General features: G+C 39.5%; 29 protein-coding genes, 5 long non-coding RNA genes and 6 pseudogenes across 57 annotated transcripts; 28 read left to right on the top strand and 12 right to left on the bottom strand.

Annotated features, from left to right (window-relative positions):
- The first annotated feature begins 18,278 nt into the window (after positions 1 to 18,278).
- Positions 18,279 to 27,130, top strand: LOC129378804 (OX-2 membrane glycoprotein-like). The gene is made up of 6 exons (XM_055059351.1): positions 18,279 to 18,376; positions 21,319 to 21,657; positions 26,298 to 26,600; positions 26,688 to 26,726; positions 26,807 to 26,885; positions 26,977 to 27,130. The coding sequence occupies exons 1-6, from the start codon at positions 18,319 to 18,321 to the stop codon at positions 27,017 to 27,019; spliced, it is 861 nt and encodes a 286-aa protein (XP_054915326.1). The 5' UTR covers positions 18,279 to 18,318; the 3' UTR covers positions 27,020 to 27,130.
- A 2,208-nt stretch (positions 27,131 to 29,338) lies between these two features.
- LOC129378665 (OX-2 membrane glycoprotein-like) lies at positions 29,339 to 32,208 on the top strand. Its single transcript, XM_055059056.1, has 4 exons — positions 29,339 to 29,458; positions 31,277 to 31,615; positions 31,689 to 31,991; positions 32,078 to 32,208. Exons 1-4 carry the CDS (start codon positions 29,401 to 29,403, stop codon positions 32,206 to 32,208), a joined length of 831 nt encoding a protein of 276 aa, XP_054915031.1. The 5' UTR covers positions 29,339 to 29,400.
- Positions 32,209 to 35,328: 3,120 nt separating this feature from the next.
- Positions 35,329 to 46,087, top strand: LOC129378801 (OX-2 membrane glycoprotein-like; annotated as a pseudogene).
- On the top strand, positions 41,764 to 44,360 carry LOC129378802 (OX-2 membrane glycoprotein-like). 2 transcript variants are annotated; one of them, XR_008608103.1, is made up of 7 exons: positions 41,764 to 41,924; positions 42,501 to 42,839; positions 42,913 to 42,961; positions 43,029 to 43,215; positions 43,297 to 43,335; positions 43,427 to 43,502; positions 43,585 to 43,630. XR_008608103.1 is itself a non-coding variant. In XM_055059350.1 (7 exons), the coding sequence occupies exons 1-7, from the start codon at positions 41,867 to 41,869 to the stop codon at positions 43,824 to 43,826; spliced, it is 951 nt and encodes a 316-aa protein (XP_054915325.1). In that variant the 5' UTR covers positions 41,764 to 41,866; the 3' UTR covers positions 43,827 to 44,360. The 2 variants fall into 2 exon arrangements, 1 of the variants encoding a protein (XP_054915325.1); XM_055059350.1 differs by adding an exon at positions 43,736 to 44,360 and having other exon boundaries at positions 42,913 to 43,215; positions 43,585 to 43,629.
- A 1,526-nt stretch (positions 46,088 to 47,613) lies between the features above and the next one.
- On the top strand, positions 47,614 to 53,280 carry LOC129378805 (OX-2 membrane glycoprotein-like). The gene is made up of 7 exons (XM_055059352.1): positions 47,614 to 47,850; positions 48,404 to 48,742; positions 51,767 to 52,069; positions 52,157 to 52,189; positions 52,270 to 52,351; positions 52,444 to 52,482; positions 52,633 to 53,280. Exons 1-7 carry the CDS (start codon positions 47,793 to 47,795, stop codon positions 52,634 to 52,636), a joined length of 858 nt encoding a protein of 285 aa, XP_054915327.1. The 5' UTR covers positions 47,614 to 47,792; the 3' UTR covers positions 52,637 to 53,280.
- Positions 53,281 to 54,311: 1,031 nt separating this feature from the next.
- LOC129378803 (OX-2 membrane glycoprotein-like) lies at positions 54,312 to 56,499 on the top strand (annotated as a pseudogene).
- Positions 56,500 to 57,621: 1,122 nt separating this feature from the next.
- LOC129378800 (OX-2 membrane glycoprotein-like) lies at positions 57,622 to 59,764 on the top strand. 2 transcript variants are annotated; one of them, XM_055059348.1, is made up of 7 exons: positions 57,622 to 57,720; positions 57,959 to 58,297; positions 58,378 to 58,680; positions 58,757 to 58,807; positions 58,891 to 58,987; positions 59,059 to 59,106; positions 59,470 to 59,764. In XM_055059348.1, exons 1-7 carry the CDS (start codon positions 57,642 to 57,644, stop codon positions 59,588 to 59,590), a joined length of 1,038 nt encoding a protein of 345 aa, XP_054915323.1. In that variant the 5' UTR covers positions 57,622 to 57,641; the 3' UTR covers positions 59,591 to 59,764. The 2 variants fall into 2 exon arrangements, with proteins under 2 accessions (XP_054915323.1, XP_054915322.1); XM_055059347.1 differs by having other exon boundaries at positions 58,757 to 58,813.
- A 337-nt stretch (positions 59,765 to 60,101) lies between these two features.
- LOC129378757 (OX-2 membrane glycoprotein-like) lies at positions 60,102 to 62,937 on the top strand. The gene is made up of 9 exons (XM_055059246.1): positions 60,102 to 60,179; positions 60,658 to 60,996; positions 61,077 to 61,379; positions 61,449 to 61,487; positions 61,569 to 61,653; positions 61,743 to 61,772; positions 62,108 to 62,182; positions 62,263 to 62,295; positions 62,593 to 62,937. The coding sequence occupies exons 1-9, from the start codon at positions 60,125 to 60,127 to the stop codon at positions 62,759 to 62,761; spliced, it is 1,128 nt and encodes a 375-aa protein (XP_054915221.1). The 5' UTR covers positions 60,102 to 60,124; the 3' UTR covers positions 62,762 to 62,937.
- Positions 62,938 to 67,569: 4,632 nt separating this feature from the next.
- LOC129378664 (OX-2 membrane glycoprotein-like) lies at positions 67,570 to 73,091 on the top strand. The gene is made up of 10 exons (XM_055059055.1): positions 67,570 to 67,664; positions 68,793 to 69,131; positions 69,212 to 69,511; positions 69,702 to 69,740; positions 69,828 to 69,924; positions 70,002 to 70,042; positions 70,171 to 70,179; positions 72,376 to 72,387; positions 72,491 to 72,572; positions 72,783 to 73,091. Exons 1-10 carry the CDS (start codon positions 67,610 to 67,612, stop codon positions 72,901 to 72,903), a joined length of 1,095 nt encoding a protein of 364 aa, XP_054915030.1. The 5' UTR covers positions 67,570 to 67,609; the 3' UTR covers positions 72,904 to 73,091.
- Positions 71,682 to 72,573, top strand: LOC129378659 (uncharacterized). Its single transcript, XR_008608069.1, has 2 exons — positions 71,682 to 71,762; positions 72,491 to 72,573. It is a non-coding gene; the product is annotated as an uncharacterized LOC129378659 (long non-coding RNA).
- Positions 73,092 to 73,406: 315 nt separating the features above from the next.
- LOC129378655 (OX-2 membrane glycoprotein-like) lies at positions 73,407 to 76,263 on the top strand (annotated as a pseudogene).
- A 1,124-nt stretch (positions 76,264 to 77,387) lies between these two features.
- Positions 77,388 to 81,311, top strand: LOC129378653 (OX-2 membrane glycoprotein-like; annotated as a pseudogene).
- Positions 81,312 to 83,465: 2,154 nt separating this feature from the next.
- On the top strand, positions 83,466 to 97,705 carry LOC129378652 (OX-2 membrane glycoprotein-like). 5 transcript variants are annotated; one of them, XM_055059044.1, is made up of 8 exons: positions 83,466 to 83,496; positions 86,133 to 86,208; positions 86,568 to 86,660; positions 87,681 to 88,007; positions 88,310 to 88,639; positions 90,309 to 90,584; positions 91,517 to 91,643; positions 96,318 to 97,705. In XM_055059044.1, exons 3-7 carry the CDS (start codon positions 86,603 to 86,605, stop codon positions 91,639 to 91,641), a joined length of 1,116 nt encoding a protein of 371 aa, XP_054915019.1. In that variant the 5' UTR covers positions 83,466 to 83,496; positions 86,133 to 86,208; positions 86,568 to 86,602; the 3' UTR covers positions 91,642 to 91,643; positions 96,318 to 97,705. The 5 variants fall into 5 exon arrangements, with proteins under 5 accessions (XP_054915019.1, XP_054915015.1, XP_054915014.1 ...); XM_055059040.1 differs by lacking the exon at positions 83,466 to 83,496 and adding an exon at positions 84,448 to 84,517; XM_055059039.1 differs by lacking the exon at positions 83,466 to 83,496 and adding an exon at positions 84,819 to 84,949.
- Positions 97,706 to 102,866: 5,161 nt separating this feature from the next.
- On the bottom strand, positions 102,867 to 107,064 carry LOC129378658 (B- and T-lymphocyte attenuator-like). The gene is made up of 5 exons (XM_055059049.1): positions 105,001 to 107,064; positions 103,819 to 104,136; positions 103,659 to 103,706; positions 103,331 to 103,453; positions 102,867 to 103,244 (listed from the first exon to the last, which is right to left on the bottom strand). Exons 1-5 carry the CDS (start codon positions 105,071 to 105,073, stop codon positions 103,126 to 103,128), a joined length of 681 nt encoding a protein of 226 aa, XP_054915024.1. The 5' UTR covers positions 105,074 to 107,064; the 3' UTR covers positions 102,867 to 103,125.
- Positions 103,148 to 124,693, top strand: LOC129378656 (splicing factor U2AF 35 kDa subunit). Of its 3 annotated transcripts, XM_055059046.1 has the most exons (11): positions 103,148 to 103,211; positions 117,182 to 117,248; positions 117,952 to 118,116; positions 118,756 to 118,866; positions 119,786 to 119,873; positions 120,048 to 120,114; positions 122,382 to 122,431; positions 122,698 to 122,796; positions 122,959 to 123,092; positions 124,238 to 124,330; positions 124,415 to 124,693. In XM_055059046.1, the coding sequence occupies exons 4-11, from the start codon at positions 118,823 to 118,825 to the stop codon at positions 124,524 to 124,526; spliced, it is 687 nt and encodes a 228-aa protein (XP_054915021.1). In that variant the 5' UTR covers positions 103,148 to 103,211; positions 117,182 to 117,248; positions 117,952 to 118,116; positions 118,756 to 118,822; the 3' UTR covers positions 124,527 to 124,693. The 3 variants fall into 3 exon arrangements, with proteins under 3 accessions (XP_054915021.1, XP_054915023.1, XP_054915022.1); XM_055059048.1 differs by lacking the exons at positions 103,148 to 103,211; positions 117,182 to 117,248; positions 117,952 to 118,116 and having other exon boundaries at positions 118,830 to 118,850; XM_055059047.1 differs by lacking the exons at positions 103,148 to 103,211; positions 117,182 to 117,248; positions 117,952 to 118,116; positions 118,756 to 118,866 and adding an exon at positions 121,725 to 121,792 and having other exon boundaries at positions 119,848 to 119,873.
- On the bottom strand, positions 112,866 to 118,021 carry LOC129378654 (B- and T-lymphocyte attenuator-like). The gene is made up of 6 exons (XM_055059045.1): positions 117,651 to 118,021; positions 115,870 to 116,187; positions 115,705 to 115,749; positions 115,239 to 115,361; positions 115,103 to 115,137; positions 112,866 to 115,007 (listed from the first exon to the last, which is right to left on the bottom strand). Exons 1-6 carry the CDS (start codon positions 117,724 to 117,726, stop codon positions 114,681 to 114,683), a joined length of 924 nt encoding a protein of 307 aa, XP_054915020.1. The 5' UTR covers positions 117,727 to 118,021; the 3' UTR covers positions 112,866 to 114,680.
- Positions 124,694 to 125,851: 1,158 nt separating the features above from the next.
- On the top strand, positions 125,852 to 135,031 carry LOC129378644 (cystathionine beta-synthase-like). The gene is made up of 15 exons (XM_055059015.1): positions 125,852 to 125,995; positions 129,739 to 130,012; positions 130,186 to 130,292; positions 130,456 to 130,590; positions 130,671 to 130,750; positions 131,026 to 131,230; positions 131,318 to 131,409; positions 131,739 to 131,864; positions 131,972 to 132,056; positions 132,291 to 132,396; positions 132,468 to 132,545; positions 132,618 to 132,752; positions 132,832 to 132,940; positions 133,775 to 133,859; positions 134,178 to 135,031. Exons 2-15 carry the CDS (start codon positions 129,747 to 129,749, stop codon positions 134,306 to 134,308), a joined length of 1,740 nt encoding a protein of 579 aa, XP_054914990.1. The 5' UTR covers positions 125,852 to 125,995; positions 129,739 to 129,746; the 3' UTR covers positions 134,309 to 135,031.
- Positions 135,032 to 135,141: 110 nt separating this feature from the next.
- On the top strand, positions 135,142 to 145,403 carry LOC129378643 (uncharacterized). Its single transcript, XM_055059014.1, has 10 exons — positions 135,142 to 135,503; positions 136,650 to 136,795; positions 137,292 to 137,373; positions 137,600 to 137,735; positions 137,814 to 138,016; positions 138,097 to 138,233; positions 138,306 to 138,447; positions 138,520 to 138,801; positions 139,031 to 143,852; positions 144,224 to 145,403. The coding sequence occupies exons 1-10, from the start codon at positions 135,378 to 135,380 to the stop codon at positions 144,232 to 144,234; spliced, it is 6,087 nt and encodes a 2,028-aa protein (XP_054914989.1). The 5' UTR covers positions 135,142 to 135,377; the 3' UTR covers positions 144,235 to 145,403.
- Positions 145,404 to 146,949: 1,546 nt separating this feature from the next.
- vegfc (vascular endothelial growth factor c) lies at positions 146,950 to 160,674 on the bottom strand. The gene is made up of 8 exons (XM_055059016.1): positions 159,833 to 160,674; positions 154,334 to 154,592; positions 154,069 to 154,259; positions 152,808 to 152,938; positions 152,561 to 152,664; positions 151,332 to 151,466; positions 150,551 to 150,752; positions 146,950 to 147,940 (listed from the first exon to the last, which is right to left on the bottom strand). The coding sequence occupies exons 1-8, from the start codon at positions 159,932 to 159,934 to the stop codon at positions 147,820 to 147,822; spliced, it is 1,245 nt and encodes a 414-aa protein (XP_054914991.1). The 5' UTR covers positions 159,935 to 160,674; the 3' UTR covers positions 146,950 to 147,819.
- On the top strand, positions 150,685 to 151,409 carry LOC129378646 (uncharacterized). Its single transcript, XR_008608068.1, has 3 exons — positions 150,685 to 150,764; positions 151,182 to 151,245; positions 151,334 to 151,409. It is a non-coding gene; the product is annotated as an uncharacterized LOC129378646 (long non-coding RNA).
- Positions 160,675 to 182,603: 21,929 nt separating the features above from the next.
- Positions 182,604 to 184,174, top strand: LOC129378769 (uncharacterized). Its single transcript, XM_055059261.1, has 5 exons — positions 182,604 to 182,754; positions 182,909 to 183,220; positions 183,301 to 183,442; positions 183,585 to 183,621; positions 183,710 to 184,174. The coding sequence occupies exons 1-5, from the start codon at positions 182,688 to 182,690 to the stop codon at positions 183,797 to 183,799; spliced, it is 648 nt and encodes a 215-aa protein (XP_054915236.1). The 5' UTR covers positions 182,604 to 182,687; the 3' UTR covers positions 183,800 to 184,174.
- Positions 184,175 to 184,425: 251 nt separating this feature from the next.
- Positions 184,426 to 192,502, top strand: LOC129378735 (uncharacterized). Of its 7 annotated transcripts, none has more exons than XR_008608091.1 (11): positions 184,426 to 185,277; positions 185,433 to 185,742; positions 186,178 to 186,211; positions 186,487 to 187,403; positions 187,519 to 187,830; positions 187,910 to 188,042; positions 188,236 to 188,281; positions 189,562 to 191,185; positions 191,266 to 191,410; positions 191,634 to 191,670; positions 191,762 to 192,502. XR_008608091.1 is itself a non-coding variant. In XM_055059192.1 (11 exons), exons 3-8 carry the CDS (start codon positions 186,051 to 186,053, stop codon positions 189,697 to 189,699), a joined length of 939 nt encoding a protein of 312 aa, XP_054915167.1. In that variant the 5' UTR covers positions 184,428 to 185,277; positions 185,433 to 185,742; positions 185,823 to 186,050; the 3' UTR covers positions 189,700 to 191,185; positions 191,266 to 191,410; positions 191,634 to 191,670; positions 191,762 to 192,502. The 7 variants fall into 7 exon arrangements, 4 of the variants coding, with proteins under 4 accessions (XP_054915167.1, XP_054915169.1, XP_054915168.1 ...); XR_008608090.1 differs by having other exon boundaries at positions 184,427 to 185,277; positions 185,433 to 186,211; positions 187,519 to 187,665; positions 187,750 to 187,830; XM_055059192.1 differs by having other exon boundaries at positions 184,428 to 185,277; positions 185,823 to 186,211; positions 186,487 to 186,635.
- A 1,840-nt stretch (positions 192,503 to 194,342) lies between these two features.
- On the top strand, positions 194,343 to 199,333 carry LOC129378663 (uncharacterized). Its single transcript, XM_055059054.1, has 4 exons — positions 194,343 to 194,604; positions 195,123 to 195,374; positions 198,095 to 198,163; positions 198,887 to 199,333. The coding sequence occupies exons 1-4, from the start codon at positions 194,343 to 194,345 to the stop codon at positions 198,940 to 198,942; spliced, it is 639 nt and encodes a 212-aa protein (XP_054915029.1). The 3' UTR covers positions 198,943 to 199,333.
- Positions 199,334 to 200,834: 1,501 nt separating this feature from the next.
- On the bottom strand, positions 200,835 to 218,810 carry LOC129378733 (uncharacterized). The gene is made up of 5 exons (XR_008608087.1): positions 218,211 to 218,810; positions 217,931 to 217,988; positions 216,257 to 217,648; positions 201,264 to 201,345; positions 200,835 to 201,189 (listed from the first exon to the last, which is right to left on the bottom strand). It is a non-coding gene; the product is annotated as an uncharacterized LOC129378733 (long non-coding RNA).
- On the top strand, positions 201,999 to 205,177 carry LOC129378732 (OX-2 membrane glycoprotein-like; annotated as a pseudogene).
- A 3,905-nt stretch (positions 218,811 to 222,715) lies between the features above and the next one.
- LOC129378734 (uncharacterized) lies at positions 222,716 to 224,702 on the bottom strand. Its single transcript, XR_008608088.1, has 3 exons — positions 224,171 to 224,702; positions 223,888 to 223,945; positions 222,716 to 223,301 (listed from the first exon to the last, which is right to left on the bottom strand). It is a non-coding gene; the product is annotated as an uncharacterized LOC129378734 (long non-coding RNA).
- A 13,076-nt stretch (positions 224,703 to 237,778) lies between these two features.
- On the bottom strand, positions 237,779 to 263,308 carry abcc4 (ATP-binding cassette, sub-family C (CFTR/MRP), member 4). 2 transcript variants are annotated; one of them, XM_055059060.1, is made up of 31 exons: positions 263,241 to 263,308; positions 252,994 to 253,104; positions 251,451 to 251,571; positions 250,769 to 250,993; positions 250,562 to 250,651; positions 249,120 to 249,283; positions 248,445 to 248,570; positions 247,489 to 247,738; positions 246,703 to 246,810; positions 246,486 to 246,575; positions 246,149 to 246,340; positions 245,147 to 245,241; positions 244,979 to 245,065; positions 244,460 to 244,556; positions 243,413 to 243,613; positions 242,760 to 242,897; positions 242,649 to 242,686; positions 242,474 to 242,577; positions 242,240 to 242,386; positions 242,079 to 242,158; positions 241,442 to 241,592; positions 241,241 to 241,360; positions 241,057 to 241,167; positions 240,871 to 240,971; positions 240,165 to 240,356; positions 239,946 to 240,101; positions 239,407 to 239,496; positions 239,068 to 239,240; positions 238,815 to 238,920; positions 238,332 to 238,466; positions 237,779 to 238,265 (listed from the first exon to the last, which is right to left on the bottom strand). In XM_055059060.1, exons 2-31 carry the CDS (start codon positions 253,047 to 253,049, stop codon positions 238,176 to 238,178), a joined length of 3,834 nt encoding a protein of 1,277 aa, XP_054915035.1. In that variant the 5' UTR covers positions 253,050 to 253,104; positions 263,241 to 263,308; the 3' UTR covers positions 237,779 to 238,175. The 2 variants fall into 2 exon arrangements, with proteins under 2 accessions (XP_054915035.1, XP_054915033.1); XM_055059058.1 differs by lacking the exon at positions 263,241 to 263,308 and adding an exon at positions 254,206 to 254,430.
- Positions 260,160 to 261,696, top strand: cldn10a (claudin 10a). Its single transcript, XM_055059062.1, has 5 exons — positions 260,160 to 260,379; positions 260,991 to 261,152; positions 261,232 to 261,313; positions 261,397 to 261,499; positions 261,577 to 261,696. The coding sequence occupies exons 1-5, from the start codon at positions 260,160 to 260,162 to the stop codon at positions 261,694 to 261,696; spliced, it is 687 nt and encodes a 228-aa protein (XP_054915037.1).
- Positions 263,140 to 265,813, top strand: cldn10e (claudin 10e). The gene is made up of 5 exons (XM_055059061.1): positions 263,140 to 263,488; positions 263,576 to 263,737; positions 263,989 to 264,070; positions 264,214 to 264,327; positions 264,616 to 265,813. Exons 1-5 carry the CDS (start codon positions 263,257 to 263,259, stop codon positions 265,025 to 265,027), a joined length of 1,002 nt encoding a protein of 333 aa, XP_054915036.1. The 5' UTR covers positions 263,140 to 263,256; the 3' UTR covers positions 265,028 to 265,813.
- A 224-nt stretch (positions 265,814 to 266,037) lies between these two features.
- Positions 266,038 to 279,590, bottom strand: dzip1 (DAZ interacting zinc finger protein 1). 7 transcript variants are annotated; one of them, XR_008608072.1, is made up of 25 exons: positions 279,450 to 279,590; positions 279,080 to 279,201; positions 278,807 to 278,907; positions 278,106 to 278,666; positions 275,667 to 275,751; positions 275,467 to 275,582; positions 275,218 to 275,376; positions 274,988 to 275,119; positions 274,121 to 274,183; positions 273,809 to 274,033; positions 273,045 to 273,093; positions 272,858 to 272,908; positions 272,658 to 272,717; positions 272,161 to 272,333; positions 271,865 to 272,057; positions 271,607 to 271,781; positions 271,207 to 271,520; positions 271,001 to 271,119; positions 270,754 to 270,919; positions 270,549 to 270,662; positions 267,971 to 268,100; positions 267,518 to 267,881; positions 266,457 to 266,597; positions 266,282 to 266,342; positions 266,038 to 266,218 (listed from the first exon to the last, which is right to left on the bottom strand). XR_008608072.1 is itself a non-coding variant. In XM_055059057.1 (20 exons), exons 3-20 carry the CDS (start codon positions 278,807 to 278,809, stop codon positions 270,571 to 270,573), a joined length of 2,736 nt encoding a protein of 911 aa, XP_054915032.1. In that variant the 5' UTR covers positions 278,810 to 278,907; positions 279,080 to 279,201; positions 279,450 to 279,590; the 3' UTR covers positions 269,932 to 270,570. The 7 variants fall into 7 exon arrangements, 1 of the variants encoding a protein (XP_054915032.1); XR_008608073.1 differs by lacking the exons at positions 267,518 to 267,881; positions 267,971 to 268,100 and having other exon boundaries at positions 278,807 to 278,960; XR_008608071.1 differs by lacking the exons at positions 267,518 to 267,881; positions 267,971 to 268,100 and having other exon boundaries at positions 278,807 to 278,916.
- On the top strand, positions 267,404 to 269,766 carry LOC129378668 (claudin-10-like; annotated as a pseudogene).
- A 15,754-nt stretch (positions 279,591 to 295,344) lies between the features above and the next one.
- On the top strand, positions 295,345 to 313,591 carry LOC129378619 (heparan-sulfate 6-O-sulfotransferase 3-B-like). The gene is made up of 2 exons (XM_055058973.1): positions 295,345 to 296,464; positions 312,193 to 313,591. The coding sequence occupies exons 1-2, from the start codon at positions 295,923 to 295,925 to the stop codon at positions 312,950 to 312,952; spliced, it is 1,302 nt and encodes a 433-aa protein (XP_054914948.1). The 5' UTR covers positions 295,345 to 295,922; the 3' UTR covers positions 312,953 to 313,591.
- A 2,218-nt stretch (positions 313,592 to 315,809) lies between these two features.
- On the bottom strand, positions 315,810 to 319,346 carry LOC129378674 (2-oxoglutarate receptor 1-like). Of its 2 annotated transcripts, none has more exons than XM_055059065.1 (2): positions 317,892 to 319,346; positions 315,810 to 317,799 (listed from the first exon to the last, which is right to left on the bottom strand). In XM_055059065.1, exons 1-2 carry the CDS (start codon positions 317,940 to 317,942, stop codon positions 316,801 to 316,803), a joined length of 1,050 nt encoding a protein of 349 aa, XP_054915040.1. In that variant the 5' UTR covers positions 317,943 to 319,346; the 3' UTR covers positions 315,810 to 316,800. The 2 variants fall into 2 exon arrangements, with proteins under 2 accessions (XP_054915040.1, XP_054915041.1); XM_055059066.1 differs by having other exon boundaries at positions 318,461 to 319,346.
- An 82-nt stretch (positions 319,347 to 319,428) lies between these two features.
- LOC129378673 (kelch-like protein 41b) lies at positions 319,429 to 325,030 on the bottom strand. Its single transcript, XM_055059064.1, has 6 exons — positions 323,362 to 325,030; positions 322,550 to 322,707; positions 322,078 to 322,185; positions 320,926 to 321,111; positions 320,212 to 320,358; positions 319,429 to 319,858 (listed from the first exon to the last, which is right to left on the bottom strand). The coding sequence occupies exons 1-6, from the start codon at positions 324,469 to 324,471 to the stop codon at positions 319,747 to 319,749; spliced, it is 1,821 nt and encodes a 606-aa protein (XP_054915039.1). The 5' UTR covers positions 324,472 to 325,030; the 3' UTR covers positions 319,429 to 319,746.
- A 417-nt stretch (positions 325,031 to 325,447) lies between these two features.
- Positions 325,448 to 378,144, bottom strand: LOC129378672 (collagen alpha-1(XXVIII) chain-like). Its single transcript, XM_055059063.1, has 36 exons — positions 377,860 to 378,144; positions 377,580 to 377,743; positions 375,809 to 376,383; positions 349,777 to 349,797; positions 349,624 to 349,686; positions 347,946 to 347,999; positions 347,822 to 347,866; positions 347,672 to 347,698; positions 347,260 to 347,304; positions 347,003 to 347,047; positions 346,434 to 346,487; positions 344,253 to 344,321; positions 344,069 to 344,137; positions 343,262 to 343,330; positions 340,526 to 340,594; positions 339,858 to 339,926; positions 339,283 to 339,351; positions 338,902 to 338,970; positions 338,274 to 338,345; positions 338,126 to 338,194; positions 337,589 to 337,660; positions 337,419 to 337,487; positions 336,121 to 336,189; positions 335,845 to 335,913; positions 335,422 to 335,490; positions 334,793 to 334,861; positions 333,061 to 333,129; positions 332,886 to 332,954; positions 332,713 to 332,793; positions 332,516 to 332,551; positions 332,392 to 332,428; positions 331,673 to 332,230; positions 329,041 to 329,267; positions 328,754 to 328,952; positions 327,615 to 327,809; positions 325,448 to 327,520 (listed from the first exon to the last, which is right to left on the bottom strand). The coding sequence occupies exons 2-36, from the start codon at positions 377,725 to 377,727 to the stop codon at positions 327,513 to 327,515; spliced, it is 3,597 nt and encodes a 1,198-aa protein (XP_054915038.1). The 5' UTR covers positions 377,728 to 377,743; positions 377,860 to 378,144; the 3' UTR covers positions 325,448 to 327,512.
- Positions 378,145 to 384,073: 5,929 nt separating this feature from the next.
- atp5f1b (ATP synthase F1 subunit beta) lies at positions 384,074 to 387,576 on the top strand. The gene is made up of 10 exons (XM_055059008.1): positions 384,074 to 384,225; positions 384,907 to 385,083; positions 385,159 to 385,333; positions 385,421 to 385,542; positions 385,793 to 385,977; positions 386,068 to 386,226; positions 386,306 to 386,428; positions 386,571 to 386,783; positions 386,865 to 387,066; positions 387,141 to 387,576. Exons 1-10 carry the CDS (start codon positions 384,123 to 384,125, stop codon positions 387,236 to 387,238), a joined length of 1,557 nt encoding a protein of 518 aa, XP_054914983.1. The 5' UTR covers positions 384,074 to 384,122; the 3' UTR covers positions 387,239 to 387,576.
- A 539-nt stretch (positions 387,577 to 388,115) lies between these two features.
- LOC129378638 (retinol dehydrogenase 7-like) lies at positions 388,116 to 392,089 on the bottom strand. Its single transcript, XM_055059009.1, has 5 exons — positions 391,912 to 392,089; positions 389,435 to 389,749; positions 389,088 to 389,346; positions 388,838 to 389,001; positions 388,116 to 388,768 (listed from the first exon to the last, which is right to left on the bottom strand). The coding sequence occupies exons 1-5, from the start codon at positions 392,072 to 392,074 to the stop codon at positions 388,545 to 388,547; spliced, it is 1,125 nt and encodes a 374-aa protein (XP_054914984.1). The 5' UTR covers positions 392,075 to 392,089; the 3' UTR covers positions 388,116 to 388,544.
- Positions 392,090 to 396,760: 4,671 nt separating this feature from the next.
- Positions 396,761 to 410,446, top strand: abcb11b (ATP-binding cassette, sub-family B (MDR/TAP), member 11b). The gene is made up of 28 exons (XM_055059007.1): positions 396,761 to 397,092; positions 397,227 to 397,245; positions 397,974 to 398,006; positions 398,094 to 398,145; positions 398,244 to 398,545; positions 398,676 to 398,763; positions 399,101 to 399,234; positions 399,320 to 399,491; positions 400,250 to 400,374; positions 400,465 to 400,639; positions 400,751 to 400,864; positions 400,962 to 401,072; positions 401,413 to 401,538; positions 401,973 to 402,176; positions 402,304 to 402,474; positions 402,559 to 402,760; positions 403,096 to 403,168; positions 403,547 to 403,667; positions 403,742 to 403,912; positions 404,671 to 404,775; positions 405,021 to 405,182; positions 405,592 to 405,795; positions 406,491 to 406,732; positions 407,216 to 407,372; positions 407,590 to 407,787; positions 408,404 to 408,610; positions 409,127 to 409,273; positions 409,730 to 410,446. The coding sequence occupies exons 1-28, from the start codon at positions 397,014 to 397,016 to the stop codon at positions 409,928 to 409,930; spliced, it is 4,095 nt and encodes a 1,364-aa protein (XP_054914982.1). The 5' UTR covers positions 396,761 to 397,013; the 3' UTR covers positions 409,931 to 410,446.
- Positions 410,447 to 414,302: 3,856 nt separating this feature from the next.
- Positions 414,303 to 431,516, top strand: LOC129378640 (uncharacterized). Its single transcript, XR_008608067.1, has 3 exons — positions 414,303 to 414,401; positions 429,263 to 429,374; positions 431,252 to 431,516. It is a non-coding gene; the product is annotated as an uncharacterized LOC129378640 (long non-coding RNA).
- Positions 424,142 to 517,999, bottom strand: LOC129378639 (beta-1,3-galactosyltransferase 1-like). 2 transcript variants are annotated; one of them, XM_055059012.1, is made up of 3 exons: positions 517,837 to 517,999; positions 442,838 to 442,931; positions 424,142 to 426,147 (listed from the first exon to the last, which is right to left on the bottom strand). In XM_055059012.1, exon 3 carries the CDS (start codon positions 425,901 to 425,903, stop codon positions 424,896 to 424,898), a length of 1,008 nt encoding a protein of 335 aa, XP_054914987.1. In that variant the 5' UTR covers positions 425,904 to 426,147; positions 442,838 to 442,931; positions 517,837 to 517,999; the 3' UTR covers positions 424,142 to 424,895. The 2 variants fall into 2 exon arrangements, with proteins under 2 accessions (XP_054914987.1, XP_054914985.1); XM_055059010.1 differs by having other exon boundaries at positions 517,880 to 517,999.
- Positions 518,000 to 522,356: the final 4,357 nt, after the last annotated feature.

Below are 522,356 nucleotides of genomic sequence, written 5' to 3'. Positions count from 1 at the left end.
TTTATATGGTTGATATGGTTGGTATGGTTTATATGGTTGATATGCTTGGTATGGTTGGTATGGTTGATATGGTTGATATGGTTTATATGGTTTATATGGTTTATATGGTTGATATGGTTGATATGGTTTATATGGTTGATATGGTTTATATGGTTTATATGGTTGATATGGTTGATATGGTTTATATGGTTGATATGGTTTATATGGTTGATATGGTTGGTATGGTTGGTATGGTTTATATGGTTGATATGGTTGGTATGGTTGGTATGGTTGATATGGTTTATATGGTTGATATGGTTGGTATGGTTGGTATGGTTTATATGGTTGATATGGTTGGTATGGTTGGTATGGTTGATATAGTTGATATGGTTGGTATGGTTGATATGGTTGATATGGTTGGTATGGTTTATATGGTTGATATGGTTGGTATGGTTGGTATGGTTTATATGGTTGATATGGTTTATATGGTTGATATGGTTTATATGGTTGATATGGTTTATATGGTTTATATGGTTGATATGGTTGGTATGGTTGGTATGGTTGATATGGTTGATATGGTTGGTATGGTTTATATGGTTGATATGGTTGGTATGGTTTATATGGTTGATATGGTTGGTATGGTTGGTATGGTTTATATGGTTGATATGCTTGGTATGGTTGGTATGGTTGATATGGTTGATATGGTTTATATGGTTGATATGGTTTATATGGTTGATATGGTTTATATGGTTGATATGGTTGGTATGGTTTATATGGTTGATATGGTTGGTATGGTTGATATGGTTTATATGGTTTATATGGTTGATATGGTTGATATGGTTTATATGGTTGATATGGTTTATATGGTTGATATGGTTGATATGGTTGATATGGTTGGTATGGTTTATATGGTTGATATGGTTGGTATGGTTGGTATGGTTTATATGGTTGATATGGTTGGTATGGTTGGTATGGTTTATATGGTTGATATGGTTGGTATGGTTGGTATGGTTGGTATGGTTGATATGGTTGATATGGTTGGTATGGTTGATATGGTTGATATGGTTGGTATGGTTTATATGGTTGATATGGTTGGTATGGTTTATATGGTTGATATGGTTGGTATGGTTGGTATGGTTTATAGGGTTGATATGGTTGGTATGGTTGATATGGTTGATATGGTTGGTATGGTTGATATGGTTGATATGGTTGGTATGGTTTATATGGTTGATATGGTTTATATGGTTTATATGGTTGATATGGTTGATATGGTTGGTATGGTTGATATGGTTGGTATGGTTGATATGGTTGGTATGGTTGGTATGGTTTATATGGTTGGTATGGTTGATATGGTTGATATGGTTGGTATGGTTGATATGGTTGATATGGTTGGTATGGTTTATATGGTTGATATGGTTGATATGGTTTATATGGTTGATATGGTTGGTATGGTTGATATGGTTGGTATGGTTTATATGGTTGGTATGGTTGGTATGGTTGATATGGTTGGTATGGTTTATATGGTTGATATGGTTGGTATGGTTTATATGGTTTATATGGTTGGTATGGTTGGTATGGTTTATATGGTTGATATGGTTGGTATGGTTGGTATGGTTGATATGGTTGATATGGTTGGTATGGTTTATATGGTTGATACGGTTGGTATGGTTGATATGGTTGGTATGGTTTATATGGTTGGTATGGTTGGTATGGTTGATATGGTTGGTATGGTTTATATGGTTGATATGCTTGGTATGGTTGGTATGGTTGATATGGTTGATATGGTTTATATGGTTGATATGGTTTATATGGTTGATATGGTTTATATGGTTGATATGGTTGATATGGTTGGTATGGTTTATATGGTTGATATGGTTGGTATGGTTGATATGGTTGATATGGTTTATGTGGTTTATATGGTTGATATGGTTGATATGGTTTATATGGTTGATATGGTTTATATGGTTTATATGGTTGATATGGTTGATATGGTTGATATGGTTGGTATGGTTTATATGGTTGGTATGGTTGGTATGGTTTATATGGTTGATATGGTTGGTATGGTTGGTATGGTTTATATGGTTGATATGGTTGGTATGGTTTATATGGTTGATATGGTTGGTATGGTTGGTATGGTTGATATAGTTGATATGGTTGGTATGGTTTATATGGTTGATATGGTTGGTATGGTTTATATGGTTGATATGGTTGGTATGGTTGGTATGGTTTATATGGTTGATATGCTTGGTATGGTTGGTATGGTTGATATGGTTTATATGGTTTATATGGTTGATATGGTTTATATGGTTGATATGGTTTATATGGTTTATATGGTTGATATGGTTATATGGTTTATATGGTTGATATGGTTTATATGGTTGGTATGGTTGGTATGGTTGATATGGTTTATATGGTTTATATGGTTGTTATGCTTGGTATGGTTTATATGGTTGATATGGTTGGTATGGTTGGTATGGTTGATATGGTTGATATGGTTGGTATGGTTTATATGGTTGATATGGTTGGTATGGTTTATATGGTTGGTATGGTTGGTGTGGTTTATATGGTTGATATGCTTGGTATGGTTGGTATGGTTGATATGGTTGATATGGTTTATATGGTTGATATGGTTTATATGGTTGATATGGTTTATATGGTTGATATGGTTGATATGGTTTATATGGTTGATATGGTTGGTATGGTTGATATGGTTGATATGGTTTATATGGTTGATATGGTTGATATGGTTTATATGGTTTATATGGTTGATATGGTTGATATGGTTGATATGGTTGGTATGGTTTATATGGTTGATATGGTTGGTATGGTTGGTATGGTTTATATGGTTGATATGGTTGGTATGGTTTATATGGTTGATATGGTTGGTATGGTTGGTATGGTTGGTATGGTTGATATGGTTGATATGGTTGGTATGGTTGATATGGTTGATATGGTTGGTATGGTTTATATGGTTGATATGGTTGGTATGGTTTATATGGTTGATATGGTTGGTATGGTTGGTATGGTTTATATGGTTGATATGGTTGGTATGGTTTATATGGTTGATATGGTTGGTATGGTTTGTATGGTTGATATGGTTGATATGGTTGGTATGGTTTATATGGTTGATATGGTTGGTATGGTTTATATGGTTGATATGGTTGGTATGGTTTATATGGTTGGTATGGTTGATATGGTTGATATGGTTTATATGGTTGATATGGTTTATATGGTTTATATGGTTTATATGGTTGATATGGTTGATATGGTTGGTATGGTTGATATGGTTGGTATGGTTGGTATGGTTGATATGGTTGGTATGGTTGGTATGGTTTATATGGTTGGTATGGTTGATATGGTTGATATGGTTGGTATGGTTGATATGGTTGGTATGGTTTATATGGTTGATATGGTTGGTATGGTTTATATGTTTGATATGGTTGGTATGGTTGGTATGGTTTATATGGTTGATATGGTTGGTATGGTTGGTATGGTTGGTATGGTTGATATGGTTGATATGGTTGGTATGGTTTATATGGTTGATACGGTTGGTATGGTTTATATGGTTGATATGGTTGGTATGGTTGGTATGGTTTATATGGTTGATATGCTTGGTATGGTTGGTATGGTTGATATGGTTTATATGGTTTGTATGGTTTATATGGTTTATATGGTTGATATGGTTGGTATGGTTGGTATGGTTTATATGGTTGATATGGTTGGTATGGTTGATATGGTTGGTATGGTTTATACGGTTGATATGGTTGGTATGGTTGGTATGGTTTATATGGTTGATATGGTTGGTATGGTTGGTATGGTTTATATGGTTGATATGGTTGGTATGGTTTATATGGTTGATATGGTTGGTATGGTTGGTATGGTTGATATGGTTGATATGGTTGGTATGGTTTATATGGTTGATATGGTTGGTATGGTTTATATGGTTGGTATGGTTTATATGGTTGATATGCTTGGTATGGTTGGTATGGTTGGTATGGTTGATATGGTTTATATGGTTTATATGGTTGATATGGTTTATATGGTTGATATGGTTGATATGGTTTATATGGTTGATATGGTTTATATGGTTTATATGGTTGATATGGTTTATATGGTTGGTATGGTTGGTATGGTTGATATGGTTGATATGGTTGATATGGTTTATATGGTTGATATGGTTTATATGGTTTATATGGTTGATATGGTTTATATGGTTTATATGGTTGATATGGTTGGTATGGTTGGTATGGTTGATATGGTTTATATGGTTTATATGGTTGATATGGTTTATATGGTTTATATGGTTGATATGGTTGATATGGTTTATATGGTTTATATGGTTGATATGGTTGGTATGGTTGATATGGTTGGTATGGTTGATATGGTTGATATGGTTTATATGGTTGATATGGTTTATATGGTTGATATGGTTGATATGGTTGGTATGGTTTATATGGTTGATATGGTTGGTATGGTTGGTATGGTTTATATGGTTGATATGGTTGGTATGGTTGGTATGGTTTATATGGTTGTATGGTTGGTATGGTTGGTATGGTTGGTATGGTTGATATGGTTTATATGGTTGATATGGTTGGTATGGTTGGTATGGTTGATATGGTTTATATGGTTTATATGGTTGGTATGGTTGGTATGGTTTATATGGTTGATATGGTTGGTATGGTTGATATGGTTGGTATGGTTTATATGGTTGATATGGTTGGTTGGTGGTGGTATGGTTTATATGGTTGATATGGTTGGTATGGTTTATATGGTTGATATGGTTGGTATGGTTTATATGGTTGATATGGTTGGTATGGTTGATATAGTTGATATGGTTGGTATGGTTTATATGGTTGATATGGTTGGTATGGTTTATATGGTTGATATGGTTGGTATGGTTGGTATGGTTGATATGGTTTATATGGTTGATATGGTTGATATGGTTTATATGGTTGATATGGTTTATATGGTTGATATGGTTGGTATGGTTTATATGGTTTATATGGTTTATATGGTTGATATGGTTGGTATGGTTGGTATGGTTTATATGGTTGATATGGTTGGTATGTTGATATGGTTGATATGGTTTGTATGGTTTATATGGTTGATATGGTTTATATGGTTTATATGGTTGATATGGTTGGTATGGTTGGTATGGTTTATATGGTTGATATGGTTGGTATGGTTTATATGGTTGGTATGGTTGGTATGGTTTATATGGTTGGTATGGTTGGTATGGTTTATATGGTTGATATGGTTGGTATGGTTGATATGGTTGATATGGTTTGTATGGTTATATGGTTGATATGGTTTATATGGTTTATATGGTTGATATGGTTGGTATGGTTGGTATGGTTTATATGGTTGATATGGTTGGTATGGTTTATATGGTTGATATGGTTGGTATGGTTTATATGGTTGGTATGGTTGGTATGGTTGATATGGTTGGTATGGTTGGTATGGTTTATATGGTTGATATGGTTGGTATGGTTGATATGGTTGATATGGTTTGTATGGTTTATATGGTTGATATGGTTTATATGGTTTATATGGTTGATATGGTTGGTATGGTTTATATGGTTGGTATGGTTGGTATGGTTTATATGGTTGGTATGGTTGGTATGGTTTATATGGTTGATATGGTTGGTATGGTTGGTATGGTTTATATGGTTGATATGGTTGGTATGGTTTATATGGTTTATATGGTTGATATGGTTGATATGGTTTATATGGTTGATATGGTTTATATGGTTTATATGGTTGATATGGTTGATATGGTTTATATGGTTGATATGGTTTATATGGTTGATATGGTTGGTATGGTTGGTATGGTTTATATGGTTGATATGGTTGGTATGGTTGGTATGGTTGATATGGTTGATATGGTTGGTATGGTTTATATGGTTGATATGGTTGGTATGGTTTATATGGTTGATATGGTTGGTATGGTTGGTATGGTTTATATGGTTGATATGCTTGGTATGGTTGGTATGGTTGATATGGTTGATATGGTTTATATGGTTGATATGGTTTATATGGTTGATATGGTTGGTATGGTTTATATGGTTGATATGGTTGGTATGGTTGATATGGTTTATATGGTTTATATGGTTGATATGGTTGATATGGTTTATATGGTTGATATGGTTTATATGGTTGATATGGTTGATATGGTTGATATGGTTGGTATGGTTTATATGGTTGATATGGTTGGTATGGTTGGTATGGTTTATATGGTTGATATGGTTGGTATGGTTGGTATGGTTTATATGGTTGATATGGTTGGTATGGTTGGTATGGTTGGTATGGTTGATATGGTTGATATGGTTGGTATGGTTGATATGGTTGATATGGTTGGTATGGTTTATATGGTTGATATGGTTGGTATGGTTTATATGGTTGATATGGTTGGTATGGTTGGTATGGTTTATAGGGTTGATATGGTTGGTATGGTTGATATGGTTGATATGGTTGGTATGGTTGATATGGTTGATATGGTTGGTATGGTTTATATGGTTGATATGGTTTATATGGTTTATATGGTTGATATGGTTGATATGGTTGGTATGGTTGATATGGTTGGTATGGTTGATATGGTTGTATGGTTGGTATGGTTTATATGGTTGGTATGGTTGATATGGTTGATATGGTTGGTATGGTTGATATGGTTGATATGGTTGGTATGGTTTATATGGTTGATATGGTTGATATGGTTTATATGGTTGATATGGTTGGTATGGTTGATATGGTTGGTATGGTTTATATGGTTGGTATGGTTGGTATGGTTGATATGGTTGGTATGGTTTATATGGTTGATATGGTTGGTATGGTTTATATGGTTTATATGGTTGGTATGGTTGGTATGGTTTATATGGTTGATATGCTTGGTATGGTTGGTATGGTTGATATGGTTGATATGGTTTATATGGTTGATATGGTTTATATGGTTGATATGGTTTATATGGTTGATATGGTTGATATGGTTGGTATGGTTTATATGGTTGATATGGTTGGTATGGTTGATATGGTTGATATGGTTTATGTGGTTTATATGGTTGATATGGTTGATATGGTTTATATGGTTGATATGGTTTATATGGTTTATATGGTTGATATGGTTGATATGGTTGATATGGTTGGTATGGTTTATATGGTTGGTATGGTTGGTATGGTTTATATGGTTGATATGGTTGGTATGGTTGGTATGGTTTATATGGTTGATATGGTTGGTATGGTTTATATGGTTGATATGGTTGGTATGGTTGGTATGGTTGATATAGTTGATATGGTTGGTATGGTTTATATGGTTGATATGGTTGGTATGGTTTATATGGTTGATATGGTTGGTATGGTTGGTATGGTTTATATGGTTGATATGCTTGGTATGGTTGGTATGGTTGATATGGTTTATATGGTTTATATGGTTGATATGGTTTATATGGTTGATATGGTTTATATGGTTTATATGGTTGGTATGGTTGGTATGGTTTATATGGTTTATATGGTTGATATGGTTTATATGGTTGGTATGGTTGGTATGGTTGATATGGTTTATATGGTTTATATGGTTGTTATGCTTGGTATGGTTTATATGGTTGATATGGTTGGTATGGTTGGTATGGTTGATATGGTTGATATGGTTGGTATGGTTTATATGGTTGATATGGTTGGTATGGTTTATATGGTTGGTATGGTTGGTGTGGTTTATATGGTTGATATGCTTGGTATGGTTGGTATGGTTGGTATGGTTGATATGGTTTATATGGTTTATATGGTTGTTATGCTTGGTATGGTTTATATGGTTGATATGGTTGGTATGGTTGGTATGGTTGATATGGTTGATATGGTTGGTATGGTTGATATGGTTGATATGGTTTATATGGTTGATATGGTTGGTATGGTTGATATGGTTGATATGGTTTATATGGTTGATATGGTTGATATGGTTTATATGGTTGATATGGTTGATATGGTTGATATGGTTGGTATGGTTTATATGGTTGATATGGTTGGTATGGTTGGTATGGTTTATATGGTTGATATGGTTGGTATGGTTTATATGGTTGATATGGTTGGTATGGTTGGTATGGTTGGTATGGTTGATATGGTTGATATGGTTGGTATGGTTGATATGGTTGATATGGTTGGTATGGTTTATATGGTTGATATGGTTGGTATGGTTTATATGGTTGATATGGTTGGTATGGTTGGTATGGTTTATATGGTTGATATGGTTGGTATGGTTTATATGGTTGATATGGTTGGTATGGTTTGTATGGTTGATATGGTTGATATGGTTGGTATGGTTTATATGGTTGATATGGTTGGTATGGTTTATATGGTTGATATGGTTGGTATGGTTTATATGGTTGGTATGGTTGATATGGTTGATATGGTTTATATGGTTTATATGGTTGATATGGTTTATATGGTTTATATGGTTTATATGGTTGATATGGTTGATATGGTTGGTATGGTTGATATGGTTGGTATGGTTGGTATGGTTGATATGGTTGGTATGGTTGATATGGTTTATATGGTTGGTATGGTTGATATGGTTGATATGGTTGGTATGGTTGATATGGTTGGTATGGTTTATATGGTTGATATGGTTGGTATGGTTTATATGTTTGATATGGTTGGTATGGTTGGTATGGTTTATATGGTTGATATGGTTGGTATGGTTGGTATGGTTGGTATGGTTGATATGGTTGATATGGTTGGTATGGTTTATATGGTTGATACGGTTGGTATGGTTTATATGGTTGATATGGTTGGTATGGTTGGTATGGTTTATATGGTTGATATGCTTGGTATGGTTGGTATGGTTGATATGGTTTATATGGTTTGTATGGTTTATATGGTTTATATGGTTGATATGGTTGGTATGGTTGGTATGGTTTATATGGTTGATATGGTTGGTATGGTTGATATGGTTGGTATGGTTTATATGGTTGATATGGTTGGTACGGTTGGTATGGTTTATATGGTTGATATGGTTGGTATGGTTGGTATGGTTTATATGGTTGATATGGTTGGTATGGTTTATATGGTTGATATGGTTGGTATGGTTGGTATGGTTGATATAGTTGATATGGTTGGTATGGTTTATATGGTTGATATGGTTGGTATGGTTTATATGGTTGGTATGGTTGGTATGGTTTATATGGTTGATATGCTTGGTATGGTTGGTATGGTTGGTATGGTTGATATGGTTTATATGGTTTATATGGTTGATATGGTTTATATGGTTGATATGGTTGATATGGTTTATATGGTTGATATGGTTTATATGGTTTATATGGTTGATATGGTTTATATGGTTGGTATGGTTGGTATGGTTGATATGGTTGATATGGTTGATATGGTTTATATGGTTGATATGGTTTATATGGTTTATATGGTTGATATGGTTTATATGGTTTATATGGTTGATATGGTTGGTATGGTTGGTATGGTTGATATGGTTTATATGGTTTATATGGTTGATATGGTTTATATGGTTTATATGGTTGATATGGTTGATATGGTTTATATGGTTTATATGGTTGATATGGTTGGTATGGTTGATATGGTTGGTATGGTTGATATGGTTGATATGGTTTATATGGTTGATATGGTTTATATGGTTGATATGGTTGATATGGTTGGTATGGTTTATATGGTTGATATGGTTGGTATGGTTGGTATGGTTTATATGGTTGATATGGTTGGTATGGTTGGTATGGTTTATATGGTTGATATGGTTGGTATGGTTGGTATGGTTGGTATGGTTGATATGGTTTATATGGTTGATATGGTTGGTATGGTTGGTATGGTTGATATGGTTTATATGGTTTATATGGTTGGTATGGTTGGTATGGTTTATATGGTTGATATGGTTGGTATGGTTGATATGGTTGGTATGGTTTATATGGTTGATATGGTTGGTATGGTTGGTATGGTTTATATGGTTGATATGGTTGGTATGGTTTATATGGTTGATATGGTTGGTATGGTTTATATGGTTGATATGGTTGGTATGGTTGATATAGTTGATATGGTTGGTATGGTTTATATGGTTGATATGGTTGGTATGGTTTATATGGTTGATATGGTTGGTATGGTTGGTATGGTTGATATGGTTTATATGGTTGATATGGTTGATATGGTTTATATGGTTGATATGGTTTATATGGTTGATATGGTTGGTATGGTTTATATGGTTTATATGGTTTATATGGTTGATATGGTTGGTATGGTTGGTATGGTTTATATGGTTGATATGGTTGGTATGGTTGATATGGTTGATATGGTTTGTATGGTTTATATGGTTGATATGGTTTATATGGTTTATATGGTTGATATGGTTGGTATGGTTGGTATGGTTTATATGGTTGATATGGTTGGTATGGTTTATATGGTTGGTATGGTTGGTATGGTTTATATGGTTGATATGCTTGGTATGGTTGGTATGGTTGATATGGTTTATATGGTTGATATGGTTTATATGGTTGATATGGTTGATATGGTTGGTATGGTTTATATGGTTGATATGGTTGGTATGGTTGATATGGTTGATATGGTTTATATGGTTTATATGGTTGATATGGTTGATATGGTTTATATGGTTGATATGGTTTATATGGTTTATATGGTTGATATGGTTGATATGGTTGGTATGGTTTATATGGTTGGTATGGTTGGTATGGTTTATATGGTTGATATGGTTGGTATGGTTGGTATGGTTTATATGGTTGATATGGTTGGTATGGTTTATATGGTTGATATGGTTGGTATGGTTGGTATGGTTTATATGGTTGATATGGTTGGTATGGTTTATATGGTTGATATGGTTGGTATGGTTGGTATGGTTTATATGGTTGATATGCTTGTATGGTTGGTATGGTTGATATGGTTTATATGGTTTATATGGTTGATATGGTTTATATGGTTGATATGGTTTATATGGTTGATATGGTTTATATGGTTTATATGGTTGATATGGTTTATATGGTTGATATGGTTTATATGGTTGGTATGGTTGGTATGGTTGGTATGGTTGATATGGTTTATATGGTTTATATGGTTGTTATGCTTGGTATGGTTTATATGGTTGATATGGTTGGTATGGTTGGTATGGTTGATATGGTTGATATGGTTGGTATGGTTTATATGGTTGATATGGTTGGTATGGTTTATATGGTTGGTATGGTTGGTATGGTTTATATGGTTGATATGCTTGGTATGGTTGGTATGGTTGATATGGTTGATATGGTTTATATGGTTGATATGGTTTATATAGTTGATATGGTTTATATGGTTGATATGGTTGATATGGTTTATATGGTTGATATGGTTGGTATGGTTGATATGGTTTATATGGTTGATATGGTTGATATGGTTGATATGGTTGATATGGTTTATATGGTTTATATGGTTGATATGGTTGATATGGTTGGTATGGTTTATATGGTTGATATGGTTGGTATGGTTGGTATGGTTTATATGGTTGATATGGTTGGTATGGTTGGTATGGTTTATATGGTTGATATGGTTGGTATGGTTGGTATGGTTGGTATGGTTGATATGGTTGATATGGTTGGTATGGTTGATATGGTTGATATGGTTGGTATGGTTTATATGGTTGATATGGTTGGTATGGTTTATATGGTTGATATGGTTGGTATGGTTGGTATGGTTTATATGTTGATATGGTTGGTATGGTTTATATGGTTGATATGGTTGGTATGGTTGGTATGGTTGATATGGTTGATATGGTTGGTATGGTTTATATGGTTGATATGGTTGGTATGGTTTATATGGTTGATATGGTTGGTATGGTTTATATGGTTGGTATGGTTGATATGGTTTATATGGTTTATATGGTTGATATGGTTTATATGGTTTATATGGTTTATATGGTTTATATGGTTGATATGGTTGATATGGTTGGTATGGTTGATATGGTTGGTATGGTTGGTATGGTTGATATGGTTGGTATGGTTGGTATGGTTTATATGGTTGGTATGGTTGATATGGTTGATATGGTTGGTATGGTTGATATGGTTGATATGGTTGGTATGGTTTATATGGTTGATATGGTTGGTATGGTTTATATGTTTGATATGGTTGGTATGGTTGGTATGGTTTATATGGTTGATATGGTTGGTATGGTTGGTATGGTTGGTATGGTTGATATGGTGATATGGTTGGTATGGTTTATATGGTTGGTATGGTTTATATGGTTGATATGGTTGGTATGGTTTATATGGTTGATATGCTTGGTATGGTTGGTATGGTTGATATGGTTTATATGGTTGATATGGTTTATATGGTTGATATGGTTGATATGGTTTATATGGTTGATATGGTTGATATGGTTTATATGGTTTATATGGTTGATATGCTTGGTATGGTTGGTATGGTTGGTATGGTTGATATGGTTGATATGGTTTATATGGTTTATATGGTTGATATGGTTTATATGGTTTATATGGTTGATATGGTTTATATGGTTTATATGGTTGATATGGTTGGTATGGTTGGTATGGTTGATATGGTTGATATGGTTTATATGGTTTATATGGTTGATATGGTTTATATGGTTTATATGGTTTATATGGTTGATATGGTTGATATGGTTTATATGGTTGATATGGTTTATATGGTTTATATGGTTGATATGGTTGGTATGGTTGATATGGTTGATATGGTTTATATGGTTTATATGGTTGATATTGTTTATATGGTTTATATGGTTGATATGGTTGATATGGTTTATATGGTTGATATGGTTTATATGGTTGATATGGTTGGTATGGTTTATATGGTTGGTATGGTTGGTATGGTTTATATGGTTGATATGGTTTATATGGTTGATATGGTTGATATGGTTGGTATGGTTGATATGGTTTATATGGTTGGTATGGTTGATATGGTTTATATGGTTTATATGGTTTATATGGTTGGTATGGTTGGTATGGTTGGTATGGTTGATATGGTTGGTATGGTTTATATGGTTGATATGGTTGGTATGGTTGGTATGGTTGATATGGTTGATATGGTTTATATGGTTGATATGGTTGGTATGGTTTATATGGTTGATATGGTTGATATGGTTTATATGGTTTATATGGTTGATATGGTTGGTATGGTTGATATGGTTGATATGGTTTGTATGGTTTATATGGTTTATATGGTTGATATGGTTGGTATGGTTGGTATGGTTTATATGGTTGATATGGTTGGTAGGTTGATATGGTTGGTATGGTTTATATGGTTGATATGGTTGGTATGGTTGGTATGGTTTATATGGTTGATATGGTTGGTATGGTTGGTATGGTTTATATGGTTGATATGGTTGGTATGGTTTATATGGTTGGTATGGTTGGTATGGTTGATATAGTTGATATGGTTGGTATGGTTTATATGGTTGATATGCTTGGTATGGTTGATATGGTTTATATGGTTTATATGGTTTATATGGTTTATATGGTTGATATGGTTGATATGGTTTATATGGTTGATATGGTTTATATGGTTTATATGGTTGATATGGTTGATATGGTTTATATGGTTTATATGGTTGATATGCTTGGTATGGTTGGTATGGTTGGTATGGTTGATATGGTTTATATGGTTTATATGGTTTATATGGTTTATATGGTTTATATGGTTGATATGGTTGGTATGGTTGGTATGGTTGATATGGTTGATATGGTTTATATGGTTGATATGGTTGATATGGTTTATATGGTTTATATGGTTTATATGGTTTATATGGTTGATATGGTTGGTATGGTTGATATGGTTGATATGGTTGGTATGGTTGATATGGTTGATATGGTTTATATGGTTGATATGGTTTATATGGTTGATATGGTTGATATGGTTGGTATGGTTTATATGGTTGATATGGTTGGTATGGTTGGTATGGTTTATATGGTTGATATGTTGGTATGGTTGGTATGGTTTATATGGTTGATATGGTTGGTATGGTTGGTATGGTTGATATGGTTGGTATGGTTTATATGGTTGGTATGGTTGGTATGGTTGATATGGTTTATATGGTTTATATGGTTGGTATGGTTGATATGGTTGGTATGGTTGATATGGTTGGTATGGTTTATATGGTTGATATGGTTGGTATGGTTGGTATGGTTGATATGGTTTATATGGTTGATATGGTTGATATGGTTGGTATGGTTTATATGGTTGATATGGTTTATATGGTTGATATGGTTGGTATGGTTTATATGGTTGATATGGTTGATATGGTTTATATGGTTTATATTGTTTATATGGTTGGTATGGTTGGTATGGTTTATATGGTTGATATGGTTGGTATGGTTGATATGGTTGATATGGTTTGTATGGTTGATATGGTTTATATGGTTTATATGGTTGATATGGTTGGTATGGTTGGTATGGTTTATATGGTTGATATGGTTGGTATGGTTGATATGGTTGGTATGGTTTATATGGTTGATATGGTTGGTATGGTTGGTATGGTTTATATGGTTGATATGGTTGGTATGGTTGGTATGGTTTATATGGTTGATATGGTTGGTATGGTTTATATGGTTGGTATGGTTGGTATGGTTTGGTATGGTTTATATGGTTTATATGGTTTATATGGTTGATATGGTTTATATGGTTGATATGGTTTATATGGTTGATATGGTTTATATGGTTTATATGGTTGATATGGTTGATATGGTTGATATGGTTTATATGGTTTATATGGTTGATATGGTTTATATGGTTGGTATGGTTGGTATGGTTGGTATGGTTGATATGGTTTATATGGTTTATATGGTTGTTATGCTTGGTATGGTTTATATGGTTGATATGGTTGGTATGGTTTATATGGTTGATATGGTTTATATGGTTGGTATGGTTGGTATGGTTTATATGGTTGATATGGTTGATATGGTTGATATGCTTGGTATGGTTTATATGGTTGGCCGTCATGACAAATGATCAAAAGGAAATTAGTAGTAGCAAAATTGCTTCCAACCAGCAAAACAATCAAAACCAGGGAGAGATTTTTTTAAAAATAAAATCTTTCTATCAGAAATGGAGGAACAAAGTTTTTTAAAAAGTAAAAAAAAATGGAAATGAAGTCACAGAGCTACTCCAACATGCTAGCATGTAGCAAGAGGATTACAAGGTTTATTTCTATAACTTGATGTTGACCATGATCACTGTTCTCTCCACAGAGCTGCATGGACCCTTCATTAATGTCAGCAGATCAGACTCTCCTCCAGGGTCGGTGGTGACCTGTTCAGCCACAGGTCAACCTGTTCCCATGGTAACACTGACTGTTCTCCATCAGAACCTCAGTTTCTCTGACAGCAACACCTGCAGAGAGACCAACACTAACGGTACCGTCACCGTCACCACTACAGCTCTGCTCTCAGCTCTCAGCAACACACAGGTTGGATGTTCAGTATCACTGGACTCTGCTGCTGTCAGAGATCTGCTGGTCATCGTTCCTGGACTCACTGAGACGTCTGATGATGGTGAGGAACTTTCTAAGACTCCTTTGTTTTTCATTTAGTAACTAATGATGTATATGTGATTGTAAATGTTTGAATCTCTTTTACCAGGTCTGAATAACCAATCAGAGTCTTATCTCAGAGGTTTCAGTAAGTTCATGTTCAGATTCTCACATCTTCATTTTTGGCTTTGTTCTGTTGTTGAAACACATTCATCTTCCTAAAGGATGGCCTCTGATTGTTGTTGTCCTGGGGATCCTGACCCTGTTGGTGTTTTACTATTCAAAAATATCTGAGATGAGGTACTTTAATTAAAAAGTGTTTTTTGTTGTTGAGTTTCACATCATTAATGTCTCAGATTTGATTTGATTTACTGACTAAAATTATTCCCAGGTACAATGAACCTTCAACAAACACCACAGCCAATCAGAAGTAAGGATTTTATTTATTCATTCCTGTTACGCAGATGGAGATTTATCTCATCTTTTACATCCCTTCTAATGTGATGCATACTCTCTATTTTCTGAACGCTATAAGGCAGATTTATTTCTCACCAACATGTTCATTTTATTTTTAAGTTCAGATAACTCACCAGTGTCGAGCTCAGACATCAGACTACGAACACCTGAGAGCCAGAGACAAAACAGCGATTCCCGTCCATCACCATGAAGATTTATCTAATCTTTTACATTCCTTAAATAATGGAATATATATTCTATATTTCCTTAGCATTATAAGGCAGATTAATTTTTTATCAACATGTTAATTTTATTTTTAAGGTCTGGCATGTCACATCAAACTACGAACATCTCAGAGGCTGAGGCAAAACAGCTGTTTTTTTTACCTTGAGGGAAAACAGATGTTTGTTTTGCGTTTATATCTGTTAGCAGATTTTAATTCTTGCATTAACAAGATGTTGAGTTTTTGTTGCTGCTGGAAGGAGAGCACGAATGTGAGGAAATATTTATTTGTCTGTCTTTATCAATTTTATGTTTTTAAAATATAAAAACATGATTGTGTTTAGATTTTTAGTACTGATTGTGTTTAGATTTTTATTATTTTGTGGGTTGATGTTTTCTCCCTCAATCAGAAGGTTGTGGGTTTGATTTCGGTTTCCAACTTGCCTTTTAATCTGTGTTTGTGAAAGTGAGCATTGGTGAGTGCCATTGAGCAAGTTTACCGATGTTTACCCATAGGAGTAATGGAGAAAGTTAGTTTTAACAAGCAAAAGGTCTCTGTGAAAATTTTTTGTGAGGATATAACCAGAAATGGAAAAATTCACATAACAGTAGATGAAACAAAACCAAACTGGAGCAAAAGACAGTTTAATATTCAGGGAAAAGAGGCATTTTTATTTATTTTTAGTTTTTTATGATGGCGACATAAATGTGTTGCTATTGACTCTTACAAAAAATACAGCTAAGATAATCACTTCTTTATGTGAAGCCAGACAATAGATGTTAGAATATACATGACAAAAAACAATAAACAATAATCTGAATCTATGCGATGTTATGTATAGATTCTTCTGGATTTAAAATATGCACACGTTCATCTATATGTGGAGGTTCAAATATTAATGTAGAAAACGCACTTTAATTTCAGAATGTTATGAAGGATGGATGTTACCTTTTACAAATCTGACAAACATTTCCAATATTATAAGCAGAAATGAAGGAAAACAGCAAGTTACAGCTAAAGTAATGAATGTCATGTTATTATTTATATGGGGGAAGAACATGAGTGAGACACAAAGAAGGAAATATGATGGATGACTTAAAATAATGAAGATTCTATGTACAAATTAAATAATGTTTTTTTTTGTTATTATCATTATTAAACATTTTTTGCATACTGTCTTCATTCAGTTACTCTATGGAGAAAAAACTAAAAAGTTTGGATTTACTTTCAGTCTCTAATTTACATTTTCATCAGTTGAAACTACTGATGTCCCCTGTCTGTAAGCTTCAGTGACTATTACTCGTGAAGATGGAGCATTAAAATATTTTTAAAGTGTTCATTTTATTGTGTTTTTTTTCCAGTTTCTTCTGCATATTCATCTCCAGATCTTTCCAGTCTTTTTCTCTGTAGTTCTTAGTTCTTGTTTTAGTTTGGAAACTTGTATTTTCTGTTTAGTTGTTTTTCTTACATGTTTTTTGTTCTCCAGTCACATTTTAGTTTAATTGTAATTATTTCTCATATCTCTTGTTTGCTTTAATGTCTATCAGTCATTTTCTTCATCTCAACTTCAGCTCCTTGTATTGAGTCACAGCTGCAACCACTTTCTAACCAGCCACTTGCTTCTTGTGTAAGAATCAACTCTCCATCTTAAACATCTGTTTATTACCAAAGGTTAGCAGATTCCCTGGAGTCTCTGGGTGCAGCATGCTCTCCTCCTGGATCAACATGGAGCCACTTTGGAGCAATCCTAACAATATCATTATGATGTCATTATTCACTCACTTTAAAATGTGGAAGGTGGAAATAAATGGATAAAATGTAAAAAAACAAACAAAAAAAACAATAGAAGCAAGTTAGTTTTTTCAAACTAAAATCACCTCCAAAAAACATTAATAGACAAGACAGTTAAGGATGATAAAACATCTTCTACATAATGAGCATCTGGTTTGTGATGTTTTAAGTTATTATAGTGTTAAAAGGCCTTAAAGATTAAGAAACGTGATGACGTTACGAATATATTAAACGTTTCCTCTTCGGTCAGTATGCGAGAGTTTAGAGCGATGCGCGCTCCAGCCACAGGGGGGCGCTATTGTCGTCACCTCACACCACACAATGTGGGTTGTGAAGCGTCTCATTTCTCCGCTTTCAACTCTCCATCACCAGGTTGCGATGCCTCATGGACGGAATGTGTTTAATTTTGTGTCTTTTTACCCTCGGAGGATCATTTCAGAAAGGTGAGAGAAACAAACACTGCTCAAGCTTTTTATGCTCAAAGTGGCTTTTGGTTGTTTTGAGTGTTTTCTCATTTGTTCATAAATAAATGCGATCCGATCTGAATGAACGTTCTTAGTTTCAGTTGTAACAATGATGGCAATGAGCCAAGCCTCCTTCAAGCTGCTTTTTTACTACACTCATTAAACCGAGGGGAAAAATACAAACAAAAAACTTTTACCTACAATGGCATTAATTTATTGAATAAATGTACTTCCACTAGTTTTACTGCTGCAGACTTTTTACCTGTTGAACAATATTTGATGTAAAGTCTGGCTTCAATTCCCATCTGCTGAACTGTTGTAGTTTATCTATAAAGTTGATCTTTATAGATAAAGTTGATCTATAAAGATGAACAGTATTTAGTTACTGTAAATATTACAGTAACTAATTGTGGGTCTTAGTTTCAAATATTTAATATTTACATTAAAAAACAACCCACTTTTATTAGGAAATTTGTTCATTGTACATTAGTTAGGTTTTTCTCTACTTCTGTTTATTACTATTGAATAATAATGTTGCTTGGTTTAGTTTATCTTCGGTAGATAGAAGTTAGGTTTAGAAGATGTTGAGAAAAACAATGTTTTAATCACATTTACAGCAGAGAAATACACAATAGAGAACGCCACATGTTCACTGTTCAGTTATAGATTTACTGGTTAGGTGTGTCTGTATTTTACTATCTTATAGAGGTGAAGAGATCATCAACTGCCAAACCAGACAGGAGGAACTGGGATGTCGACACAAACAATAGATCCAGAAATACATGTTTTAATCACAACAGAGCTTCCAATGGAAATATATGAAGCTGCATTTTGACTTGAATCACACAAAATAAAAGACTCAGACTTGACTTTGACTCTGGTTTTAGGACTCAGATCTTGAGAACATTTATGTCTTCAATCAAATCAATCAATCAATCAAATTTTATTTGTATAGCACATTTCAGCAGCAAGGCATTTCAAAGTGCTTTACATCATAAACACAAGAACACAAAGTCATGAAACATATAATAGACAATACATTGTTACATATTACATTTCAAATACAATTCTAAGCAGGTGTGTTTTTAGTTGCGATTTAAAAGAAGTCAGGGTTTCCGCTGTTTTACTGTTTTCTGGAAGTTTGTCCCAAATTTTTGGTGCATAGAGGCTGAAAGCTGCTTCTCTTCTCTTGGTTCTGGTTCTGGGGATGCAGAGCAGACCAGAACCAGAAGACCTGAGAGGTCTGGAAGGTTGATACAACAACAGCAGATCTTTGATGTATTGTGGTGCTAAACTGTTCAGTGATTTGTAAACTAACAACAGTATTTTAAAATCTATTCTTTGAGCTACAGGGAGCCAGTGGAGGGACTTTAAAACTGGTGTTATGTCTCTATTTTTCTGGTTCTAGTGAGAACGCGAGCAGCAGCGTTCTGGATCAACTGCAGCTGTTTGATTGATTTGTTGGACAGACCTGTGAAGAAGCTGTTACAATAATCAATGCGACTAAAGATAAACGCATGAATGAGTTTCTCTAGATCTGGCTGAGACATTATTCCTCTAATCCTGGAGATGTTCTTCAGGTGATAGAAGGCCGACTTTGTAATTGTCTTTATGTGGCTCTGAAGGTTCAGGTCAGAGTCCATCACTACCCCCAGGTTTCGGGCCTGATCGCTAGTTTTTAGTTGTAATTGAAGCTGTGCATTGACTTTAGATCGTTTCTCTTTAGGTCCAAAAATAATGACTTCAGTTTTGTTTCTGTTCAGCTGGAGAAAGTTTTGGCACATCCACACATTTAACATTTCTTGCAGCAAGCCTCTGAAAAGATCATGCATTAATTTTGTATGTGTTTCACATCTTAGGGATGATGTTGCCTTAAGTTTTTGGACAGTCACTAGAGTTGTTGAGCAATAAAATTGCTTCATAAGGAACAGACAAAGGAGCTTATCGGTCAAACGTTACTTCACTTTATCAAGATTAACTGTGAGAAAACAAGACAGCTTTGAGTTGTGACATAATTAACACTGATCACATTGTGCAGGTGTCTGTAGAGCCTGTGTCTCTTCAGGTTACATTTTGCAACTGTTGCCAAAAAGACCTGAATTGGCTTTTATGCATTATTGAGAACAAAATGTATTTCAATCAAATGTCATCTGCAGGAAAATACAACAGATTTCTCACTATAATGCATTAAAGAAATGAGTAAAAATATATTTTACAGCTTCTAGAAGGACATTAAGCTGCAGTAACTCAGTTCTTCTTGTTGGTTATATGATAGTTGGTGAGGGATGTTGTTCTTATTAACAAGGCTTTAGTCCATTGACTTTCCCAGACTTGTTCAGGCAGATTTCTCTTTTAGTTTCCACCATAGTATTGTGACCAGGTGTTGGTCTAGTGGTTGTTGATGCAGACAAAAATGTTCCAAATTCTTGTTTTTATAAAAATGCTCTCTCAAAATGATAATCATTTTATCAACAATAACTTCACTGCTAAAAATCCAATGGAAGCAGCAATAGTTAATATCCATGGTTAATAAATGACATTGGGGAAATTTGGTCTGACTTTGTACATTAGAGAACCTGATAGAGACCAGATCATTTTATTAAGTCCTAATAACAAGAATATGTAAATAGATTATTACAAATCTGTTTGCGGGCAGCCCTTCAATAAAATTTCCACGTCTGTATTTTGAGAAACTAATTTCCACATCGTAACGTTTTACTTGGGGCCACCAGAGAAAAAAAAGAAGTGAACCTGATTTGGTTTCCTTGTTGATATTAAGTTGCATCACACTTGGTTGTTTCTCAGTCCTTGTGATTTTCCATCCTAAGAACATACAGAGAATAAATCAAAGCTCTCTTATGGAATGATACATGATATAAATAAAGATATCCTGATCCATTTCCTTTGATTATGTCCTGCAGGTCTAGCAGTTCTGATCCAAACCCAGCAGACGGTGTTGGCAGCAGTAGGAGAAGATGCTCCTCTCAGCTGTCATCTGATGATAACTAAAGACGTCCAGCAGGTCACCTGGCAGAAGGTCTTGAAGAAAACAGAGAGGAATATTGGTTCCTACAGCGAGTATTATGGTGTAACTGTGAATGACAGATTTAAAGATAAAGTTCAGTTTACAGAAGCTGGACTGCAGAAGAACTCGATAGTTATCAGGAACGTTACGGAGCAGGATGCAGGATGTTACCTGTGTCTGTTTAATGCATATCCTGATGGAGCTCTGACAGCTGCAACATGTCTGAAGGTTTATGGTGAGAACCTGAAAGTATAAATTCAAGAATATTTTAATTAGGCTAAAGGGTAATCAAATATAACTCATATTATTCAGGCTTCTGTAAAGAGAAGCTCATGAAAGAGTCATATGTGACAGTCAGCAGTTCTAGAAAACCCTCTGACTGGAGACACTGTTTCATTGTGCAACACTGAATTGAGTCACTGTGAGTAACACAATCATCCCCAGAACAGAACCAGCCGTCTTCATCTGACAGTTGAGCCTTTTGGGTGCTGGACTCTCATAGACGACATGAGATATGATCCTTCTGCAATCACTGAAGGATCTGAGCTTCCTTAAGAAGTGAAGTCCACTCTGTCCCTTCTTGTAGCTTTATTTTTCCAACTTCAGTCCAAGTTGTTGTCCCACCGAACACTGAGGTATTTATAATCCCCAACCACCTCCACATCTTGAAGGACAGAAAAACTGTCAAACGAAAGGAAGGTAGGACGTCTGTTTGGCTTGGGACAGAAGATGATGATGATGATGATGATGATGATGATGATGATGATGATGATGATGAAGATGATGAGCTGGTTCCTGAACTGATTCTTTTGAAGAATGAGTTCAGGTCATTTGCTCTATTCAGACTTTCATCTGTCAAATTCTCCTTTGGCTTGAAACTTGTGATTGTCTTCATGCCTGACCTCACATCTCTAATATTTTTGGATTTGTCAAGAGAGGGTCTTGCTTCAAAGACGTGTGCATCTCTGACATTTACATAAATAAATTTAAAAAGCCAACGCCTTGTTGCTGTCAACTTGCAGCTGACAGAGCAGCTGCAAGTTGTTTAAATGTATATTGAGGCGTGACTCAAGTTCACAAATTTTTGCCTTTGCGGTGTCAAATCTGTTGCTTTGTAACAACTGCACTGATGAAACTATGCATCATCAGTAACAGCTGAGGTTGGAATGTGAGCAGTTCTGAAAATAACACTGGTGAACTCTTTAGATAAATAATATGGATGGAAACTAAACTTACTTCAAACATGGAAACGACACTTCACAGCAACATGTACTGGATGACACCATATATTATTCATAAGCACTGCTGCAGCGGTATTTTAGATCTTTGTCTCGTAGTCTGAAAGTCCAGTAGAGAGATGGTGAAGTCAGATTATCTGGAAGCCATGAGTCTAAAAAATGCAGGAGATATAAATAACAGTTACATCTGTTGTAATCTGTCTGCTTGGTATGGTTGGTATGGTTGGTATGGTTGATATGGTTGATATGGTTGATATGGTTTATATGGTTGATATGGTTTATATGGTTTATATGGTTGATATGGTTGGTATGGTTTATATGGTTGATATGGTTGGTATGGTTGGTATGGTTGGTATGGTTGGTATGGTTTATATGGTTGATATGGTTTATATGGTTTATATGGTTTATATGGTTTATATGGTTGATATGGTTGGTATGGTTGGTATGGTTGGTATGGTTGATATGGTTTATATGGTTTATATGGTTTATATGGTTTATATGGTTTATATGGTTGATATGCTTGGTATGGTTGGTATGGTTGGTATGGTTGATATGGTTTATATGGTTTATATGGTTTATATGGTTTATATGGTTTATATGGTTTATATGGTTGATATGGTTGGTATGGTTTATATGGTTGATATGGTTGATATGGTTGGTATGGTTTATATGGTTGATATGGTTTATATGGTTGATATGGTTGGTATGGTTGGTATGGTTGATATGGTTGGTATGGTTGGTATGGTTGGTATGGTTGATATGGTTTATATGGTTTATATGGTTGATATGGTTTATATGGTTTATATGGTTTATATGGTTGATATGGTTTATATGGTTGATATGGTTGATATGGTTGGTATGGTTGGTATGGTTGATATGGTTGATATGGTTGGTATGGTTGATATGGTTGATATGGTTGGTATGGTTGATATGGTTGGTATGGTTGATATGGTTGATATGGTTTATATGGTTGATATGGTTTATATGGTTGATATGGTTTATATGGTTGATATGGTTGATATGGTTGGTATGGTTGGTATGGTTGATATGGTTGGTATGGTTTATATGGTTGATATGCTTGGTATGGTTGGTATGGTTGGTATGGTTTATATGGTTGATATGGTTGGTATGGTTTATATGGTTGGTATGGTTGGTATGGTTGATATGGTTGGTATGGTTGGTATGGTTGATATGGTTGGTATGGTTTATATGGTTGATATGGTTTATATGGTTGATATGCTTGGTATGGTTGGTATGGTTGGTATGGTTTATATGGTTGGTATGGTTGGTATGGTTGATATGGTTGGTATGGTTTATATGGTTGTTATGCTTGGTATGGTTGGTATGGTTGGTATGGTTGATATGGTTGGTATGGTTGGTATGGTTTATATGGTTGATATGGTTGGTATGGTTTATATGGTTGGTATGGTTGGTATGGTTGATATGGTTGGTATGGTTGGTATGGTTGATATGGTTGGTATGGTTTATATGGTTGATATGGTTTATATGGTTGATATGCTTGGTATGGTTGGTATGGTTGGTATGGTTTATATGGTTGGTATGGTTGGTATGGTTGATATGGTTGGTATGGTTTATATGGTTGTTATGCTTGGTATGGTTGGTATGGTTGGTATGGTTTATATGGTTGGTATGGTTGGTATGCTTGGTATGGTTGGTATGGTTGGTATGGTTGATATGGTTGGTATGGTTGGTATGGTTTATATGGTTTATATGGTTTATATGGTTGATATGCTTGGTATGGTTGGTATGGTTTATATGGTTGATATGGTTGGTATGGTTTATATGTTTTATATGGTTTATATGGTTGATATGGTTTATATGGTTTATATGGTTGATATGGTTTATATGGTTTATATGGTTGATATGGTTTATATGGTTTATATGGTTGATATGGTTTATATGGTTTATATGGTTGTTATGCTTGGTATGGTTGGTATGGTTGGTATGGTTGGTATGGTTTATATGGTTGATATGGTTGGTATGGTTGGTATGGTTTATATGGTTTATATGGTTTATATGGTTGTTATGCTTGGTATGGTTGGTATGGTTGGTATGGTTTATATGGTTGATATGGTTGGTATGGTTTATATGGTTTATATGGTTGATATGGTTTATATGGTTTATATGGTTGATATGGTTTATATGGTTTATATGGTTTATATGGTTGTTATGCTTGGTATGGTTGGTATGGTTGGTATGGTTTATATGGTTGATATGGTTGGTATGGTTGGTATGGTTGGTATGGTTTATATGGTTGGTATGGTTGGTATGGTTGGTATGGTTTATATGGTTTATATGGTTTATATGGTTGTTATGCTTGGTATGGTTGTATGGTTTATATGGTTGATATGGTTGGTATGGTTTATATGTTTTATATGGTTTATATGGTTGATATGGTTTATATGGTTTATATGGTTGATATGGTTTATATGGTTTATATGGTTGATATGGTTTATATGGTTTATATGGTTGATATGGTTTATATGGTTTATATGGTTGTTATGCTTGGTATGGTTGGTATGGTTGGTATGGTTGGTATGGTTTATATGGTTGATATGGTTGGTATGGTTGGTATGGTTTATATGGTTTATATGGTTTATATGGTTGTTATGCTTGGTATGGTTGGTATGGTTGGTATGGTTTATATGGTTGATATGGTTGGTATGGTTTATGGTTTATATGGTTGATATGGTTTATATGGTTTATATGGTTGATATGGTTTATATGGTTTATATGGTTTATATGGTTGATATGCTTGGTATGGTTGGTATGGTTGGTATGGTTGGTATGGTTTATATGGTTGGTATGGTTGGTATGGTTGGTATGGTTTATATGGTTTATATGGTTGATATGGTTTATATGGTTTATATGGTTGATATGGTTTATATGGTTTATATGGTTGGTATGGTTGATATGGTTGGTATGGTTTATATGGTTTATATGGTTTATATGGTTGATATGCTTGGTATGGTTGGTATGGTTGGTATGGTTTATATGGTTGATATGGTTGGTATGGTTGGTATGGTTGGTATGGTTTATATGGTTGGTATGGTTGGTATGGTTGGTATGGTTGGTATGGTTTATATGGTTGGTATGGTTGGTATGGTTGGTATGGTTTATATGGTTTATATGGTTGATATGGTTTATATGGTTTATATGGTTGATATGGTTTATATGGTTTATATGGTTGATATGGTTGGTATGGTTTATATGGTTTATATGGTTTATATGGTTGTTATGCTTGGTATGGTTGGTATGGTTGGTATGGTTTATATGGTTGATATGGTTGGTATGGTTGGTATGGTTGGTATGGTTTATATGGTTGGTATGGTTGGTATGGTTGGTATGGTTTATATGGTTGGCCGTCATGACAAATGATCAAAAGGAAATTAGTAGTAGCAAAATTGCTTCCAACCAGCAAAACAATCAAAACCAGGGAGAGATTATTTTTTAAATAAAAATTTTCTATCAGAAATGGAGGAACAAAAGTTTTTTAAAAAGTAAAAAAAAAATGGAAATGAAGTCAGAGCTACTCCAACATGCTAGCATGTAGCTGGAGGATTACAGGGTTCATTTCTATAACTTGATGTCACCAAGATCACTGTTCTCTCCACAGAGCTGCATGGACCCTTCATTAATGTCAGCAGATCAGACTCTCCTCTAGGGTCAGAGGTCACCTGTTCAGCCACAGGTCAACCTGTTCCCATGGTAACACTGACTGTTCTCCATCAGAACCTCAGCTTCTCCGACAGCAACACCTGCAGAGAGACCAACACTAACGGTACCGTCACCGTCACCACTACAGCTCTGCTCTCAGCTCTCAGCAACACACAGGTTGGATGTTCAGTATCACTGGACTCTGCTGCTGTCAGAGATCTGCTGGTCATCGTTCCTGGACTCATTGATACGTCTGATGATGGTGAGGAACTTTCTAAGACTCCTTTGTTTTTTATTTAGTAACTAATGATGTATTTATGATCGTAAATGTTTGAATCTCTTTTACCAGGTCTGAATAACCAATCAGAGTCTTATCTCAGAGGTTTCAGTAAGTTCATGTTCAGATTCTCACATCTTCATTTTTGGCTTTGTTCTGTTGTTGAAACACATTTCATCTTCTTCCTAAAGGATGGCCTCTGATTGTTGTTGTCCTGGGGATCCTGATCCCTGTTGGTGTTTTACTATTCACAAAAATATCTGAGATGAGGTACTTTAATTAAAAAGTGTTTTTTGTTGTTGAGTTTCACATCATTAATGTCTCAGATTTGATTTGATTTACTGACTAAAATTATTCCCAGGTACAATGAACCTTCAACAAACACCACAGCCAATCAGAAATAAGGATTTATTTATTCATTCCTGTTACGCAGATGGAGATTTATCTCATATTTTATATTCCTTCTAATGTGATGCATACTCTCTATTTTCTAAATGCTATAAGGCAGATTTATTTCTCACATGTTCATTTTGTTTTTCAGTGCAGATAACTCACCAGTGTCGAGCTCAGAGATCAGACTACGAACATCTGAGAGCCAGAGACAAAACAGCGAGTCCCGTCCATCACCATGAAGATTTATCTAATCTTTTACATCCCTTAAATAATGGTATATACTCTATATTTCCTAAGCATTATAAGGCAGATTAATTTCTTATCAACATGTTAATTTTATTTTTAAGGTCTGGCATCTCATATCAAACTACGAACATCTCAGAGGCTGAGGCAAAACAGCTGTTTTTTTTACCTTGAGGGAAAACAGATGTTTGTTTTGCATTATATCTGTTAGCAGATTTTAATTCTTGCATTAACAAGATGTTGAGTTTTTGTTGCTGCTGGAAGGAGAGCACGAATGTGAGGAAATATTTATTTGTCTGTCTTTATCAATTTTATGTTTTTAAAATATAAAAACATGATTGTGTTTAGATTTTATTATTTGTGGGTTGATGTTTTCTCCCTCAATCAGAAGGTTGTGGGTTTGATTTCGGTTTCCAACTTGCCTTTTAATCTGTGTTTGTGAAAGTGAGCATTGGTGAGTGCCATTGAGCAAGTTTACCGATGTTTACCCATAGGAGTAATGGAGAAAGTTAGTTTTAACAAGCAAAAAGCCTCTGTGAAAATTTTTTGTGAGGATATAACCAGAAATGGAAAAATTCACATAACAGTAGATGAAACAAAACCAAACTGGAGCAAAAGACAGTTTAATATTCAGGGAAAAGAGGCATTTTTATTTATTTTTTGTTTTTTATGATGGCGACATAAATGTGTTGCTATTTGACTCTTACAAAAAATACAGCTAAGATAATCACTTCTTTATGTGAAGCCAGACAATAGATGTTAGAATATACATGACAAAAAACAATAAACAATAATCTGAATCTATGCAATGTTATGTATAGATTCTTCTGGATTTAAAATATGCACACGTTCATCTATATGTGGAGGTTCAAATATTAATGTAGAAAACGCACTTTAATTTCAGAATGTTATGAAGGATGGATTTTACCTTTTCCGAATCTGACAAACATTTCCAGTATTATAAGCAGAAATGAAGGAAAACAGCAAGTTACAGCTAAAGTAATGAATGTCATTGTTATTATTTATATGGGGGAAGAACATGAGTGAGACAAAAGAAGGAAATATGATGGATGACTTAAAATAATGAAGATTCTATGTACAAATTAAATAATGTTTTTTGTTATTATCATTATTAAACATTTTTTTGCATACTGTCTTCATTCAGTTACTCTATGGAGAAAAAACTGAAAAGTTTGAATTTACTTTCAGTCTCTAATTTACATTTTTCATCAGTTGAAACTACTGATGTCCCCTGTCTGTAAGCTTCAGTGACTATTACTCGTGAAGATGGAGCATTAAAAATATTTTTAAAATGTTCATTTTATTGTGTTTTTTTTTCCAGTTTCTTCTGCATATTCATCTCCAGATCTTTCCAGTCTTTTTCTCTGTAGTTCTTAGTTCTTGTTTTAGTTTGGAAACTTGTATTTTCTGTTTAGTTGTTTTTCTTACATGTTTTTTGTTCTCCAGTCACCATTTTAGTTCTAATCGTAATTATTTCTCATATCTCTTGTTTGCTTTAATGTATATCAGTCATTTTTTTCATCTCAACTTCAGCTCCTTGTATTGAGTCACAGCTGCAACCACTTTCTAACCAACCACTTGCTTCTTGCGTAAGAATCAACTCTCCATCTTAAACATCTGTTCATTACCAAAGGTTACCAGATTCACTGGAGTCTCTGGGTGCAGCATGCTCTCCTCCTGGATCAACATGGAGCCACTTTGGAGCAATCCTAACAATATCATTATGATGTCATTATTCACTCACTTTAAAATGTGGAAGGTGGAAATAAATGGATAAAATGTAAAAAAACAAACAAAAAAAAACAATAGAAAGCAAGTTAGTTTTTTCAAACTAAAATCACCCCCAAAAAACATTAATAGTCAAGACAGTTAAGGATGATAAAACATGTTCTACATAATGAGCATCTGGTTTGTGATGTTTAAGTTATTATAGTGTTAAAAGGCCTTAAAGATTAAGAAACGTGATGATGTTACGAATATATTTAAACGTTTCCTCTTCGGTCAGTATGCGAGAGTTTAGAGCGATGCGCGCTCCAGCCACATGGTGGCGCTTCACACCCCACAATGTGGGTTGTGAAGCGTCTCATTTCTCCCCTTTCAATTCTCCATCTCCACGTTGCGATGCCTCATGGACGGAATGTGTTTAATTTTGTGTCTTTTTACCCTCGGAGGATCATTTCAGAAAGGTGAGACAAACAAACACTGCTCAAGCTTTTTGTGCACAAAGTGGCTTTTGCTTGTTCTGATTGTTTTCTCATTTGTTCATAAATAAATGCGATCCGATCTGAATGAACGTTCTTAGTTTCAGTTGTAACAATGATGGCAATGAGCCAAGCCTCCTTCAAGCTGCTTTTTTCCTACACTCATTAAACGAGGGGGAAAAAAATCATCTTTTACCTACAATGGCATTAATTTTTTAAATAAATGTACTTCCACTAGTTTTACTGCTGCAGACTTTTTACCTGTTGAATAATATTTGATGTAAAGTCTGGCTTCAATTCCCATGTGCTGATGTTGTAGTTTATCTATAAAGTTTATCTTTATAGATAAAGCTGATCTTTATCTATAAAGATGAACAGTATTTAGTTACTGTAAATATTACAGTAACTAATTGTGGGTCTTAGTTTCAAATGTTTAATATTTACAAAAACAAAAACATCTTTGATTAGGGAATTTGTTTCTTGTACATTAGTTTGGTTTTTCTCTACTTCTGTTTATTACTATTGAATAATAATGATGCTTGGTTTAGTTTATCTTCTGTAGATAGTAGTTAGGTTTAGAAGATGTTGAGAAAAACAATGTTTTAATCACATTTACAGCAGAGAAATACACAACAGAGAACACCACATGTTCACTGTTAGGTTAAAGATTTACTGGTTAGGTGTGTCTGTATTTTACTAACTTATAGAGGTGAAGAGATCATCAGCTGCCAAACCAGACAGGAGGAACTGGGATGCAACACTAATAATAGATCCAGAAATACATGTTTTAATCACAACAGAGGTTCCAATGGAAACAAATAAAGCTGCATTTTGACTTGAATCACACAAAATAAAAGACTCAGACTTGACTTAGACTTTGGTTTTAGGACTCAGATCTTGAGAACATTTATGTCTCGTATAATTTCTTGCAGTAAGCCTCTGAAAAGATCATGCATTAATTTTGTATTTGGTTCACATCTTAGGGATGATGTTGCCTTAAGTTTTTGGACAGTCACTAGAGTTGTTGAGTAACTAATTAACACTGATCACATTGTGCAGGTGTCTGTAGAGACTGTGTCTCCTCAGGTTACATTTTGCAACTGTTACCAAAAAGACCTGAATTGGCTTTTAATGTCTGGTCTTATGCATTATTGAGAACAAAATGTATTTCAATCAAATTTCAACAAGGCTTTAGTCCGTTGACTTTCCCCAGACGTGTTCAGGCAGATTTCTCTTTTAGTTTCCACCATAGTATTGTGACCAGGTGTTGGTCTAGATGTTGTTGCTGCAGACAAAAATATTCCAAGTTTGTTTTTATAAAAATGCTCTCTCAAAATTATAATCATTTTATCAACAGCGATTTCACTGCTAAAAATCCAATGGAAGCAGCAATAGTTAATATCCATGGTTAATAAATGACATTGGGGAAATTTGGTCTGACTTTGTACATTAGAGAACCTGATAGAGACCAGATCATTTTATTAAGTCCTAATAACAAGGATATGTAAATAGATTATTACAAATCTGTTTGCGGGCAGCCCTTCAATAAAATTTCCACGTCTCTATTTTGAGAAACTAATTTCCACATCGTAAAGTTTTACTTGGGGCCACCAGAGAAAAAAAAGAAGTGAACTTGATTTGGTTTCCTTGTTGATATTAAGTTGCATCACACTTGGTTGTTTCTCAGTCCTTGTAATTTTCCATCCTAAGAACATACAGAGAATAAATCACAGCTCTCTTATGGAATGATACATGATATAAATAAAGATATCCTGATCCATTTCCTTTGATTATGTCCTGCAGGTCTAGCAGTTCTGATCCAAACCCAGCAGACGGTGTTGGCAGCAGTAGGAGAAGATGCTCCTCTCAGCTGTCATCTGCTGCAAACTAAAGACGTCCAGCAGGTCACCTGGCAGAAGGTCTTGGAGAAAACAGAGAGGAATATTGGATCCTACAGCGAGTATTTTGGTGAAACAGTGAATGACGGATTTAAAGATAAAGTTCAGTTTACAGAAGCTGGACTGCAGAAGAACTCGATAGTTATCAGGAATGTTACGGAGCAGGATGCAGGATGTTACCTGTGTCTGTTTAATGGATATCCTGATGGAGCTCTGACAGCTGGAACATGTCTGAAGGTTTATGGTGAGAACCTGAAAGTATCATAGATTTAACTTCTACAACTAGATATTAATCCTGATCTCTGTTCTCTCCACAGAGCTGCATGGACCCTTCATTAATGTCAGCAGATCAGAATCTCCTCCAGGGTCAGAGGTCACCTGTTCAGCCACAGGTCAACCTGTTCCCATGTTAACACTGACTGTTCTCCATCAGAACCTCAGCTTCTCCGACAGCAACACCTGCAGAGAGACCAACACTAACGGTACCGTCACCGTCACCACTACAGCTCTGCTCTCAGCTCTCAGCAACACACAGGTTGGATGTTCAGTATCACTGGACTCTGCTGCTGTCAGAGATCTGCTGGTCACCGTTCCTGGATTCACTGAGACGTCTGATGATGGTGAGGAACTTTCTAAGACTCCTTGTTTTTTATTTAGTAACTAATGATGTATTTATGATCGTAAATGTTTGAATCTCTTTTACCAGGTCTGAATAACCAATCAGAGTCTTATCTCAGAGGTTTCAGTAAGTTCATGTTCAGATTCTCACATCTTCATTTTTGGCTTTGTTCTGTTGTTGAAACACATTTCATCTTCTTCCTAAAGGATGGCCTCTGATTGTTGTTTTCCTGGTGATCCTGATCCCTATTGGTGTTTAGTATTCAGAAGAATATCTGAGATGAGGTACTTTAATTAAAAAGTGTTTTTGTTGTTGTTGAGTTTCACATCATTAATGTCTCAGGTTTGATTTGATTTACTGACTAAAATTATTCCCAGGTACATGGAACCTTCAGAAAACGCCACAGCCAATCAGAAGTAAGGATTTTATTTATTCATTCCTGTTACACAGATGGAGATTTATCTCATCTTTTACATCCCTTCTAATGTGATGCATAATCTCTAGTTCCTGAACACTATGAGGCAGATTTATTTCTCACATGTTCATTTTGTTTTTCAGTGCAGATAACTCACCAGTGTCGAGCTCAGACATCAGACTACGAACATCTGAGAGCCAGAGACAAAAGAGCGAGTCCCGTCCATTACCATGAAGATTTATCTAATCTTTTACATCCCTTAAATAATGGTATATACTCTATATTTCCTAAGCATTATAAGGCAGATTAATTTCTTATCAACATGTTCATTTTATTTTTAAAATTACATCACATCAAACTACAAACATCTGAGAGCCAGAGACAAAAGAGCGAGTCCCGTCCATTACCATGACCACAGAATGACCTCATTTGGATGTCTGATTAAGAGGACTTTCATCCAAAGATGTATAAGAAACATTATACATATTTCATGCACATAGTATCATTTCAAAGCTGATCAATAATCTTTAGTTTTTACAAATGTATTGTTCTTATCAGAAATGATCTATAACTTACTGGTTGCCACTGGAGACTCCAGAATTTGTCAGACATGCATCAATGTGTCAATGCAAGGCTGCAGGTGTGATTTTTAAAGATGGAACCACATTACAACATGATATAGAGCTCAAATTAGTAGATTTTACAATTCTGATCAAATCGGATAAAATTAAAATGTCAAACTAGATATTGATACTAAGAAAATACTCATTATTATGTTTGATAATGACACAACTCTTTTAAAGTGACAGAGATCTTTTTAGTTAAGAAAGACAAATGAAATGTATTCAGCAGCAACTGTATTATTAGATTGTAGCATTAGCACATTAGCGCTTTAGTGTTCAGCATAAGTTTTTCACTTTCTCCTTTTATCAAACAGCTGTTGTTTTTTTTACCTTGAGGGAAAACAGATATTTGTTTTGCGTTTATATCTGTTAGCAGATTTTAATTCTTGCATTAACAAGATGTTGAGTTTTTGTTGCTTCTGGAAGAAGAGCACGAATGTGAGGAAATATTTATTTGTCTGTCTTTATCAATTTTATGTTTGAATAATTCCTTTTTCTAGTACTGATTGTGTTTGGATTTTAGTACTGATTGTGTTTAGATTTTTATTATTTTGTGGGTTGATGTTTTCTCCCTCAATCAGATCGTTGTGGGTTTGATTTCGGTTTCCAACTTGCCTTTTAATCTGTGTTTGTGAAAGTGAGCATTAGTGAGTGCCATTGAGCAAGTTTACCAATGTTTACCCAAAGGAGTAATGGAGAAAGTTAGTTTCAACAAGCAAAAGGTCTGTGAAAATTTTTGTGAGGATATAACCAGAAATGGAACAAGTAACTTACATAACAGTAGATGAAACAAAACCAAACTGGAGCAAAAGACAGTTTAATATTCAGGGAAAAGAGGCATTTTTATTTATTTTTTGTTTTTTATGATGGCGACATAAATGTGTTGCTATTTGACTCTTACAAAAAATACAGCTAAGATAATCACTTCTTTATGTGAAGCCAGACAATAGATGTTAGAATATACATGCAAAAAACAATAAACAATAATCTCAATCTATGCGATGTTATGTATAGATTCTTCTGGATTTAAAATATGCACATGTTCATCTATATGTGGAGGTTCAAATATTAATGTAGAAAACACACTTTGATTTCAGAATGTTATGAAGGATGGATGTTACCTTTTACAAATCTGACAAACATTTCCAATATTATAAGCAGAAATGAAGGAAAACAGCAAGTTACAGCTAAAGTAATGAATGTCATTGTTATTATTTATATGGGGGAAGAACATGAGTGAGACAAAAGAAGGAAATATGATGGATGACTTAAAATAATGAAGATTCTATGTACAAATTAAATAATGTTTTTTTTTGTTATTATCATTATTAAACATTTTTTTGCATACTGTCTTCATTCAGTTACTCTATGGAGAAAAAACTGAAAAGTTTGAATTTACTTTCAGTCTCTAATTTACATTTTTCATCAGTTGAAACTACTGATGTCCCCTGTCTGTAAGCTTCAGTGACTATTACTCGTGAAGATGGAGCATTAAAAATATTTTTAAAATGTTCATTTTATTGTGTTTTTTTTCCAGTTTCTTCTGCATATTCATCTCCAGATCTTTCCAGTCTTTTTCTCTGTAGTTCTTAGTTCTTGTTTTAGTTTGGAAACTTGTATTTTCTGTTTAGTTGTTTTTCTTACACATTTTTTGTTCTCTAGTCACCATTTTAGTTCTAATCGTAATTATTTCTCATATCTCTTGTTTGCTTTAATGTATATCAGTCATTTTTTTCATCTCAACTTCAGCTCCTTGTATTGAGTCACAGCTGCAACCACTTTCTAACCAGCCAATTGCTTCTTGTGTAAGAATCAACTCTCCATCTTAAACATCTGTTTATTACCAAAGGTTACCAGATTCCCTGGAGTCTCTGGGTGCAGCATGCTCTCCTCCTGGATCAACATGGAGCCACTTTGGAGCAATCCTAACAATATCATTATGATGTCATTATTCACTCACTTTAAAATGTGGAAGGTGGAAATAAATGGATAAAATGTAAAAAAACAAACAAAAAAAAACAATAGAAAGCAAGTTAGTTTTTTCAAACTAAAATCACCCCCAAAAAACATTAATAGTCAAGACAGTTAAGGATGATAAAACATGTTCTACATAATGAGCATCTGGTTTGTGATGATTTAAGTTATTATAGTGTTAAAAGGCCTTAAAGATTAAGAAACGTGATGATGTTACGAATATATTTAAACGTTTCCTCTTCGGTCAGTATGCGAGAGTTTAGAGCGATGCACGCTCCAGCCACAGGGGGGCGCTATTGTCGTCACCTCACACCCCACAGTGTGGGTTGTGAAGCGTCTCATTTCTCCCCTTTCAATTCTCCATCACCAGGTTGCGATGCCTCATGGACGGAATGTGTTTTATTTTGTGTCTTTTTACTCTCGGAGGATCATTTCAGAAAGGTGAGAGAAACAAACACTGCTCAAGCTTTTTGTGCACGAAGTGACTTTTGCTTGTTCTGATTGTTTTCTCATTTGTTCATAAATAAATGCGATCCGATCTGAATGAACGTTCTTAGTTTCAGTTGTAACAATGATGGCACTGAGCCAAGCCTCCTTCAAGCTGCTTTTTTACTACACTCATTAAACCGGGGGGAAAAAAACAAAAAACTTTTACCTACAATGGCATTAATTTTTTAAATAAATGTACTTCCACTAGTTTTACTGCTGCAGACTTTTTACCTGTTGAATAATATTTGATGTAAAGTCTGGCTTCAATTCCCATGTGCTGAGATGTAGTTTATCTATAAAGTTTATCTTTATAGATAAAGCTGATCTTTATCTATAAAGATGAACAGTATTTAGTTACTGTAAAATATTACAGTAACTAATGGTGGGTCTTAGTTTCCAATGTTTAATATTTACAAAAACAAAAACATCTTGATTAGGGAATTTGTTTCTTGTACCTTAGTTTGGTTTTTCTCTACTTCTGTTTATTACTATTGAATAATAATGTTGCTTGGTTTAGTTTGTCTTCGGTGGATAGAAGTTAGGTTTAGAAGATGTTGAGAAAAACAATGTTTTAATCACATTTACAGCAGAGAAATACACAATAGAGAACGCCACATGTTCACTGTTCAGTTATAGATTTACTGGTTAGGTGTGTCTGTATTTTACTAACGTATAGAGGTGAAGAGAACATCAACTGCCAAACCACACAGGAGGAACTGGGATGTCGACACTAACAATAGATCCAGAAATACATGTTTTAATCATAACAGAGGTTCCAACGGAAACAAATGAAGCTGCATTTTAACTTGAATCACACAAAATAAAAGACTCAGAAGTGACTTAGACTTTGGTTTTAGGACTCAGATCTTGAGAACATTTATGTCTTCAATCAAATCAATCAATCAATCAATCAGATTTTATTTGTATAGCACCAGAAGACCTGAGAGGTCTGGAAGGTTGATACAACAACAGCAGATCTTTGATGTATTGTGGTGCTAAACCGTTCAGTGATTTATAAACTAACAACAGTATTTTAAAATCTATTCTTTGAGCTACAGGGAGCCAGTGGAGGGACTTTAAAACTGGTGTTATGTCTCTATCTTCCTGGTTCTAGTGAGAATGCGAGCAGCAGCTTCTGGATCAACTGCAGCTGTTTGATTGATTTGTTGGACAGACCTGTGAAGATGCTGTTACAATAATCAATGCGACTAAAGATAAACGCATGAATGAGTTTCTCTAGATCTGGCTGAGACATTATTCCTCTAATCCTGGAGATGTTCTTCAGGTGATAGAAGGCCGACTTTGTAATTGTCTTTATGTGGCTCTGAAGGTTCAGGTCAGAGTCCATCACTACCCCCAGGTTTCGGGCCTGATCGCTAGTTTTTAGTTGTAATTGAAGCTGTGCATTGACTTTAGATCGTTTCTCTTTAGGTCCAAAAATAATGACTTCAGTTTTGTTTCTGTTCAGCTGGAGAAAGTTTTGGCACATCCACACATTTAACATTTCTTGCAGTAAGCCTCTGAAAAGATCATGCATTAATTTTGTATGTGTTTCACATCTTAGGGATGATGTTGCCTTAAGTTTTTGGACAGTCACTAGAGTTGTTGAACAATAAAATTGCTTAATAAGGAACAGACAAAGAAGGTCATAGATCAGATGTTGCTTAACTTCATCAAGATTAACTGTGAGAAAACAAGACAGCTTTGAGTTGTGACATAATTAACACTGATCACATTGTGCAGGTGTCTGTAGAGACTGTGTCTCCTCAGGTTACATTTTGCAACTGTTACCAAAAAGACCTGAATTGGCTTTTATGCATTATTGAGAACAAAATGTATTGCAATCAAATGTCATCTGCAGGAAAATACAACAGATTTCTCACTATAATGCATTAAAGAAATGAGTAAAAATATATTTTACACCTTCTAGAAGCACATTAAGCTGCAGTAACTCAGTTCTTCTTCTTTGTTATATGATAGTTGGTGAGGAATGTTGTTTTTAATAACAAGGCTTTAGTTCATTGACTTTCCCAGACGTGTTCAGGCAGATTTCTCTTTTAGTTTCCACCATAGTATTGTGACCAGGTGTTGGTCTAGATGTTGTTGCTGCAGACAAAAATGTTCCAAGTTCTTGTTTTTATAAAAATGCTCTCTCAAAATTATAATCATTTTATCAACAGTGACTTCACTGCTAAAAATCCAATGGAAGTAGCAATAGTTAATATCCATGGTTAATAAATGACATTGGGGAAATTTGGTCTGACTTTGTACATTAGAGAACCTGATAGAGACCAGATCATTTTATTAAGTCCTAATAACAAGTATATGTAAATAGATTACTACAAATCTGTTTGCGGGCAGCCCTTCAATAAAATTTCCATGTCTGTATTTTGAGAAACTAATTTCCACATCGTAACGTTTTACTTGGGGCCACCAGAGAAAAAAAAGAAGTGAAACTGATTTGGTTTCCTTGTTGATATTAAGTTGCATCACACTTGGTTGTTTCTCAGTCCTTGTAATTTTCCATCCTAAGAACATACAGAGAATAAATCAAAGCTCTCTTATGGAATGATACATGATATAAATAAAGATATCCTGATCCATTTCCTTTGATTATGTCCTGCAGGTCTAGCAGTTCTGATCCAAACCCAGCAGACGGTGTTGGCAGCAGTAGGAGAAGATGCTCCTCTCAGCTGTCATCTGATGATAACTAAAGACGTCCAGCAGGTCACCTGGCAGAAGGTCTTGAAGAAACAGAGAGGAATATTGGTTCCTACAGCGAGTATTTTGGTGTAACAGTGAATGACGGATTTAAAGATAAAGTTCATTTTGCAGAAGCTGGACTGCAGAAGAACTCGATAGTTATCAGGAATGTTACGGAGCAGGATGCAGGATGTTACCTGTGTCTGTTTAATGCATATCCTGATGGAGCTCTGACAGCTGCAACATGTCTGAAGGTTTATGGTGAGAACCTGAAAGTATAAATTCAAGAATACATTATTTAGGCCAAAGGGGAATCAAATATAACTCATATTATTCAGGCTTCTATAAAGAGAAGCTCATGAAAGAGTCATATGTGACAGTCAGCAGTTCTAGAAAACCTTCTGACTAGAGACACTGTTTCATTGTGCAACACTGAATTGAGTCACTGTGAGTAACACAATCATCCCCAGAACAGAACCAGCCGTCTTCATCAGACTGTTGAGCCTTTTGGGTGCTGGACTCTCATAGACGATATGCAGCATCTCTGCAATCACTGAAGGATCTGAGCTTCCTTAAGAAGTGAAGTCCACTCTGTCCCTTCTTGTAGTTTTATTTTTCCAACTCCAGTCCAAGTTGTTGTCCCACCGAACACTGAGGTATTTATAATCCCCAACCACCTCCACATCTTGAAGGACAGAAAAACTGTCAAACGAAAGGAAGGTAGGACGTCTGTTTGGCTTGGGACAGGAGAATTCAGACTTTCATCTGTCAAATTCTGCTTTGGCTTGAAACTTGTGATCGTCTTCATGCCTGACCTCACATCTCTAATATTTTTGGATTTGTCAAGAGAGGGTCTTGCTTCAAAGACGTGTGCATCTCTGACATTTACATAAAAATTTTTTTAAAAAGCCAACGCCTTGACAGCTGTCCATTTGCAGCTGACAGAGCAGCTGCAAGTTGTTTAAATGTATATTGAGGCGTGACTCAAGTTCACAAATTTTGCCTTTGCGGTGTCACATCTGTTGCTTTGTAACAACTGCACTGATGAAACTGCGCATCGTCAATAGCAGCTGAGGTTGGAATGTGAGCAGTTCTGAAAATAACACTGGTGAACTCTTTAGATAAATAATAATGGAAACTAAACTTACTTCAAACATGGAAACGACACTTCACAGCAACATGTACTGGATGACACCATATATTGTTCATAAGCACTGCTGATCCACCTCCTTTGCTTTTGCAGTGGTATTTTAGATCTTTGTCGTGTAGTCAGAAAGTCCAGTAGAGAGATGGTGAAGTCAGATTATCTGGAAGCCATGTGTCTAAAAAATGCAGGAGATATAAATAACAGTCACACCTGTTGTAAGCCGATTGCTTGGTATGTTGGGCAGTAATGACAAATGGTCAAAAGGAAATCAGTAGTAGAAAAACTGCTTCCAACCAGCAAAACAATCAAAAACAGGGTGAGATTATTTTTGAAAAATGAAATTTTTCTATCAGAAATTGAGGAACAAAAGTTTTTTTAAAAAGTGACAAATAATGGTACGGAAGTCACAGAGCTACTCCAACATGCTAGCATGTAGCTGGAGGATTATAAGGTTCATTTCTATAACTTGATGTCACCAAGATCTCTGTTCTCTCCACAGAGCTGCATGGACCCTTCATTAATGTCAGCAGATCAGACTCTCCTCCAGGGTCAGAGGTCACCTGTTCAGCCACAGGTCAACCTGTTCCCATGTTAACACTGACTGTTCTCCATCAGAACTTCAGTTTCTCTGACAGCAACACCTGCAGAGAGACCAACACTAACGGTACCGTCACCGTCACCACTACAGCTCTGCTCTCAGCTCTCAGCAACACACAGGTTGGATGTTCAGTATCACTGGACTCTGCTGCTGTCAGAGATCTGCTGGTCACCGTTCCTGGATTCACTGAGACGTCTGATGATGGTGAGGAACTTTCTAAGACTCCTTTGTTTTTTATTTAGTCACTAATGATGTATTTTTGATTGTAAATGTTTGAATCTCTTTTACCAGGTCTGAATAACCAATCAGAGTCTTATCTCAGAGGTTTCAGTAAGTTCATGTTCAGATTCTCACATCTTCATTTTTGGCTTTGTTCTGTTGTTGAAACACATTTCATCTTCTTCCTAAAGGATGGCCTCTGATTGTTGTTGTTGTCCTGGTGATCCTGATCTGTATTGGTGTTTTAGTATTCAGAAGAATATCTCTAACCAGGTACTTTAATTAAAGTTTTTGTTTTGTTGTTGAGTTTCACATCATTAATGTCTCAGGTTTGATTTTTGATTTACTGACTAAAATTATTCCCAGGAATATGGAACCTTCAGAAAATGCCACAGCCAATCAGAAGTAAGGATTTTATTTATTCATTCCTGTTACACAGATGGAGATTTATCTCATCTTTATATTCCTTCTAATGTGATGCATACTCTCTATTTCCTGAACGCTATAAAGCAGATTTATTTCTCACATGTTCATTTTGTTTTTAAGTGCAAATAATTCACCAGTGTCGAGCTCAGAGGACAAACCACGAACACCTGAGAGCCAGAGACAAATCAGCGATTCCCGTCCATCACCATGACATGTTTTTCCAAAAAATTGTTACCTTGAATAATTACAAAAATACTTTTCATGTCAGAAATAATACACAATATTCTGTTATTTCTCAAACAAGTATGAATTTGTTGAGGTACGTTTTTGATGCCAACAGTAATTAATCAATATCTGATCAAATTGATAAGGCAGCTAAACTCAAGCTAATTGAATCAAAGCCCGTTACCAATTTCTTGACCAAGTAATAAATACTGTTTACAGGGACTAATTTGATTGTTTAGATGTTAGATGTTAGATGCAATTCCCTTTTCAGGAATTGTTTGGTTTTATATTGTTTTTTTACTGTTTTTATACATCTTTTTTTACATGAATATTTTGATTCGTAAAAAAAAGCCTCATTTGATCAATTGGTAAAAATAATTTTTAATTTAGAAATTGAAAATTAAGAAGCCTTCTTGTTGTAACCGTTTTAGGTTTCTGATTGTATTTTACTCTAAACTTGAAACCAGAATGTATTTGGTTTTGTTTTACCAGGTATTGTTGTGTTAATGTGTGTTTTCTGATTTCCTGTAAGCTCATTAAAAAGCACTGTTTGATTTGGCGTCAGGGTTGTGTTATAGTCTTTATCTGCCTGTGCCTCTGTGGTTCCATATCTTTGATATTATTGCTGAATTTCAATATAATTAACTCAAACCATCAAGACGTATTTTTAACCAAGATTGATTCAGTCTGCTTTCTGTCTAGACTAGCAGATTTACAGAGAACACAAGGTCAAAGGTCTTAACCGTCATTTACAAAAAATAAATAATGAAAATAATCTAACAAAAACATTTCCTTTTCTTAGAGTCCATTGGGGAAAACTGTGTGGTGTGAACTGGGCTCGGAATTTAATATTAGGATTTTATCTATTTATGTATTTTTAAATTGACTCTGTGGTCACGTGACGTAAACGTCATAACCGGAAGTGAAAGTAAACAGTTTTTGGCGGCACAGACATTCAAATCCAGATGAACGTTTAACCGAAATAGTTCGCGCTGTTTGCTCAGTTTTTGAATCAGAATTAAATTATAATTGTGTTTAATATTCAAATGAAATTCACATGGAGATCATATCAGCTGCACCGGTTGTGTTTTTCCTGTTGGGAATCTGGAATGAAGGTGAGATCAGAGCATTTAAACTGGGGACAGTTTTGTGAATTAAAGACGTTTTTAACTTCTGTATTTTGATAATATTTTAAAATTACAGCAAACAAGTGAACAACGTTTTGGCGGGGGATAATTTCTTGTATTTGTTACAGCATGTAAAGGTTTTCGTGCTCTGCATTTTGTCCTATTTCAAACCCAAACTCAAGTTTATTTAATGCAAGAGATTCTTTTTTTTGCAAATATAAATCTGAAAAGTGTGGCGTGCATTTCTGCTGAAGCTGCTTCACTTTATTATCTCTACAGTAACATAAAGTGCAACCGACTGCATTACAAAATAAAAGTCAAACATGTGATGTCAACTCGTTTTTAGCAGTTAGTTACAACATGGCCTTTAATGACTACTGGACCTTTCTGCCCACTTTGACTATCAAAATGGCTCATTCATGCTGCAACTGTTGCATATCTACAACATTCAACTCTATATTGAAGTTTGTGGTTGAGACATGACAAAGTGAAACATCTAAATCGTTTTGCACGGTACTTTTTTCGTAAAAGCCAGATACAGAACATCTGATCTCCTTCATACAGGTCTAGCAGTTCTGATCCAAACCCAGCAGACGGTGTTGGCAGCAGTAGGAGAAGATGCTCCTCTCAGCTGTCAGCTGATGATAACTAAAGACGTCCAGCAGGTCACCTGGCAGAAGGTCTTGGAGAAAACAGAGAGGAATATTGGATCCTACAGCGAGTATTTTGGTGAAACAGTGAATGACGGATTTAAAGATAAAGTTCAGTTTACAGAAGCTGGACTGCAGAAGAACTCGATAGTTATCAGGAATGTTACGGAACAGGATGCAGGATGCTACCTGTGTCTGTTTAATGGATATCCTGATGGAGCTCTGACAGCTGCAACATGTCTGAAGGTTTATGGTGAGAACCTGAAAGTATCATAGATTTAACTTCTATAACTAGATATTAATCCTGATCTCTGTTCTCTCCACAGAGCTGCATGGACCCTTCATTGATGTCAGCAGATCAGAATCTCCTCCAGGGTTGGTGGTGACCTGTTCAGCCACAGGTCAACCTGTTCCCATGGTAACACTGACTGTTCTCCATCAGAACCTCAGTTTCTCCGACAACAACACCTGCAGAGAGACCAACACTAACGGTACCGTCACCGTCACCACTACAGCTCTGCTCTCAGCTCTCAGCAACACACAGGTTGGATGTTCAGTATCACTGGACTCTGCTGCTCCCAGAGATCTGCTGGTCATCGTTCCTGGACTCATTGATACGTCTGATGATGGTGAGGAACCGTTTGAAAGGCTCTCATTGGATTCTTTTTCAGTGACTGGTCTATTTGACATGTTTTAATCTCATTTGTCAGGGTTGGTCAAACATTGTCGATCGTATTGCCACACCCTTCGTAAGTACATGCCGAGATTCCCACATATGGAGTTTTCAGATGTTTCTGTCATTGAAATGTATCTCATCTGTTTTTTTCTTTTGCTTTAAAGATTTGCCTTTGATTGCTGCAGTCATGTCAGTCGTGGTTTGTTTCGCCATCCTGCTCGGAATAAGATTTCAGAGAAGGTACGTCCATCAGTGGTTTTGTTGCTCTGTTTTTTTCCTCACTAAAGTCACAAAAACATTTCTTTTCTGCCTGTTAAATCAGCCACAGGAATAAGAAACCTTCAGAGGACTCCACAGAAAACCAAAAGTAAGGATTTGATTGATCTATTCCTCCTTCACATGATATAAAGAACATCAGTTTCCAATGTCCAGCACTGTTAGTGTCTTACTAACATATTGTGATTTGTTTTAAGGATGAACGTCTCACCAGCGTCGAGCAACAACCTCAGACAACGATCACCTGAAAAACAAAAATTAAACGGTGGATTATATCCATCGCCATGACAACAGGAGCACGACATTTTGACCTTTTTGTTTGGGTAACTCAGCAATATCTGATCAGACCGATCAGACTGATTTGGCAGCTAATCCTGAAGTTAATTGGATGAAAACCGATAATCGAGTTTTTGTCTCTGTTCCATTGAACAACAATCAGTGTTTAGAAGAGCATCAAATGTTTTCTGATTATGTGTTGTTTTCAGTGATGCTTTTTTTGTTTGTTTTGTCCATCAAATTTGATCAAAGATGGCGACAAAACATTTCTTGTAACCATGCCGTTAAACAAAAGAAACATACTTGCACCTCTTCAAGTATTGCCTGATTGTTTTCCTGCTTTTTTTAAATAATGGTCTCCCATTTCTTTGTTTTGAAATGTTTTTTTATTTTTACAAAAAATATACAGAAGAATTTTTTTTTTTACTGAAGGTAATTAATGCATCTACATCACAAATTAGTCAAATGTCAAAGTTGCTGGTGTTGAAACTGTGAAACTATGAGGACTTTAGATATTTTGGATCTTTGTAACTCATTAATGAAAAGCCAGAAAGTAGAATGTTTTAATAAAGATATTGAAATAAAGATTTAACAAAACAGAGAAATCAATATTTTTGTATCTTTTCTTTTACGTTCATTTCAAGCTACGTAAACTTGGAATTACAGGCAAAGAAAAACAAAGTATCATCTTCAAACAGATGTAAAATAAAGTGCATTATTTTTTATGTTCTTTTTCAGCTGTTTTATTGTAAATGAATGAATGAATGTACTTTATTAATCTCGGAGTCAGTACTGACACAACCTGAGCCTTTACACATGTTGCATCACACATTAGAAATAGAGGAAAATTAATAAAAATGTATAAGGACTGATTGAAAATTTTGATTGATTTGATACAAGAATGATTTTTTTTTTCTTAGTCACTTTAGTTTGTATTATCTTAAATATGACAGAACTGCAAACAAATTTTGCATTTTCTCAACAAACAATAAAATATTCTCATATTATATTTAGCGCTTTGAAATGAAAACCAATTTTGCTCGTTTTTTTAATGTCTTTTTAATTCATTTGATGTATTTCAATGGATTGTCATTTTAAAACGGAAAAATAAAACAGAACTATTTAAGTTTGGTAAATGGCCAGCAGAGGTCGCTGTCTATTCCACTCAGGCTCTGCAGCTTTTATGTCGTCCAAGAAAAAAAAAGAGTCAATGGAGGGCGCATGCGCACGGCTGCGGCATTTGTGCGCATGACCGAATTAATTTGAAATTCTGGCGCACAAAAAATGTCACGCTGTGTGTTTCTCTTGTTGGGAATCCTTATTGAAGGTAAGATTAGAACATTTTTTGTTTTTCACAGCCTCCTGCTAAAATGCAGCAGCTGCGCACAGCTTGTTAAAGATGATTTAACTTTTGAAGTTTGCTCCTGCTGAAATGAAAGTAAAAAGCTCACACATCGTATTTGGAGCTGCTCTCATTTTTTTTTTTTTTTTTTTTGCAGTCGTGCTGCACAGACTTCTATTATATGTTATAAATATATAACGGCGTTTCACATCATTAATGTCTCAGGTTTGATTTGATTTACTGACTAAAATTATTCCCAGGAATATGGAACCTTCAGAAAACACCACAAACAATCAGAAGTAAGGATTTTATTTATTTATTCATTCCTGTTACACAGATGGAGATTTATCTCATCTTTTACATCCCTTCTAATGTGATGCATACTCTCTATTTCCTGAACGCTATAAGGCAGATTTATTTCTCACCAACATGTTCATTTTGTTTTTAAGTGCAGACAACTCACCAGTGTCGAGCTCAGAGGACAAACCACGAACACCTGAGAGCCAGAGACAATTCAGCGAGTCCCGTCCATCACCATGACATGTTTTTCCAAAGACATGATGTGATCAAAAAATTGTTACTTTGAGTTATTACAAAAATACTTTTTATGTCAGAAATAATACACAACATTTCTCAAACATGCATGAATGTGTTCAGGTATGTTTTTGATGCCAACAATAATTAATCAATATCTGATCAAATTGATAAGGCAGCTAAACTCAAGTTAATTGAATGAAAGCCCGTTACCAAGTTCTTGACCAAGTAATAAATATTGTTTTCAGGGACTAATTTGATTGTTTAGATGTTAGTCTTTTATTTATTTCCTTTTCAGGAATTGTTTGGTTTTATATTGTTTTTTTACTGTTTTTATACATCTTTTTTTACATGAATATTTTTATTCGTAAAAAAAAAAATCTCTCATTTGATCAGTTGGTAAAAATATTTTTTAATTTAGAACTTGAGAATTAAGAAGCCTTTTTATCAGTACCCATTTTAAGTTTCTCAGTGTATTTCACTTCAGTTTAGCAAGATGCTAAACTGTGTTAAGAATTAAAAAGAGCAATAACTTGATTTAGCTCGTTAATTTATTCCTCTTGTCCTGGATTTCTGTGTTTCAATATATGTGCAGGGAGAAAGAGCAATCATACGACGTCAGACTTCAGACTTCAGATATCCAGAGTTTTATCCAGAGAAAATCAGTGCAAGAAGAATGTTACAATAAGCATCTCACCTAGATCATCAAAAGTCCAAGACATGACAAAACAGAAACAATTAACCGAGTAAAAAAGGGAAAAAGAAACAAAAGATGCATCTTTTGGGAAACTCTCACTCAGCACAAAGAGATTCGGACTTCTGATGTAAAACAAACCATTTTATAAGAATGTGTATTCTCCTTATTTAAATATATGCATTAGGAGGTGTGTTTTTTCCTTTGTGTGGGCTGTCTTAATGTTAATTTTATTACCTCTGAGACCCACTGAAACACCCAGCTCTTCTCGTACCAGCCTCTGTCCAGACTGATGTATGATATTCAGCTGCAGCGTTATCTCTGCCTCAAAATGCTTCAACAAGTAACCAGTTGGTGTTTTTAACCAAGCTTGCACAAAATGTAATGCTAAATAATGACTATAAGTTTGGATCTAAGAAGTAACTAATTAAAAACATGCTTTTTAAAGCTTAAAGAAATATATTAATATGTTTGATTATATGTTGTAACAGACTTCTATAGTTTTTAATGTTTGCCTGAACTATTCAACCCTGAGTAAAGAATTTATTGCCCTGATAGCCAATACACTCCCTGTCTGAAATGCTCCTTAGGGAGTATAAGACTGCTTTCTGATTAGAAATTTATGTAAGTTCAGAGATTCACCAGTTGTCTTAGTTTGGATTTGTATCTAAGTTTATCTTAACGTAAACGTTAACTTGTGTACTATTGTGCTACTTTGAAATTCTATTTCAACAACTGGAAACCAGAATGTATTTGGTTTTGTTTTTCCAGGTATTGTTGTGTTAATGTGTTTTCTGATTGCCTGTAAGAACATTAAAAAGCACTGTTTGATTTGGCAACAGGGTTGTGTTATAGTCTTTATCTGCCTGTGCCTCTGTGGTTCCATATCTTTGATATTATTGCTGAATTTCAATATAATTAACTCAAACCATCAAGACGTATTTTTAACCAAGATTGATTCAAACTGCTTTCTGTCTAGACTAGCAGATTTACATTCAAATAAAAATGTTGCATAAAACCAAGGAAGCAGAGAACACAAGGTGGTCTTAAACGTCATTTACAAAAAATAAATAATAAAAATAATCTAACAAAAACATTTACTTTTGTTAGACTCCATTGGGAAAAACTGTGTAGTGTGAACTGGGCTTGGAATTTAATATCAGGATTTTATCTATTTATGTATTTTGAAATTGACTGCGGTCCCGTGACATAAACGTCATAACCGGAAGTGAAAGTAAACAGTCGTGTAGTGGCGCAGTGCAGTTGTTCAAATCCAGATGAACGTTTCAGGTTAAATAGTTCGCGCTGTTTGCTCAAATTTTGAATCGGAATTAAATTCTAGTTTATTTCAGTTTCGTGCTTCATTCCTTCAGCTTCTCGTTGTGTTTAATATTCAGATGAAATTCCCATGGAGATCATATCAGCTGCACCGGTTGTGTTTTTCCTGTTGGGAATCTGGAATGAAGGTGAGACCAGAACATTTTATGCTAAAATGCAGCAGCTGGGGACAGTTTTGTGAATTAAAGTCGTTTTTAGTTTCTGTATTTTGATAATGTTTTAAATTACAGCAAACAAGTGAACAATGTTTAGCAGGAGATCATTTCCTGTATTTGTTACAGCATGTAAAACAGGGTGTTAACATCCGGTCCTCGAGTGCCGGTGTTCTGCAACTTTTAGATGTGCCTCTGCTGCACCACAGCTGAATAGAATAATTAGGTCATTAGCAAGGCTCTGGAGAACTGATCTACACAAGGAGGAGGTAATTAAGCCATTTTATTCCTGTGTTTTGTATCTGTGGCACATCCAAAAACTGCAGGACAGAGGTCCTCGAGGACTGGAGTTTGACACCCCGGATGTAAAGGTTTTCGTGCTCTGCATTTTGTCCTATTTTAAACCCAAACTCAAGCATAAGTAATGCAAGAGACTTTTTTTTTCTTCTTCTTCTTTTTTTTACAAATATAAATCTGAAAAGTGTGGCATGCATTTTAGCATACAGGTCATCTGATCTCCTTCATGCAGGTCTAGCAGTTCTGATCCAAACCCAGCAGACGGTGTTGGCAGCAGTAGGAGAAGATGCTCCTCTCAGCTGTCAGCTGATGATAACTAAAGACATCCAGCAGGTCACCTGGCAGAAGGTCTTGGAGAAAAGAGAGAGGAATATTGGATCCTACAGCGAGTATTTTGGTGAAACAGTGAATGATGGACTTAAAGATAAAGTTCAGTTTACAGAAGCTGGACTGCAGAAGAACTCGATAGTTATCAGGAACGTTACGGAGCAGGATGCAGGATGCTACCGGTGTCTGTTTAATGGATATCCTGATGGAGCTCTGACAGCTGCAACATGTCTGAAGGTTTATGGTGAGAACCTGAAAGTATAAATTCAAGAATACATTATTTAGGCCAAAGGGGAATCAAATATAACTCATATTATTCAGGCTTCTGTAAAGAGAAGGTCATGACTGTGAGCAGAAAGGGTCATAATGTGACAGTCAGCAGTTCTAGAAAACCTTCTGACTAGAGACACTGTTTCATTGTGGAACACTGAATTGAGTCACTGTGAGTAACACAATCATCCCCAGAACAGAACCAGCCGTCTTCATCAGACTGTTGAGCCTTTTGGGTGCTGGACTCTCATAGACGATATGCAGCATCTCTGCAATCACTGAAGGATCTGAGCTTCCTTAAGAAGTGAAGTCCACTCTGTCCCTTCTTGTAGCTTTATTGTTCCAACTCCAGTCCAAGTTGTTGTCCAAGTGAACACCGAGGTATTTATAATTAATCAATAAAATTTTATTTGTATAGCACATTTCAGCAAGGCATTTCAAAGTGCTTTACATCATAAACACAAGAACACAAAGTCATGCAACATATAATAGACAATACATTGTTACATATTACATTTCAAATGAAACTCTAAACAGGTGTGTTTTTAGTTGCGATTTAAAAGCAGTCAGGGTTTCCGCTGTTTTACAGTTGTCTGGAAGTTTGTTCCAAAGTTTTGGTGCATAGATGCTGAAAGCTGCTTCTCCTCTCTTGGTTCTGGTTCTGGGGATGCAGAGCAGACCAGAACCAGAAGACCTGAGAGGTCGGGAAGGTTGACACAACAACAGCAGATCTTTGATGTATTGTGGTGCTAAACCATTCAGTGATTTGTAAACTAACAACAGTATATTAAAGTCTATTCTTTGAGCTACAGGGAGCCAGTGGAGGGACTTTAAAACTGGTGTTATGTGCTCTATTTTCCTGGTTCTAGTGAGAACAGGAGCAGCAGCTTCTGGATCAGTTGCAGCTGTTTGATTGATTTGTTGGACAGACCTGTGAAGACGCTGTTACAATAATCAATGCGACTAAAGACAAACGCATGAATGAGTTTCTCTAGATCTGGCTGAGACATTATTCCTCTAATCCTGGAGATGTTCTTCAGGTGATAGAAGGCCGATTTTGTTACTGTCTTTATGTGGCTCTGGAGGTTCAAGTCCGAGTCCATTACTACTCCCAGGTTTCGGGCCTGATCGCTAGTTTTTAGTTGTAATAACTGAAGCTGTGCATTAACTCTAGATCGTTCCTCTTTAGGTCCAAAAATAATGACTTCAGTTTTGTTTTTGTTCAGCTGGAGAAAGTTTTGGCACATCCACACATTTATCTGTTCTAAACATTTATTCAGTGATTGAATGGGTTCAGAGTCACTTGGTGACATCGTAATTTAGAGCTGTGTGTCATCCACATAGTTGTGGTAGCTAATATTATTTCCTGTTATGACCTGAGCTAGTGGGAGAATATAAATATTAAATAAGAGGGGTCCTAAGATTGAACCTTGGGGTACCCCACATGTGACCTTTGACCTCTTTGATGAGAAGTTTTCAATTGAAACAAAGAAATCCCTGCTCTTTATGTAAGATTCAAACCAGTCGAGCACCAAACTGGAGAGTCCGACCCAACTCTCCAGTCGATTCAGTAATATGTCATGGTCAACAGTCTCATAAGCTGCACTGAGGTCCAACAGAACCAGCATTCTGCCACAGTCCGTATTTATATGGATGTCATTGAATACTTTTACGAGGGCAGTCTCCGTGCTGTGGTGAGCACGAAAACCAGACTGGAAAGTGTCAAAGCAGTTGGTCATCATGAGGAAACTATTTAATTGTTTACACAGTTTTTTCAATAACTTTGCTGATGAATGGGAGGTTTGAGATTGGCCTGTAATTCTGCAATAGTGATTTGTCCAGGTTGTTCTTTTTTAACAGTGGTTTGATGACTGCTGTTTTCAAGGCCTGGGGAAAAACACCTGATGTAAGCGATGAGTTTACGATTTGGATCAGATCAGTAGCAATAACAGGCAGGACTTTCTTAAAGAAATGTGTGGGAAGGACATCCAGACAGCAGGAGCTTGAACTTCATTGACTTATAATTTCTTCTAGAGTTTTATAATTAAATAGTTGAAAATGGGTCATTTTTTCTGTTGATGTGCAGATTAATCCTCTGATTTTTTTGAATTTTCTCTGAAAAAACTTGTTCCAGGCAGCATTAGATTGGAGTTCAGGTGGTAACGTCACAGGAGGGTTTGTGAGCCTGTCAACTGTTGCAAATAAAGTTCGAGCATTGTTGATGTTTTTGTTTATGACATCTGCAAAGAAAGCCTCCCTTGCATGTTTTAGTGTTAAGTGATAGTTACGTAGTCTTTCTTTATAGATGTCATGATGAACGTGAAGTTGAGTTTTACGCCATTTTCGTTCTGCCCTGCGACAGAGTTGTCTTGCAGAACGAACTATTTGTGCATTTCTCCATGGAGATTTTTTCGTACCAGACACAACCTTTACTTTAATTGGAGCAATAGAATCAATGATATATGAAACTTTAGACTGAAAATCATCTACCAACTTATCTACATCATTGCAGCTTAAAGGTGAGGAAGAAGAACATGTACTGGATGACACCATATTGTTCATAAGCACTGCTGATCCACCACCTTTGCTTTTGCAGTGGTATTTTAGATCTTTGTCGTGTAGTCAGAAAGTCCAGTAGAGAGATGGTGAAGTCAGATTATCTGGAAGCCATGTGTCTAAAAAATGCAGGAGATATAAATATCAGTTACACCTGTTGTAAGCCGATTGCTTGGTATGTTGGGCAGTAATGACAAGTGGTCAAAAGGAAATTAGTAGTAGAAAAACTGCTTCCAACCAGCAAAACAATCAAAACCAGGGAGAGATTATTTTTTAAATAAAAATTTTCTATCAGAAATGGAGGAACAAAAGTTTTTTTAAAAAGTGACAAATAGTGGTACGGAAGTCACAGAGCTACTCCAACATGCTAGCATGTAGCTGGAGGATTACAGGGTTCATTTCTATAACTTGATGTTGACCATGATCTCTGTTCTCTCCACAGAGCTGCATGGACCCTTCATTGATGTCAGCAGATCAGACTCTCCTCCAGGGTCGGTGGTGACCTGTTCAGCCACAGGTCAACCTGTTCCCATGGTAACACTGACTGTTCTCCATCAGAACCTCAGTTTCTCTGACAGCAACACCTGCAGAGAGACCAACACTAACGGTACCGTCACAGTCACCACTACAGCTCTGCTCTCAGCTCTCAGCAACACACAGGTTGGATGTTCAGTATCACTGGACTCTGCTGCTCCCAGAGATCTGCTGGTCATCGTTCCTGGATTCACTGAGACGTCTGATGATGGTGAGGAACTTTCTAAGACTCCTTTGTTTTTTATTTAGTAACTAATGATGTGTTTGTGATTGTAAATGTTTGAATCTCTTTTACCAGGTCTGAATAACCAATCATATCTCAGAGGTTTCAGTAAGTTCATGTTCAGATTCTCACATCTTCATTTTTTGCTTTGTTCTGTTGTTGAAACACATTTCATCTTCTTCCTAAAGGATGGCCTCTGATTGTTGTTGTCATCCTGGTGATCCTGATCCCTATTGGTGTTTTAGTATTCAGAAGAATATCTCTGACCAGGTACTTTAATTAAAAAGTGTTTTGTTGTTGTTGAGTTTCACATCATTAATGTCTCAGGTTTGATTTGATTTACTGACTAAAATTATTCCCAGGAATATGGAACCTTCAGAAAATGCCACAGCCAATCAGAAGTAAGGATTTTATTTATTCATTCCTGTTACACAGATGGAGATTTATTTCATCTTTTACATCCCTTCTAATGTGATGCATAGTCTCTATTTCCTGAACGCTATAAGGCAGATTTATTTCTCACAACATGTTCATTTTGTTTTTAACTGCAGATAATTCACCAGTGTCGAGCTCAGAGGACAAACCACGAACACCTGAGAGCCAGAGACAAATCCGCGATTCCCGTCCATCACCATGACATGTTTTTCCAAAAAATTGTTACTTTGAGTCATTACAAAAATACTTTTTATGTCAGAAATAATACACAACATTCTGGTATTTCTCAAACAAGCATGAATTTGTTGAGGTACGTTTTTGATGCCAACAGTAATTAATCAATATCTGATCAAATTGATAAGGCAGCTAAACTCCAGTTAATTGAATCAAAGGCCGTTACCAATTTCTTGACCAAGTAATAAATACTGTTTTCAGGGACTCATTTGATAGTTTAGATGTCAGTGTTTTATTTATTTCCTTTTGAAGAATTGTTTGGTTTTATACTGTTTTTATATATTTTTTACACAAATAATTCATCCTCATTCATATACAATCTATCATTTGATCAATTGGTAAAAAATATTTTTTAATTTAGAAATTGAAAATTAAGAAGCCTTCTTGTTGTAACCGTTTTAGGTTTCTGAGTGTATTTTACTCTAAACTGGAAACCAGAATGTATTTGGTTTTGTTTTTCCAGGTATTGTTGTGTTAATGTGTGTTTTCTGATTTCCTGTAAGATCATTAAAAAGCACTGTTTGATTTGGCGTCAGGGTTGTGTTATAGTCTTTATCTGCCTGTGCCTCTGTGGTTCCATATCTTTGATATTATTGCTCAAGTTCAATATAATTTGCTAACATCTCAAGCCACTGACAGAATGAACTCAAACCATCAAGACGTATTTTTAACCAAGATTGATTTAAACTGCTTTCTGTCTAGACTAATAGCTTTACATTGAAATAAAAATGTTGCATAAAACCAAGTGAGCAGGGAACACAAGGTGTCTAAGGTCAAAGGTCTTTACCGTCATTTACAAAATAATAATAAAAAAATAATCTACCAAAAACTTGTCCTTTTCTCAGCGTCCATTGGGGAACATCGTGTAATATGACCTGGGCTTGGAATTTAATATTAGGATTTTATTTATTTATTTATTTTAAAATTCACTCTGTGGTCATGTGTGAATAGGAATATATATATCAGAGTTTAAAATTGACATTTCTAAAAGATTATATGATCAACTATCGATATTCACAGCAGAAATGGTGGCAGTTATCATCAGCTTACAGTGGGTAGAGGAGGTTCGTCCAGACAGAGGAGTAATTTGCACAAATTCCAAGTCAGTAATAGAAAGTATTGAAAGATTGAGTACTTGAAATTCAAAATAGCTTTTTTAGATTATATAGAGGTGGCATTGATATTTGGTTCTGTTGGGTGCCAGCACATGAAAGTGTAAAAGGCAATGAAAGGGCAAATAAATTAGCAAAAAAAAAGAAATAGAAAATGTAGAACATGTATTATTGAACTGTAAAAAATGTGAAATTGAGAAGAATAGTTGAAAGGGCAGATCAAGAATGGAGTTTGAAAGGAGTACTGGGAAATGATGGAAATATAATGGATATTTACATATTAAGGAAAGCATTATTTATTTATTTCCAAAATACAAAATTAAAAAATAGAATCTGATTGATGTGAAATACTGTTGCTACACACTCGTGTACAGTAGGTGGCGGTATGCATCTTAAAGTTGCTTGCGAGCCGCCATAATAGAAAAGAAGAAGAAGCAGAATGGCGGAGTTTTGGCTGGCGCGGTAATTCAAATTCCAGCGGAAACTATTTAAGCTTTTTAAACTTAAATAATTTACGCGGTTTGCTCAGATATTAAATTGGAATTTAATTCTAATTCATTTCAGTTCCGTGCTTCACTTCTTCAGCGTCTCGTTGTGTTTAATATTGATATGAAATTGTGGCTGACATGGAGATCATATCAGCTGCACCGGTTATATTTTTCCTGTTGGGAATCTGGAATGAAGGTGAGATCAGAACATTTAAGCTGGGGACAGTTTTGTGAATTAAAGACGTTTTTAACTTCTGTATTTTGATAATATTTTAAAATTACAGCAAACAAGTGAACAACGTTTTGGCGGGGGATCATTTCTTGTATTTGTTAGAGCATGTAAAGGTTTTCCTGCTCTGCATTTTGTCCTATTTCAAACCCAAACTCAAGTTTATTTAATGCAAGAGATTCTTTTTTTTTTTCAAATATAAATCTGAAATGTGTGGCGTGCATTTCTGCTGAAGCTGCTTCACTTTATTATCCCTACAGGTCAATAAAGTGCAACCGACTGCATTACAAATAAAAGTGAAACATGTGATGTCAACTCGTTTTTAGCAGTTAGTTACAACATGGCCTTTAATGACTCTGGACCTTTCTGCCCACTTTTACTATCAAAATGGCTCATTCATGCTGCAACTGTTGCATATCTACAACATTCAACTCTATATTGAAGTTTGTGGTTGAGACATGACAAAGTGAAACATCTAAATCGTTTTGCACGGTACTTTTGTCATAAAAGCCAGATACAGAACATCTGATCTCCTTCATGCAGGTCTAGCAGTTCTGATCCAAACACAGCAGACGGTGTTGGCAGCAGTAGGAGAAGATGCTCCTCTCAGCTGTCAGCTGATGGAAACTAAAGACGTCCAGCAGGTCACCTGGCAGAAGGTTTTGGAGAAAAGAGAGAGGAATATTGGTTCCTACAGCAAGTATTTTGGTGAACAGTGAATGACGGATTTAAAGATACAGTTCAGTTACAGAAGCTGACTGCAGAAGAACTCGATAGTTATCAGGAACGTTACGGAGCAGGATGCAGGATGTTACCTGTGTCTGTTTAATGCCTATCCTGATGGAGCTCTGACAGCTGCAACATGTCTGAAGGTTTATGGTGAGAACCTGAAAGTTTCATAGATTTAACTTCTACAACTAGATATTAATCCTGATCTCTGTTCTCTCCACAGAGCTGCATGGACCCTTCATTAATGTCAGCAGATCAGAATCTCCTCCAGGGTCGGTGGTGACCTGTTCAGCCACAGGTCAACCTGTTCCCATGTAACACTGACTGTTCTCCATCAGAACCTCAGCTTCTCCGACAACAACACCTGCAGAGAGACCAACACTAACGGTACCGTCACCTCACCCTACAGCTCTGCTCTCAGCTCTCAGCAACACACAGGTTGGATGTTCAGTATCACTGGACTCTGCTGCTCCCAGAGATCTGCTGGTCATCGTTCCTGACTCATTGATACGTCTGATGATGGTGAGGAACCGTTTGAAAGGCTCTCATTGGATTCTTTTTTCAGTGACTGGTCTATTTGACATGTTTTAATCTCATTTGTCAGAGTTGGTCAAACATTGTCGATCGTATTGCCACCCCCTTCGTAAGTACATACCGAGATTCCCACATATGGAGTTTTCAGATGTTTCTGTCATTGAAATGTATCTCATCTGTTTTTTTCTTTTTGCTTTAAAGATTTGCCTTTGATTGCTGCAGTCATGTCAGTCGTGGTTTGTTTCGCCATCCTGCTCGGAATAAGATTTCAGAGAAGGTACGTCCATCAGTGGTTTTGTTGCTCTGTTTTTTTCCTCACTAAAGTCACAAAAACATTTCTTTTTCTGCCTGTTAAATCAGCCACAGGAATCAGAAACCTTCAGAGGACTCCACAGAAAACCAAAAGTAAGGATTTGATTGATCTATTCCTCCTTCACATGATATAAAGAACATCAGTTTCCAATGTCCAGCACTGTTAGTGTCTTACTAACATATTGTGATTTGTTTTAAGGATGAACGTCTCACCAGCGTCGAGCAACAACCTCAGACAACGATCACCTGAAAAACAAAAACTAAACAGTGGATTATATCCATCGCCATGACAACAGGAGCACGACATTTTGACCTTTTTGTTTGGGCAACTCAGCAATATCTGATCAGACCATCACAGACTGATTGGCAGCTAATCCTGAAGTTAATTGGATGAAAACCGATAATCGAGTTTGTCTCTGTTCCATTGAACAACAATCAGTGTTTAGAAGAGCATCAATGTTTTCTGATTATGTGTTGTTTTCAGTGATGCTTTTTGTTTTGTCCATCACATTTGATGAAAGATGGCGACAAAACATTTCTTGTAACCATGCCGTTAAACAAAAGAAACATACTTGCACCTCTTCAAGTATTGCCTGATTGTTTTCCTGCTTTTTTTTAAAATAATGGGTCTCCCATTTCTTTGTTTTAAAATGTTTTTTTTTATTTTTACAAAAAATATACAGAAGAATTTTTTTTTTTACTGAAGGTAATTAATGCATCTACATCACAAATTAGTCAAATGTCAAAGTTGCTGGTGTTGAAACTGTGAAACTATGAGGACTTTAGATATTTTGGATCTTTGTAACTCCATAATGTAAAGCCAGAAAGTATAATGTTTTAAATTTGATATTGAAATAAAGATTTAACAAAACAGAGAAATCAATATTTTTGTATCTTTTCTTTTACGTTCATTTCAAGCTACGTAAACTTGGAATTACAGGCAAGAAAAAACAAAGTATCATCTTCAAACAGATGTAAAAAAAAAGGGCATTATTTTTTATGTTCTTTTTCAGCTGTTTTGTTGTAAATGAATGAATGAATGTACTTTATTAATCTCTGAGTCAGTACTGACACAACCTGAGACTTTACACATGTTGCATCACACATTAGAAATAGAGGAAAACTAATAAAAATGTATAAGGACTGATTGAAAATTTTGATTGATTTGGTACAAGAATGATTTTTTTTTTCTTAGTCACTTTAGTTTGTATTATCTTAAATATGACAGAACTGCAAACAAATTTTGCATTTTCTCAACAAACAATAAATATTCTCATATTATATTTAGCGCTTTGAAATGAAACCAATTTTGCTCGTTTTTTTAATGTCATTAATTTATTTGATATATTCAATGGATTGTCATTTTAAAACGGAAAAATAAAAAAACTATTTAAGTTTGGTAAATGGCCAGCAGAGGTCGCTGTCTATTCCACTCAGGCTCTGCAGTCAATTGAGGGCGCATGCGCACGTCTGCGGCATTTGTGCGCATGACGGAATTAATTTCAAATTCTGGCGCACAAAAAATGTCACGCTGTGTGTTTCTCTTGTTGGGAATCCTTATTGAAGGTAAGATTAGAACATTTTTGTTTTTTCACAGCCTTCTGCTAAAATGCAGCAGCTGCGCACAGCTTGTTAAAGATGATTTAACTTGTGAATTTTGCTCCTGCTGAAATGAAAGTAAACAGCTCACACATCGTATTTGGAGCTGCTCTCATTTTTTTGTTGTTCTTTTTTTTTGCAGTCATGCTGCACAAACTTCTATTATATGTTATAAATATATAACGGCGTGATCGCCTTCGTGCAGGTGTGGTGGCTGTGATCCAAACCCAGCAGACCGTGATGGCAGCGGTGGGAGACCAGGCCTCTCTGAGCTGTCAACTCTCTAAAACCAAAGATGTCCTCCAGGTCACCTGGCAGAAGGTCGTTCCTGGTGGAGAGAAGAACCTCGCCACCTACACCAAGAAGTTTGGCTCCAGAGTGAGTGCAGGTCTGGAGGAGAAGATGGATTTCCAGTATGAGTCTCTGCAGAGCTGCTCCATGGTGATCAGGAGGGTGACGGGTCAGGATGAAGGCTGCTACCGATGTTTGTTCAACTCTTATTCTGAAGGAGCACTGATAGGCTGGACCTGCTTAAAACTCTGTGGTGAGTGAAGAGCAGCAGAACGTCTGCAGATGGTTAACTCTCCTCTGGATGATGTAACATCATGTCTGTTCTCTCCACAGAGCTGCATGGACCCTTCATTGATGTCAGCAGATCAACTCTCCTCCAGGGTCGGTGGGTGACCTGTTCAGCCACAGGTCAACCTGCTCCCATTGTAACACTGACTGTTCTCCATCAGAACCTCAGCTTCTCTCACTACAACACCAGCAAAGTGATCAACACCAACGGTACCATCACTTCCACCACTACAGCTCTGCTCTCAGCTCTCAGCAACACACAGGTTGGATGTTCAGTATCACTGGACTCTGCTGCTGTCAGAGAGCTGCTGGTCATCGTTCCTGGATTCACAGAGACGTCTGAATATGGTGAGGAACTTTCTGTAACTCTCTGTTTATAGACTGATGATCAGTTTGAGGTTCTCAAGTTGGCTTTCTTTGACAGAGCTGCAGAAACAATCTAGTGTACGTGTTGACAAGACTGACGAGTCTCAAGGTCTGAGTAAGTTTTCTTGTGTAAAAGTTTGATTTCTGTTTTCTGTGTTGATCCATCAAACATTTCTATTCTTTTTCTCACAGAAATCCCCTTGATCCTTGGAGTTGTTGCTGTCATAGTTGTGACTTGTTTCGCTGTTGCATTCATCGCCTTCTGGAGACATAAAAATGTCCATTACAGGTAATTTCCTTTCATTTTTAATCAGTGCCACATAAAAACCTCTTAAATTCTGATGACTTTTCTGTTCACAGAGACGATGAGAATAACAAAACACCGTTGAGACCAGAACCATCAGACAGGTGAGAACATTTTGTAATAGAACAAACATTTGCTGTTTGAGTTTCATCTTGTTCATTTTCAACCTAATAAAGGTTTTAAGATTAAGATTTCACCTCCGTTTGGTCAGTTTATGAAGTGATTCCACAGTGGTGCTTTTTATTCATTATATAAATTGATATAATCTGAATATTTTGGTTGCATATTTTACATTTTAAAGCTTTTTCTCAATGCAGAGAACAATGAAATGATGCTTTTATAATATCATATTATGTTATGCTTCCTGCATGGGCAGGTCTCCTTTGGGAATGAAACTAACTTATGCAGGATCTTATCAGATTTATATTGATATTTACTTGTTTTAATATTCTACATTTTTTCTACAGGAACAAAACACCTTCAATGAAACTGACGAATGAGGTTAAACAGCGACATTCTGCCAAGAAAAGTCCAGAAAGCAACAATCTCACAAGATTTCCTTCAGTGGCAAAAAAACTGGATCTTTGACAAGAGCATCTAAGATCCAGTTGATCGTTCAACTGAATGGATCCCTTTTGGAAATCAATTTGTTGGATGAACTACACACTGTGCTCCTGTGTTTGTATTCCCTTTCAATTCATATAAAGAACTTTGAATTGTCTTTTTGCTGTAAATATTCTATGGAAATAAAAGTTGAATGTAGATCTGTTCTGTACCTTCTCTTTTTATTGACTTTTGTTGTCCTAAAGAAAATGAATGCATTGTGTATGCTCACTTAAAGCTTACATTCAAACATTTCCTATATTTTGTATTTTTTTATATTTATAGTCTATATATTTTGTTTGCACGCTCTAATCAGAGAATCTCTGGGTGTGTCTTTCAAAACAAAACTGCTTCTGAAAAGAAAAGGACAAAAACAAACAGAGTGATGAACCTGGAGAGTTACGTCACACATTTACATAGGCTCAGCAGTTGTCACGTGACTCTTGACACACCTGTCTGTTTCCGCCCTGCTTGAGATAAAGCAGAAAATCAAGAAGTGAAGATTTTAAGAACAGCAAAATGTTTCCTCCTGTTTTAACCTGCTGCTTTTTATTCACTGTCATCCTTCAAACTGGTGAGAACTAATTTGTTTTAAGCAGAGAAGTTGAACTTTTTCAGGTTTTCTTCAGTTTTGGTCATTTTTACAGCGGGTGGATTTGATGTTGAACACATTTATTGAGTGGCTTCAACACAGTAATTTGATGTCTATTATTCCTCGTTTACAAACTAACAAACGAGACTTACGATACTTGACTTAATGTAATTAATGAACAATTTATAATAATAATCTATTAGGGAGCATTTTGTGGTTTAATTTGAAATGGCATAGCATTTAGTCCGAGAAGTGGAAAGAATTGTATTTTATTTTTTATATTTCTTCAATTCACATGGCTTTAATTTAAATTGAAATTGCTTTGTTAATAATATAAATAATATGATCTGAAGTTCCCACATTTTTGAGGTTTAGTAATCTGATTATGACCCATTTTATTGAGAAAGTTTGAGAGGAACTATAAAGAACAGACACTTATTAAAAGCTTTATTCCTTCCAGGTCACTTTGCTGTAATAGAAACACAGGAGACTGTCTGGGCAGCAGTGGGAGACCAGGCCTCTCTGAGCTGTCGGCTCACTGAGGATAAAAATGTTCTCCAGATCACCTGGCAGAAAGTTCTTCAGAGTGGAGAGAAGAACCTCGCCACCTACACCAAGAAGTTTGGCTCCAGAGTGAGTGCAGGTCTGGAGGGGAAGATGGATTTTCAGTATGAGACTCTGCAGAAATGCTCCATGGTGATCAGGAAGGTGACGTATCAGGATGAAGGCTGCTACCGATGTTTGTTCAACACCTATCCTGATGGAGCGCTGATAGGCTGGACCTGCTTAAAACTCTGTGGTGAGTGAAGAGCAGCAGAACGTCTGCAGATGGTTAACTCTCCTCTGGATGATGTAACATCATGTCTGTTCTCTGCACAGAGCTGCATGGACCCTTCATTGATGTCAGCAGATCAGATTCTCCTCCAGGGTCGGTGGTGACCTGTTCAGCCACAGGTCGACCTGTTCCCATTGTAACACTGACTGTTCTCCATCAGAACCTCAGCTTCTCTCACTACAACACCAGCAGAGTGATCAACACCAACGGTACCATCACATCCACCACCACAGCTCTGCTGTCAGCTCTCAATACCACACAGGTTGGATGTTCAGTATCACTGGACTCTGCTGCTGTCAGAGAGCTGCTGGTCATCGTTCCTGGACTCACAGATTCATCTGATGATGGTGAGAAAGACTAACATTTATAGACTGATGATCTGTTTGTGATTCTGATCCATGAGCTTTTCTCACCAGGTTTGGATGTGGATTCTGGTTCAAGTAATATTATTGTTGGTAAGTTCAGGCTGAGGTTTCAGTTTTTACATTTATGTTGTTGAACTGATCACATCAACATGTGTTTCTGTTTCTCTAAAGGTTTGTCTTTGTTGGCTGTGTTGGTGCTTTTGGTCTGTGTTGCTGCTTTCATCTTTGTGTGGCTCAGAAAAATGGCAGACAAAAGGTACTGCTGTTCCAGATTATATCACCTCAGTAAATGTCTCCATCAGTTGATGAATGTTTGTGTGATTAAAATATATTTGTATCACACAGGAAGAATGATCATGCATTGAACATGTTGGAGTAAGACCCTTTTTAAAATCATTCCTCATTGCCATCCATATTTTTTCTGCTTTGGCGTAAACGTTGCTATGAACCATATTCATGCTGTGATAGAGCGGCGCCAAAGTAATTGCATAAAAAACATTGCTAGTCTGAATTTGTTTGTAATTTAACAGCATGTGTAAGAGATCTGATAACATTTATTTGTTTTAAGTGATAAAATATAACTCGTAGAACTTGGCAGTGGTAAACTTGAGTTTAAATGTTTTCACTCAATAGAACATTAGTGCTGTTGTGACATTTAATAAAAATTTCATGTTTTTTTCATGCTGTAATGTTTTAAAACCACTTTGCAGAGAATACCTGTTTAACTGCTATAAGAATAAAGAAGAGCAGGAGGACACGACAGGACAGAACAGGACAAACATCAGGTTGGTATCATATTAAATGGAACCAGGATTAACCACTTAATAGCCATTTAATCACAACTGAATATATTTTTATCACACAGGGAAAGTGAAGATGCATCAAATATCGACTCTCTGTAAGGCTTTTATTGTTATTCCTCATTTACAGCAGACTTTATTCTGCTTTCTCTTGTTTGCAACATTTTCAAATATTAACCTACTTTTACATTTACTACTATCTCAATTTTATTTGAATTTCAAGCATTTTAGATTTTTGTAACCTTCAATTTTAGAACATTTAATCTGTCATTATGTCTTCTTCTCATCTGATGTGTTCATCAGATTTAGCTCACTTTGGTTCAAATGCATAAAAACAAATGGCAAAAGAAACAAACAATAGCACAAAATAATATATTTTCTGTTCTTGTTTTCAGTGTTTCAGACCCTCTTGTGGTACCCACGAAAGTGGAAGACATCGTAGTGCCTCCATCATGTCGACGACGCCACCGCAACAAAGAGCAGCCGTCATCAGACGAACCAAGAGAAAAATCTGAATTTGAAAGTAAAAAACGTATTTGGACTATTTTGTGGTGGAAGCGATGAAACAGCCTCACCTGAGCTCAAAGGCTGTGGGAAAAGAAGTTCTTGTGAAGTCAGGCTGCCTGGTCAGATGTTTCCTGGACGTCCTGGAGGAACGAAGTTTCTCAGCTGGTCTGAGGATTTTGGATTCCTCAAAAGGAGCGACGCCTCCACGACATAACCCAGAACTAATGATGGATGCAATGGATGATTTAATAATTTCAACAAATGGTTGATTTTTTTATTAGTTAAATCATAAATTTCATTTTATCTCATTTAAAATAAAAACAACTTCCTTTATGGAGAACTTTTGTTCCCCTTTGTATTCTCAAACAGTTTTCATTTGTAGTTGTACTCTTTCATAGCCATAAATACAACATTTACTTTTGCTTAATTTAATATATTATAGAACTGCATATCAGTTTATTTTGATTAGTATGTAGTTATTCTGCTGAATTATGGAATTAAATATTTTGGTAGAAGGCATGAAGGAGTGATTTATTAACATTTTCTGATTGCAGGTTATGAATAAATGCTCAGTTTATTTGAAACATTTGCTGTAATATCTGGAAAATGGAAATGAAACAAACATGCTCATGTTCAAAATAGTGCAAGGCAGAAATCAACACCTGTGACAAAAACACATAACCATAAAGGTTTAAGGAACGACCCAATAGTAATTGGTCTTAACTACTTTTCCCACAAATCACATATTATAATATAACATTCTGTGTGTGTGTGATGATGTTCTCTTTAAAATGTAATAATCTCAATTTTTCTTCTTTCCAGTATTTCTAGAACTATGGGGTTTGCTGTCATTGTTGGCTACCAGACTGAAAATGATTGAAAAATCAGCCAAAGTCCAACAAGTCCCTCTAAAATATATTCTGAAAAAGCTGTTAAGACAAAATTGAACGTTTGCAATAAAGTCAAACTCACTGGTACAAACCATGAATACATCAAAGTTCATTTCAATACTGTGAGCTTGTGACTTGAGATAAATCCTGAGGAGTTCAAGTTTTTCCACAGAGTGAAAAAGAAGACTGAACCTTGTGAACGACACGGTTGGTCGAAACATTTTAATACACTTTTCATTTCTCCCATTCATTCAACCAGGTCAAAAGTACAGTTTTGTTATTTGTAGACAGGAATGTGCTTCTGATGATGTAACTTGAACTCAGAGGTTTTTTGTATTTGTCAAATATAGAACAGTAACTGAGTCAGAAATATTCTTAAAAATAATAAAATCCTTTTCAGATTAGGGGAAAAACATGTGCTTCTAAAGCTCATTACTGCCATCATTTTGTTCACAGAGAGGATGTTCAGTGTTAAGATGCATTCAGTTTGAAAGAAATGCGACTCAAAAACTGAACAAATGGTTTCCAAGACGTATTTTCAGTTAGGCTATTAAAATAAACTGTCCAAATATCTTTCTGCTTTTCTTTAAAATTAAACAAGTGGAGTCAAAACCTTCTGATTTGTTTTTAATATAAAGATTGAAAAACTTGATGCAACATTTTTTTCGTTTTTTTTTTTTTACTTAATTGAAATGCAAAGTTTGAAATAATAAGATCCAAATATTGTTTTATGTAGTCATTTTTTATTTAAAAGAATATGACAGAATTATTCAACAAATCTGTTTTTGTTACTCCAGGGTTAGCAGGCTGGCTCTTCCAGTAAACTCAGCTTGTTGCTTCAATTTGTTGACCCAATTAAGCCAAATCCATGTAAAAGCTGTTGATGTTACTTCCACCACTACAGCTCTGCTCTCAGCTCTCAGCAACACACAGGTTGGATGTTCAGTATCACTGGACTCTGCTGCTTCCAGAGATCTGCTGGTCACCATTCCTGGATTCACAGAGACGTCTGATGATGGTGAGGAACTTTCTGTAACTCTCTGTTTATAGACTGATGATCAGTTTGAGGTTCTCGAGTTGGCTTTCTTTGACAGAGCTGCAGAAACAATCTAGTGTACGTGTTGACAAGACTGACGAGTCTCAAGGTCTGAGTAAGTTTTCTTGTGTAAAAGTTTGATTTCTGTTTTCTGTGTTGATCCATCAAACATTTCTCTTCTTTTTCTCACAGAAATTCCCTTGATCCTTGTATTTATTGTTGTCATAGCTTTGACTTGTTCCGTTGTTGCATTCATCGCCTTCCGGAGACATAAAAATGTCCATTACAGGTCACCATACAGGTCTTTCATTTTTAATCGGTGCCAAGTTAAAATCTCTTAAATTCTGATGACTTTTTTGTTCACAGAGACAATGAGAATAACAAAACACAGTTGAGACCAGAACCATCAGACAGGTGAGAACATTTTGCAAGAGAACAGACATTTGCTGTTTGAGTTTCATCTTGTTCATTCTCAATCTTAAAACCTTTATTAGGTTAAGATTTCACCTCCGTTTGGTCAGTTTATGAAGTGATTCCATAGTGGTGCTTTCTATTCCTCATATACAGTGTAAATTGATATAAGCTGAATATTTTGGTTGCATATTTTACATTTTAAAGCTTTTTCTCAATGCAGAGAACAATGAAATGATGCTTTTATAATATCATATTATGTTATGCTTCCTGCATGGGCAGGTCTCCTTTGGGAATGAAACTAATCTTATCAGATTTATATTGATATTTACTTGTTTTAATATTCTACATTTTTTCTACAGGAACAAAACCATTTCAATGAAACTGACTAATGAGGTTAAACAGCGACATTCTACCAAGAAAAGTCCAGCAAGAAACAACCTCACAAGATTTCCTTCAGTGGCAAAAAAACTGTTTAAATGACAGATTGACAAGATCATTAAAGATCCAGTAGATCATTCAAAATGCCTGAAAAATGAATGGATCCCTTTTGGTTGGATAAACTAAACACTGTGCTCCTGTGTTTGTATTTTATTCTAATTCATATAAAGAAGTTTGAATTGTCCTCATGCTGTAAATATTCTATGTAAATAAAATCACCTCAAGATGTATGTAGATCTGTTCTCTACCTTTTCTTTTATTGACGTTTGTTGTCCTAAAGGAAAGGAATGCATTTTGCATGATTAGTTTAAGCTTATTTTCCAACATTTCCAATATTTTGTATTTTTTTATATGTGTAGTCTATATATCTTGTTTGTACGCTCTAATCAGAGAATCTTTGGGTGTGTCTTTAAAAACAAAACTGCTTCTGAAAAGAAATAAAACCTTGTAACCTTCAGTTTTAGAACATTTAATCCATCATTATGTCTTCTTCTCATCTGATGTGTTCATCAGATTCAACTCACTTTGGTTGAAATGGCAAAAGAAACAAACAATAGCACAAAATAATATATTCTCTGTTGTTGTTTTCAGTGTTTCAGACCCTCTTGTGGTACCCACGAAACTGGAAGACCTCGTAGAGCCTCCATTATGTCGACGACGCCACTGCAACAAAGAGCAGCCGTCATCAGACGAACCAAGAGAAAAATCTGAATTTGAAAGTAAAAAACGTATTTGGACTATTTTGTGGTGGAAGCGATGAAACAGCCTCACCTGAGCTCAAAGGCTGTGGGAAAAGAAGTTCTTGTGAAGTCAGGCTGCCTGGTCAGATGTTCGCTGGACGTCCTGGAGGAACGAAGTTTCTCAGCTGGTCTGAGGATTTTGGATTCCTCAAAAGGAGCGACGCCTCCATGACCTGACTATAGATTAATGATGGATACAATGGATGATTTAATAATTTCAACACATGGTTGATTTTTTTTTTTTTTTTTAATATTTATGTAATTTAAAGTAAAAACAAATTCCTTTGTGGAGAATTGTCTTTGTTTTAATTTCCACTTTGTATTCTCAAACAATTTTCATTTATAGTCATACTGTTTCATAGCCATAAATAAGGCATTTTATATCAATATATCATAGAATTTTATATCAGTTTATTTAAACAGGTAAGCATTTAAAATACAAAATTAAAAGTTTGCAAATAAGTCAGACTCACTGGTACAAAACATGAATACATCAAAGTTCATTTCAATACTGTGAGCTTGTGACTTGAGATAAATCCTGAGGAGTTCAAGTTTTTAAGCCATGGAGTGAAAAAGGAGACAAAGTGTGAACGACACGGTTGGTCGAAACATTTTAATACACTTTTCATTTCTCCCAATCATTCAACCAGATCAAAAGTACAGTTTTGTTATTTATAGACAGGAATGTGCTTCTGATGATGTAACTTGAACTCAGAGGTATTTGTATTTTTGTATTTGTCAAATATAGAACAGTAACCAAGTCAGAAATATTCTTAAAAATAATAAAATCCTTTTCAGATTATGGGAAAAATATGTGCTTTTGAAGCTCGTTCCTTCCATCATTTTGTTCACAAAGAATGTTCGGTGTTAAGATGCATTCAGTTTGAAAGAAATGCCACTCAAAAACTGAACAAATGGTTTCCAAGACGTATTTTTAGTTATTAAAATAAACTGTCCAAATATCTTTCTGCTTTTCTTTAAAATTGAACAAGGAGAGTCAAAACCTTCTGATTTGCTTTTTATATAAAGTTTGAAAAACTTGGTACAACATTATTTTCTTTTTTGACTTAATTGCAATGCAAAGTTTGAAATAAGATCCAAATATTGTGTCATGTAGTCCTTTTTTATTTAAAAGAATATGACAAAAGAATTATTCAACAAATCTGTTTTTGTTACTCCAGGGTTAGCAGGCTGCCTCTTCCAGTAAAATCAGCTTGTTGCTTCAATTTATTGACCCAATTAAGCCAAATCCATGTTACAGCTGTTGACGTTTTTTCTTGTCTCATTTTTAATTCAACACCTGGCGACGCAATGACGTCACGCGCACACGTATGCAATTGAGCAGCTCTGGTTCTGTAAACTTTCTGCCAGAAAGCTTCTGACAACAATGCAACGCGCTGCAGTCACCAGCTGCCTTTTAATTTGCAGCTTCCTTCAAGCAGGTGAGGAGAAATGAACAATTTGTGTTTTTCATTCGATGCAACGACTTATTTCGTCAACTTTTTTGTCGAAATGTCCCGAAATGTGTGAAATGCTTGACGTCGAAGTGAGTTACACGACGACAAAACACTAAATTATCAACAATTTATTGGTAATATTTGAAGCATTGGTGCAGGTGATGCTCAGGAAGTTTGGGGAAGAAAATAAATAAATCAAGACTTCCGTATTTTTACTAAAACAAGAATGGTGTTGAATTCGTGTTGTGACCGGAAGTAGTAACGACAACGAGCCACTTTACTACTTATAATTATTGTAAAAAAAAATTTTAATAATTATTATAATTGTAAAAGTTGAACAGAAATTGTTTTGACTAAACGTTACGCTGTTATGTCATCAGTGACGCAGGTAGAGAGCGTTTCCTGTTTACGTTTTTTACGGTGAAGCCTCACAGTGTCAGTGTTTTCTGTTGGAGTTTTTCGTTATAAAACAAACAAAGTTGTGCTTAGTTATCAAAGTAAAAGAGAAATTATTCATGACCGCAAACGAGGAAGAATGGCAGCATATGAGTTACTGTGTCATCTATTTCGGAGGGAGAATTCATTAAGCATTGTCTTATTTTCGAATTATATCAAAGTTTTGTCATTATTATTATTTTATGTTTGTTTTCTTCTTAGTAGTTCTTTTTTTCTCTGACATTTTGTACGCCCTAGATAATTTGAATATTTGGTTTCGTTTTTATTTTAATACTACAGCATAAAATAAGGAAGTAGAGGTTAAATGTTAAAATTGCAGATATATAAATATTTCTAGTCCATCAGGAAATGCAAACTCATCTTTAGGTTACTGATGTGTACAAGTGTCCATTTTATTGGCCAGAACTTTTTGCAGGGATTTGCAACTCCAGGCCTCCTGCAACGTTTATATGTGTCTCCATTTCAACACACCTGAGTCAAATACGTGGTCATAAGCAGGACTCTGGAGAACTTGACTGTACTTAGGAAGTGATTCAGTGATTTGATTCAGCTGTGTTGTTCCAGGGAGATGTCTTAGAGTCATAGGACACCGGTCCTCAAGGACCAGAATTGCCCACCCCTGATTTAGAGCCTTAATTCTGGAAACTTTTCTTTCAGGTCACTTTGCTGTAATAGAAACACAGGAGACTGTCTGGGCAGCAGTGGGAGACCAGGCCTCTCTGAGCTGTCGGCTCACTGAGGATAAAGATGTTCTCCAGATCACCTGGCAGAAGGTCGGCCCTGGTGGAGAGAAGAACCTCGCCACCTACACCAAGAAGTTTGGTTCTAGAGTGAGTTCTGATCTGGAGGGGAAAATGGATTTCCAGTATGAGTCTGTGCAGAGATGCTCCATGGTGATCAGGAAGGTGACTCATCAGGATGAAGGCTGCTACCGATGTTTGTTCAACACCTATCCTGAAGGAGCGCTGATAGGCTGGACCTGCTTAAAACTCTGTGGTGAGTGAAGAGCAGCAGAACGTCTGCAGATGGTTAACTCTCCTCTGGATGATGTAACATCATGTCTGTTCTCTCCACAGAGCTGCTTGGACCCTTCATTGATGTCAGCAGATCAGACTCTCCTCCAGGGTCGGTGGTGACCTGTTCAGCCACAGGTCGACCTGTTCCCATTGTAACACTGACTGTTCTCCATCAGAACCTCAGCTTCTCTCACTACAACACCAGCAGAGTGATCAACACCAACGGTACCATCACTTCCACCATCACAGCTCTGCTCTCAGCTCTTAATACCACACAGGTTGGATGTTCAGTATCACTAGACTCTGCTGCTCTCAGAGAGCTGCTGGTCATCGTTCCTGGACTCACAGATTTATCTGATGGTAAGAAACTTTTTTAATAACTAAGAAGTCATTAACCTCCTGTGCCTTGAATAAGTTGTCAACTCCACGAGACTGCAGCTGTGGCTACAATCGGCGAATGGAAGATTTGTAACAAAAAATAGGTTTTAGATGTTGTAATCACTGCAAAGGTCAGACTGATGGTCTCTCTGTGGTTCTGATTTTTGGACAGGTTTGGATGAAGACTTTGAGTCTGATCGTAAGGACGTAGGTAAGCTCAGAATCAGGTGTTGGAGTATTTTTATTCATTCAGAAATGTCGCTAAAATCTAATAATTGTTTGTTTTGTGTTCCACAAGGTCTGCTTGTAGCTATTGCAATGGGATCATTTGTTCTTCTCTTTTGCATTTTTGGGTGTTTATCCATGTTGTGGTTCAAAAAATCGCATCAGAACAGGTAACAATTTTCAACTTCATCGTTTTTGTCAATATTTTTGTTTTTCCTCATTCTTAAATTCTCCTTGTATCACACAGAAAGAAGAAAAACCGTACAGAACCATTTACAAATAACCAGTAAGAGTCTTACTTGTTTTTTTATATCCCTAATATCACATTTGATTCACAGAATAATGACATATTTATCTTTCTTTGTGTTCATTTGTAAAAGTTTCTGATCTCAATCTGTTTTTGGTCTCTTTTTAAGGTCTGAAGAGTATCAGATACCTGAGAAGAATGACAACAAGAAGACAGGTACCCTGATTAACAGACAAAGTAGCTCCCAGCAGTCACCAACATCACCAACACCTGATGTAGAAAGCTGTTCACTTGAGGGTTTGAAACTACATAAAAAACTAACTGCCAAGAAATCTTTGTAATATAATGATCTCTTGACTTGTGTTTTAATGTTTAATGCAAGATGTTTTCTCATTTCCTGAAAAGTTTCTCCTTTATAGATTGTTTCTGTCAGTCGGCAGCCATGTTGCCTCTTTAACCGTTGGCTTCAATGAAGCTCATCCACATTTCCTGCATGCAGTCGATTAATTATGGAGCAAAATCGGTCACCGTAGAAAAAAACCCACAATTTATTCTTTTTGCAACTTGCTACATTCTTACTGGAGCTGTGTAGTTACAATAGAGGTAAACATTGTTCACTATAGTTTTGTTTTGCTACTGTGACATAAGCAAAACAAAACTGTAGTGAACTGATATACTGATTCTACTGATATTATCTTAAATAATATCAGTAGAAGCTGAAACGGATGGTTGAAGCATTGTTATTAGTGTATGTCTGTATGTTGATACTAAAAACCATCATTACCTCATTTTCTCCCACTAGTTTGAGGTTGTCAGACCTCAACAGTTTGACAACCTCAAGCTGTGGATGTCGTCAGTTTTTATATATATATGTGTACAGAGAGAGACCATTTGTGTTAAAATAGGGTGTTTATGGTTTTCCTTAAAACTAAATGGAAAGTCATACAATTTTACAAATGTAAATTATCACACGAACATACTAAGATGCAAAGTGAGTTTGTTTTTTCTATGTTTTAATAAATCTTTGTAATACAAACAGAAACCTGTTTACTTCGTCAATTAGTGGCTCGTGTTCAATTTTACACAAGAGAAATGCATGTGCTAAATGAGCCGAGTGAGTAACATGTCAACCTTTACCTAGTTATTGCTGTAAACAAAACTGATTTTGAGTTGCTTGAACTATGAAAAAATAACACAGCAGCTGGATTAGATATGCATTTTTTATATTCTAGAGGAAGACGGTTTTCATCTGCTGCTCCAAAGCAATTAAATTAGTTTTCTGCTATTTTGTGAACTTTTTAAGAACAATAAGCAAGTGGATATTCCCAAAGCCTGTGTAAGTGCTCTGTGGTTTTGCTGCTTCATTTTCTTATGGGATTTTTGTTCTGACACAGAAGAAATGCATAAAATAAAGTAACGACTTCATTGATATTAACATCAAAAATTACACATCTGCCTCTTAATTTGAACAGTGAAAGCATAACAGAAAGTTCAGGAATTACTTTTTGCTTTTTCCGACTATTCTCTGCTTTGATGGGGTAAGTTTCATGGGGTAATTTTTTTTAAAAAAAATAGCAAAATAGAAAACACATTTTTCATCAAGCTGCATTTCTCATATTGAGACTGAGGGTGGCAGCATGTAGTTTCAGCAGTTCGCCACCAGATGGCGCATCGATCATGATGAGCTCTTCTGACGAGCCAACGACAGTCCAGCGACTTTACGGCCGTTGAACAACGAGGACCGTTTTATCTGTCAAAAAGGTAAATATAAATTATTCACTCTGTTATAGAGATGTTGATGTCGACAGCTGCATACATATTTGGGGAAAGTTGACTGTTTATCCCTGACAATTTTGTGGTTAAATGTAATTTGTGTTCGTTTCAGTAAGCTAATATTTAGAGCCAAGCTAGCATCATAGAATGAACGGTTCCGCTAACGGGATTTAAACAGGGATAGTAACTAGTTACATCTGCTCCGTTACATTTATTTGTAACTTTTTTTGGGTAAATTACTTTTAGGAGTATTTTAACTTGAATAATTTTTTAAATAATTTTACTGAAAGAAGACCAATCTTGTTTTAAACATAAAATCACTGACACACACCTGTGGTTTTGGCTAGTAGCATAATTTTACATTGAAAGGAGATTAATATTTTTTGCCTAGTTTTGTTACTCTGCAATTCTGGTATGAATTGTTTTAATTTTCATCTTAAAAATACCAGAAAGTCCACTTTAGGTTTGCATTTTGGTATATCTGATGCAATTTTTAAATATGAAATGTTTTGATCAGTTACTCTGAACTTGAGTAGATTTAACTTTTCACTTGAGCAAAAAAAGTATTTTGTGGTACATAATTGTTTGTTTTGTGTTACAGAAGTTGGGGAAGGTGAGATAAATTATTTGAGCAATGTTATTGATACTTCTTTATATAGGGCAAGTGCAATTTAGCACTGTAACAGTGGCTGAACAGATCACTGGCTGTGTTTCAGGTGTGAAACCAACCGGGTCAGAGGATGTGTGGACCGGTCCTGCCCCTGTGCCTCCTGCTGTGGATCCTACCAGCAACACAAGGCATGTTTCACCTCCAGGAGGGTTTTCATACTGTTATACTGGTTTTATGAGAACATCAGACATAAACATGATTATTTATTTAAATAATATCAAATATGTTATGCTTCCTGCCTGGGTAGGTCTCCTTTGGGAATGAAACTAACCTCTGCAGGATCTTATCAGATTTATATTGATATTTACTTGTTTTAATATTCTACATTTTTTCTACAGGAACAAAACCATTTCAATTAAACTGACTAATGAGGTTAAACAGCGACATTCTACCAAGAAAAGTCCAGCAAGAAACAACCTCACAAGATTTCCTTCAGTGGCAAAAAAACTGTTTAGATGACAGATTGACAAGATCATTAAAGATCCAGTAGATCATTCAAAATGCCTGAAAAATGAATGGGTCCCTCTTGGTTGGATAAACTAAACACTGTGCTCCTGTGTTTGTATTCCATTCTAATTCATATAAAGAAGTTTGAATTGTCCTCATGCTGTAAATATTCTATGTAAATAAAATCACCTCAAGATGTATGTAGATCTGTTCTGTGCCTTCTCTTTTTATTCATTTTTGTTGTCCTAAAGGAAAGGAATGCATTTTGCATGATTAGTTTAAGCTTATTTTCCAACATTTCCTTTATTTATTATATGTATAGTCTATATATCTTGTTTGTACGCTCTAATCAGAGAATCTTTGGGTGTGTCTTTAAAAACAAAACTGCTTCTGAAAAGAAAATAAAAGGACAAAAACAGAGTGGTGAATCTGGAGAGATACGTCACACCCTTACATAGGCTCAGAAGTTGTCACGTGACTTTTGTCTCACCTGTTTGAAATAAACCAGAAAAACAGGAAGTGAAGATTTTAAGAAAAGCAAAATGTTTCCTCCTGTTTTAACCTGCTGCTTTTCATTCACCGTCATCCTTCAAACCGGTGAGAACTGATTTGTTTTAAGCAGAGAAGTTAAACTTTCCGACGTTTTCAGGTTTTCTTCAGTTTTCGATTTGATGTTAAACACATTTATTGAATTGCGACAACATAGTAATTTGATGTCGACATTTATTTGTTCTCGTTTACAAACTAACGCGAAATTTTGCCAAACGAGACTTGCGCTACTTGACTGAATGAAATTAATGAACAATTAAAAATAATGATAATCTATAAGGGAGCATTTTACGGTTTAATTTGAAATGGCATAGCATTTAGTCCGAAAAGTGTAAAGAATTGTATTTTATTTTACTTTTTTATATTTCTTCAATTCACATGAGTTTAAATTGAAATTTTAATAATATCAATAATATGATCTGAAGTTCTCACGTTTTTTAGGTTTAATCTGATTCTGACCCATTTTATTGAGAAAGTTTGAGAGGAACTAGAAAGAACAGACAATTATTAAAAGCTTTATTCCTTCCAGGTCACTTTGCTGTAATAGAGACACAGGAGACTGTCTGGGCAGCAGTGGGAGACCAGGCCTCTCTGAGCTGTCAGCTCACTGAGGATAAAGATGTTCTCCAGATCACATGGCAGAAAGTTTTTCACAGTGGAGAGAAGAACCTCACCACCTACACCAAGAAGTTTGGTTCTAGAGTGAGTTCTGATCTGGAGGGGAAAATGGATTTCCAGTATGAGTCTGTGCAGAGATGCTCCATGGTGATCAGGAAGGTGACTCATCAGGATGAAGGCTGCTACCGATGTTTGTTCAACACCTATCCTGATGGAGCGCTGATAGGCTGGACCTGCTTAAAACTCTGTGGTGAGTGAAGAGCAGCAGAACGTCTGCAGATGGTTAACTCTCCTCTGGATGATGTAACATCATGTCTGTTCTCTCCACAGAGCTGCTTGGACCCTTCATTGATGTCAGCAGATCAGACTCTCCTCCAGGGTCGGTGGTGACCTGTTCAGCCACAGGTCAACCTGCTCCCATTGTATCACTGACTGTTCTCCATCAGAACCTCAGCTTCTCTCACTACAACACCAGCAGAGTGATCAACACCAACGGTACCATCACATCCACCAATATTAAGATTTGACAGCTCTGCTGTCAAATCTTAATACCACACAGGTTGGATGTTCAGTGTTACTGGACTGCTGCTCTCAGAGAGCTGCTGGTCATCGTTCCTGGATTCACAGGTTCATCTGATGATGGTGAGAAAGACTAACATTTATAGACTGATGATCTGTTTGTGATTCTGATCCATGAGCTTTTCTCACCAGGTTTGGATGTGGATTCTGGTTCAAGTAATATTATTGTTGGTAAGTTCAGGCTGAGGTTTCAGTTTTTACCTTTATGTTGTTGAGCTGATCACATCAACATGTGTTTCTGTTTCTCTAAAGGATTGTCTTTGTTGGTGCTTTTGGTCTGTGTTGCTGCTTTCATCTTTGTGTGGCTCAGAAAAATGGCAGACAAAAGGTACTGCTGTTCCAGATTATATCACCTCAGTAAATGTCTCCATCAGTTGATGAATGTTTGTGTGATTAAAATATATTTGTATCACACAGGAAGAATGATCATGCATTGAACATGTTGGAGTAAGACCCTTTTTAAAATCATTCCTCATTGCCATCCATATTTTTTCTGCTTTGGCTTTTTCTGCTATGAACCATATTCATGCTGTGATAGAGCGGTGCCAAAGTAATTGCATAAAAAACATTGCTAGTCTGAATTTGTTTGTAATTTAACAGCATGTGTAAGAGATCTGATAACATTTATTTGTTTTAAGTGATAAAATATAATTAGTAGAGCTTGGCAGTGGTAAACTTGAGTTTAAATGTTTTCACTCAATAGAACATTAGTGCTGTTGTGACATTTAATAAAAATGTCATGTTTTTTTCATGCTGTAATGTTTTAAATCACTTTGCAAAAACGACCTGCTTGAATTCCGCAAGAATAAAGAAGAGCAGGAGGACACGACAGGACAGAACAGGACAAACATCAGGTTGGTATAATATTAAATGGAACCAGGATTAACCACTTAATAGCCATTTAATCACAACTGAATATATTTTTTATCACACAGGGAAAGTGAAGATGCATCAAATATCGACTCTCTGTAAGGCTTTTATTGTTATTCCTCATTTACAGCAGACTTTATTCTGCTTTCTCTTGTTTGCAACATTTTCAAATATTAACCTACTTTTACATTTACTACTATCTCAATTTTATTTGAATTTCAAGCACTAAAGATTTTTGTAACCTTCAGTTTCAGAACATTTAATCTGTCATTATGTCTTCTTCTCATCTGATGTGTTCATCAGATTCAACTCACTTTGGTTGAAATGGCAAAAGAAACAAACAATAGCACAAAATAATATATTTTCTGTTCTTGTTTTCAGTGTTTCAGAACCTCTTGTGGTACCCACGAAAGTGGAAGACATCGTAGAGCCTCAACCAGGCCCAAAACTCCGCCGGAACAAAGAGCAGCAGTCATCAGACGAACCAAGAGAAAATTCTGAATTTGAAAATGTTAACCACAAAAAAACTAACTGAGCAATTAGTTTGAGGTGGAAGCGATGAAACAGCCTCACCTGAGCTCAAAGGCTGTGGGAAAAGAAGTTCTTGTGAAGTCAGGCTGCCTGGTCAGATGTTCGCTGGACGTCCTGGAGGAACGAAGTTTCTCAGCTGGTCTGAGGATTTTGGATTCCTCAAAAGGAGCAACGCCTCCACGACATAACCCAGAACTAATGATGGATGCAATGGATGATTTAATAATTTCAACACATGGTTGATTTTTTTTTTTTATATATATTTATTTCATTTAAAGTAAAAACAAATTCCTTTGTGGATAATTGTCTTTGTTTTAATTTCCACTTTGTATTCTCAAACAATTTTCATTTATAGTCATACTGTTTCATAGCCATAAATAAGGCATTTTATATCAATATATCATAGAATTTTATATCATTTTATTTAAGCAGGTAAGCATTTAAAAGACAAAACTAAAAGTTTGCAATAAAGTCAGACTCACTGGTACAAAACATGAATACATCAAAGTTCATTTCAATACTGTGAGCTTGTGACTTGAGATAAATCCTGAGGAGTTCAAGTTTTTAAGCCACAGAGTGAAAAAGAAGACTGAACCTTGTGAACGACACGGTTGGTCAAAACATTTTAATACACTTTTCATTTCTCCCATTCATTCAACCAGGTCAAAAGTACAGTTTTGTTATTTATAAACAGGAATGTGGTTCTGATGATGTAACTTGAACTCAGAGATTTTTGTATTTGTCAAATATAGAACAGTAACCGAGTCAGAAATATTCTTAAATATAATGAATTCCTTTTCAGATTAGGGGAAAAATATGTGTTTTTGAAGCTCATTACTGCCATCATTTTGTTCACAGAGAGGATGTTCAGTGTTAAGATGCATTCAGTTTGAAAGAAATGCGACTCAAAAACTGAACAAATGGTTTCCAAGACGTATTTTCAGTTATTAAAATAAACTGTCCAAATATCTTTCTGCTTTTCTTTAAAATTGAACAAGTAGAGTCAAAACCTGCTGATTTGCTTTTTATATAAAGTTTGAAAAACTTGGTGCAACATTTTTTTCTTTTTTGACTTAATTGCAATGCAAAGTTTGAAATAAGATCCAAATATTGTGTCATGTAGTCCTTTTTTATTTAAAAAAATATGACAAAAGAATTATTCAACAAATCTGTTTTTGTTACTCCAGGGTTAGCAGGCTGCCTCTTCCAGTAAAAGCTTGTTGCTTCAATTTATTGACCCAATTAAGCCAAATCCATGTTACAGCTGTTGACGTTTTTTCTTGTCTCATTTTTAATTCAACACCTGGCGACGCAATGACGTCACGCGCACACCTATGGAATTGCGAGGCTGTGGTTCTGTAAACTTTCTGACAGAAAGCTTCTGACAACAATGCAACGCGCTGCAGTCACCAGCTGCCTTTTAATTTGCAGCTTCCTTCAAGCAGGTGAGGAGAAATGAACAATTTGTGTTTTTCATTCGATGCAACGACTTATTTCGTCAACTTTTTTGTCGAAATGTCCCGAAATGTGTGAAATGCTGGACGTCGAAGTGAGTTACACGACGACAAAACACTAAATTATCAACAATTTATTGGTAATATTTGAAGCATTGGTGCAGGTGATGCTCAGGAAGTTTGGGGAAGAAAATAAATAAATCAAGACTTCCGTATTTTTACTAAAACAAGAATGGTGTTGAATTCGTGTTGTGACCGGAAGTAGTGACGACAACGAGCCACTTTACTACTTATAATTATTGTAAAAAAAGGTTAATAATTATTATAATTGTAAAAGTTGAACAGAAATTGTTTTGACTAAACGTTACGCTGTTATGTCATCAGTCATGACGCAGGTAGAGAGCGTTTCCTGTTTACGTTTTTTACGGTGAAGCCTCACCGTGTCAGTGTTTTCTGTTGGAGTTTTTCGTTATAAAACAAAACAAAGTTGTGCTTAGTTATCAAAGTAAAAGAGAAATTATTCATGACCGCAAACGAGGAAGAATGGCAGCATATGAGTTACTGTGTCATCTATTTCGGAGGGAGGATTCATTAAGCATTGTCTTATTTTCGAATTAGATATCAAAGTTTTGTCATTATTATTATTTTATGTTTGTTTTCTTCTTAGTAGTTCTTTTTTTCTCTGACATTTTGTACGCCCTAGATAATTTGAATATTTGGTTTCGTTTTTATTTTAATACTACAGCATAAAATAAGGAAGTAGAGGTTAAATGTTAAAATTGCAGATATATAAATATTTCTAGTCCATCAGGAAATGCAAACTCATCTTTAGGTTACTGATGTGTGTCCATTTTATTGGCCAGAACTTTTTGCAGGGATTTGCAACTCCAGGCCTCCTGCAACGTTTAGATGTGTCTCCATTTCAACACACCTGAGTCAAATACGTGGTCATAAGCAGGACTCTGGAGAACTTGACTGTACTTAGGAAGTGATTCAGTGATTTGATTCAGCTGTGTTGTTCCAGGGAGATGTCTTAGAGTCATAGGACACCTGTCCTTAAGGACCAGAATTGCCCACCCTTGATTTAGAGCCTTAATTCTGGAAACTTTTCTTTCAGGTCACTTTGCTGTAATAGAAACACAGGAGACTGTCTGGGCAGCAGTGGGAGACCAGGCCTCTCTGAGCTGTCGGCTCACTGAGGATAAAGATGTTCTCCAGGTCACCTGGCAGAAGGTCGGCCCTGGTGGAGAGAAGATCCTCGCTACCTACACCAAGAAGTTTGGTTCTAGAGTGAGTTCTGATCTGGAGGGGAAAATGGATTTCCAGTATGAGTCTGTGCAGAGATGCTCCATGGTGATCAGGAAGGTGACGGGTCAGGATGAAGGCTGCTACCGATGTTTGTTCAACACCTATCCTGATGGAGCACTGATAGGCTGGACCTGCTTAAAACTCTGTGGTGAGTGAAGAGCAGCAGAACGTCTGCAGATGGTTAACTCTCCTCTGGATGATGTAACATCATGTCTGTTCTCTCCACAGAGCTGCATGGACCCTTCATTGATGTCAGCAGATCAGACTCTCCTCCAGGGTCGGTGGTGACCTGTTCAGCCACAGGTCGACCTGTTCCCATTGTAACACTGACTGTTCTCCATCAGAACCTCAGCTTCTCCCAGTATAACACCAGCAGAGTGATCAACATCAACGGTACTGTTACTTTCACCACCACAGCTCTGCTGTCAAATCTTAATACCACACAGGTTGGATGTTCAGTGTTACTGGACTGCTGCTCTCAGAGAGCAACTTGTCACCGCTCCTGGACTCACAGATTCATCTGATGGTAAGAAATTTTTTTAATAACTAAGAAGTCATTAACCTCCTGTGCCTTGAATAAGTTGTCAACTCCACGAGACTGCAGCTGTGGCTACAAACGGCGAATGGAAGATTTGTAACAAAAAATAGGTTTTAGATATTGCAATCACTGCAAAGGTCAGACTGATGGTCTCTCTGTGGTTCTGATTTTTGGACAGGTTTGGATGAAGACTTTGAGTCTGATCGTAAGGACGTAGGTAAGCTCAGAATCAGGTGTTGGAGTATTTTTATTCATTCAGAAATGTCGCTAAAATCTAATAATTGTTTGTTTTGTGTTCCACAAGGTCTGCTTGTAGCTATTGCAATGGGATCATTTGTTCTTCTCTTTTGCATTTTTGGGTGTTTATCCATGTTGTGGTTCAAAAAATCGCATCAGAACAGGTAACAATTTTCAGCTTCATTGTTTTGTCAATAATATTTTTGTTTTTCCTCATTCTTAAATTCTCCTTGTATCACACAGAAAGAAGAAAAACCGTACAGAACCATTTACAAATAACCAGTAAGAGTCTTACTTGTTTTTTTTATATTCCTGATATCACATTTCATCCACAGAATAATGACATATTTATCTTTCTTTGTGTTCATTTATAAAAGTTTCTGATCTCAATCTGTTTTTGGTTTCTTTTTAAGGTCTGAAGTGCATCAGATACCTGAAAAGAACGAAGACAAGAAGACAAACACCCTGATTAACAGACAAAGTAGCTGCTCGCAATCACCAACATCTAATATGGAAAGCTGTTCACTTGAGGGGATGAAGCCACATAAAAAACTAACCCCCAAGAAATCTGTGTAATATAATGACTTCTTGACTGGTCATTATATTTTAATGTTTAATGCAAGATGTTTTCTCATTTCCTGATAAGTATATCTTTTTTTGATTGTTTCTGTCAGTCGGCAGCCATGTTGCCTCTTTAACCGTTGGCTTCAATGAAGCTCATCCACATTTCCTGCATGCAGTCGATTAATTATGGAGCAAAATCGGTCACCGTAGAAAAAAACCCACAATTTATTCTTTTTGCAATTCCATACATGCTACATTCTTACTGGAGCTGTGTAGTTACAATAGAGGTGGCTCTGAAAACTGTTGGATTTTAATAAACATTGTTCACGATAGTTTTGTTTTGCTACTGTGACATAAGCAAAACAAAACTATAGTGAACTGAAAAACTATAGTGAACTGATTTCCTGATTCTACTGATATTATCTTAAATAATATCAGTAGAAGCTAAAACAGATGGTTAAAAGCCTTTATTATTACTGTATGTCTGTACTTTTTAGTATTTTGATACTAAAATCTATCAGAACTTCAGCTTCTCCCACTAGTTTGAGGTTGTCAGACCTCAACAGTTTGACAACCTCAAGCTGTCGACGTCAGTTTTTATATGTATATATGTGTACAGAGAGAGATCATTTGTGTTAAAGTGGGGTGTTTATGGTTTTCCTTCAAACTAAATTGAAAAGCATACAATTTTAAAAATGTAAATATTTGTAGATGAACATACTAAGATACAAAGGAAGTTTGTTTTTTCTATGTTTTAATAATCTTTTGCAATACAAACGGAAACCTGCTTATATAGTCATTTGAACATGTCACTGTTAAGTGACACATGTTCAATTTTACGCAAGAAAATGCATGTGCTAAATGAGCCGAGTGAGCAACATGTCAACCTTTTCCTCATTATTGCTGTAAACAAAACTGATTTTGAGTTGCTTGGTTTATGAAGAAATAACACAATAGCTGGATTTGATATGCATTTTTTATATCATAGAGCAAGACAGTTTTTATCTGCTGCTCCAAAACAATTAAATTAGTTTTCTACTATTTGTGAACATTTTAAGAAAAATAAACAAGTGGATATTCCCAAAGCCTGTGTAAGTGCTCTGTGGTTTTGCTGCTTCATTTTCTTACGAGATTTTTGTTCTGACACAGAAGAAATTCATAAAATAAAGTAACGACTTCATTGATATTAACATCAAAACTGACAAATCTGCCTCTTAATTTGAACAGTGAAGGCAGAACAGGAAGTTCAGGAATTACTTTTTGCTTTTACCGACTATTCTGTGCTGTGATGGGGTAAATTTCATGAGGTAATTAAAAAAAAAAGCAAAATAGAAAAGATATTTTTCACCAAGCTGCATTTCTCCGATTGAGACTGAGGGTGGCAGTAAGCATGTAGTTTCAGCAGTGCTCCACCAGATGGGGCATCGATCACATTGAGCTCTTCTGACGAGCCAACGACAGTTCAAGCGTCTTTACGGCCGTTGAACAACGAGGACCGTTTTATCTGCCAAAAAGGTAAATATAAATTATTCACTCAGTTATAGCGATGTTAATGTCTACAGCTGCACACAACTTTCCATATTTGGGGAAAGTTGACTGTTTATCCCTGAAAGTTTAGTGGTTAAATGTTATTTGTGTTCGTTTCAGTAAGCTAATATGTAGAGCCAAGCTAGCAGAATGAACGGTTCCGCTAACGGGATTTAAACAGGGATAGTAACTAGTTACATCTGCTCCGTTACATTTACTCGAGTAACTTTTTGGGGGTAAATTACTTTTAGGAGTATTTTAACTTGAATAATCTAATCTTGAATAAACTTTTTAGTAATTTTACTGAATTAAGTCCAAACTTGTTCTCAACATAAAATCACTGACACACACCTGTGGTTTTGGCTAGTCGCATAAGTTTTACATTGAAAGGAGATTAATATTTTTTGCCTAGTTTTGTTACTCTGTAATTCTGGTATGAATTGCTTTACTTTTCATCTTAAAAATACCAGAAAGTCCACTTCAGTTTTGCATTTTGGTCTATCTGATAATGCAATTTTTAAATATGAAATGTTTTGATCAGTTACTCTGAACTTGAGTAGATTTAACTTTTCACTTGAGGAAAAAAAGTATGTTGTGGTACATAATTGTTTGTTTTGTGTTCCAGAAGAAGTTGGGGAAGGTGAGATAAATTATTTGAGCAATGTTATTGATACTTCTTTATATAGGGCAAGTGCAATTTAGCACTGTAACAGTGGCTGAACAGATCACTGGCTGTGTTTCAGGTGTGAAACCAACCGGGTCAGAGGATGTGTGGACCGGTCCTCCCCCTGTGCGTCCTGCTGTGGATCCTACGAGCAACACAAGGCATGTTTCACCTCCAGGAGGGTTTTCATACTGTCATACTGGTTTTATGAGAACATCAGACATAAACATGATTATTTATTTACTAATCTATCAATTATTCTGACTATTCATTGGATTAAAAAATTGGCACGCTCTGCAGATTTTTCTGCTCATTTAAAACAGACGGAACCACTTAAACTTCATTTTTTGTTTTCTTTGTGCTCGTCTCTAAAGGAGTGCTTTTTAGTTGGTGAATAATTTAGCTTTAGCTTAAAAAGTATGCCCTGGTTATATATAACTGTTTCCTACAGGTGAAGAAGCTATGGTCCAAACCCAGCTGACTGTATCAACAGAAGTGGGAAAAGATGCCACTCTCCGCTGCCACCTCAAGGAAACTAAAGTTGTCACGCAGGTCACCTGGCAAAAGCTCTCGGGGAACACAGAGAAGAATATCTGCGCTTACAACGAGAAATTAGGTCCATCGGTGTATCCAGAATATAAAGATAAAGTTAAGTTCACGGAAGCTGGACTGCAGAAGAACTCCATAGTTATAAGGAAAGTCTCGGAGGAGGATGCAGGATGTTATCTGTGTCTGTTCGCCGCCTACCCTGATGGGAATCTGATAGGGAAAACCTGTCTGAAAGTTTATGGTGAGAAGCTCGTTGTTTGACGATCATTTGATGGTCGATGTGATTTAAACGTTTGTTTCATTTTCAGAGTCGTCTGAATTTTCCTCATCGTATGACAGAGGCGTCGGTAAGTTCACGGTCAGATTCTCAAATGAGTTTGTTTTTTTTTTCCTTTTGGTGAACCACACGTCTTATTCCTCCAGCATGGCTTTCTATTGCTGCAGCAGTGGCAGCCTGGAAGTTTCTACTGTCCTGCTTGCGATAGGTACTTCCGTCAAATCGTTTTTGTTGTCGTTGTTTACCTCCTTAATGTTTCAAAAACAGTCCTTTACTAACATTTTAATTAAATTCATTCACAGGAAGAAGAAAAAAACTTTCAAAGAACGCCACAGAAAATGTAAGTATGTAATTCATTCCTCAGTTTCGCAAAGGAATGAATTACAAAGGTGCTTTTTAGCACCTTTGTGTCCTTTATGGGTTACCATATTTTAGGAATTATTATGCTGGACATCAGGAGGACCTGACCGAAGCAGCTGAAGGAGAACAGTACTTCGACCACTAGTGGAACCAGGCAGACTTTCCTTCTTGAGCGAACAGTAACTCTTTCCTAATGTCACTTTAATAAAGGAAGGCAGGAATTCCTGACACAGGCAGAGTTCAAGGATAGACTGACGTTTGTTGCCTCTAGAGCTGCGCAGTTTGTTTCAGATGTTTTGCACAACTATGCAGCTTTAATCACTAGCAACTCTGTGTGTAATTTGTCGCTTTAAGTGACCTTCGCATCTTCGCCTGGGTGTTACTTCAGGATTTATAAGAATGATGTCTTTTTAAAAAGATCCACAGAGTCTGTTCAACAAAAAAAAGAGAGAGAGACAAAATGGTGGCTTTAGCAGTATTAAACTTCATGCATCATAACTCTGCTTTCAAAATCAGGGGAACTCTGTCGTGAGAATTAAACAGTAAAGATATTAATCAAACATCTGCTAATGAAGAAAGCCTTTATAATTACAAATACTTTTTTTTAATTCAGCAAGTTGTTTCCAGTTAAAGAATCAAGCTGTCAGCTTTATGATGCCGACATGTATGTTGGTCTAATTTTTTGCTGAGGAATAAAAGAACATGCTTTTGTTTGAATTGCCTCCTTAATGTGAATCTAGCTCAATAAATAATTTTTAAAAAGTAATGATTTAAAAAAAAAAAAAAGGCTGATGCACAATCAAACGTTGAAATAGTTTGGATCTATGTAATGTAAATAAACCCAACAGCAGGTGGCGGTAGAGCTGCATGCATGATGTTAGTAAACCAGCAGTTTAAATGATTGTGCAGAGGTCAGCCTCTTCATTTGGACACTAAAGGCAGAACAGGGAGCATATCGGAGTTACTTTTTGCTTTTACGGACTATTAGCTGCTATCACTGGGTAAGTTTAATTAAAAAAAAAATTAAAAACTAAAATTGTATTCTAATTGGGCTTGGGTTTTTGGTGGGGTTTTTTTTGCTCCAGCTTTAATAGTTTTTTGACAGGAAAATAATTTTAGGGAACATAAATTATGGTAAGGTTTCTCTTCAATATGTTATGGATATGGGACAGAATAGGCGTCAGATATAATCACCTCCCCTCTGTTATCATTTATTTTATTAAAAGTGAAAACTGTTCTGATTTAACACTAATTTTTCCTCAAGCTGCAATTCTCCTGTTGAGACTCAGGGTGGCAGTAAACATGTAGTTGCAACAATTGTCCACCAGGGGGCGTATCGAACACCTTGAGCCCCTCTGGTTAGCTAACGTCAGTTCAGCGCTGTAACGGGTGTTGAACGGCGGAGGCGGCCATTGTTGTCGGCCCTGTCGCAGGTAAATATCAATTATTGACTTAATAATATAAATGGTTAAGCGTGCTAGTAGTCCATGCTAACATTGGGAAAGGAGACCGTGTAACTGACTGTACAGTAGTGGCTAAATGTTATTTATGTGTTAGTTTCTGTGAGCTGGCAGCTTATAATTAACCGTTACGGGGTTGGATAGTAATTATTTACATTTACTGGAGTAACTTTCATCAGTATTCTGATGATGAATCTCCCATGATTTTTAATTTTACTTGAGTAATCGTACTACCTAGTATCGCTACTTCCAGTGCAATTTCTGGATACTAAAATAAATTCATGTTTTTGCCAAAAATCCACACCTGTTTTTGCTAATTATATATTTTTTTTATCAGTTACTTAGTACTTGAGTAGCTTTTTGACCAAATACTATTATTTTACAAGGAGCTGTTTTCTTGAACAGCTCCTTGTTACTTGAGTAAACATATGCTAATAAGCTAATCAATTACTTGAGTAATGTTTCTAATATTTATGGAGCAAGCCGAGGGGTAAGTTAGCTCTTTCAAATGGTCCAGAAATGTCACTTAAAAGCCACTTGCATCCTTATTTTAGTGCAGCTGATTGATGAACTCTGATTGGGTTCTTGGGGATGTTTGTGGAAGGAGGTTTTTGGAGCGGAAATGTTCTTCAGCTGCTACCCAACAGGAGCTGGCTGCTTGCTCTAAACCAGATGGTTGGCCCTGTAAAAACAGCACAGGATACCTATAAAGCTGTGAGGTCTGGGCCAGCGGGGGGTGGTCCTCCTGTAATCTCACTGCAATAACATCGTTTCTGACAGGGAAGCACCTTTTAAGCTGGAACCCATCCCACTGGATTTACAAACACACCTTTTGCTTTACACTCATCCTCCATGTTGTGATTAATCCCTCACTGCCCTGTGTTTCCTCATCTGTAATTTCCTGAAGGTATTGATTTTGAAACCCGAGGCTTTGATGCCGTCTAGACTGTTGAGATGGCAGCTTGTTTGTGTAATTATGGGCAATTAAAACCCCAGGTGATAATCCTCATCACCATGGTAACTTGGAAGCTCACCAAAAACATCTAAAGCGCAAATATCTCCCTTTCCCGTAAAATCTCTCCTTCTAGTGTTGTTCTCTTTAGAAATCAGGATGGAGGCATCATCATCATCATCATTGCCTGGCTTCTCATTACAGTAGTTGGTGTTAGGAAGCGGCTCAACATGTGCTGACCAGCAGCTCACCAAGCCAGGACATTGGACATCTGACAGAGGTATGTCTACTTTGTATAATGATTAAAGGAGACATATCACACAATTCAAAGATGTACAGTTGGATAATAGGTCATCTATTTACAGTCAATTTCACCTGTGATTGTCATCGTTTAATTGGGGGGAGGAGATGTGGCCAGCAGCAGCTTGTTTGGATTTAAAGTGACAGGAGGACACAAAACAGCTCATTCTGAAAAGAACACAAAATGTGCAGAATATGTTTTTGTAGACACCATTCTCAATCTGTTCAAGGAAACATCACAGATCGCCATTGAATGTTTTCTGTGGTTACAAGCTGTCAAAGTTGAGGTCTACCACTCAGATTGAGGTTGTGGTTGTGGCTCGCTGGCTGTGTTTGCAGCTGCAGACTAGATGTGGAAGTGACTTGATCAGACGATGTGTGTACCTGCCCTCCCCCTGTGCCTGCTGCTGTGGATCTTGCAAACAACACAAGGTATGTTTGACCTCCAGGGGGGTTTTTATACAGACTACTGCTGGTTTTATGAGAACATCAGACATAAAGTTGGACTCACAGTGCAGCACACAGCAATTTTCTGTGCAAATGCTTTATATATGTTCCCTTTTTACGTTTACCTTGTACTCTTGTACTCTCCAAATTTTTCTTTGGTTGTTTTAGGGTTTCAACTAACAATTATTGTTAATTGTTTATAATCATTGACAATTTATTGAATAATAGGCTAAAAAATGGCACATTTTGCAAATTTTTCACTATTAAACATTCTTTCTGTGAACACTTGATCATTTGTAGCAAAGGCTGGATCTGCAACAAAAATATACTTTCTTGCTGCTAACATCAATATGTGAAAAGTTCAGCCGTTTTTAATGCAGTGTAGAGCTGATCTCGGGATTATTTTTGGATTGAATAAATATCAAAAGGTGCTAAAATTTGAGATCTTTTTTGCAGAATTTGAACCAAGTGAAGCTAAAATTATACCAGAGGATCTTTTAACATAGATTAACAATCTCTATGCGTCATGTTTGATTTTAAAAGAAAATGGGATGAAGAAAAGTGAGAACAAAAAGCCAAAAAAAAAGAGCATTATGTTCCATTTGGATCATATTGGAATATTTTGTGTAAAGGAATTGATATAAAGTAAAGAAAATCTCCAAATCTGATCAAAGTCAAGTTCATCCTTTGACTTTTGAAGCATATATACATCTAAATGATCAAATGTCAGTTTAAAATTAGTCAAGGTCCAGAGAAGAACTTTAAAATACCTTCAGAAATCACTGAGAGCTTATAATCACTTTGGTTACAAGAAACTCCTAGTAGTTGGATGGAAAATATAAGGAAGTACAGGAAGGGATAGGTTGTAGTTTCACTTTCTTTTTCCAAATTACTAAAATAATCACATTTCTAATTCATTGCATTCTTGTTACAGCCTCATAAACCTTAGTTTGTTGATATCCAGATATTTTGCTCACAGCTTCTGCCTCTCTGTGTGCCCGACAGCTGCTGTGGTCACCGCTCCCGCCAAAGTGAACGCAGTGGCGGGCGATCCCGCCCACCTTCGCTGCAACATCACCACGCAGCCGGAGGAGACCGTGCACCAGGTGCGCTGGCACAACCCTCACTCCAACATGATCCTGGCGTATCTGACGAAGCCGCCGATCCGCATCGTCCACCAAGACGCCAACCTGAAGGTGACGGTGGCACGCAAGGACTCCAGCTACATCACCATCAAGAAGGTGGGGCCGGACGACGAGGGCTGCTTCCACTGCTTTTTCGACGTGTACCCCTCTGGGAAGCAGCAAGGCACCACCTGCATCACCATCACCGGTGGGTGCAGGAAGATCTCCACTTCTCACACGCTTTTTATATACTTTATTTAACTCCAGTTATCTCAGGAAACATGCAGCATCTCTGCCTGACATTTCATCTCCGTTTAAAGTTTATTTATTGAAGCCATGTAACTTTTTTGATTAGAGTCACTGGGTTTGTTTTGCAGCGTACGTAAACGCATAAAAACTCCCAGCATAAATAAAAGCCTACCCACGCAGATAACCCCATGCAAATGCGTTGCTGCTAATGGGCAATTCCTAAATGGAGAACCTGCACACTGTTTATCTTCTTTGCAACAGGAGGTAGAGTCTCCCTGGAGGGGAACAGGACGGCCATACGCGGGCTGCCCGTCACCCTGTCCTGCTCGTACCCCCTCATCAAACGGGTCGCCCAGGCTCTGTGGAGGAAGACCACCGAGCAGGGCAACACCGTCACGGTCGCCTCGTACGCCAAGGTCGGCTCTTACATGGGGGAGCAGTTCAAAGGTCGGGTGTCGCTGAGCCCCACGCTGGGGGAGACCAGGCTGACCATCGAGGAGGTCCAAGTGGAGGACGAGGCGTGCTACACCTGCGAGTTCCACACCTACCCGGACGGGACCAGGAAGGCCGTCGCCTGCCTCCATGTCTATGGTGAGACTTGCATGACTTTCAGGCTTTCAGAAGCAGCTTCATTTTTTTCTGCCGAAAGTTTGGATTCACTTAGAAAGTATCAGCTTTCAGAAAGCGGCTCATAAAAAGACAGAAATGATAAAGAAACTCAGGAATTTATAGTAAATGTTTTAGATTTTCGAAAGGTAAAAACTTGAATTTAAGTGATGCAAACATTTAGTTGAGATATTGGCTTCATATTGAATTTCAACATTATTTAAACAACTTTCATAGGAAAGCTGGAGTAATTCTTTGATCTTCTAACATTTTGTGAAGTTAAAATAAAAAAATAAAAATAAACATCTGATGTCTTCGTAGGAAATGACAAGCAAACATTGAAAAAGTTTTTTTAATAATAAATTAGATCAGTCCACCTGTGTGTAATTTAGTCATACTTTAAATATGTGGAAGAAGATGCTTTGGTAAGACGCATCTGGAAAGCATTAGTTCAAGTGAATGAATGGTCTTTACTGGTAAAACATGTTAAACCGAGTAGCTCTGTCATTTTTATCCACTATTGCGCTCCTTCTGTTTATCCGTCACATAAAATCCCAGTAAAGTTTACGGCTGTAATGAGGCAAAATGTGGAAAAGTTCAAGTTCAAGTCGAACACTTTTGCAAGTTGCTGCGTCTCAGATTTTTAATGTCATGTTGGCTCAATAAAACCTGAGCCTTTTTAGTGTTATCTGCAGATCTGGCATCCATTACACTCTCTGACAGTTAAAGTAAGTATTACTAAATGAGAACATGCATCACTTTGCTCATTCAATGGGGTATAAACCCATTAAGAAATAAATCCTATTGAGAGTAATTGTGTCCCGGGAGGCAAGAGAAGCATTGTTGTGAAAGCCGATTGAGCAGTGTGCAGAAAACACAAGTCACGAATGTTTGAAAGCAGAAAATCAGCACATTGTTCCCCCCCTCATATTTCTGCAAATGATTTAATGTTTTAATAAGATGAATTCTGGCGGAAAATTCCCCCCCAACACCACAAACCTGTCGACCTGCTCCCTCCAGATCCCTTTAAAATCACGCTCTCTGTGCTATATTCAAGTTTCTCCTGTCCCCATGAAGGCCACAACTCAGGAAAAGGAAGTTCTCAGCATAAACACACCCCAGGAAACCCTGAGATGAAGGCAGCTGAGGTCGGTCATTAAACTACTGTTCTGGACTGCCTTGGAGATGGATTTCACTTTTCCAACGCAGCACTTGATCTCCTCCTCCTTTTATTTCCTGTGAGAGTGATCGAGTTCAGACATCGGTGGCGAGGAGCGTGAGGAACTGCTTGCTTTTCCCTGCAAGTTTGTTTTCACGCTGATGAGGAAGGAAGGGAGAGGAAAGTGTCACAGAGGGGGAAAGAGATGATTAATATGGAAAGCAACTCCCAGGGGTTGAGTGGCTCACTGTTCCTTTCCAAACAAAGCCTCTGTGTTGATGTGTGTTTGTCCTGCTTTGCTCGATAAACTTCCAGTAACGATCATTTTTAAATGTTTGAGACTTTGGTCATTGTTAATGTGAACAGAAAAATTCTGCTTTTGTTTTGAAAACCAATGTGCTTAAAAAAGCTGATTGACCGAAACCTCGACGTTTATTGACCAAAAACTGTGAAAAGCTGTAAAAAAATGACGTGAACTCCCATTTCTATCCCCAGTTTTACCCAAGCCGGAGGTGAGCCACTCAACGTCGCCCTCGGGAGTCACGGAGGCTAACTGCACCGCCCAGTCCAGGCCTCCGTCCACCATCCTGTGGGAGATTAGCGTCAATGGCGTCACCCTGGGTCCACCGGTGTCGTCGGTGCACAGTCCGGGCAACGGCACCACGATAGTGACGAGCACGCTGCGCTTCCGGTCCGCGCTCAGAACCGTGAAATGCGTCGTGCAGCACCCGGGTTTAGAGAAAGCCCTCACGCTGTACCTCAAAGCAGACGGTGAGCAGTTTATGAGGCGATGCATGTTTGTTCGTCCCAGACATGATTGTAGCCGCTTCCCAATCTGTGGCTCTGAGGTGCAGAGATTAGAAGTTTTCTATTTTAGGCAGGGTGTAATTATGGATACTCTGGTCATTGGATCCTGCATCCCGTAACGTCTCAAAGTTTTGTTTTTTTTTCACACCGCATGACTTTGACATGTTTAGTCTAAATGTCATCCTTGAAAAAGTATTCACTCCCCTTTGAGTTTTTCACATTCCCTCTCTTAAGAACTGCAACTTCAGGTTCATTAATGCAAGAGAGAATAAGAAACCTTGCTTTTAATTAAGGAAATAAAAGTATTTCAATCTGCTACTACAAAACTGTACACCGCTTTTAACATTTTTTTGCAAATTTATATCAGAACAATGTGGTTCATTTTGATTTTTCCCACTTAATCAATACTTTGCAAGAACCGCCATCTTGTTTCAATTGCAGCTGCATACCTTTTGGTTTTCTATTTATCAATGTTTCATTACATTGTTATTCAGTGGATCCTGGTATTCAGGAGGGTTAAGGATCACCACCGCTCACGAATAGCTCGGCTCTATGAAGCCAGTCGCATGTTGAGTAGCATTGCATTGAGGTCTTTCAGCTTTTGCAAGCTGCGGTTTCTTTTGAACATTTTAGAAATGTTCCGAGAAAAATCAGCAAACAGGTAAATTTGGAAAAAAATCTACAAAATTTAAACTGCTGATAGGCAAAAGTCCATTGTACCTTTGGCATGTCAACGTCCGAACTCCTCAGTTTGCAGCTGCATTTCAAGATCCTGGTGTGGCATTCGAGTCAAGAGGACTGAGGGGCAGAATTTCTTGCACACATTTATCAAACAATTCTAAATAAACTCGCATACATTTTCTACACATGTTAAAATATGTTTTTTATTTTTTCAGATGATGAGATTTTGCCTGTCGAAGTGAGCTCCCCCAACATCCTCCTCATCGTGGTGTGTGTGATTGCAACCGTCTTCATTCTGGGTCTGTGTGTGTTCATCTGCAAGCGCTTCATATGTATTTGACGGTAAGTATGAAGTCCGCTTCGCCACATTCTGTCAACACTTCAGAGAGGCTCTGTTTGTGGCAGCTGAAGCTCGTTTCCCAGAAAGGGAAGCCGGCAATCAAAAGTTAATTAGAAGCTCATCTCTCGGCGTACGTAAGAGGGATTTTTTTTGTCACAGTGAGCCGTTTTCAGCCTTACTGCAGCTGGGGAAAAGAAATGTGGGTCTAAAAATACTAAATTGCAGAGATTCCCTCACAGTTCGCCAGACGTTTGTTCTGGGAAACTCTCACAGGTGTTCCTGTAACTCTAGAAAATGAGTTTAAATGTGAAGTGAAGCATTTTTAAACACATTCACACATATTTTTTTAGCCACAAATATTTCTGGGTGTATGCTGTTGCGGAGGAAACGCTCAGCAGATATCCAGTGCATTGTTTGCTTTGCGGCCGGCTGTGGAGGCCAAGTTTTGAGTGGCTGTCATTGTGTGTGGCTGTGATGAAACGTTCCCATGTCTGCTGGGTGCGTAAGCAGAAATCTGTCTGGTGTTTTATGGACCTGAAGGATTACAGTAGCCCAGCCGCAGTTTGTCTCATTAGACCCGTTTATTTTAATAATGAACAACATCTTTGAGGTCGGACCGAGTTTTAGATCCTCTAGACATGGAAGCGACCTTCACCTCTGACTCTCTAGTTCAAGGCACTCCAGTCTAGTTTGGAAAAGGAAAACATGAAGTAAAATGATGTATTTTCAGACCAAATTCTGCATCCCAACCTGGTCTTTGACAGCTCATTTTCATCCGTTTAATTTTATTATCTAAAACTTGTCTTGTCTGTCTTTGTTTTGTTTTTCTACCTCCTTTCATCGAAACATTTCTTATTTTTGTTAGATCCACAAACCCTCGAATATGTATGATCCCCTCTTATGTTAGAAGAGGCAACATTTGATGTTTTAATAGTTAAAACATCAAATATACTTTAGCATGCATTAACACGCAAAGTGTATTAATGCTGTGCGTGTGCGTCAGGTTCTCCACTAATGGAGAACCTGACATCTAGTCTTATCTACAGATTCTTGTTGTTTCAGCAAAGGATCATGTTTTTTTTAAAGCTGGGCGATATGATAGTATCCAAGTTAAATTCATTAGGGGGAAAAAAAATCCAGTTTGGCAAAAATATTCTGCCATGAACCTAAAGAAACATTGAGAGTGACAGAAGGTCACTTTGCAGCTATCGCCCACCTTCATGTGTCAGCATCACGCCTTTCACTGGTGGCAACACCTTTTTCCTCTTGGTTTGTTAAACTGCATGGCGCCAGGCTAATGTCGCCCTTGAACTGCTGCCCAGTTCTCTTACCGTAAATCCTCCAGCGCACAAGGGAGGCATAAACAAATTAGGAACCAGAACGTTGAAAGAAAAATGAGGTCTTTCTGTTTAGCCTAGGTCGACTGATAAACCACGGCGTTGATCAGGTCACGGATTACATGGATGAGGAGAAAGAAGGCAGGACTGACTGAAAATTCCTGCTTTTTTAAAAAGGTGGACTGTTTATTCTTTCTGTCATAATAAATTATATCCATCTTCCTCCTCTGAGTTACAGATGAGCGTCACAATCGTATCTGAAATGCATTTCTTCGCCCATGTGTGATTTGTTCAGTTGGAACGATCGTATCATCTGAAATAAAAATATTTTTACTCAACTCTTTCCCCATTAGTTGAATTTTTCCTCTTTTCTCAGCTATGCCTGCTTGGAGCTGAATAACAAGTGGCTGCGCTGATTGTCAGAAGCTGACAGCCTGAAAAAAGGACCTCTTTCAGTCTGCCCCCTTCGGCTGACGAAGACTACAGATTCAGGGGGTTTGCATAAAGAGACCACTGACGTGCCCATAGTTGAAAGCATGCCCAGTCTGACAACAAGGCGTCCTCTCAGCTTGGACGGGAAAGATGCGTCGTCTGTGTTTCCCAGTCCTCGTCTTGGCTGGAACACGCCGGACGGGAACACGGCCTGTTACTGTGATGTGATGCAGATTGTTGTTCTGGGGAAATGACAGCTCCTCAATGTATCTGGAGTACGCTATAAACACGTGGTCACATACTTTATGACTTTCGTTTTTACATGAAGTGAGGAGTTGTGGAGATCATTTCATAATTTGTCTTTCATGGAATGAATTTATGGATGGAACTTCAGCATTGCTTTTCCTGAGAAAGGGTTTTAATGTAGTACAAAGAAAAACATTTTTTAAATTGTCGCCTTTTGTCAATACAGACCTCCTTGTGGCCTTGCTCCCACGCCACTTATCTTCTGTCCCTTCACCAATGTCTCCTACTACGCGTCCTTGCACTACTGTGTCCTTCTTGGCCTTCCTTGTCTCCTTTAGGCAGTACTTCTCCTCAGTGCATTTCTGGACCCACACTGTGCAGCTCAAGGAGCATGGGAAGAAAAACTGCACATTCAGCGAGTCTCAAATTCAGAACGTCTTAAAAACACTGACTGATTCTTCTTCTCCAGATCCCAACCCAACAAAGCTCATGTGGGACAAGACACTTGAATGAGACAAATTGCAGTAGTGATCTCTCCATAGGTACCAACCAAAGTTTGTGAAGAATGTGTCTGACACCTTGTTGAGTCCTTTGAATTAAATGAGTTGTGAAGGAAAAAGGAGGTTGAATTTGGTTTTAAAATGTGTTTTTAATCAAGTAACTAATGGCTTTTGTTATTTTGGATATTTATTCACTTCATTTTTAAGATTCTGGCCAACATGTGTTTTTAGAATATGAAGCTAAGGCAGTCATAGCTGGCTTGGTTGGTGTTCCTGGTTAGGATTTGTCTTTTTGTTTGCTACCACATGGATGAAGAAATCCACACTTCCTTGCTGTATTTGTTTAGTCCGAAACGCTTCACATGTCGCAGGAGTCTGGAGTAAAACGGGATGTTAAGACAAAGTCTCTGAAGCCCACGGTGGACCTTTTTATAGAGCTGTGATGTCTGCGGGTGAGGTCGAACCACAAACAAGCCTCAGACCGGCCTCTGATTCTGGGTATTACTTAGTCCTGAGCTTGTTCCAGTAAAAACCTGCTGGATCTATTTCTGACCAGGTTTCTCTAATTCTTGGTGAGCCCGCCACAGAAAAAGGAAGCTGACCTTGGACAAGGATGGCAGACTTCTACCCAAATAAACTTAAGCAGCAGCTTTTATGCTGCCGCTGCGGGGTGGTGCCACATCCTGCGTAGATCTGAAAAAAACACTCTGCCCTTGAATCAGGAGAGCAGCTCCTCTGTGACTCTAGAAGGGAAACATCCTGACACGCCGATGGCGACACCTGCTGGTGTGGTCGTAGAAGTGCATTGATTGGGTTTTTACGAGGTAATGGTTTTGCTCTTAATTAGCTTTAAAACTTTTCTGATCCGTTTCAGGACGTTGACTCAGAAGGGTGGCTCAGCCATTTCTTTGTGACTCATGACATGTTCAGTGTGAAATTCTAATCCATTAGATGCTTGTTGGAGTTTTATGTGTCCAAACACGTCTCTTCCTGTTGCGTTCACGAAGAGGATTCGAAGGAAAAGATTACAACCTTGTGCGTCGACCCTGTGACACATTTATGTCATGGTCTGTAATCGCCTCCGTGTTGTGCTGCATCTTTAAAATTAGATCAGAAACGCCTCATTTCAGATGATTTACTCTGACAACACTGAGTGATGAACAAAGGAGTTACACAAGCATGGCTTAAATTTAACTCCGTAATTATTGTGTCAGATTGCACAACACTGGTTCAAAGTTAAATCCACCAACAATGATTTCCTGGACGCCATAAAATTTCACAAACTGTCAAAGGAAACTGTGGTGGATGTATTTCTTCTGAGTCATAGGATTCTGTTGTGTGTGGTAAAATCTCCATACCGTTACATCTCTGTGTAAAGTATTAATTTAACATGAGTGTTTTTACTTTCATGTTATCTTTCATCTCAGATAGAGAGAAAACTGTTGGTTTATGTAGCACAGTTAAATATAGCAGTTGTGTCCCTTTTTTAATTGACCAAAGGGTTTTTACATAGACGGGTGTGAAGCAATTGGAGCATGAAAGCATTCGAACTCAATAAACACCTTGAAAATTAAAACGGCTCAAAAGAGTTGATGACCTGCTACTAAAATTAAAGGCAAGTGGGGAAAAAAAGGTTTCAAACAGGCAAAGAAAGTTTCACAGTTGATGACCACAGTTGATGACCACAAACCCAAAAAAGACTTTTAAAGTTTGACAACTTAATTTTCCCTCGATTCCCAGTCGAATATAAAGTCTTTGAGAAACCATGTTCTAAATCCACTTGTAAATCCCTTAAACCTCAACTGAAATGTGCTCCGAGGTGCATTGTGAAATAAAACTCAGAATGAGGCGCAGCCCAGTGAGTAAAGAGGAGAGAATGTTGATTAGGAAGGAACAGGAAGGGCTTTCATTTTGATCAACAAGATTCTATCTGCAATGACATGAAAGGGAGAAAATATTTGAGGTGAGATGATTTTGTTTGAAGTTCTCTTGACAGCTGTGGCTAAGGGATATAGTAGCAGCTTTACAACTGGAAGGTTGTAGGTTCGATTCCTCCTGTCAGATGTTACACAACACATCATAGGTTGAGGAGGATTTTGTTGTAGCAGAATTTTTTATTTTTTTATTTTTCAAAAAGTCTTTATTTTCTCTTTCTGTCCAGACTGATTCGGCATCTGGCATCACCGCCACTGTCGCGCTTCAGTGGATTTCTGAGCCCGACCCAGCTGCTCAGCACCGTGCAGAGGAAGCTGCTTGTTCTGCTCCTACCAACCGGAAACGTACTGCCAGAGCAGACAAAACACTCCCTACTGAAAGGATTATTTAACGCTACAAATGAGATGAAACTGCTGACAAGTCGACCCGCAGTGGCTCGAAAACCTTTTAGGATTCGGTTTCAGGTCATGTCGTTGCTCTTTGTCCTGTACCAAATGCCCTCTGCAGCCATAAAGTGCCACACATCCAAGTCAAAACTGACTCTTAAATGTGATTTTTACTTCTAATGCTCTGAAAGTTGTTGTTGTGGCTGTTTTATGTTGAGATTAAACGCTTCGTTGCACCATAAGCTAGCGACGCCACTGCCCTACTTCTGTAACAGTCCTGCTTGGTTCATCCACTGCACAGAAAAATGTTGGAAGAAAAACAAAAATATCCAACTTGGTTCTATGTTTAGCCTTGTTTCGTGTGCTGACTGGATAAATATCCCCTAGCTCTACGTCTGGCCGTTGTCCCTCATGCCTGGTGGCTTTTGGGACACCAACACCACCGACATGCATCTATTAGTGGTTCCTGGAGACGTACGCTGATTAGAGGAGGGCCAGTTCTGGACCTGCAAGTAACGGGAAACCCAAACGCATCCAAAGTTCTGAGACTGGATGTGACTTTTTTTTTTTTTTGACTCTTCGTGAGTCGTTCTGAGAGAGGAGAGGACGGCTGCTCTGTCGGTTTGTAACTCCTCCATGCGGCGCGGGTGGTCGAGATGTAATCTGGGTGTTTCTGGGCTCGGCGCCAGCCAAACGCCTCCCGAGCCGATCAACCTGTGAATCACCGTTTGTGTGTTGGAGTGCGAGGCAGACGAAGGCCGGATCCGTTTCCACGTGTGCGCTTGTTTTGGAAGGAAGTCTCTGTGTTTCTGTTTTTATGTGTTTCTGAGTCACTGAGCTGAACTGCAGGGAGCAGCTTCGACATTTCTGAAGCGTCTGTTAATCGGATTAAAGCAATAACTTTTGTCGATGTACCGAGAAAAATCAATGTACGCAAGTTTTTCATATATATATATATATATATATATATCATTTTTATGCATTGACACAGAGTACTAAACATTGTGATTGTGGATGAGCTTTAAAGAATTAACTATTGTGCAGCTATTTTATCTTTTAGTGTCTTACTTTTTTTAAGCATTGCAAATTATTGTGATTTTTTTTTTCTCTAGCCACGCCTCTGTCGATATTCCGCTAATGCAAAAAAACCCACAATTTTGCAATTCCGTTTTTTCCATTGAATAAATAAAATCGCACGTGAATACATTTGTTCACGTGGAAAGCATGATGCTCCAGCTGCTTTCTGTCTTGGGCAATTATGTGGAACAATGGAAACGTATCTTGTTACTGCATGAATCAGGAATCCTTTACAAAATCACCCATTTGTCATTTTTTACACACAAGTGTGATTTGTAACACTGAGCTGCGCACAGAAGCAGTTTTGCTGTTTAATATTTGTTTTTCAAATCCATATCAATGGCAGATATTTAGTTCTTTGAGTATTTTCCATGCTGAACCATAAATTACTGAACTTCCCAAATGCCTCACATCCAATGAAATCTTATTTCTATGTAAAACTTTGTTTCAAATTTGGGGGAAAAGCAGGGTTTCTCATCAAGAAAGATGAGCCTCTCATCTTTCTTTTTGATAGTTTAAATGTGATAGTTTAACTATCAAATGTGTTCACATGGAGATTTCTGTTTTTTTCTTATGAAAAGTAGCAAATCTGTCGACATTTCATGGAGATTGTTGGCGGTTTTCTCGACTCGGGGAAAACTGACACAGAAGGAAACTCGTTTTCACCCACAGCCCGCAGGTGTTATTAGTTAGTTTCACTTTCAAATCCTCTGAAAGTCAAAAGATCTTTATACCCTCAAATGAATTAAAATATTCCCTCTTGCAAATGTTATTTTGCTTTAAATAGATACAAAAGGGACAATTTTTGCTTTTTCTGTAGGGGTATACGTGGAAATTGAATGAGTCATGCATGAATCACGTACATTATGATGTAGATACCACACTGGAAAATTTAACCCATTGGTAATTTATTTCTGACAGGATGCAAATGTTCAATATTTTCCTTCTTATTTAATGCTGCCAATAAAATTGAGTTCTCTATTTAAATGTTAATTGTCAAAGCAAATAAATTAGACGATTAATTGTTTTTGTCACATAAATTATGAATTTCAGCAAATATTTCCTGCTGTTTACGCTTTCGGAATCATACATATTTTGACCTTTTCGTTCAAGTAATTATTTTTTAACAAGTTTTTTTTCTCCTTTCCATATGTCTCACAAAGACCAGGAAATGATGCAATTGTTCTTTCATTGTTAAACTGACATGTCATTTTCAAAGCAATAGTTTGGGGAAACTATTTGAGTTTCACTCACTTTCCTTTTTATATGAGAGACTTATTTCCTATTTATGTACTGGCCAGGCTGTTGAACGGTGGTTTATCACTAACTAAATCAATCTCTGCATTCCTTAGAAATGAAACATTGAGATAAATCTCAATTCTGTGCTAGTTGATGACTGTTTATCACAGTGTTCAGAAAAATGAGTTATTTTATTAAAAAAATATTAAATAGAGAAGCGGAAGCAGGCAAAGAAGAGCGGAACAAAAACCAGAACAAGAAAATGTGGGAAAGGAAACAGAAATGGGCTGATTGAATACATCAGAGAAACTCCAAAATGGCTGAAAAAAGAAGGCCTGTGAGAACTGCAGTGATTAGGAGACAAACTATTGGGAATGTGGATGTTTCTCATGCTATTTCCAGCCTAAATATGGATTTATTAGAATACGCCAAAAATGATGTCACGTTGCTTTACGCTGCAAGAAATTATCTTGAAATGTTTGTTTCAGACAGAAAATGAGGTTAAAAAAGCAGCATCTTGTTTCCAAACCAACAGGGTTGACATTATGAAGTGACCTGCCCCAGTTTATGACCTTTGACCCAGTGGAAAACTTGTGCTGTGCCTTCCAAAATGCTTAAAGGAAGGTTCCTTTAAGGTTCAAGAATTTTTTTCTGGTCATTTATTTATGTAATTTTCTGTAGAGTGGAAGCATTTTCTGTTATTTTTTTAACAAATCCCTTAGTGTTATGCCAACTCACCACTAGGTGGCAGCCCTGCTTGCTTTGCTGTTGAACAGGATCTCATCAGGCTTTTCTTCAATAACTTTAAGACTTGCTTCTTCCCCCCTCGGCCACCCACCTCCAGCCTTTATGTAACCGGGGAAAACAACACTGTAAAGATTTCTAGTAGCGCTTCTTCTTTTTGCCGTTTTAACAGCAGCCTGCGTCTGTGACACGGTGTTTGGTGGTTGACTGCACCCAGAGGTGGGACCTGTTGTGAAAAAAAGCAAGGCGCGTGCGACTGCAGCCGTGTGTAACGTGGCGCTCCACGTCAACTCTTCGCACTTTCAAAACCGCAGAGGTAACACGTCCCACGGCCCATCCTCCCCTCGGGTTACACACAGCCCTGCGACTGCACGTCCAACGTTTCCCATCACTCTCCTCGTTTCTTTTCAAACACCTGTTCTGACGGCACCTGCCATCGACTCCGCTCTGTGGTTTTGTCACGGCTGCAAGATGCTTCCTTTCATGCTGCCTAATGGAGTAGATAAAGATGTCTTGCTTTGCATTTGCGGCTAAGAACTCAGAGTTGCTGGCTTTGATTTATTTATGAATAAATAATGTGATTTTTATGGAAAGATTTTGTCATTCTTGTCGATAAATCAGTAAGTTATCAGTTTTATACCAAAGTCTAATTTATTCTTTCACTTTACTCTCCTGTTTACTTTTAAATAATACTTTGTTTTGGCTTTGGTCACATATTTGATATAAAATTGTTCTCTGATGTTACTTTGTGGCCGTTTCCGGTTCGGCGGTTTCAGGAGACTGCAGACGGTTTCATTCTGACCTGGAAGGTTTTGCTTCCTGGATTGAAGCTGAAAAAAAAGTACAAAGTTTTCCATTTATCGGCCGGCACCTTCTCTTTTTTTCCCCCCTCTCGATGATCACCTAAATGTCTTCTCACTTAAACCACGAAACCTGTCTGATCCACTAAGCAACTCTAAACTCGATCGATTTCAGGAAGCAGAGTGTCAAAAATGCATCGGTTGAAGCCACAAATCACTAAATGGAGTTTTTATTGTTAGATTTTCCTTTCCTGAAAAATGAAACACTATTTTCTTGAACATAAAAGTCTCCTGATTTAAAGTTACTCATTTTAATAAAGCAAGCTACATGAAAAAGAACAAAATTCATCCAAAAATGTCCATGCATTATGTGTAATAATATCAGTACAGTAGCAGTGATATTATGAGATAATCTGAAACATTTCCATAGTTTTGATCAGAAGACTGTGAACATGAATCAGCTGCTTTCCTGCTTCTTCCTGCAAAGTAGATAAAAAGTGACAATTGGCATGTTTTTGTTAGCTCTTCTGCATTAATGGAGTGTATTTTACCTTTCAGATGTTTGTAAATCAATTTTAAAAGCTCCTATCTTTCAACACTCTGTGATGTAACGCCTATAGAAATTACTATAATGACAAAAGCTCCACTTCCAACAAGACGGTAGCTCCACTTCCAACAAGACGGTATGAATAGTGAGCACGCATGTGCTGAGAGTTGTTCCCTGCGCGATAAGAGGTCATTGACATTAGCATTAGCGCCTTTCTGTTTGCAAATTTATTCATGAAGGACTTTTTTTTTGTTGTATTTTTGTGGACAATATAAGTCTGGTAAAGTTACACAACGGAAGTAGGAAGTTAAAGTTTCCAACCTGGGGTTGGACTCATCCACAGTTAAAAACTTGCTGCTGTTGTGGGCCGAGTGTCGTCTGAAAAACATGTTCATGTTTGTGATTAAAGTTAAAAACAAACAAAAAATTGTACATGTGTCACGTTTACAAAACTTTTAGTTTAGACACTAGTTATTTGCTGCGATGCGCCACGATGAAGTAAACGCCGCTGCACCGTAGAGCAACACATTCACCATGAACGGTTTCACAAGGGGTTCACAGCCCCACCGCTTCCTATGCAAGAACAACTGTAGTCACTTTGAAAAGCTAAAAGTGTGTGTAGGATCCAACACAATGAAAAATAACAATCATCAATGGAGATTTGATCAGTTGGAATTACATTTAAATTTCCTAATCAAGCTAAGGATTTTGAAAAACAAAAAAGTTTGCAAATATTTGCACACTGCTTATTCGAGACATGAAACATGATAAATTGACTGAACTCACTGCAGAATCAACTCAAAGTTCATTTACTTTGACTAGATTTCAACAAAGCCAACTTGAACTTGGGATGAATTTAATTCTGTCATTATTCTTGTACTTGAGGAATTTATTTTATTTGAATGACTAAATGAGTGCATCAGTTTACACAATTGGTTAATTGGTTGCTATCTTTCATGATGAACCTGCAGGTTCTCTTTGCAGAAAATAGGCAAAGCTGTTCAAAAACACGACTGAATGATCTGCAAGAATAACTTTGTGTCTGTTAACCACCATAAACAAATGTCCTCTGACCCAATATTAAGCAGCGCTTTCTAAAATTGCAGTTCCACATTTTCACTTTCATACAGGAAAAGAAAACAAAACAGTCCGAACATGTTACCTCTGATGTAATTGGAAATGTAACTTATGTGTAGATTAGTATTTCAAGTTTCTATCACAGCTCTACTGCGTTCTGGTATTTTTTATTGAAAAGCAGGACCAAAGTTTATGTTTTAATGCTGCAGTGTTTTTTTGCATATATTATTAACTTGAGGAAGTCTGAAAACCTACGTGATGTGAAAGACCTCTGGTCAGATAGCATCTCTCCGATACCAAAACACAAACTCTCATTATGAGTCACAGCTTAAATTATTTCAGGAACACGGCTTAAACATCTTAGTTGACTTTATGGCTTCATTTTTTTACAACAGAAATAATCCTCTTGTGTGTGTTATAAACTTTACAAATGCTAATCGTCATCACAATTAATGCTCCATTTTATTCAGCCTCATTGGATGTGTTGGAGAGTTTTAGCATAAAGCTAAACCTAAAACAACCAATAGTTGCTCTTAATAATTGATAGCCAACTGATTTTAAATACAGAGGGTTCTGTATGAATTTCAACACATTTTCTGGAGTTATGGTTTCTTTCTTAAGGCCAGGTAACATCTGTGGCTCTAAATTTGTTTTATTTAGTTAAACTTAGAGTGAAGTTGTCATTTTGATCATTTGAAGAACTTTTGATGATTTGAAATATTAGCAAATAACACTGATATCAGGAAATGAACCACAAAGCGGGTAAACGCTTATCACAGCACCACAGTACATATTGCAGTGAATATTTTTATGCTCTTCTCCTGACTGATACCTTTCTCCAATGAAGTCACTGTGATGGAACTAATACTTGGACAGACAGCAGATTTATATTAAAGATTAATCAAGTTTATTAATGAAGAAAAACAGACTACATGTAGGTTGAGAAAGACTTGAGACTGAAGTGGAAGTTCATCTTCCAGAAGGATAACAACTTTAAACAAGCAACCAGAGCAGGAACAGTTTAGATCAAAGCATATTCATTGGATAGAACGGAGCAGTCAAAGTCCAGACATAGACTTCAAGGGGAATTTGTGGAAAGAGTAGATGCTTATAGATGCTTTCAGTCATTAAACCAAACGTACAGCTGTGTCTCCTCTGTCTGTCTCAGCGGCCGAGGACCTTTCCTTCCTGACAGACCTTGTACACAACAGAAGTGAATTCCTCCGCCTTCTTTACGTCCCCCTGTGTTGGTGAGTACTGGATCTCTGTACCATCTGATTTTCCTGCAGGATAAACACTTGTAGTGACGAATATTTAACCTACTAATTAGAAATGAGTGTTAAAAGAAAGAATAATAAAAATATCTCACCTTTAGATCCTCGCATGCATATTATAGAAATAATAAACACTACGATGACAAAGGAGCCAATCCCTGCAGTAGAGTACGAAAACATCAAAAACCTGTCAGCTGGTCCAGTTTCAGATTGATCATCTAAAGAGAGACAAAATAGAATATATTAAAAATAGTGTTTATTCACCCAACTTAAAAACTCTCTTTTTCAAATATAAATACTTCTCTTTTCACTGCTGTTTCTAATCTAAGGAAATGTACATTACTCTGAAATGGTTTGGTTTCATGTACAAAATAGAAGTAGGAAAAAAATAATTAGCAAATGATAGAAATCTAAACTTTTTACTTGTGACATTAGTCGTTGCTTTCTCTGTGGTTGTGTCCTCATTAGTCCCTGTAGAATAAAACAGTCATAATCTTAGAACTACACATACATGCATATACAACTGCTTTTGTCAATGTTTTTGTAGAATTATTAGAAATTAGTTAGTTGAAAATTGACTCACCATGAATATTGATGTAGATGATGTGACTCAAACTGCCTCCACCTTTACACTGATATCCACCTGAATCACTGCTGATGATGCTTTGAAATATCAAGTAGAAAATCCCTTTTGGCGGATTTGATATTTTCCATTCTGTCTTAATGTGATTGTTATTGTTCTTATTGAGACAAATATGATCTTCCTCAACTTTAGACCAGCAGATTGTTGGTAGTAAATTGTCACAGAAAACAAGTGGACATTCAATCCTGAGTTCTTGTCCTAGAGACGCTTCATAAATCGTGTTCCGACGAACTCTTAGTTCGGTCGTGCATTCATCATCTGCATCAGGAAAGAACCAGACATTAAAATGTCATAGCTGCGTGCTTTCTTTTTTTGCTGCGTTATTAAAACTGTAAGAGTATGAAATGTGCATTTTATAGGAAGGCAGTGGGGTCGAGCAAATTTGACTTAACAAAAAGACCGAAAAAACAGCACTGGTTGATGTTTGACTTGTGCAGAAAGAAATAAACAGTCATTTACAAAGAGCGAAAGTTTGCTTATTTAAATGTTAAAAATGTGGCTATTTTGATTAAAATAGCTCAGGCTTTGGACTTTTTGTGTCCAAGATTCTAAAAAATAAAACAAATGCTAATGTTGCAATATCCACATTGCAACAGAAGCACAAAAACGTAACAAACATGCTTTAAAGATGGAGTAGGACTTAATTTTCAACTTAATTTTCTGAAGTTTCAACCCACCAAAAGCTTTCTTCAACACATCGCCAAATATGGTAAGACAGGAAACAAAGTGACAGTAGCGTTATGTAAAATACTAACACTATATATTTGTTAAAACATGTAGTAAAAATATCAATTCTTACTTTAGTTTGGCAACATAGAATTAAAGACGTCCAACTCCATGTTTGATTTTATTTATACATGTTAAGTTTTATGACTCCATTATTTAGTCTATGCGTCATTTTGTCAACTGCGGAAATGCAGGAGCATCGTGTGATGTGAAAAACCTTTGGTATGTTTTAAACCCTGTGATATTAACCTCAGCTGTGCTAAAGAAATTACATTTTATCTACTTTCTACCAATATTTATTTTGGTATTCAAGGAAAAAAAACAGATTTAGACTGAATCTTCATGACCGACATATACAATCTATTATAGCTTAGTTTAATAGTTAATGTAACTTACCATCAGCATCCAGAGGAACAATCAGTATGATAGAAAACAGAACAAAAAAAAATACTCTAAAGCTGTTAGACATCTTGTTGGTAGTCAGATGAAGCGTCCAATTCTGTTCAGCTTCTGTATGTTCTGAGTTTTATACCACAACATATGCGGTTGGTTTACTTCCTGTTTGTGATTACGGGGAGTCGACAGACCCTCCTGCAAATGCTAATAGTTTTGATGAAGTATATACAAGCAGAAACGTGTTTCCACTGTTGTTAATTGTACTACTAGAAAAAGGAAACGGAAGAAAACTAACGTTTTAAAATCGAGTTCATTCAATTTCAGCTCTGGATAGAATATTTTTTTTAAAGCTAGTTAAAGTTCAGACTTTTGTGACGTTAAGAATGAAATCATTATGTTCATAACTTTTTCTACCCTTAGTGCAACAAACAGTTTAAACCAGAATGTACAGGAAGTCAAACTAAGATGATCAAAATCCTGCTCGCTAATGATATGCATTGTAGATATTGAAGTTTTTTGTGCTCTTCCCCTGACTGACACTTTTCTACGACAAAATTATTTTAATGTAATTTATTTGCAAACACTGCAAGTCACCAAATGTCAGAGGTATTACGGATTTATATATTAAGATTCATCAAATTTATTCACAAAAACAGACAGATTATATTAATCTGAGACTAATTATTAATCATTTTTTGCAGAACACAAATACAATGATATGGCTGTCTTTTTCAAAATTTTCAGAATGTACAATCAATACTTTGGGTACAATAAAAACGGTCATGATGGGTAAAATTAGTTTCCTTTCAAAAAATACATCATGCCAAGAAGAAAAGTTTATTTAATCACAAATAAAAGAAAGGAAGGTGAGAACCATAGTCTAGACAGTCCCTTGTGAATGTAACCTTTATACAATTTGTATGAAGGTTACAGGATGTATGAAGGTTACATCCTGTATGCTTCCTGGACAGGAAACATGACTATTACCTGTCCTCTGTCGCACTATTCTTTGCACAGTAAACAAAAGCTGCCTCACAGTTTCACTTTCGCATCTTCGCTGTTTGGCTTACAGTAGTTCAAGATCACAAAAGCAAGAAGCTGTTCTATAAAAGCTCTACTCAGGTCAAACATGAGTCGATATTTATCTACACATCTATGAAGAAGCTGTTCATTATCATATGTGATGGGTACATAGGTACTTCCCGGCCCTCCTGGTCCACACACCAGCAGTAAGTGGACTCCATGTAACACTGGACCGGACTGAGAGCGCAGAGTGATCACAATCAGAAGATCTGAAATTATCTCTGCCGTTCAGCGTGAATCAGCCTGAATTCTCCATCCGGTTCGCACTGAGGCAAATACTGCTGGGGGTCCGGATTCCCGCTGTAGTGCTCGATCAAACTGGCCCTCCATCTCTCACACACGCTCTCGGCCCGATTGGTCGGCGCTGCGAAGAGCATAAAGAAACTCCTCTGTCGACGCTGTACTTATTCAACTAAATGCAGCATCTGTTTTCCAGCTCTCTGAGTTGATGTAGCAATTTGAGTTGGAGTGCTTTATTAATGGTGTGTGAATGCCCTGTGCTAAAAGAGGCACGCACACACACACACTCCAAAATGTTTACCAGCCAACAGAAATTTTAATAATTCAGATTTATGTTTCTGCTTCTGTCTGTGCAGGTAGTAAAAACACAAATTCAGTATTTTTTTTTTTCCCAGATTAATAGGTTATTGTGTGACTCATGTGGTTTAGAGGTTATATGGCATTTAACTACAAAATTCAGTAAATTTGGTGGTTAAGAGCGGCTCATGGAGGCGGTCCCAAACCGCACAGCTGAATTATTTAATGTGAAACAATAAATGAGGGGTTGTAGTTTAAAACTGTAGAGCCGGGATGTCAAAGTCAAATACACTGAGGGCCAAAAAACCAAATTTGCTGCAAGCCGAGGCCAAACAGTGTATATTATTGGATAATGAAATGAATAAAGCAATATTTTCTTATGGATCTGTCAGTAACCTCAAGGGAAAACAAATTCAACAGGCAAACAGCAAAAATTAAATTGTTTTGAAAAACTAAATATGTTTCTTAATATCAAGATAAATACATAAATTATAAACTGAAACTACATTATTGTGCTGCTCTATGATGTTTATGCTCTTGTCTTTGTGTTTCTGAGAAGCTTGTTAGAGCCGTCTTAGATTATATTCTCATTACAGCCAGACTATCTAAAAAAGTAACTTTTATCAGATTACTGATTACTCCTTGAAATAGTCATTTAGATTACTGACTACTTTATGAGGAAAGTAACTGACATTAACAGTAACTATTTACTGTTAAATAGTTATTAACTATTTAACAATAGTTTACTATTTATTTACTGTTAAATAGTTATTTAACAGTAAATAAACTATTTAACAATAAATAGTTAATAACTATTTAAGTTATTTACTCTTAAATAGTTCTTTACTGTTAAATAGATATTAACTATGTAACAGTAAATAACTATTGTTAAATAGTTAATAATTATTTATTGTTAAATAGTTAATAACTATTTATTGTTAAATAGTTAATAACTATTTATTGTTAAATAGTTCATAACTATTTATTGTTAAATAGTTCATAACTATTTATTGTTAAATAGTTCATAACTATTTAACGTTATATAGTTATTTACTATTTATTTACTGTAACTATTGTTGCGTTTTTTGTTGTTCAGCAGCTGCTAACAACAACAACAACGCAGTAAAAATCATATTGATCTTTGACAAAAGTTAATAGTTTTATCAAAGATTAAAATGATTATTTTATAATGATTACATCAACACTGTGTCTCCAGTTATAAATTTAAACTTATAAACAACATCAAGGGAAAACAGTAACAAAAAAGACTTTAGTAATTTGTGCGTCTTTTTGTGTTTCTATTGTCTGGAAAATAAAAATAGGATTTTAACACCTAAAAAAGCAACTCATAACATCAGCAAACGAATTTAAAAAAAAGAAAAAGCCCAAAATGGCTTCTAATAATCGGACATTTGGAGCAGAACTCAAAATGCACATCTCCCTCCACTGTCCATGTTTCTGCCACAAGCTGCAGAGAGGAAGACAAATTTAATTACAAAATAAAATAGAAACACAAAGTGATTTTTATAAGTCACTGTAGTCTGACTGCAGGACTCGACTTTGATATATGTGCTGTAGAAAATGTAAAACCAAAAGCAAACTGCTCGTGGGTGAAAAAGGATACACCCACGTGAAAAAGATCCGTCCATCCGCCCGTCCATCCGCCCGTCCATCCGTCAGTCCGCCTGTCCACCCGTCCGTCCTTCCACCCGTCTGTCCGTCCGTCCATTGTCTGCTGCTAATCCAGGGTCGGGTCTCGGGGAAGCAGCTTCAGAAAGGAGGTCCAGTCTTTCCTGTCTCCAGCCTCTTCTTGCAGCTCCTCTGATGGAACCCAAAGTCGTTCCCAGGCCAGCTGAGAGACATGGTCCCTCCAGCATGTCCTGGGGCTCCCTGGGACCCAGGTGAGGGACCAGGACCTTGGACTTGGAGGCACAGATTCTCATCCTGGCCGCTTCACACTCGGCTGCGAACCGCTCCAGCGAGAGCTGCTGATCACGTCCCGATGGAGCCAATAGGACCACATCATCCACAAAAAGCAGAGATGCGATCCTAAGTCCACCAGAACGGATCTCCTCAACACCTCGACTGCCCCTAGAAATTCTGTCCATGAAGTGATGAACAGAATCACTGAGGGCAGCCCTGGTGGAGTCCAACTCTCTCAGGGAACGAGTCCGACTAACTGCCATTGTTCCACGACCAGGACGAAAACCACACTGCTCTTCCACAATCCGAGGATCCACTATCAGACGGAGCCTCCTCTCCAAAACTCTTCCATCCTTCAACCCAGACCTTCTCTCTTGAAGAGATCCAACAGTGCTCCAGAGAGTTGGGCGTGTTTCTGTCTTGATGGCAGATTTACAGCACTTTTAAAAAATCCATGATGGTACCCAATATCGTAGTGTACCCTCCTGGTACATCTGAACAAAAACACGCCCAACTCTCTGAAACACCGTTGGCTTGGGCTCATCCACCATCTTTACTGCCATGTCCTCATTTGTTTTTGCAATCTGGGCATGTGCTGACCTTGACTTTACTCTGTCTAATTTAATTTTCAATGTCACCAGTTCTTTATTTAATTCATTGTTTTCATTCTCTAACCACTGGCGATTTCTATTTTTTTCCCTCAAAGCATTCTCTGCCCTCCTTCTGATCGAAATGTTATTTGACTCCAGTCTTTGGTTTTCCTTGCTTAAGTCTCTGCACTGTTGTTTCAGTGATTCAATTGTCACTCTGGTTTCCTCCAGCTCATTATTTAGCGCCTCGATTCTCCATTGTTGTTGCTCCATCCTTTCCCGTAACATTTTATTTTCGGACATCAAATCACCGATGCCACTGTTTGTCCTCCCAGTTAGCTGGTGTATTTTCTGCTCCATGCTGTCCACCGTTGTTCTTAGCATGGAGTTTTCGTCCTGTAGCTCCATGCACCGCTTCTCAATAACCTCCACCGTTGTAAAATACTCCGCCATCGCTATGTCTTTGTTGAAGTTTGTGAAACTGCAAATGAATCTCTCTGTGGAATCTTGGAATATAGAGACAGTCTCCAGTGATGTCACAGAGAGGATGAGTGACATCACAGTTTGTGATGTCACTCGAGGGGGGAGGGATGCGAGGGGAGAGTGACATCACAGTTTGTGATGTCACACCCCCCTCCCACTGTTGTGTGTGAGGGGGGAGGAACGAGGAAGATGTTTTTTTTTAACTTTATTCGCAGACACACTGTATAACGACAGAGTGAAACATTTGTTATGCCTCAAGAAAAACTAATACAGATAAACATTGTTCAAGGAAAAGCTAAGGGGGCTTCAGTTCCCAACTATACATTCAAAGCAGTACAGATTTTAATTGTTTTAATAGTTACTTTTTGTCAGAGTCTTGATATAAAACTTAACTTCATTGTAAAATGCAGCAAGGCATGGACTTTTGTCAAACTATTACTTGACAAAAGTCCATCTGCTGAAGGTTTTTTAATCAATTTAGTTGTGCAAATGTACCAAAAAAATCCCCACAATTGATAAGTGACTAGTTAAACTTAATCATGAGCTTTGGCACCTGGAGGAGCGAGCTCTCGTCCCAGTCACTCCTATGTAACCAACACTTCCAAATAATTATGAAGATCTGTGGCTTTTGCTCAATTAGTGAAAAACAAAACCAATGATGCAGGAATTATTTGCATTCCTTAGTTGTATGAGACAAGTCAGTAAATCTATTCATGCAGTTTTTCTACAATACAACTACTCGTACTTTTTTCTGCCTTAGCACTGCCTAAAGAAATGCAGGTCTTTTCACGAGACTTCAATGTTCAGAAAGCTGAAATGGAAATGAGTTTTAACACAATCTGTGCCATAATTACCTCAAGCACAAAGCTACAAGATGAAGCGGAAGAAGTTGAAGAGCAACTATTTGCTGCATGAGCAAAAAAACCTGGTTGAACTTTAGTGAAATTATTCAGAGTTGTGGCTTCGACATATGCAGCCGCAAATGCCTAAAATGGCTGTTTTTTTTGTTTCTTTCTTTCATGATGACCAAAATGCTAAAAACTGCAGCATACTAGAACATCATCATCTTCCACAACATCCTGATGATTTTCTTTTCTCTTTTGTCTGAGGTGCACGGTTGGCAAACTGTTCATTTTCCTGCTGAATTTCAACTTCAAATTAGAAAAGTTTATTTAATCATAAATAAAAGATAGGAAGGTGAGAGCCATAGTCTAGACAGTCCCTTGTGAATGTAACCTTTATACAGCATGCGCGCGGATGTGTTACCTGTACAGGAAACATGACTATTACCTGTCCTCTGTCGCACTATTCTTTGCACAGTAAACAAAAGCTGCCTCACAGTTTCACTTTCACATCTCTGCAGTTTGGCTTACAGTAGTTCAAGATCACAAAAGCAAGAAGCTGTTCTATAAAAGCTCTACTCAGGTCAAACATGAGTCGATATTTATCTACACATCTATGAAGAAGCTGTTCATTATCATATGTGATGGGAAGACGGAGAACCTTAATTTTCTCTTCTCTGGCCTTTTTCTGCAGAACAAACACAAAGTACAATAAGTTATAGCTCTCAGATCTTGATTAGATATAAAAAACAGGTGGCTGTTAGACTCCTACCTTCAGTCACAGGATGAGATTTCATGTATAGAAGTATAACGATGGTGACAAAAATCTTAATGACCAAAATCCGGAACATAAAATGTTTGAACATGTCCAGATTGGTCGGCTTCTCTGCAAAAAAAAAAGAGAAGAAAGTAAACAATCATAAGAAGGGCGGAAAACGCCGCACGTGTTCAGATGTGTTTCATTCTGAAAAGTGTGGTGTGCATTTGTGTTTAGCTCCCTGTAACCTGATACCGGAGTTAAAACTAAATGAAGTCCCATTTGCACACGATAATCCAAACAGACACTGAATTTGAAAGGAAATCTTACTCTGCACGTTGTTAATTTGGTGGGAGCAACATCAGGCTGTGGGATGTTCCTCTTAAACATAATCAGGGAAATTGATTAGGTTTGATTGGAAGGTTGATGGAGCTACATACAGATCAACCCTGGAGCAAAATGTGCTGTAGAGGCTGAAAAATAGAACTGGACAGGCTTAAATCTAAACACATCCATGACCTAGAATGGCCCAGTCAAAGTCCAGACATAAAGTCAATCGGAATTTTTTGTTAAGACTTTGTGTTTACAGAGGTTCTCCATTTAACCAGATTCTGCTCCAATTACTTTGGAAATAATATCTAGAAATGAGAATTTTTGACTTTGTCACTTTTACAAAAGTCTCCATTTATTTGTGGTGCTTTTATTTCTGTTTCGGCGTTTGCAGGAAAAGGTCGAAACACGAATGATTATACATGACTGGCTGCTTCGTCAGCCTCAGTATTAACAGCAAGGTATCTCAGACAGGTGCGATGCAGCAGCTGTGTCCACCAAATTGAGGTCAAACGCGCTGCATGAACCCACAGTGCATCCTGTGGTTTTACGTCTTTGCCACTGAAAACATGAATCAAAAAGCTTAAAATTAGCACAGCGGAATATTAAAAGTGCTGGCAGTTTTATATTAAAGTTGCTTTTGCCCTTTATTTTTAACAATACTTCTCAATTTATGCAAATTAAGAAAGAAAATGTAAACAAAAATGGAACATTTAAACTAAAACCTACTATATAGCCTGAAATACGTCTGTATGTTATACAGCCATAATAAGTATGGCGGGATGAAAATATCCCCCTGTAATATTTTAAGGTGCAAATTGCTCTTTCAGCATGTCTATTTTTCTCCAATATTTACACAGACAAGGTCAAAATGAATGATTTTGTAATATATAATAAAAAATATAACACCCATATAGATTATTGTAGTAATAATAACTTACTGTTATCATCCTGAGTGCCACCGAGTCCCACCAGGATCAAGACATGAAAAAGGACTTTATAGCTGTAAGGTTTCATGTCGGGCACCTGAGAAATGATCCACTTCAGTAAAACCTGACTGCGTTCTGAGTTTTTCAGAAAGTTGCGTGTGGTTGGCTTTACTTCCTGTTTTTGAATTCGGGGGTCTTTGAGTTGACGGTTCCTCCAGTAAATGTGAATCTATCAGCTTTTGATGTCATTACAGGAAGAGACTTTTTTCTTTTTCTCCTCACATTTCATTTAACTTCAGCTGATCTGTGTTGGGGATTTTTTTTTGTGGAAATACTCATAATTACTACAACAACAAAAAAGACAGTCAAATCCACAAGATTAAATCCAGATATTATTTTTAGATAGAGATTATTTCATTGCACGCAGTGATTAGGATTACATTCTACCTTTTCAAAGAATCACAATCAGTAATCAGAATAGCATTTTCAGTCATAGTGACAGTCAGAAACTGACTCATCTGATAGGCTACAGTACCAAAAATGACTGAAATTGTTTCAAATAGTGATTTCAAGTCATGCACATGCAACAAAATCAGTATTTACTCGAAGACGTGCAAAACATTCAAAAGAACAACAGTTTTTTTGTGTGTGTATCACACAGTATAGTTTACGAGCTCAGTTTGTAGACTGTAATTGCATTCATTATTGTCAGAGATCTGAATTACTACTTGATTGCCACACAAAAAACAAAATAACATCTTTTGTACTTGTACCTCGTAGCAGAGCAAGAAAAACATACATTGAATGAAGACGAATTAGAAGAAGAAAATACGAATTTGATGTTTCTGCAGGAAAGAATAATGTTGTGTTACTCGTGTATTTTACCAACATTTATCAGTTTAATTCTCTAAGCGTTTTCATAAATTGTAGATAAACAAGCATGTTTGTTGAATATGTTGGGCTACCAACAATTTTGAGCTTACACTGTAGTATTAGATTATTAATATAAATAATGTAATTCTGTGATTGACAAATCTTTTCAGACCTGATCAAAATGATCAAACCTGCAAAAGTGTGAATTGACCAGCACCTAATGCATTATTAACATGCTACATATTTAATTTCCCTTTGGGATCAATAAGGAATTTTTGAATTTGAATGAGAATATATCACTTTTTTATGCATTAAAAGGTTCAGATTTTTGCACATTTTTATCCTTTTTATCTAAATGCCTGATATAATTAGCCCAGTCACTATGGTTTTTTGTAGTTCTCATTCAAGCTAGCTGCTGATTATCAATTATTTCCAAAACGTGTCTTCTTGCTTGTGTGTGACTCAATGTTTCCAGTTTAAGGAAGTAAAACATGACGACTTATGGCTCTTCTCGAAACACAAATAATGTGGTAACTTTTGGTGCTTGGTGTCTTTTAGCTCTGTGTTTGCTACACGCTAACGACAGAAAATAGCGTACTTTGTTGGGTCTTAAACCACTGGTGGAAGAAGACAAAAAGATAATAAAATTGTCTTCTAGCAAATTAGACATGCTTACAAAATAAAGCTTTTGTCTCTTTTAACTCTTTCTCTTTGCTCCTTTTTGTACCAAATAGCTAGTGTGTATTTAGCTAAGTGGTTTGGGTTTGCTAGCTCCATCAACTCTATTGTGGTTGTTTAGACATTTTCTGTGGACTGAGTTGCTGAGGAAACGCTGACTGATTTCTGTATCCGTGTTGAGCCAAGTAGGTTGGTAATAACCTACTTATTCACCCCATTTCGCCATTGTGGTGTACTTCTTGCAAAGCACTAAGGGCAGGAAAAGGGTCTTTAAACAAAGTGCAGACTGAAGAAAACGAGACAAATGTTGAATTCCTTTTGGTAAACAATCATAAAGAAAAGTGACATGGTTCATTTCCTTTTGGTTTTACTGATCAAGGATGTGAAACGTGCTTTTTACGCCGTAGAAACCATCTGCAGTGATGCTGACGTTCTTGATTTCAGCTGGAACATTTTCCATCCCACAAAGAACAGTAGGAACCACACATCCAGTTTGCACTGACGATGCCATCAGCGTTATGAGATCAGTGTTTCCGAAAGTTAAAGGAAGTCATGATTTGAGTTGTTCCTTGCTGTGAGGAATCCCTCCGGTGCTCCTCGTCCAGATTCAAACTGTATTCCTCTAGTGTGATTCATTCCAGCAGACTCTCAGTCTTCAAACCAAACGTATAGCTGCGTACTCTGTCTCCTCTATCTGCCTCTGTGGCCGGGGAGCCTCCCTCTGTGGGGGTGCATGGTTGAGAGCAGCATACACGACAGAACCTGCTTCCTCCGCCTGCGCCCCATTCCTGTTTCTGTCTCGTGTCCTCTGGCCGTAAGGCGGCGGGTTGTCTCTGGATGGCGTCAGCTCTGCAGGTTGCCCTGCGGTGGTTTTTCTCCCGCTGGGCCTGCGAGGTGGCAGTGGGTTGGGGCTTCCTCTTGGTGAGTGCTGGATCCCGGTGGCGTTGGGGACGTCTCCCTCACCCAACGGCATCTCTATGTACTTTAGGAATAAAAAAGTAGAAAGAAAACTTTAAACTAAAGTGAAATTTTAAAGGCATAAACATTGAGTGAACAGGCTATACTCGGGTGACTTACCTGATTTTCTTGTTGTTTCTCTTTCCTCGACTTCCCTGCAGGATAAACAGTTTGTTAAATGCAGTGGCAATGACTGACTATTCAACGTAGTAATTACAAGCTGATGTTCATAAAATTAGTGAAAAAAAAGTCTCACCTTTGCACCCTCGCATGCATATCACAGAAATAATTATTACTATAAAGACAAAGGAACCAATCCCAGCAGCAGAGTAAATGTACATCAAAAATCTGTCAGCTGGTTCAGTGTTGGATTGGTCATCTGCAGGAAGACAAACCAGAACAAGTTAAAACAAAAAATAATGATAAATTATCCAACTTAAGTGTCTTCTTCAAATACAAATGCTTTTCTTTTCACCCCTTTTTTTTGACAATTTTGATCCCTTCTGCCATGAGACATTTTGTGCCTAACATAATCATCAGGGAGACGTTTCCTACTCACTTTAATAGCTAGGATTTAATTTATATGTATTCATAGTCTTTAAAAATGTGAATTGCTAAAAAAAATACAATGGTTTATTTGCATGTGCAAAATACAATTAAACAAGCATGAAATAGCAATTCACATGTGCAAAATCTGAATACAGATATAAACTTTTTCTTACCTGTGTCATTGGTTGTTGGTTTATGTGTGTCGTTTACAGCCATGTCTGTAGAGCCAGAGTAATAATCTTGTAAATAAGGAAGTATTCATGCACGGATACAAATGTAAAGCTGGTTAATGTTACTTGTTGTGTTGCTTTAAACTGTAAAGCTGAAAAACCACTCACCATAAACATTGATGTTGATGAGATGACTCATACTGCCTCCACCTTTACACTGATATCCACCTGAATCACTGCTGATGATGCTTTGAAATATCAAGTAGGAAGTCCCTTCTGGCGGATTTAATACTTTCCATTCTGTCTTGATGTGATTGTTATTGTTCTCATTGAGACAAATATGATCTTCCTCAACTTTAGACCAGCAGATTGTTGGCGGTGAATTGTTACAGAAAACAACTGGACATTCAACCCTGAGTTCTTGTCCTAGAGACGTGTTATAAATCGTGTTCCGACGAACTCTTAGTTCGAGTGTGCAGTCGTCATCTAAAGGAAGAGAAAACATTAGACATTAGATAACATAGATAAACTGATGCATTTTGTGTCTGCTTAGCTTTAAACTTTGAATGAACTTCACAAAATAACTCAGAAAAATCCTTTTGCTACAATGGAAGAACTGTTTGGTTTCTGTTCAGTCTAAAATCAGACGATCAGTTTAACAAGGTTACCTTTGTGCTAAAAGACTTTACATCTCAAGTGCACTCTAAAAATGCTTTTATATCTTCTCCTTTTTTCTTTTTATCATTTAACCTCATGTCAATTTTTACACACATACAGTTATATCTCTCTGTTTCTCTGAAGCGCAGTTAATATAAACTAGTTCCTTTTTTAACCAGTTGATAAGTCAGCGGTGAATGCCATTAGTTTAAACTTAAATACATTTATAAAGACCTCAGCCTTTTTGCATCACAGGAAACTTTTCTTCTGTTGATCCGCTGACTAGAAGCTATAAGTTCTTCGTTTTTATCAAACACCACGCTTATGATTTTATCCTGCACAGCTGTTTTTTTCAACTATTCATTGAAAATGAGAAAGTCAGATGTTAAAACTGAAACGTCTTTGTGCCGCTAATGAAATTGAACATTAAAGAAGACATGAAGTGACTTTTAAATAAAGAAATAAGTTACAATGTGAGCCAATAAATTATGTTTTCGCAAATAATATCACAGTTTAAAATAATAGTGCCTGGAGAAAACAGGCTTTCAGTCAAATAGCAACTTATAATTAAAAACTTTGCTTATCTAACCATTTGTTTAACACCCTGTGTATAATTGAAATACAAGTGCTAAAACCTTCTTGTAGTTTTAGTTTTGATTTTTATTGGTCAGCATTAAATTTACAGTTGTTTCTGAACCATAAAGGAACTCTAAATGGAACAATGATCAACACATTTGATGCGTATTGATTATTTTAACAATGGCAAAATATAATGTTTGTTGGTTTTCACGACTTTTATTGATGTTTTCTTTTATGTTTTCAGGATGTGAAGCACTTTGAGCTGCTGTGTTGCTGAAATGTGCCATACAAATTGATTGATTGATTGATTGGTGAGTAAAAAATGGGACATGTAAGTCATATTACCTTGTTTTCCCCTCTTTATCTCAATTTGTAAATATTTTCTGTTACTGTGAGTTTTTAAACTGTTTCACAATAACCTGATCATACGTACCGTGGAAACAAAACGAAAGAAAATTGTTTTTCAAAATCTAAAAAAAATATATCACATCTATCGGAGAAGAGAACCGACATTTCTGTAACGTATATAATTGCTGACGGTCCCTCAAAATCATCAGGAGCTTTGAGTTTATGTAATCTGACCTCCCGGTGTGACATATCTACTAGTTTCACTCACAGTCAGATTTGGCTGTGACCTCTGCCCTCTGGATTTTGTCTGCACAAAAACCATTTACTTGGTCTTTGTGGTTATGAAAGGAAACATTTTCACTTACCCTCGGCCTCAGCGTTAAGGAACTGGACGGTCCAAATGGACCAAATCAGGACAATCCAGCGGTGCTCACGCTTCATGATCTCTTCGCTCGTTACTGTCCAGTCACATCCAGCTCAACTGAGAAATCTTCCTCCGAAAACATCATTAATTTGTTAAACAAAACAGCCAGAGCTGCTTCCTCTTTAGCTGCCGCTCACATGCCCTGTAATGTACAGTACTTCTTCCCCTTGAAAGTAGACAGGATTATAGTTTTTGAGGTGAAACTCAGGCGGTGGGTGGTCTCACTTCTGCAATTTCTGCAGGTCCGACTCAGCGAGGTGTCTCTTCCCCTTCTCATCCAGCTGCAGAAATCATCTCAAACTGAGCCAAAGCCTTCACCGTTCTCACAGACCTCACTGTCGTTTCCAAGGCGTCTTTCAGACTGTGCACCTTGACGCCGCCTTCATCACTTCTTCACAGCCTCTGCGGTTTGCAATCTTCAAGCTGACTTCCTCTCCTTTCTCCTCTTCTTTAATCTCCGTCTTGTGCATCTCCTGCAGCACTGCGCGACCTCTTGCAGAGCGCCTGTGGTTTCAGTGGAGGTTGTAAGGTGCTCTGATGAGCTGACAGGGACCCCACAGCCTCTCTAATGGCTTAAATGCCCACTGATGGTTTTTTGGTGGCTTTTATTAGGTCAACACTGTTACCACATGAACACTTGCACCATGTGAATCAGCTATATTTAGATTTTGAAGAACTACATTGTGTTGGTTTGGTATTGTGAGGACAAAAGACTAGACTTTATTATTTAGTGATGTTTTTACCGTAACATTTTAGGATTATTTTCATAATTGCCAAGTCGGCTGTCGTCTTAAACAGTTTTTTTTAATGTTATTATTTCTAGAATTTTATGCATTGCATTTTTTGTTAATTTCACTTTTTTAATGTTAGGTTCTACAGTTTTCAACAAATATGCTCATTTTCTGGCTTTCCCCTCTTTCCTATATCCAAGATTAATTAAAATATTCAAATTCATAATCCACGTTTTTAAACCTCTTATCGGGGAAACAGCGCCCCAAAGCGGTCAATTAAAAGTAATGTACATGTTGTCATGGTTACCTCCACAGCGTTAGAGCGCAGGCGTCCCTCCCTTTGCGTGATGACGCATTCCACAACGTCTGAGACGGGGCGAAAATGGCGGAGTATCTGGCGTCCATCTTCGGTACAGAGAAAGACAAGTGAGTTTTATTCAATGTTGGTTAAGATTAACACATTAACTGCGACTTTTATGCAAAGCATTTTTGCTGCAGATTTATTGTTCATTACTAGCAGGTTAGTTATGTTCTTTAGCTTCGCTGGAAGTCCCGCTGAAGCTATCGTTAGCGAGAGGAAGCTAACAGAGAGCTACCGCATTGAATGAAACTCATGTTGACAGAACGTAAACCTTCTGTTTCCTGTTAGTTTATGGCAAAATATTAAGGAACTAATATATTTATATGATGTTCGCTCCTTTTATTGTTTATTTACCTACACTTACAGCCTGCAGCACTGTTAACTAAAATCCAATAACCCGTAGCCTGCTAGTTAGCCTGTCAAAGCAGATTACTTGGTTTGTATTGATTTGGAGAGTACTGGGGTACAAATATAAGCTGATTTTTTTCTTTTTGTTTTAATTAAAATCCAATTATTTCAAGTTATTAAGAAATAAATATATATAGAGACCCTTTTTAGTCACTTGAAGGTGAGGTTTAAGGCTAAGGAAGCTGCATTTTGTCTCCCAAAACGTAAATATGTCTCTTTTTAGATGCTCATTATTATTACGCTCCTGTTAACAATACAATACATACAATACATACAACTCTCACTGTGTCAGTTAGATGTGATGGTATCTTCTGTCACCTCCCACAACTTGTTGCTTCAGTTACTGTATGTATGCTTATTATTCCAGTTTGATGCTGAGTAGAGAAAGGGGGCAACACTAGAGTCTCACAGGGCTCTGCGAAGCCATATGTTGTCGCAAAACCTTTACACTGATGAGTCTGTGCATGTGATAACCTTAAGACATGAGATTTTAATTTGTCATTGTTACTTTTGTTTAACAAGTTAGCAGCGGTTCCTGAATTGGTAATAAACAAATAATGTCGACTTCCCTTCCAGGGTAAATTGTTCCTTCTATTTCAAAATTGGAGCCTGCAGACATGGAGACCGATGCTCAAGATTGCACAATAAACCAACCTTCAGCCAGGTAAGTTTCTGCCTTACAAATGATTTTATATTTCTAAAATTACCAATTGGTCAACAGCTTCCTGAACTACATCTGTCTAGCTGTACATCTGTGAGCCTCATCCAAACCAGAAGTTAACATCCACGTAAAAAGACACAAACACCTTTTTCTCTCTTTCTGATATCTGCTGTGTAGACCATCTTGATCCAGAACATCTACCGTAACCCTCAGAACAGCGCTCAGACCGCCGACGCCTCTCGCTGTAAGTCAGACATGTTTTTCTTAAAACTGAGGCTCTGCTCTTGTCCTGCTAGCTAGTTAACCCCTGAGCCATTCAGTGGCTGACAGTAGACGAGTATGTTATCTGTGAGACTTGATGTGACTCAGCGATATAAACAGATACCAACTAGGATGTAAAAGCAAAAAGCGTTTCCAGGCAGAGCTGATTAGCTTGGAATACGTAGAAACATGAGGTCTGGTTGTGTGCCGTAAACAGAAACAGACCGCCTCATACAGGTAGGTGTGTTAAATATGAATATGAAAATAAACCAGTCCTAAAATACATATTTAAATCAATCTTGAGGTGAGTAGAAATAGTAAATGTCCTTAATAATATTAATGTCTGCATTTAGGTTAAATTCTTAACCAATTACAAATATATTGTTTTTGTGTTTAAAAGATATCAAAAGAAAACTCTTGATCATTGAAGGTAGCCACCAACTAACTGAAAACTAAAGATTAAAAATAAAGTTGCCTCCCATATTAGTTTAGCTAATATGCAAACTGAGCTTTTTTTAAAATATATTTTTAAACATACAGTTACTGAGGGAAACTGTTAAACAACCAGTAAGTGTGACTTTACTGGGAGACTTGGAGTTTGTTATTGGATGCCTGTGGAGTCAGCAAGAGGAACCCGCCGCCGTTCCCAGGCCTGGAAATGTCGGTCCCCCCTCAGGCCTGAACACAAGCAGCGAAACATAAAATATGAATATCAAGTTGTTTAAGTAATATTTACATGCCAAAGTCTAAATTATTGTTTTTATCTGTGTAAAATATTTAAAAGAATGAACAAGTTTTCTTCAGATGTCTTTCTCAGCTCTTTGTGATTTTTGTTAGCTCGCTTTTTTAAGCTTTTTGAGAAAATACTGCAAGAAATATAGTAAATATTTTAATTGAACAAATATTTTTTCTGCTGAGAAAGGGGGAGTTCAGTCTTCACCCGGCGCAGTTGAACTTACATCTGTTATCTGTGCACCAGTCTGTAGCATCGCTCTAAGGAAGATGGCTCCATTCCTCACTTTAATATTTGCAATGTTTCTTGTATCATCTTAAAGCTTCTCCTATTAGATCTGGACTTTGACTAGACCAGAGCATTTTATTTCGTAACTTTAGGCCGTCTTTGCTGGAGTTTCCGGTGTGTTCACTTTAATCTTTTTTACCTTTTTACAATAATCTCAAACCAAAATCCTCTGATACATGATATATGATCGCTTTCCCAAATCATGACACTTCCACTTCCGTGCTTTATAGCTGCTGTAACGTTCTTTTCTTGGCTGTGGGTTTGAGTCAAGCATGTCCTCTATCCTTGCATCCTGTCTTTTATACCTGGTTCTGTCCCAGTCAGGCCAGTCATTCTGGTTGCTTAACTGTTTTTTCTCAATGAGACAATCTGTATGTTTAAAAAGTTGCTTCAAACATAAAGACTAAATATCAGGAAAGCACTTGCTAAAATACTCTTGTTAAATGCAGCTTCACCTCTCGACCAATCGATCGAAGCCGTTTTAGCGAAACATATCTAATAACGTTCTTTTCCCTCCCCAGCTTCGTATTTGGTTGGATTTTTATCACAGAAGCTTATGTTTTGTATTTCAGACCATTTCCCTCTTGAACATTTACCTTCATAACCTTCAAAACTGCCCAGTCCGCTGATGGTTTCCACTGTAAGTTCTATCTTTATCCACAGGACCCTCCAGCACCGACTGCACTGAATTCATTTTATTACTCCTCCCCAAACCAAACTGGCTCAGTGTAGAAGTGAGAGATGTGCCTTTAAGGCGAGATGCACGGGCCTCATGCTGTTTTGCATGTTTTCTCGGCCTGCTTGTCATGAAGAAAGTGTTATCAGTGTGTCTGTTGTAATGACACAGTTATGCCAATAGTTGAGCAACCAGAAAAGAGGTCAGAGTTTGGCTGAAGTCAGTTTAAAGCTAAACACCAAACAAGCTGAGAACTGGGAGGGAGAAACTTTGTTTTGACTGCTTCTGTGACATTTAGCTTCAAATTTGCATCAAATCCCTATTTCCAAATGTTCCTACAGCGTTTTGAGAAAGTATTTACACCCCCAGTTTGCCACATTGCAACCACAACCTTGAACATTTGGGATACTTTCGTGCGGTTGCAACGTAACCCGAAGGGTTCCTCGGGTGTGAATACTTCTTCAAAGCGCCGTGTGTTTACTTTTCTTGAAGTCTCCTGACGCTTAACGTCCGTCCAGCTCGTCCTTCACCGTCTGTCGTTGCCGTTTCGCAGGTGCCGTGAGCGATGTGGAAATGCAGGAACATTACGACGAGTTCTTTGAGGTGAGTGACCGGCTGGCCCGCCAGCGGCCCGTTGTGTCATCACCGCCTCCTTATCTGCCTCAGGAGAGCCAAAATGGGGCCTTTTTAGGCGCATTTCGGGGTTTGTTTATAGGAATTGTGCAACGCCTGAAACTTTCTTAATAGTGGAAAGTTTTGGTAACTATTTCATGTTGAAAAAACATCAAAATGAGAATCGTGATGTAGAAAAATGGCAAAATTATGGATCAAATCTTTCATTCATTTTCCCCTCTCATTTCTCAATTTAGGAGGTGTTCACAGAGATGGAGGAGAAGTATGGAGAGGTGGAGGAGATGAATGTCTGTGATAACCTCGGTGACCACCTGGTCGGCAATGTCTATGTGAAGGCGAGTCATGAACATCTGACACTCCAGGACGCCATCAAGTTAGCCAGATTCGAATATCAAGTTTAGTTTGAATTGATCTCAGACTGCGAGGAATGCTTTCGGTGTGTGCGCACGTCTGGTTTCTGCCAAAACGAATGTCTAACTCTGTGCCGCTGTGTGTAGTTTCGCCGTGAGGAGGACGCAGAGAAAGCGGTCATGGACCTGAACAACCGCTGGTTCAACGCCCAGCCCATCCACGCGGAGCTGTCCCCGGTTACCGACTTCAGAGAAGCCTGCTGCCGCCAGTATGAAATGGGGTGAGTCTCAAATGGGTTGGAAGTTTGTCCATGCTTGCTGTGGGTCACACACCTGTTGAAGACCAACTCGGCAGCTTCATGCATCCAGGAACATTTTTGCTGATGAGAAGAGCGAAATGCTTCTTGTTAAGTGTCTGTTGGCTTGTTGATCAGTGCTGGGTTCTTTTCCTTCTTCTGCTCAATCAAATCTGAGTTAAGCGTGTCCTCCACCTTTGATTTGGGTGGAGGAAACCTTTTCTACAAATATTACAGCAATACACTTGTAATCATTATGAAATGGCTTTGAGGTGTAAAAATTTAATTTCTCTTCCAGGTGTTTTCTCTCACACCACAGTCCTTTATGCAAAGGCATGAAGTAGCAGCAGCAGTACAGTATTTGTAACTGTTTGTAATGTGTAGCTGCTACCACAAGGTGGCAGAAGATCAGCTGAAAGTTTTTCATCAGCGCTTGCAGGTGTTAGATGATAATTGGTTTTTCTTAAACTATTTTTCTCTTTTTATACATTTGAGTTTTTTTTGTGATTCTTAACCATCCAATTTGAAATGTTGTCTTTTAATCACATGCACTAATATTAGCACACAGGTTTGTCCTGAACATGACTCAAACCATACATCAGTATTGAAAACAGCTATTTCAACTATTTTATTCAGGTTGCTGAGTAAATCCTGGCTGATTTAGGAGACATTTATTTACGTTTGTTGTCACTCGTTTTACCAATACTAGGACTGAAACAATTAATGTCGGATTAATTGATTTTAATCCGACCTCAAGTTATTGTTCTGTGTTGTGTGCTGCAAAGAAGGTTCTGTCTCTGTTCAGAGCGTGACAGAGCTTCACTGTTCTCCTCATCCGAGGTTGGATTACTCGCTGGCCGCAGTGTCCTGCTTTTAAATCCTGAGAGGCCTTTAAAGGTCGTTTCTGACAGAACCAAAGCAGAGTCACAAGGTTTTCCTTTTGAAAGTCTGAAGCCATCCCAGCTGCATTTGGTTTGTACAAACTAACATTTTATTCAGAACCAAGATAAGCTGTGTGCCCTTGAAGGTTTTTCCATTTGATTCTGGTTCGTTCCACATGCAGCCGATAAAAGTTTCAACTTTTTCTGCGGCGAGGCCAGAGATTTTAACCCCTCCTGACCCGTTTACAGGGAATGCACCCGAGGAGGATTCTGCAACTTTATGCATCTGAAGCCCATATCACGGGAACTCCGTAGGGAGCTCTACGGCCGCCGCAGGAAAAAGTAATTACTCCTCAGTGGAAACAGAAGTTCTCTCTCTCTCGAGTCGCTGTTCTTTTGTAAATGTAAATGTTTGTTGTCCAACAGGCACCGCTCTCGCTCCCGCTCCCGAGAACGGCGCTCCCGCTCCAAGGATCGACGGCGGGGCGATCGCGAGAGGCGGAAGTCCAGGGACCGGGAGCGGTCCGGGAGGTTCTGAAAGAGGCCGAGACTGATGCATTGAATCCCCTACTTTCTAACCCCAGCAATGTTTTTTTTTTCTTCTTCTTCTTTTTTTTCTTTTGGTGAATTGTTGAAATTTTGTTTTCATTTTTTTAAAAAGATAAGCTCGTGTTGCTTTCTCAATAAAACACATTTGTAACTGCACCGTCAGAATATCCCTCCATGAATTCTGTCCACAAGAATCAGATCGTTGATGGCTTTTTTTCTGTTTGCAAAATGGACACCAGTGGGTGTCCTGACTTTTTTCATTGTTTCTTATTTGTATTTCCACCCGTATTACTACTCTGCGTGATCTAGTTTCAAAGTCTACCCAGAGTAGCAATATCACCAATATATTCATTAATTTTATATTTTAAAATAGGTGAGAAGGATCAATAATTCAGGAAATTTTTGTTTATAAAAATGTCCCTCGGAACATTGTTAAAATGTCCCGAGGGACATTTTATACATACAAGGTTATGTATAGTAACCTTGATATAAAGTCGTTGATTTTGTTTTGTTGGTTTCGTTCATGTAAACAGTAATCAGTTAAGTTGCAGATGTTAAACTACTTATGCTATTTCAAATCCTATACCTAATGTCATTAATGGAAGGTTGAGTGGAAGGAAAACTTTTCACACATAAATTTGCACAAACCGGTTTAATTAGTAGCCAACTGTTAAGAGCTCTATGAAAAGCCATAAACATCTTAACAGATCTTTACAATCTTGAATGGGTAAATGGAAAGTTTCTTGCTAGAATTTCTTTGGTTTATTTTTCTGACTTGAATCTCAGGTTTCGTCCGAAGTCAATGCTGGGAAGTATCTCAGGTAAGTGCAGATTAAATACAACATTTAAGAGAATTGAAACGAAGTACATGTGATACGTTTGCATGTATCATGTAAAAGTGACACATGGGGAATTTTTACTTGCAATGTATTTCCTAGAGTGAATCATAATCATGTGGCAACCTGTCTCAAATGTATCCTTTTGTACAGTTATTTTAATTTTCATCCTTTAGTTTTTCACAAGTGCATAAATTATTTTAAAAGTAAAAAAAATTTTTTTTTTTTTTTTTGTCTACTCAACATGTTTGATATCAAAGCCAAAGTTCATGGGAAGTCGTCAAGATGACACATGGCACCAAAGTACGAGGGCTTTGTGTCTGGTCAGCAAAAAGGTAAACAGGTGGTGCGTACAGCTAGGCGTCCCTGTTTATCCAGACCCCGTATCGAGAGACCTCCTCTCTCATTGGTCGACGCAGTCCTAACGGACGCCCCCGTCTTGGCCAATCAAGTCGTACCTTTACTTGCGTCCTCTGTATGCTACACGTGCGCATTCTGCTCCAAACCCGCTGTACCTACCGGAAGCTCCTCATTCCGACGCTCGTGTCCTGAAGTCACCCCTCGTCTCGAAGCTCATTTTTTTCCCGTCTCCATCGGTTCCTGGCTGCATTTGAACCTCCAGGTAAGCGAACACGGACGGGTGACGAAAGGACGAGCGTTGAAGGATGTAAGAGTGATGCTGGGAGACGCGGTTTTCAGATAATGGCTCGGTGGGCGGCGAGCTGATGCAATATCTCCCCGGTATTTGCCGTTGGATGCGACCGGACATGGGATGCTGACAGTTTAACTAGCTCTGATCAATGTCTTCACTCACTGAGCTTTTATGTTTACATGTTGTCATATTACTTCCCGTTTGCGTTCAGGAAGTGTTTTTAATTCAGATCGGAGGTGAATTTGAGAGAAAGTGATCACCAATTGCTTTGGCATTAGCTTAAAACGTCCAATAAATACTTTTTTTTATACAATAGCACAAATGTTTAAAAAAACAAACTTATATTTTCTTATATTTGTGTCGCATCACAGACCTGACCTCGCTTTTTGTAATGTTATCCCATTAAAGAAATACAATGGGATAACATTGTAAAAAAAAAAAAAGTTTCTCTACAAACGCATTTTCTGGAACATGCACTCGTATTTAAGCAATAATATTTCGATTTGGTTTTCAGGATTGCAGATGTGTGTGTTGAGTTTTTTTCTTTTTTTTTTGCATTGTGTTTCTAAAGCTGGCATTCCTGCTGTGCACATTTTGTCGTGGCCGAGGGAATAAATGCTTCTCCTTTATGTGTTGAGCAGCTGATGCTGTAGCTGCTGGCTGAGCTTTTCCCTGATTCACACTTTGAAGGGAAAAGAATCTGCAGCTGAATGAAAAGCCATGGAGTTGAGCAGTGGACTCTGCTGTTCTCAGGAAAACTTGTAAAGAGATGAAATCTTTTGCAAAGGTAAACGTCAGATTGCTACTTTATTTCTGACTCTGAAGTTGTCATTAATGCAGAAGAGGATTAAAGCTTCTGCTTGGGGGGGGAAATGTCACTTTAAGCTCAATTCTGACTTTTTCATCTTTATTTTTTAAAGAAATCTAGTTAAGTTAAAAAGTCAGAATAATTTTTTCCACTGAACCTAATTTTCTTTTGAACAATAATTTTATGTGCATTTATTAATAGAAATCGGCTTATTTATGCAACAGATTGCTTCAATTTTTGGAGTTTAACTAGGCTGTGTGCATCTGCCGTGTATGTTACAAGGCATTGGTTTCTAGTTATAGTTTTAAAAAGCTACAATTTCAAATCTGCTTATAAATAAAATGTAAAAAATCACATCTCGTGTTGAATAGTTCTTTCAACAAAAGATGTGATTGAAAATGCCCAAGTGACCTCGGTTGATTCGAGCTGAATGAAACAGACCCTCTCCCAGTTTCTTGTCATGGAAAACGTGCAAAGTCATGACAGGGAAGCTAAAACGGCACCATTCATCACCCCAACTAATACTGTTTGAAAACTAAAACCAGATAAGAGCATTAATTGGCCCACAGAAACTGAATAATAAAAGTGGCACAGCTCTTTCTCAGTGTTCCTCAATAAAGATAAGCCACATCGTTTTGCACAGTAAGCACCTCGGTAAATGTGAAACTCTTATTTGTAATAATTAGCAACAACAGCAGGAATAATTTCTAAACAAGGTATTTTTTATTAAAACATTTTAAAAATCATGTTTACATTTTTTATAAATAAAATGATTTCATACAGGATGCTTTTTCTTCTTTAAACTGCTATGTAAATATAAATACATTAAATATTTAAAAAAAAACATTTTATTTAAAGTAAATTTTTGAAAATGGCACCATTTTAGTTGATTTTAACGCTTTCACTGGACTCAGCAGGAGAACATATCGAAGGGGATTAGATATTAATCTGATTAAAAGGGTCCGGCGAAGGATTTGTCACAGGATCGGGTTTAATGTTGGCGGGACGGAGCAGGTGATCTTTGGCTTTGTCGGGTGAACGGGTTTCTCTGGTTAGCCCTCGCTCCTGGTCCTCGCGGGGATCGGGTTGCCTCGCTGAACCCTGCCAAGGCCGCTGCATACCACATGGTGTTTGGCACATTTACCGCAGCGGCTGTGGCCGTCGTCACTTTAATTAGCAGCAGTGGAGCTTAAAGAGGAGCCAGTGTGTGTATAATTAGCATTTTGACACCCAGAGAAATCGGTCAGAATAACCCAAGTGAGCTTTATTCACGAGCTACTGAGTTTCCATCTCCTTGTTTGCTTTAGAAGATGGAGTCATTTAGGTGTGTGAACATCATTTGAAGCCATGTTGGAGTCAAAAAGGGGCCCCGGCCTTGACCTCTGACCTCTGATGTGCATGCTATGATTTGGTGACGGCTCATCTGATGTTGTTTTAGCTCGGATACTTTCCATTCCAAGATTCATATTTTTGGATAATGTGGTTTTTAAATCTCCGTTTTATTGATTGTATTTAGCTGTTGTTTCATTTGGGATATTTAAAATACCTTCCAGATTCAGCGCTAAGTGTTCTTTACACAATTTGAAAGACATTTTGAGAGAGTGAACATGCGTTATGATGCCATTATCATTATATGTCTTGAAAACGACAATATTAACGTTTATTACAACCAGGGCAGTTTATCGTTCAGCAAACTTTATTGTTGTTTAAAATGAGCAAACGCAGTTAAATCCCTCCTTTTATATAATTAACATGTGAAATAAATACTCCAGATATCAGCATTGAGATAGTATTCAGTAGTCAGTTATGTAACTCTGACATTTGCGGTACTATTAACCAATATGAGTCACTTCCAGGTTCAGATGAAAGAAACAAAGGTGATGGATTGGAGGGAGATCATAAACATTTCTGCAGGTTTGTGCTGATAAATCAGAAATAACTCGTGGATTACGTTTTTTTTTTTTTTTTCCACTTTTTTCTAGGAAAGCTTACAGCTCATTAACAAGATTATGAAACATTCCCGTTTGTTCTGTTAAATGTCTGGCGCAACAGTAGCTGCAGAGAGATCAGACGGCCTTTCCCCCAGTCTCACTTCTGCTTTCTCATCGGCCGCCAGTCAAACCAGAGCCGCTGCCAGTGTCGGTTGTGTTTGCTATGTGAGGGGAGCAACTGGGAGTGGAGGAGCAACATTTGTACCAAAGCGAGATGACATGACTCAGCATTGTTTAGAGGAAGTTGTGCTGTGTTTTTCTGTGTAGGCTGGCACACATTTTTCACTGAGCATTTAGAGGCTCGAAGGGGAGAAAATACTCTGTTTCCTTTCGTATTTTATAAATTTGAGCCACAGCTGCCCTGATATTTGTTTATCTGGGTTAAGCATTTGGACGCATGACGCTACAAATTTATTGCGACCAACCAGTCCATGTTCGTGATGTTGCGCGAACGCTGGGATCGGTGAACTACGTCAGAAGCTTTTTGTTAACTGGAAGAAGAAAGTCTAACTAGGGTTAAAAAAAAAGAATATTGCCATTAACCATTGGAAAGTTTTTTTTATACCCATTTAGAAATATCGTATTAAAAACAGTTGATGGAAACTCTGGATATCACTATTAGAAAATCTTGCAGTGCTTCTAATATTTGCAATGATGATCTCATGTTTTCTAATCTGCACAGATACATTTAACTGCATACCTGGTTCCAAGTTCGAAATGGAAAAATGACTGAGCTGCTGCTGTTGGTCTTTGCAATCCAATTCGTTCCTCAGAGATTTCAGAAGCTGCGTCTGTGTGTTTCACCTGAATTGTTCTTGTTGACATAACAAAGCCCTTCTTATCAGCTGCCATTTTTTATCTGTAAGATAAGGCATCCAACACTTGCGTAACCCCCGTTTCCTGTTTTCCTTTAGGCTGAGCAATGCCATCTGTTCCCTCATCCAAGGAGGCCGTGAAAGGCCCCGTGTGCCCTCTCTCTGCCAAGCTGCACGGCCACGCCAACGGAGACGCCAAGCTCCACGAGGCCTCGTTCCCCGTCAACGCCAACGAAGACTCCGGCAAAACCATTCAGATCAGCACAAAGAACCCCGCTGTGGACAGGAAGTGGATCCGGCCGGACCTCCCCAGCCGCTGCACGTGGAGCCTGGGGGCCTCCAAAGCGGACTCTCCCCACGGACATTTTTCAAAGTGAGAAGCAGTCTTTCTTCTGTCAGTTCTGTCAGTCTACACAAAGCAAGAGATTAGATAACCTCGGGGTGACTCACTCTTACTAGCACAAGCTTGACAAGTGGATACACGTTTTCTCTCACCTACAGAGGATTTAATCAGCTTCTTTATACCTCTACCTTCTGCCTCCGCAGGTCCGCCTCCCCCACCATCCTTCCAGACATCCTGCACCGGATCGGCGACACTCCCATGGTCCGGATCAACAAGATCCCCAAAGCGTTTGGAGTCAAATGCGAAATACGTGAGTCATCTGCTGCTCAAGCTGCAGCACATCCCAAAACGAGCAAGACCTGTGGCAGCACAGACCTGTAAACATGGGAGGATTACTCAGTTTTATTAATGCTACAGGACAAAAAAAAGAAAGTTGAGGGCTGATTTTATTTTTTGTTTGTGTGTTTTTTTAGTGGCCAAGTGCGAGTTCTTCAACGCTGGAGGCAGCGTGAAGGACAGGATCAGCCTTCGGATGGTTGAAGATGCAGAGAGAGCGGGCATCCTCAAGCCTGGAGATACCATTATAGAGCCCACCTCTGGAAACACTGGTACCGGAAAAGTCTTTCTATCGGCATGTGAAGTGGGTCGGAGCGGCCGGGTTGTTAATTCTCCTCCTGCCCGTCTCTAGGTATCGGACTGGCCCTGGCTGCTGCTGTTAAAGGTTACCGCTGCATCATCGTCATGCCTGAGAAGATGAGCATGGAGAAGGTGAGTTCTCTCTGTTCCCTCTGTTCCCTCTGTTCTCTCTGTTCCCTCTGTTCCTTCTATTCCCTCTGTTCTCTCTGTTCCCTCTGTTCTCTCTGTTCCCTCTGTTCCCTCTGTTCTCTCTGTTCTCTCTGTTCTCTCTGTTCCCTCTGTTCTCTGTTCTCTCTGTTCCCTCTGTTCCCTCTGTTCTCTGTTCCCTCTGTTCTCTGTTCCCTCTGTTCTCTACAGTTAACAAAGCTGATGGTTCCTTTCTCTGTTCTTCTCCTTTTCCTCCTCAGGTGGACGTGCTTAGAGCTCTCGGAGCCGAGATCGTCCGGACCCCAACCAGCGCTCGTTTCGATTCCCCCGAGTCTCACGTGGGCGTGGCCTGGCGCCTGAAGAACGAGATCCCAGACTCTCACATCCTGGACCAGTACCGTAACCCGAGCAACCCGCTGGCTCACTACGACACCACGGCCGAGGAGATCCTGCAGCAATGCGACGGTAGGCGTCCACTCAGGTGGTCTGGCTGGTTTCCTGGACCTCTGGGGTCTTTGACCCGCCTGGTGTCTGTTTGCTTGTTGTTTGCAGGTAAACTGGACATGCTGGTGGCCGGAGCAGGAACAGGAGGAACCATCACAGGCATCGCCCGCAAGCTGAAGGAGAAATGCCCCAACATCAGAGTGAGCTCAGTTCTAATGAAACATTTCTGTACTTGGTCTAAAGGTCGAGTCCTTGCTTCCTTCCTTCTGCCTTCAAGTCTTTCCTTTCTACCCTTCTTTTTATAACATTCCTTCTCTCTTTCCTAGTTCTTTATCTCCTTTGCTTTCTTCCCTGTTTTCTTGCAATTGGGGGAAAAAAAGTTGTATATTCACTGTCAGTATTTCTTTCAACTTTTTTCTTTCAACCTTTTCTTTTTCTTTTCATAGCTTGAGATTTTCCAGGTTGGAAAAGTCTTTTTTTCCAACAGGGAATCCTGACTGTTTGTCTCATCTGTGACGACTGTGTGCAGATTATTGGCGTCGACCCAGAAGGTTCCATCCTGGCAGAACCTGAAGAGATCAATAAGACCGATAAGACCCAGTACGAGGTGGAGGGAATCGGCTACGACTTCATCCCCACTGTCCTCGACAGATCAGTGAGTCCTGGCTGCTCTCTTTCTTTCCTCAAGTGTTTTTTCTGGACTGGCTTTTCACTCTGAGTTGTTTGTTTTTTTTTTTCTGTTTTTGTTTTTTTTTCCTGCAGGTTGTTGATACTTGGTACAAATCCAACGATGAAGAGTCCTTCAATATGGCCCGCCTGCTCATCAGGGATGAAGGACTGCTATGTGGTAAATATGCATCCGATTCAGAGCTAAGTAGTAACTAGTTGTATTTTACTTGAGGAAGTTTTTAGAAAGAAATTAGTATTTTTATCATGCTGTACTTTTTATTCACCGATCAAAGCTCTGAAATTATGATATTATGTTTCTATTTACAATGGCCCTAAAATGCCATCAGATTTCAGGTTGAATAAAATAAATTTTTGCTCCAATCAACCTTGTTTTTCTGGTTTTGTCCAACAGGGGGCAGCTCTGGTACTGCCATGGCTGCAGCTGTGAAGTTCGCCAAAGAGCTGAAAGAGGGCCAGCGCTGCGTCGTCATCCTGCCGGACTCCATCCGCAACTACATGTGAGGGTCATCTTGAATCAAACGTCACCTGCTTGGTTTCACTAGTCAACTTTTCATGTCCTTTCCTGCAGGTCAAAGTTCCTGAGTGATAAGTGGATGGTCCAGAAAGGCTTCCTGAGGGAGGAGGACATCATGGTGAAGAAGCCTTGGTATGTGCTTTCAGCATTTTGTAACCTAAGCCGTTGCTTCCACGTCTGGAGCTAAGCCACCTGCTTTGCTAGGTGGTGGAACCTGAAGGTGCAGAGCCTGAACCTGTCGGCGCCGCTCACCGTCCTGCCGACCGTCAGCTGCCAGCAGACCATCAAGATACTGAAGGAGAAGGGCTTCGACCAGGCGCCGGTGGTGGACGACGCGGGGTGAGTCGCTCTTCTTCTGTTGCAGGAAATGAACATACCAATGAAGTGTTGATTTTCATCACCACATCTGTTTCTGCAGGGTGATCCTGGGAATGGTGACGCTGGGAAACATGCTGTCATCGATTCTCGCCGGGAAGATCAAGCTGTCCGATCCTGTCAGCAAAGTTATCTACAAGCAGTTCAAACAGGTCCGTCTTCACGAGTCTCCATTTGCTTCTTATTTTGTTGCTTCCCTAAGCAGGGTAGCATCAGAAAGTAAAACTTCTGAAAACTAGTTCAGAGTTCCTCTAATGGCAGGATTTTAATCATGTGTATAAAATTTTGGCATCTTTCCGCAATGTTTTCACGTCAAACCCTCAAAATTCAAAACATGGTATCCACTCAGCATGATACTCCCACCACCGTGCATCTCCATGACGATGTTTCTTTTCCAATTTTTTCTCTATCAAACCTCTGAAGTTCTTAACTGAGATTAAATTTCACTCAGCCAACACAAAAGGTTGCATGCAATTTAGATGCCTGGTCTCTGGTGCCACCTTGTGGCGAGGATAATGTGTGACCTGTTTTTTTTTTTTTTTTTGGTAACCCTTTAAGACCAAATATTGAATTTAACTGCTCTGTTTGCTACGTCCGGATAAATATAGAAAATTAAATTCTTCTGTTATCATTAAACATCTAAAATTTCCAAACTGATCTGAGAAGTTTATTTTCACCATTTATATGATTTACATAATATCTTCTGTTTTCTCTGCCTCATGAACATTGGGATTTTCAAACCGTGACTCTGTTGGGAAAACAGAAAAACTAATTTATTTTTCATGTTTTTTCATACTTTGAAGTCTTAAACATGTACCATGGTCTTCTTTTTTCTCCATTTTATTCTGTACCTTTACTAGACTGAAATAAAAATCAGATCAGATAAAAATCAGAACTTATATTTTGCTTCTATACTTAAAAAATTAGCTAAAAATTAATAATCTCTTGTTTTTTCTTTCCGTTTCTCTCAACCGTTTTCTTCACAGATCCGCCTGAATGATAATTTGGGAAACTTGTCTCGCATTCTGGAAATCGACCACTTTGCCCTGGTGGTGCATGAACAGATCCAATGTAAGTTTGGAGGAGAAACGTTGATAAATGGCGGCTTTTCTTTGTTTTTTGTTTTTCTTTTCTGCGTCATTGAAGTTTGAGGCTGAAGCTGGAAAAGAGAAACATAATCAGTATTTATTGCATCATGGGTCAAACGCTATTGATCGTCGACCAAAGTTCCGTCTCGTTTCGACAACCCTTTTTTGACCTTTCGCAGTCGGCCAGAGATAAGCATGTAACTTTCTGCGTTGCTCTAAATCAAACCCGGAGCGCCGTCTGTTCTGGGTCATGTGTGCTTTTAACCGACTTTCTCTCTCCTTCCACCGGTTTCCTTACCAGACCTGACCAACGGCTCGACTGAGCTGAAGCAGATGGTTTTCGGCGTGGTCACAGCCGTCGACCTGCTTAACTTTGTCACTGGCCGGGAGCGGAGAGAGCGCTCCGTGTCGGAGTCCACCGATGAGCTGTGATCAGCTGACTGAAGCTTTCTCGCCCCCAAAAATGAAAGAATGACGATGGATGAGTTCAGGAGAGCCGGAAAAAAATGTCCTTGAAGTTTTTTGGGTTGTAGTTATTTCTTATTTTCAGATAAAAATGAATATTCTCTCTTTAGATTCTGATTTTAGGTCCATTAATTCAGCTTGGTCTGGAGTTTCAGATGTTGTTTATGTTTTTTATTACTATATGTCCTTACAGAGTAGAAAGCAAATCTTTTGTAAGTTTTTAATGTCTGGTTGGCTTATGAGTTACGCTTTAATCGTTTTGAAAGAGATTGTAAAGCTGGATTTCTGCATATGATCTTGCTGTACATAGGCAAACACGATGAGCTTACTTTTTATTTTTTCCTACTTTTGTTTCAGCGCAAAGTCTGTCATGTAACTGTAAAAAAGTCTCGACTATTTAGTCATAGATGTGTCTTGGAGGAAACATTTTGTATCGCGTTGCTTTTATTCAATGAATGTGTCTGAATGATAACGTTTAAGCAAAGTTGAGCGGTTTTTGTCGAGATGAAATCGGTACAGTGAGTGATTGTAAAATCATGTTTATTGATATCAAAGGCAACTTCTTGATAAAAGTTATAGTTACATGCTCTCTCGATTGCAATTTATTAGCATGTTTATTACCGAATTTGGTAATTACATATGTAGAGATCATTTTTAGTAACAATAAAAATGTTGATGCTGAATTCAAAAGAGTGAAACATTTGGAAAACATTGTTATATTGTTTTAACTCATCAGATTTGACATATGTTTTATATAAATATAGATTTTGAAAAGGTACAACTTTCTATCATTAATTTTTAAAGTTTCAGGGCGCTTATGTTTTGTGTCAGCCATGTGTTTAGTGGCGCATGTAAACGTCACCTGGGCGCCCGGTGTTATCGGCTGCTTGGATCCGCCTCAACTCAACCCGCCGCCGGCGTACAAAAGTGTAATAAATGAGCGCTCCCTTAAGTGACAACGGTGTCCAATCAGCGCCGGGGATGGTGGCTATGTGTGTTGTGTGGTAAACGCTACGAGCAAGGCTAGACAGTCAGTATGGCGGAGGGGAGCAGTGTGAGCGACTCAGAGGGGCTAGAAAAGCAGTTAGAGGACCTGCTGAGCCGCTACTCAGGTGACGAATCCGGAGCTGACAGCGAGCTGTTCTGCGCCGATTTCTGCAAGGTAATAGGCCCGTTATTGAACACGGTATCGGGCTTATTGTCGAAGATAAGAGTCTTAATGTTAGCCGAATCCCCTCCCCCAGAACTGCATTAGCAGCGGAGCTTTTTAGCACGTAGCTGCTACGACGTTAGGTCTTTACAAACCTTTAAAACCCGGATTAAACATGTTTTAAACTATGTGCCCAATATTAAAAACTTACACCAAGATTATACAATGAAAATATCAAAATCTGTATGGCGATCAGAAGGTGACATTAATGGCTTTCTGTTCAGCTAGCAAGGCTATTTGTTGAAGCTAACTGTTTAGCTAACTCAAAATGTACCATCAAGTTTGTTGCCCATTATTTTGAGTGATGAAACAACTGCCTTCTGTGTAGCAACTAACAGTTATGAAATACTCTTTTTTTTAAATCAAGATTACTATTATTGGACTGCTTAATTGCATTTTAATCGCACATTTAGTCATCTTGATTAGCCTCGACGTTTAGCTTCATGAATAAATAACAAGTTCATTTGCAGCAGTTTAAAACGTATTTACACGTTATTAGGGGCTGAAACATCACACTGCATTATTTACGTAAAATAAGTGAAGCAATTATTCGACAGTTGAATAATTTAATAGTATTATGACACTTTTTGTGCCTCTTACGTCGTAAATACAGCTTAACAATCTGATGGCATCTGCTGTCTCGAAGAAACCTGCTGGTTTCTTTTTAAGTTATTAGGTTTTGTGGCTAGATAAAAGTAGGCTTTTAAAAGGGAACTGGCTCTACATGGAAAATGAAACATTGTTGCTTTTTTATTTGCAAATAAAAAAAAAAGATTTTTTGCACGATGTTAGAAAATCTTGCTTGGTCTGAGACCTTTGGCATTTCGAGGAAGGTCATTCATGCCCAGTGATCATCTGTAGCAGTGAGAGGATAACCAACTGGCTAAATATTGCATTAGCATGAAAAGTGCAGATGTAAAGCTTCCAATAGCTTACCCAATAGTCATGGCATTCCAAACAATACTTTGTGTTACGAGTATTACACATGTAACGACATATTGTGCTGACATTCAACACGGATTCATGCTCCATTTCTGACACAAGCGACTAACTGTTCTTGTTGGTTTTGTTTTTGACTCGTCTCTGCTGACTCTGCAGGTGGTGGAGGAGGCTGCCTCTCAGTGGCGCGTCCCGCTGCCTCGCCTCAGGATCCTCCAAGTGGCTCTGCGGCAGTTTTCTCGAGTCTCGGCCTTCTTCCCAACAAGCTGTGATCATGTAGGCCACACCATCAGTAGTCTGGCGCTGTGAGTATATGAATCGCTCCTATACGTTGGTTTTATGTTTAAACTGATACTTTGTCGAGTAATAACTTTGACTTTTAGATTTCCAGCAGCATCCCGGACAATAACTTTCAAACAGACTACAAAGCAAATGAACAGAGGCTAATTGAACAGAGGCTTTTTTTTTATTCTTGTGTTTATAAATAAAGAAGCCAGAAGTATCCAGAATGTCAGATATGAGATTTAGCTAGAAATAAACCAAAACAGGCCTGAGGTCAATCATGTGTATGACTTCACAGGGAGAAGAATCAGTTTCTTTTTCAATTAAGAATAATGTTGGTTGATTCTCTTTGTCACAAATTTCTTGTTGAATTATATGAGAAATATATGTCGATACATTTAAAGAAGCGGTTTGTGGTTTTCTGTATTTAGTACATTTGCAAAGCGCTCAAAGCCCTTTCCTCAGGCTGCAGAAGTTGTACAGTAATTAATAAAGATTTGCTCTGATTTCTTTCCATAGGAGTGTGTTTGAGTCGCTGCTGTTTTTTGACCAGAAGGATTTCAACGAGGAGCCGTTAAAACATTTCACTGCTACATTCCAGGTAAGTTTCTGCAGTTTATTGTGGAAAATGTTTTCTTTTTCTTGTTTGACATGAGACAAAAAAAAAAAAAAAAAACATTGTCATAAATATGTTTATTTGATCTAGAAATTTCAGAGTTTTTGGTGGAAAGTTACTTCACCATATTTTTTCCCCAATCTCTTTGGTAATGTTTCCGAGGTTACTTTGAAGAAGAAATCCTCAGCATGTTGTCGTCTTTCTCTTCCAGGAGTGTAATTCAGTGTTAGCGAAGTATGAAAATGTTTTCCTGCTTCAAGTGGAGCGTTTCCTCCAGCAGGGCGGACTGTGGTCCAGCCCCGCCTTACAGGCCATCCTCAGTGAATCCAGTTTACCTCAGAATGAAGGTAAATAAGAGTCTTCCACTTTGTACAGTGTTGTTGTGAAAATGCAACTAAAAATGAATTTCCCGTCTGTCCCCTCAGTGGATCGTTACATTATCTCTGAGCCGCCGGTGTTCCTCGACCTCCGCGTTCGCTACCTTTCATCCTGCGGACGCCACAGCGACGCCGCGGCTCTGGCTAAATGCTGCACTCGGTGTTCCTCTGCAGGACAGCCGCTGTTCTTCCTCCAGGTCTACCTCTCATGGCTTCTCAGAACAACACAGCACGACCGCCTGCAGCGAGAGGTGGGTGGAGCCTAATCCTGACCTGCCTTTAAGCCATCCGGTCTGATGTCTCGTTGCTCAGCTTCCTTCATCGTTTTTAGGTGGCTGACGTTAACGGCAAAGATGCGCTACACATCATCTGCAACCTGGAGTGTGAGGAGACGGATGAGATGCTTTTAGCTCTCAGCACTGCCTTCCTGTCTCAGCAGCTCCAGAGAGGAGACATGTACTATCTATGGTGGGTAAACGGAGGTTAACATGTGAAGTTGGTCACCAGGGAGTTGTTCTGAAACTCTTTTTCTGTTTGTAGCGAGCTCGTCCTGGTGTGGACCAGCCTGCATCGACGGTTAAAGACGTCCAAGCGGACTCTGTTGGAGGCGTGTCGTCAGCTGATGCTCTCCGCCACAAACGTCAAGTCAATCTTTCCCTTCATCAGAGCCGTGCTGCAGGAGGTGAGGGAGGCTTCATTGAAGGTGATAAGAACTTCTGGCATAAACTGACTCTTTCCGTTTCTGCCTGTCCAGGTCGGTGAAGACGGAGTGCAGTTCTGTGTGGAGCTCTGCGCCAATGCTCTGAGATCCTGTCTTCCATGCGACGTCCTCACAAAGACGCTCATTTACAAAACCATCGCCGGGCTGCTGCCCAGCGACCTAGACGTGTGCCGGGCGTGTGCTCTGCTCGTCTTCTTCCTGGAGCGCACCGTCGAGTCTTACAAGACGGTGTACCTGCTCTATATGCACCCTGACCAGGAATACCACGTGGATGACACTCCGATAGGGAATAATGTTCGCTTTGAGACTCTACAGGTACAATGCTTTTATGACGGACCTCTTGAGTCAGTTCTTACCTGCTGCACTGCATCTCTTTTTGCAGAATCTATAAACCGAAAGCTTTAACTCTTAAGCTCTAATGCTAATTGTAGAAAACCGTGAATTAAGAGTTTGAAGAGTTGAATGGCTTTCTGCAGACTGTGTGTAATAACTTTAGACACCATTACAAATGCAGTGTGTTTATTTTCTGCTTTTTGTTTTGCAGGTTTTGAAGAAGGACTTGTATTTTGACCCGGAGTTCTGGAACCTCATTGCTTTGCGGACCAACTGTTTGAAGCTGATGAGTGAGAAGGTGGTCAGTGCTGCTCTGGAAGAAATCATGGAAGACAAATGGATCAACAAGTATTGCACCAGGGGTTCTGCCCTCCGCTCGGTTTGTCAGCGAGGACCTGCTGCTAAAAAACGACATCATAAGGAAGATAGATTTTGTAAAACAGATCCAAACACTGCAACCAAAAGATTTAAGATGGACTCTGAGAAAATGCGCGTAAATAGTCATGCTCTAAGAAGAAGGGGCAACCAGGGGTCACAAGCTTTGAGAGAATCTTCTTCTGGACCTTTGAGGCGCTCATTTTGGCAGCTTGACAGAATACATGGCAGTTTGACACTGAGGTATGACGAACATCGACGCACTACGAGGTTTTCTGAGAGAAACCTGCCGAAACGAAAGATCAAGAAGCCCAAGTGGCTCCTGGACGATTCGGGGATGCTGGAGAACGTTCCGCTAAAGATGAAAAGGAACGGACTGAAACCACAGAAGCTTCTGCGATCCTGTGTCATGAAAAGATCCCAAACCGCTCCCATGAAAAACAACGCCAAACTCAAACCCCAAGTACACAGACGTCTGAAGCCGAAGGAGAACAAGTACCAGAACGGGTTCTCTTTGGATCCTGTGAAGCCGGCACACCCTCCCCAAATCATCCTTGAGTTGTCTCTTCCAGACAACGAACTGATGGATACGTTTAGTGACGATTCTTGCAACCGACCCAAAAGGTTCTCTCAAGTGCTTCTTTATAAACCAACAATGAAATATCCTGATACTTCGCCTCCAACAAAGACCGGGCACGGCAAAGAGGTGATTCTAAGATCACGGGACGCCACCATGTTTGTGCAGCTGCTGCACTGCTACGCACGGCGGCAAAAAGGAAAAGGTAGCGGCTCGAACGTTCATGGCTCCGTGTCGACAATCACACGTTCGTCGGCGCAAGGAAGCCCGTCAAAGGATTCAGAATCATGCGAGAGGCCTGCCTCCGGGTCTAAAGGTACCACACCAGAAAAGGTCAAAGAGAGGGGGTTGCATGTTTCAGAAAAGCTTCCCAGAGCTCAAAGCACAAAAGAAGCCCTAAATTTCTCTGGAATCTCTCAAGCTGAAATGGAAAAGGACTTTCAAAACGATCCATCTGAAAGTTCCCCTGCTGTGACGGAAGGAACCACTGCGTTGCCGACTTCTACAGACTCGGCAAACGTTCAAGACTTGCCACAAACTGAGTCCGTCGCCTCAGGTGGAGAAGCATTTGAGGTGTCAGCTGTTGAAATGAAAGTCACCATTGCCTCACAAGCCTCTGTTTTAGCCAAAGTCTCCAAGCCTCCAATAAAAGAAAATGTAGACCAAGTTTCACAAATCTCAAAGGTGGTGAAGAACAAGAAGAAATCTACAGATGAAGTCCAGTTGGCTTCGATCAACAATAGTGACTCAGATAATGATCTTGTCTCACAATCTGAAGATGTTGGACTCAACAGCATAGAACAGGAAATCAACTCCTTGTCGTCTCAGGAAGACGACAGCAAGAACTCCAACATGGCGGCTGCAGAGGGGTTGAAGAAAACTCCAAAAGGAAAGGCGCCTCATAGAAATGACAAAAGCCCTGTTAAAAATATAAGCTTAGCTGCTTCTTGTAGTTCTGACAAGTCTATATGGACGTTGCCAACAGAGCTAGTCACCGAACTTTCACCTGAGCAGCTTACAGATCAAGATCAAGGCTACTCTAAAGGTCTGGCAGGTAAAGGCAAGCCTAAGCATTCTCAGAAAACAGAAACTACCTCTACCAACGCTGTGCGGGAACAGGAGGGGGCTGCAATTGATGTGCAAGTTAAGAAAGAAACTTCAAAAGCTCAGGATACTCGTTCAGAAACATCTGAAAACAGCGAGCTTATGGAAACGGCTCCAGAAACGGAGGAATCCAAGCTGGAGCATTTCTGTACTTACTGCAACAAGTTCTTCATGGGGGCTCGGGTTGTAGAGCATGCGATGTTCCACTTCCGGAAAGACGAGTGCACTTTCTGCAGAACGGTCTTCAAAGACGACCTGTTGGCCATGGTGCACCTCTCTGATCACATAGAGAAAATGAAGAGGTTGAAAACTGAAGAAACCAGCGTTGCTACACCAAAAACCTCAGCCAAAGCAAAGACGACAAACGTGCCTTCCGGACACAAAGAGAAACTCAAGAACTCCACAACTGAACCCAGAACTTTAAGATCTCATCAAAAGCAAACGGTTATAACATCTTCACATGACAAACAAACATCCAAGCATGTCATTGGAGAAAGTGCCATCCACAGGGTAAACGGGCATATTGGCAAAAAAGAGTCTAAGCAATTGAAGAAAGACTCTGATTCCAAGCAGAAACCTGTGCAGCAACTGAGTTTTGATAAAAGAAGGCATCAGCGAATGTTTGATTCAAGGTTGGAAGAAAATAAGCAAATTAAATCTGAAAGTCCAGTATCGGGTCAAACCAACAAGGAGCTGAAGTCTTCAGACAATGGAAAGAAAAGTAGAGAATATTTTCAACTTCAAGAAACATACTTGAATCCAACTGTTGATGTTGACGAGCAAGAGGAGAAGGTTTCCTGTCCTGCAAAAAGATGCTCCTGGTTTACAAACCTCTCAAAGAACCGAGTTGGTCTGCTGTACCATGCTCTGGACAAACACTACGGTGACATCAAGCCTTTAGAGCTGGCGTTCCGCATCGCAAAGAGCAAATGCAGTATCTGCATGAGGGTGATGTGGAGCTTTGAACACTTTCAGCACCACATTGAGAGACACCGACTCGTCCCGAGGCACCCCTGCCTTCACCGGGGCTGCAAGGCCAGGTTCAAGAGCGGGATGGAAATGCGACGGCACACCAGAAAGCACAGTCCGCTGCAGGCCATGTGCTGTCGCCCCGGATGCTCCCAGCTTTTCATTTGTCTCTGGGCACTGAATCTTCACGAAAGAGAGCACTATGCTTCCAAGTCAGCTGAGCCAGACTCGTATGCAAATGCACAACGAGGCGAAAGGTTGTCTAAAACACCCGATGGAAAGAAAAGTCAAAGCTCAGACGACCCAGTCAGGTTCACTTCCCTTAAGTTAAAAGAACAAACAAACGACTCTTTAGGAAATCGCATCAACGTTCCTCTTACTGTCAGCACAGCAGCTCAACAACACAAGCTTAGAGTTAGAAACAAAAGCATTGATTCTGAAAAAGACACCTCACCTCAACCCATGTCCATAAATCGTAGGTTGAGGCAAACATTAAGTAAAGGCCACATGACAAACCAAGCTCACAAAAGTCATAATGTCGTCTCATCATCTTTGCTGAAACACAAAGCTAAAGTGAAGAATAGGAAGAGGTTAAAGTTGAAGAATGCCAGAATAGCCACTCGAGGTCTTAGGAAAAGAAGATGTCCTCCGAGGTTGAGCAAAACTGCCGCCGGTCAGAAAATACTCGCTCAAGACGCGAAAGAGAACAGTGAACTCGATCAAGAGGACATGACGACAGAAATGACATCGAATGATTCAGAGATGAAGCAGATTAAAACTAACCAAATGTCCAGCAGTAAATTTCAGTCCACCAGTTCAAAACAGTCGGGCCTCACCAGACAGAAGTCAGCGGATGGCAGAAAGAAACTTCGAAAGGTCAAGAATCACTGTGCAATTTCAGATTCCAGCAAGTTGAAGAAAACTAAGTCTGGAAGAGCTGAAGCGACTAAAAAGACTGGCAAGATGCGTCAAGAACTAAACTCTGTTTCGAGAGCGTCTACAGAGTCCGAACCTGTTAAAGTCAAAGCAGTGGTTGAAGTTTCTGTGGATGAGGAGGTGAATAACCAAGATTCACTTCAGGAGGAGTCCAGTAGCTCCGCCCCAGCAGAAGGCGCTGAGAAGATGTCAGGGGTTAGGAAAGAAGAAAGCACCAACGCTGCTGCTTTGAGCTCTGAAAAGCCACAGAAGAAAGGTGAAATGTTGAAGAAAAGGCTCAATCAGAAAGGCAAAAACCAAACCTTACAAAATCTCCCCAAATCCCCAGTGGAGGCCAGAGAGCAGGATAAACAGGTGAAAGCTAAAGGAGCAGAGGGGATATTAAAGGGGCTGAAAAAGTTAATCAAAAGCACGCTTGTTGAGAAAGAAAAAAGGAAGGAAGCACCTGAAAATCCAGCTCTAGATGCATCTCCTCCATCAATTCCTACTGACATTTTGATTGCTTGTCCATCCAACGTCCCCGAGGCAAACGAGCAGAGCATTAATAAAAAGGAAAAACGAAAGAAATCAAAAGTCGCAGATAAGTCTGAAACCAGTAAAGCAACCAAGAGGCGTAAAGAGATTAATAAAGACAAGACACGAAAGCTTGCCAAGAAAAAATGTAAAGAGGGCAATCAGTCAGCAGCTGCCAAAGGAAATCCTCCAACACAACCTTCTCCGTCTGACGTTAATTCTGCTAGCTGCTCTCTAACGATCGAAGACAAAGAGTGGAGCGAGGGAGCCGCTTCCATGCCGTGTAAGAAAACCCTCGCGGCGTACGGCAAGAAGCCTTACCTGCGCCTGCCGCCCACAGCGTACCTGGATGAAAAGTACACCGCCATGCCGAAGCGGAGGAAGGAGTCGCCGTTCTTCCAGTCCAGCGTCGTCCTCGAGTCGCCCTGCCTGAAAGCGGCTCTGCAGAGGCACCGCTGCGCCAACTGCTTCTCCACTTTCAGCTGCGCCGAGGAGCTGCAGAGTCACAGCCAGCAGCAGAAGTGCTCAAACTTGTTTGGGTTCGACTCTGACGATGAGGGTGAGTTCAGTCGTCTGTGGTTTTCCCCCGCGGTGTTGGAAGGGGTTAGGGCTCTGAATATTCAAGACACATTCTGAAAACTCTGTCATTACTGGATATTTTAATAATTTGAACTCCAAATGTTCCTTGATATGCATTTGTACGCACATTAGAAGTCATCTTAGCTCCACCACAGAAGCTAAGGTCTCCAGTCTTTTTTTTTTTTATCTCCACTCTTTGGGGTAAAAGAAATATTCCTTCTGGATTGTTTGCTCTGCAAAAATGTGACATGGCCTAAAGATAAAATCAGATATTTTTTCAGCAAGTTTTCGCAAGCAAAACTTGTATAAATGTATGAAATTGACGTTATTTTTGTTCTTCGGTGGTTTCAGGTAACGGCTGAGCCAGTGCTACAAGGACAACAAAGCTTTTGGATGCGAGCCAAGCTAGCACCAAAAAGTGCAAGGAACCAGAGGACCGTGATCGTCCCTCGGCAAGTCGGCGCTCCCGAGACGCAGACGCAGCCCTTAACAGGAACAAACGTTGGACGCTTCAGTGGAGCGAACATAAAGGCCTAAAGAAACTTGTGAAGTGCCTCCTCTGGAACCGCCGTGTTGCGTCGCCCCTTATGGAGACTAAACCACACAAAACAACGCATAAAAACAAGGCTACAAATGTTTCCATTAGTAAGCCATACGGTGACATTGGTCTTTTTTTTTTTTTTGCACTGTTGATTCATAAGAATCAACTCATTTGAGGTTTGAAATTGAAAATTTTATTTTATCATCTTGGGTCCTAATTTAGACTGAGTCTAAACTACAGAGTCGTAAGGTAGCTGTGTGAGTCTTCAGTAAGAGTTTTTTTTTTTTAAATATATAACTCTTGTTTAAATACTAATTCTATTTCCTATTGAGAAAAAGATCCGTACGGCGCTCGTTCAGCTCTACACTGCTTGTCCTTGCGGTAACCAACCAGTAGAGGGCGGTGTGCCCTAACCTTGATCTAGTCATCAAGGGAACTCCCCGTCTTTCCTGTTCAGAGAAGATTTAAGGATACACATTGCTTTATTGGCACCTGAATGCTTTCCGACACGCTAAAGCTGCTCACTTTTTATTTACCACTGTGTTTACTCGAGAAACGGCTCCATTTTTTTTTAATAGCTCATAGCAAAGCTGTGTGTAAGTTAACAATAATTATGAACCAGAAAATGTGCCAGTGACCTCCTAATTTATCGTGATTATTTTTGTTTTAAATGACGATCATGACTCACATTTACATGAGTTTTCTTTCCAGCTTTTCTTCCTTTTCGTCACGTTTCGATTGACCGCGGTGGCGACTTTCAGCGGTGTTTCTCCTTCAGGATCGCGTCATCAGAGTGTCACTGTGAGGCCCGCGTGTGTCTTTTCATGAGCAGCGACAGGTTTTATTTATTTGCTATCTTTTGTAGGTATATAAATGTATATCTTTTGTAAATATATGAAGAGTTTCAATGGCTTATTATATAAATGCTGGAGCCAGGTTTATATTTTGTTCTTGAGGGGGGAGGTGGGAAATTAAAACATTTCAAATTGCCTTACAGGATTTCATTCATTTTCTAGGTCCTGTGCAGACATGCATAAAAATGTGAGAAATCTAATATTTTAGATACGTTATTATTTCGTTAGGTTTCAGATGAGGGGGAGCGCCAGATAAACGGGCCAAAATGAAACTGAACAACCCTTCTTTCCCATTACGTTTCGTATTCTTCGCCAACATGACAACCTAAGACTTTAGACGAGGAAGAAACTTGAGTCTAAATTAGAAATGAGGTTGCTTCCCGCAGGTGATCCAGTGAACAGCCACTGAGTAGGCATGTTTCATAAAGCCCATTTCCTCTTAAATGGTCTAATAATCTAAAAACAAAGTTCTGTGGTGGAGGCGGTGTGATGATGTGGGCTGGCGTGTCTTTCACTGGAAAAACGGTCTGTGGTTGTAGCCGATGTCGACGGAGAGATGGAGATTAGATTCTGCAGCTGATGACGGCCCTTATCTACAGGAAGACTGTCCGTAGCCTCTGCCTCAAGAATGTGTGCGTGAACTTTGACCTCGACCTTGTTGTCTTAAATTATCTGATTGGCTGTTCAGAGAGGATTTGGAGTTTTTCAAGTGGAGGGTTTCACATACTTTACTCCTGCTCAACCCAAAATGAAAGATTCCTCACATCGTTTAAAAGCAAACAAGCAGGCTCCCCGACAGATTTGAAGCAGTCGATTGTCGCAGCAGGTGCTTTTTTTTTTATTCCGTGGAAAATGCTAAACTTGGATTCATTTCACACAGAGAATGAAAACCTTAGAATTTAGGTACGTGGAAAAAGCTGAATTAAAAGGCTTTTCTAAATTCACGAAGGCGACTAGGGGTGTAAAATGAGACAAATCAGATGACACAGCTCAGTCAGACAGAGCCTTTAATCAGCACTTCCTTAAGTAATGATGGATTCTTTTACAGCCCCAGAGCACTTGAACTACAACCAGTGGCACTTTTGGATATGGGCAGTTTCCCAGGGTGGCATTACAGGAGGGGGGGCTCCAAAAAGAACCACAGAAGAAATGCACAATTTTTGCGTCTTGATCAAAAACCAGTGCTTTTATTTATTTTTTTCCTGCTGAGAGTAATGAGAATAGGAACTCGACCGCATTTGATCCCCTCCCAGAATCGCAGAATATTTCATACATTTTGATTGGTCGATGCCTTCCACTCAAGAACCGCCACCGATTACAATCCCGGCTCTTCCACCCGACATTACGCATCGAAACCGAGAATTAAATGACTAACACTATATTTCGCTGAATCAGATGAATAAGCAGCAGTCATCATTCCGAATGTTTCCAAAGAAAACTTGTTGCAAAAACAATGCGGCTCGCTTTGCTTTACAATAATATAATTGCTCTCTAGTTATTATCGTGATTTAAATACAGTTATGTACAGCTACTCACAAATCCATCTTCAAAATTTCACTAGTTTCTTTTCTCTCTCTCTTTAAATATAAAAAGTTTAAATATATAAAAATAAAATTACTCGGAGCTGGAACAGATAAATTAGAAGCAGACCCAGAACTGTCTGAATGCAATGAATCAAAAAAAAAAAAAAGTGTACATACCCGAGTTAAAATGAGCTACATTGGATGACAAACATATCAAAAGTTGAATCATTTTAAAACGTGTACAGTTGAAATCAGATGTTTACATAAAGTGAATAAAAAGAGACAAACTTTTGTTTTTCTCACTAAAATGAGACCCAAAATTGAAACTAGAAAAATTACAAGAGTAAAAATTTGCTTTTTTTTTTTTTTTTTTTTTTTTTAAAGTGTGTGCATTTAACATTTCTTTACGTTTTCGACTCCGTTTCGAATCTGTCCGTATCCCACATCTTGGAAATGATTCACATTGGTCTGATTGGACCTGGCGTTAGAACAGAGGGTGTGTACACTTCAGAGATCCGCTCTACGAGATTTTCCTTCCAGCCAATATGGAAATTTGCCTTAAGATTTTTCTTTCCCACATTTATTTAGGAAAAAAAAAAAAGAGAGAAAAGGAAGGAGAAAAAAGCATGCAGTCGGGTCTGTTATTATCTTATTCACATTCCATTTCACACAGGCATGAGCTGCAGCTCCTCAGCAGGTTGGTGGTTGGCATTCTTCTTGCTGCAACACGTTGCTCGGTCTGGTCCATCCCACCTTGTTGCTCTGCGTCTACAGTCGAACTCGAGGGGCTTTCCAGATGTGGAAGGAATCAAATATCTGTCCTTGTTACCTTTTTAGTTGGATAAAACATTTTTTTTTAACCTTTCCCCTTTGTTCTCGGGAAGTTTGAGACGGTTCACTAGAAAAGTGACTCAAACCTCCCGCAAACGCTGCATGTCTCTACACTTAGATCCACTTCCCGCTCCTGTGCGTGGAGTCACTCGGGTGGGAAAGAGTTTCCGATCTGAGCGGGACAAACCCCCCTCTTCCTCACTTTCTTGTTTGGTAATTCCACTTCATGTACTTGGGGATGCACTGACAGACCTGGCTGCTGTAGTAAAATCCGTCCTGGCACTCTCGTCTGGGGTTTCTGCACGAAAGCCTGTAACAACTTGAGAGAGAACGAGAATGAGAGGCAGAAATGTGGGCGAAGAAGACAAAAGATGGATTTAAGAACAGGAGAGATTTTTTCAAGGGGTGAGGTTGGGATGAGGAACAGAGGGGAAATAAAAAAAGAAACACAAGGGGATTATATTCTCTGATCATGCATACTATACATTATTCACATCCCCACATCCTTTCTGGATGAAGCTCAATCCAAGTTTTATTTGCATGTGCATCAAAAGATTCTGTGTGAGGCCGAAAAAAGAGGAGTATTTTTCCAGAGAGGGGAGAAGTCTGGGAACTCTTGTCTTTAAAATCACAGCAGGTGTTCGGTCGCCTGTGGACTTACTACTGTGACCAGATGTTAAATCAGACTAAACAGTACAGAGAGTGATTGTACAAAATAATAAATGCCTTATCTTTGTGCTCAGATGCATCCAGGACCTTAAAAACTATCTTTTCCCAAGCAAGTGGAAAAATAGATATCATTTTGTTCATTTGATTGGTTCATTTTTTCATCCATATGAAGTTATATTTGGAGAGCACCGCTGAAGCCAGGCTTGTAAGTCAAGTTGAATATCTTCCTTGGTTAAATGGAGCTTTAGGAAAATTTTCCAGGCTTGAAAAGTGTTTAAATATATTCTTCTTTGTGTCTGTGCAGTACCAAAAAAAAAGAATAATAAACGGACCAGTAATTATTATAATAATTATCTAGACGTGCTTATATTTAAATTTATAAAACCTCAAATTTGGAGTTGTGCCATCCACGTTAAATATTTATTTCAGTATTTTTTCATTGTATTTTATTTTTATCTTGTGCTGCAGTTGCAACAAAATAAAGCTGTCGTTGCAACTTGACCATAGTGGCCTAGCCAAAGTTTGGCCTTCCATCCATTTGAGATGACGTCCCAGAAACTCAAGCAAGACAGCTCGTGAGAAAAGGCTCCTAAATCTCCAGAAGAGCATAAAAACAAACCCATGTTTGATGCTTTAACGTGTTTTCGGTTTTGGGGTCCGGCTCCAGTTAGCATGTCTGTGTTCCTTTAAAGCTGAAAATGTTTAGTGAGCTGCTATGAAAGGCCACATGTTTTTGCATCCTGTAGGATTTCCCACATGTAAAGCTACCAGTATGAATCAATCATGTCTGCTGGTGTGTTTTCACAGTGCCTGTCACTCCATCTGTCTGTCTCGCTTTCATTCAGTACGCTCCCCTTCCCTTCTGCAGGGCCTCTCGGGTCAGAGGGACGCTGATCCGGTGCGCGCAAGCTGTGGGAACTACGGCACACTCGAAAAGCCCCGAGCAAATGCTTCGGACGCCCCATGTCCATAAAAGGTTGCAGTGAAACATGTGAACGACTAAAAAAGACAAACAGCCGACGTTTCCCTCTTTCGGAGGAATGCGTGACGCGTCCATCAGGAGACGTTTCTGCAGAATCCAGTAACGCATCGCGATCCTCTGCCTCAGGTTCTTCAGGAGGAGCCGTTAGGCTGGCATGAAAGGTTTGGTTGTTGTGAGGTAGAAATATCGCAGTTTTTCACTCAAAGTAAAGAAAACAAAACTTTTACATGACCTATTTAATTTTAGAAAAAGTAGAAAAGCAATTACAGTTACTTTAATGTCACGTATCCAGATACAAGCTGAAATATTGAATAAAAAATATTGAAAATAATAACCCAACACCACAAAAGAACACCATTCCCACTTTGAAAGGGGTTCTTTCTTCAGATGGAAATAAAGCTTTTGTCAAGGTGAATCTTAAAACATATCAGTCAGTTGTGACCGAAAATCTTTCAGTGGGTTTTCTTTTCTGGATTTGAATTTGGAGAAGAGATGACCTTAAAATTTGAGGGATCAGGAGAAACTGCATGAAAAGTATTAGAAAGGATGAGTAAATGTTTTGAATCGTGCTATTGGTGATGCATTCAGACCAGGCCCGGTCTGAATGCATCAACGCTTTCTGGTTTTCAGCTGGAGATGATTCACGAGTTTACTGTTGGACTGATTATTCCGACTGCTGTCAGTTTCACAGCTGAAAAAATCCCATTTCATGGATGACTTCATCATTTTAATTCTTTATTGGCCTGTTTTCAACCAAATCTGCGAGTCACCGCCATCCACAGCACGTCTTATGTGTACTGACACAGACACGTGTCGGGATTTAGGAGCTTCCAAAAGCCAATTCTTAAGGTTGTTTTGTCATGTTTATGGCATCCCGCCATGTTTCTTAACTTGAATTATTTCCGGTGTTCTTCAAGGCTTTGATTTGGGTTCAATTTTGTTTCCAATCAGAATTTTTCACTCTTCACGTCAATTTGAAAAAATGTGCCATCTCTTTTCATTCAAATGCTGAAAATAGTGGGATCTACCTTCAATTGAAATGCAGTCATGTTCGTTTCAAGATAGATCTTAATTTTTATTGTTGGACAAAGTTAAAAAGAATGCGCTCCATATCAAACGAACTCCAAATCAGCATGAAAGTTGAGTTTTTATGGGGTCTTTTTGTTGTTGTTTTTTGGCGTTTATTGACTTTTTGGTGCTCTGTTGAGGATTTTCTTCTGATCCAGTGGAGCATTTGGTTTAAATAAACTCGGCCTCCTTTCGTTCTGGTTCTCTCACCTGCAGGTGTTCGGGTTGAACCTCTTGCCCTGCCGTAGACACGTCTGGGGACTCTCTCTGCACTGACACAGACATGTGTCGGGATTGAGAGGCTGATTTCTGGGACACTCCACCGCGCACACACAACCGCACAGCTCGTCGTCCCACCGCTGTCCGGCAGGACACAGCTTCCCCTCGCCTTGGCCTTCGCACTGGCACTCACCTGACCGCAATGGTAGGAAGAGGACGGAGTTCACAGCAGCAGTTGCACAACCAAAACTTCATCAGATAACGTGTTTTGTGTTTGTACTTGTTTAAAATTTGCATAAAAGCTCGTTTCTTTTTTTTTTCTTCTATCTCATCCTGAATCAACTTGTGGTATTTACAGTAAGCACTCTCAATAAAACCTAAAATAACTGGAAGTTTACATAAGTAACAAACCGGAAATTCAGTTTAAAGATTGAATGCCTTTAAAAAGTATTTTCTCTCTTGGATGTTTTACTCTTTATAGTTTTTACAAAACTATAGGTTTTTTTTGATTAAATAAAATGTGAAAAAGAATTTTTTTTCTAAGTGAAAACATATTTCTATGAAATATTGACAATTTAATTCAAACATAAAATAAGCGGCTGTATATCCCTCCCCATTTAAGGCGACTGACCTAATTCATCAGAGGTCCAGCAAACTGGTGCTTGCGGTCTCACATTTAGTGATCAGTGAGTGTGACTAAAATCAACCTGTCATTGGACACCTGCCTGAATCCAGTACCCCCAGCAGTAAAACTAGTCTGATGTGTCCTTACAGGTATTCTGGTCCAGTTTCCAGCCTGGATAGCAGCTGGCTTCTGTCAGTCCGTTCTGACAGACGCACTCGCAGGTGGATTCTTCCAGAACTCTGTTGGGCCCGCAGAGAGCCAGCAGACCCGAGTCCAGCGCCTCTGGAGCAGAGAAACACGGTATTTAAGAGATCTGGCCAATTAAATTGACGTAAAGATGCTGGAATGGTTTGTTAAATATCATAAACATCGTACCAGATCATGCTGATGATGTTTGGCTGAAAGCCTCACGGGGCTAATTATTGTTTCTGAGGTATCATCACATAACCACGGCGAATCCAAAGAGAGCTTGCGCGCCTCTGATTACGTCTATTGCACTAAATTTGCACGTGGAGACTTGAGTTTGGGCGCAGTTTACAGACAGAGTAATTTGTATACGTGCCCTACAGGATTAAAAATAGTTCTTGTGCTAATGTAATAAGTCAAGTATGAAATTTTGGAGTTGGAAAAGGTCTGAAGATGAAAGGTGCTGGCATGATTGTACAAGAGATGCGCCGCAAAAAAACATTCCTGCTTCAATTGTATCAACTTTGTGGCAGGGAGGATTTGCTCTGGCACCACCATCATCGTCATTATCATCATCTTCCTCCTCCTTTCACTGTGATCGTCTCTTTAGGGTGTGGAGAGTCTGGGCTGGATCTCCAAGTGCATGACTAGATCTGTGACTCATCTAAATGCTGCCAGTTCTTTGCCAGGTCTCTCTTGTAAAAGAAATCTTACCATCCGAATGAGGCAAACCTGGTTAAATAAAGGTTATTATCATTAAAAGGCAATATTTGTGTAGAATACCGTTATAAATGCCTCTTTAAACGCAACATGTAATCTCACAGTTAAAAATATCAAATGCAGCCGTCAATTGGAGGTCTTTTATTCTGTGTGGGGTAGCGGAGATCGCTAATTATTGGCAAAAATGGAAGTCAAGAATTTATTGTGTCCAAAAACTATATGTCCTATTTTCCTTTTCTCTGTTCTGACTTCACAAAAGCAAAGATGTGGACTTTAACTGGAGCTGCTTGCAAGAGTTGACTTTGTTTTTGATAAAGATATATATTTGGAGGTCGACCCTGAATCAGATGAATTACTCAGTGAAAGGTTATTAGCTTGATGGCATGTTGAAATTCAGCTGTGTTGGAGCATCTAAAAGCTGCAGGACTGTCAATCTGGAGGACTGAGGATGAGAGGGTCTCTGCTCCCACCTGTTTGTTTCTGAGTGTAGCTGATGGTGTCTGCAGAGACGCACACGCAGTTCACCGGATCCCATAACGACCCGGAGGTGCAGGGGACTTCGGGAGGGGAGCACCTGCACACACACACAAACACAAACACACACACACACACACACACACACACACACACACACACACACACACACACACACACACGCTTTTAGTAACGCACAAGACAAGAGAGGTGGAGACGGACATCAGCGAGCCTCTTACTCACAGATGATCTGTTGCCGCTCGCCTGATGATGGAATGAAGCGGCCGCTTGGAGAGGCATTCGCACGAGGTGTGGTTGACGAATGTCACCATGGCTACTGCGCGATCCATCCTGGGTGGAGACAGCTCCATCAGCTGGTGGGAAGGCAGGAAGACGAAACGTTTAGACGCTCACAGGGACAGGTGCCTCTCCAGTTTGAAAAAGCGTTTTTTTGTTGTTGTTGTTGTGAGCAGATGCCGTGCAGATGGGCGTGACTCCAAACGCTGCGTCCAGTCACAACCTATTCCCTTCGGAGTGGGCTGTGTTGAGCCGCCAGATACATAATTGGGGAAATTGGTTTCAGCGTCCAGATGGATTTGAGGTGTGAAAGCAGATTTACAGCGCCACAAAACAGTAATTGCCTCTTGATAGATTCCGTCTGGTTCTTTTATAGTTTTTGTTTTTTTTGCGACATTTAAATGTTTCAGATTGAAAAACGTAACATCAGACATGATAAAAGACACCATCTAAGCCAATCTTTTCACCTTGATTAAATTCTTGTTTTGGTTCAGTTTCTCTTGCCACATTCAGGCCTGATTTATGCAAGGTTTTTAGAGTAAAATAATCACTTAAATAAATCTTGTATGGCAGCAGGAAGTAGGCTAAATTTTTTAAAAAAGCATCACTTCTGCTCTGTAGACATTAAAAGGATGTCTAGTCTAGTATTATTTATCGTGCAATCAATAATCGTATGATAAATTAAAACCAACTCAATAATATTTTGACAAAATTGTTCTTTAAAAAATACAATTAATGGAAATGACTACTTCATTCTGTTTTATTGTTCAGAAACGCGCTATACAAATCTGATTTTGTTTAATTTAAGCTGTACTCCTCGCCTGCTCTGTCTACCACTTCATCTGCCATTTTTACAAGACGAAAAGTCTCCCGTTTGACCCGCAATGAATGAATCTGGTGCCAATGAGCCAGCAGGTACGTTTTTGGGAAAAGTAATTTGGATGACGTCTGTTAGATTGATATAATTGGCTTTCAAATTTCCACCTGTAAATTCCTTAAAAAAATGTTTCCGTTGTCAGTGGTCTAGTCAAAGCCTAGCCCTAATTTCAACAGTGATGCAGTGGCCTTTCCCACTGGAAAAATCTTTCAATTCTTCCAGTGGAGAGCCAAAATTCCTCCACAGTGATGTAACAGATTAAGAGCCAGTTTCTGATGATACAAAACATTTGAGTTTGGCAACAAAATCAAAGCAAGAAATCTGACTCACGGTTTTATTGACGAGACTGTAGCTCGTGTTGGTGCAGTAAAACGCCTCGTTCCCGCAGCAGCCGCCGCAGCGATGCAGAGCCACGCAGCGAGGGAGGTACAGCTGACTGGTGGATTCTGGGTACTCCTTGGCCACCTCAACGCACACCTCTCTCGGCTGGCACGACGTACGCTGGATCTCTTCCAGAATGACTGAAAACAGGATTCAATAACTGCATGTGTTTGATTGGATAAGAGTTAGAAAACCAGATTTGTATTCAGGTTACCGGCTAGCGTCCCGTCCACTCTGTAGACGGGTTCCTCCCGCATCGGAGCCCACATGTCGCCGTTGTCGGAGCGGACCAAAGGGCTCGCCGAAGAGGTTGAAAAAGACGAGGAAGGGAAGGAAGACGAGGAAGAGGTGTGCCAGGATCTTTTCCTCATGCACTGCTGGATCAAGCTGTATTCAGGGTAGAAAAGCTGCAGCAGCTGGTCCATGCTGGTCACTGTCTCCAAACTGGACTGGTCATCTGACTGGGTTGGAGCCTGGAGGGGGAAATCACAGGAAAACACTTCTTGAGATAATAAACAATAACAGAGACACTGTTAGCAATGGTATTTTATGCAGTATTGACCGCAGCCTCTGTACAGGAGTCTGAACAATGAGTGGTGGGATTGTGATGTGATTCACTACAAATTCATTTTCACAATTGCAATTTTCAGTCATTGTTTACCTCCAGCGTCTGGCTTCTTCTGGTGCGGAATTGTGACGCATTTCTCAAATAAATGACGCAAAAACGAGATGAAATGACAGTTTATGCTGCAGACGCTTTGAAAACAAACAGAGAATGGAAGTGGGTCGTTCCGACTGCGGTAAGCTGTGTGAACGAAGCCTCTATTTTATCCCGCCAGGGATAAAATAGAAACAAGTTCAAAGGGGATTGAATACTTTTGCAATCCAGTGTATAAAATCTTAAAGAAAAACTCATATTTATGGTTTCAAATCAAAAACAATCCAATTGTTTGTAATAGTAAATTTTTTAGATGTGGGTAAGCTTATCTATTCAGGCTCACTGGCTGTGCAGGATAAACAATGAATACCTCAGCTACCAATGTGTTGCAACATGTCGCTGTCGGCTACTGTTGGTAATTAGGAAGACGCTTGTCCTTCCCTCACCTGAGCTCTGTTGCTGCTGCAGATTTAGCTCACATTCAGGTTCTTATCTCAATATTCAGGTTGAAAAAAAAAAAACCCTGAATCTGTAAAACTCCTCTGTAAACAGAGGCAGGATTACGTTGAGTGAATGCTGTTTTCCTCCCCATTTAAAAAGATTCTCACATATACTGGAGATTATTGCCACACTTTAAAGTGTTAATTTCAACAGATTTCACACAGGAAATCACGTTTTACGGTTGACGTTATCTTGTAAAACCTTCCTACTCTGAGTCACTCAAAGATTTTTCTGCCGTGGCGACTGATGACTCTCCATAGAGCAACAGTAGATGAATGATAGCGGAATAATTGTTTAACGGACTGGGAAATCGAAGCTGCGGGTTTGGAAATGTCAGGGTGAGTGCTCTGGTTGCTTCACACCAAATCATTTTGACCTTGTGGGCATATCAGAGGTCGCTGAGGTTCACAGGCTGAGAAGAGGTCGACCGGCACCGCTGGCACTATCTCAACAGAAACCGGACCCTTATTTTTCTCCCACTCCCAAATCTTCTCTTGCAAGATACTTCCAACTTATTTATTTGCTGTCTTTCTCTCGTAGTTTTGCATTTCATGTGTAAAATCCATGTGACTTTGAAAATCTAAATGTTGAGAAGTGCAGCAGAGCGTGCCATCCCTGACAGCATCATGATCAGCGGATGAGTCACATCGGATCACATTAACCATAAGGGATAATGTGACCTGACCTTTAAGTGAAAGTCATATTTCAGGGTTTTAAACCGTTCAGAGACCCTGAAGATTTGTGTGATTTTTAAGAAGTGAGGCGCCTCTGCTGCAGTTGTGTGGTTTATACTCGGCGCAAACTCCGCAGGCTGCATTTGTTCATTATTTCTGAAGGTTGACGGCTTCAAAAGAAGGAGAAGTAAAGCGATTATCATCCAGTTTCAGTGAAATGATCACAAGTTTAAGGCTGGAACTCTGAGTTTTAACTCGGGCTGTACTTTAGCTGCAATTAGACTTTTTGTTTGACTTTGTATATTTACAAAAGTACAAAGTCTATGGTTTTTATTTTTACAATGAGATCCTGTCTTCCATACAGTCAAAATGTGTCTTTGCTGTTAGCCAGTAAGGGAGTGAAGACCAGAGCTTCTGACTTCATGACTGAGTTTATCGACTCGTCTTGTTGTTAAAAAGATTATCGTCTTTGTGTTTTTAGGAAATTCAGTCCCGCTTTTTTAAAAATCATTTTCTGCATATTGCGACTGAAATATTTAACATAATTCTTATTATTTGATGACATTTTAAGGGTCAGATTGTTCGTATGCGTACAAATGGCTGCCCCACCACTCTATGATTATTGACTTCTGTTATGTTTCTTTCTTTGCCCATTTTCAGATGTGTTTTTCTTGTTTCCTGCCTCGTTTTCACATCGAATCTTGAAGATGCGGACGCAGTTTCAGACAAAAGCTGAACGATGCATGAAATGAGCTGATATTAAACCGTTTTACAGTGGACTAACTATATCACATAAAGCTCCGTTGCGTTGTTAAGCGATCGGATGACATGAGGTCATGGCTGTGGGACTCTGTTCTGACGATGCACCAGCCGCGATCCACGCAGCGCTCTGGGGTGTGTCCAGAATTACGCACTGCTGGCACCGAGGCACAAATATTTACACACACACCCATACATTTATGGCTCAGCCTGTTTTCTATTAGAAATAACATGTGTTTAGATTTACATACGAGGCTTGAACCAGAGCGTTATCTTGAAAACTTGTGCAGGAAATGTCATGAAGAAGAAGCTGCTGGGTTCAGATCCCCCTCCTACGTGCACGGACTCAGTTTTACTTAGAACTGGAGCAAGTTCTGAGTAGTAAGCCGATGCCCTTATCTGTAAATTTCCACTTTAGCTCCACTTTATGTTCCCCAGGAGCTTATTTTCCTGCTTTGTAAACACGAGCTTCCAGATAAGGATGCACATAATAACAGCATGAACCTAAAAACCAAGCTGCATCCCGTCGGTTTTGTGAACACCACCACAGCTGATGTAAGGCTGACGCTTGAGGATCATTAATTATGTTCAGCAGTGACAAGAACTGGATTGTTTGTCATTTAATTTGAGGTGAACGTTAAGCAGCAACATGGGAATTGCAGTCTTTTTTTTTATGTGAAGATCTTTCAAAGTAAAAAGTGTTGAACATAAATAGATTTTGAGTTTAAGGAGTTGAAGTGTTATTAAAAATATTTTATTATTGCGGGTTTGAGGCCACTACATTTGTTGACAAAAGCCATCTATGAAAACCTTCATTTATCGGCCTTTATTCCTCTCCACCTGAGACACGTCCAAGCAAGGAGAAGCGATGAAGATGTCTTTGATTTATCATTCAGAGCAGAAACACATTTTTTTCGCAACAGAAAACGACAGAGGGAATGCCTCGTTGCTTCTTCCTCTAGGTGCCGTTGCTTTCAAATATTTTTTTGAACATCAGTGTCTGGATCAGAGCCAGCAGGATGGAGGAAAGAGGAAGTGAGCTTGTACAACTTATCCTTGCAGACTATAACAATAAGGATTGTTCTTCTTTATAATATAGTTATCTTCTAGAACCGTGCCTCTAATGGTGGCAGCTTGTTGGAGCAGCTCTGTGACATTGGTCCTGAATTATTCTTTTTCTAGATGTTCATAGTTTTTGGGATGAAAGCTTGAACTGAATACTCAGGCTACTTCTGTATCTTTTAAGTCGATTGATTAATTTTTCTTTTCCGTCCTTGTAATTCCAGTGGATAAATATTGCAATGCCAATATTTACGCAATGACACCTGAAATGTCTCTCTATTTTTTTAAAGTAGATTGTTTGAAATATTAGAAAATGTTCAAATTAGATCGGAGCTCCAGTTTTAAAAAGTACTGTCTTTTCATGTAAAATGTATTATACTTATTACGTAAAGAATGCACACACAGAAACATGAGCCCAGAAATCTGGAGGATTTTTGAAGAATCTCGTTGAAATACATCTTTGTTTGCTCAATTCAAACAATGCTTTGTTCAAACTTAAATAATGCTTAACGGTTTTAGATTTCGAATAGTTTAATTCTCTCAACAATATTCAAGTTTTGTAAATTAAAGGTTCATATATAATTGTACTGGGAAGCAATATGGTTGGATATTATATTTCGAGTGCCAGTCATTCAGGTTCTGCCTGGCAATAATGTATTTGGTCAGTTGGACGGTTTCTAGCTGCCCTTGATGTCCGATATTTGCATATTTCTAGTAGCTCAGATGCTAAAGCTAACAGAATATGATGAGGGAAACTGTGAGTCAAATCATAATAGATATCAACATTTTGTTGGTTTTCAGTTTCTTGCTTGACTAGTTTGTTTTCTTTATTTATGTTGTGACAACCTTTTAATATCACGTCCTTTGTTACCTGTCATTTGCATCTTCTGTTGTGTTCTCTGTTAATTTCAGCGTATTTTTAGGCCTGTTCTTATTAGTTTTTATATTTGTTCTTCTTTTACGACCGTGCTGTCGTTAGTGCTCATCTGTTTCACTTTGATCCCGTTTTTATACCTCAGTCTGGCCTTTGAAGCTTTTGCTCATACCTTCTGGAGCAAATTATAAGCGATTTAGTGTTTTCCCTAATAGGCTTAGCAGTTACATCACTGCTCTTCTCCTGATGTTGGACTCACCTCAAGTCCAATGGTTCCAGGCTGATCCCATTGGCAGCTGGTGAGACAATGTTACTGAATTTCTGCTGTTTGTCAAACTTCCTGTCACATGTGGATCAGTGGAGACTGAAGACTTCGTACCAGTTTTATTTTTACAACTGAGTATTAAGTCCAAACTAGGAAAAAAATAAAGTTCTGTGAATAAGTCGTAATAGTATGAGAATCAAGCGATGAAATGAAAGAATAAAGTTGTATTACGAGAATAAGGTTGGGATAGCATGAGAATAAAGTCGTAGTATTTTGAGAATATTCAATATTACAAGAATAAAGTCAACATATTGTGAGTCTAAAGCCAATATTTTGAGAATAAGGTAAATATCATGAGAATTAAGTTGAAATAATACAAGAATAAGAATGTGATATGAGAATTAAGTTTTAATACTTTGAGAATAAAGTCAACGTTACAAGAATAAAATTTAAATAACATCGTGATAATGACTTAATTCTTATAATACCATAATTTTTCATATTGTCTTTATTTTAGCATTATTTTTGATTTCATTCTCCTAACACCATGACTTTGTTGTGAGAATTAATTCCATTTTTTATTTTCCTAATCCTTTGTCATATATTTTAATGCTTGAAGCACCAGCCGGTCTTCTTCTAGGGAATCTCTCTGGTCTTCCTGTCCATTCCCATCTGCATTTCTCCCCAGTGAGTCGCGTCTGTATCGGAATGCGTTTCTCTGGTGATCCTCAACCCAGGGATATTTCCAATGTAAATACAGCTTATCTGCCTCACATAGCACCGCTCTTACGAAACGTACTTCATCATTTCTGTTCGACTTTCGGTGAACGTCATAGTGCAGCAAGTCAAAATTTGTGCTTTTTTCCCCCCTTCTTTAAGTTGTACAGTTCAGGTCTGGGATGAACTGAAGTGAGTCTTACCTCGGTGCCCGTGTCTCCGGTTTGGTAATAGTCCCTGTAGTCTTGACCTGAGCACAGACAGCTGAAGTAAAGCATCCATAGGAGCACAGCTGGTATCCACATAGTGAGGGGATGGAGATCAGGGGGTGGGGGGAGTTGGAGAAGTTAATGTGAAAGCAGGACTGTTCTGACTGATCAAGCTCCTCTTCTCATTCTATCCTGGGACGAAGTTGCTCCTCCCGTGCAGGTCGTTGGATTTTGGGACGCCACCTGAAGAAATCATGATGAAGAAACCCTCTCGTCTCGCTTCGCTCGAGCCCGGCGTGTTTTAACGTCCCTCCTCAGTCCAGCTTTCTCGTCTCTTCCCGCCGCGTCTCCATTGCTGCTAATTTGACGACAGGTGTCCCTCTGGGTTTTGTCTTCACTTTGTATTTATATCTGCCGCGGCCTTCAACGCGAACGCTCGTCCTCGTCTGTCTCCTCTCCTCGTCCTTCGCACTTGTTCACCTCGCTTGCTTTCTTTATCTGTCTGCGTCTCCTTCCCTCCACGCAGCAGCTGTGCAGATTATCGCTGCCCTTTTTTTTTTATCTGGCTCCTGTTTCTTCTTTCAAAGCCTTCAGGGCAAATCTCTCTCTCTCTCTCTCTCTCTCTCTCTCTCTCTCTCTCTCTCTCTCTCTCTCTCTGTCTTCTTTGTAAAGCTGTCACAACTTTTCCGTTTAATTCTTAGAAAATGCAAAGAGGAGGAGGATAAAACAGAATAAACTCAATTCAAATCTCGTTCCTAGATTGAGATTTTTTTTCCCCCCCCAAAGAAGTCCAGCTTTCGGTGTTGGCAAACAAAGTGAACGCGTCCTCCTCTCAGGCGTCTCGCTGGAGTGAATGAGGAAAAAAAATACAAGAATGGGAGACTTGTGCGCGGTGGGCGGGATGAGGGATCAGAGAGGCATGAGATCTGTGCGCTTCAGCTGATTATACTGCCCCTTTCTTTTTTATTTCCTCTGAAATTGCAGGTTATGCAGAGGCAGCAGAAATCAGATTTAAATTTACCAGACAAGCGGTTTGTCAGCCTCCAAAATTGCTATTTCGAAACACTATCACAGAGTGTGTGAGTTGCTTTATTTTTTACATGCATCTTATTCTCCCAGCTGCAGAAGCACAGTCACTTTAACTCAACTTGCTCCCACACCTGCAGCTCTGAGGCTTTTCTCCCTCTCACACTTCATCTAGCTCCATCTTTGTCCTCCACCCTTCCCCCTCTCACGTCGTTCTTTCTTCTTTCGGTTCATTCAAAGTCCGAAAAAAGACTTACTTCACATACCTTCTTAACTATTCCGCCCCAAGGCTGCGAGCAATTGTGTCTGAATATTACAGGGAAAGAGGAGGAGAGGGAGGGTAGGAGCCGAAGCTTTCGTCTTTTTGTCTAAATTGTTGTAGAAAAAAAATAAATAAAGGAATCCTCCCAAGGCAACGTAGTTACAGACAAATGCAAAATAAATGATGGGGGCCAGACGGAGCGATAAATGGGCGAAATAAGAAGAGAGAATAGAAAAAAGGAGGAGGAGGAAGAGGTGCGTCTGGGAAAAGATCGAATGAGAAAACATCCGATTTCTGGGCCAGTCAAAGCCAGCCTCTACAAAGGATTAAAGACGCACACAGGCCACACGCACGCCTTCGCGCACGCACACGGTGGCAAGTGCCTGCTTGCAGCGCGCTGGCTTTATGTGTTGAAATCTGCTCAGCAGTTCCACATTCCACTCATTGCTTTCCTCATTTCATCATGTGAACTCAGACCGGGGTTTGTCATATTCAGGAAAAGCCGAAAGATTTATAACTTCACTTGATGATTTAAAACCAATCACAATAGAAACCAAATATTTACATAAACTATGTAAAGAGACACAAAGCCATTTTTTTTCTCCTCCACAGTCATGGATTTCTGTTTTAGGTCCGTGAGAGTTACTGAAATAATTTCAGGGTGGGAAGCTGGAATAGCTTAATGTGATTCTATTTGATGTTTGCAAATCAGCCAGTTCTAGGGCTCCATGCATCTTCCCTGGTGCTGATTGGCTGTAACACGAGGAGTGAAGACACCGAGAACTGGAGACTGATGCATATTAAGAAATATTTTATTTGAACTATTATAAAGCATCTCAAGTTGTACCTAAACGTTTAAACAGATGAATATTTCTTCTCGAGACTTCTGGAAAATGTATCTCTGGATGATCCAGACTCAGGTTTTGTCTGATTAGAAAAAAAATTAGCCCCAAATTCAACCTCTTTCTCGTTGAAAAATTAATTGGAGTAAAATTTTCAGAGGGGTTCATTTGTTAAACGTTTTTTCTACCACCCACGGCTGTCCTTGCTCAGCATCGTCTCTGTTTATAAAACTCTGCCGGTTTCTCCTAACATCCTGTCCTCAGGCGCAGATAGAGCAGCCTTTGCACCAAACGGCAGGATCTTTGTGCTCAACAAATGTGGCTAACCCTCCTTTCAGGGGCCTGTCACAGTTCAGAGCAGTAGCGGAGTCTCCTCTTTTATTGAGCTGATGTGGGCTGGACAGGTTCCACTGAGCTCCTTTTAATGTTCTCTTGCTTTGGCGTTTGCTTGCTCACAGCCTGAGGGTAAGACAGGTGGTTACACACTGATAAATACATATGTTTAAAGCTGTAGAAACACCTTCTGGTAGAATAAACTTTACTTAGCACCACGCTTTGAGGATAACCGAAAATCCAAGGTCGTTTTCACACTTGTTAGTCTGGTGCAATCGGCTTGATTGAACCCTTTGAAAAACTTGTTCTGCTCCTCACCTGCATCAAGAACTACAGAAGGAAACGACCTGAAAACCTCTGAATGAGACATGTGCACAACTTCCTTCTTCACAAAATGTAAGCGAAAATGCAGTGGCATCAGATTTAAGTAAAAGGCTATGAGCCATTTGTCCTGTTAGCGCTAGACTGGCTTGTTTGATTTGGTTGTTTTTACCCAGAATGCCCTGCGCTGTAGTTCACTTCCAGCTTTTGTGGCGGCCTCTGGTCTGCTTGGCGTTCACGTATGCATTTCGGACGGCGCCGGTTTGCTTTTCTGGTCTGCAGCAGAGTTTGATGACACATTCTCTCCTCCTCAAATCAACCAGAATTTCATTGAAGGGTACTAAACAGGAATGTGTGAAAGCATCCTTCACCTCCATCATATCTATTGAGTTAGAGCTTCTGAGAGCTGCTCTGGCTTTGTCTTTCGCTTCGACTGGGATTAGTAGCACAGTAACGTCTTTTAGAGGCTGCCTTTTCAACATCGGTCAAGATACGAGGCCACCAATCGTGCCTCGTATCTTGTTTTACGTCGTGATGTTGTGAGATGCCTGTGGAGTGTTGCGACAGTCTGCCAGGAAAGTCAGTAATTAAATGCTTTGTGGATTGAGTTTAATGATGGCTTAAGTTTTAAATGAACAAGACCCTCAATTACAGCCGTGATGCCAGCATGTAACTAGGTTGAAGGAAAACTCCCAGTTTAACAGCTGGGACATGAAAAGCACCAACCAGCTGCTTGGACCCGGTCCCAATCGCAGCCTTCGGCGATGCTGAGGAGATCCTAACACCGTGTTCTCGCCCAGCCTACATCCAAAGCAACGCCCAATTATTTGTTCTCCGGAGAGAACAAATAGTCATCCAGTAGTTTGGCTTTGTTGTTTTCCTCACATCCAGTGTTGGAACAGTCTTGGATTGATTGTGGTAAACACATGTTAATGGAGTAATATGGCTTAGGTCACCAAAAATATTTAGAGATGAGGTTCAAATTCTCCTGTTGTTTGAAACCAAAGCGCTCGCCCACCTTTTGTTGCAATTCACATCCATCAACGCTTCCAGCAGGATTCAGGACCCTGAAACTTTGATCCAAGGGGATTTTGCCTAATCTGTGCAGGAACCTACTTGTTCTCAAACTGACAACAAGTACCACGGGTGGGAACCGGCTGTTTTCAGTGGAAGTAGAAATAAACATTAGTGTCAATTCTCTGCAACAGAATTACAAATATATTGATTGATATACAGCGAGTAAGGACAACGAGATGTCAGCTGACAGGGCCATCCCTCTTTACCCTTATGCCCCACATTCTGAAGTTTTAGCACCCTTGGTGACCCTGTGAAAGCCTTAATTTTCTAATAAATCCCGTCACCCACCACCATTGGGAATCGGGAGATGGGAGAGGACTTAATACGGGAAATTTGGACATCAGAGCCTCTAACTGATGTCATTTTCTAAACCTGTCTTTTTTCAAGACAGTCAACAGGAATTAAGTTTTTCTGCCATCTAGTGTTCAAAACTATTTATGTCCATACTTTACCATTTAGTGCTGCATCTTTATAGTTTGCGAAAGTATAAGGCCTAACTTTTAATCGGTTATATTTTTGGAAAGTCCCAAAACATCTCGATCACATCTCTTACTCAGATTTTGTAATACTTGTCATGTTCTGACATTACAAATATATTAATTCATCAAGGCTCATTCTCTGGACTCCATCTTGTAGGTCTCTTTTCATTTCATTCTAACTAAATGCAACTTTTTTTTCCCGTTTCATTCCTACTTACATAGTTTTTAATTTTGTGATCTGGTTTAGTCAAATTTTTAAGATGCCACAAATTGCAGCAACATATTTCTGTAGCATCTGAAATCTTTTTGTTGATGTACCAAGACTGAAGTAGGAATTGTCATTTGTCACTCAGAACTTGGTTCATTTTAACTTTGAAGACTAAAAATTAAGTGTCTACTTATACTCAAGGAACTGATTCAGAACTTACTTAAGCTTGCTTCACAGAAACAATTGGCTTCTTTCCAGTCCATGGAGACACATTGTACAAATATCTGTTTACAGAGAGAGAATTATATGTGTTTATCGACATTTTTATTAAGTGGTCTACAGCTGAAGTATGAAGGACAAGGGTTCAGTTCTTGGAGCGAGTTTCTACTTTTTCTTTGAGAATCGCCACTGAACGCAGAAAATAGAAATGCGCCATGAGAAACTTCTAAGGTGTGGAAGGCCGTGCGTTCCACAGGTTCAGGCCTCAGACGTCTGGTCTGAAAGATTTGTGTACAAATCCTAATCTTTGTAAAGAAAGTAAATGTTCGTGCTTAATTAAGCATTTAATGGGATTTTCAGATTAAAACACACAAACTTCATCATACTCAGTCAAAATTAAGGCCAATTTCTGCTCAGGTACGTTTTTTTAATCATTTTATTTTTTACTCTCGGCATGTAAGTAAGTAATCAATCAATCAATGAATGCCTGTTTGTTCTCAGTGCAGGAGATGGAACCCAAATATCGCTTCACCAACCTGCTTTTATAACTACGTTTCATAGAGGTGAAGATGCCGCATCCAAGCATGACTGACCCATTACTGGAGCCCTTCATTGTGTTGCTGATGGATCCAACATAAATAATCTACAAATCAATGTTGCAGACCTTTACCATATTGAATATTTTTTGTATGTTTGTCATGTTGAAAGACCCAAGGTTTGTGGTAACTATAATGTGTACAAGATCCTCTGCATGTTTTGTTGTAACTCTGAACATGTATATGTGTTAATATGTAAATTAAGTAACCAAACTTGGATAACTGAGTCACTATCATAAATATAGGCTTTTATGGACTATTAGTTTATGTATAGTTGTATTTAGTATTTATTTGTTTGCATGTTGAACTTTAGCACAAAAAAATCATTTTATTTTTTCGGCATTTCACATTTTCTTTTTTATTTCTACTTGATTTTGCTTTTATGTCATGTTTCTAACATATTTGATGTTTTGTATGTTGTTTATTCTGTAAACAGCTCCCACATTTTTATTTTCAAAATGATATATAAATAAATCTACTCCACCTTTGAAAATGATGGCCACTATTTCACCTGTATAGCACAATAATTTACAATAGGATCTGATTTCCGTTTCTACATGGAAGGATATAATTTTGTTTCTTGGTGGAAGATTAAAATAAAAACAGTCACTGAATATCCATGAACATTTTTGTTTTATTGCTACTTAAAAGTGATGCCACAATGCAAGCCTTTTTATTGTTTTAGTTTTGTTATCTGTATAATTTGATTCTGGCTGTCGCTGAGCAAAAACCTTCATATCAAGATGTTAAGAATTTACTGTCATACAGTAAATAGTGATATTTCTGATGGCATCTGCAGCTTTGATAAACATTTAAGGAAAAATATATGTACTTATAAACATTTCAAAATGAAAGGAGAACAAATGTATTTAATATTTAAAACTTTTTATATTAACCAGCAGTTCTAATGCATTTGTATCTGAGCATCTTTGAAGTGAGATCAGTCTCTCACTGCAAAGAGAGAGACTGATCTCATGAGAGAAATGCAACAGAGTCATGCATTCATCATGTAGAGGAGGTAATTTATATTTAAAAAATTGATGCATGTTAATTTATTTACACATACAGATTTTTAGGCTAATTCTATGACATGTTTTGTTCTGCAGGACTCGACTGAAATTGAGCCGTACAGCTCCTACACTCAGAAGGAAAATTCTCTTTATTCAACAGCCATTATTGCTCAGCTGTCAAATTAATTCTGACTCTACAAATGTTTAACAAATTTACCATCATAATTCTTGGGATTTTTTTTTCTGGCGTATTTCAGATCATTTCCTTCTGATTTATTTATGTCCAACAGGTCTTGACATATTGGGTTCATTTCCCAGTGTTCATTATAAGTTCCTTTGATAAAGACATGTTCATGTGTTCATATAATAAATGGATATATATGTACATCCATTAACATGTTGCAGAGATCTCAGCAGCATGTTGGTTTAGCATAAATGTACAAAAACAACAAAGCAAACACAAAGAAAAGTTATCATTTTTGGTGATTTATTAAAAGAAAAAAAAGTACATTTGTTAATATTTGTGTTGTGTAAAAATAGGTTTGAGTAAACATTTAACATTGCTTGTTTTTGTTTTTATTTACTGTAGGAAAACATAACTGAACAATGTCTCACAAATTTAAAAAAAACAAACAATTTTAAATTAAGAGTCAGACTTGGTTAGACTATGATCAGCCCTGATCACCTTTAAACCACATTTAGACATCAGTTAACATTTTTTTGGGTCATCTGTCACTTTTTAACCACATTGTTTAAACAATAAACAATGGGGTTTATTATTGTCTCCCATTTCAAAAAGGGTTTTGCAAAATTGTGCAAGTTTGTTGCATCAATCTTGACAAAAGCAGCGCATGATGAAGGTCTTAAGTTTTTTTCCTTTAAAGCTGTTGAAACATTCATTAAATCAAATTTCAGAAAACTATTATTAATCTTCTCATCACACTTCCTGAGCTGGTGAGTTGTTTCTGTGATATGTGTGAGAAGTAATCGTCTTACGCATATTATGTCCTGGATACTTTTATAATGATATGATTTGATAATAATAATAATAATAATAATAATAATAATAATAATAATAATACACAGAAAAAATAGATCTATTTAAGAAGATCTATTTTTAACATAAAAAAATGGAAGATACGTGTTTTGCAGCATGTTGTTACATGTTCACTTTTCCTTATTTCATTTTTTTTTTTCTGTTTTTGGATCGTTAATTTGTTTGATTTTTTTTTTTTTTTTTATTATTTCACTGGTGGGGGCGGGGCTTTGTCAGCCCAAGTGGTTTCAGCTGGGCTCGTGACACCTGAGGGTGATTGAGTGATGATGACATTGCAACGGCGTTTGTCGTGGAGTTGGGAACGAGTCAGGGTGAGGTAATCTGCAGTGTGACGTTTTTATTTCTCTTTATAGCTCATATTCACGATCCTAAACAAAGCAAAGCAAACATGACATTTAGATCTAAGTTTTACTAACTAACCCCCTGCTGGGGCAGAAAACCAGGCAGGAAGTGCCATGACAACATGCTGTGTGCCGCCAGCTCTGCTTTGATCCAAGAGGCAACAGTACATTAAAATACATTTCAGTAACGGTTGATATAAATGAGCTTTTATTTTAAGCAAACTTTTGACCTAACATGGCATTTAAGCTGTAATGTTGAGATGTGCAGAGGGAATTCTAGTTTGTGTTCTGTTGTTTCAATGTGACCCTGTGATGTAGACACATTTCCTTTTCAGGAAAAAAGTTTTACATCCTCTTGAACCACTTTGAGAGATGACAATTTGTGGTTTCAGTTGTCCAACAAAAGTTCAGAGGACACTTGAGACTCTCTGTTCAGAGCAGCAGCAGATGTTGCATCGACAAGCAGGTCAGATGGACCCAGTGAGAATCGACCTTTTACTGCTTCTGCTGTGTTTTGCATGATGTCTGGACTCTGAAGGTAATGTTAAAGTTCAATATTCTTTGAAATGTTTTACATCTGTTCTAGTTTTTAAAAGATTCCAATATCAGTTTCTTATTCATTGTTCTTTCTTGCTTTCAGGGACTCTTGTGAAAACAATCAGGAAAGAATCTGATTTCACTCCAATCTGCATCAACAAAACATCAATATATAGATCATTTGAAAAATCAGAACAGAGAGGAACAATGGAGAGAGTGCAATCTACGGTATCAGGATGCAGGTGACTTTTTTCATGAGTGTGACTCCAGATTCTCACTAAAAACCAGGAATCAAACTGTGTTTCTGCACCTGACAGTTTAACAGCAGCTGATAGTGGGAACTACTCCTGTCAGTGTTCAAATCTTAATGGAACACATTTTCTCCATTGATGGCAACCAGGGAAGCTTCCCCAGTGGGTTTTGGCTTTTCTTTCAGAGGTGGATTTATAGGACATCATGGAGGGTGTTCCACCTGACTATACAAGGTTCTGATGTAAGGCAAATTTGACTGACTTTTAATGCTGATGTCGTCCATTGTTTGTCTGTTTCATGTTGGAGTGAATGATTGTTTACGTGTAATGTTTGTCTACGTGTTCTGTGTTTTCATGCGCATGCGAAGAAGATAAAAACACAATCTTATTGGCAGGATTTCCCAAACATCGGAATGGGACCACCGATGAAACCTGGAATTATTTCAACAACATGTAATGACAACATGATTAACTTCTGTATTTCTCTTGCAAATCAATTAAAGACGGCAGTTCCAAGGAGAACGACCCATGCCAGCGGGCAAAGAATTACATAACCTACAGCCTGGAGATTTTGTGTTTCTTAAATATTTCAGGAAGAAGAACTGATGACCGCAGTGAAGGTTGTGGATTTTCTTAAATCTGCCTGGGTCCTCGACAGCCATTGGCGAGAAGTTCACTGGGGAATCGAATCGCCCAGAATCCCACCAAGGGGATTCCAACAAAGTATCCCTGAAAAAATAGGGATACCACCAACGGCCCACTCAGTAGGTGGTCTACCTAGCTGAGGCAGCATGGAGAACATGGTCAGGATGGGACATTGCTGCAGAACACCCACGTGGATTACGGATGCCGTACTTCATAACCCATAACTCTCCTGATGTTGAGATTGAGAATGTTTGTTTTATTTCCAATAGACTCATTTCCTAATAATAATCCCACAGATGAAGTTTGGAGCCAGTCTGCAGTGACTCTTCCTTCTGCTTTGACTGCTGCAGGTTTCTTTGATGTCATAGTTTCAGTTATTCTGGGACTTATCTGCAGAAGACGTCCACAACGGTGAGAAACTAATTCAATATTCATAATTTCCTTAACCTCAATTCAAGCTTTATAACTGAAGCTACAGGTTTCAAATTTTACGTACAATCTTCATCTGCATCTTCAATATGATTGTTTTATTTTAAATCTAAACTTTTGTTTCTTTGATCTTATTTTCTTAAACTTTACCTCCAGATGTTATTAAACTTTCACGTAAATCTGGAGTTTATTTCATTTAAGGACAGAAACATCCGGCTCGTCTGCACAAGGAGATACTGCCACTGTAGTGAGTAAATATCCTTATTTTATAAGTAACTATTTTCAGATTGTCACAAAAAGACTAGAAAATACAGGAAGAACATGTTTTCCTTTTATTCTGTAATAAACTGTCTTAAAACTTTACCTCTAATTTTATATTTTACATCCATTCATCTAATGGTGGTACTACTAGTAACATTACAATCACTTGATGGCACAATACTTACTTTTCCTGAATACTTAAATAGTGAGTGTATTAACAGAATCGATAGTTAGAAACGTCCCTCCCGTTTCCTAACCAGCTGCACATCATTTCCTGTCAATATCATATGGAACTGGAGGAAGTTTCTGATGAATTCTGGTTCAATAAACAGATTGTTTCAGCTCCAATAAAGGAGCAGTGACAGAAATCCAAAAATGTCTATATTGCATGTGCTTTTCAAAATGACCACAAGATGACACTGTTTCCTTCAGGACCAACTGCACAATTCTGCCAACTGACCCTGCTTCATCAGGCTGAACATCCACAGCCAGGTCAGTATGGACAGTCAGAAAACGACACACTGGCTGACGTTTGTTTTATCTGCAGACAACAAGGACATTGAGCCAGAGACTGCTCCCAGAGACGATTCAAACCACAACCAGGAGGCCGAAGGTTGCATTGGGGCCGAGGAGGAAGATTTGATGGCAACCAGGGAAGCTTCCCCAGGGGGTCAAGGCTTTCCTTTCAGAGGTGGATTTACAGGACATCGTGGAGGGTGTTCCACCTGACTATACCAGGTTCTGTTGTAATGCAAATTTGACTGACTTTTAATTTTGATGGCGTCCAACTTTTGTTTGTGTCTGTTTCGTGTTGGAGTGAATGATTGTTTACGTGTAATGTTTGTCTCGGTGTTCTGTGTTTACATGCGCATGCGAAGAAGATAAAAACACAACCTTATTTGCAGGATTTCCCAAACATTGCAATGGGACCACTGATGAAACCTGGAATTATATCAACAACATGTAATGACAACATGATTAACTTCTGTATTTCTCTTACAGATCAATTAAAGGCGGCAGGCCCAAGGAGAACGACCCATGCCAGCGGGTAAACAATTACATAACCTACAGCCTGGGGATTTTGTGTTTCTTAAATATTTCAAGAAGAAGAAGTGATGATCCCAGAGAAGGTTGTGGATTTTCTTAAATCCACCAGGGTTCTCTCCAGCAAGTGGCGAGAAGTTCACTGGGGAATCGAATCGCTCAGAATCCCACCAAGGGGATTCCAACAAAGTATCCATGAAAAAATAGGGATACCACCGACGGCCCACTCAGTAGGTGGTCTACCTAGCTGAGGCAGCATGGAGAACATGGTCGGGATGGGACATCGCCGCAGAATAACACCCACGTGGATTAAAGATGCCGTACTTCATAACCCATAACTCTCCTGATGATGAGATTGAGAAAGTTTTTATTTCCAATAGACTCATTTCCTAATAACAATCCAGCAGATGAAGTTTGGAGCCAGTCTGCAGTGACTCTTCCTTCTGCTTTTACTGCTGCAGGTTTCTTGGTTGTCATATTTTCAGTTATTCTGGGACTTATCTGCAGAAGACATCCACAACGGTGAGAAACTAATTCAATATTTATAATTTCTTTTACCTAAATTCAAGCTTCAAAACTGAAGCTACTGATTTTTAATTTCACGTACAATCTTTATCTGCATCTTCAATATGAGTGTTTTATTTTAAATCTAAACTTTTATTTCTTTGATCATATTTTCTTAAACTTTACCTCCACATGTTATTAAACTTTAAGGTAAATCTGGAGTTTATTTTTAAAGCGCCTCTCTAAGAGCTGAAACATCTGGATCGTCTGAACAAGGAGAAACTGCCACTGTAGTGAGTAAATATCCTTATTTTATAAGTAACTATTTTCAGATTGTCACAAAAAAGACTAGAAAATATCTGTAATAAACTGTTTAAAAACTTTTCCTCTTATTTTAGATTTTACATCTATTCAGCTAGTGGTTGTTTTTATAATGACACCCAATACTACTAGTAACATCACAAACACTTGATGGCACAATACTTACTTTTCCTGAATACTTAAATAGTGAGTGTATTAACAGAATCGATAGTTAGAAACGTCCCTCCCGTTTCCTAACCAGCTGCACATCATTTCCTGTCAACATCATATGTAACTAGAGAAAGTTTCTGATGAATTCTGGTTCAATAAACAGATTGTTTCAGCTCCAATAAAGGAGCAGTGACAGAAGTCCAAAAATATCTATATTGCATGTGCTTTACAGATTGACCACAAGATGTCACTGTTTCCATCAGGACCAACTGCACCATTCTGCCAACTGATGACCCTGCTTCATCAGGCTACCCTGAACATCCACAGCCAGGACAGTATGGACAGCCAGGACAATATGGACAGTATGGACAGCCAGGACAATATGGACAGTATGGACAGCCAGAAATTCTCACACTGACTGTTGTTTGTTTTATCTGCAGACATCAAGGACATTGAGCCAGAGACTGCTCCCAGAGACGATTCAAACCACAACCAGGAGGCCGAAGGTTGCATTGGGGCCGAGGAGGAAGATTTGATGGCAACCAGGGAATCTTCCCCATGGGTCAAGGCTTTCCTTTCAGAGGTGGATTTACAGGACACCGTGGAGGGTGTTCCACCTGACTATACCAGGTTCTGTTGTAATGCAAATTTGACTGACTTTTAATTCTGATGTCATCCATTGTTTGTCTGTTTCATGTTGGAGTGAATGATTGTGTACGTGTAATGTTTGTCTCAGTGTTCTGTGTTTACATGCGCATGCGAAGAAGATAAAAACACAATCTTATTTGCAGGATTTCCCAAACATCGGAATGGGACCACCTATGAAACCTGGTATTAGTTTAACAACATGTAATGACAACATGATTAACTTCTGTATTTCTCTTACAGACCAATTAAAGACTGCAGGCCCAAGGAGAACGACCCGTGCCAGCGGGCAAACAATTACATAACCTACAGCCTGGAGATTTTGTGTTTCTTAAAAATTTCAGGAAGAAGAACTGATGACTGCAGTGAAGGTTGTGGATTTTCTTAAATCCACCAGGGTTCTCTCCAGCAACTGGCGAGAAGTTCACTGGGGAATCGAATCGCTCAGAGTCCCACCAAGGGGATTCCAACAAAGTATCCCTGAAAAAATAGGGATACCACCGACGGCCCACTCAGTAGGTGGTCTACCTAGCTGAGGCAGCATGGAGAACATGGTCAGGATGGGACATCGCCGCAGAATAACACCCACGTAGATTAAGAATGCCGTACTTCATAACCCATAACTCTCCTGATGATGAGATTGAGAAAGTTTTTATTTCCAATAGACTCATTTCCTAATAACAATCCAGCAGATGAAGTTTGGAGCCAGTCTGCAGTGACTCTTCCTTCTGCTTTTACTGCTGCAGGTTTCTTGGTTGTCATATTTTCAGTTATTCTGGGACTTATCTGCAGAAGACATCCACAACGGTGAGAAACTAATTCAATATTCATAATTTCTTTTACCTAAATTCAAGCTTCAAAACTGAAGCTACTGATTTTTAATTTCACGTACAATCTTTATCTGCATCTTCAATATGAGTGTTTTATTTTAAATCTAAACTTTTATTTCTTTGATCATATTTTCTTAAACTTTACCTCCACATGTTATTAAACTTTAAGGTAAATCTGGAGTTTATTTTTAAAGCGCCTCTCTAAGAGCTGAAACATCTGGATCGTCTGAACAAGGAGAAACTGCCACTGTAGTGAGTAAATATCCTTATTTTATAAGTAACTATTTTCAGATTGTCACAAAAAAGACTAGAAAATATCTGTAATAAACTGTCTAAAAACTTTTCCTCTAATTTTAGATTTTACATCCATTCAGCTAGTGGTTTTTTTTTTATGACACCGAATACTACTAGTAACATCACAAACACTTGATGGCACAATATTTACTTTTCCTGAATACTTCAATAGTGAGTGTATTAACATAATCGATAGTCAGAAATGTCTCTGCCATTTCCTAACCATCTGCACATCATTTCCTGTCAATATCATATGTAACTGGAGGAAGTTTCTGATGAATTCTGGGTCAATAAACAGATTGTTTCAGCTCCAATAAAGGAGCAGTGACAGAAATCCAAAAATATCTATATTGCATGTGCTTTACAGATTGACCACAAGATGTCACTGTTTCCATCAGGACCAACTGCACCATTCTGCCAACTGATGACCCTGCTTCATCAGGCTACCCTGAACATCCACAGCCAGGACAGTATGGACAGCCAGGACAATATGGACAGCCAGAAATTCTCACACAGACTGTTGTTTGTTTTATCTGCAGACATCAAGGACATTGAGCCAGAGACTGCTCCCAGAGACTATTCAAACCACAACCAGGAGGCCGAAGGTTGCACAGGAGTCGAGGAGGAAGATTTGATGGCAACCAGGGAATCTTCCCCATGGGTCAAGGCTTTCCTTTCAGAGGTGGATTTACAGGACACCGTGGAGGGTGTTCCACCTGACTATACCAGGTTCTGTTGTAATGCAAATTTGACTGACTTTTAATTCTGATGTCATCCATTGTTTGTCTGTTTCATGTTGGAGTGAATGATTGTTTACGTGTAATGTTTGTCTCAGTGTTCTGTGTTTACATGCGCATGCGAAGAAGATAAAAACACAATCTTATTTGCAGGATTTCCCAAACATCGGAATGGGACCACCGATGAAACCTGGAATTATTTCAACAACATGTAATGATAACATGATTAACTTCTGTATTTCTCTTACAGATCAATTAAAGACGGCAGGCCCAAGGAGGACGACGCGTGCCAGCGGGCAAACAATTATATAACCTACAGCCTGGAGATTTTGTGTTTCTTAAATATTTCAGAAAGAAGAACTGATGACCGCAGTGAAGATTGTGGATTTTTTTATATCCACCTGGGCCAGCCACTAGCAAGAAATTCACTGGGAAATCGAATTGCCCAGAATCTCACCAAGGGGATTCCAACAAAGTATCCCTGAAAAAATAGGGATACCACCGACGGCCCACTCAGTAGGTGGTCTACCTAGCTGAGGCAGCATGGAGAACATGGTCGGGATGGGACATCGCCGCAAAACAACAACCACGCAGATTAAGAATGCCGTACTTCATAACCCATAACTCTCCTGATGTTGAGATTGAGAATGTATTTTTTATTTCCAATAGACTCATTTCCTAATAATAATGCAGCAGATGAAGTTTGGAGCCAGTCTGCAGTGATTCTTCCTTCTGCTTTGACTGCTGCAGGTTTCTTTGATGTCATAGCTTCAGTTATTCTGGGATTTATCTGCAGAAGACGTCCACAACGGTGAGAAACTAATTCAATATTCATAATTTCTTTTACCTAAATTCAAGCTTCAAAACTGAAGCTACTGATTTTTAATTTCACGTACAGTCTTTATCTGCATCTTCAATATGATTGTTTTATTTTAAATCTAAACTGTTGTTTCTTTGAACATATTTTCTTAAACTTTACCTCCAGATGTTATTAAACTTTCACGTAAATCTGGAGTTTATTTCATTTTTAAAGCCCCTGTCTAAGAACTGAAACATCCGGATCGTCTGCACAAGGAGAAACTGCCACTGTAGTGAGTAAATATCCTTATTTTATTAGTAACAATTTCCAGATTGTCACAAAAAAGACTAGAAAATACAGGAAGAACATGTTTTCCTTTTATTCTGTAATAAACTGTCTTAAAACTTTACCTCTAATTTTAGATTTTACATCCATTCATCTAGTGGTGGTTATTATGACATCCAGTACTACTAGTAACATTACATTCACTAGATGGCACAATACTTACTTTTCCTGAATACTTAAATAGTGAGTGTATTAACATAAACGATAGTAAGAAACGTCCCTGCTGTTTCCTAACCAGCTGCACATCATTTCCTGTCAATATCATATGTAACTGGAGGAAGTTTCTGATTAATTCTGGTTCAATAAACAGATTGTTTCAGCTCCAATAAAGGAGCAGTGACAGAAATCCAAAAATATCTATATTGCATGTGCTTTTCAAAATGACCACAAGATGGCACTGTTTCCATCAGGCCCAACTGCACCATTCTGCCACCTGACCCTGCTTCATCAGGATGCCCTGAACATCCACAGCCACGACAGTATGGACAGTATGGACAGCCAGGACAGTTTGGACAGCCAGAAAGCCTCACACTGACTGACGTTTGTTTTATCTGCAGACATCAAGGACATTGAGCCAGAGACTGCTTTCAGAGACGATTCAAACCACAACCAGGTGGCCGAAGGTTGCACAGGGGCAGAGGAGGAAGATTTGATGGCAACCAGGGAAGCTTCCCCAGGGGGTCAAGGCTTTCCTTTCAGAGGTGGATTTACAGGACATCATGGAGGGTGTTCCACCTGACTATACCAGGTTCTGTTGTAATGCAAATTTGACTGACTTTTAATTCTGATGTCGTCCATTGTTTGTCTGTTTCATGTTGGAGTGAATGATTGTTTACATGTCATGTTTGTCTCAGTGTTCTGTGTTTACATGCGCATGCGAAGAAGATAAAAACACAATCTTATTTGCAGGATTTCCCAAACATCGCAATGGAACCACTGATGAAACCTGGAATTATTTCAACAACATGTAATGACAACATGATTAACTACTGTATTTCTCTTATAGATCAATTAAAGACTGCATGCCCAAGGAGGACGACCCGTGCCAGCGGGCAAACACTTATATAACCTACAGCCTGGAGATTTTGTGTTTCTTAAAAATTTCAGGAAGAAGAACTGATGACTGCAGTGAAGGTTGTGGATTTTCTTAAATCCACCTGGGTCCGTGCCAGCCACTAGCGAGAAATTCACTGGGAAATCGAATCGCCCAGAATCCTACCAAGGGGATTCCAACAAAGTATCTCTGAAAAAATAAGAATACGGCCCACTCAGTAGGTTGTCTACCTAGCTGAGGCAGCATGGAGAACATGGTCGGGATGGGACATCGCCGCAGAACACCAACGTGGATGAAGGATGCCGTACTTCATAACCCATAACTCTCCTGATGTTGAGATTGAGAATGTTTGTTTTATTTCCAATAGACTCATTTCCTAACAATAATCCAGCAGATGAAGTTTGGAGCCAAAAGAAACTGCCACTGTAGTGAGTAAATATCCTTATTTTATAAGTAACTATTTTCAGATTGTCACAAAAAGACTAGAAAATACATTAAGAACATGTTTTTCTTTCTTTCTGTAAAAAACTGTCTTAAAATTTTACCTCTAATTTAAGATTTTATATCCATTCTTCTAGTGGTGGTTTTTATAATAACACCCAATACAACTAGTAACATCTCAATCACTAGATGGCACAATACTTACTTTTCCTGAATACTTAAATAGTGAGTGTATTAACATAATCGATAGTAAGAAACGTCCCTGCTGTTTCCTAACCAGCTGCACATCATTTCTTGTCTACTTCATATGTAACTAGAGGAAGTTTATGATTAATTCTGGTTCAATAAACAGATTGTTTCAGCTCCAATAAAGGAGCAGTGACAGAAATCCAAAAATATCTATATTGCATGTGCTTTACAGAACGACCACAAGATGGCACTGTTTCCTTAAGGACCAACTGCACCATTCTGCCAACTGACCCTGCTTCATCAGGCTGCCCTGAACAGCCAGGACAGTGTGGACAGCCAGGACAGTGTGGACAGCCAGGACAGTGTGGACATCCAGGACAGCATGGACAGCCAGGACAGCATGGACAGCCAGGACAGTATGGACAGCCAGAAAGCCTCACACTGACTGACGTTTGTTTTATCTGCAGACATCAAGGACATTGAGCCAGAGACTGCTTCCAGAGACGATTCAAACCACAACCAGGAGGCCGAAGGTTGCACAGGGGCTGAGGAGGAAGATTTGATGGCAACCAGGGAAGCTTCCCCAGGGGGTCAAGGCTTTCCTTTCAGAGGTGGATTTACAGGACATTGTGGAGGGTGTTCCACCTGACTATACCAGGTTCTGTTGTAATGCAAATTTGACTGACTTTTAATTCTGATGGCGTCCATTGTTTGTCTTTCATGTTGGAGTGAATGATTGTTTACGTGTAATGTAGTGTTCTGTGTTTTCATGCGCATGCGAAGAAGATAAAAACACAATCTTATTTGCAGGATTTCCCAAACATCGAAATGGGACCACCGATGAAACCTGCAATTATTTCAACAACATGTAATGACAACATGATTAACTTCTGTATTTCTCTTGCAGATCAATTAAAGACGGCAGGCCCAAGGAGGACGACGCGTGCCAACGGGCAAACAATTATATAACCTACAGCCTGGAGATTTTGTGTTTCTTAAATATTTCAGGAAGAAGAAGTGATGATCCCAGAGAAGGTTGTGGATTTTCCTAAATCCACCAGGGTTCTCTCCAGCAAGTGGCGAGAAGTTCACTGGGGAATCGAATCGCTCAGAATCCCACCAAGGGGATTCCAACAAAGTATCTCTGAAAAAATAGGGATACCACCGACGGCCCACTCAGTAGGTGGTCTACCTAGCTGAGGCAGCATGGAGAACATGGTCGGGATGGGACATCGCCGCAGATTAACACCCACGTGGATGAAGGATGCCATACTTCATAACCCATAACTCTCCTGATGATGAGATTGAGAAAGTTTTTATTTCCAATAGACTCATTTCCTAATAATAATCCAGCAGATGAAGTTTGGAGCCAGTCTGCAGTGACTCTTCCTTCTGCTTTTACTGCTGCAGGTTTCTTGGTTGTCATATTTTCAGTTATTCTGGGACTTATCTGCAAAAGACGTCCACAACGGTGAGAAACTAATTCAATATTCATAATTTCTTTTACCTAAATTCAAGCTTCAAAACTGAAGCTACTGATTTTTAATTTCACGTACAGTCTTTATCTGCATCTTCAATATGATTGTTTTATTTTAAATCTAAACTTTTATTTCTTTGATCATATTTTCTTAAACTTTACCTCCACATGTTATAAAACTTTAAGGAGTTTATGTTATTTTTAAAGCGCCTGTCTAAGAGCTGAAACATCTGGATCGTCTGCACAAGGAGAAACTGCCACTGTAGTGAGTAAATGTCCTTATTTTATAAGTAACTATTTTCAGATTGTCACAAAAAAGACTAGAAAATACAGGAAGAACATGTTTTCCTTTTATTCTGTAATAAACTGTCTAAAAACTTTTCCTCTAATTTTAGATTTTACATCCATTCAGCTAGTGGTTGTTTTTATAATGACACCCAGTACTACTAGTAACATCACAAACACTTGATGGCACAATATTTACTTTTCCTGAATACTTCAATAGTGAGCGTATTAACATAATCGATAGTTAGAAACGTCTCTGCCGTTTCCTAACCAGCTGCACATCATTTCCTGTCAATATCATATGTAACTGGAGAAAGTTTCTGATGAATTCTGGTTCAATAAACAGATTGTTTCAGCTCCAATAATGGAGCAGTGACAAAAATCCAAAAATATCTATATTGCATGTGCTTTTCAAAATGACCACAAGATGGCACTGTTTCCATCAGGCCCAACTGCACAATTCTGCCCCCTGACCCTGCTTCATCAGGATGCCCTGAACATCCACAGTCACGACAGTATGGACAGCCAGGACAGTTTGGACAGGATGGACAGTATGGACAGCCAGGTCAGTATGGACAGCCACAAAGCCTCACACTGGCTGATGTTTGTTTTATCTGCAGACAACAAGGACATTGAGCCAGAGACTGCTCCCAGAGACGATTCAAACCACAACCAGGTGGCCGAAGGTTGCACAAAGACCGAGGAGGAAGATTTGATGGCAACCAGGGAAGCTTCCCCAGGGGGTCAATGTTTTCCTTTCTGAGGTGGATTTACAGGACATCATGGAGGGTGTTCCACCTGACTATACCAGGTTATGTTGTAATGCAAATTTTACTCTGAATTCTGATGGCGTCCGTTTGTTTGTCTGTTTCATGTTGGAGTGAATGATTGTTTACATGTAATGTTTGTCTATGTGTGTGTGTCATTCGCATGCGAAGAAGATAAAAACACAATCTTATTTGCAGGATTTCCCAAACATCGGAATGGGACCACCGATGAAACCTGGAATTATTTCAACATGTAATGACAACATGATTAACTTCTGTATTTCTCTTGCAGATCAATTAAAGGCGGCAGGCCCAAGGAGGACGACCCGTGCCAGCGGGCAAACAATTACATAACCTACAGCCTGGGGATTTTGTGTTTCTTAAAAATTTCAGGATGAACTGATTACCGCAGTGAAGGTTGTGGATTTTCATGTTTTTGCTTCTCTTAATATCCAGAGGACAAAACACTTGCTGAAGTGATGTTTATCACACCTATTAGTTATTGCTTAATGGCGAAAGTCATTTCCAAGTTTCATTTACTTAGTTATTTGTTTGCTACCCACTAGAAAAAAAGGGTGAAGCTGTGAAGTAGATTTTTCTTGAAAGAGAAATTGTTTTATTTGCATCATACAGTGTAGTATAGTCAAGATGTTTTTTCGTGCAGCTGCAGAGAGGGTGTACAAACTAATTGAACAAGATGTCTCTAGGATCTTGCTGTTTTTCTCGTGTTCTTCTTTGCAAGGAGATGGTGTTTAGTTTTCACATCCTGTAGACATGATAGCGAATGAACTATCATGTCTACAGGATGAGACATGATAGTGAAACATGAAGGTTGAACTATTCCATCTGTTTTCCTTTGTTTCTTTTGTCTTAGAAGATTGAGTCTCCGCCTCTGTTATCAGAGGTCAATCAAGCAACTATGCAACTCTGAGTTCGTTAGAGCAGAATGATTTTTGCCTGATGCAGTGTATTTTTGCTCTCTGTCTGCAGATGTATTAAAGATTGTTTTTGCTCCCTGACGTTTCCCTGGAACTCAGTCTGTGAATTGTGCAACTTCACAGTATTTTTTCCATCTCAGCATCACAGTTAATGGTGAGACACTTCTATATCGCTTGAATCAAACTTATATGGTCTGTATATTCTCTAATAATGTTTGTTTTATTTCCAATACTCATTTCCTAATAATAATTCAGCAGATGAAGTTTGTGATATTCAGAAACGTCCCTGCCGTTTCCTAACAAGCTGCACATCATTTTCTGTCAATATCATATGTAACTGGAGGAAGTTTCTGATTAATTGTGGTTCAATAAACAGATTGTTTCAGCTCCAAAAAAGGAGCAGTGACAGAAATCCAAAAATATTTATATTGCATGTGCTTTTTAAAATGACCACAAGATGACACTGTTGCGCTAAGGGAGAGAATCTTAATTTTGGAACTGAACTGCACTGTATGCAAACACTGATCTTCTTTGCATTTAAGCAACAATTTAAAAGTGAGGGACAAGAAAAATTAAATAAGGAATAAATGATTAATGTGTCTATTTACTCCTGTCTTTTATTAAACAGTTCTTCAAATGTCTTTTCCCAACAGAGACATTAAATTATGTTTCACTTGACTTTGGCCATTTGCATGAAGGTTCTTATTACTATATTTTTGTCTTTTATTGTTCAGGATGAACTGTACTCAAGTCTCCAACAACAAACCAGAAACATTTATCAAACTGTCTCCTTTGGTCACCATCAGTATAAATCAGAAACAAATGTCACTGACGGGCTGGGAAACATTTATGAAAACATTTTGAATTAAACATCTGTCTTGATGCATACAACAGAATTTCCTCGTTATGTGGTACTTCACAACCTTTCTGTTGGTTTGCATGTTAAACTTTAACACAAAAACTCATTTTATTTTTTTTGGCATTTAACATTTTCTTTATTTCTACTTGATTTTGCTTTTATGTCATGTTTCTGACATATCTGGTGTTTTTTTTCTATGTTCCCCTTTTTTTCTGTAAACAGCTCCCACATTTTTATTTTAAAAATGATATATAAATAAATCTACTCCACCTTTGAAAATGATGGCCACTATTTCACCTGTATAGCACAATAATTTACAATAGGATCTGATTTCTGTTTCTACATGGAAGGATATAATTTTATGTTTCTTGATGGAAGATTAAAATAAAAACAGTCACTGAATATCCATGAACATTTTTGTTTTATTGCTACTTAAAAGTGATGCCACAATGCAAGCCTTTATATTGTTTTAGTTTTGTTATCTGCATAATTTGATTCTGGCTGTCGCTGAGCAAAAACCTTAATATCAAGATGTTAAGAATTTACTGTCATACAGTAAATAGTGATATTTCTGATGGCATCTGCAGCTTTGATAAACATTTAAGGAAAAATATATGTACTTATAAACATTTTAAAATGAAAGAACAAATGTATTAACTTTTTGTATTAACCAGCAGTTCTAATGCATTTGTATCCGAGCATCTTTGCAGTGAGATTCGTCTCTCGGATGTTTGTTGCATTTTTCTGTCTGGTTGCCAATATGTTGGTGTAAAAGTGTTGCATAAAGGAGCAATGAGGGACAAAGCCTACATAAAGCTGTAGCATGACCTTTAATCTTTTTGCAGCTCACATTCAAGATTATAAATGTGTGAAGACCACAAAGCAAACATGACATTTAGATCTCCTAACCCCACATTGTTGCAGAAAACAAGCAGGAAATCCTGCCGAGCGTCATAGAATGCTGAAAAAACTTTAATCTCAGATGTTACAGTACTGGAAAATATAATCATGGATAAAGGTTGGTTGTTTTGCTTTCAATCAAACTCACTTTTATTTGAGTTGTGCAGAGATAATTCCTGTTTGTGTGGTCTGTTGTTTCAAAGAGACGCCATCATGCAGGTGCATTTCCTTTAAAAGAAAAAAAAAAGAGTCACATCCTTTTGTGCTTGTTTGAGAGATGAGCGTTTGTGGTTTGTGTCGCCCAAAAGTTTTAAAGGACAGTTCAGTCGTCCTCGGTTCATTGCAGCAGCAGATTTGCATGAAATAAGCAGGTTAGATGGATGCAGTGAGATTCAGCATTTTACTGCTTCTACTGTGGTTTGGCTGCCGACTGGACTCTACAGGTAACGTAAAAATTGAATTGCTTTGAATTTAATTTTGAGATTTTTTATCAATTGGGGGCCTTCACTTTTTCTTTAACTGTACTTTGATTTACTTTAGATTCCACTGCTTCATAGATGACACAGTTTGTCATTAATTGTTCTTTTCTGTTTGCAGCACCTCTTGTAAAAACAATCGGAAAAGAATCTGATTTTACTCCAATCTGCACCAATGAAACGTCAAACATCATCATGATGATTGTGTGTAAAATCAGAACAGAGAGGAACAATGGAGAGGAGTGCAATCTGCTGTATAAGGATGGAGGTGACTTTGTTCATGAGTGTGACTCCAGATTCTCACTAAAAACCAGGAATCAAACTGTGTTTCTGCACCTGACCAGTTTAACAGCAGCTGATAGTGGGAACTACTCCTGTCAGTGTTCAAATCTTAATGGAACGCATTTTCTCCATCTCAGCATCACAGTTAATGGTGAGTGGATCTATTTAAATGTTATGTCAAACTCATATGAACCATATATTCTCTAACAATGTTTGTTTTATTTCCAATAGAATCAAATCCTAATAATTCATCAGAAGAAGTTTGGAGCCAGTCTGTAGCAGTGACTCGTCTTTCTGCTTTGACTGCTGCAGTTCTCTTCTTTTTCATAGTTTCAGTTATTCTCGTGTTTATTCACAGAAGACGTTCACATCGGTGAGAAACTAATGCAATATTTTTTCTTTTATTTACACTTAGACTTCTCAACATAAGCAATATTTTTTAAAAAAATAATATACATCTTCTGTAAAAATATTAATCAAACAAGTCGATGTCACACTGCTTTATTTCCCAACAGAAAGCAACTGGAGTCATGCATTCATCATGAAGAGGAGGTAATTTATATTTAAAAAATTGATGCATGTTAATTTATTTACACATGCAGATTTTTAGGCTAATTCTACAACATGTTTTTTTCTGCAGGACTCGACTGAAATTGAGCCGTACAGCTCCTACACTCAGAAGAAAAATTCTCTTTATTCAACAGCCATTATTGCACAGCTGTCAAATTAATTCTGACTCCACAAATGTTTAACAAATTTACCATCATAATTCTTGGGATTTTTTTTCTGGAGTATTTCAGATCATTTCCGTCTGATTTATTTATGTCCAACAGGTCTTGACACATTGGGTTCATTTCCCAGTGTTCATTATAAGTTCCTTTGATAAAGACATGTTCATGTGTTCATATAATAAATGGATATATATGTACATCCATTAACATGTTTCAGAGATCTCAGCAGCATGTTGGTTTAGCATAAATGTACAAATCAACAAAGCAAACACAAAGGAAAGTTATCATTTTTGGTGATTTATTAAAAGAAAAAAAAGTACATTTGTTAATATTTGTGTTGTGTAAAAATAGGTTTGAGTAAACATTTAACATTGCTTGCTTTTGTTTTTATTTACTGTAGGAAAACATAACTGAACAATGTCTCACAAATTTTGAAAGAAACCCAAAACAATTTTAAATTAAGAGTCAGACTTGGTTAGACTATGATCAGCCCTGATCACCTTTAAACTACATTTAGACATCAGTTAACATCTTTTTGGGTCATCTGTCACTTTTTAACCACATTGTTTAAACAATAAACAATGTGGTTTATTTATTGTCTGCCGTTTCAAAAAAGGTTTTGCAAAATTGTTGCATCAATCTTGACAAAAGCAGCGCATGATGAAGGTCTTAAGTTTTTTCCTTTAAAGCTGTTGAAACATTCAGTAAATCAAATGTCAGAAAACTATTATTAATCTTCTCATCACACTTCCTGAGCTGGTGAGTTGTTTCTGTGATATGTGTGAGAAGTAATCGTCTTACACATTTCATGTCCTGGATACTTTTGTTATACGATTTAATAATAATAGTAATAATATAAAGAAAAAATATATCTATTTAAAAATATCAAATTTTAACATAAAAAATTGAAGATAGGTATTTATACTCTTAATGTACTGCATGCTGTAACCTTCAGTGTGACGTTTTTATTTCTCTTTACAGCTCATATTCACGATCCTAAACAAAGCAAAGCAAACATGACATTTAGATCTTAAGTTTTACTAACTAACCCCCTGCTGGGGCAGAAAACCAGACAGGAAGTGCCATGACAACATGCTGTGTGCTGCCAGCTCTGTTTTGATTCAAAAGGCAACAGTACATTAAAATACATTTCAGTAACGGTTGATATAAATGAGCTTTAATTTTAAGCAAACTTTTGACCTAACATGGCATTTAAGCTGTAATGTTGAGATGTGCAGAGGGAATTCTAGTTTGTGTTCTGTTGTTTCAAAGTGAAAAAAAAGTGTTACATCCTCTTGAACCACTTTGAGAGATGACAGTTTGTGGTTTGAGTTGCCCAAAAAAGTTCAGACACTTGAGACTTTCTGTTCAGAGCAGCAGCAGCAGATGTTGCATCGACAAGCAGGTCAGATGGACGCAGTGAGAATCAACCTTTTACTGCTTCTGCTGCGTTTTGTTTGCTTTTTGGATGCTGAAGGTAAAGCACAAAGTCTGATTTTCTTTCAATTGAGTCTTGAATTGTTTTTCACTAAATTTATAGTTTCTGTCAATCTTAGTTTAATTTGTTCTATCATTTAAAATTCCACTCTTACAGCAATCAGTTTCTAATTCATTGGTCTTAATTTCTTGCAGCGACTCTTGTAAAAACTGTCGGGAAAGAATCTGATTTCACTCCAATCTGCACCAATGAAACATCAAACGTCATCATGTTGATCATTTGTAAGATCAGAACAGAGGAACAATAGAGAGGAGTGCAGCCTGCGGTATAAGGATGGAGGTGACTTTGTTCATGAGTGTGACTCCAGATTCTCACTAAAAACCAGGAATCAAACTGTGTTTCTGCACCTGACCAGTTTAACAGCAGCTGATAGTGGGAACTACTCCTGTCAGTGTGCTAATCTTCATGTAACGCAGTTTCTCTATCTCAGAATCATAGTTAATGGTGAGTGGATCTATATAAATGTTATGTCAAACTCATATGAACCATATATTCTCTAACAATGTTTGTTTTATTTCCAATAGAATCAAATCCTGATAATAATCCAGCAGATGAAGTTTGGAGCCAGTCTGCAGCAGTAACTCTTTCTTCTGCTTTGACTGCTGCAGTTCTAATGATCATGGTTTCAGTTATTCTAGAGTTTATATACAGAAGATGTTCACAGCGATGAGACACTAATGCAGTATTCATAATTTCATCCTTTGCCTAAATATCAGCTTCACATCTAAAACTGCATATTTTAATTTTTACTCATGATCTACTCTATGATATTTTATCTAAGTTGTTATTTCTTTGGATACGTTTGGCTAAACTCTGCCTGGAAAAAAAAATATACTATCACACTAATCTGGAATTTTTTTGTAATATTTTCTGTTTTAGATCTGAAACATCTGGATCATCTGCTGCTGATATTGTGAGTAAATTCAAGTTTTTTCTTCTGAATTTTGCAACCTGTTTTAGAGATCACAAACTTGTAGCATTTAGATATTGCACTTGCAGACAATGGCCACAAGATGGCACTGTTTTACTGAGAGCTGCAGTATCCAAACTAAGTAACTAAAGCAGTGTTATTCATGCAAACATATATATATTTTAGTTAAAAATGTAAGAAAATGTTGCAGTGTTGCATTTAATGAACAGGTCTCACAGTTCTTTGAATTGTTCTTTGCTGTTTACTTTATTGTTTAGGGTGAAGACAACACAGGTGAACTGTACACGCGTCTCCAGTGGCCAACAACAGACATCTACCAAACTGTTTCATCAGCAAGAAAATAAATCAAACTCGGCTAACGACATCATGACCGACGACCTGGAACATCTGGAAAGGCACAGGAATTGTAATATTTCTGAAAACTTCTGGACCAATAATCTGAGATTAATAAAATCTGCTTTATTCCAGTAATTGAAATTTCAAGTGTATTTCAACTCACAATGATCAGTCTCTGATGGATGTTTGTTGCATTTTTCTGCCTGGTTGTGAACATGTTGGTGTGAAAGTGTTGCATTGAGAAACAGGGACCTGACCTACATCAATCTGTTCCAGGACGCTTTCTTCTCTTCCAGCTCACAGTCGAGCTTCAAAATATATAAAGACAACAAAATAAACATGACGTAGATTTTATCTCGTCTTATTTAGCCCCTACAGATACAGGAAAAGCGGCAGGAAGTCCTGCCGACCACAAGTTGCACGGTTGGGTTTGCATTTATCTGTGTCAATGTCTGATATAAGATGCTACATTACAGAAAAGTACCATTTCTTCTCGGTAATATAAATAAGAGTTGATTGTTTTGGTTTGAAGCAAACTTTTGACACAACAGAACAACTAAACAGATGCAAATATACCTGCAGTTTGTCTGCTCTGTTGTTTCAAAGAGCAGTGGTCAAAGTGGGCGCGTTTTCTTTTCGGAAAAAGTGTCTCAACCTCGTGAAGCACTTTGAAAGATGAAAATTTGTGGTTTGAGTCGCCCAAAACGTACAGACAGTTCAGACGGCCTCAGTTCAGAGCAGCAGCAGACGTTGCAGTCACAGGGAAGTTAAATGGATGCGATGAAAATCACCTTTTTACTGCTTCTGCCATGTTTCGTGTGGCTGTTGGACGGCAAAGGTAGCATTGAAGTCTTGTTTCAGTTTCTGGTCATTTTATTTACATCCATTTTTTTCTCAATTGACTTTTATAGCATTGAAACTATTTCTCATCAGTTGAACTTCACTGTTTGCAGCACCTCTTGTGAAATCGATCAGGAAAGGATCTGATTTCACTCCAATCTGCACCAACGAAACATCAAATATCATCATATTGATCATTTGTAAGATCAGAACAGAGAGGAACAATGGAGAGGAGTGCAGTCTACGGTATCAGGATGGAGGTGACTTTGTTCATGAGTGTGACTCCAGGTTCTCACTGAAACCCAGGAATCAAACTGTGTTTCTGCACCTGACCTGTTTAACAGCAGCTGATAGTGGGAACTACTCCTGTGAGTGTTCAAATCTTCATGGAACATATTTTCTTCATTTCAGCATCACAGTTAATGGTGAGACACTTTTCTATTGCTTATGTCAAATGTTTAGTAGCTATATATTCCCTAACGATGTTTGTTTTGCTTCCAAAAGATTCGAATCCTGACGATCATTCATCAGAGGAAGTTTTGAGTCAATCTGGAGTGATTCTTACTTCTGCTGCAGTTCTCCTACTTATCAAAGTTTCAGTCATTCTGGTATTTATTCACAGAAGACATTCACTAAGGTGAGAAACTAATTCAAAGGTTTATTTCAACTAAAATAGTTGATTTTCATGTCATTTCTCTCTTTCTTCTTCTTCAGCTCATTTATTCCATTATCTATTGTGAAAACTGAATTTTCTTTGAATGTTTGTCTCAATTCTACATTTTGATGATTTTACTTTGACACTAATCCTGATTTTTTTCCACCTGCTTTAGATCCAAAACATCTGGATCATCTTTACATGGATCAGCTGCCACTATAGTGAGTAAATATAATTTACTACTTTATAATTTGCACCAATTCTTTTGCCAAATGGCATAAAAAGGACTAGTAAACACAAGAACAGGCATTCTGTTTTATTCTCCAATTTCTATTCTACTTTGCAGATCATTTTAGAAATTACAAGCGTGTAGCAACCAGTCGGGCTGGAATGAAAAACATTTTTTTCCGTCTTCCATTTATCATTCCATCCATCCAGTTTTTGTTTTTGATCTGAGTCATATGTTCAATTGCCCAGGGTGACATTAGAAAGATCTGAGAGACAGAAAAACATCCTATCAATCTGTTTTATCATCAAGTGGTTTATTTTTGCTATTTTGCTTTCGTAACAGAGAGTTTGTTGTATCTGATTGCTGCTGAGAAATTTTTTTTCTTTTTTTAAATCAGTCTTTTCAAAATCAGATTTTTACGAGAATGTTTTCTGTCTCTTTAAACAACGAGGTAAAACCCAGATGATGAGATAAATTTGCAGATGGGAAGTTGACATTGTGGAGTTTGATAATAGATCCAAGTGGCAACAGACAAGGAGAAAATCAGAAGGCCCAAAACAGAGCCCTGTGGTACACAAGGCTCTGTTGATGTTTAAATAATAAGACCAGATATCATTATTGTGAAAATGTAAATAATTCTGATAATTCTAACAAACCCAAAATAAGACGTTTTACCTGACTTAATTTCAGACAGTGAGATAAAAAGCTGTGTTTCACACACAGTTGTGGTTTCGTCTGTATATAAAACATATTGAATAAAAAAAGAATATTGCAGTTTAAATCCTCAGAAATAAATCTGTTTGGTGTATTAACAGAACAAATCCTTGACCGGAGAAAATTTGAGATTAATTCTTGTTCAATAATTAGACTGTTTTAGCTTCAAGAACAGATCAATGAACTGAATTCATTTACATAAGAAAAGGATTCATGTACTTTAGGAAATAACCACAAGATGGCACTGTTGCACTAACACAGGACCATAGATGCAGGATAAACAATCACAATATGCATATTTACATTAATGTTAATTGTGCTGAAACTGTGAGAAGAAACTGTTGCAAATGTGAATTAAAGATAATAAATAAGTAAATAAATAAATAATTAAATAAATAAATACTCTGTTATTGTCAATTTCTGCCTTCCAGTAATTAGATTTACCAGTTCTAGGAATATTTTCACAAAGGAGCAACATAGATTAATGTCTGTATTGATTAAGAGTATTTTGCTTCAAAATAGTTTTTAATGTTTATTATTATTGTTGTTGTTGTTTAGGATGACGATAACTCTAATGAGCTGTACGTAAATCTCCAGGCCATCCAGAGACCTCTATCAAACCGTCTCCTCAAACTCTGCCAAGAAGAAAGTCACCCGCGGCCTGGAAAAACTGGGAAAGAGCAGGAATATTTATGAAAACTGAAAATCTGTCAGGATAGATACAGTTTGATTTACATTAGGCTGAATTTTCTTATGATTTACTGTTTTAATTTACCTCTTTGTGTGGACAGAATCAGGTTCATTCTCACGTTATTGACTATTAGGAACAGAAAGTGCCATTTCTGTCTTTACAAACCTGTTAAAACACTATTAGTGCATTTGCTGCATGGGACTTATGTACATATAAAATCTGCTTATTATTTGTGTATTAATATGTTATGTTTTTCATTTCTCTTGCTTGAAAACGTATGGGTTATATGACATCACTGATCTGCAGTGGTGTCCAAACGTTTTTGTCATGATGGCCAAAATCATCTGAGTGACAAAAACTCTCAGCCAAAAATACATTTTAAGAAAATGCATAAGAATTCCTTTAAGTTTGTCTTGCTTTCGTCTTTTATTGAAACATTAAGGCAGTCTATTTTGTTGTTTTTGTTGGACTAAAAAATGGGCCCATTTTACATCAACCTGCAGCAGGGAGGTGTCTTCTCTTTGCAACTCACATTCAAAACTGTAAAACTGTCAAGACCACAAAGCAAACATGACATTTAGATCTTCTATCATGCCACCAGCTTTGTTCTGGCGTAAGATGGTGGCTTTGCCAGAACAAAGGAAAACGTGTGAAAAACATGTTTTCTGTGTGCAGAAAACACGTTTACAATCGCTGAGAATAGTTGATTGTTTTGGTTTTAAGCAAACTTTTGACCTAACATGGTTTTTAAACTGTAGTGTTGAGATGTGCAGAGATAATTCTGGTTTGCGTTCTGTTGTTTCAAAGTGACACTGTTATGTAGACGCGTTTCCTTTTCAGAAAAAAGTCACATCCTCTTTGAGACATGAGAATTTGTGGTTTAAAAGTTTAGAGGACAGTTGAGACATCCTCTGTTCAGAGCAGCAGCAGCAGATGTTGCATCAATAAGCAGGCCAGATGGACGCAGTGAGAATCGACCTTTTACTGCTTCTGCTGCGTTTTGTTTGCTTTTTGGATGCTGAAGGTAAAGCACAAAGTCTAATTTTCTTTCAATTGAGTCTTGAATTGTTTTTCACTAAATTTTTAGTTTCTGTCAACCTTAGTTTCATTTGTTCTATCATTTAAAATTCCACTCTTACAGCAATCAGTTTCTCATTCTTTGGTCTTAACTTCTTGCAGTGACTCTTGTGAAAACAATCGGGAAAGAATCTGATTTCACTCCAATCTGCACCAACGAAACATCAAACGTCATCATATTGATCATTTGTAAGATCAGAACAGAGAGGAACAATAGAGAGGAGTGCAATCTACGGTATCAGGATGGAGGTGACTTTGTTCATGAGTGTGACTCCAGATTCTCACTAAAAACCAGGAATCAAACTGTGTTTCTGCACCTGACCAGTTTAACAGCAGCTGATAGTGGGAACTACTCCTGTCAGTGTTCAAATCTTCATGGGACGTATTTTCTTAATCTCAGCATCACAGTTAATGGTGAGTGGATCTATTTAAATGTTATGTCAAACTCATATGAACCATATATTCTCTAACAATGTTTGTTTTATTTCCAATAGAATCAAATCCTGATAATAATCCATCAGATGAAGTTTGGAGCCAGTCTGCAGCAGTGACTCTTCCTTCTGCTTTGACTGCTATGGTTCTACTAATGATCATAGTTTCTGTTATTCTAGTATTTATATACAGAAGACGTTCAAATCGGTGAGACACTAATGCAGTATTCATAATTTCTTCTTTTACTCAGAATCAAGTTCACAGCGTCAGCGCTCTTATTTTTTAAAGAAAAATTTTTTCTGTTTTCTGTAGTTAAGAATAATCTGGCCTAGTTGTCATAGCGCAGAAAGACCGAGCTCTATTTTCGTTTCCTGTCTTCTATAAGTCACTTTAATAATAGTCTGTTCATTACTTTTGCATTTCATAACAGAGGACAACCAGAATCATGCAGAGATGATCTAGAGGAGGTAATGTTCATCAAAATCTATGGATGCATTTGATGTTATTGACATGCAGATTTTAAGCAAGTCTTATTGTTCAACATGTTTTGTTCTGCAGGATTTGACTGAAATTGAGCCGTACAGCTCCTACACTCAGAAGGAAAACTCACTTTATTCAACAGCCACGTTGCACAGCTGTCAAATTAATTCTGACTATGCAAATATTTTCTCTTGAACAGACAAATTTGCCTTCACAGCCCATGGCTGCCGTTTAATTTGTGTTTACGGTTATTTCCTTGTAGTTTATTTATGTCCAATATGTCTTGCCAAACTCAGTAAATGTCTTTGTATTCATTAATGCTGTTGCCATATAAGCTCATTCATTTGTGTTTCGTTTCTTATGTTGTGTCATTTGTGCAGTTGGGTTTAATTCTCTCAGATCACTGTGATTTTTTTATTTATTTTCCCATCATTAAAAACTCTGGTCTTTTTGCCTCAGAAACTAGAACATTTTGTCCAATTTAATGTTGGATGAGGGCAAAAAATGTTTTTTTTTTTATTGTGTTCTTGAATATAGCTGATGCAAATATCTTGTTTTACTGTATTGAGTTTTATGAGTGAAGTACTGCCTAATGTCCGCCAGGTGGCTCTCTTGCACCTTCAACACTTTTTTTTTATTGCCGTGATCTCAACAAATGTATCCTTAATATTTATATAATGTTTATTTTTCGGTAGCCTCATGCTCCTTCAAAATAAAACACCGGAAATCGGAAATCTATTTCTATATCCGGAATAGGAATAAATTCCTATAACATATGATATGCTAGATGTATAGCAATAAAACATATTGTTTAGCAATATAATATATTGTATAGCAATATAACATACTGCTATACAATATAACATATTGCTAAACAATATCACATATTGATTAGCAATATATTATATTGCATATAGCAATGTAATATATTGCTATACAATATAACATGCTGTATAGCAATATAAAATATATAGCTAGAATAAATGTCTGTTATTTTCAGACATTTCAATCAGTCTGAAAATAACATACAATATAACATGTATGTTATATTGCTATACATCTAAGAGTGTTATTATTGTCACCACTTGCTTTATTTTCTGTCTCAATAAATTTCAACTTGTTTCTTTTGACTCAGTCGTTTCCTAACCGTTTCTGCAGACACTGAGTGGTTTTTCCTGTTTCTGATCAAAGTGTGGATTGGACTTACTGCATGGATGTGGTTTTGAGCTTGAGGTCTTCCTCATAATCGTTTGTTTATGATGATGATGATTCAGGATTTTCAGCTCGAGTTTCCACATGGATGGAAACAAAAGTGAAGACTCCAGTTCTGCATCGTTAAGAAGCTTTTTTATATTTGAAAGCAACTTTCTTGTGCAATTTGTGCAACTTTTGACCACAGAACCATCAGACAACCTATATACTTTTCATCTGCGTTCATATTTAGTATTAAGTTTTGATCGTTCCCAACCAGTTTATTCATTCATGTTAGTTCTGACTTTGTATTCTGTGTGCTGGTAACTAAAACTGATTCTCGTCGTTTTTGGTCATTGCAGCCAATCAGCCGCCTGTTTTTCATGCTGTAATCAGAACCAATAGAGGAAGCACAAATATGATCAGAACTGTTTACCTTTTCTTTTTTTTTGTAGGCCCTGGCTAATTGCAGACACCTTATCGACTTAATTACACATCATTCCTGGGATCAATTACCAAAGTAAGTAATTAATTTATTCGGTGTGTGTTTGCCCAGCTGTCAGTGGGGCTTTTGTCACTGGAGGTATGGTTTGCTGCATCATTAATCTGAGAGGCTTGGCAACTACAACCTGATCCACATTACAGCATCTCTGCATCGAATGGGGAAACCTGTCAAGCTTCCTGGTGTTTGTGAAGAAGTCACTTATCAATTGTGGGGATTTTTTGGTTCTAAATTGATTAAAAAACCTTCAGCAGATGGACTTTTGTCAAGTAATAGTTTGACAAAAGTCCTTGCCTTGCTGCATTTTACAATGAAGTTAAGTTTTATATCAAGACTCTGACAAAAAGTAACTATTAAAACAATTAAAATCTGTACTGCTTTGAATGTATAGTTGGGAACTGAAGCCCCTTAGCTTTTCCTTGAACAATATTTATCTGTATTAGTTTTTCTTGAGGCATAACAAATGTTTCACTCTGTCGTTATACAGTGTGTCTGCGAATGAAGTTAAAAAAAATCATCTTCCCCCATTCCTCCCCCCTCACACACAACAGTGCGAGGGGGGAGTGACATCACAAACTGTGATGTCACTCATCCTCTCTGTGACATCACTGGAGACTGTCTCTATATTCCAAGATTCCACAGAGAGATTCATTTGCGGTTTGACGAAGTTCAACAGAGAGAGCAGTTATGGCGGAGAATTTATTTTCTTTGACAGTGAGCGTTCTGGAAAAAAGGTGTGTGGATCTGGAGGATGAGAACCAATTCTTAAGAACAACAGTGGAGAGCATGAAGCAAAAAATGAATCAGCTGACAGGCAGGACTCATTGCGACCTTGGAGACTTGATGAGTGAAAACAGAATGTTGAAGGAGAGCAAGGACCAACAAGTCTGCAGAATCGAGGCTTTAAATAATGAATTGGAGGAAGCTAGAGGAACAATTCAATCATTAAAAAAACAATACAGCGACATGAGGAAGGAAAATGAAAGGTTGCAGTGGACGAACATTTCAATCGGTCGGAAGGCACAGGAGTCATACAGGGAGAAAACTAGAGCTTGCCACTGGTTCGAAAGCGAGAATGATGAATTGAATAAAGAGATAGTGACACTGAAAATAAAATTGGACAAGATAAAGAGAAAGGCAACCGAGGCCCAGACCCCCGAGACAAAGGAGGACATCCCACAGAAGAAGGAAGACGACATCACGCCAACAGTGTTTCAGAGAGTTGGGCGTGCTTTTGTTCAAATGTACCAGGAGGGGACCCTAAGATATTGGGTCCCATCGTGGATTTTTTAAAATTTCTCCAATTTTGCAATCTGGACAAAAACACGCCCAACTCTCTGAAGCACTGTTGGGTCTCTTGGGTTGAAGGATGGAAGAGTTTTGGAGAGGAGGCTCCGTCTGATAGTGGATCCTCGGATTGTGGAAGAGCAGTGTGGTTTTCGTCCTGGTCGTGGAACAATGGCAGTTAGTCGGACTCGTTCCCTGTGAGAGTTGGACTCCACCAGGGCTGCCCTCAGTGATTCTGTTCATCACTTCATGGACAGAATTTCTAGGGGCAGTCAAGGTGTTGAGGAGATCCGTTCTGGTGGACTTAGGATCGCATCTCTGCTTTTTGTGGATGATGTGGTCCTATTGGCTCCATCGGGACGTGATCAGCAGCTCTCGCTGGAGCGGTTCGCAGCCGAGTGTGAAGCGGCCAGGATGAGAATCTGTGCCTCCACGTCCAAGGTCCTGGTCCCTCACAAGGGTCCCAGGGAAGACCCAGGACATGCTGGAGGGACCATGTCTCTCAGCTGGCCTGGGAACGACTTTGGGTTCCACCACAGGAGCTGCAAGAAGAGGCTGGGGACAGGAAAGACTGGGCCTCCTTTCTGAAGCTGCTTCCCCCGAGATCCGACCCTGGATTAGCAGCAGACAATGGACGGAAGGACAGACGGGTGGAAGGATGGACGGACAGACGGGTGGACGGGCGGATGGACGGATCTTTTTCACGTGGGTGTATCCTTTTTCAGTTTGCTTTTGGTTTTACATTTTCTACAGCACATATATCAAAGTCGAGTCCTGCAGTCAGACTACAGTGACTTATAAAAATCACTTTGTGTTTCTATTTTATTTTGTAATTAAATTTGTCTTCCTCTCTGCAGCTTGGGGAGCGTCCATGTGGCAGAAACATGGACAGTGGAGGGAGATGTGCATTTTGAGTTCTGCTCCAAACGTCCGATTATTAGAAGCCATTTTGGGCTTTTTCTTTTTTTTTAATTAGCTTACTGATGTTATGAGTTGCTGTTTTAGGTGTTAAAATACTATTTTTGTTTTCCAGACAATAGAAACACAAAACGACGCACAAATTACTAAAGTTTTTTTTGTTACTGTTTTAACTTGATGTTGTTTTATGGTTACTACAGTAACCATTAAACAATCTCTCCTTCAGTTTAAATTTATAACTGGAAACACAGTGATGATGTAATCATTATAAAATAATCATTATAAAATAATCATTATAAAATAACCATTATAAAATAATCATTATAAAATAATCATTATAAAATAATCATTATAAAATAATCATTATAAAATAATCATTATAAAATAATCATTATAAAATAATCATTAGAAAATAATCATTAGAAAATAATCATTAGAAAATAATCATTAGAAAATAATCATTAGAAAATAATCATTAGAAAATAATCATTAGAAAATAATCATTATAAAATAATCATTATAAAATAATCATTATAAAATAATCATTATAAAATAATCATTATAAAATAATCATTAGAAAATAATAATTATAAAATAATCATTAGAAAATAATCATTATAAAATAATCATTATAAATAATCATTATAAAATAATCAATATAAAATAATCATTATAAAATAATCATTATAAAATAATCATTATAAAATAATCATTAGAAAATAATCATTATAAAATAATCATTAGAAAATAATCATTATAAAATAATCATTAGAAAATAATCATTATAAAATAATCATTAGAAAATAATCATTATAAAATAATCATTATAAAATAATCATTAGAAAATAATCATTATAAAATAATCATTAGAAAATAATCATTAGAAAATAATCATTACAAAATAATCATTAGAAAATAATCATTAGAAAATAATCATTAGAAAATAATCATTATAAAATAATCATTAGAAAATAATCATTATAAAATAATCATTATAAAATAATCATTATAAAATAATCATTAGAAAATAATCATTAGAAAATAATCATTAGAAAATAATCATATTGATCTTTGACAAAACTATTAACTTTTGTCAAAGATCAATATGATTTTCACTGCGTTGTTGTTGTTAGAAGCTGCTGAAAACAACAACAATACAACAATAGTTACAGTAAATAAACAGTAAATAGTTATTAACTATTTAACAGTAAATAGCTATTTACTGTTAAATAATTATTTACTGTAACTATTTAAATATAAATAAATAACTATTTAACAGTAAATAGTTATTTACTATTTATTTGCTGTTAAATAGTTAATAACCACTTAGTTATTAACTATTTAATAACTAAATAACTATTTAGTTATTAAATAGTTAACAGTAAATAGTTATTTACTATTTATTTGCTGTTAAATAGGTAATAACTATTTAGTTATTATCTATTTAACAGTAAATAGTTATTTACTGTGACTACTTAACAGTAAATAACTTAAATAGTTATTAACTATTTATTGTTAAATAGTTAACTATTTACTGTTAAATAAGTATTTAACTGTTAAATATTTAATAACTATTTAACAGTAAATAAATAGTAAACTATTGTTAAATAGTTACAGTAAATAGTTATTTACTGTAACTATTTAACAGTAAATAACTATTTAACAGTAAATAGTTACTGTTAATGTCAGTTACTTTCCTCATAAAGTGTTCAGTAATCTAAATGACTATTTCAAGGAGTAATCAGTAATAAAAGTTACTTTTTTAGATAGTCTGGCTGTAATGAGAATATAATCTGAGACGGCTCTAACAAGCTTCTCAGAAACACAAAGACAAGAACATCAACATCATAGAGCAGCACAATAATGTAGTTTCAGTTTATAATGCACTTTAATTTATGCATTTATCTTGATATTAAGAAACATATTTAGTTTTTCAAAACAATTAAATTTTTGCTGTTTGCCTGTTGAATTTGTTTTCCTTTGAGGTTACTGACAGATCCATAAGAAAATATTGCTTTATTCATTTCATTATCCAATAATATACACTGTTTGGCCTCGGCTTGCAGCAAATTTGGTTTTTTGGCCCTCAGTGTATTTGACTTTGACATCCCGGCTCTACAGTTTTAAACTACAACCCCTCATTTTTTTTTCACATTAAATAATTCAGCTGTGCGGTTTGGGACCGCCTCCATGAGCCGCTCTTAACCACCAAATTTACTCATTCATGCACACTGAAGGCTGCATGTTTGCTGCACTTAAATAATTGCGTGCTATTAAGTTAGAGAAGAAAAAACTCCATTTAGGATCAAATGCAAAGAAAAACTCATTAATTCTTTTTTTGCACAATTTTTAATTTAAAAAAATTATTAAAGAAAATTCTGCCCTAAATAATTCTGATAAACTGTTATTTGTATAAAGAGCCACTTGATATGAGAATTTTTTATGTTCTTAGATAAATTGTGTGTTTTATACTCATTTTATACTCTGGTAAACCTTTAACCCACATTGTGTAGCTGGTCATGCTCTGAGCTCGTGGTTGTCAGTCATGGAGCTTGTGGATAACGGGGGTCAAGCGCTGATAGGTGAGAGGTCATGCTCTGAGTTTGTGGCGATTTTACCACGGAGTGCAGCAGCGCTCTGATTGGGTAACCCGTCTGGCAGAGGGAAATTGGCCTTTCCTTTCTCTCCTGCGAGGTTTTTTGTTGATGAGTATAAAGGTGGAGAAGCCCCTCCGTTTGGCAGAGGCTGCTCTGGGTTTCATACGGACGTCCAGCCACGTGTTTGCTGCTCTGCCCAGACTGATGGCTCTCCGGTCTTTGTGTCACTATAAGAATCTAAGCATCACGTGTTGTTTGTTGTGTGAATGAGTTTGCTGTAATTTGTGGCGGAATAAAAGGACACATTTATTCTAGCAGAACAGCAGGTTGTCATTATGCATCACCGATCACCGAAATATACTTTATTACTAATAAATATCACATGGAATAAAATATATTTATGCAATTTGCACTTTTCGGTTTTCTGCTTGAACACAAATGAATCAAAAAGTCTTGAAGGTCATTCAGTCTTTTGATTCAGGTGAATGGACCATCTAAACCTTGCAGGACTCTTTCAATGCAAATTCAATTTGCATTTAGAGAACCCTTCACATCCCGAAACAGGAAGCTTTAATTGAATTAATTTGATTGCGTTAAAAGAAACGGGACAATACAATCTTTCATAAGTCTAAATATTTTTGTTTTTTAATTCTACTTTCATTTCTGCAGCCTTTGACAAGCCCATTTTCTTTGTTTATGTTTTGGCAGTCTGGTGTTCCCCGGACTCTAACTTCGACATTCCTGTTTACTTGCAGAGGAAGTAAGAGGTCAAGAACATCTGACCTGAAACCCTCTCCTCTTTATTTATCAGCTGTGTAACTTCCTTTTTTTCTCTCCATCTATGCACGCAATTCGTGCAGCCGACTGTGTTCACATTTTCTGTCTGTCATGTTATTTTTTCTTGTCTGTTACAGCGACTGTTGCTCAGGACTTGTGCAGACTTGCAGTACTTGGGGTCAGAAGAACAGGTTGCTCAGCACAATTCAAGGAACTTCCTGGCCGAAAGAAAACCCCAAAGAAACATCAGCTATCATGACTGAGGCTGCAGGTTCAGCAGGATACTTGCTAATGAGGATTCAGTGACTTGCAAAAAAAAAATCCCTAAATGCATATCACTTTCACTACTGAGAGCGTCCACCTTTCCTTTAATAACAACCGACTGTTTGGTTAAGAGCTTCAATTTCTGCTGAAAAGCATCTTTTTTTAATGTAAGACGAAAACACTGAGATAAACTGCTGCTGCTCCAAACATAGAGTTGCACACTTGTTTTTTATTTGCACAAATGATGGTTATTTTTCCTAATCAGTCACGATGTCATGGTTTTATGTGTGTGAACTGTGGTTGTTTTGTTTATGAAGGTATTCCCCGGTAAAAGTTCAAACCTCCGAGACTGGGAAGCAGGATTTGAAAACAACAACATGCCTGGATCTTCTGAGGATCTTCAGGGGAACCACCACAGGTAATTTCTTTTGTTTTTTTCTCTGAAACGTCCTGAGTGAAAACTAGTTACCTGAAATGATGATAATCTGTAAAAAGGTCCAACTCCTCCATGCCCTCCCTCTGATATTGCTGCCTGACGATTGGTCAAAAACAGCCAATCAGAGCCACTGCTTTCTGACTGACCGGCAGACTGCGACTATATTTGACAGTCAGATGGAGAAGTTTGTGAATGACAGAAGTGACACCTGCAATAAAAAAAACCCAACTGTGTTTCAGTCTGACAGGAGGTTTAATTTAGATTCATAAAAGTCAAAGCAGCTAATGTTTCTAACCTGATTCTGCTTTAAAACCAGATTGAACCTCAGTATTAAAGGTACTTCCCTGCCCCAATTTAGTCCAAGTTATATGACTTAATTACTGTCATTAATCCATTTAGATACAGTAGCTATGGTCATATTAGCTGTAACCATGTGCAAAACACTTATAACGCACTTACATAATGATAAGAGACATTTAATGCGTGCTTAAGAGTAAACCTCGCAGGAGACTCAGACTGAAAGTGAAATATGATAGAAAAAACACTGCAGCAAAAACAATGTCATATTTTAATCATGATAAATGTTTTGTGTGTCTTTTAAAAACCCGCAGCAACACAACCCAGAGCTGCCAGGTTCTTTCCTATTCGTGACTCTGAGGAATTAAAGAGGAACTTCCCCATAAATAAGGAAACAATGTGGAGCAACACACCCCTAATAAATAACTGGTTATTTATTAGGCGTTACAAAAACACCTGAAACGTGATGCTGTGCAATTGATTCAAATGAATCTGCAGCTTTACATACATGAAGGTTTTGGGGCTCAGTTTGTTGCTCACAGAGGAGCTTAAGATCCTTTTGCTAAGTTTCAGTTTCTGTTGTGATTCAGTCTGGACTGTTAGGTTTCTCTTTTCAGAAATATCTTGAACTTGGGATACAATTTGCATCAATTAACCATTTAGTGTTTTTTTGTTTGTTTTAAGATTTTGTCGTTGCCATTATTGGAAATAGAAAAATGTCCACCCCAGGGCGTGTGCTATGGTTTCATACCTCAGATCCCAGTCAGCCTGAAACTATATTTTTGCGTTGAGCTGCAGCAGTGAGTCCTTCCTCAAAGTCTGAGAGGATTTTGGATGTTCCTGTTCTTCACATAACTCTTCCTGGCAATGCGTCGCTCACCTGTTGACGATCCCATGTCTTCTTCAATTACTTTAAAATTTAATGCTATTGTATTCATTGCATCCTTCTCCTGACTGATACCTTTGTGCACAAGAATCCTTTGTAACGTCTCTGCAAACTATAAAAGATGTAAGAAATGATCTGACAAGTTGGCTTTACTTGGTAATCGTATGGTTGTTTCACAACATGGGTTTACAGTAACAGTAATGATTCAACCAACCAAATTTATTGTGCTCCTAAATGCCTCTTCCTGTTCTCTGTTTCTTGATAGAACAGAGGAAATCACAGCTTAGATTTCCTCTGACATGACGTTCATGCGTGGTTCATAGATTCCCTGGAGGAGTTGGTTTTATGTTCCTGTAGAAGGCGGGCGAAACGGCGTGAAGTGGACGCTGAACGTGTCACGGCATCTGAGCGGTGATGAAACTTACCGAACATGAGCTCAGCAAACTTCTGTCACATTTTTTTCTTCTGCTGTGGTTTTTGTGGTTGAAGCCAGACGTGGTTCACCGCCTGGACGCGAAAGGAGAACATGTCATACGGGAATTAAATGAGAAACCAACACAAAATCCAGAAATGTAACAGCGTAACTTCGTATTTGGTTTGTGATTCTTAGCCGTTCTTCAAAATAGAAAAGACGAGAAAACGACACACTGTTTCTGCTGAGGGACCAGTGATTGTGAGAGACGCATTGCTACATGAGAATGTGATTATGCATCAGAAAATAAACCTTGAGTAAGCCAAGAACTTTAGGGAACTTTTACTATTGGTATCAGTGTTTTTTCCCCTCTGGCAGCAAGATCAAGTAAATATTGTTTGCAGAAGTGATGACACTGTTTACTGGGTGCTGAGTAAAAAAAAAAATAATTAAAAAAAAAAAAAAATATATATATATTATATATATATATATATATATATATATATATATATATATATGCAAAAGTCGGTGTTTTGACTAGCTTCAATGTTATTAGCAGAAATATAAAAAATAAACACCATAAAGCGGACATGGAAAGACCTCAAATTAAGTTTGTGTGATTTTTTTTTTTTTAAGTTGTTTGTTCTTCAAATCTGATCTTTAAATTTTTAACTTTCTTCAGAAATGATTTGCAGTATTTATTTATTAAATTGAATTGAAAGAAAATCCTTAGAGGCGGAGGGAAGCACCTTCTCTCCTCCCCCACAAATAATTTCCATGAGTCAGAAGAAACACTATTAAAGCAGCGCAGCACAAAGAGAAACTATTTTCTAGTTGCTGCAGCAGTGACAGGATGCTACTGATCCTCTCTGTCCTCTTTTTGGCTTTTAATGGTAAGACGACTTTTGACTTTTATTTTTGCTTCACCTGTACTGACTGTATGACTCTATTATTAAACAATGATATTGTGCAGTACACAGTGAAACAAAAGATATTTTTATAAGAACTTGTAAGAATTTGGCTCATATAAAAAATGTTATTTTAATATTAAAATCCTATTTTATTATTTTTCTAACATTAAATGTATCTTAAGTTAATTTGTGATTAGTTGGGCTAAAAAAATAGATCCAGTTCATGTAAATAATAAAATATATCTTTTATTATATTTTGTAACAAACTTTATATGATATATACAATATATATTTTAAAATAAAATATATTATTTTACAATAATACAATTTAAATTTTATGATTGTATATCATAAAATATACATTATTATTTATGCACTTGCGTCATTTATTATTATTATTATCTCTATTTTCTTAAGTTATTAACATGAAATGTATTTTCAGTTTCCTTTGTGGTTTACTTTTGATACATTATTATATTATTTATTGCATTTTCTTTATATTCATGTAATTTATGGATTCATGTGTTTCTATTTTATTTATTTTTTTAGGACTTATGCAATAATAATTTTCTGATTATTCTGTCTCACCCTGTCGAACCGTTAGACTCTGTTTGCTGACTCTGTATTTCTGTTTCCAGCCTGCGCCTCTCCCATCAGCCTCCATGGGACGACCACGGTCGCGTACGGCGGCGAGGCAAACTTCAACTGTACGCTCGCAAACCAACAGGTAAAGTCCCACATCTGGAGCGTTTTCCTGACAGCTGGCTCTCAACAAACAGCCAGGACTCTCTCAAAGGTCACCGGTGATGTACTGACTGTTTGTTTCCCCCGCAGGCGTTCTGCAGGTCACCTGGCAGCGGGGTCTTAGACCTGAGTCATTGGAAAACATGGCAACGTACAACAAACCTGTTGGGGAGCAAATAAATGAGCCTTTTAAAGGGAAGGTGATCTTGCACAATTCGTCTTTGAGCTCCTCGTCCATCACATTGAGGGATGTGACGTGGGCAGATGAAAACTGTTACGTCTGCTCCTTCAACGTGTATCCCGACGGCTCCAAAAGGAAGCAGATCTGTCTCAAGGTGGAAGGTGAGCTGCTGTTTCTTTACGACTTTCTCTGTTTCAAAATGTCGGAAAACACGAAGCAGGAGTAACGGTTTCCAATTTTTCATGAAGGGATATCAGAGATGCAGAAATGGAACTCCTCTGCAAGCAGCTCTGCCCTAACAGCAGAAAGGAAGAACTCAGTTGCTCAGCCACAGGGAAACCCACACCCAAGATTTCCTGGAACATCTCCGATCTCGCTCTCACAGACGCCACAGCGACTACAGTCAACAACAGTGATGGGACGTCCACCACCATCAGCAACATCACAGTGCAGATGCCGAGAGACTGGAGAGGACATGTGTACTGTGTAGTGAACCAAGGACTGCTGGGACAGAGGCAGGAGGAATTCTCTTTTTTCTCACTTGGAAAAAATGAGGAGGAGCAAGGTACGCATGCTGAACTTAATGGTTTTAAAAGCTATCATGTGGAGATGTGTGTAAACGAGCAGCTTGTCCTGATCTGCTGCCTGGGAGGGAACCGATCAGGAAGTGCTACTGCTGTGGAAGTTCAAATTCCAGATAATCTTCAGATTGATGTACCTGGCTCCAGTTCAAGGAAGTCCCACACAGGCATAAGAAATTCCCCAAGAGTTCTGACTGCCTGGTTGTGATGTCAAAGATTTACACACCTGATTGTGTCAATGATCAACCAATCAGGAAGTCAGGAAATCCCAGAAACTCTCTTCAAGGTTAATGACTCGCAGTTTAAATTCGTAGTCCTGGAAGTCAAACAACAGAATCAAAGCGAACTGAGTCATGGTTCCCTTTAATCAGCTGAGCTGTGACTCACAGGCCCCCAAGGCTTTAGTTTCACTTTAGTTTCATGTTCCCGGAAACCCCACGTCACACTGTGTGCTGTGGGGCAGAGTGGGGTCTCAGGTTTACTGTTCTAATCCCAGAGGCTCATTCTCTGAATGTCATTAGTAACAGTAAGAGAGGGAGGGATTCCCAGCTTCCTCTTTTGGGGTGGGGAAACATGATGTGGCTCATTTCTGCGCAGACTGACCAAGTGTCGTTTCTCTTCAGGAAATGTGTCACAGAACGTTCTGATCATCGCAGTCCTAATAATCATCATCTGCATCACTGTCGCAGCGGTCCTATTGGTCCACAAAAGGTGAGAGGTTTCACTTTCTGGCCTGCGCGAAAAAACTTCAACATGCATCATCTAATCTTTCTGTTTTCTCTTTCCAGGAGATTAAAGAGAAGACGCAACGATTTCATCGCTGTTTGATCCGCCTTTTCAGCAGCATTCAAGCATTACCACAACCTCTGGAGTCTGTTGCACTGATGACGTTCATAAGCTCCAGCCGGAGCTGCAGCAGCTCACATTTCTCTGCAATTGCACTTTAACTCGAAGCTTTTCTACGGACCTTGTTGAATGTGAAAGTCACAGCACAGCCGCAGTGTCGCGTAATAGAACGTTGACGTCAGCAACACGACTTCTTAACTGAACCTCTGGCGCCATCTAGTGTCCTGTTCCTTCAGCGACCATCCTGAGAAGTTGTGATTCTATTCGTGCAAACTTATTGGACGTCTTACCTCAGTTAAAATATATATATTTAGACATGTTTTTGTTATTTTGATATTTATTGCTTGCACAAAAAAAAGAAAGCAAAATGAATGCACATTTTTATCTAATGCCAGGAATGTGAAATTTTACTTAAATTTGTTTTGCTATTTATTTTCAAACCTATTTATTGTTTTATTGAGTAAATGTTTTTTTATATATATATTTTTGAAATGATTTGACTTGTGATTAGGCATCAGACCTCTGGTATGAAAGATTATTGTACAAATCCTAAACTTTGTCTGTAAAGAAAATAAATGTTCATGCTTAATTAAGCATTTAATGGGATTTTCAGATTAAAACACACAAACTTCATCATACTCAGTCGGAATTAAGGCCAATTTCTGCTCAAGTACGTTTTTTAAAAAATCATTTTATTTTTTACTCTCGGCATGTAAGTAAGTAATCAATCAATCAATGAATGCCTGTTTGTTCTCAGTGCAGGAGATGGAACCCAAATATCGCTTCACCAACCTGCTTTTATGGCGACGTTTCATAGAAGTGAAGATGCCGCATCCAAGCTTGACTGACCCATTACTGGAGCCCTTCATTGTGTTGCTGATGGATCCAACATAAATAATCTACAAATCAATGTTGCAGACCTTTGCCATATTGAATATTTTTTGTATGTTTGTCATGTTGAAAGACCCAAGGTTTGTGGTAACTATAATGTGTACAAGATCCTCTGCATGTTTTGTTGTAACTCTGAACATGTAAAGTAAGTAACTATGAAACCAGGCCGTACATGTCAAAATGAACAGCAGAATAGTACACATGTTCACACAATAGCTTCCAATTTTTTGTGAACATAGGAGGAAAAACAAAAAGTAATTTGTTGTTTAGGAATGGTGCAACATAAGTATCAGCATACTTCAGGCAGGGATAGAACTTTTACATTTTTCCAGTGGAAATTATCTTAATGAAGAAAAATATTTTAAGTTGGAGCACCTGGATTACCAGGTGCTTGGCTGGTGCAGTAGCTTCCATATTTGCTAATTACCTAAAAATACTTTATTCAAGTCTTTTCTGATATACACGGAGCTTTTATATTTGGAGTTCTCCCAACTTTTTTTATAAACGGGACAGGACAAATAAAAAGCACTTTTTCATTAGAAATACTCAAATTTGCATAAATAAACTCAAACATTGTGGAAAATGTTTTCATAAGCGATGAAGCTGTAAAGGGTGGGACAGTGACGTTGAGCATTTGTTGTAAACATTGGGAATTATCTCCATTGTAACTAATCTCAAGAAGAGTATTATTTTTTTGTAAATCCAGAATGGAAAAAAATTATGTTGTGGAACTTTGTTTAAATATACAAAACCTTTTTACTTGCTGTTAAAAGCCTTGAAAACATTTCAGCAAGGAATGTTTTCAAACATGTGGTATTTGGAGTAACTGGAGCCAAAGTTGTTACTGGTTTGGTTGTTTGGTCAATGTGTGTTTGAAAAACCTAATTTGTGATGTGAGTTGAAATTGAAGTATCATGGTGGTCAGGTGCTTGATTAGCACAGTGGATAGACTGTGTTTCAGTCTCAGTGGTTCTTAGTTCAAGACCTGCTAACATATGGTTTTAAACTTTAACACGCGAGACTGACTTTGTGGTATTTGTAGAAGTTTGAGCGGCAAGATGTCAGGTGCATGGTTAGCACACGGCATACAAACTTGGTTTTGGTTCCGATGGTTTTTAGTTCAAGACCTGAGTAAGGCATGGTTTTAAACTTTAACACGCAAGATTGACTTTGTGGTATTTGTAGAAGTTCGAGCGGCAAGGTTGGTAGGTGCTTGATTAGCTCACTGCATACAAACTTGGTTTTGGTTCCGATGGTTTTTAGTTCAAGACCTGTTTCATCCATGGTTTTAAACTTTAACACGCAAGATTGGCTTTGTGGTATTTGTAGAAGTTCGAGCGGCAAGGTTGGCAGGTGCTTGATTAGCTCACTGCATACAAACTTGGTTTTGGTTCCGATGGTTTTTAGTTCAAGACATGAGTATGGCATGGTTTTAAACTTTAACACGCAAGATTGACTTTGTGGTATTTGTAGAAGTTCTAGCGGCAAGGTTGGTAGGTGCTTGATTAGCTCACTGCATACAAACTTGGTTTTGGTTCCGATGGTTTTTAGTTCAAGACCTGTTTCATCCATGGTTTTAAACTTTAACACGCAAGATTGGCTTTGTGGTATTTGTAGAAGTTCGAGCGGCAAGGTTGGCAGGTGCTTGATTAGCTCACTGCATACAAACTTGGTTTTGGTTCCGATGGTTTTTAGTTCAAGACATGAGTATGGCATGGTTTTAAACTTTAACACGCAAGATTGACTTTGTGGTATTTGTAGAAGTTCGAGCGGCAAGGTTGGTAGGTGCTTGATTAGCTCACTGCATACAAACTTGGTTTTGGTTCCGATGGTTTTTAGTTCAAGACCTGTTTCATCCATGGTTTTAAACTTTAACACGCAAGATTGACTTTGTGGTATTTGTAGAAGTTCGAGTGTCAAGGTTGGCAGGTGCTTGATTAGCTCACTGCATACAAACTTGGTTTTGGTTCCGATGGTTTTTAGTTCAAGACCTGAGTAAGGCATGGTTTTAAACTTCAACACGCAAGACTGACTTTGTGGTATTTGTAGAAGTTTGAGCGGCAAGGTTGACAGGTGCTTAGTTAGCTCACTGCATACAAACAGGATATCGGTTCCACACGTTCTTAGTTAAAATCCTGCATAAGGCATGGTTTTAAAGTTTAACATGGAAGACTGACTTTGTGGTATTTGTAGGAGTTCAAACGGAAAGATTGGCAGGTGCTTTGTTGGTGCACTGAGTACAGACTTGGGTTTCGGTTCCGATGGGTTTAAGTTCAAGACCCGCCTAAGTCATGGTTTTAATGTTTAACATGGAAGACTGACTTTGTGGTACTTGTAGAAGTTCAAATGAAAGATCTGCAAGTGCTCGATTGGCGCACTAAGTACAGACTTGTGTTTCGGTTCTGATGGGTCTAAGTTCAAGATCAGCTTAAGTCATGGTTTTAAAGTTTAACATGGAAAACTGACTGTGGTACTTGTAGAAGTTCGAAGGAAAGATCAGCAAGTGTTTGGTTGGCGCACTCCGTAAGAACTTGTGCTTTGATTCCAATGGGTCTAAGTTCAAGACCCGCTTGTGGAATGGTCCGAAGGACAGTCTGAATCCAGAGTGATAGCTGGAGTTTTAAAGTTTGACTTTGAAAACTGACTGTGGTACTTGTAGAAGTTCGAATGGAAAGATCAGCAAGTGCTTGGTTGGTGCACTGCATAAGAACTTGGGTTTCGGTTCCAATGGGTGTAAGTTCAAGACCCGCTTGTGGAATGGTCTGAATCCAGAGTGACAGCTGGAGTTTTAAAGTTTAACATGGAAAACTGACTGTGTGGTACTTGTAGAAGTTCGAACGGAAAGATCAGCAAGTGCTTGGTTGGCGCACTGCGTAAGAACTTGGGTTTCGGTTCCAATGGGTGTAAGTTCAAGACCCGCTTGTGGAATGGTCTGAATCCAGAGTGACAGCTGGAGTTTTAAAGTTTAACATGGAAAACTGACTGTGTGGTACTTGTAGAAGTTCGAACGGAAAGATCAGCAAGTGCTTGGTTGGCGCACTGCGTAAGAACTTGTGTTTCGGTTCCAATGGGTCTAAGTTCAAGACCCGCTTGTGGAATGGTCTGAATCCAGAGTGACAGCTGGAGTTTTAAAGTTTAACATGGAAAACTGACTGTGTGGTACTTGTAGAAGTTCGAACGGAAAGATCAGCAAGTGCTTGGTTGGCGCACTGCGTAAGAACTTGTGTTTCGGTTCCAATGGGTCTAAGTTCAAGACCCGCTTGTGGAATGGGCCGAAGCACAAGTGGGGAGGAGGAGAGCAGGGGGAGGATAGGGGGAGGATAGGGAAAAGAGTAGGAGAAGACAGAGGAGGGAGGGGTCAGAGTAGGAGGAGATAGAGGAGGGAGGGGTCAGAGTAGGAGGAGTTAGAGGAGGGAGGGGTCAGAGTAGGAGGAGTTAGAGGAGGGAGGGGTCAGAGTAGGAGGAGTTAGAGGAGGGAGGAGTTAGAGGAGGGAGGGGTCAGAAGAGGGAGGGGTCAGAGTAGGAGGAGTTAGAGGAGGGAGGGGTCAGAGAAGGAGTTAGAGGAGGGAGGGGTCAGAGTAGGAGGAGTTAGAGGAGGGAGGGGTCAGAGTAGGAGGAGGGGAGGATAGGAGAAAGAGGAGGGAGGGGTCAGAGTAGGAGGTGGATAGGGGGAGGATAGGAGAAAGAGGAGGGAGGGGTCAGAGTAGGAGGTGGATAGGGGGAGGATAGGAGAAAGAGGAGGGAGGGGTCAGAGTAGGAGGAGGGAGGAGAAAGAGGAGGGAGGGGTCAGAGTAGGAGGAGGGAGGATAGGAGAAAGAGGAGGGAGGGGTCAGAGTAGGAGGAGTCAGAAGAGGGAGGAGACAGAGGAGGGAGGGGTCAGAGTAGGAGGAGTCAGAGGAGGGAGGGGTCAGAGTAGGGGGAGTCAGAGGAGGGAGGAGATAGAGTAGGGAGGGGTCAGAGTAGGAGGATTCAGAGGAGGGAGGAGATAGAGTAGGGAGGGGTCAGAGTAGGAGGAATGAGAGGAGGGAGGAGATAGAGGAGGGAGGGGTCAGAGGAGGGAGGAGATAGAGGAGGGAGGGGTCAGAGGAGGGAGGAGAGAGAGGAGGGGGGTCAGAGGAGGGAGGAGATAGAGGAGGGAGGGGTCAGAGTAGGAGGAGTCAGAGGAGGGAGGGGTCAGAGTAGGAGGAGTCAGAGGAGGGAGGGGTCAGAGTAGGAGGATTCAGAGGAGGGAGGAGATAGAGGAGGGAGGGGTCAGAGTAGGAGGAGTCAGAGGAGGGAGGAGTCAGAGGAGGGAGGAGATAGAGGAGGGAGGAGATAGAGGAGGGAGGGGTAAGAGTAGGAGGAGTTAGAGGAGGGAGGGGTCAGAGTAGGAGGAGTCAGAGGAGGGAGGAGATAGAGGAGGGAGGGGTCAGAGTAGGGAGGAGATAGAGGAGGGAGGGGTCAGAGTAGGGAGGAGATAGAGGAGGGAGGGGTCAGAGTAGGGAGGAGATAGAGGAGGGAGGGGTCAGAGTAGGAGGAGACAGAGGAGGGAGGAGTCAGAGGAGTGCATTTTATTTACCACATTTTTATTGTTGTTCTTATTTACTGTATACTGTTCTTAAATACTGTAGTATTATTGAAATCTTTCTTCTAAAACTGGGATGAGGCAGAGTGGAACCAAAACCACCCACTCTGTTTTCTCTGTCTCCTCCCTCCTCTAACTCCTCCTACTCTAACCCCTCCTCTAACTCCTCCCTCCTCTGACCCCTCCCTCCTCTGACCCCTCCCTCCTACTCTGACCCCTCCCTCCTCTAACTCCTCCTACTCTGACCCCTCCCTCCTCTAACTCCTCCTACTCTGACCCCTCCCTCCTCTAACTCCTCCTACTCTGACCCCTTCCTACTCTGACCCCTCCCTCTTCTGACCCCTCCCTCCTCTAACTCCTCCTCCTCTGACCCCTCCCTCCTCTAACCCCTCCCTCTTCTGACCCCTCCCTCCTCTAACTCCTCCTACTCTGACCCCTCCCTCCTCTAACTCCTCCCTCTTCTGACCCCTCCCTCCTCTAACTCCTCCTACTCTGACCCCTCCCTCCTCCTACTCTGACCCCTCCCTCCTACTCTGACCCCTCCCTCCTACTCTGACCCCTCCCTCCTACTCTGACCCCTCCCTCCTCTAACTCCTCCCTACTCTGACCCCTCCCTCCTCTAACTCCTCCTACTCTGACCCCTCCCTACTCTATCTCCTCCTACTCTGACCCCTCCCTCCTCTAACTCCTCCTACTCTGACCCCTCCCTCTTCTGACCTCTCCCTCCTCTAACTCCTCCTACTCTGACCCCTCCCTCCTCTAACTCCTCCCTCCTCTAACTCCTCCTACTCTGACCCCTCCCTCCTCTAACTCCTCCTACTCTGACCCCTCCCTCCTCTAACTCCTCCTACTCTGACCCCTCCCTCCTCTAACTCCTCCTACTCTGACCCCTCCCTACTCTATCTCCTCCTACTCTGACCCCTCCCTCCTCTGTCTTCTCCTACTCTTTTCCCTATCCTCCCCTATACTCCCCCTATCCTCCCCTGCTCCTCCTCCCCACTTGTGCTTCGGCCCATTCCACAAGCGGGTCTTGAACTTAGACCCATTGGAACCGAAACACAAGTTCTTACGCAGTGCGCCAACCAAGCACTTGCTGATCTTTCCGTTCGAACTTCTACAAGTACCACACAGTCAGTTTTCATGTTAAACTTTAAAACTCCAGCTGTCACTCTGGATTCAGACCATTCCACAAGCGGGTCTTGAACTTAGACCCATTGGAACCGAAACACAAGTTCTTACGCAGTGCGCCAACCAAGCACTTGCTGATCTTTCCGTTCGAACTTCTACAAGTAACACAGTCAGTTTTCCATGTTAAACTTTAAAACTCCAGCTGTCACTCTGGATTCAGACCATTCCACAAGCGGGTCTTGAACTTAGACCCATTGGAACTGAAACCCAAGTTCTTACGCAGTGCGCCAACCAAGCACTTGCTGATCTTTCCGTTCGAACTTCTACAAGTACCACACAGTCAGTTTTCCATGTTAAACTTTAAAACTCCAGCTGTCACTCTGGATTCAGACCATTCCACAAGCAGGTCTTGAACTTACACCCATTGGAATCGAAACCCAAGTTCTTACGCAGTGTGCCAACCAAGCACTTGCTGATCATTCCATTCAAACTTCTACAAGTACCACAGTCAGTTTTCAAAGTTAAACTTTAAAACTCCAGCTGTCACTCTGGATTCAGACTGTCCTTCGGACCATTCCACAAGCGGGTCTTGAACTTAGACCCATTGGAATCAAAGCACAAGTTCTTACGCAGTGCGTCAACCAAACACTTGCTAATCTTTCTTTTCGAACTTCTACAAGTACCACAGTCAGTTTTCCATGTTAAACTTTAAAACCATGACTTAAGCTGATCTTGAACTTAGACCCATCAGAACCGAAACACAAGTCTGTACTTAGTGCGCCAATCGAGCACTTGCAGATCTTTTCATTTGAACTTCTACAAGTACCACAAAGTCAGTCTTCCATGTTAAACATTAAAACCATGACTTAGGCGGGTCTTGAACTTAAACCCATCGGAACCGAAACCCAAGTCTGTAGTCAGTGCCCTATCCGAGCACCTGCCAATCTTTCCATTTGAACTCCTACAAATACCACAAAATCAGTCTTCCATGTTAAACTTTAAAACCATACCTTATGCAGGATTTTAACTAAGAACCTGTGGAACCGATATCCTGTTTGTATGCAGTGAGCTAACCAAGCACCTGCCAACCTTGCCGCTCAAACTTCTACAAATACCACAAAATCAGTCTTGCATGTTAAAGTTTGAAACCATGGATGAAACACGTCTTGAACTAAAAACCATCGGAACCAAAACCAAGTTTGTATGCAGTGAGCTAATCAAGCACCTGCCAACCTTGCCGCTCGAACTTCTACAAATACCACAAAGTAATTCTTGTGTGTTAAAGTTTAAAACTTTAACACACAAACACAAAGCAGGTTTAAACTTAACCTGCTTTACAACTGAACTAAGATCCTGAGGAACCAAAATCCAGTTTGTAGGCAGTGAGCTAACCAAGCACCTACCAACCTTGCCACTCAAACTTCTACAAATACCACAAAGTCAGTCTTGTGTGTTAAAGTTTAAAACCATTGATCAAGCAGGCCTTGAACTAAAAACCATCGGAACCAAAACCAAGTTTGTATGCCGTGTGCTAACCATGCACCTGAAACCTTGCCGCTCAAACTTCTACAAATACCACAAAGACAGTCTTCCATGTTAAAGTTTAAAACCATGCCTTACTCAGGTCTTGAACTAAAAACCATCGAGACCATAACCAACTTTTTATGCCGTGTGCTAACCATGCACCTGCCAACCTTGCCGCTCAAACTTCTATAAATACCACAAAGTCAGTCTCGCGTGTTAAAGTTTAAAACCCTATGTTAGCAGGTCTTGAACTAAGAACCACTGAGACTGAAACACAGTCTATCCACTGTGCTTACCAAGCACCTGACCACCATGACACTTCAATTTCTACTCACATCACAAATTAGGTTTTTCAAACGCACGTTGACCAAACAACCAAACCAGTAACAACTTTGGCTCCAGTTACTCCAAATACCACATGTTTGAAAACATTCCTTGCTGAAATGTTTTCATGGCGGTTAATGGCAAGTAAAAAGATTTTGTATATTTAAACAAAGTTCCACACCATAATTTTTTTCCATCCTGGATGTTAGAAAAAAATAATACTCTTCTTGAGATTAGATACAATGGAGATAATTCCCAATTTTTACAACAAATGCTCAACGTCACTGTACCACCCTTTACAGCTTCATCGCTTATGAAAACATTTTCCACAATGTTTGAGTTTGTTTATGCAGATTTGAGTATTTCTAATGAAAAAAGTGCTTTTTATTTGTCCTGTCCCGTTGATAAAAAAGTTGGGAGAACTCCAAATATAAAAGCTCCGTGTCTATCAGAAAAGACTTGAATAAAGTATTTTTAGGTAATTAGCAAATATGGAAGCTACTGCACCAGCCAAGCACCTGGTAATCCAGGTGCTCCAAGTTAAAATATTTTTCTTCATTAAGATAATTTCCACTGGAAAAATGTAAAAGTTCTATCCCTGCCTGAAGTATTCTGATACTTATATTGCACAATTACTAAACAACAAAATACTTTTTGTTTTTCCTCCTATGTTCACAAAAAATTGGAAGCTATTGTGTGAACATGTGTACTATTCTGCTGTTCATTTTGACATGTACGGCCTGGTTTCATGGTTACTTACTTTACATGTTCAGAGTTACAACAAAACATGCAGAGGATCTTGTACACATTATAGTTACCACAAACCTTGGGTCTTTCAACATGACAAACATACAAAACATATTCAATATGGCAAAGGTCTGCAACATTGATTTGTAGATTATTTATGTTGGATCCATCAGCAACACGATGAAGGGCTCCAGTAATGGGTCAGTCATGCTTGGATGCGGCATCTTCACTTCTATGAAACGTCGTCGTAAAAGCAGGTTGGTGAAGCAATATTTGGGTGCGATCCCCTGCACTGAGAACAAACAGGCATTCATTGATTGATTGATTACTTACATACCCAGAGTAAAAAATAAAATGATTTTTAAAAAAAACTTACTTAAGCAGAAGTAGGCCTTAATTTTGACTGAGTATGATGAAGTTTGTGTGTTTTAATCTGACTATTTCTAATGAAGACAGTACATTTAATTTGTCCTGTCCTGATTATAAAAAAGTTGGGAGAACTCCAAATATAAAAGCTCTGTGTCTGTCAGAAGCAAAACTTGAATCCAGTATTTTTCAAATGCCAGTTTGGCAGTGTTGTATAAAGTACTGAAATCTCAGAGTCAAGTAAAAGTATAGGTACCTCATGGTAAAAGTCCAAGTCACTGACTGAAATGTTACTTGAGTTAAAGAATTAAAGTATCTGAAACATCTTGTACAAACTATGGAAATTACTGTAAAAATGGATGTACTCAAGTAATGTAATGAAAAGTAAAAGTAAAAAGTAAAACAAGGCAAATGCAGCTTGAATGACATATTTTATACTTTGGTAAACTTGTCAAATACACTTACAATAATGTACACAACCAAGTGTACAACCTGCTAAAAGATATACCTGAAGGCATCATTTAATTAAGAAAATTAGGTTTTTTACCTATACCACAAGGTTAACTTAACCTGCTTTACAACTGAACCAGCTTCTTAATATACCCTCCAGGACATAAAATACAAAATTTTTGTACACCTTAAGTTTTCCCTTTCAGTAAGGTCAGTGCTGAAAATGAGAAAACTCAATAGTGGCCAAAATGCGGCCAACATGAAAAAAAGCCGTTACAATTACTCTACTCACAAACAATAGGTGCACACAACTGGTCATTATGCCAAAGAAAAGAGAATTGGGAGGGAAATGCAGCTTATTTGGCATCTGAAGAGGGAGAGCTTTTTTTAAAACTTTGTGTTTAATGGGAGAAAGGTAACAGACCTCCGTGAAGCTGACACCCACCGACTCAAATAATCCAGCAAAAAGTCTAATTGGTCAGTGCTCCGTTTGTGCCGTTAAAATTTTCGTTTGTGCAGCTTTGGTTTCCGAGATCTTAAAAAAACTTTTTTAGGCCATCCAAAACATACACTTTTTAAGATTACAATTACTGAAAATATTGAGTATGACTAAAAATTCACAACAGTGTGTTTCGTGTAACAGCATGAATTTTGTCAGTTTGTCACAAGACAAGAAATCTATTTACATTAGTTTCTCAGGAGAGTTTGGATGTAAAATTTGTTGACTCTCCCTGAGTGAAACTCCGAGAGCTTGAGGAAGGGGGAGACCTAGAGAACAGCTGGCTGAAATTAGCGTTCATGAATCAGATCAACCTTGAGCAAGGGACCGCTCACACCAGATATTGGAATAGCAAAAATCCAAATTGAAAACAACTTTGCTGCGTTTGTTTTAACGGCGCAAACCTGCACAAATGGAGCACTAACCAATGAGAAGATTTGGTGGATTTTTTGACGTAGGTGGGGAGGTGTGAAGCCTGTGCATCCTATTGGTGGTGATGAACAAAACCAGGCAAGCTGGCTGTGTTGCAGTAAATCAGTAGGTGGGGTCAAATCATTTGCGTTTCTCTCTCACTTTTTGTAACAAGTAACTAAACCACACATTGAAAATGTATCGGAGTAAAAGTATGCAATTCAGTTCGGAAATATAGTTAAGTAACAGTGAAAGTTACCAAAAATTTTAATACTCGAGGAAAGTATGAAGTACTCCAAAATATACTTAAGAAAAGTAGTGAATTATTTTTAATTCGTTACTATAAAACACTGCAGTTTGGTCACTTAATATCAATATAAAAACAATACTTAATGAGGAAAAAAATCAAGACGTTTGAAGAACTGCTTTATAAAAGACAGGATTAAATAGACACATTAAATTTAGTTATTTTTTCCTTCTTCACTTTTAAATTGTTTAAAATCACACAAGATCATTGTTTGCATACAGTGCAGTTCGGTTCCTAAATTAAAAGGTTCTCTCCCTATGCGCATTTTTGGATTTCTGTCACTGCTCCTTTATTGGAGCTGAAACAATCTGTTTATTGAACCAGAATTAAACAGAAACTTCCTCCAGTTACATATGATGTTGACAGGAAATGATGTGCAGCTGGTTAGGAAACAGCAGGGACATTTCTGAATATCACAAACTTCATCTGAGGGATTATTATTGGGAAATGAGTCTATTGGAAATAAAACAAAGACTGTTCGAGAAAATAGAGACCATATAAGTTTGATTAAAGCGAAATAAAAGTGTCTCACCATTAACTGTGGTGCTGAGATGGAAAAAATACTGTGAAGTTGCACAATTCAGAGACCGAGGTCCAGACAAACTTCAGGGAGCAAAAACAATCTTTAATACATCTGCAGACAGAGAGCAAAAATACACTGCATCAGAAAAAATCATTGGAAAAACAGCAAGTTCCCAGACATCTTGTTCAATTAGTTTGTACACCCTCTCTGCAGCTGCATGAAAAAACATCTTGACTATGCTAATTATTTATATGATGCAAATAAAAGATTTTCTCTGGAAAGTAAAATCTACTTCACAACTTCACCCTTTTTTTCTAGTGGGTAGCAAACAAATAACTAAGTAAATAAAACCTAGAAATGATCAAATGAAGTATAAAATGAAGTAAAAAGTGCTAGAAGAGAAACAACACATCAGTCTACATTGGTCATTTAGTAATGGTCCAGAATAAAAGCATCACAGGAGTTTTAGCAAGAGTTTTGTCTTCTGATGATGTTAAGCAAAGCAAAAACCAGAAAATGGAAAATGTTGAACTTCTAAAGAATACAAAGACAAAAACTCAATCTCAACATCAGGAGAGTTATGGGTTATGAAGTACGGCATCCTTAATCCACGTGGGTGTTGTTCTGCGGCGATGTCCCATCCCGACCATGTTCTCCATGCTGCCTCAGCTAGGTAGACCACCTACTGAGTGGGCCGTCGGTGGTATCCCTATTTTTTCAGGGATACGTTGTTGGAATCCCCTTGGTGGGATTCTGGGCGATTCGATTTCCCATTGAACTTCTCACCACTTGCTGGCGAGGACCCAGGTGGATTTAAGAAAATCCACAACCTTCACTGCAGTCATCAATTCTTCTTCCTGAAAATTTTAAGAAAAAAAATCTCCAGGCTGTAGGTTATATAAGTGTTTGCCCGTTGGCACGGGTTGTCCTCCTTGGGCCTGCAGTCTTTAATTGATCTACAAGAGAAATACAGAAGTTAATCATGTTGTCATTACATGTTGTTGAAATAATTCAAGGTTTCATTGGTGGTCCCTTTCCGATGTTTGGGAAATCCTGCAAATAAGATTGTGATTTTATCTTCTTCGCATGCGCATGAAAACACAGAACACTGAGACAAAATGACACGTAAACAATCATTCACTCCAACATGAAACAGACAAACAAACGGACACCATCAGAATTCAGAGTCAAATTTGCATTACAACAGAACCTGGTATAGTCAGGAGGAATACCCTCCATGATGTCCTGTAAATCCACCTCTGAAACGAAAGCCTTGACCCCCTGGGGAAGCTTCCCTGGTTGCCATCAAATCTTCCTCCTCAGCCCCTGTGCAACCTTCACCCACCTGGTTGTGGTTTGAATCGTCTCTGGAAGCAGTCTCTGGCTCAATGTCCTTGTTGTCTGCAGATAAAACAAACATCAGCCAGTGTCGGGCTTTCTGACTGTCCATACTATCCATAGCGTCCTGGTAGTCCATCTAGTGATTGTAATGTTACTTGTAGTACTGGGTGTCATTATAAAAACCACCACTAGAAGAATGGATGTAAAATCTAAAATTAGAGAAAAAGTTTTGTGACAGCTTTTACACAATAAAAGGAAAACATGTTCTTAATGTATTTTCTTGTTTTTTTTGGGGGAGGAAATCTGAAAATAGTTACTTATAAAATAAGGATATTTACTCACTACAGTGGCAGTTTCTCCTTGTGCAGACGATCTGGATGTTTCAGCTTTTAGACAGGCACTTTAAAAATAAAATAAACTCCAGATTTACGTGAAAGTTTAATAACATGTGGAGGTAAAGTTTAATAAAATATGTTCAAAGAAACAAAAGTTTAGATTTAAAATAAAACAATCATATTGAAGATGCAGATAAAGATCGTAAGTGAACTTTGAAATCTGCAGCTTTTGTTATAAAGCTTGAATTGAGGTAAAAGAAATTATGAATATTGAATTAGTTTCTCACCGTTGTGGACGTCTTCTGCAGATAAATCCCAGAATATCTGAAAATATGACAACAAAGGAACCTGCAGCAGTCAAAGCAGAAGGAAGAGTCACTGCAGACTGGCTCCAAACTTCATCTGCGGGATTATTATTAGAAAATGAGTCGATTAGAAATAAAAAAAACATTCTCAATCTCAACATGAGGAGAGTTATGGGTTATGAAGTACGGCATTCTTAATCCATGTGGGTGTTTTTCTGCGGCGATGTCCCATTCCGACTATGTTCTCCATGCTGCCTCAGCTAGGTAGACCACCTACTGAGTGGGCCGTTGGTGGTATCCCTATTTTTTCAGGGATACTTTGTTGGAATCCCCGTGGTGGGATTCTGGGCGATTCGATTTCCAGTGAACTTCTCGCCAATGGCTGGCGAGGATCCAGGTGGATTTAAGAAAATCCACAACCTTCACTGGGGTCATCAGTTCTTCTTCCTGAAATTTTTAAGAAACACAAAATCTCCAGGCTGTAGGTTATATAATTGTTTGCCCGCTGGCACGGGTCGTCCTCCTTGGGCCTGCCGTCTTTAATTGATCTGTAAGAGAAATACAGAAGTTAATAATATTGTCATTACATGATGTTGAAATAATACCAGGTTTCATTGGTGGTCCCATTGCGATGTTTGGGAAATCCTGCAAATAAGGTTGTGTTTTTATCTTCTTCGCATGCGCATGAAAACACAGAACACTGAGACAAACATTACATGTAAACAATCATTCACTCCAACATGAAACAGACAAACAATGGACGACATCAGAATTAAAAGTCAGTCAAATTTGCATTGCAACAGAACCTGGTATAGTCAGGTGGAACACCCTCCACGATGTCCTGTAAATCCACCTCTGAAAGGAAATCCTTGACCCCTGGGGAAGCTTCCCTGGTTGCCATCAAATCTTCCTCCTCGGCTCTTGTGCAACCTTTGGCCACCTGGTTGTGGTTTGAATCGTCTCTGGGAGCAGTCTCTGGCTCAATGTCCTTGTTGTCTGCAGATAAAACAAACATCAGCCAGTGTGAGGCTTTCTGGCTGTCAATACTGTCCTGGTTTGTCCATCCTGTTCAAGCTGTCCATGCTGTCGTGACTGTGAATATTCAGGGCAGCCTGATGAAGCAGGGTCAGTTGGCAGAATGGTGCAGTTGGGCCTGATGGAAACAGTGCCATCTTGTGGTCATCCTGTAAAGCACATGCAATATAGATATTTTTGGATTTCTGTCACTGCTCCTTTATTGGAGCTGAAACAATCTGTTTATTGAACCAGAATTAATCAGAAACTTCCTCCAGTTACATACGATGTGGACAGGAAATGATGTGCAGCTGGTTAGGAAACAGGGACGTTTCTGACTATCACAAACTTCATCTGACGGATTATTATTAGGAAATGAGTCCACTGGAAATAAAACAAACATTGTTAGAGAATATACAGACCATATAAGTTTGATTCAAGCGATATAAAAGTGTCTCACCATTAACTGTGATACTGAGATGGAAAAAATACTGTGAAGTCGCACAATTCAGAGACTGAGGTCCAGAGAAAAACGTCAGGGAACAAAAACGATCTTTAATACATCTGCAGACAGAAATCAATAATACACTGCATCAGGCAAAAATCATTCTGCTCCAACGAACTCAGAGTTGCATAGTTGCTTTATTCACCTTTCTGATAACAGAGGCGGAGACTCAATCTTCTAAGAACAAACAAAAGAAACAAAGGAAAACGGATGGAATAGTTCAACCTTGTACGCTCATTCACTATCATGTCTACAGGATGTGAAAACTAAACACCATCTACATGCAGGGAAGAACACAGGAAAAACAGCAAGATCCTAGAGACATCTTCTTCAATTAGTTTGTACACCCTCTCTGCAGCTGCACAAAACAACATCTAGACTATGTTACACTGTATGATGCAACTAAAACATTTTCTCTTTGAAGAAAAATCTACTTCACAACTTCACCCTTTTTTCTAGTGGGTAGCAAACAAATAACTAAGTAAATAAAACCTAGAAATGATCAAATGAAGTAAAAAGTGCTAGAGGATAGTTGAGAAACACAACACATCAGTCTACATTGGTCATTTAGCAATGGTCCAGAATAAAAGCATCACAGGAGTTTTAGCAAGAGTTTTGTCTTCTGATGATGTTAAGCAAAGCAAAAAACAGAAAATGGAAAAATGTTACACTTCTAAAGGATACAAAGACGAAAACTCATTCTCAATATCAGGAGAGTTATGGGTTATGAAGTACGGCATCCTTAATCTACGTGGGTGTTGTTCTGCAGCGATGTCCCATCCCGACCATGTTCTCCATGCTGCCTCAGCTAGGTAGACCACCTACTGAGTGGGCTGTCGGTGGTATCCCTATTTATTCAGGGATACTTTGTTGGAATCCCCTTAGTGGGATTCTGGGCGATTCGATTTCCCAGTGAACTTCTCACCAGTGGCTGTCGAGGACCCAGGTGGACATAAGAAAATCCACAACCTTAACTGCGGTCATCAATTCTTCTTCCTGAAATTTTTAAGAAACACAAAATCTCCAGGCTGTAGGTTATATAATTGTTTGCCCGCTGGCACGGGTCGTCCTCCTTGGAACTGCCGTCTTTAATTGATCTGTAGGAGAAATACAAAAGTTAATCATGTTGTCATTACATGTTGTTGAAATAATACCAGGTTTCATCGGTGGTCCCAAGCCGATGTTTGGAAAATCCTGCAAATAAGATTGTGTTTTTTATCTTCTTCGCATGCGCATAAAAACACAGAACACGTAGACAAACATGACACGTAAACAATCATTCACTCCAACATGAAACAGACAAACAAACGGACGCCATCAGAATTAAAATAAGTCAAATTTGCCTTACAACATAACCTGGTATAGTCAGGTGGAACACCCTCCACGATGTCCTGTAAATCCACCTCTGAAAGGAACGCCTTGACCCCTGGGGAAGCTTCCCTGGTTGCCATCAAATCTTCCTCCTCGGTCTTTGTGCAACCTTTGGCCACCTGGTTGTGGTTTGAATTAAAAGTCAGTCAATTAAAAGTTTGACTGATTTTTGTATTAAAAGTCAGTCAAATTTGCAATACAACATAACCTGGTATAGTCAGGTGGAACACCCTCCACGATGTCCTGTAAATCCACCTCTGAAAGGAACGCCTTGACCCCCTGGGGAAGCAGTCTCTGGCTCAATGTCCTTGTTGTCTGCAGATAAAACAAACATCAGCCAGTGTGAGGCTTTCTGACTGTCCTGTCTGTTCATACTGTCCTGACTGTGGATGTTCAGGGCAGCCTGATGAAGCAGGGTCAGTTGGCAGAATGGTGCAGTTGGGCCTGATGGAAACACTGCCATCTTGTGGTCATTCTGTAAAGCACATGCAAAATAGATATTTTTGGATTTCTGTCACTGCTCCTTTATTGGAGCTGAAACAATCTGTTTATAAAACCAGAATTAATCAGAAACTTCTTCCAGTTACATATGATATTGACAGGAAATGATGTGAAGCTGGTTACAAAACGGCAGGGACGTTTCTGACTATCGATTATGTTAATACACTCACTATTTAAGTATTCAGGAAAAGTAAGTATTGTGCCATCAAGTGTTTGTGATGTTACTAGTAGTATTGGGTGTCATAAAAACCACCATTAGAAAAATGGATGTAAAGTCTAAAATTTGAGGTAAAATTTTGGGACAGTTTTTTCAGAATAAAAAGAAAACATGTTCTTAATGTATTTTCTAGTCTTTTTTGTGACAATCTGAAAATAGTTACTTATAAAATAAGGGTATTTACTCACTACAGTGGCAGTTTCTCCTTGTGAAGACGATCCAGATGTTTCAGCTCTTAGACAGGCGCTTTAAAAATGAAATAAACTCCAGATTTACGTGAAAGTTTAATAACATCTGGAGGTAAAGTTTAAGAAAATATTTTCATAGAAACAAAAGTTTAGATTTAAAATAAAACCATCATATTGAAGATGCAGATAAAAATCATAAGTAAAATTAGAAATCTGCAGCTTCAATTATTAAGCTTGAATTGAGGTAAAAGAAATTATGAATATTGAATTAGTTTCTCACCGTTGTGGACGTCTTCAGCAGATAAATTCCAGAATAACTGAAACTTTGACAACCAAGAAACCTGCAGCAGTCAAAGCAGAAGGAAGAGTCACTGCAGACTGGCTCCAAACTTCATCTGCTGGAATTTTATTAGGAAATTAGTCTATTGGAAATAAACATTCTCAATCTCATCATCAGGAGAGTTATGGGTTATAAAGTACGGCATCCTTAATCTGCGTGGTTGTTGTTCTGCGGCGATGTCCCATCCCGACCATGTTCTCCATGCTGCCTCAGGTAGGTAGACCACCTACTGAGTGGGCCGTCGGTGGTATCCCTATTTTTTCAGGGATACGTTGTTGGAATCCCTTTGGTGGGATTCTGGGCAATTCGATTTCCAGTGAACTTCTCACCAATGGCTATTGAGGACCCAGGTGGATTTAAGAAAATCCACAACCTTCACTGTGGTCATCAGTTCTTCTTCCTGAAATTTTTAAGAAACACAAAATCTCCAGGCTGTAGGTTATATAATTGTTTGCCCGCTGGCACGGATCGTCCTCCTTGGGCCTGCAGTCTTTAATTGATCTGTAAGAGAAATACAGAAGTTAATCATGTTGTCATTACATGTTGTTGAAATAATTCCAGGTTTCATCGGTGGTCCCATTCCGATGTTTGGGAAATCCTGCAAATAAGATTGTGTTTTTATCTTCTTCGCATGCGCATGAAAACACAGAACACTGAGACAAACATTACACGTAAACAATCATTCACTCCAACATGAAACAGACAAACAATGGACGACATCAGAATTAACAGTCAGTCAAATTTGCATTGCAACAGAACCTGGTGTAGTCAGGAGGAATACCCTCCATGATGTCCTGTAAATCCACCTCTGAAAGGAAAGCCTTGACCCCCTGGAGAAGCTTCCCTGGTTGCCATCAAATCTTCCTCCTCGATTCCTGTGCAAACTTCGGCCTCCTGGTTGTGGTTTGAATCGTCTCCGGCTCAATGTCCTTGATGTCTGCAGATAAAAACAATCATCAGCAAGTGTCCATATTGTCCTGGCTGTCCATACTGTCATGACTTTGGATGTTCAAGGCAGCCTGATGAAGCAGGGTCAGTTGTAAGAATTGTGCAGTTGGGCCTGATGGAAACAGTGACATCTTGTGGTGGTTCTGTAAAGCACATGCAATATAGATATTTTTGGATTTCTGTCACTGCTCCTTTATTGGAGCTGAAACAATCTGTTTATTGAACCAGAATTCATCAGAAACTTCCTCTAGTTACATATGATGTTGACAGGAAATGATGTGCAGCTGGTTAGGAAACGTCAGGGATCTTTCTAACTATCGATTATGTTAATACACTCACTATTTAAGTATTCGGGAAAAGTAAGTATTGTGCCATCTAGTGATTGTAATGTTACTAGTAGTACTGGGTGTCATAAAAACCACCACTAGAAGAATGGAAGTAAAATCTAAAATTAGAGGTAAAGTTTTCAGACAGTTTTTTACAGAATAAAAGGAAAACATGTTCTTAATGTATTTTCTAGTCTTTTTTGTGACAATCTGAAAATAGTTACTTATAAAATAAGGATATTTACTCACTACAGTGGCAGTTTCTCCTTGTGCAGACGATCCGGATGTTTCAGCTCTTAGACAGGCGCTTTAAAAATAAAATAAACTCCAGATTTACGTTAAGGTCTAATAACATGTGGAGGTAAAGTTTAAGAAAATATTTTCATAGAAACAAAAGTTTAGATTTAAAATAAAACAATCATATTGAAGATGCAGATAAAGATCGTAAGCGAAATTTGAAATATGCACCTTCAGTTATAAATCTTGAATTTCGGTAATTGAATAAATTATGAATATTGAATTAGTTTCTCACCGTTGTGGACGTCTTCTGCAGATAAATCCCAGAATATCTGAAAATATGACAACAAAGGAACCTGCAGCAGTAAGAGCAGAAGGAAGAGTCACTGCAGACTGGCTCCAAACTTCATCTGCTGGATTATTATTAGGAAATGAGTCTATTGGAAATAAAAAACATCCTCAATCTCAACATCAGGAGAGTTATGGGTTATGAAGTACGGCATCCTTAATCCATGTAGGTGTTGTTCTGCGGCAATGTCCCATCCTGACCATGTTCTCCATGCTGCCTCAGCTAGGTAGACCACCTACTGAGTGGGCCGTCGGTGGTATCCCTATTTTTTCAGGGATACTTTGTTGGAATCCCCTTGGTAGGATTCTGGGCGAATCGATTTCCAGTGAACTTCTCACCAATGGCTGTTGAGGACCCCGGTGGATTTCAGAAAATCCACAATCTTCACTGTGGTCATCAGTTCTTCTTCCTGAAATTTTTAAGAAATACAAAATCTCCAGGCTGTAGGTTGTATAATTCTTTGCCCGCTGGCACGGGTCGTCCTCCTTGGGCCTGCAGTCTTTAATTGATCTGTAAGAGAAACACAGAAGTTAATCATGTTGTCATTACATGTTGAAAAAATTCCAGGTTTCATCAGTGGTCCCATTCCGATGTTTGGGAAATCCTGCAAATAAGATTGTGTTTTTATCTTCTTCGCATGCGCATGAAAACACAGAACACTGAGACAAACATTACACGTAAACAATCATTCACTCCAACATGAAACAGACAAACAATGGACGACATCAGAATTAAAAGTCAGTCAAATTTGCATTGTAACAGAACCTGGTGTAGTCAGGAGGAACACCCTCCACGATGTCCTGTAAATCCACCTCAGAAAGGAAAGCCTTGACTCCCTGGGGAAGCTTCCCTGGTTGCCATCAAATCTTCCTCCTCAACTCCTGTGCAAACTTCGGCCACCTGGTTTTGGTTTGAATCGTCTCTGGCTCAATGTCCTTGATGTCTGCAGATAAAACAAACATCAGCAGGTGTCAGGCTTTCTGGCTGTCCATACTATCCTGGCTGTGGATGTTCAGGGTAGCCTGATGAAGCAGGGTCAGTTGGCAGAATAGTGCAGTTGGGCCTGATGGAAACACTGCCATCTTGTGGTCATTCTGTAAAGCACATGCAATAAAGATATTTTTGGATTTCTGTCACTGCTCCTTTATTGAAGCTGAAACAATCTGTTTATTGAACCAGAATTAATCAGAAACTTCCTCCAGTTACATATGATGTTGACAGGAAATGATGTGCAGCTGGTTAGGAAACGTCAGGGACTTTTCTGACCATCGATTATGTTAATACACTCAATATTTAAGTATCCAGGAAAAGTAAGTATTGTGCCATCTAGTTATTGTAATGTTACTAGTAGTACTGGATGTCATAAAAACCACCACTAGAAGAATGGATGTAAAATCTAAAATTAGAGGTAAAGTTTTAAGACAGTTTTTTACAGAATAAAAGGAAAACATGTTCTTAATGTATTTTCTAGTCTTTTTTGTGACAATATGAAAATAGTTACTTATAAAATAAATTACTCACTACAGTGGCAGTTTCTCCTTGTGCAGACAATCCGGATGTTTCAGCTCTTAGACAGGCACTTTAAAACTGAAATAAACTCCAGATTTACATGAAAGATTAATAACATGTGGAGGTAAAGTTTAAGAAAATATTTTCATAGAAACAAAAGTTTAGATTTAAAATAAAACAATCATATTGAAGATGCAGATAGAGATTGTAAGTGAAATTTAAAATCTGCAGCTTCAATTATTAAGCTTGAATTGAGGTAAAAGAAATTATGAATATTGAATTAGTTTCTCACCGTTGTGGACGTCTTCTGCAGATAAATCCCAGAATAACAAACTGTGACAACCAAGAAACCTGCAGCAGTAAAAGCAGAAGGAAGAGTCACTGCAGACTGGCTCCAAACTTCATCTGCTGGATTATTATTAGGAAATGAGTCTATTGAAATAAAACAAACATTCTCAATCTAAACATCAGGAGAGTTATGGGTTATGAAGTACGGCATCCTTAATCTACGCTCTGCGGCGATGTCCCATCCCGACCATGTTCTCCATGCTGCCTCAGCTAGGTAGACCACCTACTGAGTGGGCCGTCGGTGGTATCCCTATTTTTTCAGGGATACTTTGTTGGAATCCCTTTGGTGGGATTCTGGGCGATTCGATTTCCAGTGAACTTCTCACCACTTGCTGGAGAGAACACTGGTGGATTTCAGAAAATCCACAACCTTCACTGCAGTCATCAGTTCTTCTTCCTGAAATTGTTAAGAAACACAAAATCTCCAGGCTGTAGGTTATATAAGTGTTTGCCCGCTGGCACGGGACGTCCTTCTTGGGCCTGCAGTCTTTAATTGATCTTTAAGAGAAATACAGAAGTTAATCATGTTGTCATTACAGGTTGTTAAACTAATTCCAGGTTTCATCGGTGGTCCCATTCCAATGTTTGGGAAATCCTGCAAATAAGATTGTGTTTTTATCTTCTTCGCATGCGCATGAAAACACAGAACACTGGGACAAACATAACACGTAAACAATCATTCACTCCAACATGAAACAGACACAAACAAACGGACGCCATCAGAATTAAAAGTCACTGAAATTTGCATTACAACAGAACCTGGTGTAGTCAGGAGGAACACCCTCCACGATGTCCTGTAAATCCACCTCTGAAAGGAAAGCCTTAACCCCCTGGGGAAGCTTCTCTGGTTGCCATCAAATCTTCCTCTTGAGCCCCGGTGCAACCTTCGACCACCTTGTTGTGGTTTGAATCGTCTCTGGGAGCAGTCTCTGGCTCACTGTCCTTGTTGTCTGCAGATAAAAGAAACATCAGCCAGTGTGAGGCTTTCTGGCTGTCCATACTGTCCATACTATCCTGGCTGTGGATGTTCAGCCTGATGAAGCAGGTTCAGTTGGCAGAATGGTGCAGTTGGGCTTGATGGAAACAGTGCCATCTTGTGGTCATTCTGTAAAGCACATGCAATAAAGATATTTTTGGATTTCTGTCACTGCTCCTTTATTGGAGCTGAAACAATCTGTTTATTGAAGCAGAATTCATCAAAAACTTCCTCCAGTTACATATGATATTGACAGGAAATGATGTGCAGCTGGTTAGGAAACGGCAGGGACGTTTCTGACTATCGATTATGTTAATACACTCACTATTGAAGTATTCAGGAAAAGTAAATATTGTGCCATCTAGTGATTGAGATGTTACAAGTAGTACTGGATGTCATAAAAACCACCACTAAAAGAATGGATGTAAAATCTAAAATTAGACATAAAGTCTTCAGACATTTTTTTTAGAGAATAAAAGGAAAACATGTTCTTAATGTATTTTCTTGTCTTTTTTGTGAAAATCTGAAAATAGCTACTTATAAAATAAGGATATTTACTCACTACATGGGCAGTTTCTCCTTGTGCAGACGATCCGGATGTTTCAGCTCTTAGACAGGCGCTTTAAAACTGAAATAAACTCCAGATTTACATGAAAGTTTAATAACATGTTTAGGTAAAGTTTAAGAAAATATGATCAAAAAAATAAAAGTTTAGATTTAAAATAAAACAATCATATTGAAGATGCAGATAGAGATCGTAAGTGAAATTTAAAATCTGCAGCTTCAATTATTAAGCTTGAATTGAGGTAAAAGAAATTATGAATATTTAATTAGTTTCTCACCGTTGTGGACGTCTTCTGCAGATAAATCCCAGAATAACTAAAACTATGACAACCAAGAAACCTGCAGCAGTCAAAGCAGAAGGAAGAGTCACTGCAGACTGGCTCCAAACTTCATCTGCGGGATTATTATTAGGAAATGAGTCTATTGAAATAAAACAAACATTCTCAATCTAAACATCAGGAGAGTTATGGGTTATGAAGTACGGCATCCTTAATCCACGTAGGTGTTGTTCTGCAGCGATGTCCCATCCCGACCATGTTCTCCATGCTGCCTCAGCTAGGTAGACCACCTACTGAGTGGGCCGTCGGTGGTATCCCTATTTTTTCAGAGATACTTTGTTGGAATCCCCTTGGTGGGATTCTGGGCGATTCGATTTCCCAGTGAACTTCTCGCCAATGGCTGGTGAGGACCCAGGTGGATTTAAGAAAATCCACAACCTTCACTGCAGTCATCAGTTCTTCTTCCTGAAATTTTTAAGAAACACAAAATCTCCAGGCTGTAGGTTATGTAATTGTTTGCCCGCTGGCACGGGACGTCCTTCTTGGGCCTGCAGTCTTTAATTTATCTGTAAGAGAAATACAGAAGTTAATCATGTTGTCATTACATGTTGTTGAAATAATTCAAGGTTTCATTGGTGGTCCCATTCCCATGTTTGGGAAATAATGCAAATAAGATTGTGTTTTTATCTTCTTCGCATGCGCATGAAAACACAGAACACGTAGACAAACATTACACGTAAACAATCATTCACTCCAACATGAAACAGACAAACAATGGACGACATCAGAATTAAAAGTCAGTCAAATTTGCATTGCAACAGAACCTGGTATAGTCAGGTGGAACACCCTCCATGATGTCCTGTAAATCCTCCTCTGAAAGAAAAGCCAAAACCCACTGGGGAAGCTTCCCTGGTTGCCATCAAATCTTCCTCCTCTGCCCTTGTGCAATCTTCGGCCACTTGGTTGTGGTTTGAATCGTCTCTGGAAGCAGTCTCTGGCTCACTGTCCTTGTCTGCAGATAAAACAAACATCAGTCAGTGTGAGGCTTTGTGGCTGTCCATACTGTCCTGGCTGTCCATACTGTCCTGGCTGTGGATGTTCAGGGCAGCCTGATGAAGCAGGGTCAGTTGGCAGAATTGTGCAGTTGGGTCTGATGGAAACAGTGCCATCTTGTGGTCATTCTGTAAAGCACATGCAACAAAGATTTTTCAATTTCTGTCACTGCTCCTTTATTGGAGCTGAAACAATATGTTTGTTAAACCAGAATTCATCAGAAACTTCCTCCAGTTACATATGATGTTGACAGAAAATGATGTGCAGCTGGTTAGGAAACGTCAGGGACGTTTCTTACTATCGTATCTGTTGATACACACAATATTGAAGCATTCAGGAAAAGTAAGTATTGAGCCATCAAGTGATTGTAATGTTACTAGTTGTACTGGATGTCATAAAAACCACCACTAGAAGAATGGATGTAAAATCTAAAATTAGACGTAAATTCTTCAGACAGTTTTTTACAGAATAAAAGGAAAACATGTTCTTCCTGTATTTTCTAGTCTTTTTGTGACAATCTGAAAATAGTTACTTATAAAATAAATTACTCACTACAGTGGCAGTTTCTCCTTGTGCAGACGATCCGGATGTTTCAGCTCTTAGACAGGCGCTTTAAAAATATAATAAACTCCAGATTTACGTTAAGGTCTAATAACATGTGGAGGTAAAGTTTAAGAAAATATATTCAAAGAAACAAAAGTTTAGATTTAAAATAAAACAATCATACTGAAGATGCAGATAAAGATCGTAAGTGAAATTTGAAATCTGCACCTTCAGTTATAAAGCTTGAATTTCGGTAATTGAATAAATTATGAATATTGAATTAGTTTCTCACCGTTGTGGACGTCTTCTGCAGATAAATCCCAGAATAATTGAAACTGTGACAACCAAGAAACCTGCAGCAGTCAAAGCAGAAGGAAGAGTCACTGCAGACTGGCTCCAAACTTCATCTGTGGGATTATTATTAGGAAATGAGTCTATTGGAAATAAACATTCTCAATCTCAACATCAGGAGAGTTATGGGTTATGAAGTACGGCATCCTTAATCCATGTAGGTGTTGTTCTGCGGCGATGTCCCATCCTGACCATGTTCTCCATGCTGCCTCAGCTAGGTAGACCACCTACTGAGTGGGCCGTCGGTGGTATCCCTATTTTTTCAGAGATACTTTGTTGGAATCTCCTTTGTGGGATTCTGGGCGATTCGATATCCCAGTGAACTTCTCGCTAGTGGCTGTTGACGACCCAGGTGGATTTAAGAGAATCCACACCCTTCACTGCGGTCATCAGTTCTTCTTCCTGAAATTTTTAAGAAACACAAAATCTCCAGGCTGTAGGTTATGTAATTGTTTGCCCGCTGGCACGGGTCGTTCTCCTTGGGTCTGCAGTCTTTAATTGATCTGTAAGAGAAATACAGAAATTAATCATGTTGTCATTACATGTTGTTGATATAATTCCAGGTTTCATCGGTGGTCCCATTCCAATGTTTGGAAAATCCTGCAAATAAGATTGTGTTTTTATCTTCTTCGCATGCGCATGAAAACACAGAACACTGAGACAAACATTACACGTAAACAATCATTCACTCCAACATCAAACAGACACAAACAAACATTGGACGTCATACGAATTCAAAGTCAGTCAAATTTGAATTACAACAGAACCTGGTATAGTCAGGTGGAACACCCTCCACGATGTCCTGTAAATCCACCTCTGAAAGGAAAGCCTTGACCCCCTGGGGAAGCTTCTCTGCTTGCCATCAAATCTTCCTCCTCTGCCCTTGTGCAACCTTCGGCCACTTGGTTGTGGTTTGAATCGTCTCTGGAAGCAGTCTCTGGCTCACTGTCTTTGTTGTCTGCAGATAAAGAAACATCAGCCAGTGTGAGGCTTTCTGACTGTCCATACTGTCCATACTGTCCTGGCTGTCAATACTGTAGTGACTGTGGATGTTCAGCCTGATGAAGCAGGGTCATTTAGCTGAATTGTGCAGTTGGGCCTGATGGAAACAGTGACATCTTGTGGTCATTCTGTAAAGCACATGCAATATAGATTTTTTGGGTTTCTGTCACTGCCCCTTTACTGGAGCTGAAACAATCTGTTTATTGAACCAGAATTAATCAGAAACTTCCTCCAGTTACATATGATGTTGACAGGAAATGATGTGCAGCTGGTTAGGAAACAGCAGGGACGTTTCTGACCATCGATTATGTTAATACACTCACTATTTAAGTATTCAGGTATTCACGAGACGTTTTTTTCTGCAGCTGCATGAAAAAACATCGACTATGCTACACTGTATGATACAAACTTCACAGCGGTTTTAGCTGTGAATTTGATATTTAGGCAAAGGATGAAATTATGAATACTGCATTAGTGTCTCACCGATGTGAACGTCTTCTGTATATACATCCTAGAATAACTGAAACTATGAAAATTAGGAGAACTGCTGCAGTCAAAGCAGAAGGAAGAGTTACTGCTGCAGACTGGCTCCAAACTTCATCTGCTGGATTATTATCAGGATTTGATTCTATTGGAAATAAAACAAACATTGTTAGAGAATATATGGTTCATATGAGTTTGACATAACATTTATATAGATCCACTCACCATTAACTGTGATGCTGAGATGGAGAAAATGTGTTCCATGAAGATTAGGAGTAGTTCCCACTATCAGCTGCTGTTAAACTGGTCAGGTGCAGAAATACAGTTTGATTCCTGGTTTTTAGTGAGATTCTGGAGTCACACTCATGAACAAAGTCACCTCCATCCTGATACAGCAGATTGCACTGCTCTCTATTGTTCCTCTCTGTTCTGATTTTACAAATGATCAATATGATATTTGATGTTTTGTTGATGCAGATTGGAGTGAAATCAGATTCTTTCCTGATTGTTTTCACAAGAGTCCCTGAAAGCAAGAAAGAACAATTTATAAGAAACTGATTGCTGTAATATTGGAATCTTTTAAAAATTAGAACAGATGTAAAACATTTCAATTATTGAACTTTAACGTTACCTTCAGAGTCCAGATTTTATGCAAAACACAGCAGAAGCAGTAAAAAGTCGATTCTCACTGCGTCCATCTGACCTGCTTGTCGATGCAACATCTGCTGCTGCTCTGAACAGAGAGTCTCAACTGTCCTCTGAACTTTTATTGGACAACTCAAACCACAAATTGTCATCTCTCAAAGTGGTTCAAGAGGATGTAAAACTTTTTTCCTGAAAAGGAAATGTGTCTACATCACAGGGTCACATTGAAACATCAGAACACAAACTAGAATTCCCTCTGCACATCTCAACATTACAGCTTAAATGCAATGTTAGGTAAAAAGCTTACTTAAAATAAAAACTCATTTATATCAACCGTTACTGAAATGTATTTTAATGTACTGTTGCCTCTTGGATCAAAACAGAGCTGGCAGCACACAGCATGTTGTCATGGCACTTCCTGTCTTGTTTTCTGCCCCAGCAGGGGGTTAGTTAGTAAAACTTAAGATCTAAATGTCATGTTTGCTTTGATTTGTTTAGGATCGTGAATATGAGCTGTAAAGAGAAATAAAAACGTCACACTGCAGATTACCTCACCCTGACTCGTTCCCAACTCCACGACAAACGCCGTTGCAACGTCATCATCACTCAATCACCCTCAGGTGTGTCACGAGCCCAGCTGAAACCACTTGGGCTGACAAAGCCCCGCCCCCACCAGTGAAATAATAATAAAAAAAAAATCAAACAAATTAACAATCCAAAAACAGAGAAAAAAAATGAAATAAGTAAAAGTGAACATGTAACAACATGCTGCAAAACACGTATCTTCCATCTTTTTATGTTAAAAATAGATCTTTTTAAATAGATGTATTTTTTCTTTGTATTATTATTATTAAATCATATCATTATAAAAGTATCCAGGACATAATATGTGTAAGACGATTACTTCTTACACATATCACAGAAACAACTCACCAGCTCAGGAAGTGTGATGAGAAGATTAATAATAGTTTTCTGACATTTGATTTACTGAATGTTTCAACAGCTTTAAAGGAAAAAACTTAAGACCTTCATCATGCGCTGCTTTTGTCAAGATTGATGCAACAAACTTGCAAAACCCTTTTTGTCTTCCAAATTTAACTTTAAAACCACGCCTCATGCAGGTCTTGAATCACCAAACATCAGTACAGAAACACAGTCGCTGTCCTCTGTGCCAACCAAGCACCTGGCAGCATTGATCCTCAAACTTCTACAAATACCACAAAGTCAGCCGTCCATTGTGCTTCAATTTCTACTCACATCACAAAGCAGGTTTTTCAAACGTACGTTGACTAAACAACGAAACCACTTTGTAACAACTTTGGCTCCAGTTACTATAAATACCACAAGTTTGATAAATGTTGCTCAATATCTGCATTTGATTTTATTCCTTGCTTAAATGTTTTCATGGCTTTTAACAGCAAGTAAAAAGGTTTTGTATATTTAAACAAAGTTCCACACCATCATTTTTTTTTCCATCCTGGATTGTAAAAAAAGATAATAGACTCTTCTTGAGATTAGTCACAATACAGATAATTCCCAATTTTTACAACAAATGCTCAACGTCACTGTCCCACCCTTTACAGCTTCATCGCTTATGAAAACATTTTCCACAATGTTAGAATTTGTTTAAGCAGATTTGAGTATTTCTAATGAAAACAGTGCTTTACATTTGTCCCGTCCTGTTTATGAAAAAGTTGGGAGAACTCCAAATATAAAAGCTCTGTGTCTGTCAGAAAAGACTTGAATAAAGTATTTTTCAAATGCCAGTTTGGTCACTTTATATCAATATCAAAAAATACTTAACGAGGAAAAAAATATCACAAAAATCAAGTTTTTTTTTTCATGTAAAAATTATAACCATGGATTTTGAAAAAACCAAACTTGGATAACTGAGTCACTATCATAAGTATAGGCTTTTATGGACTATTAGTTTATGTATAGTTGTATTTAGTATTTATTTGTTTGCATGTTGAACTTTAACACAAAAAAATCATTTTATTTTTTCGGCATTTCACATTTTTTTCTTTTATTTCGACTTCATTTTGCTTTTATGTCATGTTTCTGACATATCTAGTGTTTTTTGTATGCTCCCTTGTTTTTTCTGTAAACAGCTCCTACATTTTTATTTTAAAAATGATATATAAATAAATCTACTCCACCTTTGAAAATGATGGCCACTATTTCACCTGTATAGCACAATAATTTACAATAGGATCTGATTTCTCTTTCTACATGGAAGGATATAATTTTATGTTTGATGGAAGATTAAAATAAAAACAGTCACTGAATATCCATGAACATTTTTGTTTTATTGCTACTTAAAAGTGATGCCACAATGCAAGCCTTTTTATTGTTTTAGTTTTGTTATCTGTATAATTTGATTCTGGCTGTCGCTGAGCAAAAACCTTCATATCAAGATGTTAAGAATTTACTGTCATACAGTAAATAGTGATATTTCTGATGGCATCTGCAGCTTTGATAAACATTCAAGGAAAAATGTATGTACTTATAAACATTTTAAAATGAAAGGAGAACAAATGTATTTAACTTTTAAAACTTTTTATATTAACCAGCAGTTCTAATGCATTTGTATCCGAGCATCTTTGCAGTGAGATCAGTTTCTCACTGCAAAGAGAGAGAATGATCTCACTCTTTGCAGTGAGAGAAATGCAACAGAGTCATGCATTCATCATGTAGAGGAGGTAATTTATATTCAAAAAATTGATGCATGTTAATTTATTTTCACATGCAGATTTTTAAGCTAATTCTATGACATGTTTTGTTCTGCAGGACTCGAGTGAAATTGAGCCGTACAGCTCCTACACTCAGAAGGAAAATTCACTTTATTCAACAGCCATTATTGCACAGCTGTCAAATTAATTCTGACTACGCAAATATTTTGTCTTTTCCGCTGTCAATTTTAGAAGCGGCTGATAAAAAGGCATTCATTCCAGGTTATGTCTTTGCTACTTGATGTCTGATGCCTATCGAAATTACGTGATGATCTGAACCCATGAGCTTCAGACCTGTGATTTGTTGACATAGAAACTAAACTACAAAATCTTACATAATGACAAAGCAACTAGTTGCTTTTGAACCATAACATATAAAACATTGAGCAACTTATTTGATGTACAAAGATGGTTTATGTGATGCAATGCATCAATTGTTTACTGTGTGGTGTTTTCATGATTATGTATTTTGTGTCTTTATGATGTAAAGCACTATGATCTGTCTTGCTCAAAATGTGACATACAAATAATCTTGTATGATACTTAAAACTCAGAAGAGTCTGTTTGCTTGCAGAGCATCTAAATAAATCAGTCAATCCAGATGTGGTGGTGCTGCTAACCTAGGATTTTATTGATCTGCTAATAAGCCACATTATTTTTTTGCTGAAAAGGCAACTTTTCAGGGTTCGTTCATCTCAGTTTTTACAATAGTATTTACATTTGCTGCAATTAATCCTATTAAAATGGTTCAGCCTTTTGTGTTAGTTTTCTTGTTTTGTTTCATCAAATTTAAGACTCAAATCGAAGCTTGTTCTTTAGTGGAATTCCAAGACATAAAAGAATCAAATTCAGTTCTTTATGTTCCACCAGACACCATTAAGTCACTCTGAGCCTCTATAGTTCAGTCTTATAAGGAGAAATAAATGAGCAGTTTTAGACTGATTAAGCATAGTTTAGATGGCTCTAAACCTACACAATGCAACGTTTCTGAAAACCAATTTTCTTTTGTTGAAATTATTTCAACAAAAGAAAATAACATGGGAGAGAGAGAGAAAGAGAGAGAGAGAGAGAGAGAGAGAGAGAGAGGTTCTTCCTCTGTCCAACAGCACTACAATGCAAAAAAGGAATAAGCGCCCCCTTGTGGTGACACCCAGGTAAACAATGGCAGTCCTCAGCCGCACACGATTCTAGACACCAGTACAAAATTGAACAAAGCAACACATCGCTGTAAAACTGCAGTTACACATGGTTTATCAAACCACACCTGTATAACCATAACACAAAGCCAGCTTAAGTTCCAAAGAGCAAATACAAAATCAGTGGGGAACTTGTCTTCGTTTTATCAACACAACCTCTTTAAAGAACAGTTAAAGGAGATTTTTTTTAATCCTGTGTAACAACGGGTGACACCAAAACCACCATCATCCCAAAATAATCAGAATTTCTTTGCCTTTTTTTTTGTAACCACAAAACTTTCAACATAGCACATTTAACTGAAAATGATATGCACTTATTAACCTGAACAAATCAACTTTACAATCCGTCAAGCCTGTCGGATTGGTAGATATTTGTCCAGCTGAGCAACCAGTCGTGATCCTGGGGTGACGCCAGACTCTCAGATTGTGACGTCCGGCACAATCTGAAGCTTGGCTAGACTCAGTTTCATCAGTGTGTCTCATCAAACCTGTGAGGCATCTGTGATGAGCAAATATCGTCAGAAAACACATCACCTGGAGGGAGGTCGAGGACCTCTGTCAGCAGGTACAAGAATTTTAAAAAATGATGTCAAACAGCTGAGGGATGTCCTTCACAACACATTGTTCCTGCAGCAGAAAATGCTGAGTCTGGTGGACCTTCTGCACAAGTCTCCTGCAGTGGGAGGCAATCCAATGACACATGCCCTTATCCTGGAACTCAGAGGGACCTGCATAGCTCTTTCCTACAGACTCAGAGTGAATGCTGCTGCACAACATCGCGCCAAGCTGGAACCTCCAGTATTTGCTGGGGATGGTGAAGTGCAGGCAGAGGACTGGTTACATACAGGCTGTGTCAGCATCATTTTCTAACAAAGGAGCCTAGTAAGTGGTTTAAAGCCCTTAGTTCACACGTTAGCTCATGGATGCACTTTTGCCAACTTTTCAGAACCGTCTTTCTGTCCGCGGATAACCAAGAAAAAAAACACTCAGAGGCAGTTGATGAACCTGCAGAACTTATTTTCTGTCATGACCCCCAAGGAAGTAGAAAACATCTCACGCCCTCCAGCGTGACTATAAATAGTATTTTATAAAATTGTTATAAGCACACCTCTGCGTAACACTGCATCCTTATTGACGTACAAGAGAATAAAAATCGAATAAAATACGAACCAACTTACAACAAAGAATAGCTTTATTAACTATCAAAACATTTAAAGTGCATCTGAAATTTAAAGATAAAATTAAATCCTTAATTAAACTGAAAAAACTCAAACGGCTTATCAACGTGATTGGGGTGTGACGCCTTAATTTATTTGGCTTCATGCTGTCCGCTGCTAACAGTTTCAGACAGTTATTTCCTCGTCTTTGCTTTCGGGAGACTTTCGTTTGTCTCTTTGTCTCCGCCTGTCTTCTCATCCCTGTTGGATATTTATTCATGGTGTCACTCTGCTACAATTCATACTCAATACTCTGTGCTGTGTGTGTGAAGCGCGCATGCTCAGTGCAAACAAAACCCCACACCACCGACCGAATGCTCCCTGCGTACACTCTGCCAGTGAGAGCGCCACTGCCCCCTAATGTAGTGGAGGTGAAATTACACTTTATTCTAGGACAGTGAGAAAAATGTAAATAATAAAATAAAATAGCATGTTCCCCGAGGTCAAACGCGCCCCGTCCCACTATTTGAGAAGCACTGACCTACATCAACCTTTACATCAACCTGTGTCCACTGAGTGTCAGAAATTAACAGCTGAGATTAAATTTGCAAATATATTAATGTTTTTCACCATGCAGAAATGACATGCTCAGTGTGGGTCAGAGGCAGCATGGCTGGGTTTCCTGTGAAGGCTTTAAGAAGGAGAGAGTTGAAAACAAAGATTTTTTTTTTTTTTACTGAAATCTTCAACATATACAAACTTTGTATGCTCATCTGTGCAACTATGTCAACAGTTCTTACAGCATCTTTGGATAAAACACCAACCAAAATAAAAACTGCTGTGAAACACAAATTAGGCACTTTGAAACAATCACAAGACCTCTTCTTTAAGGCACCGCTATGTGGAAGCCACTTAGAACATAAATAGAAAACATGTAGTGTCCTATGTGAGCAGTTTCTTCACAAATCAGCAGCATTGTGTGTATAGGGTTGCCTGGCAGCAGACGCCGGCCTCCTCCCTGCAGTGGGTCAGTGCTCTCTCCGGAGAGCGGAGATCCTCGGCCTGCGGCCTCTCTGGACTCTACCGGTACTGAAGCAGCTTTACGTCTCCTGGCTCACAGAGCCGTTTCAAAGATGACCAAGTTGACGTCGGCGCTCTCTGCGTGTCCGTTCGCCACGCTGGGACGGCTTCTGCTGTCGTAAGCCTGGAGATGTGTTTCAAGTCAGTTTTCTTACTTGTGCCTGCCTTCACTTTTAGGACTCAAACTCACCCTTTTGGCTGCTTCCAGTAGCGCCGCAGCCTCCTGTTTCCCAGTCTGCTGCACCATCTTGTAGAAGATGCCTTTAGTGTCCTGCAGCAGGACGTGTGGCTCGTCGTATGCATGGATCTTCCCCGCGTCCAGAACCTGAAACCATAAACGCATCGCACAGTGATGTTCCCTACATCAATGTGTTTGAATTTACACAACACAGTTTTATACACGACAAACATCGATAGATGATCTTGACTTCCTCTGCACCTAAAACATTGCTATTTGACTTGAGGAAGACATCATTCTTAAAGCAACATCTCTGTTCCAGGCGACACAAACTGGATGCTTTCACTGGTAATTCATCTTCAGCAGAAACTGCACAGATTCCAACTCTCTCGTTGTTTCCATTTCTGCTAACTGCCAGTGGGAAATCAATATAAACCTCATTGCGTTTGCTGCTGATGAATTCTGAACATTCGTTTGTGTGTAAAATGGCCTCACCAGTATGCGGTCGCTGTCTATGATGGTGTTGAGGCGATGAGCGATGGTGAGCACGGTACATTCCCTGAACTTGTCCCGGATGGTTTTCTGGATCAGCTCGTCTGTCCTGTGACGACAGCAAACATCCTAATGTTACAGTTCATGCACAAGAAATTAACCACTTCATCTTGATGACTTGGAAGTGAATTAAAAACACACCTTAGACTAAATACTCTGGTTTAAAGTGAATTGGAGTGAATGTACAGCGCTCTACCTGGGGTCCACGTTGGCCGTGGCCTCGTCGATGATGAGGATGCGGTTCCTCCTCAGGATGGCTCTGGCCAGACACACCAGCTGCCTCTGACCCACACTGAAGTTGGAGCCGGACTCGGCCAGAACCGTCTCCAGCTTTCCAGGCAGCTCCTCCACCACGGACTTCAGCTGCACCTGAAGGAAACAGACATCAGGAACTAAAACACAGGTGCTTCATTTACCAAAGACTCATTTCCTTAACGGTAACATCTGGCTCTGATGAAATATGTTTTTGCGGCACAAAATACATTTTTGGATTCTAATCAATCATATCAAACATCTTGATCACGTTGGTGCCGACCTCCCGCAGAGCGTTCCACAGTTCTTCGTCTGAGTGTTGGTTAAAAGGGTCCAGGTTCTTCCTCATGGAGCCTGTGAACAGCATCGGGTCCTGGAAACAAAACCAACTGTTTGCACAAGTTGTGGAAATAATAAGTATTTAAACCTTATAATAAATCAGCCTAAGAGCCGGACTTCCTTTAAGGACAGGGAATATTCTCAGTTAATGAGAACAGAGCTCAATAGAGGACAAACATACAGCCTGAGCGACAAATCTGTCAGAATGACCCAGTCAAAGTCCAGTTCACAATATTTGGCAAAACGTCTATAATGCTGTTCAGACGCTCTCCATTTAATCAGCCTGAGCTTTTGTAGATTAATCAAGAAACGTCTTGGTTCCACTTGTCAAAGATGATTCTTTTATTAGTAAAATAAATTTGGTTTCCACTTCATTTATTCTAATGTGTGTTTGATGTAAAATACTGATGGTGGTTTTAATATGACAAATGGGAAACGATTCATCTGAGAGTGCACAAGAGCTCAGTTCCACTTTGAGCTCACCTGAGGAATGATGGACATCTTCTGGCGCAGGTCATGGAGGCCCAGGTCAGAGGTCACCACCCCGTCAATGTAGATTTTTCCCTGAGGTTCTGCCAGGCGGAACAGAGCCGAAACCAGAGAGCTTTTCCCGGCTCCGGTTCTCCCGACGATCCCGACCTGACAAACGGAGGAGGACCGTCAGCTTCTGTCTGCAGCGGCTTTAGAGAACTGACCTCTCACCTTCTCTTGGGGCTGAAACATGGCCTGGAGGCCGTGCAGGACCGGGGGGCTGTCGTTGCTATAAGAGAAGCTGACACCGTCAAAGGTCACCAGGCCTTTGCTCGGCCAACCAGGAGGAGGGCGCTTCTTGGTTTCCCAGGGTGCTTCGCTCTCTAGTTCAGTGTACTCCATCACTCTCTCCACTGAGGTCATCTGTGGATGAGGTTCTCTAGTTTACCCTCATTAAAGGCATTTGATGCATTGAATCTGTATTTTCTAGTGTTTTTATTCAAATATGTTCATTAAAAGTTTGTCATTTCCTATTGGTCAATAAAGGCTTCATGATGCTCCCATTTCAGTCTCAATGATCTGCTATGAACGGAGTTAAAGAATCAGCATTATGCATCTTCCTGCCACATGGTGCCATTTTATAGCTCTAATAAAATAACTACGTTAATCAAATATGACTTAAAAGAAATTTTACATTGTAATCACAGGCCTTGAAATTAGGCCTCTGTCTCTTTAAAAACCGCTGCTCGTTCTGCTAATTGCTGTTGGCTCGTCTGAAGCTCCTGGTCTGAAGCCGATTTGTAGCCACAGCAGTTTAAAGGATTTCTCAGACATGTACAAGAGAATCAAGGAAACACTCCAGGTGTGTTTTTGATGAGGGAATAACATCATCGCATGACATAAAGCTCAATAACTTTTATTTTAAGCTGTGTCTCACCATGTTCTCCACCTCAGCGCTCTGCCTTACGCCCCATTGGAACATTCCCATCAGAGTGACTGCGTAGGACAGAGCCAACCCAACAGAACCAGCATCCAGCTCTGACGGCAGAAACAAATTCAAAAGGTTACACTCTGGTTCCCCCTAGTGGTGCAGGAGTGTGCAAGTTGATCGACTCCGGCTTACGGTCTCTCAGCAGCAAGCAGCCAAACGTAGTGATGGTGACGAAGATGGAGCACATCCCGTCGAGGCGAACGGCGAACCAGCGGGATGTCGTCAGGAAGAGGAAGAAGGCCTCTGTTCACAACCGCAAAACATCAGTACAAATGTTTGAGATCGGCGGACGCAAACGTGCAGGGAGGGGCAGAACCTGAGTGGAGGTTCTGATGAGCGTCGAAGGCGTTCTGGAAGCGCTCCTCCGCTCCAAAAGCCCGGATCGTCCAGAGGCCCTGAAGGGACGACGACAGGTGCGAGAAGACGGGACTGCGAGCTGCACGACACGACGACACGTCAGGGAGAAGCAACAAAACGGCAAAAAAAAAAAAAAACTCGATCGATTCGAGACGCCTACTGGTGGATTCAAGGCGCTTGACATCTCTGGAGGTTTGCAGGAAGTAGCGGCGCAAGAAGAGGAACAATCCGAGGAGAGGCAAAACCGGGATGAGGATCCATGGGATCACAGACGCTGCCACGGCGATCACACCGAGAATCTGCAGGAACACCTAAAAAAAAATCCCAGCAAAAAGTGTTCACAACCAAACCTCAGTGTCAGGTGAAGAGGATTAAAACTCATTGGTTTATCATTTATCATGATAAATTTATCATCCCGATAAATTCCAAATGATGAGGTTTGAAATCGTCCAAAATTGTCCGCAGTTTTTAATTTCACAATTTCCTTCACTCAAGTAAACAAACAATACCCATCAATAAATTTGTACAAATAGTCAAAGAGTTACTGTGAGCAGTTTATTGATATAAATCACAATCATTTATTTGATTGCCTTCTAAAAGAAGCAAATTACCAACAGGTGTGTTTCTCAGGAGCAATTATGTGTTTGTGGGGCTAATTACCAAAACAACTAATCATAAATACTGTTATTCCAATAGTAGAACAGACACTGTTTTACTATTTTACTAAATTTTACTATTTAATAGCATAATAAAACATTTGGTCCATATTGCCCACACTCAGGTGTGTGTATCCTCACCTGAATGAAGTCGGTGAACGTCCAGGGCAGCATGGAGTCCACCTGGCCGATGTCCTTAGAAAACCTGTTCAACACTCTTCCTGGAGAGACGCAGCGAGTGAGAACATAACATTGCGTTCTCTTTGGACCACAAAGGGTTTAATGACGCTCTCTTGGCTTACCGATGGGGTTGATGTCGAAGAAGCGTACGGGCGCTCTCAGGATGGCGTTAAACATGCTGTTGTGGAGGCTCTGAGCCGCTTTCACCAGCACAGAGAACAGGAGGAGGTTCCTCACGAAGCCAAACAGGATGGTGGCTGCAGTGAGACCTGCGGGAAACCAGCAGGGCTCTCTGATCAGCAGGAAGCAGAGAAACAGTGATAAAAACAGGGCAGACTGCGTGTGAAGCAGGTTACCTCCATAAACACCCAGATAGAAACCTAAATCCAACTTTGTGCTGTTGGTTCCATTTGTCGCCGTGCTGCTATTAGTGCTGCTTAGCTTTTCTTGCTCTCCTGCCCTAAAACATGGCAGATGAAATGAGGAAACAGCCCTGTTAGCATCAGGAGGAGAACGCAGAGAATTCCTTACCAGTACGCCAGCCACCAGTCTTGCATCACATACGATCCCTGCAACAGAAAACATCATTACTTACTTGTACTGGTATTTCTGAATAGCGATGGCTGGTTTTTGTTGCTGTACCTGAGCCAGGAGGTTAACCAGCCCAGCAAACAGCAGGACGACGATGTTGGCTCCAGCTCTCAGGTATTTCACGTACATTTTCATTCCGATGGTTCCCTGAGACCGACTCTCCTCCGGCACTGTCTGGACCGCCTCTGTCTGCCAAGGAACATCAACGAGCACGGTCACCATCGATACCGTTCGTTTTAATCTCATCTTAGAGAGGCAAAGGAAATTGTTTCAACAAGACGGAGAAGATTATTGTGCTTTAATTAATAACATGTGTGAGAATGAAGCTGCACTTCTGAATCGTCACACAAACCGACTAAACGTGACCAGACAAAGGGGATCTGAAATTAGAGAAGCAAAAGGCAAATACGTACTCAAAGCAGCAGAATCAGCTGCTGTGTTCATGGTAGTGTGTTTAAAATCACAGCTTCAACACTCTTTCATTTCCCTTTTTGTACTAAGAGCTAAAGGTCCGTTTAAAATGTCCCATCAAACAAAAATGTTACCAAATCTCTCCTCTAAGCTTCTGTAAGAATAATTAAAAGAGAGTAAATAAACACCAAGATAAGAAATAATAATGTGGATTAGATGTAGAAACAACTCCTTTCTTCTCTGTGAAAACTCATGGTGGACCACAAGAGGGCGTAACAGAACGCTGTACCAACCGGTAAGTGATCTCCGTCTTTGATTGAGTTAACCGAGGAGTGATGAGAGACAATTGACATCTCGGACACAGTCCTGCTCCTGGGAGGAACGTCCTGTGGAGACTGCGGCTGCTCTTCTTCCTCTTCGTTCCCCAGCAAAGAGGTGAAGTCCAGTCCAGAGCGCTGCAGCTCTGTGTACGTTCCCTTTGCCACCATGTGGCCCTGATGAACACACACAGCCAGAGTTAAACTGCTGGCAACAATTAAACATCTCAGCAGCGAAACACAGGATTTTATTTACAGCTTTCTATTTCTTGCTTTAGAAAACCCCAAACCAGGGCAACCTAAACATCTGTTATCATAACTTGACTCCAACAGGATGAGGGTTTGTGCAGACTCCATCAATTCAAAGCTAAGACTTCTTAAGACCTTTAAGAGTGGGATTTCAGACCTTATCAGGAAAGAAATGCACTAACTTTGTCCAGCCAACTGGCAAGAAATCTGTAAGAAAGCTAGCTAGCTAGCAAGGATATGTTAGCAGCTAGTTAGCAATAGCCTCAACAGTCCTGAGTCACAGAACGCAATGAAGATATTCGTGCCACTCACACTTTTGCCTGATAGAAAATCTTGTACGCATAGAATATGAAAGTTGTAATAGTTTTGTTCACACAACATTTAAGACATGTAACGTATTGCAGGCCAAATTACTTTTATAAAGTAGTTTTAGACGTTTTAAGACCTTTATTTCAAATAAGAGCTTTAACGCCTTTCTAAAATGCAGGCTTTATAACGTCTGAAATTCTATAAATACATATCCAATTTAAGACATTTCAAAGCCTTTAATTTAGATACGAGTTTAGTCTGAAAACAGTTTAAATCAACTTCCTCCCATCTCCTAATTAACGCCCTAACATGTGAAAAGAATGCAGTGCAGCCAGATTTTGGAGGTCATAGAAATGTTGCTCATGATAACAGTTTAAGCCTGCCAAGTTGAGGAAGCAAACAGGACAGTCTGCAAGGTTCCTGCTCGGTGTGTTCATGCAGGGAAGAGTAAGTATTCAAACCAACCTCCTTTAGTACTAGGATCTGGTCTGCAGCCTTCAGGTACTGCAGCTGGTGGGTGACCAGGATGCAAGGCTTGTTCTTCAGCAGCCCACAGATGCACCTGATGACAGCAAGCAGGAATGAGTAGCTCTAACTGGAGGTTTATTAGGACTTCATTACTCAAAGTGTTTGCTGCTGACACTGGAATAAAGACATAAGGTGTGTCTTCGCTCATTATCCACCACAACCAGTTCTGTCCCTTTTCACCTGCCTTCTCAGTTGAGAAGTATTGCGTATCAGAATTAAACCAGAGGGCTGTCGGCCATTGTTCAACCCTGAACAAAAACACTAAGACCTTCAAAAAGCCAATAAGAGAGGAAAGTTCCAGTAAACACACTGACAGGTCTCCACCCTGCTCTTTACAACTTCCTCTGACTGGGATCTGAATCAGAGGCTTTACACCCATTTCCTGCCTGGGAAATTCAGGGAATCTATTGTCCCGATTCATGAAGCGTTCAGCTGAGCAGACTGGATGGGACTCACTCTTCAAACAGGTGTCTGCCGACCTCAGCGTCCACGGCACTGAGAGGATCGTCCAGCAGGTAGATGTCTGCGTCCTGATATACAGCCCTAAAACAGAAAACACTTTACTCCAGCGTTTATCCAGGAAAAATGCATCTCGACTCGTCCGGTTTCCTGCTTGGCTTTTACCTGGCCAGGTTGACTCTGGCTTTCTGGCCCCCACTGAGGGTGGCCCCTCTGTCCCCAATCAGAGTCTGATCCCCGTCTGGCAGCAGCTCCATGTCCTACACATAAAACATAACATTTACCAGATTGTCCCCAACTTATCTTAGAAAGGGTGAAAAGATGAACATGCATGAGTTTGTGGGGTTAAACATAAAAAGAAGATTTCAACACCAACAATGAATTAGCAAATTTAAAGGCTGATCAGTGACAACTTCATATAAAACAGATAAAGTTGATCAGGAAGAACTTCGTGTAAAGAGCTTATAGTTCAGTCGGTCCATTCGTAGCTAGCCAAGGTCACACGCCTCTTCCCTGACCTCTCCTCCAATCAGCCGAGCAAACATTAACAGCTTTTTACAACAAGAAGAAGGTAAACACACACAAACACAAACACACACACACCCGAGTCTCAGCTTTGGTTAAACTTTGCTATTAAGGTGAAAAGGTGAACCTTCAATATTTACATTGAAGTCTTACTATCATGGCAGCAACTAACAATTATTTTAGTAATAGATTATCCTGACAATCTGATTTGAAAATTCACTCCAGCATTTCTTATATTATATTAGAAATACATTACAATATTCAAACCAAGTCGATTCCTTTTTTTAAACAAGAAAATAAAGATTTTATTGCCCAATATGCAAAACCAGGTGAAACTAAAACTGCCATATATATATATATATATATATAAAAGAGATTTCTATATATACACATATATAATATATATATACACACACAAAAAAAAAATCATCTTAAATGCAAAATGTATATATTTTTGCTTAATCACTGCTCTGTTATTCTTTTAACAAATGGTCTTTTTTGTGTCTTTTTGAGTCAGCACGTTTAAGTGCTGACTAAATTAATTGACTATTAATCACAATCTTTTCAGCACTAGTTAAGATACTTTAGTTTTTTTTTAAATCATAACTTTCACACAAAAAATATTGGGAGAATCCATCTCACCCTTTTCAGAGCGCAGGCTTTGATGACTCTTTCATACTTCCGAGGTTCCAGGTCTTTCCCAAACAAGATATTGCTGCGAATGGTTCCAGGAAACACCCAGGGCTGCTGAGCGGCGTAGGTCAGCTGACCTTTGACCCTCAGCACCCCCTTTTCAGCAGGAAGCTCTCCCAGGATGGAGCTCAACAGGGACGACTGTGAAAACGCAAAAAGTTAGGAGCTGACTGACGGCTCTGGGTCATCAACACGTTCAAAGAAAATAAGAATCTTAAAATGGAGATTGAAAGATTTGTTAGGAGGCTAAAACTTTTTCACAACTCTGGGAATCGCAAAGCCTGACCTTTCCAGCTCCGACTGGGCCAATCACAGCCAACAACTGATTCGAATTCAGAGAGAGGGAGATGCTCTGCAAGGTCGGAGCATCTAAGTTCTGGAGGAAAAACAACAAAACTATTTTTTACTCCACCTAGATTTTCACGGAATTAAATCTCCTGCTTAGAAAAGAGATTTCTATTAAGTTGTCTCTTGACATTTGTAAATAAAAGGTGGAGTCCCACCTTATCCCAGTAGCAGGTCAGATCATCGAGCTCCACACCAACATCCTTCTTGTCCTCCTTTGAAAGAGCAACGCTGGTTTTTGTGATCTCATCCAACAGCAAGAACTCCTTCACCACGAGAAAGAGAAAACAGATTTTAAAAATACAAATAAACAAGGTCCTGTACAGCTGATTTAAAGCATAACAGCTTAAAACAGGACTGAACAGAAAGAGTCTGTCTAAAAGATTATATTAACTATGGAGAGATTTATGGACATGAAAATACTCCATCAACTTTAAAAACATGTTTTAACACAAACTGCATCAAATGTTTCAGTCTCCAGAAAATTCATCTGACTTATTGTGTCCATGTACGTCATCTTAATATTAGACATGACATTTAGATGCAAACATAAAAGCAGCTCAAGTTTATTTGAACAGTTTGGTTTAGTCAAACTAAGCAATGAATTAAAAATGTTTCATTGTAAAACAATTTCCTGTCGCTTCCAGGTTTTTATGGATGAGGTTTACTGCAGCAGTCAGGTGGCTGTGAGGTTATAAAACTACAATAAGATCTGGAGAGGAAGATAACAGAGCTAAACATTAGAACGATAACAGGACGGACCGATCTTTATGAGTTCTGTCAAGAAAAGCAAAGTCATGCAGATTTTTTTTACTGAATCTCAGCAACAGTAACACCTGGGTACGACATGCTAAACCTTAACGCCGAGTGAAAGAATGAAAGAAGTCGCCTTCTCCTTTGATTTACTTCAGTCACTTTCAGAGAGTTTGGAGTTCTTTTTATACCTGAATCCTCTGAATGCTGACACGGCTCTCAAACAGCTTCTCAATGGCGCTGGGGAAGAAGAGCGTGACGGTGAGCCGCACGGCCGTGTACAGCGACACCGTCACAAACACCCGGCTGGCGGAGATGGGGTTCCCCAGCAGCACGTAGATGGTGAACGTGATGAAGACGATGATCTTGCTGGCGCAGAAAAACGACGCCATGTTGAGTCCTCGCAGGTAGGAGCTCTTCATGATCTTGGAGATCTCCTTCCTAGGACGACGAAGGGAAATAGTCGGAAATAGTCATTTTGTTGGTTCAGCAACAAAATGACAGAGACCAGTACTAAAGTTATGGACTGTCCTTTGCAATAATTAGTTAGTTAATTAGTGAATTAGTTCTTAAAGCTTTCCTTTTTCTTTGCATTTGTGATGCAGAAAACATACAAATAAAAAGTGAGCTCTTGTTTTCTAAGAATCGTTTACTATAAGCTCACAACATCTTTGTGATGAAGTATATGCACGTTGCAACAAAAAGGTACGGAAGGTGACAGAAGAATCTCCCAAACATAAAACAATAAACACTCCCATGAAGCTTAAATCCTAAAACTCCAACAAAGCAGCATCAGCAAGTTCAACATTTGTCTGATGAGAACAAATCTTCACAGCTAAAAGAAATACTTCCTCTTTTGTTACAAACCTTTCTTTTTTTTTTCCAGAAATGCCTCAGTGGTCACATCTCACACTTTTCAAATTAGTCATAATCCAGAAAGTAATTATTGACACCAGTCTGTAACCAGCATTAACGCTTTGTTAATGTTTATGTCAACTGACTAAACTGGTAACTTTTCTATAGGGACCAACAGATTATGTCTGCTGTTAATAAATAGGCAGGAAAAACCTAAAAAGATAACTAGAGGGTTTATAACCTCTGGTTGTTTGTGAAACTTGAACTGCCTGACATTGGTCTTTCTTTTTACCTTCTGACCTCAGTGACCAGAGCAGAAAAAGGTTTTTCCCAGGCGTACATCTTGATGATCCTCATTCCAGACACAACCTCGTTCATTGTTCGGATTCGGCTGTCTGTTAGCACGGCGGTCTTACTCCTAGAAAGGAAGGGTAGGACACTGAGTGTGCTGGAAATGCACTTCAGCATCCAAATGTCTCTATGTGCAGGTAAATGAACTGTATACATGACAAACTTTAGCATTTTTCTTTGTAGTTTTTATAACAGTCAAACAAAGTAGCACATAAATGTGAAGTAGAAGGAAAATAATGTGTGTATTTATATTTTCATCTGTGAAAAATCCAGAAAGTTTTGACTTTTCCTTCTGCTTTGCACTATTTTTCTTTGGTTGCTTGCTTTAGTTCATCCATGTCTGTGGACTGTTATTATATATATATATATATATATATTATGTTATATTTTTTGTTTCATTCTATTATTGTATTGCATATCCGTTTTTATAACCTATCAAGTTACTGCAGATGCGAATTAGCTTTTGCTACAATCTGGTACAACACGTGAAATGATGACGTTTATGTTTGAGCATTTCTAAATAAAGTTTATTATTGTAAAAACAAAATAAAAAGACTTTGATAAAGACAACTACAATTACTGAACAAGGGTCTCATCCGGTGTGTGTGTGTTTTACCTGAACTTAGAAAAGAGTCTTCCAAACATGGTTTGGGTGGGCATCAGGAACAGGAGGACCCCCATTCCCGCCAAGCAGGAGGGGCCAATTTCATCCCACAGCAGCCCCACAACTGCAGCTGCCTGAAGTGGCCCCACCCACAGGAAGTGCAGGAAAATAGTCACCTAGAGACAAGGAGTCAGGGTTGAACCGCAATATAACATTAGAAAAAAAAAAAAATCTAAGTTTCCATCAAGGTGAGAGTTTCTTCTTCCTTCTGTCAAACGGGCTCAGGTCCAGTCAGGTATGAAAGCGTGACACGCTGTCATTACCATCCCACCCACTGCCAGAAAACAAACTCCCTCCAGAAGCCGGGGCTTTCACAGCACGCTCTGCCCGCAGATTAACACGAAACTCTGCATTCCTCGCACACAAACAGAGTTCAGTGCTCAGAGGGTAATGAGGCCTTAAACAGAGACCCACACAGCTTGTGGCAAACACATTTCTGACACGACTAGGTGGAGTGATGATCAGGCACCGGGCCATGTCAAAACATTTATGTTAACCGACAGCCTAGGAAATTAATCATTTGATCATTTTCTAACACTGCGCCAACCCCATCGCATCATTTAACTTGAGCACAAACCAAGAGTCAGATAGCTTGGAGGATGTTTGTCACTGCTGATGAATATGGAATGGTGAATCAAAAGAGAAAAAAAGATGCAGAAAAAAAGAGGAAAAATTGCAGAATGGGAAAAAATTAAACAAATATTTGGTGAACTCTGTTACTCCTGCAGCAACAGACGGTAAACAGGCACAGAAAGCACAAAGGTGGAGAAATTTAGTAACTAGGAACATTCTCTACAGTGAGGGAGGCAGAGTGTGTGCCATTTAGGACATTTATCTCTTATCGAGCCGACTTTAAACTTGTATCTTTAATAGTGCAAAGAAATTGAATGAACACACTAAATCCTGTTTGTTAAAACTAAAAGAAATACTACGTTTTTCAGATCTTTAGCATTTTTTTGTTATCATCGTAATACTAATTTAGGAAGACATCGATGTGGGAAAAGTTTTTGGTCCCAGATGTCAGCAGATGAAACGCAATTCAAAGTGAAATATGTGGGGAATACTTTGGAAAAACAGCCCACATTTTTGTGGTTTTATACATGCCAGATTAACTGGAGTCTTTTTAAGAAACAAAGAAAGTAGAAATTAAATTTGTGCTTCGAAGCTGAAGAAAACATTTCAGAGTTTAATTTTTCAAAAAGGCTGCATTGTTCCTCAGGTATTTTCATACATTTCAGATATTCATTTGTAAGACATTTAGAAGGAAATTCACTTTGTGTTGACAATTAAAACACATCACAATTTGTGGCAAAAGGTGGAGAAGTTCAGGTCGAAAAAATTTTTTGGGGCAGCATCGAACCCTGAAAAAGACACAGCAGCTCATTTTCTCATACCTCGTCAAACTTGTTGACGTCATTGGACAAAAGGTTGACTATTTGGCCTGTGGTTGTCTTTCCCATGGCTGAACTGCTAAGGCACAGAGCCTGAGAAAAAAATAAAAGAAGAAGCAATGGTTAAAGGAAAACTGATCTACTCTGACAGACAGTGCCAGGATTAAACTGCTAAATGATAATCAGAACCTCATTTTCCCTGATACAGACCTTCCTGTAGATCATGTGACACATGGCCACTCTGATCTTCATGCCTGCTCTCAGGACGTGGTAGAAGTAGAGGTGATGGATCACTGCCAGGCAGAAGGTGCAGGCGGACAGGCCGGCCGCGTAGCCCAGGGTCTTATTCAAAGAATTTCTGTCATCTGGATTATAATTCTCAAAGTACTGAATCACTTCCCCCAAAAAAACTGGCTGGATCACTCTGATGGATTCCTGCATTCCAGGAGAGACGAGATAATTAAAGATAAGAAAATTGAAAAAAATTCCCTGCAGACTTAAAAAAACACTTCAAATCAGATATTCTTTGAAACAATCAGTACTCCTACACCTTTTGAATGTTGCGACATTTACAAACTATTGGTGTATTTAAATTGTCTGTAGTGGTGCAGCGTTATCAAATATATTTGTAAATGAGTACATTTATGTCTGCATTTAAAAAAACCTAACATTTTAAGTCAAGTATTGGAATCGGCTGACGCTAAGCCTCAGATATCGGTCTCGGTATTGGAGGTGAAAAACGTAGATCGGTGCAGGCTTAAAAACATAGGATTGGACAGAAAATAGAAACTATGGATGAAAATGTTTAAGTCAATAGGATGGGGAAGAATACAACCCTGTTTTCCCAGTTTGTATCAGAACCTTGAACATTTCACACAGACAGACCTCTGACCTCTACAAGTGTAAAGAGTCCCAGCATTCCATAGGACTTCCAGTAGCACTGGATGATGACTTTGGTCAGCCCAGGTGTCCTCATCTCTTTGGCAGCTTTCTGCACCTCCTGGTCCCAGTATCTGTGACAGAGAAGGACCGGAAGTGGATAAGTCGAGGTCTATCGGCTTAGAAATCTTTGAATGGAGACGAGGCCAGCCCTGCCTCCGAGACGGCAGCGGCATTTGTTCAGGAACAAACAGGTCGCAGGCAGGTATGAACACATCGACGGCCTACAGTAACATTGGTGCAAACTTTAATAACCTCACATCAAATCAAAGGATGCACCTTCTTACAGACGAGGTTTTTTTTCTTCACTATTTTATGACTGTTTGGTCCATTAGATGTGCTTTAGTTTTTATTCAAGAAACAAATTGACAAATTTTGAGAATAAAGATTGGGATCAAATGTTGAACAAGTTCCCATTTAGTCTTAATTAGTTTTAAAGAAATATCCAGTTTTTATGTCTCTGTTGCTTTTATTGACGCATTTATGGGTGACCATCAACCTTAAACACTGTGCCAGTGTTTGCATTTATACATTTGTATTTTTGAAAATGGAAAAAAGGGATTATTTAGGTTAATTCTCAAGTGTTTTTTGTCTTATTTAAAAAAAAATGACATGGAAACACACATTGTTCATATGGTATATTACCTTCTCCCTAGTGGCTGTAAGAACTTTCAGAATCCGATACATAGTGGTTCATAACTTGCAGGAAAACATGAAAATTAAATGTTTTGGTCCTAATATAACAGATAATCTAATAAATGACCATGACTTCACTGTGCTTCAGGGGAAAAAACTGACCTATCAGGAAGTTAAACTCCATTCCCACAAATACCCACATATCATCATCATCGTAACACGGCTGATATTTCCTTCATCTTATCTCCGACAACTAACCGTAGGACATTTTAACAGGCTAGACAAACAGATGCCTGAGATCAGAAATCGCAGGTTTTAAAGGATAACTCTTAAAGCTCATTTATCAAATGATAAACGCTTTTAAGAAGCTCAATATTTGGCCACAGGAAGTCAAATAATACCCAAGCAGCAAAGTAACATTTTGAACAAACACCAGTTGAAGCTGAATATATTAAAGCAAATATCTCCATTTATCTTATTACGTTAAGAAATAAACAGGATTTGGACGTTTTTGACAGTTTTTTGCTTTCTGTTGGAAAAGCAAAAAACTGGTATATTACCTTCAGAATAAAGGTAATAATTATTACCTTTATTCTGTAAAGGTAATAAATATTTACAGAAGTGAATGAACTCTGTCGTTACATTTGCACTAGCAAGCGTGTATTAGCAACTAGCGAGTGGTAGATCCAATAGTCTGGAGGGTGTCTAACGCTCTTGCCTGCCAGAAATGTCCAATAAAAACGCAAAAAATACAAGATTATATAGTCTTGTCAAGACAAAATGTAAAAAAAGAAGAAGAAAAAAAAGAAAAAAACTGATCTTAAGATATTTTAAGGCCTTTATTCGTGCAGTTTGTGTACCTCTGCAGCTCTTTTCCCAGCACCTCTGACCTGTCCTCATGGAGCACTTCATACATGTCTTCCTCCTCCAACCTGCGCTTGTAGCCGATCCTGAACAGAGGGTTCAGCCACCTGATGAAGAGAGGAAAAGGATTTCATGATTTCATTCAGCAGATTAGATCCACACAGTCTTGGAAATGGATGCAAAACCCATCAAAGTCAGCCATGACTAAAGATTAGTCAGCCATTACTAAAGATTGTAAACATTACTGGAAAATGTTGGTGAAACAGATTCAGCTAATCTGATGGAGGCAGACCTCAGGGCACAAACAGGAAAAATGACTCAGACTACCATATAATAAGCAAGAAAGGTTTGTGTGTTTTTCATAGTGTTTGGCCAGGAGATGAATGACACTTTAATGCTCGTATTTTGGAATTGAGATAATTTTACACAGCAAATCAAGAGCTTGAAACTTCCCAAACCGTGTCACTCTCTGTTTGGAAAACCCGACCCAGACTGTGTGCATTCTTGCACTAGACCTTTTTCTTAAGGGTCAGCTGATATATGACCCAGACAGAGGAGATTTCCAGAGGTGAGGGAAACGTCCTGCTCTTCAATTGAAAGAAGAGTTTTCTAAAATCAGAGAGGATCTTTCAGAGTGACATGTTTGTTTGTTTTTTGTTTTACAACTATGCTGTAACTATTTGTTCAAATTTTCAATGTGCAAATTCTTAGAATGATCAAAACAGATTTTTTTGGCATCAATCAGGCACAAAATAATTCAAACCAGACAAATAAATAGTGTAATAAAAATGGATTTTGAATGTCTGTGTGTAAAACAATCCTGTGGTGATTCAGACTGTTGTTTGGTTTAAAAGCGTTTTACGTACTGAAAAGGGAAAAATACATCCTAAAAGTTTATTTAAAAACACACAAAGTTTTATAAAATGTGAAAACACCGTCATGCAATAGTTTACAGGACGTTAGGTTTAGCTGCATAATCTAAAACACCTGCGCTGGAACTAGACGTAAATGATATTGATTTGTCGCACATGCCCGGTTGTTTCCTCCAGCTCGTGCATGACGTTGTCCCGTCAGACTAACTTTGTGTGAAACGAAACAGTGAAAGTCACACTTCCTACCCAAACCGAGTCCACTTTTAAACTCCCCGCGAAATTCCTCCCGATAAAAACCAGCCGGTTCAGCACAGGTAGCGCTCAGCGCCCACTCACCAGAAGAATATCTTGGACAGAATGTTCGCCGTCGCCGCCGGGTTCTTCTTGCCATCTTTCCGGACTTTCTCCATGACTAACCGGGAGGTTTCGCTGCGTCTCCCCGCTTTTCAAAACTGCAGCTCCCGGTTACGTGTTATAACTTTGTAGGACATGCATGTTACACGAGGGCAAGGCTCCCCCCGAATGTGAGTTTACGTAAACCTTTACGTCCGGCCTAAGGCGCTGAAGAGAAATGAAAGAAACGGAAAAAACTCCCTTTAGCCCCGCCCTCAATACACCTGATTGGCCAGAAAAACATTCCTGCTATGCTATTGGCTGGTTGTTCACGGTGCTTTTCGACAGTTTACCTACATATAATTTTTACTTAGAATATATCTAAAATATTTCCGCTTATACATTTGTCTTTAAAGATTGGTTAAAAATAATTAAATATCTCAAAAATAACAGTTTTAGAATACATTTGAAATTCAGTTCATCCACATTTTTGTGACATCACAATCCAAGACTTCAATGAATTTTCTAAGTAGTTTATGTGATGTACATAAATTACATATACAGTAGTACATTGTTGTGAATTTAAAATATTTTGCAAATAATTTTATTTAGGAGATAAAATGTAAAAGAAAATAACGCGGGAAGTCAAAACTGTCCTCAACAAGAAGAAGGTTGCCTTCAGGAGAGGAGACAGGGAGGCCATGAAGGCAGCACAGCAGGAGGTGAAGCAGTGTGTGAGGGAAGCAAAAGACAGCTACAGGAGAAAGGTGGAGCAGAAGCTGAGAGAGAACAACATGAGGGAGGTCTGGGAAGGTGTGAGGACCATCACTGGCCTCAACACAAAGACCAGAGTCGTTGGGGGAACAATGGAGAGGGCAAACGAACTGAACAACTTCTTCAACAGGTTCAACCAGTCTGTGCGCCCCCAACCCCCTCTCTCACTGCAGCCACCTCTGCTCCTTACCACACCTCCCCACAGACAACAAAACACTGACAACCCCCCCACACCTCAGCACAACCTCCACCCCACATCACCACAGACCAGGTCAGAGAACAGCTGAGGAAGCTCAAGCCCAGGAAAGCAGCAGGGCCGGACCAGGTGTGTCCAAGGCTGCTGAAGACCTGCGCTGCTGAACTGGGAGAGCCACTACAGCGGATCTTCAACCTCAGCCTGCAGCTAAGGGAAGTGCCCACCCTCTGGAAGACATCCTGCATCGTCCCAGTGCCCAAGAAGAACAGGCCCAGCGAGCTGAATGACTTTCGGCCCGTGGCACTCACTTCACACCTGATGAAGACGTTGGAGCGGCTCTTCCTCGGCCTCCTCAGACCTCAGGTGGAACATCAGGACCTCTTGCAATTCGCCTACCAGGCAGATGTTGTGTGGATGCCATCCTCTACCTGCTGCACCGGGCCCACTCCCACCTGGATAAGGGCAGTGGCACAGTGAGGATCCTTTTCTTGGACTTCTCCAGTGCCTTTAATACAATCCAGCCCCTTCTGCTCCAGGACAAACTAAACAGCATGGGAGTGGACCAGCACCTGGTCACCTGGATCCATAGTTACCTCACCAACAGGCCACAGTATGTCAGGCTAAAGGACACCGTGTCTGACACTGTGGTCAGCAGCACAGGAGCCCCTCAGGGCACAGTGCTGGCCCCTCTTCTCTTCACCCTGTACTCCTCTGACTTCCACTACAACTCGGAGCTGTGTCACATACAGAAGTATGCTGATGACACACCCATAGTCGGATGTATCAGGGACGACGGAGAGGAGGAATATCGCTGTCTGGTGAGGGACTTTGCTCTCTGGTGCCACACAAACCACCTGGAACTCAACACCTCTAAGACGAAGGAGCTGGTTATAGACTTTGGGAGGTCCAGACCAAAGCCGAGACCAGTCGTACTAGAGGGAACGGAGGTTGAGGTCATGGGCTCCTACAAGTACCTAAGGCTGTGGCTGGACAGTAAACTGGATTGGTCAAAACATACCAGCCACCTGTACGGGAAGGTGCAGAGCAGGATGTACTTCCTGAGGAGACTGCGGTCCTTTAACATCTGCAGCAAACTGCTGTGGATGTTCTACCAGTCAGTGATCGCCAGTGTCCTCTTCTACACCGTGGTGTGCTGGGGAGGCAGCACATCCAAGAAGGAACGTCCAGACTGGACAAACTGATCAGGCGTGCCGGCTCTGTGGTCGGCATGAAGCTGGACTCTCTGGTGACGGTGGCAGAGGCGAGGACACTGAACAAACTGCTGGACATCATGGACGATAGCAGCCACCCTCTACACGCCGTCATCAGCAGCCAGAGGAGCCTGTTCAGTGACAGACTGCTGCTTCCCAAGTGCCGGACCAATAGATTCAAGAACTCCTTTGTCCCCCACGCCTTCAGACTGTACAACTCCTCACTGGGGGTCGGAGGTGACACAGGACAGAGGGAAGAAGGAGTAGTTTTTCTACAAATGTGAACTCCATATTTATCAGGCCATACCATATCACTGGTCAATCTATCCACCAAATTGCTATAATTTCCTTTTGTGTTGTATTTATATTCTTTGTTTTGTATTTAATTTGTATTTTTTTGTATTCTTTTATGTATGCTTACTGTGTGCCACATTTTTGCCTGTGAGCTGCTGGTAACTATAATTTCCTGAGGGAGTCTTCCCAAGGGATCAATAAAGTCAAGTCTAAGTCTAAGTCTAAATAAATGTCCAATATAAATCAATGAGGTCTGAGGTATTAACATGTTTAAATGGGGAACAAATAAATTATGCAGGGTACTTTATACCAGACTTACAATAAGTTAAAGATGTCCAAATAAATCTCCAGTGGTCCATTCGTTAAAATCACATTTTTATGAGTCAGCATAAGTTCAAGTTCCTTTATTTCTGTCACATGGTATGTCTCACTGTATGTTTACATCACGATGACAGTTCAATGCTCATAGGACTTTTTAGAAGGTAACTCATACCCCAATTGTCACGTGAGAGGACTGAAATAAGGTAGTGAGGAGTTTTCCCCTCAACTTTCCACAGTGGAGAAACTTCCTTTTATTTTCTCACTCCTTGGTTTGATACAGAAAGACCCCCAAGGCATGCTGTCCACACAGAGAGGATATCCTGTGCATAAACAGAGGGAGCCTGCATTTGAGAGAAGCTCCTTGACTCTCCACAGGTGTTTCCTGCTGGGTTACTTCCCAGCATGGCACTCCCTTCAGCCTCCTATTGCTGCTATCGTACTCAAGGAATCTTCTGAAGCAACTCACTCGCATGGTGCTGAGATAAACAATGATACCGTCACCGTTACAAAGCAGAATGGCCAAGGCTCCATGACTCACGTTTTCCTCCTGTCGATGTTTAGCTAGCACTGACTAGGAGAAAGGCCAAAGGAGAGAAGACAGCGGGAGATTATTCAAAGAATAACGGCCAGTGGATAAGTACAGCTTTCCCACGCTGTTCTCAACACTAAAGACATGTGCTCTGTTCCTCAATCACTCACAGATGAAACCTTCATCTCCTATCATATTTGTGAGGAAATATACATGTTTAACCAAGAGTTACAATGAAATCAACACCTTGCTGCCTTCTTACTGACCGTCGAGTTTTAGTTAAACAGCTTTTAGAACAGGAGCGATAAACATGTTTTATAGAAAACACATGAAGATGCATCAGCATGTAAACACAAACAAACATCCAATCTCCTACTTTTGGCAAAGGCCTTTGGAAAAAACAGAAGTGCTTTGAAGTCCTCTGGACTTTAATAAAGAGCTACACAAGAACAGGGCATATACTTTTGATGCTGATGACACACAACTTTATTTTGTGGTGTCAATGTATGACCCTAATACACTGAACTCACCGAATGTTCCCGTAACGTCAACAAATGAATGCTTTTATTTTTTTTTTTATTCAACACAAATATAACAGAAGTTATTGTTTACGGTCCCAAAATCCATGGCTTAAGATCAGAACACGGCAAGAGTCAATTGGGTTAAAAACCACAGAGAATGCAAGGAGCCTGTCTTGGGTCTGGAAGTTCACAAGCACAAAATCTCTGTTACCGAATCAGCTTACTTAAAAACATTGCCAGAATAAAGGATTTCATCAACACCGGCCACAGAAAGACTAGTGCATGCCTTTTAGTTTCCGCAGATTAGGTGACTGCAACACTGTCTTTACTGGTCTCTGTAAAAATCAGTCATGCACCAGGTCATACAACATTATGTTTCTCTATTTTGCACTTAATGTATGTATCCTTTATTTAATCACGAGAAGCAACACAAGCAAATTCAAATCCTTGTTTAGGGAGTGATAAGCAATATTGGCTTTTGATACTAAATACTGTAGAAACAAAACCAATGCTGTCGTTACCAATTGACAATTTTCCTACCCAAAGTTATCAGATGATCGTGATGATCAGCATACAATATCACATAAACCACCTGTACCAGCTGTTTCCCTTTGAATTGGCTGCTTTACAGGATTAACCAAGAGGCCTTTCGGAAACATCCCAGCAACAGCAGCCATGGTAACGTACGTCTGAGGGTTTAACTATCTAGAGATTTCATAAAGACACTCACAGCACCTGCCTCTGTGCCATTTACTGACAGTAAAAATAGCTGAGCTTGGATTTCCTGGAATTCTTCCCCTGCAAAGGTTCTACCTGTTCCCAGTTTATGACCCCAGACACTGTCTGATGAGCGCTTATAAAACAGGTAGCCTGGAGAGGAGCCGCTAGCGTCTTAATAATGTTTCTGTTAATTAAAATGTTTCCTTCTCTGGAATGAACCAAGATTAGGAGGACTTATCTTTTCTTTGAACTGCTCAAAATCAGGTCAGCACTCAAATATGGGATGTTTTCTGGCACCAGATTATTGCAGATCCTAAAATGCTGAGTCACCTCGACCTGAGTACGGAATACGAGTGGGACCTGTGCCAACACATCCACCTCCTCCTTATAAATTTCACACAGGTCTTTAATTTTCAGTCTGTCTCAGACTTCCATACTACTCACACTACTCTTCATGTTCCCCCACCCCATCTGAGCTCAAAGTCCAACGCTGTTGTTAAAATTAAACAGCTGCATATCATTCCTGCACTGATAGAAGATCAATAATAGATAATCATCTGTGAAGTTAAACTTGTATAGAACAAAACATCCGGCCACTCCAAGGTTTAAACATCCAATACTAGAAAAATTGAAGGATTGTTGAGATCCCCAAAAGTTTTTCACGCTTTTCAGTAAAAAAAAAAAAAAAAAATCAAAGAAAAGTCTAGCCAATCTCCACAATTAGGTGAGAAACACCGCCATCTAGTGGATGCTCACCAGATGCTGCTCCTCCTCAGTATTTTAAGATGTTAGGTGGTTCAGGATTCCCAGATGTAGCCAATTGTTACTTCATATTTAGCGTTTTAGAGCAAAGAGTCCTGACTGTCTCACATGTAACCATGAGAGAACAGTAAAAACGGTTTCTTCTTTCTGCCACATGATGGCGCTATTATGCAGTAAGAGATGTTTTGCTCAAGGGAGAAAACAAAGTCTAGAAATTAAAATTTTGATTAGTTATGATCAAGAAGCAACCATACTCCTCTTAAGAGAAGAAACACTGTGGACAAAGCTGTTGACTCCCAGTCATGTCCTATTTTCGACTCCTTGTAGTTCCCCCTGTCAATTAAAAACATTTTAGTTTTTCTTAATTAAAGACTAACCTCACATTCCCCTTGCAGAGATTATGGATCTAAAGTAATGAATCAGAGCAGATCCATCCACAACACTTCCTGAATACATTTCATTATCTCTGGCTGTTCACCAAGGCCTCCCAGGCTGGGCAGGTGAAGTAGAAGCAAAATTCTGCACAACTGCCAACTTCAACATACCTCTCCTATTCAGACCAACCCACTTTCTCTCCAATCTCTCCTGAGGAAAAGATCTCACTCTGAACCAAATCCAGTGTGGAAAAAATGGGCAACATGGTAACGGAGATCGTTGCCTTTCTTCTAACCATGTCTGGGTGGATCTTGGTATCATCCACAGTGCCCACGGACTACTGGAAGGTGTCGTCCGTGGATGGGACGGTTATCACGACAGCAACGTTCTGGTCTAATCTGTGGAAAACGTGTGTGACTGATTCCAGGGGGTTGTCCAACTGCAAAGACTTCCCCTCGATGCTGGCTCTGGACGGTGAGTTGGTGGATGTTTAAACTTTGTGACTGCTAGAAGCCAAGACCATATTGAGGTATAGCATTGTGTACTTGTGTAAATCAGCAACAGGGAAAATGGATTGTGAGCTTAATATTTTCATCATAAGTTGCAACAATAAACAAAGGCCATACAATACAAACATACAGAATATACTAAGATTGAGACAGCACCATTACTTGCCAGTCTGAAACATGAACGGCCTTTAAATGTATCTTTCAAAGGGTACAAACATAAATATCAACCTCATACAATAGCAGATTTGAGTAGTTTTTACTAATATATCAACATACTTTTAGTCGTTCCTGTAAATGTATTTTCGTGTTAACTTTTAAACAAATAATTCACTAAGGTTTTATTACTGGGCTTTAATATTTTTGTTGAAGCAGTTTTGGCAGGAATTTTATTTGAGAATGCATCTACAATGGGAGTGAGTACTTATGCTTAAATGTCACAATTTTTTGGTGGAATGAGGGAAATATTCCAAGTATGTCCGATTGTTTCGTCTAAACATTTTATTAAACATTTGTTGAAGACGTCGATAGGATGGTATTGTAAAGACGCAAATATTCCTTTTTATTCTCCACTTACAGTGTATATCCAGGTGTGTCGGGGTTTGATGATCGCTGCCGTGTGCCTGGATTTCTTCGGTGCCACTTTGGCATTGCTGGAAATGAAGCGCACAAAAATAGGGGGCTCGGACACCACCAAGGCTCGTCTGACCGTTCTGTCGGGCCTCCACTTTGTTCTCAGTGGCGAGTTTTGACATATGAGTTAGAAATCAACCAGAATACACAAACTTCCTTTGGAAATTAATGAATGTTGTCTGAACAGGGATCTGCTGCATGACTGCATGTTCCATATATGCTCGTAGGATCATAACAGACTTCTTCGACCCTATGTTCGTTGCACAGAAGTATGTATCCAAGATCGTAAAACATTTCACCCAAAGATTCCCATGAACCTGTTGGTCAGAATTGAGTTTTTTTCCCTACGCAGGTTTGAACTGGGGGCGGCTCTCTTCGTCGGCTGGTCTGGATCCGTGCTTTGTATTTTAGGTGGCCTTCTATTGTGCCTCTCCCTTTCTGAAAGCTTCAGCTTAAGATCAGCATTATTTTTAAGCTTTGCAAATATGGTAGTATATCTAATCACATTTTTAAATAGATTTCTAATTTTTGCAGAGGCAAATACTTGTACACAGGAGCACCGTCATTCGGGACGACACACAACAAGAGGGCAAACAGTCTGCAAATGGAGCCACGAGAGCCGAGGAAACACATAAGAAACGCTTATGTGTGAAGCAAAGTGAACTCTCTTACTTCTTAAGTTAACTGCATAGATTTCCATATTTTATGAAATAACTCAATAACAGAAGCACATATCTAAGGCCATTGTAGATAGAATAAAATTGCTGCCAAAAAACTCACATTTTTAGATCAATTTCAGAAATATTGAAGAAAAATACTTTGTAAGCTTTTATGAATTTTCGGTAAGCTTCATTGTGTCGAGCTGGAGCATTACACACATCACGGACAAATCTCAACTTCAACAGAGTCCACGGCTTCCAGGAAACAATCGTTTCTCACTAGGCGAGAGTCCAGACCTTCTGTACGAAGCCAGAAGATTAAAAAAAATAAATAAGAAGGGCTACCTGAGCAGTTGTTCATTTTTAATAAATCACTAGAATAACTTGCATCAAAAGCCAACTGGAACTAGTAGCAAAGAACAGTTCTTTCATCTCTGCTATGAGAACATTCATTGCTCCCGGGAACACTCATTATCTTGGATTTACCTGTAATTAGAACAGCACAAAGACCCTTTGGTGTATTTCTGGGAACCATGGCACAGTGCGTACCTGGTGAAATGACCAATAACCAACAGCTTACAGCCCAAGGCACAATCGAGAGCGATGCTTCAAGCAGCTCAACTCATACCAGTCGCGCTTTTACATACTTCATGTAGAAACAACAACTGAAACATACGGTTTATGGTCGCATCAAACAGAAGATGGAGTCGAAAAACAAAAACACTAAGACGTATGCTTGAGGAGAGATGCTTGGTGCTAAGTTAAGTGTCAAAAAGTGAAGTTGAAATTGAAAGGTTGTGCCGGTATTTTATGACAGAAATCAGCTGCAATGAAGAGGTTTTGAGAATTAATGCTGCGTTTTAGGTCATTTCAATCTGATTTAAGGCCACATTTTAACTAGACTTCAGCCACAAACGTGGTTAATAATAGGAAGCTTTTGATTTAAAAGGAGTATATTAACTTTATTCTGGGCCAGGTTAGTTAAAAACTGCATTTTGTATGTACTCTGGTAATTTCTGACATTAAAAATTTGCTTAAAGTGCTCAAACATTATTTTTTGTGTGACAAAACATGAAACCACAAGAGGGATATAATAAGGAATATAAAAGTACAAAGACCCTACGGCAGTTTGGCATATTGATATTCACCATTTTCAGTCATAGTTGCTACGTTTTAAGTCAAAATTATTTCATTATTTATTCTGTCTTATTTTGCACATATTCCTGAATCTGTGAGAAACATGAGTGGATGCATGAAGTCCTGTGTAACCTGATATTTGCTTGGTTAAGTGGTTTTAGTCTAGATTCTAATCTGGCAGTTTTCAGCAGTGGCTTCTGGGAACCAGAGCGAATTCTGTCTCCCACCCACATTCTACGAAACACCTGATCTGGTAGACACTCCTTCTGCACAGCATCAGACCGATTCACCTGCTCGACTTTCTTTGAAGAAAGGAGTTGGGTAGGAGTTCGACCCCACATCTGGCTTTACATTGGAGACAGTAAACATTGTTGGATGAGAAATCGAGAGGAGAACCCACCTGCATAGGCCGAAAGATGAAGATCAGAGTGGTCCAAATCTGGGGGTTTTTAATGACAGTGTTAGGCTGGATCTTTGTGGCCTGCACTATGGCCATGGAGGGCTGGAAGATCGCCTCAGTTGGTGGTATGGGTGGTTCGTCCATCATCAAAGTGGCATGGCACTGGTCCAGCTTATGGAGAAAATGCTTCACCGATTCAACTGCAGTCAGTAATTGCTATGATTTCCCTGCGCTCTGGTCTGTGGAAGGTAAGTAAACACATAGTCATGTACTTCGATCTGTAACCACTTTGTTTGTAAATCTGCTCATATAAATGTGTGTCTTGGTGATTGAAGGGCACGTTCAAATAGTGCGAGGCCTACTGATGGGAGCTCTTTCTCTGGGTATGCTGGGGTTCGTACTCAGCCTGTTGGGTATGGAATGCACCCGTATTGGGGGAAAAGACCCTTCAAAGTACAAGAAGATCTATATAGGTGGATTGTGCCACATCATCAGTGGTAAATGTTTGATTTTTTAAATCAAAATATACATGATTTAATAAATCCTGGTCCTTAGTAATTTCCACGTTTTATTATATTGCTTTAAATCATGTCCCCCCTTCATACGTTTTTCCAAATGAAAAGAGTTTTTCCTGGATGCCAAAATGAGAAACTTTACGATATCTACTAAACCTAACCATTATAAGGAATGTAACAAAGTGTGTCGACTGGATTCTCCGTTAATATTTTTAAACATGATTTTCTCTCAGGTGCATTGTCCACATGTGGGTATGCCGTGTATTCAGAGTACGTCATGATCAAAAACTTCGATTCCGGCCTGACTGGACTCGAGTAAGTTAATCAAACAAACATGCATGTTGACCGCCTGACCTTTGAAGCCATCACTTTCTTTTCATTGTAAATCTGTTATCTTTTTAACACAGGTAAAATCTTTGTGTATTAATCTTGCACGGTATTTATGTAATCGTTTTCAGTTACGGCCTTGGCACTCCGTTGTTCCTTGGCTGGGTGGGCTCGGCCTTTCACATGACTGGTGGTTTTTTCTATCTGTGGTCCGTATGCACGCCGCTCTGTGGAAGAGGTGAAAGGTCAGTAATGGAGTCATTACCTGCTATTGGGCAACCAAACTGAAGTGACACTACAGTACTTACTTCCACAGACGATAAACGATAAAACAACTTCAGTGGGCACATGTTTCGGGATTTTAGTAAATAATACTTGGGTCAGAATTTTGTGCCTTCAAAGACAGCCATGCTCCTTAAAATGTTTCATGTTTTGTCATGTTCAAAGTAACAAACTGATAGAGCGATGTGTTAAAAGATTACAGGTAACAGCTCATTTTCCAGTTTTACTTATTAAAATGTTTGTTTGTTTAGGGTGATTAAGGTAAAACCACAGCCAGACCTGGAGAAAAACAAACCCACCACAGCTTCTACTGCCGTGTCAGAGGTCACCTCCAATACCAAACTGTCATCCATCTCTGAGCTGTCGTCCCGGTCCGAGCGTTCGGATGTGTCCTCCTTGTCGACACACACCTCCCAATCTGGGCGTACTGCCAGGTCGGGTCGCACCCCCAGATCAAACGGAACCTCCGAATATGGTTCGGGATCCAGATCAGGATCCGAGTTTCAGTCAAGCCTGTCCTTGGAGTCCAGCCGGTCTTCTTTGTCGGGATCGAGGAGCAGCAGTCGGAGCAGCGGCAGCAGTCGGAGCAGCCGCACAGTGACCTCGCTGTCTGGCAGTTTGAGAAGCGGAACTACGCCGTTTGTCAAAAACGCCTACATTTGAACTGATAAATTAAAATGTCGACGTCAAAATCACTACGTAAACAAATCTGTCAATGTGTCTGACATAAAGCCAAATTCTGATTAAGTTACCAGATGCAAGCTAACTGAATCATTAGCTTTTGAATGTTAGCCGTTTTATGTCAAGTAATTGTCTTTGACAAGTTGAGTTTTATTTTAATGCAATAACCATGTATTTGTAATCTGAAACATCTGGTAGCTTTAAAAAAACAACAACAATAAATCAAAGGGTTAATTCAAGCGTAAAAGCTAGTTAGCTGTAGCCAAACTAGCTAATTTGGCTAGCTACATTAGCACATGTTTGACTGCTGCCAGCATGGAAATTGCCAACATAACAAATTCCACTTCTTATTACAAGATCCAAGCTGAATAATAAGGTCAAGAAATTCAATAATAGCCTCTTTATAATTGAAAACATGTATGTTCAAAATCTGCATATTATTAAATTTTTTTGTTTTGTTTGTTTCTTGGGGAAATTTTAACAATAGATTGTATTTGTGCTGTAAATAATTTTTGTTTTGGCTGAAAACGTTTTATTTGAAAATCTCACAAAGATTTTACACTGACTGCTGATAACTATTCCACATAACCCCAATTGAAAACCAGTAAATAAGTTACCCTTATGAAAATTACACCTGTTGAAACTGAATGTGACAAACTTTACAAGTGAATGTTTTGTAGTAACAAAGTCTAAAGATTGATATAAGTGTTTGTTGACAATAAACAAAGCTCTCTTTTACTGTCATTCAGAAATTCAAGCAAATGTCCATACAGACTCAGAAAAGAAAATTCATCTGTGGTTTTATTATTATTGTTATATTATAAAAGGTTTTTTTTTTTATATATCCTACTGTGTGGTTAAGAACGGATAATTTTACGACACACAAAATATTAAAGCATAATCCACTTTTTATATAAGTATTTGAAAGTCAAACGTGGGTACAATATATATTTATAGACATAAAAAAGTAATAAATAACCAGTTTTGTTCATTTGGGAATATTTTACTGTTTTTTGGGGGGTGGTTTTTCCAGGATACATCCAGGCAGTGAGGGGTCTGTTGAGATTGGGCTCTGCCTCGGATTACTCCGGCTCTTGGTTTTTGGGATGGAGAGTATGTGGATAGGACCAAGGACGGGATGCTGATGGGAGCGTGGGCGGTCCAGCTGCTGGGCTGTAAGAGGGATCAGTTCTCGAGAGCTCAAGCTGCTGTTGTGAAAAGAAAACTCCTACTCACTGGTTTGTCTCGTTTTTCCCTCTCTTCCTCCTCCACCAGGCATCTCAGACGGGGCTGGTTACTGTTTGCACATAAACAAAGTGACTTCAGCTCTTTTACACAACAAAGCAGATTAATCAAAACTGAGGAAGGGTGCCATGTTAGATAAAAACATCAAGATTATGAACAAAAGTACTTGTCAATCACGTCTCCTCAGCTATGAGATCGGACCGCCCCTCTACCTCGGTTTGGTGGGGAGTCTTCTCCTGTTGCTTGGCCGCACAATTCACTGCGTAACTGCATGCAGTTTTCCGCCCATAGAGGTTCGTTTACTTACCTTTAAGATAAAAACAAAACTGTAAAAGGTTTCACATTATGCTCTTCGCTGCGGACAGAATGAAGACCACGTCAGCAAATTGAGGAATATTTTCTTACAAGATGGCCGGCAATGTCGTTGCGTAACAAAATTGCGCCGAGTTTGACTAAGTCCAGAGCCAAAACTACAAACTTGAGGTCTCAAGAATTCTACAGCCTCCATCTGAATCATGATACAGCATGACGCCCACAGCATAACGCTGCCACTCCCATGTTTAACTTTTGAATTTGGTTGACAAAGTTTTGCTTTAGATACAAGCACATTTTAATTTTCGGGGGAAAAAAAAAAAAACTAGACAAGAGTTTTCATACAAAAAATTTTGTACGGCTACATCAATTAATTGATATTGATTACTGCTGTATAAACAGTTTTATTGAGTTACGCAACAGTAAAGTGATCTGAAACACTCAAATAAGAGCAAAGATTAACGAGTGGCCTAGTCAAATCCCAAGAGATGCCGAGATATGTTTAAGCAGCTTAAGGTCCTCCAACCTCCATTTAGCTTAAATGGGTTAGTCTAGATATCTTTTACAAGTTAGTAAATGTTTTGTTTTTACTCCATATTGTATTTTCTATGATTTTTAACATTTTTATATGTGTGATCTGAATCATGTGAGACTAAAACAATTTCAAAGTAAAAAATTTTCCACCTTTTTTTTTTCAAAATTCAGGGGTTTTTTTCTAGAAAATGTCTGAGTTTTTGCAGAAATGTGCTCCTTTTTTCTATCCGCAAATAGGCTGTTATAGGCCTGTAAGGGTGGCTGTAGAGGAGTGGTGTAATATAATCCCTTCACCCAGCTGGGAACATGAAGGATGCTTACTTGGCAAAACTATCTCAAAGATAAGATGAGACACAGCCCAAAGCATTATGGGTCTATTACCTCTCCGCTCTGCAGGTATAACGCAGAGGGGACCTTCAGTCCTGGTTCCCACGGCGAGACATTATTATTTCCGTTTTTAGTTGAGAATCTGCGCCGACCATGGAGTACAGGATGGTAATTATGTACGTGGAGATCGGCTGCTTTGTGACCAGCCTGTGCGGCTGGATCCTGGTGTGCTCCACTCTTCCCACCGAGTACTGGACGTTCTCTGAAGTGGGCAGCATCGTGCTGACAACCGCCAACTACTACTCCAACCTGTGGAGAGACTGCATCTCGGACACGACGGGGGTCTCCGACTGCAAGGACTACCCGTCCATGTTGGCCCTGCCTGGTAAGGCGCTGAAAACTCCACAACTGACTTTTCCTTTATTTTTGAAAAAAAATAAATATATAAATGGTTGTACTTCATTTCCAAAAGCAGCTGTTGCTAATTTTACTTCTGCTTTAGTGTACCTGCACGCGCTCAGAGCACTGGCGGTCTCCGCCGTGATCACAGGATTCTTTGGAGGCGTCCTCACGCTCATCGGGATGAAATGCACGAAAATCGGCGGGACGGAGATCACCAACGCAAGGGTGACGTTTTCTGGTGGTATAACCTACTTAGTTTCAGGTGAAAAAAATAATTTTAAAGTGTTCAGATTTCTTCCATTTTCTTTTTTTTAAATGATAAAACTTACATTTTAAAAAAAGCGTATACTTTTTTTCTGCAGGTTTCTGTGGGATGATAACATACTCCTGGTGGGCTAACAGAGTCGTAACCCAGTTTGTGGATCCAAACTTTAAAGACCAGAAGTGAGCAATACTAAAAGCTTCATTAGAATATTACTAAATAAAACAGATTTCAATGAGTTGTGTCTTCCCGTCCAGATTTGAACTGGGTGCTGCTGTTTTCATTGGCTGGGGAGGATCCATCCTGCTCATTAGTGGGGGAACGGTGCTCACTTACTTTTCTGGAAAAGAAGGCCTACCAAAAAGGTCAATTGCAGCCATTGTGTTCTTATGCTAGTCGCTTTGATTCTCATATCATGTCATAGATCCATCAGAGCTTGCTCCCATTGACTTTGATTCCTCTGGTAGAATTTCGACTGGCAAACATGTTGAAGTTGCGAACGACGACGTAGTTTTTGTGGTCTGACCGGAGTTTTAGGAACAGCAGTGGAGAAAGCTAACGAAACGACGTGTATCAGGGCCATTGAAGATACGGGGGGGAAAAGGGAGTCAATTTCCGCAAAAAACCCAACCTAAATCTCAATTTGTGAGTTTTTACATTTCCAGGCTTTTTTAGAAAAAAAAAGAACTTAGAAATTTCTGAATTTTAAAAGTGGGAAATTGTTACTTTTTTCCCCCCCAAAAAAGTTCTGAGACTGATCTTAAAATGTCTTAGTTTTTTGGTGGAAATGTGCTCATCTTTAACTGTTTGTTTTATCTACAATGGCCCTAATATGTCGTCGTAAAATGAAGCAGTTCAGTCCATGTTGCCCAGACTTCCAAATATTAAAATAGAGTGTCATTTCAGATCGAAAATGATAACAACGAGGCTGGGTGACATGTTTTGTGTCTCTGTTTTCCATTACAGTTCATCAAAAGGCCCACGAAGGCCGGCTTCTTATGCTACTGTCCGCACCAGACGGGCGTACATGCGGCCGCCGTCGTCGTCCAGAGTGACGCTGGTGCCGCCGCTGTATTATTCAGATGGGAGGAGTCAAACAACCAGAGGGACAAGAAGAACCACTCCCATCGAGAACCGGGACACCTTCGTGTGAGCTAAAAACTCAAAACAGAGCGGATTCTGTGGATTCACGGTGCCGTCTGTTTGAAGAAGTTACATTTTTTAAAGAACTTAAAGAGAAATACAATTTCTACTTTCTGGATAAAATGACATTTCTACCGCCCGGATAGTTTCTAAAGGAAAAGTTTGATGAAAGGTTGAGTGCTTCCTAAAAGTTTAAACCGTTTCAAACAGAGAATATGCTTCTGGAAAAACCAAATGTATTCTGAACAGAAGTCTCAGGTTTAGGACGAGTCGCCCTTGATTAAGTCATACTTTTATTTAATCTGTTTGCTGTAATTATGAAAGTATTTTTCATTCCTAATTTTAATGCCAACTCCATAGATTCTTCTGTTTCTGTATTGTCTTTAAAATGAGGTTTAAATTTGAATGTCTAATTTTCTATGTAAAATAAAGCCTTATTTTATGTGGTATTTGGTGGCAAGGCAGAACTGAGGAAACTTGACAAATTAGATTTTTCACGATGAAATGTGTTCTTATATTTTGCTTGTAAATAAAGTTTTATGTTGGAAAAACACAAGTGAAAAATGTGCACCTGATCCTATGCAATACAAGACCATAACAGATTATTACAAAAAAGTAATGATGCAAAGGTAAAATAATTGCTATTTAAAAATGAAAAAAATACATGACTACATTTATTTTTATTCAAATGTTTTTAGTTGCTCACATAAGCAGTAAAAGACAGGATTCTTAAGCTACCGTCCGCAGCAAACTTTTTTTTTTTTTTGCTGTTATCCAATCACTGATAATCATTTCAAGTATTTGATTAAAGACTAAATTTAGAAAACTGGAGTGGCTCCATTTAAACTATGGGGAGTGGAAGGATGACCTGAGTGCTCAAAATCTCATCTTTATTGCTTGAATAAATATCACACGTAAATTAATACAAAATTTGATGTACAAAACCTAATAAAAATGTACAATATTTTGCAAAAACATTCGGTGGCTAAGACGATTTGAACATACAAAAGAAAATATATGGAAATCTGACAAAAAGAAAACTAGAATTGGCACAAGGCATTAAGAGTACCTTAGAATAAAAAGTAGTCCGTAGTTAAAACAAGATAAATCCTATTTTCTAATCAAAATTTGATTCTGGTCTTGAACTGTCTGAACAGCCTCCTGGAAGGTATTGCTTTATTCCCCTTTTTATCACAAAGTCCATAGAATAAATAAGCAGAATAACTTTTCTTTGGCTGGAGAAGTGAGAGGCTGAGGTCCTCATGTTAACTACGTTACCTGATCTGCTGCAGTGCTAATGCTACTTATTGCTTATGTCCTCTGAGTCGCTGATGTCACTGAAGGAGCACAGGCTGCTCTTCAGCGTGCTTCCTGCTCCTGCTTCGGTCGGACCTGCCAGGCACAACAGCGGCAATTACAGCATCACACACGGACCGACACGTTTGGAGTTCAGAGGAAGCCAGACCGTCGGAATGACTCTGACCTGATTTGGGGGCTTTTCCTGTAGACGTCCCCCAGACGCTGGTGCTGGATGAGTCCAGGCTCTTCCTCAGGGGACCGGAGACCCGGAAAGACGTTTGCTTAGATGCTCCCGGTTTGTCCTCCAGAGAGGAGACCATCCATTCACTGCTCTCCTCGAGATCTGTCAACTGTCAACACAAACCCCGTTCCTTTGGTTCTGCAGGTTGACGTTCACTGGAAACTAGTTGCTTCTAATCTTGTCTTCTTACCGACAGCTCCTGAACTTCGTCCTTTCTCTCTGGAAAAACGCTGACGCCCCCTGCAGGCTTCTTTGTTGGTCTCTCTGATATGTGCTCTTCTACTTTTCTGGCCAAATCAGCTACTTTATCTGGAGACAAACAGAACAATTCCAACTCCTCTGACTCAAGAACTGAAGTCAAAGTAAATCTACCTGATACGATGATGTGCATCTAACCTTTACTGTGGATTCCTTTATCATTACTGTTGTTGTAGTTTTTGAAGCCGCGCAGATGCCTGAAGTCAATTTCCGCCATATCGCTCACATCTGACCACTCCTCGTCGTCGTCGTCGCTCTGCGCCTTCGTGGCTCCGTGACGGGACTGCTGTGGTTTAGAGGAGGACGACGACTGGCTGACTGCGCCCTGCCTGGACAGAACCGGAGGTTTGATCTGAAGCGTCAGATTTAACGAATTGACTCGGTCTGGCTGCTCCTCATCCAGGTCGGACTGCGAGTCTAGCGAGTCTTCGTCCGAACTAAACGGCGGGGTTCTTAGAAGCAGAAAAAGATGTTTCGATTTGGTCAATTTTGAGAAAAAATAAGGGTCAAAAACAGCTGAAAATGAGCATCTCCGTACTTGCTCGTGCTAATCCTGAACATCGGCTTCACGTTGGAGGTGGACGTCTTCAGCTGGATGAAGCCTTTGGTCCTCGGTGTCGGCTGCGGAGTCTTTGGCTGCGTGACGGTTGCTGCAGGAACCGCCTGGCTGGATCTGGAGGGCAGGCTGCTGGAGCGCGGCCGAACCTGCATCACTTCACATCGACCCGTTAAGAGCGTTAAGAGACGACGCGTCGGGATGATCTCAGGAGTTAAGAGGCTTTTGTTGCCGACTCACCGTAATGGGACTGTTTGGGTCTCGGGGCAGCTTCGACGTCTTCCTCTTGTCCGCCCAGCTTCAGCTGAACCGTGCTCGCGGTCTCCTCCCAACAGCGCCAGTAGTCGGGCATCGTCTTTGCAACGGCGTCCTGCTTTAAACGCACCTTGGCGAGGAAGGAACCGTACTCCTTGTTCGTCAAGCCTTTCTGGTTCTGAAGAGGAACAGAAGAAGGGGACTGGTTTTATAAATTGATAATCATTAATCGAAAATCAAACGTAACTCGGACAAGTTAATGAAATGTTGATTATTCGTACAGGCTTGACCCCCAGGCTCTCCAGCTTCTTGGTAAGGGAGCGTTCCAGCTCGGCTCGCATCTCCTTCTTGATGCTGGGGTTCTTTTTCACAGCGCTAGGCGACATCTTAGCTTTCTTAGGCGCTTCGGTCACATGTTTACTGGACAGCACTCTCTTCTCAGAGATGCTGTAATCTGGAAAAGAGAAGACAGGCAATCAAAAACAAACAAAAAAATACAAAAAAAATATATATAAAAATGGGTACAAAATGATGCATGCATCAATGATATACAGAAGGAAGCCATGCCATGAGGGGGGGTTAGACGCAAATTTTTGTTTTCTCTTTAGCCACCAACCAGACAACAAACATAAGAATTCATCACGAATCAAAAGTCTTTCTTATTCCAAGTTTGTTCGTCTTTTTTTTTTTTTTAGTTCTCTTGGCACACGAGGAGACTGGTGCACTCATGCAGCGTCATGCAGCCGCCCCGGTTTCCGTCAGTCTGACCCGCGTTTACCTTTCTCCTCTTCCGACAACTCCTGTATGGGATCCAGCTTTAGAGCAGAGGCTGGCTCCTCTGAGCGTTCAGGGGAACAGGCAGTGGGAGCCAGAACAAACGGGGGGTTACAGACGGGAGACTGGGCTGCTTGGGAAGCATCAGCCAGATCATACGTAGACAGATTAAAAAAAAGAAGCTTGTTGTTCTGATTAACTCACCGAGTGAGACCTTCTTTGGTTTGGGTTCTGGGACTGGTGGGCTGGCAGCAACTGGAAGACAGGAGGGATTAGAAGACTTATTTTAAGGTTAGTGTCAAAAACATGCATTTTTGTTTTTAAAATAAAGATACAAAAAACATCTTTAATGAGTTAAAGAAAAAAAAAAAAGCCTTACAGGAATCCTTACCTGGTATTTCTTGCACTGTAGTGGGTGGACTGTAGGAAATACTCCTCACCTGTGGAATGACATTATAAAATAAAAGGAACTTTAGTTTTTACTTCTTAAAATTTTGCTCTTGCAAAAACTTGAATGTAAAGAAAAAATATATAGTGCTTTTGTCGCTGTGTTATCAGAAGTTGTGTCTCAAAATACGACAAATATTAAACTGGTTAGCGGTCTACCATGTCACGCCGCACTGATGCAGTAATTCATGCTTGGCACAAGAACCAAGCACTGACGCACAGAAGTGAATCCACTTTTCAGAAGCAGGGAATTTCTGTTTAAAATATCATTTTCTCAGCAATCTGATGTAATATTGGAATTTTCTAACTGAATTAAGTTTTTCTGTTACCCGTCAACTAAAATATGAGAAACAATAAAGCCTCTGTGTCATGAATTTACATAGGATTGAAACGAAAGTACAAAAGGAATTTTATGAAGATAAAGAATTTTTTTAAACACGATTCCTCCTTATTTCTCACAGTAGACAAACAGAGAATTTGTTTTTTTTTCCTATGAGCTAACAGCACTTAGAAACAACATCAATCATCAGTCATTTCGGAGCTCTTTCTGGAGCTCCTCCAGGAAAGCAGCATTCACTTCCTGTGTACAGTATCATTATGCGTCAACGCTCAAATCCAGGATATCCTGAACAAGGGCCACCACTCCTCCCCACTTCCCCTGGCGACATAATCTCCGATTGCAGCGGAGAGCCAGAAAGCGGAGGCCACCTGCTCTCTTTGAGCCTTGACGGTCTGCGCCTTGTCCTGCAGCCTGCGGTCCATCTCCTGCTGCAGCCTACGGTCCATCTCCTCCTGCAGCCTGCGGTCCCTCTCCTGCTGCAGCCTGCGGTCCATCTCCTGCTGCAGCCTGCGGTCCATCTCCTGCTGCAGCCGCTGGCTCTGCTCCTGGTGCTCCGTCACGGACGCCTGCATCTTGCTCAGCTCGTTCAGCAACTGCAAAGCAAAGCGGTTGGGAGTTTGGGAGAGGGGTGTTACAAGTCCACTCGTTTCTGCTGAAGACGCTTTGATGACGGTGTGTACCTGATTCTTTTCAGACTCGTGTTGAGCCTTGAGCTCTTTGATTCTGGACTCCCACCTTTTGTCCTAGGAGGGAAATGTTGGCGTCAACAAAATACAAAGATAATTCCTTAAAAAATGTTTTTCTTTTTTTAATAACCAGCGACTTTTTACTTCACTGGATAAAGTTTTTAAAACAAAATTCACATTTTTTGTCGATGGAGATGAGCTAAAAAACATTTTACAAATCGACATATTAGAAAATAATTGGCCCAAAACGCTAAGTGACTGTAAACATTCTGACAAATCTCTTACTAATGTTGGTTTCATCAAAATATTACCTGTTTAATTTATTGCTGTGCAGGTAAACGCTACAAAAACATAAAATCTTATCAAGTATTTTAGTCTAGTTTCTAGCGTAAATATTTCTGTTCAATTGAACTAAGACAAAACTAACTTACAGTAACTCTTTAACAAGATATAAATACTTGTTTTGAGTCAATAATTCCTTCGTTTGGATTTTTAAAATTATAGGCCAAACAAACTAGACATTTCTCATGTCGGTATTAAATAATTATTAACCGAAAACGGGCTTGTGCGTATTGTTGAAAACTTACTTATAAGTTAGTTTCAACTAGTTTCAACTAACTTATAAGTATTTTAGTTTAGTCTTATTTCAAGTGAACTAAGACATTTGCAGTAGAAATTAAGACTAAAAATACTTGGAAAGGTTTTGTGTTTTTGAAGTGAAGGAGAAAGAATTCACGACAGTATTATGTTGGCGATTTTATTGGAGAGAAGACGCTAATGTTGGCCGCTGAAACATTTTGGTGCGTAAAGTTCGGTCACCTGAGTTAAAAGACTCTTTTTTTTCCCTCTCTGGTTGCTAACCTGTTTCTTCATCTGCTGCTCCAGCTTGTGGATGGCTTGCAGCTGCACGTCATTGTAAGAGTGTCGATGGGCTTGAGAGTTGACAGGGCTGCTTGGTTTCTCCTGCTTGGCCGTCTGATTCTGATTTGCTTCCTGGGCAAAAGGAAGAATCGTGTTAATTTGAACAATTCCAACTGAGACGATGTCGTAAAAAGAAGCAGAAGCGAGCGGAGCGGTTTGGTTCCTCGTACGGTGAGAGCCTGAAAGTTTCGGTTGTAGAGGAACTCCATCTCCCTGCGCATGCCGTCCCTGCTGTCTTCCAGCTTCTTGTCCATGCGGGCCATCTCCTCCGCCTTGAAGCGCTCCAAGTCCCTCAGCAGGTCTTTGTGCATCGACTGCTGCTCCTTTTCCTACATCAAAAAAAATAAACAACATGGCGGCTGTCTCTTGTTTTTACAGTCCCAGTTTGTGCAATTAAAGGACAGCAAAAACAATCAGACCTGAGCAATTTTGGCCTGCAGATCCTGTTGCTGCTGAGTGATTTGATCCTTCAGACTGCTAATCTCCTTTTTCAGACTATCAATCTGAGATTTCTTCTCGCTGTCGGACTGCAGCTCTGGAAGCACAAAGTTTGAAAACAGTCCGTCGGTCGGCCAAATCGACGTCTGTGACAAATATTCGAAGCGCGCGATGGACTTACGCGAGTGGTGCTCGTCAGGATGCCGGCGCTGTATGTGGTTGTGAAGGAAGGAGGAGTTGAGGAAGGATTTATCGCAATGTCCACACTAAAAAAAGAAAACAGAAAGAACATTTTGTTTACATTGATCACCTGTTACAGCCATTCATCAGTTTAACTGGTTTAAGGAAGGAGTGAAGGAGTTAAAATACAGCAAAATAACTACTGACAGAAAAACCATAAAAGCTCTAAAACTGATACGCCGCTTTTCGCCATTTCCTGATACTCTCTAAGTAAAAGTAACATTTCCTCTTCACATAACGTAACAGGACGAATGCATGAAAGAATGTTGGACACTTCTCTAATCGTGCGACCTTGAAACCGACCCAGAAACCGTTTGAAAATGATTTGAACTTGTAAATTATTTTCCAGCTAGTCTAAATGCACTGAGGTGTGAAATGCACTTTCCGCCCTTCTTAATGGCTTGATAGTTAAGCTAGAAAATAAATTGTCAGTAAGTAAGGGCCAGTTACAAATACTGTTTGACAGTTATTTTGTAACTGCAAAATAGGGGTGGACATTTATTGCATTGTTTATCATCTATTGTGGTCAATTCTTCTAACAACTTTGATTTATTATATTTATGATATAAATTTTAATTTATGCATGGCACACTGATGTCCAGCTGGCTTAGAAAGGCTCCAAAGTTTATAACAAACGCAACCAATTAAATTAATATCAGTTTGCTAAAATTCCACTGTTGAATTATCAGAGCAAAATAGCAAAAAAGCATAACAAGCTCCACAATAAGTGTACACTCATGTGGTAAATAAGAATAAGGTAAATAAGAAATAAGAATAAGGTAAATGTAAATCAATAATAATAATAATAATAATAATAATAATAATAATAATCAGGTAAATCAATATGATATTTTAGCTCTGGGATGATTTGCCTCTTTGTAGTTCAATTTTGTTGCTCAGTAGCCATTTTGACCTTGGCGACTTTCATTTTTTATTTTTTACTAAAAACAATCCATGCGAGCTCAGTACATAAAATTCACTCATATATTTCATTTCACTGTTAATTTTGAACACTAATTTCCTCCACGTGTAAATCTATTTATCATCTAAACATCAATAGAATCAAATGATTATTTCTATGTATTATGAGCGCTATTAATTATTAATGCATATTTCCTCATATGCACATAATAACCTCTACTTGTGGTTATAAGTAGAGAATATACACAAAAACAAGCACTTTAAGTCATTGTCCATTTTGTGAATAAAAACAACAAATCTGACCTTATATTGTTTTAGAATCAGAAGAAGAGGCTGTTCATTTTCCTTTTAAATGGAAGAAATGATTGATGTAAATTTTTGTTTCATATATTGGTTTAAAAACTGAAATCATGCTCATTAGATCTTAAGAATCTCACACCAGCAAACGCCAACTTGTCAATTCCACAGAGAGCAGAGATGCAAATAAAACCATAACCATTATGAACAGGAACATCCACGGAGCTCGGCTGTACATTTCCAAATAGTGATGCCGATATGCTGCCTGCCGCAGGCATCTCTGCAGGCACCTCTGCTCTCTCCAAGACCCCGACCAGCACAGACGCTGCCGGTGTGTCCACACGCTGCGTTTAACGCTGCAGTTCACTGCACCTGGGACTTCGACAGCTGCTGATACTGTCGAAGACCCGAAAATAGCCACACGGATGTGCAATGCTGCTGTCAAAAGTTGTGAAACGGACAATAATTAAAAACGGGCTGTGATTGTGTGGGTTTAAATGTTCAAACAAACAAAACTCCAAGGAGAACGTCAGACGCCTATATCAATTATTGATCCGGCTCTGTTAGGTGAGCTTGTGGCTTACGCCTAGCAACGGCCAGCTGCCGTGAAACGCTAGAGCTGTCGTCATGGCAACCTCTGGGGTTAGGTCAAAGGTGACCAATCGTTCATTCAAGGAGCACAAGGAGATTTCTGATTCTTGCCTCCAGTGATGATGGGCTTCATTCCAGACACGGTGACTTGCAAAAATATGCACAAAAAAATCTGTATTGGTCAAAAAACCCTAATATACTGCATTAAATCCCAATAAAATACATTAAGGTCTGACTATTTTCCAACAGAAGTGGACAACTTTTTCCCATGAGACTCCAGTGACAAAATGGAACAGCAGGCGTGTGGGGAGGGACAGTCACTCTGATTATTGTCTTCTTTTCTTTTTTGTAAGTGGATTTACAAAAAACTACTTGGCACAAAAACCCACCATCTGCTCAGCAGCTCTAAATCCCGTCTTCAGGTCTGAAAGCTTTGTTCTAATCTTACCAGGAGAACTCCAATAGGTTTTATGGAACATGTCTCGGCTGCAGCTGTGCATAGATAATGAGAGAGAGGCCCAAAAGGAGGAGAAAAGCGGGCGAGGGAGGGAGAGGGGGACGTCTGCAGTACCTTGTGACTGCTCATGATCCGTGGAGCCAGCAGCGACTGCTGGGTCCGTATCACCTTCTTCCTCTGCTTCAGCTCGCCCATCAGCGCCTTCGCCTTCTCCTCCTGCTTCCTGAGCAGGGCCAGCAGCTGCTCCCGCTCGCCGGCGGCCGCCGCCAGCCGCTCCTCGGCGCCGCGCAGGTTGGCGCTGAGGATCTCCTGGCAGTGCAGGAGCCACTCCACCGTGAGCTGCGCCAGCCGCAGCAGGTTGATGAGCGCCGGGTCCACGGGGCTCTGGCACCGCTGGCACCGCTCGGCGTCCAGGCTGCAGAAGGTCACGGTGCCGATGTGCTCCTGCAGGGTGTCCACGTCCAGCTGGCTCGCCACCAGGTCCACGTCCACGGCGTTGAGGCGCCGCCAGTCCACGCTCTGGCGGCGCGGGCGGAACTTGAAGGCGGCCGGGACCATGCCGGGCACCGCAGACTGCTGGCTGAGCGGGGAGTTCAGGAGGGAGGGGATCCCCGCCGACGAATGGGTCCCCTGGGTGTCGCTGCCGTAGGGGTAGTACACTCCATCGTGAAATGGCTGAAACAAAGAGCAAAGAGCTCATCTGAAGACAATCACCATTCAGCTCACGTCTTCATCAAATGTCCTAGAAAAACCTCACAGCGACGAGAAATGAGGCAAAACGGCAGCCGACTGAGCCTCTGTCCTGCCCTGCTTACCATCCTTCACTCGGTGAGGTCTCCTCCGGTTCCGCCCACCCGCTTTCAGGCAGCTCAAAGCGTCAACGGGCGCGTCACCATGGAGACAGAGACCAGCGTCCCTGGGGAGACTAATGTTATCAAAACACCGCAGGCAGTCGGCAAATGTTCGTCCCTGTAGACCACATACTTGTCTCAACGTATGAAGAGGTTCATACTGGACTTAATAGCTCGGATACGTTTTGAAATAGTGACGAAAAGAAGACACAAAATGAAAAGTGGAATTTAACTTACCTGGCAGTGTGTGAGGGAAAATGGTTCCGGTGCTAGCAGCGGCTAATTTGTCGGTGTTTTTGAATTGCAGGCTTTTTTTTTTTTTCTTTTCTTGCCCCCCGCTTCCACTCCAGCTTGGACCGCTATCCAAACAAAGCAAAACAAGCCCGAACCTGACTTACATAGCTGTCTAAACGCAAAACATCTGCATGTATATTGACAAAAACTCCACGCTTCTTTCCAGTTGTATCCCGAAGCCGTTACTTTGCTAACGGGGAGTTTTCAGAAAACCGCTTTAAAAAACACATTTAAAACAAACGTACCCATCACTTACAACAACAGAAGAGGCATATCAAGGTTTAATTGAGCATTTTCTATCGAATAAACTTACGAGAGTGGTCGGTTCGTTCATGTAAAGCCGTTTTAAAAAGTTTTTAATCGACGACACCTCAGGCAGTTTGTGGGTGACGTAGCTGCTGGTCTCCACATTCCTAAATCCGTGGCTCGGTTGGAAAAGAGGGGCCGCCATGAAGCTAACCGCTAAAGAACAACACTTCCGGTCAATACCTTCAAAGTAAAAGGATACAACTAAATCTATAATAATATTTTATTATTATAATATTTTCTACTTTACTGAATAAAGTTCAGTTTCCAGAAGGTTCCTGGTATGGAATGTTCCCAAAATTTCAGAACAGGAAAATTGCAATTAACATCAAGTCTCAAAAATGTAGCCGTCACAAAACCCTCTGGAACCATTTAAGGATGAACCACAAAAGGGAATATTCCCTGCAAGAAATTCATTAATGGTTGTACAACATGGCATCAAAGGTAAGGTCACCAGGAAAAAGTAATAAATAACCTTTGCTAAACCTTAAGAACAAATTATCTAAAAGACACAACAACCACATCAGCTTTCTGGAAAAGAAGGAACATGGAAGGTTCACTAATGAGTTTAATTGCGAGCTTACAGACAACGCTCAGAGAACTTTCTCTAAAGGTTTGAAAATATGTACTTTCTAGAGAAAATTCCCTCGAAGGTTCACATTTTAATAAACTTCAGATAATGTTCTCTGAATGTTTTTGTTTTTTTAATATGCATTGAAATAGGAACTCAATGTCTAGGAACTGTTCTCTAATGATTCAGATGTTTGGGAAACGTTCCCTAAGGCTCCCTATGATCACTGTGAAAAAGTTACAACTTAAGTTTCCTCACACAAGTGTTAACACTTAGTTTTAAGACGTCTTTATATATAAACAAGAAGTTGAGCAGATGCCATGTGCATCATGGACATGAAAAACTACAGCATCTATTTCAAGTAGTGAATATCAAACGCCTAACATTTACTTTGAAAGAACAACCGTTCGTTTCCGGTGTTGATCCTTCTTTTATGTTGCAACTGGCAATGAGATGGGGGGGGAAGGGAGAAGACAGCTTTGAAAAAGAGGGGAAGCCTAAGAATGGGATAGTGACTTTGAGGGTCCATTCAAAGGAAAGAAACTTTTTTTTGGGAAACTTATTACCAGACATTGATGACAGTGATAGATGACTTGTCTTCTTCTTCTTTAAGTAGCTAAAAAAAACTAAGTTTGAACTTCTGTTTGGTAGCTTCTGGGATTACAGTATTATAAAGATTGTTCTGTATTTGCTTAAAAAAAAGATTCACAAATATCCATGCTACATCAGGGAGATAAGGTAATTAAAATAAATTCTCAAGACCAAATAACCAAAATTGCATTTTAAAAAAAATCCATCTTAGACAGGGAAAACAGGCAAAAGTGGCCGGGCAGTGCAGACTATTTTGCACTTCCAAATGTTTGCAGAAAAATTATGTATGCAGCAATGTTAAAGAGAAAAATCTGTTGAACGACTCTTGAACAAGTGAAAATTATTGTGCTCACTTTAATTTATGATAGGGTCTATGGATAATGAAAACCAAAAATTAAGTATCTCAGAAAATTCGAATATTCCATCAGATCAATAAAAAAAAAGAATATTTTAAATGTCATGTTTCTGAAAAGCCTGACGTAAATTTTTTTTTGAATTAAATATTGATGGGGTTTCTTTTGCATGAATTACTTTTTCATTCTTACTTCAGTCATTTCTCAGACGGCTACGTTTTACTTTCACTTGTGTAAAAATGTGTTGAGTGTTCTCTAACATGTTTCCTCATTTTTGATAAGAACTGTCTACTTAATGCTTTTGTATGTGATATAAAAATCAAATACATGCATTATGATTATTATTATTTATATAATCAACATGTTTCCGAAAAGATAATGGAGTGGAAAATGCTAATTTGGAACAAACAGGTTTTTATACCTCCAGGATGTGGTTTGAATTAATTTCCTAGATGCTCACAGCCACACTAACATGTTCACCAAGTCACCAGAAGGGGTCAGTAGAGATCTGATCTGACTTCTGTCATGAGTCGGCATCTCCTGGTGGAGGATTGATGACAGGAAGAAAATGAACTTTTGCTTTACAAAGAAGAGAAACTGGAAAAAAAACAAAAAAAAAAAAGCAGACATATTTGCTTATACGGTGCTTTGATCGCACAGGCTTGCTCTCTGAATGTTTCATTTAGTCGCAACGTTGTGGAACAAGTCGCACACAGGGCGGTGCTGTGATGTCAAGCAAACTGGACTGCATTGTGTTAAACTCTTCATCAGAGTCCCAGTGCTGAGGGAAGCTGGGCCATCTCTGCGATCAGTCCTCTGACAGCTTCAGCCCTCTTCTGATGAATAGAGATCTTAATTCTTCCAGACAGAGCCGGGGCCTGTCAGCACAGCCTGAGGCAAGAAGGGAACATCTCCTCCCAGGCCTCTCTCACCGCCGCCATCTCAGCAGAGAGCTGAAGTTCAGCTGTAGGACAAGGCTCTGATGCCGTCCTCGCTTCAATTTCCTATCAAACTCAATTTTCTGTCAAGTTCTTTATCTCAGCAACGTTCCTTTTAGCCCTCAGGTCACAGCTGTGACACAAAGTTGGGTGTAAAATCCACACTTTTTTGATAAGTTTCTCCAAAGCGAGACCCGAACGCATGGCAGAGGAGTTGCGGCGTTGCATTAGTCACGCGGTACAAAAAATAGAAAAAAAAACGGAGCAAAGCCAATGCAGAGGTAGAGGAGCAGACCTCTTGAGATGAGTAAGCACAGCCCTACACTCAATTTACTGCTTGATTTATGAGTTCATTTCCTGTACGAAAGTTCTCAGCGGGGGTGAGGTGGTATATCTTCCCACTATAGGTAGCTGTGGCTCCACTTCCCAATCCCCAGGAGAGCCACTCTCACCACTGCGGGCCTTAGCAGGACTATAAATAAAGGCTTCTGTAACAAGTGCGCATTGAACACAGAACGGAGAGGACGGCCCGGCATCTTTATTCATGAAGGAGCTTCTTATCTTCCGATGCGGCGGAGCACTCTGCATACCGAGACACCGGATACAGTCAGGCTGTACAGTATCTCTGCTCCCTAATAACAATAGCCCAAATAGTTCTAATGCTTTGATGGTAAGAGAGATGCTGTTGAGTTAAAAAAAAAAAAAAAAAAAAAAAGTACAAGGTAGCAAAAATCCAGCTCAACAAAAGGACTACGGATGAGCCTCACTTAAATGGCCGAGTGCTTTTGTGAAAAGAATATTTGGAGGATTTAACATTTTAGAATTAAAACCTTGAAAGAAAGGGATTAAAATACACTTTCTCCTCTAAGTATAGTAAGAAAAGAAGATTTTTACGTTTGAGAGCTTGACTTGAGAGGCAAATGCGTCTCATTTTGTGACACTGTTATACAACAAATGAGTGATTTGACTTGGTACTGTGTAATCCATCATCTGAGAGTGGAAAGAATGTGCCACAGGTGTTAACCCACTTAGTCACGAACATCCATTAATACACAACTCTGTGAAGCAGCCAAGAATTCCTCGGAGTTTGTGGGAATTTCATCCTGCGTTACTGCCCACACGCGTGTACCGACTTTTTCAACCCAGTTCGGACCATTTACCAGATCACAATCCAGACAGACGCGAGTGTCAGCTTAGCTCACCACAGCAGGCAACTTGAAGCCGAGTGGCGATGCAGCCTGCCACTGCCCACCGGTTTACCACTCAGCTACTTTGTTGTCTATTTTCTACGAAGCAGCAGCAGCAGCAGCAGGGGTCACCAGTGGTGAATCAGCTTTGTGGGAAGGAGAGATGAAAGAGTTCTGCACTGAGGAGGGGAGAAGGAGAGAAGCATCCCACTGTTAGCTTTCTTTGTCCCCTGTGAATGTTGCTCGGGTCATAAAAGACCCCAGCACTAAAGAATTATATAAATATAAAACCGAGAAATGATGAAGTTTGCACTTTTTTCCCCCCCTCTCATCCTCCCACTAAGCGTGGAGGTTTTGCTCTGTAGGGAAAATCAGCCACAGCAGCAGGGGAGTTTTTTTTCTTTTTAAGAGAACACAGGTAACAGGACTGAAATATATATGGAAAATAATATAAGATGAGTGTGCTCATGGGCAGAAGTTGAAACGCAAACACTATTTCTACACTCCATACACATTTCATGCACGTCATGAAATGCATACATGTTTGTAAAAGCTAACTTTAGAGGGGTTTTAATCGAAGAGTTCCCATTTCACTCAAATGTACACACAAAGAAATGCACTGTGGTGTTGCATCCCCTTCTACAGGGTAGCTGTCCTCAAAATGTCAGCTTAACATATTGGTTCAACCAGCTACTTTGTTAGTGCAGATAGTCGCAGAGGTTAACCCAAAAAAATAGTTTTATTTGCAATCTGACCTATAAAAAGTATGTCTTGTGCTACTTAACGCTTCTGTTGACTCCAGGAGAGAATTATTAACAAAAGTTGACGCTATATTTTGTGTTCAGTCAACATGTTGCCCTTAGCATGAAGCTAGGTTAATGGGAAAATTGTCTCGCAGAGAAAAAGTGGAAAGCCATGGCCTGGTTTCATGCAAAGGGCAATAAGAAGCTACTCTATGGGTCAATGTCATTTAATGTGAGGGTTATTTGTATGAACGGTGTTCAATTTTTAGCCAGAAACAACATTTCAACCCAAGTTTTCAATGTCAAACAAAGAACTGTTAAATCAATTGTCATGACTAGACAGGAAATCTGGAATGAAAGCCATAAGAAGTCTCATTCAGTCATGCAGGGAGAACAGTAATCACGTAGAAGACGGTATTCTGTCCAAAATGTAACTTTTGGACAGAGGTTTAAAGCACTGTGTATGGTAGATGTGAATACTTTTGGAGACTGTAACTGTTGGAAGCTGATTCTACCAAATTACACCTCGGCTGCATTGTTTGTCGAAACGGCGTCCTGAGGTAATCTAGGTCATCCACGACGGCTTTGCACCATTTCTTCTCTTTACAAACCAGCTTTTTGGCATTTCACTGATGTATTTCGCCATGTAGAGTGAAACAGGCTGCACAGAGGTCCTAAAAGTTCATGCTCCATGTCACCCAATTTATAATTAGAAATCAATGTTGGAATCCCAGTTGGCGCTCACTCGCCCTATGTTGCTATAGGCCAATACTGCTGAGACTTCCTACGACGCACAAAACACCACCCCCATTCTCTCTCTTAATCTTGGCATTTATATGCCACCGCTGCATGTCATTAACTTTGTGTCGCCTCTCTCTCTCTCTCAGTTCTTGCTGCATCTCTCCTTGCACATTCCTGCCGGGTACTGTGGCTACAGAGAAGCAATTTCTCTTTGCTACCATTCCCTGTTGGTGTTCGACAACAAGGCATGCATAACTGTTTGCTTGGAAGACGTGTTGAGTACCTGCACAATGAATTGTTGATGGCGGTCAGAGGTATTTGTGTGCCCTGCGTGAATCGAAGCAAAGTGACAGGACATGAGATATTCAGTATGCCGCCCTGAGTAAGCATTCTATTCATTCGTCAGTTTCACACAGCAAGGTGGCACTGGCTTGTAAACTCTCTGTTTGAGGGAAATAACTAAAAAGCAGCTTTCAATGTGAATGTTTCCTCCTTGTACAATCTCTCTAGATGGTCCGGTGCAATCTCTCCACTTCTCTCCAGGATTTCTCAAGGATTTAGATCTAGAGGCTGAGATGACCGCAGGATAAGGTTGATATTTTGATGTTTGGATTTGCCAAGAAAGGGCCAGTTGTTTTACTCGCTTTTCCCTTTTGAGCCAAATGCCGTTTTCCACGCAGTGTTGAGTTACTGAGCAATTAAAGGACAGTTTCAAACTGCAGTTCCACTGCCAACCCTCGCTGGGTGAAGAGTTTCAATTTCAGTCTTATTGATTAGAATGGTGATACACCTTTTCATGTAGCAGTGGGGTTTTGTTTTATTGAGGCATTTCAGCTCTGAATGTTAGTTACAGGTAAGAGTAGAAGTCTTCTGTCTTGTTTTTTTTTAGGGCAGTGCTATTAGGGTCTAAATGTTACTTCTGACAGCCTGAACAAATGAGAGTGAGCGGAAAAGAGTACCGTCTCTCTCTTTGAGCCCTGGCTGTACTCCAACACAAAACGCCTTTGTATTCTGAGAGCGTCTCGTTTTCGTGTCAGCGCGGGACAAGAGAAGCACTTAATGTGACATTTAGAGATGCTCAGGGATTCTCTCCTGGGGCCATAGAGAGGGAGAAAAGAGCCAACGATGTTATCGGAGGCATGTGCTTTAAATGCCAAGAAGGGTGCTTTGCCAAAGAGCTTTGGCCACAAAGATAAGAGAACAACCTGGCCTCTGGTCGTGCACCTCTTGCACCAATTCTGAGCCCCACGTTAAGCTTTCTCTGAAATGGCTTCATCTCTTTTTTATCACATATGATCTTTTCAAAGCTTATAGACAATCTTCGTAGATTGCACGTAAGTGCTGGTGTTATCCTTACAAGAAAGCCACACACGCATCGGGCATTTTAAATAGTGAGCCTGAGAATAGAACACTGAGCTTGGTGAGTAGGCGATTGAAAATCTTAACCAGATGGTGGTAATGCACATCTTAGCTGTGGATCAGTCATTTTTAAGATGCCGCTCTTCAGAGGATAATGGAGAAATCTCCTGTCTGCTTATACGACACTAAGTACCTTTCATTGATGTAGGTTTATCCCAAAGGGACGCCCATGTAAAGATGGCATGAATATTTAACAGATAACGAAAGGTCAGTCCTTTGGCATGGTTACAAAGACCGAATTAATCAATCATCATTTCTGTACGAAACCTTTTAATCTAAAGAAAATGTGGCTAGTCAAGGCAGTCCACGATTCTGATGATAAAACATGCATTTTGTCACATTTCAATTGTAAACTTGCGTTATATTTAATGCGAGTTTACATTGCGAAGATGGGTGAAAGAACATATGATGCAAACTTGCAAGAAAACATACAACTAGTTTAAAGCCCATCATCCAGTCAAAACTTGATCTGTCCGCCGAATCGACAAGGCACTGTCAATCATTTCAAAAACCTGTCTTACTAGGTCTTTGCAATCATAGTATGTGTAAGTATTTGAACTTTTGTGTGAAGACTCGGTGTTTTTCTGCATACACCCAGCCTGATTTCTCCAATAAATCAGGCTGGGTGTGAGATATATGAAGATAGAGCTGCATAGTGATGAAGCTGCTGCACCGGAGCAGAGTCGAGGAAACAAGGTTAGCTATTCATCACAAGACATCATACCCCATAGCTCCACAGGACTTCCTCACACTCATTTCAGCCCATCCGTCTGTGATATTTTGATTTGCTCCTGCAGGCGCCGGGTCCTCTCTTTCACAGCTTCAGTCGCCCCGTTGAACCGCTTGCTCGGAGACGCTACCTAATACAGCGGAAGCGGCACAATATAGGAGCGTCAGCGGCAACAACAGGATATTGTGGGGAGCGGAATTGATTTACTGGTAAAAAAAAACTGCAGAGAAAAGTGTCTGATTTATGTGGATCGGCTGTGATGACTTGGGAGACGGTTTCATTTTTTATTGCTCTCATCATTTTCTGTCGTCTCGAAAATCGTCGGGAGTTTTCCCGAACGCTCCCCCTCGAAGACGGCGTTTTTCTCCTCGCATTAGCTAGGTGCTTTGTCTCGGACTGTGTTTATTCAAGGAGAAATAATCCATCGTCTCAGGATTCTGTGAATATTTAAGGCTTTGATGTTTGGATGTCTAATACCGTTACCTAAGCAGGCTGCCATGACTGGCCTCCCAGAGACCCTCTTTATACGTCTCTCGCCTAAACGTGTCTGGTTTGTGACAAAAGTATCCCTTTGAAGCCTGTCAGAAAGGTGTTTTTGGTAGATAATGATTCATTTCAAATTGTACCTCACCCTAAGACATCAACATCAATCTTTTTTCCCTTTAATTCCTCCTTACTAAAGGTTTGAGTACCTGCGAACGGAGTGACCTGAATTTAATCATGACACCAATAGCACAAACACACATTTTGATTAATTTTTCCTTCTCTGCAGCTCATATTACAAAGAGGCCCAGCTGTCAGGTGGCTGGCATGAATACGATGTGGATAAACACCTAAAAAAGCATTTGGTCACATTTCAAGAAATGAGCTGCGAGGCTCCATGCAGGCTGAGGAAATCCCGCCGTGAAGTGGCTCAAGCCCATCGACGGACTACCGACTTTCTCGACCGGTTTTTGACAGCAAATAAATCCACAGAAGTTCAGATGAAGTAGTCTTCGACATGAATTTAAAATGTAATTAATCAGGGCTTTCAATGACACATTTGAAGCGTTCTTTTCTGAGGTGGAACGATTTACACTAGAACATTCAGGATGCATCGCAGTGGTAGATCTGGCATGAAAGAGGCTGCTCTTTGTGTGCCTACTCACCACATGGGGATGCCAACTCCCTGGCGATTTCACATGCAGAAAAGCGACAGAGAATCTGTTCAGGAAACAACTGACAGATAGGTTAGAGTTGCAATTTATTTATTCATTTTTGCAAGTGGTTGTCTGATGTCGCTACATGCTCGTCCAGGAGGAGCAAATGCTTCAAGTCAATGACTCAATGTAATCTGCTTCGTTATGTGGAAAGCTTTTTAACCAATTTCAAGAATAACCTGAACTTGAATGAATTATTTGGATTGACTGAAAAGTATGTATGGTTGGACAGAACTGACTTTTTTAAAGCACGTTTTTTTGGATGCTGCCTTTGGCAACCGAAGTCCATTTCTCCTAAGTTGCAAGTCGACCGCATTTTTGTGGCCATGAAGGCAATTTTGGGGTAGTTTTACCGGATACTTAATTGCTTGCATTGTTAGAATTGGCAGTGCTCATTTGAATTGATTTGTATTCTGACACAACTTTTGGGCAGAGTTTACATAAATCTAATAGGGTTGCGAACTGGGATTTGGAGGAATCCATTAAGCCATTCTGATAAGCCTTCTACATCCAGCTAAGGATCAATTTTGGGGGAAAAAAAAAAGAAAAAGAAAGAATGGTGCAATACTGCTGCAAGCAGGACAAAAGGGAAACACCAGCTGACAGCCTCACACAATGGATCTCAGAGGGCAGTCCTCTCAGTAGCCTCTTTTATCCATCAGCAGATAAAAACTGTAATTTTCCATCCTCAGGCAATCTTTCAGGATCGGGTCTTCTGGTTACCTGGTGGGTCACTCCCTGCCTGTAAGCTATGATACTTTAGCTTTGATAACTTTCCAAACTGAGCAACTTTAACATTCCTACATGCAATAGGATGTAGGAAAGCCGAGCAAACAAGCCTCCACATCATATTCACCCTCAACATTACCATGGGATATATAACCAAATATTAGTGTGGGTGTCTGCATGTAATTGATCCTGTATGTATAGCTTGTAACCTGTGCATAAAAATGACAATAGGTTCAACCTTGTGCATGTAAGTCTTGTTTTTATATGACCAAGCTAGTTTTGTACTTTTGTAAGTTTCGATTTTCTATTGGAAACGTCTCTGCACTGTTTCCACACATCCAGACAACTTTTCTAACTTCCTTTTGCAAGTAGCTGTGCGACAGTTCTAAAAGGAAATCCCAAACTTTATCAGAGGGGGAATGTGTCCTAGCCCTTCACCAGTTGTGGGCACTAACAACTAAAAAGTCAGTTATGCTAACCTTACAGCACAAACCAGGACAAAAAGACAAACCAGGAAGAGGCAAGTGCCTGTACCTCTAAACTTATACTGTCAAACTGACAAATAGATACATTTAAACAACGTCAGAACAAAACCACAATGAAGAAGTGGAAAAAACCCTAACCGTTTGGTCTGTAGCTCAATCATAAATTGTACAACATCAATAATTATATGTCATAAAATAATAGAGGTGCTGTTTCATTTTTTTTTTGCCACAGTAACTTTTATTGCTTTGGGGTTGTATTGCGATATGATCTGATGGGAGAGTAGTTACAGCAGGAGGACAAGCACTACATCTTGCAAAAGTAAAAATGATTTCAGGTCATAGACGCGTTGTGTCTGACGCGGAAATTGCACGGTTGGATGTGAAAGAATAAAACGGTACCAGTAAAAGGTGACCTCAGCGTTTGGGTGGAATAAATCCCGATGTGTGAAAGTACAGCAATTTCCACTCTGACATTCACTCAGCAGCTCAAATCAACTCCTGTGTTTAAGGAGACATGGGCTCTGTTCGAGGAGACGATAAGCACCCATCAGTGCATATGTTATGGACAGAAGGGCCGATTAGCTCGCAGCAGGACACGTTACTATCTGCTGCTTCGCCAAAGCCTCAATCACCTGCGAGAAAATACTGATTGTTTCATGGCTCTCCTCTCTAATATTCTCACTGTGCAGTGGATGGTTGCCCAGCTCTGGCAATTTCTTGTCAGGCAGCCAAAGTGCACAGCACGGGCCAGCAGTCCCCTTTTCATGCGGTACCAAGCAGAGAGAGTGTCCGTTTTGATTAAACGTTTTGGATGTGCTCGCGCTGGAAGCCCGGAAATGGTTGGCGTGGTGCCGTCGCTGCACTGCAGGTTTGTGGGCCTGCCGGTGGAGTGCGTTCGTGCGTCTTCAGCCACCCCCACCATAGACAGCCGAAGCAAATGGCCCCATTTGTTGAGCCGCTGAAACCCAAGGCGTGGTGAGATAGCTAATATGATTTATGCTAAAAATGTAAAGCTGAGAGTACATTCCCACAGTGAGACGGAGGTGAATTGTTGCATCGAGTTTTGCAAAACTCTTCACAAATTTCGGACGTTTCCACATTCTATCAAGTTGCAGCATCAAACCTCAATGTATTTACTTGGATTTTAGATAAAATGCAAACACAAAGGAGCACATCACTGAAGTGCAACAAAAAATAATGACTGAAAAGAGTAATGTTGGCTTGTTTTGGTATTTATCCCCCTCTACTGATAAACCTCAATAAAATCCTGTTCAAACAACCATTTGCAGAATTCATCTAGTTGGTAAAGTCACATAGACATCCACCTAAACTGACAGGTTGTTAACCATTTGTGGTCTTTGCGCGGCAGATGCCACAGTCAGACCATCGAGCAGATAAGTGTGTGGTGGCTGTCCTGTTGGATAAGTAACATGTCTAGACGCCCAACTAGCTCATCAATTTTGCTCCTCTCCATTCGGATTCTTCAAAATAAAGTAATCTGTCACGAGAAATGCAGCCAATTGGTACGCTTGACTATGAAATCTCAACAGAGAGGCAAAAAGAAAGCCATTGGTGTAGGACCACTGAATTACATTTAATTGCAATAATAGAATAGACATAAAAATTGTATGGTGAGACGTGTGGCTGCATTGCAACGATTACAACATTAGATCAAATGAATAACAGAGCTGGCGGTACTGCCGGTTCCATGTCATTGGTGTCACTCGTGATGTAGATTTAGCGTGTCACTGATGTGCTGTCAGACACATAAACTGACCTGAAGTCACATCTCTTGACTCCTCACGTCAAGATAGAGTAATGCCATTTGTCACAACGTTTGCAGAATTAATACAACTCTGCCAATTTGCAATGCCAAGACAACAGAAACCATAAACTAGTTCGTGCTGAACTAGTGGTTCGTCTGAAGTTCGTCATCAAGTCGATGTGCAATGTTGTGAAGCCTCCGAAACCTTTGTCAAAATATTTTCCTATGCCATGAAGGGGCTATTTTCTGATAGCAATTTCCATCTGGAATAATTCAGACCGACATTTGTATTCTTATCTGTCTTTGCCTGCTCCAGAATTGCAGACCTATGTAGAAACAAAGCTTCAACACTTCAGACCAGTTGTAAAAATCTTACATTCAGATTTTTTTCATCCAACTCCTGTCCTCTGTTTCTCTCAAATTATGTAGGGATCACCAAGAAGCCAGAATTTCCCTAAACTCCCAAAAGGCATCTTGATCACCTGAACTCCTTTCGATACCTACTTTGACCTCTGTTACCTGTATGGTTGTCAAATAAAATCTAACTTCAGCTGCTTATAGATAAGATCTCATTCTTTTCAAGAAATAGTTTATTTACGAAGATAGATGCGGGTTGTAATGTTAATCCATTCGTAAGTCAAGCATTAGACCTTTATCTGCCTCTATTTTTGTGCAGAAATACTCCTGTCAGTTTTGAGTCTTGTGTTTCTGAGCCTCAGGTTGCTAGTATGCATTAGCCAGAAATGGCCTCCGCCAACTTGGATGCCCCAAAAGCAGGGCTGGGATCCCAAGTAAAAGGATTCATCAGCAAGAGAAGTAGATCTCTCACCTTTGAGAGAATTTTCTGGACAATCCAGAACAGCAGATGAATGCTACATTTTCTGTTGTGAAGGCCAATGCTCAAAAGCAACAACTGGTGAAGTTTAATCTCCACCCAATGCCCCCGTCAGGAGTTTAGTCTCAGTTGATGCTGTTTTCAGCCCCAACTGAACATGTAGAGAAAAACTCTGAGGTACCTGAAAAAGTATTTTTGAAGACCGCTACATTCTTCTCGTTACAAACAAATTTAGCTCAAAAAGTTATTTTTGAAAATTCTAAGAGACCTAAAATAGAAAGGGTATTGCTTAATTTGATATTAGATTGTGACAACTATAGCATTGGTCTTCTTTTTCAGCATATGTAAATATCTGGTTTCAGCTGTAGGTGCATAATGGTTTGTTTGAGGGGACGAAATGGAACAGCATGGAAACAAATTGGGATGCAGGTTAATTTGTTTGTGGCTACGCACAGACGCTGAAATAAATGTACATGCCTGAGCAGGATGATGCATAAACAGAAAGCAAAAAGAAGGGGGGGGGTTGTAATGAGACATTTCCACAAGTCAGCTGCTACATTAATGAGCGACATAAATGGAAATCTTCATGCTCGCTATGATGGAAAGGTGCCTGAACACACGGTACATCACAGCTTGCTGCATATGGGTCTGTGGAGCTGCAGATGGGCTTGTGGAGGCAGTGTGATGTTCTACTTTGAGATGTACCATCAACCTAAACATTGACGCCCAGCAGCTTCCAGTACCACTGACTGATCACCCGCAGAGCTCTAGTCAGAGCATATTTGCAGACAAAATGGAGACCTGAACCATTATATTTTTTAATTTAATGTTGAGTCAAGACATGGGGTGTTCAAATGTAGCCTTCTTCACTACAACGTTATTCTTTACTCATAGTTGCTGCTGTAATTATGAAGTTTCTACTGTATTTTTTGAGGGTGGAGTAACGTAAACATGCACAGACTGTCCTGTTCATTAAAAAACAAAACAAAAACAAATCTGCTGTCAATCAACTCGACTGCAAAACTTTAGTTGCACAAATTTTGCTTGATATGAAGTGCTGAAGGGTTTGGACCTACACAACGTCTTTGACAGGACAATAAACTCTGGTCTCTAACAGAAAATCCACAAGTACTGTTAACAGTGGCCTAGTCAAAGCTTGGTCATAAATTCCATTTTAATCCTGTGGCTTAACAGACAGTTAATGTCAAAAAGCCATGAATTTTAACAAATTTACCAATTAAAATATGTTTTATGGTTGGAAACAAGTCAAAATCAAAAACAAAAGATGTTGTTAAAGGGACAAACATGAAGCATTTAAATAAACTTGCTTTGATATGAAGATTCCAGAAGTGTGTCAAACTTGTGTCATAATCTAAAAGTCCAGGAAAGACATTTTGAATGGATCACAGCTGTTAAATGACACCAAATGTCAAATATTGGTTCAATAGTGATTATTTAATTTAATTTCGAGCTTCCTGACCAAAATTGTCTGAGTTTTTCATGCAGTTAATCAAACAGCCTATCAGGGTTTGCATGGGCAAAAGCTTTCTTCGACCTTGTGGACACTGTTTTCAGATCAATACCAATTCCAGTCACTATAAAATACCTACATATCTGTTGGTGCATCAGCCCGCTTCTGCTGCTGCTGCTGTAATTGGAAAAGAACTGAAACGCATTAACAGAAAGCCCGCACCAATCCAATCATCGTTTCTGCGAAATTTTCAGTCTCATTTCTCGGCGCGCTGCGCACTGCCGCGGCCAGCAGAGTCAGCACTTCCTGGGGGTTATTTCTCATAAAGGCGTGCGGTATGCGCCGAGCACCGGGGACCTTGTAAATACCCCTGCTGCACAGCCAGAACAACACAAGTCTCGCCTCGCTGCTCGGAACATTAATGGAGGCGCTTTCACATCGGTTCCCTGACTTTAATAGGCAAAAGGAAAGAAAAAAGAATCAGTTTCTTTTCCACAAAGTGAGCTTTGCATCATTCTCGAATGAGGTCTTGCAGGTAAAGTGCAAGCTGACACAAGACGTCATCATCACCTCGGCAAAGTCCAATGGTTTTGTTTCAACTTGACCTTTAGAAAGTGCCTCTAATTGTGACACTTTTCATAACGGATTCCTCTCATGCCAACCCCCAGCTTCTCGCAGGATGTGAGACGATGGCACAAACAAATTAAGGCACAGACTAAACTCCCATACAGATTAAGTCAATGTCAGGAGGAGGGGGCAAAGAGCACTCAGTGATGAAAGAGGATTGAATACAATGCACACCAGAGTGCCGCCTGGTTAAATCCCTTGATGGAGGGCATCTTAGGCAAAATAACAAAAGCTTTTGATCAGCGCAGGCTTAAAGAAAATCCATTACAAACGACTAAAATGCCTTTAGTTCTAGCCTCTGCTGTCCACACAATGCTGTAAATTTCCCTCGATCTCCATTAAAAGCTCGCGTCAATCTGTATCAGTGGTAAAGGGAAACCGGTGTGGGATGGCGACTGCGAGCGCTCTTGCACATCCCCCTCGCACACGGTGCCAATTATTGACTTGACACGTTGGAATCTGTCCATGGTGCTGAAATGAATTGACTGGTGCTCACCCTGAGGCTTTGGAGCAGGGCAGCATGGGAAACCGAATGATGCAGAGACGTTGTTCCTGATCTCTGTGGAGACCTGCTTATGACATCTCCACTTGTCCGCACTCGGATCTAAGACATAATCTCCCGCAGACATGCAACAAACAGCACGAAACTAAAACCAAACAGCATAAAAGAAACAACAATATACCAATGGATATATGTATATCTAGTTTTGTGCTTGCAAAAAAAAAGAGTTAAATGAATAAAAATTCAGTTGACTTGCATATCATACACAAAATATTGCTAGTGCTTCCCAAAACAATTCCAAGATTCAAGAAAATTTCCCTACTCCTGCAAGCTTTTTTTCCCCAGACACTTCATTTCGTGTGTGTGTGTGTGTGTGTGTGTGTGTGTGTGTGTGTGTGTGTGTGTGTGTGTGTGTGTGTGATTAGAGGAGCCGTTGCGTCATGGACTCAACGGCTGGACAGATGACTGACGCAGATGTTGGGTCAAGCTGGCCAAATCCACGCCGACAATGGTACGAGTGGCAATTCAAAATAAAATGCAGACAAACACAACGTCGTCGATATGTCTGCCCCAAGTATTTTTACTTGCACAGAAAAATAAGCGCAAAATCGACCTACTTCAAACCCTTTAAAAGTTTTTTTCTTCTCGGATTTCACATTTTTAAATGTGCAGAAAGAAGTGTGAGAAAAAAATTGAATTTACTGAAGTTAAAAATGTGGACTTAATTCACTAGTCGGTGGTTAGTGAGACTGGGTTTTATTTATTGCATGTCACATTTTTTAATTTTCCCTTTTTTAAATCACAAAAACGTAAAATTGTATGAAAGTAATATTTCCTTTTCCTACTACTTTATTCTTTGTATATTGCTTTAGATACTAAATTTGTGGTTGTGATCTGACAAAATATGAAAAAGTTTAAATACTTATTTAAATAATTGTATTTCTTATTAACGCAGAATATAAATTAAAACCTATATAGAACCTAAATAAGCCATCTAAATCAACAAAGTGTGATTAGTAATATGCTTGAAGAAAAGCAGAACAAAGGGATTCGATCACCTTCAGTTTACCCTACAAGCAAATGTTGTGCCATTGTTTTTAATTTCTATTAACTGCAAAAAATATTTGTCATTAAAAAAAAAAATAATAGTAAGAAAATGTGTCTAAATAGGTTGACGTTTTATTTAGAAAGTCCAAACCGGAAGTGCCTGTGTTGCCTTTGGTGATCTTGACGCAGGAGCCACAAGCTCAGATACCAATCAGCAATTGGCAGGTCAGCCGAGCCCGGACGCTCTGAACGCGGGGATGAAGCGTTTCCCTCCCGGCTGCGCTGCGAAAGACTCCCGCTGACAGCTTGTCACTTTTTGAACGCCGAACATGCCCCGTTGGCTCCCGCTGCTTTAGTGACGGTGTGAAGTTTGCGGAGTGAGGTGTTCCGGTGCGGGACGAGGCCAGTGTTCCCTGTTGGGACCTCCGCTTCAGTTTCAGCTGAGTCCCGGCTGACCGTGCAGGATGAGACCGGGGCGGGAGGCGCGCGACTCGGGCATCACGTTCAGGTTTGTGCCGGCGGCGTGATTCAGACCCCCCCACACACCATGGAGGAGAAGTTCAGCAGACTCATTTTCATCCCCGTTGCTGCGGTCATTTTCCTAATGATCGGCTACCAGTATGTGTGCCCGGCGGACAGCAACACCTGCCGCTTCGGGAGAGACGAGAAGGGGCTCGTCCTGCAGCGCTCGCCGGCGTTCGACTCGCTTTCCGCGGAGCCGGAAGCGGACGAGGACCTCCCGGCCAAAATCACGTCCAAGTTCAACTTCACGGAGCGGGACCTGGACAGGCACGTCGACTTCAACATCCGAGGGGACGACGTGATGGTGTTCCTGCACATCCAGAAGACCGGCGGGACGACTTTCGGCCGGCACCTGGTGAAAAACATCCAGCTGGAGCAGCCGTGCGACTGCATGCCCGGCCAGCGGAAGTGCACCTGCCACCGGCCGGGCAAAGCCGAGTCGTGGCTCTTCTCCCGGTTCTCCACGGGCTGGAGCTGCGGCTTGCACGCCGACTGGACGGAGCTGACGAGCTGCGTGCCGGTTGTGATGAACAAGAAGGACAAGAAGAATGTCCAGAAGAACAAAAAGTGAGCGCACCACACTCCTTTGTTTCCTGATTAGCCAGGCGCACAAACAATGCAGCCAAATATGCAGACATTGATCTGTCCTATCAGTTTCTATTAATTCTTTAGGGAATTTAAAAAAAAAACTGTCAAACTATAATTTAATGTGAAATTGTGTTGCATTCATTCACTTTATCCCAGTGCAGACGGGTTTTTTTTTAGAGTTTTTTCACTTAAAAATAATATCACACTTTGACTTCCTAGTGTTTTTATTCACAATAAGAGTCAATTTCCGATTCTAAATTCAAACCGTTTTGACGTTTTTTTTATGGTGACTAGATGTTCAAATGAAGGGAGACAAAAGGGAAAGGAAATAAATAAAACAATAAGGAAGTGTTACTTTCCTTTGTTTAAATTGCAACTTTCTTAATGCAACGATGACTCAGCAAACAGAAAATTTAAAAAGAGGAAAAAAAGGCATTTGAGACAATGTAATAAAGAAGTTGTGTGCTCAATTTTATCCCACAAATACTTTACTAGACTGAATGTACATATTCAGATTTTCTTTATGTTATTAATGCAGTTATAGTCGTAGTTTGTGACGTAATTGGTAAGAGTTGTTGCTTTGCAGCAAGAAGGCCCTTCTGCATGGCGACTGCATGTTCTCTCTGGGTACTCTAGCTTCCTTTGACAGTCCAAAATCATCGCTTTTAGATCGATTGGTCTCTTGGTAATCGTGGAATGATTAAGTGAGTATGCAAAAATGGATGGATGGATAGATATATAAATGAGTAATTTAAAAAGTGTAAACAAAACACCCATCTGGTATGTGACGGACCTTTTCCCTCCTTTCATTTCTGCAATTAAATCTCACTTTTGTCAAAATGTCAAAAAACATTTTATGACATTCAGTCCACCAACATCAAGAGCCAACACAGCTACAGCAAACGTCTAAAAATAAATAAATGCATAAATATAATTCTCATCTTTAAACATGTCAAATCTAAAGGTAACATTGAGCAGATAAGGTTGTTTCTGTTTATGTTATTATTCAGCCTGAATCTTCCTTATATTAGTATTTACAACATATTGTTTTGAGGTACTTTGGACATAAAAAAATATCTCAATTTTTAGCATTTAAATTGAAAAAATCTGGGGTTTTTTCATGTTTTTGAATGCACTCACACATGTAGATGACAACAAAATGAAAAGGAAAAAAAAAAAAGAGAAAATGAAGCAATTGTCAACATTTGCCATTAAAACTATTGGATGAAAATGCAAAGCCACATCCTAACTCACTGTTTCATGTGAAATTAACTGTAGAAAATGTAAAAAAAAAAAAAATCCGTTGTGCAGGCATCTGATGGAAAAGTTGTTTCTGCCTGTTGAATTAAAAGTGAGCTAATGTTTTAAATTGGGGGTAAAATAGTTTTAAATTGTAAAAAACAAAAGTACACTGTGTCTTTGACTATACCAACATTATTTACCCCTATTGGCCACAAAAACCATCAGACGACTCCAAACAAAGTCACATAACAGGAAATTGGGTGTGCGATGCCTTATTTGGCAAGTGTAGCCGGGTAAAAAGATGATAAAGATGCGGCGTTAACGAGCGCAGCACACGTCAGCACCAGAGAGTCGCCTCTGTCGCGTTCGGGGCCCAGCCAAGAGGAAAAGGTCCGTTTCAGTTTCCTGTAATTACAGCAGCAACATGGCTAATCTTAAGAGAACAAATCACTTAAGCCGACAAGGTCCTCTGAGGTGCGTGGCTTGTGTGTTGGAAGCCAATTTGGCTTGCAGCTGGCCCCGAGAGCAAATCTCCATATGTTAGCAAGAGCACCGGCGTGTGTCAGCGAGACCAAGGAGGGCCTTAAAGAATCCTCAGGAATCCATTTACCGCCCTAAGTGGCAGCCGTCAGACTTAGTCTAACACTTGGAAATAGTTTTGAAGAGGTGTCTTGAAAATCAACAGCGTGGTGGGTGAGTCAACAACACTCCAGCCGTCACTTGTCCATTCAGTATAAATGTTGGACAAGAGGAAAACAGCAGTCATCAACCAACAGCACTGCTGGCCACCTCGGGATTAACGATGGAATCAAATGTGCATTTTATTCAGAGTCATGTTTCACAGAGCAAATAAGTGCTCGACTAACACATGTGGGTGTTGATAAGTGAATATTCCTCAAGTGGCAGCCTCTGTATAATGTGCGTTTATCAGCACAAAGTATTGTTACATATGGAAAAGGAGACATTTTTTTGCATATAATTGGAAATTATATTCCTGATTTTTCTGGAGATAAGTTGTTTTCTTGATGGTTTTCTCAAGAGAACTACTTCACTTTTAGGGTTTTTTTTTTGAGTTAAGGAGTTTTTCGAGGTAACAATTTCCCAAAAGTTTTCTCAAAACAAACTAATTTCCCGTTTTCTTGTGATAACGAGTTCAGATCCCACCGTTTTACTAGAGATAATGACTTTGTCGCCTGTTTTCTTGAGAAACGAAGTTATTTTTCTGTTTTTCTCGAGATAAATTAACTTCTCAATGGTTTTCTTGACATAACATCTTCATTTCCCAGCAGTTTTCCCAAGATAATGACTTAATTTCATTGGTTCAGAACCATCTAACACTTGGAAATAGTTTTTCTAACAGGCTTTTCCTTCAGGATTGCCTGATATTTCAGATGATCTGATGCTGTGAACGCCATAAGGAGTTCACAGGGCCAACTCCTCAGAGAGATTCAGCGGCTTCCTCAAGGACAATCTGTTTACTAGCACTTATAGTGATTCCTCCACTTACAATATGTCTGTTTTATAAAGGAGGGCGTCGAATTTGAGCCAAATGCATCATAACTCACTCGTTTCCCTGAGAAACTGCCAGGCGACCCGAGTCACAAATCTGTTGTTCGGAGTTTTGATTTCCCCGAGGATGATGCCCACTTGGTTTCCTGACTCTACAGCTTTAAAGACAGAAATGTCAAATAAACTATATATATATACATAACTCACATGAAAAATAACAATTCGTTGAAGGTTCCTGGTCTTTTAAGGTTAAGATTGCCTAGTAAGGGTCACATAGGGATGAGCTGTGCTCTCACCGGGCTCAGTCGGTACTGAAAGGCTCTTTTCCTGTCACTTCAAGGTCCATCATGGATTGTGACACAGACGTAGATGGCAGCGCGGGGAATTGAGCCGAGTTTGTGCACGAGTGTGCATGTCTGCAGTCGTCATATATATTTTTTTGTCTCCGTAATGCTTTTTTTGTTTGTTTGTTTGTTTTTTGTCTCGAGACAACTGTGAATTCACTCATCTTATTGCCACAGAGGTTCACATTTTGGCAACGACACGGTTTTCTCCAAGGATGCTTCACCTTCTACAGGTCGCATATAGCAAGAAGGATGCAGTCAGACATGAACGGGAAAGAGACCCATCACACTTGTCTTGAGGCTACACCCAGAAGGTTTTGATGCAGTTTTCAAAATGAGGCTTAGGGGATATCTATCAATCTAGATATATTGTATAATATAAAACTAATATGTAGTACTCAGTTGATTCCCTTGTTTCTTCCTGGTAAATTATTTACGCAACGTAAAGGGAAGAAGGCCAGTGAAAACTCAGGTCTTGGAAACCATCAAACATGAGTTGGGGTTCATGGATTTTCTGTCAAATTAAGGTTGTTTACCGTCACATCCAACTTTCTAAATTCATAATATTTATAAGTTGCAATGATTTCTTAGGGTTAAGCCCATTTATATTTTCTGGAGTACGAGCTGATTTTGCATATTTTAGAGCACCTGCCTTGTTCTCCATTATTTATCTCATCAATTCAACTTCTTCAACCATTACTGGAAAAATATCATTCATTTATGTAAATTGGAAAGACAGACTTAAGACACAAACAGCTCAATAAAATAAGTGGAGAAAAACTCAAATATTTGATTCGGGAACTTGTTCATTTGCTTTTTAAAATATTTTAACAAGCAATTTTAGCCTTTGACCCCATTAGCATTGCGAGCTGTAGCAGTAGCTTCTCCATGTCATTTCTAAACTGGAAATATTGGAAATATTTCTACCTTGAGTCTTTCAACCTATATATAAACCCTATATGGCAGACAGTTTTCTCCTTTTTGAGCTTTTAAACTAACTTACTAATTCATTCACTTTGTTTTTGCCTTGCTTGTTTTTACTCAAACTTTCCTCTGCTGCAAATGTTTTGCACAACTACACCAACTTCTATACTGTATTTTCTCCTTTCTGACACTGAAATATCTCTGTCCACACAATGCTACTCTAGTATTATCTGATTTAGCAGAATATTCACTGGCTTTTCTAATCACATGTAAAATGTATGAAGTTAAAACTCTTGATAAATGATCAATTTCAGTTCACGGACATCAAATTTGCTCCTCGCTTAATTCTTCACCATCTATCAACTAATGAAATATCTCAGAGGGGTTTTATGGGAGGATGATGCACAAATTCTTCACTACTCTCTTCATACTGCAGGCTGAATGTTAGGAGTACAAATTGTAGCACAGTATTGTCTGTCAGTGAACGCATCGTTGCGTTTCAGATCAGATTTTTGATATCAGACAGACATAAGTTGTTTAAATGCAAATTCTTAAAAAGTCTTAATTTCTTACACCTAAAATTGAGGCCGCAAAATGCAGGTGGCCTTAAATATCTAAAATGTAGTCACGGTGGCACTATTTAATCTCATTTATTGGAATAAGGATACCATTTATTTTCTATTTTTCTTTAATATTAAAAATGCTTGAAAGCTACAATATTTCAATGTGGCAAGAAAGCATAAACAGAATAAATCCGTCAAGGGATCTTTAGGCTTCCACCTGAACTAATCTTACCGCCATCACAGAAAAAAAATGAATATTTTGTACATTCGGTGTATGTTCCCGTTCCTGCTGGTCCGTTACACAGACACTCCATCTGTCTGCCTTAGAGATGCACTTTACAGTCACCTTGAAGTCACCTCTCTCCTACACATCCTTCCACCGCTAATGAAACCGTGAAAAACGCAGACAACTGCTCAATGTTACATAAGCGCTTCCACGCCTGCATTGGGAATGTTTCATGTTGCGTCTTTGACAGATATGTACGTTCTGATACGCAGAAATGACGACCAAGAACTGGAAAGGAACAAGCGCTGGTGAGCTCCCGAGTTAACAGGAGCTTGTTAGATGAATGCGGTTTGTGAATCTTGTTTACAGAGCACACAAACAAGCTGGCAAAGAGATTTGATTAAGAAATTTGTAACTAAATCTTCTTTAGCCGGTGTCTTCCTTTGCTCTTTCCTTTCTTTATCCAGTTATGAGTAAATCAACATGTACATCTATCCATCTTCATGACTTCTTTTCTTTTCCAACTTGTGAAAAAGCCCACAGAAGTATCTTTGAATGCTAATTGCTTTTGTAGGGCTTTTCTTTCAGCATGGGGTTACAGCACTCGCATCACAGCAGGTAATGTCATTGTAAGACCAGACGGTAAACCTGCTTCAGTCGCTGTTCTGCCCTGCTTAATCTCGACTCCAGGCCTCTAATGGGGCACTCAGAAAGTGCAACCTTGTAATGAACCTCATTATTTCTGATTTCGGCTTGTAGTTGTACTTTTAAAAAAGGTACTTAAGTTCCGAGCTATTCTTCTGGGAAGAATATAATGACTGGGGTGACAACAGCACTAAAAGGTTTCAGTTTTAAAATACAGAAGGATAATAAAATGATGATCCATCCTCTGTCACTGTCTTCCAGCAGGGCTCCTAATTAGATACCTGACTAACCTCAGCTGACTTAGATGTAGTCCTTCTGGCCACCTGGTACTTGTCTGCCGTTTTAGGAGTTGGAAGTACTAAATAAGCCCAAAAGCCTGCCAAAACACCCTCCAGAAACCCCAACAAGACTGGGTAACCTTAGCTCATGAACAATCAAAAGGACTGCAACTCAAAACTATAAGGAAACAATCCTCTTGCTCACCAGAGAGGATTTCACAGAGGCATCAGCCAGAGGTCTGTAAGTATCCCCTCACTCATCAGACCGGTTTACCTGGACATCTATGGAGTAGAAAAGAGTCCTAGTTGGGTTTAAGAGACCAAACTGTTTGAAGACTTTTCCCACACACACCAACCTGGCATGGCTCCACCAAAGGTGACATTCTAAGTCCTAAGAACCAGATTATGGTACCAGAAACTAGGATGGTCCAATCTCCACTATTGCCATCCAGCCACTTTACAAAACACCCAGCCTTCCTGGAGCAAGTGGCGGTCCCACTTGGAGACATAAATATAAAAAAATTGTAAAAATGACACTAGGCGAAACAAAAACACTCAATAATTGCCAACAACAAAACTTCTGGTGAATTCCCCATCAATTAAAGTGTAGATATCTAAAATTTTAACATTTTCTTTAGACAACAGCTGAAATTTCAATGAAATCATTTGCTAAGATATTGAAAAAAAATCTTCCAAACTTTGGATGGATATTATTTACCGGTCAGTTAGTTATTGTTCTTACTTCTAGTAACATTTTTATGATTTAAACAGTAATTGTCACAGTCAAAATGATCTTGTTATTTTGTGGATCAAAAGGGAAAAGTTGTATTTGCTATGACTTTTCAAGAACCTTTAGCTTAGAGGACAAGAAGACCACAATGACCTTCAGCAGCATTTTATTTGTTGAGCTTCTCTGAAATCAGTCATTGGTATGCGACAGATTTTTAAATCACTCTAAAGTCCTCACTATTTTAATTTTGCATAGACCCTTGGAATTATATTGTCTTGCAAGTTTTATTATCACCTTTCAACCTGAGAATTGGATTTTTAGGTAAAGGTGAACATGTAGATCTTTTTGAAAGTAGGCAGACGAAGATTAAAAAGATTCAGTGTTTTCTATGCGTTTGCACTCGTTTCCTCACACAACCCTGGCTTACGGGTGGATTCGGGGCAAATGACGTCAGCTTTTTGCTGATAAGGTGTTGACATTTGGTGTTCCTATTTGGACAGCGTATTAAAGCACCAGCTTGTTAGTGCCGTCTGTTGCAGCATCAAAAATTAATAAAAGAAAATGTTTACCATGTTTACTACACTTTATATGTGAAAACGTATAATTTATATGTTAATATGAAGGCATAAAAGTGTGCTAAATGCATTAATTTTTTCTGAATGAAATTACCAATAAACCACATTTGTATGAAATATCAACCCAATAAGGATTTATTGTATTTAGAGATTTGTTGGATAAACTTTTATTTCTAGAAAATGAAATACATTTAATAGAACATTGTGTATTTCTATTTTCCTCTAGCTAGCTTAAATGTCAGTTAGCTATACAATAAACAAGCAAACTTTATAAAAATAGGGATAACCTTACAGTACAAAAAACTCCAACAAAGTCATTCTTTTTCATCTTGGGAGTAAAATGAAATTTTTTGGAAAGTATGCCAAAACTTGCAAAAAAAGATAGGCAAATGTTTAAATTGTTAAACATGGCGGCGATAGTATGAATGAAGGAAGGAGAATATCTGACCATCAGTTTTAATCTTAAACTTAAGCAAACAGACCAAGAACAAAAACGCTTTGGGGCGGCCTAGTCAAACTCCAGAGTTACATCCGATTGTGATACTGCTGCACACTTTATGGCAGTTTTTAGTCATTTTAGTAATATACTTGCACAAAGGGCAATAATGGTGGCTTGGATGGCTTTTCCCCCCCAAGTAAACAAAATCAATTAAAAAGTGCTTTAAAACAAACTTTTAAAAAAATCAGAAGTAATTGAATATATAACAAATATCTGATCATAATTCTTAAAAAAAAATAAAAAAAATCTTGAATGGTCAAATGGAAATTAAATCTCATAGCAAACTCACCAGCTAGATGTAAAGTTGTGACATTTTACAGCTACTAGTGTGCAAGAGTAATCACTATTTGTGACCAAAAATAGATTTCACAAAAACATCAAATACTAAAGTCCCCTTTTGAAAATCTAATTTTAGTCACCTGAGGACAAAGGAACAAACAAAAACAAAGGAAGTAGGAAAAAATCCAATATGCCTTCAAATAAGAGAAAATGTAATAAAATACTGTAAGTGGATGGAAACCCCTTTTTATATAAAAATATAGCAGAATGACTTTTAACATGGGTATAATTTAGGAAGTCGGCATTTTAACTTTTCTGACCTTTTTTCTTGTTTATTTTCATGATGTAAACAAGAAATTAAGGGATGTTAAGCTCTCTCTTCAGAGTAAGGAATGAGAGTAGCTTATAACGATGACAGAAACGAGAATAAAAAAGTCGCAGATTGTCAGCCTTCTTGTGTGAATTGAATTTTTTAAAATCTTATTGAAAGTCGTATCCTACCATGAAATATGGGACAAAATTAAAGACACTGAACAAGAGAACCTCCTTGCAGCACACAGAGATGTCAGAGATATTCAGAGGATCTTAGTAATCTCAACACTTCTTGTCTGGATTAACGGCAGTCTAAGAAAGGTTTTCGAAGGAAGGGGGGGAGGAGGAACGACGAGTGCTAATCCAGGCGTCCGGATTTTCTCTTGAACTCGCGGACAGGGAATGAAGAACGTTTTGTGGATCAAACATCGCAGGCGACCAAATCTATAAAGATGTTCTATAAAGAAAATGAAGCAATTACCCTTAAAGTACACAGCACAGTTAGTTTTTATGTTTCGGGATTTTTGGGGTACGTCTCTATCAGTTCAACACAGTCCACTCAGATTGGAAAGAGCATCTGTTGATTATTCATTAGTGTTGGAGATTTGAAAACTGGATTTAGGTCTGGACTTCATCAAAATGCACTGATCAAAACCAAAGGTTCTCAGACTTTTCATACTGTAGAGCACAAGCGTAAAGTAATAGAGGACCATTATGTTCTTGTGTTTTTTTTTTACACGCAAATACTTTGTGGCAAACTTAATTATTGTAGGGTTAAAGATTTTTGCCTTGATTGAAAAAAGGTCTTTTTTTTCTATTATGCTGGTTATAATACTGTGCAGTATCCAACCTTTTTCATTCAAGAATGTGTGAATTCCACATTAAAAAGCAAATCTTAAAAAATGTTTTCAAAAAGTGTCCATTTGCAGTAACTTTTATCCTCTTAATAGTTTGTTGATGTAATGTTACAAAATGAGAAGATGCTTAAGGGACATACAAATATTTTTGAGGCACTGGTTTTACTTTCATTTACTGAGGTGAAATACTTAGGAATATGAAAATATGACGAGGGAAAGTGGGAAATGCACATAGAGAAGGTGTGAAAGGTGTTAATCAGTGATAGAAGCAGCATTCACACACTTCAAATCAGCCTTTCTGCAGTTTGTGTGGGTAGATGTGACCTTTGCAGTGTACAGTCTCCCGTTCATTCCTCCTATATCGACATGAACCGCGAGCATCAGCTGACACCTCACCAAACCGTAAAAGATTAAGCTATCAAGCAAAGGTTGAAGCTAAGTCGCAGAAGCGCGTGAAGCTTCACGCGGCCGATTGCTTTTAGCGGGGGGTGTCTTCGGCGCTACGCATCCCGTGGGCGTGCTTTTCGACAACCAAACGAAAAAGGAAGATCATTGCGAAGATTTTCAGTCGCCTGGTTTTCAGCTTAAAAAAAAAAAAAGGAGAAAGACTTAGGTTGCCCAGACGTCATGTCTTTCTGGAGGTGTTCCTTTCTTGGGTTCCTCCGCTTTTTCACGCCAGCATCCCCGGGGCGTTTGCTTTTATGGCCTGAAATAGCATCTCGTTTATGGGACCGGCAAGGACCGCCGTGCGGCTTCAGTCCCCTTTCTCATCAGCCCTCTCCCAATAAATCTGGATCTCTCTACAAGTTACCACGCAGTGCTTCCTGCTGACATTTCACACAGCTGGGTTATGTTTTATAAAAAGAAAGTGTGCTATTGATTAAGGATAAAAGGAAGGCGGATATGGTGTTGTTTCATATGTGTGTGTTGGTTTGTCAGTAAGCCTGCTGTGCACAGATGGGGTCGGGGATCGTTCTGCCTGTACTTGTCACAGGAAAATTAAATTACTCCATTAGGGAAATTAGACAAGTGAAAATGGATCTCGCTTGACCTGTTGGTCTGAAGACTGATGCCAGAAGACCTCATCTGTCTCTGTGTGGTTCAGAAGCAACGGTCAGGGAGAACGTTTTTGACTTTCTGAAATTATTCTGAAGTATTTGGAGTCTTTTCTGGCAGAAGATTTACCATCTGCAATAGCCTTAATAAGGCATCATACTTTATACTACAGAATGAATGAGAGAAATAAGCAGAAGTGCAGCATATTGAAGAATCCGAGCAATAAAGTCATTTCTGATCATTTCTCAGCTGTGAGGTAATAAAATCTAACTAAAATCAGTCAATATATTTCAAGCTGAACTCGACCTGCTCGTTTCACGGCTCTGTGTCGGCATTGGGACCGACGACCAATCTGCTCATGTGGGCCTAGTTTATCCCACCACAGAAATATTTCTGTTTTTAATGGACCTAGTTCATGAAGGCATCTTACATGTAAAGGAAATGGTCGCAAGGGAAACAAAGCATTTTATTGTTTAACGCTCTGGCTATCTCAGTCTGGGCTTTGAGGTGCACAAACATGGCAGATTACTGATTGAAAGAGCTTGGAAAGTGGATGCTTGATGCACAGAACTCATTGAATAAGGATGAGGTTGAGTCATTGCAATTAAGTTATTTTTGAGAATTCCTCCAAACCCCCCCAAGCGAGAAGAAACATGACGTGTTTCTATGCATTTCAAAGGCCAAAATAAATCGGATTGTTGTCGATCCACGTAGTTTTTTGTGCGGACTGCGTCTTCGCCAGTATAAATAGTTTCCATCAAGGCTTTTATCGTGAGCCTGATGGTGTCCTTGATGGCAGTGAGTGAATTAACAAGGCAGATATTGATCTGCTGCTGTGAGTTTCCTCTGTAGCTTTTTTCTTTTTTTTCTTTTCTGGTGATTTAGAAAGCGAGGGAGAGACAATCAGCGAGAGTCGGAGAGAAAGCGATCGATAGTGTTTGCAGCTTTGCTGTGTGGAGAAAGGTGACGGGCTACTGACGAGGCGTTCGATGGATCGCTAGCAAAATGCGACCAGTTGATTTAACCTTGCGTTTGGGAACGCTTGGGCATGATCTCACTGACAGTGATGCTTTGACAGACTATGCACTCTGTGACAGCAGCTCCGCTGTCTGCTTACGTTCAAGCAAGTCTTGCTTGGAAGGTCGATTTCAGAGGTTTCTAAAAATGCATGCTCAGCGCTATCCCATCATGGTGTTGAGCAGAAGCTAATGCTGAAGCGCTAAAAGCAACCATGCTGATGAAGGTTTTGCAAACTTCAGCTTCCATGATAAAGCTCATACTAAACAACTAAGGGCAACAACTTAACTCAATCCTGATTCTAAAGCACTAGAAAAAGTCATCTCCATTTTGATAAGAACAAACAAAAGGAACTTTTGTTCCATGGAGCAAAGAATAAAAACTAGACAATGAAGCATCTGCAAAGACAACACTTTGCTTTCGGTGTCGCATAATGAGACTTTGGTCTCTTTGGTTCCTCTGACACTGAAAACCAGCTGGGAAGATGGATTCAATTAGATATCAGGATGTTCTAGGTGAAAATGTCATGATTATTGAATTTTGAACAATAATCCCAAACGTAACCCAAACTTTCAAAAGCATAGAGAAGTTCTGGAAGAACTTCCATCATAGATTAACTTCATTGAAAAATGTTTATATTATATATAAAAATAAGTGGTTTCAGGAAACAAATTCAATCCAATGACAAAACCTTAATCCAGCATGGTTGGCTGTTAGTCCCAATCTGTAAGAGGAAGCCTGAGGAAAGCCCCCGATTTTCTATGATACATAAGATAAAATGCTCGATCAAAGGGGGCATCTTGGGTAACCCCAGCCTTGCATCCAAGAGGAATTACTCTTGACCTTCCTAATATGACCCCGCCTCTGTCCCTGACAACAGTAACTAGAGTGCTTTGACATTTGCTGCTCTTTGTCAATAGGTCACGATGAAAGCGAAGAAGCAAAAAGGCAGGTTTGCATGGACACTTATTGATCGACCTGTCTTGTGGTTTAGCTGTTGCAGATAGCTGATAGGCAGAGGGGGAGGGGAAAAAAGCGAACTGTTCTCATGGAAGCACAACAAAGGCCTCTTCATGTTGGCCCATCCATCCATCCATCGCTTTCCCATCTATTCCACTAGTATGGCAAAGTAATTCACTTAGTTCCCACTGTGGGCTGCTATTATCTATGGGTGGTGTGTCTGTCAGAGGGTGCGTGTTGTACCATGCTATCATCACATCACTCGCTTAAGTATATATCACTGCTGATTGATATCTTCTGTCTGGCTCTAATTGCTAAATTGTCGACCTTTGAAGCTGCTTGGCTCTGTGCTCTTGACTCGGTATCTTTGCTGCTTTCTCGATCACGTTTCTGCGAAGCCGTGAAGTGAAATCATTAGATGTACACGACTAATGATCTCTTTACATCTAATACGCAGCAGATTGAGAATGAAGGCTTAAACTGATGACACTCATTGCATATTAATGCAGTGCATCACTGTAGAGTCTAAAATTGCAGGGCTTCATTAACAGCAAGTCTGAGTGCATTACCCCAAAGAAATGGAATTGTTTTCCTCTTTTGCAACCCACAGTACTTTAATTTTGTTTTGTGGTGTCAGAGTACAAAATCTGCACCACACTTTTCTCATTTGGTTTTTTTTTTTAAAGTAAGAAAATGTACATTGTATTCCTTTCTGCTTTATGTACATAAAAACCTATTAAGACAAACAGGGAATCAGAGAAACCTGCACCTTTCAGACAAACTGGCAGACATAAAGCCAGTCAATGAATTACTAACCAAGAAAAAATGAACAAGAGGGATGATAGGGAATCTAGAGCAGATGTTCTGATGGGAGTGGAAATCAGGTAATGTGGAAAGGTGGCAACACCTTTGGGACTTCTGCTGTAGAAGAAAAATTGACGTCCTAAATAAGGAAAGGCATTGGAGACATTGTAAAGGAGTGAATTCTTATGATTAAAGATGTTTTATAACCAATAGTAATAACAATAGGCAACAAAACCATTAATATCATGATCAATTAAAACAAAATCAATCATTTCCATGTGTATGATTATTTATTCGTCTTGCTCTCTTTCTACCAAACTGGATGAGAAAAGCTCCAGTCTGGTGTCCTGGTCTCAACTGGTACTTTTTTTGAAGGCCAGTTTTGCTTACAGAGACTTCAGCATCCATTTTATTTATTATTTTGTTTATTTAGTTTGGATACTTAAAAAGTTTGTTTGAAACTAAGAGTTTATTTCCCTTCAAGGGGGTCTGCTTGCGTTATTATGCTATTGCCATTAAATTACTTGAAAATTATCTCAAATTAGCCATAACATTTATTGCAATAATTTCTGGGACAACTTATTGTCCAGCATAATGTGTTATCATGACTAGTAATGGTTTTAGTTCCGTTTACCTTTTTCATTCTTCTTTTTTAAAGTAATAGCCTTAAATTCAGTGCAGTAATGCCATCTGGTGGTGGAAACAAAGCATGACAAGTACATGCCGATTAAAACAAAACCGACTATTTTCACAACAACAATGTGTATGTGGATTTTTATACCACAACGTTGGGAAACTGTTTTCTACAACAAGACTCCTGCTCATTTTATTTGGGAGAGAGCAAACGAGAACATTTTATGCAGATAACAGGAAGGCTAAAAAGGAAACTGAATACAAAAAACAAAATCAGCTTTAGACAGATTTAGCAGAAGGATTTTGGTGCATAATTCAGTCTAAAACAGCCTGAATTTTTGTTAACTCAATGGTAAAGTAATTCAACAAGTGCTTTTTTGCAGTGTTGTGGTCTAAGATAAAATGGTGTAATTACCTGAACTGTTTTTCTGATTTAAAATGTGGACTGAAAAATAAAGTTCAGTCAAATGCACAGCTTCAGGGCATTCATGGCAAACAGAGGTCTGAGTCCTGCTCTGGGGACGTTTTCCAGCTTTGCTGACAAAAACTGGAACTCAACCAGTTCCCAAGGTGAAATGTGCCAGTGTTTGTCTTGGCCCAACAACAGCAGTCCAAACTCAGCTTCACACACACGGGCTCATGAACGAGATGTCCAAAACAGTCCACTGGGTTTTTCCAACAAGCAACGAAATGCAACGTAGCACCTCCTAAAATGTATTCCCTCCACAAACCTCATTCTGCAAAAGGCAGCGCACTTTTTTTTTTATTGTGTAGCGAACGAAAACATTAAAAAACCCCTAATGAATCAAAACAAAGATCTGTCTGAATTGTCCAGCAAATGGAACGTATTTGTAGAAACTGTAAAAGATTTAAAAATGGCCAAACAACAATAAATAAAAAAAGTCGTTTGGGGCACAACTGATGACTGATTGACCACAATTCAGCAGACGTAATATATAATCCAGATGAATGTAAAAAAAAAAAAAAAAGTTTAGCTGGTGATCCTTGTACGGCGTCCTATACGTAATGGAATTCAACTTGTTAAATTGCGGATTTTTTTCACAGATAGATTTTTCAGATGAGCTCTTTGTGTTGTTCACTGAAGGTTTGAAGGTATTAAACTGCGGAGTAAAAATAAGACGTAAAAAAAAAATGTCCGGCTTTCGCTTTCAGCTTTTATATATATTTTTTCTTCTTCCCAACGTGACGTCGGGTCACAGTGATCTGCGCGCACTGGATGATCATATTCAATTTAGCTTTTATCTATGTCGCTTTCCTTCAGCAAAAAAAAAAAAAAAAAAGAAGAAGAAGCAGCTAAATTATTGAATGTTCTCCAGCCCACCCCTACCTTGCTTATTCAAGCGCATCACTTTTATGGTAGTTATCAGCGAATCAATAGATAAAAGAGGAAAATAAATAAATAAAAGCAGCGTTTGTCAGCTGAATGGTTCCCTCGCAGCTAGGTTACAGCAATTTTTAAAGTGCTGTTTGTGGCAGATCGGAGTGATTCAAAACCAGAAAAGGAAAAGAAAACTCATTACTGGTGGTAGGAAGGGGCAAATTGATGTGACAAAAACAAGAATAATTCCACATTTGTAGGATATTAAATTGTATGCACGCTTGGCTTGCGTTTGTTTCTGTGTCATTATTCTCCAACATCCTCAGACGCACTCTGTAATGTTTTTTCATTTAAACCCTAATCAGAATTTCGGTGCAGTCCTTGTGCTCTCACCTCTGAGGTATTTCTTCCCACTCATGTTTCTTTTTTTTTTTTTTCAAACTGCAGCAGGATATGAGAAATTTAATGTATAGTTTCATCCTCCTTCGCTCTGCTGAAATGTGTCTGGCAGTGTTTTGTTTTTTTCCCCCTCAGACATTTTTCATCAACCTCAGGATTGCACTGCACACATAGAAATTGCCTCCTTTTAATACTGTGCGCTGATGTCATTTGAAATTTGATGGAAATGAAGAACGCAGCCTTGCAAAGGTTAACAAATAGAAGCGAAATCCAATGTAATGAGCAGCCTTCAGAAGTCGGCTAATTTGGAACAACACTGACGTCCTACAAAAACGCAACAAAAACCTCCCAGATTGGACAGAACAAATTGATTACACAATATGATCAGCAGGTGGGATGTCTATTAATGTGGCGAAAGTCATGAGTTGAGTCTCCAGTAACAGGTAACCCGAGTGGCAAACCGAAGGTACTGAATTCATCCATGTGTACTTATCTTGTGCGTCTCTATCTTTACAGGAATTTCTACTACATCACTATGCTGCGTGATCCGGTGTCCCGCTACCTCAGCGAGTGGAAGCACGTGCAGCGTGGGGCTACTTGGAAAACAGCCCTCCACATGTGTGATGGCCGCCCTCCCACTCAGGATGAGCTTCCCGCCTGCTACAGCGGGGAAGACTGGACTGGTGTGCCCCTCACGGACTTCATGAACTGTCCCTCGAATTTGGCCAACAACCGTCAGGTGCGCATGCTGGCCGACCTAAGTTTGGTGGGGTGCTACAACATGTCCTCCATGAGTGAGCTGGAGCGAGGCCGCGTGCTGCTCGCCAGCGCCAAGGCGAACCTGCGCAACATGGCCTTCTTCGGCTTGACGGAGTTCCAGCGTAAGACGCAGTATCTGTTCGAGAGGACTTTCGGGCTTCGCTTCATCCGGGCCTTCACCCAGATCAACAGCACGCGCGCCGCGAGCGTGGGGATAAGTGAGAAGGTGCGGTGGCGCATCGAGGGGCTCAACGCCTTGGACGTAGAGCTGTACGAGTACGCCAAAGAGCTGTTCCTGCGCCGCTACCAGGATAACCGGCAGAGGCAGCACCAGGAAGAACGGCTCAGGAGGCGGCAGGAGAGGCAGCAGAGGCAGCGGCTGCACAGGAACTATCTGGTGGAGCTGCTAAGACTGGGAGGTGGAGGAGCGGAGGAAGAGGAAGAAGGGGAGGAGGTGAAAGTGCTAGAGGAGGTAGTCACCACCGAGGATTACAGTAGCCAGGTGGTGCGATGGTGAGGAGCCGGAACATTACAGTACTGACTGACCGCGGATGAATTTCATCGCTTCCTGTGACTCAGCCGGGACCTCTCACCCTTCACAGGCTTATAGCGCTATGTCAGACTGCCGAAAGGTGTCTTAATATTTACGATGGATGTATTTGCTATAGCAACATGAACATTTTGTATATATATTTTTTTTTTTTTTCTTCTTTTTTTCTTATGGCTAATCTTTTGGCACTGCAATTGTGGAAAATGTGTTTATTTATTCATTTGCAAGTGCTTTGAATGTTCTCAAGGTGGTGAAAATACGCCTCAAGTTGCGCAATAAAAGAAAAATACAAGGATATGAAAATATGTATAATATAAGAGAGGCCAATTTATTACAGTTCCTAAATAATGACTGCGTCCTTGACGTCCTGTTTGTTATTTAGCTCCATGTTGAAATCTTGTGACTCTGTGGTGTTTGGCTTTATAAGAGTATCAAAGCACAAACTTGGCAAACAGCAGCGTTGTTTTCTTCTTTCTGACTGCACTGATGAAACCAACTGTTACAAATGAACCAATAAAACTGGTGTAACAAGTTAATTACATTTTATTTGACTAGATTCTTAAGAATTTTTCAGAGAAGTGACACAAATTTAACAGCTATTATGCACGTTTCCCCACACGGTTGGAAAAAGACTACAGAAGTAGAAAATAAAGAGTGTAATAGTAGGAAGAATTTAATCCCAGGCTTTATTCCTGTTCTTCTTTGTCTAAAAGATTTACTTTCATCTGAACTTTCTTTCCTTGCCTTCATCTTTGTGTCCTTCCTTCCTATGTTTGGGGCATTCCTTCTTCCTCTTTCCTATTCTGTCATTCCTTTCTTTTAAAATAATGCTAAATAATTATTTTTAAAAAGCTATACAGTCTGAGCTTGCTTCAGGAAAATTGATCGTCCCAAAAACCAACAACTAGTTGAGTTTTTTCCCCCATGAAAAGGAGAGCAGTGGGCCTGAAAGACAAGCTGTCAGAGCCACTTCGAGCTCTCTTACATCACACTGACGGAACATTGGTATTTGTACCATTAGGCCATTGATCACAGGGCTCTTTGCTTCCAAATTGATCATTTAAACTTCAATTGGCCGTGACTCTGCTGCAGCAGAAAATAGAAGAAGCTGAAGGCTTTTTTTTTTGCAATCTGAGAACCGTGCAGCTCGACGGACGCTCCATTTTCGCTTCAGTAGAAAAACAATCAGGTTTTGCAAATTTCCACAGACAGCAAACCTTTAAAAGTTAGGTGCCGGGGCGATTGCCTAAAATTAATATCCTGGCGCCGGCGTCTGTGATCCGCACTTCCTGACGGCTCTGTGATGCGCTCCAGAGGAGGGAAAAAGTGTAACGTCGAGATCAATTTGGAGGCAAAAAACAGAATATCCGTGGACTAAAATAGCTTTCCCATTCCCGGCTGTCGACTCTACCTGCATGGCGTTTAGGGGAGAAACATAATATTGACTGCGTGCTCACTGAAGATGGGAATCTTAAAAACCCAAATTCATACAAAGAAAAACACATCTGGATGAATTATTGACTGGAAAACCAGCTTGTCTTTTAGAGAAGATATAAACTCATTTGACTTCTGATTAAATTGTAGCTACTTCCACAGGAAACATAACTGACCGTTTCTGGACAAACTTAATTTATCTGAAATTAAGTTATCTTAAGATATCTTAAGTTGATATCTTAAGACATTTACGTCTAATCATTTTATAAGGTGAATTGTAAAGATCACAAGCTCCAGAACTGTGATTTTTTTTTTCTTATTCATGGTTTATGCTTAATTTACAACACTTTCAAAGTTCAAAAATAAATTGTCCAAAACGTTAAATGTGAACAGAAGTTCTATAATTTCACATGGACTTATTGCTGTCACTTTGGGGTCCATGTTTACTGAAGAACAAAGTCTTATCTTTTAATCCAAAGGTTTGAATTATAGCAATAAAAAGATAAACATTTAAGGATTTAATGAGCAAACTTCAGAACAAACTTGTGAGCATTTGTTACCATGAGATTCACCTGTGTTTATATAGCATTAAGTAATTTTAAAAAGCTTTAACTTACCTTATTTCTACCGAGGAGCCAATCTGTTTATTCAACTGCAGTTTCAACCTTATGGCAGCAATTTCTCCTTATGCTGAAACGGTACAAGCAAAACAGACGCCATGAGAAAGAATGTACAATCTATTCATTTATTTCAAATAAGACAGATCTTATAGTTATATTTATTAATGTGATCTTTCCCAGTAGTCCTTTAGGTTTAACTAATCTATTCAGTGTCCTTCATCAGTGTGGTACTTTTCATCTGTTGCTAGATGAGACGACGGATTTGGAATGATAATTTTGAAATGTCTTGAGACGAAATCTAAACCGTGTTTTTGACATTTGAAGTGCAAACTTTCACAAATTTATGGGCAGCGAGACCCTAACCCACCTTAAGATCCACACTGAAGAGACCTCCATGGATGGATAGTCACTTCCTCAATGAGCAAATCAAGCTGCCTCTAATAACAGGAGAGGGGAGATTATCAACATCCTACATATAATATATAGTATATAAAATTGTCCACAATAAATTACAAAAATGCTAAATAAAAACTGTCATTTTGGTTTCTTTCCTAATACTGATTGACACATTTTCTCAAAATGTACAAAAATCCTTTTTTCTTTTCTATCCTTCTGAAATGTTTGCATCACGTGACATTATCATTTATTGATTTGAAATGTGAAATAATTATTCAATGTTTTATTTAACTTCCAATACATATATATATATACATTTTAAAAATGATAAAATAATATAAAACAAAAATAAAAAACTTATCTGTTTTGTTTTCTAGTAATTCTTCCTGGAAGTTGTGGAACCAACTCGAACAAAATAAACATCATTAGCGGTGGCTAACCACAGCGCTCACATTAGCCGCCCAAATGTTCACGTTTTCCAATATATGCTTCGGCTCTAAAGTGTCAGCTATTAAATACACACACTAAGACATCTGACGTTGTGAATAAAGTACATTTTTCGGGATCATTTGCATCCGCCGGTCCCCTTTTCTCTTCACTGGAGCTGCCAAATCTTGCAGAACCTCTTCCTCTTGACTGCAGATGCATTTAGTGGTCAGAAAGTTAATATTTAGCATACTTTTAACTCTGTTTGAAAACCTTGGGAGGAAATAATATCAACTTGTAGTAGAAAGAGACATAATGTGCGTTAATAATTTACAATAACGAGAGAATGAGGAACATAACAACATTAACCCCAGTCATGGCCGAGACATGACCTTGTTGCATTGAGGACCTGCAAAAACGTAGCACAGCTGTGGCTCAGAATGAGGGGAAAAGTGAAACCATGTGAGTGATAAATCAGTGTAAAAGTTGCTCAGCACAACTGTTCTCCACATTTTTGAGACTTTTATTTGCTATATTTGAAAACAGCGTGTGGGTTTCTTCACATTTCACAACGTGTGCTGGTCTCTGACATCAAGTCTTAGAAAACTGCATTGATGTTTTTTGAAGTGACAAGATCTGTAACGAGTGAAAGGGTTGTTTGGAACTTGGAAAGGCACAGCAAAATGCAACAGAAATTCAAAACTGTTAACATACCACTCAACGAAGAGAAAAGGACTTCAGCATACACCTGAACATGTCCATATAGTCAGAGCAACAATTAGAAAGCTTAAATTAACCCAATCAATTTGCTAATCTATTGTTTCATTGATGCAAACTGGTAAAATTCCTAATAGCACTAACTGTCCAATTGTGATGTAACAAATTACGCTCTCTAGTGTCCGTTCAGTAATTTCGTTGTAGGAAATTTCGTCGTTTTTGTCACGCAGTGGCCATGCCAGTCTCAGCTCGGTGGACGGTGTTCAGGTGGAGCATGGACGCTGCCTTGGCGAGCCACTGCTCCCGGCAAAAAATCTCCACAAAGGCCTTTCTGAAGTTGTCTCCTGAGAGAGTGTACAACGCCAGGTTGAAGAATGTGTTGAGTCCCGCCAGAGGCCTTGAGATAATATAAGCTGCATTCACAACATATTTTGTGCACTGTGTCGCTGAATTTGTCCGAATTTCCACCCACAAGACTCGTAAGACGTGGTACGGCAGGAAGCACATCGCAAACACCACCAGGATGAGGACGATGACGCGCCGCGCTCGCATCCTGCAGGAACTGGAGGGGTGGGCTCCACTAGTGAGCTGTTTCACAATGCCGATGTAACAGACAAACACCAGCAGTGAGGGTAGAGCAAACCCAAATGCAGTGAGCAACCAGTTGTACTCCCGAATGCTACCGACTGACTCAATGTTCGCAAAGTCAATGCAAAATGTCATGTTGTCCTTGGGGGTGAGGGATATGACGGTAAGCATTGGTGTGACTTCAGCGGCAGAGACAATCCAGACAACCAAGCAGGCAACGATTCCCCAAACCTTCTGTTGCACCTCCACCACTCTCAGCGGCCGGATCACCACCAAAAAGCGGAAAACCGCAACACAGGACAAGGACAGGATGCTCCCGTACAGGTGGAAATGAAACGCAAACCGCACAAAGCGGCACATGAAGTCGCCGAGCATCCACGACTCCCCGTTGCTGTAGTAGTAGACCAAAAAGGGCATGGTGAGGACATAGAAGAGATCCGTGAGGGCCAGGTTGACCATGATGATGCTGCTGCTCTTCCACGGACGCAGCTTTGCCAGGTAAATGCCTAAGGATGTAATGTTCCCCACGAGGCCCACAACAAAGATGATGCTGTAAGCAACAGAGAGGTAGTAACGTTTCAGCAGCACTTCCAGGTCCCTGCATCCATTATTGAGCTCGGCCATGGAAAAGCCCTATTGGGGAAAAAAAAACAGAAACATGACATTATTAACAGAAAAAGGTGATACATTGATTTTGTCATAAAAAAAAAAAATTAAAAAAAGACCTGAGAAAGGGACATTGGCCACGATGAGCTGCTCATATTTTGATGAGGCATTGGCACATCCTATTTAATTTCAAACTATATTTTAGCTGGAGCTAGCCAAGCTTTAGCCAGACTAATATATATATATATATATTTTAAATAACTTAAGTATTAAACTTAAGTTATTTGACAAAAAAAAGAAAGAAATCAGAAATAATTATAGTCACTTTCTTACTGGATTATTGGTTAAATGCTAAATTAGTTGGTTGGAAAAATGTAGGCAATTCAAAGCGAAGGTTCATTTTTTTCACATTTTGAATGTGCTACTGCTTAATTTGTAAAATAATATATTGTTCACTAAAAAAGGCTGATGTTCATAATGTATTGTATGTAATGTATAAACATGTTCACAAGCCAATAGCCAGACAAAGGTCATTGTTAGGGTCACCAACTATGTAGGTCAAGGTTAGGTTGTCAACACTGTTGGGGAAAAAAAACAAGAAACAAACTACATTTGAAAGCTGTAAGACATTTCAAAATCACAGTAAACATTGAAAGAAATGTATACAGATATTTTTTTTTAAACTTACTTTTAACTACTGCGTCCTCATCAGCCCAGGTCCTCAATGTGTTGCCTTTCCTTCATCTCTGCACCTCCCACTCACTGCACTTCCAGTCTTACACGCCCCAGGGGGGGAAACTCCAGTATATATTTATTTTCAGCTTGTTACGTAATTCACCTTTAGCCGTCTGCGGCGCCACATTCCTGAGTCACACTCGGAACCGATCAAGGTCCGGTTTCGTGCAAATTAACGGGAAACGAGCGCGGGAGCTTTTCATTTTGTTTGCTCGGGAAACAAGGGCCTCAATTGAGGTCTTTGTTCATTTTTCTCTCGAGGGCCTGCCGAGAGTTCGGCACCTGGGATGGGATGGGACGGCCCGCCGCTATCAAGTCTGTCATTAAAACAAGAGAGTGGGACGTTTTGCGGAACCCGAAAAAATATCAATAAATCTTCAGCCATTAACTTGTTGGCAAAATCTGGGTCAAATCTACTGACCCAGATTTTGCAGGTCAGCTTCATTATGCGATTTATTTCAGACTATTGAATATTTCAGACTATTTTCAAAGGATTATTTTCACAACATAATTAATGGGTTAAAATGGCCCAATTAAAACAAAGTGTCACTTCAAAGAAAAAAAAAAAGATGCTACTTTGCAACTCCTAAGCATGGTGGTGGCATATCATGCTGTGGAACTGCTACTAGTAATTCAATAATTAGTTGTAAATTTATGCCTTTCATTTAACTTTCTAAAATAATTTAAATTCAATCTTTTTTTTTGCAGCTATTGGTTCCAACTCGCCTGACTGTTTTCCACACTGTGTGTTTTTTCTCCTGCCAGTCCTGCTGGGACCTTGATAAATGTGACCTTGTGTCTGAAGATCATTACTCGGTGTTTTAGCATCAAGGCGACGTTTAGCTTTCACTTCCTTGTTTGCCCTCGAGGTCTCTTCTAATGCGCTGCCCTGGGAAAGCACAGCAAAAAAGAAAAGCGGAGGCAAGAAGAAGGTTTTTTTTATTTATTTTTTTTTACAAAAGACGAGCTAAAATTGTGTAAACAGAGATTTGGAGAGCCAACTAAATTGTGACTTTTTTTTTTAACACTGAGGGGATGAGGCGTCTTTGAAGCAGCAGCTGAAAGGAGCTTTGATTGTACAGATAAAAATCAGAAAAAAAAATATTAATGTCAAAGATCAACCGAGCGCCTTAGAAGCATTTCACAGGAGGAAGAAGATGAAGAGGAAGAGGAGGAGGAGGAGGAGGAGAGGGTCTTTGGAAGCTGTTAAATAGGCCCCGAGACGGAAAGTGGTTCCGTCTACAACTTGGGCATCCTGGCGGCGTTGAGGCGGACGGACACGCAGGAGGAGCCTGCCGCATAGCGCATCTCCCTCAGCATGCCGCTCCACTGCTTTTTGTCATCCTCATACCTGATAGGAACAGGAGAAGAGTCGCAAAACAAGAACAGTATTTTAAAAAATAATTGATTTTTTTAATTTTTTTTAAAAAAGGGATTTTGGAGTGTCTTCCCTATTCATGGTTCCAATAATTGAAATTTAAATGAAACAAGTCAGTTTGGAGAGCTAATGGGTAATAGTAGCTAAATTTTTAGCATCTGAGTGATGATGACAAGCAGGAAGTCGACAGAAAGACCTCAAAGATGACACTGGTTTGTGAGCAGTTTGTCAGCCAAGACAATACAAATACTTTACAAACAAGTGATGTTTTGTTTCATTTCTTCTTATTGGAACAGTTGGTTTAATCAGTCTTTGGGAGAACTTACTGCCAGACATCGGTGACCTCTGTGGGAGCCACTTCCTTGTTCTCCATCTGAACCATGGCGAAGCCGCCCACGGCGTACAGCAGGCCGCCGGTACTCACCAGGTTGATGGAGCTCCTCTCCTGGGGGAAATCTGTGAAGGGTTCCCACCTGCGGATACGCGGCAAACCAGCGTAGGCTCAGGACCGTCACACTGCTGGCGAACACCTGTTTCTGCACTGTTCAATGGACGTGGTTTGGTGTCGAAAACACTGGCAAACCTTATAACTATATTCTTTTGCATGCCCAGGTATGCAACCAGATTGTGCTATTTTGTAATTGGACAAACAATAATAACAAAAAACAGCTAAAAAACTAAAGTAAAATCTAAAATTTTTATGTACATCCTAGCGTTATCAATTCAACAAAACTAGCCACAACCGAAAACTAAAATAAACCTTCTCTTTAAAAGATCATTTTGTTTAACCGTGTGCTGACAGTTCAGGCAAATAAATATTATGCATTTAAAAGTTTAAAATATCAATTATGTTGAGGGGAATTGCTTTAATCTCGATGATTATAGCTGGCAAAAAACAAGTAATTGAGGTATGTTCGCAGAATATGCAGCTGTGTGGAATGATAAAGCATGTCCACCTTTATTAGGTGGTAGAAAATTATGCTGCCAGTGATGTAAAAACCAAACAAAGAAGTCACGGACATTTTACGAGTTGAACGTACTTGTTTGTTGTGAAATCGTAGGCCTCGCATGAGGCGGTGAGGCCCTCCTCGTTCACTCCGCCAGCCACCACGATCTTCCCCTTGTGGATGACGGCTCCGAACATGGCTCTGGGTGTCTTCATGGCGGCCATCTCCCTCCACTCAGACTGCTTGTGGTTGTACACAAACACTTTGTTGAGCGCTTTGCTGCGGGGGGGGGAGGGCAGGCAGGGTCACAAGCAGTGATGAATGTGTCGAAAGGCATCAAAGATCAGCTAGAAATGTTTTTTCACATCAAATATGAGAAACTTGTCCTTTTTTTCCCCTTCAACAAGGCACAGACAAGCAAAGAAAACTTCTGGAAGAAAGAAAAATTATAAAATGGAAGCCTAACAATAAGATAAAGACATAATCAGTGTGATTTTGAATGTGAATTACTTAAAAAAAAGAAAGAAAAAGACTTAAAATATTCATTTGAATGCAACAGGAAAACAATGTCAACCGTTAACATTTTGGCACATTACACCCACCAACTTGGACGCATCTTTAGTTTTTATGAGGCAGACTGACAAAATATCACCTAATTGTGAATCGGAATGTATCGTTTTTATATATCAAATTAAAATTCTGCATGTTCTGCCATAAATCAAATCCAATGTATGCAAATTTGGCAAACATGCAGCATGCTACAAGAATAAACACACTGTATTTATTAATAGAGGAGAGGGGAGAATAATCCAATATTTTTAGTCAAAAATTTCTTTTGTTAAATTAACTTAAAATGTGTATTAAATTGGTTATACGTTTGATTCTTTTGTCCAACAGCTCAGTTTTCTTATTCACCACATGGTTACTGGCAGCTGAAATCGCTGGACTATTATTAGTTGCAGCATTTAATTGAAGTAAGTTCATTAGCCGCAGCGTCATCATTCCTGGAAAACAGAGTGATTTGTGCGCCAGTTCTGTGGAAGTAAACAGTATTTATGTGATACCTGTAAAAAAAAAAAAAAAGAGTCGCAGGTTAGGATTTTCCCGTTATTGTTGCGTGTTAGAAAACCTGTGGCTCTGTGATTGTTGTCTGAGATGTGTATCCTGCAGTTTTCCCGGCTCGCAGCATGCTGGATCAGGAACAGCAGCCGTTCGTGGCGGTAGCGCGGATACACACACACTCACTTGTCATCCGTTTTTCCTCCGATGCAGTAGATCAGCCCTTTGTGTGACACGACGGCGTGGCCGTGAATCTTCAGGGGGAGCTTTTTCGTTTCAGTCCATTTCATCTTCCTAAAGAACGCCACATGTGTGGAAACATTAAAATACGGTGCCATATTCGGGTATATTTCTGTCCACGTTTAAACGACACTTTGGCTAAAACATTGAATCCTGAGTTTTGTTTTTACACAATCATTTACACATCATAAATTTGCATGTACCGATCACGGCGAAGCTCATTAGAGAACCTGAGACTAAATAAAACCATATTTATACATATGGATTTATATACACTTTTTTTTTCAGTACTAAGAGAGCTGTTTATTTTTCTGAAGTTAATTATCACCTGAAAAAGTGTGCCTGAAGTGAGAGACAACATGCGGGGACAAATGTGAAGGCGGCGTAGCATGAAAAGAAAGAAATTAATACCACTGACTCAACATCGTAGCACATCACAGTGTCCAGCGACTCGTTGGTCTGCAGGTCCTTTCCAGCCACAGCGAACAGCAGGTTCTGGCTCTCACCGATGTTGAAAAGGCATCGTGGAGAAGGCATGGGTGGCATGGCAACCCACTCAGATGTGAGGGGATCAAACTGAGGTGCGAATAAATGACACAATAAAAGACAAGAACCCTTTTACGTATTGGTTACTGTGACAAAATAAGCATAAAAGGCCCCGTAGGCACCGTTCATTTCACTGGAAACCGTCTGTTTACTGAAAATCTATTTGTTTTTTATGTTCTTTAAATCAACTAAGAAGCCAAAAGGGACTAAGTTAGATTAACAACAACACTTTCTAAGAAGACTGTCATGTAAGCTACCAACATTGATTACAATTGGAAATAAAATGCTCTTGTTAAAAGCTTAAAATCAGAAAGTAGCTACAATAGTCTTTTAATTTAAAAGCTGATTGTCAGATTCATGTAACAGATTTAACCCAAGGTATACTTGTCCTTAAAATGTATTAAAATTGAATACATTGAGCATGTCTTCAAGAAAGCGGTCATTCTTGAGGACATGCCAAGGTATCTTCTGGGTCTGTGCCTGCAGTGCTTCTCAAGCTATGCTAGACTTACTGTTTCATGAGTCTAGCAGTTAACAGAATAGTTGTGGTAATAATCTTTGAAAAAAGAAATCTTCCCAAGGAAGCCACTGCAAGAGTGTTTCCGAGATGGACATTGTGTGAATTTACCCAACTGAAGGCTAAATGGCCCAGCAACTTATTTGGGTATTTCAGGAGATGCTCACCAAGTAGAAGTAGCACTGCAAAGGCACGTCCTTGTTATCCTCATCCACAAACAGTCCTCCAATGATGAAGAGCTGGTTCTGTTGCGTCACCAAGCTCACGTGGTTACGGGGGACCTGCTCTGACATAGCAGCGAGGAAGCATTCGTTCTCGTTGACGTCGTACGCCACCGCTGCTGTGTCATTGATCATCAAGACGAAGTCGCGAGCAAACATGCCATGTCTGCGGTCGTTATTGAGGAAACCGGGGAATGGGCTGTCTTCGTCCTCTCCTTCCTTGCCTGCTCCCTCCTCACCCTCTTTCTTCACAGGTTTGTCGGGGAGTTTCCCCATGAAGGCGTCCTTGATGACCTGGATCATCTTCTGGAGATCCGGGTCAGCTTTAATGATCTCGTCATTCTCCACTTTTTCTTTGAAGTACTTCTCCGGCATCAGTCGGAAGCGGATGCAGTTGAAGGCGTCCTTCAGGACCTTAACACGTTTCTCCTTATCGTGGCGGGCCCAGGCCATGACCGCCTCAAACACCAGCTCCTCTTTCTCAACGTTCAGCGAGTCCCCGCCAATGACGGCGAACAGTTCATGGGCCGCAAGCTTGAGGAATTCCTCGTCCTTGTGGAGAAGCTCAAAGCGATCTGCAATGAAATTTCGTGCTGCAACGGCAAGTCTGGGACAGCTGAGGACCAGGCCCATCCTGAAGATGGCCATGCAGTTACCCAGCGAGAGTTTCTTCTGAAGATAATTGACGCAGACTGTGAAGACAGAAGGGATTTGGAATCTGTTTGCCACAGCGATGATATCCTGCACATTGTCATCAGTGAGATCAATCTCAGCTGAGTAGAGGTATTGGATGATCATGTCCAGGACAGAGGGGTTGATGTCATCTAGGACTACCTCTTTGGTGTTTTCCACCTCCTTTCCATCTTCAGTGAAGAAGATATCCCTGAAGTAAGGGCTGCATGCGGCCATGATTAGCCGATGGCATGGGAAACTACGGTCGCCGACTTTCAGGGTACAGTCCACAAACTTGTTCTCATTGAGAAGCTCTTTCAGCCCGTCTTGGAGCAGAGTGCTCTGAAACAGCCGCAGCTCCTCCTTGATGGCATCGGGGTCCATAGCTTGGTCAAAGAGGGGTAAGGGCACCAAAACAAAAGTGTCTACGGACAACGGAAGGAGATGGTCGCCAAAGGTCCTTTTGGCAGTAAGTCCTGGCTAGAAAAGGCTGAGCAGAGAAAGGGTTCCTGGTGTGAAGACCGAGCAATTCAATCCACCCCCATTCTAAAAATAGCTCCCCCTAGCCCCAGCATGCTTCAGTGGAATCTCAATGGGGCAAATCAGAGAACAGCCCCAGTGCTGGACTCCAGCACCTGCTGCTGCAGACTGAAAGTAGCAACTGCTGGGATATTCGGCTGGAGACACGCCACCATGATTCAGCTCCAGAGTGTCATGTGGTTCATTTACAGCAAAGACAATGCTGTCAAAGCCCCCTAAATAGCTCCCGTATAGTTAAAGTTACACAAGAGTGAGAGGATATTCAGAGCACTGGCTGTCATACTCAAAAATATGTGCTGTTCTTTAGACATCAATTAATTTTCCAGTCCGCATGGAGTTAAAAATCACCTATGAAGTGACCCAAGACACCTCAAGAGTAGATATTTCACTTCAAGAGGAATACGTAATCACAGCACTAATCTATTTCAGATAAAATCTGTCTCTTACAGTCATCCACTGCTTCCCAATTTGACAAATTACAGTAAATGGTTTGACTGTTGACCTTTTTAACTGTAATACAGTGCTTAACATTTCACATGATCTAATTAGCTCCAATCCTGCCATAAGTTGCATTACACGTTCACATTCACAATCCGGGAAAAAATATTACTTCATGAAAGGTTTTGTTTATCATAACGCGTGATTTCCTCATTATCTGCATGTTGCATACGCTTTGTTTTCTTGTTGCCCATCTTAGCGTTAATTAGCAGACACTGGAGAGACACGCTGAGCTATAATTGGACCTGAAAAGTTTCTAGTGTGGAAGTTGTGAGAAAAAACAGATAAATCGCACAAACAAGAGGCAATTTCCACAAATCAGCAAGATGAGGTTTTTTTTATTTCCTGTGCGCATGTCTCAAAACAATGCAGTCGGAGATTTTCATTTTAGATTAAGAAACATGTTTCCTTTCGTTGCGGACATAAATGACGTCTGGTTGCTTGCAGCCACATCTTCCCTGTGAAATGGTAATAGATGCCAGAAATAAAAGTGTCTGGATCGATAGCCGCCTATTTGATTCGGTCTTATTTCCGCAGCCTGATGATGAAGTTTGAGGAGGCCGTAGAGTTGGGCAACATTTCTCTGGCGGACTGCACTAAAGATAGATCAGACTGCGCCACATGTCGAGGAGTCGCTAAAATGTAATTCAAGCAGAAGGAGTACGTGAGCGAGCTCTGCTGCTTCCTTAAAGCTACAATGATATTTAGGAAAAATGTGATTGTGTTGCAGTTGCACTGATTTCCATATGTTTAACAGGGATTTTGTATGACAGAAAGTTAACTTGTAAGGTGGAAGGAATTCAATAGCTCTCACTTTGTTGGCTCTAGCTCAGTCAGATTAAACGTAGATTTTTAATTGAATTTCAATCCGGACTTTGACAAGGCCATTGTAGCATATGCATGTGCTTCTATCTAAATTATTTCATTGCATATTGAAATGAAGAAACTAAATTAATTATTAATTATTTTAAATTTAAAGGCTATTGTTGCAGGAAGATTGGATGCTATATTAATATGAATTTTAATCACAAAATGTACTCCGCCACCTGAAATATTAATCATTAACGAGCATTTCACATATTTTAATTAATATCTGGTTTATTTCAATGGTCGATACTTTTAACCAAGCATTAAACAGTACAGTAAAGTACGCATTTCTGCGGTCAGTACATCTGGGTATCATAAAAACAAACACCCTCCAGCTGAACTTGAAGGTTCAAATTCAGAGGCATGAACACGAGTTGCCCAGTAGAGGGCGATATGTGCGCCACTTTAACAGTTTACCTGAAATGGTAGAAAGGATAGAGGAAAATAAGTCACATTTTATATTATCAAAAAAAAATTGTACACAATTATTTCACAAAGAGAAAGTTTTTAATAATGTTTGCACATCAAAGTCGTCTTTCATGTTCTTTTAGTTTGCGTTTTCCATGAGTTTTAAAAGATTTTGCCTTAGACTCTCGTCTTTTTTTTTTTTTTTTTTACGTTAAAGTTATGAACCAGATGAATGTAAAATATTTGACTCTAATTCGAGTCCTGAAGGCGGAGCTACATCCAACCGGTCGCTTCGTACAGCTGAATGGTTGCCATGGGAGATTAAAGGCTTTCTCAAACGCGTATGAAATAATCAAAGCATCACTCCAGCTGTGTTTTTGATAAGGGAATAACAACCTAACATTGTGTAAAGCTACAAAAAGTTGATTTTACATAATACTGCCCCTTTAATACACGTCTTAATTTAGTTGTGTGGACAAAACAAATGGACCAAATGTGAACTGAGGTGTCTTTTTTCTAGATCTTAGTGTTACATGAATCAGCATAATGTGGCTTACAAGACTGAGATTGCAATCTCACCTACTATTGATCAGGCTTAACATCCTGAAAGCAAATAATAAAAAATTAACAAATGAAGGAAGATTCAAGACTTTTAAAATACTGCTGACATAAGTTATAAAAGTGAACCTCTGTTACTGGCTCTGACTGTTGGAACCTAAATAAATGCACTTACAGATAGTTTGGCTTTACACCATATTGATTCACTGATGCCGCTTGTTAAGTTGCAGAGTAACGATTGTCCACGTTGTGCAAACAGTTTGGTTTTTTTTCCACCATCTTCACAGCTCTCATTGAGTATGAGGGGGAAAAAACGTAATGAAGTGGAGGTGAAAGCTCATTGGTATACCTGAGTAGAAATGATCACCAAAAAATACCAAAACATGAAAACGTCTAACTCTTTTTTACAAAATCATTTTTGTGTAAAGTCACAAAATAAAAAAATAAAATAAAAATAAACTGGTGTGAGTGGGTTTTGCCTGAGAAATTTTGACCCGACTTTCTGCAATCTGGTGGAAAATTGAAGAAGAAGAAGAAACAGAAGATGCCTTCACTCAGCCTCCTGCAGAAAACACGACAACCAGGAAGGTTAACAGCTCAAAACTTAAAATCTGTGGTAACATTTTAACAAAACAAGAATGTCAAAGTAGGAGCACCTGCGACTCTGGACACCACACATGTTCTCTTGCACTCCTCCTCGGTGTCGAAGCGGTTCCTGTTGCCGCCGCAGCCTCCGTACCAGAACTGGGCGCAAGCGTTGGCCTGCTTGTCGTAGTACCACCGGATGTTATATTCTCGACATGATCCTTGGTCCAGAACCAGCCTGCAGCGAGGGTCCAGGGGCACGGTCTCTGCGGGAAAACGTCACGCGATAAGAGGTAAAATACACACGCGGAAAAAAAAGAAGAAAAAAAGAAATGGCTGTGGTAGAAATCCACCCCCAGAGTGACCATATCCGCTCCGGTTCTTCAGGAAGGAGCTGCTTCCACAATAATAGCCGCAGTACTTCAAAAATAATTGGCCTCGCTGTTCCTCGCTTCGCTGCACGCGCAGCATGGAGGATACATCAAGCGAAGCTGTGTCCTTTCTGCCACCGGCTCACTAAAACACACCGGCCCGCTGCTTTACAGGAGATTCTAATCGTGTCGCCTCACCGCAGGGGTTCCAGCGTCCCCCTGTAATGATTCTGACTAACTGTCAGAGGTGGAGAGTTTTAGTGTTGTGTTATTAGCAGTTGTTGCTGCTTCGCTTTGCATGCGATTATCGCAGCTGTGCCTGCTTGGTGGGAATTCTCCGTTTCACTTCATGTCTGAATAGTAAAGAATGAAAAATTGGTGCATTTAAAACTGTAAAAAAAAAAAGTAAAACTTTCTTGTGTCTATTGTGCAGAAGAGAATTAAAAACTCTTTTTCTTAGTACAATGTCAGAATTCTGTAGACAGAAAAAAGGAGTAAATATCTGCAACCAATCTCAGAAATTTTGAGATTAATCTGAGAAATTTTCTAGAATAAAAACAAGAAACTTTCTCAGATTGAAAAAATCTAAAATTTGTGAGAATTAACTAAACTTTTGAGATGGATATTCTACAAAACGATATAGAAGTTTCTAACTTTGAACTTTTGGAAATTTTCCGAGTTCAGAATTTTCCTGGGTTTTTTTCCGGGAAAATTTCTGAGATTTGTCGAAAAGGTTTTTCGGTGGAAATGTGCTCCTTAATACGGTGCTGTGGAATTCTGAGTTTGAAGTCAGATTTCTGAGAGGAAATTCAACATTCTGAGATTCAGGGAGTTTGTACCTTTGGGCAGAGCTGGCCTTGGCGGGGGAACGTACGCTACAGAACCACCTGAGGATGACGTGTTTGTAGAAGATGAGGAAGATGAGCCCCCTCTGGCAGGAGGCGGAGTTTTGTAGTCGGAGGTGCCGCGGTTAAACGTGTCCCCGCGTTCACTTCCTGAGGCGGTTAGCACTGCAGTCACGCGATGCCCTCCTCCACCCTGAGGGAAGAAAAACAAAAATCAAAGATCAATGAGAGTTTAAAGAGATTTAATGATATCCATGTTTGTTTGTTGCAGAGTTCTGTACATGAACAGTGCTGGATCCTTTACTGCCATGGCTGTGGGTGCCAACACCAGCCTGCTGGCCGCCGAGATGGTCCTGCTGAGTTATGGGCTTGTGACCATAGCCACCGGTGGCGTAGCTCCCAGTGATCCGGTTGCCGTTGTAGCCGTTGTTTCCGTTCGTTATCCGGTTGTATATCAGGGCTCCGTTTTCGTCCTCACAGAACTGACTGACCAGCTTGGACTCGAGAGCTGCAGAAGCAAAAACACACAGAGGAGGATGATGAAGGAGCGCTTCCAGGTCTGTCGGATGAGTTTCAGGGAATTCATGTCGTCACTGCAGAATATTATACAAGCATGGCTTTTTGAGTTGGGAAAAGTTCTGTTTGGGTTTCAGATTCTTGGAATACACCACCATTAAACATAAGAAATGTTACAAAATATTTCTTATAAAATCACTCAAGCCAGTGGAGTCCAAGTTTTTTTCCATTCTGAGAAAAAAAAATGTTAATTTGAGAACACTGAAAGGCCACACCTTTCTAAAATTAAAACTGAAAGGATTCATTTTGTATCATTTTCATCACTTCAACAAATCACTAAATAGACAATATTTTAATAAAACAAAAATCGTAGAAAAGGAATCTGTAAATAACTGTCAATATACAATATAAGCAGCGTCTTGCATCATTGCCGTTTCAAATGATACGTAAATATTTTTTACGGCTTCTTTTTATGCTTTATTATCCTGATATTTTAAATCCCTTAGCATTAGTCTGCTAAGGGATTACAAAGGAAAATTAGCCTCTCCTTGGCTAAATCTGGCATATTTACGTGACGTATTCATGTTGATTAATATGGCATGTTATGTGAATTCATAAATTCACATACCCTGGGGTAAATAAAAAAATGAGCTGAACATTTTTATTAATTTCACACTCAAACATTAGCTGATTAACAGTATTTTGTATCAAAATATTTCAATTTCAAAGCCACAATGATGTCCGTCGTGCCAAAACGACTCAAATTATTTGCTTCTGCAGGAAAATCAAGGCACACAGCTCCGCCCCTCTCCCACTTGTTACCAGAACACCAGCCAGCTGGCTGGGATGAAGTTACTGAGCTATCAAAGAGTAGCACCGTAAATATAACGTAGCCTAAAGCACTTGGAGGATGACCATCTGGGGAGGAGGATGGTTTGCGTTTGTGTTAGCCTTAGCATAAAACATTGCTCTCTGGCTACATTCACGTTTCCACAAACACAGCCTCCATCGTTCACCGCTGCCAACGGTGGACAGCAGAGCCAAGCAAAGGCCTGATCCCTTCACTGAGCCACAACAGGACAGTTTATCCAGCAAATCATGTAGGATGACTTCTATTGCTACTGTTTTGACACTCAAGTCAGAATAAAGTAAAGTAATGTGAAGTAATTTTTTTTTTAAACGGTTAAATAACCAAGATTTTCAAGAAATCCTGCAAAGAATTCACTTTTCCTTTTTTTTTGTAACACATTTAGCTTTAGGATCCCCTATATTACTGAATTCTAACCTTTATCAAAATCCTATAAAATAACAAAACAGAGAATCTATCAGTTATCGTAGTTGACATTTTATTTGCATTTCTCTCGCTTTGTTTTTGAAAGTAAGCATGTCAGTGTTAGCAGAGAATGGGGAGAAATTCCAGGGTTTCTAGATAGAATTGCTTGCATTCGTTGGTTTGATCACCAAGCACAACAGTTGAATGTATCAAGAAAAGCTAATTTAGGGGAAGCTAAGAGTGCTAAATGTTTTCAAAGTTATCAAAAGAGTTGAAAGATTAGCTTCACTACTAGCGCTTTAGCGGGATGTCATTCTCAATTGAGTAAAATTATGCAGAGAAGGAAAAAGGATACAAAGCTTTCAGTAATTGTTACCAAAATTCTGAAAGCGCATCAGGGATTCATACTCGGGCCCCCTTTATTTTAGTACCCCATACAAATGCATACATTTTGCTGCCAATCATCAGAAAACATGCAATAAGTAAACACCAGTAGTTTAGGCCTCATTTTTAACCATATTTTCATTTCATCATCCACATGTCTTCTTTAGAGCTTGCCATGAACTCTAAGGTTCTGACACCAAATGCTTTGTTTAGGTGACTTCCACCTCTGAGAAAGTCACTAAACAGAAACCAAATTAAAATTTATGGGGTAATGCGCTGTGCGCTAAGATAGAGTGTGACATAGAGATGAGATACAAAAGGAAGACAGCTGCAGAAGCAGCAGGGGCAGGAGTGCAGTGAGAGCAGAGGCACTGCATGGTGGGCCGTCACTTTGGAGAAATCTGATGCTCAGTAGAGCCTGATAATCACAAATGTGAATGTAGTTAAAACACTAAATGGTTTTGAAAGGCCTGGAAGAGGATTGTGATAGTTTGAGTATCACGCTAGGTAAAAAAGAAAAACAAAACAGAAAAGTAGCAAAGACGTCTGAAGGAGTTCCTCCACTCAGGTGGAAAATCTGACTGACGAGAGTAAAAGTGAGATTTTATTACGATACGATTATGTCTTTGCGTACAAGTTTATTCTGGTTTTTAGTTGTTTTTTTTCTCCATTGCAATATTTAAATATTTGTTTGTAAAAAAAAAAAAAAAAACAACCAAAAAACAAAAAAGGTAAATCACCTGGCAAAGTGTTGAAGTCATCGATCAGGAACATGTGCTCGCTGTCTGGGTCCGACGCGATCAGGTTGAGCTCTCTCAGGAAGTCGGTCTGCGTTGGATCGGACGTGTTCAGAATCCCCAGGGCAAACATCTCGATGTTGGCAGCGTGGGCTTCCCGCACGGCTATATCCAGCTTGACCGGCTCCCGTTTGTCCGTCTGCCCGTCTGTAATCACAATGGCCACCTTGCTGACGCCGAGGCGGGAGCTATAGAAGGCTTCCTGTGTGGCTTTCCGGATGGCTGTCCCAGTATAGGTGCCCTCGCCCATGTACGGGATGTTCCTGATGGCCTCCTTGATGTCCTCTTTGGTGGTGTAGCGGGCCAAGTTGAACACCAATTTCACCTCCAAGCTGTACAATATCAAACCGATCCTTGTGGCGTTGCGGCCTACCGTGACCCGATCCACCAGAGTGGTCACAAAACGCTTTATGATCTCAAAGTTCTCGGGCCCCACGCTCTCTGAGCTGTCAATGACAAACACCAACTCCATGGGCCTCTCCTTACACTTGATCCCACATCCTAGAATGAGATCATGGCTGAAATGTCACTTTTGACAAGGATTAGTAGGTGAAATCTGATCTAACCATCTGCAGATAAGGCAAGACAGAAGCGAAACCCTCTCCAGTTACATTTTCGCTGCTAATGCAATACGTACAAGCCAAAGATCAGAAGATACTTACCACAGATCTCTTTGATCATTCGAATGATGTCCTCTCTCTGAAATTCATACATTGTCAGAACATGAGCTCATAAGTGGCCATGGTAAATAACTGATGAGAAATAATAGTCAGGAGTGGGACTCACCGTGAGGCCTGCTTCCCCTTTTATGCCCGGAAGACCCTAAGATAAGGATGCAATGAGCTCAATCAGGAAGAAAACTGTCAAATGTAATCTTAAATAGGAGGAAGCCTTGGATCTACATCACAACCAGAACACAATCAAGTGCTCAAATAAATTTTTTCAGGCTCGATGTAATTGCAGAAAATCAAACCATCACTCACAGGTTGCCCCGGGATTCCCGAGTCTCCCATTTCTCCCTTGAATCCTTTAAGCCCCCTCTCTCCTGACGAGCCCCGGTCACCCTGACGCATAAATCAAAACAACAATGGCAATGAGCCTTTACAGGTGACCCCAGATCATCACGTGGAAGTTTTAGGACAACATGTTGACTGACTTTGGCTCCTGGGAAGCCCTCTCCAGGTACACCTCTGGGTCCGGTCACGCCCTGGGCCCCCTGTTCGCCCTGAAGCACAAACAATGTTCAAATAGTAAGTCACAAGGTCATATTTAACCCCTAAATGAAATGCATAAAAATATCCCTTAAGAGTCAATTCATAAAGGCAGGCTACCTTGGGGCCTTGAAGTCCTAGTCCCTGTGGCCCTGTTGGGCCAGGTGGACCTGGTCGCCCGGGATTACCCTGCAAAAACATCACATTCTGCCACTACTACCGAACCATATCACTCAAATATGCACATTTACAGTCTGGGAATATATAACTTTATTGGTACAGAAACACTTTACAAAGATGATAATTTAAATAAAATAAATGTTTTAGTTGATTTCCCGTTCTTAATCCCAAAATCGCCTTTAGAAAACAAAGAGTGTCGCTGGTTGGCCTTGTGTGAAAAGGAAATTGCCAAACTATAATAACTGGTTGTGACATCCCAGGTGGCAAAACAATAGCAAGCAATGAGTCTTCTATGTCAATGTAGAGATGTTTTGGTCATTGCATAATCCAAGATAAAAGCAATACCAATAAAATACCACCACCTTATTGAACTATTAGGTTCATGTCCTCTTTCTCAAATACTTTATCAGTGCTTTGGCACAGGAGACACAGCTTTCAAAGAAATCTACTTCCATCTCTTCAGTCCAGGTGAACTCCAAAGAAATTTCAGCAGTAAGATCTAAATCTTAGATAAAGCTATTAAAGTTAGCTTAAAATAAAAACCCATCTTTCCCAGCATGACTCGTGTCTAACATCATTTAGTCAGCATGAACCACGCCTGACATCTGTCGTAGTAATGTGCTTCCACACTCTGTTCTGCCTTTGGTAACTTTACCCAAGTCCCTAATTAAATCTTGTCCACTGCAAATGAGTGTGGAAGCGCTCCAGCCTGCAGAGGCACCGGTCTGAAGCCCACGGGGGACAAGGGTGGGATCTGTGAGGACAGACGGGGTGTTGTTCAATCAATGCCTGTTAGGACAAGTGTTCCTCATCATACAAGTGTCAGTGGAGATTCACACCCTGCTCTCATGATAGTGCTGTCGGGGTGATTATATAAAATACGCTGAACAAATGAAGAGGTGGACAATATGTTTGCATGTGTGATGAAGCGGCATTGAACCTTAATGAATACGATGCACAAAGTGAATTAGATGGGGTTTTTTGATAAGTTTCACATTTGTCCAATTTGAAGGTTTCATAACCTAAACACAGGATGATTGTGGGGAAAGAAGGAAATGTTTGGAGGTTTTCCACATGTTAAAATCCGGAAAGTGTGGCACATCTCTCCTGGTTTATGGGACCACGTTTTGCTGGACTTACAGTTTACATTTCAATGACATTGTCTGTAAACTGCAGAGGTGGGCACTTTTACCTAAAAAGTTACCATTAACACCAACATGATATTGAGCATAAGCTAATGCCAACGCGACAACGTCAATTCAAAACGTATCAGCTCCTGAAAGAGCACAACCCTCAAGCATTTACATGTGTTTATATCTTGTTCTCTGCTTTCTGCATTTTATTTTGTTCCTTATTTTCTTACTTGTTTGACACAAAGAGAAAAAATAGAGGTGCCAAATAAAAACTTCTCACCTAGCTTTTCAAATTTGTATTTGAAATTTAAATCTCTCTATAACTTAACTTCACATTTAAGTTATTTTTTGTTGCCCAATCAGATATTTTGAGGTTTATGGTTGAAATTGGAAGAATGTCAAATCCTAAAATCCTGCTTTCAAGTCCTGGTTGCGGGTTTTCAGTTCAAACTTTGTCATTTTGAAGGTTAGGAGAAAGTTAAGAATGGAAATCCAACACTTGAATGAAAACAAAGATATCAAAATGGCTGTGAATCTACCGGAGGTCCCTGGACGCCTTCCCCTGGCGGTCCGGGCAAACCTGGCAGCCCTCGGAATCCAATGTCCCCCTGAAAAAGTCGTGAAACGTGCAAGATGCTCAGCAGGAATACTGAAACTGCTGACCCAAGTACAGAGCAAAAACATTTAATAGAAATTTTATTTATATTCACTAAAAACTTGAGACGCAATACGACATTGGCTGGCCACCATACTTGCCCTGGACAGAAACTCAAAAGTCCAATGTTATCTTGATCAGAGAATTTTTAAAATAGATGGTAGCATTCAGGCGAGTGCTGGTCTTTTTGGTCCTTCCTCATTTTCTGTTTCAGTCGTTTCATTCACAACTTTGAGTACAAAGTTGCCATTGGATGTTTGTTAGATTTGTAAAGAAATTAATTAATTTGGAGACAAACTTAGTAGGAAACTGGAGGACCAAACATTTAGATGTTTGGAAACCAGACAGTTCTTAAACCAGAGCCTGGAAAGTGGCCACAATAAAGATTTCTGGAGGAACCCTTAATTTTAATGGCTCCAAAAGTTTACTCTCTCCCTTAAATGGGAATTCTTTGGGGTCTAGAGCTCATAATGGGAGGTTGTTGGTTTCCCTCTGATTCTGACATATTCTCACCTTTGGTCCCGGGATGCCCACGCCCTCTGGCCCGGGTTCTCCAGGAAGCCCCGGCAGACCAGGAGGACCCTAAACAACCAATCCACAGAATGTTATCCAGCTTTTCTATCCCATACTCATTTTGTTTACACTTCTAACAATAATGACGAATCGAGATTTCTACAAAACAGTCAGTAAAATATGATATCTCAACAACTAAACATGTATGTGGGGGGATTTGTTTTTCTAGATGAGGATTTGCCTGACTATAAATCTCGCCTCTTTGTCTCTGTTCTGAGTGTTTGCTGCAGGTTGTACGGAACATCTTCTGAAACATTTGGGTAATAAATGTCTAACAGACTGATAAAAGTGGGAAACATGAGAGAGGCCATAACATAAATCTGGGCTTAATGTGTGATGAATGGTTTGATTTGGTTTGTTCACCATGGGGCCGGGATAGCCGTCTCCTTTGGGGCCAAATGGACCTGCGGGGCCCGGGTCACCTCGATCGCCCTAAAACAGAACAAGAAGGATGATATTGAATCCAACAGTTTACAACAAAATGTTTCACTTCTTCCAGTTCGAGGTAGCTCATAATTGATTTTTAAAATAAATGCTGTTGAGTCATGACATATTTGTTTATCCAAGCCTACAGTTTTTTTTAAAAAATTATTTCCATTTTAGTTCAATTTTAAGCACCAAAAAGAGCAAATTTATTACCTTTGGGCCAGGCAGTCCAAAGCCAGTCTCGCCGATTGGACCAGGAGGTCCACCTGGTCCAGGATCACCCTATAACGTTTTAAGACATGAACTTTTCAGATTAAGTTGGCAAAGATACACACTACATTTACTTAACTGTTTTAACTAGGTCCTATTTTTCAATCTTTCATTATTGTGAAAGAATTGTTAAAATTGTTTATTTTCTGCATTTTTTTTGCCTTCAAGTACAGAAAAATTTGGAAAGTCAGATATGTGTGAAAGAAATGGAGTGGTGTTACAAAACTTTCATTTTCTGCCCACTTGCTTTTCAAACAAAAAGTTATGGAATATATACTGTGGTTTTTGAATTGTGAATATGTTTGAAATAACGGAGATAAGTCATGATGAAAAAGGAAGAATATAAATGTACCTACCAGCAATTAGTTCGATTGTTGCGAATAGAGTTATTACAGTTTTATATTAGAAGTTTCTGAAATGTTTAGTATGATGAGTAACCATGTCAACTAAATGCTTATTTCTATGTATGCAAAGCTTTGTTATTAAGCTCTACAAGTCCGAATATCCATCGGTGTTTTTAAGGGATGGAGTCTGGTGTCCACAGTCCTAAAGCTTCACTAGCTCCCCCTTCAGGTCATTTTGGCGTACTTAAAGTGAACTGGAAAGAAAACACATCATTCTAGGGTAAAAGTCTCAAAATACATCAAGCTAAACCCTTCTTGCTGTAGAACAAATTTGCTTCCGTTTGCAAAATGCCTAGATGACGATCATATGTCGAAAATACATTTTTATAAAGGACACCAAGTGCAGCATTAAGCATCCACACCCATACTTCAAATATCATTCTTCAAGTTATTTAATGTTTAATTCTGACATTTTGGTGTTTAGTTGGGTGTTACTAGCTTAGTAAGTTTGTTGATTAAAGTATTTTAAGTGGAAGGTTTAACTATGGTTGTAAATAAACAGAAGTCACTGACATTATTCTGTATATCTGTTAGAAAACTTCAGTGCTCTGTATTTAATATCTAAGCTTTACCAATCAGGAATTTATTTTCAGAGGACCTCTATTACAGCTTTTGCTAATGATGAACCTCACCCCAGTTTTCCTTCTTTCCCTATATTGTACACTATGGGAATTTGATTAGGAATAATATTTTCACCACTCCTACCAAGACATATTTGCGAACAAGTGATAATTGCTTTCACTGAAAACGAACTGGCATATAATCATCACCAAAGTACAAATTGGAAAAAATATGCAGGAATTGCATGCTTGCATTTTCAGAACTGAAAGCGCATACCTTGGGTCCAGTGATGAAACGTCCCGGTGGTCCAGAGGAACCGGGCCGACCCTGTGACCCTGGTTCTCCCTGAGTAGAGATTCAACCGCATCATTAATTCTCAAACATTAATTAGCATATTGGTCTTTATCATGTCAGACGATTTTAATAACGGCTCAAAGGTTTCCTACCTTTGGTCCAGAGGGTCCAGCAATGCCAGGCGGACCTGTCAACCCTCTTATTCCTCTTTGGCCTTGGTCACCCTGAGCAAAAATGTCAGGAATATGGTTGCTCATGTGATAATTATAACCCTATACTCATAATTGACCTAGGAGTGAGGGGCTGCGCACCAAGTGTGTCTGTTGGCCAAATTATGATCCCTGCACAAATACCTCCAATTCTTTTAACTTTTAACATTTTTTAACACAAAACCTTCACTACCACTTGCGTACTTTATGCAGGAGACTTCTTTCTTTTAGAAAAAAGGGTCCAGAGTGGGAAAAAAAATAAGAAAGTGAATATGAAAATGCTAAAAGGTACACAATGAATAAAGGATAAAAATTATATTAAATTCTTTGAGATTGCAATAAAAAGCCAAAACATTCATGTCCAATATGTTGCTAGGGACCATGTCCGTTGTGGCATAAGCAAACAATCCTCCACAACAAGCACATCAAGAAATCACATCATATTGAAAAATATAAGGAAGGAAACCTGAAACTGTTTACCTTTTCTCCCTGAGTGCCAATCCCAGGCGCGCCTTCTGGACCTCTAAAACCAACGGCTCCTGGTTCACCCTGAAGCCAAAACACGCCGACATTCAACAAACTTGTCGTTCACTTCTTACAGAGGTCGAGAGGAAATCCATCCAGCTACCTTTTGTCCTGGCGCTCCGTCCTCTCCAGGAAGTCCAGGCAAACCCGACAGTCCTGGTGATCCTGGTTCACCCTACAGAAAGGTTTCTGGGTCTTTTCAAGTGTTTGGACGACTGCAGACGTTAACGCCACTTTAAACTTAGGCCACATTCACACCAGACAATGACCAAACTATTAAATGAAATACCAGAGAGAACAAGGATGGTGTTTGGAGGTCTTTGAAGACACAGATACAGAAAACAAGAGCACTCTCCTGTATTTTGTAAGGCTGCTAAGAGGCAGATGAAATGCTGGTGTTTTCGTCTTCACGGTAAGGCTGAAACTGATGGTTGGGGAGTTGAAACCTCCCATGTTTCAATTCAGCAGACTGGTAGGAAATATCCAGATCACTTTCTGCTACCTTTGTTGGTAGCACTGTAGTAGAATGGCCATAAAAGCAGCAAAAACACAACCCCCAAAACATACTATTCAGAGTGCCTTTACATCAAAATCAAGGTTCCATTTTAGATTCAGAGGAACGGTGGAGCAGATCCAAAAGAACAGAGTGGTCTTGATCCAGTGTGAATGAGACCTTACATCCTAGCACATTGATTTATGTTGATTTTTAATGAAAAAGAACAGCGACACACCTTGGCACCGGGCTCGCCAGCTCCTCTTTCTCCTGGGGCCCCCACTTCTCCTGGCAGCCCTTGGTCTCCCTGTGTGGGATAAAGTTCATTGTTTCAAATGCGTTTGCAATGCTAGAATGCTATTGCTTAATGCTGAAAACTGGTATCGTCATCCTCTGCGTTATTTACTAAAATGTACTCAATTAACTTAGATTTTAATAAGTAAATTTTCAGTTTGAGTCTTGTCCTTGTTTTAAATCAACTAATGCAGTGAAGGAAAACCAGCAACTCCACAGGTTCTTTATCTCTGTTACAAGCTTTGCTGGATTAAAACATATTTCGTGATGCAACAAGTAAATTCAATTTTGATCAAAATAATGTGTAGGGTTGGTGAGGACAAACCTTGGGTCCAGAAAAGCCCTCTCCCGGTGGGCCTCTTATTCCAGGTGGCCCCCTGGGGCCCTCTGTTCCCTGAAGGGAAGATAGAAAGAAATTAAAGACAAGGCAATATGAATTTATTTAAATTTAGGCAATGCATTTATTTCAATGATACATTAAAATTTTAATGCATATAAAATTGACATTTAATTTTAAATTCTAAAATTTAAATGATCAAGTTTCCCTGCAAAAAAACATCCAGGGTTCACAACCAAATAAAAGCTTGGATTTTGCTTATACAGCTAAATTCTAGGTGTTCTAAAACTAACCAGAGGGTTAGCTTCAAAGAGCCATGTCATGTTAAGATGTCACACAAAGATGCTCTTGTGTTTTATAAATTTACCATCGTCATATCATGGACTTTTGCTACTTGATGTTAGGGAATGTCATTCCCTGCTACTTGAACCCCCCACTTGATGACGTTTTGTTTGTTATGATGCACGTAAAGCACTTTGAAATGCCTTGCTGCTGAAATGTGATATACAAATAAAATTGATTGATTGTTTGATATATAGCACTTAGCTTAACCAACTTCATACCTTTTCTCCTTGGATGCCGAGACCTGGAAGGCCCAGGGGCCCTGGAAACCCTGGAGGGCCAAAATCCCCCTATAAGAAGGAAAGTTTTTAAAAAATGTATACCACATACATACTCAGTCAGGGAATCACCCTTCAGTTTCATCTACAACCTTTCATTATGTAGAACGTTTGAAAAGCACCCAACTTTATTTGTTCCATACAGATCTAGTTTGGATCTGTATGTATCCCCCTAACCCCCAATATCTTCATGCCATATAAATGCTAAAAAATATGTCTTGTGACTTATAAAAAATCAGTTTAATACTTTCAACCCATGTCTACATCTGGGAGTCGTAAGCTCTTCTGATACATGCGAGTAACTGCAACGCATTGCGACAAATGAACACCTTCCTTTTACACTGGTGTCTGAATGCGCTTAAGAGTGTTAATGCTCCCACATTCAACAGTCCAAACCATAAAACTGCAGTCCTCCTACACCATTCAAGCTGAAACCTCAATTCATAGCCTGTAGACTGTGACCTCCTATATAACGCCGTGTTCAGTGCATTTATCTGTAGCTCTGGCAACTTTTGGCCTCCTTCACAACAGGCCTTTAGCTTTCTCGCGTTCTCCGCTTTTGTGAAATCTTTTCAGCACGGCGCCTCATTTATGGCCTCTCTGTACTCTACCTTGTCTCCTTTGATTCCCAGGCCCGACTGTCCTCTGGGTCCCCGTGGTCCCTCTATGCCTCGCTCGCCCTGTGAAGGCGGACAGAGAAGTTATTGCGTTTTGACTTCTTGAGATATTAGATGTGTTCACAGGAATGGCAAAGCAAGACCACATGCCACATATCAGCAAAAGGGAGAGGAGGGAAAAAACTGATAGTTGCTTTCATAAAAGCTACATTCAGCCACATAAAAGCTTACCTTGAGTAACCTCTGTAATGTAATATTCACATAGAGCATATAGAACCACGTTTTATATGTGTACAGAGGGCAAGTAAAGAATTTATATTTCTGGCTAAAAGCTTTAGATTAAGTTTTCTGATTCCTGAAACAAAGAAGACCATAAATAAAAAAGAAACAGATATTCACAATTTCAATTTTCAGTCACTCAAAGCACCAAGCAATCAAGATGTAATACAGATGAAGTCAGCACCATCAGGTTCCCATCAGGTTCTGTGTATTAGTGATTTTAAAGTAGAAAACAAAAAAAAGACAATTCTTCTCAATTTACAAAGAGCCATAAGATTTTTAGAGGTGAACATTAATGTTTTTTTAAACTGTTTTTATAGATGCACATTATCTTAAAATGACAAATGATGTAAAATTGATATTTTTAGCTGTACGTCACGTTATGTTATTCCCTCCTCAGAATCATATCCAGAGTGTTGCCTTGATTCTTTCACACGTGTTCGGGAAATCCTGGCAAATACATAATACTGTCGCTTTGAATTGTTTAGCAGAAACAGAAGCAGGTCCCTGTCGCTGAAGCAGATTTACTGCACAGTTATTGAGGTAAACCGAGAACACAAAGGTCAAGCTCAGGAGGCTTTCCATAAATCACAGGGTGGTGGTCCAATTCCCTGCTTCCCCCAGGGTGCATACCAAGGTATTCCCCTGGAGGCACTGAAAATGTTTCTATTTGATATAAAACCATTAAATAACTGGGAAAAAAATTACAAGAAAAGGTCGAGCAAAAAAAAAAAATATTGACACAAGTTTGCTTCAACCAACAAGACTGTGAATGATTCAGCCACAAATGCGGCACAGAAAACAGTAATGGTTTCCATCAAACTACAGCTGTCCACCTGAAAGACAGAAATTAATTTACATTTAAAATTAATTACTTACTTTTAAAATTAATTAATTACTTTTAAAATCTACCTGGAGGAAATTTTACCAGCCTTCCAAGGATTTTTCAGAGTCGGGGAACAACAAAACGAAGCCACAACAAGACGTACAGTAATTAGCAAGGCCGCATTTGTATGTAGGCTTCCAGAAGTTTCAATTTATTGTCATGAATCCGCGATCGGAGATCACAGCAAAAGCGCTAATGATGTGTAAAAAAAAAAGAAGAAAAAAAAATGTATAAAGGGTTTTACTGCTGTGAATCTGGAGCTTGTCGGGGCAAGTGAAGAACGCTGCCGTAGAGCGAACGCCATCTGTGAGAATACAGCCAAGTGTGCTGTTGCAAAAAAAAAAAAAAAAAAAAAAAAAAAAAAAAAGAGAGCAAAGGAAAAAAGAAAGACAGAAAAGAAAAAAGAGTACCCCTGAGGGTGATCTAGCAGTGGGGAGAAACACCTTCTCCAGGTTTTATGGTGGAAACTGTTACTTTTTAGAGCAACGGCGCCAGGTGATGAATTAGATGACAGTTCGGTGTGAGGGTAAAGTAAGAATTTCACCCGAAGCCTACCTCGTGTTTCAGAGTTGCTTGGTAAATATTGCAGGAGAACAAAACAAGAAAAGAAAAAAAAAAGCAATTACGCGTGTCATGGCTGGAAGACGTTTTGGCAGATTACTTGCACTTCATTTAACGTCTGCTTCTGTCACAACGAAGAGCCTCGATGTGATTTAATATTGTTTTACATCAATCATTTCTGCAAAATTATTAGTGAACCAAGTGCTGAGCTGGTTACTGTGAGCTACTTTGGGGAAGGAAGTAAATTGTTAAACAGGTGATTTGAAAGTTGAGTCAAGTTTATCTGTACAGCACATGTTAGCAAAAATGTGGAATAAGTGAATATTTTTCCAAACTTCAGAGTTTTACTCAGATTAATCAAAAGCAGCAGTGTGTTTTTTTTGTTTGCGTGTGTGTGCCTGTTTCCCGCAGTGGAAACACAAAATACCATCACCCCCCTGATCTTTGTTAAGAAAACAGAAACCTCATGAAGGAAGATGTGTTTCCACATGTGGGAGACGTTCTGCTTGTGTTCGACTGAGGAAACACAGACACTATAGCAGACTATAAGTTCCCTCTGACTGAGTCACTGGCTGAGCCGTGGGGGCGTTCTGGCCTTTTCATTCCCCGTCCTGCTTCTGAATCCTCTCCTCTCCGCGCCGAGATGTTCTCATCTCCTCCTGCTGGGGTCGATCAATAGGCCGCGCCGTGGCATGAGGTAATGGAAGCCGTGCCGCTGCGCCGTAAGGAGAATTTACTGTCATGTGTTATCATGTCTCTTATCCATACACGTTGTCAATTTCCTGTCGGATTCTTGAGCCCAGACGGGATTTTTTTTTTTCCTCCACGAATGTCAGAGGGCGATGGTGGATGGGTGAAGCGAACATGGATGCATGAAAACGGGTCGAAAGGCTGAAGCTTTTAGCTGGCTTGAGTGCTTGAGACTTTCAGGAAATGCCGTCTCTCCCAGGAGCTTTAGGCTTAAAAAAATAAAAATAAAATAAAAAATATGAACACCTACTCACCTTAGGGCCAGGGATACCTTCTCCTGTTGGTCCTCTCTCTCCTTGGACTCCCTGTGGCCCCTGAGGACCCTGGAAAAAAATAAAATAAATATGTAAAATTACCTTTTAAAAATATCTATTTGGGAGAGGAGGGAGCTAATTCTGACTCAAAATCAGTCGATAACAAGAAGACTCAACGCATTCACTGCAAAGCAAAAAAGTATCACATAGTACTTTTGGTCTAGTTTTGAGTGCAAATATCTTTGTAAACATAAAATTAGACAAAACTAACTTATAACGGACCTTCCAATAAGAAACAGACGCTTGCTATAAGGCAAAGTGCACTAATAGACACTAGGTGGTGCTAGAACACGATTTATTCCCTTCATAGGAAAAAAAAAAAGAGCACTTTTGAAATCTTCTCTTTTTTAGCGTGTAGTGTGTGGGCAATGTAACATTCCTAGTTTTGAGTTGATTTTCACATTTCGAGATGTTGGCAGGAAAAGTGTAGGCTTCTGATATTCTCTTTCAAATTCATCAAACTGTTCTCGTCTGCTTTATTTGACTTCAGTTTTTGATAGTTTATCGCTAGAATGAATTGAGCCATTTCTGCTGCCGTTTTCAGGTTTTATAGGCATTTCAGGGTGTCAGCAATTGTTACAACAGAGAGATTAAAAGGTTATTCGTTTTTATGTGCAACAAAAGGCACATTTTATGTAGAGACAAGCCAGACAGAAGTAGGTTGGAACAGTAAGAAGCAGAACGATGCGTCTGCATTGTTTGTCTGTAATACACAGGTGACACGTTTTGTCCTCGTTTCTAACTCACCGGTGGTCCGGGCTCGCCGATCCCCGTAGGGCCCGGAGGCCCCGGTTGCCCCTGGAAACCGACATCCCCCTGCAGAGTGCGAGATAGCGAGGGGAGTACTCAGACAGGGCGAGACACAAAAAAGGCTTGTGGTTATGTTCTCATGAAATTATTTTTTCGTAACATTATGGCGGTGGATTTTTACCTTTGGTCCCGGAAGACCGATCCCAGTCTCACCTTGGATGCCAGGTGGTCCAGGAAGCCCCCGATCCCCCTATTAAAAAGATAAACATGGGTACACAAGGATGATGTCACTCATCCTTGTGTACAAGCGAGAAAAGTCAAAGAAATCCCACAGACACTACCCACTTTGTCCTGCCTCTACCGCCCATTGACGAAACTTGATTTAAGACTTAATTGTTTTTGTTTTGTTTTTTTAAAGCTGTTGCTTCTCTACATAGTGGCTCTAAATCAAAGCTGTGGTGTTCACAAAAAGGACACATGGAAGGCAGGAAAAAGAGGCGTGGAGATTGTTCTAGGTGCATACCGGTGCTTTTTGTCCCCCACCTCCCCTTTCATTGTCCTTTCCAAGCAAGTTAGGACAATACTTCCCGATAGACACTACATTGCTTTTTTGGTGATGTAGGATGACAGCCAGACTATTAACGTGAACATTTTTCTAAAATAATTAGGAGGCGACCACTTGGTGCAGAGTAAGTGCTTATGGGAGGAACGGCAGGTAGAACACGGCAGAGGAGGCTGAAAGTAGAAGGAACCGACAAATAAGCCGACAAGTTAATAACAGATGAGCTTCTTCGGAGGAGTTTCAAATGTCACAGCGGCGGCGGATCGTAACTCAACAATAAACGCTCAAATGTATAGTTCCTACCCCCAAACCGCCTCCCCCCATTTGCTTTATGAGCTTTTGGAGATACTTGACATTTCTCATGTTATTTATGCCAGCGTTAGGTGATTGTAATCTGAAGTATTATAAATGTCAGCGTCGTGAGAGCAAGTGTTATTTACTGCGCGTTATTCCGAGGGGAAAAAAAAGACTATCGGAATCGAACTCTTTTTAATCATGGTGGGCGATTTTGTGTCGTTGAAACGGTGACGCGTTTGTACACCGTATGCATCTGATTCAAAAAAATGTGACCGACTTGATTGATGTATTTGAGTTATAGGTGGAGACAGGCCATAAAAGCTTCAATTTCCTCACAAAGACACTGTGGTGTTGCCCGGGATTATTAAAAATGATCAAACGGAGTATGAATGATGTCATAGTCATGTTTAGTGTTCGGACTTAATTAAAGGGCGGCTTTAGTTTTCATTCAGAGCCATTTCAAACTTAAATTTGACACAAGCCAGGTAGGGAAAAGAGCAAACATGTGGAAAACGACGATCTGGTATAAATTGTTTGGCCTTCGTGAGAGAAACGAAGTCTTTTTGGTGCCAAATTAATAATGCAGACAAGCTATTTTTTATGAAAAATATGGCTTTTATATTGACAGTTAATTGACTGAATAAGTCAGTCAATTAAAAGGTCTGATTTGCCACACATCCTGTGTATTTTTAATGTCTGAGTGATTCACATGACTTCCCCTCGTCACTCTCACGACTAGCGCTGACGTCTTGACTATTTTCTTATTAGACATTTATGGCTTCAAGGACACGTTAATCATCAGGGAATAGCAGCTTCTTTCCTGTTCCGAAGCCATTTACTTTAATGACAAGTCTTGTTTTCTGTCTGCACAAATGGCTGTTTTTTCCATTCTGTTTTTTCTTTATTTAAATGTTTCAAAAGTGCAAGCAATGAAAATAGCCAGATTCTCTGCAGGTTTTGTTTTCATTGCATATTGTTCTTATGTCAAATTAATGTAAAAAAAAAAAAAAATCTTTGGTGAGAACAAGTAGTAGTCCTGAAGGTTGTGGTCTATCGCAAGGCAGGTTCATTCCTCCCAATTGACCTACTTATTTGTCGATAAGGGAGAGATGGGGAATATGGTTTCCTATCAGCATCTATTATTGGCCCAGTTGGTGCTCTGGTTAGCTACCGCTGGGGAAAGATGATTGGCAAGATGGAGACGTGAAGCTGTTCCTCGTGTGTTAGGTGCAACACACAAGGAGAAAAAGGTTACGCAAGGTCTTAAAAGCTGACACACAAGACTCTTGACATGAAGTTGGATATCTGAATGTGTTGGCTACTTCTGAGAGCGGCCGTCACAGTTTATTTTATGTCCTCACATGTTGGTGCGCTTAAAAAAAACAACACATAAAGTGATCTCTTCATATAAACTGTTGAGAAACATCAAGTTCTGTCATTAGTCTCAGATTAGCATTCATCAATAAAAGAAAAGAAAAAATAAAAGGTAAAAATCATGCTTACTTTTTTTCCCATGATTCCTTCAGGTCCCACATCACCCGGTTGACCTGGCAAACCCTAGAGCACAAATAAAGGTGTTGCACATGTTAAAATATGAGCATGAAACACAAACCACAATAAATCACATGTAAGCTCTTTTCTTGCCACAGTAACAGAAATGAAACATGTTTTGTTCATTTTCTTTTGTTTATTTTCACTGGTCACAGACAAATTTGATTGCAGCCAGAACTGTAGAATCAAAAACAATCCCTCCAAAGGAGGCACAGATGGGAAGACTTTCTTTTTGTAAATTCCTGCAGGAGATTTTTTTTTTTACCTTAAACAGCTTAAAATGCTGGAAAATGTCTCTCGGGTCCAGGTTTGTCTAGTATCAACACTTGTTTCATGATCATAAACATGGATGACAAAAAATCCACAAGACCAACAACTGAAACAATGAATGACTTAGTGATTGCACAGTGAATAATGATGGATTTTTTGGTCTAGAATGGACAATTCTATATATTATTTGGTTGTGTAAAAGCAGTAGCTTGGTTTAAATGATTCAAATGGAAGAATATAAAAAAGTTAACCTGAAGTCCACGGTTTCCTCTTGGACCAATAACACCTTCAGGGCCCTGAAAAAGGACATGGAGTTTTTATCAGAAATGAATGTAATGGATGGTAATAAAAAAAGATGTAAACTGTAGATTACTTTTCAAACAGACAAATACTTAGCTTGAGGTAGATTTGTTTTTTTCATCTCAAGTTGACAAATCAGGCATCACGGTAAAATATGATATTTTATATTTGTTAAGTTGGAATGAATGACAAATAACTACAAACGTACTCTGTCTCCTTTAACGCCTGGTGTGCCACACTCTCCCCTCTCTCCCTGTAAAGGAACAAAGTTTAGGTTCTTTCTCAAACAGCCGTCTACACAAAAAAATTTAATAAAAAATGCTATTTATGGGTTCAGGTTTGAGCTTCTTTGAAACAATTAATGTCATGGGAATATACAGAATCTGAGAGTTTTGCCGTCACAGAAGATAACAGTGTACAGACGATTGCAGCCAGGTCTGAGATTAAACAAAAGACAATAAAATGCCACAATGTTTTCAAAGTTGCAGCATGCCATCATGTCTGAAGCTCATAATCTCCCTGTTACTGTCACTTATAATGCTTTTAAATCAACGTGGGAACCCTTTGTTTTGGAACCTAAAGAGGCATAAGAAGGGTTTGGATTAAAATCCATACAATACCTTCTCTCCTTTGTATCCAGGTTTACCCTGTGTGCGCAAGAGAGTTTTGTTAAATCAAGTAAAGACAGAAGAGAGAGAGAAGGATTTTGGTCAAAGAAGACGAGACATTGGTCATAACTTCATGAACCAAACTGAAGACCCTTGACTCACCTCGGCTCCTTCGCGGCCTGGAAGCCCACTGAGACCACTTTCACCCTAAAGAAAGATTTTGATTTAACGTGGAACCCTTGAACTGCTCGCTGAAGTAGTTGAAGGCTTGTTGCATTGGCAGTACCTTCGCTCCCTTCGCGCCGGGGCTTCCATCATCTCCAGGACGTCCTTTCTTGCCCTAAGGCAAAAGTTGAGGCACATTAAAATCTCAATCACTGAAGATTATTTCATAAGCAGATGTCTCTTCTATTGCTTGATAACTATTTCACTTAAAGAAATGGGCAGCAGCTGATGATCCATAGGTTTTTCCCCTGATGAATAGTCGTTTGCTTTGTGCTTTTCTTTGAGATATGGCTATGGGTAAATGGGTGGTTTGGAATTTGGAGACAGTTTGATGGTAAATGCAGAAGAGCAAACAACAAATCTAGGTGTACTCAAAGTAGGATCTACACTTTAACATACACATAAACCAAACCAAGAAATCAGCCTACCTTAAAAAGATGACCAGAATAAAGGTAATCTTTGGTTTCAAACCAAACATTCAAGCTGCATTGTTTGCAGAAAAAATGGTTGAAGTCACTGAGTGTTGGGAACGGATGAGTCAAACGTAGCTGATGCTGCCTTGTCTACTCAGTTAACTTCTTGGCCTTTTTTGTCTTTTATAATATAGACTCTGAACACTCTTGCCTTCGAGTTATCTCTGGTTGCACACATTGCTTTTGTCACTGTGTCCCTTGCTACCCCTGATGTATAGCAGCTTTTGTTCTGAGCATCAGGAGTAAAGGGGTAATTACTTTGCTCTAATCCAGAGAAAACGGCTTCAAAGCAGGAATCACTTTGACTGTGACCGACCTTCTCTGTTCAGGAAAAGGCGAGTCCGTATCACGACATGCTTGGCAGCCAAAGAAAGTCCTGCATGCAGCCCTGAATCTGCCAATCATGTGTTCTCAGACAGTCCCGAGAGGCAGGATTCCTTCAACAGACGTGACTCTGCTAATTTCCCATGTAAATATACGTTTAGACCTGTTCTCAATAAACTCTTGGAAGAATGTAAAGTATTTGCTTTATTCTCACTGCTTCGGGGAGACAAGACTTCTAAAAACCCGCACAAGTCACTAAACTCTTCCGAACCCTGCAATTATGTAGCCTGTAGGAGCCTTTGTCTGCAGAGCTCTCCTCGGCACTGATTCTTAAGAAGGCAGATTTAACATCTGGGAGCAAAAGAGGAGCACAACACAACTGAAGTGGTTTAATATGGATGTGTTTAGTGATTTTAAAATTGTTGAATAACATGCACATGCATTCCATTTACTGACCACCGGAATTATGTCTTCTTTTTCAATCCCTCTTGCATAATCTCTCTAGATCACCCAGAGTGCCAGGGTCTCTCTAACCATTTTCTCAGGGCAACTAGATCCGCAACATCATAGATCCTCTAGTGCAACGTACTTTTTCCACTTTTGATTCACACCAATCTGACCAGGACTTTCTGTTGCACAAAAACCAAACCCAGGCTTCATCTGACCAAAGCTCATTGTTCCGGTGATGGTTCTGTTGGCGTTTGGTAAACTCCACGTTTATGCTTCTGACAGTACCCTCTTGATGACACTGTACTTTACTGCTGATGTCCAAAAAAATGGGCATCCGTTCTTGACAGAACACCAATGTTCAGAGGAATGCAAAGTGAACTTGTTCTAGAACGAGAGCCCCGTTTGTGGAAACATGCTGTTTGTGGGCCCCTGGTGCATGTGTGTGCATACGAGTCACCATCCCTGACTGGGTGGATGTAAAGTGTGACTTACCGCGGGGCCACTGGGTCCTCTCTCACCTTTCTCACATTTGCACGGGTTCAATTCGAGTGGACACTGGAAAAAAAACATGAAAGATGATGGTGAAAACGTGCACAAGAACAACAAGCAGACAGAACTTGCAACACTGGTAGTTTTGATACTTACACCTTCTTCTGCCAGCGCCGTCTGCAGGGCGAGAAAAGGAACAGAGTCAAGTCATACAATCACTTTTAATGTGGAGTGAAAACATTGTTTTTAAAAATGAGCCTCACGCCTGGTAAAATTTTACAAACAATTTGAATTCAATGTGTGATGGATTCAATTGGAGTTCAATGCCTTTTACGCAATTCTGACTCACAATTTTACAAAGCTTTATGACCGGTGCTGGGTAATAAAATGCAGTAGTGCTTTGATAGAGTCCGAGCTCTCTAAATTGATACCAATCTGAATTTTTCCTTCAGCAACAGAGAAGCTTTCAGTGCCGCTGTGGTTAGCCTGGCAGGTTCTCTTTAGACTCGGCTGGTCGGGATTAACTGATTTCACTTCCTCATACTACAAACTACCAGATGCTTAAACTAGAAAACACAGTCTTAAACCATCTATGAAGCATCCTTCTGAAAGCGGTTGCTCTTTATTTTTAAGCTGTTTTCATCAGAGGACTTCCCAGATGGTTTGGTGAAACAAACCATCTGGTGCGACGGATTATTTCCCATACTTTCTCTTGTTCGACACGTCTTGCCAGAACAATCATTTGCTTTCACTGGAAAGCAAATTAAATTCTCGTCTATGCAATGCAGAGAGATTTAAAGGATAAATTGGCCAAATTAAATATTCCACCAAAGAACCAGGAGGGGTTCTGGTTTGAGACGTGAAGTCAAATAAAGAGTCGGTTCACTCTTGAGGAATAGAGTCCTGCGGTTTAATGCTGGGGCTAAAGATAAAAGACATGCTCTCGGCTGGTACAGAGGCACATGCTTATGACATACAGATGCTGCCTATACAAGGAAATGAGATGAAAGTCTGAGTCCTAGCTGCTCCTGCTGCTGCTGCTGCTCTGCTGGGTCCTAGCATGCCAGTAGAATGTATTAGATGTTTTTGCACCATGTTCCCCATAGAGTTTTTCATCCATCACATTTAGATGCGTGTAGCACTTGTGTCAACACTTAAGCTCGGGTCTAAAGCAGCGTTTGAAGTGTTTGTTGGACGCTGTTGCGTGTTCTCAGTCTCATGCCGCTTACTTCACCCGATTTTCCCCACAAAGTGTTTTAATGCGGAGCATGTGTGGCGACCGAAAGCAAGACGTCGACTCCGGGATGCTGTTGCGCAGCCCTGTATTCTAATTAACACACCAGTGGCTAATAAAAGTCAACTGTTAAAGGTTTACATAAACAATCGAGGGCGAATGCTTTTGCAGAAGTTCCATAGCATGAACGTTCACAGACAAATCCCTTTAAGGTCTTTGACGTTCTCTGCCAACTCAAGAGGGCGTGTAGGAAGCAATCTCAGCAAACAGCGTCCAGAGCAGACCTGTTAGTCTAGCAGCAGGTGTACATTAGGGATGCAATAAGCCAGGAAATCAGAGCATCGGCCGCCGTCAACAGCGGAAGCAGGGGAAGTTGTTATTGGGTGCATGGTGAATCTTAAGGCGCTAACATTTGGAAAACGTCTGTTCACATAATGGCTTTTTGAGGCTTCCATCTCCAATCAATTTCTGCCCTCTGGAGAGAAAAAAAAGCAATTATCAAACACACACACATGCAATTTCACAAGTGATATAAGTTCCAGTGAAATGTTGTGGGCTTTTGGGTGTTTATGCAAGTCTGAGCATGAACACCAAAAACATGCTACCTCTGATCTGCCTCCCAAATGAAATTGTTTGGAGGAATTCAAAAACTTGCCAAGTTGTCAGTTATTCCTTTTTTTTTTTTGCTTGTGTGTGTGTGTGTGTGTGTGTGTGTGTGTGTGTGTGTGTGTGTGTGTGTGTGTGTGTGTGTGTGTGTGTGTGTTTGCACAGGTGAACTAACAAGACATTTCGCCTCTATACGCAACACAAATGGGACATTTTGAATTAGTGGGACAGTGCCGATGTCCTCATAATTCTAGCAACAAAAAAACGATTGGAGGGGGTTTCAATGGATGCCAAAGGGTTAAATTCCAAAAATCAGGCAAAGTCCCAATTATTCACATTTACAAGACATTTGTGTGTAACCTGTGTATCGCTTTTACGCCCCGGGTGGTAACTATGGGTACTGCACCTTCTCATGAATTATTCACACAAGTGTATTTTTTAGACATGCTGATTGGCCAGCATATGGGAGTCCCTGTAATGAAGGTTTTTGTGCGGAAAATGTGTGTTAAATAACAATTCTCCTAAAAATATGCTACTTTATTGAATTAAATTCTGGCTAAGTTAAAACAGTGATCATATTAGATGTACTAAATCTGTAGTTGGCTGTTGGGTGATTCATTTCAATAAAGTTAATCTTTAATCTATGGTTTTATAGCATACTGAAGGAGGTAGGAGGATTAATAACATTGAGACTAAAATGTCAGTGGCATAATGATATGGTATTACTGACCATAACATATTTTTGGATTGTAAATTAAATGTTGAATGATTCAAAGATAGCTGTTAATAAATCTTGGGTGATTGAAAGATAATTATCACATGCAAATGTAATAGTTTAGGTGTAGGGACAAACCTTATTCAACTAAATCCTAACCTACAGTGATGCAACTCACTAGATGTTGCAGATTTAATGAGAAAATATTAATTTTACTAAAAAGAGACATAGACATGGGCAATAACAGTGAGACCTGGAGGGGCATTTCTTCCCTAGAGGGAAGAAATGGATCTCCTGATCTGAACCTGAGTGGTGTTCAGTTGTTGGACTTCTGTCCAACAGCTGGAAAGAAGTTGTCCAGTTGGTGGACAACAACTGTCCAGTTGGTGGACAACAACTGTCCAACTGGACAACTGAACAACTGTCCAGGGACAACTGTCCAGTTGTTGGACAACTGTTCAGGGACAACTGTCCAGTGTTTGGACAACAACTGTCCAGTTGGTGGACAACAACTGTTCAGGGACAACTGTCCAGTTGTTGGACAGTTGTCCAATTTTCCAGTTGTTGGACAACTGGACAACTGAACAACTGTCCAGTTGTTGGACAACAACTGTCCAGTTGGTGGACAGTTGTCCAGTTTTCCAGTTGTTGGACAACTGAACAACTGTCCAGGGACAACAACTGTCCAGTTGTTGGACAACAACTGTTCAGGGACAACTGTCCAGTTGTTGGACAGTTGTCCAGTTTTCCAGTTTTGGACAACTGAACAACTGTCCAGGGACAACAACTGTCCAGTTGTTGGACAACAACTGTCCAGTTGGTGGACAGTTTCTTTTTTTAAGCCACAGGCTTAAAAAAAGATTGGTTCTGTTCTGGGGACGACTGTCAAAATTCTGAAGATGATGATCTTCATCATGATTTTTTTGATTTTGCATAAAATTAAAAAAAGTTTTAGACAATACTGACCATCCTGCTATTTCAAATCCGAGTCTCTTCAGCCAGACGTTTCTTCAGATTGGTTGTAAAACGAACTGCTACAGGAGATCTTTCTTTGCTGTCACAATCCATCATAACTCCTTAATTAGATAGGAGTTTAATTTCCATTTTGAATAAGCAAATTACTTTTGAATTTAATTGAATAAAGACCCAATGAGATCAAGATATACACCACAGGTCACTAATAGGTGGACCCTGGTCTGCATCTAGAATAAAATGAGGTCTCTTGCGGACCCAAAATCTGATACCAAAACAAAAATGACAACCTAAAATTTTGTTGAGCACTGTTTGATTTACTGGTGCAGATTTTACTGACTAAGCCAGTGTTTCTCAACCCTGATCCTAATGTTGGGTTTATTTTGTTCCCCAACCTGCAAGAATCAAACAAAAACACACTTACTTTTCTGCAGAAAAGGGGAGAGAGCCAGACACGGACAACCATCGCTAAACACTGTCTGGGCTCAACTCCACTGGCTCTCAGTCCCCAACTGCCTTTTATTATGTTAACTAACAAAGGGGTGGGGTTTTTCACACAATCATACAAGTAATTACAAACAATTGACCAATATCCTACAGCTACAGGATGTTCTGGAAATCTTCCGTTGATGTCCCATTGTTGGAACACAAGGATGGCCACTCTCAAGATACAGATAAAGATCAACACAGCTTGTAACACAGGAATGTGTGAAACATTTCTAAACCCTTAACAGAACACCTAAGAGATAGTCAAAGGTATATATACTATGAGAGGAAGGAGTCAAGAAAATAACACACAGAATAATATGAAAACATAACCATTCAAATAAAAGTAAATGAACTAAGAGATTTTTTTTTCCTAACATCCTCACAGCTCCCCTGTCCTGCATGTTTTAGGTTAGGGGTCACCAACACTAACGCCCAAAGGGACCTTCTCAGTTGGAGCTACTTCTAAAAATAACCATTACAGTAAGGAGCACTAACAAAGAATAATTTAATTAAATGTTTTTACATTGAAGTAATGACATTTGTTTATTTTTAGAGTTCAAAAGAGGGAAATTGTTGGAGAAATTGTGACTTTATTAATCAAATATTAGTTATTTTCATATAACCTTGTCATCATTGTAGAATTAAGAATGTTTCTATGTTGTTGATTTACTCTGATTCCTTTCTTTACAAGATGTCACTGATGGGAAGCAGAGACAGCAGGTTCCTGGAGTATCTCTTGGTCAGAAGTTCAGCTATGTTGACCTGTTGGACTGCTATAAAACTGTCTCTGTGAAGATTCACTACATGTTCTGTTAAAAACTCTGTGTCCGGAATGAGATTATCTAGTGCAGAATAATTTGTGACTTAGTTAGTGAATGACAATCAGCGCTGTAGCTATGTGATAAATATGCATAGTCTGAAATGGGTATTGTAGCTGTGGAAACTGGCCCCTTTTAGGTCGAATATTTCCCTGTGGATTATGTTTTGCACAGATTGTACATGCTCTACAGAACTTTTTAGCATATACATTAAAACCAACCACTGAAAAATGTTGCTGAATTATATGAACCATCCCCCTTGTGGAAACGTGACAATTCCCATGAGACAAAATTGATGCAGCATTAAAAAGGCTCAAATGGATATCTGAGCCTTTTTGAGGGGTTTTCTCAGTTCTCTGAACTGAGAAAAACCCCCACCCCGTAGGCCAGCTCTGTCTCTTAATGGCCTTGATGAATACCCAATCACCTTGTTCCACCCCCTGTGGCTCTGGTGGAGACAGAGGGTCCTCTGGCAGTGAATTTGCATTCACTGCCAGAGGACCACTTTCAGAAAGTTCAATAAAATCCATATGCATAGTCTGAAATGGGTATTGTAGCTGTGGAAACTGGCCCCTTTTAGGTCGAATATTTCCCTGTGGATTATGTTTTGCACAGATTGTACATGCTCTACAGAACTTTTTAGCATATACATTAAAACCAACCACTGAAAAATGTTGCTGAATTATATGAACCATCCCCCTTGTGGAAACGTGACAATTCCCATGAGACAAAATTGATGCAGCATTAAAAAGGCTCAAATGGATATTTGAGCCTTTTTGAGGGATTTTCTCAGTTCTCTGAACTGAGAAAAACCCCCACCCCGTAGGCCAGCTCTGTCTCTTAATGGCCTTGATGAATACTCAATCACCTGGTTCTTGTGGAGACAGAGTGAATTTGCATTTACCATTTTTGTAATGAAGGTTTTTGTGCGGAAAATGTGTGTTAAATAACAATTCTCCTAAAAATATGCTACTTTATTGAATGAAAATCTGGCTAAATTAAAACAGTGATCATATTAGATGTACTAAATCTGTAGCTGGCTATTGGGTGATTCATTTCAATAAAGTTAATCTTTAATCTATGGTTTTATAGTATACTGAAGGAGGTAGGAGGATTAATAATATTGAGACTAAAATGTCAGTGGCCTAATGATATGGTATTACTAACCATAACATATTTTTGGATTGTAAATTAAATGTTGAATGATTACACAGAGTGTGTCAATTTTGCATTTTCTCGCTGAGATAAAGCTTTTTTGGTCTCTGAGCTTGGGATTTCTTGTCACACTGGATTTTAACTCTATCTGTTCTCCTCGCGAGTAAGAAAGTATCTAACTCTAACTCTCTTGTCTTTCCTGTGTTTAATAGGTGTTTAAACCTGACAGAAATTATAAAATGTTTAAAATAAATTGCTTTATGTATAAAACTTTCCTGCTGTTAAAGTTCAGAACTACACACACACTGCACAGGTGAATTAACAGGACATTTCGCCTGTATAAACACAACAAATGTGATATTTTGAATTAGTGGCAAAATATGGGAGAGCAGCAGAATTTGTAATGGTCTCTCCCACCGTGGGGTAGGTGGGAGATAGGCCAGCTCTGTCTCTTAATGGCCTTGATGAATACCCAATCACCTGGTTCCACCCCCTGTGGCTCTGGTGGAGACAGAGGGTCGTCTGGCAGTGAATTTGCATTTAACGCCTCTTTAGCCTGTAACACCTGGAGTCTGTCAAAAACCTCCTTAACCTTTTGTTGTACTGCCTCCCAGTGGAATAATTGTTCAATGCCCAAAGTGGATTCATATTGGAGAACAGCTCCAGCGTCGTATCCAGTATAATTGCCCCGGACTTCTGCCCAATCCTTCCCTAAAGAAGAGTGCATAGCTTGACCAAATTTATGGCCATTTAGTCCATAGGAATTATAAATTCCTTCCATGTCTAAGATCCATTGATCAGGATCTTCCTGTGGGGGAGGTACACCTTCCAAAGAGCACATACACACACATGCACTGGTTCTGACATCATTTAAGGACAGGTTAAAATTATGGCATGACAAGCAAGCGCTCATTTCTGTTACTGAAAGCCAACGTAATAAGTGATCTAAGTTTAAAAATGTTCAGTTATTAAATCTGTTAGTTTTTAAATAGTTTAAGTCCAAATGGTAAACAAAAAATATAAATCAAGCTTTTTTCAATTTGTTTTTTTTCTGAGGTCAGTCACTTGTCAACATGCAGTTTTCTTGTTTTACTTAGGTTCTTCTTTTGACTTGACATCTTACTTTCACTCAGTGAATGAGAGAACATCAAAAATCAGAAATCAAACATACATGTTCAGCTCCCTGTTCATGACAATAAATATTGTCAAAAAGTACTTGAATAAGACTGAATTCATTTAATTTGAAAAGCAAATTAAGGCATGCAGTTGCTGAAACAACTACCTAGCTACTAAGATTTAAGTAATATATATATATTACTTAAATATATATATATATATATATATATATATATATATATATATATATATATATATATATATATATATATATATATATATATATATATATATATATATATAACTGGAAAAATACCAGGGCCTTAGGGAGGAACTGGAGAGGGCCTGGAAGGTGAAGACCACAGTGGTGCCTGTGGTCATCGGGGCCCTCGGGGCAGTAACCCCCAAACTGGAGCAGTGACAGATCCCGGGAACAACATCAGACATCTCAGTCCAGAAATGTGCAGCAGTCCTTGGCACAGCCAAGATACTACGTAGAACCCTCAATCTCCCAGGCCTCTGGTAGAGGACCCGAGCTCAGAGGATAAGAACCACCCGCGGTGGGTGAGAAGGGAATTTATATATATATATATATATATATATATATATATATATATATATATATATATATATATATATATATATATATATACTTTTTCTTCATATACTATATAACTTTGGTTATTACGGAAATGACACCTGTAATAATTTTGGAAATCAATATCATGAATGTCCCAGGTAGTGGATAAATAATTAATCTATCAGAAAATCTAGTGAATGATTTGTTCATCAAAGAACACTAAATTGGAGAAAGAAAAAGGGGTGGAGCCTTAACCCCTCTGCACCTGGCATTTTCCTCCCAAGACTGATGTTGAGCTCTCTGCTTGGAATGTACAATTATACTGCACTGCAACTCGGACGGATGTGGATAAGTTTGTAGGTAAGTCTTTGTTCAAGTTATTTTAACATAAGCAAGGTTTACTGATATTTGCAATGTGACTGACATATATTTTCATGCAGCACTTCCTAATTAAGGCACCGCTAATGAGCAAAAGCTAGCTTGTGTTGAGAACAAGTGACCACTTAGAACACGGGGCCACATCCAGCCCGCCGTGTAATCATATCCGGCCCGTAAAACCATTTTACATTATCGTTATTTATGGCACGTCTATATGAACAACGCCGTCGAGAATATCCCTTTTTCGCCGTGCTGATAACACAATACTGCACAGAACTACACATCCCACAATGCAACTACACATCCCACAATGCAACGCTTAGGCTGAGACCTTTTTCACGCTTCCGGGTTTTAAAGCCGATGTGGGGTTGGACAACTTCTCGTGTTAAAGGCTAGGAAAATGGCTAATTCTCGGCGCAGTTGTTTTTGTTCAGTCCGTGGTTGTTCATGTGGGTTAAGAAAACAGCCATATCTGTCCTCCGTTGGACCCGGACCAACGGAGGCAGTGGATCCAGGCGATCCGAAGAGATGAAAGTCCGGACTTCTGCATAAAGTCGGGGAGTACTTTCGTATGTAGCCACTTCTCACCGGAGGATTTTGTTAGCGGATCCAGCAGCCGTCTTAGCTGTTCCTTCCCGGTTTGCCTGGAATAACTTCACTGCACCGGCAATGAGAGAGTCTGCTTTCGAGAGGGCTAAGAAACGGCAGTTTGTCCTCTCAGAAAGCTAGCTAGGCTAAAGATGCTACTGCTATGATTATATGGCACATCCACCCGCAGGTAAACGTCTAATTAAGGTAATACATTGTATATATTTTCCATGTAAGATCATTTCAGTAACTGTTACTATAAAAATATACTGCTCAAAAAATAAAGGGAACATTCAAACAACACAATATAACTCCAAGTACATTAAACTTCTATGAAATCAAACTGTCCACTTAGGAAGCAACACTGATTGACAATCAACAATGATTTTGTTGTCAGCACATTCAGCTTTGTACAGGACAAAGTATTCAATGAGAATATTTTATTCATTCAGATCTAGGATGTGTTATTTGAGTGTTCCCTTTATTTTTTTAAGCAGTGTATTATTATTATGACCATAATAATGAAATAATAAGATTATGTGGTTATGTATTTTGTGGAGATTATGCTGTTTTTCACAAACTGTACTGGCAAATACATTTCAGAAAGTAATCAAAATATTATTGAAATGTTTAAATTATGTTTGTCTCCAATATTCCACGTAATTTAACAAACTAAGTTAAGCTTCATTACGATGTTTGTGTGGTTCATATACTGTGGCTAATGGTTAGTTCACTAAGCTATGTCTTTTCTTAACTTGATAGCGGTGGATATATTTTTCGTGGAAGAACTTGTATCCTTTCACACGTTTGTTGGTGGATGAATTAGCCGCTGCAATTTCCCCCGCATCAGCGAAAGATAGTTCTGGCAAATTAAGTAAGGATATGAAAAGGACAGGAGGAGGAGAGGCATTTTTCAGAGTACTTGATTTACAGTCACCAAAACAGGAAGTGCTGCAGCCCTTTCAGATACAGCTTCCGGTTGCCGTGAAAAAGGTCTATTCAGTCTTGCTATTACAAGATATAGCGCAGATAGCCGAAGATACTCCTCACAATGGCGAAGAAAAGTTGATTCTGAAAACAGAACTTTTAATAACCGATGGGAGGCTGAGGATATGTTTATTGACATTGCCGGTAAACCCACGTCTCATTTGTAGCGCTAATGTGGCTGTAATTAAAGAATTGAATCTAAGACGGCACTTCAAGACAAAACGTAAGGATGGAAATGCGACTTGGCGTTCCTGGCTGACGTAACAGCTCGTCTTAATGCCTTAAATCTGCAGTTCCAGGGACGTGACCGCATGATCACTGACATGCATGACGCACTGAAGGCGTTTCAAGTGAAGCTGCTTTTATGGGAGAACAAATGCAACAGTGCAACTTATCTCACTTTCCCTGTTGCCAAGTAATGTTGAACCAAGTCAGCACAACTGTGTCCCCAAAACGCACTTTGCCAACAAACTGAGCACACTACGCACTGAGTTCGCACAGCGGTTTAGTGACTTTGAAGCACACAAAAAAGTTGAGCAAAGAAAACGGAATTAGGATTGTTATTTCTAAAAAGTACATATTTTATGTATATTTCCAGGTTTTATAGAATGTTCATATTTCTACTTTTGACAGGAGATATTTTAAGGAGAGCAAAATCTTTTGGGATATTTAAGTTTTTTTTTTTTATATATACATTGACATAGGAGCAAAGGAATTTGAATGTTATTTTAATGTTAAGTTGTTTAAGTTAAGTTCTAAGTTGTATAATTTAGAATATTTTTTTATTTAGAGCAAAATAATAAATACTGTAAGTAATTTAAGGTTTAAATTTAATATTCCTGTCTGTTTTTATTCATATTTATATCCCAAAAAACATTAAGTTTAAGTGTGTTCGATAAATGTTTATCCTGGGTGGCCCGTGACCTTAAGTGTGTTTTTAATTTTGGCCCCTTATGTAAATGAGTTTGACATCCTTGACTTAGAACAAGGTTTAAACACTCCATGTGTTAATGAAATGGCCATTTAAAAACAGGAATTAGAATGTTACATTTGTGTTAAAACTGACTCGATGTCAACTAGAAACAAAAAGGACAACATGTGCTAATGGCTGCTCACTTCAGTTATGATGTTAGCATGTTCAGCTAACCTTGTCTACTGTTTTACATTTTCATTTTATAAATGTTCAAGAATAGTTTCATTATAGAATACAGTGATTCACATTGCATACCTCATAATCCATATTTCTTTTTTGCAATTTATGGTGCAGTTAATGTAAAAATAAATAAATATTACCAGAAGTTTTTTTATAAGAAAGTTTAAATGCCCAGATCATTCAACAGTTTCACATGGTGTGATTTTAACTTTTTTTGATGTTTCCCTTCTTAACTAGTGCTTTCTAAATATTTTGTAGATGTTATTGTTGGCTAAATTAAACAAATAAGAAATATAAAACACCAGCTGCAACTGAGGTTAAGTTGCAGCTGGTTAACATAGAAGTGCAGTCCTATGTTAATTTCCATGACTGTGATAAGAACACAAAGCAGAAAAAAACGATGAATAAGTGCATTTATTCATGAAGGAACATCAGACATCAAATAGTGTGGAGTTGTTCCCTACTCAGTCCTGTTTTTATTAAATCAAAGAGGAGCTTTGTTATGCTTATTGTCAATCCTGGTACTAAGGACCCACTGCCTTGTATATTTTCCTGCAACTTTTAGATGTCTCTCTTTTTCAGCATACCTGTCTCCAATATTAGCACAGTAGAGGTTGAGGACATTTCACCATGTAATCTAAGAATATAGGACAAGTTGCATATCTAAAAGTTACAGGACATTGGCCCTTGAGTAATGCAGTTTGAGAACACTGTCTTAAGCATTTCCTTATTGTGGCACAGCTGATCTGAGTGAGTTACATTCGCTGTGCTGAAAAAGTGGTATACAGAGTAGGTAATACAATCATTTGATTTTGGTGGAACAAAACCTAAAGGGCAGTGGGCACTGATACCAGTAGACGGTGTAAACAACTGGAATAACTTCTTAACGGTGTAAGTTATTGCTTGCTGCTCTGACTTAGAAAGAATATATGAACAAATTGTACAGGAGTTCCTAGTTTAATTATAATTTAATTTTGCAAATGGTCATTGTGGTTGTTTAGCTGCTGTTCTGTTTAAAACTTGATGGTGATAATATATCCATAGATTTTCTCAGTCTATTATTAAAGCATATGTTACTTTTATTTTCTCTTGATCACCATAGACTTTTTTTTTTCTAGATGCAGACAACAATGAGGCCACACAGATTAAAAATCAAACCAACAGAGGAAGCAGCTCATTTTGTGAGTCTGAGTAAGGACAAAGATGGTTTTTATGTAAAATACATAAATTCTTTTAAGGGTAAGTTGACAAGCCATAGTTTTTAAATGAGATTTTTGATACTGTGGGCTGACAATGACATTTCATATGGTCTAACAGGTCGAGGAGTATTTAGTAATTGCCACTTTCAGACTGGAGCCTTCTTATTGGAATATCGAGGCGATGTCATTAACAGCAAAGAATATGAAAGACGGGTCAAAATCTATCATGATGCCCTGAAGGTCTTCATGTTTGAGTTTCGGCATAATGGAAAAAAGATGTGGTATGTAAATTTTAAAAATAACTAAAAGTAATTATAAAAATTATGTTTGAATTGTTTAAATATTTAAATATTTTTAAAGTTTTTAAAAACTTGAAATCATCCCAGAATTATATGGACACTGTTTAATATCTTGTCATCCTTGGCCATTGAGATTTTTCTTCTTATTTCAGTGTTGATGCAGCGAGAGAGGATGGGTCTTTGGGAAGACTGGTTAATGATGACCATTTGAGCCCTAACAGCAAAATGAAGACAATAACACTGAATGGAAAACCTCATCTCTGTCTCTTTGCAATTAAGGACATAAATCCAGGGCAAGAGATTACCTATAACTATGGAAACGCTGAATGGCCATGGAGAGTGAAGGTAAATAACTAGAATTTCTGAAAGCTATTTGACAGTCAATAACACAAAAATGACAAAATTTAACAGAGTACACAGTTTGTTTGCGGTCTACTCCTAAGGTGTCTGCTCGACACAGTCCCAGCAATAATTATTCCTGTCAAAACACAGCATTCCTAAGACTGTGTATAAATAACCCAGAGAGGAATGTGGTTTTCTATCATTCGGACCTTGCTTAAAATACTATTGCCAAACAACTTGCCTATCTTTGCCGCTGCTCTTTATACAGTGTTACTCTATAGTGTTCTAACTTGAAGTCAATATTAAATGAATCTTAATGACTCATTTGCTGTCTTCTCCACAGGTTTCTGCTCACACTGACAAAACTGTAGGTGAAGAACCGATGGGATCACTGTCCTCGTCTTCTGAACCACAGGTGAACAGCTGTCCGAATTGCAAATCTTTGTAATTTTTTCCACGGGTATATTAGTGGAACTGGGTTTTTGAGAGCATAGACACAGTCCCAGCATTGCTTGTTCCTGTCAGGGAACAGCATTATGAGGTCTGTGTGTAGATGACCCGAAGAGTAAGATTGTTGGCAATCACTCGGACATTGGTTTTTGAGAGTGTAAACACAGTCCCTGCAATGCTTGTTTCTGTCAGGTGACAGCATTGTGAGGTCTGTGTGTAGATGACCGGAAGAGTAATGCTGTTTGCAATCACTCGGACCTTGCTTAAAATACTATTGCCAAACAACTTGCCTATCTTTGCCGCATCTCTTTATACAGTGTTACTCTATAGTGTTCTAACTTGAAGTCAATATTAATGAATCTTAATGACTCATTTGCTGTCTTCTCCACAGGTTTCTGCTCACACTGACAAAACTGTAGGTGAAGAACCGATGGGCTCACTGTCCTCGTCTTCTGAACCACAGGTGAACAGCTGTCCGAATTGCAAATCTTTGTAATTTTTTCCACGGGTATATTAGTGGAACTGGGTTTTTGAGAGCATAGACACAGTCCTAGCATTGCTTGTTCCTGTCAGGGAACAGCATTATGAGGTCTGTGTGTAGATGACCCGAAGAGTAAGATTGTTGGCAATCACTCGGACATTGGTTTTTGAGAGTGTAAACACAGTCCCTGCAATGCTTGTTTCTGTCAGGGACAGCATTGTGAGGTCTGTGTGTAGATGACCGGAAGAGTAATACTGTTTGCAATCACTCGGACCTTGCTTAAAATACTATTGCCAAACAAACTTGCCTATCTTTGCCGCATCTCTTTATACAGTGTTACTCTATAGTGTTCTAACTTGAAGTGGATATTAAATGAATCTTAATGACTCATTTGCTGTCTTCTCCACAGGTTTCTGCTCACACTGACAAAACTGTAGGTGAAGAACCGATGGGATCACTGTCCTCGTCTTCTGAACCACAGGTGAACAGCTGTCCGAATTGCAAATCTTTGTAATTTTTTCCACGGGTATATTAGTGGAACTGGGTTTTTGAGAGCAATAGACACAGTCCTAGCATTGCTTGTTCCTGTCAGGGAACAGCATTATGAGGTCTGTGTGTAGATGACCCGAAGAGTAAGATTGTGGCAATCACTCGGACATTGGTTTTGAGAGTGTAAACACAGTCCCTGCAATGCTTGTTTTCTGTCAGGTGACAGCATTGTGAGGTCTGTGTGTAGATGACCGTAAGAGTAATACTGTTTGCAATCACTCAGACCTTGCTTAAAATACTATTGCCAAACAACTTGCCTATCTTTGCCGCATCTCTTTATACAGTGTTACTCTATAGTGTTCTAACTTGAAGTGGATATTAAATGAATCTTAATGACTCATTTGCTGTCTTCTCCACAGTTTCTGCTCACACTGACAAAATTGTAGGTGAAGAACCGATGGGATCACTGTCCTCGTCTCTTAAACCACAGGTGAACAGCTGTCCGACTTGCAAATCTTTGTAATTTTTCCCACGTGTATTAGTGGACATTGGTTTTTGAGAGTGTAGACACAGTCCCTGCAATGCTCGTTCCTGTCAGGTGACAGCATTATGAGGTCTGTGTGTAGATGACCGGAAGAGTAATGCTGTTTGCAATCACTCGGACCTTGCTTAAAATACTATTGCCAAACAACTTGCCTATCTTTGCCGCATCTCTTTATACAGTGTTACTCTATAGTGTTCTAACTTGAAGTCAATATTAAATGAATCTTAATGACTCATTTGCTGTCTTCTCCACAGGTTTCTGCTCACACTGACAAAACTGTAGGTGACGAACCGATGGATCACTGTCCTCGTCTTCTGAACCACAGTGAACAGCTGTCCGAATTGCAAATCTTTGTAATTTTTTCCACGGGTATATTAGTGGAACTGGGTTTTTGAGAGCATAGACACAGTCCAGCATTGCTTGTTCCTGTCAGGGAACAGCATTATGAGGTCTGTGTGTAGATGACCCGAAGAGTAAGATTGTTGGCAAATCACTCGGACATTGGTTTTGAGAGTGTAAACACAGTCCCTGCAATGCTTGTTTCTGTCAGGTGACAGCATTGTGAGGTCTGTGTGTAGATGACCGAAGAGTAATGCGTTTGCAATCACTCGGACCTTGCTTAAATACTATGCCAAACAACTTGCCTATCTTTGCCGCATCTCTTATACAGTGTTACTCTATAGTGTTCTAACTTGAAGTCAATATTAAATGAATCTTATGACTCATTTGCTGTCTTCTCCACAGGTTTCTGCTCACTGACAAAACTGTAGGTGAAGAACCGATGGGATCACTGTCCTCGTCTTCTGAACCACAGGTGAACAGCTGTCCGAATTGCAAATCTTTGTAATTTTTTCCACGGGTATATTAGTGGAACTGGGTTTTTGAGAGCATAGACACAGTCCCAGCATTGCTTGTTCCTGTCAGGGAACAGCATTATGAGGTCTGTGTGTAGATGACCCGAAGAGTAAGATTGTTGGCAATCACTCGGACATTGGTTTTTGAGAGTGTAAACACAGTCCCTGCAATGCTTGTTTCTGTCAGGTGACAGCATTGTGAGGTCTGTGTGTAGATGACCGGAAGAGTAATGCTGTTTGCAATCACTCGGACCTTGCTTAAAATACTATTGCCAAACAACTTGCCTATCTTTGCCGCATCTCTTTATACAGTGTTACTCTATAGTGTTCTAACTTGAAGTCAATATTAAATGAATCTTAATGACTCATTTGCTGTCTTCTCCACAGGTTTCTGCTCACACTGACAAAACTGTAGGTGAAGAACCGATGGCTCACTGTCCTCGTCTTCTGAACCACAGGTGAACAGCTGTCCGAATTGCAAATCTTTGTAATTTTTTCCACGGGTATATTAGTGGAACTGGGTTTTTGAGAGCATAGACACAGTCCCAGCATTGCTTGTTCCTGTCAGGGAACAGCATTATGAGGTCTGTGTGTAGATGACCCGAAGAGTAAGATTGTTGGCAATCACTCGGACATTGGTTTTTGAGAGTGTAAACACAGTCCCTGCAAATGCTTGTTTCTGTCAGGTGACAGCATTGTGAGGTCTGTGTGTAGATGACCGGAAGAGTAATGCTGTTTGCAATCACTCGGACCTTGCTTAAAATACTATTGCCAAACAACTTGCTTATCTTTGCCGCATCTCTTTATACAGTGTTACTCTATATGTTCTAACTTGAAGTCAATATTAAATGAATCTTAATGACTCATTTGCTGTCTTCTCCACAGGTTTCTGCTCACACTGACAAAACTGTAGGTGAAGAACCGATGGGCTCACTGTCCTCGTCTTCTGAACCACAGGTGAACAGCTGTCCGAATTGCAAATTTGTAATTTTTTCCACGGGTATATTAGTGGAACTGGGTTTTTGAGAGCATAGACACAGTCCCAGCATTGCTTGTGTCCTGTCAGGGAACAGCATTATGAGGTCTGTGTGTAGATGACCCGAAGAGTAAGATTGTTGGCAATCACTCGGACATTGGTTTTTGAGAGTGTAAACACAGTCCCTGCAATGCTTGTTTCTGTCAGGTGACAGCATTGTGAGGTCTGTGGTAGATGACCGGAAGAGTAATACTGTTTGCAATCACTCAGACCTTGCTTAAAATACTATTGCCAAACAACTTGCCTATCTTTGCCGCATCTCTTTATACAGTGTTACTCTATAGTGTTCTAACTTGAAGTGGATATTAAATGAATCTTAATGACTCATTTGCTGTCTTCTCCACAGGTTTCTGCTCACACTGACAAAATTGTAGGTGAAGAACCGATGGGATCACTGTCCTCGTCTCTTAAACCACAGGTGAACAGCTGTCCGACTTGCAATCTTTGTAATTTTTCCCACGTGTATATTAGTGGACATTGGTTTTTGAGAGTGTAGACACAGTCCCTGCAATGCTCGTTCCTGTCAGGTGACAGCATTATGAGGTCTGTGTGTAGATGACCGGAAGAGTAATGCTGTTTGCAATCACTCGGACCTTGCTTAAAATACTATTGCCAAACAACTTGCCTATCTTTGCCGCATCTCTTTATACAGTGTTACTCTATAGTGTTCTAACTTGAAAGTCAATATAAATGAATCTTAATGACTCATTTGCTGTCTTCTCCACAGGTTTCTGCTCACACTGACAAAACTGTAGGTGAAGAACCGATGGGATCACTGTCCTCGTCTTCTGAACCACAGGTGAACAGCTGTCCGAATTGCAAATCTTTGTAATTTTTTCCACGGGTATATTAGTGGAACTGGGTTTTTGAGAGCATAGACACAGTCCCAGCATTGCTTGTTCCTGTCAGGAACAGCATTATGAGGTCTGTGTGTAGATGACCCGAAGAGTAAGATTGTTGGCAATCACTCGGACATTGGTTTTTGAGAGTGTAAACACAGTCCCTGCAATGCTTGTTTCTGTCAGGTGACAGCATTGTGAGGTCTGTGTGTAGATGACCGGAAGAGTAATGCTGTTTGCAATCACTCGGACCTTGCTTAAAATACTATTGCCAAACAACTTGCCTATCTTTGCCGCATCTTTATACAGTGTTACTCTATAGTGTTCTAACTTGAAGTCAATATTAAATGAATCTTAATGACTCATTTGCTGTCTTCTCCACAGGTTTCTGCTCACACTGACAAAACTGTAGGTGAAGAACCGATGGGATCACTGTCCTCGTCTTCTGAACCACAGGTGAACAGCTGTCCGAATTGCAAATCTTTGTAATTTTTTCCACGGGTATATTAGTGGAACTGGGTTTTTGAGAGCATAGACACAGTCCCAGCATTGCTTGTTCCTGTCAGGGAACAGCATTATGAGGTCTGTGTGTAGATGACCGAAGAGTAAGATTGTTGGCAATCACTCGGACATTGGTTTTTGAGAGTGTAAACACAGTCCCTGCAATGCTTGTTTCTGTCAGGTGACAGCATTGTGAGGTCTGTGTGTAGATGACCGGAAGAGTAATGCTGTTTGCAATCACTCGGACCTTGCTTAAAATACTATTGCCAAACAACTTGCCTATCTTTGCCGCATCTCTTTATACAGTGTTACTCTATAGTGTTCTAACTTGAAGTCAATATTAAATGAATCTTAATGACTCATTTGCTGTCTTCTCCACAGGTTTCTGCTCACACTGACAAAACTGTAGGTGAAGAACCGATGGGCTCACTGTCCTCGTCTTCTGAACCACAGGTGAACAGCTGTCCGAATTGCAAATCTTTGTAATTTTTTCCACGGGTATATTAGTGGAACTGGGTTTTGAGAGCATAGACACAGTCCCGCATTGCTTGTTCCTGTCAGGGAACAGCATTATGAGGTCTGTGTGTAGATGACCCGAAGAGTAAGATTGTTGGCAATCACTCGGACATTGGTTTTTGAGAGTGTAAACACAGTCCCTGCAATGCTTGTTTCTGTCAGGTGACAGCATTGTGAGGTCTGTGTGTAGATGACCGGAAGAGTAATGCTGTTTGCAATCACTCGGACCTTGCTTAAAATACTATTGCCAAACAACTTGCTTATCTTTGCCGCATCTCTTTATACAGTGTTACTCTATAGTGTTCTAACTTGAAGTCAATATTAAATGAATCTTAATGACTCATTTGCTGTCTTCTCCACAGGTTTCTGCTCACACTGACAAAACTGTAGGTGAAGAACCGATGGGCTCACTGTCCTCGTCTTCTGAACCACAGGTGAACAGCTGTCCGAATTGCAAATCTTTGTAATTTTTTCCACGGGTATATTAGTGGAACTGGGTTTTTGAGAGCATAGACACAGTCCCAGCATTGCTTGTTCCTGTCAGGGAACAGCATTATGAGGTCTGTGTGTAGATGACCCGAAGAGTAAGATTGTTGGCAATCACTCGGACATTGGTTTTTGAGAGTGTAACACAGTCCCTGCAATGCTTGTTTCTGTCAGGTGACAGCATTGTGAGGTCTGTGTGTAGATGACCGGAAGAGTAATGCTGTTTGCAATCACTCGGACCTTGCTTAAAATACTATTGCCAAACAACTTGCCTATCTTTGCCGCATCTCTTTATACAGTGTTACTCTATAGTGTTCTAACTTGAAGTCAATATTAAATGAATCTTAATGACTCATTTGCTGTCTTCTCCACAGGTTTCTGCTCACACTGACAAAACTGTAGGTGAAGAACCGATGGCTCACTGTCCTCGTCTTCTGAACCACAGGTGAACAGCTGTCCGAATTGCAAATCTTTGTAATTTTTTCCACGGGTATATTAGTGAACTGGGTTTTTGAGAGCATAGACACAGTCCCAGCATTGCTTGTTCCTGTCAGGGAACAGCATTATGAGGTCTGTGTGATGACCCGAAGAGTAAGATTGTTGGCAATCACTTGGACATTGGTTTTTGAGAGTGTAAACACAGTCCCTGCAATGCTTGTTTCTGTCAGGTGACAGCATTGTGAGGTCTGTGTGTAGATGACCGGAAGAGTAATACTGTTTGCAATCACTCGGACCTTGCTTAAAATACTATTGCCAACATCTTGCCTATCTTTGCCGCATCTCTTTATACAGTGTTACTCTATAGTGTTCTAACTTGAAGTGGATATTAAATGAATCTTAATGACTCATTTGCTGTCTTCTCCACAGGTTTCTGCTCACACTGACAAAACTGTAGGTGAAGAACCGATGGGATCACTGTCCTCGTCCTTTGAACCACAGGTGAACAGCTGTCCGACTTGTAAATCTTTGTAATTTTTCCCACGGGTATGTTAGTGGACATTGGTTTTTGAGAGTGTAGACACAGTTCCTGCAATGCTCGTTCCTGTCAGGTGACGCATTATGAGGTCTGTGTGTGATGACCGGAAGAGTAATGCTGTTTGCAATCACTCTGACCTTGCTTAAAATACTATTGCCAAACAACTTGCCTATCTTTGCCGCATCTCTTTATACAGTGTTACTCTATAGTGTTCTAACTTGAAGTCAATATTAAATGAATCTTAATGACTCATTTGCTGTCTTCTCCACAGGTTTCTGCTCACACTGACAAAACTGTAGGTGAAGAACCGATGGGATCACTGTCCTCGTCTCTTGAACCACAGGTGAACAGCTGTGTGACTTGCAAATCTTGTAATTTTTCCCACGGGTATATTAGTGGACATTGGTTTTTGAGAGTGTAGACACAGTCCCTGCAATACTTGTTCCTGTCAGGTGACAGCATTATGAGATCTGTGTGTCGATAACCCTTAGTGTAATGTTTTTTGGGAGCCTGCTTTAATTTCTTCTCCACCTTTTCCAGGCAATTTGTCTAGCCTTCCATAGCTTTTTACACAATGTTACCAAAGTTAGGGAACAAGAATCCCAGAACTGCATAGTTTGTGTTTGCACATGACTGGAAGTTGCCTACAAAATTATCACTGAATGCTTTCAGGGACTTCTTTTATAAATGAAATGCATCCCTCAATATTCAGTTTCTGAAATTTAAAACCCTTTTAGATCAGAATGCACTGACATTTTTAACAATGCAATGTTTTTTCTCCAGAAATGCAACCATGTTGTACTGCACTCAACATTTTCAAGCATTGAAAAATGCACACATTGCTTGGGACCTTTTGTTGCCCTCAGGTGGAATGTGTGAAATGTAAAGGTGAGTTTTTCTTGTGTGGTTATTACTCCTTTAGTATTTTCAAAGTGGATTAGGATTGGATTTCTAATTGACTCTTAAAGTTTAACATGTATAGATCTTGTTATTCACATGTAATGGATGATCAAATATGTCATGTTTGTGATTAGTTTTACCTATGGAAATCATAGATTGTTATCTCTACTAGTGAAAATATTTAAATTATGATTTGTTATACAAATTACTGTTTAATAAATACGTCCATAAAAACCTAACTTTACTCCCAACCTTTTTTTTCAGATTGTTCTTCTATATGGCACAAGATCTGCTATAAAAAGATTCAGAGGACTGATTTTTCACCATCTTCATGGGTAGGTGTCTTTAGTTCTCCTTTTGGAATGTTTTAAAAGAGCAATACTTGAACAATCTCTTTCTTTTTAAGGTTTCTGATGAATCATCTTCAGCTGATGATGTTTCAGACAAAGAATACATACCTGACTCTGTCAGTTACTCAGATAGTTCAGTGGAACTCTCAATAGATGATTCAAATCATTTCAAAGGGACTATTCTTGATCCTGGATTCATTGCATCTTTACCAGACTGTCAAAAGAGTGATGGTGCAGAGAATGACTTGGCTGAAGGTTTTATTTCTGAAAGTGAAGACCGTGCTAAAAAGGTTGTTCAGAAAAAGAAGAAAAGGTCTTCTGAAAATAAAAACATTGACGTTCAAACTGAAGGGAGCTCTGTGGAGCCAGTCACCGGATCTGAAGCTGTTGAAAGCATCCAGTCTACAAGTATATCATCATCAAGAGATGGAAAAAACTACTGCTTTGTTTGTGGCAAGCCCCAGTCTAAGATTGCTCGACACTTAAAAGTCCATGAGAAGACAAATGCTGAAGTCGCTCAAGCTTTGGCACAACCAAAAGCCTCAAAACTGCGAAAAAAAATGATAGCACAGTTGCGAAATAAGGGGAACTCTACTCACAACAAAGAGGTTTACAGAAGTGGCAGTGGACTGCTAAAAATCAAACGTAAACCCAAGCTGAAGTATAACATAAACCAGTATGTTCACTGCATGTTTTGCCAGGGGTTGTACCTTCGGAAGCACCTTTGGCGGCATGCTCGTAAATGTAAATCCAAAACCAAGAACAACTGATGAGACAGGACCAGGAACAACTGATGAGACAGGACCAAACAGGGTCTTGAGCTTGGCCTTAATGACGGATTCTGGACTATGTCAACAAATATCCCAAGGTGTTTTTAAGCTCCTAACAGTCATGAAAGATGATGAAGTGTCTTCTGCAGTGCGAAGTGACTTTTACATTCTACAGCTTGCACAATCATTTTTCAATAAACATGGTCAAGATCCCTCCAAACATGAATATATTCGACAAAAGATTCGTGAAGTTGGAAGGCTTCTGCTGATCCTCCGGAATGAGTTTTCTATATACAACATTGAAGATGCTGTCAGGCCCTCAAACTTCCATGTACTTGTTCAAGCAGTCAAGAGAGTATCTGGCTTTGAAGAAGACAGTCATTCATATAAAACTCCTAGCCTTGCTTTGAAATTAGGACACTCGTTGCACAAGATCAGTGACCTTATATGCTGCACAGCTTTAGTATCAGGGAATGATGAGCTTAAAAATTCATGTCAGGCTTTCAAATCACTTTATTCATCAAAGTGGTCAGAACTTGTTTCTCACAGAGCTTTAACAACCTTGAGTGACAAGCGCTTTAACAAGCCTTCCACGCCCTTCACTGAGGATGTTCAGCGTCTTCACCAGCATTTGGAAAAGGTCGCAAATTTAGCATCTGACACTTTGAAAAGTGATCCGTTACCACAAGCCTATAGGGAACTGTGCAGAAGTACATTGGCAAAAATCATTTTGTTCAACCGAAGACGAGGTGGAGAGGTTCTAAAATGCAGCTGTCTGCCTTTCTAGAGAGGGACACCACTCCTTGCATAAAGATGTTGCAGTTGGTCTTACAGCATTTGAACAACAACTTTGTGCCCATTTCAGCAGGGTAGAAATAAAGGGGAAAAGGGGACGAAAAGTTGCTGTGCTTTTATCACCAGACATGGTTCAAGCCATCATCCAGCTCATTAGCAGAAGAAAGGAATGTGGAGTGCCAGACAATAACACCTTTCTTTTTGCTAGACCCAACTGTCTAACCCCTTACAGAGGACAAGACTGTCTGAGGGTTTATGCAAATGACAGTGGTGCCCAAAACCTGAACTTCTAAGATCAACGCAACTTCGCAAGCATGTTGCAACATTGTCCCAAGTGTTAAACCTACGAAATCACGAACTGGACCAAGTTGCAGACTTTCTGGGACATGATATTACGTGTTCATAGAGAGTATTACAGGCTACCAGAGGCTACGACTCAACTGGCAAAAATTTCTAAATTGCTTCTGGCAATGGAAAGGGGGACTTTGGCAAATCTGCAAGGCAAAACACTGGAGGAGATCGAAATTGAAGGTACTTTTCAAAATTCTATGTACTTGTTTGGGTTAACGTTTTTATTTGTTACTGAACTGGTTTCGATTTTTCTTTTTTAGATGAGTTTGGAACTGACTGACACTGAAAGTGGACAAAGTGAGGTTGATTGTGACCCGTCCCCACTTGTAAATGATACTCAATGCTCTACAAATCAAGAATCTAATGAATCTTCTGGTGGTATGAATATCAATCATCATGCCTGATGTAATATTACATGTTTTTAAAATTAGACATTCAGGTGTGTTCTGTTTACTTATCCAATTACAGATGGTTTAGGAGAAGAGACATCACAAGGTACCTTGTTTTTCTTTAAATTTTGATTACACATTGCTAGAAGATTTTGGCATTTCTTAAGGTTTTTCTTTACCCTCCTTGACAACATTGTTGGAGTGTTTATGCTATATTCTAGGGAGAACATCCTCTATGCCATCTACTGAGAAGCCGTCAGGCACAGTAGAAGATATGACTACCTTAAAAACCCTCCCTCCACCTCACGGTTAATAATTTAGTTTCAATAACTTAACATAGTAATCATTGCACATTATAATATTGAGCTTTAATTTTGGCTAAAGGTTAGGTTTCTGTGCAGATAAGACTAATATAACAGACAACTTGTTTTGTATCTCTTAATTTGACAGGATGCAGAAAACCTCAATTCCTGTTGAATTCCTGGGACCTCTTCTGGTATGACTTATTTCAATTAACCTTTCATTGGGCATTTAGTGACTTATTTTTAATTTGTATCTTTTAATTTGTTGACCTGAAGTATTACTAATGTATTGTAGGAAAGGGAACGGAGATTATTGCACCACCAACTGAAAAACCCTCAGAACCCCAAGATGGTATGACTGTCTTCCTATTCATAGTGGTTTTTTAACTTAGTGGTACGGTTTAGAGATACTGTTTTAAGGCTCATCATAACATATTACAATAATTGAGTATTATCCTGAGCTTTAAAAAGACCAGTAAGAACATGCAGAGAAGGGGTTGGGACTGTGCAATTTTTAAAAAATAAAGCTGAAACAATCTTACAAAGTTAGTTGCTGATTATGATCAAGTAATAAATTGCTTAAAATCAGAATGGACAGGACAGAATCAATCAATCAATCAATAAAATTTTATTTGTATAGCACATTTCAGGTACAAGATATTCCAAAGCGCTTTACATCATAAACACAAAGTCATGCAACATAGAATAAAATACCAAGTGTTTTTTTTTTCTGTCACGGAATTTAAGCGCCTATTACCGCCGGACTGATATGAATGATAAGCATGACCTGGTTCTATAACAACAGGGTCATAAAGCTTGCAGCATAATATAAAATGAAGCTTTGAGTGATAGTTCATATTTGACGTGCCAGGCCTGTAGCTTCATAATTTCTAAGTGTAATAAATACAGTGTATCACAACTTGGTAATCAATTTAATAATTAAAAGAAAATTGGAGAAAATAATTTTAGTGGATACATATAGGATTCATGTGGTGACTAAATGCACATTGAGAAATCTAATTGTCAAAGGGTTGTCTTTAATGACACAATAAACAGAACTGAATGTAAAACTTTATCACAAGCATACTTTTATAGCAGATTCCTACATATGATTTATATTTTAAAGAGTAAAATTGTCTCTGTTTGTAGATTTTCCTGAAAAGGACCATCCTCGGAGAAATCAAAAACGGCCCTGGTCGCCTACAGAAATTGCAGCAGTGTTGAAACATTTTCAGAAACACATCGACACTGGAAGCTGGCAACTTTAGTTGAAATTCAACAGTGTCAACAGGCAGAACATCCTGCTTTAATAAATCGCTCACTTCAGAACATAAGAGACTTTGTTAGAAATCGTGGTGTGTCCAAAAAGAAAAAAGAAAAAGCTAAAATGTCAGATAAATCTTCAGCCTAGATGTTCTAAACAAAACCTTAAGAACGTTCAACCTTTTTTTGGGGTTTTTGCTTGTTTATTTTTGCAGTTTCTATAATGTGTTCTGATTTCTAAGTTGGTCCAAGACTGATGTTGTGTGAATAGACTGAACAAAACTTGAACTCTTAATCATTTTCAAAGTAATTCAGAAGATTGATTTTCAGGTTGATGAAAAAGCAATGCAAAATTGTTCTAGTAAGTCTGTCTAAGAGCTTGTGTTTTGGTTTGCTCCAAAAATAAAAATAGCAAAAGACAATGTCGTTTGTTTATTCCATAATACATTTTCATTTGTGTAGGTCTGAACATTACCTTATTGGTAATGAACTAGCACTATATTGCTGACCATATTTCTTCTTGATTTTTTCATATTTGGACTCAGATTGTTGTAGTCTGTGCCTGTGTTTATGACAAATGAACACTACCATTATTGCAGGGTGTGGATTAAATACCATTTGATGCTCATTTTGGTACTTTAATATATTTTGGGGACATTCTTTGAAGTCTTATTTTAATTGTCCTTGGAATGCTCATTGGTACTTATAGTGTATCCTTATGCAAGAGGCGTGGCTTATCTATCTAATTATCTTTGTCCTGTTAATGTTGAGAGATAGTCCGGTCATTATATTTAGAGTTGTGTAGTGTGTATACGCAATTTTAACTGAGATCTTTGTTGAGTGGTCATTGAAGATTTTTTGACACATTCAGCCAGTCTGTAGAGCAAGTGGAAAGTGGGTGTGAAATTGTGTCTGGTCGGTGTGTGTAGGGTGTGTGTGTGTGTGTGTGTGTGTGCGTGCGTGCGTGCGTGCGTGTAAATGAGCTACCTGTTATTTTTTTCTGTCTGGAACAAAACTCAGTTGTCAGCCTAATGAAATCATTAGATGGCATTTGAGGTTTTGGTGCAGAGCCATAACCTGTGCCATCATTCCTGTAAATTTATTATACTAAGCTAGGAAATACTCCAATTACCCTGAACTTAGCATGCAAAAGAGCAACAAGAAGTAAGGTCTTAACCTGACTCTCTAAAACTCCAACTTCAATCTAAGACTCTCATTTTACACGGCTTTTTTGTGGTTCGATTGTAAACTAATTTTTTACTCACAATCTCCTTGATGACTTTATCCACAATGCCAAGATCTTGCAAGTTATGAAGGTAGCGGGTAGGCGGGGAACTAGCAATTCGACGCAGCTGTGCAATGTTGGTTGCTTCGTTGGCTTCAGGTGTGATTCCTATTGTGAAGAACCGAACGCCTTGGTTCCTCGCATCCTCCACAGCGTCAAATATGTTTGGGTTCCTTGGGTGCGAGATGCCGTCGAAGAGCAGGACGGCCACCTTGATGTTTTTGGTGCCCGACTCCTCCAAGTAAATGCGCGTCAGGTTGGTGATGGCGTAGGTGGTGTAGGTGCCGTGGCCTATGTATTGAATGGGAGCGACTCTGGCTTTGAAGTTTTCAATGCCCCTCCAGTCTCTGAAGGTCTGCTCGATCTTGACCTGGCTGCTGTACTGAAGGAGGGCCGCACGGGAGCTGAGTCCGCGGCCGCTCTGCAGCCGGAGGCCCTGCAGTCGGTCCATTACGTCGGAAACAAAACGTTTCTCCTGTTCGTGGTTGTCCTTGGCGCTCTCTGAGCTGTCAACCAGGAAGGCCAACTCCAAACTGCAGTCTTCATCGATAGAAGCTGAAAATGGAAAAAGCACAGTTAGCATTTAATAAACATGCGCGAGCAACAAATAAAAACTTGAACTTATGAAAACTGTTTAGTTCCAAATGTTTAAAAGAGCTCAGTATATGCTAATTTTATTAGCTATTCAAGTAGAAACTGTTAGCTATTCAGATAAACAAATTAAGTGATGTGTAAAGTTCTTACACTTTGGTTTTGTTCAGCTAAGATTGTCAAAGTGATACCTTTTTCAGGATCCTATTTGTAATTTAATGTGCTAAAATGTAGTTGTCACAACTCTCCAACAAAAACAGGGTGGAAAATTGTTCTCATCTGATTGGCCCCGTTGAAATTCTAAAGGTGAAAATGAGCTCAATGGGAGAAATTCCAGACAGAGCAGCGAAGGGAGATGAGAATCGAGCGGAATGCCACAGAAAGACATTGGGCTTTTTGAGATATTTTAGCCCGATTCATGTTGTCAAGCTAGTTTCTTGAATCTCCATTGCAGGGTGCCATCAGTTTTGAGAGTGGAGTGTAAAACTATGCGGTTAACCACAGATAAATAATCACTTTACAAGGTGGAGGATTACTTTTGTCGCATAGCACCTAATTGGTTAACACCGACCTTAACCGGTTTTCATTTTCCATCAGCATAGCTTTGGCTTTATGACAAACTTTTCTTTTCAGACTGTCAACCTTCCATCTACAACTTGTCCGCCACTTTAATTTCCCGTCAGGTTTGCGATCAAAATCATTGCAACTGCTGGCGACTCGCTGTCCGTTCGGATTCTGCAACATTTCTCAGAACGCCGTGAGTTTATCAATGCAGGTCTTCGTGTTCAAGACAAACTGCTCCGAGCGTCACTCTGCTGCTGCGGGAGGAGGCCGTAGACGTAATAGAGGCTGAGGATAAGCCACATTAATCTTCGCCTTAATATGTCAGAGAGAGACAATGTGCCCGAGGAAACAGGATTCTGAGTGAATAAAACATTTGGGTAACGTAGCACTAAGCGGTCACACTGGAGATGGATTGCTTGGAGAGCAGAGATATGATCAATCCACGTGCGCTGCCTCCTCCAGCAATGTCCTTGCTTGAGTATCAGGTTCAGCTTTTTCACTATGAGCATTTTTTTTTTGACAACATCCCCATCCCTTTTTTTTTCTTCTCTCCCCCCCAAAAAAAATGAGGGAAGCAACCTCTGAGGAAAACTTACATTTGCCATTCTGTGGTATGGAATTTGGTGTGAAGAGTTTGCTTTTCCTCCTTGTGGTCACAACCTCATCTTCATATTCTTCATAGTCTTGAGCCCACACAGCCTGAAGTCTCCACAGCAGGAGCAGCCAGTGCATAGAGGGAACCATGACTTTCTTCCGAGGGCTTTGAGCGCAAACATGGAGATTTAAAAACGATTAATGATAAATAAATACATAAAAAGTCAGAACTTTGATTTCGGTATAAGTAAAAAGGTTTTCAGAAACATTAGGGATGCATACCTTCCAATGTTGCTCCACTCTTTAAGCTCTCCTGTCAGTAATGGAAAATTTCCAGGATGACAAAGGAGAACCTCTTCATTCAGGTTTCCATCTGCAGGTTATTTGGGATCCTCCAGATGTCGGACCTTAGCTGAGAATCTGCAGCCAAACTAGGGACCACACACTAATTCCAGCAGAATCAGTAGCTGAATAAAAAAAATTATTAATTCAAAAAAAGAAAGAAAGAAAAGGAAGAAAGTTGGGAGCTCACTCCGTTTCTCATGGGACTCCCTCAATATCAGTCATTGTGATCCTGAAGTTAAATAAAAAGAAGGTCCAGCCCCTTTTTTTTCCTCCTTCTTCTTCTTGAAACTCTCCCACTGCCTCACAAACGTTTCAGCGGAGCGTGGGGTGTGGAGGAAGAATAAGAAAAAAAAGTTCCTCATCAAGAATGTGCATTCATCGTTTTCTTCTCATGTTTTCATGCAGACCAGATGTTTTAATCCGGTCTGTATGACAATAGCAGCAAAAAAAATTTTTTTTTTTTAAAAAACCCTTAACGGGGAGCTGCTGTTGTGTTTACCTCCATCAACTGGATGGAATCAGAGCAGAACTTATTTGGGAATAATGTACAGGATTTTAGAGAGAATGGAAACCGTTTTTAATATAATTACATAATTACATTACTTCTTTGGTTTGGTTGAGTGCCTTTAGTTAATTTTAGTTGTATATATTATTATTATTGTGTGTTTGTTTATTTAATATTGTATATATTTGACTTTTTGCACGGGAGTTGCAATAGAAATTTTGTTGAATCCTGTTCAATGACAATAAATGCTATTCTATTCTATTCTTCTATTCTATTCTACAGTACATGTTATGTTCTCATGTGAGCTCCACAGTGGGACATGGTGGTGGCAGCATCATGCCGATGAATCATTAGACGGCGTATAGGGATTCAAGAAAAGACGTTTTGCTAAAAGAACAGCATACTCGGAGCAGTAATTAGACCAAAAATGTTGAAATAAAATGTAAAGAATTTAAAAAAATAATAATAAAAAAAAACTGCCTATAAAAATGTTTCATGTTCTGCCCAGAACTTTTCATGCGGCTGTTTTAGCTTCATTTGGTTCAAATTCAGGAAAAAATAAATGAATAAATCTTCTATTAACACCCTGTGCTATCCAGATGTTGACCCAAAAACATTCACTCATATACACACTGTATTGACTTTAAGTGGAGCAGAAACAGCTTAGAAATATATTTCACTAAAGTTCAGTAAAAGAATGACGTTACTGGATTGAAATAAATAAAATGTTTGTTTCTTTGTCCAACAAATGAATTTATTTATTTATTTGCATCTTTTAATGTATCTAGTATTGATTCTTTAAAAAAAAAAAAATATCAATCCTTTCATCAAATTAATCGATTCATTGTGTTTTTCCATTGGAATTTGACATATTCCTTTTATTATATTTAGGGCAGTCAGAGTAGACAGGGTTGAAATTCAGTGGACACCACACTTTTCACATTTTTATTTGTGAAAAATATTTGAACTCCTGTCATTTGATTACAACATGAAATCCTTAAATGACACTTAGGTTTGCAGATTAAACGTTAAAGTGAAAAATGACAAGAGTTAAATTTTTGTTTTCTAAATATGTTTCAAATTAAGCAAATATAGACTATCAGCACTTGTGGAACAGCATCAGAAATGTTCCTTTGTCCAAGCTTTTCCTCGAATGAGCAACAATACTCATTAAAGTTCAAATGAGGCTGTTTCGGCGTGACAGATCAAACTTTATATTTGGCCCTCATTTGGAAAATTCTTGCTGCTGTTTGCAGCCTGCAGTCTGCAGCTGAAGCCATATAACCCAGCAACCAGGGTGAAAGGGAGCATTTTTTATTTCCCTCGCTTTTCAGAAAGAAGGAAAAGGTCAGCCGTCACTCAAGAATGCTCTCCTTAAACGATAGCCCTTAAATCTCGCTCTGCTCCCTTTCTGTCCACCGTTTAGGCAAAAACGTGGATTCTTGCTTTGGAGCTCCATAGCGGGGAGAGACTGGAGGCTCGTTCGACTTTCGGCAGCGCTTTTTGCGTGCCTGCGCGCTAAAGCTGTGCTACTTTGTCAAGCGGATTTATAACCAATCTGTCATACTTCCAACGCACCCTGCAATTATGGGACTTTCGGAGTATGCAAATCAGTGAATGTGGTGGTTCTGAGAGTGTGAGGATGTAAACACAGAGTCATAACTGTAGTAAAGAGCAGACTTCAGTCCCCTTTTCTCCTCTGTCTTTGTTTTCTTCTAAACAGGTGTGGGCCATAAAGAACACAAGAGCAAGCCTTTCTTCTATAAAACTGAGGAAGCAACCACTTATCTCTTTGATATTCCATAAGCCCTCTGGGTATCTTCGTCCCTTGGCCTAACTACTGTTTTTACAACATAATACACATGTTTTAAGCCTATAGTTATGGCACCAAGGAGAAGGTGGCCCCCATCTGTGGTTCTTCACTGTCACACCAGTTCATGCATTTCCAAGGTTAGTCGAATCAGCAAGGAGAGCAGAACGTGTGCTCCGACAAGTTCCGCCGTGTTCCAACGGAGAACCGGAAGACTGGACTACAATTCCAGTCGGTTATGGCGGAAATATTTTTGACACATAAACTTAATTTTGATTTTTTTTTTTTTGTTTATTTAACTGATTTTGGTGCGAAACGTGATGGCCGTTCATGCAAAGCGTCTTCGTTGGCCTTCCTTGAAAACTGAAAGCTGAAGGCAAGATAAGAGTGCCTCCAGTTTCCTTGAGCGTTAAGAAAACAAATGTGTCCAACCAACTGCAATTTCTTTTCTAAAATAATAGGAAGAAAACAATGGATGCACACATTTCCTTTCTTTAAAAACTAGAAGTGAAAAACCTATGCTTTTATGTCTCGCTTACTTGTAGGCGAGCCATAATTTTTGCCTTTTTGAAAATTGAAAAAAGATTAACAATAGCCTTTCTAACAAATGCCGTAACAAAATATTACAATTTAGGCCCACAGGTCGGACTGCACTCGAGAAAAAAGTTACGTTTGTCATAAAAATGTGCCGTTTTACACGCGTGAAATGTTAATGCACAGTTGTACCACCGCATCTACTCTCTTTAACATTTTTAAATCGTTAACATCACGCGCAACGTGTAGCATGAACATGCTTTTGACATGTAAGACTAGTTTGAAATGCCCCAAATTAATAGATCTTTAGATTTATTAATGTCATGTATTCCTTGGGGTTGCGGTTATTTTTATTCTCCCTCGGAACATAAACGCTGCAAAAGATTGACAGCTTAAAACCCTAAATTACTGTTTCAACGAGAAGCTTCGCTCTCCATCGAGGCGGAAAGACCTCACAGAGGGGAATGTGAACAGACCTTATAGCGAATGTTCACCTGATGCAATGGGATTCCTGCTGTCAAAAAACATAATATGGCACCGGCTAATGATAAAGATTTTCATCCGATTAATCTTCGGCAACTGATGCTATCAGAGACGGAACAAAAAAGAGACGGGAAATCTATGCAGACAGACTCTGAAATTCTGAGGTTAATCTCAGAAATGATCTAAAAACTCAGAAACCTTCTCAAAGATAAAACTTTGCAACTTTTGAAATCTGAAAAATAAAATTTCCAGAAAATTTCTGAGATTAACCTAAAAATGCCCGTGCTTTTTTCTGACAGAAATGGACTCCTCTTTTTCTGATCTACAATTTCCCTGATATGCCGTCGCAGAAAAGGTGATACAATATAAGCCACTGCTAGTCAGCCACCATGTGCGTTTGTGATCATATTCAGAGAGCCTTCCATCAGAATTGTTATGCATTTTAGCGTTTGGCCCATGTCGCATTGCTGTGCAGCCTTGAGGCACGCTGCAGGCAGCGAGGAACACACCGGTAAGAACAAAACCAAAATATTAATTGCAAAAATCCCTTCAGCATCCCCCTATGGTCCTCCACCTACTGAGGTTTTGAATAAAATAATAGCAGAGAAGCACGAAAAAATGGAGTCTGTCTGTTGGCGGTGTTGTAGCAAACCTGCTTCACAAGAGGAAAACAACACAATGAGGTTGCTAAATGTTATCGTTATGAAATCAAATCCATAAGTGGCTGCATATGAGAGAGTACTAATGAATGATGTAGCAGATCAGCAACCAAGCTTCAAGGAAACATGTCCAGTCCTGTATCACCAAAGCTCCTGCAGCTTACATCCACACCAATGCAGCTGCAGTCACAGAAACCTAACACTCTCTTTCTTTCCAGGCAGGAATCCAACCCGTTGACCTTAGCTTCATTATTTTGCTAGGCAACTTTTTCTCCCCCTCCTAATATTTAGGAGTTTACGCGGGTGTTGGCAGCTGCTGACGACCCTGGCGTGTGTCTGCAATAATCAAGAGGCGCAAAACACACACAAAAAAAAGGCCTGGCACCGGAGTAATCTCAGTCATCAGTCATCAGGCCTTCACTTTGAGGCAAGCCTCATTCAAATGTGGCATGTGCCGTTGTGTTTATTTGTTGGGGGGGTTTTCCAGGCGAAGTCAGACTTGCGCTGGGGCTGCGTCTAATCGTGCAGATGGTCTGATAGTCGTCTGCTGTGTCGGGGAGTGATGCCAAAAGAGTGGCGAAATCAAATGGCAATAATGTCAGAACTCCTCAGCTAAGCAATCACTGCTCAAACTAGCGGGAAACCGACTTTGGAGAGGATCACAACTGTTTACAGATAAGCTGATTAATTATGGCTTCTTCAAAAATCTGCAATTTCAAGCTCTCTGAAGAGGAACTCCGTGATGTTCTGACAGAACAAAAAAAAACAACCTGTCAAGGTATGGCATCCTTTGGTGCAGCAGCGCCCTCTGGTGGAAATTAAATTATCTTTCAAGCTGTATGGCGCATTGACTGTACTTTCTTTTTTAATCTTATGCATGTCCATCCTCCTTTCTAATGCCGCCCTGGGTGATCGCCTAGAAGACCCATAACAACGATTAATAGCTAATTGTCTCTAATGAACCTTCTTCTGACGACAGTGATTTTGCACTGGACTTTTAGCAGGAATGTCAGCACGCCATGCTTTTCATATTTCTACCACGTCTTCCACTTGACAATGATGAGAAGTGCGTATGACACAAAGGTAAACACACAGGAAAGCGCTCATTTTATTAATTATTATGCTGTGTTGAGGGGGGCCTCGTTTTTTACAGTGCACCACTGGCTCCCTCTAGCGTCGCTGAGCAGAAATTCAAGTCTCAACAAGTCAATTTCTCCTTTCACTCAGACATTATGTACATAACAGTAACACGACTATTGTTTACTTGTAAAAAAGCAAACGTGTAAGACGGTGGACAGCTAAATAAGAACTCCTTGGCTCACCAGGCGCCTGTGTGAAACCCGGTAGGGACAGCATCATGATGTGGGGATGCTTTTCCTCTTTTCCTCTGGAGGGACAGGTGAGCCGGTGAAAGTTGAGTTTGTTGTTGTCCTCGTCAGCGTTGACCCAGATTAGAATCCTGACCTCGGTACCCATGTCCTGTTTACTGTCAGAAAAAAAAAAAAAAAAAAAAAGCTGAGGGAACAATGGAATTACAGAGAAGGAAAACACTTGAACATTTTGTAGAAACTGAACTACAACGCGAAACACACTCTTGTTAAAATAGCAGCTTTTAGTTGTTTTTTTTTCCTGGTTCATACACCTCTGTACAATGCAGCCAAGCGCCCCGGAGTCCAGCTAATTACCCGGTTATTTGACTCAGGTGTGCTGATGAAGAGATACTTGTTACCTGCAGGACACTCCTGGTTTTAATCCCATACAGCTCTATTAAACACATGATAAAAACATCAGTGTTCAGATGTACAGGAGAGTATGTTTAAGCTAAGTGTAGCTGAGGCTTAATATATTCTGTGCTGGGATACATTTCTCGAAGGAAATTCAGTGTCGCATTTCTCTTGAGAAGCAGGAGAAACACTCCCCTCCACAGCAAAACCTGGCCTGTTTTACCTTGTTGGTCGTGGCAGTCAGAATTAGATGAACGACACATTTAAAAGAACATATTAAACGTGTTTAACCTTTTATTTTAGCAGTCCCATTCACTGCCACACAGTCCAGCCGGACGGAGGACAGAATAAAGTCATCAGGTTGCGTCTGCGCATGCCCAATTTAAAGGCTTCGAGATTTCGCGCACGCGCAGTCCGCTGGGGCGCTCAGCGATTTATAAAGCCCTGAGTCTCTCCGTCTCCTTCCACCTTCAGCCATTTTAACCATGTTAGGAGCTGTGGGACGCTGCTGCACCGGGGCTTTGCAGGCTCTCAGGCCTGGGGTTCAGCCTCTGAAAGCCCTCGTTGGATCCCCGGCCGTCCTTTCGCGTGAGTCCCCTGCGGGCTGGGCGTTTTTCGAGAGGAAACTTTGCATTAAGATGTTGCTGATCGTCCGAGAGGGCAGCGCTTGCGTTAGCTGGCGCTAGCAACACGCTGGCTAGCCTGCCGGTGACGTACAGGCCTCTGTGATAAAATGTTCGATTTTACTTTAGTTTAACCTACTCGGAAACATAACATTCATATATAATTACTTACAAGCTTATATTGAATAATGGGTTGCATTAGAAAACAATCGGGCTGTGCAGTTTGTAAAGTTATTAGAAATGACCTTTGTGAAATGACATGAGGCGCTGCTAGGCTAGCAGATTAGCAAGGTTACGCGGTCCTCTGCAAAGAAATACGCAGTTTTTCTTTGCAATCGTCTAACATAAACGATTAAAGAGGACAATTTTGAACTGTACACTTGTTAGACTATGTCCGGGTGAGTTTAGGAGCTGCAGAAAGTGTTAACTCGAGTCCACGTCATTCATTTGTCATTCAAAACACAGCTTCCAATGGGGCGAGGATGTATTTTTATATTTTCTCAACATGCAAGGTAATATTTAATTTGTTTTAAACCTGCAGAAAATGCTGATAAAGAATTCTACCAGTAAATATTGCGATCGGATTGTTCCTGCGCGTAAACAACAGTGTTATTCACGCAAGACTCAATTGTGTATCCATCCGCAGGCAGGGACTATGCTGCTCCTGCCGCCGCCGCCGCCAGCGCCGCCACGGGCCGCATTGTGGCTGTCATCGGCGCCGTCGTCGACGTCCAGTTCGATGAGGGCCTCCCTCCCATCCTCAACGCCCTGGAGGTCACCGGCCGCGACTCTAGGCTAGTCCTGGAGGTCGCTCAGCATCTTGGTGAGCCTTAAATCTCCAACTCTCAAAACTATTTCATGTTTCCAGAAGCTTGCTGATCCCGCTTGCTGCTCACAGGTGAGAACACCGTGCGTACCATCGCTATGGATGGTACCGAGGGTCTGGTTCGCGGACAGAAGGTTCTGGACACCGGTGCCCCCATCAGAATCCCAGTGGGCCCCGAGACCCTGGGGAGGATTATGAATGTGATCGGCGAGCCCATCGATGAAAGGGGTCCAATCAGTACCAAACAGTGCGTCAAAGTAAAATTTCCATAATATCGAAGTATTCTATTCACACCTAAGGATTAAAAGGAACTGTTTGACCCTTTGTCCCTTAGGACTGCACCTATCCATGCTGAGGCTCCCGAATTCATCGACATGAGCGTGGAGCAGGAGATTCTGGTGACTGGCATTAAGGTGGTGGACCTGTTGGCTCCTTACGCCAAAGGAGGGAAAATTGGTATGCATTAGCATTAAAAGAGTAGTTCAGTTTTTGAAGGGGTTGAGGGTAATTAAAATAAATTTGAAGCATTTTCCATTTTGATGTGTTGATTCCAGTTTTTCTTAAATATCTATAAATGACAGTAAATGCAATTTTTGCGTTCAGTGGAGCTAGTTCTCCTTTCTTTCCAAAAGGCGTTTTAGGCAAACAAATAAAATTCCTAAAATGGGACACTATTTTTGGAAGGTGACATTGCTTGTGGTTTCAGGGCTGTTCGGTGGCGCCGGAGTAGGAAAGACTGTGTTGATCATGGAGCTGATCAACAACGTGGCCAAGGCCCATGGTGGTTACTCCGTGTTCGCCGGCGTGGGCGAGCGGACCCGCGAGGGAAACGACTTGTATCATGAGATGATTGAGTCTGGTGTCATCAACCTGAAGGACACCACCTCTAAGGTGGGGCTCGAACTCCTCAAAGAAGTAACGCAGCCACCATGCAGTAATGAGACAGGCAGATTAAAGTCTGGGGTTTTATTCCCCCTGTAGGTGGCGCTGGTGTACGGACAGATGAACGAGCCCCCAGGCGCCCGCGCCAGAGTGGCGTTGACTGGACTGACTGTGGCCGAGTATTTCCGTGACCAGGAGGGTCAGGACGTGCTCCTCTTCATCGACAACATCTTCCGCTTCACACAGGCCGGTTCTGAGGTGTGTGCGAGTAACACGGCTAAGGAATATTCACCAAGGAGAAGGTTTTTGCTAAAAGAAACACCTACTGCCCCCTCAGGTGTCTGCCCTGCTGGGTCGTATCCCCTCTGCTGTGGGTTACCAGCCCACTCTGGCCACTGACATGGGTACCATGCAGGAGAGAATCACCACCACCAAGAAGGGTTCAATCACATCTGTGCAGGTAAACATTAATCAAAAACACGATCTCAAATCTACTTAATGAAATTACTTATTTTTGCTGCACAGAATTAAGCAATATCTACTTTTCTGGGGGGGGAAATAATGTGATCAAAGAAACTTGAAGCCAAACTTTTTCTCTGCAGGCCATCTACGTGCCCGCTGATGACTTGACTGACCCTGCTCCCGCCACCACCTTCGCTCACTTGGACGCCACGACTGTACTGTCCCGTGCCATCGCCGAGTTGGGCATCTACCCTGCTGTGGATCCCCTGGACTCCACCTCCCGTATCATGGACCCCAACATCGTCGGCGCTGAACATTACGACGTCGCCCGTGGCGTGCAGAAGATCCTTCAGGTTTGGGGATGCTACATTGTTTTTTTTTGTCTTTATGAAGACCTATTGGATAGTCAAGTTAATTGGTTAGCCTTCTTACAGGACTACAAGTCCCTTCAGGACATCATCGCCATCCTGGGTATGGATGAGTTGTCCGAGGAGGACAAACTGACTGTGGCCCGCGCCCGCAAGATCCAGCGTTTCCTGTCTCAGCCCTTCCAGGTGGCTGAGGTCTTCACAGGCCACTTGGGCAAACTGGTGCCCCTGAAAGAAACCATCAAGGGCTTCAAGAGCATCCTTGGAGGCAAGTATTGTAAAAAGCATGTTTGCATTTCAGCTGAAACGTACACTTAATAACTATGCTTCTTGTTGATCCAGGCGAGTATGACAGCCTGCCCGAGCAGGCCTTCTACATGGTCGGTCCCATTGAGGAAGTGGTCCAGAAAGCTGAGAAGCTGGCTGAGGAGCACTCGTAAACACCTGAACATTCTGAGCAGAGAGGGGGAGGGTCCTATGGTTAGGAGCACTTGGTTTGTAAAACATGTCAAAAATACAAATGTACCCGTTTTGTTGCCCTGAAGAAAGTTCTATTTAATGTTTCCAGTGAAAGATGGAATAAATCACTGTCTTTACACAAACAGACTTGTCAACCGCATATTTCATAAGCTTTAGCTGTAATAGAGGCCTGTTCCTTGAGAAATCTTATGAAATGTTTGTCCTCTACTGTGACCACAAGATGGCATACTTGAGCTGTAAAACTGAGTTGTGTTGCAGATTGTTACGTTTGGAAATAAAACGGACAAATAATTGGAAACTTTTGATTGTCACTTCTTGTGGTAAGGAAATGTGCTTTAAAGTAATGTTTAGGGAAGAAAGTGGAAATTTAAGGTTATTTTAAAACATTAAAGTCTAATTTTGCAAGGCACTGTAGGTATCTGGGAAGACACTTGAGTAGATTAATCTTAGCTTTTTAGTGGGTGGTGGAAAGGTTACCAATATTTCAGCATGAGAATATAAAACCAACACAGATCAGAGGACATCTTGGACGTTTGACTAGTGAAAAATTACTATTCCAAGCTGACTGCATTTTATCAGATGACAAGGATCTTAAAAAAAAAAAAGTTTTTACATTTATGGTAAGCTGGAAAAAAAATCTGAAGTCTTTCCCAAACCACTCATCCATAATTCTGCATGATTACGCTAAAAATTGTGAATGTCCCAGAAAACTTGGACCATGCAATTTCTCAGGCTCTACAGACCGCAGCCAGCATGTTGAATCTTTCTGTAATTTTAAAGGCATAAACTTAACTCTTTAACCTATTTGAAAGAAAAAAATGAGACTGCAGCACAGTATAGTTTTTCAAACTTGTATTTGAACGCTACTTTCAAACAAATGTTTTGCCATAAAGGAAATGCATTTAAAAAAATCCATACCAATTGTCGAGCACGATGGTGGAGGGGTGGTGATTGGGGCTTATTTTGAGCCAAAGACTGGATTATCTAACATCTAAAGGTCGGACTGATTTCTATGTGCACAGACTAGCCTAATTTCGTTACCAAATTGAAAGCAGATTGGACTTTTTATTGCTTTTCTTTGACCTTTAACACCTGACTATCATGAATGTGGAGAGTTTACTTTAAGCAGCAGATAGGGTGGCCTTGACAGTGTCCTTGAGAACAGCTCAACCTTATTACAGTGAACAATTCAAGATTAAACCGACTACTAATATTGAAACATGCATTGTCAGCTAAGATGTACAGTGATAATGCATAGATGGAGGGTTACTGTAATTTCTTAGCAATAGGAATGGCATTACTCAGGAAGAAGTAATCAACAAAACAGGTTGGCATGTATGACATTGGCAGCCAGAAAAACTTGGCGTCCCAGCCGGGGGAGTAACGCTTGCGCGGCCAGGTGGCGGACACGGCGTGCTCCATGCAGCTGACCACCTTCATCAGATCGCCGTCACTCATTTGGGTAACTTTTTCTTTTATTACGTCTTTGGCTGGAACGAAAGATGAGTCAGCCGAAGCAAATAAAAGAAAATTGACATGAGCGAAAAGTTCACGCTTACATTTTTGGACGTATTCAGCCCCGTAGTCGTCTTTGACGTCCTGCGGCAGTCTGTCCCACAGCGTTTGGACGTTCTTGATGTGGAGTTCGCTGTCTGTGATGCTGGTCTTGAAGAATCCCGGCTCAATACAGAGGACTTTGACACCAAAAGGAGCCAAGGTGAACCTGAGGAAAGTATGCCATCTTTGTCAACACTAAAAGGCCCGTGTGTCGGCACAGTAGTACTTTTATAGCGCGGGTTAATATTTCACCGGAGGCTGTCGTTGAAAGCCTCGACGGCAAACTTTGAGACAGGGTACGGGCCTCCAGTGACACAGATCCTCCCAAACACACTTGCGACATTCACCACTCTGCCCCTGGCCTTCTTTATCAGAGGCAGGACGCTCAGCGTGGCTCCTATCACCCCGTTCAGGTTCACGTCCAGCATCGATTTGTAATCGTCGAGGGTATGCCAGTCACAGGGGCCGGAGGGAACAGCAACACCTGCATTGTTTACCAAAGCCCAGAGACCTGCAAGGAACCCAAATACATACAACCTTGAACAACTTGCTAAATTTCTCAAATGAAATGCCTGTCTGTCCATCTACAACCAACTCACCATGAACTCCAACTTTGTCCTTAATCATGGCTGCAACTTTGGCCAAGCTCTCCTTTGACGTGACATCCAGGTGTGTTGTGATCAGATTGCTGGAGCAGGCCTTCTTCAGCTCCTCCTCTCCCTTCTCAGTGTAACACCCGGCAATCACTCGGAAGCCTATCTTGTCCAGATGGCGAGTCAGAAGGTTCCCGAATCCGGTGTCGCAGCCCGTGATGTACACATACTTGTTGGCCTTGTCACCGACCCTGGGGAGCTCTCTGATCCAGCGGAACAGGCAGAAGAGTACGGCCAGGCCGAGAAGATACAGGAACATGTCTGTAATGTAAAAGAATGGTGTAGGGAAATGTACATATGAATAACGGATCTCAATATTGGTCCACTTTTACAACCCTATTTTTTCTGAGAACATAAAAAATGCAAAGATTTTGCAAAAAGATTCCCATGACTTTTAGAAGAAACATCTGAAATGTAATTCTGGTGCAGGGGCAACAGTTTAAACAAAGTTTTGTTCCATAAGACCCCTCCAATGATTTCAAGATTAAGAATATACAAGGGCAAGGCTCCTTTTATTTTTAACCTGTTGGAAACAACTGCATTTTGTAAAATCTCAGATTCCTTTTCTGACATGCAAATGAATTCAACAACAAGAAAGTTTACAACAAAAACAAGCTGAAACTAAAGAAATCTAGATGGGGGCCAATACTGAAGTCAGACACAAGTAAATACAGGTATGTCCCAACCTTCCAGCAGACATTGACACACAGGATGCATATCTGTCTGCACAGATATGCATCAGTCATTGGGTAGGAATGTTGGTCATGGTGGAATGGATAGGGTGGGTTCATTTGGGTGGGTTTCTATATTCACATTCAGTAATTGCATTCTGGATTATTTTATTTAATTTTTTATAATCTTGCCCTTAAAATCTGATGTTTTTGTAGTAAACTGAACCAGCCGGTCAATTTGTGTTGTATGACACTGTTAAGAATTAAAAAGATGAAGAACTTGATCTTAGCTCGTTAATTAATTCTTAGTCCCGAATTCCTGTGTCTGTGTAAGTGTGCAGAGAGAAAAGAGCAATCGTACGACGTCAGACTTCAGATATTCAGAGTTTTATCCAGAGAAAATCAATGCAAGAAGAATGTTACAATAATCATCTCACCTAGAACATCAAAAGTCCAAGACATTACAGAACAGAGACAAAGAACTGAGTAAAAAAGACAGAAGATGCATCCTCCGGGAAACTCTCACCCAGCACAAAGAGATTCCAACTTCTGCTGTAAACCAAATCATTTTATAGAATGCGTAATCTCATCATTTAAATATATGCATTAGGAGGTGTGTTCTTTTCCTTTGTGTGGGCTGTCTTAATGTTAATTTTATTACCTCCTGCTAAAGAGCCCCAAAAGCAGATATACGGCAAACCCTTCTCGTATCAGCCGCTGTCCAGTTTGATATATGATTGCAGCTGCAGCGCTATCTCTGCCTCAAAATGTTTCCACAAGAAAGTAGTTTGTATTTTTAACCAAGCTTGCACACAATGTAATGCTAAATAATGACTATAAGTTTGGATCTAATAAGTAACTATTTAAAAACATGCTTAAAGAAATATAGTTAATTCTAATATAGATAAAATTATTTATAAAAGGTTTTAAGATCCTAGTGAACTTTTGAACCATGCTCAGGAATTTGTTAATTGCCTGGCATACAGGCTCCTTATCTCAAGAGATCCAAGGAGTCTAGGCCTATGTTTTCTGTTTCTTCTGTCTGATCCTCCTTTTAAGAATTTATCTGCGTTTCAGAGATTGAGCCGTTGTTTTTAGTTTCATCTAAATTTATATGAACCTAGAGTGTACTTTAACTTTCTATGTTATATTTTATATGTGTCAAAGCTATCCTGTGCAGTATTGTGCTAACTTAAAATTCTATGTCAACAACACAAATTCTGTCCTGCAGCTGATCACTTGAGTCCACCTCACTGTCTGCAATCACCGGCAGGTCGATAATACAAACTTTTATTATTTACTGATAGCCTTCCAACACTTAGTGATCCATCTAGATTTCAAAATCACACGTGGCCAAGAAAATGTGGTTCATTTTATTTGTTTTATTTGGCATGAACGTTCTTCCGTACATGGAAGTTCTAGGGGGGAGATTATGAGCTCACTTCCCCCGCACACACACATTCTTCTGTCCTAACAGACGAAACCTTTTACGAGATAATAAATAAAACCACAGGCTGGAAAAAAAAAGTTACATTTATATCATTTCTCTCTGTTACTTGTGGTCAGAAGGTCAAATATGGCGTCGCTCTCACTATTTTTTGTGAACAACAAGAGATAAAAAACCAAAACAAAAACAATTTGCACCGGAACAAATTAAAGTAAAACTCACTTCCTGTCTGTTCTCATCACTTTGTCATTTTCTAAATCCCAAAGTGATCACGGGTCACGGAAAGGTGGAACAAGAGGTTTTACCTGCAGCAGAGCGACGTCCGCGGGCTGTCCGTCTCCTGCTCGAGTGGACCTGATGGGACAGAGTCAGGAATCGAAGTCCTGATGTCGAAACAGGGAAACAACAACAGGCGCCCCCTGCTGAAGAGGGAAGGAATTGTTTGGTCCAGTCGTTCTGTTTTTTCATTCATTCCTTTGCAGTTCCTATTAGTTTTCATTTACTGTTTCATTCATAGTTGAAATGGTTTAAATTCTGCTAGAATGGGTTTCATGGTTATCCTGTGGTGAGTGTTTTTTTTTTTTTTGGCGCCCCCTACTGGTTGCCTATAAAAGGAGGAAAAACTGCGGATTCCACACAGTCTGTTGGGCATTCTACTGTGGTAGGTCATCGAGTCCAGTTCCTTTCTGAACAGTAGTGGTGGTTGTGCTCTGAGACTAACGTGGAGTTTTGTTGCAGTCACCAGAACTGGTGGACCAGTAGGGAGGCTTACTGTGTTTTTCACTATTGACACTCATGACATATTATGTTAAATGTCAGAAATTTATGTTGTCAGTTATGTTGTCAGTTATTTTTCAGTTAAGTTTGTCAGTTTGTTTATTATGTTGTCGGTTTGCTATATTTGCCTGTCTGTCTGTTTCAGTTAGAGGTTACTGTTAAATAGTTTATTAGTTAAATTTGACTGCTGTCTATGTTTATTTTCCTGATTTTATTTATTTATAAGAGAAAGATTGTATGAATTTTATTTGAAAGTTGTGTTATCAATGAAAATCCACTATACGATCACCTGTTATAAAAATGTATTTGTAGTGATTATTTGTTTTTCACTATTGACACTCATTACCGAAATTCACCCAACTGGTCTCCGCTGTGTGCTGTATGTGGGGGAAAAAGTCACATATAAATATATATATATAAAATGAAATACAATGAACTACAGAGCAATAGCTCCCAATGACAAGGTGGCAATTAAACGTAGCTAAAATGCACAATATCAATAACGATAATAGTTAAAAACACATAAAAATTGTTCACAAATCACTGTGTATCATATGTCTAATATGTCAAAAAAATAATACTTGTAAAGAAGAGACAGAGCTGGTCCTTAAATACACACCCCCTTAAAAACATCCACAGGGAACTTTGTTTACAGGAGAGAGAAAGAGAGAGAGAGAGAGAAAACCTTTAATGGATCAACATCCTCATGAGAGTAACTCTGAGCCCAAACTGCATATTCACCCTGAAGATCCCATCGAAAGAGTCACCCAGCAGGTAGCGAACTGATGAAACCTGCTGAAATCTGCAGCAGGAACCTCCCCATCATCACTTTCTGGTCTCCGTCCAGCAATAACATTCTTTGGCTTCCAGTCTGTTTACAGTCTGCTGCTGAACGCGTGTCCTAACTCAAGTTGTTCAGACTTCAGCGACGCAAAAAGTGCATCTGGAGTAAACTGCTGCTGGACTTCCTTAGGTCTCGATGAGGCCGATGTCGAGAAATGCAGAGCCGGTGGGAAGAAGGAGCAAAATGCTTTTATTTGGTTTTGTGTTTCTTCCCATGAACCCTTTGAGATCGTTTGTCCTCCCACACCAAACACAGAGGAATGAGGAGTAGCAGCTTTCTGTTTTGACCTTTTAGAGTTTTTCATTTAGCTCTTGAGGCTTAATTACAACAAAGTTCTAGAAAAGTCCTATAAAAAGGTTGCGGTTGTTTATTACTTTCCATCAATGTCACCAAACAGAAGAGTGTTGATCAGGGGGCGGGGGGGCTATTAAAAGTTTCCATACGTCCCCCTTAAACCATTTCACTTTTTAAAGTTTTGAGAAGAAAAAAGTGCTGAAAGACAGTTTCCTATAACTCTTATGAGAGCTACAGACATTGATTCTTACTTTTGAAATGCTGTCAGTCTGCCCAGAACTGTAATGATGTCTCCTTGAGTGGGATGCTTCTCACATTTCTACCACCAGGTGGCAGCAGTGTAGTTTCCTGATCACTGCTTGCATTCCACTCTGCAGATGAAAAAGAAAAAAAAAATCATACCCACAAAACAAAACAGCAAATACTAATAATTATTATGCTTTCAAATTCTTTCAGACGTGTGTCTAAAAACTGCTTTTTAAAAAATATTAATTTATTACATTTTCTGAGCAATATCACATATAAAAAATATCTGAAGTGTTTTACAGACAGTGGTGCTGGTCATGCAGGTCCTGGCAACATTTAAAGGCTGGGGTTGAACGACCGTCTGGTCACCACCACTCACTTGTTTTCATGTCCATATAGGTCAGGATGATTGTCGGAGTATTAAACAGGAGAATTACACTGATAATAGGTGAAATAAGAAATGAGGCTCATATGTTTCAAATGATCCTCCTGCTCAAATTTCCCCATTAAGCACATTTGTTTCTTTTGAACCAATGTCAGCAAAGCATGAACTGGTTTCGACTGTTTATTCAGCTGCTCACATTTCTGTTTGCTTTCGTATGAAAATTTATTCCTGCGAAGACAAAACCCTACGCCAGAGGTCAACTAAAATGTTCAGTTTGCTCCTCGTAGTTTCCTTTGAATGCTCACTAGTAATACTTGGCGTTTTGTGGTGCATAAGTGACCGGGTCGCTGAGGGCAAAAACCTCTAGTGCACTGGCAACCCGTTTTGGAGACAACTTTGCAGAGGACAATAACCCTCCTGTGTCCCCCATGGCAATTAAATATATATATATGTATTTAATATTTGGCTGTGTTGAGGAAAATGCCATCAAATTTGGCCAGGTTATAATTTTGTGGTGAATTTGAACTTGCCATCCTTTCAAAATGTCATCTTTTGCTGCTCTACACAAGATTGGAGGCGTTATTTTATAAAAAAAAAAAAAAAAAAAAAATTGTGACACCCCTTATATTTATATATATGCCAAAAACATATTGTTAAAAAATGTAGTGGCGACAATAAACTGTCACTGGCAAACGGTTATACAGTTATAACCATAACCAAATATTGATGAAACTGACTTTGTGACTTAAGCAGTGATGTGTGCCGATATAATAAAACTGCAGCAGCACTATAAAGAACAAAGATACGTTCTAAAAGATTTTACAGGTTTCTATAAAAAAATTTTTTTGCTATATTTTTGTCTCCAGAGCTGTAAACTGAGAACCTGTGAACATTATCGCTGAAAGGTTTAAGTCATTCTGTCCAAAAAGTAAAACTAATGGATACATTACAGCACATATGTCAAAGTTAAGGCCCAAATTAACTATCTGTGGCCCCCAGGATGGTATTTAATCACTAGTAGAACTGGCCCGCAGGCCACAGCCGCCCGCTGGCGTTTTGCACGCACCAACACTACATTCCCCACAATGCAACAGTAGCCCGAGAAGCCGCTGAAGCGCGAGCGGCTTCAGGTCCTCAAAAATGGCCTCCTGGACGTTGAGAACTGAGGGTTTCAGGTCAGGTGGGAGGCAGACAGTGATGTCCACTTCTTTCAGTAACTTGTAATCTAAAGCGTTTCTATTTCAAATCATCTGTCAGACTACAGCTACTTATCGAAACCACTTTGCGTGACTATTTTTATTTGTCCCGCTGTGTCTTTGTTAATACATTACCTCTCAATGACGTCAAGCTTCCCCTTGCGCTCCAGAAAATAGCAAACATGGAGGCTAATAACAGAGCAATAAATGTGAAAACAACGACGAATGAACAAGTCCCTGAAGTTAATTACTATTAGAACGTCATTATAATTATTAATATTAATATAAGTGTGTGATGGAGGGTTTAACATCCTTCTTAGATTTGGACCACACAAAAACACGCACAAATTACTAAAGTGTTTTTGTACTGTTGTAACCATTAAATAATTGTTGATGTTACCATTATAAAATCACTTGCAATTAAGTTTTGCCAAAAATCAATGTGATTTTTCACAGGCAGCAGAGTGTAGTTGTTAGCAATCGCTGAAAGTAACTAAAACTTTTAATGTAACTTAGCTTCTTTCCGAATCAAGTAATAAAGTAACTAGTAACTAAGTCTAAGAAGGCATTATTAAACATACACAAAGACAAGATTATGAACTTCATAGAGCAGCACAATAATGCATTTTCAGTTTATAATGCACGCACTTTAATTTATGCATTTATTTTGATATTAAGAAAACATATTTTGTTTTTTAAAACAATTACATTTTTTGCTGTTTGCCTGTTGAAAATGTTTTCCCTTGAAATTACTGACAAAGCCATAAGAAAATATTGCTTTATTCATGTAATTATTAAATAATATACACTGTGTTAGGTCTTGGTTCAATAGACTACGTGCAATCATTTCAATATATTTGTTTTTTTGGCCCTTGCTGTGTTTGACTTCAACATCCCTGCGTTACAGCCAAGGGTTTATTTTACCTAATCTAGATGATTATGGCTCTCGCTCGCACAATTAAATGTATTTTAAGTCATTACGACTGGCATATTTTGTATTGAATCATAGAACAACAGTTACTATTCAGCTGAAGAACAGCTAAACCACTGGATGCATTCACTGAAAGCTTTAATGCCTTCCTGGCCTAATTGGACTCTAACGAAGTCTTGATGAGAAGCAGTTTCTGTATTAAAGTTGCTCTGAACTGAAACGCGCTTTTCACCCAATTGGTTGCTGAAACACTGGCGCTCATAACGCCACTCGGTTCATTACGAGTTCGCCTTCTTCTTGAAGAATCGAATGGTCACCGTTTAAATTTCCTGTGGACCCGCTGGCCACGTTTGGCAAATACACAGAGAGAGTGCAGGCTTTCTGCAAGGGAACTGTTTGTTCTGTGAGTTCACTGGCCTCCTTAGTACAGGAACCGATAGGACACTTACCTTCACACAAAGCAATTTGACCCTCAGGTCCAACCAAGCCCAAATAACACCATGTGACTCGGCTGCCAAGGTGAAGAGGGTGTCGACCTGGATCCACCTGAGAAACCGTCACAACCAGGAGGCGAGCGTCATCCCATCGGACTGTGGAGTTCATGCTTGCCTGGATTCTAAATCGTGCAGGAGAGAGAGATCCGATTGGGAACATACCTTGCTTGCGTTCTGTGAATTAATTCCAACTCGGAGTTTGGGTTTCATCCTCAGGCGTCCGCGGCTCATTTGGCCACCATGCCGACGGGATCTGTGAGGCTCAACAGCATAAAAAAACTGGGACAGGATAACCACAGCTATGATGTTTCAGACGAAGGTAATGTAATATACATATATAAATAAATTTTTTTTAATGACATCGACTATTGATCAAGTTGCAATAAATGCAAACAGAGTTAGATAGAAACTAAACAGAGTATTTCTTATATCTGTTCTGTGTTTGTGTTGCAGGACCACCAGGCCCCTATTTGTAAGTATTGCAGTCTGATAACACAAAAAAAACAAAATCTGGCAGCATCATGAAGTTGTTCCAGAGAATCGGACATTGCAACAAATAGACGATGGCATCTAAAACATCTCAAAACCGCAGCAGTCAAAGTCAATGTCTGAAAACATAAGGAATGACCTCAGTGTGTTCAAATTTGTCGCCACAGATCTGGCAAAAAATTTTTCATTTGTATTTGTCGTATTTTTGTCTTGAGCTGGTACAGTGGCTCTAAATTAGTGAAAAAAACAGAACTGGATGTTTAGACTGTACATTCAAATATCATCCATTTCACTTTGAACACAGACTTTCTTCTAAAATGTACCTTATTCCAGTCTGCCACTATGGATTGATTCCAATGATCAAGCAGATAAATTATTAACGCAACTTTTGCTGTAAGATTGCTGACAGAAACCATGCTCAAAGAATCAATGCGAGCTGATTTTAGATTTGTGATCTATGCCGCGATTTCCTGCATTTCGATTGGGTTTGGTAGAAGAAGGGACTCGGGTCCCCGGTGTTTCAAAGTATGCTGTTGTTGAAAAATCTCCTTTTTCAGGAGTCTAAAAGAGAACATAGTTTCTTAGCTGTTTGCAGAAAGGTCCAGAGAACAGAAAGGATTCAGGATACATTTTGTATTAAGGCCTCATTGTGCCGTAATCTAAAAGGGTTACCTGGGGGCAGTAACTCATTGTTCTCTTTGTTCCACGCAGGTCAATGACTAATTCAAAGGACAAGGAGAAGAAGTAAGTACTAAACGGCAGTAGATGCCATAAATTTCTAATTGCATCCGCTTCTTCAATAAAACAGTTGACCTCCCACTTTCCAACCAGGGTTCATGGAAACCAAGAGCAACCTGCGATCAGAGTCGGCTTCTTCCAGCTGGTAACAATTCTTCTGCTAGTTTTTTTTCCCCCCCAATTTTCTCCTTGTGAGATTCCCCCCTAAAACACAAAGCACGCTGTCGATGTTTTGCTGCCCAGTTCCGCTTTTCCACTTGCAAGGACGTGGCGATGATGGTCGTGGGCAGCCTGTGCGCCGTGCTGCACGGCTCGGCCCAGCCGCTGATGCTGCTGGTGTTCGGCCTGCTCACCGACACCTTCATCGAGTACGACATCGAGCTCAACGAGCTGAGGGACGACCGCAAGGAGTGCGTGGACAACGTCATCCGGTGGAAGAAGAACTACACCATGCTCCCAGACCCGGCTCTCAACCAGTCGGACGTAGGCTTCATCATCAACGCCACGATAGAGATGCTCTTTCCCCTCAGAAACATGTCATGTGGGTAAGTGGGCTGTAAAAATGCATGAGGTTGGCTCTTTGAACTGTGAATGCACTATGAAGATGTGGGGTTAAAAAAAAAAAAAAAAAGGTTTTCTGTCTATGTTTTACTAACTGGCTGTGCTGATTTTCAGGATTCTGGACATCGAACACGAGATGACCATGTTTGCTTTCTATTATGTTGGGATTGGAGTGTCTGTATTCTTGCTCGGATACTTTCAGGTTAGTGCTGAAACGTCACATCGTCACCGTGCTTCACTTAATGCTAGAATTACAACCGAAGCTGCCATCTTGAAATGATTTGACCCGATCAATTGTGAAATCGCTGAAAGAAACTAGATGTAGAAATATGCTAAATCTTGGACTGCTGATCTGCCTCAATAGAAGCTGAAGACGAGCTTTGAAAATCAATTTTTCCACATTAGCTTCCCATTCTGCAACCAGAAGTGACTTCCTGGTATTGTTTATTTTGCCTGCCTTAATATTAAAGCGAAAAATGAACATATTATATATTTGATTTACCAAACGTAAAAGTGACCTCCTTCCAATCCACTGACAGATCTCTCTGTGGGTGACAGCCGCTGCCAGACAGATTCAGCTCATCAGAAAAATGTACTTCAGCAAAGTGATGAGGATGGAGATCGGCTGGTTTGACTGCACCTCTGTCGGGGAGCTCAACACCCGCATGTCAGAGTGAGTCAGCGACGGACGGGTTGACTCGCTCCGGGGCCCGCAGCCCGGGCTCCCGACTGACCGACGCTCCTGTCCGTCCCAACAGTGACATAAACAAGATCAACGACGCCATCGCCGACCAGGTCGCCATATTCGTCCAGCGCTTCACCACGTTCGTGTGCGGCTTCAGCATTGGGTTCGTGAAGGGATGGAAGCTGACGCTCGTCATCATCGCCGCCAGTCCGCTGATCGGGGTTGGAGCGGGCCTCATGGCGCTGGTGAGAACCCAACCGCTCTTCGTTGAGTGTGGATGACCTTGACCTAATTAACCGGCACTTATCTTGACATTTCAACCTCACTTTGACTTGTAACAAGTACAATCTGGACTTCATTCAGTTTTTAAGAAAGAAGCTGAAGAGCTTTTCTATTGTGTCTTTTGTGTTCATTTTGGTATATTTCATAACTTTTATCATTTAATTTTTATTGCTATATATGCAAAATTTATCATATGATTAAATGATTACATTTCTATTGTGTATTTTTAATGAGAAGTAATGTTTTTTTATACTCCCGATCTCTAATGATGTACATATATCATATAAAATTTATCCATTTTCTAATTTAATGAAATTTGTCATTAGTTAGAAATGTCCAGTTTAGGCCTGCAGGGCAAAAAGTAAAGCCTCACTAATGGGGATACTAAACAAAACACAATTTATTGAACTGATTTTCCTTGGGAAAAAAATATGCTTTTACATTTACAGTACAATAGAGGAGGTTTAGATTTAGATGGACTATAAAACCCTCACATAACATGATGCAGAGAAAGTAAAAATGGCTTCGGGCTTAATCCTCTTATTGCACTAAAGTTGTAAAAAAAAAACAAATACATTTTTAGGCGCTGCAACTTGGTTTGTAAATGAATTTATGAAGGTTTATACTAGTCTCTGACTTTTTCAGTTGACCTCGCATATACATGCATATATGAGTGAGTTTCGGCCCTCTTTAATCAACTTTGCATCGATTTCCTGTGCAGTTCGTGGCCAAGCTGACAGGGATGGAGCTGCAGGCCTACGCCAAGGCCGGCGCTGTGGCCGACGAAGTCCTCTCTTCCATCAGGACCGTCGCTGCTTTCGGAGGGGAGAAAAAGGAAGTGGACAGGTGTGGATTGGGCGAGGGTGCAAAGCGAAGCTTTGGAAGCGTCGATTCTTTCCCGTGGAAATGAAGTCGAGCTTTTGTCATTTTCTGAAGGTATGACAGGAACCTGGTCTCGGCGCAGCGATGGGGCATCAGGAAGGGGATGATCATGGGTTTTTTCACTGGTTACATGTGGCTGATCATCTTCCTGTGTTACGCCCTCGCCTTCTGGTACGGCTCCACTCTGGTGATCGACACAGAGGAGTACACACCAGGAACGCTGCTGCAGGTACTTACGACTTAACACGCAATGCATGTCTTACAAGTCAGAGTTTTGTTAATACTATCTGGAAATGTAGAAAAAAAAAACGAACCAGCAAGACCTTTTGTTTGCTTTCAGGTTTTTTTCGGGGTGCTGGTTGCAGCCATGAATTTGGGTCAGGCCTCCCCGTGTTTGGAGTCGTTTGCAGCCGGACGCGGGGCTGCGACCATAATCTTTGAGACTATTGACCGGGTAGGATCGCTTCATGATTTACATTTTCCCCCTGAAAATGTTGCCGTAAATAATTGCCTCCTTACACATTTTTCATTACCTTGACTTGTCGTCCCAGGAGCCAGAAATTGACTGCATGTCAGAGGCTGGATACAAGCTGGACCGGGTCAAAGGAGATATTGAGTTTCATAATGTGACCTTCCACTATCCATCCAGACCGGAGGTTAAGGTAAAGTACTGCTTAAAATATATGAAAGCTTTATGCATTTTTTAGATTTTAAGCACACAAGGAAGCTCCAACTGAATAATTAAAGTAAAATAAATAGCCTATTTATTTATTTTTGCTTTGGAGAGAAGAAACTATTTATTTTTTAAATCCTAATTATGTTTACTCAGCTCTTATTATGCCATATAAAAAAATGTCAGTTTTAAAGAGGACGAGCTGCCCTGTTCATCCAACATTTTGTCTGAATCCGTAACACAAATATCCAACAACACCAACCCCTTAAGATTAGACTTCTGCAGTCAGCATATGTCTCGTTATGGAGCAAAGACCCGTCTGTGAGCAGATCCTGGACCAGCTCAGCGTGGCGGTGAAGTCGGGCGAGACCACCGCCTTCGTGGGGCCGAGCGGAGCGGGGAAGAGCACCGCCATCCAGCTCATTCAGCGCTTCTACGACCCTAAAGAAGGCATGGTAGGCGCAGGGCTTCGGTGTATCACACTCACATTGAACTGGTTCCCCCATTCTGCTCCCATCGCTTCTCCTGAGGCCGAAGCTTTCCTCGACACACACCTCCCTCCTTTTTCAGCTCTCAAAAAATAACCATCCCCTGAGGGTGACAGAGGTACATGATAATCCGTTTCATTATTCAGTTAATGGTTCCTAACAGTCTCATTTTTCACTTTTTAAAAGAACTGCACACCCTCACACACCCCGCCTTCCTCTTTTCCGGCCTATCAGAAAGGACATCGCTTTCTGAAGGTTCTCGAAGAGACTGACAACGACCATTGTCGCAAAGAAACAAAAACAAGGGCAGGAAGGGGGGAGCGTTCGCGTGGCACACTGCTTTAATAGCATCATCCATCAAGTTTAGCATCAGCTTCTGCTCACTGTCCCCCTTGTCCCAGGTGACGCTGGACGGTCACGACATCAAAGGCCTGAACATCCAATGGCTGCGCTCTCTGATTGGCATAGTGGAGCAGGAGCCCGTACTGTTTGCCACCACCATCGCGGAGAACATACGCTACGGTCGACCCGGCGTCTCCATGGCGGACATCATCACTGCTGCAAAGGAGGCGAACGCGTACAACTTCATCATGGACCTGCCGCAGGTTTGACACAGAAAAGAGAAACAGGAAGAAAAACTGAGAAAAAAAAAATCACACAAGTAAGGAAATAGTATTTTTTTGCAAAGTGAGTTTAAAAAGTGCAATTTTCTTCTTTTCTTAATTCCTGTAGAAATTTGACACCTTGGTGGGCGAGGGAGGGGGCCAGATGAGCGGAGGGCAGAAGCAGAGGATAGCCATCGCTCGGGCTTTGGTCAGGAACCCTCGCATCTTACTGCTGGACATGGCGACCTCCGCTTTGGACAACGAGAGTGAAGCTGTCGTTCAGGAAGCTCTGGATAAAGTACGTCTGCCTCACGCATGCGTTCCGCTGCCAGGTGACCCAGTTACAGTCGTGACATCTGAAATACTTTGGGGTTTCTTCCAGGTGCGCATGGGACGCACCACCATCTCCATCGCTCACCGACTGTCCACCATAAAGAACGCAGACGTAATTGTTGGCTTCGAGCATGGCCGGGCGGTGGAGAGGGGAAAACATAATGAACTGCTGGAGAGGAAGGGGGTGTACTTCACTCTCGTCACCCTGCAGAGCCAGGGAGACAAGGCTTTGAATGAGAAGGCCCGGAAAAGTGAGTTCAGCATGTTGAAGAGATCTGGCCACGACCGCTGCCAAACACTCAGAAAGTTTCTCTTTCAAAGCCAGAACTGACTACAATAGTACAAAGTCAACACAATTTCTTTGCTTTCAAAACATATTTGTCATGCAAATTTCCCTTGTGCACATGAGTTGACTTTAATAACCTTCTTGTTGTTAATAACCTTAATGACCTCTTTAATGACCTTAACTGCTCCATTCGTGACACTGACATTGTACTCTTCCTCTTAATCTCAGTGTCTATTAAGGAATAGCTGATCAGAGAGCCATGTTAAATGAATCACTTTCCTTTTTCCTGTCTTCTATTAGTGGCTGAGGGTGGCGAGCCGGAGCCCGAGAGGTTAAATCTATCCAGAGCAGGCAGCTATCGCGCCAGTTTAAGGTATTGTCCACTTTCTACATCGATTGCTCTTTCACTCACTTTGGATTCGCATCCATTTGCTCAGCTTTAAAAGTGCATCTAAAGTAGGACTGCTCCAGCTGTCTTTTTACAGCTGAGATCGACTGTGCCGCAGCAATCACCGTCACCGTAATTTAGTTAATTACCTTTTATATTTCCTTCGACATTTAGAGCGTTTAAGCTTACGCCGTCATCCAGAGCCGCTTAAATATCGTGGCGAGAGGAGAGACAGAGACGTAAAGGTTCCCCTTAATAAGTTCAATTACTCCATCAGTGCTGAGTGGTTACATTGTACAAAAACACCTGAATATGTAAGCGTGTGATAAGAGAAGGCCGTCTGAGACGATTTGTTTTGAGCAGAGCTTCGATCCGCCAGCGCTCCCGGTCCCAGCTTTCCAACCTGATCCCGGACTCCTCGGTTCCCGTCGCTGGAGACCTCGGCCCCAGAGCCTACTCCATGTCTCCGGAAGACAAATATAAGGTGCGTGGCGATATCGATGTTTAGCCTGGTCCATCCGTAGTCGGCCAGCGCAGCTCACCTGTGTGTGCCTGCAGAAATCCACGCCGGAGGAGGAGCAGGAGGAGCCGGTGGAACCTGCTCCAGTTGCCAGGATTTTAAAGTACAACGCCCCAGAGTGGCCCTACATGGTGTTTGGATCTCTGGGGGCTGCGATCAATGGAGGCGTTAACCCAGTCTATTCGCTGCTGTTCAGTCAAATCCTGGCGGTACGATCTGAGAGAAGACCAGCGAAGGCCGAAGTTGTTTTCATCATGGAGCATCTTTGCAGTTTGTGTTCTTGAAAGAACAGATTTTAATGTGTTTTCTTGTGTGAAAGACCAACACAAAGTAGTTGAAAATCTAAAAAGTGTGGCATGCCTTTTATTTTTTGCCCCTTTTCAAATGTCCCCTAATTTGCAGACGGCTGATCAGAACACTGAAGTTGTGTTTTGTGTGGCAGAAAACGAAAAGTATATCCACAGTTTAACATGGTGGTGGCAGCATCATGCTGGCAGGATGCTTTACTTTAGTTTGAAATATAGATTAAAACTAGGACAATCTGTTTTAGGTTGCTGAAGATTTGGAGAGAGATTCAAGTCCCAGTGCCCCTAAAGTTAAGTTAGAAGCAGATCAAAGTATATTCATGTGTTGGAATGGACCAGTCAAAGTCCAAACTGATCTAGAGTCAGCCATTTTGCAAAGAAGAAATGAACGCCAAAAATCGAGAAGTGCGAACCTGGGAGGGACAATTTCTGAGGGCTGAATAAAAATGTACGCCACACTTTTTAGATTAATACATGTAAAAAATATTAAAAATAATTAAAACATTACATTATTTTCCTTTTTCTTCACTATTAAGCACTTCTTTGTGTCGAGCTCTAGTAAGAGTAATAATATAAATTAAACACCAGACTTCTCGTGTCGACAAGAGCGTCCAGAGTGAATATTTCTTCTTCTTCTGCGCTGTTATGCTGTGTGTTTGCAGACCTTCTCTGTGACAGACCCCGACGCTCAGAGGAGAGAGATTAATGGAATCTGCGTGTTCTTCGCCATGGTCGGCGTCGTCTCCTTCTTCACCCAGATGCTGCAGGTAGAGCAGCAGTGCGCTCCGACAAGACTGATCGCTCCGCAGTTTTTCTTCTGCAAAAGAAGTCAGAACAGAACACTCTCGCGTTGATAAATGAATGCATTTATTGAATAAAAAAAAATAATAAAAAAGCTTCACCCCGTCTCCTTGGGAGGGAAATATCGAGTCCCCGGGAGTCTGTAAGTCAGAATAGAGGTTACACCATGTTCGATTCAATAAAAAGCGTTCCTGTCTGCGTGCGACTGCAGGGTTACGCGTTTGCCAAGTCCGGAGAGCTGCTGACCAGCAGGCTGCGGCGAATTGGGTTTCAGGCCATGCTGGGCCAGGAAATCGGTTGGTTTGACGATCACAGGAACAGCCCCGGAGCCCTGACCACACGCCTGGCGACCGACGCCTCGCAAGTGCAAGGGGTGAGTTGGAGCATTGGAAACAATAAATAGTGATTTACTGTTTTAAATACGGTAGTGATGCATTACAGCAACTGATTGCTTAATGTCACTTTTTGCTCAATTGTTGCCACTTAAGGAGTTTTGGCTAAAACGTATTTACAGATCAAGGTGTTTTTCTTCTTAAATGCAAAATGTATATCAATATATACTTTTGACTTAATTACTGCTTTGAATTTGTTGTATTTTTTTCAGCAAATACCCTTTTTTTTTGGTTTATCTGCACATTCCATTTAACGATTAATCGTTTACAAAATTAGTCAACGATTAATTCCGTAATCGATTCCTCACAATTGATCCGGTTAATGGTTTCAGCCGAAACGACTCGTCCAGTTTGAGTCGGTAATTCTAACCTTTCTGGATTCCTCTCCAGGCCACAGGCTCCCAGATCGGCATGATCGTCAACTCCCTGACCAACATCGGCGTGGCCGTCATCATGTCCTTCTACTTCAGCTGGAAGCTCACGCTGCTCATCCTCTGCTTCCTGCCCTTCATCGCGCTCTCCGGTGGCTTCCAGGCCAAGATGCTCACGGGTTTCGCCAAGCAGGACAAGCAGGCCATGGAGTCAGCCGGGCAGGTCAAAATAAATAAATACATATTTATATATGTACAGTTTTTTCACATGTAATTGGAACCTATTTGTCAGAATAGTCTGAAAATGTCATCATTCAGATAATACATGACAAGTCAACCAGTGTCATCACAGCAACCTTAGTAACCTTAAAGGTGTTGGCTGATATCTGCTGTCAAACCCACATTTGGCTGATAAGAGAAGACTTGACAGCAGCGTCTATTTTAAGCTCCATGTTGGAGCTTCTTCATAAAAAACAAAACCAAACATGTCTCACTTGTGAGCGGAAAAAGTGTTTCCTGAGCCTGAGCCACCCAAGCTTAAAGCTTAATGTGCCTGAAGGGAACAGAGTAAAACAAAAAAACATAACAATACAGTAAGAGTTCAAAAAAGTGTTCAAAAGTCAATTTACTGTGAACTTTCTTTGTGCCATGTTAATTACGCCAATGCAGCGAACCCCACCCATCCAAGTTAAGTGGATTAGATGAAAATTTAATGATCCCTGTGGGGGGAAAATTGGCTTACTGTGGTCTCAATAGGAGAGGATGCAGATAAGAACCGAGCCACTGCCTTATCTAGATCTCACTCTGCCTCACACATTAAAAGAAACGCCAAATTAGAAACGGCTCCTCCGCTCCGTCTGTCCTTTAATCTCTCCACTCTCCTCTTTTTTCTTTTATATTTTTTCATTTGCTTGGCAGATTTCAGGCGAGGCCTTGAACAACATCCGCACCATCGCCGGCCTGGGGAAGGAGCGCAGCTTCGTGGAGATGTACGAGGAGCACTTGACCGCGCCCTATCAGGCAGCCTTGCAGAAGGCCAACGTCTACGGCGCCTGCTACGGCTTCGCGCAGTGCGTGGTCTTCTTGACAAACGCCGCGTCCTTCAGGTTCGGAGGCTACCTGGTGGAACAAGAGGGGCTCCATTTCAGCTTGGTGTTCAGGTGGGAGACCTCCAAATATCAGTGAGCTTTCATTTTGTGAGTTAAATTAAGAGTCGTCGCATTGGAAAACAACTCTTTAAAGGACAGAGAAAAGAAACACAAGTCATGAATGTATTATTATTATTATTTTCCTAAAAAATGCGTGTTTAGTTTAAAGAATGGCCTAGTCAAAGTCCAAGTGGATTTTAATGGACCTCTTAAATTCTTAAGAATCTTAAATTATTTTGATCAACCCCAGAAGGTGGGAGATTGCAAGGTATTAACTCAAGAATACAAATACATTCTGCTTCCTTCATTCACGGTCATGAATGACGTTGATTAAATCCCTTTAAAAAGGTTGAAAATTACGATGTGCTGTTGTATTTTCAGTCATCAGAAAAATACTTGTCATGTTAGAAGTCTGAGTCACTAATAAAAAAAATAAATAAATGAGTAAAAATGTCATCCGAGATAAAACAACAAACAGATCACCGTTTGTCTCAGGGTGATCTCCGCCATCGTTACCAGCGGCACCGCTTTAGGCAGAGCCTCGTCTTACACTCCGGATTACGCCAAGGCCAAGATCTCGGCGGCGCGCTTCTTCCAGCTGCTGGACCGCGTGCCTCCAATCAGCGTCTACAGCAACAGGGGAGAAAAATGGGTATGGAGGCATGTTATTGTTCTGCGTTGCATCCCCACGGAGACAGCAAAAGCAGGCAGACTCGATGCAAGTCTTATCATCTACAGTTTGTTTTAGATCAGAGGAACGAAGTGTGTGGGTTTGTTGGAAGAGAGGAGCCAAAAAAACAACAACAACAAAAAAGTCACTTTATGAAACATAACCTTTGGGCTCTGTTTCCACTTTCTGTCATGTTAAGGATAACTTCCAGGGGAATCTTGACTTCATCGAGTGTAAGTTCACCTACCCCACCAGGCCCGACATCCAGGTCCTGAACGGCCTGAACGTCTCGGTGAAGCCTGGTCAGACGTTAGCCTTCGTGGGCAGCAGCGGCTGCGGGAAGAGCACCAGCGTCCAGCTGCTGGAGAGGTTCTACGATCCGGATGACGGCAAATTGGTGAGAAAAACCAGTGACATCTGACTACCGTCTGTCCACCAGTTTCATTGTGGGTACGGCGCCTCCAAAGGTATTCATAGCCACGAAACCTTCCCACATTTTTTCACGTTTTAACCTGCCACCACTTCACCACTACAGCTATTGCTGACCTTTTTTTAAATGCCACATTTTGAACTTTCAGACGACTTGTATTATCACTCTAATGAGGCTCATCATAACTGGAAATAACTCGCGATGTATCATATCAAGGAATAATTGCTGGACTTTCAGCGTGTGTGCTGATGGATGTGTTCCACGTTACTTCAGTCCACCCAGTGAGAAATGCTGAGTGAATCCTTTTTAAAATGTGTAGCCCTTGTTCCAGTGAGCTGTCTTTGTGCCAGGTAGAAATCTCTGCCAAGAATCAAACGGTCTTAATTGCGATGGAAATGGTATTGAAAGCATGATGCCTTAATTGTCCGTCTGATACTCAAAGAGGACGGAATCACCTCTGCGTAGATAGGAGCTAAATTACAGTAGAGATAGAGCTAAGATAGCTCATTATGCGGATTGTATTTCCAGTCCACGATCATTAAATCACTTTCTACTAATGGCAAAATCAATTTCCTTCCCGCAGCTGATTGACGGCCATGAGTCAACCCGCGTCAACGTGCCCTTCCTTCGTTCCAAGATCGGCATAGTTTCCCAAGAGCCCATTCTGTTCGACTGCAGCATTGCAGAAAACATCAAGTACGGCGACAACTCGCGGGAAATTGGCATGAACGAAGTCATCTCGGCCGCCAAGAAAGCCCAGCTTCATGACTTTGTGATGGCGCTCCCAGAGGTACTGTCGATTTTCAGTGTATGTGCTTTGGTGAACAGTGGGGTTGAGGTAACGGGTGTTCAGAAAAGTGATTAGCATTGAATGGCATTAGGAACCCATTGGGCAATAGGTGGGGGGTTCACCCTAGGTAGGTTTGCCAGAAACATATCCAGAATTACCTTTTTGCAATGAACTTTTGACCATGTAGAAAGAAGACCCAAGTCTTTGCATTAAGCACAGTGCTACACTATACCAGATACGATTCAAATCCCAGACACTAATGTTGCAAGAACGCATCAAGTTCCGCCATGTGAGACTTCAAAAACAGTACATAAAGCTAAGATTTAGAGTCAAAATGCTTGGATAATTCATCTCACAGCTGCTGGCTCCTTTTCCAGCTAACTTAAAAAGTGAAAACAGTTTATGCCATAGTTCTTGCCATGCTCACGTTCTTTGAGCAACTCAATGGGTGCAAGTGGTTTCTTCTAACAACACACAGCCATTTTCTTGCAGACTTATTCTGTTCCCTCCTCATAGAAATACGACACCAACGTGGGCTCCCAGGGTTCTCAGCTGTCTCGCGGTCAGAAACAGCGCATCGCCATCGCCAGGGCCATCATACGCGACCCCAAGATCCTGCTGCTGGACGAGGCCACCTCGGCTCTGGACACGGAGAGCGAGAAGGTAGGGCTTCGGTAAACCCAGGGGGCTCCGTTTCCCGCCAGCGCGGCGCAGCTGGCTCAGTGTTCTCCGGGCACCGCGAGCGAAAAGGGCAGGCAGTTAATTATTATCATCGTTAACATCATCATCATTCATCATGTCTATTATTATCCCAAGCTACTTACTGTACATCCCAGCCCTCTGGTGGAGCCTCTCTCGGATGAATATTATTTGTGGGCCTTTGCAGCAGCTTTTCATCTCAAAGGGTTGAACCATGCAGAGAGACCGCTCCACTGGAACATTCTAATGATAGTAATCAACACATGATTGTGAAATTGCTATAATTGTAATAGTTTTGTCTGCTTTGTGGGAGATTAGATGATGGCTCCTGCCTGCAAGTGTGTGTGTGTGTGTACGCCGTTTCGACACACGTCAATGTATTTGTATTTACATGCGTGTGCGTTTCGATGGCAATTACAGACCGTGCAGGAAGCCCTGGACAAAGCCAGAGAGGGACGGACGTGCATCGTCATCGCTCATCGCCTGTCCACCATTCAGAACTCGGACATCATCGCCGTCATGTCCAGGGGCTTCGTGATCGAGAAGGGGACACACGACCAGCTCATGGCCCTGAACGGGGCCTACTACAAGCTGGTGACGACGGGGGCGCCGATCAGTTAACTGGTCGCAGGCGCAGCAGGAAGTGCTCTCTTGGAGATAAGGACTGAGCGTGCCCAGCTTGACGTCGAGCAAACAAAAAGGGGTGGAGAAGCCAATTGTTGCGGTATTTATTGTGGAGTCTTGAGACGAAGATGGAGATTTCAGAGGAGGGAAATCAAGAGATGTTGTGATTCATTTGCAATGGAAGAATATATTTGTTGTTGTTTTTATTCTTTGCATTTCAGTGCGAGTCAATGTATCTTTTCAAGCCATTTTTGTGTAAGAATTTTAATTATTATTTTTTTTAAACTTTGGTTCCGTAAACATAACTTGACAGATTTGTGATGGATGATAATGAAAGTTATTAGAAAGTGAGATTTTAATTTTCTGTACAGCAAGTGCAAAAAAAGAAAGCATGGACTCATCATGACTCAGAATGGTTAAAATCAATGACAGAAAACCAGCCTACATACAGTTTTATTTTTCATTTATTATGTATTTGTTTGATACTGAATTAAAGCTTCGACCTGTCATGAACCTAGAATCAACAATCATAATCAGTTATGATTTAACTGATAATCAGTTACTGATTAACTGATTATCAATATATCTTAACTGCTCAACTGTCAGCACGGTTTGGTGCGCTTTATTATGTTTTCACACATATACAACACCAATTTTTATGTAGTAAAATTGGTACTATTTCAATTTTCTGAGACTGAAGTTTGGGTTTTTATGATGGGAGCCATAATCATTAAAATGACAAGAAACAAAAGCTTGAAATATTTCACTGTATTTGTAGTAAATCCTGATACCACACTAATCTAACTTCCAAAAAATATTCAACTGTTTCATGATGCACAATATTTTCTTAATATTAACTTATTTAATATTAATATTAAGAATATTAAATTCTTTGTGTGCTTTAATTTTTTTTAATTAAAGCACACAAACCTCTACGCCTGAACCAACTTGCTGACTGCTTCTGAAAGGCGCTGACTAAGTAAGATACACATTGAAAATAATTGCATTCAAATACTGACATTGTAGCGACAGAGCTGCAATAAAAGGCGGCACTTTATAAAGGCATGGCGCGGCTTTCTGCTGTGTGAAGATAAATGCTGGATGGCAGCATTTCAGGGCTAAGCCGCTCGAACAGCAGCCGCTCTCCCTCGCGCTTCTGTACGTAAACAACGGCATGACGGAGGAGCACGGTAGAATAACAGCTGCTTAAGAACTGACTCCCATCAGGCAGCCTGCTTCCACAGGTTGCGATGCCATCAGAGTGCAGGTGTCAGAGACACTCCATCAGTTAGCGGTAATATGTGATCACACCACACTGACCTCTAGGAAATTGAGTCTTTAATCACGACCACTCGAGATCCAGCCTCCCAGTGAATTAGCATTCCTGAGATGCGATCTCATCTGTCGGCTTTGACTGTGGGGGGACACTGTTTGACTTTGCGGCTTGTAATGTCGATTTGATTCTGATTGATGGAAACGGGCCCTGGAGGCTGACTGATGTCTCTGTTTTCAATGTGAAAATAGCAAGCAATGTCATTTAAAGCTAACGGCTAGTCTGAGACGAACTATAAATAATAAACTGAGTTCAAACTGTAAACTTAAATTACACCAATGTGGTTATTTTATGGACACAAACTGTAGTCCTGTTTGGACAGGATGATTATTTACACAGAAAAAGAAGGTTGGAGGCGGCGCGCCACCAATGGTCTTCCTGTGAGAAACATCGTCTCTGGTGAATTTAGATCCTCTAGTGCAGCCCCAATGCTTAACAACACTTTAGATTAATATGCATGTCATTTCCTGTTGCCACTACAAGACAAATATGTGAATAGGTACACACACCACTTTTATGTCCACTTTTAGTTAAAAATGAACAAAAGCTGACTTGGCAGCTTGCTCATGTTATAGCAATATTACCCCTGAAAAATGAATAAAAGTGGTTGGCTCTTGGTTCAACAGCTGCAAATGGGCCTTAGAATAATTTTGTGCAGCCACAATTGAAAAAATCACTACTGGACTTTTTGATGGTGTGTAAACATTTTAATTAAAGCACACAGACCTCTACGCCTGAACCAAACGATGATGTACATTATGGCTATGTGAAGACTTAAACAGAATCAGCTTTACTCGTCAGGTTTGTGCAAACAGAAATGGAATTAGACTTCAGTTTCATTTTGCTCATGACCACAGATGTCATGATGGTGCATTTGAAGTAGGGTGGGAAATGATTCTATTTCCTTTATTTCAAAGTAAGAGTCTCAAACATAGTCAGGGGGCGTAAAACACTTTCCTTCCTATCTAATTCGTATTATAATAGCATAAACTTCACCAGATAAATTTAAATGCTGATGGTGATTGGATAATGTGTCTTGAGACAGATTCCACCATAATGGTATGTTTTATATATCGTTAATAAGCTTAAATTTGACTTGTGAACACAAACTACCTTCTTATTGTCCTGAATTATTTTATCGATAATTAGTTTTGTCTATTCTCTCCTCCAGCAGAACATGAGCGGCCACCACATCCCCACTAATGAGTGGAAACTAATTGGCTCATGGGTCCATTAAATCATGTTTCAATCTGGAAACGTCCCCTTACAGCAGAGGAGACTTCCTGTGAGCGTTCACACGTCCTGGTTGGTCGGCAGGAGAAAAGGTACGTTTCATCTTTGATCTGTGGATGAGCCTCGGTTCAATCAGACTAAATGATTTTCCTGTTGTCGCCAGTGAAGTGTCCACTTCACTGGCGACAACAAATCACTTCTGAAAATACAATCCTGACCTTTGGGGGAAACAGAACGGGCGGCGCAGTGACAGGAACAGAATGAAACATGGCTGCAACCAAAAATGACGCTTAGCTTTGCATTTCATCTGTCTGTGTTTTTGTTCCACTCATGCGTTGACATGGCAGAGCATGTGCAATCAAGAGCAACATTAAAAAGTGTGGAGGGCGCATTCATTTTCACTGCATGGCACTCAGGCATGCTCTGACACAAAGAACCAAAGTGACAGGATTTCTTTGCTTTAGACTGGAAAATGGACGTTAGTTCCAAAAGAACATCATTTTTCAATGACGCATACTAATCGCTTTTATTACAGCAATAATTGTTATTGCTGCTGTTACTAAGTTAGATATTGATTTAAACTGATTGACTGTGATGATCTCAGCTGCTCATTGCTTTCCTAGGGAGGTCAGACTCTTGAAACTGTTCGTACCACTGAGCAAACGTTTCCCTAAGACTCCTCAGACTTTGTATCTGGTTCAGGATTGGCTTAATGTGTCTTCTGTTCTAGATATGTTGTGTTCTAGATACGTCTTGAAGATGTAATCTGTTCAACAATAATCTCACCACAAAGAAAATAATTGAAGGTAAGTAGAAGTGGATTTCTTTGCACTCAAAACAATTTGTCTTCGGAACAATTTTTCTTTTAGGATGAACAATGCGACTGGAGGCAGCAACCCAAATCTGAGGAAAGGCGGTCACGACCAAGGTCATGCTAATACAGCAACAGATGGCTCTGGCGGAGGTTGCGGCTTAATCTTCAAGGTGACAACAGGTGCTGTTGCTGAGTATAAAGTTTTTTAGGTTAGAAAATGTATTGTTTGTTTTTTGCTTTTAGTTTTTTGTTTATATAAAACATCTGCTAGCATCCCTAAATCTTATGAGATTAGATTTAGAAATGATTTCCATGATAAGTAGTTACAACAGCAATTTGTATTTCCTCAGTGTTTTTGCCAGCTGAAAAGAAGTATTTTAACTTCTATACCAACATTAGCATAAGTTTAAACAGATATTTAGTTTTTAAATCTCTATGTAGGGTGCCGATAGGATAATGGTCTCAGATAACATTTCTCCTGACTTCCATCTCCTTATTTGACAAATTTGATACCTTTGCATTGGTGTTAAAAACTTTGCTATCGCTACTGTTATTTTTGATGATTTTTGTATTATAGATTGATACTTTCGGGGCAACTTTCTAATGGCACTAATGACTATCAATATGCAACAAACAAGCATCTGGTTTACTATAAACAGCTCCTAAATTCACTTTACAGTGAATTTATTATGACTGTCATGTTCTCAGAATTCAAGAGATAAATAATCCTGATCATAAATGCGTCTCATAGATGATTATCACCGGGTTTTCTTGTTAAGATTCTTATTGAATGTGTGGCCTTGGGTCTATTCTGTCTCCATGACCCATTCTCAGTTGTTGAAGCAAAATATTTAAAGGTTTTATCTTTTTTTTTTTTAATTTGGCAAACTGTGAGGCAGGTAAGGTCATTTTTAAGGAGGTAATTTGTTCCTCTCCGTTCTGGTAGGTGGTACAAGACTCCGAGGGCAAAGTGCAATAGATTTTTTTTCTGTTTTGCACTCAAGCTGCCAAATCCTCCACCGCTGACTTCATCCTCTTCCTGTCAACACTTCATGGGAAGAAGCAAGAGAAAAGCTCCAGATCTCGAGGTATGGTGACAAACACAAACTAGTTATAAGGGTGACCTTTATACGGTGTCCCAGAAGGGTCAGCAAAAAGCAAAAGTCCATTGAGTGTGATCAGTTTCCTCTATCCAACATTGTTTTCTTCTCTGGTTTTATGCTCATTTATAAACGGCCGCATTTGCAGGTCGAAAATCAATAACGTGCATCAGTGTGTCGTATTTCTTCATAGCAAGCTCAGACAAACCAATTTCTTCTCCCCCACTGCTCTCAGTGAAAGAGAAAGCGATACAATCATAAGTATATTTGTTCTGATTCTCCCCTCACTTCACCTGTCAGCTTCCTGAAAAAAGTGAGTCAACAGAAGTCATGAGAGAAAACTGAACAACGTTGAGCCGGAACAAAAGAAGTCGTTTTGTTAAAGACTTCTGCAAAAAGGACATTAATTGTGAGGTTTTAATTGACTGATAATGACATGTTGTCTTATAAGTAAAGGTCATTGTGGACATTTGCACATTTACAGTCCAGTATGGCAAACTAGAAATAATTTAAAAGATTAATTAGATGAATGAAGTTACCAATTTTCGTTTTTCTAAGACATTAAGTCCGATTGGATCCCTACGAGTCTCACTGTTGACTAGCCACATAAGTTGTTAGCATCATCGTGAAGAAAAACTATGACAGTCAGATCCAGCTTGACTTTTTGAAAGAATTGTTATTTAAATATTTTTTAATGAAGTAGTTTTCATTCTCATAATGTGTGCCCACACTTGTTAGTCTGCGGTGTTTTCAGCAGACTTGCTATAAAAAAGACACCAAATGTTTCAATGATGTATTAATGTAGATAAATCCAAAGCGTTTTCCTGCTGATATTCATTTTGTGACTTTTAATTTCTTTTAAACCGCTAAAGTCAGCAAACCTGCTATTTTTTGAAAAACCTGCTATTTTATTCCCTCATTTTGAGCAAATGTATGGCAACATCACTGCAAGTAAGATGTCATATTACTGAGAACCACCTGCAGATCTCACTTCAAATAAATCCAGTTGTTGATTTTTAATTCTATGTTTGCCCAGCTGTATTCGATTTCTTGATAGAAATGTTGCGAAGGAGGTTTGCAGAATAATTTACTGAAAAATGACTTTTTATCTGGTCGCAGCAAAAATGTATGAAATAGAGCTGGATGCCTTTAACCATCTTTTTATTCTGTATAATAAGAGTGCTTGATAGAAGCATGGTGTGTGTTTTACGGGGGTATAATTGCTTTGCAGAGACTATTTGCATAGGTAATTAGTGGTGACAGACATTGGTCTTTTTCTGTTTTTAATCAGCCGCCTGAATGGCAATGAGGGGAGGAAATTGCTGAGAGTGATTGTGGACGACCCTCTTAATTTGTCACAAACATCCTGAGAAAAGTAAATACACAGAAAATGTATTAAAAAAATAACAAGTTATGCAATTAAACGCTTTGTAGCTTCTGTGTCGGCCAGAAAGTCGAATGAAAAAAAAATTGGATGGAAAATAGAGGAGTTTTTTGCTTACAGGGATTTTTGTAGAAACTTAACATGAAAGTGTCGACCAGGTTTGGTGATTCCTTCAGGGCAAGTCTCCTTCTTTTCCTGCCATCCAAATCAGTTTATTAATTTAAAAGCCACAAATCTGTTTTATAAGGATTTCATTTGTTTATATAGGAGAAAAAAGTGGAATTAAAACGATTAAATAACTGTGTCTGGATAGTGTTGGTAGTTTCCTTGGTAAAAGTACAAAGAATAAATAATTGTTTGATAGTTGTGTTAACACTGATACTATCTGATTCTGCGATTTTAAGCTTCAGTGTTTGTTCAACATACAACAGGACATAAAATAATTGTGACACTTCTTCATAACTGCAGTTTTCATCCTTTTTTATCCTTTGCAGTCAGATTAAGATTGATATATTGCACAGCTTTAGTTTCATGGATGGAAACTGAATTCAAATGCAAGTCAGTTTTCGGACTTTTCCATAATCACTAGAAAATAATGGTCATAGCATGACAGATTTAGAAATAAACTAAACAGATGCGAACGGTTTTGCAAGGAGTCGAAAGAGTTTCATAGAAATTGGATGTAGAATGTTTTGGGTCTTCAGTCGTCCAACAAAATGTTTTCGGCAGCGGTTTTAAACGTGCTTTAAGGTGTTAGATAAGTGTGTTGTTGTTGGGGCCATAAAGAAGGCCAGAGTTGCTCATTTGACTGGGTTTATCGCGTCCTGTGATTATCTCCCTTTAAACCCTCGCATTGTCTTTAATGCTACAGGCGAGGAAGAGTAACTGCCCTCCCGCCTTCGATAAAATACACGAAAAAGAAGGATGCTGACTTTTAACAGCCGCCCACCAGGGTTATGAGCTTTCCTCTTCTACTTCCCAAAGTTCCTGGCGTTTGACTGCCTTTAAATAAAACCACGCCATCTCTGTAGAGAGAATAATATGATCCATTTTCCCCCACATTCACTCACCGGCCCCAGACGGTGCACGCCTGGCCCCTTCGCATCAAGTCTAAATAACAGCAGCTATTAATCTCGCCGACACTTGAGGCCTGATTGGATTTTCCGCGCAGCTCGTCTTGACACACCGCAGGATTTCTCATCTATTCAGGCGTCACCTTGTCAGATATTTATTTATTTGCGCGCTGCATACCTGCATTCAGCACCTGGGAGCTGCGTGATGAATGGGGAAAAAGTGCTTATCAGTCGCCGGACGGTCTGGGGAGAGAGACGGGTGAAGGAAATGAGACAATTACAGGAGGTCAAGCAGAGCAAAACCTGGATGGAAATATGGAGCTAAAGCTGGTTTCAGTTGCAGTGTTTAATAATTATGTAATGTTGTTACAAGTTAAACTCCATGTTTAAGTCAGAGTTAGCCCTATTGTTGTGCCTGATAAGAAGCAGGAAGACTTTGTTGTCTATTTAGTCTTATCTGATAAGCCTCCGGTCACTAGGTGGCAGCAGTGTTCAAATTCAGCGTGGATCCTGAAAAAGTCTTAAATTAAAAGTAAATTGGCCTTAAAAGTGTTCCGTTTTCTGTCAGGCCAAAAAAAATTGAGTCATAGTCACAACATCGTTGTGTTGTGACTCACTGTTAGCATACCACTGCTAGCCAGCTTGTTTTGCATCTATCATGGCTAAGTGCAAATTTAGTCCCAGTTGGTCAGATGAAGTTCATATTTGGAGACACAGATCTTAAATCTTACTGTGTTAAGTGTAAAACAAAACAACAAAAATCCAGTGAATGATTTGACTTTCTCCTTTGAGCGTCTTATAGACCGATTAGTCTGGATTAAATGTTACTTATTGAGCTAATAAACTGAATTTGGACATTGTTTTGACACTGAAAGCAAAAAAATGAGCTCATTTTATTAATCTGTTTGATAATCAGGTTGCAGAATGCTGATAATTGCTTTTTACAGATACATTAAATATCAGATTTTTGATGGCACTTTTTGTGAGTAAATTACAGTCATTTACTTGAAAGATTTTCATAAACAAATCCATTGCATTCTGGACCATTTCATAAACAGTCTGTAGGAAAGGATATCATCAGATTGATGTCGTGAATCACGATACTGAAGTGTTTATATGTGAACGTGCAAGGTCAGCTTTTGTGTGCTCCACCACTTCACATTTGTAAGCTATTTGCTCGTCTCCAGTTATGAAACGTTAGTAAAATACATATGTAGGTATTTTCCCCTGAAACAATCTTGTGATTGCGTTTGAAAATAAAAACCCTTGTGTTTGTTGAATACACTGCATTTTGTGTCGACAAGTTCACAGACATGTCAGACAAAGACGATGTCGGGCTCTCTCTCTCTAAACCCAGAAATATCATGTCTGCGAAGCAAGCCTCATGGAAACGGCCTTGTTTTGAGTTTTTTTTGCATCCAGCGACATGTTTTCTTGTCAGCAACACGGAAGCAGCCAAAACAATCTCTCCTTCATCTGCCGAGGCTTTCCTAAAGCCGCGCGGAGCGAGCCGAATCAGACGGGAGGAAGCGGCAACTCAGTAGACGGAGGCTTAAGCCTGCCTCCGATTTTCAGAGAGGCAGTGGCGACACGTCTGGAGCTTCTGGGAGACGGATTTAGAGCCGGGATATAAAAACAAAACATAGAAGGGAAAGAGACAAAAAGCCAACAAGTTAAGAGGAAAATAGAGTTGGAAAGTATCGTAGCAGAAATGTGCACAGCTTGATGCGCAATGAGAGTTTCCCACACCACCTTGCAGTGGCTAATGACGGCTCTGTTGTAGCTCCATACGAGGCCTTCGTCTTCTTCATCACAGAGGTCAATAGTGACCTGAAGCAGAAACAAGAGCAATAAAACTCCTGGAAGCTAATCGGAGCCGGTCAGGGGCTAAAAAGATGCTTTTTTTGGTACTGGCCAGGAAAGGAGAAGTTTGGCGGTGGCAGCTGGATCTCTCCTGGTTCGGTGTTTTAAAAAATGGGGCTTATTGAGATCATGCTGGGAATTAAATGAGAACGTTCACACTGCTGCCTTATCTGCCAGTTCAGCGTTGCCACAGGAAACGCAACAAAGTGCCGGAGCCTGCCGTGAAAAATTTAAAGGCAGGAAATGGATAACTTTGAAATAAAGAGAATAGTCTCCCAGCAACTGCACTGCTTACTAATTATAGTGAGAATAATTGTGTTTGTTGATTCCAAAGACAAACTCAATTATTACAAAGCTTGGTGCTTGCAGAGCAAAACGCAGGCTCATTTTCCCGGGTCAGGAGGTTTATTCTTAGTCTTTGGTTACCAAATTCAGAAGAGTTTTGTTTTTCACCAAAATTTCTTCCAGAACATTGTTTGCATTCAGAGTGACCCAACCAGGACTTCCATTGAATTCAATTGAAATAACTTTATTTGTTCCCAAGGGGCAATTTCAGTTTACATGTTGCTCTAACTGTAGTTGCTGAGGTCAAGGGTCATTTCTGTCCACTGAAAAATGGCTAAAGTTCATTTTGTGATTTTTAGTTTTTGTGCTTATGTGCTGGATGTCTTTATTGTTCACTTAAAAGAGGAGAAAAGTAAAGAAACAAGGAAAGTAGTTGGGTTACACCGATTTCAGTTTTGTGAAATAAAAAAACAGCCTGTTTCTAGTGCAAAAAGTTCTTTTTGAAACAAAAAAAAAGGATTTATGAGGCCGTAAGAGGGCGGACTCCCTCGCCGGCTCCTGACGGGTCGAGCGAGTGTTGCTGTTTCGCAGGAAGCAAAAGAAAACCCAGACGACAGGGACGACCTTTACAACCACGTTTGACGCTTTTAGCAGAAATAAGGAGCTTTAGCTGAGAATGTTGACATGAGAAAGTCAGTCAGGCTGCTCCAGCTACCTGAGCTCCACACTCTGAGCCCATGAGCTATTTATGAGGCTCTGCTCTGAAATATGCAAATATTAATAAGCTCGCAGCTGGTCATAAATATGAGACTGCGGCGCTCACAGGAAGGTGAGGCCGAGCTCTACGCCTCCTCCAGTTCCAGGGGAGTGGCTGTCATCCTAGGACATTGAGTTAATTTACAGCCGCCGCTATGCAGATTCAGGACGGCTGTCACTTTCGTCTCCGTCAGGCGCTTCCTAATGTACGCGTCCAATTTAAATCCCATCCATCTGTTCCGGGTGACGGGAAATAATTCACGCTGTGAAGCTCCGTCGGCGACTGGACCGTTTCGTCCCGCTCGATATCCGTTTTTGCATCGTAACTTTCTGGGTTCGTTCCACGCGTCTCGGCCGTCTCAGATTGACGCTCCTCGCCTCACGAGGCTCTGCAGAGGAATCTGAAAACAGACGCACCCTTCTTCGATTTGTTTCGCACAAGTCCGACTGTTCAATTGAATCGACTGTCGCTGCTGCGTGCATCCAAACAGTGAAAGCTTTCTGCTGTTCTAACATTTGTAAATCACATACGCTTCCAGAGTTTGAAAAAAAAAACAACAGCCCTACAATCTTTAGAGTATTTGTGAGCAGAAAGCAAATTTCCCTGAAAGCAACACGACGAATGACCTCCATCTGCTTTTGATGGAAAATATGTCCCCTGTGGGTTTCAGAAGGGGCTAAAGTTTTCTCCCAACATACCTTATGGTCCAACACACACACAGGCACACGCATACACACACACACACTCACACACGCACACACACACTACAATCAGCTTCCATCTGATCTGAACCCAACATGCCCTCTGAAAGCTACACAAACCAGACAGATCTCCAGTAATATTCTTGCTTTTAGGCAACAACAGCAACAAAAAAAAAAACATCCAGCGCTTCCAAAAATAACCTCTGGTCATCAAGGCTGCACTGACCAGGAAATGTTTCAGCAAGGCACGCATGGAGGAGCTCGGTGTCAGGCCAGCCCGGTTCTCTCACCTTGGTGGAGAAGTGAGAACCCAGATGGTGAATTGTTCCAGAGATTCTCATAAAGCCTCAAGAGTTAAGGTGACACGGAGGTCATGTGAACTGGAAGGACAATTAGCGTAAAAAGAAAGTTCAAACATGCTCAGTAGGATTAGAAAAGGGCTTAAAGAAAATAACATTTTCTGAAGCCGATTAATCTGCTTTGAGAAAATTGCCCCCAGAGTCTGAACCGACCAACGAAACCGAGATCTGAGCTCTGAGCTCCAAACGTATTCACATCCATCCACCTTTTTCCACTTTGTCCAGTTACAGCCTCATTATTTCTTATATATAATGACCAACACTGAGTAGTTCTTAGGCGGCAGGAAAATTATACGAGATCGTAAAAATGTTTTGCCGGTGAAGATCTGAAAAGTGCGGTGTGTTTATATAAACGCAGTGGAAACCCATTTTGCTGCAGTTAGACATTTTCAGGCTTTCTTTGCTAAACAGCTCAAACAAATCTTTCACTGGACTTGGCTTTGGACTTTGACTAGACCATTAACCTCCCTTCATCTTCCCATTAACTGACTCCCTTCCACTCAGCATGATGCTGCCTCAACCAAGTCTAATTTTAGATCCAAGGCTTATATTTACACACATCAGTTGTTCTGCTTTATCCCTAACTTGTCTGCTGCTGTTTCTTGGTCACTAATGTTCATTTCCAAGTGAAAGAGGCTAAAAACAAAACGCTAACAGTTTTAAAACCAACAGTTTGTTGCTGTAATGTGGGAAGACGCACAATAAACGTCAAAGGATGTGTCTTTGTTCAGAAATGGAAGCGTTCCTGATGGTCCAGCTCTCCGCTTCGCTCCTCGTTACGAGCCCCATTTACCACCAACCTCGAACTAATCACACACCTTTCATTTTCCCCAAGCTTTAGCTGGTTTTAAACGCTCCACCACTTGGTTGCTTGGGTGTACCATTACTCAGAAATTGCATCCAATTGCCACAGGGATGAGGTGAGGGGAATCATAGAAATGCAAAACGCACCACTGAGCCCCAAAGAAGCTGTGAATGCCAATTATTTCATGCGGGTACTCGTTGGCAGACTATTCCTTGAAATTTTCTGCAAGAAAGTAAAGTTATTAACTGATAATGGCGTGGCAGCTGGAGGATGAGCGGCGGTCGTTTCCACACGATAAAAAACATGCGCGTTTGAACACTGGAGTAGAACTCCCAGCTGCGTCGTAGTTTTGCCGGAGTTGTCGGAGGAAGTCATCAAACAGGAGCGTTTGACGGCGACGCGTCAGCTGGGAATATTTCCATTACGAGGAAGTCATTAAAGCCGGCACACGTTTTCTGCCGACAGAAAACCCGAATGGTTCCCACGGTGGAGCAGTGAGTCATCGGCAGTGTTCGGTTCATCTGCGAGTGCAGAACGGACGACGTGCTGAAGGCGCTCAGTGTCATCCGTGTCGCATCCCGCACACGCCCAACACCTGGTGTAACTCGACAAGCGTCAGGCTGAAGCCGCAACGTGGATGACCTTTGCAAAAAGCCAATCAATATGTTTTTCCTTCAATTACTTTCTTTTTCAGAGGGGAGAAAAAAGAGAAAAGTTTTCAGACGCCACAGAAAAAAAATGTCTGCCTCGTTTTCGTTTTCCTCATCTGTGGGCTTCTGTGAGAAAGAGCTGCCAGGCGCTAATGATTACAGATAATTACGTTCACCGCCGGACGCACATAAGTGGTGACACACAGGGGCCGCCACGAACACAAGGACACTTACAGATATGTCTTTGTTGGCCTGATGTACTAATATTCAATTTATTATTCAAGCTATATGTGTTAAAACACCCCAACCATTCCAGGGCCTTCAGGGAAGCGTTGAATGATTATACAGCAACAGTCTTAGTCAATGCACAGGGATGAGCAAACACTCCTTCAAATGTTTGGTTTAATATCAGAGAATAAACAGTAAATTGCTAATAGCGCTCTAAGTTTCAATAGTAATCTTTATCCTAATGGATCTAATTTGTGACAAGCAATGGTGAAAGGGAGCTCATTTTTTTACTTAGCATTTCTGCTAACTTTAAAAATGTTTAGCACAGCTATTTCCCCATATACATTTTCCTGATAAACGCTACAGCGCTAATTTGCATAATTGTTTTGTAAACTTTCCATGCAATAAATTCAACACTTGTTTCCTCAAACACAATCATGCAGGTGGGTGTTCAATTTCAAATTGAATCTGGATATGATATAAAATGTGTCACTGACACAAAATGGCTGTCAACATGTAGCATGTTGGTTTAGCACTTTAGTATTAGAATACTATTTATAATTAGGGCTTCAGGTTTAGTGCAACTACCTTCTGAGTTGGTTATTTCAGTCTCGACGAAGCAGAACAAATCAAATAGCCCAATGAAACTATTCTGTTGGTCAATGCATCAATACATGAAGAAAAAAAACTTTGAAATCAAGAAGGAATTATAAAGGAGAGTTCTTTAAAAAAAAAAATCATAATATTGATTACTGGTGGCTTTCTACGTGTGTGTTCTGAGTTAATTGTTTACACAGAAAGAAGCCGATCAGAATTATGCCACAGTTAATCTACAGAAAAATGGCCTAAAACATAATTAATACGAATAACAGCAGTTCACTCAAACCAAACCTTAATGTGACTGAAATAGCAAACCCAAACTAGCATGAACATTCAAGTTTTAAATAATCACACCTGACCTTACCGTAACATTTTGCAGCATGTCGCTTCGTTTTGTGAGAAACTCACCGATAGATTTTCCTGGAAGCCATAACTTGTCTGGTGAAAGATTTTAAAAACAATCATACCTCACTAATGCAATTTAATGGCACAAAATGGGCAGAAAAAATGTCACATCCTTCAATTCTTCTGTGAAACAACTTATTTTTTGCAGGACCTCAATTATCTTGTGTTTTTTTGTCATTCATAATGTACTTAATTCAGATTTTATGTGACAAACGAACACAAAAGGGCATAATTGTGATAGTAAATCTAATACAAAACCCAGTAGTTTCACTTTACAACATTGTGCTGCTGTCACATAAAATCCCAGTGAACTACATACAGGTTTGTGGTTGTAACAATGTGTGTGAATACTATTGCACTCACCGCTGTAATTGCTGAGAGGCATTTTCCAGCTCATAGTTGGACAGACTTTGATTTAATCACACGAGGTAGTCGGCCTGATTTGTCCACCACCTGCACAGACAGCAGGAATGCTTCCAGAGGCAAGAGGAGGTTTGGCGGCACTCGCTGTGAAGAGTGCAGCTGCTGAAAAGAGCGGCCGCCGTAATTAGATGCTTTCGCTCCTACGGCGAAATCAAATATATATTAACTTCCAGGTTACGTGCATTAAAACTGCAGCACGAATCAGACGAAAAATCGTATGAAACAGGTTTATTTAATCTCAAGTAATGGAAAAAGAAAGAAAAAGCACTCAAAAACAGTAAGATCTGTTCTCAGTATATACTTCTCCTGCTCTCTTTGTTCAAGTAATAGAAAAAGCCACCGTTTGCAGCCTGCTCACAGCACTGCCAGAGACAAAATACTGCACTACACACATCAGAGGTTAACATTCACCTGGGAATGCTAGCAGCCATGTTCTCACTCAGATCTGATGCGCTTTAAATCTTTTAGAAAACAAAACGTCTGTGCAAAACATTGATGTTCTCTCATAAACACTACTGCGTTCAACATCAACTCATCACGTTGTAGATCCACAATAGTCCTCACAATGACTGCTGTAGTATCGGATATCCAGAATAACACCTTTATCAGAAAATACAACAAATACATGAAGAACATTCAAAAATCGGGGCTTGGGACTGAGCCAAGCAGAGCGTCTGTCAGCTTTTCTCTCATCTGCACTCCTGGTAATTGGGGACAGTCTGTGCCTTGTATAAATGAGAAGCTAAACACATGTTTATGCTTCCCCATCACGTAAAAATCCTTCCACTGCTGGCATGGACGAGTATCCACGGAAGGGTTCTGCACGTTCCTCTTTCGGCCCCTCCTTGAAGTTTGAGCGAACGGGTTAATCCAGAGGAGTTTGCTTTGGTCTTGCACAGTAAAGCACAACAAAGCTCCTGAAAGCATCTCTGAAGAACAGATCAGTCTGCTAACATTTCAGGTGTTTCTTGCTAGTCATGTCGTTCCAGATACGGTGCATCTCTTCTGGGGAGATCTGGTGGACGGTGACCACCCGGCGGTAGCGGCAGAGACTGTACGCCATCTTCCAGTGGTTGAAGCCGCTGTTCTGGAAAGGGTGGATGCCTAACTTGCGGAGGCACACGCCAACGTACACGTCCTCCAGGTGCAGCAGCCTGGTGTGTAAGGAGGTCTTGTATATGAGCTCGGCTACATCTGCAGAGAAGACGTATCCTGTGCCAGAGCAGAATGGTGGGTACTTGCTTTCTGGGTAGAGATCCCTTGGCATGTACCACTTACTGCGCATGTCTCTGATTGGCCCACCGTTGATGACATAGCCCGTAAAATACCTCCGCCTTGGCTTGGTGGTGGGCTTAAGGAGGTTATAGATGAGGTTCTCCATGTTGACAAAGATGTCGCTGTCTGTTTTGAGAACATATTGAGACTTGGGGCAGAATGTGGCCACCCAACGCATGCCCATCAGCGTTTTAAGCGTCAGGTTGTGGTACGAGTCGATAAAATCCTCCACAACTATGTCATGAAATATCTGACTCTCCTGCTCCACCATCTGGTTGAGGACGGTGTCTATGCTCCGGCCCAGTAGGAAGAGCGTGACCACACGCACATCCGGAAATGTTGTCTCATCGCCCCATGTCTCCCTGATGGCCTGGCGGGCGTTGAACTCCTTGTGTGTGGTGCTGATCAGGATGACGAGGAAAGGCGGCTCGGCCTCACACTTCTTGGCTTCGTTGATGAGGTAGCCAAAGTCATGTGGGTTGAGTGAGCGCGTGCGGATGTTGCTGAACGTGCCGTTCTTGCTCACTTTGGGGGCCTTGCGCATCGGGATGGAAACTTGGCCCACGTAGGAAGAGGAAGGGCGGGAGCCGCTCAGGTACCACAGAGCGCTGGCCCAGCATACCACCGTCAGCAAGTACAAGCAGGAGACCTTAGAAGGCATCACTGTTCCCTGGGCTGGCATTATCAGCAGCGGCGGTGGTGTTGGAAAAGTTGAGGCCACACCTCCATGGGTAGCGTTAGAGCTGGCAGCGCAGCATCTGGCTGCCTCCGCAACACCGCTGACATTAATTTCAGATAATGGGTCCTCTACCGACTACTGCTTGTGTTGTGATTGAGAAGGAGCATGAAGGAGACGCCTTAAATCTGTAGCTTCACAGACTCCCATTGCAGCTCGGAGAAAGCTCCTCAATTCTCTGATGTTGCATCTGGCAAAACAAAAACGGAAAGACAAATCAAAGCCATGTAGTAAAACAGCAACAAGACCAGCGTGTTAACCAGTGGAACAGATTTTATATTCTGGTCGAGGCATTTATAGTGGCACAGCACATTTTTTCCCCACCCCATTTCATTACAGCCTATAAAATCAGCAGCTGTGCAGACTTATCCTGTCACTGTGATGAGAGCACTGTAGTTTGAAGAAAGAGAATATCGGAAGGAACACTGGGGCCCGCTCCGTTCAGTCCCACCACACTGTGTGCAAATGCTGTTTATCTCGCTCTTATCCTCCTTGGACCAAGGCGGCGGCTGACAAATCAGAGCAGCAACAGAGAAGAGGAGGAAGAGACGGCTGGAGGCAGAGGAGGTGAAACGGTCTCATGAGAACAGATTAATATCCACTTCCTCTTCTCACTCTTCCCACCTCTTCGCTCTGTCTCCTCTTGCCTCCTGTAGACTTTATATATTATTTTATGCGCCGCACAGAACCATGTTGCAAAATAAACACCTACAAAGTCTGACAGTTCATGCTCACGCCATAAACTTTGACATTTTGTCGTATTACAAAACCTCAATTTATGCTAGTAGAATTAAATGCAACAAATTGACAAAAATAAAAATGGTAAAATGCAGTAAGAAAATAAAACCAAGTGCCTTAAAAGGAGAAGGTTGTAGTAAAAAAACTTGTTCTCAAGTATATGACAATGCAAAACAATAATCAGTAAATACACACATGTATTTACATATATGACGCAGTTGAGATTTGAAAAACACGTTAGCTTCACCAATATATAAACTAATTATACGGTGGCCTGGAAGTGCAAAGCGCTACAGCAAATTGAAATCACAATTACAAATAACAAAAAGGTTACAACTTTAACAAAAACACTACAACATGAAGGAAAACGGCACAACGTTAAGAAAATCACCACAACATAAACGAAAACACTACACCATAAAGGAAAAAAAAACAACATTAAGGAAAACACAACAACAGTAAAGAAAATGCCACAACGTCAAGTAAAACTTTATGTTGATGTTATTGTGTTTTCCTTCATGTTATATTGTTATCCTTAAAGTTGTAGTGTTTTCTTTACTATTGTAGTGTTTTTGTTACTGTTGTAGTGCTTTTGTTATTTTTAATTTTGCTGTAGCGCTTTGCACTTCTGTGCCACCATAGATTCCTTCAGTTTTCAACTATCAATATCGATAACCAAACACGGACGCCCAATGTTGAGCAACTGAATGTTGACCAAAAGAATTTATCTGGAAAAATGGAGAAGCTAGGGGAGCTGAAGTAAATAAAAAAACAAAAAAAAACAGCTCTGATATTGGCAGTTTCATTCTGGTTGATGCTAACCCCCAAGCAGAGACAGGGAAGCCGGACAGAGGCGATTTAGGAGGATCACCAACTGAAAATATTTATTACATTTGAGTGGATTTGGGTATCAGCTGGCATCCGACGGAGATGATTGATGTGCGGCTAAGAGTGTTTGCTGTCGGAACGTCAGAGTAAATTAAATCCCATCTTTTCAAAGACTCTTATTCGCTCCAGATACGTTGTAATCTCCTGTGATGTGACAGCAGCGACGCATACCACAAACGACGAAAGAAAAAAAAAAAAGAAAAAAATTAATCAGATTAGAGATAGCACATTCTGCAAAGATGCCTCTGGTGCCGAGTCCTAAGATAGACGGGCTGGAGATGCGAGCGGCTTGTTCCTTTATCAAGCCGTGGATTCTGTTGTGTCTTGCGGGACGGCGATTGGTCTTTTCATCAAGGCGTTCGTTCCTCCTCCCTCCACTATCTCTTCCCTCTCCCTCTGAAGCAGATTCATCAATCTCATGGTCCAGTAGAAGCCATCTCATCACGGCTGCTTTCCCACACCCCCTCCCCTCGGCATGCCCTCAATCACACCCTCAGTCTCCACTTCACTGAATGCTTGATCCATCTTTATATGTCTCGCTGCCTTCCTCCCCCGCCTCTCCTCAGCCTTTTATTGTTTTTGTCTAGTTTTAGGCCTCCTACACCATCATCTTCCTTTGCTCACATCACTTGAAACTCTATTTACCCTCTCTGCCATCCTCTATTTTCTTTTCTTCTTGGGAGGAGTCGGCAATCTCTTTTTTTCTTATTTTTTTCCAACTTCTTGACAGCTCCTACCTGCTACCTAAGCTTTTAAAAAAAAAAAAAAAACTCACCAAATTATCATATTCAGCCTATATTGTCGACCTTACTCCCAATCTTCCTGTTAGAGCATCACCTTGCTTTGCCTCAGGGAAGGTTTATTGGATTCATAAACCCGCAAAAGTACTTTACTCTCACTTTTCCGGCAACCGGAACAAGCAACGTCTTCTTCCAGAGTGATGCACCTCATGGGATTCTGGGACGCAGCTTCCACGTGAAGTAAACTGAAGGATGGATTTACAGTTTCACGCTGCTCTGTGACTTTGAAATGCATTAGTAATCGCAGATGACCTCTTTGTTACACGCTTTACTTTTATGAAATTCTACAAGGCGAAACGGGTTTTCCGACTTTGTGCATCTTAAAGTAGGGATGTGGTGAGAGTTTACTGCACACATTTCTAGAGAAATAGATGAAATTCGAAAAGCATTTTTGCTTGGTTATGAATAACTATGAAGTGTCCAAGGCAAATATTGACAAAATTAGTAATTAGTAAAGACGGCTGATTTTTAATGTATTATGTATCCATCTTAATCAGATATTAAATTAAATGGCTTCTTGGAAGCCATGATGATTAGCGGCTCAACTTGTCAACAGAGAAACTATCGCTGCTGCGTTATTTTATATCCCAGTGAACTTTAACACCGTTAATATCAATGTTAATGAGCGCAAGCTGTGAAAAACCTGTTTTGCAAACTGCAGCTAGGTGGCTACATTTTAGCATTAGAGAAGAAAACAGAAAACTGTTCAAAGGGAGTAAAATCATGTTGCAGGAGTGAAGCAGTTTGTCATTGTTGAAACAACTTTTTCAATCATTTTACTGATGAATTTAAGGTTGGAAATCGGTTTGTGTTTCAGCAGTGATGACTTGTCCAGATGAATGTTTTTTATCAGAGCTCTGTCTGCTTTTGTTTTCACAGATTGGGGGACGTTTGAGCCTGGCGTTGGTCCAATTGATGTCAAGATCGACCATCTCGTTCATCGTCAACTTTGGCATCATCTTTATTTTTGTTTTCTGGTTCATTTTAGGAGGTAATTGTGTGAATCTCTTACTTTCCAGATTTGTAAAAACCATGTATCATTTTACTTTAACTTCAGCATAACATGCTACCTGACAAAATGTAGAAGAAGAAAATTAAAGGGCTTGTTTAGCACGGTGCTGCATATAGAGTAATAAAAGGCTAGCAAGGTTACGTGGTGACTAAGTGCTACTTTTATGTAGCTCCATAATAAATGCCTTGCTCATAAAACCAAGCTAATAGTTCAAAACCACTTCACTGCAGTATAAACATATATTAGCATGAAAATGAAGCAGAAAGAAATTCCAGTTATTTTCGACAGCCAGTCGCAAGTCTCGGTACCGGCAGCGGGAACTGTTGCATTGACAGCGCGACGACGAGCCACAGCAGAACCGAGTGGAAGAAAATGAGTAGCAAAGCAGGTTTTCTACCATATGCTGGTGTTAAGTGCTCGGGCGTGTCGAGTGCCGCCCCCTCCACTTCACATGGGGAAGGATTTTAGGCCTGAATTGAGCTTTTCTGCACTAGTTATTGCTCCATTACTCCTTATGTTACCTGCGTTAAAGTCAGCTGCTAAAACAGAATACTAAATCTAGTGCAGTCATGAAACATTCATGCACTTTCTGAACGTAAGCCCTCTCGAGTGATTTTTTTTAACAGTTAAAACTAAAAAGAAAAAAAACTAACATGTATAATCAGTTACTAAATGTATTTCAAGGCTCTCGCAAGTAATTGGGGAAATTTTGTTCTCATTGCAGACTTATTTTGACAATATGCCAGTTCAGAAACTTCAGAGCTGTGGAACAGCAGCTATAAAAAGTCAGGATCATAACAACCCAGTGTCTGTCCAGAGCTTGTAGTCGGTCGCATCGTTGGAATTCACTCATTTTGTCCACGAGGAACACAGATAGGACACTTGGTGTACATGCTGCTCTGCATCCTCTGGATGGCCTGGTGCAGAACTAAAAACCTAAAATATTAATAATGATTAAAGTTGCAGCAGAAGGCTGCTCTGAAACCAACCTGATGACAGGAATTCCTCCGAGATGTTCTACTTTTTAGCTTTGCGAGTTGGTAGACACTCTTTTTGTCTCCGCGTTAGTTTTTCTTTTTTCTGTGACTATCACATTTTGTGATATTAAAGCTGCAAATTTTAACACATTTTACTGAGGCCTTAAGCAACAAAAAACAAATATCCAAATGTCTTTCTTCCAGTCAATTCAATAAAGGTATTAAATTCATGCAAAATATAGGTTAGCTTTAAATACGTTAATCGCAGATCTTAAATTTTGTCAGTATTATGTAATCCTGTGTGCCTAATTTTTTTTCTTCCCTCATTGGTTTTTTTTTATTTAGTCCAAAAAAAGTTTGAAACATTTTTGCATTTTATGACTTGAGGTGGTTGATGCTACTGCTAACTAGCTGCTAATAAACCCTGGCTAGCTAGATGTTTTTAAAAGTTTATTATGGGTAAGTACAAATTTATCAGCAGTGTTTGTTTCCAGGAGCCACAAACAGACTATAACGTTCCCCTATATATATATAGTTTTTCAGTCTTAAATTTCATTGAAGGTCGTAAAAAGTCTTAAATTCAACCTGTTAAAGACCATTTTTGCTTTTTCTTCCACTTATTAGTCTGTGTTGGTCTGTCAGATAAAATTCCCGTGAAACATTTTAACCAAACAAATTATTAATAAATTATACAGAAATAAATACTTCAGCAAATCACTGTGTGCTGCTCCCTGAATCAGCTCTTACTGCTGAGAGAATCGTTACATAAGAAGAAGATCTGAAGACTTAAACACCCTAGAAATCTATGAGAAGTTTACGACACAAACATTATTCCACTGGGAGATCCTAAAACACGCTTAATGCTTTTTTTCTTTTCAGAACACAAACTTCTCCAACTGTGACACTTAAGATCTGAGAGCATGGAGAGAAAAGCTAAAACATCCTATGTCTTTACGTCACAAGATATTCATGAGGAAAGCCGCCGCATAAAAGGAAGTTCAACTTGTTTTACTTCTAGTTTTTGAGTTTGTAGCACTTGTCTTGTAGGAAGAAAATTCTAGGTTCAAATTCTGTTTTGGGGTTTGAATTAGAATATTTTGAACTCCTGTTTCCACTTCATGAACCATTTGAATGAGATTTCTCCCTGTTTATTTTTTAAATGTCTAACCAAGCCAGTAAGTCTATCTAATGCTTTATTTTACATCGGCGGTTCTTACTCCTAATTGAAGACTGAACAAATTAAAGTGCTTTATGTTTCACTAAGCATGTGAATCCGTTACTGGTGCAGTTGTCAAATAAATTTGTAAATGAATAAATATATCTTCTATTAATGCTGTAATTGAGCTGTTTTTCTTTTTTTAGATCCAGCTACTAGACCTCAGATATCGGTATCGGAAGTGTACAAAGTGGATCGGTGCGTCCCCGTTTACCACAATCAGAATTATTTTTGCACAGTTCTTTATGATCCGATGAGTAAAATGTGGACTAATATGAGTCAGACATTCAAATAGACGTGATGTTGCATTTGAGAGGAATCAGCTGCATCATCTTTGACCTCCATGCTTCGGTTCAAAAGGCTGGAAGGCCACAGAAAAGTGGGAGTTGTGGTCTCGTTTAATGTTGCGCTGGATAATTGATTGCAGTCATTAGTGGCGCGTGGCGTGACCTTGCTGGAGGGTGGGGGGAGGGGCTGGCTCTGGAGCATGAGTCAGCGAGAGAAAACAAAGAGAAGGGTGTAATGGACTGCTCTGTGCGGCGCGGCGCGTGTTTGAGGCGGAGGGGGGCCGACGCATCTGAAGGTAAATAAATCATACTCCGATGTCGGCGCTGACATCTTACATCCCCGCTGCCTGCTTCCATATTACAGATCTAACGACTGGCAGGGGGAAAAATAGCGAGCCGCCTCCATCAATTCTGCTTTTTTATGACTGCTGATTTAAGGAACGCTGTCAAAAATGTTCAGTTCTTTACAGTGCTGTATAATGATGTGGTAATAGTATCTGAACGTGAGGCATGACCTGCGAATATCACTCACTGGCAAATATATAAGTGAGTGGATAATACATACGGAGAAGAAAAAAAAACAACTCCAGAGAGTGGAGTGGGTGCAGTATTAGAATGAGTGTGTACGCTTTGTGATTACAGAGCGAGCAGGTCGCCTGAGGGAAGGAACTCAAACCCTTCAAAACCAAACAGACTTGAAGGTCTGTGAGGAACAGACATCTTGTATGTTTGGGTTTTCTGCACTCAACACACTTTTCTAAACCCATAAAATCAACTGTCGGAATTTCATCTGCAAAACCATTTTTAGATTTAAACATATCAAAGAAATGACGTAACTTTTGTTGTGAAAAAATGTTTTTTTATTAGATATCGCCAACTTTTTACAGCGTACGAAACGAATCAAGTTAAATTCTAAATATTAACATTATTTGACTTTAAATAATTTATTGTAAATTAGTATATAAGAAGACATTAGACATTTAAAATATTAGATAAAGAATTTAGCATTGGACAGTAAGGCTAAAACGTGTGTATTATAAATACAAATATTTCCTAAGCAAAAGTGGTAAACTCATAAAAGGCAAAATTTTATGCTGGAACAAGTGTCCAGATTTAGCCAGCTTAGCAACAACACTAATGTTGGGAAAATGCATTTTAATCACCCAGATGGACTTGATATTAATCTGATTTAAAAGCATAAACATCCCATTTTAATATTATTTGAAATGCATAATATTATGCATCAACAAAAAGATAAAATATTACTAAAATAGTTAGAAAAGTAGAGCTAGTATATAAATGTCATTCCTAAAATCTGCAACAACAGCAGCAGGTTATTAGCATTAGCGTTTTAGCGAAACATGAAAACTTGAAATCTATTCTAAGTTCTCATGTAATTTCCCAGCTGAAATGTGCCTTTCATAAAATAATTAAATGGCCATTATTTAACACTCCCAACATTCCTTTTTTATAGTGCTGCATTAACTGAATTGTACAAAACGCAGCCAGCGTTTCCATCTGCAACCCAAACTCAACACGTTCTCTCCAGCTGCTGCTGCTCCGCGTGTGAATGATCATCAGGCTGTAACGTCACAGAGAGAGAAAAATAAAACCTGTCTGCGCTTTTGATCCTCTTTCACTCCAATTTTCTGTGAAGTCTGCCAGCTTTAAAGAGCTGAAAAAAAAAGATAATTAATGAGACAAATGTAAAAAAAAAACAGCGGCCAGATTGGTGCACATCCCACCTAATATGGAAGAGGCGCAATTAAAACGTCAGGGCTGGACAGCTTCCAGCGCCTGCAACTCTGCTGCGGCTGCTGGCATAATAAAAGGCTGGATGATCGCTGAAGAGCAGCACCAGCAGCTGGATAATCAGTATTAGTGGCCACAGGCTGGACACTCTGGCCTGCTGCAGAGCCTCTGAATGCAAAGCAGCTTTGGAGTGACAGAGGAAATGGGATATCAATAGCAGCCAACAGATTTGGCTGCGCTCTCGTCCCACTCCAGAGCCGACTTGAACCCAAACTGTGCCGAGGCGGAGCGCTGCGCAGCCAAACAAAGTTCTCAAAAGACTGACGAGGCTACAAAGGACGTCGTGATTACTCAAACTTCTGCGAAAGCGGTGTGGTTGTCTCCAGATCATTATGAAGCCAAAAGAAAATGACAAACGTTGTAATTTCTTTTCCAAATCAGATTCCAAAAGATGCAGCCGACATTTACATTCTCCCCCTGAACGCAGCGCGCCGGTAACCTTCCTGAGCAAAGTCATTGGTGATGGGGTCTCAGGATAAATCCAGCTGTTCTGTGACATGGAGACCAAGGCACACAGCAGACGGGTCAGGAACGAAGGTACCGACCCGTTTAAAGAAGAATTACAAAACAAACTCCCCTCTCATTTGCATTTCGACATAAATGTATTAGTTGTTTTGGTCTGTCCCATAAAACCCCAATAAAACAAAATGGTTGACTTTGTCATACGTTAAGGTAAGCTGAGACTCAGAAGTGAGGACCTCTGCTCTGAATGCTAATCCCTCGTTATAAATCAGACGTCTCAGCTTGATTCATGGCGGTGATGCATTTGACTGTCCGCCGGGTGACACTGCAGTTCTGCAGCAGATGAACTCAACGTTGCATCAGGCAGAGCGGGGGCAACGCCCCGACACGACACATAACTTATGTTGATCACACGGAGGTGGACTCGGAGTAAAAAACGGTCTGCCACGCCAGGGGGCCGCGACGCCGAGGGAAACCCAGAAGGCTCAGTTAAAGTAAAAGCATTTAAGGACTGATGGGGATCAGCGAGGTGGGAATAAAGCTCAGAGATCTGGATTAATGGCGGTGATGAAACGTAACAGCTGGAGTCACCAGAGAGACGGAGCAGCCCGGGGCGAGACGCTTGCTCGCCTTTTAAAACTTCTGCATTATCCATGGCCGACTTCTGATGAGCGCCCGTCTTCTGCGGCGGCCTTCAACGCGATCAGGGACTCATACTTTAAAAGCTGCGTCGCCGGCCACTGCCAGCTTCGTTTCTGCAGCGTCAGGAATCTGCAGTGGAACAACGCCACACAATGCTCCAAGAACACATTCTGTGCTTTGCCTACCAAGATGGAGGTTCAGTGGTGCGAATCACTTCTGGTTCAGACTTGTGGAAACTAAGTATGGACAGGCGACTGATAGTGAAGATATGCGAGAAGGTTCATGTTTGTATCAACGGAGTCTTCAAAGTGAAGACGTTTTGAATTTAGCATCCTAAGAAGTGACCGAAAGTCTAAATGATGTTTTCACAGCATTTCATTAGTATTACAGTCAAAGGATGAGCATTCTGGTGCCATGATGCAAGATGAAATCCTGTCTTCTATCCCCGCCTAAAGATTCACTGCCGTTCATCCTGAACTTATTGATTCAGGGTTCAAAGTTCAGAGCTAATCTCGCCTGAGAAAGAGTTCATTTTCAGTCATATCAGGTAATCTGCGGATCACACAGCTTGACACGCGTTTGGTTTCAGACTCAAAAACAAATCGATACAGTGGAACCGGCACACCAACCTCTAAGATGTCCCTTTGCTCGACTTTTACCTTTTAAACAGTCATTCTCCATTTCTTATGACGATATCTGAACTGCCTGCCTGGATAATCTCACTGGGTTTTTCTCTGCTTCTGTCCGTAAAGCAATAAATTGGTGTTACATACTATTGGGGGAATATCATATCCTGGAGGAAACCTTTTATTAAAACATCCACAAAGTAATAATAGCAGAGTGACAGGCGGCTCTAAGTGATCCGAAAAGAGAGGCAGAAATATTCACATCGGTTTCTGAGGACAAAACGCGAACCTGAGCGAGGTGAACGGCACGCCGATGATTCATGGTAAAGTGTTTCGCTCGGAAAAATGAGGCAGCCATCGAATGGAGCAAAAAGGAAAAAAAAGTGCCACTTCACCTGATTATGGAACGGAGGAAAAATCTGGATAAGTGATCTTCCTTTCTGGGCACAAATTGGCAATTTAGACACTTGGTTGATAAAATTAGATCCCTCCTAAATACACCCTGCTCTCCACTGAAAGAATAATGAATGGCGATTTGAGCTGGAGATTATTTCCCGAAAAAGAACAACGGATGCGGTGCAGTCGTCAGCCTACAGCGGTTTTACTCTGGTTTCCTGCACGTTTTTTTTTTAGGTCAAAATTCCAGACTTTCCACATTCCCTATTTTTAATCAGATATGAGGTCAGTTTTTCTTTCATTGGTTTAAAGTCCTTTTAACAAGACGCCAGAGGAAATCACACAGTAAATCATCTCGCATGAACTCTTAACATTGGAATAGTAACATCACCATCACTAAGGTTCATATTTAAATGCTTATTATCCACTGTAGAGGAAACTTTAATGCATACGCTGTATGTAATGCATAACAGGAAGGTTGAATCCATCACAGGAAAATTGCTGCATTTCATCAGGCTTAATGATTAGCATATTAGCATTTTACGAAATGTTCTTTCTAGCTGCCGTCTGTGAGGCAGAGTTGAGAAAACAGAGACCAATGAACCAGGAGTGTTTAATGTGGTTTCAAATATTTATAACCCTTAATCTTACTCTTACCAACTGGGGTTTAATGGACAGATCAACAGGAAATAGAATAGAAATGTAAAGTGGAAGGACATGTGTATAGACGAGGGCTGGGAGATCAAATTGAAATCATTTCTAAAATATTGATAAAATAAACTCTCATTAATATCTTCTAAACAAAAGCAGCAGCAATGAAAGTTTTTGCAGGGCAGGTGCAGCACAGTTGATTGTCATCTAACATGTATGATTACTAAAATGTGAGAGAACATGGTTGACCTATGACCTCTGGAAACTTTGATTAACGTCTTAAAAACAGTAGGAGCACAAAATCAATTTTTTTGCAGACCAAACAAAATTTTTGCCGCAAAATGAATATTTCTGCGACGTCAAGGCGGTGGAGGTAATTTCACTCAGGCTCGCTCCACGTCTTCGGGATTTTTCATCGATTTTGTACCGACTGCAGAAGTTATGAACGCTCTAAACGTCTCTCCTGTTGGCAAAAGGCAGTCATGCTACCATCAGGGGAGCCAGGAAGTGTGAAGGACGCTGTCGTTTCTGGCCCTCTTTTCAGACCTCATATTCACACTTATTAATTTAACCCGGTAAACATCTGGAAAGAGGCTGTTGGGGAGGCGGAAGATTAGCTCCACTGCAAACATTCAAGCAAAGCACGTACAGTGTTGCAATCTGCTCACTGAATGCCACCGCTGAGCTTCACCCTGCATTTTAAAGGGGGTTTGGAGGAGGAATGGGTTGGAGGGGCACTAGGAGTTATCAGTGAACACCATCTCAGTGCTGCCAGACAGATACAGCATGGAACAGGCTGAACACATCCCCATTATACAGCAGGGTGCAGACAACTGCACCTGTCGAGATAACATGTAGCACTCTGGGCTATAGCGGAGGAGGACACACACGATGCAGCGCAGGCAGAACATTCACTGAATTTTACCCAACTTGTCCTCACTTGCAGATGTCCCTTTGTGTTTAAAAAAAAGACTAAAGTGGATTTTTTTTTTTTTTAATGGTATTGTGTGCACACAGGTAGCTGTGCTCACACCTGCCTGATGCTGTGATTTGGAGCTCCTCTTAGTGGCTCTGTTGAGACTGAAAAGGTGAGTGGATGCTGGATGAAGGGTCCAGTGGTAATTACCCCGTCTACTATCTCGTTCACCACACACACACTGCTGATGGCAGCATAGGATGAGGACATGCAGCTTCAGCACTCCTCACTGTAAATAACAGTCCCCTACTGAGGGGGCACAGGGAGCAGCACTCATCCTGCAGAGTCTCCAGAGCTGAGTTCTGGCAGGGTTGGTCTACAGTATGCAGCATCCAGAAAACTATACACATCATCAGTTTATATTTGGGCCAAAAGACTTCATTTTGTTCTACATTTGAATCAGTATTCTGACTTTACCATCACTTCTAGGTAGATTATGATGGCTGTAAGCCGAGCATGTGACGTATATCTATGTAATGAGGGAGGAGGTCAAACCCTGCTTAAAGATTAGCCAGCTTCTTGTCTTTAGAAACAAATGGGCCCAAAAAAAGAGATGCACAAAATTATTGTTAGATAACCAAATTTAGTCCGCTCAGTTTTCGTTCCGAAAACTGTTACTTTAAATCCATAAGCTGCTGCTGGCCACGCCCCCTGACAATGTTTACACTCACACATGAAAAAGGCTGCAGGCATTTGTGGAATTATGCAACTGTACATCTTTGAAAAGCAGAAGTGGGGCCTCCTGCACAACTAACAATAATGCAAAGTGAAGAGCAGTACCTGCTGGTTTGTGACTTCACATTCTGAAGGTTTTTTTTTTTTAAACAACTTGGGCTGTTTTCAGAAGCAGGAGAAAACTAATTGGAAGTATAAAAATATGCAAAAATGATGCAAAAATGTTAATTTTGCATCAGTCCCTTTAATCAGTTCTGAAAAGAATTGATTTGTGATTCATACAAATAATCCATATGAAATGCTTTAGCAATATCTATGCTAGCATAAAGCGCTAAGTAAAATAAATATCTGGATCGTTTGGGCTCTTTGTTTTATTAAGAAATGAAAACGACTCACTGGTGATTTTCCCCAAGCCAATAATGAGAAATTAATCCTGACAAAAGTGCTCCGTGTTTGTATACAAACCAAAATCCACTGAAATCCCAGGTGGAGTCAAATATTGTTTTGTGTTTCAGGCATTGATGCAACTTATAATTAACAAGGAAAACAATCAAACAGAGATCTGTAATCAGCTTATGTTGCCTGCTAAGGCTGCATTGCCTGCTAAGGCTGCATTTTCATGGACAGTATGTATGTTGCCTCACTGAGTTTGAATCCCAGAAACTATGAGCTGAATTTGAATTAAACTAACAGGTACGTGACACATAATGTATGTTTAAACACTGCCAATAAATCCTTCATCATACTTAAGATTTAGAATCTAGTTTGTTACACAGAATATATTTTATTGCTGTTTTAGACATTAATGGTCATAACAGACACTGATCAATGTCTGAAGAATATTGTTCATTTTTTCCTATATAAAGTATCACTTTTACATCTTTTACATATACAGTTTACATCTAAAGTGTTTCCTCATTTAATATGCATTTCTTTGAGTTTATACAAGAGTTGATCAAAATATAAAATCAATTCACTGATGTTTAGAACCTAAGTACTTATTGTTTTATTAGCAATAATTTTTTGTTTTATCCGCCTGTTATTGTTTAATTGTGTGGCTATATGTAAAACACTGTGTTACTCTTGACTCTGTAAAGCCTCTATAAATTATGTTTAATTGAATATTTGCTGAGATCGTTTCTGTCGAGTGCGGACTTTGCAGACAGTGGAGAAGTGGACCGAAAGTCCTATGGAAGTCCAATCCTGCAAAATTCCTACCAACTATAGAAGAAAATGGCTTGGTAAAGTAATTAATATACAAAATATTACATAAAAAAATAAGCATTTTCCCATGTTATAAATTTATGTATCATTTTCAGGAGTATTAATTTAACAGTATCAATAATGTTTAATTGTAAATTCTTAATATAAACCCGATATCAATCCGTTTAGAGTAAGAGCATAATGTTGCAGCTTAGTGAATGCTTCCAACACTGCAATGAAATTCTTTGTGGCGTCTATTGCCCTATAACAACATCCCCAAAGTCAAAATAAACCGATCCCACTTCATTATCGCCTGGATCCAGCGCAGAATTGAGCTGGTGGACTGAATGAGTGGCGTGATGACCCGCGGTTCGGCTAACCACAGCTGCCTTGGGCTCTCTGATGAGGCCGTTATCTCCGGCCAGCATGAGGTCCGGTCAGAGGCCACGCCGCCCAGCGCGCCCCTGGTAAATAAATGATTTCACCCGTCAGAGCTGCTCAGCTTCAGCTGCACTAAACGGTTTGAGTCGGCGTATGAGTGAGGATGATGAGCAGCAGAGGTTGGGGGGAAAAGTGTGGCCACTTCGCCGTTGATCTCAGTTTAAAACAAAAAACATGAACCCAAAGACTTCAGCTCTTTTCATCTGTTCTGGAGTGGACTCATCAGCATTAGTGGCTTTAGGTGTTTAAAGTAGAGCTGTTTATTTTACTGCACTATTAGAGTGCAGATGGTGCAATCTGGCACAGTGACCACCACTGTTATGTCGATGAGGACAAACATGTTTTTTATGGCACTGTGATAAATATTTCACTGACTCTACTGGATTGCTGCATTGGAAGAATACCAATTTCATACCAAAATTGGGAAACGAATCTGAGACCCTTAAAGTGAGATAAAAACCCAAATTTGACCTCAGAACTGAGCGACAAACCAAACCACAACCCCAAAACCAAGTGATCTGTCAGGTTGAGGTCTGGTTCTTCCACACAAAACTTGCTCATCCAGGTTCTCTTAGCCTTTGCTTTGTGTGCAGCCATGTTGAGAAGTGTCATTTTCACAGTAACTCAAACTTTAAAAACAAAAAATTGCTTGAAATCTGTTACAGAATTAAGAAATCCTTTAACTGTAATAAATGCCCAACAAAGCCCAACAAAAAAAAAAACCTGCCACCAAACGCAACACCTGTCACAACACAATCAGGCATAATTCTTCTTCTAGCCACTAGGAAACCAAAACTCATCCAACTCCTGTTAATGTAAGGCTTGAACGCCTTACATTAACCAAAACTGTGACTGTTCTCAAGTTGAACCAAAGTCACTTAAAGTTTGGAGTCTATAGTTATTATCTCTGCCAACAGTGGCCACTGGATGTCAGTCTGCAGTCAGAGTGGGTGCATTTATGCATTTGTCTCCTTTACAGTGAGCATTAAATATTACTTAACCTTGTTAATAAAATGGATTATATCCTGGAAATATCACCAGAACAAAAAGTGCTTGAAGACGTAAAACCTAGTGAGGATCTACAAGTCGGCTATGAAATGACTGATCTCTGAACAAGGTTAAGTGGTGCGTTTGCACTAATGTATGATCGTACCTCAAGCTGCCTGTCGACATCATTGACTCGCTCTTTAATAAGACCTTTTCAAACCTTCCAGCCTCCAGGCCAGACCTTGACGGTGTCTGCTGTTACAAATAAGAAACATGGTAGATGAAGGGGGCGGGCAAGTGCAAAAGAAATCTAGAGAGAAGGACAGAGTGGGAGGATCAAACGTGCCGCAATGAAAAAGTGGGGAGTGGCTGAAGGGACAGAGTAATGAGATGGCTCTAAACCCCTGGACTATGACTTTTACTGTCTAAAGGCCCAAATGACCATAATGTATCTGCAGTGGCATAATGGCATCGCAGTTAATCAATACAAGTGACTGATTTTCTGCCAAGTCCTAAGGCGTCAAGTTTTTGACCTGGTAAATAAAAACACCCATTAGATGCCTCAACACCCCTTTAAAGTATTTCTCTAATTAGGATTAAGGAGACTTGGACTGTGGGAAGGTGAATCACATCGGTTTACAGGCAGTCTGCTCCTCTTTAACACTGGGCTTCCCGGATGACTTACTGACTGAACCTCTGACTGGCTTTACTGTCCCACAACGGTCCGACCATCGACCAGAGATCTGGGAGGCTTAACTCTTCTTTACTGCATGCAGAGAGAGAGAGAGAGAGAGAGAGCAGCAGAGAAAGGAGGAAAGACAACTGGCTGCATCCTTTGACACAGTAGCTGCAAATGGTGAATAAAAGAGAAAGTGTCTGTATTTGTGACGCCTTCTGGGAGAACCCATCAGACACAAAATTTCAGCATTTAGCTTAAATTTGCTTCACTGAAACCCTTTTAGATGCTTTCCATCTCTTTATACCTGTCTTTTAAGGAGAAGAGGTTCTTTTAAAGCCGTCCTCGCGATAGGCCTTCAGGCTTCTCGACGTTCTTTGGTGTCTTGCAGCTTTCATTGATTTTCCGCTGAGTTGGGACTGACTTAATAGGCTCAGACTTGTGTCAAACACTCTGAGATCAGGTCAGATAAGACAAGGTCACAGATGCAAAAGGCTCACGGAGGAAATTCATACATGCCTATACCTAGCAACACCTAGTAATCAACTCTTGTCTACTTAAAACAAAAACAAGTAGCTTTAAAGTAGTAGTAACCTTTAATTTGATAGTCAAGACATTATGAAATGCTCTTTTAAAATGTTATAAGCAAGTAAGATAGAGAAATGGTGAGACTGACATCTGTTTCATGGATAGCAGAATGTATGAAGAAAAAAAGGATAAATAAGAAAAAAAAAACTTGTAAATTTTAACCAGTTTCCTTTTGTCCAGTTGTTCTTTCAACACCCTACTCCTATTTTCCAGTCTGTCCTTGACTGATGGAGAAAGCAGGAACATTCAGCTGCAGGTCAGAGCAATTTTCGCTCAAAAGATTTGAAGATGAGAAAAAGTCCCTTTCAATTCTGATGACCCCAATCCAAAATTAAGATGAAATTCAGCTTCTTTTTCCCACTTTCAAATGATCTTTTTAAATCACAAAGAGCGCCAAACAAAGCGACCTCTGTGGTGACCCTGACAACAAATTGGCTGCACATACCGTCATCAGGCAGAAATGAGAAGCTGCAATATGTTGTGACTCTTTTAAATACATTTTAGCATGCTTCCAACAATATGTAAGAAATGAAGTAAGAACAACTGTTAACCTTAAATAGCTTGACTTTCTGTTACCACCCTGTGAACTCAATCATTTTCAGAAATAAATTTTAACATCCTGTTCCTAAAGCAAGAATCCTTAAGGACATTTTTCCTTTTTGTAAGTGCCGCTAATAGTTACGTTTTGATCTGAGGAACTTTCGCGAAACACAGTTCATTCAATTTGTTTTAAACACTTCAAAGAGAGCAAAGTTTAGGAGCAAAACTGATCAATTTCTAGAAGAAATTTTCCGCGTTCCCCTCATCTTAAAAGAGCCAGGCCTCACCATGACAGCTGAAAGCCGACGTGACGCTGTGCCTCCATGTCTGGTTCTGCTTGAAACCTCAGAATATTTTAGTCCAGTTTGCAAGAGAGCTCATCTGTGGAGAAAAGAAGAAGCTTTAAGTGATTGTTCAACTTCTACCTTCTTTTCTGACACAAACACGTGTTAATATCACTACATTAGCAGTGAAAATACCTTTAATACTGACAATGGACCAAAATTACATCAAAGAAACTGTTTCTAGAAACTTAAAACGGACCAAGTTTAAGAGCTTTTCTGCAAGAGGAGAAAAATTAGGATTAATTTGTGAGGAAAGCAACAGAGTAGAGAAGATGAGTTCACTGAAAGATGGAAATAAATGCCTTCAGAAAAGTTCATCAGGGTGCTGTGAAACTGTTTATGGACTATGAACAATAATCAGTTTTAATCAGACAGAAATATTGACAGACTTGAGTCCTTGGCCGGTTGTTCATAAAAAAAAAAAAAAAAGGCTTTTGACTTAAACTGAGGACCTGAATTAAACTCGACTCTCACGAACAACCTTTGCGTCATCAAGCAGCATTTACAACAACTCTTGGCAGGTCCTCGCATTCCTCTGTTAAAGGGTGCGCTTCATTTATTCATCAAGGACATTCGCAGACTGCAGGCTTTTAATGGTTCACGACAACGAATCCATGTTTTACCACTAGAACATCAACCACAACTGCAACGCCGCACTCAGGGCTGAAAAAGTCCTACAGGTTTTTGAAGGAAATTCAAAAGCCTGGTTTTTGTTTTTTGCACAGAATGTATCTAAACTCAGTCAATTTTCTTAATTAAAAACGTTAGTTTTATAGTCTGTAAAATAAAGTTTTATATGTTCATGTGATAAATTAGGCTCAAGATAACCTTGATTCAAAACCGAAAAGCTAAATTTGATGCATTATTCTTATAATTACAAAAAGCTGTGAATATTCTGAGTTGCCTTAGACTTGGGGTGAAAGAGTTGAGACTCTCAGGTATGATGTGAATGTACAACGAATTCATATGAAGGGATGAATTGCACAACGCAGCTGACAGGAAATTAAGCCAGGTTTAATGCCTCATGACAAATATTACAGTCTCAAAATATACGCATGTGTACATTTAATCAGCTTCTGTTCAGAGTCATTTCACTTTCTTTTCTTGCACTCCAACCAGACAGACATCAGTAAGTAATGCTTCACACTCCGAGCTTTTGTTTCCACTGTTCAATGAGAAGGCCTGCATTGTAACTTTCATTAAATCACTAATTAAAAACACCCATAATCAATGCTCCGAGTCTCCAGATCATCTTATCATCGGCTTAATTACGGCTGATTGCGGTTTGTAGCAGAGCTCATTGCAACTTCGTTTTAATTAACACAAGAATTGATAGATAAACTCACTGCATGCGTGTCGAGATGGAGAGGAAGCCATCTTGCCGTTCAGGCCCGCTGGTTCGGAGTGTGACAGCGGTTGTATTTTATGCTTATCAATGAATTGCTTGAACGGAGACGGGATTCATAATGCGCACAAGCTGGAGGGCTCGGTCACAAGAGAAGAAATGTTTGGATTCCTTCTAAAAGTTTGATAAGAACATTAATGGCACAAACACAAAGTAGTGCATTACTCAGAAATTCCTATTTTTGGTTCAATTTCGCATTAAAAAAATAGGAGATAAAAGATAGCCTCATGCTGGTTGAATCAGACTTTCATGGGTTCAAAAATCTTTTTTCACTTCTGTGTGAATTTAAAACGTTTACAGAAACAACCAGGATGTAGTCTATGGTTTCCGCCGCCGTGCGAACGCAACACATTTTTCACAGGAAACGCAACAACGTCGACACACGAGACTGAGTGCTGGTGCGGCTGGTAGAAAAATCCTTCCTCGAGAAAGGTAGCGGCGAGAGTTTCATTGTATCATTTTAATGAGTCGCGCTGTCGTCCTGCAGGAAGTGATGGGCCGGATGTCGCATTCGCTCGCAGCTTTCACAGACAGGAGTTAAGAATGTGCTGTTTAAAGTCAACGCCGCTGCGACGCACATTTGTTTCACACATCCCGAAACCCGTCGTTTTAGTGCTTTAAAAAACAACAACTTTATGACCCATAAATCTGATGTATCGGCTGATATATGCAGCAGATGCTACAGAACTTGCAGTTATCCATCTCCTAAATGCCAAACAGTGCTTTTCGTCATCGCATGCACAGAGGAGCGTACCGACTAGTTCCCCCTCTATTCTCTCAGAAATGCCTTACATATGAGTTACATAGTGTTCTACAAATCCACTCCAAGTCAAACAATGAGGCAAATTCCATTAAATATTATAGGACTGGAAGAAACGGCACATCTCAATATCTTCTAATACTTGTAATCCAATAAGTTCACTGTACGGCTATCAGTTTTCATAAAGGAGCGAGCCGCTGACTGAGAACATCTTCCACACACCAGATTAGTGACGCATATAAAAGAAGCACTCTCTTCCACAGTCATTAATTAGTGAAATGACTTTCCAAATATGCCTTTTGTTAAAGATCCAATCTGAAGTTATAATTCAGCCTGTTGCTTTATTGACTCTGAGTTCTTGGGGTTTTGTTGGCATTGAGGGCGTCGGGGTGGAGGGGGGGAGGGATTATTTGTGCAAAGAGCTCATTTGAATCATTCTATTCAAGCAGTGTGTACATTTTATTATTCAGCACCAGGCCTCCTCTGGGTAATGGGACCTTCAGTGATAATTGTTTTTGAAGTTTCAACATTTTGCATGTGGTTTGAATTAGTTTTAATCCTCCTGCTGCTCTGGTAGCTGCTTTGTTTGGACATCTATATCCTGATATTTACGAACACGGCCCAAAAAAGTCAAGTATCTCATGTTTTAGGTGTTTAATTACTTTCCACACAGCTCCTCATCCACATCACTAAGTAAAACACTATGGATTTCCTCTATGAACTCTGAGTTGAATAGATTTGACTTTCGACCTTTAATATCATGTCTCACTGCATAATTTTGCACAAGAACATCCAGCTAATAATTCCTCTCCTGATCATCTAATGTGGCTTGTTTTTAAATTTAGAGAATTTCCTACAAAGTTTGGCATTAATAAATGTTAATATTCAAAAAGTTACATTTACACGTTGAGCTTCACCTCCAAAAGAGTAACCGACGCCTGCGCTCTCGAAAGCCATCGATCAAAACTACTACAACTATTAGACTCCAAGTAAGGACAGGAAGAACAGCCTTGGGAAATGCCAGTGACCTAAAGCGAAATAAAGATTTTCTTCAGTCAAAGTTTACATAAGTCTGCATTGACCACCCGCTTAATATTGAGTGTCTAAGTTTTACTGGAAAAACTGTTCTAACAAAAAAAGATTTCTTTCCACCTCCTGCAACGTGAACATTGGAGGAAATGAGATTATTGTTAAGGCAACGTCTGCATTAGGATTGAATGTTTTGACGAAGAACAGACTGATGAAAAACCTTGGATACAAACTAAAGTATGTTCTGATGTTTCCATATCTGGTGAGTTTACCATGACCTAAAACTGCATGTATGACTATAAGTCTGTCTGGATCATGATTGCTTGTAGCCTGGTGTCAAAGTTCAAACACACTTTAGTACATGAACTTCAAAACACATACCGACTTTTAGAGCTAATTTAGCCTCATAATCCCAATTCCTTGCAACAAACTTTGATGCATATATATATATATATATATATATATTGTTTTCATATCCTTCAAGTTAGCCTAGTAAAATATCAGTAATTTTTTTAATTCTTATTGGAAAGAGTAGTCTATGTTTACACTGTGTGTGCAACTGAAGGGGCTGAAGACAAGTACATGTCACATTTCTGGATTTATTTTTATTTGTACACAACGTGGAAAAAGTCCCAGGGATTTGAAAGCCTGTGGCAGAAAGTGGAAACGGATGCGGCTTACGGCTGCGACAACAGGATGAGATGGAGGCCGTGAGTCACGCCTCGCTTTTTAAATCTTTTACTCGGTTTTGTTGGCTCTCTCCTCTCTGTTGTTTACGGACTTCAAGATGAAACTTTTATGCTGTCCATGCAAGGAGATGAAAGAGAATACAAGAAGTGAACATGCAGGGACAGGAAGTGACATGTTGGAGGTTCTTGGGAGATGGAAAACGTTGGAGTTAATATTATTTATGTTTTTTTTTCCCCAAAAAACAATTCTACTGGAGCAAAATTATTATTTCTAACCCGTTTAAGTTGCTGTAAATCCTCCATCTTCTCCTTCAGCAACTTTTTGAGTTTGGTCAAACATTTCTTCATAATAGTAATTGCAATTTTTTGAGCAGGAGACTGAAAACATCTAGTTCTGATTCACATGAATACTTGAAATATTCAACATGGAAGACGTGAAGCGAACGCGGTCGATCTGGACACCTGACTGCACAGCGAACGAACGGAGCCGCTCGTAACGTTCAAGACTTTTACAGCCTGAAATAATCAGCGGAGACAATGCAGAGCCCATTTTCCAGAAGCTGCGCTGCTGATTATGGTTTCTAAAGCAAGACCAATTAGCAAGACCCATCAAGCTGTGCTGCTGAGAGTCCTCGTTTAGATTTAATTACATGATAGAAGTACGACTGCCAGCGAGAGAGAGAGAGGGTGAGCAAAAAAATAACTGTTTATCAAACACTGTCCTGGTTCTGAATGCCTTGGTTAATGTGCTACTTTCCTAACTCTGCCACTGGAAAGCAAAAAAGAGAGACTATTATTTTAAGAACTGAATGCAAATTAGTTTCTAATTTGCATAAAAAGTTATTTGATTAATTTCAACGCCACACAGACATGGATGGTAGGAACTAGGTTTGAAGTTTGTCGTCTTTCTTTGCTTTAACACTGCCACAAGTTTGGCTAGTTTGCATATCAACTGGTCATTACCACAAGTTGCAGCTTGTAAGGATGAGTCTACAAGCTGTCACATCGTTACCACTTCAAAGATGCAGAGCATCTGTGTTTGTTTTAGTGGAGTGTTTTTGATGACACGGTTTAAAACCTGCTAGCATCAACACCTCAGCGAAACTGAAATCTGCTGGAAATCCCAGCGTGCGAGTGGAATCAGCCTGGGGTTTGATTCCACTTCCCAGTTAATGAAAGCCGTCAGCTGTGCTTTATTGTCGCTTCAAAGGAACTGATGTAGCACAAAGTAAAACAAGTTGGTGCCCTTCAGTCAGTTGGCAAGCCACTCAGCAGCCCTATTGACATAAATAACACAAATTGTTGTATGCTTTGAAAATGAGCAACAACCTGCCCTTTAGAAATGCATGAAAAAAGGAATAAAACCTTAAAAATGCTTTTTTTCTGGTTTTGTTCCATTTACCTCCCACTTCAGTTTTGTGCTACTTGGATTTCCAAGTGTTTATTGTGTTTGCTTCCAGAACGATCTGCTATTTAATGGAATCCATTCTTCTTCCTGTGATCTTTTCACATTCTACAGGCTGCACCCAAACCCAAAACCCTAATCAGTTCCCACATGTGGAACTCTTGAAGGTTTTTTTATGAACTCGACCTTTTGTCCACTGAACGGTGTTCACATCAGACTCCAAAACTTTCAGCAGTCATACTCCAAAAAGTTGGACTTTTTTTTTTCTTTAACTTTGCTAAAAAAAAAAAAATCTTGAACAGCCATAAAGAAAATATAAAATTAAATGTGACTGTGATATATTTAAAAATTAAGTTGGTAAATAAGCCAAGGATAGCCACACTGGGAATAATAATTAATACTTCTGCTTTGCCTCCATAATTAAGCTAATTAAAAAAAAAATCTTATTCTAGAATGTTTGAACATAAAAAGAGAAAATAGAAGAAATATAGGCATTTTAGTGCTTCTATATTTTACTTAGATTTTTAAATTGGTTAGCTTTCTGCTGGGAGTAGCTTGTATGGATGAAATGTAAACACATCATTTAATTCCAACTTTAACCTTGTTTACTTCTTGCAGTTTGACCTGAGTGCCATTTAAAGGTTTATTCCTTTTAATGAGATTTGTTATGCCGATTCTTCATCCACGGTAGATACCGTTAAACTGAAGTCATCCGAACTTGAGCTAATCAGGCCTGGATCTGAACTGAGACGCCGTAATGAGCCCGGGGTTGGTGGCCTCCGCTGCAGGAGAGCGCCACGCCTCGCCACTAACCTGCTGTGTGCTAATGACTGTACAGATCACCCTGTACTGCCACCTCCTACATATATACACAAGCACACATATGGAAACCTGAACACCAATATGTAGACATGCACTGCTGTCGTTATGTGTTCCTAGACCCGACTAATGGCCAATTATTCCAGATATCTGTCCATTGGTAAATCTAATGAGTGTGTTTGCTGCATATACCCAACTAACTTTATCCTGTGGTCGAAGTTTCTTCTCAAAGAGGTTTTACCACTCTTATGCCTCGTGAGTCAGCTTAACAGACTGAGACTGGATTTGATCCTCTATGTTCACAATCCAATGCGGAAGTAGAGGACCAAGAGGAACCATTACGAAAAGACAAGCCCCTATGTGACATGTATCAAAGGTAAATTAAAGAGAAGCTACCAATGGGTGGAGAAGGATAGACTGAAGGAGAGGACAGAGGCTGTAGAGGCTCCTAGCTCAAGAACAATAGAGGATGGGTTCTACTGCACCAAACATGAACCAAAACGCCCATGAATCAGTCAGATCCACACACAGTGATCCCAAGAAACAAAGAAAAAGGACCATTAGACATAGAGAAATGCCTTAGGCTCAAAGTTGTGGAGAGTCGAGGTTCAATGGTGATATCACCTAGAAGTGAAGCTGGTTGAAGTGTAAAAAGTTTTCTTCGTTAATTTATTTTGACTGATTTAACAGTGAAGTATAATTTTCAGAAAATCAACTTGGAAGGGGAATTATGGGTGATTAAAACAGAACAATTTTCTCCTAATCATGGCAGCCATCTGGACAATTTCCCGCTTTTTACCATTTTTTGCTCAAAAAGTTTTCAAGGAAAGTGCATGTTTGACTCATTCCAAGCAGAGAGGGTCCATCTCTACAGAATACCGATACGCCCACCACTTTCCAATGAAACGTCCTTTATCTGGTGGTTGAGTTCAAACTCTCACTTTCGTCGATACTTCCACAGGGCAACATGAACTGAGGAACAGCTAAAGAGCGGCTGAATAAAAACCAAAGGGCACACGAGGTGTACATGTGGAATGACGCCTGCTCAGCTCATTAGTAGCTGCACGTGATGTTTGACTTCTCTTTGAACACACGGCTGTGTCGCAGTCTGGACTGCCGTTGACATATTGGTGACATCAAAGAGAATATTCGAGGGGCTGAGCAGTACGCCACATCACACTGAGGTGACGAAGCCGCACACCCCACTGCCATCAAAGCGTTTTTGTGTGTATGAAAGGAAGAGCTGTGAGCAGAGGAGGAAAGAGGATTTGTGGCGTTATGCATATGCTAATTGGATGTCGCTTTGTGTCAAAACTTTTTGCTCTGCATACCTCAATGAGAATTGTGAGAAACACTCTGTGTCCCACCGAGTTCAAGAAAACCCCAGAGTTTGAGGTCTCAATTTGGGTTTTTTCATCAACAGCTAACCGGATCGGGTGCTGGGTTCAGTTCTACTGGTCCTGCAACAGAACCACAGTGGTTCTCTACACCCGAGGCCCAACTTTGTCACATCGATGTCTGACTAAGTGAAATTAGGAAAATCATGCAAAGTTTTGATCTTGCACATGTGACTGAAGAAAGTTGAAAAACATTTTCACCGTTGTTGCGTCCTGTGCGTTGGGTTTCGTTGCTCCCCACATGTCCAATGTCTCTCAATTGCAATAATTCTGCAAAGAGTGGGCTAAAATTCAAACGTTTTGGGCAAACTATTGGTATTTGCCATAACAAAATCATTACATGAGCTAAACTTAAGGGCTAACAGAAAGCCATAAGGTTCTGACATAATTTCATATGAAACACATTTAGGTTCATTTGTTTCTAAGTTCAACTCATATAGCTAATATGTAGGACACCACCTATTTCTGCTGACAATATCTCAATGTAGTGCAGTTTGCTGCAGCGCTAGTCTAATGTTAGCATGTTTACTCTGTTGTGATATGGCTCCCCATTAGTAAATCTTCTAGCATAATTCAGTTCGGCGTCAGTTGATGATGTGTGGAAAGATCCACTGAAAAAGCGGAAAAAGTTGCACTGCCAACTTCATTCACTCTTTGAAGGTTGTAAAATTTGATTACTCATGTTTCAGCTGCTCTCCATTGAGATTACAAATATGTTTCTAACAAGGCACAGGAAGAAGAAAAAAAACCCTAAAACAAATGTGTGGAAAATGAGAAACAGGCTTGATTCTTGTCTCTGTTTGAGGTGCAAGGAGAGCAGAGGGAAAATAAACACACAGTGTGTGACCTCAGCCAATAAAAATTCATTTTGTAAGCCTAATGGTTCCCTGCGATTCCCCCATCGCAGGAGTTTATGATCTCCTTTGCTGAGCAGTGGCACCCTTATTCCCCACGCTGTCTGTTTACCTGAACGTAGTGGGGAGAAAAACTGAATCCAGCAGCAGGAGGGAGTCTAAGCTCTGAGCGATGGCTGCACCCTTGAACTCCTCTTCTGGCTCACCGTTTCGCTCAGACAAAAAGGCAATTATCGCACATTGGCTCTCTGCCTTGTCTGCGGATCCCCAGCAAATGTGGAAGAGGAAAAAGTTTTAGGAAAAAATGTCTTTTTAAAAAAAAAAAAAAAAAAAAAAAGCATTTCTGCGTTGCCACAGACACAAGTGCAAATCTTCACCAACAACTCGCGACGCTGTGGGAGCAAAATACCAAAAGCAAAAGCCTGCTGTGTAGGTGTTCGCGTGGGTGGAGCATTGTTATGCACCCGGTGTGTGTGTGTGTGAGTTTCTCACTAATTAACAGGCCACTGCTGAACTCCTGTGCTTAGGTTTGTGAACAGTTGTGCAAAGAATTTGCACCGATGGTAGATTTAACACCACTCATAGCTAAAAAACAATCCTAGGGGGAAAAAAAAAAGTATGGCGTGACCCTCATCGTCTTGTTCTGCTGCTTGAATGACAATGGAGACCCTGAGCTTTCAGTGCAATGAGACAGAAAATGAACAGAGCTCGCCCAGAAAACGTTTTAATGACTCCTAATTATCTTTGACATGGTGCCAAGTGATACTGCAGTCAAGCAGGACAGACTAATCCTTTTAACTACCTTAACTACATGTTATCAAGACATGTCTATTGAAAAATGCATTGTAAGGATAATTTGAAATCTGCTGCTGGTGCAAAGTGCTTAAAGCGGGACATTAACACCCCCATATGCTCCGTTTCTTTGCGCTTATGTGAAAGAAACGACTTTTGTTCGACATACAAAAGTTTCTAATATCCAAGGGAACGGCATTTAGTTGTCTCTTACAACAGCTAGGTTTTTGTTGGAAGCTCAAACACCTTTTAATACCAAGCACAGATAACGTCTGATAGCCCAAATGCAAAATGCTAAAAAAGAGGCTGAAAATATTCCCACAAAGTTAAATGTAAGCACCGCACTGACACAGAAAATATTTAACCTCATCTCTTCTTCCCAGAGAAACAACTTCCACACGGAAGAGTGTGCAAGTTGGTCTAGTCACTCATCAGAAAACGGGCCGGTCCTTCTGAAAATCCCACCGTTCTGCTCAACAGCTGATTCCTTGGAGAAGCTGAAATTAGAAGAGCATTCAGGAATACAACCCTGAGACTAAAGAGGATGGGTGGCCTTTTGACAGAGGGCTTCTCCTAGGAGAGGACTTTATTACTTTTCAAGGCCTCATCAGTGCTTCTCTCATTAACGGCTTACATGACCCTCCATGTAAAGCACCATATATTACACAACCACCAAGTGTGACCTGCAAAGCCAGCATTAAATTACACAGGCGTAGGAAGGCAGGTCATTACGCTGCGTGGCAGATAATTTTCTGTTCAATTCTGCCAGCCTTGTTTTTCCTCCCTCCTCTCATTCCATGCACAATAACCCCTCTCTCTGATGAAGGGCTTATGGCAGCAGATACCACGCATGGACTATTACTGAATATTTCATAGCGATACTGCATTAAATTTTTAATTAGATTTTAAACAGCCCGATATGAAAGGATTGTTCCAAGCCACTTCTGGAGATCCTAATACGATCGGCGATGTGAATTTAGCCGAGCTATTTCTGTGCAAATACGTTCGGAGAGCCTCGCGGCATTCGCTCGTGACACAGATTTAAACACGTGTTTACACAGCTCCGGGCCCGTTTTCTGATTGCAAAGATGTGGCGGATTTTCTCCGGCGTGTTCGTTTGTTACGGGGAACCAATAACTGCTTTTTCTAATTATAATTAATTCCTGTTTGATTTTAGAGAACTAAGTCAACATAAAGAAGTCTTTTGTTAAACCCCAAGCATGATAAAAGTTTTATTAGTTTATTAAATTCTACCAGAATAATTTTCAAGTCTGCTTCCTGTGTATGGTCCTATCGGTAACTTTCTTAGGATGTCAGTAATAATAATGATAATAATCCTTGACGTCTTTCAAATGTATTACCAGCACAAATTGTGTTTTATAGACACACAAAGTGTTAAGCGGAAGGAAAACGATGCAGTGTAAAATGTTTGAACAGTCTGAAAAATGCGACCTCCGTGTTTATGCATCTCCCAGGATTCGACATTTTATGGAAGGAACCTTCACCGCAATTACAGCTGTGAGGTTTTTTGGAGTCTGTCAGATTAAATTTCACACTGGTGGAGTCTGCAAATTAGATGAGCTCCAAAGTTGCACTTGGTTTTACTCTATATAGGGGTCTCAATACATATGCACCCCACACTGTTTTGCATTTTTAAATGCACAGTTTCCTCACAAATTACAGTTATGAAAGCTATGTTGATGCATCACATAAAATCCTAATTAAATAAGCTGAACTTAAAAGTTCTACTTTGGTTTACCAGGCAGCAGATTTATCGGCTGCCTGAAGCTCTGCATACACGTACATTATTTCTATTCATTATTTAGAAGCAGTTTTGTATCAGAAAGTTCCCTTGAAACAGCTTTCAACATTTAGAAATCCCATTTTCATTTTTATGGAAAACTTTAATTACTTCCTGAGACGTCTGTCCTTTCAAGGAACGATGAACAGGGACCACATTTATCATTCACAGATTTAGACAAGTACTAAATCTATAATCTGATAAATGTAACTCATCATTGGTATTAGTCCTAACCGACTGTTTTGCTGGCTCATTAGGAAGCGTGCTGTACAATCTGACCCTCAAACGTCCATTTTTAACACCACCAAAGAGGAAGATGCTTTATATGCCCCTTAAATGGACATTATCACCCAATAAATCGGATGCATATTTGTCTCTGAGCAGCACTACGAATGAGCACTTATCAGCAAGCATAGTTAGAATCAAGGTTGTCTCTCTCACACAAAAAAACTGTTCAAACTTTAACCAGAAAAGCCATATTTCATGCTGAAATTTTGTGAATACTGCTTGTTTATATAAGTGATAACATGAGCAAATGCATTCCTAGTAACATTCCTAAAACTTTTTGACATTCTGGTTAACAGAGTAAATGATGCTTTTAGCTGAAGTTACACACAACATTCTCTGCAGCAGGCTTAAACACAATGACTTAAATGGTCTTTGAAAGGTTCAAATAACGCTCACGTAAATAGAAGTGATTTCAAAAGAAACGCCGGGGGGAAACTGTTTTGTTCTGCGGAGCAGCAAACTAAATCCCATGGACAATGGAGACGTGTAGGAGACGTACAGTAAGCTCTTCTACTATATGCTTTAATGTTGACGTCTATAGAAGCTCAAATACCTTTAGCAGCAATCCAAGCTGAAGACATTTGTTTGATGTTCTGGGTACAGCTCACGGGAGTTTTTTCTAGCAATAGACTATGGAGCAGGGCTAATTTGTTTTGTTTTGCGCCTTAGCATTTCTAGATAAACTTTGAAGTTCTAATTTTGTTGGCTGTTTTGTTAACTTTCAGTTGAATGAAGTTCGACGTGTGTGTTGGAGTTTTGCTCATCGACAGAGTAACTTCACTACTTCCAGTTATGTGTGTTTTGAGGATGATATTATGTTGCAACATGGCGTCTCGCAACATGATGCATGTCTGCTAAATACCATGTTAGCAGAACTAATGTTTGTAATTAGTGCTTTATGGTTAAGGTAACAAACTTTGTAGTTAGCACTAGCACTTATCGTCTAAAGGTGCTTTAGGGTTTGCAGCTGTGATGCTGTTTTCAGACTCGATATAAGCAGGTTTTCTACCTTTCCCATGACTCAGATTAACATCAGACAGAAAAACAATCTTACTTCCTCACTCCAGCAAAGGCTCCAATAGCATCGACTGCTGGAAATCAGAAGAATTTCAAAGAACAACTCTAGGATATAGAAGGAATAGTAAAAAAGGAGATTTAAGCTGACCCTGTCATTGAACTGACTGGGCTTTTATTCCACTGCTCACGCCCACCTGCTGCTTGTAATGCTGCCACCCACACACACCTTCAAGAATTCAGTGGCTCTGATCTTTCTAATCTCTTGATGAAGCACATCACTCTTCCTCCTGCTGGGTTTATATCAAAGCTAAACATCTGACTCTGCTAATTAATATAGAGGAGACAGTCTCTCTGAAGAAGGTAGGACACCGCTGGTTGGATCTGCTCTGCTGATTATGGACACGCGCCAAAACTCACCTCTGTTTTGACAAACTGTTGCTAAGCCACACGCTTGCTTTATGCCGTATCCATAGTGGTTTGATAGAGAGCTGTGAGTGAAGGTGAAGTCCTCTTACATGCTCAGGTCCCCTCCTATGTGGAAACTTCATGTTTCTAAGACGTCAAGCTTTCTTCACTCTGTCTAGCCTTGAGCATTATAATACGCCATCCATTCAGTGGCACTGGAAACGGGCCTAAAGACAAAAGATTGGATAAACACTCCAGCGAGTTGTAATGTGAATGTTTCAGCTGAAAACAGCTGTGTTTTTGATCATTCTCAGATTTACTGTCTATAAATTATTCACACCCCTTTGCTACAATCAGTCAGACGAAAAGGAGTTTGATGTGATAGGCCAACACAAACCAGGCTGTAATCATAAAATGGTGCATGGTAAAATCTGATGGAACCAACTGTATTCAGAAGTGTCTAATCAGTAAATAGGGCTTAAATTATGTCATATATTTTCAGTGCAATCCATCATCTTGTTCAATATTTAAAAAGTTTGTTTAATTAAGGAAATGTTCAGCCAGTTCCAGGCTGGAAAAGGCGATGTCTTAACAGTCAGGTCGTAGTTTTATACCTCAAAATGACATCAATTGAGATTCTAGTCATTTCCTGGCGTATATCGATACATAGCTAGTAATCTGTACCATGACATAATTGGTCACTGTTTTAAATGTATATTTCATTGACCCTTCATTATCAATTTTAATTGTTTGGACAGTGGAAGGAAATTACCTGAAACTTGCGGCTGGAGTTCTAATAATAAAGCCTATTCATGTGTTACAATGGTCCAGTCAAAGTTCAGACCCAGATAAAATTGAAAATGTGGAGCAAGATTTGAAAATGTTTGGCCATTGGTGTTTCACATCCAATCGAGATGGTAGGAAAGAGTCAAACCCCATGTGAGTTACACCGTCACAATGATGGGTCTACAAAGTATTGACTCAGGAAGGTTGACATGTTTTGGGCCCAAATGCAGGGAGTTTGTATGTTGTTCCCTTGCATGGTTGGGTTCTCTCCTGGTACTCTGCTTTCCTCTGACAAAACAACACCCATGCTAGATTATCCTAACGGTCTACATCAGCTACGTACCTCTTGCCCATCAGATCCTGTCCTTGCAAGGTTGTAAGAGATTAATTTCTACTTCAAGCTCAATTGAACACAATTTTGAGATAGTCTAATGGTAAATCCAGATAAAGTACATTAATGTTTCGGATATCAAAATTTGAAAAGACTCGTGGGGTGTGGATATTTTTTTGCACTGTAAGGTTTAGAACTAACTGATACATGTACACCCAAACCAGTATGTATCCAAGTTCAGCTGCATTTTATTTTTCACAGTGACTTGTGCCTGGCAGATTTGCTCCCTTCAAGGTGAGGAGAAATCTCCTCCTCACGTAGTTTTTCCTCTAGAGACTCGGCTGCTTTCCCCCCTGAGCTCTGTCCTTCCTGGCAGCTGGGGCTCCACAGTCCCGTTTGTCATTTCCACTTCAATTTCTACTGCCTCCACGACGGGGGCTCCCACTGCACTGCGCATTTTCAAGTGTCCCTTGAAAGACAAGACGAACCTCATGGGCTGCCAAGGGGGCATAACCCGGTTTAAACCAAGAGCAATGCTTGCGAACCCTCGACTATCTGACTGTCCTGTACCTTCTGAGACAAACTGTAAGAGATGAATGACGGGACCTTTATTCAGCCTGCAATGACATTCAATGTGTAGTTGGGGTCGTGAACAAAAAACAGTGCAACCAATGGGGCAAAACCGAAGCAAGGGGAGGTGCTAATTGGTCCCGCTTAAGGGCAAGGGTACGGGTTACAGTACTGCTGTTTGCCAATGGAGAGGCTGATTCACACACTTATTATTCTAAAGGTGTGATGGTCAGGGAGGTGGAGGAAAAGAGCTGACGAGGGGTTATGTTGACTGCTGGACCTTGTGATGATATGAACCCCTTGAGGGGAGGACAGAGGACCTAAAAACAGCATTCCACTGCAGATGTACTCCCCAACACGTGATGGAGCATGTGTGGATGTGTTGTAGCTGAGTGCCAAGCAGTTAGGTGCACATTTGCAAGTTGCTGCAAGGTCAAAGCAGCCCTCATTTCTCAGTGTCATACCGGAGGACAAGAAAGAGGCGGGCAGGTGGAAGGAGGAGCCGTCATTGTCTCTGTGTGAGGATATAAGTGAGGGGAGGGCTGGGGTTTCAAGTATCCGAGTCCTTGCAGAGTCCTTGAACTCCTGTCTCCTGCTGCTGCTCACAAGCAGAAAAGAATTGCCTTTCTGGTATGGAGGATTGCAGAGGAGGAAGCAATGATTTTATGAATCCTTCTCCATCTATTCAGCGTTGGTAAGCTGAGCAGCTCTGCTTCCGGCAACAATAACTCTGACAAGTGAGCTTCATTTAAAGATGAATGAGGCATCTATCAAGTGGGAGATTATACAGCCTGAGCCATAAACTGATCTAGATCTAGCTTGCAAATTTAAACATATGTAAATAAACTGAATCAAATCTCCAGTATTATACAGCACAAGGCTATGCAAAAACTAAATCAAATATTAACGCTTCAACAATATTACACTGCTGCAGACCTTTAGAATATTGACATTTATTTGTCTGAGTAAGGAGTTAGTTTGAACCAACTTCAAACCTCTGTCCCTCAGCAGCCAGTATGGAAATATCACAAGTTGGTTTATAGAAATAAACAGCCGCAGGCTCAACTTCCTGACCCCTCTGTCGCTTTCTTACTGCAAGTTAACAGCAAGCCAAACATACAGCGAAATAACAAAATTTAAATGCTGGGAACAGAACCAAAAAGCTGAAATAGTTTCAAATACCTGCTTTCATCTGTAGAACATAACCAATCCATGGCATAATGACCTTCCACAAGTCACAACACAGCCACAGTTTGAATAGATAGCCAGATTTAGTGAGTGAACCTATTCATGTGTGATTTTATTTCAGTCTCTATTTCTCTTGCGATTGAAAAATTGTGTTTTTCTCCAACATTAACAGAACATCAAAGTTTTGCACACGTTTGTATTGGAAATGCAGACACAATAACGTGAGACATGGAGCAGAAATCACTGCTGCAACAATTGCTGCTTTTGTAATTACCATCCCCACACCAACAGAATCCCCCCCACCCCCGTCCCCTCTGGACATGTCTGCTGGGAAAGAATAACTTTTGAATTAATTGTTTCTTTATCAGCTGGCAAGCATGAAGCCCGGGTCCAGGGTTCAGATGTCAGATGTCTGTGGCAGCTGCTTTTATTGTGATAATTTTAATGAGCTGAATGCTCCTGTGTAAATTCACTGTGAATAGGAAAATAACTGATTACATCAGCTTATCTTTCATCAGCTGATGAAAGATAAGCTTTCATTCATAAAAGGAAAAAATATGACAGAAAACTGTCATATTTTTTCCTTTTTTGATTCGTCTTGAAAGCTCAGATGAGGCCTTGTATCACCTCAATGATGAAATACAAAAATGCAATATGTTACAGATTTTTAAAAAACAAGTAGGCATAAAATTGGACTTTATTTTCCTCTTATTGCATTTTGTCAAATGTAGAAGCTCCAGATTTTTTTAATTCCCTTTTTTATTCCTTGAATGACATTTTTCTATATATGTAATTCAGTATTCAGGATGTGACATCTGCTGGTAACAAGTAATTATACATACAGGAGAAAATACACTCTGTTCACATAAACTTACTCATTTTTAATGATATTAATTTGCTAAACACACTTTTAAAAGGCAGCTCTATGGGGTGACGATTTAGAGTCATTAAGATCTCCCAGACTGCATGGACTGTAATGTCTTGTTTCTACTTAGTGGGACAATGTGAGTTGTTATGATTCAGTCTGCTATTTTCTGGTCTGGTGATTCAGAAAAAGGTTTCAGTGGACTCACTGGGAAGGTGGGGTGAGACCCAAACGTCTAACACTCAGCTAAAGTAGCACAGTGACAAATATGACCAACCATAACATTGCCCGATGGGCCTACAGGTGAAGGAAACTTTACTTGGAGCAAAAACACACTCAAATATTTGTTTGTGTACATCCACTTCAGCTCACGAGTGTCTGAATTGACCCTTCAGGTTGAAATAAGTCCAACAACTCCTTTTACATAACATGCCACCGACACACAGCTCTTACTATGCTATCCAACCCACTTGAAGCCACCAGAGACGGCCCCAGAGCCTCCACTCCCACATACAAGAGTGCAAACTACATGTGTGTGTGTGTGTGTGGTTCACTTGTGTTGGTAAAAACTTTTGAAACTTTAGTGTTTAATTTATCTCTCTATTTTCAGCAACTCGATAGAGAAGTACCACAATGTGAGCGTCCCTGTTCAGAAGAGGTGTAGCAGAAAACATGAAAATGACTGATGAGCAAAGATGAACACATTCTATCGTTTATTGTGTTTTTCGCACCACGTTTTCCCCCTGCCTTCATTTTTCTTCCTGCCTTTCCGCTCCTGTCCGCAGTCAGACAGCTTGGACAGAACAATGAGCTAGTTGACAAAACGCCGACGTGATGTATGTGCATCGAAAGTACTGGCTTTTGAACCCGTTTCTAATTTTATGCAGCATCAGAACACCATTGTCCCAAAGTCCAAGCCCCCACAATGAAGCCAAGGAAATGCGAAGCCTTATGAAGTGTGCCGTCTATGCGTGGAGGGAGGGTAGGCCCATTCATCTGCAGAGTTCAGCTTTGTCAAAGTCATGCATGGTTAAGAGAATGCAATTGCTCATTAAATACACAAAAGACTGGAGGATTTGCTGAGGAGAAAGCTTCCCAGCCAGGACTCCTTTGCTCATTTCAGATATCAAACATCCCAGTTCAAAGAGGTGGGGCGCGCCAGCTGAAAACACCTCCGGGAAATGGAAACTGTGCAGAGTATAGGAAAGACGTGGGGGGTAAACAGTCAGAGCAGGAGTGGGCAAAGGAGATTTACCATACAAGAGGAATGAAGAATCACAAAATGCACCGGCGGAGGCTGCGCTGGAACGTCTCTCTCAGGAACAGTGTTTTCATTTTCATGCACGTTCATCTTGATAGCTTGCCATCGGTGGTTAAGCTCAAATGTGGGTTTCTACTGCCGTACACACACGCAGTACCAACAGGGTTTTCTCTTCACTTGAACATTCAATAGCCAAGTGAGTGCTTTCAGGTTGCATGGGCCATTCACACCCACAAGACATGAATGAAACAACCAGCATTTACATTCAGTTCATATTAGAGATGCGAATCGGAACTCAAGGAGTCAAAAAGACGGAGGTGGACAAAATCTAACGGTGACGTTTTACTGAATTTCTCCTTCAGAAAGGTCAGAAGAAGCTTGTGTAAAATGTATTCAGATTAAAAGGTACACATATGGGCAGGTATGACATTCAAATCAATCACATTTTTATTCTTTTTGTTTTGATACTACGGAGAAATATACAAAAAACAGTCATTCTGTTCATGGGATCCTAAAATAGAGAGCTAGCTTAACAGGGGTGATTCACCCTTTTGGCTCTTCATGATTATGCATCATTCTTTTAAATAATATGTGGAAAGAAAAAATCTAAAATCCATCTTTAACATTCCTTGGTAAAGTCTGAACAGATCAGGAGGTTATTTTTTATTTTTAAGTATTATTTTTAAAAGTTGAACATGTGCATATTCTACCATTTAATTTGGGGGACAAAAAACCCCCAAAAATATTCTTTTCATGCTCAGTCAAAGTTCAGCAGCATTCAGAAACAAAACTTACATAAAACAATGTCTGAAAAAAATAACTACTAATTCTGGGAGTACTGAAATTATTAACATGTTGTTGAGACGACATATGTTGTGAATTGGCCCCATATAGATAAACCAAATTGAACTGAATGATCATCTCAGTGCTGTGATATTTGGCTGTGCAGGTGTTTTGGGATCGTAAAGTTGGACATGTTCTCCAGCGGGAGCCACTGGTTCAGGCGGTGCAGCAGATTGCTGGTATTCCACACATTAGTCAAAATGTGTTCCACATAAACCTATTTTGTTTTTTTGGTCAGGCAAGGAGGAGTCCATCCTTGATACCATTTTATAGCACAATCAAATAAAATTACCTCCAGTTATAAAAATGTTGTATATATCAAACATAAAAGAAATTTGGCTTCACAATTTAACACTTTGAAAGAGGCATGTCTCATCATCACAACAATGCCTTTTGCTAATTGCTGCTGGCTAGTCTGAAGGAGCTGTGAGAGGGATGGAATTCTTACCATGGGAGACTAAAGGATTCCTAAAATATGTATGAAGGAATCAAAGCATCTCCAGATGTTTTTGATGATGGTATATCATCATATAAAGCTCAAAATATAGCTATTTAAATGTCGCTAAAATTTATCCACACGACTGAATGTCATCTGCTGTGCCTTCCATCTTTTTTTCTTCCAGGTATCAATTTGTGTTCTGATATCTGTCATGTCTCCCTGTTTTCTGAAGCTGTGAGTGCACAAGAAAATCTCACCTCTGCAAAATATCATACGGCAAACACATTCCGAACAAGAAACACTGGTATGTATGGCCATCCAGTGACTGGATATAAAACTGCGCTTGTGTCTGCAGAATGGTTTGCGAGCGAGAGCAGCAGTGTGATGATTTGACACGGGAGAAGCCGTTAAACCTGCAGGCGGCTCTGGCTGGTGACTGAATGTTTATGGACTCCTCTCAAGGATGTGTCAGCCGAAAAACTTTAAATTAGCGGCGAAGTGAAAAACAACTTTAAGGAGAGGATGCGCTCCACTGATTTCAAAACAAAAACAGCTTCCAAAGCTTCACTTTAGATGAAACCTTCATTTGTCAAGAGATGCTCCGACTGGCGAGGAAAAGAGCCGTCTGTTCGAGTGAGTACGAGTTGCAGCTCACCACAACACAGAGAAGAGGCTCTAATGCTCCGTTTTTGTCTTCTTCACAGCTCTTTAAAATGGCAGATTCAATGGTGACACAATTTCTAGTTTTCTAGTTAAGCTACTGAGGGAACATAAAGGCACGCCGAGTTCTCCTGACACTTCTGGTTTACTCTAACACGGCTGTAATCTTTCTTTGGGAGCCATCAAAGATGCATTCAGTTGGTTTTGGTATTTGTTAGTATAGTACTACTCAGTATTTATTTGTCGTCTAAGAACTGACACATTAACCTAATAAGTCACTGAACTCTGAGATCTCATGATATTCTGGCGGGAAGTCTGTCTCAAAACTACACACAGGTTGCTGTTAACTCTGCTAAAATGCTAATAAAATGTGCTAAAAGTTTAAAAATGTTATCATCATTTATGCTATCCGTGATTCTTGTATCAGACAAAACACATACTCACAGCTTATACTGCTTAGAAAACACACACACACATTCTTAAATCATCCCACAAAATTACCAAAACCCTCCTGTGGCTTTTGTTTTCAAGCCCACTTGTCGATATAAACCTCACCAGATTCTCACTTAGAGTGGCAGGTCCAATCTTTTAGAATTGGCCTTCCCAGCTGTGATATTTTGGAAGCCTTTTAAGTAGTCGCTTTATTGATCTGACGACACCAAGAGTGTTTATTGTACTTCACAGGCCATAATCACTAAGGAATCCCTCGAAATGGAATAATGCCAGTCAGTGAAGGCGCCAAACTGTGCAATAAAGACTCAACAGTTTTATCACTGCCTCTGGGTGTGCAGTCCATCAGTGTGTGCGCACTGTCACCGTTTTCCTTGCGATAAATCAAGCAGCAGGTCAAGTGGAGCTCGTTTAGGGGAAGCGCACAAGCTGCACTCGAAACAAGGGACGACCCTTAAGGAAAATACATTCAACACGTTCTGTGTGCAGAGATAAATTACCGTTTGCGCTGGCAATTAATTATGTAGAGTTCATGCATCCTCAGACATGTACTAAATTCTTTTCCACTCTGCTCTCCACCTCCCACCACGGCAAAATGGATTTTCCCCTGAGGCCAGCATTCAGGGTTTCGCGTTTGTAATGACCCGCAATAATTCAGCCATGATTGATCAGCCACATCGACTAATGGGTTACAGCGTTCCAAGAAGTGCATCTCGAAGGTTTTTGTTTTGCTTTTTTTCCCCCATCCAATATGGGGCCTGCTTTCATTTTTGTCGCTTGGCGATGCAACTCATCACTACTGGCCAATACTTGAGCGAGGTTGGCTGATGAGGCCGTGCATGACAAACGACACTCTACGTTTGGAGATTTTAGCTCTGATGACTCAAAGAAAAACACCTACAGAAGATGTACGAGTTGGTGGAGTAATGTATTCTTGGAAGAAAAGAGTGAAAAATTGGTCCCGAGACATGATGAAGTGCCCTCTGAGGTACTTTTGAAGAAGTTATGCAAAGCTGGAATCTATGGGGCATAACGTTCAATTATTTCACCAACAGGCTGATGGATGAACACTGAACATCTACACAGACTTACAAACATACTTATATCAGATTTGTTTTTTTAGGATTTTGACTAGTTCTAATAATAAATCTGCATCCCATGCATATTTCTGTTTGTGCTAATTGTGTTCTTCATTTTGTTAGTTTATCAATTAAAATCCCAATAAAATACATTAAAGAAACTGCATGACTAACATTTTAGGCAACATCTACAGCGTTTTTCTTTTAAGTTGGGATTAAAATCATCTTTCTAGAAGGATCCCAACTATTTAGCTAAACAGGAAGCACATACTTGCATTTGGGTGTTTAAATTAACATATTAAGTACTTAAAAAGTCTCTCTGGTGCTGATCCAAGAAAACAGGGGAAGCTGTCTGTTCGATTCCACTGACATATTTATGCTTCCACTTAATATTTTAACCTACGACAGTAAATGAATCAGCCATGCATTCAAACTCCACAGGCATTTTATGCAGCACTTGTGTATTTTTTTCCATTATTATATGGTGCTTTATTGTCTTTATTCTTTTTACTTCCTTTCGGTATCATTTCTACAAAAACACACAATGTACTAAAAATACCCAAAAGACGTCATAGGACATTTCGTTTTGCTTCTGCATTTGTTTACTTCATCTCAATACCTGCATTTAATGTATCTGTATTAATGTATACAGATGCATTTAATGTATCTGTATACATTAATACAGGGTTTTCTCTTCACTGGGTTTAATACAGGGTTTTCTCTTCACTGGGTTTTTGAAAACGACCTTCAACCAAACTGAAACTTTGCCGGGTTTTCTCAGCAACGAACAAAGTGAATTTGGAAAACGTTCCCAACGTGACGCTTTCCTCTTCAACAGTCGGGAATTTCAGCCCAATTAGGCCCTTGAACACAACAACACAGACGCAACACACGTTTTGTTTGGCTGAGGAGCTGCTGCAATTAAAAGTGACATCATGCTAAAATACTCTTCATGGCTAAAATGCAAATTACATGCAGATTAGTAATATGATTCATGTATTAATTTGCCGTGCTGAGTGGTGATTAGGTGTGTGGGAGTTAGTGGCAGTCGCAGAAGCTCGCTAATGGCTAAAAACATTATGGTGGGAGGGAGAGTGGAGCTTAGGCCGGCCTTTTTCCTTCATTTAGTGTGAGGGGTGACCTTTCCACAGAGTCCCCTGCTTGTGGCGTTGAGAAATCTCACATATGTAGGGGATTTGAACTTCAGCTCACGCGGAGCATCTGACATATGGAAGATAACCATTTCCGTCTCTGCAGGCGACCGCATGTAACTGAGCAGCAAATAGAAACAGAGTGACAGCTGCTCTTTATGTCTTATTTAAACAGACCTGAGCAACAGTTTGCCTCAGTGGCCAAGAGCAAGAATAAACTGCTGGATTTACACCCTGTCATCGAAGATAATGAGGATGATGTGGAGAGACGAGAATTCGGGTAAACTTTCAAATTCATTTGTGGAGGACTCCTCCTGCAGATTTAATAAAAAGCTTCGCAGTCGTAGCTCACATTAAGTGAAAGGCATGGCTGTATGCTAGCTCAAGCCCCACGAAACATTCTAATTCTTGCTCATTTTAATTCTTGTGATGTTAAACCTGCAACATTGCGCTGAAGAATAACAGGACGTCCAGCCCAGGCTAAACTTGTGATGTCTCCAGCTCTTAATGGAAAATTCAGGTCCATTTATCCAGAGTGGCGATGGAAGCATCACTATTCTTGTAATAAAGACATTATTCTTTATTAGAATCGACCCAAGACATTATTCTTTATTACAAGGATAACTGTTTGGTAATATATGTATATATCACATATATTTTCTTAGCATAAAATAAAGCCTTCACCTAATAATACAACATATATATGGGACATATTGACAGAAACTCCAAATCCAAAACTTCTTGCCTCCCACTGCATTTCTACTGCTGCCTGCATGCTGCTTTCCTCTCTGCAGCCCCCCCACCACCCACCACCCACCTGCCATGGCACACATCACGTTTTGGCATGTTGGAGAGGAAATACTTGTCAGAGGGAAAACTTTGAATGACTGCAGTAGTCTCCAGTACACCGAAACTGCAGTTTTCCTTCTCTTTCTGTGAAATATTCAACTTTAATCTCCTCCAGTTGCAGAAATGGTTTGGTCCATTCACGACCCTGATTATCAGACACCCAGCTGACGCCGATGGACACAAAACGCACAGCGCTGGAACGCATTTGGCTGCTTTGTGCCCTCGTACGTTTCTCTCTTTGTCTTCTCTGTTTTGCGTTTCACATCACGAAACGTGGAGCTTGGAGGAATTAAATCAAAGTGAGCAGCCATCTTGGGTCGATTCTAATTCAATTGAGTTCTTTTGTTACAGTGCCAATCCCCAACAAAAGTCATCTCGCGCTGATATACAGAAGATTTAGTGATTTCAGTATTATGAAGGAGAATGAATGCATTGATTGACAAAAGTTGAAATCTAACTGCAAACACAAGTAAGGGAGTCCAGCATTTGTCTATGGAACTTGAGAGAATATGTTGTGCCACAAACGTCAATATATCATACTAGTGTTTTATGTGGCAGACGATAAGTACAGAGCACAAATATGAAATGTTTGAAAAATATGACAAAAGCATGGACGGTATTGAAAGGCAGTGAAATCTAACAATATCTAGCCTTTCGATTCTGATATGCCTTATTAAAATCAACCAACTGCCTTCAGAACGTGCACAATTAGTAAAGTCTAGCATAAGACAGCTGTTCGGTGGAGCCCTTAGAGGTATTAGTGAACAAACGGCATCAAGAAGACCAAAGACACGGCAGACAGATCCAACAGAGCTCTGTTCACGCCGCCATCCCAGATTGTAACGAGTACAGCAGGAGCACAAACCGAACAAGACGCAGCTGTCCACCAAACTGACAGGCAGGGGAAGGATGGAGGGAACCAATAAGCCAGGAGTACAAGATCAAGAAGTAGAAAGCCAAAAACAACAACAAAGGAGTTTCACCTTCCAACAAGACAATAACTTAAAAAAATACAGCCCCAACTACTTTGCAATTGTTTAGATCTAAGCACGAATAAATTTTAGAACGGCCTAGTCAAACTCCACACATGAATCCAATTGAGAACATATAGTGAAACTGTACATTATAGAGATTGTTGCAGTAATAAATTATTCTGACAATTAACTGGACAAAAAAATTGACACATTCTCCAGATTTTTCTTTAAAGCAAAAGGCTTTTAAAAAGTCAATTACTTTTTTAAATAATCAAAACAAAAAAAAATCATTGCCAAAAATGCAGTAACATATTTGTAGTTCTGGGTTAGTTATTACTCTGAACAAAAATTTTTTTCTACAGCAAATGTTCTTTTTTCAGTCTAGACTAACAATTAATCGACTTCTTAATTCGTGGATGATTATTTTGATAAATGATTCATCAGAATTAACCCGATGAATCGTTTCAGTCTTAGTATATTAATGTTCACAAAGGCGCTTCAAATTTAATATTTCACAAATGAAGACAACAATTTTTGCTTTGCAGTGTTACCATTAAATAAGAAGCTCAATTAAAATGACAAGTTTATTCTCCATTGCAGTTTTGCAAATAAACTCATTTTGACATTGCTGAGAAACCGTTACATGCTAGCAGCAAAACTTGCATATATAAAAAAAACAAGTTTTTTTTTTTTTTTTAAGTAAATGCTTCAGTTTAGCAAATTTATGATCAAAATGTGAAATTGTGGACTTATATGGTCAATGGAAACTCAGATATTTCTGTACCTTATGATTTGGTTGGCCTAAATAACAAAATTCTCAAAGTCGACTTTGTTGTGCAGATGCAGCTTTTCTACTATTGTAACGTCTAAGTGAAGCAAATCATACTTGTTAACTATTTTCTAAACGGGCCAGACGTCGATGTTTTAACATGCTGAGCAAAGCTTTTAGAGCTTGTTCAGCACTGAAACGACTGGCGGGAGCTGCTTCAAATGGTCTGGAGATGGCTTTACAAACCTCACCAGATTGATGGGCAGCTACAATTGCTTCCCTAAGGTATCATTTAGACAATTTTTGCTTTGTTTTTGGAACAAAACTGTTCTTGGATGGTGTATTTCCATTTCTGTGAATGCAGGAGTGTGTCTCAGAGGCAAGAATAACTCCAGCCTTCTTCCCTGTTTTTTGGCTTCCTTCCCGTTAAAAGCTCGGTGATGTAGACATCCACTGTGTCAGCCTATTATGAAGAGACTCTTAAAATCAGAAATAGGCTTAACCCCCGACTACGCAGTGATTTGACAAACAGGCGGGCAAACTGAGGTCAGTGTAGCATGCCGTACCTGACCCCGCTGGCTGTCATCTGACGCGGCATGTCCGTCGTCTATTCACACCGTCGGTGGAAGAAAAAAATGAAGACAAAGCAAGGTCAGAGGATCTGCGGAGACTACAGGATTGGATATGTCAGAGAAACGGCACCGGCACGCTCGGATTCATAACTTTATCAACGCGTTTTGCTCAGACCGAAACGTCATTGTGCGTCTGTAGAAAATAAATCCCATAAAGATGAATAAATGAATTTTGATTTACTTTAGCTGAACCCATTCTGTCAGGAGATAAAGACAACAGATCAGCGAGGCACTGGCAAATTGGACACATGCAAACGCAGCCTCTCCTTTGTGTGAACTCCAACACAGCTCGAGTCGACTGAAATGCATCTCGACTGGAGTTTTAAGTGCAATCAAGTCGATGGCTCATCAGTATGCCGAAGCCGCTGCCGCCGCCCCTCTCCTATCTTCGCGCCGTGACAACAAACAGACACGAAGGAAGACGGAACGATCTTCCACCAGAACTTATCATTCAAGACCCACTTGCGCCTGCAAAAGGTCAAATGAAATTCTGTTCCATCAAACCGGGTTTTTTCACTTGATTAATAAGCTTCTGGTTGCAAATGCTGCGCCTAAAAACACTCAAGAGGGCTCTCAAGTCGTCTCTTACGTTGACGATGTCACCGGTTGATACGGGTCTGACTGGCAACAACGTGACTTTCACATTTCAGTGTCTTCCCTGATCTGCTGAGACCTCGAACGCCTGATATGAAAATATTGAGCAAGATATTTTTACTGATCTATTGTCACTGTCAGAAAAACGTGACCTCTGCAGTACAGACCAGGAGGGTTTCCGTACATCCCTCAGTCTTCACACTTTGGGCGGGGGAACGGCCTGTCGAATCTTTATACAACGTCGTAAAGTCTCTACAGTTAATCAGAGTTTCTGCAGGCTTCACCAAGTCAAATTTAAGACTTAAGACCTTTTTAAGACCATCAATAATGAAATTTAAGACATGTATCGCTACAGAAATGTACAGAGGAATATTTCATACATTATATATTCAAATATGTCTGAGTGAAAAACTATTGAGGAACATTGAGGATGGTAGATATTAGCGACAGATCTCTTCACACTTACTACAGTAGACATTAATGGCATCAATCTATGTGAGCTGTATTTCAATCCGCAGCAACAACTTTGTTGAAACAAACTGCTTCACTTTGTGATTCTTTTGCAGGTGCAGAGGCATTAACCAAAGCAGCAGCAGTAAAGCAGGGAACCCCAGTAATCCATGAAAATCCTCGAAAGAACGTCCCATGAAAGACTTGGCAAAAGAACCATTAGCAGGGACTTTAATTGGCAAACTGCAGAAGCAAAGAGAAGCTTATACACTCCCGGGATCAGTGAGGTGACTGGATATATGAGAGGAATTAGTAACAATTGATAATAGAAACGGCAAACCATTATCCAGGAGCAGGATCAAAATACATGGGTGAGCAATTGTACTTAATTTAAAAGAAACGTTTGCTTAAATTGTTGCATGAAAGACACAAAGTCAAAGTTGTATAAGAATGTTGTATAAGAAAAAAAGTTATCCGCTAATTACTTAGCACAAGCTAGACCTGGCTTATAGTCAATGTAGGAAAGCAATACAACTTCATATAAACTTTGCATAATTTAGGTACAGTTTTAAACTTATCTGCACAATTTCTAATCTGAAATGTTTTTTTTTTAATTGCCACATCAATACCAATTTGTAACAAATGCTGCTGGTTATATTTGAAAACTTTTTTATCAGTGTAGTTTCTTTGCAAAACCATATCTGTCAGAGCCAACAGAAAAAAAAAAGATAAAAAAAAATGTTCCTCCATGCAGTCTGTGAATCAGTTGTCTGAGGAGATTGATGTATTTTGGATCCAAGAGTGAAAATGACTGACATTACTGTCGAGCTTTGCCTAAAGGAAACCCCGAAATAAAAAATTTTTTGAAAAAGAGAGATCTGAAGATGAGTTCCAGTGAGGATCGAGTCCGCTCTCTGCTCGCACTCCCCAGGACGTCTGCAAGGCGAGCCGAGTAATTGGGAGAAAACTTCCAGCCAGTGGACTCAGACTGTCGTTGCTCGGCAGTCGGCAACCCGATCGAAGCTTCACCCAGCTGTCAGCTCAGATCCGAAGTAATCAAACACCGCCATTAACAAGCTGCTCATGCTCCAAAATGGCTCATGGAGAGAGGGAAATGACCTAACTAAACAGAGGCAGAGGAATACTTATTAGTGCATTACAAACGCAGAGCAGTCCGGCCTCACTGCAGAAGCTAATTCAGATGTCTCTGTCGTGCATTTTGCCTCGCGGTGGAATCATGCCTCTGCTTTCCATTTACATGATTTTTTCCGATGATGGGAGAAATGTGCCATTAGGAATGCATTACGCCTCCCTCCCCTCGTCACAGTGCTAATCAGCATAATGTGAATTATTGCTATCATTACAGTGGGTGGCTGAGAAATAACAGTAGGTCTTAATTATTCAACAATGAGAAATAATAAAGGGAAACCAAATGCACCTTTAGTTTGTGCCGCCAACAGTCATTAGGCTTTGGATCCGTCTCCCCTTTGGGAACAGAACCAGGTTCTGTGTTTGTGTTGTGGGTATCGTTCAGAAGTCTAATGAGCAACGAGCCCCGCCCAAACTTGATGGCCACCTTGGTGCCGTTTGAGAGAGCAGAGCAAGGGAATCATAGGAACCCAGTGGGTGTGGGATTCACAGTAATTGTATCAAGTTACAAAGTCTCAGGCTAATTACCGTCGTTTTCGCGAGCAATTAAAAAGGAAAACTGGGGGCGTAATTTGCAAAAACTTGTTTTTAATTCATGTTCATCTTCCATTTTCCAAGTTAAAGTAGGTTGGGTTATTACTCAGAACTCTTGAGATGATATACTGTCTCGTTTATATTTTTAGAGATACTCCATTCCTTGCAGATGGAGCTAAAGAGTATAGACATACTGCAGATCCCCTCTGGCAGGAAAAAAAGCTGCTGCCTGGTAATTGTTTTAGCTGTTAAGTTGTCAACATCATGCGCTAAATCTTAAATATATGTCTGATATATAAACAAAACAGGAATGCAGTGATTTGTTACTAATTGTCAATACCATGATTACGAGATAGCAAGGTCAGAAAAACGTTTTAAGAAACAAATAGTGAGGAATAAGAGAGCAGGCTGGTTATGTTTGCTTGACTTTGACAACTTTAACATGTAGATGTGCTGTGGAATTTGGCGTTTTTCGGTTTGTTAATTTTTTCCAAAAGGCGAACTACACACGAACTCCGACAGATCATCATGAGCGCAGATGTCGACATTAGCTAATCTACCTCCACGGTGTAGATAAGCTAAATAGCAGATGCAGCTAATCTACCACAGCGATCACTAAATAATTTCAAAATAGTTTTGAAATTATTAGTTTTCTTTTCATGCCTTTGGCATGAAAAGAAAACTAATTTGAGAGGTTCTGAGTTATTCTCCAACAGTTCTGCACTAAATTAATACATCTTCAGGTTTCAATTTGTTAACAGAATTGCTCCGCCGTGGCAAGAGTCGCCTCTTTGTCCTCCAGCGTTGTGCGCTCGTGCAAAATTTCTGGACAAAATCAACAACAAGGGGTCCCCTTGAAATCTGTCATATGTTGTCATATTACAACCACAAACATTTTATGTAGATTTTAGCTTATAGAGCAGCTCTTTCTGGAGACCGAAGGATGAACCTCCAAACCCAGTTTTATTTCATTAATGCAATCAATTAGAGATGTAATAGAAACCTGAGAAGATATTTGTTTCAATAAAGACTAGATTTAAATATGCAGTCTTAATATATTAAGTATCTTGATGCATAAATCCTTTTTTTGTCAAAAATCTGTAGTAGTAGTAAAATATTTCATACTATTACAACTTCAGCTACTAATAATGTGCTAATCAATTGGCGTTGAAACCATGTAACATAAAGATTTGTCTTTTTCCTCTATTTTTTAGTTTATTAAGTTGCAGCAACACACATTAGGTTTCAGTCAATACAGAAAGGAATCATAACTATGTCGGCTTTTTAAAAAGCTTTATATAATTCAAACCTGCCTGCTGTGCTGCATTATTCTTGTGGTTTTTTGGGGGGGGTTTTTTATGTAGCAGTTCTGTAGAGCAACAAATTAAAATGGCCTTTTCCCTCCTTTGTCAAGTGAAATTAGCCCTGCTGATTTTATCATGTAAAACCTGTCAATCAGAAAGACGGTTAATCTGAATCCCTGTTCAGTCGGCTCCAACGAGTGACGAGCACAGCCAGAGGAAGAAGCTAAGGATACCACGGTTAATCCTTAGATGCAAAAAAAAAAAAAAAGAATGACATCAAATCTAATCTCGTCTAATAGCTACAGCAATCAAAATGACTCAAAGTAAGCCCTGCGATTCCTTCTAAAACGCTTCAGATCTATTTAACTTTAAATTTTAGGTCATAAAGTTAAATCTAAACTTATCTAGCTGAGGTTTCAATTGTTTTTACCAACACAACGTAGTCCATAATTTAAACTCGCAAAGGAAAGCGTAGAAAGTATTCTATTTGTATTTAATTTTTTTTAATGTAGCTTTTTGACACGCATGCAAAAGTGCGATGTGAACAGAAAAGCAGTGAATGTCCTGACCTGTATGGGGAGACAGGGTGGTGGCAGTGTCATGCTGAGGATGGAATTTGAAAAGGGGCAGAAGTTTACTTTCCAGCAGCATAACGAGTCTGAATGTAAAGCTAATATTACAACGGTTTTATTTATTGGAAAGCTAATTTTGAATTTGTGAAAATTGAGATTTACAGACTCTCTCTATCCAATCTAAGTGAGTTTAGGGTAACTTACTGATTCTTAGTTATGAAAAATATGCAAAGACAGACATTATCTTTACTCCATTTTACAGTGAAATGTCATATTGTATTGCTTTATCACATCAAACCCCAACTAAGGAACATTTTTTGTGATTGTAAATTGAGAAATGTTAAAAAGGTTCACTGGCTATAAATAGTTTTGCAAATTAAAAGTCATTTTTCTGGAGATTAATAGGTGTTTGCTACATTCAGAGATGGCACTGCAGGGCCTCTTTGACCTTTCAGAATCAGCTGCCAATCAAATTAGAGTCAATTTCCTACTTTGACACGGTGATTACAGCCGACATGATTCACAGCTTCGAACCAGCGCCCTTCAAAAGAAAACCAAGCTTGTGAGCATCGGAGGAAACGTCAACTAACTTCGCCCAGAATCGCCTTCCCCTTCAGTCCGGATCCGACGTCCAACAGCCACATCCATCAGATCTGACATTTCGCCATGACGTCCCACTCAGACAACGCGGATCACTGATCTGTACTGCTAACTGTGACGGCGGGGTGGGGGCCGCTGCCTTTGTGTGGTCTGAAAGGTTGACACAGATACGGGTTAGACAACGAACCGAACAGACGGGATAATTAATGTTCATCCCGAGGCGTCCCAAAGCCTTCCTGTCGGCCGCTGTTAGCAACATCGACAAACTGAAGAGACAAGGAGCAGGTATGGAAATGAACTTTGATTTATTTTTTTCCTTCTTTCCGTTCTATCCGGCCGGCCGGCCGGCGCTCGTTCTCATGAAATCCAAGGTCACATTTCACTCGCCCCGTGCAGCGGATTCGGTTTCAATTGAAATTCCACCACGTATCCAGATCACATAGGTCTCCGTCAAGCAAAGCTGCACTCCACACCCCGCCGGCTTTGCACAAAAGACAGCTCTCTTCCTTGTGAAGGCTCTCTAAAGCCTTTCAGATCAGCAGAGATGTGAATTATTGGATATATTTTCTGCATTATTAAGCAGACGCTTTCGGGTCAGGGTGTGAAAACCTGACAAAACATTTATGGAGGTTCTAATGTCGAAACTGCTTATCTTGTGGGGCAAAAAAATAAAAAATACAGGTGAGTTTTTCAGCTTAACTCAAGTTACTGGTGCAAAAATATGAATCTAACTATTGATTGATTCCTTGACAAGGAAAAAATTGATTCTTTCCTTTACCCAACCATCCATCACTTTATTAATCAATCTGTCCATTCAACTATCAATTCTGTTATCTGCTCCTACATTTGTCAGTCAATTTCTACGTTATCCATCCATTTCTTACCCTATTAATACACCCGTTTTATTTTACCCATCTGTTTGTCTGTTTATACTATTTTCACAATCCCACTTCATTACCAACTTGCCTTTTTTTTGTTGTGCAGGCCGTTTCAACCAGGAAAGCCTCTGAGGTTGGATGCATACAGTAAATGCAATCTTTCAGGCTTCAGACACTTTAAATAAATCTCAATCCATCTTTATTTTTTTGGCTAACCCAGTGCAAGTCCTCTTGTGAATTTAAAATAACTTGCTCCTGTCACTATGATTAATGTCAACCTGACTCCGTTTGTCTTTTCTGTGCTCTGTTCCACACAAATTAATGGTAAAACAGACCCTTTTCACTCCCACTTTCTCAAGTAATTCAGCTTCTCTCCATTTATTCTGCCTTGTTTAAAGAAATAAACATCAAATGGGTGAAGAAAAACACATTTTGTCCTTTGTCCATTCAGCCTGGAGTTCCTCCCTCCATCATTTTTCTCTCTCATCTGTCTTGGTTCCTTCTTACTTGGCTGACAGTTTAGAACAAAGTTAGAGGAGCTGATATATAATGTAACCCTCTGTTTTACCTATAGCATTTTCTAATGTTAATGTCAAGCTGTTGAAAATGAAGAAAAACAGCTTTAATTTCTGTAATTACACAGCTAAAGGAGTCAGACACACTTGACTTAATATACCTGTTTTGTGTTTGTTACATTTCTTTCATCTATAAGTGGTTGACATTTTCAGCAGGCACTGTTTTATGAAAACCCTAAATATGATTTAAATTAGATTTAGATAATCAAGTCATCAAATATGAATATTAAGGGTCTCTCTAAAGGTCTCAGCATTCATTATTGAGAATTTAAACGTGGGAGCTTAAAAAAGGCACATTATAAATATGCATACAAAAAAGTTTTAATATGAAATTGGAGTTCATGTAGAAGCTCAGTGGGGGCTGCATTAAAAAAAATCTATTTTAAATTTACTATATAGAAACGTTTACCTACTGACTCATAAGTTAAATAAGCAACAATGGTGGGATTGGTTCAAATGACTTGCAGTTTTAGGTTTGATTGAATATATAGCACATGTGGTGTTCCTCAAGGTTCTATTCTCAGGCCACTAGTATTTTATATGATCTCACTATGCTGGTGATGCACAGCTTTATATTTCTGTCACCACTATTCAACCTTAAATTTTTGTTTTTTTACTGAATTTAGCTGCTTTCTGTATCTATTGGTGCAACAGAAATGCCTCGACAACATAAAACTAGAAAAACTGAAGTTATGTTTTGTTTCAAAGCCAATCTGCATACTGTGTATTTTTAATAAAAACCCCTTTGTGTTCATATCTAATCGGTGACACTCAAGATAAATAGCCTATTTAATACATAAAAGAACTTTATTACAGCTACATTCTAATATAAATTTGAATATAATTGAGAAACAAAAAATATTGTTAGTTTATATGTGATAAAAACCATTATTCAACTAATTTGAGAAAATTGGATAATTCCTTGCTTCTGTAGAATTAAGACAAACCTAATAACAATTCAACAATCATTTAAGAAAAAAAAATCTGTTTTATGTTTTCATTCATATCTTTCAACCAGTGCAAATTTAAAATAACCCTCTTTATTGCAAACAGTCCCTCCCAACCCCCCTTTGTATAGTAAATTATGGAAATTGCATCACTGATTAGAATCACAATGTAATAAGATTTTTTTTCTCTTCCTCTCCTACTTTCAATCAGTGCAGCTGTGCATCGCAAGGAGAAATGGGTCATATCGCCCCATTTCGCTTCTGTAACCTCTCAGTTGGTAATGAATAGTTCTTAATGAGGAGGCTCTCTTCAGGCAATCTTTAACATGAATCGTGTCATCTTCATTGTGCTGCACACTTAGCCTTGCGATAGAAAGAGGCCACCACCTTTCACCTTACCATGTGGAAGTGGGAGTCTGCGGTCCAAAACTTTGCCTGACAGAAAAGACCCATGAGAAAATATAAAACTACATTGACAAGATTGCTGTGTTCAAGGCCAACTTACACTTTTTAAATAAATTTGAATCATTTCATGCCCTTAAATTTAGATATATGAATTAAAGACTTTTCAAGATGACATCATTCTTAACTATTTAAATCAATTCAATATGCTGCTGCTGGAGTCCTGACCAACGCCTGAAACACTGACCAAAATTACTGCACTGATAGACAGTTTACATATAAAATCTTGCCTTTGACTGAAAAAAGAACTAAAATATTACCACACATATTTACTATAAGCCATGTCGATTTAGTTGCGTTTCCAGGTTTGTACTTCAGGCCCAATGCATTTTTCTTATCCCATATTCTATTACATAGAGCACATCACCTTACTAAACAAAAATAAATGGAACCTTGATTTAATCTCAAAATACATTTATCTTAAATCTATTTTCATGTGGAAATTAGGTAGGTCTCTCTGCAGGTGAGATTAGTGGAGTCTGACATATTTGAAGTGACACATGAATGAGCAAACAAATTACGCATCCCAAGTCAAACTTGTACTGATCAGTGTAGATTATGAGAATAATGTCTGGTAATAAAGCAGCAAGATGTTCCCTCAACCATGAGCAAGTTCTTATAACAGACAGCCGGGTAATTAAGTTTTAGAAATGAAAGCGGGAGAAAAAAACAGAAAGAAAGAAAGAAAGAAAGAAAGAAAGAAAGAAAGAAAGAAAGAAAGAAAGAGAGAAAGAAAGAAAGAAAGAAAGAAAAAAGAAAGAAAGAAAGAAAGAAAGAAAGAAAGAAAGAAAGAGAGAAAGAGAAAGAAAGAAAAGAAAAACCTTATAGAGAGGTTTAGATTAAGTTTATTGTGATATGTTTTTTTTTTTCAGAAATTGTTGAGACTCCTCAAAGAAAATAATCCAGACAAAAGATGTCAAAGTAAAAAAAAAAAAAGTTTTTGTGAGAACTAACATTGTTCTAAATAAAACCCAGATAATTGCACTGCCACTCAAATCTAATTCAGGTTAACCTGCAACGTGCACAAAGCATGACGGACATTGTATTCAGTTCCTGACAATAACTAGAAGTCGTCTTTTCTTCACAGGTCAATCTCAATTATCAAGCCGAGGAACCTCATGTCTGACTGTTTCTAAAAAAAATAAATAAATCACATGTTTCTTGATAACCGTTTCTGTCTGAATGCACTCTCCTCCACAGGCTGCAAACATTTTGTTGCGTTAATGCACTTGTGCCACAACACTGAATCCAAATTGGATACAAAAGCGCTACGTCTCACCGATTCATACATTTTATATTATTCTGAAGCCGTTTTGCTGCCATTGGTGGAAGTGCACAGCATTATCCGGTGAAACATAATGAACATGGAAAAATTTGACGCGTATCCTCCAACATTAACTTCAATCAAAAGATGAACCGATACACTTTTTCCATTTGTGATGCAGCTTTCTTCTATCACAACAATTAAGTTTAAATAGGTTATTGTTAAAACCATTTCTAATTTTTCCCTACAACATTTGGAGAAACCGGAATGCTGTATGTTGATCATGAGGCTGAAACAATACCTCAGGCACTTCCTGTCTGACTTCTCAGTTTAGGTACAAAAGATTTTCCCAGGCAGCTTTTAGGGTTTTATGCTCCGAGGCACAACTCTGCAGATCTCAAAGTTTCCTTTTAGTCCAAACTCTCAAGCTCTCTTCGCTCCGATTTTTTATTGAGAATCTTAATTCACAAAGCCATTATTTCACCCAGTCACTCACTCTCTTTTATTAATATTAATTCACCCCATTGTCAAATTTACTTGTCAGGCTTTAAAGATACACACTTTTCATTACATTTCACCGTTTCTTTTCAGTCGTTCACATCCGAGCAACCTAATTATCAGCTTGTCACTCACTTCACTTGATTTAAAAAAGAAAGAAAAAAAAAGGTGCCCCGCACATATTGCATTGCAAATTCATGCAGCTTTCAGGGAAAGTGCAAAGCAAATCATGTTATATGGGGAGTTGGAGCGAGCCGAGCCTGCAGCCTGTCGAGGCATACAGAGTGATGGAGCTGCAGGTAAAAGGATTAAGCTCCTGTTATGGATCTACAGCATCTTTGGCTCTTCGTTCTCTTCCCCACCAGTTTAGCCCCGTCAAAGGGAAATACGAGACAAGTCCTCATTGAGTGCACCTTTGATCCCTGTCAGACACTCACGCTTTCTTCCTCCTGTCATCCTTCTGTCTGAAGGCTCGGCCTGTCCGCTCTGCTCCCTCACCTTCCCGCCGTTTTATCCTCACGCCCCGCAGTTCGCTGAGGCCCGCCGTGTCCCAGAAGGACCTCAGAGCCCTCCTCCCTCCGTTAAGCCTGGCGGCTGATTGGAGTGGGCTTTTTGTGCCACTGGAAGTGCACCTAATAGTCGGCGTTGAGGGCTCATTCCTCCCCGTTAACAGCTAACCGCCGCAATCACTCCACTGAAGCACCAACAACAAAGCGGACGAGTGCTAAGAACAATGAGGTGTTACGTTCAACCCGCCAGCATTGATTCCACTCTCACATTAAATGCGCATAAGAGCTTCGTTAACACATCCTTTATTTCCTTCTGTTCCCCGTTTACTTTGTAAGCCAATATATTTGAGGGGTTTCAACCTAAGCGCAGGCTGTGATTTAGGCTTCTTATTTACACAATGTTTAGCAAAGGTAACGTGTTGAGCTTTTCTTGAGTTTTGTTAGGATTTAGGTGTTTATGATGAAACAAAATGGGAAGGGATGTTAGTGTTCAAATATGTATCAAACTTAGAAACGTATGAAATTACTGGTGTATGAAATATTAAAATTAACTATGCTTAGCCTGGTAGGAGGGCAAGTAAAGCCTGGTTGCCCACCAGGCTTATAGTACACAAAGGGAAACCAGGATTTCATTTGTTAAAGATGCAAAATTCATTGCAGAAAATTAAATAAGATTTGTGCGATCAAGCTGGAACTTCCAGGCAAAGGAGAATGAGCTGCAGCTTCAGTGTTTGAATGTGGTCTGCTGCAAGGAGCTTCAATCCAAACGACTTTTTTTTTTATCATCATGACAAATCTCAAAGCAGCTTTTGCTGCAGAAGGACAGTTAGGCAAGTGGCATCTCTCCAGCCGGGTATTTGTCATCTTCCCACGAAGAGACCCGGTGACTGAGACATGCCTCAACGAAGCAATGAGCCGAGCCCCCTTCGCTCTCGTGCCGTTACATATTCAATTAAATTCAGTCTCCTCGTTGGTAATAGTGATGAATATGCAGGGTGTTAATTTCTTTGTGTCACAGTCTCAGATGAAGGAGACATTGGGGGTTTGGCAAAGCGTGGAAGTTGATTGGATCCCTTGTCACTCCGGGGCAGACTGGTGGAGGTTAATGTTTCGCAAGGAAGGACAAAGTGTTCTGAATGAGACGTTCCTCTGCTCCACGGCGACTGGCACACTTCATAACGCCGCGAATCACAGGCAAATTATGTAAGTCAAGCAGAGATGCCTTTCAAGAAAGGTTCTCCAAGTAATCCTTTGGAAATGCACCGAGATGTACAGCAGGTCTGTATGAATTTTTAATAAAGTTACGAGTTGATGAACTCTAATCCCTGGCCTTCTCTGGTCGTCTTTGAGCGGTATTTCCCAATTTGACACATGGATACAGTCCTAGTCAGTTATTGGTTCCTCAGATAAAGCTACAGAAAGCAACTCGTCACCTCATCTTGCTGTCACACAAAAAAATTAAGATTTATTAAATATTTAGTGTTGATCCATCCTCTACATAACTTCTAAAATCCAGATTTATGGAGGTGCTAACAAAGCTCTTATGCACATTTAACGTGAGAGTTCTTAGTTCACTAATGTGCTAATAGCAGAGCTAATTTTTCACTTAGTGCTTTAGCTCTTTAGCCAACTTTGAAAATGTTTTGCGCACTTAGCTTGTCATAAATGAGTTTTTCCTGATAAATTCTGAAATACTAATTTACTTTAAATAAACCCAAACATCTGCTTTGGTTCTCGACTTACGAATTACTCCACAAGTGAAACGTATATGCTCTTATTTTAAAGTGGATAAAGACTGTTTCCTCAGTACTTCTGTTTCCTGTCCTCAAGTTTCCCTTCAGAATAACTTTATTTCAAACATGCAACATATAGGAACAAAATGAAACACAAGTACAGAACATAAATCAGAATTTAAAGGCATTACGGGACATGTATAAATACATAGAAATTAAATTAGTGCTTGAGTATTCTTTCAAAGGTGAATATAATTTGAAGTGAAGTTATCGCTTCAGCATCAGCCATGATGGAATACTGTTTTAGTGTTGGCTGGACTCGTTACATGCACAATCTAGCATTTGCAGAAAATTCTTGAGTCGCTGAACAGTTTGAAAAGCTAAATTCAGCTTTACATGCAAGTTAATTGCTTTTATACTTATATAAAAGCTATTATATAAATATAATTGCTTGCATCTTCCATCTGACTATACCAGCATATTTGAGTTTGGATCATATCCAAAGACAACTGCAAAAATAGTCTGAAAAGTAAAGTAACCAACAGAAAACACACAAAAATAAGATTTTTTTTAAAAAAATCAGTCATGAAATTTAATGCATTGAAAGCTTACAGTGTTTATTTCTATGTATGCAGGTGAAATAACATGACTCATACTTCAAACAAAAGGGGCAGCTAGCGGTTGCTGAGGAACCCTCAGTTTGAACTCTACATGAAAGGCATTTGTTCATCATTAAACCAAAGACATCGCTCGCCTTCAGGGAAAAGCCATTATGAGTTTTAATGGTTTCTGATTTGAGCAAAACTTGAAGTCATGTGCAGCTAACAAGCCAAAAATAGTTTCTACTCAAACAAGAGACAGGTCTTCAAACTTTGGAGAAATTAATTGGTTTAAATGACAATATTTCTAAATCACCACAAAGATCTTTGATGAGTAGAAATAGATCTGGATGCAAAGTAGGAAACTGTTGTTAAGGTACATTTAGATGCTTCAAAGTCAGTTTCAAACCTGCTAACACCTTCATCAAGTGACCCGCCGTGTTTTTGAGTCAAAAAATGTTTAAAGTTGACGGGAAATTTGAACAATATCCCTTGATAATTATGTTTTATTGGAAGACCAACCAAAAAGTCTCCAAAAAGGCAAACATATAAAAATAAATTAAATGAGTAAGCAATACGTAACCTGAAAGCAGCATAGGTAAAGCCTGGTGGCCCGCCAGGCTTATAATAAACTGAAGGGAACCCTGGGACCAACAAACTGTTTAGCAAGGTTTTAAAAGACCAAACACATGGACAAACTACAACAAAATCTAGAGAATGACACACAAGGAGAATATTTTCCTGTTTCACATTAGCTAATTAAAATATGAAGTTGGGTCTCTTTAAAAATCCTCAACATTTACAGGTACAATCTTGTTTTCAAGAGTGACCCATCAAAAACCAGAACAGTTCACCTCATAAAAGTTCTTTGCGTTTTGCTGGTTTCTAACACACCTGATGAGCAGCAGGTCTCCTTCACTACTGCACAGGTGTAAAACAGAGTAAGCAGCTTTGCCAAGCAGCTTTTACTTGTCGAAGTAGAGGGCTAACATTAGCATGCTTAGTCTGTTCTGATATTGTTTGACAAATCTTACATTCTCTTTCAATCTGACTTCATTTCATGTGCAGACAAAAAACAAAAACACAGCTGTCACCTCATGAAGTTCAATGCTTTAAATGTAAAATTTTAAATCTGGAGTTTTTCCAGGGTGGCATCCGAGTACAAGCTGCAGCAGCCAACACAGTCTGTCATTATCATTGCCAAGGCGTAAAAATACAGCCTGTAAATTGAGAGAATGGTTCTGCAAAACTTAAAAATAAAACAAATCTGCAGACGCCAGGTATTAGTTTTTGGCACTCTTTAAAAAGCCCGACATCAGCACAATGAGGACACTTGGGATCGCATCAAAACATTTGTGGCTTAGATATCATTGTCCTCTCATTACTCTGCTTAAACCAATACTTCAGAAACTGTTATGGACATTTTTTCCTAACAAAGCCTCCGTTCCCTTAAGGAAGTAATCTAATCTAACAGTACAGTATGGGATGGCTCTTTTATCCACTTAATGAATTAGGGTTTAATTATCTTTTAATATATCTTCATTTAAGCTGACTCGTGTTAATTTTAAAGTGGAGGAAAAAATCCCACATTCCTTAGATGTGGATTCTTACAGATGGTGACAAGTACAAATCTTAAAGCAGGATTGTACACCTGTGATGACAATCTATCACATATGGCCAGATCTAAACACACATTGGTTGCTACATAAAAAAGTGAATGATCTTTTTGTCATTGGGCTACATGTTGGTGAACTCTGTGTGTGTGTGAGCAGAAATCTCCGGAGGATCACGGGGATAATAAAACATTTAATTTGGCTCCAGCGCCTGCGTTTCCGCCTGCGGGCATCGTCACGTCATACTTTTATGATCCTGCTGAACGAGGCAGTTAGCTGGTGTGAGGATGGAAAGCTTTAATTTATCCGATTATTAGAGTGATACCCATTCATCCATCTTCTCCAAAGATGGCTGTATTAAAACACAGAACGATAAGAAACAAAAGCTGTTTTGGCTTCGGTAATCAGCTCAGTATGGAGAGGCTTTCCTAACAAAGCCCTTCTCTCCTCTTCATGACTACTTTGACGGCTCTGCCAAATATATCTAGTTTATCTGCTGGATTTCCAAACCCTCTCTCCCCCTCCTCTGTCACAACATCCGCCGTGGAAATCGATGATAGCGACAGAGCGTGGGAGGCAGAGGCTGCCAGAACAGTATCATCCCCGAGTCGCTGATGTCACCTCCAATGCTCCCTGCTACCGGGAGCGCTGCCAAAGTCAGACTTTTTCCCGCTGATTCAGCCTGCAGCCGGGCCTGATGTGCATCTTGGGATGTCTGGAAGTGTCATTAACTGGCATGGAGGAGTGTTGGTCCTGGCAGGGCACTGCCACATGCTTCTGGCTTCACACAGCCGAGCACCGCTGCAATGCTCGGGGGATGGAGGAGAGGCAGAAACAGGAGGACAAAAAGGATAGTTGAGAAGTTTAAGGAGGAATAAGTGGAGGGATGTAAGTAAACCCGAGAGGGACGGCGTGTTCTAGCCGACAAAACAAAACGAGGTGAGACGGAGACAGAGTCTGGCAGGCTCAGTTCCCCGAGGCTCAACTTGAAAATCCTCCGTTTCTGTTCTCCGTCAGACAGACACCATCCCTGCTCAGGTTCCCTCACTTCCTCACTCTCGCATTCCACACTTCACCGATCGTCTGATGCACTTTTTAATCAACCAACATAAACAATCGAGATGGGAGATGTTTCATCATGGAGCAACAACCAAAAAAATGACAGAAATGGTGGGGGGAGAAGAGAAGGATGCAGAGGAAAGGAAGAGAAGGAAGGAACATAATCACAAAGAAAGAGAACAAATGAAAAAGAAAGAAGTCCGGGAGAGAAGAAGAGATGTAACGGAAGGAAGAAATAAAGTATGGAAGGAGATGGAAGGCCGAAGGAAAAAATGGGAGGGTAGAAAAACAGAAGGAAAGAATGAGAGGAAAGACAGTGAGGAGGTAAGGAAGAATGGAAGAAGGGAAAAGAAAACTAATGGAAGGAAGTTAGGAAGGAATTTGAGAGAGGAGAGGAGAATAAGAGGAGGAAACAAAGATTCTCCTCAGACAGGAGTCTAATAAGGTTTCATTTATGCTTTCTAAAGTATTTAGACCAACACTTCTAACCATGAGACTGAACTGAAACCACTTTGGGATGCCAAGTGAACATAAAAAACAAATCCACACACGACCGGCTGTTTTCCAGCTCCACTCCAGAATCCTCATCGTTTCTGACGTCTCAGTGAGTCAGCCCTGCTTCACGCTGCGTCCTCCGCACAAACCCCAACTTCAGAGGGCAGAATGGAGATCTGTGTTGTGGATCAATAGGATTAGAGCTGTCCTTAGCCCCTCTGAGATGAAAGAGCCCCGCCTGCAGGGGGCACTGCAGGGGGCGGGTCCATATAAGAGCCGGAGGAGGTGCTCCGTCAGCACGTTGTCAGAAAACAATATTCCAACCAGGAACCATCTACACTAAATCAAACCGCCTACAGCACAACAACATGGAAGAGAAAGGAGAGTGGGATAGAATAAGAGAGTTATCAGCACCTGGTTCACCCTGTGGAGCTGCAGAGTTATGAGTTTCGGTCAGAAAGAGAAAGAGACAGTAATTGGCCACTTTCAGGAGCACCGACACAGGTCACCACTTTCCATCCAATCCAGTTACCTGCTTTCAGCTCATTATGTCCAACATGGCTGCTTCCAGGAAGAACGCACAGCATGGTACCCCGGAAAAGGCTTTAGAAAGGCCTGATAAGGGCAGTAGCCCAGGGCGACAATTTTTGGCGGGCAACCACAAATTACTTTCTTTTTTATGAAAACATTTTTTCAGATTTTGTACTTTACATAAGAGTGATAGGCCCAGACTGAAGGAGTTTTATATTTTGGGTGTTTTATGAATACAAATAGACTTTTTTTTATTTCATTTAACTTTTAACCAGGTAAGTTGATTTAGAGCAAACTTAAGAAAACATGAAATCATCTTACAGCAGAAAACAGAACATCCTCAAACAAAAATATAGCCATATTCATACTGATTACATGTATTAAAATGCACATGACTGTTTTTTCATGAACTATGGTTTTTACTGAGTTGATAAAGGTCGATATAGAAGTTAGTGCAAATTGAAAAACCAAGTATTTGAACATTATAAAGTCACAGTTATTTTTTAGGATCATCATGGAGCTCCTGGACAAGGGACATATCAAATCTACCATCATCGATGCACAGCTAATTATGTACAGAACTATCTATTAATGGATTGTAATTTCCATTCGCTAAAGATGTTTTCTTTAGTAGACAGGGCATCAAATTGTTTGATATAGAGTGGCATTGTCTAAATGCCACTCTATAATAACATCTAATGTCCTGCCAAACGCTGGAACGATAAACAACAACTCGGGTAAAGCTAGCCTTCCTGCCATTGCTCTGTAAAAAAATGGAAATCTTCATAGGGGAAAAATATAACAGACAAATTTTTGGAAGTAATTATGAGTTTTGACATTGGAAAATTACAACATATTTAGGCCAACTAAGACTTTATAGTTGGTGTTTTTGAATTGTCAATGATGTCTTCCTATAAGAAAATTGCCAAGTGATATTTTACAAATTCTAACTCAAAAAACACTCAAATGTCTTTGTTCCACAACTTGTTCAAGTATGTTCGCTGGGACTAGATCCAGTAAGTCCTCAGAGAGCAGGAGAAATAGAAACTAAATCTGAAACAGGAAAGCATTTTTCCCAAGTGTATTTTCCAGCATTTGATGTCTGTGTGTGAGCGTTCTTCCCATCCGTCCCTCACCTCAAGCAGCACCAGATGGATCCTCTGGAAATAGCCAGGGAGAAAATTAAGGACAACAGCTGTCAAATCAGAGAGCGAGGTGTGCAGCAGCAAAAGAGGAAGGAAGGAAATGTGGGTAGAGGTAGGGGGCAAGACAAAAAAAACAAAAAAAATAAATAAATCCACAATCACACCTCATGCAGGTAAAGTCAGATTGACATTTGGGGAATAGCTTATTAGGAAATTTTATGGCAGTGTTGAAGTGATTATCCTGAAGCTGTCAGCTGGAAACAGCGTGTCAAAGTGCCACCTAGGCATCGACCCCCCCCCTCCCTCCAAGTGCTTGATGTGCTGCTGCAAAGAAAACTGAACATATGCTGGAAGAATGATGTCTGACAAGGAGAAGAGGCAGGAGGCTTATGGGCACACCAGATTGTGGCCAAACAACACACATTTATATCGCTCAACACCAGCGTGTTTTTGCGCACCGATTTGAAGCAGCGAGCTGCTAATAAGGGGTGTGAATGGATGAAAGTGTGTCATCCGGTTTCCTGTCTGCACTTCCAGCCTGCTGCGCTGTTCAATCGTCACAAATGATCCATAATGCAGTTCAGGGGAAGCACCTTGCAAACAAGAATTCATTCCATGGATTAAGAGAAAACCTTTTCTTACTGTTACAGGAGCCAAAATGCTAAAAACCCAAACATTTATCAGATTACTATGAAGATATTCCACTGTCATTTAAAAGTGAGAACTTATAAAACATCTGAGAATTATTCTCTGTATGACCATTACTGACATTTTCCATCTAAAATTACTAATAAGCAACATCCTACATTTTTTATCTGGAGCCATAAACAAGCCGTTACATGAGAAATAATTGAGATATTTTTGTTTGAGAAAAGAAGGAAGTGAACTTCAAAATACCTCAAAAATCAATGCTGTTGTTGCTTCTATAATGTTCAGAGCTCCTAAAGGGACATTGAAGGAAAAAACAAAAAAGTCCTCATGTGCGCCAGATACTGCCTCATGCGTGCAGGTTTACGAAAATAACTTTGCTTAATAAAAACACTTCATTTAGAAAAAAAAGTGTTTTTATACATTTTGTGTCAAAAAACAGCTGATGAAGAGATTTTTCAGCCGTATCAAAATAAGTGCGTTTTGCAAAACTATGCTGTGTGATATGAAACACTATTTTAATGTCGCACAAGATGCACAATCAACAATTGGAAGACGACAAAGATGATGTCTTTTCCCCCAGGATGATGGCGCAGCATGTTTTTTAATGACTTATCCCGTCACTAAATGAGAGATTCTCATTTACAGGAAAAACCACAATTGCAAAATTGTGTTTCTTTTTTAATATAGACGACGTTTAGCGCACAGCTGCAATAGATACACAGCTATTGTCTCCATGCTTAAAATTAAGAATCAGACTTAGACACTTGATTCTGTCTGGATCTAAAAATTGTGGTTCGACAACCAACTGTTTTGCTGATAAACACTTTTTTTCCTGCTTTTCCCGACTTTGTGCTCAGCTCCCTGATGGCGCTGGCTGACAGGACCTCTCTAACACAGACGAAGGTTTTGCCGTCTCCGTAGGACGCAGAAGAAAAACAGGTAAACAGTAGAGTATGAGCTGTGTGTGTTTGTTGCAGCAACAGCAGGAGAAAATATTGGCAAATGGGAAGGAATGCAGCAGGCTGAACACATCCACAGTGGCACACCGAGGAATTTTCCTTTATAACATTTTCTGTTTGGTGTAAAACAATCAAGTCAAAGGGTTCAAGTTGCAGGGAAGACACTCTTTATTGGTATAAAAGTCCAAATCAAATTCTAAATCCTTTGCGACAAATAACATCTAATGTCCTTAAATTCATGACTCGTATCTGTCATTTATTTCGATAAATTTAATTTCATTCGTTGTCACAATAAAATCCAGTTAACCTGGTTTAAAAACCGCCAAACTCCTCGTATTGTCAGCATAATTATTTTGACCATTTTCTCCACTGTTTGTTCAAAGAAAGCATTGCATCCCTAACAAATATGCAATACGATGAGCTGGTCCATCACAATAAATCTCAATAAAATCCATTCGAGTTTAACTTAGCAAAATGGGAGACAGTGAGGCAGACGCTCTTACACCAAACAAGCTGACTCAGATCCATAAATCCAGTGCACAGCATTGTAGAAGGAACAATCATGACCCGATTCCTCAAAGTCTAAATTATTCAGGTAATTAGGTTCCCTTTGTTCTGCCAATCTTTTGTATGACACATTAGCAGTGCATTATCAAAGGAATAAAAGATATGTGGTTCATTAAAGTCTTATCGGTCTGTATTTTTCTGTTGGTTCCCAAAGACCTCAAGAAAAACGAAGAGCAGAAGAAAACCAGGGAGAGACAGGGCGGTGAAAATGAGGGAAGAAGTCATTTTCCAGAGCTGAGAGGTCAACAGGTAGAAGAGTCTGCTGACCGAGCAAGAGTCTGGGATGAGTCGAGGGTAAAAACAGACGGCGGAGAAATTGTTTTACCACTTTCATTTGTAGTTTCGCAATGATGGATCAAGCTGTCGGGTAGAAGGACTTGTGTCTATGGCCAAGAATCTCTTGAAGGGACCATCTCATCTCCAAAGCCCTCCGAACACACACATCACCACCACAGAGCGCTTGTAACAACATAGCACTTTTTCCCACTTATTGCCAATGCTTTTTTTTTTCTGGGTAACCAATCATACTGGCAGAAAATGGCTCTTAGGGGAGAATAAAACTGGAACACCAAGCCCACTCTGAAAAGTGTCTGAAATAATCCCAACTTTCTATACGGTCTAAAAACAATTTTCCTCCTGATTTTGATCAGATACATCGACCGGTATCTTCTGGTTTATTTTGGTGTGTGATAACATGGAAAATAAAACTTTCATCAATCAATATTTCCAAGCTCAGTTGGCGTGTCTTGTGACCCTTAAAGGGTGCGTGTGAAAACGAGCATCCCGAAATGACGTGACCCCTCAACAACATTTTGACTTTGGTCCACCATGCTGGGCCCTTACATGTCAAACATACATCCATTTCCTACAATCTTTAGAGGGTCAAGAAGAGGTCGGTGCCAAACTCAAAGAGGTAGGGTACGACCAGAACAAGTCATAAGTCCGTCACAGAGACATGCAAACAAGTCCAATCAGACAATTCAAGGTGACCAATTAGCACAACTTGAATGGCTTTGGTTGCTCAAAACATACATGTTCTGGGAGAACATAGAAACTCCATGCAGAAAGATTATCACACAAATTACACACTAAGCGAAGGTATTCAAATTCAGCAGGTCTGTATTTGTCAAATCTTCCTGTGGCTTTTTCCAACTATATCAGAAACTGTCAGTACTCTCCACAGCAATGTATTTGACCAAGTTTGTAAATTTATACCGATGATCAATCACATTAGAAGCACCATACTTGGATAGGAGGCAGCTGAAGGACTCCTTAAAATCAGCAAATAATGAACAGGCGGCGTGATTGCCCTTCATCTACTAAAGAGTACTCTTGAGTTTTTATTTCTTGTTCCAATCTGCTGCACTCCTACAACCAAAGAGATTTTAGATCTCTTTTCTAATTACCTTCAGAACTATTCTGTGAAAAAGAAAAATGTCAGGGACAAAACAGGAGCCGTGTTTCAGTATTCAGACTGACATCTGGAGCCGATGTCTCCTCCACGCGGTTTGAGCAGCAGGTTTATTCATGGGTCATCACACTTGATGGTGACTCGAGCTCCACTGAAGAGCCGGTGAGATGAAGTAAGTGACAAGGCTGGTGAAAGGAAGGTTTGCCTTTATGGATCGGCTTTCGGGTCGAGTGTGTCAGCTCTTTGGGTTTCCAATTAAGGACAGCAACAGCTGACAAGGAGGAGACATCTTACAATTAGATGCCGTTTTGCACCTGGAATCCAAGCCAAGGGCAGCTTAAATATAGTCTAAAGCAAAAGCGTCAGAAGTGTGGAATCAAAAACAGCCGGGGAGTTTTAATCAAGAGCCGATTTGGGCTCCAATTCAAGAAAGTGCACTCAATAAGCAAGACTTTCAAAGAAATAGTGACCCATGTTACTGCTGAGAACAGACAGGAAAAACTTTACGAAAAACTAAATATTTAGCAAATTTATTTTCGTAATTCCAATTTCAGCAATTTCATGGCCAATAGAAACACAACTACTGAGACACGATTTCATGTTTTAGATATGCAATAATTTAGAGTTCTCTTTTAAATGGAAAGATTAATCATTACTTAGTTTTTTGTCATTATAGTACAGCTTTGAGCATGTCAAATGAAAAACACTACCAGAATGAGTTTTGACTGACAAATACTAAATTCCTCTAGGAATTTTGTCAGCCTATTTTGGCATCAGTGTTAAATTAATCACAGCTTGGTTCAAATTTCTTAGAAATATAGTGCTAATGTAAAATTAGAACAATCAGTCAAAAGGCTCTACTAGTTGTTCCAGACCTCATCCAGAACCAGATTGTGCCCTTTGAGCATGTGGGTGTAAAAGTGTTTTGTTAACTGCAATAATCGATATGTTGCATGACTGTAGAAAGATTGTTTTTCTTTCAAATTACCATTTGTAACACGATAGAAGCTCATGCCTCAAAACAGACGCCTCGCACTTCTTTTTTTTTTCCCTTTTTGTTTTATTGATTCCATGTTTTCATCCACTTTATTAATAGATGAAACTGCAGTTTGTTTTAAAGCGAGCATAAACAACTTTGAGAGACGCTCCATTTGGACGTTTATGGTGTTATTTTATTTATTGGCCTTTTTAAAGCATACCTACGCTCCTAAACCTGCTTCCACTTTGTGGCGGCTTGACAATTTACAAGTTGAGGGGGTGGGAGGGGCGAAATATTGTTATCCACGGGAAATTCCCCGGAGTGCTCTCCGTTGCCTTTATTACCCTTCCTAAAACATTCTCTCAGGAGTCGGCCCGGGTCCTTCATACTGATACGGCGACAGATTTAGTTTGTTGACAAAACGTCTCATGCCGACATGTCGGAGAAGCAAAAGAGTCGATTTTAAAAGTACAGTTAATTCCTGACGGATGAGATCGCGGCGTAAAACATTTGGGAACAATAACGCTAAGCCGGGGCCTGTCAATATGCAAAACGAAATCTAGTGCCCGCATTGTGCAATAAACATATTTCCATTGGAATTGTGTGGGCGATGAATGAATAGTGAAAAGCAATTGCAGGGGGAAATATCAGGCGAAAAGATTGTTGGGGGTAAAGGAGAGACGGGGGGATGTGTGTGAGGTTGGTTTGTATGCAGAGTTGGACGGTGGCTGAGGGAACTGATTAGCGGCAACATCTTGTGCCAAACTACTTCTTAGCCGCACTGATTTCACACTGCTCTCTGTATTCATGTATGCATGGAGCCGTAGCGGAGGATGAGTGGAGTGCAAAACAGCATCTTTTTTTTCCCTCTCCTTTCAGAATGCACTCCTCTCAAGTTTTTATTCCTTCGGATGTTCCGGTTCAGTATAGTCAAAAGCGACATTTCAGGATTCTTACTTTGAGTTTGGATAGTATACTGAAGAAACATCATGTTGTCTTTTTTTTCAGATTTTTGATCCCCCTCTGAGTTCTTGCTGAGGAGGAACAGTATTAATGGAAATAACAAAATGACACTGAGAGGGAGCAAAACATGAGAGTGGAAGCAGACTGCTGTGCGGTGCGCATCATCATCAGGCTTTCAGCCTCCTCTCTGCTCAATTATTGGCCTCGTTTTTGATGGCTGTTAGAAAAAGACAACAATGAACATCTCTGTTCTTTCTGCACAACTGAATGATTTCATTGTTGGAGCCTGCTGCTGCTATTCTAGAGCTCAAAAAAAAATCTGACTTGCCTGCTTTTTTCTTCAATCAGTCATTCTTAATATTTTAAATCTTTGTCTCCTCTGGTGCTAAATAATATTGGGTCAAACATGACAAAGACATCATAATTTCAAAATTTATTTAGAGTACTGACATCCCAGAAATAAATAATGTTTACATAACTTTAGTTTTTCAAAAGTCTGAATTCTCAATAAGAGTTCAGATTGCAAAAAGTTGGATTTTTTAATTCAATTTTTAGTGCGCGACAAAAAATTTTACAAGCCCAGATTAAATCTAAAGTCTTAATCTTCTCATCATCACAAGTCTCATGTCTTCTGTCAAGTCTGATTTAAATGAACAATCTCACACTGGATGCATGCTGCATTCTTCTAAAAAATCCAACTAAAAAAACAATTGTTATACAATAACTTCCAAATTAAATATTTTTTAAAATCAATAGTGTTTTAGTCGCATCACAACAATGAAGTAAATGAAAACACAAGCTTCATAACCTGCTAAGTGATTCCTGTAAACTACATCAGAAGCAATTTTTGACACTTCTGGCAACAATTAGAGAAGAGGGGACTTGGAGCAGCTGCTGGTTTCTGGAGGGCTTAAGAAAAGCCCACACATGGAAAAATCCACTCTGAGCCCCACACCACTACGGATTCAGCACCAACAGTAATGATGGCCTTGGCACAAACCCTAATGTTCGCTCGCTACCACATTTGTTAACACGGGGACATTAACAGCTGAGCCGGTCACACAATATGTTTCTGCAGAAACGCAGGCGAGGAGCTAAATGCTACAGAAATAAATGTGAAACTATTTTATGAAATCAAAGATGCTGCACAGCAAAACAAAGACTGCTTAAAAACAAAAACAGACACTCTGTCCTTTCTTTCCTACCGTCTTAATTCATATGCAAGTATGCAGCTGCCTCTCCATTTCATTTGGCATTCATAGTAAAGAGAAATCTGCACACACAACTCTTCCATAGCTGCAGGTCATCCGAGAAGCTTCCTGTTTTTACGCCTCTCTGCCGCATCACAGAAATCAATGCACCAACTTAGTTGCTTTTTTTCCTGCTGAGCTTACATGAGAACCGTTCTCTTCAACATTTTGTCCTGATGAGGAGGAACGCTTCCATGTTTACGTCTCTTCATGATGAAGACTACATAGTAAGCCTTCACAGTTGCCCTGGCAACAACTGTTTTACTGTGTAGTAAAGCTGATCACTACTTTCACTCAACACTTCCTTTCATAAGCCCCCAATAACTTTACATCAGACTGTCGTGCGTGTAGTTTTCAGTCACATGCTGTCTTTGAAACGTCACATAATAAGATTAAACTACAAGAGACCTTTTAAGCACACGTGTCGTTTTGTTCAGAAGTCTAGAAATATTACTACTTTGTACATTTTTGTAATATCCTATGAAACTGTCCAAGCAATGTACAGCTAAAAAAAAAAACGGTTTGTAGATAGTTAATCAAAGAAAATGAAGAGAAACTGTCATTGGCACAGAAACAAAATAAAAATTTCTTGGGAAGAAGAATATTTTCTTTCTGACATCCATCTTATTTGCAATCAGTCCACTGTCGTACTAAAGGAGTACAATATTCATGGTCACTATTCAGCTTTCTCACATCACAAAAGGTAATGTCTGAAAAACAAAACCACAGAAGTTCTGCCTAAACTCTGCTCTCCACACAGCACCTTGGCAGACCAGCGCAGCGCGACACGGGCCAGTTTTTAGATCTCTTCACTAATTGCCCCGCCTGGGAAATCGGATTTAACAGGGGAGTTTGTTAAGTTGAGTCTGTCCAGAGCGGCGGCGTTCATGTGCCCGCCGCAAGCAAGAGCTTTCTCGAAAATCAGTCTCTCAAGAAACGATGCGACACGTCACATTGAGGGTATGCCTCTGAAAACTAAAGCTTGGGAATGTGTTGTCTATCTTTTTTTTTTGCCACAAACATTTTTGATAACTTTTGGCTTCCATTTGGGGACTACAAAAAAAAAAAGTAGATAAATATAATATTTATGTTGGAAAATGTGTCACAGGTATTAAATCTTAGCAATTATTCTCAGAAATTTGTGCACATCACAATACAATGATCAACATCTGCATTTTGATTGTTATATTAATGTTTTTGACTCTCAGAGTTTAATTTTGGCCCTCTCAGAAGTTCTTCGAATGACAGCTTTCAGCTGCAAAAAGGTTGGCGACTTTTCTAACAACCCGTTTATCATTTTCACTTCTGAGCGGGGAAAAAAAAACCTGGTTTGCAACACAGACTAACCCCGTCTCTCTAGACACTTAATGGCTCATTAGGAGTAATCGTGTTTTCCCATTCCTAGAAAATGAGATCTTTAGAAACCCAGTGGTGAGGAAAAAAGATAGAAACAGATCCATCCGTCGGTTCAGTGCACGCCCACAGGGACATGCGACAAGCAACAGGGTAACCACCCCTGGCTTCGTGTTCACAGCTGAACATAAGTATCTGCTTCAAACTCGGCATCCAAACAGAGCAACAAGCAACACATGGGGCCATTAAGGAGTGAGCCGTAACGCCACCCTTTCCTGGCACACGAGCCTCTTTTGATTTATCGTCAGACTGCGCTCCACACTGTACGGAGAAGGAGCCGTGCTGATGTGTCCCTAGAGTTGCATTGCAATAAAATGAACTGCCATTGTTTTCTTTCAGAACTATACAAATTGCCTCATCAAAGCCACAACATGGGTCCTCCACCTCTATCCATTAATCTATGGGAGAGACGTAGGCGAATGTGCTTCCTGTAGAAGAGCATCAGGCAGAGATTCAAGGTTTCCATGTTTTATTTAAATAAACGACCAAGTGGTGTTGACAAGGCTGAGACGTGTTAATGCACCCACGCCACTTGAGGATCATGTTTTATTCAAACTGTACATTTTTCCCTCTAGCTTCTGGAAAACAAAGTTTGCATGTGTCCGCGTGTCAGAGACAAATATCTGCCGTTGCTCCAAATGACGTTCAATGTGATGGAAGTCTTGCCGGCTCCTTGTTCTGAAATATGGAGGAGATCCATAAATGAATGGCAGAGCTTTGGGAATAAATTAGAGCCGCTGTGGGCTGAATTCAAATGACCGGGTTAACCTTTGCTAACAAAGTTCCCACTGACGTTTTGAAGCAGAGCAAGAGGGTTCACTGTAATTTTCCATTTGCACTAAACTGTTCTTTTAATCATTTTCCACTTGTGTGTTCACAGTTTTTAAGTTTCTAATTAGGATGAGGCTTGTGAGGACAAGGCGGATGAATTTCATTCAATTACCAAAGAGTGGTTTAATTTTATGGTTTAATTTTATGTGCAGTGTGGCAAGTTCCTGCATTTTTTTTTTTTAAACCAGAAACAGAAAACAGAAATCTTTGTTTCCGTTTTACATTTTTCAGGAGAAATCAGAAAAAACCTCCTGCGATGGAAACGACGGTACGCGAGTCAGCTGCACTAGAACAATCAGAGAAGTAGTTCTGGGACCCTGCAGCTATGTGGAAGAAGGTAATTTGGTGAAATGACTTGTCAGAATGTTCTGGCTTGCAGAAAATGGGGTCAGAACGCCTACAGGAGAACGCTCCAGCATGAAGACCGTTGTCACGAACTCAATGCAGATGTCTGCCAAAAACATCCACACCAATGTCAATATTTTCGATGGTGCATGTGAGAATCCTCCAAGAAAAAAGACTAAATGCTTCCTCGTACTCGGAGGTACGCAGAGGTTGAGGTTGAACCAAATGCCAACACTGCCCAGATAAATCCACATAAATTTTTTACGACACTGTACTTGTACACTGTGCACTTTTCATGGCATGAAATTGATACGGTTCAGCACTGATAAGTGTGTGGCGGCTTCCCTGGTGTCGAAGAAACTGGGCTAGACATTCATCTAGTTCATCAAACTTATGAGTACCCATTTGGATTGCAGGAAAGGAAGTCATTTGTCATGAGACATTTAGGAAATTGGTACGCTCAAACATTGAATGGGACAGTATTTGCAAAGTAAACGTAACTCAGAATAATACGTCAAAGTACGTGGGGATGTCCAGGTGTATAAGGGAGGATTTTATTTACACCAAGCCCTTATAAAACAGGAAAGCTGGTCAGAGATGATAAACCATAAATGGACCTGAATACGAAATCCTGGACAAAAATCTGTAAAAGTCTGTAAAAAGACTTAAAGCTGAGTTGAAGGTACATGTAAGTATTGTGACCATAAATGCACATAATCAATCAAAGCATAATCGTGTTAGTTCAGAGTATATCCAATTAAATGATTTGTAGCAAGACTTTAGAGTAACATTCACAGATGTTCTCTCTGTGCCAAGATGGAGGCCAAAAGAGAAAAAGACTCAAACTCAGTCAGATCAGATGAACGGTTTGTACAAAGTGATGCAAAGACTCTGTGACAACAGAATCTGAGCTCTCAGCAAACAAGCAATTCCCCCCCGAGTTACGTCTTTGTGGTCACTCAACATAAACATACAATATTTAAAGAGGCAACCAAAGAGACTTTCTGTGTAAGCAAGAGCACGCAGACATTTGGAGTGAAATGCAGCAATGATTATGTCAGAATACATACATCATTTTGACTCTCCATATAAATCCTTTTTTCTTTCCCTTTGACGTTACAGAAAAATGATTAAAATCCATTTCAAAGGCCTGTTGGCTAGAATCATGTTGTGAATTAATTAACATTAATGCTTCAGTGATATTTGCTTTAACAGGATTATTAATCTAGTCATTTCTTTAAAAAAAACACAAAAAAAAAACATTTTAACCCAACTGAATAAATGTACTCAAATTTAAAACTTTTTTTCCAGTGTGAATTTATGCTGCTGAATTTATCTTGGAAGTTTTTTTTTTTTTGCAAATCTTTCCCAGCAGACCCAATAAATAAAGTCAACACTGTTAAATCTTAATCTTATGCTAAAGCACCTCGACTTGCTTGTAGTATCCAGACCTGTTGCTATTTACCTCCACTACGTTATCGGTTTCCAGTACTTATGAACATTTCCTCTCATCTGTCGCTCATTTGTGAAGCTACAAAACGGAGCCCAGTGGACGAATTGTGTCGCAGTCCACTGATTTATTGAATCAATTTTTCAAAACAGACACTGATTAATTGAGACGCAGTTTCTATGATTTATGGGAATGTGCCATAGAGGAGCGGTCTATGTGATGGTGAGTGTGCACAGAGCTCTCTGCTTCCAAGTGCTGCTGGCAAATATCCGAGTTTGGGGAGGCAGACGCACAAAGCCAGAGAGGAAATTATTCCTGACACAGCCAGTGGACATCACATGATACATCCGCAGCAGAAACATTTCAAGAGCATGAATATGTTGACCAGGTTGATACGTTGCGTTCTTGTCAGTGTTCACAGGGCAAGAATACCTTCACCCACTTTCACTTAAGTACACACATTAGGTTGAGTCCTCTTCCAACATGCAACTAGAGGAATCTAGATTAGATCCTGACCATGCTTTTCACTGCCTTGACCATAAAAATTCACAAATTGGAATTTCAAAAATAAATCTGCCTAATGGAAACAAGTGTAAATGTCCTGCAACCACAGGACTGCGTGTTGACTTATTCATCACACAATAACTTTTGAAAACATTTCTGTCATTTGGTAGATACTCCAATAGAAAAGCGCTTTTCTCTTGGAGTATCTGCAGGCTTTTACTAGCACTTGTCGCTAGTAATCCGTATTTTTCCAGAACAGTTCAGGAATAGCACAACTGTAGTCTCACCTTATAAATTGATGAACTCGGGTGCTGCCAAGATCAGAGCCCAAAACCAAGTGGGACTGAATGACTAGGCAGATTCTTATTCCCTCCCAAAGAGCTCCAACAGAAGATGTACCTTTTTCACAACTTGCACTCTGCTTTCACCTGAAGCTCGAGTCAAACTTTGTTTTCAACCTGATTTCAGCCTCGTCTCAACATCACAAAGACTTCGTCTGTGAGCCCCAGATTCCGCCTGCTGCTCGCCAACCCAGAGACAACCTCTCTCTCTCTCTCTTTCACAGATTTGCACATGAAAGAGTTGCTTCCCACCCGTCCAATTAATATAAATTGTGATGTCACACAGCGTGCAGCTGAAGACTTTGCGTCCAGGCCCAGCTGCTGTCTGTTTCCAGTAATTACCGTGTCACACTGGTTGCACACGGTGTTCAGATAACATTCCAGAGAGGCTGTCGGAAAACGACTAAAAATCCAGTCAGGGGTGTGGGAGGAACCAGCATTTCATCCCTCACTAAGCAGGGAAAAAGGCATTGTTCTGGCATGATTACAACAGATGGTGACCTGCCTCCAAAATAACCAGAAAGATCAGAGGAGGTACAATTAAAATGTTTGGATGCACCTCTACTCTTCAGAATAATTCCTCTCATCCTCCTTCCACACGCGCACACGCACACACACACACACACACGCACACACACACACACACACACACACACACACACACACACACACACACACCTTTCGCTTCTAAAACTTTGCTGTCAAATTAGCTTTTTCATCGGCTTGATCCAAATGTCAAGTTCCTCCAAAAATGTCACTTCAAAAATAGCATCAAAGATAAGATTCCTCAACGCAAGAGGCTCCAACACCGAGGGGTTGGAAATGAACTCCATGATTCCAGTCGATGGAAACCAATATGGTGACAGGCATTAGCTGCAGGCGCAGCGAGCCTCAGCTTTTTATTGCTTCTGAGTGCAACAGTGTTAAGAGCTCTACAAAGGCATACAGTGGAGATTATGCTACTAATCTGTTCCGACAACCACGCACGTATCGATTATTAAAAGGCCAAATCTGTAATCCAGAGGCACACAGCGGAGACGCCTTGCTGCAGAAAACCTAAAACGTTTGCTTTACTGTCGAGAAATGTGGATAGGGAAACATTAAAGCTGAAGGGCTTGGTAAAAACTTCCTCTTGAACAAAAATCTGCAGCATCACTTCGATTCTTTGATTATTAAAAAGCTTGCAATAGTTGTGAAAGTATTGCCACTATTGCTCCTATCAACCATGTGGAGTAGATAGGAGTTGGTTTCAACGCTGTGACTGACCAAGATTTACAGTTAAATATTTTCCTACTTCCACACTGATCTCTTATTTCGTCTATTCAGAAAAGTTCAACTCAAACATAGCAGGCACTAAAAACTGCCCTAAACACTACATGGTGTGACAGAGAGAATGATCAATCAAAATCTACTAAAGAAAAAAGTTGGCCGACCTCTAAACACAGATGAATGCTACACATCAGCTTTTTCAAGGTCACACCTTTTTAATAAGAAAGAAATAGAAATTGACTGTTGCTCTATGGTTCAAAGTTATCTTTTCAGATGAGAGCAAAGCTTGGATTTCACTTGGAAAAACAAGGTTTCAGTCCGAAAGAAGAATGGAGAGCCACACAGTCAACTCTGAGTGACCTCAGCAGAACCAAAGGCTGATTGCCTCCGTGCTGCACGATACTACTGGTGGAAAATACAAAGAAAACGACAGGATGTGGTAGGAGGATGATGACCCAGAGTGATTTCGAATGACCTATCGCATGATCAAACTAATTCATGTGTGATTTTAATAGCATTTCTTATTTATTGGAAATGCTGCAATTACAAAATTGTTTGTTTTCTTGTTTGCGCACATTTGTGATGGAGTAATTCATGCAAAGCGAGCTCCAATCAAGTACTGAGTGCTCAGACATTGACAATTTTCAGAAGCTTAACATTTGTTTTAGGAAACAAAACAAGAAAAATGTTGTAACATTCCACTTTTCTGACACTGGAAAATTTGTGTTTCTCTTCTCTAAAGAAACATTATTAAGCCATAATCAGAACATTTCAAATGTAAAATGTTGATAAATTACATGTTAACAGAAAAAACAGCAACGCAACATCACTGGAGCAATTTTCCACTGTCAACAATAGACAAAGCATACAATGGTTTCCTACTGAGGCTTTTATTTATTTCTGCTAAACTGAGAAGAAAATGAAACCCGTCAGGAATGGATTCCCCTTGTTAGACGGTTGTGCTTTCAGTGGTGGCAGATGAAAGAGGAGGGCATGCCTGTCACAATTAATATCCCGCCTTTTCACCACAGTCTGTTGTATTGTGACAAAGGCCTATCATTTGTTGGCACACATGCCACTTCTGGGTGCCAAAGCCTGCAGATCAGCATCCATCTTTCTTCCCTAGACACCTGTAACGCTGCCGTCTCTTTACAGTACATCGCATCGCTTCTCAGCCTTCCGAATTGATCTCTCGATTCAGGAATCACGTTTTGATTCGTCTTTCATCCCAGACGGTTTTCACGCCATGTTGTTTTCGGTCTACTTTCACAGATGGGAAAGCCAGGGGACAGATTAGACCGAACACATTTACAGCAGAAACAGCTAACGGGAGGATTGTCTCCATTTGTCGGGGACCTCGACTCGCCCTTCGACTAGCATCCCTGCACCTGCTCCGGCCCTCCTGGGTTTACGTGCTTCGCTGGATTGGAAGCAATCCTTCGCAGCACCTGTGCCTCGCTTTCGCCAGACGCTTCATGGCCTTTCCCTTACAGAGGAAGGAAAACAGCCAACGGCATGGGGAAGGCAACGCTTTTATCACCGTTACCGAGGTTTCATCTGTAAACAGCTATCAAAAAATAGATCCCATCTCTATGGGAGCACAAAGAAACACAGGACATCAGGTCAGTGTGGGTTGAAAGCTGTCAGAAAGATATGAAGAAATCATTTTGTGACTGTAATCTTTAAGAGACGTTTCTATGTTTCTTATTGCAGTGCCAGGAAAACAGATTTATCCAGTCACGTTACAACAGCTAGCAGGTACTTTATCGTCTCTGTGGAATGTCAAGAGGGACAAATTGAAATCACTAATTTATTAACTAAATGTACCGTGAAATAAATACTCTTGAAATGATTGATTTGGCAATAATAAGGCCATTATGATTTTTAAGGAGTCGGGCAAAAGTATCCACATTAGCTGATTGGTCATCCTAATAATTGGGGAATCCTGAAGTTTGTCAGAAGAGGAAATTTGGGACAAAAATCTGCATAAAAATACAACAAGGCATAAACCAATGAGTGAAACGAAAATATAAAGCATTCTTCTGATTATTTATAGCATAAATAGAGCTTTCCTCAAAGTTTGTATAAATGTCAGAAATGTAGTCAAAGTCTCTGGAGGATGTTTCTACAGCAGCCATGCTTAAAATGAGAAACCTGCAAATCTCAGATACCAACTTTTAAAATTATTTTTCCATTGTTACCCAGATCAGACAGTCCCATGCCAGTGGATTGCAATGTGACAAAATGGACAAGTTTGGGATGACTCCTCACAATATGAACTGCTGAGGGAAGAGTTGCTCCACACTGTGAATCAAACGGTACGGCAGCCTTTCAAAATAAGCTGGCCTTAAGGAACCAACTCCGACTCTTTATCATCAAACACAAGCCCCCATGAAATTGAAGAAAACACAAAGTACAGATAACGCAAGCGGAGCGTGTAAATTCACCGCGCGGCCCGCAGCAGAAAGCCAGGAGGGATTTTATGCACAAGGGAGATGACTTGCAGCGACACTATACAATGTTTAATCCCCTTTGTGTTGGCCACAGAAAGAAAAAGTGCACCCGCGGTTTGTTTTGTGCTGAGTTTGTGCTTGGCCAGTCTTTTGTTAAAGCCTTAATATCTGATGAAAAGGTAAAGAAAGAGAACAGCTGGATGGACCGAGGAAGCAGCTGGTTGTGGGGATCTTTTATCAAAATCTCTACGCTTGGAGGATAAATATGATACCGTGGAGAAGCATTCATAGTCCTTGAAATTTCACATTTATCTCCTCTATAAGGAGGCATTTTGGTGGGCTTTAGATCAACTTGTCTACAGTTATTATTTGAGTTTTATGTAAATTCTCATCTTTACTTAGAAATGCATGTTGATATTTTGCATTTTATTCATCCATGGAGAAGCAGCATTCACAACAAATCTGGAGCAAACTTCAAGAAAACTGCAAAACTGCTGAAACACTGAGTTTATTTAGATCAAGACTAAAAGCTCATAATTGATTAGTAGTAAATTGATCAACACATTTGATGTGTATTTGCTTGATGATTAATATGATTTATATTTATGGTTACAGTTATATGTGGTTTTTCTTGGTTGTGTTTTATCTTGAATATTTAAGATATCTTCCAGTTCCAGTGTTTTTAGTCACTGAGAACTTGTGCTAGAATGCCATTATCATATATTACTTGAAAATAGTCTGAAAATAACATCGTTTGTGATCATTTATCACCCAGCAAAATCGTGGCAAGTCGACGTCTGCCATGGTCACAGAGGAAACCAAAATCAACTAAGGCAAAAAAACTTTTATTTTAGTCAGAAAAATAAAAGTTTGAGACTAAATGCATGTAAACACTAATGTGAGACACTGGAAGATGATTTTGGACATGTTTAAAATTGCAACAGCAGAAAAAAGTGGAAAAAGAAAAAAACTAAACTAGTTCTGTGTTGTTGTTTTTTGACTTGTAGCACAGCACTGAGATGACCCAACTCTTGGAGGCGGCTTGCTGTTGGTAAACAGAGCCTGGCCTGGCATTATGGACTCCTGGCTGCTCTCATCAGCATTTCCTCCGGGGAGCACCTGCTGCTGAGGTGGATGCTCCACGAGTTATTGGATTGCTAATCTCTTCCTGGGAGGCCCTTTCAGCCCGGCCGACAGACGAGGGCAGGAGAGGCAATAAGTCATTTTAGCAGGGAAGCTGATGATAAACTTGAGTAGGGAGCCAAGCACAGAAGAAGGTCGGATTGAAAGAGGGCGAAGGGGGAAGAGGGGAATGAGAAACGTATGTCCATATACACAGCTGAGGCGGGGAAGGATGGCTGTCTGGCTTGCTGGGACATGCCTGCCTCTTGATTTCGTCCTCCACAGGCGGAGAGTTATTGCTTTTATTTGAAGACGGCTCCAGCTTTCTCCCTCAATAGATCACGGAGCTCGATAAAGTGTTGGGGAGGAGGAGGCGGCCGAGTGGAAGGGGAGGGGGGGCTCAAGGTGATTGAGGATGAGCGGGTGAATCTGGAGCCGCCATCTACACTGTGAGCTCCGGCTCTGCTGATTGCCTTCTTAATGGTGATGAATGCGGGGGAAATGGCGAGCCTACTGCCGCAGATGCAGTGATGGAAGGGAGCAATAACTCCACATCATGAGAGCCGTCCAGCCACTGCACACTGTCATTACAACAACACTGAGATGAGGAATATTAGAGGCCCGGCTCATGCTTTTTACCTGATGAGATGAACTGTAGTGCTTGGTCATAAATGCTATTTGGAACTGATTTACTTCATCAGGGTCACATTTTTTATGCTGTAAATAAGGGGATGTATCTCGCGCTTACAAAGTGATCCAATCAGAAGGGACTCTCACCAGGTTTAGCAGGGATATTCATTTTCTACACTTCTCTGCTGTGACAACTAGTAGATGCAAAGCCGTGCGAAATTAACTTTTTGTGGCATTAGAAACAAACCTGTTTGTGTTTTAACCTGCAGATCAACATGACGAAGCAAAAGTATATCTGGGGTGAATAATCACAATTAATTGGACTGACCACGAATTATTGTCAACTAATTTGGTAATAGATTAGTCGTTAACTGGGTTATACAAACTCAAAAATGGCAATTTGTTAAAAAAAAAAATCATAATATATTAAAACTTTCAAAAAAATATATATATACATTTTGCAAATACCTTTGTCTGTACATAAGTTTCACCCAACACTTCTCAAGTGGTAAAGTTTTAGCTTCACCTGGTTCAAAATAACGAAAGGAAACGTTATTGCCTTTTAGGCAATTAGTTGGTTATGTTCTTATTTAAACAAGAACTTAAATCATTTTGTACAAGAAGGTTTAGGTCAGGGATGTCAAACTCCAGTCCTCGAGGGCCTCTGTCCTGCAGTTTTTTGATGTGCCACAGGTACAAAACACAGGAATGAAATGGCTTAATTACCTCCTCCTTGTGTAGATCAGTTCTCCAGAGCCTTGCTAATGACCTAATTATTCTATTCATTTTAAAATATATAAATACAATAAATAAACCAAAGATGAATATAATTGATTTTGAGGTCTCTAACCAAACTTGCCCTTCAAAATAAATTAATCTTTGGACTCAAAATAGGAAACAGGCAGTAATGCCAATTAGGACTTTAGTGGGGATAAAAAGTGTAAATGATACCCAACATTTGTTGGGTATCAAATATGTTTGAAGGATCTTTGTAGAAATTGAGCAAATTATTTTAGTACGCACCGTTTTGTCCTGGCCTTTTTGTATTTTGTCATTTAAACGCCGCAGTTATGGTGGACCGACAGTAAAACAGAGACAGCCCATCGGGTGATTATGTTTTAGATGCAGATACAGGTTTGTTGTTTTTGCAATGTTCAGGCAGTAATTAAAACGTTTCACAGCTGGGATTTAGACCATCAAAAACAGACATTTACAGAAGAAAAATAAAACAACATCTGTTTTCTTGGTCATCAGAGGTTTAACTCAAAATGATGTCCCGTCCTCCATGTTTAGAAAACCCAGGAAAAATTCATCTTCGCTTGTGACAAACAATAATCAATCCAGTGAAGTTCAAAGAACTTCCTTTTTGAAAGTAGCTTAATCTGAGAAAGCAACACACAATAAGCCTGTAAATTTATTCTACAATAACACAACTGGACGGTCTGGCTTCATTTCCTCTGTAGTTCAGTTATGCCGAAATCACAGATGTGGCCACACTGCGTTTCCCTTCACTACGCTGCTGCACTGATTTATTGGATGGCTACCTAGCGACTAGCGCACACAGACGACAACGTGCTGCACAGACCCAGGAAGACTCACTTGAGTTTGTGTTCTGAGTTAAACACCCTCAATGTGTTTCATGCTGTGCAGCTCGCTGCATGGTGTTGTGCAGCAGTCGTGTGCAGACTGCCCTGCACAAGGCCGAGTGGGTTCTCCTTGGTTTGTCGGTAGGTACAAACTGTACAAGAGGTCTGACTTTTCATATACTTCCAGCAGGAATTTTCTCAGTGTCTCATCATGGTTTAGCATCTGGTCATATTAAAGTCTTAATCTACAGACGATGTTCCACAACCAGAAAGATATCAGTCTTTATAACACCTTGCTGTTGATGTCAAATGATTTATAATGATCTTAATATACTGGTTGAGATTATATGTGGAAAACTGGTGGATTTAAAACAAGGAGCTAAATGATCTTGATTTAAAATGATTTTTCCATGAAATAAGATAAAAGTTTAACTTTGGTCAGCCTAGATCAAGATTTAACCCAGTTAAAGAAATTTTGTTTGTAGTCTGAACTTTCATGTTTTATTTTTGTTTTGATTTCCCTTATTAAATTATTTGAAAGTATATCAAGAAGTTATATTATTCCCTAAAAAACCCTTCTATATTTGCTTTGTAGCACATGCAGAAAAAGTTGTGCGTTTCACTTTGAAGCTGCAGGACTTCTTTAGACGTCACAGCTTATCAAACCCCACCGCTCACCCTGTGAAGAGGTAAAGCTGCAGCTCTACAAACCACAAAGCAGCACTGTCATCCTGCGCTTCATTACACGTGGGCTGGGTTGTGCTGTAAACATGGAGGCCTGACATCAGCAAAACAGACTATGGGTTTTGTGGTTGATGTGAGATTTCCTCTTTAAGATGATGGCAGCTAAAGCTACTTGATCCGCCGAGGTGAGCGTCTAATTTCCCCCTGAAGAAGATTATTGCTTGAAAGGTCAGCAGGTGTACACTGGGGAGCCAACTGTGCCCCTTCCTTCAGGAAAAATGGATGACGACAGTGATGAATGAATAAAAAATGACCCCAATATCCTCACCGTCGTGCTGAGCTGTGAAGCAGAGCGACATATAATCATGGAGCAATGACATTATTTTCTGCTGATAATGCCGAGTCATGTCGAGATAATCAGGGTTTCTGCAGGTTTCACAAATTCAAATTTAAAGCTTTTTAAGAGAGCTACAAATAGGTTTGACACATAGCCAAACAGACGCAAAAGAAGCTGGTCAAGAAGCTGCCCAATTGCTGACAAATAAACTAGCTTGTTACCGGACGTACATAGAAAGTGTGGGACTAAATAACGTATTTATGGCCAACTTACATTTTTATAGTGAAATTAAGACATTTTAAGGAAGCGGAGAAAATGGATCATTTATCAGCACCGAGTCTCGTGCCACATAAACATACAGAATATTCTGCCGCAACTTTTATTAGCGAGCCACTAACCTTCAAGTTTTTCAGAGTAAATATGAAAAAAGAACAAACCAAGTGGATTTTGGAGAAAGCCTTGAGTTCCTCTCAACAAAGCACTTAGTTTGGGTCCAATTCTTTCCATTTCCTTACCGCCTAGAAGATAAGACAGACCTTCCTGAAGTAATCTGGGAAGATAAAAGAATTCCTAGAGCTATAGCTCCAGAGAGGCCATTTATCATCTGCACTTCATGGTATTCATGTTGTGAAGCATGTTTGCAGTCGAAACTCTCAGCCTAATGGAGTGCAACAAACAGTATTCAAATCTATCCACAACACATTTAGAAAGCCTCTCTGGAAAAATACGTCTGCCTGGAGAGGAGAAGAAACAACAACAATAAAAAAAAAAAGCTCCCTGAATGCCTGAGACTAAACAGCCTCCAAGAAATGATTATTCCAAACAAACCTTAAATGCACTTTGTCTCTATCCCCGCGGTTTCTCGGGTGCTCAAGGGGAAGGATTTGTTTTTCCATCGTGACGAGAGAAAAAAAATAAAGAAAAATAAAGAACGGCATGAACGGTGGAGAGGAAAATAAAGCATTCCTGCTGCAGCAAATAAAAAAGAAGAATGGAGTGTGTGCACCTGCTTGGATAAACTCCCAATGTTGTTGCTCATTTGTCAATATTTCAAACACCTCGGCTTCAGCGGCCTACGTGATCCAAACACAACTACTCGGTGCTTTTCTTTTTCTTGTCATGACCAAAAGGGCGGCCGTCAAGACATTAATCAAATTGATTATTTCAATCAATATTACTTTGCTCTAAACCATAGACCTCGGTAGAGAAAGCCATCATGATAGCTGCCTAGAAGCTGGTGGAGTAAATGATCAACAAAGCCCTTCTAATGGTGGTTAACTATTGTTTGTCTTTCATTACAAGTACAGCGTGGTGTCATTTAGCACAGCTCGGCGATGCTTCAACGGCTCATTTTCACAAATCTCAAGAAGACGAGCTGTTAAGTTGCATAAACCAGTGACTGCACTTCAGATGTTCAACTCCTACCTCCTCCTTATCAGATAGAGACCGTCACAGCTCCAAGAAGTTTTTAAAGGCGATACATTTAGATAAGAAGAAAACCAGACCGTGAATGGCCGCAGGTCTGTTTCTGTGAACAAGCAAACGATTGCTTTGACTTACAGGGATTCAGGATCAGATGAGTTCATCATGTGGTGCATTCATTGTTTTTATACATCTATTATGAGTATTTATGGAATACTATTTAAATTAGTGTCCTGACTATCCAGATTTTAAATTCCAATTAATTACATTAATTTAAATGAGCTAAAATCCTTAGCGCAATTAATCACTTTTAAAAATAAACAAAAGTCCCAAGGTGGAACCTTTGTATTTGTCTGTTTCTGGTACACCTGAAAATCCAACGAACAAGAACCATTGGAAAACCAAGATGGATGACCAAGCCACTTCTCTTGGTCCACTTGGGATGAATATTTGCTGCAAAAAGCAATCTGATTGGATGCTGGAAAAAACTATTGTTGTGTGCAACTTATGCTAAAAGGAGTTGAGGCCTAAACTAGCATCTCAATGCTAATCATGTTGCAGCAGAACAGAAATCCAACACTAATGTCGGCGTCCAGTCCGCATTTCTATTTTTTTTTCCAAAGAAGTTACATAAATTATCAAAGTGATTTGCGTCAATCTGATGGTTCAATAACCTGAATACATTTAAAATAAATATTTGTTGCTTAGCTCTTCTGTCTGTTCAGTAATTCGGCGGCAAAAAGTGCTTTTTTAATTGAACAAATTGCTTATTTTGTCTATTTATGGTTTTTGATTAAAATGGAATCAATTACAGAACCCACAATTAACTTAAAAATATTTCATCAAGACCCACTACTAGTAAACATCGTATTAACTGCATTGGTTAAATTTTTAAAGTAAAAACTAACATACTTTAGCTTAGGTCTTTTATTTACTGAGGTTTGACTGCAGAGAGCATTTTTCTTCTGATGAGATTTTTTTCACCTTTCTGCAATGCCATTTATAAATACCTCAGTAATCTTAAGAAAAGAAGCTAAATTTGAGTCATATTCTCAATAAAACCCTCCACATAACAGTCCTTATGCTGAATTTACTTAGTGGTGAAAAAGAATAAGACGTTTGATAACCACCCAATTTTTAAGACAAAGTTCAAGAAAAAGTCAAAATTCCTGAAGTAAATTAATCTCCAAAACCAAAATTTCTCCAAGGTTTCAAGTGGCTTAAGTCTGGGGAAGAAAAGGAATCGGTGAGAAACACTGACAAAAAAAAAAAACATAATTCCAACTCTGTCTCTTTGTGCATGAAAGCTGTACCTCCATGTTTGGAGCACAAAGTATCAATCTATTCACTCCTCGATAGGCTTCCACTTTGCAGCTACAGTGAACCTGTACAATGGAGCAGCTTAGCAGAGAGCGTTCGCCGCGCTTTTCTGGAACATGTCAGTCATTTAGAACACAAAGACATTTTGTTACTGCAACACTAGTGAGTGGTGTGGTTTCTTTTCTTTGGCTGCAAGCTTTCGGGCTTAAAAGGGTAAATCATGACCGATAAAGAAAAAAGAAGAAAAAAAAAACGAAGAAAAATCCTGGTGGTGACAATGGCAGCTCGATCGAGCTAAAAAATACATCATAGATCAATGGATAATGTTTCATATCATTTGTGTCCCAAAAAGCAGGGAAAAAAAATCTAACAATTTCCATTTTGGCACTATTGGTGCAATAAAAAATGAGTTTTGTTTCATAGAGCAACAAGATAAGAAGTTATAATTCAATGAATCACAGACTTTATGGTTGCATCATGTCTATTAGGGGTAGGTAATCCACTTTTTGACAATTTTCTGTTTAGAACATCAATTTTTTATGTTCTATAGAAAGGAATACAGAGCAGTCTGGAATCACATGGATTTCCACAGGAAGATTAGTATTTCTTTATCCTTTTTTTAAGACACTGGAGGAACCCCGGCAGTCGCTGAAAAAAAGTCTACTGATTTATTCTGGAGTTAATCTGTGAATTCAGCTTTAGAAAAAGATCTATAGACTCCTGATTCACACCTCAGGCTTCTGCTGAAAACAGAACCTCAGATCTGTGGGAAACAGCAGCGCTCCTCTGATCCCTTCTCTTTAAATAACTCTTCCTGTTTAGCAGTCATTAATATGTGTGAATACATGGCTGCACTTTTCGACCAAAAATTAGCGCTGACTAGCGGTAGCAGCGTTCTTGTCGAATCCTATGAACATGGTGTGCAGTACCTCTTACAAACATTTTAAGTTTTATTTTCCACAAGAAAAAAAACAGCTTTTGATTTATTAAAAGTTGTAAGTGCTGCATGTAGGAATACTACTGTTGATGTTAATGTTACTTATTACGGTTGATCCGAGAAGCAGCCATGCTGGAAACAAGTTGTAACCGGGATAGTCGGGATTGCTCCCCGGTCTTGATATTCTGTTTAAATTATGTGACTGACAAAACGATTCTATAAGGTTTCACACTGAGTCAAATTACATCAGTAAGCTTAAAACAAACGCCCAACCTTTCTCCAAATCCCCTGCCGCTCTGGGCAGCTGCCAAGAACAAAAACTGCCTCTAGTACCAAACAACACAAACACACACACACAAAAAAGTGTATGATGAAGTTTAAAATGATGATTACATTTGTGGCATTTAATCTGGCAGCACTGATGATGATGTAAACCTGCTGCTGCTTCGCCGTGAGAAGACGCAGGAGGTTTGGAGTTCGACGGTGATTGGAATCACCTCGCTGAAAGGTCAGCCGAGATAAAGTTCATTATCTCATCCAGTAAAGACCATGTAAATATTTTTCTCGTCTTTCCGCAGAGCCCGTTAACAAGACCAACAGGGAGAGATATGATGACGACGATGATGCTGCTGCTCAGATTGCTCCGCGTTACGTCTGCTTTCCCTCGAAATTAATTTGGCAGACACCAATTTAAGAAGCAAATGTCATATTTAACTATCAGCCTTAGAGGATAAAGATGCTTTAACGTGGATCGAGGGGGACAAACGAATCAGACAACTGTTGCTGCATCTGGTAAACAAAAGATTATTGATGTTCTGTTCGTGAACACACTATAAGTAGGTCTACAAGTCACACATACGCCACCGAAATGGGCCAGAGGGGCCCACTGAGAGCAGATGCTGACAGATTTCCACCATGCGCATTGAGAGATATTAATATTACCAACCGGATTACGCCAAAGGCAGCAGAAAATGTAAGATACGCAGGCTCCAAAAAGAAAAATTATGTTTTGTTTTTTTTTTTATTTTTCCTTCAGTGGCAACAGAGGGCCAAGCTGCTCCCTGAATTTAATTAATGAACTTGAGGAACTGAAAACAGAAAGACTTTTACTTTTCATCCCCTCCCCTCTGGTAAACCCCCCGCCGCATACAAATATCAGCATGAGCCCGTGTGGGGCTTTTAGAAAGAGGATTAGAGAGGAGGTGGGAGAATGGAACAAAAAATGCTTTTACTTAGAGTCGGGCATCTGTCTACAAAATGGAAATGGATAACAGCAGAGCGCCGCTGCTCAATATGTCCGTCATAATCGTGGGACACGGCCGTCTTATCAGTGGAGGGACGCAAAAAAAATGTGTGTTTTCAAAGCCTTGAAATTTTGCTCGAGCTAACAGACGACGTCAAGTCGCAGCTCAAACTTCAGGAGTTTATAAATAATAATGGAGGAGGAAAAGGTAACAGGATTATGACGAGCAGGAGAGCGAGCGGATCAGGTTGATTGGATTGGACGATATGTAGAATTCAACATTTGTTTGTTTTTTGTTTTTTTGAACCAAAGGATTTAATTTTGTGATATCTCTAAATAAAAGCTCGGTGAAAGCAAATGCCCTCAAATTTCATTTTCTAGTTCTTGGATGCTCCACCCCATTCTGATGCTACCCTGGGTAACTGCCCATATCAAAAACAACCAATGTTTCGCAAAAATGTCAATACTTCTTCTAGTACTGGTGCAGTCCGTGATTAAGATGGCGAGTATGTTCTTGAAGCTTCTTAAAGAAGAAAAATGTGTCCAATGTGCTATGTCTTTCCATCATCTCTTTTCTTCTATGTGTAGATTTTGAAAGAGCTTAATGAGGAATAAAACATAATTTATAGCTTTATTCCCAGATGAGATCCCATCAGCCTACAGTTGTAAATAAGGAATTGTCTATAATCCGTCTTCCCTCGATAAATAAAAAGGTTCGATAAAAAAAATAAATAAATAAGTGACGCAACTGTTTAGACAGCTCAGAGAGGGTTTAAAATAATGTCACTGCATGAATCTGGAATGGGCGTGTGATTAATTGCTGACAGTTTGGACAGGCCATTCAATAGCACAAGATCATGAGCAGAATGTAAGGAGATTTAAACAGTCTGCTGATCTCTATGTACCTGAGCGCTTAGTTCCCAGGAACAGACTGATTTTTTAATGAACAAGGTTCAGCGGCTGTTCAGATCTTTTTAAATCTGCTTCTAAAGTAGGAAAACTGTGCGCTTTAAGGCCGTAGCGTTGCATGTGCTCTTCACTGGAGGTCAGGAACGAAAATATTCAGACGCCGGCCTCTCAGCATGACGAACACGGCTGAAAACGTCTGACATTTTGATCAGAGTTATTCCCCGGACAGCTGGGTTTGATCTCGCCCTTTCAAAATCTGACTTAAACTCTTATTAAAAGCAACAAGAAGTTGCATTTGAACGCTTTACTTGTGTGGGGAATCGTGCTTCGTTTTATCGTTTTCTGTTTCCGGATTTATCAAATCACATTTTTACAAGGTGCTGTCGAGGAATGTGAGCCTGGCAAGGCTGCAAAACCCCACCATCAGAAAGCAGTTTAAAAAAGACAAAAGAAAATGAAAAAAAACTAAACCATTACCGGGGGATCCACTGCTTGTCCCGTGCCAGGAGATCAGCAGACTTTGCTGCAGGAGCTCTCAAGTGGAAACGGGAAGGCGAAGGCAGTCAGGCTGCAACGACTACAGCTGGTGGAGGAGGAGATAATAGGAGCTGCTGGAAGCGAACGCAGCCATGATGCTCCAACTACCGTCAAAAGCAAGAGCTAATGTGACCCACAAAGAGAATATACATTTAATTAATTCACTTTCTTCCTACTATTTTTGAACACCTTTTTGCTGTATAAAGAGTTTCCGTGCCAAAAAGACTAACTGAATTTGAATTAAAAGCCGAGCTGGATGTGTGATGTTTTCCATTTCCATCAGACTGGACAGTAAATTACATGCAGTCCTTACAAAAGTCACACTTTTCATTATTATTTAGATTAGTGGCAGCCATCTTTGTTGTCACTATGCTTTCTATGCAAATAAGTAAATAAAACCAGACAAAAAAATTCCCTCAAAATCTGCAGCCTCTATTCACACCACTTTATTGCTGTATTTTCAGACAAAAAGGTCATCTGATTAAAAAAATATCACATATAATACTCTATGCTTAAGTTTGAAAGCTTGAAATGTAAAAACAAGCGTTTTCAAAGAATGTTTTATTGTCTCAAGCCAAAAATCTCAGCACTAGAAACTGCTTGTGCTCCAGTGGAAGCAGGGTTTTCTCCGGTGTATTACAAGTCTGGTGGGCTGCCAGGCTTTATTTGGCCCCCCGCCCACCAAGCTAAGAGTTGTTTGTTTCTGTTTTCATAAAAAAATAAAATAAAATAAAAAAACACAGTACAAGACCGCGTAACACCCCCACTGGACATACGGTTTTTGGTCAAAATACGTAAAGTATTTAATCTGAATAGTGTAATATTAATGCATTAAACACTTTGTGCCCTGACATCTACATTAGAAAATCAGGTTAATAAACAACAAGTCATAACAAGGACTAGTGATGGTGGCTGTGATTCGAATCACATTTGCTAAGCACATGTGAAAGTGAAAACAAACCAGCAGGCTGTTTACAGTTTCATTCATGTCCAGTTGAAAGGATTGGTGGGTAGAGAAAACTGTGTGTGATCCCAGCGTGGTGCTGCTGGATACGAATCTATCATCTACAGAGGCGAGGGACGCGTGTGGCTCGGCTCCAGCCAACGAGATTATCAGATGATCCAATAAAGTTTGGTCGACGGTCACAGATGCAGACGCAGATGAAAAACCCGCCGCCGCTTTCTGATGCTGGCTGGCTGGCTGGCTGCAGAGATGATCCCAGACAGAGAGATGGAGAGAGAGGGCGGACGCGAACAGTGCAGGTCAGAACGCGTTGCTGTGAAAACCAGTGGAACCACAGATGCATCAAGACAGTTTCCTTTTCTCAGTAACAGAAACCCAATCAGACCGGGTGCAGCTTCTTGTTGGGCTGCTTTTGGAAAGTAATTAATAGATTTTTAACTAATACAATGATTTGAATTGCAGATGACCTCATTAAAATGCAGGACTGCCTTTGCAGATGAATCCTTTGAAGACAAAAGCAAACGGCCAAACTGGATCTTTGCACAACGCCTCTTTCAAATCGTCCTCACTGTTTCCAGCAGGTACTGAGAATATCAGATTAAGCTAGTTACGAATGAGTGAATATTTAAGCTAAATTTAATATCAGGTTTTGTCATGCTCGTTGTTTTTATGTAGATGCTCCAATTTGATTAACTTTTTTTTTTAAACAGTTTTGATTCCTATTTAAGGAATCTTAGCAAGATTAGTGTGGCGAGCGCCACCACTACTTTCAATGAAATGCTCAGAAAACTGTCAATTCCTCAAGTTCCATACCGAGGGGAAAATAAAAAATATTATTTTTAAATTTAGCACAAAGATGTTGAAAGCTTCATGGGAACCTTTGGCCTCTCTTTTATCTAGTCTTTCTCAATTCTGGTCCTCACGCTTCCCTGCCCTGCATGTTTTAGATGTTTCTCTTCTGCCATACACCTGGACTGAATCTGTGGGTAAATAACAGACTTCTGTAGCACTTGATGGCAAATGCAATCATTTGAATCGGCTGTTCTGGAATAGAGGCACTTCTAAAACATGCAGAGCAGGGGGTCCTGAGGACTGGAGTTGAGAAGCACTGCTGGTATCTGTTGACAATCTAACGTTCTCACTAACGTTCAGGATGTATTAAATACCATCTTGCATCTATTTGACTTTGAAATTTTCTCAGTAGCAACTTGATTTCAATTGAATTTATAATCTATCATGTAAAGCACTTTGCAATGTGCTTTACAGCAGGGTCAGTATCCCCTCCCCCACTTTAAAACTTGATGCCTCACCCCCTCTGGCACCGAACAGACAGACTTTGCAGTATGATGTGAGGAACTGAGGTTAAGTTTAATGAGTTGCAACATTTATTGATTTGACGTCTTCTTCGTCCTTCATAGCATGCCAATTTTAAATGTCCACTCACTCACTCCCTCCCTAGCCTGCATAACAATATCACACACTCCAGGCGCTTGGAAGCTGTCCCCATCAGACGCTCTTTGAGAACCTTTCTTAAGCACTTCTGCATTACGCAATAATGGCTTCCAAGAGGACATTTTCAAACCAAACACCAGTGCTCCCAAGAAATATGTCCCCTAATCATCTTTGCTGGGGTAAGAGGACCAGGAATCAACAGTCCTTAAAGGTAAACAAGTTGCTCTCTGCATCATTCAACAGTTACAAAGTTTTCACAGCAGAAATAACCAAACAATTGATGTTAAGCTCTAACTCATAAATGATTTAAAATGTTCTCGATTGGTTCAAGATCTGCAAACCATTCAGAATTTTCTATTTAATTTAGGTATTGAATATGACTGGAATACTCTTACAAGTGAAAAAGCATACAAATAACTTGTAGAAATTGCTAAAATAAAAATAATAATAAATAAATGTAACCGAAATATTTGTGGTAGTTGACTGAATATGACAATTTTAAGGGGAATGAACTTTTCTTTTGTGAAGCCACTCTGTCAATAACATATTTGTGTTTGCTATAACAGCTGCTAAGGAGGAAACCATGACTATTGTCTCAGCCCGCAGCTTCAAATTGGCATTTAAGGCGCCTCATATTTTGGCACCTCCACATTACCGCTTAATGGTGACTGACACTAATTCCAAGCGTGATGTGAAGCCAATGCCGGTGAAAGGAAAATGGGCCCAAATTCAAACTGATAGTCTTTGGAAAGTGGCAATTTCCAAAGCAGACTAAAGAAACACAGCTGACATTTGACAAGCCATGCCGTACCGTTCCCCGAGGGCACCCAAATGCCATCACGCTAACAGCAACCAACAGCAATCTACGGGCTGACGGATTTTCCCATTAAACCGAGCTGACAAGAAAAGCAGCATCAAAAGCATAAGTACATTGAAAGTATGAAACGAGTTAATAAGCCTGCCGGTAATCCACTTTTCTTTTGCGGTCTTTACAAACACCATTCATCAATGTCACGTACAGTTTATCTCATCTTGGAGGGCCGCACGTTGGGCCATAAATCGAAATCCAATCATTCCCAGCACTGAAATATGATGTAATTAAAAAGAATCTGGTTGTGGCCTAAGGGGCCTTTTCTTTTTTTCTCCCCCTTTCTAACCCAGCCAAAAATACACCTTCAATTTCCTATCCGTGTGAGAACTGCATGAAGTGATTTAATGTAGAATATGTGAAAAAGATCAATGCTTTCAGTTGTTGCGTAACTCAGACAGGCAGGATGCCATCACAAGTAGAAAGTCCTGGTGTGAAGGGCTGAATGAGTGAAACCCGGGCGGATTATGCGTGCGCCCCGGAGCTGGCTTCCTCTCACAGGATGTCAATAAGATTTAGCTTACAACACAGCAGCCGTAAACTGAGCTTTTACAGATATAAGGACTGTGATCGCAGGAGGAAGTGTTTAATAGTAACTTTTTTATTTTTTAAAAGGCGGATGGGAACCATTGATTTTGGAGGAAATGCCACAGGGAAAAATAAAACCATAACTCTTTCTGACGGCGCATTAGTGATTTATTGGTCTGCGGCGGTTGTCGTTTTTTTGAAAGATTCCAGCAGACGTGAGGAGGGCGCCGGCAAACGGGATCAATCAGAACGTTTGATGGAGTTTGGGTTCCACAGGAAAGAAAAGAAGTAAAATAATAAAAACATTTGCATTTTCTATCACAAAACAAGACATTGCCGAAAGGTGTAACATTTTCCTAAGATCACTGTGAAGCTTTGCAGGTACAACACATTAAAATTTTTGTCCAGTCTTGCATTACAACGCAACCTCAGTATAATTAAACAAAGAGCAAACAATCACATAATGATTCTCATTTTGATTTAAGTCTGAGCTTTGACTAGGCCACTGATCTGTAACTCATAGCTGACATGGTCTTTAACCAAGATGGTTAAAAACTGAGCAATGATTTAAATATCCAATTTAAATGTGTTAAATGTGTGGTCTATGTAATTCTGATGTAGACCAGAAATACATAGGTTTAATTCACTTTCTATTATTAGGTTGCAAACAGATTTTTGCCCAACATTTTTCATAAAGATTTCAACAAAATGTAGTCATTGTCTTTCTGTATAAGTATTGTTATTCATCTAAATGATTACAGTGTCTCCAAATGGCTTGTGGTACTGTATTTGTGGGCATCAAAGTAAAAGGGGTTGAACAGAAACATGTCACATTATGTGATATTTGTTAGTAAAAAGCTTTCAAAACTACTCTGCACTATGTTGCACAAAGTATAAAGAAGTGAATCTAATTTCAGCTTTTGCAGTCTGTATTTCCCCTGAGGATTTATTTGGATCGTCTGTTTCTCCATTTTAAGTGTTTAAGTCAAACAGACACCTTGTGTTAGTTTCTCAAAATCCCAACAAAACGCATTAGTGTTTGTGATTGCTAAGCAGAAATGGGAAGCTGGTTTCAAAGCTTCCAGGTTTTCTTTCTGTTTTCGTCCTCAGTAGTGACTCGGGGCTGCCGGTGTTAACTACCCAGGCTGCCTCTTTAAGGTTGAAAGCCGACAGTTGCTTAAAAGAAGAGATGAGCTCTGCTGCTCCGGTGTAACCCCAGGACTGGAGAGGTATTGATGTAACCACATCAAGGAGCGCTGTAATTCCAAATAACAAAAAAAACGAAGGAGGATCGGACCTGTAGGAGGGAGATCCACGGCGTGTGGGTTTCAAAGCTAGGTGTCAGAATAAATCTCTGGAAAGGGATTTTTCTTTTTTTTTCCCCCTTGGCTCACAGCATGAATTACTCTGACCCTTTGACTGGCATGTCACTAAAGGTCGTATCAAGAGCTTTCCATTGTTGGTGTTAAACTGGAGCGGACTGTGGTGACACTCAGCAGAATGTGGCGTGGATCTGCAGCCTGATAAATCACTTACATTCATATCAAGCGAAAAGATGCACAGCGATATAAAAAGGCAGATCGTTCCATCTACTTCTAAAGATTTATTCCCTGACTGGTTTGTTTCATCTTCCTGACAGGCATATAAATGCCAATAAGCCCAGCATCAGTGATCCTTCCTCTTGTTTAAACGATGGCATGCACTTAAAATGACAGATTAAGTACGGCTGTAATCCCAGACTTAACTATATTGCTCCAATAGGCAGCAGTTTATGGTAGTTATCATTAAAATGACAGGTGAAATGCAGAAAGGTAAACACTTATATTTCTAACAACTATAGTGCAGCGACAGATCCAAGAAATCAGCGAAGGTCAAATAGCGTGTTCTTAAACAAAGCACTGAGCCATTTAACTCAGTTTCACTCCCACAGGCAGCATCCCTCCAGCAGCTGACAGCCCGAGGTGACTGCTTTCATCGCCAGAAAACACACACGCTCACCTCAAACACACACCCAGCGGTCCGCTCTTCTCCAAACACCTACCCGCGCCAGCGTTCGCGGCTTCCTCTGTTCCAATAACTTGTCCCGGGTCTCTCTCAGCTCCGTCCTCTCCGCTTCTATCCTCGCCGTGCGGCGTTTCGCGCGCCGCACGCTGCTCTCGTGCTGCCGGTGCCGCGGAGGGAGAGGGAGGAAACGGTGTGGGGACGGTGGGGGGAGCCGTCCACCCAATCAGAGGAGGACTGACGGGGAGGAGGAACTGTAGCCAATAGGGACCTGGCCGCGGCTGAGAGCGGGCGCAGCAACGGCGGGGTTTTTGTTCCAGCGCGAGATAAGACTTGGAAGCCATCCGATCCAAACTACACCCACATCCCGTTTAGACTGCAGGGGAGGTTCAGCACAAAGCCCGGCTGATGTTCTGAAACACTCTCATGTTCCTGCGATTGATCCAACTCATTGGAGGAAGTTGAGTGAATTCCTTCACAATGTCATGTTCCAACCAAAAGCATATTTAGAGATATTTTCTTGTTGATATATTGCTTAGAATCTGTTGCTGAAAATACCAAACATCTACAACGCATTTCAGAAGATTGTCTTCAAGGAAGTGATTACGTAAATCATTGTTAATAATCCATCAACCTCCTCTTATTGAACACAGACAGAAAACTTACATTCAAACTACAATCTGGGAAATAAAATCCTAATGAACAATTCCACAATCAAAGCTCATATTGGCTGCACAAAACAACACTTTCATTATCAAAAGCTAAGGTTTTGCCTTTTAGTTTCTTTCAGAGCCCCTTTTTTTATGACACATTTAAATTTTGAATTATTGTCGAGTGCTGAAAAAAACAAGTCATGCTAAAATCAAATTAAGTGGAGCCTCGGAGAAAGTAGTGAGCCACCATATTGTGGCCACATTTTCCCAGCATGCAGTTGGTCTATCACTTCTGAAAATAATGCTCCAGCTGGCCAAGGACTGACCTTGGACGCAGGTCTTTCAGGACAGACTCCAATTGCTTTCTGCTGATTCGTGGACTGGATCTGGTAGCTTTTCATTACAGCCAATGTGCACAAATGCCTCTTGAAAAGTGATTTTGTGATCATTAAAGAACATTTTCTGAAGACATTTTTCAGATGTAATAATGTCTCACCCAACTGTATGATGCAGCGTGAACAATGGGAGATTTGGGTTTGTTATTTTAGCAGAAGCTACAGTTAGCCTGAAGCTGCTGGCAGGCAGCAATGAGAAGCGGGCTGGAGGTGGTAAGATCATTTCTTTTTCTACACCCCCAGATCTAACTTGAAGCCTTCAAACTCACATTTATCTGAATTTATAAAGCTCCACAAAGCAGAGGAACTGCTTAAAATCCATTTAATTTCAGCTTTCTTGGTACTAAAATGTGCTCCGAATCACATTTGAACTACAAAACAGGTCATGACCTCTAGCGACACATTAGTGTTTTACCAGCCTTTGCTTTACAATAAATGCAAATTACTATACACTACTATCAACTATAAACCATTTAAACACCAAAATTTTGGTTTAAAATCAAAATTTTAGATTAATTATGTTCCATTTGTTTTCTAATCCAGCTATTAAAGACTGTATTATTTAGGACTCCAGTGAATGTGACCAAAATGTTGAGGACAGGACAGAACAAATAGAATATAGAGTAGCTGACGTCATGGTTTATGTATACACTATAAAATAAGAACTACTAACCAAACTATGGAAAAAAAAATATACCAATAACACATACTAGTAATTTAATGTTAATATTTTCTTCTAAAATAAAAAAATATATATAATTAGGGGAGTGAAATAGTATTTCCGGTCGCTACCGGAAGTAAGACCGGAAATGATGTTAATTTTATTACCTCTGAGACTTATTGAAACACCCAGCTCTTCTCGTACCAGTCTCTTGGACTGTGATTTACGGCGTGCATCTGGACCGTTATCTCTGCCTCAGTGATTCAACCAGAAACTAGTTTATATTTTTAAACAAACTAACACAAAATCTAATGCTCAATAATAGCTATAATTTTGGATCTAAGAACTACAGTGTTTTCTTTTTAAAGAAGACCTCTTTTTGAGAATATCAGACCTATTTTAAAGTAGTTTTCTAAATGCATGCAAATAGTATGATTACAAAATAACTAATTTAAAACATGCTGTCTTAATACTTTAAGAACATCCCTTATTATATATATTTAATTCCAGTATGGATAAAATTATTTATAAAAAGTTTTAAGATCCTAGTGAACTTTTGAACCACACTAAGGAATTTGTTAATTGCCTGGCAGACAGACTCCCTGTCTATAGAGAGTTAAGGAAAGTCGGCCTTAGAATCCTCCCTATAGAATTGATGTCAAATCTGAGTGGCCAGTTGTTTTAGTTTGGATCTTTATCTAAATTTATGTGCACGTAGAGTGCACTTTAACTTTCTATGGTATATTTCGTATGCATCAAGGCTCTCCTGTGCAGTATTGTGCTAATTTAAAAATCTATTTCAACATTACCTTGAATACGGTGTCATTGTCGGGCGCGTGCGGTCAGTCAGACGCAGAACTCAGTCCAGGTTAATTTACCTGCAGGTGGGTTAGCCGCTGGGTTCTTCCTGTCGGAGAAACGGTTCCAGCTCGTTTATTCACAATATTAGATAATATTGTGAATAAACAAACATTCTTAAAAAAGCAAAAACATGCATTGAATTCAAGCGATATGTGCAAAATATGAGTAAAGAAGCTTTTGACAGTCCTTATGGCTTACTTGCTTCCTCTCACACGCATCCTCTTTTAATACGAAGTTCAATGTCCTCCTAGCGAAGGGTTGAAGAAAGTTGAAAGGTTAAAGGCCGAATTTGGCTGACCTGTGTATCCCGAGGGCACCTCGCCGCGAGCTCAGTTGACAGGAACCGGTGACGTCTCCTGACAGCCAATCAAAATCGAGGAGGTTCTCGAACGTGTGGCACAGAACATGCGGTGCGCTTATCGAACACTAGGGGCGCCAAATCCTCACTACACTGTTTACGCAACAGATTTTTTTTTTAAAAAAAGCTTTTCAATAAATGAGTACTCAATTCATAAATACCAGAGGGGAAATGCAGATGCGCCGTTCTTTTTTTTTTGTTGTTGTTATTTGTAAATATTTCCAAAATTTTAGATTGGTCGTTTACATAAAAATAAAATTCACTAAATTTGGTGGGAAAACGTTCAAATGGTATGAATACCGAGATCCAGTACATCTGCTCACAATTAGGAGGCTGGTCATAATGTTTTGGCAGATATATCTTGATAAAAATGTGCAATTTCAGGTATTTTTTGTTATGCAACTCCACATCTATTCTTCCTTGCCCTGATTCCAGCTATTCTAAAGCAACATGTAACCTCCTCACCCCCGTCACCTTTGACAGTCAAGGATATCATTGCTGGGGGAAAAAAAGAGAGGTCCAATTAAAAAGATGCCAAGCGGCAAATCGTAACAGGATGCTGAGTTGTTCAACGAGCAACCAAGGAGAAATCCGCATGACTCACAGAAATTGTGAAGTCATCACTTTCATGGCACTCTTTAGCGGCTGTAATTAACACAGGCGTGTATTGTCTTCAAAGCCAATTATTTGCCACGTGGTAAACCTGTAACTGAGAGGAGTGGAAAAATCTGTAAGGGCTGACAAAAGCCACCTAATGGGAAAATCTCTAAGTCTTACATCGGGCTGTTATCAAGGAAAATCAATATGTCTTTTTCCACAGACCTCAGGTGGACCCAGTTTTCAAGGTGGTTTATGCAGGGCCAGGCACATTTAAAGCTACAGAAAAAACATTGCTGACTATTATGTGTATTAACACATTTCAGTTAGTTTGTGATGGATTCCTCGTTAAATTTATGTTACATATTCTTGCATAAAAGTATTGAGTGCATATTTAAGAAAAAAATATGATCATTTGCTTCGTAACTCTAGATAAAATATCTTCAACATTAAGCCATAAAATAGTTATAGTTTCATAGGTGGATTGCTCTTTTGACCTTGACCACTAGATGGCAGTGGTGCATACACACCGCTTCTTTAATTTACATGTGCAAATTACACCTGTTAAATTCTTTAACTTAGATTTTGTTTATGTATAGAAAACTTTACTCTTCTGACTTTAATCTCAAATTCTGAGGAAAAAAAATATTAAAATCTATTTTTCAGTGCTTCATACTTTACAAACATTAATTCATATATTTAGAGTTTTAGGATTTGTACTCTGCGACCCGAGTCATCTTTTGACAGATTCATTAAAGTTAACTGTATTTTGGAGTAACGGAGGAAAAGAGGATCACTCTTCCATTTTACTGCAAAAATAAAAATGTGAAATTGATTCTATTCTAATTCACAAACGTGTGCTACTTCTGTTCTGTTGGTTCATTGTATGAAATCTTTTTTATGAGAGAAACCTGAATGACTCTTAAACTGCTGGAATACTCCTGCAACTGCATGTCACAAACTTGCTGCGAAAGAAGAAAGAAAACATGGAG

This window comes from Poeciliopsis prolifica, unplaced genomic scaffold, assembly GCF_027474105.1.
Source record: "Poeciliopsis prolifica strain line A6 unplaced genomic scaffold, Auburn_PproV2 SCAFFOLD053, whole genome shotgun sequence".
Classification (NCBI taxonomy): domain Eukaryota; kingdom Metazoa; phylum Chordata; class Actinopteri; order Cyprinodontiformes; family Poeciliidae; genus Poeciliopsis; species Poeciliopsis prolifica.
The sequence above is the reverse complement of the archived record's forward strand: the minus strand, read 5'-3'. Positions and strand labels throughout refer to the sequence as shown.

Excerpts from the sequence above, each read along its gene's own strand:
- cldn10e (XM_055059061.1), top strand. The coding sequence starts at position 263,257 with ATGAAGATCAGAGTGGTCCAAATCTGGGGGTTTTTAATGACAGTGTTA. Across the intron at positions 264,071-264,213 it reads TCCGGCCTGACTGGACTCGA|TTACGGCCTTGGCACTCCGT; the intron begins GTAAGTTAATCA and ends AATCGTTTTCAG. Across the intron at positions 264,328-264,615 it reads CTCTGTGGAAGAGGTGAAAG|GGTGATTAAGGTAAAACCAC; the intron begins GTCAGTAATGGA and ends TTGTTTGTTTAG.
- LOC129378665 (XM_055059056.1), top strand. The coding sequence starts at position 29,401 with ATGGACGGAATGTGTTTAATTTTGTGTCTTTTTACCCTCGGAGGATCA. Across the intron at positions 31,616-31,688 it reads AACATGTCTGAAGGTTTATG|AGCTGCATGGACCCTTCATT; the intron begins GTGAGAACCTGA and ends TTCTCTCCACAG. Across the intron at positions 31,992-32,077 it reads CACTGAGACGTCTGATGATG|GTCTGAATAACCAATCAGAG; the intron begins GTGAGGAACTTT and ends CTCTTTTACCAG.
- LOC129378654 (XM_055059045.1), bottom strand. The coding sequence starts at position 117,726 with ATGAAGCGTGAGCACCGCTGGATTGTCCTGATTTGGTCCATTTGGACC. Across the intron at positions 116,188-117,650 it reads CCTTAACGCTGAGGCCGAGG|ATGACGACTGCACACTCGAA; the intron begins GTAAGTGAAAAT and ends CTCTTCCTTTAG. Across the intron at positions 115,362-115,704 it reads ACCAACAACCAATGACACAG|ATGACCAATCCAACACTGAA; the intron begins GTAAGAAAAAGT and ends GTCTTCCTGCAG.
- LOC129378638 (XM_055059009.1), bottom strand. The coding sequence starts at position 392,074 with ATGAAAAAACAGAACGACTGGACCAAACAATTCCTTCCCTCTTCAGCA. Across the intron at positions 389,750-391,911 it reads CGGACGTCGCTCTGCTGCAG|ACATGTTCCTGTATCTTCTC; the intron begins GTAAAACCTCTT and ends TTTACATTACAG. Across the intron at positions 389,347-389,434 it reads GGACAAAGTTGGAGTTCATG|GTCTCTGGGCTTTGGTAAAC; the intron begins GTGAGTTGGTTG and ends GGTTCCTTGCAG.
- LOC129378619 (XM_055058973.1), top strand. The coding sequence starts at position 295,923 with ATGGAGGAGAAGTTCAGCAGACTCATTTTCATCCCCGTTGCTGCGGTC. Across the intron at positions 296,465-312,192 it reads AATGTCCAGAAGAACAAAAA|GAATTTCTACTACATCACTA; the intron begins GTGAGCGCACCA and ends CTATCTTTACAG.
- LOC129378673 (XM_055059064.1), bottom strand. The coding sequence starts at position 324,471 with ATGGACCCCGATGCCATCAAGGAGGAGCTGCGGCTGTTTCAGAGCACT. Across the intron at positions 322,708-323,361 it reads TGCAGTGCTACTTCTACTTG|TTTGATCCCCTCACATCTGA; the intron begins GTGAGCATCTCC and ends TTCGCACCTCAG. Across the intron at positions 321,112-322,077 it reads GGAGGAAAAACGGATGACAA|CAAAGCGCTCAACAAAGTGT; the intron begins GTGAGTGTGTGT and ends CCCCCCCCGCAG.
- LOC129378639 (XM_055059012.1), bottom strand. The coding sequence starts at position 425,903 with ATGCCAGCCCAGGGAACAGTGATGCCTTCTAAGGTCTCCTGCTTGTAC.
- LOC129378663 (XM_055059054.1), top strand. The coding sequence starts at position 194,343 with ATGAGGAAGGAAAATGAAAGGTTGCAGTGGACGAACATTTCAATCGGT. Across the intron at positions 195,375-198,094 it reads CGGATCTTTTTCACGTGGGT|CTGGTCATGCTCTGAGCTCG; the intron begins GTATCCTTTTTC and ends CACATTGTGTAG. Across the intron at positions 198,164-198,886 it reads CGGGGGTCAAGCGCTGATAG|TCTGGTGTTCCCCGGACTCT; the intron begins GTGAGAGGTCAT and ends ATGTTTTGGCAG.
- LOC129378735 (XM_055059192.1), top strand. The coding sequence starts at position 186,051 with ATGATCTACTCTATGATATTTTATCTAAGTTGTTATTTCTTTGGATAC. Across the intron at positions 186,636-187,518 it reads TCTGGAAAGGCACAGGAATT|CACCTCTTGTGAAATCGATC; the intron begins GTAATATTTCTG and ends CACTGTTTGCAG. Across the intron at positions 188,043-188,235 it reads CACAGAAGACATTCACTAAG|ATCCAAAACATCTGGATCAT; the intron begins GTGAGAAACTAA and ends CACCTGCTTTAG.
- atp5f1b (XM_055059008.1), top strand. The coding sequence starts at position 384,123 with ATGTTAGGAGCTGTGGGACGCTGCTGCACCGGGGCTTTGCAGGCTCTC. Across the intron at positions 385,084-385,158 it reads GGAGGTCGCTCAGCATCTTG|GTGAGAACACCGTGCGTACC; the intron begins GTGAGCCTTAAA and ends TGCTGCTCACAG. Across the intron at positions 385,334-385,420 it reads GGTCCAATCAGTACCAAACA|GACTGCACCTATCCATGCTG; the intron begins GTGCGTCAAAGT and ends TTTGTCCCTTAG.
- vegfc (XM_055059016.1), bottom strand. The coding sequence starts at position 159,934 with ATGTGGATACCAGCTGTGCTCCTATGGATGCTTTACTTCAGCTGTCTG. Across the intron at positions 152,939-154,068 it reads ACAGTCTCGTCAATAAAACC|CTGATGGAGCTGTCTCCACC; the intron begins GTGAGTCAGATT and ends CCTTCCCACCAG. Across the intron at positions 152,665-152,807 it reads CGAGCGGCAACAGATCATCT|GTGCTCCCCTCCCGAAGTCC; the intron begins GTGAGTAAGAGG and ends GTGTGTGTGCAG.
- LOC129378656 (XM_055059046.1), top strand. The coding sequence starts at position 118,823 with ATGGCGGAGTATCTGGCGTCCATCTTCGGTACAGAGAAAGACAA. Across the intron at positions 122,797-122,958 it reads TCGGCAATGTCTATGTGAAG|TTTCGCCGTGAGGAGGACGC; the intron begins GCGAGTCATGAA and ends CGCTGTGTGTAG. Across the intron at positions 123,093-124,237 it reads TGCCGCCAGTATGAAATGGG|GGAATGCACCCGAGGAGGAT; the intron begins GTGAGTCTCAAA and ends ACCCGTTTACAG.
- LOC129378800 (XM_055059347.1), top strand. The coding sequence starts at position 57,642 with ATGACGGAATTAATTTCAAATTCTGGCGCACAAAAAATGTCACGCTGT. Across the intron at positions 58,814-58,890 it reads TGACGAGTCTCAAGGTCTGA|AAATCCCCTTGATCCTTGGA; the intron begins GTAAGTTTTCTT and ends TTTTTCTCACAG. Across the intron at positions 59,107-59,469 it reads AGACCAGAACCATCAGACAG|GAACAAAACACCTTCAATGA; the intron begins GTGAGAACATTT and ends TTTTTTCTACAG.
- LOC129378805 (XM_055059352.1), top strand. The coding sequence starts at position 47,793 with ATGGAGATCATATCAGCTGCACCGGTTGTGTTTTTCCTGTTGGGAATC. Across the intron at positions 48,743-51,766 it reads AACATGTCTGAAGGTTTATG|AGCTGCATGGACCCTTCATT; the intron begins GTGAGAACCTGA and ends TTCTCTCCACAG. Across the intron at positions 52,352-52,443 it reads AGAAGAATATCTCTGACCAG|GAATATGGAACCTTCAGAAA; the intron begins GTACTTTAATTA and ends AATTATTCCCAG.
- LOC129378643 (XM_055059014.1), top strand. The coding sequence starts at position 135,378 with ATGGCGGAGGGGAGCAGTGTGAGCGACTCAGAGGGGCTAGAAAAGCAG. Across the intron at positions 136,796-137,291 it reads ACCATCAGTAGTCTGGCGCT|GAGTGTGTTTGAGTCGCTGC; the intron begins GTGAGTATATGA and ends TTCTTTCCATAG. Across the intron at positions 138,017-138,096 it reads ACGACCGCCTGCAGCGAGAG|GTGGCTGACGTTAACGGCAA; the intron begins GTGGGTGGAGCC and ends CATCGTTTTTAG.
- LOC129378658 (XM_055059049.1), bottom strand. The coding sequence starts at position 105,073 with ATGTCTAACAGCTTTAGAGTATTTTTTTTTGTTCTGTTTTCTATCATA. Across the intron at positions 104,137-105,000 it reads TGTTCCTCTGGATGCTGATG|ATGATGAATGCACGACCGAA; the intron begins GTAAGTTACATT and ends TTCCTGATGCAG. Across the intron at positions 103,245-103,330 it reads ATGCATGCGAGGATCTAAAG|GAAAATCAGATGGTACAGAG; the intron begins GTGAGATATTTT and ends TTTATCCTGCAG.
- cldn10a (XM_055059062.1), top strand. The coding sequence starts at position 260,160 with ATGGGCAACATGGTAACGGAGATCGTTGCCTTTCTTCTAACCATGTCT. Across the intron at positions 260,380-260,990 it reads CTCGATGCTGGCTCTGGACG|TGTATATCCAGGTGTGTCGG; the intron begins GTGAGTTGGTGG and ends CTCCACTTACAG. Across the intron at positions 261,500-261,576 it reads TTTCTGAAAGCTTCAGCTTA|AGAGGCAAATACTTGTACAC; the intron begins AGATCAGCATTA and ends TCTAATTTTTGC.
- abcc4 (XM_055059058.1), bottom strand. The coding sequence starts at position 254,279 with ATGGAGAAAGTCCGGAAAGATGGCAAGAAGAACCCGGCGGCGACGGCG. Across the intron at positions 244,557-244,978 it reads GGCAGACACCTGTTTGAAGA|GTGCATCTGTGGGCTGCTGA; the intron begins GTGAGTCCCATC and ends TGCTGTCATCAG. Across the intron at positions 238,266-238,331 it reads TACTGGAAGCAGCCAAAAGG|GCTTACGACAGCAGAAGCCG; the intron begins GTGAGTTTGAGT and ends ACACATCTCCAG.
- LOC129378672 (XM_055059063.1), bottom strand. The coding sequence starts at position 377,727 with ATGGTTCCCTCTATGCACTGGCTGCTCCTGCTGTGGAGACTTCAGGCT. Across the intron at positions 347,699-347,821 it reads CAGGCCGCGAAGGAGCCGAG|GGTAAACCTGGATACAAAGG; the intron begins GTGAGTCAAGGG and ends TTGCGCACACAG. Across the intron at positions 344,138-344,252 it reads TCGGTCTTCCGGGACCAAAG|GGGGATGTCGGTTTCCAGGG; the intron begins GTAAAAATCCAC and ends CGCACTCTGCAG.
- LOC129378769 (XM_055059261.1), top strand. The coding sequence starts at position 182,688 with ATGGATGCAGTGAGATTCAGCATTTTACTGCTTCTACTGTGGTTTGGC. Across the intron at positions 183,443-183,584 it reads CACAGAAGACGTTCACATCG|AAAGCAACTGGAGTCATGCA; the intron begins GTGAGAAACTAA and ends ATTTCCCAACAG. Across the intron at positions 183,622-183,709 it reads GCATTCATCATGAAGAGGAG|GACTCGACTGAAATTGAGCC; the intron begins GTAATTTATATT and ends TTTTTTCTGCAG.
- abcb11b (XM_055059007.1), top strand. The coding sequence starts at position 397,014 with ATGCCGACGGGATCTGTGAGGCTCAACAGCATAAAAAAACTGGGACAG. Across the intron at positions 403,913-404,670 it reads TGTTCAGTCAAATCCTGGCG|ACCTTCTCTGTGACAGACCC; the intron begins GTACGATCTGAG and ends GTGTGTTTGCAG. Across the intron at positions 405,796-406,490 it reads CCATGGAGTCAGCCGGGCAG|ATTTCAGGCGAGGCCTTGAA; the intron begins GTCAAAATAAAT and ends TTTGCTTGGCAG.
- LOC129378652 (XM_055059044.1), top strand. The coding sequence starts at position 86,603 with ATGTGTGTACCTGCCCTCCCCCTGTGCCTGCTGCTGTGGATCTTGCAA. Across the intron at positions 86,661-87,680 it reads GATCTTGCAAACAACACAAG|CTGCTGTGGTCACCGCTCCC; the intron begins GTATGTTTGACC and ends TGTGCCCGACAG. Across the intron at positions 88,640-90,308 it reads CGCCTGCCTCCATGTCTATG|TTTTACCCAAGCCGGAGGTG; the intron begins GTGAGACTTGCA and ends TTCTATCCCCAG.
- LOC129378664 (XM_055059055.1), top strand. The coding sequence starts at position 67,610 with ATGCAACGCGCTGCAGTCACCAGCTGCCTTTTAATTTGCAGCTTCCTT. Across the intron at positions 67,665-68,792 it reads TTGCAGCTTCCTTCAAGCAG|GTCACTTTGCTGTAATAGAA; the intron begins GTGAGGAGAAAT and ends CTTTTCTTTCAG. Across the intron at positions 69,132-69,211 it reads GACCTGCTTAAAACTCTGTG|AGCTGCTTGGACCCTTCATT; the intron begins GTGAGTGAAGAG and ends TTCTCTCCACAG.
- LOC129378802 (XM_055059350.1), top strand. The coding sequence starts at position 41,867 with ATGGAGATCATATCAGCTGCACCGGTTGTGTTTTTCCTGTTGGGAATC. Across the intron at positions 41,925-42,500 it reads GTTGGGAATCTGGAATGAAG|GTCTAGCAGTTCTGATCCAA; the intron begins GTGAGATCAGAG and ends TCCTTCATACAG. Across the intron at positions 43,630-43,735 it reads GACTCCACAGAAAACCAAAA|GATGAACGTCTCACCAGCGT; the intron begins GTAAGGATTTGA and ends ATTTGTTTTAAG.
- LOC129378757 (XM_055059246.1), top strand. The coding sequence starts at position 60,125 with ATGTTTCCTCCTGTTTTAACCTGCTGCTTTTTATTCACTGTCATCCTT. Across the intron at positions 60,180-60,657 it reads CACTGTCATCCTTCAAACTG|GTCACTTTGCTGTAATAGAA; the intron begins GTGAGAACTAAT and ends TATTCCTTCCAG. Across the intron at positions 61,654-61,742 it reads AGAAAAATGGCAGACAAAAG|GAAGAATGATCATGCATTGA; the intron begins GTACTGCTGTTC and ends TGTATCACACAG.
- LOC129378804 (XM_055059351.1), top strand. The coding sequence starts at position 18,319 with ATGGACGGAATGTGTTTAATTTTGTGTCTTTTTACCCTCGGAGGATCA. Across the intron at positions 21,658-26,297 it reads AACATGTCTGAAGGTTTATG|AGCTGCATGGACCCTTCATT; the intron begins GTGAGAACCTGA and ends TTCTCTCCACAG. Across the intron at positions 26,727-26,806 it reads GTCTTATCTCAGAGGTTTCA|GATGGCCTCTGATTGTTGTT; the intron begins GTAAGTTCATGT and ends TTCTTCCTAAAG.
- LOC129378644 (XM_055059015.1), top strand. The coding sequence starts at position 129,747 with ATGCCATCTGTTCCCTCATCCAAGGAGGCCGTGAAAGGCCCCGTGTGC. Across the intron at positions 130,013-130,185 it reads CCCCACGGACATTTTTCAAA|GTCCGCCTCCCCCACCATCC; the intron begins GTGAGAAGCAGT and ends CTGCCTCCGCAG. Across the intron at positions 132,546-132,617 it reads ATCATGGTGAAGAAGCCTTG|GTGGTGGAACCTGAAGGTGC; the intron begins GTATGTGCTTTC and ends CTGCTTTGCTAG.
- LOC129378674 (XM_055059065.1), bottom strand. The coding sequence starts at position 317,942 with ATGCCTCATCAAAATATGAGCAGCTCATCGTGGCCAATGTCCCTTTCT. Across the intron at positions 317,800-317,891 it reads GGCCAATGTCCCTTTCTCAG|GGCTTTTCCATGGCCGAGCT; the intron begins GTCTTTTTTTAA and ends TTTCCCCAATAG.
- dzip1 (XM_055059057.1), bottom strand. Across the intron at positions 275,752-278,105 it reads GGATCATGAGCAGTCACAAG|TGTGGACATTGCGATAAATC; the intron begins GTACTGCAGACG and ends TTCTTTTTTTAG. Across the intron at positions 271,120-271,206 it reads TAAAGGAATCCACAGTAAAG|ATAAAGTAGCTGATTTGGCC; the intron begins GTTAGATGCACA and ends GTTTGTCTCCAG.